Below are 576,716 nucleotides of genomic sequence, written 5' to 3'. Positions count from 1 at the left end.
TGTACAAAAACAAAGGTGAGAAATCAGACTGCTGAAACTACAGCGGAATCACACTGCTCTCCATTGCAGGCAAAATCTTCGCTAGGATTCTCCTTAATAGACTAATACCTAGTGTCACCGAAAATGTCCTCCCAGAATCACAGTGTGCCTTTTGCACAAACAGAGGAACTACTGACATGGTCTTTGCCCTCAGGTAGCTCCAAGAAAAGTGCAGAGAACAAAACAAAGGACTCTACATCACCTTTGTTGACCTCACCAAAGCCTTTGACATCGTGAGTAGGAAAGGGCTTTGGCAAATACTAGAGTTCATCGGATGCCCCCCAAAGTTCCTCAACATGGTTATCCAACTGCACGAAAACCAACAAGGTCGGGTCAGATACAACAATGAGCTCTCTGAACCCTTCTCCATTAACAATGGCGTGAAGCAAGGCTGCGTTCTCGCACCAACACTCTTTTCAATCTTCAGCGTGATGCTGAAACAAGCCATGAAAGACCTCAACAATGAAGATGCTGTTTACATCCGGTACCGCACAGATGGCAGTTTCTTCAATCTGAGGTGCCTGCAAGCCCACACCAAGACACAAGAGAAACTTGTCCGTGAACTACTCTTTGCAGACGATGCCGCTTTAGTTGCCCATTCAGAGCCAGCTCTTCAGCACTTGACGTCCTGTTTTGCGGAAACTGCCAAAATGTTTTGCCTGGAAGTCAGCCTGAAAGAAACTGAGGTCCTCCATCAGCCAGCTCCCCACCATGACTACCAGCCCCCACATCTCCATCGGGCACACAAAACTCAAAACGGTCAACCAGTTTACCTATCTCGGCTGCACTATTTTATCAGAAGCAAGGATCGACAACGAGATAGACAACAGACTCACCAAGGCAAATAGCGCCTTTGGAAGACTACACAAAAAACAACCAACTGAAAAACCTCACAAAGATAAGCGTATACAGAGCCGTTGTCATACCCACACTCCTGTTCAGCTCCGAATCATGGGTCCTCTACCAGCATCACCTACGGCTCCTAGAACGCTTCCACCAGCGTTGTCTCCACTCCATCCTCCACATTCATTGGAATGACTTCATCACCAACATCGAAGTATTCGAGATGGCAGAGGCCGACAGCATAGAGTCCACGCTGCTGAAGTTCCAGCTGCGCTGGGTGGGTAACGTCTCCAGAATGGAGGACCATCGCCTTCCCAAGATCGTGTTATATGGCGAGCTCTCCACTGGCCACCATGACAGAGGTGCACCAAAGAAGAGGTACAAGGACTGCCTAAAGAAATCTCTTAGTGGCTGCCACATTGACCACCGCCAGTGGGCTGATATCGCCTCAAACCGTGCATCTTGGCGCCTCACAGTTCGGCTGGCAGTAACCTCCTTTGAAGAAGACCGCAGAGCCCACCTCACTGACAAAAGACAAAGGAGGAAAAACCCAACACCCAACCCCAACCAAACAATTTTCCCCTGCAACCGCTGCAACCGTGTCTGCCTGTCCCGCATTGGACTTGTCAGCCACAAGCAAGCCTGCAGCTGATGTGGACATTTACCCCCTCCATAAATCTTCGTCCGCGAAGCCAAGCCAAAGAAAGAAAGAAAGAACACCTGAATATCATCAGGAACACAAATTTTAATCTCCTTAATCAGAATGATTTCACTCAATAAATCAAAGTTATTTTCTACTTTCATTGTGGCACACCATCATTCAAAACACAGAACCTTCCTATAATCAAAATCCAGGTAAGATTATGTTGCTGCTTTTCTAAAACTGCTGAACTTTTGTTTATAAGCCTCTGGGACTAGTTCATAAGATTGGAATATAGCCTGCTTTACAAATTCGAAATCAGCTGCTTGTTGTACCGTGAGACACGAATACATCTGTTGGCTTTCCCTTTAGGAACACTTTGTAGCAGGAGTGAACACTGATTTGGTGGCTATTTTAAATACTAAAAATACTGGTCAATTTCAGCTTTCTCAAATGGAGGAACTAACCTCTCTTCTCTACTGACCAGAAACCTCTCCTCCTGACCTGCACTTGGGTTTTCGACTTCTCCCTCTCCTTGTGATAGGGTCAGCTTTAATTTAGCTAGATCTATCTCATATTACCATTCTTTCTCTCTCTCCTCCAACTCTAGTTTTCTCAAAGCCACTTTACTTCTTCTGAAGTTTTCTCCTTTGCAAACTCTTCTAATGCAGCTTCTTCAAATACCCCCTTTTCTACATAGTGCTTAACAAACTTTCATGCAATTTTCTTTTTTTATCATCCCAGTTTTTACTGTAAGTTTTAATTTGCCAACTATAACCATCAGTTCTGACTTTTCAGCCATTTTTAAATTAACCACTGAAGGGTTAGTTATGAACTGGTCAATATTCATAGTTGCTGTTTTTTTCTGCTGGTTATTTATACACTTACCGTTTATTTTTAATTTAAAGCTGGAGGTTGAGTCAAATTCAGACAACTGATATCTCAGCATAAGTCATTCGCCCCTCGAGCTTCCAAATTCTTTTGATCCCAGCTGCCACCCCCCCCCCAAATTAAGTTACAAGATCAAACCAGCACCACAAAGAAGGCATATCACACACAGGGGTAAAGATGAACAATTACTTTATTAACAAAAAAATTCACCTTCAAACTTTAATTGTAAATCCCCCCTTTTATAACAATGCCCACTGGTTAATATGAAAATTCCTATAACAGTGTAAAACTAATAAATTCCCAGCCTAAATATAACATATGCAATTAAAGTAAGTTATATTTCCAACCAACCCACAGAAAAAACTTAGATACAAAACACACAAGACTCACAAAATTTCGATCTCAACTGAAGCGAAGATCAGTCTGTTTGGTAAACTAAAGCCAAAGAGAGAGAGAGAGCACAAAATTCAAAGTTGTCTTCTTGTGTTGGTTGCAGAGAGAGGAACAACTTCCACTGCCTTCATCCCTTTTTGAAATCCCAACATTCTAAACTGTCTTTCACACCATGACTCATGCTCTGGGCCTTCTTCCACTCCACAGCACCCCAGTGGTGGTTTATCACCCAAGTCCAGAAAATTTTAGGTCATTTTCTGCACTCTCTCAGTGGTCCACATTCATCTTGGTCTCTAAGCAAACTGTCACTTTTCAACACAAAATCACACAACACATAGGTCAATGCACAACACAGAACTCTGTAACAGTTCACAATTCATTTTCACTTCTCATTCTTCTAAGTTCACTGGTTGCCGGCAATTTTTATATTGTACACAGAATTAGCATGTGTAAGGTTCCCCAGGCACTGGTGCATGTAAAGGAAATGTTTACCACTCAAGAAGGTTCTTTTAGATTTGCAGAGAGAGATGTGTTGTTCCAGGATTTCCACAACTGAGGTACCACCATTAGTCACCTCAATATCTTGCTGATTAAACTTTCTCCATTATGGTTTCCAGATAATAACCTCTTTCTCTCTGGCAACCACAGAGTTCCTTTCTATTCCCCTTATTCCAAGAGAAACATCAGACAGATAGCACTTCCAGCCATCCACCACTCTGGAGTTTTTGTTTCAGTTCCAACAAAGCCTCTCCTGGCTTATAACAGCTGTCTCTCTCTCTCCATTTGAGATTCAAACTTCAGCTACATGTCCTTCTCCTCTCACTTGCAAAATCCCTGACCTTCTTCAGCAAACAATAGGAGTCAGTCTTTATGTCCATCTGTTGTTTTAGGCAAACAATAACCTCTCAATGACCTCTGAGTGAGCACTTTGCAAAGAGGTCAAAATCCCTGCATAAAGGTCCAAACACAGATATCCTGGCTATAGTTGTCTTCCAAGACAATAGTCTATTCATTTCATGACATCATTTAAATTAGAACCTACTTGTGAAATGTGCATAGTTTCTGTATAGTCTCCATAGTTTCTGTAAAGTCACTGAATATGAATTCTCCCGTATTTCAAATAAGATTTGTTTTAAAGTGTGTGTATGTATGTAACCTACTGTGGTGGTCCACATATTTGTGGCAAACCGGCTCAGCTTGTACTGCTGCTTGGGAGTCAGCCACGAGAAGATGGCACCATCAGGGGACCTCCTTGCCTCATGACTTTAGCCCAGTTTGCACCTCCGGCAAGCATGATGATGTCACCACCTGCATGTGGATGGAGCTCATGCTGTCTGAAATGGAGGATTTAGACCAGCTGATGCAAGAAAGGATGCAGTTGGATCAGAAGACAATCTAAATTCCACCATGGGGCCCTAGACCAGCTGATACAAGAAGGGATGCAGTTGCATCAGAAGACATAATCTCAATTCCACTATGAGGCCCAGGATTCATATTTAGTAAACAGATCTAAATTCCACCATGGGGCCCAGGATGCAGTTGAATAGGAAGACATTATCTAAATTTACACTATGGGGCCCAGGGATGCATATGAATCAGTAGACATTATCCAACTTCCACCATGAGGCCCAGAGATGCAGTTGTCTTTTGTTGGTCGCAGACTGTCAGGAGACCTTGAAGATAATTAAATAATTTGTTCAAAAAATAAGATCTCAAGTAAACAACTTTTGGGTAATATAAGCCATGGTCCCACTGCTGAAGTTTGAGATTCTCCAAGAGGTGGCAACATCTCTCAGCAAGAAGAAGAACTTCAAGATCCAAACCGACGTCCCGGTCCAGGGAGGTGGAGAAGCTGCTACCGGTGCCCCGACAACCTACTACAAGTGTGCTGTCGTCGCCTCGCTTTGGCAGTTGGGACCAATCCAGGCATTGATAAGTATAATTGGGAAGGGCTTGCATGTTGTATTGTGAATTCAGCTTTAGATTTAGTTGTATAAATTGAACTGCTCTCGGTGTGTGTCTGTTTTCTTTCAGTAGCTCGAACACTGTGACCAATCTAAAACGAACAAATTTACCAAGACAAGATGTCACTGCCTGCTTGTGGACGGAGCTCATGTTGCATTAAAAGGGAAGCACGTGGAATTTCAATTAAACGGTCATCAAGAACCTCCAACACAGTAGTTGTGAGTTTTCTTCATCATAGCTGCCGCTACACTATTCTAATTTTACCGATTTTTCTCCCAAAACCTTCTCCAAATAATCAATCACAATAGAGAAGTGGTTTACCAGGATGCTGCCTTGATTAGAGGGAATGACCAACAAGGAGAGGTTGGACAATTCTGCGTCAGAGGCTGAGGGGAGTCTTAAAATAAGTTTATAAAATCACGAGAGGCATTGGTGGAAACTTCCCAACATAAAGATATGAAGAACAAAAGAATGTGCATTTAAGATGTGAAAGGGATAGTTTACAGAAGTGTGGGACAAGCTTTTTTACACAGAGATGGGTGCCTAGCTGCCAGGGTCTTCATGGAAGTAGATATGACTGTAGCTTTCAAGTAGCTTTTATATTATCACTTGATCACTGTGGGGAATGGATGAACGTGGACCATGTGCAGATAGAAGGGTAAAAACATAGTACTGGAGGAAATCAGCAGATCAAACAGTGTACTTTCTTTGGCTTGGCTTCATGGACGAAGATTGATGGAGGGGGATGTCCATGTCTGCTGCAGGCTCATTGGTGACTGACAAGTCCGATGCGGGACAGGCAGGCACGTTGCAGCAGTTGCAAGGGAAAATTGTTTGGTTGGGGTTGGGTGTTGGGTTTTTCCTCCTTTGTCTTTTGTCAGTGAGGTGGGCTTTGCTGTCTTCTTCAAAGGAGGTTGCTGCCCGCTGAACTGTGAGACGCCAAGATGCACGGTTGGCGGCGATATCAGCCCACTGGCGGTGGTCAATGTGGCAGGCACCAAGAGATTTCTTTAAGCAGTCCTTGTACCTCTTCTTTGGTACATCTCTGTCTCAGTAGCCAGTGGAGAGCTCGCCATATAACACAATCTTGGGAAGGCGATGGTCCTCTATTCTGGAGTCGTGACCCACCCAGCGCAGTTTGGTCTTCAGCAGCGTGGATTCGATGCTTGTGAACTCTGCCAGCTCGAGTACTTCGATGTTGGTGATGAAGTCATTCCAATGAATGTGGAGGATGGAGTAGAGACCTTTAACTTTCACTCCCAGTACATTTTAAACAGTGGGAGGAAACTGGAGCACCGAGAGAAAACCCATGCAGACATGGGGAGAATGAACAAATTCCTTACAGACTTTATGGAGCAAAGATAAAGGTACTGTTCAGAACCAACATTTTGGGCTTGAGCCCCTCATCAAGATATGAACAAAATGCAGGCAGTGACCAAACAAATGGTTGGGGGAGAAGGAGCAAGTCCCTTAGGCGTGAGGTAATAAGTGGATAAGTGAGGGAGGGCACACCAGCAAACACAGGATGGAGGACGCGTCTTCCAATGGAGAGGGAAGGGGTTGGAGAGCTGGAGAAAAGAAGACAGGGATGGAGAAGAGAGGAAGAATGGGGAGTGGGCTAGTAGAAATGGAGAAGTTGATGTTAATGGCATATGGGAGAGTGCCCAGACAGAATATTAGGTCCTGCTCCTCCAGTTTACAGGTGGGAATTTTTTAATTTAAATTTAGACATACAGCATGGTATCAGGCCATTTTGACCTTCAACTTTCACTCCCAGTACATTTTAAACAGTGGGAGGAAACTGGAGCACCAAGAGAAAACCCATGCAGACATGGGGAGAATGAACAAATTCCTTACAGACAGCTCGGAATCAAACCCCAGTCTGGTCCAATTGCTGGCACTGTAAAGGCATTGTGCTAACCACTACATAAAACATCCTCTCCATCTCACCCAAGCCATTGTTTTGGTAAAGTTTGGTTTGCTTTGGCATCGCAAACATTGTGAGCTGGAGGGCCTGTTCCTGTGCTGTACTGTTCTATGTTCAGTCCAGTATGGGCTCAATCCTGACTTTTGGTGCTACCCAGGTGGAGGTTTCATGTCTTTCCTGTATCACGAGGGTTTCCTCCAACATACAGTGTGTAGGTGAATGGTGGAATCTGGGGGAGTGGGGGAGTTGATGGGAATAAAGAGAGTACATGTTCCAGGGAAACCAAATGGGAATGGGGATTGTTCTCGGAGCTGAATTAGCCATCAAGAGACTTGGTAGATAATGGTTAAACATCCATGCTGATGTCTCACAAAAGGAGGATCCATTATTCTTTATTTTCTTACCAATGATTTCACAGAAAAGGAGAGTGTAAGTAGGATTCTTAATGTGGTATTGTGTTAATTGTGGAGACACTTCAACATGGACTTCAGGGAGTGGACAGACCTCACAGCTTAGCAGTGACCTTGAAAAGGGCACTTTGGACTGACCTGGAAGTGTTAGACTGAAAAGAATCAACACATTTCAATATAAAAATGTGTATTTTTTATTTTAGTCAAAGAAAGGTATTGAGATTATTTTGTGGGGAATTTGTGCTGATGTTGTGTTTGGATTTATTCTGCAGACAAATTGATGAGATCCTGACAAAACATGCAGAAGAACCCTTTGGCCAGTCACCAAAGCACACAAGCACAAATGCCCACTCCATGGGTGTGAAATTTAAAATTCTCACCAGCCCTCCATTGAATTTCCAGGACATGCACACATCCTCAGTGAAAAGCTGCCAGACCCATAATTCAACCCTGACCCAGTTCTCCCAGAATTCCCCTGTTCATACCCCTCTTTCCCAGAATTCTATGGGGCTGGGTCAAGGGGCAGCTGGCCAAGACAACTCTGTGGATGAGCTCCAGTACCGACTAAGAGAAATGCGGACCAAACTATCTTCGTAAAGGTAAACATTGCAATCGAAGAGCTTACATTGCTTGGCATCTTAGGACTGGCCCACACTGGACTTATGGCCAGAGGTTTTAGGTGACGGGATGAAAGTATTGTTTCACCATCCATGTTTGGCACCTTTTCCAGAGGGTGGACCTCCCCTCTTGTCAGGGAGTCACCTCTGCTCTCAGCGAATAATTTCATTATCTCCTCTTCCCTGTTCCCCCTGCCCACCCGACCCCTTGACCCCTGACCCCTTCTCCTTTTCCCCTCCTTCTCAACCCCTTCTGGCCACCAACCTTTTCTGCTCTGACCCATTCATCCTTGACCTCACATTCTTCTTCTCCTCCTCCTCCTCCAACCCCTTTCCCCTTCCCACTCCACAACCCATTCTTCCTTCCCCCCCCCCCCACAAGCCCTTCTCCCTCCCCAACCCCTCCTGGTCACCAATCACTTTTTCTCCACCACCACTTCTCCCCAACCTCTTCTCTTCCATATCCCCTTCTCCTCTACCAACCCCTACTCCCAAACCTTTTCTTCTGCAAACCTTTCTCTCCCAAACCCTTCTCCCCAATTCTTTCTCCCCAAACTCCTCCCCTATTCTTCTCCTCCTCAATCCCTTCTCCTCCTGCACCTTTCTCTCCCAACTGCTTCTCCCCTGACACTTTGTCTCCTCAACCCTTTCTTCTGCAGCCCTTTCTCCTAAACCCTTCCTCCCCAACTGTTTCACCCCCCAACCCACTTCTCCCCACACCTAAACCTTCTCTCCTATACCCAAACCATTCTCCCCTACACCAAAACCCTTCCCCTGCACCCAACCCCTTCTACCCCTCACCCAGCCCCATCTCCCCCATGTCCACCCCTTCTCATCCTCATCCAACCCCTTCTTCCCCACCCCCTTCCTCCAACTCCTTCCTCCTCTTTCCCTATCCCTTTCTGTTCCAACCCTTTCTCACCCTCTCTTTACTCTCTCCCTTCTCCTACCTCACTGCTATTCGAGATGGCCATGACTATAGTTTGTGCCTGGAGCTGGTGATCAGAAGGGGGTTTCTTGGACCCAGCTCCACTGGAAATGTGGAGGAATCCCTAAATCTTCCATTGTTCTTCAATTTCCAAGGCAGCTGAGCGGGAATGGGAGGAGAAGCAAGCCAGCCTGCCTGCTTTCAGCAACAAGGAAATCAACAGCCTGCTGGAGGAGACCCAAGCCAAACTGATAAAAGCTATCCCTGACCTTGGCTTTGCCCACAAACCAAAACTGGTCACCATACCAGCAGCTGAGCATAAACCAGCAAAGCCACAGCATGTACAATAACAGTGGCTAAGGCGGACATCAATAGACGCCAGCACTCTGGTATGTGTTCCATCACCACATGAACATAAAGCGTCCATCACAGACCTTCCAGAACATTCCAAAATGGCTCTCAGTTGGATGATGACAAACACTCTGCCACATTTCTGGGAAAATGTGAAGACCTTGCACCATTTCAAATCCTGGTTCTGATAACTGGTTCCCATCAGCCAGTCTCCAGCATCCCAGAACCCATGTGGACCCATGTGACCACAAGTCACCATCAGCCCACAGCCTGTGTGGGTCCCTCAGCCTCTGAGATCTTCGCTGGTCGTCTCAACACTATCTTCGCTGGTCGTCTTAACACTAAACATTGTCTTCCCCATTGCCTTCTACCTTGCCATAGGCCAACTCCCCTAGGGATACAAGAGCTCTGCTACAAGAGATTGCAATATTTTAGACCCTGTGCCTTAGGTTGGGAGGTGAACCCAGAGACATTTTCCAAACGATGGCTGCCTCTAATCGTGGGTAAGGAAAGTCCATTCCTTCTGGTTCAGCAGTAACTTCAAGACTCTGACTTAATAAGATCAGATAAGTGGGTTGCCAGATTAAACCTTCCATCTAAAGTGGCAGCAGGGGGTGATTCTATCAGTAGCCTTTGGGGAGAATTGGGCAATCTTGCATGATAATGACAGTGTTCAGATGCACCAAAATTTTTACTTGCTGCAGCCAAACAGGTACACAGATCTATGTGAGGCATAGATGGAATGGACAGCCAGTTCCTGTTTCCCAGGGCAGGAGTCACAAACACCAGAGGACATGTGTACAAAATGAAGGGAAGAAAGTTTTGGGGAGGTGTCATGGGTTAGTTTTTATGCAGAGAGTTGTGGATGCCTGGAATGCCTTGCCAGGGATGCTGGTGGAAGGTGAAAAATTAGGGGGATTTAAGAGATTCTTAGACAAGCACATAGATGGAAAAAAATGGAGGGTTACAGGGTAGGGAGGGTTTAGTACTTTTTTAAAAGAATATATAGGTCAGCACAATATTGAAGGCTGAAGGGCCTGTACTGTAGTTTTCTATGCATCAACAATAAACCACAAGACCATAAGTAAATAGGAGCAGGTCAGCCATTCAACCCATTGAGTCCGCTCCACCATTCTATCATGAGCTGATCCATTCTCCCACTCAGTCCCACTCCTCTTCCTTCTCCCCGCAACCTTTGATGCCCTGACTATACATCTACCTATCAACCTCTGCCTTAAATCCAGCCAATGGCCACAATCTCCTGAGGTAGAAAATTCCAGAAGTTCACCACTCTCTGGCTAAGGAAATTCCTCTGCATCTCAATTTTCTACTTCAATCCTGAAGTTGTCCCCTCTTGTCCTCAACTCCCTTACCAAAGTAAACAGCTTTGCCACATCTACTCTGTCCAGGCTTTTCAATATTCAAGAAACTTCTTTGAGGTTCCGCTTGTGGTGATATGTAATTACACCACTAGGTCATCAGGTCATCCTATATCCTTTCTATATAAAGCAGTCCAGAGCTACAGACTAGCCTTCAAGGTTCATCTTGCAGAGAGACAAGACCTCTTAGTGAACATATTAAAGCTGTCTTATACTCGCACCACTGGTGTGGTTTTTGTCAGTACTCCCCTCTCATTCTTGGCAACTAGCAGGAGTGCAGTCGAAGAACTGTCAAACATTTCTCATATGCTAATAATAGTATACTGTAAATCAGATTCCCACAACATGCCCTGAGACGAAAAAAGAGATGATTAATAGAAGGATAGCTCAGAACAGAGGATCTTATTGAAGATTGAGAGGGAGAGTCTAGACGTGACTAAAAAGAATGCTGCCCAGATAATAAGCAATGAAACCACAAGTAGGATCAGGAGTCTAGAGAATGGCTCCTTAATCACACCATGACATTCATCCAGATCGCAACTCATCTTCAACCTCAGCTCCATTTCCAGCACTCTCCCCAGATTTCTTAATCCCCTCTCAATCCAAGTATCTGATTCGAATGAGCTCCTTAATTGAACCTTTGCACCACTCCAGGGTAGTGAATTCCAAAGATTCAATTCCCTCTGAGTGAAGAGCAATTCTCCTAATCCCAAAATTCACGATTCTTTTCATTGTCATGTAATAAAACAAAAAATGTAATATTGCACAAAATTACCTTCTGCCTGCTGTAAGGCACTGCTCCTTAGAGTAAGAGAGAAACATAACTAGGAGAAACCCTTCAGATTCACTGAAGGTCCATAGATTCGCCACCTTCAGCCACACAGACTCCTTTTTGATCCATTGGCAACCCAAGCTCCATGTCCAAACCTCTGATACGATCAGGAAGCTTTCAATGCCCGAGGCCCTTTAAGAGCCCTTCTAGCCCTTAGCACATATTGAATCCCGTTTCCGATAACAGGAGCCAATCTCCAGCAGCCCAGATCCATGTAAATCCTTTGACCATAAGTCACCAATAGCCCATAACCTATGTGTGTCCTTCAGCTGCTAAGCCCCTCACTGGCCTGCTGCTGTGTCTCAGTCTGAACAGCGTCACCCCAATTCTCAGCTAAGGGCAACATTTTCCCTGCGCCTGCCTGTCAAACACTTGAGATATGTGTTTCCTTGAGATTTCCTCTCGGTCCTCAAAATTTGAGAATCCAGTTCCAACAGAGCCTTCCCCATATGGTAAACCCAGCTTCCCATGAATGAATCCAGTGCAGTCTCTCTCTGGTAAGTTCATCCTTCCTGGATGAGGAGGTCGAAATTGTGGCCAATTCTCAATATGTGGTTTCACCAAGACCTGATGCAATTGCAATGAAATGTCCTTTCTTGAAATTTAAACCGCCGTTAGTAAAGGATATTACTTGTCCTTTTTATTGCATGCTCCACCTACGTATTAGCCTTTAACATTCTGTGTATCAGCAACCCCCACACTTTCACCATAAAACAAAACACCACTTTTCTAGAGAGACAAGAGACTGCAATTGGTGGAATACGGGCCACAGACTTCAAACCAATGGCGCAAGGAATAAATTTTCCTGATGTACCCCCACTAAGATTCTCCTCTTGGTTCTCTAATCTTTTTGTGGCTGCTTCTTCCTTTCCGGTTCAGGGTAAATATTGGAATATTTTGTATCCTCCTGTTTCATGCTTTACCTGAAGCTTGTGACAATAGCATCATGGTCTCTACTGGGCAATGTCCCTTTTCAAATTGGAGAGGGGCTTAAACTTAAATCATCCAACTCCAAGACCCACTGAGCCACACCAACTCACCACCCTCTTTAAAGCAAAGGAGGTTGCGAGGTGAACTGTAAAAGTGAAGGGTAAAAGTGGGAGACACTGTTCCAGTTTTGTGGATGATCCAATGACTCGTGGCACAAATGTGCAATGATGGGCAAAAGATAATAGGGTAACTATACGGAAAACCATTTTTTTACATGGAGAATAATTATACGGAGGAGGGGGAGTTTATGGAAGATTTGGATGAACTTTCTAGGAAATAAACAGCCAAATGGGACTGGTGGATGTAGTCCACAGGGGCTAGCACAACCTCAGAGGGCCAAATGGCCCTTTGCATGCCACAGGAGTAACTTGAAGGAATAACTTGATGACCAGCCTTCAGGCTTTCCAGCAGTGGGGTTTAGGAGTGACCAATCCAAGGGTGGGATTTGTCTGATCACCAGGCGATTTTGTTTCATAAAGGAGCTGTCAGTGGACAGATATTGCATGGAGAAACCTTTCAAGTCACCACCTCCTCCTCCACCACGTTGTAGCATCCCCTCGTCCCACGGACTGACCACAGACCGCAGCAGAGAGGTCATAGTCACAAGCAAAAAGGAAGCCACACTTAAAGTGAGGATCACTGCAGCATGAGGCTGTCTTTTAAAATATTTTTATGGTATTGGTATATATGTCAACTATTGAACAATACAATTATACAATGTGCAATACATTTGAAAATATAGAAGATAGTGCAGTAAAACATATCAAACCAACCCCCCAACCCTAAAGAGAAATAAAGGAAAGGAAAAATAATGTTAAAAATTATTTTCGAATGAATCATAAATTTCTTCTTTTTGAAAAATAAAGGAAAATGTATATAATTTTCTTCTCATTCTGTAAGAATTTTTAACGAAATTTGTATTATTCACAGTTGAGCAAAGCCATTATCTGTTATATTATCCAGTAAAAAAAGAAAGGAAAGTATGAAACCTAAATTAACTAAAAGAAGAAATAAAAAGACACTCCCACCCCTGAGCTCAAAATCCCAACCCCATAGCAAGGTTAGGAAATGATACATAGGAATCAAGTGACATCAACCTGGAACTCGCCATCACAGCAGCTAGCACTTTGATAACCCTAACTCTATAGATGATTATAACAGTCCATAAATAGGGTTCGCATCTTTTGAAAGTAAATTTTTGAATCTTTAAAACCGTAACTAATTTTTTTCTTGTCTTAGATAAGACATGATATCATTCAGCCACTGTGCTTGCATGTGTGCGAATTTGTGTGTGTGTCTGTGTGTGTGTGTGTGTGTGTGTGTGTGTGTGTGTGTGTTTGTGTGTGTGTGTGCGTGTTTGTATATGTGTGTGTGTGTGTGTTTGTGTGTGTGTGTGTGTTTGTATGTGTGTGTATGTGTGTGTGTGTGTGTGTGTGTGTTTGTATGTGTGTGTGTGTGTGTTTGTGTGTGTGTGTGTGTGTGTGTGTGTGTGTTTGTATGTGTGTGTATGTGTGTGTGTGTGTGTGTGTGTGTGTGTGTTTTCGTGCAAAGATGGCACAATGTCTTAATATTTAAACAGAATTGCACGTCTGACTATCAATAAAGGAAAAAAATAAAATTCAACTTTGAGTTGAAGTCAATAAGATTTCATCTTCTTGAGATGGTCCAAAGAGAGCAATTAATGGACAAGGTTCCAATTTTACCAAGAATTACCAGCATGTGCCCCCCACCCCCCTCAATGCAGGGATGTGGGAGGCAATATCATCGCAGATTGGAGAGAGTTTCTGCTTGATTCAGGGGAGAAATAATACCAATCCTCTTCCTCAGAGAGCAGCTGGAATGTCAAACTCACCCCATGGGAACTAAAAGACAAAAACTTGCTGGAGGTAAAAATATATTATCAAAGTTTTGGGCCTGAGCCCCATGGTATGAGTAGGCGCCTGAATTAAAAGGCTGGGGAGAAGTAAATAAAGGGAAGGGGAGGAGTACAGTCCAACAGACAAAAGTTAATTGGATTAATTGGATAGCAAGACTGGTTCCTGGATGTGCCCCAGCTATGCCTGATTTTTTGTTGGCAGCATGGAGAATTCATACTGCAAGCCTATACAGACAAGGCTCCTCAATTCTTCCTCCACAACATCGACGAGTTCTTTGGTGCTGCCTCTGGCCTCATGATGAGCTCGTCTACTTTATCCACTTTGCTGCTGACTTCCTCCTCAACCTCCAAAATTCATTTGGTCCACTTCCAGCAACACTTTCTCCTTTCTGTCTCCATTTCAGGAAACAAATTCTTGACGGACTCATTGTTCTCCCATCCATATCTAATTAACACCTTTTCTCTGTTGGCCTGTACTCCCTTGCCAATTCTTCCCTTCCCCAGGCCTTTTAATACAGGCGTCTGTCTACTTTTTACTCATACTTTGATGAAGGGTTCAAGCCTGAAATGTTCATTATAGTTATCTTTGCTCTATAAAGGACACTATCTGACCTGCTGAGATTTCCCAGCATTGTATTTTTACTTCAACCAGTGTGTCTGCACATATTCAAGTTTTATGAGTGACGTGTTGTCGTCTGCAGCAGGTGCAGACACCATTACAGTGGTGCTCAGGGCTGCCAGCAACTTCTCCTTGACCAATCACTGAGAATTGAGGGCCTGTATGAGCCTGCACCTTTGCTCCACCCTGTCTCCTATCCACCTCCCATCTGACCCAACACTCATCAATTCCATTCCTCTCTCCCCTCCCACTCTCCCTCACACACCTTCTCCCTCCCATTCCCCCTCCTCCCTCCCATAACCCCCTTCCCTCCATTCCCCCTTCCTCCCTCCCATTTCACCTCCCACCTATCCCCAACCCCTTTCCACCTGTCCTCCTTCTCCTCCCTCCTGAAATGCCAGTTGATGAAGTAGACAAAAATGTTGTGGTCAAACAATAACCATGGCTTTTATTAGCAGAAACTCATGGTACAATAATGAAAATCAATAGGTGCATACACAATTATACCCAAAGGGATTGTTCTTAACACTAGAGATAATGCACAGCCAATGTAAGTACAGCAAGGCTCACTAGAGGGGAGACAGGCAGCTTGGCAGACATTCACTACAGACTCCCCCTAGCAGAAGAAGAGTTAAAATCAAAAGGACAGCTTCTAGGAAAGACTGAAGCAAGCGATACCATGGATACGCCAGTATCTAGCAAATAATCTAAATATAATGAGATGTTTTATGAATATGTCAGCCTATCAGGTTGTTTATGAATTCTGGTGCTTCTTCTCAAAACAGGTGGCTCCTTTGCAACCTTGGGAACTAGTAGAGTTCCTGAGTCTGTGGGAAGGACTAACTTCTGGACCCACTCCAGAATCGCCAGCGTGAGGCAGTGGAGCCTCAGCATGGCCATTTAAACCTTACTAGGGTTTACAGGCTGGTGGGAGGGAGGGGGGGTGAGCCCAATCTCTCAGGTTCACTCTGATGTGAGGAAGGGGTGAACCAGACGAGGCCAGATCTCTTGGGGGTACAGTGTCAGTACTCCTGTCTGGGAATTTAACATGAGCATAGTTGGGATTAGTATGCAGTAGCTGAACTGGTTGGACTAGGGGGTCTGTTTTACAAGCCCAAGCATGGCTCTTCAACAGCACGGTTCAAGGCTCAGATAAACAGGCTGGCCAGTCCATCACTATTTTTGAATTCCTAGAAAAGGCAAATATACGTTCATGAGATGTTTGATTTGTTGCAGTACACAATAATGATCGAATAGAATGTTGTGCCTCAGCCAGCACCTGCTGCCACCAGGTAACAGGGTAACCATGTGTTTTTCAAACAAGATTAACAGTCTTCCAGACTATAGAATTAGCCCTTTTGACCTGCCCATTGCCCTGCGGGTTGTAGCTCATGGTACGGCTGGTGCCAATCCCATTCCATAGCAGGGCTCATGAATGCTGAGCCCCTATCGGTATGAATGTAATTGGGAAAACCAAATATGCTGAAAATTCTGTTAAGTGACTTAATGACAGACGCTGACGAGACGTCAGGGTAGGGCATCGCAAAGTGAAACCTGAAATATTCGCCAATTACAGTTAGGAAATATACATTTTTTGTTGTTGGAAGGTATGGTCCTTTAAAATCTAAGCTAATCCTCTCAAAAGGTCAGATTGCCTTGGGAAGAGTGGCCTCTGGAGCTTTGAAGTATTGCGGTTTGCATTCTATGCAAACTGGACAGCTTTTAGTCAGTTTCCTGACTTCTTCCAGAGAGTAAGGAAGGTTGTTAGCCCTTATGTAGTGGAAGAATCTCGTGACCCCTGGGTGGCACAGTATTCTATGGATCTCTTTTAGCCCTTCCAGCTGAGCACCAGCAGCAGATCGTGACAATGGGTCAGAGGGATCATTTAACCTGCCCGGTCCGTACTGGATCTCATTATTATAAGTTGAGAGTTCTATTCACCAGCGTGCCATTTATCATTCTTGATTTTACATTTGTGTTTAGTACTGAACATGTAGGCTACTGATTTCTGATCAGTGACAAGAGTAAATTTTCTGCTGGCTAGAAATAGAAAGTGTCTCCAGTAGTAAACAGCTTCAATAATAGCTTGGGCTTATTTTTCAATGGGTCATCTTCGTCAATGGACAAGAGTGCAGCTTAGGTAATATCAGCTTTAATTCTCTCGAAAACTTTCAGACGTTGATCCAAACCAAGGCTTTTATTAGCAAAAGACAGGAGCTCTTCACAGGTGGCCGACCAGTCCGGAATGATCCGACCTGGCTAGGGACACAACCCTTTAAAGCCCAGACAGTAGGCGTGGCTAAGCTCATAGCCAATCGCTGTAAGCACAGTCATTACATACCCTAGATACTGTAACTATATACATTGGTGATAGGTCTGTACTATCACATTCAACCCTTCTTGGAGAACTGACCCTGGGGTGGAAGGGCTGAAGAGGGAGAAGGGAAGGAAAAAAAAACAAGGAAGAGAATGAATGAAAGGGGTAGGTTAAGGAATGTAGCGGTCAGGGGGTCTGACCATCCAGCGTGACCGTCATGGTGCCGGAATTGGGGTCACTGGAGTGGTGTCGCCAGCAGGCTCATCGGGTGCAACCCGCTCCTTCACTCAATTCCCCAGCCATGTTGTCGGCAGGGTGACCAGGATCGTTGGGGTGCCGTTGGTCCTTTATTCCAGCACGGGGCTTGGGGAATAAAGAGTTGGGGAAGGTTGGGTTAGGGGGGGTTGCTGGGCCTACCGCGTCCTGAGCTAGGTCCCGCACCGAAACAGTGTCCTCCCGCCCGTCTGGGAACTCAACGTAGACATAATGGAGTAGAGTCACTCGGTCGGCCAAGGGGTCGTTCTTTGAATGCTGGACTTGGCGTCGCAAAAGGACGGGGCCGGGGACAGTGAGCCATGCCGGTATAGTAGTTTCTGATTCGGATTTCCTTGGGAAAAGGAACATCCTTTCGTGGGGGGCATTTGTTGCGGTACATAGGAGAGAGCGGATGGAGTGTAAGGCACTAGTGAGAACCTCGTGCCAGTGAGAGGTGGGGAGACCTTTAGACCGGAGAGCCAGCGTAACCGCTCTCCATATGGTGGCATTCTCTCTCTCGACCTGGCCGTTACTGCGTGGGTTATAGCTGATGGTCCTGCTTGAAGCGATACCACACTCCAGAAGGTACTGTTGCAGCTCTGCGCTCATGAATGAGGACCCCCTATCACTGTGGATGGAATTGGGGTACCCGAAAATGGCGAAGATACTGTGAAGGGCCTGTATCACTGAGGTGGCGGCGGTATCTGGGCAGGACACAGCGAAAGGGAAGCGGGAGTACTCGTCGATGGCCATAAGGATGTAGCTATTACAGTTGGTTGACGGTAGGGGCCCCTTAAAGTCTACGCTAAGATGCTCGTAGGGGCGGGTGGCTTTGATAACATGGGAGTTTCGCAGATGGAAGAAGTGGGGCTTGCATTCAGTGCACACTGAACAGGTTCGGGTCATGGAGCAAATCTCCTCGACTGTGTAGGGTAGGTTGCGCACCTTCACAAAGTGGGTAAACCTAGTGACCACTGGATGACAGAGCACCTCATGGAGTTTCTGTAGTCTGTCCATCTGTACGCTGGCGCATGTCCCCCTGGAGAGCACATCAGGCAGGTCGTTGAGCTTACCAGGCCGGTACAGGATGTCATAGTTAAAGATGGAGAGTTCGATTCTCCATCTGGGGATTTTGTCGTTTTTTATCTTACCTCGCTGGGTGTTGCTGAACATGAAGGAGACCATGCGTTGATCAGTCAACAGTGTAAAGCGCTTCCCAGCGAGGTAATTCTCCAACGACGCACCGCTTCAACTATGGCCTGGGCCTCCTTCTCGACCGAGGAGTGTCTACTCTCTGGACCCTGGAGGGTTCTGGAGAAGAAGGCTACAGGCCAACCGCCTGTTTCAAGGTGGCTGCCAGGGCGAAGTCGAATACATCTCTCTCAACTTGAAACGGGACAGACTCATCGATCGCGTGCAGCGTTGCAGCGGCGATGTCGGATTTGATTCGATCGAAAGCCGCTCTGGCTTCAGTCGAGAGGGGAAAGGAGGTGGTCTTGATAAAAGGATATGCCTTGTCGGCGTAGTGTGGAACTCATTGGGCGTAATATGAGAAAAAGCCCAGGCAGCGTTTGAGCGCTTTCTAGGTATTGGGAGGGGGGTGTAAGTCCATTAGGGGATGCATGCGGTCGGGATCTGGCATCACTACTGTAAGGTAAAACATCATGAGATGGGAATGTGTAGGGAGTTACCCTGTACAGGGCAGTAACAAGAAGGGGAGGTGTCCTTGTACTCCTGTTAGGTAAAACATCATGAGATGGGACCGGAGAAGGAGTCACCCAGTACTAAGGAGTAACAGAATGCATCCTTGTACTTACAAGATAAGAGAGACATTGATGGATTGAGAGGCAGGAAGCTAGCAGGGAAAGGATAGCAACAGTTTAAGAGAGACATTGATGGATTGAGAGGCAGGAAGCTAGCAGGGAAAGGATAGCAACAGTTTTAGTCATTGGACAAGTAATGATATGATGATGTTCTAAGCATGTATCCAAGGGTATAAAAAATCACCATTTTGCTGATAACGGCAGAATGCATTCTCCGACTAACCTGGTTGGTCGCAAGTGTTACAATCCGGTAATAAAGAACAAAGAACCCTGATTTCGACTCAGCCTGGTGTTTGTCTCACTCATTCATGAACAAAGCAGACCTAACAATTTGGTGACCCCGACGTGATGGGTGAGTGAACACTGGACGACGGTTTCTGTTTTTTCTGACAATCATCTCAGCCGGCTGATAAAAAGGTCCAGAGAAGCCTGTTTTAACAAAATTCTCTTTTTTTTTTTAAAATCTTTATGATTGTCAGTAAGAACTGGAGATCGGACAAATTAGACGACCACAATTGAAGGTCGCATGCCAGGATTGTAACACGTAAGTGATTACAGACAAGATAAAAGTCCTTAAGGTGTTTGAATGACATTTATTAAGTGCTTCGCAAGAAACTACTAGAGTTTAAAAGTCTTTATTGTGTCGTTGCAAAGTCCAATAGAGTGAGAAGGTGGTCTATAAACAATTGAGGACCTGAGTTTTCTGCCCTAAACTGGTTATTAAGAGGAGAAATCTCCCACGTGAAGGTTGGGCTTTGAAAGAAAACAAAGGTTCAGGCTTATTGGCCTCAATTGTATCTGAGAGACTGACTTATAAATGTCCGGTAGGTATGATAATGTCTGTACACTTGAGAAATTAAGAATTTATTTCCCCAATTCGCCGTGGTGGAATACCACAGCAGACACTAGAGACCTTGAGACAACAAAAAAAGTACTCAGGGACGCCTGCCTGGTGAACAAGAACGACGACAGAAGGCTGCGACAGCTGTGTCCGGATCAGGTAGGAGATATTAATGAAAAAGTTGACAAACTCCTAAGAGACACCCGGTTTATTCGAAATACTTTTGATAAGTTAAATGAGGGTATTCCCAACATCACCAAGGAGATAAAGTTACGTAAATTCATAGATTGGTACAGGGAAACAGGACAAAAGTATAGCCCAAATATTTGGTTTTCTAGTTGTAATTTAACTTTCAGACCCCTTTGGGAAAACAGAGAGTGGAAAACGAGCAATCAGAGTATAAAGGACAGTCTGAAGTCAATTGGAGGACAAGACTTCGAGACTGTTCTTTTAAAAGATATTAGTCATCCAGCTTGCAAGGGGACATTTTTAAAAGCAATTTTCGTTGACATAGATCCCCTAAACAGACAAAAACCTAAATTAAAACAGGCATTAGAAAGCGGTCCCGCAGCTATGGCTGTACAGTTGCCTGCTAAGACTTTTGACCAAGTTATTAAGGAAATTAATCAGGAATTAGAGGAGCGAAATACCAGTAATGCGGCATTGGAAAAACAAAAAATGCTCCGAAAATGTGTAGACCGCTGGAGGAAGAGGGGTTGGTTACCCGGGGGCACTGAGATGTTCCTGACAGGTGAGGAAAAAATTTTTAAAACGTAGAGGCTTAGATAAGCTGGAAGAAACAAAACACAGAAGGGAAAGGAAAAGTGCCTGTTTCCAGTTTCCAGCCACGAAGTGTCCGGGTTTGCTCTCTCCCTCCCTCCTTTCACCCTCCCCCCTCTCTCTTCTCTCCCCCTCTCTCTCTTCTCCCCCCCCTCCTCTCTCACCCACTCCCCCTCCCAATCCCAATCTGTGGCGGTGCTGCCCTGAAATCCCCAGGTTGGGCAGGGCAGAGAAATACAATTTGGTTTTAATTTTGTGCCCACAATTCCAGCTCCGCATCAAATGGGATCCTGTTTTATCCTCTCTCCCTCCCTTTTTCCCGCACCCCCACCATTGCGGGATCAGGGCAGACATTGTGGGCTGACGTGTAGCTCACTCGAGGTGAGATGGGAAGGAAGGAGTGATAGTTCCCAGTGGTGGGAGACCCAATCTGATCCAGACCAGTGATCACAGGATGAGAACCTTTTAAAACCTTTGAAACGAAAGTGTTAATCTGAAGACTTTTCTCCCAGTGGGGCCAGTGCAAGGCATTTTCTCTCTCTATCTCTTGTGCTCTGTGTATCTGCCTCTCTATCTCTTTCTCTCGCTATGCTCTCTCTCTCTCTCTCTCTCTCTCTCTCTCTCTCTCTCTCTCTCTCTCTCTCTCTCTCTCTGACACCCGAGATGGGATCCTGGAGTCACGTCCCTTATATCCAGATATTGAGACACTGGGGTGTGACAAGAACCTCGGGAATAGGGACACATCAGACGAGGTACAGGCCCCTTTAATAAAAATAGAAGGGGGAGTAATAGATGTAGAGACCCCTCTGGAGTCTAAGAAAATAGAAAAGGAGTTAGAGATACAGAAATGGAACATGAAAAAGGTTCAGGATAACATTAATAACTTAAACAGAGATATTAATGTGCTGGGGCAGATCAGTGAGGATCAAAAAGAATTAATGGTAGGTGTATTGAAGGAAGTGGAAAAGATAACTACAACACTGTCAGGAGAAATTAAAGCTGAAGGAATGGTAATAGGAGTAAAGGACGAAAAGTGTAGTACAGATGAGGAAACGAGATACGATCCACCATGGGAGGAAAGTAAAAGGAAAAGACTCGGGAGGGAGAAAAATAGACATGCCTACCTGGACATAGTTAGAACAAAAGAGAAAGATGTGAAACAACTAAACTATGGCCGAAAAGATTATCTTAGAGATGAACGTGACCAATATACCTTTGACCCTGAGACATTGGAAGCTGATAGGGACAGTGACAGTGACGAAGAAGAGTCAGAACAAGGTGGGATAAATAAATGCATGCCAAGAGTAAAGAAGGAGCAGAAATCCCCAAAATTGAGATATCAATGCCCATTACTGATCACGGGACGGGGAACTCAAAAATATGTACCCTGGTCACGAATGGACTTAGAGAGTTTAATGAAAAAACTACCTCCGTTGAGTAATGGGGCTAGTCCATGGATTTCTTGTTTTGAGCGAGAAACCTGCCAAGAACAATTAGCACTCGCAGATGTCAGAACTATCATGATAAAATTAAAGGCAGAAGGGGCCCTGAAGCAAATAGAGAGAATTGTAAGAAGCAGTAAATTGGGGGATGAAATAGAATTTAACCCACTTCGGAATAAATTTTGGGAAGCACTTAGAGAAACATTTCCTACACCCTATAGTTTGGATGCCTTGGTAACCCTTCAACTAAAGGAAGGAGAGACTGCACACGAGTATTTCACTCGAGCATGGGACTTATGGGAAACAGGGACTGGAGAAAGACCCGACCACAGCCCCTTAGGAAGGGCTCACTTTCGTAATGGGATAATAAACGGACTACCTGCTACGGTTCAAGCAAAATTAAGGGACATTGTGGGATTAGAGACAATGTCAGAGGATTTGTGGAAAAGACACCTGACACATGCAATCAAACGACATCGTCAATCAGAGCATGCTAAGTCAGAAAGTGCGTCCCAGAAGGAGGTGGACAAAACAACCGATAAATTGGTGAGAGCCATAGAACATATAGGGGTTAAATTAGTGGCCCAACAGATAGTCCCACAGGTCATGGGGCCAGTGATAAATCCGGGACCCCAAGTAAGAAATGGTTGGGAAAGACAGCTAGGTACAATGTATAGAGGGGAACATGCAGTATGCTGGTACTGCCAAAATCCTGGACACTACCAGCGGAACTGTCCGGAGGCTGGGAGAGCAAGGGGAAAAAGATTACCCTCTATTAGAGGCTATCGGGGAAGAGGAGGAAACTTAAGAGGACAAGCAAGGGGTAGGGGTGGACATATTGATGGGCCCCAGAGAATCGGGGGGTGGCAGAGTGATCAACAAGTCCAGGCACCTCAGTGTAATGACTATATTGAGGAAGGTGCTGAATTTGATTATTGAAGGTGCCCTGGAGAATCAAAAATCACGCCTCCCTGGGAGCCACCAAAAATTTGGGGGACGGTAAATGGAGAAAAAATTGAATTTATGGTTGACACAGGGGCAGCAGTTACGACAGTGATTAAAAAACCCCCAGGGAGCACATTGTCGGGCAAAACATTATCTACAATAGGATTCTCCGGAATAAGGGAAACACAGCCCTATACAGATAACATCGACATGACATTTGGACGACAAAGGGTTAAAACGCCTGTCCTGGTTGTGCCAAGTTGCCCCATTAATTTATTAGCAAGGGACATTCTTACCAAACTAGGAATAACCATACAATGTTCTGAGAAGGGCCTTCGGTTAACATACCCAGGGGATACAATAAGAAGGGGAGGACAGTTTATAGTAATGACCCCATCTAACGCTTCAGAAGTATTTTCTGGAGTCGGCTACTGTATGATGAACCAGGCCCAGGGCTGATTAAACAGTTTTTTGAGTGGAGGGCCAGTATTCCACGGTATGGGGATTACCATTATCCACTAGATCCTATGCATGTTACATTAAACTACACCATCCACCCGGACCAGGAATATGAGGAGAGGTGGGACTCTCTAAAAGAAGGGAAGACAGAAACGATACATTGTCCATTTATCTTTGTAGGTAAGGAGGGAATAGCTGCTATGGTTGTCATGACAGAAGAACAAATGGAGTGGTTCTGCTTAGGAGTAGAAAGTGTGCCTCATGTGACCTTGGGTATTGACAAAGATCATCACGCTCGACAGCTGGGTCCGATGGTAAAGGAAGCGATAGGGTGTGAATACAGGCAGACAGAAATCCCGGGATATTCCACCTCGGAGGGAGGAAAATTTGTCAGACTGAATATTGAAGCATGGGACCAGGTAGTGAATGAGAAAGTAGAAAGAGACCGAGCCATAGAAGGAGAAAATATTGATCACAGAGACTCAGACAAATATCTTTCTAATCTGAGTCCACATATATGGACAACGGGGCCCTATGATGTGGGAGTAATAAAAGGAGAGGTATTTCTAGAATTGGCCAACCCCGGGCAGAAACCAATATGGAGAAAACAATACCGCTTGTCGCCCAGTCAGGAGGAGGGTATTAAAGGAACGATAGAAGGGTTAATGGAGTCAGGGGTTTTAAGGGCGGCACCTGACAGTATGTGGTACACGCCCATCATGCCTGTTCCCAAACCGGGTAGAAAAGACTGGAGGATGGTACACGACCTCCGGGAGATTAACTTGGCTACCAAGACCATCGGGAGACCAGTCCCAGACCCATATGTAGCACTTAGGGCTCTGAGTCCGGAGCACGAATACTATACTGTCATTGATCTGGCAAACGCATTCTTCTGCTTGAATTTAGCTGAGGAATGGCAAGACTGGTTAACTTTCACTTACCAAGCACATCGGTACACATACACTAGATTACCTCAGGGTTATAAGGACAGTCCAGGACTGTTCAATCAGGCCCTTAGCGAAATCCTAATGAAATTAAAGCTCCCGGAAGATGTTACACTGATTCAGTATGTAGACGACCTACTATTAGCAGGGAAAACGCCACATGGGTGCCTGACAGGGCAGCCAAACAGGTTACTGGTTATCATGAACATGATTTTGAGGTCCCATAACAAAAAAAATGAATCTGAAACTAAGGAGACTTGTAGCAGATTGAATGACTACACAGATGAGTTTTGTGGAGGAAGAGTGCTGTACAACTGGCTCCCCGCTAACTGGGATGGTCGGTGTGCTCTAGTAACCCTTAATGTGCCAGTGCTGATTGTCAAAATGCAGGAGGGAGACGAGGATTCCCTAGAATTGCGCCACACAGAGAGTTGGCTGTGGAGAAAAAGGAGGAGTGTTGGACTCTTGGGGCCGGGAGGAAGGAACCCTGATGGGGTATGGATTGATGCCATTGGCCAAGCCCGGAATATTCCGGACGAATTTAAATTAGCCGATGAGATTGCAGCTGGGTTTGAAAGCTTTCCTGTTTTTAGTGCAATATTTCCCATCACTGTAAATAAGAATGTTAATAGGATCAACCTTATTCACTATAATGTCCAGCGCCTTGCAAATTTGACCAGGGACGTTGTTGAGGCAATACATCAACAACTGTCAGAAACTTCCCTTATGACACTTCAGAATAGGATAGCGATTGATATGGTTCTGGCAGAGAAAGGTGGAGTGTGTGCTATGTTTGGAGATCTATGCTGCACTTCTATCTCTAATAACACAGGGCCAGATGGATCACTCACTAAGGAGTTAACGAAACTTAGGGCATTGGCGAAAGAATTAAAAGCCCAGTCTGGAGTCTCCAATCCTGTTTTATCCTGGTTACAGGGAGTGTTTGGGAGATGGAGCACATTGTTAGGACAACTTTTGCTGGGTTTGTTCATTTCTGTATCAATTTTTATCACTTGTGGCTGTTGTTGTATTCCATGCATTCGAACGCTGGTCACGAGGACCATAGAGACAGCCCTTGCTGACCGTGATGAACTGCCTCCGAAATATCAAGCTGTGCAGGCTGTGGAGCAAGACTATCTCACATTACAGGAGACGGAGAAAGTTGCTGAGATCGATCTGGAGTCTGAAGGGGAATGTGATGGGAAGGAGGGATTGTGAATTAGATTGTTACACATATAATTTTAACCTTGCTTGTAACCCAAATATTATAACATTGATTGTAACACAAACATTATTAATCAGATTGTAGAACAAGTATTATGAATTAGATTGTAGACCATATGTTAACTTGGGAATTTACTAATGTACGGGGGGTTAGCTAGTTTTTTGCTTGGGGGCAAATGGGATGAAACTTGTAAACGGGCAATGGGATCGGGGTGACGGATGGGGGGTGTACGCAAAGGAGGGTTGGGGGAGCCCTCGCCCACCAGCCGAACTACCCTGTGAACAGAACCCGTATAGAGCTTGGCAATAATAGGCGAAATAATGTAACGCGGTGGTAGCATAGTCAGGGCGAGATTGTCCTCTAAAGAGGACAAAGGAGGGATTGTAAGGTAAAACATCATGAGATGGGAATGTGTAGGGAGTTACCCTGTACAGGGCAGTAACAAGAAGGGGAGGTGTCCTTGTACTCCTGTTAGGTAAAACATCATGAGATGGGACCGGAGAAGGAGTCACCCAGTACTAAGGAGTAACAGAATGCATCCTTGTACTTACAAGATAAGAGAGACATTGATGGATTGAGAGGCAGGAAGCTAGCAGGGAAAGGATAGCAACAGTTTAAGAGAGACATTGATGGATTGAGAGGCAGGAAGCTAGCAGGGAAAGGATAGCAACAGTTTTAGTCATTGGACAAGTAATGATATGATGATGTTCTAAGCATGTATCCAAGGGTATAAAAAATCACCATTTTGCTGATAACGGCAGAATGCATTCTCCGACTAACCTGGTTGGTCGCAAGTGTTACAATCCGGTAATAAAGAACAAAGAACCCTGATTTCGACTCAGCCTGGTGTTTGTCTCACTCATTCATGAACAAAGCAGACCTAACACTACCCCGTTCTCCACCACGTAACCTAGAATCGCAAGTCATCTGGTCTGGAAGACACACTTGTCAAAATTGTAGGTCAGGTTCAGCCGACGGCAGTTTGAAGAAATTTGTCTAGGTTGGCATCATGGTCCTGCACATCGTGGCTGCAGATGGTAATATTGTCAAGATATGGGAAGGTAGCGGTTAGCCCGTCTGGTCCACCATCGGTCCATTTCCCGCTGGAAGACCGCGACACCATTCGTGACCCCGAATGGTACCCTGAGAAATTGATACAGCCGCCCATTCGCTTTGAAGGCCGTGAATGGTCAGTCCTCACAGCAGATCAGGAGCTGGTGGTAGGCCGAACATAGGTCAATGGTGGAGAATATGCGGTATTGTGCGATCTGGTTCACCACATCCGTGATGCGTGGCAGGGGGTACACATCCAGGAGCGTGAAGCGGTTAATAGTCTGGCTATAGTCGACCACCATCCGTAGCTTTTCCCCGTTCTTGACAACCACTACCTGGGCTCTGCAGGGACTTGAACCGGGTTCGGCGTCTCCATGACGTCAGGCGTTGCCGTGCAGGGGAGCCCTCACTCTCATTGGACGAGAGCTCTGGGGAAGAAGTGTTTGAATGGGATAGTGGCGGTTGGGCTTCACATGAGGCACTGTGTTTGTTGGTGGCCATTTTAGACCTACACACTGCAGCAAAGTGGCCCTTCTGGCACCTGGATTTTCATGCTGGGCATTGGGACCTGCTGTGTTTGTCCCTCCTGCGGAAATAACATTTTGGGTTCACAGTGGGCAGTGTAGCAGCAGCCGACAAGCCGTCAGTATCTCGGGGGGTGGTAGGGTAGAAGGGCACTCTACTCACATCAGAACGTGGGGTCCAGTCCCTAGAGAACTCATTTGACTTTAAGGCTGCATCCTCCATTGTGATTGCAATCCAGGCCATGTCCACTAGTTTTTCTACCCCTTGTTCGAGCAAGCACAGCCTCACTCCATTCGATCGGAGCCCGGCCACATAGGCATCCCAGACAAGATCATTGTGATCTCAGCAGCAATTTTGTCCACACAGTTACAGTCCTTGTCCAACGCCTTGACTAGTTGTAAATATGCACTGCTGGACTCGCCGGGCTGTTGCTTCCTTGACGCAAGCACGAGCCGGGCATGAACTCTGTTCATTGGTTGATCGTACAGTCTTTCAGTACCTTTATGGCTGCGGTGTAAGTGGTCTCATCCTGGATGTCCTCGTAGACTCTCAAGGACACCATAGATAGCAATGCTGTTAGACGCTGGTTATCCTCCTCCACCTCAATGAGCCTTAGGAAATTTTCAAAGTTCATCAGCCAGAACTTAAAGGCTATGAAGGCCGTAGCTGACTGAGGGTCGATGTCAAGTTTTTCTGGCCGAGTCAGACACTCCATTCCTTGTTTTTTTAAACTTTATTTAAAATTTTATGACATGAATAAAATAAAAATTACATTTAAAGAAATAATAAAAAATAAGATAATAAAAATTAGAATACTACATCATTAAACTACACAAATTAACCCCCCCAATAATTATAACACAACATTAATCATCTAATTTAAAATTAGTCCAACCCTCCCCCTCAAAATAGAGAGTGAAGAATTAATTAACAATATTGTAAATAAAATAGAAAAAACCCCACTTACAAAAAAAGGATAAAACTTTACAACAAAAAAATTACTAACAACAAAAAAAATATCAATACTAAAATAATACCTTTAAACATATATTTAAATCAAACATAATACATGTATTTAACAAATGAAATCCACTTTAAAATTAAGTTCAAATATTAAAATTATATATCAACCACATATCTGATATTTTTTAAAAATCATAATTAATAATACATAAATACAGAATTTCCATTAATACCGTTTCCTTTATAATTCATCGAGAGAACAAAAACATCCCTTAAAAAAACAATCAGATAAACTTTTTATTCCCTTCCCCTCCCCTTATATAAAAAAAGGAAAAATAAAGAAAAAAGTTCAAACTCTTATAAAATTCTCCATATTCTTCATTTATAACATCTTCAAAATTCTCTATCGAAATTAACTTAATTTTTTTAAACTCTTCTCCTTCAATATATTTGTACTTAATTTTCTTCTTTTTCTTCTTATCACCTTTCCCCTCATCTTCCTCTTCATCTAATTCAACATCCTCAATTTTTGACTTATTATCTTCTGTGACATCATCCTCTTAAAAAAGAGAAAAAAAACCCCCAAAACAAAGAGAAAAAAAAGGAGAGAAAAAACCTCCTAATTCCCTCTCAATTACAATCAGAAAACAAAAAGAGTTTTAAAAAAATTATTTATTTAAAAAAAAATAATAATAAAAAAACCTTCACTTCTTAACCCAAAAATTAAAAAGAAAAAAAAAACAGGTCGGAGGTCACATCTACGTCCTCCTGTTTAAACCGCCCAAAGCGGTAACTCCCCCAAAATATTGGGTGTGAGATAACTCACAGGTAGCTGATGACTTCTGGAAACTAGTGCCCACCCAGTTCCCTCTCCCAACTCCCATTTCGTTAAACTATCATCATTATTTAAACTATTTAAACTCTTCTCAAAAAAAAGATAAAAGATTTATTTTTTTAAATCAACGTTACCACTTCGGTCATCATTGCTTCCATTTCTTTTAAAAAACTGGATCCCACCTTACATCTCTACTCTCTTTGGAGACCTTGAAGGACTACATCGTTCCTGAAACTGCATGATTGGTAGAGACTGAGCAAAGTCCATAACCTCTTTAGGATTGTCAAAGAACTTTGGCTAATTTCCATCCTAAAAAATCTTCAGTAATGCAGAATACCTGAATGTCCCCTTATGTCTTTTTTTCCACAACCGTTCTTTCATAGAATTAAATTCGCGTCGTTGAAACATAATTTCTTGACTCAAATCTTGATAGAAGAAAACAGGATTATTCTGAACCATCAAAGGAGATCTATTTTGCTGGGCATTTCTAATAGCCGTACGTAAAATTGTCTCTCTGTCACAATAGTTTAAACAACGGATCAAAACAGATCTTGGATTCTGTCCTGAAAAAGATTTTCTTCTTAAAACTCTATAAGCATGTTCCAGTATTAAACCTACAGGGAATTTATCCTGTCCTAACACTCGTGGAATCCATTCAGTAAAAAATTTTCTTGGATCTGGTCCTACTATGCCTTCTGGCAAACCAACAATTTTCACGTTGTTCCGTCTAGATTGATTCTCGAAATAATCAACCTTTTTTGCTAAATTTTTATTTTGGATCTACAATGTTTCAATAATTCTATTTTCATCTTGCAGTTGATCCTGCATCGACTAAACCTTGATCACACATTTCAAATCTTTCAATGGTTTCAAGCTTAAAAGCTCCATTAATGACTTCCGCCATCGCATTAATCTTGGAAATAAACAGGTTCACAAAATAAGCTAAGTGACTCGATACAGAATATATCTTATCTTCAAGATATTTAACAGACATTTCAACAGAAGTAGATTCAGGCATAATGGGGTCTTGCTGTTCCTTAGAAACCACGGGATCTTCTGTCCCTTCCCTTAATTTAGTATCTTTTCTAGCAGTTTGACTTCATATAAAAATCCCTCTCAAAGTCCGCCCAGCAATGCCAGGAAACTGAAGATCAGGGTTATCTTTAAGCCAAATCTCTTTGATCATCTTCACTGAATCGATGTCTGGAAAAACCGTTGTAATTGAAGATGCATTTTGCAACGCCATCACTATAGCAGTCGAATGACAACCCTTTAACTCTCCAGCTGGTGGCGCCCCAGCTGATTCAACTGTCAAAGCCACAGCAACAACACCTGCAGTGGCCACCGTGCGAAACACTGGCACCTGTCCAGCCCCTTGTTCTGAAAGCTGTTGAGTGCGACCTTCAGAGAGCCTCACCGGCTTAAAACGAAGCTTCAATGCCGAACTCTGCACGTCCTCCTCTGGATCCATTCTACGTTGAGTCCTGGCTTCTTGTAAACAAGTAGGCTCAGACAATTTCGGAACATGTAGTTTTTTAACAGTCTGTTGATATTTTCTTTTACCTCATTTTTTGCATATAAACCATTAGGCACTAATCCAACACCTCTTATTACTTATAAACTTTTAAAAGAACTTTAACGGGCACTTAAAGACAAAACAATAAATCAGAGTCAGGAGAGGTCTGGAAGACACGTCTGTTCCCTATGCCATCTTGCCACGCCCCCAGACACTCCATCCCTTTTTAAAAAAATTCTTTTGCTAATAAAATTGTAGAGCTCATTGAAAGAACCAAAGACTTGTTGATCCAAACCAAGGCTTTTATTAGCAAAAGACAGGAGCTCTTCACAGGTGGCCGACCAGTCCGGAATGATCCGACCTGGCTAGGGACACAACCCTTTAAGGCCCAGACAGTAGGCATGGCTAAGCTCTCAGCCAATCGCTGTAAGCACAGTCATTACATACTCTAGATACTGTAACTATATACATTGGTGATAGGTCTGTACTATCACAATTCTCTCGAAAACTTTCAAGGCCATTGGAGAGAGAGGAAAAGATTTAGTGTCAATCAGAGGGCGTGCCTTCATGGCGTACTCTCGAACCCATTGGCAGTAGTAGGAAAAAAATCCCATACGTCTTTTAAGGGTTTTTGCTGAGTCTGGGGTTGGTAACTTCTTAAGTGGGGCCATTCTTTCTGAGTCGGGGCAGATTTTACCCTTGTGGACAATGTAACCCAGAATGGGTAGCTCTGTCGTATGGAACACACATTTGCCCTCGTTAAATATAAGGTTGAGTTCTTTACCAGTTGCTAAAAATGTCTTTAAGTTGTTGTCGTGCTCAGCCTGTTTTCCCACAGATAGTGACATTATCCAGATAAGGAAGCGTATCCTGAAACTCAAACATCCTAATAATCTTATCCATTTCCCTCTGAAACATGGACACACCATTAATGACAACAAAAAGTATCCTTTTAAAGTGGTATATCATTGCATCAGCCTCAAAAGCCATATAGGGCCATTCCTTTTACTTAATGGGGATTTGGTGATAAGCTGCTTTGAGGCTGATAGTGCAGAACACTTTATATTGCACTATCTGATTAATAATTTCATTGATGCGTGGCAAGTGGTAGGCATCCAGGTTAATGTCTTTCTTCTTTGGCTTGGCTTCGCGGACGAAGATTTATGGAGGGGGTAAAAGTCCACGTCTGCTGCAGGCTCATTTGTGGCTAACAAGTCCAATGCGGGACAGGCAGACACGGTTGCAGTGGTTGCAGGGGAAAATTGGTTGGTTGGGGTTGGGTGTTGGGTTTTTCCTCCTTTGTCTTTTGTCAGTGAGGTGGGCTCTGCGGTCTTCTTCAAAGGAGGTTGCTGCCTGCCGAACTGTGAGGCGCCAAGATGCACGGTTTGAGGCGATATCAGCCCACTGGCGGTGGTCAATGTGGCAGGCACCAAGAGATTTCTTTAGGCAGTCCTTGTACCTCTTCTTTGGTGCACCTCTGTCATGGTGGCCAGTGGAGAGCTCTCCATATAACACGATCTTGGGAAGGCGATGGTCCTCCATTTTGGAGTCGTGACCCACCCAGCGCAGCTGGATCTTCAGCAGCGTGGACTCGATGCTGTCGGCTTCTGCCATCTCGAGTACTTCGATGTTAGGGATGAAGTCGCTCCAATGAATTTTGAGGATGGAGCGGAGACAACGCTGGTGGAAGCGTTCTAGGAGCCGTAGGTGATGCCGGTAGAGGACCCATGATTCGAGCCAAACAGGAGTGTGGGTATGACAACGGCTCTGTATACACTAATCTTTGTGAGGTTTTTCAGTTGGTTGTTTTTCCAGACTCTTTTGTGTAGTCTTCCAAAGGCGCTATTTGGCTTGGCGAGTCTGTTGTCTATCTCGTTGTCGATCCTTGCATCTGATGAAATGGTGCAGCCGAGATAGGTAAACTGGTTGACCATTTTGAGTTTTGTGTGCCCGATGGAGATGTAGGGGGGCTGGTAGTCATGGTGGGGAGCTGGCTGATGGAGAACGTCCGTTTTCTTCAGGCTGACTTCCAGGCCAAACATTTTGGCAGTTTCTGCAAAACAGGACGTCAAACGCTGAAGAGCTGACTCTGAATGGGCAACTAAAGCGGCATCGTCTGCAAAGAGTAGTTCACGGACAAGTTTCTCTTGTGTCTTGGTGTGAGCTTGCAGACGCCTCAGATTGAAGAGACTGCCATCCGTGCGGTACCGGATGTAAACAGCGTCTTCATTGTTGAGGTCTTTCATGGCTTGGTTCAGCATCATATAAGTCAATTAAACAACTGAAAAGTGGCAAAGCAGCAGGTATGGATAGAATCCCCCCCAGAGGTCTGGAAGGCTGGCGGCAAAACTCTGCATGTCAAACTGCATGAGTTTTTCAAGCTTTGTTGGGACCAAGGAAAACTGCCTCAGGACCTTCGTGATGCCATCATCATCACCCTGTACAAAAACAAAGGCGAGAAATCAGACAGCTCAAACTACAGGGGAATCACGCTGCTCTCCATTGCAGGCAAAATCTTCGCTAGGATTCTCCTACATAAAATAATACCTAGTGTCGCCGAGAATATTCTCCCAGAATCACAGTGCGGCTTTCGCGCAAACAGAGGAACCACTGATATGGTCTTTGCCCTCAGACAGCTCCAAGAAAAGTGCAGAGAACAAAACAAAGGACTCTACATCACCTTTGTTGACCTCACCAAAGCCTTTGACACTGTGAGCAGGAAAGGGCTTTGGCAAATACTAGAGTGCATCGGATGCCCCCCAAAGTTCCTCAACATGGTTATCCAACTGCATGAAAACCAACAAGGTCGGGTCAGATACAGCAATGAGCTCTCTGAACCCTTCTCCATTAACAATGGCGTGAAGCAAGGCTGTGTTCTCGCACCAACCCAGATTAATGTAACGGTTGATTATCTAGCTGTAGTCAATAGCTAGTCATCTCTTAGTGTGATTTTTAATGACTACCACTTGGGCCCGCCACGGACTCTTACTGGGTTCAATTGCTCCCTCTTTAAGCAGTCTCTGGGTCTCCAGTTTGATAAACTCACAATCCTCTTTGCTGTAAGAATGATGCTTAGTGGCAATCGGCTGACACTCAGGAGATAATCACTGAAAAGGGAAGAAGTTTTGATCTTTAAAGTGGACAGACCGCAGTAACTAACGCAGAGGATGGTAAGTGTGGGTAGTGGCCCACCAAACTTTAACACTACACTCTTCATCTGAGATTAAATATCTAGACCCAGTAACACAGGGACGCAGAGCTCTGGCATAATAAAGAGCCACACATCAGCAAGGCAATGTCCCTCAAATTTAAAGTAACTTTACAATTGTTCCGTATAGTTTTTGTAAGTTCACTACATGCCATCGATATCTTTCAATTCGCTGGATATCTACTTAAATTTAAGGCTCTGGCAACTTTCTCGTTGATGTAGCTGTCAGTACTCCCCAAGTCTATTAGACAATCAAGAGTCTCACCATTTACCTCCCCCTTCATAGTCGACTGTTCCAGTCCGTAGCATTCCCCAAACTTTACAACCAATTGAGCTATCACAGGGGATCTTACCTTGCCGTCACTTGAAGTCGATTCAGTCTGCTCGTCTGAAGATTCCCCTTTTTTCACAGTTGTCTTCCAATCCTGCAGCTCCAGGATGCATTTTCTTTGTGCTTCTCTACTTCTTCTTATCAGTGAGAGTACTTTTCACCTCACACACTTTAGCAGGTAGCGAATCGAGCCAGGCACTTCTGTCTGGGGTGCCAGCTCTTAACACAGAAGTAGCATTTTTCAGGAGTTTGCCTTTTAAAAATAAAAAAACGATTTTTCCTTTTTGGTTTCTAGCATTTCACTAGGCTGCATGGCACTTCTCAGTGTTTTGGTTAGAGTGACTGCCCGGTCATAGGTTAAGGATTCCATTTCCAGCAGCCTCTGACGGATGTAACTGGAGTCAATCCCATTGACTAAAGCATCCAACTTCAAGGCATTAGGGTGTTGTTACATATTGGCTGCCCTAACATCACATTCGTCTGCCAGTGAGTCAAGGCTCAGTGCATGGGCAGCATCACTTTCCCCGGGTTTCTTGCATCTAGTCAGCAACTGGTGTCGAGCAAGCACCACATTCCGTGGCACTGCACAGTAAGCAGTCAGACGTTCCCGGGCTATAGCCAGAGTGGTAGCTCCTTGCATTACGGCGAAGGGGACCTCACCCAGCAGAGAGTTCAGGTGGCCCCACTGTATCGCTTCATCGACCACGTTGTTTCGAGCCATGTAGTAATCGAAACAAGCAATCCAGTGGTTGGAAATTTCTCTGGCCCTCGGGGCAGACTGGTCAATTATCAGCTGCTCTGGCTTGAGGGCTGCATCCATTTTTGCTAATAAAATTGAAGTGCCAGTTGATGAAGTAGACAAAGATGATGTGGTCAAACAATAATCACAGCTTTTATTAGCAGAAACTCATGGTACAATAATGAAAGACAATAGGTGCATTCACAGTTATACCCAAGGGGTGTGTCCTTAACAGTAGAGATAATACACAGCCAATGTTAATACAGCAAGGCTCGCCAGAGGGGAGACAGGCAGCTTGGCAGACATTCACCACACCTCCCCATCTCCACTGAACTGCTTTCCCCTCCCTGCCATTCCTCTCCTCACCCTCATACTCTCTCCCACCTTCATCACATGCCCAGGATTTGTGTGACTATCACATTTGGATTGTGAAGCTCTGTGCACCTTAACAGGGAAGAGCCCTGCCTGCTGCAAGTGACAGGAGCACAGGGGAACCTTCATTTGAAGGGAGGGAACATGAAGGTCTGTTGGTGAGATTGAGGGCTCATTGGCCAACATATAGAATGATTGTCCCCTAAACCAAATAGTTGGAAAAGTGAGTGTTTCCATAGCCACCTCTCAGGGACTCATACCTGTCTGAGCAAGGAGGATTCCATGCCATTTGTTAGACGATCATTATGGAGCTGATTAAACACACCCTGCAAAATGTTTGTGGAGTGGGATTATGCCAATAAACCCTCTTTCCTTCCACTCATTAGAAGTCTGACTCTGATGTGACCATCACATAGAGGCCAGATGTAAAACTCAAAGAGTGAAGATGGATCCTGAATGACTCTGTAAGGCCCTTCATACGGTCTTTGAAGGGGTGACATATTCTGTGGAATACAGCTCATTAGGGTTGTAGGAGGTCCATGTGCTGTGTCTGGGTGGTGATAGAGGTGTGAAAGAATCCAACTGGGTCTGGAGGCAGGGAAGTAAACTGTGCAGTGACTTTTGAGGGCTTTGTGGTGCATTGATAAACTCACTGGTCAGGGCTAGCGGTACACTGTAGACCACCTTGGCTGATGAAGCCTGCAAGTCTTCTTTGAGTGTTGAGTGGATGCCCAGAAGTACCCAAGACAGCTCATCCACCCAGTCAGGGCCAGTGAGGCGAGCCATAAGTGGCGACTTAAGATGGCGGAGCAATTGCTCGACCACCCATTGGCCTGTGAGTGATAGGCCGTTGTGTGATACAGCTTGATTCCTAGTCTGTTGGCGAGCTGTGCCCAGAGTGCGGAGGTCAACTGTGTGCTTCAGTCACTGGTGAGGTGGGACGGGACACCGAACCGGCCAACCCAACTGGTCAAAAGTGCTCGGGAGCAGGAGTCCTTGGAGGCATCTGGCATCGGAATTGCCTCGGGCTAGCAAGTGGGGCGGAATACCACTGTGAAAAGGTAGCAGTTACCTCAGGAAACGGCAAAGGGGCCAACAACGTCTATATACATGGCTGAACAGTTCTCGGACGTGTTCAAAATCCTGCACAGGTGCTCTGGTGTGCCTGTATACCTTGGAAAGGTGGCAATGAGTGCAGTTCCTAGCCCAGTCTGCAATCTGTTTTCAAAGCCCATGCCAGATGAAGCATTCTGCCACTATACAAACTGTGGACCTGATGGGGGGTGGGAAAGGTCATGGATATGGTGGAAGACTTGCTTGCACCACTGCTGGGGAACCACTGGTCATGGGATGCCCATGGAGACATCACACAGGATGGTATCATCACTGAGAGGAGTTGGGAGGACCTGGAACCACAGGCCTGTGATGGCAGCCCTGAAGGTCTGCATCTCTTCGTCAGACTTCTGATCCCAGGCAAGCAGGTCATAGTCTAACCCAGGTGTCAGCGAGCAAATGGCCAGTCGGGAGAGTGCATCGGCAACCACGTTGTCTTTTCCCGCCTTGTGCTGGATGTCGGTGGTGAACTCTGACACAAAGGATGGGTGATACTGTTGGTGGGCCGACCAGGGATCTCTAGCCATAGCGTGAGCCCAAGTGAGGGGTTTATAGTTGGTAAAAATGGTGAGAGGCCTCACCTCTAAGAAATAGTGAAAATGTCACACAGCGAGGATCACGCCCAGAAACTCACTGTCAAAAGTGCTATACTTGCGCTCTGGCGGACGAAGAAGTCAGCTGACGAATGCCAAAGGTTTCCACTGTCCATTAACCTGCTGCTCCAATACAGTACCGACGGCAGTGGTGGAAGCATCAACGGAGAGCACCATATGAAGGTCAGTGCATGGGTGGACAAGCAGGGTAGCTTTTCAAGGCCATCTTTCATAGCTTTGAATGCCCTCTGGCCTCTGGAGTCCAGGCGAGTGTCTTGTCCTTGGCCATGATGAGGGAGAAGAGTGGCTGCATGATGCATACAGCGCCTGGAATAAATCGATGAAGAAGTTAACCGTACCTGTGAACTCTTGTAGCCTCCTGAGGTTGTCCAGGCGCAGGAAATTCCTGATTGCGGTGACCTTTTTTAGTAGCGGGTGTAGCTCCTTCAGCTGTGATGGTATGGCCCAGGAACTGCATGGACTCTTTCTCGACCTATCATTTGGCCAGGTTGATTGTTAAGCCAAAGTTGGCCAGTCGTGAGCGCAGGTGGGACTTGCCTTGTGCCTGGTCTCTGCTGGTGACAAGAATATCATCCAGATAAATGAAGAAAGTTCAAATCTCTGCCCACCATGTCAATGAGGCGCTGGAAGGTCTGGGCTGTATTCTTGAGCTTGAAAGGCGTTCATAGAAATTTGAATAGGCTGAAGGGGATGATGATAGCCATTTTGGGGATGTCTTCGGGCTGCACCCAGTTTTGATGATATCCACGCACCAGGTCACCTTTGGAGAACACCCTTGCGCCGTGCAGGTTGGCCGTAAAATCCTGAATGTGAGAGATCGGGTAATGGTCAAGTACTGTCATGTCAATAATCTCCACAGGGGTGCCAGCCACTGGAAGCTTTTGGGACCAAGTGGAGAGGCGAACCCCTAGAACTGTCAGAGTGTCGATTGATTACTAGTTCCTGCAGATGTGAGAACTCCTCTTTTGCTATCTGAAGCTTATCTGGTAAGAGCCAGCGTGCCTTGGCAGAGTACAAAAAAAATTTTGACCTTTGTATTTCAGTGGTTTTTTGTCTTCTCTTATTTTTTTCATTGCCTTTTCCAATATATTTTCTCTCGTCATATATCTTAGGAAATTTACTAGAATGGATCTTGTGGTTGTGGTTTAGGGGCTAATGTTCTGTGTGCCCTTTCTATTTCCATTTCTTCCTGTAATTCTGGTCTTCCTAGGACTCTGGGCATCCATTCTTTTATAAATTCTTGCCTTCTTCATCTTCCTTAAGGCCCAGTATCTTTATATTGTTTCTCCTATTTTAGTTTTCCATTATTTCTATCTTCTGAGCTAACTTTTTTATCAGATTCTTCTAATTTATTTTTTAAGTCATCTACCTCCAATTCTATGGCTGTTTCTCGTTCTTCCATCTTGTCTACTCTTTTTCCTATTTCTGTCATGACCATCTCTAATCTATTCACTTTTTCTTCTGTACCTTTTATTCTTCTTTTTATTTCACTGAATTCTTGTGTCAGCCATTCTTTTAATGTTTCATATATTCTTTAAAAAACAATTTATCCATGTACTGTCCCTTCCCTTCATCTTCCATTTCTCTGTGTAGAGTTTGATGTTCTCCCTCTTCTTTTGAGTCCACTCCAGGATCTGTGTCTTTTACCTCTGTCTTTTCTGAATTTCTTGTTGGGTTGTTTATTTTATTTTGTTGGGTATTTTTGTTTTTATTATTTTTATTAAAGGTATCTTGGTGTTGATCTTCTTCCTCTGGGTTGGTCATCTGTTGTTTCTCTGAATTCCAATTTTTATTCTCTTCCTTCTTGTTCCTGTAATTTTCTATGTTTTCCTGTTGAGAGTCTTGCAGTCGTTTTATACTTGTCTGTTTCACCTGTGGAGATTTACTCTTCTGCTGGTCCCCCCTCCTGTCGGTGTTATTTTGTCTTGTGCATCGCACATGCGCGAGGATTCGCGCTTGCGCGGTTGCTCTCTTTTGTTTGGCTCCGTGAGCCATCTTTGTAGTTCTGTGTTCGGGGCTTCCACTGACCTCAGGGAGCGGGCTTCTCTCTCCATGTTGGGCCTCCTCATACAGGTAAGGCTTTCACCTTTCTCTTCTGACAACTTTCCTTCTTCTTTTCTTCCCATTGTTTTTGGTTTTTCTTTCTTTGCTGCCATTTTCTCCACACTTTTTCTCTCTCTCTCTCTCTCTATCATTCCTTGTGGCTGGTCTTTCTCCATTTCTGCCTGCCTTACTGCTTCCCGTTCGGCTTTCCTTTCTGCTTCTCTTTTTTTTTCCTCCAACTCTAGTTTTTTTCAAAGCCAACTTTACTTCCTCTGAAGTTTTCTCCTTTTGAAACTGTTCTAATGCAGCTTCTTTCCACATTGTGCTTAACAATCATTCAGAAAATTTCCTTTTTTTTCTTCCCAGTTCTTACTGTAAGAAGTTTTAACTTGCCAACTATAACCATCAGTTCTGACTTTTTAGCCATTTTAAGATTAACCACTGAAGGGTTAGTTATGAACTGGTCAATATTCATAGTTGCTGGTTTTCTGCTGGTAATTTATTACCTCACCCTTATTTTTAACTTCAAGCTGGAGGTTGAGTCAAATTCAGATGACTGATAACTAAGCACAAGTCAATCGCCCCTAAAGCTTCCAAATTGGTTTGATCCCAAACGATCCACCCAAAATATGTTACAAGATCAAACTAACAAAGAAGGCATATCACACAGGGGTAAAGATGAACAATTACTTTAACAAAAATTCACCTTCAAACTTTAATTCAAAATCCCCCTTTTATCACAATGCCCACTGGTTACTATGCAAATCTCTATAACAGTGAAAAACTAATAAATTCCCCAGTCATAGTCAAAGCTACACTTCCAATCAGGCCACAAAACAAACACAAAGCACATAAGACTCACAAAATGTTCGATCTCAACTGAAGTAAAGATCATAAACAAAATTCAATTTGTTTGGTAAACTGAAGCCAAAAGATCGTTGAGAGAAAAAGAGGGACAGAGGGAAAGGAGAGAGAGAGAGAGAGAGAGAGAGAGAGAGAGAGAGAGAGAGAGAGAGAGAGAGAAAGAGAGAGTTGGTCAAGATCCCTCTGGCTGGCTTCAAAATGTTCATCCTTTTTGAAATCCCATCATTCTAAACTAACCTCCAGACCATAACTCATACTCTGGGCCTTCTTCCTCTCCACAGCACCACCCACTGGTGGATTATCTTCCAAGTCCAGAAATTTTAGATCATTTTCTGCACATGCGCAGTCCGTCTCTCACTCTTTCGGCAGTCCACCTTCACCTTGGCTCTCTGAAGCAAACTGTCACTTCCAGATAGTTGTAAATTTTAAGTGGTGAATTAAAATTCAACGACCTTTTGTGCTCCAGGGTTCTGGGAAACTGGAATACTGGAATCAAATGTTTAGGGTGTCATAGTCTTATAAAAAAATCTAAAACTACTTCAACATAACATATATAAAGAATAATTTAAAATAATTAAAATATCTTAATTAACATATACTGACCCATATAATTTAAATATGAATCCCACATTTTATTAAAAAATGATTAATTATCATGTAATCGGTATATTATTTTTATAAATAGATGCAAGATTTCAATTAATTATGCCATCTTTGAATACTAATCTCTACATCATCTTTTCATGTTACTACTATACATTTTATGGCAATGGGTAAAGTTAAATGAATAAAAACAATTTAAAATTTATCCAATTTCAATCCCCTTAAATCCATCATTAATCCTAATAAAAAATAATATTGGATCAAGTAATAACTGAATATTATGTAAATGTTCTAAACTGTCTAACTTTTAACCAAAAAATTTTCAACATTTACACATAACCAAACTGAATGTAAAACAATCCCTTTTGTACTCCACATCGAAAACATAAATCTGAATCGCTAAAACCATCTTTATAACTTCTCCAGTGTAAAATATAACTGATGTACAAAATTATAATTAACTAAATTACACCTTACATTAATCATCTTAGTTATCACATTTTCACATATCTTTAACAAATCCTCCTCTAATATAATAAATTGCAAATCTTTCTCCCATTTACTTTTTATTCTAAAAACACCAAGTTATTCATTTTCTCTTGCAACAAACTATTCACCTGATATAAATCCTTTTCTAAAAGATTCTGTAATTAATTTTTCAAATCTAGATGAAATAGGGAGTTTAATTTTTTGTCCAAAATTTTCTTTTAAAAATGCTCATATTTGATAATAAGCAAATATTAAAATCATTGAAATATTTTTTTTCTCATAATTGAATAAAAGAAACAAAAACACCTTTTTCAAAACAATCATCTACCCTTCAAATCCCATTCCTTAAAATAACAGCTATCCATTGAAAATGGTAAAATCCTATTTCTGTATATAGGAGTCCAACCAATAATTTTACCCTTAGCTCCAATTATTACAATCTTTCTTATACCAAATATCCATTAAATGTCTAAGTACAGGGACATTATAAGACTTCAAAAAACTTGGTCTCCACTTATAAATAAAAGAATTTACTGTGGCGGCGCACTCGCTCAGGGCGAACCAGCCTCGCTTGTAATGCCACATGGCCGAGCAGCCCTGTGAAGATGGATCCGTCAAGGGATTCTTCCCCAGTTGAATCTCCTATGTGGCACATGCGCCAGGCAGCGTCTGTGATGCCATCATGCACTGGGTGACAGAGCCAATGTTGCCCTTAAAGGGCACATGCCAAATTCAAATAAAACAGTCGTTAACGACCCTCATCGTGGTGGTTGTGTTTCTTTCACTACTCACACCGCTACATTACATCATTTTCTGAAAATGAGTTAATTCTACTCTGACACATAAAAGCATTTGGTCTCTATCTAACATTCAATCAATAAATTTCAATTATGCTGCCTCATAATAAGTTTAAAAATTAGGTAACTGAATACCTCCTAACGCATAATTCCAAATCAATTTTTGTAGTTAAACTCTAGATAATTTACTCTTCTACAAAAATAAATGAACAGCCACATTTAGTTCTTTTTAAAAAAGATTTTGGTAAAAAACAAGGAATAGATTGAGAAAAATACTGTATTCATGGAAACACATTCATCTTAATACAATTCATCCTTCCTATTAAAGTTAAGGGTAAATCATTCCATTTCTTCAAATCTGCTTTAATTTTTCTTAACTGATATAACTCAACTGATATAACTGACAATAATCCATATTTATTATAACTCCTAAATACTTTATCTTTCAGACCAATGAAACTGAGTAATTTGTTTACAATCCAAATAAACATCATTTGAAACAGATATGGTACACGATCCTTTATCAAGACATCTACAATCAGGAAAGCTCCAAAATCCAGCAAGCAGCGAGAGAGACAGCAGCACAAGTCGGGCAGACAGGACACCAGCAGTGTGAGTCAGCCGGGTGAGGGTTGGGGGGGGGAAGACCGGCAGCACAAGTTGGGCCAGCAGGGTTGGGGTGGAGAGACCGGCATCATGAGTCAGGCTGGTGAGGGGTGGGGAGGAGATTGGAAGCACGAGTCAGAATGGCAAGGGGGGAGACTAGCAGCATGAGTCGGGTGAATGGGAGACTGGTAGCATGAGTTGGGCTGGCAAAGGGAAGAGACCGGCAGTGCAAGTAAGATGTGTGGGAAATTGGCAATGCAAGTCGGACCACAAAGGAGAAGACCAGCAGTGTGAGTCAAGCTGGTGAGGGGAGATGGCAGCGTGATGGGAAGGGGGTGTGGGTGGATATGGCAGCTCAATTTGGGTGGGTTTAAATCTGGCTTTCCAAAATCTGGTAAAATACAAAATTCAGAACACACTTTCCCCTAAGAGTTCCAGATAAAGGATTGTGTACCTGTAGTAATTCACTCTTATCCCAATTAATTTTACATCCAGGCATCTTTCCATATTGTTCCAAACATGTCTGTAAATATACTAAAGATTCTTTAGGATATGTTATATAAATGAACACGTCATCCACAAATAAATTAATTTTATATTCATCCTCCCCAACATTAATATCTTTAATATTAACATTTTGTCTAATAAATTGAGCGAGTGGTTCACCACTAAAGCAAATAAAGACAGAGATAATAGATAACCCTCTCTCATTGATCCTGATTTCACATTATCTCTGATGATACATGCTCATGGCAGCCATGTAGTGTTCAGAGTGAGCCATGCAAGACCTACCTTACACACTCCTTGTCACTCAGTTGATGATGACCTTGAGGCAGTGCCAGGACAGGTGTCTGGAATTACCTTTTAAAAACTTCTGACATCACACGGTCTAAACCAGTGGCTCTCAAACTTTTTATTTCCACTCACATACCACCTGAAGTAATCCCTATGCCATTGCTGCTCAGTTATTAGTAAGGGATTACTTCAGGTGGTATGTGAGTGAGAAAGGAAGGTTGAGAATGGAAAAATGTCAGTAGGCATCTGAAACCTTGTGAAGGTCTCAAGCCTGAAATGATAGTTATGTATCTTTATCTTTGCTATAGAGTACACAGTTTGACCTGCTGAGTTTCTCCAGCATTGTGTCTGCAAACTTTCATGTTTTATTTCTCACAAATATGGCATGCATTTGACATGGACATGGAGACATTCCCACATTAACTCCTTTTATTTGCATAGCAACTTTAGTAAGGCAGCACCCAGGAATTTCATTTGACAACATGGTGCCTGGCCAGCAGTTGATTCCAAGTTAAAAATTAAAAGTTGCAAGAGATGGCCAGGCCTGACAAGGGAATAAATAACGATATGAGAGACTGAGTGTTGACATCTGGAGCAAACCGGCCAGGCAGGCCCAAGTAGGTTAGAGGTGGCTCAGTAAGGGATGAAGGGCAATTGAAGCCAGGGAGGGTGATGAGAGGGAGACACAGAGACTGGGATCTGATGTGAGGAAGGTGCTAATGGGAACCGTGAAGCTTAGTATGACCTCTCTCTTTGCCCATCTGCCCCACTCAACAATGAATCCAGAGAAGCAAGTTCAAATAGCATCTTGGCAGGTAGGATCTGAAAGTGGAGGAACCAACCAAATGTGGAATTGAAAGAACAAATCAAGTCAAGGCAGATCTGCCTGCCAACAACAGTGTAGAAAATACAGAAACTCTGATCCAAGCCTTGTCCATGCAGGAAGGGCCAGGATCTGTGTATGAGAAAGGTGGTCGTACCCTGAGTTGGCATGATCCCTCCTCAAATGGAGAAAATTTGGAAAAACTCGACTTCACCTGGAAAGCATCCTGAAGAGAAATGGGTCAGAGTCATGTTGGAGGAAAAGCCAGATTTTGTCGCGTTTGAAGAACCAGTGGATATCGAATCTATTCACCAAAGGCAGTTTTTGAAGACTGCAGTGAAAAGTTCCAGATGAAGGAGCATATCACAAGTAGGTCAACCAGTCCAGAATGACCTGGTCTGGCTAGGGGCAATCCTTTAAGACCTGTGTGGCTACACTCTCCACCAATCACAGTCATCCTACACTATCATATGTACATATGTACATATGTACATTGGTGATAGAATCTGTACGATCACATTCACCCCTTCTTTGAGAACTGACCCCAGGATGGATGGAGGTTAGGGGCTGTACCAGTCAGGGGGCCTGACCATTCGGCAAGACCACTATGGTGCCAGGATTGGGGTCACCAGAGTTGCGTTGCCAGCAGACCCATAGGATGCAGCCACTGCTTCGCTTAATTCCCCAACAGCATTGTCGACAGTCTGTCCTGAGCTGGTGGGATAGTGCTGGTCCTTCTGTTCAAGCACATGACCTGGGGAGAAGGAATATGGGGAGGTTGGGTTAAAGACACTTCTGTGCCTGATCCGGCTTGGGCTAGGTCAATGAAGGGGTCATTCTTAGAGTACCAGACGTAGCGTCGTAAAAGGACTGGACCGGGAACTGTGAGCCATGCTGGTATGGTCATAACTGACTCGGATTTCCTCAGGAAAGAGAACATCCTTTCATGGGGGGTGGCATTAGTCATGGTGCATAGGAGGGAGCAGATGAAATGCAGGGCACTAGTTAGCACATCCTGCCAGCGAGAGGTAGGGAGACCTTTGGACCGGAGGGCAAGCATAACCGCTTTCCAGATGGTGGCATTCCCTCTTTCGACTTGCCCATTTCCACGTGGGTTATAGCCGGTGGTCCTGCTTGAAGCAACACCATGCTCCAGAACGTATTGCTGCAGCTCTGCACTCATAAATGAGAACCCCCTGTCACTGTGGCTGTAACTGGAGTACCCAAAGATGGTGAAGATGCTGTGCAGGGCCTCTATAACTGAGGAGTCAGTCATGTCCGAGCAGGGCACAGCGAATGGGAAGTGGGAGTACTCATCGATGGCCATAAGTATGTAGGTGTTACGGTTGGTCAATGGTAAGGTCTCCTTGAAGTCTACGCTGAGATGCTCAAAGGGGCAGGTGGCTTTGATGACGTGGGTATTCTCCGGATAGAAGAAGTGGGGCTTGCACTCAGCGCACACTGGGTAGGCTCGGGTCATGGAGTGAATCTCCTCAACCATGTAGGGCAGGTTGCGAGCTTTGACAAAGTGCGCAAACCTAGTGACCCCTGGATGACAGAGCTCCTTGTCGAGTTTCTGCAGCCTGTCCAGTTGTATGTTGGCGCAAGTCCCTCTGGAGAACGCATCTGGCGGGTCATTGAGAGTTTACCTGGCCGATACAGTATGTCATAATTAAAGGTGATTTTGTCATTCTTGATCTTACCTCGCTGGGTATTGCTAAACATGAAGGAGACTGCACATTGGTTGGTCAGCAGCGAAAAGCGCCTGCCAGTGAGGTAGTATCTCCAACGATGTACTGCTTCGATTATAGCCTGGGCCTCCTTCTCAACAGAGGAGTTTCAGCTCTCAGGACACTGGAGGGTTCTGGAGAAGAAGGTTACTGGCCGGCTGGCCTGGTTCAAAGTGGCTGCCAGTGCAATGTCAGATGCATTGCTTTCGACTTGGAATGGAATGGACTCATCGATGGCATGCAGCATTGCAGCAGCGATGTCCGATTTGATGTGGTCGAAGGCCGCTCTGGCTTCGGTTGACAGAGGGAAGGAGGTGGTCTTGATGAGTGGCTGTGCCTTGTCTGCTTAGTGTGGAACCCATTGGGCATAGTAAGAGAAAAACCCAGGCAGCATCTGAGTGCCTTCTGGGTGGGGGTGGGTGGGGGAAAGTCCATGAGGAGACACATGTGGTCAGAGTCCAGCATGACCACCCCGTTCTCCACCACACAACCCAGAATTGCAAGCTGAGTGGTCCGGAAGACACACTTTTTGAAATTGTAGGTCAAGTACAGCAGAGTAGCAGTCTGAAAAAATTTCTCAAGGTTGGCATCATGCTCCCCTGTGTCATGGCTGCAGATGGTGACATTGTCCAGATACGGGAAAGTAGCAGTCAGCCCATTCTGGTCCACCATCCGGTCCATTTGTGTCCCCAAAGGGTACCCTGAGGAATTGATACAGCTGCCCATTCGCCTCGAAGGCCGTGAAATGTTGGTCTTCTCGGCAGATTGGGAGCTGATGATAGGCCAAACGTAAGTCAATGGTAGAAAATACACGGTATTGGGCGATCTGATTCACCACATCTGTGATCTGTGGAAGGGGGTAGGCATCCAGGAGCGTGAAGTGGTTGATTGTCTGGCTCTAGTCAATCACCATCCGCAGCTTCTCCCCATTTTTAACAACCACCACCTGGGCCCTCCATGGACTCGAGCTAGATTCGATAATGCCCTCATCCAGCTGTCTGAGCACCTTGCCTGTGATAAATTTCCTGTGTTCATAACTATATTGCCGGATGGTGGCCACAGGCTTCCAGCCAGGGGTGAGATTTGCGAAAACTGTTAGCAGAGCAACTTGGAGGATGCAGAGACTACAGGTGAGGCCCCGGGGCACAGGGGTGGGTTGCTCGGGCTGCTGCTGGCAGGAGGTTCCCGGGATGGAATGGTTACAGACAGAGAGCGGAGTGTGAGGCCCCCCAAAGTGTAGGGAAATGGTTTGAAACTGGCACTGAAAATCCAGTCCCAGCAGAGCAGGGGCACACAATTGGGGAAGGACTAATAGTTTGAAGTCTGTGAATGTGATGCCCTGGACTTTCAGGGTCACCAAGCAGTACCTCTTTACCCTAGTCGAGAGCAATCTGGTCGCCAATGAAATTCTCTGTGCATTGGGGAGAATAGCCAGACTGCAAAGGTGGGCCAAGTCTGGACGGATAAAACTGTCAGTTGACCCCGAGTCAAATAAGCAATTGGTATAGTGTCCATGCATTGAATCAGTTCCATTGCTTTTGTGAAGGGTTGGGGAAAGTCCTGGATGAAGGTTATTGATGCAGAGGCTTGTAATGTAGACAGTGGAGTCCTGGGTGATGACATCATGCAAACAGTTGGGCCTGAAAAAACAATGTTGGGGAGTTGGTGTTGCTGCCTGCAGCCAAAGGTAAGTGTTGGGGGTCACTGCATGCCGTCAGCGGTGGCGGGTCCTTGGTCGGCAATGTCGGATCCCCGGTCAGCAGCGTCAGTGGGTACTGGGTCGGCAGCGTCAGCGTGTCCCCAGTCGGTGGCGGTGGCAGGTCCCTGCTTGGCACTGGCAGGTCCCTGGTCAGCACCGGCGGTGGCGGGTCCCTGGTCAGCAGTGGCAGCGGTGGGTCCCTGGTCAGTGATGGTGGGTCCCTTGTCGGCAGCAGCGGCGGGCATTGAGGTCGGGGCTGGGGCCTAGTTGGACGTTGTTTCGTGAGGTAGGGTGAACGTCATTGCGGTAAGGGTGGATTTTACCTTCCACGTTCGTTGTCTGACCTGTAATATCAGGTGCTGCCACTCAGTGGAGTCTTCGCTCTCATTGGATGAGACCTCTGAGGAACAAGTGTTTGAAATGGAGAGTAGCGATTTGGCTTAACATGAGGCACTGTGTTTGACGGCAGCAATTTTGGAGCGACAGACTACAGCAAAGTGCCATTTTTAAGGCACTTATTGCACCTGGCTTTTATCACCAGGCTCTGGGACCTGCTGTGCTTGTTCCTCCCGCAGAAATAACACTTTGGGGTTGCATCAGGCAGTGTAGCAGCAGTAGTAGGGTAGAGGGAGGGCATCCTACTCACATCAGAGAGTGGAGTCCAGCCCTGAGAGTACATGTCCATATCTAAGATCGCAGCCTTTATCGTCTTTTTGATTCAGATCATGTCCTCTAGATTTACTCCCCCATGTTTACCAGGTGCTGCCTCACCTCATTTGATTGAACCCCAGCCACATAGGCATCCCGAATGAGATGATCTGTGGTCTCCTCAGCAGTTCTGTCTGTGCAAGCACAGTCTCTTAGTGCCTGAATATAAACTTTACAGGACTCATCGGGCTGTTGCCTCCTTGTAGCAAGTTTGTACCAAGCATAGACTCTGTTAACCGGTCGCTCATAGAGCCCTTTCAGCACCTTCATGGCTGCGGCGTAAGTGGTCACATCCTGAACACTCTTGTAGACTCTTGGGGACACCATAGTCATCAATATTAGTAGTCGATGGTTGTCGAGGCATCCCAGCCATAGCATATGCTCAATCCCTTCAAAATTTTTTTAGTTAATAAAATTGTAGTGCGCGTCGAAAGAACCAAAGACTTGTTGATCCAAACCAAGGCTCTTATTAACTAAAAGACTGGAGAATATCACAAGTAGGTCTACCAGTCCAGAATGACCTGGTCTGGCTAGGAGCAATCCTTTAAGACCTGCCAGTATGTGTGGCTACACTCTCAGTCAATCACAGTCATCCTACACTACCATCTGTACATATACATATACATATACATATTGCTGATAGAATCTGTACTATCACAAGGGTCAGTTCTCCCAAAGAGCAGCTAAATGTTTTGTCCAAAACTATTGAATCAGGAAGAGAGGTGGGCAGGAAATCCTTGCGAGTCATTGTCTACAAAGAGGAGGAGAAAATTGACAAAGTTACAAGTCAAAAGCAAACAGAATTGAAGAAGTTGAGGATCAACAAGATCACGCAGGTCAGGAGTGGGTCAGTGAGAGACGAGTCTTCTATGGCTTTCGCCAGAAGCCAGGAGATCAAGAACAGTACGTACAAAACCATGGACAGCCTTGAGGAGACCATCAGGGAGTTAGAATCAACCATCTCCCAAATCAGCCAAAATCCATGCACCGAGTTCTTATTTCCCACAGAGTTCTCATGTGAAGTGGACAATGCCAGTGAAGCCACAGCCTTTAGCCCAGCCACTGAAGCACAAAGAGGAGTGGTGGCAAGTGATGCTTTGTGTTCAGTGGACCCACAACCTCCTATGTCCTCCAACAACAGAAAGAACACATCTCCAGTCTCCAAGGTGAAGCTGGAGAAGTGGTTGCCTCTGGATTCAAAGATTCCATTTTCACTTGTCTACCCCACCCTTTTCTCTCTCTGGGCTCTGTGATTCCTCTCTCTCTCTCTCTGGGCCACTGTTCCCCTTTTTCTTTCTTAGATCTGATGCCCCTCTCTCTCTGGGCCCCTGTGTCCTCCTCTCTGGGCTGTTCTGTTTCTTTGCAGACCCTGCTGTAAGCATCTAACTCCTTGCTCACACTTAAGCAGTTCAATATGCTCCATCAGACATTTGGCAACTTGCTGCATTTGTTCCAGTCTGAGTTTTGTTCATTTTGTCTCCTCAGGCCCCTGTGTCCTGAGTCAAGATGGTGGTGGAGAACTCCTATCGTTTCCCACAGTCCCTCCATCACCTCTCCCTTCCCCCAGCTCTCTGCCCCCTTTCCCTACACCCAACTTCAATCTGACGCTTCTCTCAGCATCATTGATTTTCTGATTTTTATCTCCAATCAAACTCTGCTGTTAAATCTTCTCTACACCTTTGTTCTTGCTGTGGAATGTGATGTGATGTGAACCAGGGTATAGCGTGGGCCGGGGTGTGACATGGGCCGGGGTGTAGCATGGGCCACAGTGTGATGTGAGCTGCAGTGTGGCATATGCTGCGTTGTGATGAGACCTGTGCAGTCACCAAACATGTGCTATCATCACTCATGGGCTGAGATGTGGGGTGAGCTGTCATGATGCGTATGCCAAGAGGTGGCGTGGTCAGTCACCATGACTCTGCTGAAGTTTTCAGACATCCTGGGAACATGAGAAGCTGCCTCATTTTCCCAATTGCTCAAAAACCTTTGAACTTTGGTTGCCCCAAAGCAAAGGTTGATCCTGAACATCCTGAAGATTAATATGAGGATCTCCACAGAGCTTTGGACTGGCTGCTGTGATCATTCCAGAGGGATAACGTAGCTAATAGTCAGATTATCTGGTTTTGCTGAGTTGCAGAAAGTATTAATTCCTTATTGGGGGAAATCTCCATTTGTTGTTACTTCTGCCTGCCTGAGATTTTCTGAGTTGGGATGAGCTCTGTATAACCTTCGATGGGGTCTGGAGACCATGGAGGTGGTGTCTGAATTTGGGAACAGATAGTCTGATCTCTGTCCATCCCATCTCAGCCCAGGCCTGCCCTTCCCCCACCTCCCAGCAGGGCTTGGAGGGATGGGTGAGGGGTTGGGGGAGGATTGGTGGTGACGGCAGCAGTTGTTCAGGGATCATCCCTTGGTGGAGGGGCTCTGGCAGGGCAGGGCACTCTCATGGGCAAGGGGCAGGATGCCGATTCCACCTGCTCCGAAACTCAAGCAACAGCAGAGCTGCGAGAAGCAGAAACACAACAAACAGCGTGAGGAGTTTCTGAAGCTTCAGAGCAGTCAGCAGGTAGGTTTTATTATTTCAGTAATATTTCAGTAACATTTGGGTGTAGAGCAGAGATTCTCATATTCCCTTCCCACTCACATACCTCCTTAAGTAATCCATTACTAAGAGCATTTATGGAATAGGGATTGCTTAAAGTGGTATGTGAGTGGAAAGAAAAATGTCAAAAACCACTGGTTTAGAGGGATTTCGACCAAACACAGGCAGGAGGGACGTGTGGGTGGGACATTTTTGTTAGCATGGGCAAATTGGGATGTAGGATCTGCATCCACACCACATGATTCCAGATCCCTGAGAACCTTCTAGAGCAGCAGATGGATGTCACAAGAGGTAGCCGCAATCAGACTGAAATGTGCACAAGTCACCAATCTTTGTCACTCCCTCACTCAGAATCTCCTCTGATGTCCCCGGCACTCTCCAGTAAGTCACTGGCCCATTCACTCTAATGCCCATCGGCTATTATTGGATATTATGGGTTATCTCTGTGCATGATGTAATCCATGTTTCAAACACAGTTTACAATTCCTACTAAGTGGTAATTCTGCCTCGCCAGCAAGAGAATGAATCTCAGGGCTATATATGATGTCATGTTCGTGTTCTGACAATACATCTGAACTTTGAACTTTGAAACTATTCAAGTTCTAATTGCTGATTTTTTGTTCTCCTCCCTTACCTGATTTGGCCGTTCTCCTCATGACGTAGTAAACTCCAAGGTTTTTTGCTTCTCACTCTGATCACGATGGGACATTTTATGCACAGCAGGTTTGTCAGAATCTATCTCTGACAAGACTCTTAATCGAGACCTCGGATGTGAAGGTTGGGTCTCAGTCATTCCTGTTGCTCTGGAACTCAGGCCCCATTTCTACTTCTGCTGCCTGGCCCCAAATTCTCTGAGGCAACCTTGTTGGCCTGATTTTTCCCAAAATGTGCCATTGCTCCTGCAAAATGTCCAATCCCTGATACTGTTTGCTTCCATACCCAGAGTCAGGGCAGTGTAGGTAGAAGCAGTCACTCACCACGATCCCACAGAAACCCACTCCATTCTGAACCAAAATCCTTCTGCTGCTGCTCTCTCTTTCACTGAATCCAGATGGCTCACAAGGAACTTAAAGGAGCATATATTTCAATAGCTTCAAGCACAGGATCCTCTCAGCAGTCAGTCCCCTCTCGCCCCTCCCCCATGTTCAGTCTCCCACCTCCACTCTTCACTCCTCTCCATCATGCCTTCTCTCTCTCCTCTCATCCTCCTGCTTGCATCCTCTCCTCTTCTGGCCTCCCACCCCTCAGTCTTCCTCTTCTCTCCTCACACAGACTCCTCATAATCTCCACCCCAATCTCCCTGCCCCTGCCTCTTTCTCGTCCCATCATCCAGCTCTCCTACATCTCCCCAGTCAAGGGGACTGTGTGGAAAGGAAGATCGATTCGCCGAGAACAGGCACCGCAGCATCAGCCAGCACTAACCTGACAGTGACTGCGTTCACTCCAGGATGCCGAGTGCAGGCAGAGATCTGTTAATAGTGAGAACACCACAAACAGTTTACAAACCTACCACATCATTTGATGTTAAATCTGAGCTATCTCACACAACAGATAATATAAAATCCTCATCACTTGACATGTTCTATGGATATTATTTTCGCATCTTGATAAGTATAAACAGCTCTCACAGGTCACTCCAACGCAGTTATCTGTTGCCTGGCGGTCACCTCTGGAAACTGGTTGGTTCCATCACTGAAGGAAGCTACAAGACACAAAGGTGCACTCACTACCACACCACCTCCACCTTAATCTCCACACCAGAGGCCAGATTGTCAGCTCTTTCTGTACATAAGAACACTGAGCAGGCTGTAGTGTAGCTGTTGAAGGAAGAGCAGAACCACATCGTGAGATACCCTGCCTCAGAGTCTGAGAACACTCTTGCTTTAATGCATCAGGAGACCTCCTACCATTGATTTGAGGGGTCTGCGTTGCTGCGTGAATGAGCTGTAACCAGCCTATTCCTCCAATCCTCAAGTTTGCACAAGAGATCCCGCATCCCTACTGTCGATGTTAGGATAAAACTTAACTAAACTTTTTTGTAAATGAAAGATTTGCACAATCTGGTTATAATTGTAATTAACCAACAGAATGTACAGTGTAAAAATAATTGAGGGCTCTTTAATTTGCTTCTCCCTCACTTCCTGTTATCTCACTCGTTCCAAGATTTTCTCCTTAGCTTGTTTAAATCCATGCTCCCTTTTACCCACTCTCCCATGGTCAAACTCTGTTTTCTTCCTTTCCCCCACCCCCCCACCCCCCCACCTCTGCTCACAGTCTCCTCCACATTCAACATGTGGAACGCAATGTAGCTCTGAAAGATTGTTTGTATCTTGATGTTCATTAAATACTGGTCCCTAGTGGTGTCTAATCCTGTCAGTGGTTGTGTTTGTAATTGTGGGTAAACCATGTTAAACTGCATAACTTCACACAAAATAGGTTAAAAAAACACAAAAATAATATTTACGAAAGCACAGGGTTATTAAAGAACACAAAGAATGATTTGTGTTAAATCAATATCTAGAAATGCAAATTATTTCCACTGGCAAAGTCAATGTATTCATTTATTCCTTTTGTATTTTGTCTTCAATAGTTTTTGTACAAAGATTCATGTTCACAAAGTCATTAATTGGAATTGCAGTAAGTTTCTATACATTTTAAGTGAAGTCTTTTAACACTTAGTATTGAATTTGTGTGAATTGTATCTGACTGCTTTTATGTAAGACTATTACAGTTTGAATATGACTTGTGAGGGAGGGCATGGTTCTGGAGACTTGAACCAATGAGTTCCCATTCACAGCCGACCTTTCTCCAGACTGTCTCACAGGGACAAGCACCCCTTGCTGATTCTGTTAAAACAAATCTTCTTCGAAGAACTGAGACAGATCTTTCTGTGAACAAGTTTAATTGAAAGGGTTTTCAATGTTTGCATCAAGACTGGGAATGGAGCTTTCAATACACTGGAAAGCCGATTCAATATCTTCCGTCTATACTTCAGGAGGTGGAGAATTAATTAAGGGCAGATTCCCTTGTAGAGGTTTATATTCCATGCAGCAAAGCATGGATGAGCAGTCTCCCCACCCACTATCCCTGTGACTAATGATAACAAGGTCCTGCTGATGAGGGAAATGCATTTCCTCGTTCGTATTTGAACTGAGAATTAATGCAATATCTGCTTTACTTGGTATTCTCTGTGCCTACAACCCTTTTGAAATGTGTTCAATCATGTGAGTGAAAGACAACACATACCATCCACATGGTCTCAGGCTGATTAAAATTCGATCCATTAGCCCGAATCAATTCATTCCTAGGTCTGGCTGTGCTCAATGAGAGAAGAATAATCCCACAGATCTTGCAAGGTTTAGAATCTTTACTGAATGTTTCACAATCTTTATCTGAGGAAAAGACCACTGTGAGTCAGGAAAAATGACTGTATTAAATTTGTACTTTGAAAAAACAATTAAATAATGTTTAGCAATTCTGAAAAGCCCTGAATGATTAGATAGCAGTGTTTGCAAAGTGGTCAGAATTGCTTGGGGACAGGGAGTGAAAACAGAGAGATAACTGCTTCTGCTTTAACTTTTATTAATAACACTTTGCCAAGCTGTTCAAACTTCACTGCAGCAGTCTGCAATTGGAAATTGGCTGATTACAACCAATAGTGAAGGTAACTTGCAGGTCAATCTGAGGTTTATTATTCTCGATGCAAAGCACTTGAGGTAGGGCAGGCTCTCTCCTGCTGAATGTTTCATCTCAGCTTTCCAAGAGTGTCAGTGAGGGTAGCAGCGCCAGGAGAATTGGAACAAAACACAACTGGGGATTCCTCACAACGCATAAGAATAATGGCTGATTCTGGATTCAAAAATATTCAAAGCTTTGTTTCTCTACGCTGATCTTTTCTCAGTATTATACCTTGCCCTGGGCAGCACTTGTCGGACTCTGGCTTTACCCTACCCTCAATGTAGTCTATGTGTCGTCTGAGTCCAGAGTGCTCGTTGAATGAAGTGATAGGAGAAGGTATTCGGTTCAACAATCAGTTTATTACACAGCACAAGAATAAAGCTTAACAGAGCTCTGGTTCAGTCGTTAGTTCATAGGTCACCTGCACAGTGAGCTTTTCCCCAAGACTGACCTCTACTGTCCAGTCTCTACAGTTTATATAGCTCAACCTTATCATACAGAACAAAAGTTGGCTTTCTTTGCTAGATTTCTTGCATAAGATTTATCACAAGTAATTTCCTGCTCTGCAGATATCTGGGGTATAGAGCTCCCATCTTAATCCTCAAGGCCAGAATATCCTGTTTTTTTGATCAGAAATCAATACATACCCCAGATATTTCTAATTATTTCTTTGTTCTCATTTGGCCATGTTCTTCTGTTCTACTCAACAACTCCTTCTGCCTTCTTACTGAGTTATTCCATTCTCTTTATTTCTGACTGTCTCTGTCAGGATTCTCTTTGTTCTTGTCTGGCCATCGGCTCCTGTGCTAATCAACACCTCCTTTTACCTTAACATTCCTACTAAATTGTTTCATACATATCCTCTCTTTTGTATTTTGGGAGCAGGCAATTCTAAACCTCCTGTAATCAGCCAACTTTGCTACATACTGTGGCTGCCCCTTACTTACATTACTCTTTCCCTTCACCATGAGATAAATATTAAATTGTTACATAGTACTGGATTCACGTATACAAACTGAATAGTACATAAGCATATATTCTATATATTTTCTATGGTTAATTAACCCCTATATTCCACAGTCCCCCTTTTGGTCTCATGAAAATGAGACCAACCACCAGTTAACTTATGGGACCAACACCTCAGGAGTTTTTGCAAGGACCGGCATCTCCAACCCCTTGTTAAACTTAACTTCACAAACTTGGCCATTACGAACACACTTCAGTCCAGTGGGGGCCCCAACACAGTGTTCAGGAACATCAATCCAATCCGCAACGTACTGTTTCGGTTCGTTATGGGCCTCCCAGGCTGACCACAAACACTTTGTACAGTTGTTTCCTTCTCCAGATGCTTCAAGGGCTAGGAACAACATCACCCATAGTCCCCACATAGTGTCCATCACAGCCCCCTAAATTCTGTTGACATCAGTATAGAAATATCACTTCAAATACTGAAATACAGTCACCGTAATCCAATAGTTTCTTTAAAGGGACCCGTTCAAAAAGTTCTTAGTCCGTAGTTACTTCACTGGTTCTCAGGCACCTCCGTTCGAATCTGTTCCAGTGTCCGTGTAGGTGGGTCCGTTGCTGTTCAGTCTCCAATGATACCACGTCTCGCCTTTTCCCTGTAGTCGAACCGAGTGGGACATCCTCTCCACCACTCTGTAGGGTCCTGTCAACCTGTGCTCCGACCACTTTCTCTTGATCACCTTTAGCAGAACCCACTCCGCGGCTGATGGTATCGGGGTTTCACCTTTCCGTTCGGTATGTAACCTGTTGTGAAAAAGCTGATACCAGAGTCGTTAGTTTATCATAATAAAGCTTACATTTCATTGGACTTACCTCTTCCTTTGTGGTATGAATCCCGGCTCCAGTTCCCGGAAACTGGTGCCCCTTTTGTAGTTCATACGGAGTAAATCCTGTCACATAAGTTATCGAACTCCTTATTGACATTAATGCCAGGGGCAACGCATCCACCCAATTTAGTTTGGTCCGTGCCTGTACTTTCCCGATATTACCTTTTATTGTTTGGTTCATCCTCTCCACTTTCCCTTGGGATTGTGGATGGTACACCATTTCAAAGGCATGTTTCAACCCCAACATCATTTCTACCTCCTGTAGATCTTTATTCTTAAAATGACTTCCATTATTGGACCTAATTTTTCTAGGAAATCCGTGTCTCGGAATACACTGGTTGATCAGGAACTTACTTACCGTCCTTGCATCTTCTCTTTTGGCAGGGATTGCCTCTGGCCACCCTGTGAACACATCTACTGCTACTAAGAGGTATCGATAGCCACTTGCCCTCTCAATCATGTCCGTGTAATTAATTACAATTTCCTGCCCTGGTAACTTAGGCAACGGAAACTGACCTTCATGCGGCTTCACAGTCGCCTTGACATTGAAAGTTATACATACCGCACACTCCCTGATATGGTTCTCCAACATCGCCGGCAGGAAGGGGTGCCACCAATGTATCAAATACCTTATCATCTGCTTCTTTCCACAGTCTGTTAACCCATGCGCCTCCTCTAGGAGGGGTTTCATGAGTCCAGATGGTAAAACTGGCCTACCGTCTATCGATCTCCACAGTCCTTGATCCTCGGTTGCCCCCCTTTCCTCCCATACCATCCTTTCCTGAGGTGATGCCTTTGCTTGTTCCTGAATTATTACTTCTACCTCACACAGTGGCAATAAGTCATGTGGCGTTCTGTCTGCCTGTGTCATAATAAACTGAGGGCCGTATCCTGCTGCCCTTTTTGCGGTTATGTCCGCTTCCTGATTTCCCCAAGCTACCATCGTATCTGTTCTATCATGTCCTTTACATTTAATAACTGCTTATGCCCTTAGTTTCAGGAGGGCCTCACCCAATTTCCTAACATCCTTCTCATGTTTAATTGGGGTCCTTGCTGCTGTTAAAAACCCACTTCTAATCCATTGACTCAGCTCAACCTGTATTGTCCCTACCACATATGCCGAATCTGTATATATATTTACCTCCTTTCCTTTTGCCCATTCTAATGCTGCTATCATTCCCTGTATTTTGGCCAGTTGTGCTGACACCTTTCCTCTCACTGTCCCTGTAATGATTTCTTCAAATCCTCCTGTAGTTTTTCGTACCACCGCATAGGCAGCTTTCAATCCATCCGTGAGGTGTCTGTAACAACAACCATCTGTAAATAAGGTCTCATCTGGTTCTCTCAAGGGTTTAGCCTGTAAGTCAGGTCTTATTTTAATATCCTTTACTACCCTCTTTTCACAACAGTGTGGTTCTCCCTCCCCCATATTGTCTGCCATGTTAATGCCTTCATGGGTAAACGTAACATTTGGAGCTTCAGGATCTTTTCTAGTCTCGTCTGCCTTAGCGAAGTCATTGTACATGCTGTCGAGCTCACAAATGCTACAATACTGTGTTGTTAATACCATCAGGCCATGTCCCATCACTGTGTGCCACCTTTTGTAGAATCTTTGCTACCCCCGCTGCATGTCTCGTACATGGTGGGTGTCTGTCTTCCGTCGGATCCAGTGTGATACTCACATACATGAGCACACATCTTCCATCCCCTTTTTTCTGAAAAAGAACACTATTAATTGTGTGTGCTTTTTCAGAAACATCCAAAAAGAAAGGTTGTTTATAATTTGGAATCGCCAAATCTATAGCTGTTGTAAGAGCTTGCTTCAGTAGAATAAAACTCATCTCAGCCCGTGCAGTCCAATCAAGTGTAGCTCCCAGATTCCTCATCCCCTGCTCATTCACTAAATTTCGCAGTGGATGTGTCAATTCACCATACGATGGGATAAACTGCCTACTATAACCTGTCAAACCCAAAAAGAAAGCATTTCCTTAACTGTCTTTGGTTTTGGATGATGTAGTATCGTTGTTCGATGTGCAGGGGAAATCCCGGTAACTTTCGCTGAGACCATTCTACCTAAAAAGGAGACCACTTGTCTACAACATTGCAACTTTAAACGAGAGACTTTAAAACCTGCCTTGAACAGCTGCACTAGCAGGAGTTTTATGGCCTCCAAACAGGAGACATGCTCAGGTGCTGCCAATAAGATATCATCTACGTACTGGATCAGAACTACCCCACATGGCAGTACTAGCCCCCCCCAGCTGTTCTTTCAAAACCTGATTGAAAATCCCGGGGGATAAGATAAAGCCCTGCGGGAGTCGAGTATAACGTAACTTTATACCTTTATACCTCTAAACTGTTCTGCCAGCGGCAAACAAAATAAAGCATTCGCTAAATATATACAAGAGAACCACTTGTGGTCTGAAGTTAAAGCAGTCATGGCAGTATATGGGTTCGGTACTGGAACTGTGGGTGTTCGCACAATACCATTAATGTGCCTTAAGTCATGGGCCATCCGATATTTGCCCGTGTCCTGTTTCAGAACAGGTAAGATGGGTTTATTCCAACTTGAACACGAATGTTCCAACATCCCTGAATACATAAGGCCATCAATGGTATCTGCCAGACCCACCTCACCCTCGGGTTTATGGGGATACTGTGTCTGCCAAATGGAAGTATAATCTGAAAGTTCAAATGTTATGGGATCAACCTGCTGGCAAAAACCCACATCTGCTGGTCCCACTGACCAAAGGACTTCAGGGATAGAATCTAACATAGGGGCAGAGTCGGGATGATCCATCTTTTCTCTACCATGAAAGCGTTCAATCTGTCTATGCTCAAGGAGGACCTGATCATTTGAAGGGTACAAAATCCTGTACGCCTGACCAGATAGAGAGAACTGCACTGTCGGTAATTGGGTGTCGGACCAGTTCCTCAAGGACATCAAATTTTGGCACATCGGTCCCAAATCTTTTGCCTGGTGATTAGTGCCAATTGCAAGGGTGACATGAGGAATGGCCTCACCGGCCATCACATACCATTCCAGCTGCTCAGATGTCAGTGCAACCGTAGCGGCCCCTCCCTCCTTTCCTACCACTATGTAGTCCGAATTAATCTCCCATTGCATACCCTCTACCTCTTCATAAAAGGCATGCTGATAAATTTCATCCCCGTCTCTATCGTAAAAGAGGGTAACATGGAGGGGGTCCGAGGGAGGGGTATATGGGTGTAACATCTGGATCCACGGCTTCCATTGATTATAAAGCTTTAGCAGCCCTCCCTTTTGTGGGTCCTCTGGTTCCAGCAGCCCCCAGTAAATGTCGGCCTATAGTCCATCAGACGTGGATCCTCCAGCAGCTGACACCAACATCTGAGAACTGGAACAAAGCGTAGTTAATGAACAGTTCATTGAATATCCATTTAGAAAGGTGACCTTTAATCCACTAGGTCCGCAAAGGATCGATGCTCCACACCTGACTAGCAGATCTCTGCCCAAAAGATTAGTAGTGCACATTGCCAACAGAATATATTGATGTGCAAAAGTCTGTCCAGCCACAGAAGTGACTAGTGGTGTAGAAAACGGCAGATTTTCTGGTGTACCCAAGAACCCTATCAACTGGACGCTAGAGGATGACTTTTTAGATTGAAACTCAGCGCCAGTAAATGTTGAAAATCTGGCACCCGTATCTATTAAAAAAGATACTTCCATGCCCATCACTTTAATCTGCAGGAAGGGGTCTGCCAACCTAACCTGCTTTTGGGTGCTCGGGCCCCGTCACTGTGGTTAACATTGCTCCTCCTCCGTCAGCAATGGGAATTGTCTCGTCGGAGCTAGAGCCGCATGGGGTGCCTGATGTACCGGGGTGGCACTGACAATCTCTGGGGCTGGACCCAAGGCTCATATTGTGGTGGTCCATATCCCCTTCCCCCAGTGTCCTGAAGATCCCAAGCTAGGGGGCACTCTCTCTTCCAGTGTCCTGGTTGACCACATCCAAAACATACGGCTGGCTGCACTTGAGGAACACCCCGACCTCTCTCTCTTACTCGGAATCCCTCCATTGGACCTCCAGTCCTGCCCCCATAGGTGGGACCCGGTGCCCAATTTGGGGCTGGGTGCCAATTCATATTATTCCCTTGTGGTGGCTGCTGAATCATCTGGTTCGCACCCTTTGAGGGATTTTTTTTTGCCTCATTTGCCTTTTTCCTACCCTCTTCCAATTGAAGCTTAAGGAGTTGCACTTGTGCAGATTCCATAATTTGTTTGTCCTCCTTTTGCTTAGCCCTATAACGCTTCATGTGATGGGCCAAATGTTTTTCCCATTGCTCAGTCAAGCAACCAGGAATATCAGGATTATTCTCTAATGCCTCCCTGACTACAGCTGGCAGCCCGTTCGTTACTGCAGACTTAAATAGTGTAATCTGCAAGGGTTCTGTGGCTGGGTGTACTCCTGCTTTTGCCATCCAACTCTCCTTACACTGACTCAAAAAGGTCTCCTCATCTTCTGACTCCTTTGTGATAGAGGATGCCTTTTTAGTAGCATGCTGAAGGTTCGCTTCCACAGCCATGCAAGCCAATGTCATATTATGTAAATCTGCCCTTCTCGGTCCCTTCGCTTCCTTCTGCTGTTTAAGCCTTCTTCTATTCCAGATAGATCCTTGTCCCTTTGCCTCATGTTCCTGTACCTCCTTTGCCGCTTCCCTCTCGGCTTCTCCCAAGTACATTACAAGCCGGATCTTTTCAAACCTAGCGGTACCTTCCCCTGACTCTGCAGCTCTTTCCATATCTGTTCGTACCGTGTCATAGCCTGTACCTCCTCTCCCTTCGGTAATCCTCCCAGTAATTGATTCCTTGTTCTTTCCCACTGTCGGTTTACAGATGGGGGACCCCATCTGTCTTCCTTGAACTTTTGCCATACATCCCCAATTACTCCTTCATCTTACGTTCCGATTTTTAACCCTTCAGACTTCGTACTTCAATGGGTATCTCCCCTGGTAGGATTTTGCCACCCTGCAATCTACTTCGACCCTTCACACGTTATTATAAACACCAGCGGCACACTGTACACAATACTTAACAAATAACTATTACCCAAGATATACAATCCTTAAACAAATACTTATTATACACTACTATGATACACGATCCTTAAACAAATACTTTTTATACACTACTAAACCAAATAACTAAAACATAATGTACCTTATTCTATTTGGCCAAGTGTCTAAACTTATATCTCAAGATCTCTACTAGGGGCTCTAACCCCATTTTCTACAGGGGAATCTAACCCCCGTTTCTACAGGGGACTCTAACCCCCGTTTCTTGCCGGGGACTCTAACCCCCGTTCCTTACAGGGGACTCTAACCCCCGTTCCTTACAGGGGACTCTAACCCCCCATTGCCTACAGGGGACTCTAACCCCCGTTCCTTACAGGGGACTCTAACCCCCGTTACCTACAGGGGCCTCTAACCCCTGAAGCTTTATTCCTTGGCTTCAACTAGGACTTTTGCAGAGTAGTGACAACACACAATTTTATCGTTGCCAATAGCAGAACTTCGTTTAAACAGGCGTCCGCTTACCTCCTTTTGTTGAGTGGCCACTTGTTGTTATCACCACACCACAATCGACCGTTGTGTCGTCTTTTTCTCTTCCGTCACTTCTCCATCTTCATCATGTCGGGGTCACCAAATTGTTGGACTCTGGCTTTACCCTACCCTCAATGTAGTCTATGTGTCGTCTGAGTCCAGCGTGCTCATTGAATGAAGTGATAGGAGAAGGTATTCGGTTCAACAATCAGTTTATTACACAGCACAAGAATAAAGCTTAACAGAGCTCTGGTTCAGTCGTTAGTTCATAGATCACCTGCACAGTGAGCTATTCCCCAAGACTGACCTCTACTGTCCAGTCTCTACAGTTTATATAGCTCAACCTTATCATACAGAACAAAAGTTGGCATCCTTTGCTAGATCTCATTATCATACAGAACAAAAGTTGGCTTTCTTTGGTAGATTTCTTGCATAAGATTTATCACAAGTAATTTCCTGCTCTGCAGATATCTGAGGTATAGAGCTCCCATCTTAATCCTCAAGGCCAGAATATCCTGTTATTTTCATCAGAAATCAATTCATACCCCAGATATTTCTAATTATTTCTTTGTTCCTTTGTTCTCATTTGGCCATGTTCTTCTGTTCTACTCAACAACTCCTTCTGCCTTCTTACTGAGTTATTCCATTCTCTTTGTTTCTGACAGTCTCTGTCAGGATTCTCTTTGTTCTTGTCTGGCCATCGGCTCCTGTGCTAATCAATATCTCCTTTTGCTTTAACATTCCTACTAAATTGTTTCATACATATCCTCTCTTTTGTATTTTGGGAGCAGGCAATTCTAAACCTCCTGTAATCAGCCAACTTTGCTACATACTGTGGCTTCCCCCTACTTACATTACTCTTTCCCTTCACCATGAGATAAATATTAAATTGTTACATACTGGATTCATGTATACAAACTGAATAGTACATAAGCATATATTCTACATATTTTCTATGATTAATTAACCCCTATATTCCAACACACTTAAACTTTATTCCTAAAGATCATTCACAGTTAAAACAACTGGAATGGAAAACTTTTTATTATATTTTTGAACATTCAAAACAAAATACTCTACATCACCTTTGTTGACCTCACCAAAGCCTTCGACACCGTGAGCAGGAAAGGGCTTTGGCAAATACTAGAGCGCATCGGATGTCCCCCAAAGTTCCTCAACATGATTATCCAACTGCACGAAAACCAACAAGGTCAGGTCAGATACAGCAATGAGCTCTCTGAACCCTTCTCCATTAACAATGGCATGAAGCAAGGCTGTGTTCTCGCACCAACCCTCTTTTCAATCTTCTTCAGCATGATGCTGAACCAAGCCATGAAAGACCCCAACAATGAAGACGCTGTTTACATCCGGTACCGCACGGATGGCAGTCTCTTCAATCTGAGGCGCCTGCAAGCTCACACCAAGACACAAGAGAAACTTGTCCGTGAACTACTCTTTGCAGACGATGCCGCTTTAGTTGCCCATTCAGAGCCAGCTCTTCAGCGCTTGACGTCCTGCTTTGCGGAAACTGCCAAAATGTTTGGCCTGGAAGCCAGCCTGAAGAAAACTGAGGTCCTCCATCAGCCACCTCCCCACCATGACTACCAGCCCCCCCACATCTCCATCGGGCACACAAAACTCAAAACGGTCAACCAGTTTACCTATCTCGGCTGCACCATTTCATCAGATGCAAGGATTGACAATGAGATAGACAACAGACTCGCCATGGCAAAAGCGCCTTTGGAAGACTACACAAAAGAGTCTGGAAAAACAACCAACTGAAAAACCTCACAAAGATAAGCGTATACAGAGCCGTGGTCATACCCACACTCCTGTTCGGCTCCGAATCATGGGTCCTCTACCGGCATCACCTACGGCTCCTAGAACGCTTCCACCAGCATTGACTCCGCTCCATCCTCAACATCCATTGGATCACTTTCATCCCTAATGTCGAAGTACTCGAGATGGCAGACGTCGACAGCATTGAGTCCACGCTGCTGAAGATCCAGCTGCGCTGGGTGGGTCACGTCTCCAGAATGGAGGACCATCGCCTTCCCAAGATCGTGTTATATGGCGAGCTCTCCACTGGCCACCGTGACAGAGGTGCACCAAAGAAAAGGTACAAGGACTGCCCAAAGAAATCTCTTGGTGCCTGCCACATTGACCACCGCCAGTGGGCTGATAACGCCTCAAACCGTGCATCTTGGCGCCTCACAGTTTGGCGGGCAGCAACCTCCTTTGAAGAAGACCGCAGAGCCCACCTCACTGACAAAAGGCAAAGGAGGAAAAACTCAACACCCAACCCCAACCAACCAATTTTCCCCTGCAACCGCTGCAATCGTGTCTGCCTGTCCCGCATCGGACTTGTCAGCCACAAACGAGCCTGCAGCTGACATGGACTTTTTACCCCCTCCATAAATCTTCGTCCACGAAGCCAAGCCAAAAAAAAAAGAAAGAGGTAAAGATGAACAATTACTTTATTAACAAAAAAAATTCATCTTCACACTTTAATTCAAAATCCCCCTTTTATAACAATGCCCACTGGTTACTATGTAAATCTCTAAAACAGTGTAAAACTAATAAATTCCCTAGCCTAAATATAACATATGAAATCAGAGTCTAAGCTACACTTACAATCAGCCCACAGCAAAACTTAGACACAAAACAAACAAAACACACGACTCACAAAATCTTCGATCTCAACTCAAGCAAGATCATAAAGAAAACTTAGTTGTTTGGTTAACCTGAAGCCAAAAGATCTTTGAGAGAGAGAGTTGAGAGAGAGAGAGAGGAGAGAGAGAGAGAGAGAGAGAGAGAGAGAGAGGAGAGAGAGAGAGAGAGAGAGAGAGAGAGAGGGAGACCATGGTCCTCCAGACCATGACCATGACTCATACTCTGGGCCTTCTTTCACTCCACAGCACCACCCAGTGGGGATTTATCGTCAAAGTCCAGAAATTTTTAGATCATTTTCTGCACATACTCAGTCCGTCTACCACTCTCTCAGCAGTGTCTTGGGTAAACTTATACCTCTCATTTTGTTCATTTTGGATTCGTCACAGTGTTTGAGTTACCAAAAGAAAATAGACACACACACCGAGAGCAGTTCAGATTATACAAATGTTTATTACAAATTCAAAAGCTGATTTCACACTACAATATGCAAGCCCTTCCCAACTATACTTATCAACGCTTGGACTGGTCCCAACTGCTGAAGCGAGGCAACGACTGCACACTTGTAGTAGGTTGTCAGGGCGCCGGTAGCAGTTTCTTCACCTCCCCTGACCGGGACGTTGGCTGGACCCTAGAAGTTCTTCTTCTTGCTGAGAGATGTTGCCACCTCTCAGAGAGTCTCTCTCTTCAGCAGCGGGTCCATGGCTTATATTACCCAAAACCACTTACCCAAGCACCTATTCCCAGCACAGCAAGAAAGATAAGCAAGCAAGCTAGCATACTAGGTTTCTAACTAGTAACATAATTTTCAGCTTATCACTTTGAATACAATGGTTTATTATGCATCAAGGCTAGGCCTCAGACAGTCTGTGATCAAAACAAGCAGGAAGATTAAATGTTCTTGGTACATAGATGTCCTTTCTTCAGATAACAGCATCTCTGGCCCCTTTTTGGAATTTAGCTTAAGTTTGTTGATTCTAAAACACAAGCAGGTTCTCAGCCTTGCAAAACCAAGAGCAGCAAATTAAAAAAACAGGTTAGAATTTTCCATTACATTCCACCCCTTGGTCACAGGCTGCCAGACACGAGACTTGACAAGCATAAGAGTAAAAAAGAAATTAAAACTACAATAATCACAAAAACAAGCAATAAAGCGAGCAACCAATGGAGAATAGTGTGGCCCAACCCCCCAAATATACCAACTAACCATGAAAAAGGATTCCAACCAAGGCTCAAATTATCCTTGTTGGCCAAAATACCCAGATACTGGAGCTCACAAACAGATTTTGAAACATGCTGAACAATAACATATCTATATAAGCTGCACTTGAGGCGGGTGACTGAGGACTTCCTTGATGTAATGCCTCGGACTGTGTATCCTATGGGCAACTCACTCGGAACGTCCTCGTCATTACAAATCCAATTGTTGGCACCAAAGCAGCTGTTAAGCCAGATCACCAGGAGTGTAAAACAGAGGACCTGGAACAAAGAAGCCTGACACATGTCACTCACGATGCCGTAAGCATTCAGTGTTTAAACAGACTAAACCATCTGTTCCTCAATAGCTACCCACCGAGTGTTACCCTGGGCAGGTGTCACTATTTCTCCTTTTACAGGAGGGCCACTACCTGGTGGTGCCATCCATACCTTTTGTCCGGCATTCTCTAGTTCGGGAGTGAGGGACAATGATTGTTTTTCCTCTGGAATAGGCTGCAGTTCAGAAGTGTGAAGAAGTCGGTGGAAAGGTGTACCTCCCTTCAAAGGGCGATGATTCAAATGGTCGACTGCCTGCTGCAGCACATGGCACCACCCCTTCAGGGTCCCCAGTGGTGTTAACAAATGAATCTGTTCTTTCAGTAAGCTGTTCATTCGTTCAACTAACCCAACAGCCTGCATGTAATAAGGAATTTGGTGGACCCATAGATACCGTTGTCATTTGCCCAATCACAGTTTGTCTTTACGGAGAAGTGCGAGCCATTATCAGACTGAAACTCCTCTGGAACATCATAACGAGAAATTAAATGATAAGCCGCCTAGGTGGAAAAGGCAAAAACCAGAAAAGGTGTCAACCATTATTAGGACGTAACATTTACCCATACAGTCTGGCATGGGGCCTATGTAATCAATTTGCCAAACCGCAGCTGCGCGAGCACCCCCTTTTATTCGGCCATGAGGACCAGGAGGAACGACACGGGACTTCACAAGTTGACATTCTGGGCATGTACACACGACCATGCGGACATCATCCTGATGGAAGGGTAAAGCATGTGTACCTGCCCACATAGCTGATCACTTCTTCCCCAAATGACAACTCTGTTCATGTGCCCATCGAGTCAGGGGGACAGTATCAGCATGGCTGATAGTGGCAAGCTGATCTGCAACTGCATTATGCTGTGCCATGTTAGTCGTCACATTTGTATGGGCATCAACGTGATATACAGTTATATCATGGAAGCATCCCACAACAGCTGCCACAGCTCTTTGCCCCACACTGGGCGGTCATGTATCATACAGTCATTCTTTTGCCAATCAGGCATCCATACAAAAAGTCCATTAGCCACAGCCCAGGAATCAGTAAACAGGCGGAGAGGGTGATCATGGGGATCTAGAGGTAAAGTGACTGCCTTCAACTCAGCATACTGGCTGGAGCCACCATCCCCCTCCTCTGATAAGTGAGTTCCTGACTTGGGATGGTAAGCCACTGCCTTCCACTTTTGCTTTCCTTGCACTCACCGGCTGCTACCATCAGTAAGCCAGGCATCCTCTTGTTCTGCTGGAGTGAGCAAATCATAAGGTTTACCCCACTGAACTGATGAAGGGGGTAAAGGAGGGGGCAAGGCAGGTTCAACGTCCTCATGACGAGACGGAAGATCAGCCACCTGTTCGTGTATGCAGCCCACCCCTTCAGGCCCTCTAGTTGCACGACTCTGAATATACCACTTCCATTTAACAATAGAAGACTGCTGCGCCTGCCCGATCTTTAGATTAGCATCATTAGCCAGAACCCAATTCATTATTGGAAGTTCAGGTCGCAATTGAACATCTGCATCACCTGTCATTCTTTCAGTCTCCAGCAGGGCTCAGTAACAGGCTAGTAACTGTTGTTCAAAAGCAGAATAACGAGTGGCAGACACAGGCTTGGTACATGACCAGAATCCCAGCAGGACTCGGCGACCCTCTTGTTTCTGCCAGAGGCTCCAGGAGGCCACATCATCAGTAACGGAAACCTGTAGTTCGTAGGGGGTATCTGGAATGCGGGGAGCAATGGGCAGGGCCTGAAGAATAGCCTGCTTCGCGGACTTGAACACCCTTTCCTGATCGTCACCCCATAAAAAGTCTGTTTTCTTTCAGGTAACCTTATACAGAGGACGTAAAAGCAATGCCAAGTGTGGAATATGGCATCGCCAGTATCCCAATAACCCCAGGAAATGCTGGGTCTCTTGTTTGTTAGTAGGAGTGGCCAAGTCTGCGTTCTTATTGCAAACTTTATTGGGAACCACCTGTTCTCCAGCATGTCACTGAATTCCAAGGAAGATAACTGTCTGGGACGGGCCCTGTACCTTGGCGGGGTTAATGGCCCACCCTCTTTGCATCAGGGTATCTTGGACTCTCTCCAAACCTTCCTGTACCGTCTCTTCCATGGCCCCTTGGATCATCACATCATCAATATAATGGTGAATTGAGAGGGAAGGAGATACTGGCACTGTCTCCAGATCACGGGCAATTAGGCTGTGGCAAATAATGGGAGAGTGTACATAACCCTGAAGGAGGCGAGTGAAGGTATACTCGCACCCCTTCCAGGTAAAGGCGAACTGATCCTGTGAGTCCTCAGCTATAAGAATACTGAAGAAGGCGTTAGCGAAATCAATGACAGCATACCATGTTCCTGAGTTCCCAGTAGCAATGTTTTCAATAAGGGTAACAATGTCCGGAACTGCTGAAGCAAGTGGTGGGGCATGTTTGTTCAAAAAGCGATAATCAACTGTCATTCTCCAGGAGCTATCCGGCTTCTGGACCGGCCAAACAGGGCTATTAAAGGGTGACGTTGTGGGCCTCACTACCCCTTCTTCTTGCAAAGCATCAATGGTGGCACTAATCTCTTCTTGCCCTCCAGGGAGGCGATATTGTGGAATGCACACTGGTTTCATGGGGGGTGGCACCATCACAGGATCCCACTTAGCCTGACCCACTACTAGTCCGAATTCCAAATGCAAATCCTCCTTGGCTAGTATTAAGGGCCGTACCAGCCAACATATTAATACCCAGGAAACACTCGTCAGTAGCAGCCACCAGGGCATGTAACCAGATAGGGGAGGGCTATCACCCACCGTGGCATGGACTTTTATTTCCTTTGCCAGAGTGACTGCTCCCCCCAATCCCTCTATTCGAAAGGTCGGTCCAGTCCAGAGGTCGGGGTTATCCGGAATCACTGAGTGCTCCGCACCGGTATCGACCAAGGCCAAATATTGGTGGTCATTACCCACACCCCAATGCATTGTTAATGGTATGTAGGGCCGTGGGTCCCCGTGTATCCGCCATATCTCAATGCTGTAGACACAGGAGCCCTGCCCACACTTTCATGCTTTAGTAGGGTTCGGGGGCTTCCAGACCCACATGCCACTATTATCCATAAAAGCCTTGTTAATCATTTGTTGTACCTCATCACGGGTAACTGGAGCAGGAGAAGCCTGCTCGATAGAAGCAGCAGGGGGAGCAGAGGGCACAGCTGGGCCAGGAGGACTCAGCAGCTGGGGATGATGTTCCCCTGCTTTTCTCTTATAAAGGGCATAAAGGACTGCAGTAGGTTTCCCATCAATATCACTTTTAGGTATGCCTAACTTTAACAAGGTTAGAAAAAGGTCCTTTCTTGTTATTAGCACCAGCCCCTCTCTTTTCATCCTGCTTGTCTGATATAACCTGGGCTGTACGTGAGTGCATTTTACCCCCCAATTCTAATTCTCAAAGCCCAGATAAGGCGTGCACCGCCTCAGACACAGGGTGCCCAATTAGCAGACTAGTTACAGACAGAACTAGGCCCCGTATAGTGGGTTTGGCGGAACGAACCAATCTGGTATGCATTCTGGCTGTGAATATCTCTTCATCAGGGCTCCCCCCATGTACCCACAGCCTCAAACGCCCTGCATACAAGGCAGAGGCCAGGGCCTGTTGACGAATTACTGCTATACCCTCCCATGGGGTTCTCCAAATGTAAATCCCAATCTACTGGTGATTGGTATACTCATAGCAGGGCATCCCCTAGAGTAGTAAGTAAGTAATCCACCTCTCTCCCTCTACCCCACAGCTCAGCAGTGACCCTGATATCAGTAGATAATGTTCCTAATCCCAACAATTCCTCAGGGGTTAAAAATACATTAGCCCCTCCTTGTTCCCAAACACGCAGGAGCCAGAGTTTCTCCCGCCTTTGTCTAAATCGATCTCCAATGGCATCCGGCTCTTTTACAGAGAAATCACGGATCATTGACTCCTTCCGACCCCTGTTCCCACTTTGGCCCACACGGTCCTCCACCCAGTCTAGGGGAGGAGGCCAAGGCCATCCTGTAGAGGGAGTAGGCCATAGAGCATCAGCAGGGGTTTGGGTATTTTCCCCTGGGTCCACATGGAAAACCGGGGTATCTATCCCTTCCATCTCTGCTCTTACATCATCCCCCCTTCTGTCTGTTTGGGAAATCTGCTGCCTTATTTGGCGGGAGTGAACAGGGGTGGAGAGGGTAGTATGTTAGACACATGCTGGGGAGCATTATTACCATTGTCATTCCAGATATTCCCATCCCAATCCTCAATTACATCAGGATCGTCACCATTCATTATCATGGCACAAATACGATATGGATTGGGTTCTACTCCTTGCCTTTCCTTATCTGCATAGAGCTGCTGCCGGAGTTTAATATTACGGCAGATCATTTGGACATGCTTATCTTCCCATTCTTTGGCTCTGTCCTGACTGGTGCGAACAATCTCGCTCATCATGGAACAGCGTTGTCGCATGGCTTCTAGATCCTCCTCTAATTGCTTTCTCTTGCGCTGAGATTCTACTTCTCTTTGAACTGATTCTGCTTCATGCTGAACGGAGAGGCGTAAGGCTGTGGTCAGCAACCAAAAACCATCCGTCAGCGTCCCCTTTTTATCAGGAAATTTACATTCTGGAAGGAGAGTGGCAACCCGCTCTCCCAGAGGTGCACTTGTTGAATCTAACTTCTCATCCCAACTAATAGGTGGTCCCAACAAAGACAGGCTATTGGCCAACATGCCAAACCCGTCTTTGGAAGTCCATCCTGGAATCAAGAACTGCTCAGGGCTCACCTCTTTCTTTCGACGAAACATCTTGAGATCAATCCTGCTCGCTGCGCCAATTGTCTTGGGTAAACTTATACCTCTCATTTTATTCGTTTTAGATTGGTCACAGTGTTTGAGTTACCAAAAGAAAATAGACACAGACTCCGAGAGCAGTTCAGATTATACAAATGTTTATTACAAATTCAAAAGCTGATTTCACACTACAATATGCAAGCCCTTCCCAACTATACTTATCAACGCTTAGACTGGTCCCAACTGCTGAAGCGAGGCAACGACTGCACACTTGTAGTAGGTTGTCAGGGCGCCGGTAGCAGTTTCTTCACCTCCCCTGACCGGGACGTTGGCTGGACCCTAGAAGTTCTTCTTCTTGCTGAGAGATGTTGCCACCTCTCGGAGAGTCTCTCTCTTCAGCAGCGGGTCCATGGCTTATATTACCCAAAAACTGCTTACCCAAGCACCTATTCCCAGCACAGCAAGAAAGATAAGCAAGCAAGCTAGCATACTAGGTTTCTAACTAGTAACATAATTTTCAGCTTATCACTTTGAATACAATGGTTTATTATGCATCAAGGCTAGGCCTCTGACAGTCTGTGACCAAAACAAGCAGGAAGATTAAATGTTCTCGGTACATAGATGTCCTTTCTTCAGATAACAGCAGCTCTGGCCCCTTGGTGGAATTAAGCTTAAGTCTGTTGATTCTAAAACACAAGCAGGTTCTCAGCCTTGCAGAACCAAGAGCAGCAAATTAAAAAAAACAGGTTAGAATTTTCCATTACATTCAGCAGTCATCCTTCACCTTAGCTCTCTAAGGCAAACTGTCACTTTTTAAGATAAAACAACATAGCACATGGGCCAAAAAGCAACACAGAAATCTTTAACACTTCCCCTGTGTCAACAGGGGAAAATTGTGTCAACAAGAACAAATTTTTAACAATTAATGGAAGTATTACATAAATAAAATTAAATAAATAGCATTTATTTACAATAAGTATGTGATTAGATTCTTATCTATCGAAATTAACATCTTGACAAACAGTCTATTATTACATTATCCATCCCCTTTATGTGTAATTAAATCATACTCTGGTAATAGTAAGCTCCAATTCAATAACCGTCTGTTCTCATTTTTCATTTTAGACAAAAAAGTAATGGATTATGATCAGTATATATTAGTAATGGTTTTTGTGCAGTAAAAATATACAAATCAAAATGCTGCAATGCTAAAACAAGCACTAATAACTCCTTCTCAATGAATGAATAATTTTGTTGCTAGTCGTTAAACTTTTTTGAGAAGTACAAAATAGGATGTTCTACTCTATCATCGTCCAGATTTTGTAACAGTACAGCACCAACCACTTCTTCACTGGCATCTACAGCTAAAGAAAATGGCTTTTCAAAGTTAGGGGACACAAGTACAGGCTGATGGCATAAAATGGCCTTTAACTTCAGAAACGCTTATAGGCATACATCTGTCCAGATACATTTTTCTTTCTTTCCAAGTAGTTTTATTAATGGAAGTGCAATTTCTGCAAAGTTTTACAAATTTTATGAGAGTAGCCAATCATACCTAGAAATCGCCAAAGAGCTTTCTTATTACCAGAGATAGGGAACGCAATGATAGACAATACTTTCACTCCAACTGGTGCCACCTGTCCCTGTCCTACCACATAACCCAGATAAATTACAGGGTAATGTCCAAACTCACTCCTGTGCAAATTCACTGTGAGGTGTGCTTCCACCAGTCTCTTAAATAACTGCTCTAATTCAAGCATGTGTTCCTCTCGTAACCGTACTAATTACTAAATAATCGATATAGGCTCCTGTGTCCTATAAACACTGATTTACTGCATCAATCATTCTCTGAAATGTGCCAGGTGCATTTTTCATCCCAAAAGGCATAACATTATAGATATACAATCCCAAAGGTGTAACAAATGCAGAAATCTCCCTGTCTCTCTCTCTGTCAAAGGTGCACACCAGTATCCTTTTAAGAGATCAATCTTTCTAAGAAACTTAGCCTTTCCCACCTTATCTATACAATCATCTATTCTGGGGATAGGGAATGATTCAGTCTTTATCACCATGTTTACCTTTCAATAATCTGTACAAATTGAGCCATCTGGTTTAGGCACCAGAACACAGGGTGCACTCCAATTTGAACGATTTTCAGATGATGTCAACAATCTGCTCTTTTCCTGATTAACATGGTAAGGATGCTGCTTAATAGGCTTAGCATCACTGATCTCTGTGTCATGACAAGCCACAATAGTTTCATCTGGGAAAATATGCTTAAATTTTCCCTTTCTGATTTAGTCAAATGCATTAACTTAGTTTCTAAGTTTTGCAAACTATAGAATTTTCCAGCTTGGGGAAATTCTATAAACTTTTTTGAGACCACTTTCTGTGCTCCATAACCTTCCTCAAAACTTTTCTCTTCCTTACTTTCCTCTATAACTAGCACATTTGTTGGGATCTTAGTCTCCTCCACGGCCATTTTCTCAAAGTAAGACAGACCTGTTTCTCTCTTCAATGATCAGGCATCTTAATGACACATGTGATATGGTTATTTTTTGATTTCACCTTATATGGTCCTGAAAACTGAGCTCTCAAAGGGTTTGACTGTACTGGAAACAAAACCAATACTTTTTCACCAGGTTTAATGTTTGCTTTTTGATCATACAGAATTTTTATTTTTCTCAGAGCAGTTTTAAATTTTTTCCTTGCCATCTCGCCAGCCTAATGTAATCTCTTTTTAAATTTGAAAACATAATCCAACAGATTTGATTGTATATTATTATGTATCCACTGTTCCTTCAACAATAGTAATGGACCTCTGATTTCATTACCAAACAACAAATCAAATGGACTAAAGCCAAGAGACTCCTGAGTTGCCACGTGAACAGCAATCAATAACAAATGAATTCCTTCATCCCAAACCTTATTATTTTCCACGCAATAAGCCCTCATCATATTTTTCGCAGTTAAATGGAACCTTTCCAAGGCCCCTTGACTTTCAGGATGATAGGGAGACGACACAATTTGATAGGCTCCCAATTCATACACAACCTGTTGAAATATTCCTGACATGAAATTACACCCTTGGTCCAATTGACAGCCTATGACCAAGGGGTGGTAAGGTGTATCTCCTTTTAAATGGTGATGATTCAAATTGTCGACTGCCTGCTGCAGCACATGGCACCACCCCTGCATGGTCCCCAGTGGTGTTAACAAATGAATTTGTTCCTTCAGTAAACCATTCATTCGTTCAACTAACCCAGCAGCCTACGGGGAAATAAGGAATATGATGAACCCATAAAATACTGTTGTCAGCTGCCCAAACACAGATTGCCTTCCCAGAGAAGTGCGAGCCATTATCAGACTGAATTTCCTCTGGAATATCATAACGAGAAATTAAATGGTTTAATCCTTGGATAGTGCTAGCTTGGTCGGCTGTCTTGGTGGGAAAAGCATAAACCAGGCCCGAAAAGATGTCAACCATTACTAGAACGTAATATTTACCCATACAGTTTGGCATGGGGCCTATGTAATCAATTTGCCAGACCACAGCTAAGCGAGCACCCCATTTTATTTGGCCATGCAGACCAGGAGGAATGGTGCGGGACTTCACAAGCTGACATGCTGGGCATGTTCGCACGACCATGCATGTGAACGGGCCCACATAGCTGATCCTTTCTCCCCCAAATGCCACTCTGTTCATGTGCCCATTGAGCCAGGGGGACGGTATCAGCGCGGCTGATAGAGGCAAGCTGATCTGCTACTGTATTATGTTGTGCCATGTTAGTTTTCACATTGGTATGGGCATCAACATGATATACAGTTATCTCATGGTGGTGGGAAGCATCCCACAACAGCTGCCACAACTGTTTGCCCCATACTGGGTGGTCATGTACCAGCCAGTCTTTCTTTTGCCATTCAGGCATCCATACCACTAGTCCATTAGCCACAGCCCAGGAATCAGTAAACAAGCGAAGAGGGTGATTATGGGGGTCTAGTGGTAAAGTGACTGCCTTCAACTCAGCATACTGACTGCAGCCACCATCCCCCTCCTCCGATAAGTGAGTTCCTGACCTGGGATGGTAAGCCACCGCCTTCCACTTTTGCTTTCCTTGCACCCACCGGGTGCTACCATCAGTAAACCAGGCATCTTCTTGTTCTGCTTCCTGTACCATCTCTTCTGTGGCCCCTTGAATCATCACATCATCAATATAATGGTGAATTGAGAGTGAAGGCGATACTGGCACCGTCTCCAAATCACGGGCAATTAGACTGTGTCAAATAGTGGTAGAGTGTACATAACCCTGAGGGAGGCGGGTGAAGGTATACTGGCGCCCCCTCCACCGGCGCCAATTGTCCTGGGTAAACTTATACCTCTCATTTTGTTCGTTTTAGATTGGTCTCAGTGTTTGAAAGAAAATCGACACACACACACCGAGAGCAGTTCAATTTATATAAATGTTCATTACAAATTCAAACTACAATATGCTAGCCCTTCCCAACCATACTTATCAACGCCTGGACTGGTCCCTACTGCCGAAGCGAGGCAATGACCGCACACTTGTAGTAGGTTGTTGAAGCGCCAGTAGCATCTTCTCCACCTCCCCCAACCGGGACGTTGACTGGACTCTAGAAGTTCTTCTTCTTGCTGAGAGATGTTGCAACCTCTCAGAGAGTCTCAAACTCCAGCAGTGGGACAATGGCTTATATTACCCAAAAACTGCCCACCCAAGCACCCACTCCCAGCACAGCAAGAAAGATAAGCGAGCAAGCTAGCATGCTTAGGCTTCTATAGAATAACATAATTTTCAGATTATCGCTTTGAATACAATGGTTTATTTTGCATCAAGGTTATGCCTCTGACAGTCTGTGACCAAAACAAGCAGGAAGATTAAATGTTCTTAGTACACAGATGTCCTTTCGTCAGATAACTGCATCTCTGGCCCCTCGGTAGAATTTAGCTTATGTCTGCTGATTCTAAAAACAAGCAGGTTCTCAGCCTTGCAGAAGCAAAGGCTGCAAAAGTTTTAAAAAAACTGTTTAAATCTTTAATTACACCTTGATAGGCCAAACAGTGTGAAAAAATTTAGCATAGCCTTCACAATCATCTTTGCTTTAATGTTTCTCAGGGGAATAGCCTCTGTAAATCCCGAAGCAGTGCACATGAGTGATTACAAATATTAATTTCCCATTTTGTTTTTGGCAATGTGCCAACACAATCCACTATCACTTTTGAGAAGGGGTCTCTAAAAGTAGGGATGGGTTGTAAAGATGCCACTGGTGGTCCTTTATTAGGCTTGTCCACCAGTTGACAAGTGTGACAGGTTCTACAAAAGTTCACAACATCCTTCCTTAATTTCGGCCAATAAAACTGTTTCCTTAACTTTTCTAATATTTTTTTCACTCCAAGATGACATCCCAAAGGTGTACTATGAGCCAACTTTAATAATTCCTGTAAGTTTTGGGAATTACAACATGCCTTATTACTGCCCAGTTTTCACTGGTAGGTATCACTTGTGGTGTCCACTTTCTCATCAATATTCCATCTTGAACAAAATAACCTACTGGCACAGTTTCAATTTCCTGATTAGACAGAATCTTATCTCTTATCCCAGCAAGATCAGGATTATGCTTTGGTCTACCTATTAATTCCTCTCTTGTCAACGGCAAAGCTGGATCCATAGGTTTGTCCTCAATGCTTGTCTCCACTACAGGATCATCACAGACTTTCTCTATCTCTACCTTTTTTCTAGTCATGGCTCTAGTAATGGCACCTGCAGGGTAGATTTACAAATCCTTTTTGGACTCATAAACCAATGGCTTACTTGCAAGTTTAACCACAGGTATAATTTTAGCCGCTGCTAAATAATTTCCTAGCAAATGAGAATCTCCATTCACCAGCAGACTTGATTTTATCCCTATCGTAACTGGGCCGTTAACTAAGTCTGATTTTATCACTATTCTATGCAAAGGTATAGGCTCTGCTTCACCACCAATGCCTTTCATTAAATTCACACTTCCAGTATTGGTCTCCTCACCAGAATTAAAAATGTTGCTTAATACAAGTGATTGAGTTGCTCTAGTATCCCCCAGGATTTTAACTGGACCTTGATTGGATCCTCCTTTAACCAAAATGAAACCTTGAGTCATGAATGGTTTAAAAATATCCCTAACTTTCCCACTCTGAAAACAGGTAGTTGGTACCATCCCTTTCTCTTTCTTCCTTTTCAGTACAGGACAATTTGTTATTATGAGCCCTGGCTTCTTACAATAGTGGCAAATAAGATTTGAAAATGTTTTCTTCACCCATTTCTCTTCTTCTCTTCCTTTAACCTCACTTCTAGATTTTCTTTCTACTCTACTTGGATTATCAGCAATATTCCTTTGAAAATTTTCCCTGGTGGATACTTAGGCTTGTTGGTTAAAGCAAATTCCTCTGCAAATTTAGCTAATTCTTGCCAAGTTTTTATATTTTTCTCTGCCAAGTACACTTGAATATCATCAAGAATACAATTTTTAATCTCATCTATCAGAATGATTTCCCTTAATAAATCAAAGTTATTTTCTACTTTCATTGAGGCACACCACCAATCAAAACACACAACTTTCCTATAAGCAAAATCCAGGTAAGATTGGGTTGCTTCTTTTTTTAAACTCCAGAAATTTTGTCTATAAGTTCTGGGACTAGTTCATAAGATCAGAGTATAGCCTGCTTTATAAATTCATAATCAGCTGCTTGTTGTACCTTGATACACAAATACACCTTTTGGGTTTTCCCTTTAAGAACACTTTGTAGCAGGAGTGACCACTAGTCTGGTTACCATTTTAAATTTACAGCTACTTTCTCAAAATGCTGTAAATACTGGTCTATTTCAGCTTCCTCAAATGGAGGAACTAACCTCACTTCTCTATTGACCAGAAACCTCTCCTCCTGACCAGCACATGGGTTTTGGTCTTCTCCCTCTCTTTTCTTTAGGGTCAGCTTTAATTTAGCTAATTTTAGCTCATGCTTCCATTCTTTCTCTCTCTCCTCCATTTCTGCCTGCCTCACTGCTTCCCATTCAGCTTTCCTTTCTGCCTCTCTTATTTCCTCTAAATCTAATTTTCTCAAAGTCAACTTTACTTCCTCTGAAGTTTTCTCCTTTGGAAACTGTTCTAATGCAACTTCTTCCAATACCCCCTTTCCTACTGGTGCTGAACAATCTTTTGGTCAATTTTCCTTTTTTTTCATCCCAGTTCTTACTATAAGAAGTTTTAACCTGCCAACTATAACCATCAGTTCTGACCTTTTAGCCATTTTTAAATTAACCACTGGAGGGTTCACTATGAACTGGTTAATATTCATAGTTGCTGGTTTTCTGCTGGTGATTTATTCCCTCACCGTTTATTTTTAGTTTCAAGCTGGAGGTTGAGTCAAACTCAGACGACTGATAACTAAGCATAAGTCAATCACCCCTAAAGCTTCTAAATTGGTTTGATCTCAGACAATCCACCCAAAATATGTTACAAGATCAAACCAGCAACCACAAAGAAGGCAAATCACATAAGGATAAAAATGAACAATTAATTTATTAACAAAAAATTCACCTTCAAACTTTAATTCAAAATACCCCCTTTTATAACAATGCCCACTGGTTACTATGCAAATTTATATAACAGTGTCAAACTAATAAATTCCCCAGCCTAAATATAACATATGTAATTAAAGTCTAAGTTATATTTCCAATCAGCCCACAGAAAAACTTAAGACACAAAACAAACACAAAACACTCAAGACTCACAAAACTTGAATCTCAACTGAAGCAAAGATCAGTTTGGTAAACTGAAGCCAAAAGATCTTTGAGAGAGAGAGAGAGAGAGAGAGAGAGAGAGAGAGAGATTCAAAGTTGTGTTGCTTGCAGAGCGAGGAAAAATGTGGCTTGGTCAAGATCCCTCTGGCTACCTTCAAAATGTTCATCCTTTTTGAAATCCCAACATTCTAATCTGTTCTCCAGTCCATAACTCATGCTCTGGGCCTTCTTCCACTCCACAGTACCCTCAGTGATGGTTTATCATCCAGTCCAGAAATTTTTAGATCATTTTCTGCATATGCTCAGTCCATCTCCCACTCTCTCAGCAGTCCACATTCACCTTGGCTCTTTAAGACAAACTCATTTTTTTACCATAAAAAAAGCAGTTTTATGGTCGCATTTTTTTAACTGCCTTCACACAACACATAGGCCAATACACAACAATGAACTCTGTAACAGGTAACTTACTTAGAGGAAACTCAACATGGGGTGCAGAATAATCACTTGCTTTTGACTACTCCAAGCAGAGAGGTGGAGTGATATATCCCAGTGACACTGGATCAATGAATTCAGTGTGTAATGGGATGCAGGGTATTCAGTGCATACAGACTTGCGGACTGGTGCAAGGTGGTTGTGCCACAGCCTGGGGCTCTAATGAAGCTGTTAAGCCCACGATGTTTATGCAGTGGCATACCATGAGAACAGGTTCAACAAAATTATAGGTAGAAAAGGAAGTTCAATCATGGGTCGAGACATGATTTGTGAAATGACAAGGAATGGAGACCTGGAAACTGGATTCCTCCTGTTTTGCTGCATTCTAACATGCTGCTATTAGCGCCAAAGCAAACTTCAGTGTTCAAAAGAACAATGGAGTTGTTAACACCCTGAAAGGAGCCAAAACAGGAGCTGTGGATATTGGGAGCCAGATCCTCTCAGCATCTATACTGATGTCACGACACCTCAGCAACATGACAGCAACAACCACAGCTCTGTCCCAGGAGAGATGGGCCACAGAGGAGAGCTTCAAGGCCCTCTGGTTAATGAGGTGGAGGTACTGTGTCCAGACATCTTCTGATGATACCATTGCAAGTAGCTGGCAGGAGGAGGCTCATCTCTGCAGGAACAAGGATCCTCAGGACTGAGGCAGAGTTATGGTACACAGTGTACATCAGTGTAAAGGAGTGGATTCTTACTCCAACCCTACACACCCACCCACCTACCCACCCTGCAGTCTTACTCCTTGGTCTCATCCTCACTCCACCTGTGAACTTCAGCATCCCTTGAGAAGGCACTTTCATGTATTCATGGGACTTGGATGTCCATGATTTGCCACCATTTTTTGGCCAGTATCTGAAGTCCCTCATCTCAGAAAGCACTTAAAAGTCAACCATGATCATGCATCTCAAGGAGGGTTTCCAAAACTGGGTTCTGCTGAATCCTGGGGTGGAAAAGAATAAAGGTTCTGTAGAAAAAGAGACAAGGAGTAAAACTCAAAAATATGAAAGGCTTATAGTAATGTGACACCTGCTTTTTTAAAATTTACTTATTTCTTCTGTTCTTAATTCAATTTGTTTCTTGAAGAATCCACTTTATATGGGACTGCAGCAAACTATACACCACCTTCCCCCCCAAAACAAAAAGGCATCATGAGGCCTGATGTCAGCAGTGCAGATGGCATTTATCATTCATTTTTAACCAATGAAATCCAAATTCTTCATGCACTGGCACAAAGCAGCTGGCCATATATTACCAATATTCCATGTTGGCATTCTTCATGATGATAAGTTTTTAGTGTTGAATTTTGTTTTTGTGTGATTATTATAATTAGTTTGTTTGTGATATTATAAACAATGTCTTGATAGTGCCATTTTTCTTCAAGAGGTTTTCATGTATCATTGCGTTAACAAATAAAATAAGAAACAGGATAATTCCTCTGAAGAACGTACTGAAGTCTCATCGCTTTTTGATAAAGAATCTTCAATTATGCCTATATTTGAAAACACAGAACTCTGTAACACCAGGAGAAACCTGATGAAAGCATATAAAATTATAGAAGTAGATTATCACAAAAAAAAGTATTTATCGAAAGAGTAATAGAGTTAGACCATCAAACAGACCCTTTGGCCCAACCAGGTGGCCTATCTGAGGTCCCATTTGCCTTTGTTTAGACGTTACCCTCCAAACTGTTCTTTTCCTAAATCATGAATCTTTTGCCTAGAGTTGGGGAATTGGTAATTGGAGGACAGAGATTTGTGGGGTGAGGGGTGAAATTGAATAGAAACCTAAACATTTTTGTGCAGAGGATGTATGGAATGGACTGCTGGAGAAGATAGTTGAGGCAGGTCCTATTGCAACATTTAAAAAAACTGGATGGATACATGGGTTTGGAATATAGGCCAAATGAAGGCCAGTGGGACTAGTGTGGGTAGAACATCTTTGTCGGCTTGGGAAAATTGGGCCAGAGCCTTTTTCCTTGCTGTGTGACATAATGAATCAATTCAAGTACTTGCTTAAATGTTACAATTGTACCCACCTTTACAGCTTTCACTAGCAGCTTGTTCCATGAACCCAATGCTCTGTGTGTGAATTAGTTGCCCCTCTTGCCCTTTTACATTTGTCCCCTTGCTTTGGTCCGAATAGGGTGAAACATTGTGTCATGCACAATCATAGTTTATTGGGAAACACAAGATCTCTTCAATGTTCCCTGACTAAACACAAACTTCATCTAGTCTGTGCCACAATAATTCCACTTTGTGGCCTCAATAGGCAGGAGGCCATAATCCCCCGATATAAAGTCACATATTATGCCCCTGTGCAGCTGTGGGAGGTTCTTGAAAGAGTAGGAGGCGCATGCAAAGCAATTTTGTAACCCTCCTCCAGGAGGGTTTGTAACCCTCCCCCCCCCCCACCCCACCATGTAGCTGCCTGAAAGTGGTTTCTAAGGGAATGATAATCTGCTGGCGAGCACCTGACAGCCCCTCTCCCAGTTGCTTGCCCCCTAGCATTGGATGTCAGTTCAGTAGCAGCCACTGTTGGCTGTCAGCACTGGGGCAGTTGGTGCAGGATGTCCCCACACTGATCCCACTACCCCACTTTCTCTCCGCAGCCCTGCATCATTTCCCACTGTGCGGACTGATATCAGGCTGTTGGAAGAGAGCAGTGCAGTGGGATCAGTCCAGCTCTGACATTCAGCCATCCCAACCTTGACAGACTGAAGGTGCCATCACTGAAAGAAGGAGGTGAGCCCTGAGCAGTTCTTGATTCCAGGATGGACTTCCAAAGATGATGGGTTTGGCATGTTGGCCAATAGCCTGTCTTTGTTGGGACCACCCATTAGTTGGGATGAGAAATTAGACCCATCAAGTGCACCACTGGGAGAGCAGGTTGCCATTCTCCTTCGGGAAAGTAAATTTCCTGGTAAAAAGGGGACACTGACAGACGGTTTTTGGCTGCTGGCCACAGCCTTATGCCTTTCCGTTCAGCGTGAAGCAGAGTTAGTTCAAAGAGAACTAGAATCTCAGTACAAGAGAGAGCAACTAGAGGAAGAGCTAGAAGCCTTGCAACAACGCTGTTCCAGAATGAGCGAGATTGTTCGCACCAGTCAGGACCGAGCCAAAGAATGAGAAGATAAGCATGTCCAAACGATCTGCCTTGATATTAAACTCTGGCAGCAGCTCTGTGTAGATAAAGAAAGGCATGGAGTAGAACCCGATCCACATCGTATTTGTGCCATGATAAGGAATGGCAACAATCCTGATGTAATTGATGAATGGGACAGGAATATCTGGAATGATGACCATGGTAATAATGCAGATACTCCTCAGCATGTGCCTAACATATTGCCCTCTCCACCTGCTGTTCACGCCCGCCCCATAGAGCAGCAGACTTCCCAAACAGACGGAAGGTGGGATGATATAAGGGTAGAGATGGAAGGGATAGATACCCCGATCTCCCAAACGGACCCAGGGGAAGGTACCCGAACCCCCTGCTTGTGCTCAATGGCCCACCCCCTCTATGGGATGGCCTAGGCCTCGTCCCGTCCACTGGGCAAAGGACCCTGTGGGCCAAAGTGGGAACAGGGGTCAAGAGCAGTCAAGGATATGTGACTTCTCTATAAAAGAGCTGGCTGCCATTGGAGATCGATTTAGGCAAAAGGTGGGAGAAACTCTGGCAGCCTGGCTCCTGTGTGTTTGGGAGCAAGGAGGGGGTAATGTATATTTAACCCCTAAGGAATTATTGGGATTAGGAACATTGACTATTGATATCCGGGTCACTGCTGAGCTGTGGGGTAGAGGAAGAGAGGTGGATTACTTGCTAGGGGATGCCCTGCTGCGAGTATACCTATCACCAGTAGATTGGGATTTACATTTACAGAACAATTGGGGCTCCCCAGAGGAGGGTATAGCAGTAATTCGTCAACAGGCCCTGGCCTCTGCCTTGTATGCAAGGCGTTTGAGGCTGTGGGTACATGGGGGGGAGCCCTGATGAAGAAATATTCACAGCCGGAATGCATACTAGATTGGTTCGTTCCGCCCAACCCACTACACGAGGGCTGGTTCTGTCCGTAACTGGTCCGCTAATTAGGCACCCTGTGTCTGAGGCGGTGCGTGCCTTATCTGGGCTTAGAGAATTAGAATTGGGAGGTAAAATTCACTCACGTACAGCCCAGGTTACATCAGACAACCAGGATGAAAAGAGAGGGCCTGCTGCTAATAACGGACCGACAAGAAGGGACCTTTTTCTAACCTTGTTAAAGTTAGGCATACCTAAAAGTGATATTGATGGGAGACCTACTGCGGTCCTTTATGTCCTTTATAAGAGAAAGGCAGGGGAACATCATCCCCAGATGCTGAGTCCTCCTGGCCCAGCTGTGCCTTCTGCTCCCACTGCTGCTCCCATCGAGCTGGCTTCTCCTGCTCCAGTTATCCGTGATGACATTCAACAAACAGTTAAAAGGGCTCTTATGGATAGTAGTGGCATCTGGGCCTGGAAGCCCCCGAATCCTACTAAAGCATGAGGGTGTGGGCAGGGCCCCCTTGTCTACTCTATTGAGACACAGAAGATACACGGGGACCCACAGCCCTATATACTGTTAACAATCCATTGGGGTGGGGGTAATGACTGCCAATATTTGGTAGATATCAATGTGGAGCACTCGGTGATTCCGGGTAACCCTGACCTTGTCGGACTCTGGTTTTACCCTACCCTCAATTTAGTCTATGTGTCGTCTGAGTCCAGTGTGCTCGAATGAAGTGATAGGAGAAGGTATTCGGTTCAACAATCAGTTTATTACACAGCACAAGAGTAAAGCTTAACAGAGCTCTGGTTCAGTCGTTAGTTCATAGATCACCTGCTCAGTGAGCTATTTCCCAAGACTGACTCCTACTGTCTAGTCTCTTCTGTTTATATAGATCAACATTTTTACACTGAACAAAAGTTGGCTTTCTTTGCTAGATTCCTTGCATAAGATTTATCTCAAGCAATTTCGTGCTCTGCAGTTATCTAGGGTGTAGACCTCCCATCATAATCCTCAAGGCTAGAACATCCTGTTGGCTTGATCAGAAATCAATTCATACCCCATATATTTCTAATTATTTCTTTGTACTCATCTGACCATAGCCTTCTGTTCTACTCAACACCTCCTTATGCTTTAACCTTCCTACTGAATTGGTTTATACATTTTCTTTATCTCCAACATTCTCAGTCATGGTACTCTTTGTTCTCGTCTGGCCTTAGTCTTCTGTTCTACGTAACACCTCCTCATGTCTTAGCATTCCTCCTAGATCGGTTCATACATTTTCTATCTTTTGCGTTTGGAGACAGCAAATTCTACACGTACTATAATCAGCCAAATTTGCTACATACTGTGGCTGTTACTTAATTGCATTCCTATTTCCCTTAAACAGTATAATTGAAATAAATAGTAAATTGTTATAGAACTGGATTAATGAATATATAATGAATAGTACATAGGCATAATTTCTATGATTACTTAACCCCTTGGTTCCAACAACCTCTGGACTGGACCGACATTTCGAATAGAGGGGATGGGAGGAGTGATCACCCTGGCGAAGGAAATAAAAGTCTGCGCCACGGTGGGTGATGGCCCTTCCCCTATATGGTTACATGCCCTGGTGGCTGCCACTGACGAGTGTATCCTGGGTATTAATATGTTGGCTGGTACGGCCCTTAATACTAGCCAAGGGGGATTTGCATTTGGTGTTCGGACTATTACAAAAAGTCTAGTGGTGGGTCGGGCTAAGTGGGATCCTGTGATGATGCCTCCCCCCCAAAAACCAGTATGGATTCCACAATATCACCACCCGGGGGGGGGGGGGGGCAGGAAGAGATTACTGCCACCATCGATGCTCTGCAAGAAGAAGTGAGAAGCAGAGGTGCCTTCACAGATTTCATTCGAGACAAAAATTGAGAACATTTATTTTACAACAATGCAAAGCTGGGTGCTTCCCCTTACCCCTGGGAATACACACACATACTGGGGCTCACCCAACTTTTTATACATTCCATTTCAGTACAGAGGTACCTCCCCCCTTAACATTCTTCAGCCTCCTGGATTGATTTAGCATTAGGTAATTCTGCCTAGGTGTCTTCTAACTTCTTATCAGTTTATTGTGCCTTTCTACAAACTTGTTTACCAGGAAATATCATGTCTTTGTTCTTATTCATTAATCAGCCCCCAGGACTTGATAAATCTATCTACTTGCTATAAGACCCCTATTCTATTATACTTACTTAACCCTTCCTCACATTCCATTCTTACTTCCTCTTATTTAACCCATCATAATTCATTCCCAATTAGCACTTGCTTGACTCCCCCATATTCCTATCCCTACCCCATCATAATTCATTCCTAATTTGCACTTGCTTGACTCCCCATATTCCATTATCCCTTACAGGGGCAGGAAGAGATTACTGCCACCATCAATGCTCTGCAAGAAGAAAGGGTAGTGAGGCCGCAACGTCGCCCTTTAATATCCCTGTTTGGCCGGTCCAGAAGCCGGATAGCTCCTGGAAAATGACAGTTGATTATCATTTTTTGAACACTGGCTTCGGCAGTTCCGGACATTGTTACCCTTATTGAAAACATTGCTACTGGGAACTCAGGAACATGTTATGCTGTCATTGATCTCGCTAATGCCTTCTTCAGCATTCTTATAGACGAGGTCTCACAGGATCAGTTCACCTTTACCTGGAAGGGGCGCCAGTATACCTTTGTTAGGAATTAAAGTACCTTTAAAGAAATTGCTCGAGACAAAAATTGAGAACAAAGAACATTTATTACTACAACAATGCAAAGTTGGGTGCTTCCCCTTACCCTGGGAATACACACACATACTGGGGCTCACCCAACTTTTATACAGTCAATTTCAGTATCAGAATGCCCTCCCCCTTACATTCTTCTGCCCCCTGGATGGGTTTGGCATAGGTAATTCTTCCTGCCTACGTGCAGTTTCAGTACACTTGGAGGACCAGGGGGTATCCTGTGGGTGTCCCATCATGTCATTGTCCTTATTCACACCTTCCTGATTCTCTGGGCTACAGTCTCTTAATATGCAGAGTTGACTCATTCTATCTAGGGTTGGCTAATTTCATATGTATAAATCTGTGTATGGTTAGCTAATTAGAAATGTATGACTTGGTACTTCTGTCCAGGGCTAGGAGACCCTTATCTGATCCAGACTACCTCAACTTCCTACATTCTATTGTACCTTACCATTCCTTATCTTAGTCCTATGGTCTTGTCACAAAGGATAGAAGATTCTTATGTTAATCGTGCTGACTCTGCTTTCCTGCATCCTAAGCCCCAAACTTATCCTGTTTGAACTGGTTTCAGCCATTTTACTGATGAACTTTAGTTTCTTCCATGTTCATAATTTTAGGTCAATTTTCCCATCTCTCACAATCCTCACTTTTCTTTTAGATCAGTAATACTGATCTTTCACCATGATCAGTGTTACTGATCTTTGGTTACTAGTGTCAGTGTGACTGATCCCCCCCCCCCCCTCTCCTCACTTTTCTTTTAGATCAGTAACACTGATCTTTCAAGTGTAAGGTGTAGTTTTACCCAGCTGGTCAATAACCGAATTGTAATGTCTGTGTAAAGTCTTTAGGTAGGGGAGCACCATGAAGGTCAGGGGAGCGAGTCCAGCTGCTTATTAGGGTTTGGAGTATCAGGCTCCAGTTCTCAGTAAAGAGTCTAGTCCATCCCATACGTTGAAATATTGAAGCAGTGTCTTTGAAGCACACGACCTTTGTAAGTGTTGTCCCGACGAAGTCTGTGAGAGGCGCTGCCTTCAGCAGCGAACGAGTAGCAGTAGTCAGGCGGTTCCGTTTGATTGTGGCTCGTATCTGATGTCCTCTTCAGCCCCGAACCCTAGGGCCACCGATCTCCGAAGGCTGTTTGGAGCCTGATATTAAAGTGTCAAGCAGCTCACGTTGTTGGAAACTGGTGCTCCCTTTCATGGGGTGATGAAAAGTGACCAAGCAGGGGGGGGATTGTTTCTTGTGATTTAACTGTGTGTTGCAGCTTGTCTGCTAACATTAGCATATATATCATTGAACTTGTGAGTTGCAGCCTGTCTGTGTACATTAGCATATGTATTAACTCTCTCTCTCTCTGTTACATGTACAATGCTGACTACCATTCTGTCTGTCTTTGTCCCACCATGTCCTTTGTGCTATCGCTTCAAAACTCCTGTCTTTAATACCTGTGTAGGCTATGATACAAATTAGATGTACTCCACTAAAGCTGTTTAATTCCCCTGGTCCGTATTGGGATCCCTTATATCCCATTATGATTATACATTAAATCTATGCCCTGTCTACATTCTAAAGGAGCTGAATTGTAACCTCTGCTGCCCCTATTCCAGGGGGGCTTAAAACATTAACGAACAATATTCCAAAGAAATTAGTAAACAACAATGAACAATACATGTAAAGCTCATTAAAAACAGCATTAAAATACAATAAGAACTGAATAAAGCACAATAAATGTAAAGCTCATTGAAAACTGCAATAAAATACAATAAGAACTGAATAAAACACAATAAATGTAAAGCTCATTGAAAACTGCAATAAAATACAATAAGAACTGAATAAAACACAATAAATGTAAAGCTCATTGAAAACTGCAATAAAATACAACAATAACTGAATAATCAAAAGACAAGTAAAATACAACAATAACTGAATAAACCATTAAAGAAACGAAAAAAAATGTTAAATTACGGCACTTTGTAACAATCTGACTTTCCTTTGTGTTAGTGTAAAAATTGTAAAATGAAACACAAACCATATTTGCATGGGTTTTGAATATGTTAGACCTTATTAAAATGCAGTTGGAGCTGCTTGTCTGTATGGGGCACAACCCTCCAATTTGTTAGAGTGAGTACATAACAGACATTGCAGCACAAGAGCCCCTGCAAGAGAACTTGAAACATATTCAACCTTTAGTTCTGCCTTAAGTAAAATGCCTTGTGCCACAGCTCACAGGAGCTGGCCTTATTTAAAACAGTCTGTAAAACAGGCACCAAAAAAAAGTTAAAGATGTTCTTATGAAGATTGCACACACAATAATTTAAGTACAGGCTAGTTTCTATTATATTCCACTTAAAAGTTCTGCTGCATGAATCCTGGAGCTTGTGGAGTCATTATTGAATCAAGAAATATTGGTACCATGCCAATCTCATTCTAACATGCCAATTTCTCCAGTCCTTAAGTCAAGATGTACTGAATAGCATCTGGTACAAGATCTGTGAGTTCTTAATGATATTATTATTCTTATGCACCCAATTGTTCTGAACTATGCCACCAATTTAAATCATATTCCACCTATTGCAGTACTCACACACCACCATAGACCAGTTCGCAGGTTTATTTCTCCATTAAGCTGAATCCAGTTGCGCAGGATTTACCTCCGTGATTATTTACAATGTAACTTCCGCACTACCGGATTTAAATATAAACCTGATGAATGGGGGAAAGTTATCATGAATTAAATAACAGCGGCAATACAGAGAAATTGTGCTGAGGCATTAATTTCACTCCGGAGGAAAATGCACCAGAGAAATGAATGATTAAACTTATAGGAATCCCCATAGGAATCCCCAGAGGTATCTTTATTCTCCAGAGGTGGGTGATCTTTAAACTCACGGACCTTGACTGCTGAATGTGTAGAAGAAATGTATTAAATGTGTTGATAGGGCTCCATACCTCTAACTGCAAGACAAGAGCCTGAAGCCTCAATTTCAAGTGCCACAGTGCACTTAAAGGGACATGCACACTCCCCCTTCAACTGGCTGATCCAGCCACTTTACACATCAGATCCTTTCTTTATCTCACATACACTTAAAGTTAAGATGTATAGAACTCACCCTATTTGCGCAAACATTTCTCCCTGCAAATGTTATAACATCACTATTCTCAGGTAGTCCCTGTGCAAAATCACATTTGAATACAATTTATTTCATAAATTGGAATTAACTGGTAGTTAAATTCGCTAATTCTTCAGTATTGAAAAATGATCCTTTATGACATTTAAATTTTAGCATGAATTTTAATCAATATTGGTCAGTGACTGAAGTGGGAAGTCGTGATTTATGAAATTATCTCTGGTCTCTACTCTCCCACTCCCTGCACTTCTCCCAACATTCAGGAGCTGGCACACAGTCCCTGCCTTTTTCCATGTTACTCATCTACTATTCCTTTAACTGCTTGCATCAAAATGTTAGCCTTTGCTTTCTGCTTATCCTCAGATGTCTGGACAAATGCTTTTTGTGTGATCTGTAGAAGCTGGGTTATTCCCTGCTCATGCCAATTTTCTGTCTTTTGTAATTTTCTCCTAATGTCTGGGGCTGAGTTGGTAACAAAACCTGTTAGTACCAATTGTTCCCCTGCTGGGGATTCTATGTTGAGACCCCCATATTGTATATATATTTGGTCCCAAAAATTGGTCTAACTGTTCAGCACATCCCTGGGGATCTTCTATCAGGGAGGTCAGTTCTTTCTTAAAGTTACACACTTCAGTACTGGTCAGGGGCACATTTACGAAACCGAGACCCTCTCCCATGGGAACTTCCCGCAGTGGTCTCATCCAATTGGTTTCTGGCTTATTAGGTCTGGGTTCCTGCTCCCTGGGAAATGAATCAAAGGGTTCTGCCCTTTCTTCCTGAAGAGTCTCACGCTGTTCTGAATTAAAGTTACCTCTCTCTCCTGCCAACAGAGGTGGTAATCGAGTGCTTTGTGAGCAAGTTATCATACCACTCCTGCTCTCTTCTCTCTTCTCTAGTGGTGGGGGAGGTGGGGAAGGTGCAGAAGGGTAGGTCATAGGAGGGGAAGGAAAGATAGGAGCCGGCATAGGAGGAACATAGGGTGGAGGGAGGGAATGTAACACATCCCAACCCTGTGATTCAGGGACAAGAGGTTCCTCCTCTCTCTTATCCCTGGATTCTTTCTCATTCAAAACCAGCTGTTCAATGGATCCCTTGAGCCAGCAGGCTGCATATTCCCTGCTCTCAACATTGTCTTTCTGGTTTTGATAGAGCCATAAGTTCAAAGCTTCACACATCCATTCATCCTCGGATCCGAATTTTGGCCAGTACACGGAGCTCCCTTTAACCGGGTATCCCACCCATTCATTACAACAATACCTGACCGTCGTCAGTTTGTCTTTACCGCGGGTCTTTCCTGTGCCCCACTCAGATAACATCATCCCAAGCGGGCTGTACGTAGCTATCTGGTGGTCACGTCCTGTGTCAGGACTCTCATCTCTACTGCCCGCTATTCCCATACTTAGGACCAAGTAAAATACTCTTACCGAGTTCTGGCAGTACTGCTCTAGCGCGCGTCCTTCCGCCGTTTGTTCTCAATGCCTCTTCTCGGATATCACTCGCTTCTTCCACTGACCAGCCACCTGTCGCCCGTGAGTCCAGCTGAATCAGCCGGGGTGCACCTACTCTCGTCGTCGGGGTACTCTGTCAGTGGAGGGAGTGTGATCCCGGACGAGCCCCCATTTGTTAGGAATTAAAGTACCTTTAAAGAAATTGCTCGAGACAAAAATTGAGAACAAAGAACATTTATTACTACAACAATGCAAAGTTGGGTGCTTCCCCTTACCCTGGGAATACACACACATACTGGGGCTCACCCAACTTTTATACAGTCAATTTCAGTATCAGAATGCCCTCCCCCTTACATTCTTCTGCCCCCTGGATGGGTTTGGCATAGGTAATTCTTCCTGCCTACGTGCAGTTTCAGTACACTTGGAGGACCAGGGGGTATCCTGTGGGTGTCCCATCATGTCATTGTCCTTATTCACACCTTCCTGATTCTCTGGGCTACAGTCTCTTAATATGCAGAGTTGACTCATTCTATCTAGGGTTGGCTAATTTCATATGTATAAATCTGTGTATGGTTAGCTAATTAGAAATGTATGACTTGGTACTTCTGTCCAGGGCTAGGAGACCCTTATCTGATCCAGACTACCTCAACTTCCTACATTCTATTGTACCTTACCATTCCTTATCTTAGTCCTATGGTCTTGTCACAAAGGATAGAAGATTCTTATGTTAATCGTGCTGACTCTGCTTTCCTGCATCCTAAGCCCCAAACTTATCCTGTTTGAACTGGTTTCAGCCATTTTACTGATGAACTTTAGTTTCTTCCATGTTCATAATTTTAGGTCAATTTTCCCATCTCTCACACCTTCACCCGCCTCCCTCAGGGGTATGAACACTCTCCCACTATTTGCCACAGCCTAATTGCCCGTGATTTGGAGACGGTGACAGTATCGCCTTCCCTCTCAATTCACCATTATATTGATGATGTGATGAACAAGGGGCCATGGAAGAAATGGTACAGGAAGGTTTGGAGAGTGTCCAAGATACCCTGATGCAAAGAGGGTGGGCCATTAACCCCGCCAAGGTACAGGGCCTGTCCCAGACAGTTATCTTCCATGGAATTCAGTGGCATGCTGGAGAACAGGTGGTTCCCAATAAAGTTTGCAATAAGATAGGAGTATTGGCCACTTCTACTAACAAAAAAGAGACCCTGCGTTTCCTGGGATTATTGGGATACTGGCGACGCCATATTCCACACTTGGCATTCCTTTTGGGTCCTCTATATAAGGTTACCTGAAAGAAAATAGACTTCGTATGGGATGACGATCAGGAAAGGGCATTCCAGTCCGCCAAGCAGGCTATTCTTCAGGCCCTGCCCATTGCTCCCCGCATCCCAGATACCCCCTATGAACTACAGGTCTCCGTTACTGATGATGTGGCCTGCTGGAGCCTCTGGCAGAAACAAGAGGGCCGCGAGTCCCGCTGGGATTTTGGTCACGTACCATGCCCGAGGCTGCCACTCATTATTCTGCTTTTGAACAACAGTTACTAGCCTGTTACTGGGCCCTGCTGGAGACTGAAAGAATGACAGGCGATGCAGATGTTCAATTACGACCTGCACTTCCAATAATGAACTGGATCCTGGCTAATGACGCTAATCTAAAGATTGGGCGGGCTTCTATTGTTAAATGGAAGTGGTATATTCAGAGTCGTGCAACCAGAGGGCTTGAAGGGGTGAGCCGCATACACAAACAGGTGGCTGTTCTTCCATCTCGTCATGAGGACATTGAACCTGCCTTTCCCCCTCCCTTACCCCCTTCACCAGTTCAGTGGGGTAAACCATATGATTCGCTCACTCCAGCAGAACAAGAGGATGCCTGGTTTACTGATGGTAGCAGCCGGTGGGTGCAAGGAAAGCAGAAATGGAAGGCAGTGGCTTACCATCCCAGGTCAGGAACTCACTTATCAGAGAAGGGGGGATGGTGACTCCAGTCAGTATACTGAGTTGAAGGCGGTCACTTTACCACTAGACCCCCTCTTCGCTTGTTTACTGATTCCTGGGCTGTGGCTATTGGACTAGTGGTATGGATGCCTGATTGGCAAAAAAAATGACTGGCTGATACATGACCGCCCAGTATGGGGGAAAACAGTTGTGGCAGCTGTTGTGGGATGCTGCCCATCATTGTGAGATAACCGTATATCACATTGACGTCCGTACCAATGCGACGACAAACATGGCACAACATAATGCAGTGGCAGATCAGCTTGCCACTATCAACCGTGCTGATACCATCCCCCTGGCTCGATGGGCATACGAACAGAATGGCCATTTGTGGGAGAAGGGATCAGCTACACATGCCTGACCCATCCATCAGGATGATGTCCGCATGGTCGTGCAGACATGCCCAGCCTGTCAGCTTGTGAAGTTCCGCACCATTCATCCTGGTCCGCATGGCCGAATAAGACAGGGAGCTCACTATGCCAGACTGTATAGGTAAACGTTACATCCTAGTAATGGTTGACACCTTTTCAGGCCTGGTTTTTGCTTTTCTCACCAAGACGTCTGACCAAGCTAGCACTATCCAAGGACTAAACCATTTAATTTCTCATTATGATGTACCAGAGGAAATTCAGTCTGATAATGGCTCGCACTTCTCCGGGAAGGCAATCTGTGATTGGGCAGCTGACAACAGTATTTTATGGGTCCAACATATTCCTATTACCCGCAGACTGCCGGGTTAGTTGAAAGAATGAATGGCTTACTGAAGGAACAAAATCGTTTGTTAACACCACTGGGGACCCTGAAGGGGTGGTGCCATGTGCTGCAACAGGCAGTCGACAATTTCAATCATCGCCCTTTGAAGGGAGGCACACGTTTTCACCGACTTCTTCACACTTCTGAACTACAGCCTATTCCAGAGGAAAAACAGTCATTGCCCCCCATTCCCGAGCTAGAGAATGCTGGACAAAAGGTATGGGTGGCACCATCAGGTAGTGGCCCTCCTGTAAAAGGTGAAATAATGACACCTGCCCAGGGTAACACTCGGTGGGTAGCTATTGAGGGACAGGATGGTTTAGTTTGTTTAAATACTGAATGCTTACGGCATCGTGAGTGACATATGTCAGGCTTCTTTGTTCCAGGTCCTCCATCTTGTGCTCCTGCTGATCTGGCTTAACCGCTGCTTTGATGCCAGCAATTGGATCTGTAATGTCAAGGACGTTCTGAGGGAGTTGCCAGTGGGGGACACGGCCTGATGTATCCACTAATATATCTGATATTGTTAAGACTGTTTCAAAATCTGTTCGTGAGTTTCAGTGTCTAGGTATTGTGGCCCACAGGGATAGTTAGAATCCTTTTTCATGGTTAGCTGGTACATTTGGGGGATTGGGCCACAATATTCTCCGTTGGTTACTCACATTATTGCTTATTTTTGAGTTTATTATAGTTTTAGTTTCTCTTTTTCGCTCCTTCTGTATTCAAATGCTTGTAAGGTCTCATAAGTGACAGGCTGTGACCGAGGGGTGGAATGTAATGGAAGATATAAACTGTGTCTTTTACTTCTGCAGCTGCAAGGCTGAGAACCTGTTTGTTTTTTAGAATCAGAAGACATAATCTAATTTACACTATGGGGCCCAGGGATGCATATGAATCAGTAGACATTATCCAACTTCCACCATGAGGCCCAGAGATGCAGTTTTTTTTGTTGGTCGCAGACTGTCAGGAGACCTTGAAGATAATTAAATCATTTGTTCAAAGAGATAAGATCTGAAGTAAACAATTGGGGAATATAAGAAGTTTAAGACTCTCCAAGAGGTGGTAACATCTCTCAGCAAGAAGAAGAACTTCATGAGTCCAGCTAACATCCCAGTCGAGGGAGGTAGAGAAGCTGCTACCGGCGCCCTGACAACCTACTACAAGTGTGTAATCCTTTCCTCACTTCGGCAGTTGGGTCCAGTCCAGGCGTTAAGTATAATTGGGAAGGGCTTGCATATTGTAGTGTGATTTCAGCTTTAGATTTAGTAATAAAGCCTTGTATAAACTGAACTGCTCTCGGTGTGTGTGTGTCTATTTTATTTTGGTAACTCAAACACTGTGACCAATCTAAAACGAACAAAATGAGAGGTATAAGTTTACCCAAGACATCCCACTACCCCACTTTCTCCCGCAGCCCTGCATTAGTTCCACTGTGCGGACTGATATTGGGCTGCTGGAAGAGAGCAGGGCAGTTGGATCAGTCCAGCTCTGACATTCAGCCATCCCAACCCTGACAGCCTGAAGGTGCCTCCCATGAAGCTGTCCACTTTAGATGGTCAGCGCTGCTCTTTCAGCACATTCCACAGGTCTGAATCCGCTTCTGAAATGCACCTAAAGAAGCCTAGTGTCTCACATACCCATCTTTGCAGAATAACATTCTCGATCCAAAGTAACACCAACATTCAAGTAATAAAATAAATGGCATAGTAGTCTTACTGGAGGGGATGTAAGTTTATTTTCATTATTATAAAATAGGATGGTGCATTATTTAATGCATTGCATTTTGCATGTACAATTGCAGTTGTAAACTCCAGGAGTTCATGCAGGATTTAACAATACCACATTGTTCTTTTACAGCCAATTGACAAGGAGGTAAAATAAACTTGTTTTAATTAAACACTATTTATATAATCTATGTTACACAGCTTTTGTCAGAATTGACACTTGAACATATTTACAAAATAAGCAGTTAATTTTACAGCAAATCTGTGTCATTTAATAAACAGCACATTTAAATTGGAAGGAGGTCAATGCTCCATTGGAATGCCTGAATTTTTGGATTAAAATGGAAGCACTGAAATTCTCGCTTGTCAAACAATCGCTCACAATACTGCAGGTAAACAGCCACAAAATAATAAGGAAAACTGGAAAAGTATGGCATACAGCATCTCCATTCCGATATCATTTTCTTAACATAGTTTCCCTTGATCTACACTATGGGCTGTGAAAACTAAAATTCTCTCCTCAGTGTTGTATTTTGGACTGAACTCTTGTTTCAACCCACTTCCCCTCCACAGACAACGAAGATGCTCAGAATCAAGGTGGTTAACCTTGACACTGTGTTTTGAAATATTGGAGGATAAAGCCAAACAACCAGTCAGTGGCACAGTGTGTAAAATGAAGGACACCACATCAGATGTTATGCACACAACTCTCTCTGCCTTTCCAGTGTTGGCTGGGAGAAACAAAATAAAATATATACAAAAGAAACATGTTTATAACTAGGCAAGATTTGTAGTTAATTTTTTTTAAATGTTAAAAGTTGTGTTAACAAAAATCCCAACTGGAATCCTGATGAAAAAAAATGGACTTGCAAAAACAAGGGATTTTCCATGAAAAAGGTAAATAAAGCAAAAATGGCTAAATACATTGCAGCTTAGATCTGTTAATCTACTTGGCCTATTTTAAAGGTCCATTTGCACATTATGTGGTGATCAATTTCAGAGATTTGATGAAGAAAATATGTTCAAAATCCACTTGATATTTCAAAGTACTTAACAAAATATGATTATTTTTTAAGATAATTTTTGGCAAACCTTGGACTTAACACCTGAGAACAATGGTTCAGCAGGATGTTCTTGTATCTGATACCATTAAGAGGTAATGCAATCCTCACTTTAAAGTCATGTTTCTGCTGCATGAACCACAATTGGATTCCACAGAGGATGTGCTGGCATGACCTGACCCGAACTTCAAGAGAGGTTCACCCTCATACCCCTAGTGCTGCATACACTATATTTGAGAAAGAATAGTGGCCCGCAGCACAAGAATATCTGATTGTAAAGAACCACAGGCCATTTAAAAGATATAATAAAACCATAGGTATATTCCATTATTGTGGGGGAAAAGTAAGATATCATAATATATCCATTTTGGCACAGTAAATTATAAAATAGCAATTCTATCTGGATTTACGCAAAATCCTGAGAACTTGTTTATAAAATTAATATTGGATAATATTTTCAAAACACGATTTATTATTCAGTCCTTGTTTTCTTGTCTTGAGAAGCAATTTGTGCTGTGATGTTCTGACTGTTCCTAGACCTTATCCAATGTGTATTTATAACAAAAACAAAGCACAGGATGTCCACCTCTAGCTCTGGTTAAACAATTTGTAAAATGCATTTTTAACGATTTGCATATTACTGAGTTTTTAATTCGACCTGAGTAAGCTGTGAAGCAAAAGTATCGAACATTAAAAATTCAAGTAACAGTGGAAACAAAAAATTGTTCACAGAAGCACGAATGTAAACAATGCAACAAAATTATATTATATATATTTATATGTACATATACACTGAGGTTAAATGTGCAACTTTTAATTCAAAACCATAGAAAATCATATAGCCCAATTGCATCAGCAAAACCAAAACATCAGGAGCCAGTGTTTGGTATTCTCTCCCCAGTGAACTATTTTTAACATCATCTGTAAAGCTGTCTCTGAGTTTAGATTCATTCTCTTAAGTTAAATAGTAACAATGCAAACAGATTCAGATAGCTACAAAAAGTGAAAGGTTTGAACATTTCAAGTCAAAATCAGGAGAATTACAAGCCTATAAAATCAATGCTCCCTCTTCACGGGTGGGGGGAGGTTTATACGAATGCTTTCAAATACTGGAAGTTAGATCATTGGATTCAATTCTTGTAGCAATGAAAATGCTGCGTGTAAATGCTGTTATTGGTTAACAAACTACAGCACTCTCCATCCCAGAATGTTTTACTACTAACTACTAACTCAGTATAATATATTAATTTTAAAGAGAATGCCACAGGAATGCAGTAATATTTTTAAAACTTCTAAATAAGTAGCTCATCTCATTCTCCTCTCTCTCTCTCTCTCTCTCTCTCTCAGACACACAACCCAACACCCTTCTTCCAAGATGCAGTTGTACATAGAAAATCATGAAATGTCTGAGAAAAGCAAAACTTAGACTTTGCGAGAACATGAGTGGATGATCCATCATGCAGATTTTTATAAATTGAATTATTAAGAAAGATATATATATTGATAAATTTATTCCTTGTGGCAAAAAAATAATTTGGCAGTCAGTGCTCTGGTGTTTTGATTGATTTCTCTAAAACTGACTATAAATTCTTATTTCTACTCTTGGATATTTAACAAACAATAGTTTCTCGTCTGAGCATCACAAAGGCAAGTGAGCAAAATGAAGTAGTAAATAGATCCAGAATATCTCTTTGGGGACAGGTAACATATTGGTTTAACTAGTGAAAACCATGTATTTGGGATAAATGTCAGAGAGTTCTTCACACAAGAAACAGACTCTGGGTAGGAGGCAAGGGTAAAAGAAATGGTGTGCACTTGCACTATGCTTTTCTGCAGGATAAAGCCATTTGATACCACTGAGCATAAAGAAATACAACAGCACTGAGATAGAGGATTAATGTTGATGTTGTTGGGTAATGTCAAGCCAGCCAGGGCACAGAACTCACTACAGGTTGAATGCTGCAGTGCAATCTATTTCATATGCAAAAAGATATCTTCATTGGTGGAGCGCTTATTAAATGTTCAAGAATTGCAGTGAGGCTTACACATCCTGCTGTTTTGGGTGAAGTGTTAAGAAGCAACTGGGAATGATGAGGTATGCATGAGAAATGCAAATTCTTTTCCCAGCTGAATAAAATAATAAACATGGTTCCCAGTTAAAGAAAGCATCTGCTTTTCTTTTACTGAGTGGAGCTGAGAAGAAACAGCTCGATATATTATAAAGGAGAAATGACTGAAATGAATGTCACGAGAAAGTCAACCTCAGCTGCCTACAGCAGGAAGGCAAAGGATGTGGAGTCAGTGTATACTTGAACCAAAACTTTGAAAAAGCTGTTGTGACAGGAATTAGGAACTGTTTACATTTCTACACTCCCGACTTTAAGCTGCGAGTCTGTGGTACAAATAGAAGGGGCATTGTGCCACAATCCCCATCTACTGCTGTAAACCATGCTGAACACTTAAGTGGTACCACAATTCCTCTCATTGTAATTACAATGAAAATAAAGTTCTACTTCATTTGCATTTTAAAAATAAGGCTTTAAAAGTTTGTGTTCATGCACCATTTTCAAGAAAATCTGTCTGGTAAAGATTTTAAAATATAATCCTATTTTTGAGCTAGTTCCACCAATATCCATCAACATATGACAAGGTTATATCTGGATAAAAGTGATATAGAATTCCCCAGCCTCACCCCCTCACCAATGGGTTACAAAATATTTTCATACAGAAAGAGTGTCCTTAAGATTGGCATTTTAATTAAATAAAGAAAATCTTAACTTGTTAGTTTGGCTCTAATCTTTGTTAATGTACAAAATATAAATACTTTAGTGATTAGAGCATTAATTGTAGTAAAAGTATAGCTACTTCTTTTAAAACCAGAAAATAAATTTATCCTATTTATAAATTGATTTCTTCATAATTAAAATTAAATCTGATGTTAAATAGCAGAAAGTTAATTTGATTAGAACAAAAATTGCTTATAACCAGGAAGAAATCATTAATTGCAGAGACAGAAATAAATGTTCTAATTTAATCTAATCCATAGAACATATTTAAAGCAGCCCTAATGTGTAAGCAAACCACATTTGATAACAACTAGCAAGTCATAGCATATTCCAAGGGTGGAAGAATCTCACTTATGGTTATAAAAAACAGAAAATATTGGAAATACCCAGGTCAGATCATGCCTGGTGGTGCCTGATCAGCTCAGTATTTCCAACATCTTGTTTTTAATTCATCTATTGTTTTATATATTTACTCATCTCTGAAATGATGGGTTGAGAATTACCCCCAAACTGCTCCCTGGTTACGCCGGTGTAGCGTAACCACAACTGAAATGCACAATCAAGATTTCTATCTCAGCTCCAATGAAGTTGCCACAGTGCGACAGATGAGCTCTGAGTTAATTCATAGCCCAAGTGCTGCACACCCATTAACCATTTGCATCTTGTTTCATTTTACTCCTAACACATTGAAAACTATGACTGTTGAGATGCCCACAAACTAGTCACACAGCACGCAAAACTAACTGCTAATGTGAGATCGGAGATTAAAGTGATTGACACCAATAATCTGACTGTTATTTTAATCAGAAATTTGACAAAATTAGAATTATGCAGACATGACATGAATTTACACTCAACATGTGGCATCTCAAGAGCCACTGAAGACAGAGATTTATAACTGAGATTAATTTCCAATATTAGATGGATACCCTGCCTATCCTTTTTCCACACAACAAGCATTCACATAACAGCAGAGCTAAAAATCAAGTCAACCTGAGTTCATTGTTAACCAAGGATTGTGTTCAGAGTAGATAAAATTCAAGGAGGATAAGGGAGAAAAATTACAATATGTTTGAAAAGCAATGATCAAATTTTCTCAAAAATAAAAATCTACTAAAATTACATTCCATTGAGTTTGCTCCGAATGGGCCAAATTTTAATTGTTGGAGTACTATGTAGTCAGTAAGAAACAGTATCAACTCAAATTAACAAAATAAGGAGGATTGGTTCGCAAAACAAAGAAGATTCATTATGAGGCAAAGCTACACTAAGGCTCATCATGAAAATAAATACTGAAGTTTCTAACAGTTTGTACATTATTTCTTAAATATGTGTGGCTTTAAGAGTTCCATTTATCTCAAATCTTTCCCTTTCTATTGGGTAACTGAAACTGGGAGCAACATGTTCATCATGCAAACACGGTTGAAAAGATGGTCAATCACTATAGTTGTCCAATGAAGTGCAGGAAACCAAGTTACAATGTACCAAAGCATGGTTGGTTAGCAAAGCAATTTAAAAATGTATAACTGCAAAACTAACAGTAACTTGTTTGTGGCCAACAAGGTCCTTTCAAATTCTGCAACCAGATAGCCCTTTTCATATCTTTCCCTTCAGCCCACATCAACTTTAACCAGCCCTGTACTATTAAATCCTATGTAGTAAACATTTAATACTTCAAACACACTAGTTGTAATCGTGACTGTGAAGAGATAAGCATGTGGGGTCAAGCAATTTTCTGCTAATGCTTGTTTTTTAGATGTGGTGATCTTGTATTTGAAGCAGGAATTGATTTTAGTTTACAGTTCCAGCAATGGCCATTTCAAAGAACCAGCCATTTTTCCTGAGACAAATGCATGTTCTGGGAACGTCCCAGGGCACCACACACAGAAAGCCATCTCACTGTGTCAATTGATGCCAATGGAATCCTATGAGAAATGACCATTTTCCAGGAATTTGGATGCTCCTGTTGGAGCTTCTCGAGGAAATCAGTCAAATTTGCAGAGAAATCTACTCTTTTTTGTCATGAATGGAATTTTATTTCAAACAGCAATTACCATAAATATTCATGTATAAAGCATTCCATAAATAATGCGACCCCATTATTGAGGGGAAAATTTTTACCCCCATATATAATGTGACCCCACCTCTCCTCACCCACCTGAGTCACGCTGGTGTCTCTCACAACCCCATCCCCTACCCCGGCTGCCTGATTTGTGCTGCTGTTCGCCTGCCCAGCTGCCCGAGCCACGCTGCTGCTTGCCCGCCCACCTGGCCACCTGAGTCACGCTGCCGCTCACCCACCCAGCCGCCTGAGTCACACTGATTACCTGCCTACCTGAGTCACGCTGTAGCTTGCCCACCTGGCTGCCCAAGTCACACTGCCACTCAACTGCTTGGCTGCCCGAGTCACACTGTGATTTGATTGCTCGCCCTCCTGAGTCGTGCTGCCACTCGCCCACCCAGCCGTCTGAGCCGCACTGACATCTACCACTCGCCTGAGAATTAAAAAAATTTTTTTACTCTCAAGTATAATGCAACTCCCCCTATTTTTGAGGGGAAAAAAGTGGAAATGTTTTGCATTATACTCAAATATTTACAGTATTTGTTGGTACTTTTGGTTTAAAAGTTGAAGTATGTATTTTCATATCTGTTCTGCATATTCCCCTTTAGAAAACTAATGAGAATTCATAAATTACAAAGCAGCAAAGTCTTTCAATTTTCTATAAAATGAAGAGGGTTAAGTGAATGGGAGTTGATAGAAAATGGTTTTAAAAAAGTCATTTCAGCTGGGACTGCCAAATTCTATCGTGAAACATATTTAAAGAAAAGGGAGTTTTTTTTGTTACCATCAGGAGTTTTTGCAACATGTTCCTGGGGAAATGTGGGGGTGGAAAGGAGTAAATCCATATGTTGGCTCAGCTCCTGAATTTTTTAGCCCTACCCAATTTCCATCAAAGGTATTGATGAAATCGAGAAGTTAGAGGTTTCTGAGCCTTTATGCCTGTAGACTTGAATGAATTTGAGTCACTGTCTCTAAATTGACCCGATGCTGAGCTACCTGCTGGGGAAGATGGTGAAGCTGGCTGAGAAAGCTCTGAGCTTGTATTACTACTCAAATTCTTATTATTGGATGCTGGCTGTTTGGATTGAAAATTTTCATTTGGATGACTGGAACAATACTGTGAATCAGGATCACCTGATCTAGATATTTCCTTGGGTTTTGATTCTAAATCCAGCTGCACATTTCCTTCTGTATCAGAAGCCTCTGAGGAGTCAATTTTCTTCTGTAACTGGGTTATGTTAGATAGTTTCCCCTCCTTTTGGCTACTGTCCTTGCTTTCCAGTTCATTATCTTTCCAGTCTCTGAAGTGAAACTCAGATAAATCATTCTGTACCACCACTGTGTGTCTCCTTCTGATGTTCTTCTTTCTCCGAGTTTCAGGAGAGCTCTGTTTTCTCAGCCCTACCCCAAACATATCGTCTGCGGACGTTTTCAGCCGATCTTTTGTTTGATCAGTCATATTTTGTTTTGGTGCTTTGGTCAGATCTTCCATGTTAGAGTTGTTCTTGAGGAAATTATGTTTTTTGGTGGAATTGGGGCAATTTGAATTATCAAACAGATTTGTTGACCCTGAAGGCTCTTTTTCTTCATTGATCTTTGCAGCAGGCCCTTTTGGTTTGGTCAATTTCTTTCTCACCAAAGTATCACATTGAATTAATCTGTGGGAGTTAAAAGATGGTGTACTGCTTAACATTTGTATTGTGATCCCTTCCCTGTCAGAACTTGTGTTGCTGTCTGACTCTCGGTGACAAAAGCTGCCTCTTGCCTGCTGCGAGCTCGAAGCTTTGCCTGGCAGCATGCGTGTCAGGTAGCCACTTTCATTGTCTGTTTCAATCTGACCTCCACACTCGCTGATGAGCTCACTTCTTTCGTCATCAGCTTCATCGCCCCGACTCTCTGCAATGGATTGCACCTCAGAGCAGAAGTTGTGATCCAGGGTGGTCATGATGGACGAAATGGTGGAATATCCTGAAACAACTGAGCTGGCATCAGTGGGAATCATCTCCCTGTGATCCATCTCGGGAGTATGCCACATCTTCAGCTTGGGACTTTTGGAGAACAGTTCACTACTATTGCAACACTGGGCACTAGTCGGAGTTGTTTGATCACTTGTATATTTTCTTCGATCTGAATCTGGAAGTTTGGCAGAGGTCACCTCTTTGAATGAATGCTCAGTGCCCATTGAAGATGGGCTGAGAAGAGGTTTAGATGAAGAGTCCAAATTAGCTTTCATATTCTCCCATCGAGCTGTCTGATTGCAGTGCTGGTGGGAACGATTAGGTTCTCCTGCTTTTGTCTGAATTTCTTTACTACCAAGGGGTTGGTGAGTTGGCTCCATCCCTCTGATCCTGCTATTTCCATGCTCCTTCTCTTTTTCTCCTGCTGAATCCTTCTTTCTGTCTCTTTCCTTCTTGTCCAATAATCTCTCTTTGTTAATTGCCTTAATAGGTTCATGTTCTGAATCATCATCTGTGCTACTTTCAAGCATTTTTGCCTCTTTTTTCTTCCTCTTACGGTTGGCCGCTGCAAAGATTGACATCACAAGCTCCCTGTGGTACAGGTCCTTCCGAGACCCCCACGATCCCTAGAATTGAACAAAATAAAATTAGTTCCTAAACAATGACTTAACTAATTGTGAACAGAAAATATGCATATAATAAGGATGGAAAACAAATTAAAGAGTGGAGATTTAAAGAAGAAAATGCCATTTATGTCTGCTTGTATCAAAGGCAATTTTAAAAAAATGTAGCTACTTTCTAATTGAACAGCAAAAGGAATTAGTTTTTTAAAGTTTTCCCCCCCCAAAATGTTAACTTTTAACTGTGAACTGACCAATTTTATTTTTTCTTTTTCTTTTTTTTTCTTTGGCTTGGCTTCGCGGACGAAGATTTATGGAGGGGGTAAAAAGTCCACGTCAGCTGCAGGCTCGTTTGTGGCTGACCAGTCCGATGCGGGACAGGCAGACACGATTGCAGCGGTTGCAAGGGAAAATTGGTTGGTTGGGGTTGGGTGTTGGGTTTTTCCTCCTTTGCCTTTTGTCAGTGAGGTGGGCTCTGCGGTCTTCTTCAAAGGAGGCTGCTGCCCGCCAAACTGTGAGGCGCCAAGATGCACGGTTTGAGGCGTTATCAGCCCACTGGCGGTGGTCAATGTGGCAGGCACCAAGAGATTTCTTTAGGCAGTCCTTGTACCTTTTCTTTGGTGCACCAATTTTATACTATACTGAAAATCCACTAGTACTTGGATGAAATGCAATACAAAAAATGAATTTAGAAATATAGCATGGTAGCAGGCCCTTCGGGCCCACAAGTCCGCACTGCTCAATTACTCTACATCCCCCACACATTTTAAAGGGTAGGAGGAAACCCACACAGACAAGGAGAGAATGTATAAACTCCTTATAGACAGCACCTGATTCAAACCAGGGTCACTGGCCCTGTAACAGCGTTGCGCTAACCACTATGGTAACCACGCCACAATTACACAAACACAAAGGGACTGTAGCCAACAGTATCCCCATAAAATCAATGATAAGGCATGTCTAGTGCAAAAAAAATCATCTCTAATTACTTAATTATTCTTGCACCAAGGGGTGTGTTTCTGTGTGTGGGGGTGTGGGTGGTGTGTGAGAAAGAGAGAGAGAGAGAGAGAGAGAGAGAGAGAGAGATCCCAGCACACAACTATTTAAAGTGCACTCCCCTTTGTTTTAGGGAGTTTTCCAGCAGTTTAAATACCACATGAAAACAAATGAACGGATTATTGTATAGAAGTCAGCATGGGAATTTACAATGGGAATTTACAAGGTCTTCACAGTTCAAAAGATCTCACTACATATTGTGATGACCAGGGAAACTAAGTTCAGATTATCAATGGACTGGAGCTCTTCATCTACAACTTCCCCTCTACTTACAAGTTCTCCAGGAAGTTTAGCATTGATTTACCAAAGTGGTACCAAGACTATATGATAATAAATGACAATGAGAGTTCAGGAAGAGGATATATGAGCAATAATTTAATTGATATTAAGGAGAAGCAGAGAGAAATTACTTCCACTACTGAGGAATCCAGCACTGATAAACAAATCAATAAACTAGAGCAATATGTTTCAAGAATTAAGCTAAAAAATGCAGAATTCCTCTTCCACAAACAGCAATGGATACTCAGTGTGTGGTTAATTTTCAAATTGAGATTGATAATTTTTTTATTAACCACAGGTATTAAGGAATATGGGGACAAGGTAAATAAGTGAAGTTAGGTCATAGACCCTCAGGGTGAATGAAGCCTTGGGAGATGCGGGTGGTTCAAGAGTTTTCATTTTTTAAAATCTTCACTCCCTATTCTCTTACATTCCATGTTTTACATGAAGTCCTCTAACAATTTGTTATTGAATGAAGCCTTGGGAGATTCGGGTGGTTCAAGAGGTGTTTTCATTTTTTATCATCACTCCCTATTCTCTTGTATTTTCAGACTTGTATTTTTCCCACAACACAGGGTTATTTAAACAAAAGTAGTTTTTAATTATATTTGAACAGAATTAAACTTTAACTTATTACAACCTACTTACTTAACCTACCTAACCTACTTAATCTCCCCTCTAATACTAAGCGCAGGTGTGTGTAATGTATATTTAAGATTAGAAAAGTTCTTTGTATCATAGTCCAATCTTACTGGTTGCAGGCAGTGTAGTGTGTACAATGGTTACCACTAAGGAGTGTTCTTGCTGCTTTTCAGAGAGAAATTCCTTTTCCAGGACATCCGCAACCGATTCATTCTCAATCAGACTTGCTGACAAAACTTTGCCTCCTTCAGGCCGGATGATCCTCTTTCTTTCAGATCAGCTTTCAGACTGCCAATCTTCTCCTTTGACCAGGAAGTCTTCCAAAGTTTGCCATCTTGTCTCTCTGGAACTGATTTCTGTGACTCCTTCTCTCTCACTCCCTCCCTCTCTGAAAGCTGTTCAGACTGTTTGCAAAAGCCACATGTCCTCCAAGGCTAGCTGTATGTTGATACCTTGTTGCTCCTCTGCAAAAAGCAGGATACAAAAGTCCTGCAAAAATTCTGTTTTAAAATATGTGTGTACAAGCTGCTCTAAAATTCCTCCCAAACTTCCTCTAAATACTCTGTCACAGTGTTCACAGCTTTTAGTGAAACAAAGTTCTAAATTTCTACCAACCACACATCTCTAAAGAATCCAGCATTTATTGTACAGTATTAAGGGAGGGTAAGCCACGATGAGATAAATGGCTTCCCTCATCTGATGGGCTTGTGTCTGATCAGGAATTGCCATTTAACTCATCTGTTTTAAATGTTTTCAAATGATTAAAAATACTATTAAACAACTGAGAATTTAATCTGTGTGAACATTTTAGTCCCATTAGACTACTAAATTGAGACTCCAGTTGGTTGAGCTATATGAATGGTGTCCAAGTGATTGCCAATCAAGGGCTCATTTCCAGCATCAATCAATTTAAATAAATATTGCCTGAGATTAACCTTATTGAAAACATTGCTACTGGGAACTCAGGAACATGGTATGCTGTCATTGATCTCGTCCAGAGATACAGTTACCTGACAAAAAGACATCTGTGTACCAAGAACATTTAATCTTCCTGCTTGTTTTGGTCACAGTCTTTCAGGCAGAGACCTAACCTTTTTTTTTCTTCCAATTTTTTATTTTTCACACCATAAATCACATTAACCATGATACACACTTTTTCCTTTTCACACATATACAGTGCCATTTTCTCTCCCCCCCTCCCTCCTCCCATCCCACCCTCCCTACCTCTCCCCTCCCGTCCATTTAAAGTACAAAATCTAGGATACATTAAACCAGTCAAACAATGTTGTCATTCAATAAAAATACATAAGAAATTCCACTGAGTCCATTCTTTTCATTTCCTTTTCCTTCCGTTAACTTAGGTAATGATTGTCCCCGGCAGGTTTTCACTATTGTATTTAATGTAAGGCTCCCATATTTGTTCGAATATTTCAATATTATTTCTTAAACTATATGTTATTTTTTCTAATGGAATACATTTATTCATTTCTATATACCATTGTTGTATTTTCAAATTATCTTCCAATTTCCAGGTTGACATAATACATTTTTTTGCTACGGCTAGAGCTATCTTTTTTGTGCATCCTCCAAATCAATTCCAAATTCTTTTTTTTTATGTTACTTAGGAGGAAGATCTCTGGATTCTTTGGTATATTGTTTTCTGTTATTTTATTTAATATCTGATTTAGATCTTCCCAAAATTTTTCTACTTTCTCACATGTCCAGATTGCATGAACTGTTGTTCCCATTTCTTTTTTACATCGAAAACATCTATCAGATACTGTTGGGTCCCATTTATTTGAGGTGTAATGTATAGCCTGTGTATCCAGTTATATTGTATCATACGTAACCTCGTATTTATTGTATTTCTCATCGTTCCAGAGCATAACTTCTCCCATGTTTCCTTTTTTATCTTTATATTTAAATCTTGTTCCCATTTTTGTTTAGTTTTACCATTTGTTTCCTCATTCTCCTTTTCTTGCAGTTTAATATACATATTTGTTATAAATCTTTTGATTATCATTGTATCTGTAATCACATATTCAAAGTTACTTCCCTCTGGCAAACTCAAACTGCTTCCTAATTTATCCTTCAAGTAGGATCTCAATTGGTAATATGCCAGCGCTGAATCTTGAGTTATATCGTATTTATCTTTCATTTGTTCAAAGGATAAGAATCTATTTCCTGAAAAACAATTTTCTATTCTTTTAATCTCTTTTTTCTCCAATTCTCTAAAGGAAAGGTTATCTATTGTAAAAGGGAGTAACTTGTTTTGCGTCAATATTAGTTTTGGTAATTGATCATTTGTTTTATTTCTTTCTACATGAATCTTCTTCCAAATAATGAGTAGATGATATAATACTGGAGAACTTCTATGTTGTACCAATTTTTCATCCCATTTATATAATATGTGTTCAGGTATCTTTTCCCCTATTTTATCTAATTCTAATCTGGTCCAATCTGGCTTTTCCTTTGTTTGATAAAAATCTGATAGGTATTTTAATTGTGCGGCTCTATAATAATTTTTAAAGTTTGGCAGTTGTAAGCCTTCTTGTTTATACCATTCTGTTAATTTATCTAGTGCTATTCTCGGTTTCCCCCCTTTCCATAAAAATTTCCTTATTATTTTCTTTAACTCCTTGAAGAATTTCTCTGTCAGTTGTATTGGCAATGCCTGAAATAGGTATAATATCCTTGGAAAAATGTTCATTTTAATATAGTTTATCCTTCCTATTAGTGTTAGTGGTAAATCTTAGGCAGAGACCTAACCTTGATGCAAAATAAACCATTGTATTCAAAGTGATAAGCTGAAAGTTGTGTTATTTGGTAGAAGCCTAGGCATGCTAGTTTGCTCGCTTATCTTTCTTTTTGTGCTGGGAGTGGGTGCTTGGGTAAGCAGTTTTTGAGTAATATAAGCCATGGTCCCACTGCTGAAGTTTGAGACTCTCTGAGAGGTGGCAACATCTCTCAGCAAGAAGAACTTTTAGAGTCTAGCCAACATTCCAGTCGGGGGAGGTGGAAAAGCTGCTACCGGCGCCCCGATAACCTATTACAAGTGTGCAGTCCTTGCCTCGCCTCAGCAGTTGGGACCAGTCCAGGCGTTGAAAAGTATAATTGGGAAGGGCTTGCATATTGTAGTTTGATATCAGCTTTAGAATTTATAATAAAGATTTGATAAACTGAAGTGCTCTCGGCATGTGTCTATTTTCTTTTGTTGCTAAACACTGTGATCAATCTAAAATGAACAAACTGAGAGGTACAAGTTTATCCAGGACAAGATATGATCATGGCTGATCTGATCATTAACTCAACTCCACCTAGAAATCTATATAACGGAACCTTTAATGAAGTCGCCTCAACTGCTTCCCGGGCAGAGAATTCAACCAATTCACTACTCTCTGCGAAAAACAGTTTTTCCTAATGTTCGTCTTAAATCTATTTCCCTTAATCTTGATGCTGTGTTCCCTAGTTCTGGTCTCACCCACCAGTGAAAACAATTTTCCTGCCTCTATTTAATCTATCCCTTTCATAATTTGATATGATTCTATAAGATCTCCTCACATGCTTCTGAATTTGAGTGAATATAATCCCAGGATATTTAGTCTCTCTTCATAGGTCAACCCCTTCATCTCCAGAATCAACCTGGTGAACCTCATCTGGACTGCTTCCAAGGCCAATATGTCCTTTATCAAATATGGAGACCAAAACTGCATCCAGTACTCCAGATGCGGTCTCGCTGTAGTGACATAAAGCAGGCACAAGATTCATAAAGACTGATCAACTTAGTCTGTATTCAGCTGCAACCCTGAATGACTGAACTTGAGGTGCTGGATGTGGCTTACATCCCGGAGAGTGATTGGCAGCCGACTAGGTGGGGCTTTGTCCATTCAGTCGGCTGATTGATAGCCAGCCAGTTTTGATCTGTCCTTCAGTGCTCTTCCTCCAGGTACACAGGTCACCCCCTGCAGTTGGCTAGCAGTGTATCACCACACCAGTAAAAATGTACAGTTGCAGCATGATTTCTATACTCCTGAATTCAATTCCTCTAGCGAAGAAGGGCAACATTTCCATTTTTCCTTCTTAATAACCTGTTGTACCCACAACCTAACTTTTTGCGATTCATGCACAAGCACTTGCTCATCCTTCTGCTCTACTGCACACTGCATTCTTTCAGCATTTAAATAATAATCTTCTCCTCTATTTTTCCCTATAATCTTGCATTTACTAACATTGTACTCTATCTGCCAGACCTTTACCCACCCACCTAACTTAACTATATTCTTCTTCAGCCTCTCCAAATCCTCTGAACAATTTGCTTTTCCACTCAATTTAGTATCATCCACAAACTTGGCTACACTACACTCTGTCCCCTCTACCAAGTCATCCATGTAAATGGTGAATAGGTATGGTCCCAGCACCAACCCCTATGGCACCCTGTCTGTCAATCAGGGAAAAAAACATTTATCCCTTCTCTTTGCTTTCTTGTTTTTTTTTAACCAGTCCTCAATCCAAGCCAATATACTTCCCCAACCCCATTCGTCTGAATCTTATTAAGTCTTTTGTGTGGCACCTTATCAAAAAATTCCTGGAAATCAACCCATTCCTCTCTACCTACCACACCCATTATATTCTCAAAGAATTCTCAGTTGGTCAAACAAGACCTGCTCTTTCTGAATCCATGCTGCATCTGTCTGATGGAACCCTTTCATTCTGAATATCTTGCTATTTCATTCTTAATGACAACTTCAGACTACAGACATTAAGCTAACTGGTCGATAGTTACCCATCTTCTGCCTACATCCCTTTTTAAAAAGTGGCGTGACATTTATTCCAATGCAGTTTGGATATATGGAAAATATATGTCAATTCAGTTGACATGTTTGGTGCTTAGGATAAGAATGTTCAGAAGTAATGGACACAGCTGATGGCAAAAAAGTTGAATTACTGAAGTCACCTAGTATTTTAATCCTTACCTTAGACTTCGCTGAATCACTAGTTGTTGAGTCTGCAAGATTAACAAAAATAACATCAGTTAGGAGCTACTCTTCTTATTAGTTACTACTGCAACATGATTAATGGTATGGGTTAGAATTCACTTAACAAAACATAGCCAACGTAACAGGCCACAAATAAGCAGCACTCTCTGCAACATGGAAACACAGTATGGCAATGACCAAAATTATGTGCCTATTTGCATTTTCAGCATTTATTGTCAATATTGGTCATTCTAAATGTTTTGAAGAATTTATGCTTAAAATTGGAGAATGTGATGAAATAAACTAACCACAGACACACAGATTTGTTTATTGTTTAGTTATTGTAACTACCAAAAGATGTAATTTAAGTCACCAAAGCTGACGGAAAAGAAGAAAAAGCATTTGAGCATAGAGTCTAAAGCAATTTAGATGCAGAAAATTTTACACAAAATATTTCACCTCAAACATCCAAAGCCTGAAAATGCAAATCTCTGATTATAAGTAAATGTATTTATTCAACAGGTGCTCACATTAAGTCCAATACAAACATTCAGCCAAGCCCATCAGAAACTAACTATAATTAATTGTTAATACAGATCCTGCTCACTGGTTGTTTCTGGACCTTTGAACATTGATGGCAACAGGCATCTGGTCAACATTTCTGTTACAGTGAGTACCAACATGTTATCTTCCCGCTGAAGTGAAACCTAGCAAAATGATCTCTTAGAATCTATAATAGACATTGTTGAACAATCTACTTTATTCCTGCTGTGACTTACATACACCATTCCTTGCAGAACAAATCACACTCTTGGCCCAGATTCTTAGCAGTGTCTCTCAGTTAGTGAGGTACATCTTTACCGGATTTATGTTCCCTTTGCTCTTTCTGCCTCCTTCTGTGGGGAAAGATTTGCCTCTCAGTAGGTCTCTAACTCTATCATCATAAATTAGAAGCTTGCCATTGAAGCATGACAATATCATCTCTCCCACGAGATGGTGCAAATCAATTCTGCATGCAGTCTATTCCAAGCTCACTAGCAAGATTCACGATTAAGGGACAGACTTAATTACTATAATCACCTGCTACAGTTTGCATCAAATCAACTCAAACCATTCTGAAATCCCAAGATCATAGCATGCAGGAGAAATTATGCCATACAGGACAGGTACAGGTGAAAAGTACAATTCACTAAATCCCATTGAGTGAATTGCTGTGTTCAAACAGTCATGGGAATGGATCACTCAACCAACCCCATCCATGCCAACCAGTGCAGACCCTCCACAATAGGGCCATCTTGCAGCACCTGGAAAACATCCTTTTACATCCAGGGATTCAAGTGCTCATCTGAATTCTAGTTTTGAGAATCCTATCACAAAAAAAAACTTAATTGGCCACAGAATGCTTTGGGAGCTCCAAGGCTGGGCAAGGGAGTTGGATCTCATTATGTTTAAGGGACTGACATCAACTGTTAGGGAGTGTTTTTTATTGCTCCTCTGAAAACTGGACCAACTAACATATAGACAGACCAAGGAGAGTCGGAAGTCTCACTGATCCTCTATGTTCTGTGTAAAGTCTAATTATCTGTGAGATATTGTTTAACACCAAATATGCAGAAGAATCAATCACTTCAGATTGCGACTGCTATCAGTAAGATCAGCTATACATTCAGATAGATAAATCCCTCAGAATGTACATGCTCTTTTTTTAACTATGATATTTCTTTGGATTAGAATGCTTTGATTTGGCACCAAATGTCAGCACCCAGTTTAGGTAACTGGGAAGCCAAAGAGAGAATAAACATTCTTCTAACTATCTCACTTTAACTACCTATCAGTTCTTTTCACATTATCCAGTATAAATGTTTCGTGTTCCAAATCAGTCAATCAAAAATTCATAGATTGTGTTGTGGCCCACACCCAAGATCTGGATTAGAATGGTCTTAAAACTCATTTTAAATGGCTGACTCAGTGAATGGATGTAAATTCAAATCCTGGGAGGTAAACAATGTCCAAAGTCACCATTAACTAGCCCTTCAATTTTTAATATTAATTTACACTTTAAAATTCCATGATAATTTTTATTTACATAACTATTTTATAGCAATGTCTGCAAAATCTCAGTAAACACACTCCATTTTAAATGAACAACAAGGTCAGAGTAAAAGAACACAGAACAGGACCTTTGGTCCAACTCCTCCAAGCTGACCATTCTTGGCTCATAGCACTTGTCTGCATTTGGTCCATATCCTTCTTAGCCCATCCTATCCATATATTTTTCCAAATGGCTTTTGAATGCTGAATTTGTGCCCACTTTCACAGTTCCCTCTGGCAGCTCATTCCAGATGCAGATCACCCTCTGAATAAAATAGTTGCTCCTCTGGTACTTCTTGTATCTCTCCCCTCTCACCTTAGACCAATGGCCACTAGTTCTAGGTTTGTCTTCCTTGAGAAAAAGAGTGTGAGAATTCATTTTATCCCCACCCTTCATATAAATAAACCTCTATATGATCAGCCCCCAGCATCCAATGTTTGAGGGAATAAGGAGCCAATCTATCTGACCCCTCCATTTTATTAAGTAGTTATTTTTATTTTTCACACTATAAACCATATCAGCCAAAATATGTACAAAGGTTTCTCATTAAATTTAAACAGTGGTCTTTTCTACCCTTTTTCTTTCTACTTTCCCTCCCTCCCCTCTACCTACCCTCTCCCAAACCCATAAATATTCAACATATACAATACAATAAAACCATATACAATACAATACTTTCACACAAAGGAAAATAAAGAAGAAAAATCCGTCATCTATTTATAACACACTGAATCTAGTCGTTTTGTCTTCTTATCATTTTCATTCTCATTTTAGGGGATGGAGGTCATAGGAAAACTCTCTCTGATATGTTCCATGTAGGGTTTCCAAATTTGCTCAAACATTGTGATTTTATTTTTTTTAATTATATGTTATTTTTTCCAATGGAATACATTTATTCATTTCCATGTCCCATTGCTGTATACTCATGCTCTGTTCCATTTTCCAAAATGACATTATACATATTTTTTAAGGCTATAATAATGAATTTTTTTTTGCACTTTATCCAATTTGAGGCCTAATTCTCTACTTATTATGTTATTTAAAAGAAATATCTCTGGTTTTTTTCAAATGTTATTTTTTGTAATTTTATTTAGTATCTGATTTAATTCTTCCCAAACTTATTTACTTTCGTACAGGCCCAAGTTGCATGTAATGTTGTTCCCATTTCCTTCTCACAGCAAAAACATCTATCTGATAATGTTGAATCCCACTTTTTTAATTTTTGAGGAGTAATATATACCCTGTGTAACTAATTATACTGTATCATGCATATCCTTGTGTTTATTGTATTCTTCATAGTTCCACAACATAACTTTTCCCATACTTCATTTTTTATCTTTATGTTTAGATTTCTTTTTGCACTTCTGCTTAGGTTTATAGTTTATTTCATTTTCCTTATCTTGCAGCTTAATGTACATGTTAGTTGTAAATCTTTTAATTATCATTTTGTCTGTAATCACGTATTAAAAACTGCTTCCTTCAGGTAATCTCAAGCTGTTTCCCAATTTATACTTTAAATAACCTTTCAATTGATGATATACAAACATTGTACCATGAGTTATTCCATATTTGTACTTCAACTATTCAAATCTTAATAAATTATTTCCTCCCCAAAAAGTTAATCTTCTTCCATGTATTAAATCAATGATGCAGTACTAGTGAGTTTTTATATTGCACCAGCTTTTCATCCCATTTAAAAAGTATATGTTCTGGTACCTTTTCCCCTATTTTATCTAATTCTATCTTAGTATTGTCTGGTTTTTCACTTGTCTGGTAAAATCTGATAAATAACTTAATTGTGCACTGTATAATAATTTCTAAAATTTGGTAACTGCAAACCACCTTGATTATACCTCTCTGCTAATTTATCTAATGCTACTCTTGGATTCCTTCCTTTCCACAATAATTTGTATCTGATTTAATTCTCCTTAGTTCTTAAAGAATTTTTCTGTTAAAAGAATTGGTAATGTTTGAAATAAGTATTGTATCCTTGGGAACATGTTCATTTTAATGCATTTTACCCTCCCTATCAACATTGCTGGTAATTTTTTCCATTGTTCTAAGTCTTCCTGCAATTTCTTTATTAGTGGCTGATAATTTAGTTTGTACAAATGGCTTAAGTTATTATCTAACCTGATCCCTAGGTATTGGATTGCTTGTGCTTGCCATTTAAATGGTGATTCCTTTTTAAATTCTGTATAGTCTGCAGTTCTCATTGGTATCATTTCACTTTTATTTGTGTTGACCTTGTACCCTGATATTTCTCCATATTCCTTCAAATTCTTATGTAATTATTTTACTGATACCTCTGGTTCTGTTAGGTATACTATGATGTCATCTGCAAATAAACTGATTTTATACTCCTCCTTTATTTTTATTGATTTTATTTTATTTTCTATTCTTATCAGTTCTGCCAAAGGTTCTATTGCTAAGGCAAACAATGAGAGGTGATAATGGACATCCCTGTCTAGTTGACCTACTTAATTTAAAGTGACTTGATACATATCCATTTACTGTTACCTTCTCCAACGGTCCATTATACAATGCTTTAATCCAATTTATATATTTTTCTGGTTGATTGAACTTCTGTAATACTTTAAATAAGTAATTCCACTCTACTCTGACAAAGGCTTTTTCCACGTTTAGAGCAACAGCTCTTATTTCCTTGAATTGCATGGATTTGATTAATAAGTTTGCAGACATTGTCCGCTGTTCGTCTTCTTAATAAATCCAGTTTTATCTTGTTTTACTATTTTAGGTACACAATCAGCCAATCTGTTTGTTAATAATTTCGCTATTATCTTATAGTCCGAGTTAAGTAGAGATATTGGTCTATATGATGCTGCATAAATTTTGATCCTCCTCATTAGGAACATACATATTGAGCAAATTCCAAAATTCTGAATATATCTGACATACCTCCCTGCCAGATCTATTATTTCCTCCTCTATTTTGATTGGTACATTTTTGTTAACTAGTATGGCTACACCTCTAGCTTTTGAGTTATAGGATGCTGCCATTATGCATCCTACCCAGTCTCTCTTTAGATTGTTATGTTCCGTTTCAGTTAGATACATTTCCTGCACAAATGCTATAAATGTTTTTTCCTTCTTCAATAAATTTAGTAGCCTCTTCCTTTTAATTTGGTTATGTATTCCATTAATGTTTATAGTCATATAGTTCAACATGGCCATCTTATATCTTGCATACACCTCTTTTCCATCTCTTCACCACCTCCAGCCCCCTTTTCCCAATTTTCATCTCTTAGATTTCTCTTATTACACTTAATGTATCTCTTCTCTCTCTCTCTCTCTCTCTCTTTGGCTTGGCTTCGCGGACAAAGATTTATGGAGGGGGTAAAAAGTCCACGTCAGCTGCAGGCTCGTTTGTGGCTGACAAGTCCGATGCGGGACAGGCAGACACGGTTGCAGCGGTTGCAGGGGAAAATTGGTTGGTTGGGGTTGGGTATACTTAATGTATAACAACACATTTAAGACATAATGAACAGAAGTTCCCACATCCATTAATACCTTAAACCCAAAAGTTTCCCCCCCCTGAGTTGCCCTTTATCCCTTGCTGGGCAACTATAACTCCCCTTTTCATTTGGATTGCGATCTTGTTCGCAACGTCAACTAATTTTGCAGTGATGGTTATTCCCCCTCTACTCAGCCCTCTCCAGAAAACACTTTTTTTAACACATATAAAAACCTCTCTCTCTTCTTTTTTTCCCCCTTACTCACTTCCTTTCCTTCTCTTTTCCCTCTTTAGTTCTTTACATATATATTGTTTCTACATCTTTATATATACTTTATCGCCACTCTTCATTCTTGTTACATCTCTTCATCTCTTCTCCTGTCTTGCAAATGTTCTGCGAATTCATGCGCTTTTTCTAGATCCAAAAACAGTCTGTTTTGCTCCCCGGGTATAAATATTTTAAGCACGGCTGAATGTCTTAATATGAATTTGTAACCTTTTTTCCATAAAGTTGATTTCGCTGTATTAAACTTCCTCCTCTATAAGAGTTCAAAACTTGTCTGGGTAAAAAAATATTTTTTGACCCTTGTATTCCAATGCTTTATTATCTTATTTAATTTTATTCCTTGCCCATTCCAGTATATTTTATCTTGTCATGTATCTCATAAATTTTACTAAGATGGATCTTGGTTTTTGATGAGTCTGTGGTTTCGGAGCTAGTGTTCTGTGTGCCCTTTCTATTTCCATTTCTTCCTGCATTTCTGTCATTCCCAGGACCTTCAGGATCCATCCTTTTATAAATTCCTTCATGTCTGTGCCTTCTTCACCCTCCTTCAGGCCCTCTATTTTTATGTTGTTGTGCCTACTATAATTTTCCAACCTATCCATTTTCTGAGATAACAGTTCTAGTGTTTCATTAATTTTTTTGTCACTTTCTTCCAATTTTTCTCTTGTCATTAACTTCCGTTTCTACAGCCGTTTCCTGCTCCTCCACATTCTCTACACTTTTCCCTATTTTTGTCATTACCAGTTCTAACCTTCTAACCTTTGCATTTTATCTTCTGTTCTTTTTATTTTCCTTTTAATTGCATTAAAGTCTAATGATAACCATTCTTTTAGTGATCTAATTTGTTCTTCAAAAAATACTTTATCTATATTCTGTTCATCAGTTTTATCTTTTATTTCTCTTTGTCCATCAGTTTTACCTTCTATTTCTCTGTAAAGATATTGGTCTTCTTCCTCTGTGTCTGTATCTGTCTTCTTCTTCTCTTCTTTGTGTCTGTGTCTTCTTGTTTTTCCTGATGAGCTGCTTGTATCTCTTTGTTGGGCCTCTTCTTGCTGGGCCTCTTGTTGCTGGTCCTCCCTTCCTGGGCTGCTCGTCTGTGGTGCTTCCTGACATTGGTATTCTTGTCGGTCATCCTTCCATCTATCTCCATGTCTGTTTCATCACTCCCTCTTCTGCTGTCTTCCTTGTCCTCCAGCTGAGAGCCCTGGAGTTGGGCATCCCTCAACAGCCTGCTCCTCTACTGAGCTCCCCTCTTGCCAGTGTCCTCTTTCTCCTTCCCACTTACCAGATCTAGTAGGCAAGTGTACCCAATCTCACCAGCTTTCTTTGAGCCATTCATCAGAATCCAGCATAGAGTGGGATAGGAGGAGCACAAAATAAAAGCAGAATTAAGAGAAAAGAGTATTATTTAAATGGAGTCAAGTTAGGGAGCGGGGTAGGCAAAGGGATGTGAATGTATTTGTACACCAGTCCTAAAAGCTAATGTGCAGGTTCAGTAAGTTGTGAAGAGGGCAAATGGCATGTTGGCCTTCATAAAGAGGGGATTGGAGTATAGAAGCAGAGTAGCCCTGGTGAGTCCTCACCTGGAATATTGCATCCAGTTCTGGTACCTAAATTTGAGGAAGGACATACTTGCTATAGAGGGGGTTCTGTGCAGACTTACAAGGTTGGTTACTGGGATGGCAGAATTGACATATGCTGAAAGGTTAGAAAGACATGGTCTTATATGCGATGGAGTTTATAAAGATGAGGAGAGACATGATTGAGGTGTATAAAATTATCAAGGGGCTAGACAGGGTGAAATAGGATTACATATTCCTAATGTTGGGAGAGAATAGAACTAGAGGGCATAGTTTAAGAATACAGGGAAGGCCCTTTAGGACGGAGATAAGGACAGAGAAATGTGGATATGTGGAATGCTTTGCTGCAGAAGATGATAGGAGCAGATTCACTGGATATGTTCAAAAGGGAGTTAAGGATTATGGGGATAAGCCAGGAAATGGTTACTGATGGAGAATGATCAACCATAATCTGAAAAATGGCAGTGCTGGCTCAACAGGCCAATTGGACACTCCAGCACCTATTGTTTATTTTCTAAAATTAATTTCTTTGCTGACGACGTGCTGATATATTTGACAGACCCTGCAACTTCCTGCCTAGACTGCATGGGACTATGGGAAACTATGGGAGGACTTATCCCAAATTTCAATTGGGATAAGAGAGAGGTAATTTAAAGTGTCCTCAGAAGGAGATCAAATACCTAGGAGTTAGTATTGATAGTAATTTGAATAATTTATACATTGAATTATGCACCCTTGCTGGGAAAAGTCGAGGAGGACTTAAAGAGGTTGATGCCCCAGCCTATCACACTGATGGGCAGGGTTAATTGCATTAAAATGAACGTGTTGCCAAGACTCGAATATTTTTTCCAAACATTGCCTGTGCCATTGCCCCAGGGTTTCTTTAAAAAGCTGCTACATATGGTTAGAGAGTTTCTTTGGAATGGTAAAGTACCAAGGGTCTCTATAGAAAAATTAAAATGGGATATAGTCTAGGTGGATTGTGATTGCTGGACATCAAAAAATATTATTGGGGAGCCCGATTGAGATACCTCACCTTTCTTTTTTGGGGAGGAGATGTACCATCTTGGGCACAAATTGATCTGCACTTGGTGGGCAAGAAGATAGCAGAGGATTTTATTTATAATTGGGACACCAAATTGAAGTGCAGCCCCATTTTAAAACAAGTGTTTAGTATCAGGGCCAAAATTAGTGAGTAGTTGAATATTAAAGTGGAGTTGTCCCCATAAACGCCCTTGATTCCAAATAAATTAATACCACTGACAGTGGTTAACAAGATTCTAGACATCTGACGCCATAATGGCATCTGATGTTCAGAAGACTGTTATGAGCAAGGGCAACTAATGTAGTTTGAGCATATTAAAAATAAATAATTTGCTTTACTGAATAAAACATTCCACTGCTATCTTCAAATAAGGTCTTTTCTATGGGACGTTTAGGTCCAAGTATGGCCCTACCTCGAAGCAGTAATATAGAGGCCCTGATTCGAAGGGAGATCGGCAAGAAATTTTATTTCAATAATGTATTATCTGTTCCAATCACAGGGACCCAAACCGGTCCTTCATAGGTTAAGAGAAATATGGGAGTTGGACTAGGGCATTAAAATTAATGAGATTTTCTGGTCTGACTTGTGCAGGGAAAGCATGGCATTAATTCAAGGTATAGGCTGGTCCATTTACATTTATTCCTCCAGTTGTACATAATGTTGCAGAAAATTAACAGATTAGAACCAGAACTCTCAGATCAATGCTTTAGGTGTGGTGTTGCAACCGGGACGTTTGTGCATGCAACCATGTCATATCCCAAGGTGAGGCCCTTTTGGGTGGATCTAGGCCAAGTCCTGGAAAAATTATAGGTAAACAGTTCCCTCAGGTCCCAGAGTTGTTCCTGCTGCGAAACATAAGGATATAGGGCTTACAATGAAGCTGTCCAAATTTCAAATCCAATTTGTGTTCATTGCAGTGGCAGTGGCCAGGAAACATATTGTGGTGACTTGGAAGTCCATCTATTCTTAGTACGAACGATGGAACAAAAAAATGCAAAGTTGCGTTCCTCTGGAAAAAATAACATAACAGAGAAATAAATATAGTGTGGCGGCACGCCATTAGGCACGTGAACCGGCTCCACTTGTAACACACGCGACGGGGCAGCTGGCCAAAATGGCACCATCGGGGTTTCCCGTTTGACCTTGGCACTGGGCTCAGAAGCCCTTGCTTGAGGACCCATGTGACACCCTGGTGACGTCAACACCCCCAGCTCGGTTCTTAGCCAGGTCCGGGCTGGGAGAATAAGGCCAGCCAGGCAACCTGCAATAATTCAATTCTGCTCACTGAGCTAAACCCATTGGGTTGTGTGTTATTTCAGTTAGCAGTGTGGCTGCCGCTACAATCAGTGACCACGACAGGTCAAATGCCTTTGAACCCAACATGAGCGACCCTTCAATCAGTGCTATAGCTGTCAAGATCCCTGACTTCTGAGTTCAGGAGCCGGAGACCTGATTCAGCCACACAGAGGCTCAGTTTCACCTCCACCAGATTTCATCAGACATGACCAGATTCTACCATATGGTCACCACACTGGACCAGGCCATCACCAAACGTGGGCTGCACCTCGATCAACACCCACCCACGGAAGATAAATATGGGATAATCAAGTGCGTACTCACTGGCTCCCTCGGACTATCCAGGTGCCAGCGTGCCGCTCAGATTCTGCACCTCGACTCTTTTGGGACAGAGCCCCGATTGAGCTAATGGACGAGATGCTCATACTCACAGGTGATCACACCAACTGCCCACTCTTTGAGCACATCTTTCCTGACCATCTGCCTGAGAACATCTGGCCGTTACTGGCCCAAGAGAGCTTTTCTGACCCAAGGAATGTTGCTCAAAAGGCTCAAGAGCTATGGGTCGAGTGATTCCTGGAGGGCTCAGCAGTCCAGCAGGTTGTGAGTCATGGGCATGACCACTCCAAGCCTTCCTCTAACACTGCGGTAGAACACCTGGCCCCCTGAAGGGGCCACAAAAAGTATAAACAGAGGCAAGGCATCTGCTCCGGGTCTCTGTTTCTACCATCAACGCTGGGGAGCCAAGGATCGGAAATGCCGTCAGCCCTGCCTGTTCCAGGGAAATGAGCAGGCCAGCCGCTGTTAACGGCTGCAGCAGCTGGCCAAGGACACAGCCTCCTCTACCTGCAGGACTCAGTCAGAGGCCAGTGGTTCCTCGTCGACACTGGTGCCCAGATCAGCATCATCCCAGCAACAGCCATCAAGTCCAGGAACTGACCTCGAGAACCTCCCCTCCATGTGGCCAATGCAATGGAGATCCGGAGTTATTGAGACAAGACCGTCCACTTCCAGATCAGCCGACAAAAGTTCTCGTGGAGATTCACCATCTCATCCCTTCCAACTGTCATCCTGGGTGCCGACTTCCTCCTCATCCACGGGCTCCTGGTTGACATTCGAGGTTACGCCTGGTAGATGTCTGTATCTTCCAGGCCATTTGTCTCAACGCCTCCCACACAGAGCAGCCACAGATGGCCATGATCAGCCTGACCAAGGACAAGTTCTAGCATATCCTGGACTAGTTTCCAGCCCTCCTCAAGCCACAGTTTTCCACCGACTCACTGCACCACGGGGTATTCCATCACATCCACACCCAAGGCCCACTGGTCCATGCCAAGGCTCCTGCTGGATAAGCTCCAGGTGGCGAAGGAAGAGGTTTTGCATCTCCTGGAGCTGGGGATCATTCGGAGCTCCGACAGCACTTGGTCTTCACCGTTGAACCTGGTCTCAAAAGTCTCCAGCGGCTGGGGCCCCTGCAGAGACTACCAATGACTCAATGAGGCAACAGTTCCTGACTGTTACCCAATTCCTCACATCCAGAACTTTACGGCCTCCTTGCATGGAGTGAGGGTATTTTCCAAGGTCGACCTGGTGTGTGGGTATCACCAAATCCTGGTGCACCTGAGAATATACCCAAGATGGCCATCATCACCCCCTTTGGCTTGTTCGAAATCCTTCGCATACCTTTTAGGCTCAAGAACACCATCCAGACCTTCCAGTGCCTTATGGACTCAGTGGGCAGGGACTTGGATTTCATCTTCAATTACATGGACCACATCCTGGTTTCCAGCAGGGATTGGGCACAACACAAGCCCCACCTATGCACCCTCTTCTCCCGACTAGCCAACGTCGGCCTCACGATCAACCCAGCCAAGTGCCAGTTCGAGAAAGAGTCTATGAAGTTCCTGGGCCATACCATCATGGCCAAAGGAGCCACGCTTGCCACTATCAAGGAGTTCCCATGCCCGGACAACCTCAAGAGGCTGCAGAAGTTCGCGGGTATGGTCAACTTCTATAACCATTTCATCCCAGGTGCTGCGCGTATCACGCAGCCACTCTTCTCCCTCATCGCAGCCAAACACAAACGCTTGCCTGGACTCCAGAGGCCTGCAGGCATCCACAGCCGTCGGCACCATCCTAGAGCAGCAAGTGAATGGACAGTGGAAGCCTCTGGCATTCTTCAGCCGGCTTCTTCACCCACCAGAGCACAACTGTGATTTACTGGGCATGTACCTGGCAGTGCGGCATTTCTGCTATTTCTTGGAGGGAAGGACTTTTAACATCTTTACCGACCACAAATCCCTCACTCAGGCGCTCGTTATGGCAAAGGATCCCTGGTCGGTCAATCAGCAGTGTCACCTCTCCTTCGTGACGGAGTTTACCACCGGCATTCAGCAAGGTGGGGAAGGACAACGTTGTTGCCGATGTACTCTCTCGACCGGCCATCTGCGTGCTGACAGCCATCATCGACTTTGACCAGCTCGCTCGGGACCAGAAGTCCAATAAGGATATGCGAGCCTTCAGGACAATCAACAAGGGCCTACAGTTCGAGGACCTTCCAGCTCCTAGGGGTGAGGGAACCAACCTATGTGATGTCTCTATGGGTACCCCGCAACCAGTGGTTCCCCAGCAGTGGCGCAGGCAATTCTTCCACCATATCCATGACCTATCACACCCTTCCATCAGGACCACAGTCCGTATGTTAGCAGAGAGTTTCATCTGGCATGGGCTGTGGAAGCAGATTGCGGGCTGGGCCAGAACCTGCACCCATTTCCCGCTTTCCAAAATGCACAGGCACACCAGAGCACCCGTACAGCGTCGCGAATCACCTCACCAGTGATTGGGGCGCCCAGTTCACCTCTGCACTCTGGGACAGCTCGCCAACAGGCTGGGGATCAAACTACACTGCAGCACAACCTATCACCCGCAGGCCAATGGGCTGGTCGGGCAACTACACCATCACCTTAAGTTGGCACTTATGGCCCACCTTACCGGTCTTGACTGGGTGGACAAACTGCCTTGGGCATCCGCTCGACACCCAAAGAAGATCTACAGGCGTCATCAGCCGAGCTGGTCTACAGTGCACCAGTAGCGCTACCCAATGAGTTCGTCAATGCACCTCACAAACTGCATGGGGCACACCATGAGCTACTCCCCCACCTCTGGGCCCAGTTTGGCTCCTTCGCACCCCCACCACCACCCAGACATGGCACATGGGCCTCTTACTTCCCAGCGAGCTGCACACTGCAGATTAAGTTTTTATTCAGCGAGGCCGTACAAAGTCGTCCAGCGTTCAGGGTCCAGTGAAGCCAGCACACCTTGACCCCACCGAACCAGTAGTTGTGGCCCAGCCCAAGAAACGAGGCCGACCGACTAAAAAGGACATCAGCACTGGTTCTGGGTGGGGGGGGGGGGGGAGGAGGGAGCTGTGTGGCGGCATGCCATTAGGCAAGCGAACCAGCTCCACGTAACACATGTGGCAGGGCAGCCAGCCAAAATAGCACCGTCGAGGGTTTCCCCTTCGACCTCAGCTCCAGGCTCAGAAGCCTGCACTTGGGGACCCACGTGGCGCCCTGGTGATGTCAGTGACCCCAGCACAGGTCTGGTCTGGGAATATAAGGCCAGCCAGGCAACCTGCAATAAATCAGTTCGCTGAGCTCAACCCGTCTGGTTGTGTGTTATTTCAGTTAGCATGCAGCTGTTGCTACAATAGTACTTTTTGTAAGATTTGGCAGTCATACATAGGTGCATGACAATGATTGCTTTCCACATTCCTTGTTGCAGTGTCCTCTTCCCCACAATGATTCCAATCAAGGAAAGTCAAGAATGAGCATCGGCCCAGAGGCTGCCCATTGTGACAATCTCTGACCTTTGTTTATTATTTATTTTCCTATTCATTTTCTTAATGCTAATATTTTGTTATTGTTGATCATAGTATGAGTGAATCATCTTTTTTTTAATGTGGGGGGAGGGGTGTTGATAGACATGGGCTTGTATATATATAGTCATAAACAAAATGAATATATGTATATGGGATTGTGAACTGGCATTGTTTGCAGGTCATGATATATGACTGTACAAGCTTGTGTAAAAAATTATAAATAAAATATATTTTTTTAAAGTGCCAAATGGCAAAACAAACCATTAAAACTTTGTCAATTATTGAGGTGAAATGGCCAGGAGAACTCTGGGATGGAAAAATAGGCAGTATTCAATTTTGTGTCTAATATAACTGCAAATAAAATTCCATGGATATGTATTAGGTGTATTAAATTATAGTCAAAGTTTGTTGGACAATGCCAAGTTTCATTTTTCTATGTATTGTGCAGAGGTTATCAATAGATGGGTGGATCTCCGAAAATCATCCGTAAGTTCATGTTGCATTCAAGCAGAAGCTGTATAATGTTTACACAGCACAGGTAAACACTTCCAGGTGGGATAACTTCTGAACAAGCCAAGCATAAAATAATCGGATGAATTATTTTACTGAGAGTTCCAATATACTAAAAGCTAAGTTAATGTCTTACATGCATAACACAAAACAATACTAAGTAGACATTAACTCAGCCATTCAAAAGTAAATTTTGCTGAAAAAAATATAAATTCAATTTTGTGTTTACTTTAAATCTGCTATTTCATGCTTGTGCATTTTTGGAGCATGAACGCAATATTACAGATAATTCACAGTCTAGAGTCTCATCCACTCTCTTCTCATGATGACAAACATTTCTTTTTAACAAAACATTACAACAGAGGAGCTAGATCATACCCAATTTTATTTCTCCATGAGGTCTGCTTTATAAACAAGAAATAGTAGAGAGATTGTAAGGAAACACCCAACACAGAGAGGAGATCGGAAAAGAACAGCAAAAAAATCTACGATTCCTCAACTTCCTCAGCCTTATCCCTCGAATGTAGCTCAGAACACAGATTATTTATAGTTCATTAAAAATAACTAGATTCCTATTTAGGTTTGCCTAGTTGCAACTTAACATGATGCGAGGGAACCTTCCACTGTGAAATGGATGGAAGGTATTCCTGTTTGAAATACCCATAATTACACACAAGCGTTAACAGCTACATTTCATCCCTCATCTTAGCTGTTACATCACCAGTCTGAACAATTTAGGCTTCTATTCCTTTGTCAAAAATTCTATACTTACCAACTTTTTAAAAAAACTTATTTTATTGAATTTTGAAATGAGATTTATAAATAACCAAATCATTTTAAATGGCTACTAGACTGATTTAAATAGGTTTCTGGAAGAGGCCTAGAGTACAACTGTAAGAAAGTCATAAAATATTTTCCATAAAGTATCAATTTGGATGGAAATCATAGATTATCTCCAATTTTGGGTGCCGCACTTTAGGAAAGATGCAAATAGTTTTGAAAAAAAACCAAAATGGTGTCTTGGTTGGAAGTTGTTGGTGATGTGGATAAACTGGGATAATTCTGCTTGGAATAGGGGAGGCTTGGAGAAGATGTGATTAAAATAAATGATATGAGCAAATTTAATGGAGTGAAGAATTAGGGGACATGGAATGGTTATTAGCAAAAGATCCAAAGCTGACAAAAGGAATTTTTTTTCATTTAATGAATCTTTATGGTCTGGAATACACTGGACAGAGATCAAGGGAAACACAAATGCATCACTCAAAATTAAGCTAGCTCCATTTCTGAAAGGGAAAAATGTGCATGGCTAAGCAGTGAGTCTGAGATTGGAGAGTTTGATTGATCTGCTATGAACTAACTAGCCAAACAGCCTTTATCCATGCTTTAAAGATTCTACCCTCTTTTCAATCTTCTTCAGCATGATGCTGAACCAAGCCATGAAAGACCCCAACAATGAAGACGCTGTTTACATCTGGTACCGCACGGATGGCAGTCTCTTCAATCTGAAGCGCCTGCAAGCTCACACCAAGACACAAGAGAAACTTGTCCGTGAACTACTCTTTGCAGACGATGCCGCTTTAGTTGCCCATTCAGAGCCAGCTCTTCAGCGCTTGACGTCCTGCTTTGCGGAAACTGCCAAAATGTTTGGCCTGGAAGTCAGCCTGAAGAAAACTGAGGTCCTCCATCAGCCAGCTCCCCACCATGACTACCAGCCACCCCACATCTCCATCGGGCACACAAAACTCAAAACGGTCAACCAGTTTACCTATCTCGGCTGCACCATTGCATCAGATGCAAGGATCGACAATGAGATAGACAACAGACTCGCCAAGGCAAATAGCGCCTTTGGAAGACTACACAAAAGAGTCTGGAAAAACAACCAACTGAAAAACCTCACAAAGATAAGCATATACAGAGCCGTTGTCATACCCACACTCCTGTTCGGCTCCGAATCATGGGTCCTCTACCGGCATCACCTACGGCTCCTAGAACGCTTCCACCAGCATTGACTCCGCTCCATCCTCAACATCCATTGGAGCACTTTCATCCCTAACGTCGAAGTACTCGAGATGGCAGAGGTCGACAGCATTGAGTCCACGCTGCTGAAGATCCAGCTGCACTGGGTGGGTCACGTCTCCAGAATGGAGGACCATCGCCTTCCCAAGATCGTGTTATATGGCGAGCTCTCCACTGGCCACCGTGACAGAGGTGCACCAAAGAAAAGGTACAAGGACTGCCTAAAGAAATCTCTTGGTGCCTGCCACATTGACCACCGCCAGTGGGCTGATATCGCCTCAAACCGTGCATCTTGGCGCCTCACAGTTTGGCGGGCAGCAACCTCCTTTGAAGAAGACCGCAGAGCCCACCTCACTGACAAAAGGCAAAGGAGGAAAAACCCAACACCCAACCCCAACCAACCAATTTTCCCCTGCAGCCGCTGCAACCGTGTCTGCCTGTCCCGCATCGGATTTGTCAGCCACAAACGAGCCTGCAGCAGACGTGGACTTTTACCCCCTCCATAAATCTTTGTCCGCGAAGCCAAGCCAAAGAAAAAACGATTCTATGATAGATGAAGAATGGGAATACAGTACTGTAGTGGTCTTGTTACTTAATGATCAAGGCTTGGCTTAATGTTCTAGAGATCAGCTAAGATTAATTCCGCTAGTTTGAGAATGTAACAAAAATATGTGAAACAAACATGAAATTGTTTGCATTATTGTAAAAACACAATGATTCAGAGCTGTTCTATTGGGAGGGAAGCATGCTCCTCTCATCTAGTTGGGACTTTGTGCAAATCAACTAGGTGATTCTTAAATGCTGTAGCTCAGCTGGCCCCTCAGTTCTATCTGATGATTGGCAATAAATGCTGGGTTTGTCGCCTATGGCTCAAATAGAGAAATATTTACAATTCAGCCTATTTTCAACCACTCTCCAAAGATTTTAATGTTTAAATAATTTTCACACCAAGATATTCTATTCAAACATTACAATAGCTTGTTATGACAATTAAGGGTATTTAGAAATTCACAAATGGTACTTTTGTTTCACTCGATGACAATGGTGTCAGCAAAGATAGGCTAGTAAAGCTATTAGAAGAGGACATGCAGTATACCTAAAGAGAACACACATGAAAGAAAGAAAAATGCCTCTTTTGATGCAATTTTTAGATCATGTATAAGCCATTCCTGGACAGCCTGAATGTTCATCAGCCATTATACCAGATTCTGCTGAAAATGTAAATCATTGGTTTGAATTTTTTGAATTTTTAATGTACAAATGAGTTAAAATCATTCACATACAGCAGATCACATGCAATGCTGCATGAAATCACAATTGATGCAATGATCATAGCATACTATGATTCATAATGTTTTCATCAGTAACCTAAATACTAAATACTTTGGCTGAAAAATAACTAAACCCATAATTCCAGTGGGTTCTGACTTCATGTGAATGTTTGGCATGCTCATTTGAAATTTCTCTCTGGACAATTTGGAGTTGGATACTGACTCGTTTATTGAAATCGTTAAAAACCTACATTCAAATAGCAGAGATCAAAACATTAAGCTTCATTCCAAGATCACTTTGCCCATTTGCCAAACATGCATTTCATCTAATCCTCAACATTACATTCCATTGGCTAGGATTGACAGCATGAGGAAGATCCAACACTTAATGTCAGCCAAGACTGGAATCTGAACATGGCTGCTTCCAGCCAACTTGTTCATAGACTTTCCTGGCACTGCAAATATTACATGGCAGGGCATGCTTCACAGTTAAATTGTGACTGCTTTTGCAGCTGAGCCATTATGATTTCATCAGTGAAAAAAAATGCCATTTCAGATGAACTTTGAATAATTAGTTGTGAACAGGATGATAATTCTTTGCAAGCCTGATATCCATCACTGTTAATATCTGGAATCCTGGCCACATTAAATTAAAAAAAACTTTTTATTCTTCCCTGTTTCTTGAGATAATAATATTGAAGGAAATATTAAAAAGGACTGCTTGATTTACCAGAGAGCCTGGCACCAATGCAATGGTTGGAAAATGACTAAAGTCATCAGGTTTACATTGGTAAATGAACTGAAATGTTGATTGCTTAATCCCATTCCTTTGACTTCAGGAAATATTTGGTTTGCACTGAACTATGCAAGAACCAAGTCTCCAACTTACACATTGGGTAGAGATATTTGGATAATTTCAAGGCTGCCAATTCATGTGCTAAAATAACATGTAAGAAAAATAGCATGGTCTAGTTAAGTGATTTAATATATTGTTAAAATCTCTTGTTAATTTGAAAACTTATAAGTATGGGCATGAGTGTAAACAATTTCCTATAACATGGATAGGCTGTAAACATTGTAATGCCCAAAATCCAATGGAAATTCCTTTATATAATTGTGAATTATGCACATTACTTAGTGCTAATAGAAAAAATTTTACTCAAGACATCAAGCCAATAGTTTGCTTGTAATCAAGCAAACTAATTACTTTGACATAAAAATCTCAAATTCAGCAACTCTTTTAGAAACATCAAAACAAAAGAAAAAAATATTGCAAATCTGAAATTAAAACAAAAGATGCTGACCAGACAGGTCAATCAGCATCTGTGAAATGAAACTGAGTTAATGTTTCAGTCTATAGACCCTCTGATGGAACCAGTAAAGAGAAGAAAAAGTTAAGGATGAATCAAAGGGAAAACTGTATCAGACTGGGGTTGCCCAGGAGATAAATTATAGAGATATCCAGATAAAGTAGGGTCTGAGCCAAAATGTTAATCTTGTTTCACTTCCCACAGGTATTGTTTGGCCTGTTGAGAGTTTCTTGAAGTTCTTGTTAGTCACATTAAAATGAAATAGTCTGAAAACACTGAAACTAGAACTAAGGTAATTATTCTACAGTTTGACTTTTAATAATTTGGATGAACCAACATAACAGCAAACTTTGTTGTTACCTGAGATATCCCCTGGTGCCCCTTCTGTTCTCCCAATGTTTAACAGGAGATGATCTATGTTCGGTACTGGTTGTAAATCAGAATTACCTCCAAGGTCAACTGGAGCCTAAAACATCAAAATATATTTCAAAAGTTTATTTTAATCTCAATATTGTTTTCAAATTGTTTATTGGTTGCAAATAATTGTACCCACTTTATAAATTATATACAGGGTATATTGCATTCAAATATCTTCACCCACTCTAAACAGTCAAGTTAATGACATTTTTCTATGGGAACAGGTTACTGATCCCTTAAGTGTCAAACAGTGTTCAGTGGTGTAGTCAGTACTTCAATGATTTACCAATGGAGCAATTTGTTAATCATTAGGCCACATCACAAAACCACAACTTTCACAAGGGCAATCAATGCATGGGAGTGCCTCCATCAGTATGTTCCTTTCCAAATAACTTGTCATCCTGACCTTGAAATAGATCACTATTGCTTCAACACCATTCAAGTCTAAATCCTCTACAACAGTATTATGGGAAGGCATTCTCCATAAGAGCTGGTCTCCATTTCTCTGCAGTTCAGTACAACCTGTTCAAGGGCAATAAAGACGGACCTTTCCCCTGAAGCTCCAATTCTAAAACAACAGCAGCACAGATACAATGGTCAGGATAATCTTTTCCATTACCTGTGTGTAAACTATTGATTCTTAAATATCAGGCAATTTCTAAAGAGCCACTTACAAATCAGGAACTGTCTATTTTTAATTTGTTCTTTTGGGGTTTTTTTTGGTGATTTTATTGAGAGCCTTTTGGTTTATGCACAAAAGCTGTTCAGACATTTTAATCAAAATTATATCATTTCCAGTAGCAGTTTCTCTCTGTTAGCTTAGTTTCTTAGTATTTCATTTATTGAACCAAAGACATTTTTTTAAATTTAGAGATACCTGGTGTTATGAACCGAAAGAACCCCAAAACTCAGCAGTAATAGATATTCACCACAACAAATGGTAATTTAAACAAAAGTTGTTTTTAATTAACTTTAAACATGAAAATAGAATCAAACTTTAACTTATCTCTATTTACTTAACTATCCCAAATTAACTCCCTTCTAATTCTAAGTGCAATAAATGATGTGCGTAAACTTAAGAAAAGTTCTTCGGTTCACAGTTCAATCTCACTTCTCCTTCTTCCATGGTCATTGGTGTAGGCAATTCTTATACTGTGCACAGAATTTAACAAGTTCACCAGGCTTTAGCGCTTGAATGGTGAATGTTTACCGCTCTGGAAGGTTCTTGTAGCATTTGAAGAGAGAGATTTGTTGTTCCAGGATTTCCACTGGTTACCTCAAAGTCTCGCTGATGAAACTTGCCTCACCATGGTTCTCCATATGATAACCTCTCTCTTTCAGGCTATCACAGAGTTCCTTTTGGTTCCCTTATTCTAAGAGAAACATCAGGCAGATAGCATTTCCAGCCATCTGCCACTCTGGAGCTTTCTGTTTCCAACCAGCTTCTCCTGGCTTGTTTCAGGTGTGACTGTTCAGTCTCTTTCAGCGTCACACACACATACTGGCTGAGAGAGCTTGTTGAGTTTCTCTTCCTCTCTCTCTCTCTCTCTCTCTCTCTCTCTCTCTCTCTTCCTTCAAGTGCCAACTTCTAAAAAACACATGTGACTCTCTCACTTGGAAAAAAACCCACCTTTTCAGCAAACAACAGGAGTTATACTTCTGCTCCCACATGTTGTCTTAGATAAACAAAATCCAGGTGTGACCTTTCTGTAAGCTCTTTGTAAAAAAGGTCAGAAACCTTGTAGTTATTTAACCAGTCAGCCTATCTCCAATCCAAGGCAATGGTCTATTTATTTCATGACATCATTTCAATTAGCACCTGTTTGTGAAATGTGCATAGCATTCTCAATTGTTTCTGTAAAGTTCACTGAATATGAATTCTTCAGTCATTCAAAATGTGTGCATGTATGTAACCTACTCTAATCTTACCAAATTCTCCCAAGATTTATCCATTACACCTGGTAACAGGCCCTCTGGCCCACAAGCCCATGCCACCCAAATACCCATGTGACCAATGAACCTACTAACCGCGTACATTTTTGGAATGTAGGAGGAAGCCAGAGCACCTGGAGGAAATCCATGCAGATGCAGTGAGTGTACAAACTGTCCTTACAGACAGCACTAGATTCAAACCCAGGTCGCTGGTACTGTAATAGCACTGTGCTAACCGCTACACTAACCATGCCATAATTTTCTTAAAGTACATTGTGGTAGAGGGTGTGGTGGTACACAACTGGCCTACTGCAGGAGGAAACCTCTGTACCTGCAGAAGAGGATAGGGTCAAGGCAACACCTGGCTGGCTGTCAATCAGCCAACCTGAATGAACTAAGGCCCACCCAATAGGGTGTCAATTACTCTCCAGGATATAAGCATGAGCCGGCCCTTCGAAGCCACTCTCAAGAGTCTACATCAGCATATCTCGCAGCTGGCTCTGTGGAAGTTTACGTCAAATAAAACTTGTTGTATAGTCTTTTGGTTTTCTGTGTTTGCTTCTGACCAACAGCACACCATAATTTATTCAACGTAAATTTTAAAAGCTGCTATGGAAAAGTTCCTGAGCACCAGGAGCCTTGTGATCAACCCCACGCCACCCAGACGCACAAACACACTTCGAGATCTGGAGGCATATGGTCGAAGCGATCACCAAGGTTTACACCAACAACATCCTGGACTCCAATCAAAAGAGGCTCATCTTACTCAGATAAAAGCTGGGTCCCCAAGCCTTCCAGGGGACTGCACCGGGTAATCGGAAGTGATGAACACCCTCGAGCCACGTATAAACCTCCCACGAATGTGGTCTTTGCAATGTACCTCCTGAGTATCTGAGCCCAACTATAAACCGAGACCTACTTGGGATCCCTGTGTGAGTTGGCACGACCTTGTCTGGCTGAACACAGAGTAAATAAAAGGGAGGTCGAGAGACTGATCAGAGATGCCTATGTTCGAGGGCTACATGCGAGGACCATCAGGCAGAAGCTACTGGAAGAAAATATCTGCTCCTTGACCAAAACAGTGGAAGTAAACCGAACCCTGGAGGCAGCCACCCTGCACACCAGGCTTCCTCAGGCCTCTGCTTGGCCAGCACATTCGGCTGCTATGGCCCTGGATAAAGCTGGGGAAGAAAACTTCATTGCTATGGACGCCCAATGCCCCTGTAAGTACTGTGGGTTCAAGGTGAGGTTCTGATTGTCTATCACAAAACCTGCCTGGCCAAAAATCAGTATTGTTCGAGATGTGGCAAGAAAGGCCACTTCGTGAAAGTGTGCATCCAAAGCCAGCCAGTAGCACAGTGGCGCTCTATGAACTCCCTCCCCCCCCCCCCCCCACAGCCCCAACCATGTGCAATTGCCAGGTGACACCATTGCCCTCGCAGCCACTTCCAGCCTCCTTACCAGCACCACCCACCAAAGACTACAATGATGTCACTTCCGGTCCACATAATGACGTGACTTCAGCCAGCAGCATGACAACAGTTCACCCAGTGCACCGAGCGCAGCCGGGCAAGCCATAACTCACCATCTCATGAGACGCTGCCATCTTGGGCCAGACAGGTGCGGATGCTGCCAACACCGGAGCATTCTGAGTTCTTTGGTGATGGTGATGTGGTCAACACGGATGATGCAAAGGCTGCCCTACCAATGCACCCCATTCCTCTGGATGCTGCTAACCACTGCACACTGCACCCCACAACTACGGAGAGCACCATCAGTTGCCTCTCACAATATCTGCTGAGGACACTGATGTCCACAACTCGCCTCCACCATTGAGAAATGACCAGACCCTGAGATGATCCTAGCAACCACTAGAGACACACCCCATGACCTCGTGCATAAAAATCAATGGACAGGTAACAAAGTGCCTAATTGACAGTGGCAGCTCCAAGTTTCATTCATGTAAGTGTGACCCACTCCCTAATACTAAAAATCTACCTCACCACCTTCTCTATCACTTTTGCCACCAAGGACCAAACTATCAATACCCTCGGACGATGCTTGGACTATCTAACTGTGGTGTTGGGGGGAAGCTATACACTGGGTTCAGGTTCCTAGTCATGCCCAAACTCCAGTCCTCCTGGGCTTAGATTTCCAATACCACCTGCTGAGCTTCACCCTCGCCTTTGGGGGGCCACTCACGCTCCACAGTGCACCATCCAACCAGCCCCAGCTAATTTACAGCCTCTCCACGTTGCGCATCACCCCTCCCGTGCTTTTCTCACTCCTCACACCAGACTGCAAGCCGATAACTGTCAGAAGTAGGCACTATTGTACCGCACACAGAGATTTCATCAGGGCGGAGGTGTGATGGCTTCCGATGGAAGGTGTCATAGAGCCTAGCAACAACCCTTGGAGTGCCCAGGTCCTAGTGGTTAAAGGGAGAAGCAAGCTGAGGGTGGTCATGGACTAGAGTCAGACCATCAACTAGTACACCCTGCTGGATGTCTACCCCCTACCAAGGATAGCCGACATGGTCAATAAGATAGCCCATTACCTGGTCTTCTCCACAATTCACCTGAAGTCAACCTATCACTAACTCCCACAGGACAAGCTTTATACCACCTTCGAGGCAGATGGGCACCTGTACTGCCGAGTTCCGTTGGAGTCACACATGGGATCTCCATCTTCCAGCAGGAGATGGATCGAATAATAGACCGGCACAAGTTAAAGGCGACTTTTCCATACCTGGATAATGTCACCATCTACGGCCACAATGCAAATCTGGAGAAATTTATTTGGAAAACCTAGGAGCTGAACCACACTTAAAACAAACAGAAGTGCGTATCCAGCACCACTCGGTTCTTCATCCTGGGGGACATCATGGCACATGGTGTCATCGGCCCAGATCCAGAATGGATGCACCCAATAATGAGCTGCACCTCCCCACCATGCTCAAAGCCCTCTGCAGGTGCCTCAGCTTGTTCTCTTATTACTCCCAGTGGGTTCCCCACTTCTTGGACAATGTCCGCCCACTGGCCCAGGCTGCAACATTCCTGATCCCATCCAAGGCGCAGGAGGCATTCATGAGCATCAGACAGGTCATCACAGATGCCATGATTCATGCTGCAGAGAGTGATGACTCCAATGTGGCCTTCACCACTACTCTCAACCAAGGGAGGCATCCAGACGTCTTCTTCTCCAGGACCTCCACGGCTCCGAGCTAGGACACTCCACCATTGAAAAGGAGGCCCAGGCGATTGTGGAAGCAGTCCGTAACTGGCTCCACTACCTGGCCGGTAGGAGGTTCACTCTCCTCACCGACCAGTGAGCAGTAACGTTCATGTTCAATACCACACATAGGGGAAAGTTAAAGAATGACAAGATCTTGTGCTGGAGAGTCAAGCTGGCAACAAACAGCTCCGACATCCAGTATCATCCTGGGAAGTTTAACGACTCCCCCAAGGCCCTATCCCGGACCTGTTCATCGCTTCATGATGGCCCGTTGCAGGCACAGCACAGGTCCCACTGCCACTCAACCATCACCCACTTATACCATTCTTATCAAGTCTCGGAACCTCCTGTACACTATCAGGGATGTCAGGACCATGACCAAGGTCTGCACAGAATGCAAACATCACTTTTTCCTCCCACCCCAAGCTCAACATGAAGGCCACTCAGCTCTTTGAGTACCTCGACATGGATTTCAATAGGCCTCTGCCTTCCACTAATCACAACATCTATTTTCTCATGGTCATAGAAGAGTATTCCCACTTCCCCTTTGCCATCCCTTGCCCAGACACCTCCACAGCCACCGTCATCAGGGCACTGTCACAGACCTTCATCATGTTTGGCTACCCCACGTTTATCCACAGCGATCGGGGGTCTAGCTTCATGAGTGAGGAATTATGCCAGTACGTGATAGCAAAGGGCATCGCAACTAGTCCTGAGATGTAATAGACAAGTGGAACCTGAGAATGGGGTGATCTAGAAGACAGTTCTTCTGGCCCTTAAGTCCATAGAATACTGGCAGCATGTTCTTCCAGAGGCACTCCATGCCATTTGGTCACTCCTGTGCACAGCTATCAACGAGACCTCTCACAAATGCCTGTTTTCATTCCCCAGGAGATTGGTGATGGGAACGTCTCTTCTGGGATGGCTCGCAACCCTGGGACCAGTACTCCTGCGTAGACACATATGGGCACACAAGGCTGAGTAAGGCTGGTCGAGCAGATGTTCCTCCTACATGCGAACCACAACTATGCCTACATTAGGTTCAGCAGCAGCAGGGAGGACACCATCTCAACCAGGGACCTGGCACCGGCAGGAGCACCCACCACAGCACAGCATCTTCCAGTCCAGAACCCCGCCGGCCTGACACACAGACAGCTATGAGGCACTCAAGACCTCCTTGGGCACCAAGGACTTGCTACATCCATGGGGGATGAACCCGCCCCCTGCCCATCTGATACAATACACACGCCTTAACCTTGGCCCCCCCCCCCAGCCACTCCTCCATGTTGCACCATGGCAGCTGATTCAGCCCCTTCCCCAGCCCCCCCACACCCTCACCGACCAGTGACCAGGAGCCAGTCCTGTGATGGCTGCCGGATTTTCTTAATCTGTAAATATTGTGTATATGTTTTGGGGATTTACTGCAACTCTCCCCACCCCCAGTCAATTTTAAAGAAGGGGATGAATGTGGTGATACACGACTGGCCTACTTCAGGGGGCAACCTCTTTACCTGCATAAGAGAACGTGGACAAGAAAACACCTGACCAGCTGTCAATCAGCCAACCTGAATGGATCTGGGGATCCAGTCGGGTGTCAATCACCCTCTGGGATATAAGCATGAGCCAGCCCTTCAAAGTCACTCTCAGTTTACAGTAGCACATGTCACAGCTGGCTCTGTGGAAGTTTATGTCGAATAAAGCCTGTTGTACAGTTTTTTGGTTTTGTGTGTTTGCCTCTGACAGATAGCACAATAAGTATATAAGTATATTTTTGTTATGTACTCTTGTAACTCGTGCCATAATGAATTTTCTTTAATGTTAGATTTTGTCTAATACCCTTGTGTTAAATAGAATGGTACTTACTTTCTCATCCACGTCCCGGTCTTCATTGAAAAACCAGTCATACTAAAAACAAGATGAAAATTGGATTGAAATGTCATTCAAATAACTTGCTTGTACCAGAGGATTTATACAACAAATAAATTAAAGGGCTTGTGAGTGACATCATTTCAATAATACTTTGAAAGCACTATTAATATGGAAAAACATTTGATGGTGACATAAAAGTTGTCGATTTACCAAAAGAACAGAGACACACTGCCTACCCATTAGTCACCCCACTGGTTTACATTAAAGGAGAAGCAATCATGCTAGTGAAAATCAAACTATAGATGCTGGAAATGTAAAAAAAAATTGGAAATACTTAGTAGGACAAGTTGCATCTTCGACCTGAACTGTGAACTCTGTTTCTCTTCCCACCAATGCAGCTGAATATTTCCCGATATTTGTTTATTTTAGTAGAGTAACCTTGTTAACATGATTTTTTTTTGTTTCAGCCTATATTTGATTTTGATACAATATTTGAAATGTATCCCAGGCAGTTGGTCGATCTATGATTGCATCCACTGTACTATAACTTTGAATGATGCAAATTATTGCAGTACTAGAGGCCAAAGCATTTACTCTCTTGAAACTAATAAAGATTCAGGACACACATCAGTAATTTTGTTAAACTCAAAAATTAGCTGTAAAGTTTGTTAATTACTGCATCAAAATTAAGAACATTTCAAAGAGAACTAACATTCCAAGATCCTTAATAGCATTCAGTACCTCAAAGCTTCCCTTTATATGAAAACTAAAAAAAAAGGCAGATGCTGGAAATCTTATACAAAATGAAAAAATGCGAGAAAACCTTGGACTCAAATGTTCACAGGTGCTGCTGACTTGCTGAGATGATATGCTATAATTTTTTAAAATCTATTTATGTTTCTTGATCATAGAATTCTAAGAAACCTGAGTAGATGTACTCTGCTTCTGTTAGTTTTGACCATTACTGCACACTGCAAGCAATCTAATCTTGGTTGGCTCTTTGTACCATGAGTTCAAAATATACCATGAGTTCAAAATAGCATGAGAACAATTGGAAGTGGAAGCAGGCATTTGACTCTCAACTCATCAAAGTTATGGCTGGTCTTCTACCTCTGCTCTCTTTTATTGCACTGACCAAATCACTCATTTCTCCAGAAATCCATCACTCTGGTTTGAATGAATGATGGTGCAACCCAATGAAGAACTTCCTCTTCACCTCTGTCCTAAATGGTCAGTCCCTTACTGATATTGTGTTCCTTGGCTGTGGATTCCTCAGTCAAGGAACACACTCTCCCTGAAAGTTTCAGTTCTACCACTCTTCTTCCAAATTCAAGAGAACATGAGTTGCATCTATAAAATCTCACTTCAAATAGCAAACGTACAAATCCAGGAACTAGTCCAGTACATCTCTGAGGATACCCACTAAACACAATATTCCAGGTGTCATCACCAATCCCCATATAATTACCCTTTACTCCTGCATTCAAATCCTTTCTGTCACTGGTGTGCAAACACATAGGTCCTCTGATCCTCAGCGCTTCTCAGTCAGTCACCAATTATAAAACATCTTTTCTGTTTTGTGCACCATTCTTAGTGTCGTGGTTAACACAACACTATTACAGCCCCAGTGACCCAGGTTCAAATCCAATGCTGTCTGTAAGGAGTTTGTACACTCTCCCTGTGTCTGCGTGGGTTTCCTCCGGGTGATCCAGTTTCCTCCCATGTTCCAAAGTCAAAGTTAGTAGATTAATTGATCACATGGATGTATTTGGGCAGCAGAGGTTAATGGGCTGGAAGGGCCGGTTACTGTGCTGTATCTCTAAAAAGAATTCTACCTGATACATTACCTACAACTCACTTTGATTGACTATATCCCCCTGAAGACTCTACATCCACTTCAGTCTGCTCAATCCATTTAGTTTGTATTGTTACATTGGCAAACATGGGGGCTAAGTACAACCTGCTAATCTGAAAAGGATCCAATCCATTGCTTTCTGCCTGTTGACAAGCTCTCAGTCCCTGGCAGTATAATGCCACAATGCTCCCTGATTTAACAGGGTTGACCTACTACCTGGATGGGATCTTATCAAATCTTCTGGAAATCTAAATATACTATAGTGCTTCCAGATCCATCCTCAAGGAACTTCAAGAGGTTAGTAAACCTGTTTTTACTTTTCATGTCCATGTTGACTCTGCTCAATCCTATTATTCTATTCTAAGTATTCTGTTATTACATCCTTTATTATACATTCCTTCATTCTATCCATGTTAGACCAAACAGGCCAATGGCTCCCAGTTCTGATCCCATTTTTAAATAGTTGTGTCATAATTACTACCCACCAGGAACCATTTCAGATTCTGAAGGATTACAAGCAGCTTGGAAGAGAACTTGGTCGGCATGGACAAGTTGGGCTAAGAGCCTTTAACTATGGTGTAAAACTCAATGCATCACTATCTCTGTAGCCAAGTCCATCACAACTTTACGGGCAGATCATTAGTTCCTTGGGATTTTGAGCTTGCACTCTCATCAACCTCAATTTTTTTAAGCTAATACCATTTGCTTTCATTACTACATTATGGCAAGATCTTTGGTTCTCTGATAAACCTTGCTCTCAATTAAAGTGAACTCTGCACAGATAAATTTGGAATAAATATTATTTAGAAAACCAAATTGGGTAAAGTTTTGAGGCAAATAATGATGTGAATTTATTACAAACAATTAGGATAGATATCAAAAATGTGAAAACAAACGATAAAAACAGGATTTAAATCTTTTGTCGATCAGATTCACAATAGCCAAAATCTTGATCTAAATGGCCCTGTAGCATCCAACATAAGACTACATCATGAGCATTCGCACTGGCACGGTATCAGTAGATTGGCAGTTAATTACTGGGATAAAGTTCTAGTGTGAATGTTACTCCATTATGGAATTCTGTCTTTCACTTCACAATAAATCATTCATTTAATCAATCATAAGGAGAAAGTTTGAACGTACATGTTGTATTAAGGTTTCAATTATTTTATACCGATCTTGCATATGTGTCACCATGTCAATCATTTTGTCCTCTGACGTTCTGACAAGTGTTGGACCAAACACCAGGGCCAAATTCCGAGGCTCCATCTGAGAGAGAGAAAACAAAATCAACGTCAGACTGGAGAACAAATTCATATTCATATTTGGAGGAATATGGGTAAATTCAGTTACAAATTTAAAATGATAATTACATAATTTATTGAAGATATCTTTTGAGAAGATATCCAAAAGAACTTACATTACAAAAAACTCCTCCTTCCTGGACCAATATGTGATACTGAGCATGTGAGTAAATAACACCACAGGGGACAGGTTTATTGAATACAAAATGAATTGACACTGGAAGAGACTATTCCATCTAATATGCCTGTGTCAGCACTTTAAAGTATCATCCAAAGAGTCCATTTTGTGATATGTTACATATCTTTGGCTTGACTTCGCGGACGAAGATTTATGGAGGGGGTAAGAAGTCCACGTCAGCTGCAGGCTCGTTTGTGGCTGACAAGTCCGATGCGGGACAGGCAGACACGATTGCAGCGGTTGCAAGGGAAAATTGGTTGGTTGGGGTTGGGTGTTGGGTTTTTCCTCCTTTGCCTTTTGTCAGTGAGGTGGGCTCTGCGGTCTTCTTCAAAGGAGGTTGCTGCCCGCCAAACTGTGAGGCGCCAAGATGCACGGTTTGAGGCGTTATCAGCCCACTGGCGGTGGTCAATGTGACAGGCACCAAGAGATTTCTTTAGGCAGTCCTTGTACCTTTTCTTTGGTGCACCTCTGTCACGGTGGCCAGTGGAGAGCTCGCCATATAACACGATCTTGGGAAGGCGATGGTCCTCCATTCTGGAGACGTGACCCATCCAGCGCAGCTGGATCTTCAGCAGCGTGGACTCGATGCTGTCGACCTCTGCCATCTCGAGTACTTCGACGTTAGGGGTGTAAGCGCTCCAATGGATTTTGAGGATGGAGCGGAGACAACGCTGGTGGAAGCGTTCTAGGAGCCGTAGGTGGTGCCGGTAGAGGACCCATGATTCGGAGCCGAACAGGAGAGTGGGTATGACAACGGCTCTGTATACGCTTATCTTTGTGAGGTTTTTCAGTTGGTTGTTTTTCCAGACTCTTTTGTGTAGTCTTCCAAAGGCGCTATTTGCCTTGGCGAGTCTGTTGTCTATCTCATTGTCGATCCTTGCATCTGATGAAATGGTGCAGCCGAGAGAGGTAAACTGGTTGACCGTTTTGAGTTTTGTGTGCCCGATGGAGATGTGGGGGGGCTGGTAGTCATGGTGGGGAGCTGGCTGATGGAGGACCTCAGTTTTCTTCAGGCTGACTTCCAGGCCAAACATTTTGGCAGTTTCCGCAAAGCTGCCAAAGTTCTCGCACCAACCCTCTTTTCAATCTTCTTCAGCATGATGCTGAACCAAGCCATGAAAGACCCCAACAATGAAGACGCTGTTTACATCCGGTACCGCACGGATGGCAGTCTCTTCAATCTGAGGCGCCTGCAAGTTCACACCAAGACACAAGAGAAACTTGTCCGTGAACTACTCTTTGCAGACGATTCCGCTTTAGTTGCCCATTCAGAGCCAGCTCTTCAGCGCTTGACGTCCTGCTATGTTACATATAGTCATAGAATATTATCCTTTTCCCACCCAGGGCCAAACTAGTCTCCCACGATAGTCCAATTGATTACTGCATGAGAAACAATGTCAAACCATGCACATCAGACAAGGAAAGTACACCTATCACATTAGGAGGACTCTTATTGATCAATTCCCAAAGGATCATGAGACATCTCAGAAATTATTGTTGTTGTATTTGTGCAGGAAATAAAAATATTCAATTGCATGTTTCTGAATGAATGAGATTATGCCAATTTCTCCGAACATAGTCTGGGTTGAAGAATTAGGACTAAGTTGATACAGCTCTATTTCCAATTTATGTTCTCATATATTACTTTTAAACTATAGAGGTGTGGTATTATGAAATTGTGTTTTCTATACTCAGCAGATTTATCTCACAAATTGACCAAAGCATCCCTGGGATGTTAATGAACTGGATACCTCTCCCAATGCACACAGTTCAAAATTCTGCCCATTTTTAACTCTCAACCTCCATTCTCCTACTCTCTGCTTTTCAGTGGTGCAACTTTATCTTCCTCACAGCTTCCTTAAAGTCTTGACCAGATTCTGGAGCTCTCATAACAAAACCTTTGCTATTTATTCTTTCTCTTTTTCAAAGCAAATATACACTTTCAACCAGCTTGCTTCCTACATTGCTTTGAAATGCAAACTGCAGTGTAGTCGATTTAATAATTTTATGTGGGAAAAACTGTAGAGAGAACAATATTATTTTTAGTAGTTTGGTAACTGCCATAGAGGTAATATTATAGTTTAAAAAAGAGTGCACCTTGTTCTTTTCAGAGTGGTCTGCCACAGTCTTCAGATGACCCATGAGAAACTTCAGTGTTTCAAAATAATATTCTGGTAAATTCCAAAGCTGAAATGATACAAGATATATTCATATCAATGCTCATTTATTGTAAGTTTTAATGTTACAGAAATAACATATAATTGTTAAAATTCTACAGCTTCAGTCTAATCTTTTATAAAATCATAACCTGATAGATTTAGGGGCTTTTGTGAATGATTTTTTATCAAACTATGGGATTTTTTTTTGCATTTTTGGATATACTTTAATCTCTTAGATATTGAAAGCACAAATTCAAAGCTTAGATGGAAACTAGTCAAAATGTTAAATCTTGTAAATAGTGAGGACAATTTTAATCCAGATCAGAACAACGAAGACTTGTGAAAATGAGAAAACACATGTTTACATGAATTTTTAAGAGGAGCAGGATGAATTCTTTTAGCTGTTTAAAAAAATACCAAATATACTTGGGATCAGAGAATTGTGAAAACAAAAAAGTGGCCATAAAGCTTCATATCTTACCAGAATTTTTTTTTTTAGCAATTAAGTCTGAATTCTGGAGAAAGTGAACAAGAGTTTCATAGAAAAAAGTTATATAGAGAGAGAGCAAATAAAATGGAATTTCCTCCTTACAGCAGAGGTTAGGATAAAATTTAAATGAGTGGGAAGGAACAAGTTTTTTAAAAAAATTCATTTGTAATCAATGTTGACAATATCAAATTCCCATGAACAAAGAATGCAGAAGGGAATATTTGAAATTAGAAAATATTCAGGTTATCAGGTATGTAATTTACTACAATTTACCAGTTTCTTAAATGTTTGAAGTCTTTTTGCTGCATCCTCCAGTCTATTGGCTTCAATGAAATCATTGTATTTATCTGAAAAGCACAGAAAACAAGACACAAGTGAGCAAGTGGTGGAGAGGAGCCAATTTTAATGAAACAGAGATTCTGGAGTTGGGAACTCTTATCAAATAGGATGCCAAGGTTGGTGACAGTCTTGTAAGCTTGAACAAATAGCTGGAATCTGTCCAAAATTACAGGCTGGGGAACAGATTTTGTGATGAGGGCCAAATGCAGTGGCATGTTCTACCTGAGGTCTAATTAAAGAACTAGTCTCGTTAAACAAACTCTTTGATTACACAGACGCAATAAATTGGAGGCAAGTTGGTTGTGATTTAGAATATTATCATTGTATGTGGACTTGGATTGGGAAATGAATGACACTGACAAGGTCAAGAAATTCCGGAGGACTCCAGAAACAGCAGTGAGGATATATGAAGAAAAACCAGTGCAGGAACTTATCTAAATGCTCAGGACTGAAATTAGTAAGGGAAGTCACATTCAGCTTGACAATGAAGAAAAGGCATTTAAGTCAAGGCTGGGTAGATTTTTAGTAGGAAAATTAAGGGATATGGAGCAAAGGCAGGTAGGTAGAGATGAGCCTATCATCAGATCAGCCATGATCTCATTGAATGCCAAAATAGGTGTGATGGGCTGAATGGCCTACTCCTGCTCATATTTACATTCATTAGAGGATGATGGTGTTGGGGAGCAATAGAGCAGAAGATGTCAATTTTTAGCCTTGCCCATTGTTATTTTTGCTCTGTCAGAAATGGAAAGATTCAACTGTGGGGATGCAGGAAAAGCAAGAATGAATATAATACACAACAACATGTTCTAGAAACTTGCATAGAAGTCAGACTCGTGTTGTCTACAAGAGCCTGCATGCCTGACATCAGACTTCTAAAGTAGGCACTCTGCATTTGGGACTTGTTAAAGGGGACTGAATGAAGCTTACCTTATGATACTAAAATACAAGGAAAAGCAAATTATGGAGAGGAAGCGGAGAGTCTGCAGTAGATACCTATTGGTTGTGAGTGGGTAAAGGTCTGCCAGATGGAGTACAATGTTGGTAAATGTGAGGTCATCCACTTTCCTAGCGAGCAGTGAATCTGAGGAGTTCTCTGCCCAAACAACAGTAAAGACTGACTTATTATAAATATTTAAGATCAGTTCAATTTTATCCAAAGTAGGAAAACTAATGGTCATGGGGAAACAACAGATAAGATGAGTCCAGATAAGCAAAGAAATGGCAGCAGAAACTCATCAGGCTACATGATCAACTTCTGTTCCTATTTCTTATGCTCCCACATTGGTCTCATCAACCCATGTAAACCTGAGTGGAAGCAGTTATCATCAATCTGTAGGGATGGTAAAGAAATGGGGAAAGAGAAAGTCACAAGAGTTTCCTCAGTAACAGCAAAAGGAGCCTTTTTAGTTAATTAAATATGATCTTAATGCACAAATGAGATACTTCATCTAATTCTGCTTACCCAGCTCCAAGTCATCCTTTGTACGAAGCATTTTGACACTGCATAGATTTGCAAAGGGCAGCAGTAATTCTACAAGTCGATCACACTTTTATCTGTCATCATTTTTACCACACTTCTATACAGAAGCTCATGATTTCCATCAATGAAGATTTTACACAATTGTTTCAATATAATGTCTTACAAAATGTCACCAAATGTAATACAACTCACATTTCCACACCGTATCCAACTAATCACCAAGACATTTAACTCACCATCTGTGAAGAGGGGCTGAGGAAGCTTTCGGAAGAATAGTTTAAGCAAGCTGCTGATCACATTCAGGTCCTGCCATTTCTGCAAAGACAATATTATCTAACATAAGTAGCCATTATGTGCTATCTTGGAAGATATCACCTCAATAACATGGCTACAGTTAACCACTATTGAAAAACCATGAATTGCATAGCAGAGTCAAGACAAGAAACTCTCATGACACACTGAATGAAAACCAATGTTTCTTACAAGCCATTAATTAAAAAGGCCCCACATTTTGTTCATCTTGACTAAAAACTACTGCTGGAGACTAATAATGAGCTGCCCAAATAAATTAAAAATTTTCAGCAACCTTATTGCTAAACAAATCTTTCATACAATTTCAAAGAAGAAAATGGGGAGGTAATAGGTTTGGAGGCTTACTTCATCGGAGGTATTTAGATCAGTCATTCCCTTATTCAGTTGCTCCTGTAGGCTGGAGACCATGGCATTGTTCCCTGGTACCCTATAGATCCCTGTGTACTCCAAACCTTTCTCTTCCACCAGTTTACAGCAGATCTCCAGTATCAACGGAATAAACTGAGAAAACAAATGAACACTTATCAATATCTGATCAATATATAGTATTCCAATTTTTAACCTTAAATAGATGTATAAAACAGATGAAACTTTTGTTCAGCGGAAGATAGCAAAACATAAGATGTATTTATAACTTCTAATGTAGCATTTTTCAGGATCTTTGTAATATATGTTAACCATAAGGATAGGTCAGAGGAAGATTTCAGGAGTGTCTAAAAGGGGATGGATGGGGAGGGGATTGTATTTGACTAAAATTTAAATGAAAGGCAGTTGTGGGTATAATGGTATTAGGCTACATGCACGAACATTTACATTCTAGTAAAGGCCAGCATACACCTATACCTTGTTATTTATACCAGGCTGACATTCCTCCAGTCGAACACCAAAAGCTGTTCCAGAAACTGCTTTTTTAGTCTTCTTCATTATGTTCAGCCAAGAGCTCTTGTCCTTAGGAGGGCTACTTTCATCTGGAAAAAGGAATAGACATTTTTTTTAATGCATTCATTTTTGACTATGTCACAGACAAAGCCAGCATTTATTGGCCATTCCTAAAGGTCTTTGAACAGGTGGTGGTAAATCACAGTTGAATCAGATGGGGGTTGGGGTTACCTAAAATTAGAAAAATCAATGTTCATGCCATCTGATTCCACTGTCAGCATCTCTTCTTTACCTTGACGCTATTTTTTCTCTCTTAACTTTTATTTCCCCAACCTCCTCAATCTCTCTCTCTATCTCCCACGCCACCTGTCCTATTCTCTCACCTCTGTCATCCCCGGATACTTATCCCCTTTATATATAAAATTTCTCCTGTTCTATTCTAGTCTAGATAAAAAGTTCAGACCTGAAACGTTAATTGAACATTTCTGTCCAGGAATGCTGTCTTGAGCAATTCCTTGTCTATACATTTTCTTGCCCATCTGAAAATCATTGTAAATAAAGAATTTCCACATTTATATTTTTTTTATTTTTCATACTATGAACCATATTAACCAAAATACACACCTTATATTACTTAGAAGAAAGACCTCTGGATTTTTTGGTATGTTGCTTATTGTGATTTTATTTAATACCTGATTTAGATCTTCCCAAAAACTTTTCCACTTTCTCACGTGCCCAAATTGCATGTACTGTTGTTCCTGTTTCCTTCTTACAGCGAAAACATCTATCTGATACTGTTGAGTCCTATTTATTTAACTTTTGGGGCCTGATATATAGCCTGTGTAACCATTTATATTGTATCATGCGTAACCTCATGTTTATTGTATTTCTCATAGTACCGGAGCATAGCTTTTCCCATATTTCATTTTTTATCTTTATGTTTAGATCTTGTTCCCACTTTTGTTTGGGTTTACAGCTTATCTCGTCATTCTCTTTCTCTTGCAGCTTGATGTACATGTTTGTTATAAATCTTTTAATTATCATTGTGTCTGTAATCACATATTCAAAGCTGCTTCCTTCTGGTAATCTCCGTCTACTTCCCAATTTGTCCTTTAAGTAGGTTTTCATTTGGTGGTATGCAAACATTGTACTGTGAGTTATTCCATATTTGTACTTCATTTGTTCAAATGATAATAAATTATTTCCCAAAAAACAATTTTCTATTCTTTTGATCCCTTTTCTCTCCCATTCTCTAAAGGAAAGGTTATCTATTGTGAAAGGGATTAGTTGATTTTGCATCAATAATAATTTTGGTAGTTGGTAATTTGTTTCTTTCCTTTCTATGTGAATCTTCTTCCAAATGATAAGCAGATGGTGCAGTACTGGTGAACTTCTATATTGCACCAGTTTTTCATCCCACTTATAAATTATATGTTCTGGTACCTTCTCCCCTATCTTATCTAGCTCTAACCTGGTCAAATCTGGTTTTTCCCTTGTTTGATAAAAATCTGATAGATATCTTAATTGTGCTGCTCTATAATAATTATGAAGTAGTTGTAAGCCCCCTTGATAGTACAATTCTGTTAATTTATCTAGCACTATCCTCAGTTCCCCCCCCCCCCTTTCCATAAGAATTTCCTTATTATTTTCTTTAGTTCATTGGAGAATTTCTCTGTTAAGGGAATTGGTAATGATTGAAATAGGTATTGTACCCTTGGGAAGATATTCATTTTAATGCAATTTACCCTTCCTAAGAGTGGTAAATCTTTCCAATGTTCTAAGTCATCTTGTAATTTCATTAATGGCTGATAATTTAATTTATATAGATGGCCTAGATTCTTTGGCTTGGCTTCGCAGACGAAGATTTATGGAGGGGGTAAAAAGTCCACGTCAGCTGCAGGCTCGTTTGTGGCTGACAAGTCCGATGCGGGACAGGCAGACACGATTGCAGCGGTTGCAGGGGAAAATTGGTTGGTTGGGGTGGGTGTTGGGTTTTTCCTCCTTTGCCTTTTGTCAGTGAGGTGGGCTCTGCGGTATTCTTCAAAGGAGGTTGCTGCCCGCCAAACTGTGAGGCGCCAAGATGCACGGTTTGAGGCGTTATCAGCCCACTGGCGGTGGTCAATGTGGCAGGCACCAAGAGATTTCTTTAGGCAGTCCTTGTACCTTTTCTTTGGTGCACCTCTGTCACGGTGGCCAGTGGAGAGCTCGCCATATAACACGATCTTGGGAAGGCGATGGTCCTCCATTCTGGAGACGTGACCCATCCAGCGCAGCTGGATCTTCAGCAGCGTGGACTCGATGCTGTCGACCTCTGCCATCTCGAGTACTTCGACGTTAGGGATGTAAGCGTTCCAATGGATGTTGAGGATGGAGCGGAGACAACGCTGGTGGAAGCGTTCTAGGAGCCGTAGGTGGTGCCAGTAGAGGACCCATGATTCGGAGCCGAACAGGAGTGTGGGTATGACAACGGCTTTGTATACGCTTATCTTTGTGAGGTTTTTCAGTTGGTTGTTTTTCCAGACTCTTTTGTGTAGTCTTCCAAAGGCGCTATTTGCCTTGGCGAGTCTGTTGTCTATCTCATTGTCGATCCTTGCATCTGATGAAATGGTGCAGCCAAGATAGGTAAACTGGTTGACCGTTTTGAGTTTTGTGTGCCCGATGGAGATGTGGGGGGGCTGGTAATCATGGTGGGGAGCTGGCTGATGGAGGACCTCAGTTTTCTTCAGGCTGACTTCCAGGCCAAACACTTTGGCAGTTTCCGCAAAGCAGGACGTCAAGCGCTGAAGAGCTGGCTCTGAATGGGCAACTAAAGCGGCATCGTCTGCAAAGAGTAGTTCACGGACAAGATTCTCTTGTGTCTTGGTGTGAGCTTGCAGGCGCCTCAGATTGAAGAGACTGCCATCCGTGCGGTACCGGATGTAAACAGCGTCTTCATTGTTGGGGTCTTTCATGGCTTGGTTCAGCATCATGCTGAAGAAGATTGAAAAGAGGGTTGGTGCCAGAACACAGCCTTGCTTCACGCCATTGTTAATGGAGAAGGGTTCAGAGAGCTCATTGCTGTATCTGACCCGACCTTGTTGGTTTTCGTGCAGTGGGATAATCATGTTGAGGAACTTTGGGGGACATCCGATGCGCTCTAGTATTTGCCAAAGCCCTTTCCTGCTCACGGTGTCGAAGTCTTTGGTGAGGTCAACAAAGGTGATGTAGAGTCCTTTGTTTTGTTCTCTGCATTTTTCTTGGAGCTGTCTGAGGGCAAAGACCATGTCAGTAGTTCCTCTATTTGCGCGAAAGCCGCACTGTGATTCTGGGAGAATATTCTCGGCGACACTAGGTATTATTCTATTTAGTAGAATCCTAGCGAAGATTTTGCCTGCAATGGAGAGCAACGTGATTCCCCTGTAGTTTGAGCAGTCTGATTTCTCGCCTTTGTTTTTGTACAGGGTGATGATGGTGGCATCACGAAGATCCTGAGGCAGTTTACCTTGGTCCCAACAAAGCTTGAAAAACTCATGCAGTTTGGCATGCAGAGTTTTGCCGCCAGCCTTCCAGACATCTGGGGGGATTCCATCCATACCAGCTGCTTTGCCACTTTTCAGTTGTTCGATTGCCTTATATGTCTCATCCCGGGTGGGAACCTCATCCAGCTCTAGCCTTAGGGGCTGTTGAGGGAGCTGGAGCAGGGCAGAATCTTGGACTGAGCAGTTGGCACTGAAAAGAGATTGGAAGTGTTCTGACCATCGGTTGAGGATGGAGATCTTGTCGCTGAGGAGGACTTTGCCGTCTGAGCTGCGCAGCGGGCTTTGGACTTGGGGTGAGGGGCCGTACACAGCCTTTAGAGCCTCGTAGAAACCCCTGAAGTCGCCAATGTCCGCGCTGAGCTGGGTTCGTTTGGCGAGGCTAGTCCACCACTCATTTTGGATCTCCCGGAGTTTGCGCTGAAGATGGCTGCATGCGCGACGGAAGGCTTGTTTCTTCTCTGGACAGGACGGCTTTGCCAGCTCGCTTCTTTGCCAGCAGCTCCTGGATTTCCTGGCTGTTTTCGTCAAACCAGTCCTTGTTTTTCCTGGAGGAGAAGCCCAGTACCTCTTCAGTGGATTGCAGTATGGTAGTCTTCAACTGATCCCAGAGGGTTTCAGGGGACGGGTCCGTGAGGCGGGTTGCAACGTCGAGCTTTGCTTTGAGGTTTGCCTGGAAGTTTCCTCTCGCTTCGTCTGACTGCAGTTTTCCAACATTGAACCTCTTTCTGGGGGCTTTATTGTTCCTGGGCTTTGGCTTGAAGTGAAGGTTGAGCTTGCAGCGAACCAGCCGGTGGTCAGTGTGGCATTCCGCGCTAGGCATGACCCTGGTGTGGAGAACATCTTGTTTGTCACTTTCTCGCACCAGGATGTAGTCCAGGAGGTGCCAGTGTTTGGATCGGGGATGCATCCAGGTGGTCTTCAGGCTGTCCCTCTGCTGAAAAAGGGTGTTTGGCCTAGATTATTATCTAGTCTAATAACTAGGTATCGGATAGCTTGTGTTTGCCATTAAAATGGTGATTTTTTCTTAAACTTTGTGAAATCTGCTTTATTCATTGGCATTGTTTCACTTTTATTTGCGTTGATCTTGTAACCCGATATTTCTCCATATTCCTTCAATTTCTAATGTAATTCTTTTATTGATAATTCAGGTTCTGTTAAGTATACTATGATGTCATCTGCAAATTGACTCATTTTATATTCCTTCTCTTTTATTTTTATCCCTTTTATTTTATTTTCTGTTCTTATCAGTTCTGCTAATGGTTCTATAGCTAAAGTGAACAGAAAGGGAGATAGTGGACATCCCTGCCTAGCTGACCTGCTTAATTTAAATTGGTTTGAAATATATCTATTTACTGTCACCTTTGCCAATGGTCCCTTTTATAATGCTTTAATCCAATTAATATATTTCTCTGGTAGGTTGAACCTCTGTAGTACTTTGAATAAATAATTCCATTCTACCCTGTCAAAGGCTTTCTCTGCAACTAAAGCAACCACCACTGTTGGCATCTTATCTCCTTGTACTGCATGGATTAAGTTAATGAACTTACAGATATTGTCCATTGTTTGTCTTTTCCTAATAAATCCAGTTTAATCTAGTTTTACTATTTTTGGAACACAGTCGGCCAATCTGTTTGCTAATAGTTTTGCTATTATCTTATAATCTGAGCTAAGTAGAGATATTGGTCTGTACAATGCTGGTGTTAGTGGATCTTTTCCTGTCTTTGGTATTACTGTAATTATTGCTGTTTTACATGAATCTGTCATGTTTTGTGTTTCTTCAGTCTGGTTCATTACGTCCAGGAGAGGAGGAATTAATAAGTCTTTAAATGTTTTATGGAATTCTATTGGGAGTCTGTCTTCTCCAGGTGTTTTATTGTTTGGTAGATTTTTTAATATATCCTGTATTTCCTCTATTTCAAATGCTTTTATCAATTTGTTTTTCTCCTCTTGCAATTTCAGTAGTTCAATTTTAGCTAAAAACTCATCTATTTTGTCTTCTTTCCCTTCATTCTCAGTTCGGTATAATTCCTTGTAGAATTCCTTGAAGTTTTCATGGATCTCTGTTGAGTTATACATAATTTGTTTGTCCTTTTTCCTTGACCGTTCTTTTAGTTTGTTCTGTTTTAAGCTGCCAAGATAGTATTTTGTGCATTTTTTATCCTAGCTCATAATACTTCTGCTTTGTCTTCATTATGTTCTTCTCCACCTTATAAGTTTGTAGTGTTTCATATTTTATTTTTTTGACTGCCAATTCTCTTTTTGTTGCATCTTTCCTTGTTGCTAGTTCTTTTTCTGTACTTACTATTTCCCTTTCCAGCTGTTCTATTTCCTGAATGTAGTCCTTCATCTTAGTTACATAACTTATTATCTGTCCTCTGATGAAGGCTTTCATTGCATCCCATAATATAAATTTATCTTTCACTGATTCCATATTTATTTCAAAGTACATTTTAATTTGGCATTCAATAAATTCTCTAAAATCCTGTCTTTTAAGTAGCATGGAGTTTAATCTCCATCTATATGTTCTTGATGGGATGTCCTCCAGCTCTATTGCTAATAACAGGGGTGAGTGATCCGATAACAATCTAGCTTTATATTCCATTTTCCTAACTCTCCCTTGGATATTGGCTGACAACAGGAACAGGTCAATCCTTGAGTATATTTTATGTCTACTCGAATAATATGAGTATTCCTTCTCCATTGGGTGTTGTCTCCTCCATATACCCAAAAGTTGCATCTCCTGCATTGATTTAACCATAAATTTGGCTACTTTGTTCTTTCTGCTAGTCCTTTGTCCAGTTTTATCCACCTTTGAATCCAAATTAAGGTTAAAGTCCCCTCCTATCAATATATTCCCTTGACATTTATATTTTCTTTAAGAAGAATATTTTGTCAGATATGTTTTTACAATTTCTGCTTCTTTGATCATTACTTTGGAGGAGATGATGATGCCAACCCATAATGAAGGAAGAGGCTAAAATACAACACCATTCTTCCAGTAGATAGTGCTCTCCCACTGCAATCTATTTGGAAGTACAACTGCTTTTGAAACAAGACTGCCCTTTGGTGCACTCATTAATTCCTGTTTGGAAGCATGCATCCTTACCAGTAGATCTTAACGTAAAGATATCGATCAATTCCAAATTTGTTTCAAAGCTTTTGCCGATGGAAATTTAACTCTACACACCCCTACTGATTGAAATATGCATCAATGTTTGATTTTTTCTTTAAACCTTAAAATTGTGGATCTCATCACTTTTTTAAATAAATATTTTGGGAACCAGGGCTTCAGTGGTTAAAGCAGCATTTAGATTTCATCTCTGACTGCCTCTATGCAACTGGTGATATATCATCCTCTTAAAGGGGCCAGGACAGACATGCAGGACATAAAGATGTGATCAGGGTTAAGTTAATGACAGAAGAGAAAGAGGAAGCCAGGTTTACTTAAGAAGATGAACATCTCTGATGTCCTGGAATAGAAGGGTTCATATTGGGAGCCAATACAGTGGGGACAGAGGAATAGAAAGCTATGAATAGAATCCTTACAGGGGACATGGTAGGAAGTGGTATAGACAAATTTGTAAAAGATATCTGCAGATAGTTTCTCCCCAGGAATGGAGACTGAGAGATGAGAAAGGGAAAAGAATTGCCAGATATAGATCCCCAGTTAATTTGAGGTCAGGGTGGTTTACCTTTGTTTGTATTTTCCTGTATGGGAGATTGTGGTTGTCGGATGACATGGTGATGCAATCCTTTTGGAGAAGAATTGGACTTATTATTTGCAGGGCTGTAACACAACAAGAGTACAATTTCAACTTAAAAAAAGCCAGACATAGTTTAATCATGCATGACTTTCACTGTCAGCCATATTCCATCACTTCTTCCTTCTCTGATCCAGTCTCAACTGCTAGGAAACTTTTTGTATTCCCGGATTATAATTTTCATATCTCTTGACTAGCTAAACTTGCTATAAATTTGAGATTATCCAAAATTATGTTTCCCAAGTCCTAGCTTTTTTATCCTGTTCACCCAACACCATTATTTTAAACCCTACAACGAAGCCTGGAGTCACAAAAGCTCAATGTCAGAATTATCTTCCTTGTTTTCAAATCCCTTCATGGCTTCAGTCCTTGCCATCTCTAGCTCTTCCAGTGATAAAAAACACTTATTTTACTCCTCTCCTTGAAAGAAGGAATCCATTGTTCTATGCATCATTACAGAAAGAATGTGGAAGCTATGGAGAGGGTGCAGAGGAGATTTACCAGGATGCTGCAGAGGATATTTACCAAAATGCTGCTTGGATTGGAAAACATGTCTTATGATGCAAGGTTGGGATAGCTGGGCTTTTTCTCATTGGAGTGGGTAAAGATGAGAGGTGACTTAATAGAGGTTTACAAAATTAATAAGAGGCACAAACAGGGTGGATAGCTAACATCTTTCTCCCAAGGCAAGTCTAGCAAACACCAGAGGAGAAGGTGAGGGGAGGAAGGTTTAGGGGAAGCTTTTTTTATTACTTTTTAGAGAGTAGTGGGCATCTGGAATGAATTGCCTAGGTGCTGGTGGACATTTAAAATCTCTTAGTCTGATACATGGATGGAAGAAAAATAGAAGGCGATGGTTGTGGATAGGGAAGGTTTAGTTTGTTGAGTAGGTTTATATAGGTCAAAGGACCTGTACTGTGTTGTAAAGTTCTATGTTCTGTTTTATGTCTGGGCTTCATGTAATTCAAACCTGAAACTATTTTAGTAAATCTTCTCTGCAGTCTTTCTAAGCCTTCATATCCTTGGTAAAATGTAGTGATTAAAATTGGTCAAACTATTCCAATTTTCATTTAACCAATGTTTCACAAAAGATTGTCAAACTTAAGTAATGTATGATTTTATTTATATCCTGGAAACTATGTGTTTTATTATGACTTTCTTGATTGAAAGGTTTTGACTTAATTAGAATGATACTGAAGAAGATGAGTTTAGCAGGGTAAAAAGGGATAAATTATCTCAGGTAGTGGATGATTCAATTACAGGTGCAATGGGTTAAAGGACAGTAGTTATGAAATGGGACACACACAGCAAGGGCACTGGAGCCTCCAGAGTTTTCCTAAGAGATTGGATAGGAACTTGAAGAAAAATAATTTACATAACAGTTGGAAAAAAGTAGTAGCTGTCTAAATATTTCTATGAAGAAGCAGCACAGATTTAATGAGCTAAATTCTACATCACAATTCCACGATTCAACCTGACAACCAGGTCCCCACTCCCTATGGCTAAACATTTCTGATCTCCTTTTACTCCATCAACTTCATATTGCTGCCAGGATTAAAATTTGGCAATTTTTCAAATGTCTGCTAGACTTCCCTCAGTTACCTAATCAATGTAAGATCAGCCAGCAGTTCTGTACATAGCACAAAATAAATTGTAATAATAAGAAAAATTAGTAACAGAGCCATCATGAATAGCACAGAAGGAGGCCCACGGAGTCTGCCCCAACATGCAACCACCAATTTACATAAATCCTACACGAATCCCCTTTTTATTCTCCTCTGATTCCACCATTCTATACACCAGGGGCAATGAACCTACCATTTTTGAGATGTGGGAGAAAATTGGAGCTCACAGAGGAATCCCACACAGACACAGTGAGAAAATGTAAACAGACAACATCCAAAGTCAGGATTGAGCTCGGGTCTCTGGCAGTGTGAGGCCTCAGATCCATGAATGCATCACCTTAGACTTCTGCCGTAAATGGTCTTGTCTGAATTTCAGAAGGACACTGGATCATACAACACCACTTTATGCCCAGGTTCATAAAAAAAGAGTGTGCCTGGTAGCCTACTGCACAGTATTTAATGGTTGTGACTCCCAAACCCCAAATAGAATCAATATTTGTAAGATGATAAAGGAAGGAAGGAAAAATACACTGGCACTGTACATTCATATAACCAAAAGCATCATGAAGTTATTTAAGCAGTCTTGGGAAAGATTCAGAGTATTCGCTTCCTAACATTTTGGCACTGCTACCAGCTCCAGTATCAACACTTGCATTGTAATACCTTATATAGCAGTATATAAGGTTTGCATACCAAAGGAAGTTCACCAATTTTTAAAAATAAATATTCATGTTTTTCCCACTTGGAATTTCTTTTTTTAAACAGCAAAGTTTTTCCATGAAATGAGTCACTCATTTCTCATGTCAATCCATGTGCCAACCAAAACAAGCAAGTTACAAGAGAAAAAAGATTGAATTTGGACAAACACATAATAAATACATCTCTCAGCCAAAAATCTTCACTTTTTAAAAAAAAAGTGCTTTTCAAACTCAATTGTTTTTTTTTAATTAAAATTTAATTAAAAAAAAACAACTTTATATTGATCAGCACAGCATGAAACCCCTGCATTGATCATAAATTAACAGACAAGGAAAGCCATCTGGTTTAACATTGATACACAAAAGTGCCGTTCACATCCATGGAGACAAATAACACTTCAAAATATCCTCAGCGAATATGAAGAGTTCAGTCAACCAGAGTTTGTATCAAAGATCAACATCTTTTTCATTCTGTACTGTCAACTCTATCTCACGGCAACTGATCATGTACATCACAAATAAAACATAATTTAAAAATAATCCAATATCTGATTAGTTTAATTACCTCTGGTTCCTGTATTCCTTTAATTTGACTTCTATCAATCTGGCACTCGTGTCCTAATAATTAAAAAGACCATATTTTAGATACTACACTATATTCAACAAAACTTCTCATGTACACACTAACCACCAAGAGGGCAGGAATTTATGAAAGGAAAATCATGTTTGATGCTCTATTCTTTTTTGAGGATTTTATTGACCAGAATAGAAGAAAAAACAACAGTGGGAGTGCCACATTGGACATCTGGGAGGCTTCCAATAAAAGTGATGAACAATGTCTGAGTATATGAAATTAGTGTCAATGTACTGGCATGAACTGAGAGCTGGTTAACATGAAAATAAAAGGGCCTCCTTGGGATGTTAGTTGCCGGCTGAAAAAGGGTACCATCAGTTGCATTTTAAATTAATGCATTAAAACACATCTGCCATTATTTTGCTAGGACATACTAATGTATCTAGTTTATAAAGTACCCAGCCAACATCTGCATCTTCTACAGAGCACAACAGACTTTTATCAGATTAAATGCAAGATTTGTCCTCAGTAAAAGAAATCCATTGCATTGCTACGGCAATGAATCATAAAACAAGTTTACTCCTTACTCCAAAACTAATCCAATAATTGAAGTGGAAAGGTCAAAACTGTACCTATGTGACATTTCACAGAATCTGTTTTTATTCTTTTACAGTTGGAACTGAAGGAGTATCAAAATAATCAATGCTATCTTGCACACAAAATAACTGTAACTGCTATATACTGGTCTATGTTACCTTTATATGATATTTTCAAACCAGACAGTGAACTACGATTTCAACTGTCAAAGCTGTTCATCAGCAGCTTAACTTAAATATTAGGGGTCTGAAACACTGACGTTTCTCCCTTTGCAAATGTTATCTGACTTTGTGAGCATTTTAAGTAATCTTCTACCTCATTTCAATTTTAAAAATGATATTGTACTTACCTCTCCCTCTGTTTTGCTGTTCTCTTGAATAATCTTAATCCAGTTCAACATATCATCTCTATCCTCAGCCTGAAAGAGGTAGTCACAGAAATCCGAAGTAGTCAATCTGAAGACATTTTTCCTTTTAGTCTCACTGTACGAAATATCAATCAAACAGGCTTTAACACAAATGGGCTGTTCATCCTCAGCTGGAGAAGAAACATAGGTCACTGCGTCCCTTTTGTCCTTGTGGAGATATAGAGAATGTGATCGCAAGAGGGCATACACCCTTTTCCAAGAACGAATGCTGCTCACAACCCTCTGTATAAAGATACAAAACAGTATTTTAAACAAGAATTAAATGCAACATCAACTAAATATCTGTTAATTTCATTTTTTTTTAAAAAAAGCATTCTCCATGTACAAGCAAACAGTAGGCCTAGAGAAATAAATTTCCCCAAAAATTTGAAAGCTCTGATCTTGATGGAAATAATTAAATGAGCAAATCAATTAATAAGAGCATCAGCCATCCACCAAAAGTAGAAGCAAATGAATAATTCATCACAAGTTAAAAGTAAACAACTGGAGAAGAAATTCAGAAGACATTCAGCACCTATTTTCTGAGTGGATACCTATTTTATGAACTGAGTTTAGGTCAGTGGGACAAGGCAGCATAATAATTTGGCACAGACTAGAAGGACTGAAAGGTTTTTTCCCCATGTGTTATGTTCTATGGATACAACTGCTGAAAACACATGATCATCACAAATTAAAAGAATAGTGATCTGGTCATTTTTCTTATACAGAAAATGCTTTTAACTTTCTTCACTAAAGGAGGTTTAGATCTCTTATTGCAAATATGTTAATTTGAAGCTCTTTTTACACTTGCATCCCCCTAAATCAGCCATTCAGTGACCTGGGATAGGAATGGCATTTTTGCTGATCACACTTGACCACTTTTAACTGGGACATTGCACATGTTCATACTTGCAAGAAGCCATCTCCAGGGTTAGGTCTGTTCTACCTTCTACCGGTGACATCATGATGCATCCAGTGACAGTGAACTTGCCCTAAATCCTGATCAATGTATTATTATCTTATATTTGAACAAAATTAATCATGCTTAATTATAACATAATTAAGCTTTATATACAGCACAGTATGAGCCCTTCAGCCCCTGTTGTTGTTGTGCCAACCTATATAAACCTTTAAAAGGGACCCTGGGAAAGTGTTAGCAATAAATAGCAATAACGGACAACTTTTGGAGCCCTATCATCCACAATTTATAAATATCATGGGAAAAAACAATGGTGGATCTGCCCTACTAGAAAGCTGTGCAACAGAGAAAGAGTTTATGCATGGCTTCATGCATATAGCAGTCATGGAGAGGTTGTTCTGCTGCTTGGCATTCTGGATAGTTAGATCTGCCATCACTTTTTCCCATGATCTTTATAAATTGTGCAATATAGCAATACAAGCTTTTCCACACTATTTAAAAATTGTCCGCTATTACTATTTATTTCCTCTCTCTCTCTCTCCCTCTCTGCAACTTTCCCATGGCAAAGTTTATACCTTCATTTTAATCTTTTCTTCCTTTATGTTCCTTCACTCACGTGAAAACTTGGATCATTTCTGTCCTAGAAGGCATTTGCTCATTCTACACTAGCCTGATTGCAACGCTGGCATCTGCTGACACCAGGGATTGCACTAGGGCCTATTGGCCAGTAATTCCTGGGACCATTCGCAAGTGTGAAAGGGGCTTGAGACATAGAACCAGAAAAGCATGGAACGTTGTAGTACAGAAAGCAAGCTCTTCAGCCCTTCTAATCTATGCCGAATTATTATTGCACTTAGTCCCACTAACCTGCACCTGGACACATCCTCCATACCTCTCCTATCCATGTATCTGTCCAAATTTTTCTTAAATGTTAAAATAGAGCTTGCATTTGCCACATTAGCTGACAGCTCATTCCATTCTCCCACCACACTCTGTGTAAAGAAATTCCCCCTAATGTTCCCCATAAACCTATCTTCTTTCATCCTTATCCTCCAGTATCTCACCTAACCTCAGAAAACAAAGCCTACTTACATTTACTCAATCTATACCCATCATAATTTTGCATACTTTTATCAAATCTCCTTTCATTCTTCTACACTCTGGCGAATAAAGTCCTAACCTGTTTAACCCTTTCCTGTAACTATGTTTCTCAAGTTCTGGCAACATCCCAGTAAATCTTCTCTGTACTCTTAAAATTTTATTGATATCTTTCCTGTAGTTAGGTTACAAAAACTGCACATAATACTTTAAATTTCATACAATTATAGTAGCCAAAACAACATTCAGAATACTTCAGGAAAATGCAGTGCCAGTACTTAAATGAAGAAAACATCTCAGTGATTGTAGCATATGAATTGTATACACAGTAGTATTTCTGCCCATCCTGGTTGTCATCATCATCGTCACTTTCTGGGTCACCTTCTATATGGCGAATAGTGCCTTTCTTTCCAGGATACTTTCCTTTCCCCCAAGCTTTGCCCTTAGAAGCTGTACTCTTCCCATTCTGGTTTGCATTCGACTTGCTTTTGCACTTCTTTGCAAAGTGGTCCTTACCTCCACACTTTCTACAAACTTTGACTTTTGCTGGGCAGCATGGGTCTTTTCCAAAATGACCTCTTTTTCCACATCTGTAACACTCCAAGTCATGTGTCGGCATATTTCTTGGCTGGCTATGGCTATGCGAGAGCCTATTTACTTGTTGACCAACTTTGTCTTTACTGGGCTGGCTTGAGTTGTCTTTCAGTTTCATGGTATGAAATTGCCCCTCAACAGCCTCCTTTGAAGAAGACTGCAGAGCCCACCTCACTGACAAAAGGCAAAGGAGGAAAATCCCAACACCCAACCCCAATCAACCAATTCTCCCCTGCAACCACTGCAACCGTGTCTGCCTGTCCTGCATCGGACTTGTCAGCACAAACAAGCCTGCAGCTGACGCGGACATTACCCCTCCATAAATCTTCGTCCGCGAAGCCAAGCCAAAGAAGAAGAAGAAGTATTCTGCTATAGACACTGAGCTATTTGTCATTATGAAAGTGCTTGAATGTACAAAAGCGCAGGAAAAAAAATTATCTTGCATAACTGGGATTTATCAAAACAGGAATTACTGGAAGTAAACATAAGGGAAAATAGATATTTTTGACAGGATGGGAGTGAAGGACCTCTGCTAGATATTTAAGAAGAGTTACTACCCCAAAATCTTCATTTTTAAAAAATACTCTCTTATTGTAATAGTCAGTATTTTATGATTTATTGAATTATTTGGTTTTTAACAAGAATAACCATAGAATTCCATTCAGACTTAATGCTCTGGAGACCAAAAAAAGGTATTTATTCATTTGTTACATTGCATAATGTTCAGATACTGGTCGTTTTTCAGCTTGAATAGTTTCTATTTGACAGAGCAAATTACTATGGTTACAAGAACCTGTATTTAAATTACAAGAATTCCATTAATCAAATATATGTGCATTTTTACAGTAATAACAGAGCAAAAGATGTTCAGTTATTGACTTTTGGAATTAACATGCTTTAGCTCTTTAAAAAATTGTAACCATCAATTTCTCACACAATTAATTGCAGGCATTTGTTCTCCTGAGATTTCCTGTGTGCTTGATTAATGAAGTATGTATGATAGATTATTAATTGACACCATTAACTGACAACATTGACACCAGATTTTTAACGGATGTACTTAATTTCAATGATGTTGCAGGATAGTTTCACTAATAAAAGTAGTTGCAGCTTATCAAAGAACATTTTAAAGCAATAAATTTTATACAGGCTCAGGAAACTCTGCTTGGTGTTGTCTGCTTCTAATATGATATATTTAAACATTAAGATATTCTCATGCTGTATTTACATCTACATTTTAGGGTTTTGATGATAGAAAAGAAGCCTAATACAGGCTTGGAGCTAGTAGATATTCTTATACTACCTCATGGTTATGCGAAATAGCCAGAGTAGCATATCAAACCACTTTGATAATTTAGTATTGAATTAGCTCACATTATGCATTCCCAGAGCATATTGCTCATTAATTATTCAACATTCACTTCAAATCTGGACCATACAGTACATCATACAAAGTAAATCAATTACCTTAGTTCTAGTTTTCAGCAAAATTGAAAAAAATCACTGCAGTTTGTTGAATTTATTAACAATTCTTCTCAGAAACTAATATGTGTGACTGTAAAATGAGTATTTAAGTATTGAGTCAAAATTCTGGAAATTGACTAAAACAAAAGAGTCTAATTAGTCACTTTATTGAAAATCTCCAGGTCCAGTTTACTGTCAGCATGTTGCATGTTTTACTCACTCACAATGTGAAGAACAACTTCCTAACAGCAGCCTTAATTGCAGTGAAACAGGAAAGTCTGCAGACCCTGTATTGTAGTAAGAAGCACAGAAATGCTGGAAGAAGTCAGCTGGTCTTACAGTATCCATAGAAGGTAAAGATATATAACCAATGTTTCAGTTATTTCATCATCAACCCTATGATTATTACTTTTAAATGGTTAATGCTTCATTAGGAAAAAAGTTATATAATGTTTTGTACTTTTGTTAAAAAAGAATGATACATTTTGACAAATTTTAAGACATATATCACCGGGAGACATGGCAAGATGGGATAGGTAGAAGATGTGAAAAGAAACCTCTCCCTGACTGAATTATTCAAGTTTTTGATAAAGTTTTTAAAGTTATAAGAAGTTGGCTAAACATTAATTACAGGAGCAATGAACCAGTAAAATTCTTTCAGAAGAAAACAAAAGGAAAATTGGTGGAAAAAAATGATGTTTAAACGACCAGAAAGTGCAGAAGAACTTCAGCCTGCCTTCCAGAAGGAACATTGGGAGTCAAGTGAAGTAATCCCAGGACTCAAAGGATTTCCACCAGCAAGTTAAATACAAAGCTCCAATCTGCAAGATGGCGCCGACGTGCTAAGCATTCCTAATATTCCTAGTTCATTGGTGGATCAGAATGAGCGCATACACGGTGACCAGTGCGCAGCCAGCGTGCTGGAGATGTATAGCGAGGTGTGTGATAGCTGGCCTACATGTGTGGCCGGTAACTTGGCTGTGCATACCATTGCGTCTAGCAATAGTAGTATGTGTGCTGCAGAAGGGTTGGGTGTGTGTGGCAAATTGTGAATATGAACATTATTGTAGGGCCTGGGCTGCGGGAAGACTCGGCCTTCACCATGCTGACGAGATCGGCCTGACGGGGGGGGGGGGGGGTCTAGATCTGCAGTCAGGTGGCCATATCCAAGCAATGGCAGGAAAGGAGGAAGAAGAAATCCCTGCTTTACAAGAAGAGGAAGAAAAACTACTTATGGAGGCAGCAAGAATAATGGAAGGTAGGCCTCAAGATTTAAAATCTGTACTTATTGGAGCTAAAGCTACAAATTCAGTTTTAATGGATATTGCCAAACAGATGGAAAATTTGGTTTTGCAAGCAAATCAAGGTTTTGCTGCTGTTAGTGTGCAATTTACTGAAATGAAAGGGAAAATGAATGATATATGTGGTGAAATTACCATGGAAAAAAACAGATGTTTCATCTGTAAAAGTTGCTGTCTGAAGGCTGTTGATAATGTACAAGTCAAGTTTCAGAAAACTAAAGAAGCTTTTATTTAACTGTTAAGATCGTGGAATAGTATAAAGACAGAGTGGATTACATGGAGAATTCCTTTACTGGTTGGGAAATTCAAAAGAGGGAATTGCTGAAGAAGACAGATTCATGGAAAATCAGAGTCAACGCAATAGTATCAAGATTTTGAGGCTCCCAGAAGATATCAAAGGACAGAAACTAGTAAAATTCTTTCAGAAGAGAATTCCTGAGGTGTTAAGAATGGAGGCTTTTCCAGGTCAATTTCCATGGTCAGTTCTTATCTGATGTTTGTGCCATCAGGATTGTGAGATTATTTTATATCTTGCTATACAAAATGCTGGAAAAACCAGGGCCCTTTAATGGTTGATGGTAATGGGGTGTTTTTTTTAATGCTGATTTAAATCAAGACATAATTAAATGATGCAAATAATTTAATCCAGCTAAAGTGGTTTTGCGGAAAAAGGGATATAAATTTTCTCCAGTTTCCGGCAGTATTGAGGGTGTTTTATGGGAATTGTCAAGCTCGTTTTTGAAAATTATTATGATGCTTTAATTTTTGTTAATTTTTACCACATAACAGGTCAGATCAGGATCTGATAAATCAGGCATTTGAGAAGTTACTAGAGGTGAAGAAAGAATTGGAGTACTTGCAGTTGATTGATATTGTTGATGATGACAAGGTCAGCTGTATATTGGAGGCAGCTGCTCAAACATAAAAAAAGTTTTTTTTAAGATACTGTAGAGTTTGGTCTGGGGGGAGGTAGATAATTTGACAACTTTTGGAGTCATCTCCAATGGTGATGTTGGTTACATCAGTATAACTGAGGAGGGATACTACAATGTTTTTAGATTTTAATTTTTTTCAGGGTTTTTTTTGTATTTTTTTGGTATTTGTTTTTTTAAATTTCTTTTTGGGGGAAATTCTTTTGTTTTTATTTTTACGGAGCTCATATTTTGATTGTGAAGTCATGTGAGGTGCCATCCTGGGAGGGATTTAGAGATATGGCAAATTTAAATTTTGCAACTTTTAATGTTAATGGATTAAATAATCTAATTAAAAGGAAAAGAGTGTTATATCAAGAAGATGAAGATTGATATTGTTTTTTTTTCCAGGAAACTCATTTAACTGAAAAAGAACATCAGAAATTGAAAAGCATGTTCCAGTGTATTCTTTTAATTCCAAAGCAAGAGGATGGCTATTCTAATACATAAAAAGTTACCTTTTACTTTCAGTTTTTGCAGCAGTGGGGAGAGTATTGATTGTAAATTGTAAAATTTTTGCTGAAGCATGGACATTGATGAATGTTTATGCACCCAATAAGGATGATGAAAGATTTGTAATGGAAATATTTTTAAATTTGAATCAAGTGAATAAAAATGATTTGGTGGGAGGTGATTTGAATTGTTGCTTGGATCCATTATTGGATTAATCTCCAAAAACTCTGAAGAGAACAAAGATGGCTAAGCAGTTGTTAACAATTATGAAGGTCTTAAATGTGGTTGAGATCTGGAGAAGATTAAACCTGACAGAGAAAGATATTTCTTTTTATTCATCCAGACATGATTCTTTTTCTAGAATAGATATATTTTTATTATCAGCACAATTACAAGATAGATTTATGCATGGTGAATATGAGTAGGATTTTGTCTGATCATTATTATTAATTCCTTATAAAGTATCTTAAAATGAAGAAATTATATATTATTGGAGATTTAATATGATGTTGTTAAAACAACCTGAATTAATTGAATATATTAGAGAGCACATTAATTTTTTTTTCACAGGTAAATGAGAATTCGTACAAAGTAATAAACCTAAGAAAAGCTCTAAAATGGTAGATGACTGGAAGTGCTATCTGTCTGATGCTTCTCTTGAAATAAGGGGAACAGAAAGGAACTCTCTGGAGAACCCTGATGGGGTAAGTTTCATCAGTGAGACATTGATGTGGAAATACTGGAAAAACAAATAGCTCTCTGCAAGCCTTCAACAACCTTCGAGCACCAAAGCCCGGGGAACTTTATACATGTTAAATTCTGAGCACAGTATAAGAATTGCATGCAACCAGAGAATTTGGAAGAAGAAGTGAGATTGAACTGTGAACAAAATAACTTAAATTTACAGACATATTATATATACATGTACTTAGATATAGAAGAGGGTTAAGGTTATTTAAGTATAGAAATAAGTTAAAGTTTAATTCTGTTTTAAATTTAAAGATAATGAAAAACAACTTTTGTGTAAGTAACTACTTGTCTTGGTGATGTCTATTGCTGCTGGGTCCTTTTGGCTCGCAATGTTTTAATATACTTAACGCAATCTAAAGAATCATTGCGTTATTTACAAAGACAATTGGAATAATATGGGGAAATATCAGGCTATAAAGTAAATTTGGAGAAGAGTGAAATATTACCAATAGCAGATGATGTGTATTTGGATTGTCAGCAGATGACACAGTTTCGATGGTCAAATAGTTTTAAATATTTTGGAATAGTTATTGATGCTAACTAATATATTCAATTAATTTATGTAAGTGGAACTATTCACCATTATTAAATAAAATTAAATTTGATTTAAATAGGTGGAAAGAATTACCATTAACTTTATTGGGAAGAGTGAATTGTATTAATATGAATATTTTTCCTCATATACAGTATCTTTTTTCAGTCTATACCTTGTAAGCTTCCAAAATAATTTTTTAATGAATTAAATGTCAGTTCGAGTACTTTTATGGAAAGGTAAATTATCAAGACTATTGTTACAAAAGTTCTCATGGAAATATGCTTTAAGGGAATTTTAGAATTATTATGAGGCAGCACAGTTAAAATTTATTAATAGCTAAGGTTGAATTGGTTCAGATTTCTGAATATAATATAGATCATTTTATTTATAAATTGAATACTTAGCTTTTACAGAAATATTATTTATTTGTATTAAAACATTTGACAGAGACATGGTATACTAGGGATCAAATTATTGGAATTAAAGGTAAATTTTCAGCCTATACTCCAGTATGTCAGAATAAATTAATTCCTTTTCCAATGAATAATTATTATTTGAAATTGTTGGAACAGAAGGGCATTGGATTAGAGGGAGATTGTTTTGAAGAAGGATCATTTTTATCATTTAATAGGTTAAAGGAAAAGTTTGGGTTTATATCTAATAGAATGTTTGGTTATTAGATAATTTAGGACGTGAACTGAAATTACCTAAAAAATCTAAGTTTGAAACAGAGGAAAATAAAGAAAGGATTTATTTCAGAAATATATGATTTATTGCAAAAGAAGATAAATAAACCTGATTTGTATAAAGTGAAAATTAAATGGGAAAATTATCTATCAATTCCAGTATCTCAGGAGGAGTGGAAGATTGTGTGTGAGGATAGTATGACTAGACTAATTAATATGAGATATTCTTTGGTTCATTATAATTTTTTACATCAACTCTATTTAACTCCTGAAAAGTTAAAAAGATATGTTTTAAGCACTTTAGATTTATGTTTTAGATATGGAAACAAAAGGTACATTTTTGCACTCAGTTTGGCTTTGTGAAAAGGTAAAACCTGTTTTGGTATAGAATTATAGTTTTTGGAAGGTTTATTTAAATTCAAGTTTACTCTTAATCGGTTTTTATTTTTATTGGGATACCCCACAATATTGACTTTGATTTTAAAATTAGACAAATTTCAAATCCCTTTTTATCGGTTAGCTTTAGCAGCTGCTAGTAGATGTATAGCAATTACATTGATGAATAACATTGAAATAAATATTCAAAGGTGGCATATTGAATAGAGAATATGTATACCATTGGAGAAGATAACATAATTTGCATGATAATTATTTCCTCATCCAACGTACCCCTACAGCCGACAAGGTTGTCATCCTGGGCGACTTCAACGCTCGTGTCGGCAAAGACTGAGAAACCTGGCCAGGAATCCTGGGCAAGCATGGCGTCGGCAAGTGCAACGACAATGGGCGCCTCCTGTTGGAGCTCTGCGCAGAACAGCGGCTTGTCATTACAAACACCCTTTTTCAGCAGAGGGACAGCCTTAAGACCACCTGGATGCATCCCCGATCCAAACACTGGCACCTCCTGGACTACATCCTGGTGCGAGAAAGTGACAAACAAGATGTTCTCCACACCAGGGTCATGCCTAGCGCGGAATGCCACACTGACCACCGGCTGGTTCGCTGCAAGCTCAACCTTCACTTCAAGCCAAAGCCCAGAAACAATAAAGCCCCCAGAAAGAGGTTCAATGTTGGAAAACTGCAGTCAGACGAAGCGAGAGGAAACTTCCAGGCAAACCTCAAAGCAAAGCTCGACGTTGCAACCCGCCTCACGGACCCGTCCCCTGAAACCCTCTGGGATCAGTTGAAGACTACCATACTGCAATCCACTGAAGAGGTACTGGGCTTCTCCTCCAGGAAAAACAAGGACTGGTTTGACGAAAACAGCCAGGAAATCCAGGAGCTGCTGGCAAAGAAGCGAGCTGCCCACCAGGCTCACCTTACAAAGCCGTCCTGTCCAGAGAAGAAACAAGCCTTCCGTCGCGCATGCAGCCATCTTCAGCGCAAACTCCGGGAGATCCAAAATGAGTGGTGGACTAGCCTCGCCAAACGAACACAGCTCAGCGCGGACATTGGCGACTTCAGGGGTTTCTACGAGGCTCTAAAGGCTGTGTACGGCCCCTCACCCCAAGTCCAAAGCCCGCTGCGCAGCTCAGACGGCAAAGTCCTCCTCAGCGACAAGATCTCCATCCTCAACCGATGGTCAGAACACTTCCAATCTCTTTTCAGTGCCAACCGCTCAGTCCAAGATTCCGCCCTGCTCCAGCTCCCTCAACAGCCCCTAAGGCTAGAGCTGGATGAGGTTCCCACCCTGGATGAGACATATAAGGCAATCGAACAACTGAAAAGTGGCAAAGCAGCAGGTATGGATGGAATCCCCCCAGAAGTCTGGAAGGCTGGCGGCAAAACTCTGCATGCCAAACTGCATGAGTTTTTCAAGCTTTGTTGGGACCAAGGTAAACTGCCTCAGGATCTTCGTGATGCCACCATCAACACCCTGTACAAAAACAAAGGCGAGAAATCAGACTGCTCAAACTACAGGGGAATCATGCTGCTCTCCATTGCAGGCAAAATCTTCGCTAGGATTCTACTAAATAGAATAATACCTAGTGTCGCCGAGAATATTCTCCCAGAATCACAGTGCGGCTTTCGCGCAAACAGAGGAACCACTGACATGGTCTTTGCCCTCAGACAGCTCCAAGAAAAGTGCAGAGAACAAAACAAAGGACTCTACATCACCTTTGTTGACCTCACCAAAGCCTTCGACACCGTGAGCAGGAAAGGGCTTTGGCAAATACTAGAGCGCATCGGATGTCCCCCAAAGTTCCTCAACATGATTATCCAACTGCACGAAAACCAACAAGGTCGGGTCAGATACAGCAATGAGCTCTCCGAACCCTTCTCCATTAACAATGGCGTGAAGCAAGGCTGTGTTCTCGCACCAACCCTCTTTTCAATCTTCTTCAGCATGATGCTGAACCAAGCCATGAAAGACCCCAACAATGAAGACGCTGTTTACATCCGGTACCGCACGGATGGCAGTCTCTTCAATCTGAGGCGCCTGCAAGCTCACACCAAGACACAAGAGAAACTTGTCCGTGAACTACTCTTTGCAGATGATGCCGCTTTAGTTGCCCATTCAGAGCCAGCTCTTCAGCGCTTGACGTCCTGCTTTGTGGAAACTGCCAAAATGTTTGGCCTGGAAGTCAGCCTGAAGAAAACTGAGGTCCTCCATCAGCCAGCTCCCCACCATGACTACCAGCCCCCCCACATCTCCATCGGGCACACAAAACTCAAAACGGTCAACCAGTTTACCTATCTCGGCTGCACCATTTCATCAGATGCAAGGATCGACAATGAGATAGACAACAGACTCGCCAAGGCAAATAGCGCCTTTGGAAGACTACACAAAAGAGTCTGGAAAAACAACCAACTGAAAAACCTCACAAAGATAAGCGTATACAGAGCCGTTGTCATACCCACACTCCTGTTCGGCTCCGAATCATGGGTCCTCTACCGGCACCACCTACGGCTCCTAGAACGCTTCCACCAGCGTTGTCTCCGCTCCATCCTCAACATCCATTGGAGCGCTTACACCCCTAACGTCGAAGTACTCGAGATGGCAGAGGTCGACAGCATCGAGTCCACGCTGCTGAAGATCCAGCTGCGCTGGATGGGTCACGTCTCCAGAATGGAGGACCATCGCCTTCCCAAGATTGTGTTATATGGCGAGCTCTCCACTGGCCACCGTGACAGAGGTGCACCAAAGAAAAGGTACAAGGACTGCCTAAAGAAATCTCTTGGTGCCTGCCACATTGACCACCGCCAGTGGGCTGATAACGCCTCAAACCGTGCATCTTGGCGCCTCACAGTTTGGCGGGCAGCAACCTCCTTTGAAGAAGACCGCAGAGCCCACCTCACTGACAAAAGGCAAAGGAGGAAAAACCCAACACCCAACCCCAACCAACCAATTTTCCCCTGCAACCGCTGCAATCGTGTCTGCCTGTCCCGCATCGGACTTGTCAGCCACAAACGAGCCTGCAGCTGACGTGGACTTTTTACCCCCTCCATAAATCTTCGTCCGCGAAGCCAAGCCAAAGAAAAGAAAAAGAATTTCCTTCTTTATTAAAATGTGGAATACATATTTGGAATATGTAGATTTGAAAGTATGATGTTTGTTAGATGGGATTGACACCATCGTCAACAATAAATTACTGACAAATATGTATTTTAGCTCCATTTTATTATTGTATTTTTTTGGAGTAGTTTTGGGGGGGATTGGGAGAGAGGTAAGGGGGAGGGGTTATATAGGGAGAAATTTTTTTATTATTATCATACTTTATGCTGTATTTGTATTTTAAATATTGTTCAATAGTTTTTTAAAAAAAGGCATATATCACCAATAAATATAGTTTATAAGGAAACTGTCCAATAATACTGTTTTCAGTTTTATATCCTTCTCTTTGACATTCCATTTAGTGAATAAAATATATTAATAATGTTTAAATTATAAACTTTTAAATTTAGAAATACTGCACAGTAACAGGCACTTCCAGCCCTTGATCTGTGCTGCCCAAATACAGAATTAATTTAAACCCTGGTATGTTTTGATTGGTGGGTGGAAACTGGAGCACCTGGAGAACATACAAACTCTTTAATTTGGATCCTGGATCGCTGGTACTGTAATATTGTTGTGCTAACTGTTATGCTAACCTTACTGCTTGAATAGGAAGACAAGAATATTAATTGTTTATTGATCAATACAATTATGCTTGCTAATTTTAATTTAACATACTTTATTAGGATAATTGTCAAATCCAACAAATTGTATTGAGACATACCATAAATATTCGAGTATTATGCAAAAAAATTCCCCCTTTTTCCCCTCAAAAATAGGGGGCGGGGGGGTCGCAATATACTCAAGAGTAAAAAAAAATTTTTTAATTCTGCAGGTGAGCGGGTGCGGTAGTAGATGGCAGCACAACTCAGGTGGCTGGGCGAGCAGGTGAGTAGCAATGTGACTCAGGCGCCAGACGGACAAGCATGCAAGTAGCAGTGTGACTCGGGCAAGTGGGGAGTGGCAGCATTACTCAGGCGGGCGAGCAGGAGAGCGGCAACACGAATCAGGTGGCCAGGCAAATTGGCGAGTGGCAGCATGACTCGGACAGTCTGGCGGCAGCATGACTTGGGCAGCCAGGTGGGTGAGCAGGTGAGCAGCAGTATGACTCACGAAACTGGGCAGGTGGGCGGGTGAGCAGTACTGTGACTTGGGTGGCCAAGGCGAGGGGGGGGTCAAGAGAGACGCCAGCACAACTCAGGTGGGTGAGGAAAATGGACTCAAGAGAGACAGCAGTGTGACTCGGGCAGGTGAGGGGGGTGGTCATAATGTACACAGGGATAAAACCTTTCCTGTCTTTCCTCTCAAAAATGGGCAGGGGTCGCATTATACACAGGTCGCATTATACACGAATATTTACAGTACATCAGCTTGTCAATAAAAGTATGGTATATGCAATGGAAAGAGAACATTTTTTATAGTAGAATTCTGATATATTGCTGGTGTTTCTGTGGTGGTACACCACTAGCCTACTGCAGGGGACAACCTCTGTACCTGTAGGAGTGTAAGGGGACAGGCCAACACCTGGCCGGCTGTCAATCAGTCAGTCTGAATGGATCAAGCCCCACCCGCTCGGGTGTCAATCACCCTCCCAAGGCCTCTCTGTGGAAGACTTTGTGGATTAAAGCCTGTTGTACAGTCTTTATTTTTGTGTGTGTTTGATTCTGGCTAACAGTGCACCACAGTTTTATATTACTGTAACGTGTAATTTCAGTAACAGGCTAAATGAAGCAGTCTTCCAAGCAGGAGGATGTAAAAAAAATACCATGGCAATATTCTAAGAGGAGCAATGACTAACATTTTTTTTACAACTGACCCAGATAAAACACAGAGGAGTGAAAGTTTAAGGTGAGAGAAAATATTTTAAAGGGAATCAAAGGGAAGTTTTTTTACATTTGGAACATGCTACCAAAGCAAGTCCACGAATCAGATGCATTCGCTTTAAGGAATATATTGACATGTTCTTGAATACAGCCATAATGTGGGCAAAATGAGGTTAGTGTAGGTTCACAAAAGGGGAGGCAAGGACAAGATGGGCCAAAGGTCTGCTTTTCATGTTGCAAGATGTTGTGACATTATCTGGTCATGGATTCTAGATGTCTGTAGCCCAGCTATGCAACATTTCAAAAATATGTAATTGGCTGCTAATTGCTGTTCACCATTTGAAATCATGAATGGTGTTTTATAAATGTAATTCTCTCCCAACTCCTCAGCCTATGCCATTCTCAAAATATTAAACCCTATCCAATTCTATCCTCCTTCTTTCCATAGTTTTATTTCTATGATAGCTGATTCTTTGCGTACAGTTTTAAAATAGAGGCCAGGTTATATCTGCGTAACCTGGATCTCACATCTTTTATTTACCTTCCCTTGAACACCTTTTTGTATAATGTAATTACAATCAATAATATTGAATTGTATTGGATTATTGACATGTGTACCAAAATAAGGAAAAACCTTGGTTTTGCATACTATTCAGGCAAATCAACACAAAGTTAAAATCTTAAAACAAAGTGCAGGGTTCATGTTACAATAAGTCAAAAAGTGCAGGATGTACTGTTACTGCAACAAAGTGCAGGATATAGAGCAAGGTATAGAAAGGCATCATCTTTGGCCATTGAGAGGTCCATTCAAGAGCCTGATAACAGAAGGAAAGAAATTGTTGTTGAATCTGAAGATTATGTTTTGAAGCTCATGTATCTGCCCAATGGAAGGGGTGAGAAGTGAGTGTGACTGGAGTGGGAAGGGTACTTTAATATATTGATAGGTTTCTTAAGACAGCAGGAGGAATAGATAGTATACAATAATAAATTTAAACATCCCCTTCATTACAATGATAAACCTACATCAAAACATAAATATTTAGTGATGTTATAAAATATAATACAAATGCATATACTCTCTTTCCAAATTTGTTTGCCATACAAAAGTTTTGATACAGTTTTGAACTCACCTTTCTCTTCTCTGTAACAAGCTGTCGAAAGTGTAACCAGCCCTCCTTCCTGACATCACTAAAGGTCACATCACAGAGATCATATGTAGAATGATGCTTAGATCTATTGTTTTCCGTGGCATCCAAATTTTCTAATGACTAAATGATAAATTAATACATTGTGAATAATTGTCCTTTAAAAAGTATGAAAAACACTATTAAATTTTTCCACATTGTGCCCAAATTTGCATAATTTTTAAATGGCAATTTTTGTTAAAACAAACTAGGCACCTCATCAATGAACAGTAAAACTCCAAAAGTCTGCAATCCATTTCTTCAGAAATGAGGTTTAGCATCTGGCTTACTCAATAGAGTGAAAACGGTAGAACCCAGTGAGCAAGAAGGCTGTACTACCAGAGGCATGACTAGCTCCTGCATTAGGATCTGGAACAAAGAGTCAGGAATGTGGGTAGATTTGCAGATCCTCATAATGTTTGTATATTGCCCACACCCTTTAAATTCACCAGGTTCACTAGAAAATGCATTGTGCTACTGTGTAACGTTAAAAAAAAACAAGTAACATCCAACAGTTTGCAAAGCCCGCTAATCCAACACTACCAAATGTTGCAAGGATTCAGATTCAAATTTCAGATTTATTGTCAGAGTACATGCATGACATCACATACAACCCTGAGATTCTTTTTAATGCAGTTGAGGCAGAATTACAGTGTAAACATCCAAACAAATAACACAATTAAACAAACTGACTGTGCAATACAGAGGGAATTTTAAAAAAAACAATAAAGCGCACAAGTGAAGAGGCCTTAAATAAGTCCCTGATGGAGTTTGTTGTTGAGGTGTCTAATGGTGGAGGGGTAGCAGCTGTTCTTGGTGGTGCAAGTCTTGCAGAACCCAGTCCTCTCTCCTGTTACCAGCAGTGAGAACAGAGCGTGCTGAGTGGTGTGGATCCTCGATGATTGCTGCTATTCTCCGATGGCAGCGCTCCCTATAGATGTTCTCAATAGCATGCCAAATGCCTTCTTTATCATCTTCTCTCTCCATGATGCCACTTTCAGGAACTCTATACCAATATCCCTAGTTCTCTCTATTTTACAACACTCTCCAGGACCCTGCCATTTACTGCACTAGTCCTGTGCCTGTTTAGCTTACCAAAATGCAATATTGCACACTTGTTTAAGTTAAATTCCATTTGTCATTCCTTGGTCTGCTTTCCAAATTATCTAGATCCTGTGGTAATATGGATATCCTTCTTCACTGTCCACAGTATAACCAACTTTTCTGTCATTAGTGAATATACTAATTACTCATACAATGACATTTAAATCAAAACAAGACATCTTTAAGAGGCAGTGTCTCAAGAAAGCAGCCTCTATCATCTAGGACCTTCACCACCCAGGCCATGCCCTCTTCTCACTGCTACCATTAGGGGAGAGTTATAGGAGCCTGAAGCCGCACATCTAATGTTACCAAAAAAAATTAAATTTTAAGTTTTAATTTTTTAAAACATTTTAAAATTTAGACATACAGCTAAGTAACAGGCTTTTCTGCCCCACGTGCCCGTCCCATCTAACTACTCCCAATTAACCTACAGCCAGGGCTGCAGGGGCTCACCGTAACAGTACTCCAACACCACATTTTTGGTGTGCTCTGCTGATTTTTTTCAACTTTTATTTCTAAAATCAATTCTTACCCCTTCTGTGAAAAAATTTCTCAGCATTTTCAGACTAGGAATTGGCAATTTCCTAAAAAGAATAAATGGGAACAAGGATCAAAATATAACAACTTGCTACATGTTTGTGTTGAATCATTATAGAATATACGTAGTTACAAGCTACAAGTCATGTGTATGTTACAGGTGGGATATAAACGAAGTATAAATTGTTATCAGCTCAAATACTTTGGTGTTCAAAATAAAAATTGTGTAGAGACAGAAATCATTAGGCATTAAAATAGTTGCTGTGTTTGTTTTATTAAGTGTTCTCTTTAACACTTCAAACACAAGATTCTATTCAGCAGTCTATCCAGAACATTGCTTTTATTTCAATCATAATTGAGCTGCCGCACAATAATCCTGTCTTGTTTTAAATGTTAACATAAAAATATTATTAACCTAATGCTACTAAGAGAACAGACCCAATGTAAAGAAATATATTCAGTCTAGAAATCACTGCACACAACTCTGTATAAAATAAACTGCTCTATGGCTAAAAAATAGGCTTAACCCAGAGTACAACAATGCTTTGTCCATTTGTGGATATCTAAATCCGGATCTGGATATTTGACCCCTAACAACATGGTGGATTTTTGCTTGCGTGGGTCTTTATTTCTCCAGCACGTCATTACACAAGAAAAATGGACAACATTGTTTTGGGGACCTTGCAGCCAAAGACTGAAATAGTTACAGGTCTTTTAAAAGATGCATTATTGTTTAATACAGCCCTGTTGAGCTATTTTTGAACAATTCTCTCTCCAAGGCAGTACTGCTTCAGCTGTGCATTTATACTTGTGATATATCACAGCAAAGCATACAAGTTGTACATACTATAAGGGAATTTTAGTGCTCAAAATGGTTGGGGCACCTTTGCTCTGTTAACAGGCCTGATTGCTAATAGGATAATTAAGACATTAGAAATAGCTAATATGTCATATATATTTTTACCTCCTGCTCGATGCTTTTTTTTAAATCAATATGATTCCCTTACCCCATGCCATAGCACCATAGTCTTGTGCCTTTGCCTCATTAATGAGTTACAAATCTAATTTTTGTCAACATCCAGTTGGATTCACAGCAAAAATATGATGTTGAAAAATTCATTAAAACAGCATTGTGATAGCTTACACCAGCCAAAGCAGGAATTGTGTGATTTGCCCTTGGCAGCAACATCACAAACTGTGTCTTTGCCACATTACCCTTTGGAAAAGTTATCAGAAATGAAAGCAGTCATGAAATCCAACTGTACAGAAGGAGAGGAGAGAGAGTGGCAGTGAAAGAGAGAATTGCTGAAAAGCATAGAAGCAGATCCCATGGCCTCTTGCTAACCATTGCACTTCACTATACAAGTCCCATTTACCTGCATTTGCATCGTAACTTCAATACCCAGATATCTCACTTGTTTGTCAAGATTCTTTTTAAATGTTTTGATGTTGGATATAATGGAAGCCACACAATAGCTACATTTAAAAAAAATGGATCTATGGAGAGAAGTAAAAGCATAGGGAAGGTGGCAGAGTGGTGAGACATGGTCTTCTTTGGGTGTATTCATTCAGTCTTTGGGTGTATTCATTCAGCCAAGCTGCATGACGCCACACACCACAACACAGTGCATTAATGGTCAATGATACTGTAATTATAGCATTTAATTGTAATATTCACAGGATAAAAAGGCTGTAATGAATGATGGAAAAACTGGTGATGCACTTTCCAATCTCCTAAGCATTTAAAACTGAGTCTGACTGGATGCTCTGTGCAAAACATTGATGCCTAAACGAAGCTCTCAAATGGTTCGGTCATTGGTGATCTCCATACAATTATACCTGGTTTCACTGTAAATGCTCAACACCCAACAGCTTCAGTTTACATCAGTAATGGAGGAAAGTTGTGCTACCTGATTGTTGAAGTCACTAACTGTTCAAGTGATGCCAGAAAACGTCAGACATGCTGAAGTGAACTCAAAACTATAAAATTATTTGAGTCATTTTCCCAATGGCTACAGAAATGATCGGCAATTTCCACTTCCATGATGAGAAACCAGCACAAATGCACTATCAAGCCTTTATGTGCATCATCTTATGAAACAAAAAAATAATATAAAAAAATCTTACGAGTACATTTTTGCCTCATCATGATATGTATTCAGGCCTTCATCACAGGATTTTGATCTCTCGGTTGTTATAGCAAGAAGGTAAGATGACCGGCGACTGGCTTTAATGTTGCCTAATAAGAGGAACAATAATTATACAAGTCAAAGCAAGGTACTTACAAAAAAAAATTACAACACACTTAAATTGTCAGTCACTATTTCAATATTGTGGCTGAAAGGTTTTTCCCAATATGTGAGGCTTTATGCAGTATCCATTTTTCAGTGTTGGCAATGGATATTATTTTGTAGACATCATGAGAAACAAGATATATAATTTTGATTTTCAAACAGTTTTCATCAGTCTCCTCCTCAAGGGCACCTGTGTGCTTTTTATGACAGAGGGTATTGGTTAAGATTTTTGATTCCTTGTTGGATTCCTATTGAAAACTCTCACACTCTTTCCCCAACATAATGGGAAAACTGCAAGGACAAAAGAAAAAAAAAATGACATTCCAACCTATGCTTTGTCAGTGTTGGTTCACAGTCTTAATGGAAATATTGGTATTATTAGAAAAAATGTGAACTTACTGCAGTCTTGAGAGTAATGTCGTGGATGAATGACAGGGAAGGTGAAGGTTGGAGAAGCAGGACTAGTGATGATAGTTGGCACTGAGTTCTGAACACTGGAAACAACAGCTGAGACAGGAATGTGACCTGCCACCACGTCAATACTTGGACTCGTTGGCTCATCTATAGAAGTAAAAGGGAGGGAAGATAAATAATAAATTAATCTTCAGTGATCATGTAATAGTTATTTTTTAAGTATTCCAACAGGGAAAAAATAATCATTGTTCCAAAGTTTTGAACATGGGAAGAAAATGAAATATAAATGGTTACAATGCAGTTTAACTTACCGGTATTTACAATCAGCTATTAAATAGCATCCTGTTAAAGATATTGCGCTGAATGGGGAGGTTGATGGAACCCCATTTCTATTCTCTTTGGAGGGAGAGGTGGATCAGAGCAGAACTCCAGTAAACAGGAAATGCAGGAGATGGATCTATTGACAACAAAGAGGGGAAACTGAGATCCTCGAAAAAGAGAGGCATGTCAGATGTCTTGAATGGAAGGCCTCATCTTGAGAGCAGATGTGGCAGAGGCAGAAAAGCTGGGAGAAAGGGCATCCTTCCAGGAGATAGGGTGGGAGGAGATGTAGTTGCAGTAGCTTTGTGTCAATGGGTCTTAGAGAACATCACTACTTAGCTTATCTTTTAAGATGGAGACTGAGAGATCTAGAAAGGGAAGAGAAGAGCCAGAAATTATCCGTGAATTTTAGAGCAGGTGGAGATTAGTAGCAGTTGATAAGATAGATACAATTTGTAGGGATATAGGAAGCAACTCCAAAACAGTCATCAATATTATGGAGGAAAGTTGGGATTGTTACTGGGTTAAATATGAAACAAGTACTGTTCCTTGTAGCCAACAAAATGGCAGGTACAGCTGACAATCGTAGGAGGGTTTATGGCTACAAGTATGATACATGAGGCATCAAAATAGAAGTTATTCAGTGTGAAAATGAGTTCTGCCGGGCAGTGGGCTTCCAGAGGGAGGTGTACAGAGACTGGATACCCATGGTCTGTGGCTTTGCCTCATTACTGAGTTACAATCTAATTTTTGTAAACATCCTTGTGAGATATCTGTGCATAAAATGTTTGCAAGGACCAATTAGATTCACAGCAAAAATACGATGTTGTTGAAAATTTAATGAAATACAGCATTGTGATAGCTTACACCGAGTCATCAGCCAGAATTGTGTGATTTATCCTTGGTAACAACATGAAAAACTGTGTTTTTGCCACATTACTCTTTGGAAAAGTTATCAGAAATTAAAACAGTCATGAAATCCAACAGGTCAGAAGGAGAGGGGAGAGAGTGGCAGTGAAAGAGAGAGTTGGCAGTGGGCACCAAGGAATCTGAAACAGACCTGTCAGGGACTCAGCTGCGACTAATGACATCAAATCCAAATCTTATTGTCCACAGAAGTTACTAACAACAAAAAAAGTCATTTATTTCATGTTTACTTATCTCCCAACCCTATATAAAATCCGTAAGTGTGAATTTTATTCCACATCTTAATATTTAGAGAAATTATTTTGTAAATTCTATAAGCATGCATTTTCAGAACCAAAATGACTGCCAAGTAGGGGTTATCTGTATAACTATAGATGAAATATTTTACTTTAAGTTCTTCAGCTGGGCTTTCTAGTTATAAAGGTGTAATCTACAAACATATCAGCTTAGGCAGTTGATGCATATCAATTATTACAATCTATCGATTTTAAATCAAGCGCCAGACCAAAGTGCAATAATGAAAATATTATTGTATTACTGAAATAAAATCTTTATCATCTTGGCCTAATTATCAGCAAAAAAATATGTATAAATATGTGTATATATTAATTGTGGTGAGGAACGAGCTGCCAGTTGAAATGGTGAGGGCAGGTTCACTTTCTACATTTATGAAAAGTTTGGACATTTACATGGATAGGATGCATGGAGGACTAAGGACTGGGGAAAGGTCAGTTGCACTAAGCAGAAAATAGTTCTGTGCAGACAAGAAGAGCCAAAAGCCCTGTTTTCTGTGCTGAATTGTTCTATGGTTCTCCATGTAGGAATCAACAGTTTTACTATTAGCTATACAACATGGCATGATGTTCAGCATTAAATTTAGATAAAATTTAAGCATTTGATTCCAGAATAAAGTGTTACGATGTCTGTGAAAAAGAGAACTGTTCTTTAACTCATGATATTTCAAAAAAGTGTTAATACAACTCAACATATTGAAACTGGCTGCTCCATAAAATTAGGATGATATATAGTACTATTTTTATTCAGTTCCAACTTAAAAAGGATAAAATTATAGCGGCTCACACACAGAGATGTGGACTGGTTTCCAAAATAGTGGAAGAACGCAGCAACTGCAAGGACCTGGAAGTGACACCAGCCGGTGCCCCAGGAACTGTATCAGGAACGTCGGTCAAAACCAGGCTGGTGCTCTGATGACGCAGTGCCTGACATATAAAGGTGATGGCCAGTGCAAGAAACTTTTGATTTCAAGGCTTTAGTGTGCAGGCCATTCTTCACCATGCCCGCAAAGTGCAAATGATACATTGGTAACCCCAACAGAGCCAGAAACCACCACATGGCTCAACAGTCTCCCAATGTTTTGAGTGTCATAGTCACACATGTAGTTTGAGCAGGCCAAAGCTCAGTTCTAGCTTTGACACATTGCCACTGACGACACCCGCTACTTCTATGTCATGAGTTAATTCAAGACATACAAGGCTCATAGACCTTCTACCACAGCCTCTAGAGAAAGGCAAATACATGGCCCTCAAAGAGCTGTTAACCCACACTTTTGGGCTGGTGTGAGCACGACACCCGATTGCTGTATATGGATGGATTAGGGGACAGGGCCCTCTCCGCTCTAATAAGCAAGATGCTTGCTTTAACTGAGGGCTGCAATCCTTGCCTGCTCTTTGAACAGATTTTTCTGGAGCAGTTGCCTGAGGTTATCTGACTCTTACTCATGGAAGATTACTTCAGTGAGCCCCAGAAAGAGGTAGCCTGGACATGCTCTAGAGAGCAAAGAAGGATACCAGTGCCATCATAGGCCACATCAGCAAGCCCCATCGACAGTCAATTGTGAGACCAAGACAAACAGAGAGGCAAGTTAATATCCCAAGATAATTCTGCTACAGTGATGTACCGCGTCAGTGATGTGGTGCAGAGGCCCATTGATGCTGCCCATCCTGAAGGTTTCCAGGAATTGCCCTGGCCAACTGTCGTTGATGGCTGCGGCAGTTGACCCACTTGATAGCCTCCTCTATGCTTGGGACTCCTTGTCGGGCAGGTGGCTCCTGGTCGACACCGATGCCAAAATAAGAGGCCTGCAGGCCCCCCCCCCCCCCCCCACAGGCCTTGACATCCACAACGGCAAACAGGGCCCAGCACTGAGGGAAGCTAACAGCTCCTTCATCCAGACTTTTGGTACCTGTACCATCCCCCTTTGGTTTGGAAACAGCTGGTTTAATCAGACTTTCACCCTTGTGGCCGTGGTGCAACCACTTCTGGGGGCCAACTTACTTCATGCCCATAGACCTCAAGGGATGGTGCTTTGTTCACGCCAGAACTTTTCAAACTCTACATCTGGAGGGCCAAATTACCCTCCCTCCATCTTGACTATAACATTTTCAGATACAAGTTCACCCACATCTTTGCGGAGTTGCCCTCAATGGTGATGTCACAGTTCTCTGTGGCTGAGCCAAAGCAGGCGGAAAGCACCACATTCTGACTGAAGGCCCCTTGATCCATGGCAGGGCACACCGGCTCCCTTCCAAAAAGCTCAGCCTAGCAAAGGAGATGTTCAAGAAAATTAGGAGCTGGGGATTGTGCGGCACTCAATAGTCCCTGGGCCTCTCCCCTCCACAGGGTGCCAAAAACAGTGTGGGGTGGATGCCATTTGGTGACTACCACTGCCTCAATGAGGCCAACATGCCTAACATATCCTGTATCCCACACAGGTGTCCTCCAAGGTGTACCTCATCCGGGGATACCACTAAATCCCAGTTCACCCCCAGGATGTCCCCAAGATCATGATTCTTATGCATGCTCTTTGGTCTGAAAAACACGACACAAGCTTTCCAGTGGCTGACATACAGTGAGCCAGGACTTCCCATTTTGGTTCATCTATTTGCACGATATCTTCATTGCTAGCCACAGGTGCAAAGACCATGCAACCCACGAGACATCTGTGCACCTGGATGAGTGAGTTTGGGCTGACAATCAACCCCACAATTCAGCCTGGACACTATTGATTTCCTGGGGCACGGGACAACACCCCTCCCTGAAAAGTTTGAGAAGGTCCATCACTCCACCAAACCCTGTACAGTAGAGGAACTACAAGAATTCGCCAGTACAATAAATTTTTACTACAGATTCATACCGGCAGTGGCACGTATCATGCGTCCCTTCTTTGCGCTGATGACGGGCAAGATAAAGGTCAGTACCTGGAACGATGAGTCTTTGAGGATGTTCCAGAATGCTGCGGTAGACAATGCCACCTTCCTCATACACCCCAGACCAGAGACAGCTGGTGCTCCAACAGTTGATTCCTCCAGCACAGCGGTAGGAGGCTTACTGGAACAACTCAATGAAAGCCAGTGGCAACCCCTGGCCATTTTCAGCAAACACCTCTGCCCTTTGCCGTCCCCCCACCCGAGCTCAAATATAATGTTTTCAACTAAGAGCTATTGGCGCTGTAAACATTTCCATTACTCTTTGGAAGGTCGGCAATTTAAAGTCTTCACTGTTCACAAGCCATTGACCTTCACTTTCCATAAGGTATCAGACCCATGGATGGTCCAATTGCAACTTGTCCTATGGTAAGTCACCAGCCTACTGCAGGGGGTGACCTTTCTATCTGCAGAAGAGCATGGAGGACAAGGCAACACCTGGCCATCTGTCAATTAGCTGAGCTGAATGGACTGTCAATTATCCTCCAGGATATAAGCCAGATCCGGCCCTTCAAAGACAGTCTCAGAGCTTGCAACAGCATTCTCACAGCCAGCTCTGTGGAAGTTTATGTTGAATAAAGTCTGTAGAACAGATTTTACGTTTTGTGTGTTTGCTTCTATTCAACAGCGCACCCCAATTTATTTGACATTCAATTTTAAACCTACTATAGAAAAGCTCCTGAGCGCCAAGTGCCTCAAAATCAACTAACGCCACCCAGAAGTCCAAACACGCTCCGAGATCTGGAGGCACATAGTCGAAGTGATCATCAAGGGTCACGTTGATGACATCCTGGACTCCAACTGAAAGAAGCTTGTCTTACTCCAAACAAAACTGTGTCCCTGAGCCTTCCAGACACTAAGAGTCTGCACCGGATACTCGGAATGAACACCCTTAAGACCACGTATAAATTTCCCACGATTGTGGACTGCAAAGCACCTCCTAAATATTCAGGGTAGGGAGACAGCCGAATCCTATGTGGGAGCCCTGCGTGAATTAACCCGACCTTGTCTGGCTGAACCTGGGGTAAATGAAAGGGAGGTTGAGAGACTGATCAGAGATGCTTACATCCAAGGGCTACTTGCGAGCGCTGTCAGGCAGAAGCTGCTAGAGGACAGTATCTACTCCCTGGCCAAAAGAGTGGAGGTAGTCTGAACCCTGGAGGCAGCAGCTCTGCACACCGAGGCTTTGACTCCAGGCTTCCTTAGGTCTCCGGAGTGGGTCTGATCGTTAATCACACCAAAATTTCCCAGCCAGAAACTAGTATTGTTTGAGATGTGGCAAGAAAGGCCACTTCACCAAAGTACGATCCCCGTCACATGCTATTGCTAGGTGAGGCCACTGTCCCTACAGCTACCTCCGGTTGCCCAATAACGGCGGCCTAAATTCCAGCCTCATTGGCAACGATCACCACATGTCATCCATGAGCCCAGACCAGTCCTCGCTCTCGCCAGAGTCGCCTCACAAAGATTACAACTATGACACTTCAGGTTTACAGAATGATGTCACTTTTGCCATTTCTGATGATGTTGCATTTGACAACGGTATGATGCCACTTCCCCTAACTCAACTAGCATAGCTGGGAAGAAGACCAGACATCCCTCACACTCCCACATAGTGCCGCCATCTTGGGCTGGTCAAGTGCAGGCGCCACCATGACCCAGGCCCATACAGGCCTACAACAAAGATAGTACTGATGACGATGACAACACGGACATGAACCAGGCTGCCCTACCAATGCACCATGCCTCCAGATGCCAATAAATGCTGCACACCACACCGCACACCTAAGTAGAGCACTAGTGGTCAACACTTACCTCTCCCAATGCCTACAGAGGATGCTGATGGCCACAACTCGCTTCCACCATTGGGGAATGATGACTCAGAACCTGAGATGGTCCTAGCAGCCACCACACTGACCAGGGACATCCCCATGGCCTCGGGCGCTCCATGATGTCTAAATCAACGGGCAAGCAATCGACAGTGGCAACACCAAAAGTTTCATTCACCTGAGCGTAGCCCTCTCTCTAAAGCTCAAAATCCATCCCACCACCTTCTCTATCACCTTTGCTGCCAATGACTGGATTATCAATACCCTCGACTAGCAATACTGCTCAGTCAACTAACTGTGGGAGGGGGAAGACATACACTGGATTCAGGCTCCTGGTCAAGCCCAAACTCTGTTCCCCAGTCCTCCTGAGCTTAGACTTCTAATGACACCTGCAGAGCATCACCCTCACCTTCAGTGGGCCCCTACCCCCACACGTGCTTCACAGCGTGCTTTCCAACCAGCCCCGCCAACCTGCAGCCTCTCCAGACTGCACATCACCCCTCCTGTGCTTTTATCACACCTCACACCAGACTGCAAACTCATAGTTGCCAGAAGTAGTCACTATTGTGCTGAGGACAGAGACTTCATCAGGGCAGAGGTGCAGCGGCTTCTGTGTCATAGAACCCAGTAAAAGCCCTTGGAGACCCATTGTCCTGGAAGTCAAAGGGGGCAGCAAGCCACAGATGGTCATGGATTACATCAATTGGTACACCCAGCTGGACACCTATCCCTTAGACGACTTGGTCAACAAGATAGCCCACTACTGGGTTTTCTCCACAATTGACCTATCAACTCCCCATCCACCTGCAGGACAAGCCTTACTCTGCCTTTGAGGTGTACAGGTGCCTGTACCAGTTCTGCTGAGTTCCGTTTGGGGTCACGAAAGGGATCTCTGTCTTCCAACAGGAGATGGATTATGTGGTAGACCGGCACAAGCTAAAGGCAACTTTTCCATACCTGGATAATGTCACCATCTGTGGCCATGACCAGCAGGACCATGATGGAAGCCTGGAGAAATTTCTCTGGACAGCCGAGGAGCTGAACCTCACTTACAAAAAAGAGAAGTTTGTATTCAGCACCACCCATCTCGCCATCCTGAAGTACATCAGCCCAGATCCAGAACGGATGTGCCCGTTTATGGAACTGCCCCTCCCCACCATGCTCAAAGCCTTCCACAGGTGCCTTGGCTTATTCTCTTATTACTCACAGTGGTTTCCCCACATCTCGGACAAGGTCCACCCACTGTCCCAGGCCAAACTTTTTCCTCTCCCACATGAGGCGCAGGCAGCCTTCATGCAAATCAGGCAGGATATCACAGATGCCATGATGCATGCTGTAGATGAGGACCTCCCCTTTCAGATGGAAAACTGTAGCCCTCGCTGCTACCCTCAACCAAAAGGGGTGCCCAGTCGCCTTCTTCTCCAGGACCCTTCACGGTTCCAAGCTAGGGCACTCTGCCATTGACAAGGAGGCCCAGGCAATTGTGTAAACAGTCCACCAGTGGTGCCACTATCTGGCCAGCAGGAGATTCACCCTCCTCACCAATCAGCATGTTGTGACATGCTGTGACATGTTCAACAACACCCAGGGGCAAGATCAAGAATGATAAGATCTTCCACTGGAGATCAAGCAAGCAATATCTAGTATCATTCTGGGAAGTTTAACAACTAACCCGACACCCTCTCTCGGACCTGCGCATCGTTACACGATGACTAGCTGCAGACACTGCACGAGTGTCTCTGCCACCCGCTTATACCATTTCATCAAGTCCCAGAACTTCCCGTACACCTTCATGATGTCAGGACCATTGCCAAAAGATACCGAGTCTGTGCAGAATGCTTTTTTTGCCCGTTCCAGGCTCAAGTCAAAAAGGCCACTTGGACTTTTGAGAGTCTCAGCATGGATTTCAATGGGTCCCCTGCCTTTCACATATTGGAACGTCTATTTCCTACAGTCATAGATGAGTACTCCCACTTTCCTTTTACCATCCCGTGTCCAGATACCTCCACAGCCACCATCATCAGGGCACTGACACACACTTTCACAATGTTTGGCTAACTCGCATTTATCCACAGCGACAACAGGTCTAGTTGCATGAGTGATGAACTCCGCTAATACCTGACAGCAAGGGGCATCACTAATAATTGAACAGCTAGTTACAACCTGAGTTGTAATGGACAAGTGAAATGAGGTAATCTGGAAGGCAGTCAAAGGGGTGGTCCATAGAATACTAGCAGGATGCTCTCCCCGATGCACTACATGCCATTAGGTCACTCCTGTGCACAGCTACCAATGAGTCCTCTCACGAATGCCTGTTTTTGTTCCCCAGGAAATCGGCGACAGGAACGTCTCACCCAGCAGGGCTCACATCTCTGGGACTGGTGCTTCTCTATTAACACATGCGGGCACACAAGGACAAAACCCTGGATGAGCAGGTTTTCCTCCTACATGCAAACCACAACTATGACTACATTAGGTTCGGCAGCAACAGGGAGGACACCGTCTCAACCAGGGACCTGGCTCCAGCAGCACAGGATCCTCCAGCCCAGGACCATGTCAGCCTTACACAACCCCCTGACCCCGGACAGCTTATGGAATACTCAAGACCTCCTTTAGCACCCAGGACTCACTACAACCACAGGGGATGAGCCTGCCCCCCACCAATCCAATGTATCACACATACGTCCACCTTCTCGGCCCCCCTGGCCACCCCTCCGTACTTCACCACGCCTGCTGCTCTGGCTCCCGCCCCCAGCCCCCTCATACCCTCACCAACCAGTGACCAGGAGCCATTCCTGTGACAGTTGCAGATACTCCAATGGCCTGCAAACCATCTCAATCTGTAAATATTGTGTATATGTTTTGGGACTCTGGGTAGATCATGGACTGCACCCTCCTCCCCCAGGACAATTTTAAAGAAGGGGGTGAATGTGGTAGAACACCACCATCCTAATGCTGGGGACCACCTCTATACTTACAGAAGAGTATCAGGACAAGAACACACCTGGCCGGCTGTCAGTCAGGTGACCTGAATAGACCAAGCCCTAATCAGTCAGCTGTCATTCACCCTCCGGGATATAAGCCAAATCCAGTCCTTCGAAGACAGAACTTGTAACATCATTATCACAGCCAGTTCTGTAGAGTTTATGTTGAATAAACCTGTAGAACATACTTAGAACATCATTAGATGTTTTGTGCGTTTGTTTCTTTTCGACTGCATTCCACAGTATCTGAATTTACCACAGCCAAATAGCACATTACAGGAAAAAGCTACTTGTGGTAGCTCCTGCTTTGTCACACCCCGTGATCGAGTCAGTCCATGCCCTGTCCCAGGGGGTCGATTACATGGCTCTTGCCAAAGCACAGCAGCAGGTCCTTGAGATCCCCATGTATAGGACAGCCATCTCAGGTCTTAAGGTGGATGATGACCCCATTTGCCCAGGTAACTTGACACTACAGTGCAACATCTCCCTGGCAGCCATTGCCCCATTGCTCCAGACTCATGGAGGCATCAGGTTTTCAACACCATCCACAACCTGGCACATCCAGCAATATGACCCACAGTTAAGATGGTGGCTATCAGATTTATCTGGCATGGTCTCCATAAATAGATCAGCCAGTAGTCCAAGACCTGTATGCACTGCCAGTCCTCAAAAGTGCAGACTCACACAAAGGCGCCCACATAAACTTTTGAACTGGTGCTGTGCAGATTCACCCATGTACATATTGATATAGTGTGGCCTCTACCAGTTTCCCATGAGGCGAGATACTGGCTGACCATGGTTGACCGCTCCACAAGGTGACCTGATGCAGTCCCGCTAGCTGATACCACCACAGAAACCTGCTCCAGAGCACTCATCGACACATTCTGGGTCTCAGAGCACTTCAGACTGGGGGCACAATTTACTTCTGGGCTCTGGGCAGTTCTGGCTAACTTCTTGGGGACATAGCTCCATCATACCACAGTGTACACCCTCAGGCCAATGGGTTGGTGGAGTTGTTCCAAAGGCACCTGAACAGCCTTGATGGCCTGGCTCATGGGTCCCAACTAGGTTGAAGAAGTGCCTTGAGTCCTGCTGGGGATTTGCTTTGCATAACACCTCAGCGGTGAAGGTAGTCTATGACACACCTTTTATCATTCCAGAGGAGTTCCATGCTCCTGACAACCACCCAAAAGACCCTATGGCCACCCTTGATAATGGTGAAAACTGGAGTCCCTGGTCCCCTACCATATGGCCAGCCCAAACATAACATCCTCAGGGACTGAAAGACTTGTCAGTATGTGTTCATGCAAAGTGGTGCACACTGGCTGTCCCTACAATGACACCTCGAGGGGCCTTACAGGTTCATTAGGGATAACAGTTCCACTTTTGTCCTCGACATTGGTGGTAAGTAGGAGACCTTTACCGTCATCAGCCTGAAGCCAGCCAGCATATCTGGACTGTAACCAGCTGTTTTCCACTCCTCCCCTGCAACACAGGGGCTGACTTTCCAAATCAATGGAAAACTCAATCACCGGTTCTGGGGAGAGGGGTGGGCATAGAGATGTGGACTGGCCCACAAAATGTCCAACGAAAATGGCAACTGTGAGGACCTGGAGGTGACATCGCTGTCATCCCATGTGACCTCATACATGCAGGAATGCCGGCCAATCCCAGGCCAGTGGTCCAATGATGCGGTGTCCTGTCGTCAGCACCTTGGGGCTCATATAAATGCAATGGCCTCTTATCTTTAAGGCTTTGGTGTACGAGACTTTCTTCTCCATGCCCACATAGTGTCAATGCTACAAAATCATTAGATGTTAGAGCACAGAACAATGCAATCAAAACACAATCAATCTAGTTTTTCCAATGGCTGCACACATTCATCAGATCAAATATTCATCTGAATTCCTTAAAGACTTGATGGTCTCTGTTTTGACCACTCCTTCATCCAGGACTCCCACATTAAAACAATTCCATGAGCATCAGAAGAGCTAATCTACATTCTTACTCAATGCCAGTTTTAAATTATGCTTTGCTTTTCACTTACTCAGCGATGAGACATTGTGCAGAAATTGAGCAGTGTAAAGATGTATTAATGCTTGTTTCCCTCTGCAAGTTAGGGATTATCCTTATACACACACACATACACACACACACACACACACACACACACACACACACACACACACACACACACACAAAACCAAACAAATTTCCTTAATGTATTCCACCTTTCCAGAGTACACGCAAACAATCAAATTAATTTACCCCACCTTTAGAGCACACATGCGTACACACATGACCAATGGCTTTGTAACCAAGGGAGGGATGTCAGCAAGGAGTGGCATGGGAAAATTTCCAAATTGGTTAAAAACAAGAGAAGCAAGATTCATAAATGTGCAGAAAGAGGGGAAGTACAGAGGAACAGCTGTTGTAAGGGTTAAGTGGTCTAATTTAATGGAACTTATCCAAATGGCTGTTCCCAGCATCATCAAGGTTCAAAGTTCTTTTTATTGTCAGGTAATAATTCTTAAAAATTAATTATAATATACATGATCATCTTTAATTTTTGTCCTCTGTAAGGCAAACAAAGAGTCGCCATGAGCATTGCCTGGGCCCTTAACAACAGAAGATATAGAAGCAAAAGCAGGCTCAGCATCATGGGAGAGCATTCAAGGGCCATGTCCTTCCCTAAACGAGTTACTGTGCCCCTCACCCACCTACAGCACTAGTGTCACTAGGGGATTGTAGACAGCACTGGGTGATGCCATCAGAGGAGTGCCACCAAAATGAATCACATGGTTTTGTCTCCACATGCTACAAGCATGCATGTTTATCTGAAACACTGATAAAAGGGGGAAGTGTGACAGTGCGGTGGACAGACAACCCGAGCTCCAGATTCTCTCTTGAATCCCAGTTCCGATATCTGGTTCCCACAAGCCAGTCTCCAGCACCCTGCAGCCCGTGTGGATCCTAAGATCATAAGACACCAGCAGCTTGCAGCTTGTGTGAGTCTTTCGGCCACAAGATGTCAACAGCCCATAGCCTGTGTGGGTTCTTCAGCCACTGAGCCCCTCACTGGTCCACTGCCGAGGTCACCTTTCAGTATAGTCATCCCTCAGGCTTCTTGGGCATAGACCTCCAAGATTGAAGGAATTTAAATAAAAACACTATCAACCCTTTATAGACTGTTTCAAGCCAGTGTGGAGTCATCAGCATCAGATCCAGACAGTCGTACCCTGCAGAGCAAGACTGTGTCTCCACTCCTCACACTCCCAGATCTGCACCAGCGGCAGTGTTGCCATTACAGCAGCTCTGGCAGCACCGACTTCAGGCAGATCCTTTTTTACTTAACTTGGAAGCATGTTCATAAGTGTTTTAATGACCCGTTTTGCATGCATGGCTAGCACCATCAATGGAACATGCATACATAATTGAAAAATTAGGAAAATTGTGGACTTCATACAACTCAAGGTAAATTCCATTTGCAACTCAAAGCAGATGTCTGGGTTTTTCGATTTATTTTGTAGTTTAACTTACTTCAGACTTTAAAAACCTGATGTTTATCAAATGATATTCCAACAAAGAGAGATTCACATTTTGCTTGACCGAGATTTTCCAAAAAAGCTTCATAGATTTTGAAATATATTTCAAGTGCATAAATAAATTACAACAATATAGTAATCAGCAAGTTCTTCCAAGTATCAACCTGATAATATTTAAATTATCTGCCTTCATGTTGTTGGTTATTGGAACAATGGAAAGAATTCAAAATTCCCATCAGTTCATCACTAATTCTGGGCACCAAATTTCAAAGGCCTACACTTCAATACTGAATTTGAAGTAATTTTCTAGATTTTGGCCACATACACTAGTACACCTGCGCATAGTTGGGGATAACTTAATGTTAAGAATAGTTTAAAAGTTAAGACTATAGTTTAAAAAGTTAGAAATAAAATTAGTGTTTTAAAATTATATACTGACTGGTTCATTGCCTATTGCTGCTCATTACTCACGGTTCATAACAGCGCAAACTCCTTACAAACAGCGCCAGATTCAAACCGCAGTCACTGGTGCTCTGACAGCATTGGACTAATCGCTACACTAACTTTGTCTTGAAATTGTCTTGAAAGAAATACAAGATGAAAAGATCAATGATAGAGATTGTCTTTGAGTGGCTCTGGAAACTTTTGAGAACATCCCTTGGAAATACTGATTTCTGAGTTTATGCAAATGGTGCAAAATGAGAAGATAGTCATGTGGCTGCAAGCCCATAGGAGGCTATGCCATGAATTTGCTGTTTAAGATTGCCTTCTCCTCCTTTTTGTCCTATTTCTAACAGTGGAATTCTCTCCTGTTGTGGTGATATGTTTCCTCCATTGTATATAGTACTTGATCACTCCTGTGTATATGGAGTTGGCCTGCCCACTGATGACTCATACCCTATGACTCCTTCCACGTGGTCTTGGGCCATAAAAGTTGAGATACCTCTCCCTTCCTGCTATCCCTATACCTTGATATGGACCAGGAAGTTCTTCTATATATATTAAAGCCTATTGTTTCCTCAGCATAGTATTGGTGGTTACTGATAGTGTACTACAATTTAATATATTGTTACAAGCCCAAAGGACCCAAAACACCAGCAACAATACATATTCAACACGACAAATAGTTACTTAAACAAAAGTTGTTTTTAAGTATCTATAAACATGAAAACAGAATCAAACTTTAACTTATCACTATTAACTTAACTCCCTTCTAATTCTAAGAGCACGTGTATGTAATGCGTGTGTAAATTTAAGTAAGCTCTGGTTCAAAGTTCAATCTCACTTCTCATTCTTCCAAGTTCTCTGGTTGCACCCAATTCTTATACTTTGCACAGAATTTAACATGTATAAAGTTCAACAGACAATGGTGCACAAAAGGTAAATGTTTACCACTCAGGAATACTCTTGTAGGTTTGAAGAGAGAGGTGTGTTGTTCCAGTATTTCCACAACTGAGGTACCACCATTAGTCACCTCAGTGTCTTACTGATGAAACTTGCCCATCAGGGTTCTCTGTAGTCTTTCTTTCGGACTACTAAAGAGTTCTTTTCTGTTCCCCTTGTGAGAGATGAGTAAAACTGATATACAAATATGAACATGAAGAAACTAAAATTGATACATGGGTAAATGAATGATGCCAGTACAAACAGGATGAGACATGGATATTAGAATGCAGGAGCAGAATCAGTCTGAGTAAGATAAGGATCTCTTAGCCTTTAGACAGAATCAGCAAGTTCACTGTATGAATGAGATAAGGATAGACAATAGATAATAGAATATACGAAGTAGAGTTAGTATGAATGAGATAAGGATCTCCTAGCCCTAGACAGAAGTACCAAGTTCTACATATATAATTAGTAAGCCTTACGCAGATTTATCAAGTTATGTATATTAAATTAGTAAACCCTAGACAGGATTAGCGAACTCTGCATATGAAGAGACTGTAGCTCTGAGAGTCCAAAAGGTTGTGAATAAGGACAATGAGGATAATGACATGAGAAGACACTGACAGGATACCCCCTGGTCCTCCAAGTGCACAGAAACAGCACATAGGCAGGCAGGATTACCTAATGCCAAACCTCTCCAGCAGTCAGAAGAATGTAAGGGGCAGGGTATTCCTATATTGAAATTCACTGTATAAAAGTTGGGTGAGCCCCAGTGTATGTGTGTATTCCCATGGTAAGGGGAAGCACCCAACTTTGCATTGTTGTTTAATAAATGTTCTTTGTTCTCAATTTTTGTCTCGAGCAATTTCTGTGAAGGTACATCTACTTCTAACAAATGGGGTCTCCTCCGGGATCACCCTTCACTGACAGAGTGCCCGACGACGGGGGTAGGTGAACCCCAGCTGATTCAGCTGGACTCATGGACGGAGGGTGACTGGTCAGTGGATGAAGCGAGTGATATCCGAGAAGAGGCACTGAGAACAAACAATGAGAGGAAGTTAAGGAAGCGCGCTAGAGTTTGCTACTGGAACTCGGTAAGAGGAATTCTACTTGCCTGTTAGTATGGGAAGTGTAGGTGGCAAGGAAGAGAATCCTAGTGAAGGATGTGAGAATCAGATAACCACGTACAGCCCGTTGGGATTAATGTTATCTGATTGTGGCGCGGGAATAGCCCGTGGAAAGAACAAACTGATCATGGTCAGGTATTGTTGTATAGAATGGGTTAAAAGCCCGATTAAAGGGAGCTCCGTATACTGGCCAAAGTTCGGATCCGATGATGACTGCATGTGTCAAGCCTTGAAAATCTGGCTCTATCAAAACCAGAAAGATAATCTTGAGAGCAGGGAATATGCAGCCTGCTGGCTCAGGGAACCATTCGATCAATTGGTTGTGAATGAGAAAGAATGCAAGGACAAGAGAGATGAGGAACCTTTTGTCCCTGAATCACAAGGATGGGATGCGTTACATTCCCTTCCTCCACCTTATGTTCCTCCTATGCCGGCTCCTATCTTTCCTCCGCCTCCTATGCTCTACCCTTCTGCACCTTTCCCTCCTCCCTCACAGTTAGAGAAAAGAGAAGAAATTAGGAGTGGTATGATGACCCTTCACGAAGTACTCAATTACTACCTCTATTGACAAGAGAGAGAGGTGACTTTAATTTAGAGCAGTGTGAGACCCTCCGGGAAGAAAGGGCAGAACTCTTTGATTCATTTCCCAGAGAGCATGAACCTAGACATCTTCTTCTTTGGCTTAGCTTCGCGGACGAAGATTTATGGAGGGGGTAAATGTCCACGACAGCTGCAGGCTCGTTTGTGGCTGACAAGTCCGATGCGGGACAGCCAGACACAGTTGCAGCGGTTGCAGGGGAAAATTGGTTGGTTGGGGTTGGGTGTTGGGTTTTTCCTCCTTTGCCTTTTGTCAGTGAGGTGGGCTCTGTTGTCTTCTTCAAAGGAGGTTGCTGCCCGCCAAACTGTGAGGTGCCAAGATGCACGGTTTGAGGCGATATCAGCCCACTGGCGGTGGTCAATCTGGCAGGCACCAAGAGATTTCTTTAGGCAGTCCTTGTACCTTTTCTTTGGTGCACCTCTGTCACGGTGGCCAGTGGAGAGCTCGCCATATAACACGATCTTGGGAAGGCGATGGTCCTCCATTCTGGAGATGTGACCCACCAAGCGCAGCTGGATCTTCAGCAGCGTGGACTCGATGTAACAATTTAATATTTACCTCATGGTGAAGGGAAAGAGTAATATAAGTAAGGGGCAGCCACAGTATGTAGCAAAATTGGCTGATTACAGTAGGTTTAGAATTGCCTGCTCCCAAAATACAAAAGAGAAGATATGTATGAAACAATTTAGTAGGAATGTTAAGACAGAAGGAGGTGTTGATTAGCACAATACAAAAGAATCCTGACAGAGACTGTCAGAAACAAAGAGAATGGAATCAGTAAGAAGCTAAGACAGAAGGAGGTGTTTAGTTTTTTCTTTGGCTTGGCTTCGCGGACGAAGATTTATGGAGGGGGTAAAAGTCCACGTCAGCTGCAGGCTTGTTTGTGGCTGACAAGTCCGATGGGGGACAGGCAGACACGGTTGCAGCGGCTGCAGGGGAAAAATGGTTGGTTGGGTGTTGGGTTTTTCCTCCTTTGCCTTTTGTCAGAGGTGGGCTCTGCGATCTTCTTCAAAGGAGGTTGCTGCCCGCCAAACTGTGAGGCGCCAAGATGCACGGTTTGAGGCGATATCAGCCCACTGGCGGTGGTCAATGTGGCAGGCACCAAGAGATTTGGTCCTCCATTCTGGAGACATGACCCACCCAGCGCAGCTGGATCTTCAGCAGCGTGGACTCGATGCTGTCGACCTCTGCCATCTCAAGTACTTCGACGTTAGGGATGAAAGCGCTCCAATGGATGTTGAGGATGGAGCGGAGACAACGCTGGTGGAAGCGTTCTAGGAGCCGTAGGTGATGCCGGTAGAGGACCCATGATTTGGAGCCGAACAGGAGTGTGGGTATGACAACGGCTCTGTATACGCTTATCTTTGTGAGGTTTTTCAGTTGGTTGATTTTCCAGACTCTTTTGTGTAGTCTTCCAAAGGCGCTATTTGCCTTGCCGAGTCTGTTGTCTATCTCATTGTCGATCCTTGCATCTGAGGATATGGTGCAGCCGAGATAGGTAAACTGGTTGACCGTTTTGAGTTTTGTGTGCCCGATGGAGATGTGGGGGGGCTGGTAGTCATGGTGGGGAGCTGGCTGATGGAGGAACTCAGTTTTCTTCAGGCTGACTTCCAGGCCAAACACTTTGGCAGTTTCCGCAAAGCAGGACGTCAAGCGCTGAAGAGCTGGCTCTGAATGGGCAACTAAAGCGGCATCGTCTGCAAAGAGTAGTTCACGGACAAGTTTCTCTTGTGTCTTGGTGTGAGCTTGCAGGCGCCTCAGATTGAAGAGACTGCCATCCGTGCGGTACCGGATGTAAACAGCGTCTTCATTGTTGAGGTCTTTCATGGCTTAGTTCAGCATCATGCTGAAGAAGATTGAAGAGGGTTGGTGCGAGAACACAGCCTTGCTTCACGCCATTGTTAATGGAGAAGGGTTCAGAGAGCTCATTGCTGTATCTGACCCGACCTTGTTGGTTTTCGTGCAGTTGGATAATCATGTTGAGGAACTTTGGGGGACATCCGATGCGCTCTAGTATTTGCCAAAGTCCTCTCCTGCTCACGGTGTCGAAAGCTTTGGTGAGGTCAACAAAGGTGATATAGAGTCCTTTGTTTTGTTCTCTGCACTTTTCTTGGAGCTGTCTGAGGGCAAAGACCATGTCAGTAGTTCCTCTGTTTGCGCGAAAGCCGCACTGTGATTCTGGGAGAATATTCTCGGCGACACTAGGTATTATTCTATTTAGTAGAATCCTAGCGAAGATTTTGCCTGCAATGGAGAGCAACGTGATTCCCCTGTAGTTTGAGCAGTCTGATTTCTCGCCTTTGTTTTTGTACAGGGTGATGATGGTGGCATCTCGAATGTCCTGAGGCAGTTTTCCTTGGTCCCAACAAAGCTTGAAAAACTCATGCAGTTTGGCATGCAGAGTTTTGCCGCCAGCCTTCCAGACCTCTGGGGGGATTCCATCCATACCTGCTGCTTTGCCACTTTTCAGTTGTTCGATTGCCTTATATGTCTCATCCAGGGTGAGAACCTCATCCAGCTCTAGCCTTAGGGGCTGTTGAGGGAGCTGGAGCAGGGCGGAATCTTGGACTGCGCGGTTGGCACTGAAAAGAGATTGGAAGTGTTCTGACCATCGGTTGAGGATGGAGATCTTGTCGCTGAGGAGGACTTTGCCGTCTGAGCTGCGCAGCGGGCTTTGGACTTGGGGTGAGGGGCCGTACACATCCTTTAGAGCCTCGTAGAAACCCCTGAAGTCGCCAATGTCCGCGCTGAGCTGGGTTCGCTTGGCGAGGCTAGTCCACCACTCATTTTGGATCTCCCGGAGTTTGTGCTGAAGATGGCTGCATGCGCGACGGAAGGCTTGTTTCTTCTCTGGACAGGATGGCTTTGTAAGGTGAGCCTGGTGGGCAGCTCGCTTCTTTGCCAGCAGCTCCTGGATTTCCTGGCTGTTTTCGTCAAACCAGTCCTTGTTTTTCCTGGAGGAGAAGCCCAGTACCTCTTCAGTGGATTGCAGTATGGTAGTCTTCAACTGATCCCAGAGGGTTTCAGGGGACGGGTCCGTGAGGCGGGTTGCATCGTCGAGCTTTGCTTTGAGGTTTGCCTGGAAGTTTCCTCTCGCTTCGTCTGACTGCAGGTTTCCAACATTGAACCTCTTTCTGGGGGCTTTACTGTTCCTGGGCTTTGGCTTGAAGTGAAGGTTGAGCTTGCAGCGAACCAGCCGGTGGTCAGTGTGGCATTCCGCGCTGGGCATGACCCTGGTGTTCCGATTGGTTTTGGTTTCAGAATACAAGGGGAATTCTAATCTGAGTTTGAAGGTTTAATAATTTCTCAACAAATATTCCAACTCCTGATCCATGATTTTACTCTTCTGAATGTTTATTCTGTATGGGTATTGATTAATAGGTCTTGATTCTCCACATCCACATCATGGTAAATCGCTGATGTAATTTTTGGAACATCAGGGAACAAATTTGTATATTTTAAAATTAATTATTTTAACTGTATCTGCTAGTTAATGGGCTTGCAAAATATTTACCACAATTGATACATGTAGATCAAGCAAGTTTTATTAAAAACTGATCTTCTGCTGACTATATTGTTAAATTGATTACATTGATAAATGTATCATGAAAACAATCCAATCAACTGTTGATAGCAACTTTAGAATCTGAAAAAGTTTTTTGATTGTGTTGAGTGGCACTTTCTGTTTAAAGTCTTTGAATGTTTTCAGTTTGGTCCACTCCTCACTGTTGGATGAAGGCTTTATATAAAAATTCATTAGCAAGGGTAGAGACAAATGGATAAATGTCATCTTTGTTTATTTTGACTAGATCAACTAGACAAGGATGTCCTTTGTCACCATCCTTATTGGCATCGATTATTGAACCATTAGCTCAACTTATTAGGCAGGATACTAATTTTAAAGGATCTAGAGTAGGGGCAGAGGAATATAAGATTCATTTATTGACTTAATATGTGTTCATATCCTAACACATCTTAAGGAGTCTTTGAAGCAGCTTTAAAAATGTTTGGAACAATATGGAGAAATGTCATGTAATAAAGTTAACTAGGATAAAAGTGAACTATTATCAATATCAAGTGAAGATTATTCAGATTGTAAATAGATTACTCAGTTTCAATGATGAGATAAAATAAAGAACTTAGGATGTGGATTATCAATATTTATATCAATTAAATTATGTACTTTTATTGAATGAAATTAAATTTGATTTGAATAGGTGGAAGGATTTGCCCTTAACCTTAGTAAGATCAATGAACTGTATCAAAATGAATATATTTCCTCGTATTCAATATCTTTTTTCAATTTATTCCTTGTTTTCTTCCAATCATCTTTTTTAAGGAATTAAATGCATCAATTCAGTTGTTTTTTTTGGAAAGGTAAGTTATCTAAGGTATTGTTACAAAAATTGTCACGAAAATATGCATTAGGAGGACTTCAACTACCAAATTTTCAGAATTATTATGAGGCAACTCAATTAAAATCTATTAATCAAATGTTTGACGTTGATCAACCTCCAGTGTGGGCTAAAGTTGAATTGGCACAAATTTCAGAACCTAATGTTTATAATGTTATTTATAAATGAGGCCTTATCTTTTAAAATCTTTTAATTTACCAATAATAAGGCATTTACTATAGACTTGGTATAGTAAAAATCAAATTATTGGAACTAAAGGAAAAATTACTGCTAGAACTCCACTATATCAGAATAAGATTAATCCTTTTTCTGTGAATAATCATTATCTAAAAATTTGGGATTCAAAAGGTATTAGAACTGTAAAAGATTGTTTCAAGAAGGAATCTTTTCTTTCTTTTATTAGACTGAAAAATTTAGAATACCCTCAAATTCATTATTTGCTTATTATCAAGTATGGACTTTATTAATGGACAATTTTGTATAGGAGTTAAAATTGCACTACCAGATTAAATTTAAGAAGTTGATTATTGAAGGTACAAAAAAAAAGGGTTTATATCAGAAATGTACGTGTTTTTGCAAGAAAAGATGAGTAAACCTGGAACCAAGTTAATCAATGTGAGATATAGATTAGTTAATTATAATTTCCTACATCAGTTACATTTAACTCCAGAGAAATTGAAAAATATGATTTTAGTTCATCAAATTTGTGTTTTCATTGTGGAGAACAGAAGGGTACATTTTTACATTCAGTTTGGATTTGTGATAAAGTGACACCCTTTTGGAAGAAAATTATGGAGTTTTTTGAGCATTTATTTAAAATCAAATTAACACTTGATCCATTACTTTTTAAAAAATAGGGATATATGACAAATTTAATAGTGGGTCTAAAATTGGATACATTTCAAATAGCATTTATTAGTCTGTTTCTGGCAGTAGCTAAAACATGTATTACAGTTATATAGAAAAATGATACAGAGTTGAATATTCAATGATGACATAATGAGTTGAAATCCTGTATTTATTTGGAAAATATAACATATAATTAACATACTAATTATTCATTTTTAATTAAAATGTTGACTTTGTGGTGCTCTGCACAACTTGAGAAAGTGCAGTCACCACACCAAAGGTCATTAACGACTGTTTATTTGAATTCAGCTTAATCCCCTTTAAGGGCAGGACAGGCTCAGTCACCACATTTGTGGTGATGTCATAATCACTGCCCAGCAAGTGCACTTCACAACTCCCCCAGAATCGGCTATACATTCCGCCATTTTGGTGGCCGGCCCCAGTGCTTGGGCACGGTCATCTTCACCGACTGGGATAAGTCCAAATGAGTGGCTTTTAAGTGGACCAGAGTAAAAAGTTCCTCCTTCATCCTCACCTCCAGGGTGAAAGTCCCACCCGACTGCTGGAGAACCTTATACGGCCTTTCGTGTGGGTGCTGCAACGGGGCCCTCTGTGGTTTTTCCAGGGAAATACAAAACATTCCTTGGGTCTATGTGATGGTCGTGTGCTATGGTGTGATGGGGGTGGTTGTGGGGTTAGATTGGCCAGTCTTTTGAGGTGGTCCGCAGGCAGCTCACCTTCTTTAGACGTGGCATTGGCCTCCGGGATGAAAAATTCACCTGGTAGAGAGAGTGGCGTGCCGTATACCATCTTCGCCAATGAAGCTTGCAGGTCTTCCTTGGGCGCCATTCTGATCCCAAGGATCCCAGTCCGGGCTGGAAAGTCTTGCCATCAGAGAGGACTCTAAGTGTTGGTGGAACCTCTCTACCAACCCATTATACTGTGGGTGGTAGGCTGTTGTGTGGTGAAGTTTTACCCCCAAGAGCTTTGCCAGCTGAGACCATAGTGTGGATGTAAACTGGGTGCCACTGTCGCTCATGATCTGCACCGGCATGCCAAAATGAGCAATCCACTGGCTGACTAGGGCTCTGGCACATGTCTACACCAAAGCCTCACAGCCATCTTGTGATGGCTTTCAACTATCTCATTGTTTTGACCTCTACCGTAAAAAGGTAGCATGACTCCTTGGACAGCGGCAAGGGGCCCACAACATCCATGTGAATGTGTGGAACCCCTGCATTGCCGAGTTGAAATGTTTGATAGGGGCCTGAGCGTGCTTGTGAATTTTAGAAGCATGGCACCTGGTTCAGCTCCAAGCCAACTCTGCTGCCTTTTTTTGAGCCCATGGCAGACGAATCGTTGTGCCACCATCCTCATGGTTGCCTTTATTGAGGGATAAATGAGATCATGGATTGAGCTGATGACCCTCGTCCGCCACTCCTGCGGAACTGCTGGGCGCGGTGGGCCAGTGGAGGTGTTGCAGAGCAGCACCTGAGGGCAGTCGGGTAGCCAGATATCCTCGAGGTGCAGACCTGAGATTGTGGTCCAGAGGGCTTGTGTTTTGACTGTTCTGTTGGGCCCATGCCAGTTGTGCGTAGTCAAGGCTGCGAGCTAATGTGTTAATGGCTGGGCGGGAGAGCACATCCGCAACTACATTGTTTTTGCCCGCCCTCTGTTGGATGTCCGTGGTATATTCAGATACATAGGAAAGGTGCCACTGCTGCTTGGTGGACTACATGTCCTTGACCATAGCCAGTGCTTTGGTGAGGGGCTTATGATCAGTGAAGATTGTGAAAGCTCCGCTCTCCCAGAAATAATGAAAGTGGCGGATGCTCCCAGTCAAATGCGCTGTATTTAAGCTCCAGTAACCACAACCACTTACTGAAAAATCCATCCAGCCACTGTTCCAATACTCCCCCGACTGCCGTAGCCAAAGCATTGACTGAAAGTGCCTTGTGTGCTTCCGGGCGCAGGTGTACCAATAACGTTGCCCTGGTGAGGGCCTGTTTTGCCTCGCCCACCTCCTCTGACCAGGCTAAGGTCTTCTCCTTACCCACGATTAGTGCGAACAGAGGGCACATAGTGTGGATAGTACTGGGGATGAATCTATGGTAGAAATTTACCATCCCCACAAATTCTTGAATGCCTTTAAGAGTGGAGGGTTTGTGGAAATGCTGGATGGCTGCCACTTTCTCCAGTGCCGGAGCTGCCCAGATGCTGAGATGGTGTGCCCCAGGAACTACAAAGTATGTTTCCCAAACTGGCATAAGGCCTTGTTGACCATGAGGTCGAACTCTGCCAGCTGGTTGAACAGGGCTTGGAGATGGGCCTTGTGCTCTTCATAGCTGTGGCTGGTGACCAGAATGTAATCCAGATAAATTAAGACAAAGTCCAAATCCCTACCCACCGCGTCCATGAGGGACTGGAAAGTATGGCCTACGTTATTTAAACCGAACGGCATCTGGAGGAAGTCGAATAGGCCAAAAGGGGTGATAATAATAGTCTTTCTGATGTTGTTGGGGAGAACTGGGATCTGACGGTATCCCCGCACTAAGTCAACCTTAGAAAAGAACAGCGTGCCATGAAGTCCTGGATATGGGGGACTGGGTACCTGTCTGGAGTCGTGGCATCATTTAACTGCCTGTAATCTCCACAGGGACTCTATCCACCAGATGATTTCGGGACCATGTGCAGAGGCGCCGCCCAGGCATTGCCTGACAGCTGGACGATGCCCACCTCCTAGAGCCTAGAGATATGCTCCTTCACCTGATTCAATTTTTCTGGTGGCAGCTGTCTAGCTCTGGCGATGTGATGGAACACTCCGTGTTGGGGAAAAGCAACATCAAAACACAGCTCCAGGGTGGTGGAAACTCTCTAAGAATCTCAGCATATTCATCCCTGGTGGAGCCTACTGCACCAATTTGGGGCCTGTTGTCATCCACCATTCCCTTTTATTTTATTTTCTGTTCTTATCAGTTCTGCTAGTGGTTCTATGACTAACGTGAACAATGAGGGCGATAGTGGGCATCCCTGCCTTGTTGATCTGCTTAAGTTAAATTGTTTTAATTATTTTAATTATTTAATTAACTGAGGATGAAAAATTGGTACAACATAGGAATTCTCCAGTATTACTTCATTTGCTCAATATTTGGAAGAAGATTCATGTAGAAAGGAATAAAACAAATTACCAACTACCAAAATTAATACTGACGCAAAATCAGCTAATCCCTTTTACAATAGATAACCTTTCCTTTAGAGAATGGGAGAAAAAAGGATCAAAAGAATAGAAAATTGCTTTTCGGGAAATAAATTATTATCCTTTGAACAAATGAAGGATAAATATAATATAACACATGATACAGTGTTGGCATACTACCAACTGAAATCCTACTTGAAGGACAAATTGGGAAGCAGTCTGAGGTTACCAGAGGGAAGTAATTTTGAATATGTGATTACAGACACAATGATAATCAAAAAATTCATAACAAACATGTATATTAAACTACAAGAAAAGGAGAATGAGGAAACAAATGGTAAAACTAAACAAAAATGGGAACAAGATCTAAACAAAAATAAAGAAGGAAACATGGGAGAAGTTATGCTCAGGAACTATGAGAAATACAATAAACATGAGGTTACATATGATACAATATAACTGGATACACAGGCTATATATTACACCTCAAAAGTTAAATAAATGGGACCCAACAGTATCTGACAGATATTTTCGCTGTAAAAAGGAAATGGGAACAACAATTCATGCATTCTGGACATGTGAGAAAGTGAAAACATTTTGGGAAGATCTAAACCAGATATTAAATAAAATCACAAAAAGCAATATACCAAAAAACCCAGAGATCTTCCTCCTAAGTAACATAAAAAACAAAAGATTTGTTAGGATAGCCCTAGCTGTAGCAAAAAAATGTATTATGTCTGCCTGGAAATTAGAAGATAACTTGAGAATACAACAATTGTATATAGAAATGAATAAATGTATTCCATTAGAAAAAATAACATATAATTTAAGAAATAATATTACAATATTTGAACAAATATGGGAGCCATACATGAAACATAATAGAGAAAACCTACCGGGGACATCTACCACCTAAATTGACAGAAGGAGAAGAGAATGAAAAGAACTGACTCAGTGGAATTTCTTGTTTATTTTTATTGAGTGTCAACATTGTTTGACGGGTTTAATGTATCTTAGATTCTGAACTTTAAATGAATGGGAGAGGAGGTAGGGAGGGTGGGAGGGGAAGAGGGAGGGGGGGAGAAAACAACACTGTATATATTTGTAAAGGAAAATGTATGTATCTTGATCAATGTGGTTTATAGTGCGAACAATTAAAAAAATTTAAAAAAAGGGTTTGGTGCTTGAAGAGTAAATGTTTACCACTCAGGAAGGTTCTTGTAGGTTTGCAGAGAGAGATGTGTTGTTTCAGGATTTCCACAGCTGAGGTATCACCATTAGTCACCTCAGTGTCTTGCTGATGAAGCTTGCCCATTAGGGTTCTCCAGATGATAACCTCTTTCTTTCAAACTACCAGAGTTCCTTTCTGTTCCCCTTATACCAAGAGAAGCATCAGACAGATAGCACTTCCAGTCATCCGACCCTCTAGAACTTCTCCTGGCTTGTTACAGTTATCTGTGTCACACATACAGTCAAAGACTCCATCCTGTCTCTCTCTCTGAGATTCAAACTGCCAGCAGCATGTCCTTTTCTCTCTCATTTATAAATCCCTGGACCTACTCCAGCAAACAATAGGAGTTTGACTTTTATTCCATCTGTTGTTTTAGGTAAACAAACCTCTCAATGACCTCTGAGTGAGCACTTTGCAGAGTGGTCAAATACCTTGCACAAAGATCCAATACAGACAACCTGGCTCTAGTGGTTCTTCCAAGAAAATAGTCTACTCATTTCATGACATCTTTTCAATTAGCACCTACTTGTGAAATTTGCATTACATTCTACATAGTTTCTGTAAAGTCACTGAATATGAATTCTTCAGCATCTCAAATAAGATCTGTTTTAAAGTGTGTATATGTAACCTACTCTAATTTTACCAATTTATCTCCCAAAAACATTCCCAAATATTCCATCACAATACAGAAATTTATTCCTCCGTGTCTTGGGTAACTTGTACCTCTCACTTTAGATTGGTCACAGTGTTTGAACTACTGAAAGAAAATAGACACACAAACACCGAGAGCAGTTCAGATTATACAAATGTTTATTACAAATTCAAAAGCTGATTTCACACTACAATATGCAAGCCCTTCCTAACTATACTTATCAATGCTTGGACTGGTCCCAACTGCCGAAGCGAGGCAATGACTGCACACTTGTAGTAGGTTGTCAGGACGCCGGTAGCAGCTTCTCCACCTCCCCTGACCGGGACGTTGGCTGGACTCCAGAAGTTCTTCTTCTTGCAAACTGCTCAGGGCTCACCTCTTTCTTTCGGCGAAACATCTTGAGACCAACCCTGCTCGCAGCGCCAATTGTCTTGGGTAAACTTGTACCTCTCACTTTGTTCGTTTTAGATTGGTCACAGTATTTGAACTACCGAAAGAAAATAGACACACACCGAGAGCAGTTCAGGAATCAAGAACTGCTCAGGGCTCACCTCTTTCTCAACTAGTGTCCCAGTTAAGAGTGATTAAGTGTGAACAGCAAAAATGCCATTCCTATCCTGTGACACCAAACAACTTTGATATGAAAAGAAAATGAGGCTTTTACTTTTGTGCTAGTGGCCTTCGGTGGGCGTGGGTGAGGGGGAGAACTATGGCCCCCATTGAGAAAGGCTGCATAGATAAGTACTCATGCTTGGTCTGATCTTTCATTGTTTATTATAACTTTTGAAAAATTATTCATGTATCTGTTAGGTATTTTTATTGAATTAAATTAATAGAAAAATAACTAAAGTTATAAAAGTTCGGGCTATAAATATGAATGCACTATACTATGAATAAAGAAAACAATTCAGAATTTTATAGGAAGTTATGCTGAGCTGGAACTTCTCCATCAGCACACTATTACTCTTTTCTTAACATAAATTAACTCTTCTGCCTAATTCCTGGGCCACTGCAGGCTGCTCACATTTTTCAAGATCTCCCTTCAGCAGCTTATTGTATTATTCTGTGATTATTCACACATCCTTTGTGCCTTTTTGTTCGTCCACTTTTCCTCCTGCTCTTTCACTTCTTTTTGAGGAAGGAAATAGTTACTGAAATATTTCTTTCTTTGGCTAGGCTTCGCAGACGAAGATTTATGGAGGGGGTAAATGTCCACGTCAGCTGCAGGCTCGTTTGTGACTGACAGGTCCGATGCGGGACAGGCAGACACGGTTGCAGTGGTTGCAGGGGAAAATTGGTGGGTTGGGGTTGGGTGTTGGGTTTTTCCTCCTTTGCCTTTTGTCAGTGAGGTGGGCTCTGCGGTCTTCTTCAAAGGAGGTTGCTGCCCGACAAACTGTGAGGCGCCAAGATGCACGGTTTGAGGCGATATCAGCCACTGGCGGTGGTCAATGTGGCAGGCATCAAGAGATTTCTTTAGGCAGTCCTTATACCTTTTCTTTGGTGCACCTCTGTCACGGTGGCCAGTGGAGAGCTCGCCATATAACACGATCTTGGGAAGGCGATGGTCCTCCATTCTGGAGACGTGACCCACCCAGCGCAGCTGGATCTTCAGCAGCGTGGACTCGATGCTGTCGACCTCTGCCATCTCGAGTACTTCGACGTTAGGGATGAAAGCGCTCCAATGAATGTTGAGGATGGAGCGGAGACAACGCTGGTGGAAGCGTTCTAGGAGCCGTAGGTGATGCCGGTAGAGGACCCATGATTTGGAGCCGAACAGGAGTGTGGGTATGACAACGGCTCTGTATACGCTAATCTTTGTGAGGTTTTTCAGTTGGTTGTTTTTCCAGACTCTTTTGTGTAGTCTTCCAAAGGCGCTATTTGCCTTGGTGAGTCTGTTGTCTATCTCATTGTCGATCCTTGCATCTGATGAAATGGTGCAGCCGAGATAGGTAAACTGGTTGACCGTTTTGAGTTTTGTGTGCCCGATGGAGATGTGGGGGGGCTGGTAGTCATGGTGGGGAGCTGGCTGATGGAGGACCTCAGTTTTCTTCAGGCTGACTTCCAGGCCAAACATTTTGGCAGTTTCCGCAAAACAGGACGTCAAGCGCTGAAGAGCTGGCTCTGAATGGGCAACTAAAGCGGCATCGTCTGCAAAGATTAGTTCATGGACAAGTTTCTCTTTTGTCTTGGTGTGAGCTTGCAGGCGCCTCAGATTGAAGAGACTGCCATCCGTGCGGTACCGGATGTAAACAGCGTCTTCATTTTTGAGGTCTTTCATGGCTTGGTTCAGCATCATGCTGAAGAAGATTGAAAAGAGAGTTGGTGCGAGAACACAGCCTTGCTTCACGCCATTGTTAATGGAGAAGGGTTCAGAGAGCTCATTGCTGTATCTGACCCGACCTTGTTGGTTTTCACCTTTGTTGACCTCACCAAAGCCTTCGACACCGCGAGCAGGAAAGGGCTTTGGCAAATACTAGAGCGCATCGGATGCCCCCCAAAGTTCCTCAACATGATTATCCAACTACTGAAATATTTACGTCTCTTTCAATAACTCCAAAAAGCAGTTCTAATATCTTCAGTGGGTGAGAAAAATACCATTTCTTTCAACTTCCAACTTTCATTTAGTGCTTCAGTTGCGGTTTCTGTGCAAACCCAGATCAGCCCGTCTTTGAGAAAAGGCTTGCAGCTTCCTCAACTAGGATTCATTGTGACTCATTCTCTAAACCTCTTAGCCTTGCAGAATCCCCACCAAGTTCAGAAAATCTGAAATCTCTGGTCCATGACCACTCTAAGTGGAAAAGAAGTGTTCAGGATGGTATTCAGAGAACACAGATCAAGCACCAGGAATATTCAGAAGCACTCTGCAGGTATCAGGAGGAGGAAATCAACTCAGAGAAAAGCTAAACAACTTCTGTGGCAGAGTTTGGGGTTTCCTCATTGTCCTCGTTAAATACTCCAGAAACTGAAGTGGAAACAAGTCATCATTGATCCTGATAGACATTTGGAGAAGGAGAATCTGATTTTTACTGCGTTCGCAGCCCTCTTCCTGCATTCTTTTTTTCAGCTACTTGATGCTTATATTTTGGAATATGGAGTACTTAAATAAAAACATTTTAAACATTTAAACTGAACTGATTCTTTAATGGATATTTGAAAGGCACATACAAGGTGGTAATTCTGTTGTGATTGTTTCTTTAACATTACTGCTGTTGAGCAATATATTGAGACATTTCTAGACAGTTTTGAGATAAAGTTGCATAAGTCATTCAATTGAAATATGTAAAGCAGACATCTGGGTATTGGGCCATGGATGTGGTGAACCATTACTCAGACTAATAAGAATATCAGAAGTCATCTTCTGTTTTCTATAGCTCAGGATTAATGATAGAATACTGTAGAAGTGGATGAAATATGAAAGTAAGCTAAGTAAGAAAATTTTATTATGTTAGACAACAAGGAAAATATCAAGTCTTTATCACCTCAGACCAACACAGCATGTGTCACTCAGTTTCTCTTGGTTTTCACCCTATCACAATATTCCCTTTGTTCACTCTATGCCTCCCCTTCATCTACAACTTAAAAAGTGCTTGATTATGACATTTTTTTCCAAGTTCTGATCAAAGGCCATCAGCCTGAATTATTAACTTTTGCTCATTCTACACTTTTGTTTCATGATCCATTGAAGATTTCCAGAATGTTATGATTTTATTTTTGATTTCCAGCAAATGTTTTTCAACAAAAAAGTCATTATTGATAATGAAGCTTAAATAGATGTAATATAATGGAGTTTCAAATCACTAAATAAAAAGGCAGATAACCCTATTCTAATATATATGATTAGAATGTGGCAAGAAAATAATTAATGTACAGGAAAAAAATGAGGGGATATCAGTAAAAGCACCATTGTGTAAAAATGTGTTATAGTGTATAAACATGGTCAATTTCATTGTATGACAAAGGTATAACATATATTTAGGACTATTACAAGAAAGAACAATTAAAATACAAATACAGAGTGGCCAATGGGACCTTCTTCTATTTTCTCCAGCTTTGATAATTCTAAAGAGAAAGATGGGGACCAATGTTAATCCCACCTGAAATTAGTGAAATGGAACAAAGTGATTGGATGGGCAATACATCCACATTTATAACAGAAATGTACTATGCTCTCCAGAGCAAAAGTGCAAAACCAGGTTTGCAGAGGTCAATGGAAAGATGGGAGTCGGACTTGGGTGTGGTGATTTCAGAAATAAACTGGTCAGATTGGTGTAAAGACAGCATAACATCAGTTATATATGCAAGATATGGACAGGTTCAGTATAATTTTTTTACACCAATATATCTTACCCCACAAAATTTACACAGATCAAAAGCTGAAATTTCAGAGGTATGTTTCAGATGTGGGACTGAGACATGAACTTTTCTACATGCCTCGTGGTCGTGTGTGAAAGTGAGGCCATTTTGGCAAGAAGTCACAGAAAAATTAGCCAGGATAACAGGAGTGGCCTTCAAGGGCAACCCAGAGCTATATATATGTATACGGTATTTTCATGGAAATAAGTGATAAATTCACCAAATATCATATCTCATTTATAAAAGCAGCACTGGCACAAGCAAAAAAATGTATTGCGATTACTTAGAAGTCTGACTCCTCTCTATTCATAGCACGATGGGCTGTAGAAATTAACAGCTGGAATCCTATGTGGAAAACAAAATCACATATAACTCAAAGAATAAATATGATACTTTTGTAAAGATCTGATAGCCACACATAGGGACCACAGTAATAAAAAAAAACTATTATATATACAAAAATGTAGTTCCCCAACTGTACTCTATATACTTAAATATAAGTAGGCTCTGACGGTGAACGGATCTGTATTGGGGTGGGGGGGGGGGGGGGAGCGACTATTTTGCTTTTATTTGTTGAGTTTGTGAGAAAAGGTTTAATACATTGTATATTTTAAATTTTACTATGTATATTTTTGGAAAAAAATATTTAATTACATTAATTTGAGAAAATTACAATAAACTTTAAAAAATTACACTACAATTGCAATCAATATAACAAAGAGGATTATTTTATAGATTATCCAAAAGAATTAGACTGGTCTGGTTGCTTATTTTGGATTTTGTTAAACAGCAAAACTGGATTCTATTAGACAATATGAGAGAGTCAGTTAAAAGCATTTTTGAATTACTGTGTCTGCTGATGAGCTTTTTCAATCAACATATTTCTACACCCCTGTCTGTTTGAGTCATCTGGAAATATGCTTTAACTGATAATTTACAATGGAGAACATTGTAATTATATCTTACTGAGCAAACTTTTGACAGTTCAACACAAACCTAGACTAGAAAATATTACTTGGAAGGAATACCAATACTTTCTCAATCAACATAAGTTATTTGGAATGTAAGTGCATGGACTACAGAACAGATTAAGTGGGAATCCAGTTACAAACACTTAAAAATTCTGAGTAACCTAACCTAGCTCTGATATTGTATGAAGAGATCTAGATTTAGAAACATTTAAGAACACCAGAAAATGCTTCATCATAATTAATATTGCACGATAAGAATACCCTTTGTTCGAATCGAGTCAGAGAGGGTTGAGCACATGTAATTAAACCTGTTCTTATTTTACGTTCATGACCTCAGTATTTAATGTTACTTTAAGTAGAGCCAGAGGAAGTGGGTGAGGTATTGAATTAATATTTCTCATCTGTGCACATCAAGAAGAAGGACATTCTATTTGAGAACACAGGGAAGGAAAGGTGAGATTTAAGTACATATAATCTTAAAAAAAGATGTATTAGATGTCTTAGCAGATTTTTAGTGACCAACTCTCCAGAGCTTGATGAGATGCTTCTGAGGACTGCTATGGAAAGCAAGGAGGTTGTTTACTAAATCCTTAGTGGCCTCAAGACGTGGTACAAAATGATCATATGTGATACCAATGCCCAAGAAGATCATCAAGAATAAAGTAGATACAGAAGTTAATGGAAAAAGTTCTGAGGGACAGAAATAAATTGCCTTTGGAAAGGCAGGAATTAATCAAAGATAGCATAATTTTGTAAGAGGAAACATTTTGTCTGACCAATTGGACTATTTTTTTTTCAAAGCAATAACAAAATGGTTCAAGAAGGGTTGTTATGAGCCGAGAGGACTCCAAAACCCAGCAGCAATATTCACCAAAACAAATGGTCACTTAAACAAAAGCTGCTTTTAATTATCTTTAAACATGAAAATAGAATTACACTTTATTGACTTACTTAACTTAACTCCCTTCTAATCTAAGCGCACGTGTATGTAACGAGTGTGTAAGGTCAGAAAAGTTATTTGGTTCACAGTCCAATCTAACTTCTCATTCCTCCAAGTTCACCGGTTGGAGGCAATTCTTATACTGTGCACAGAATTTAAAATTTATAAAGTTCACCAAACTTTGGTGCTTGAAAGATAAATGGTTACCATCCAGGAAGGTTCTTGTTGGTTTTCAGAGAGAGATTTGTTGTTCCAGAACATCCACAACTGATGAACTTCTATCAGCCACTCCAGTGTATTGCTGACAAAACTTCCCCCTCAGGGTTCTCCAGATGATAACCTCTTTCTTTCATGTTATCACAGAGTTCCTTATTGTTTCTCTTATTTCAAGTGAAACATTAGACAGCCAGTCCTCTTCTCTTGCATGAACTACAAAGGCTTTGACCAGGCTATCTTCCAAACTGGCTTGCCAGGTTATTCTGTTCTAGTCCCAGCTATTTCTCCTAGCTGAAACACTATCAAGTGATATCTATCTCTCTCTTTCTCTCTTTCTCTCTTTCTCTCTGAGAGAAAAACCTGTTTGACTCTCTTTGCTTTCAAAGCCACATGACCTTCTCAACAAACAATATGTGGCTCCAGCAAGCTTTTTCATCTGTTGCCTTTTGTAAACAACAGTCCATTAGTGAAGTCTCTTGAGCACTATTCAAAGCTCTTGCAGAAGCTGTGTATCCGATATGTCTAGCATGTGGCAGAGCACCAGTATTTAAATTAAGATCTGTTTTAAAGGGGCATAGCCAGATGACGAAGGAAGAAGAGTAATTCTGTCTTCCTCAGTTGGACTAATAAATACCTGAATTAAAATACTTCAAAAAGTTTTGAAAATTTGTTCTGAAGTTGTCTGAGTGTTAGATTACAGTGGCTGCCAATACACAGAAATTGAAAACACAAATTCAGAAGAAAATTCCTTTAAGAGTACAGAAGGAATGAGGCCTACCTACCAAGTGGAATTCACAGAATTGATTGTACAGCCACCTTAGCAGCAATGCCCTCCAGCTCACTTAAGTATTACCCTGGCACCCTCACAAGATGGTGACAGGCTTCCAATTTTTTTCCTCATATCTTGATCAGCACACTCACGATGTCGGGTGCACTGTAGATTTGCCGGAGACTACAATGTCGGGCCCGATGTGCAACACCACTGCGGGTACTGGCAGAACGGAAACCCAAGGCAGAGCGTCTGAAGACACACATGTGTGGGCCCCGGCGCTGCTGGGTATGCACGGTGCATCCTGGGTCCGCGATCTTTTGGATAGGGTTTGGGCTGTCAGTGAAGTTGGTCAGCAATGGCCTGAACATGTCAGGATGGGGTCTGTACGCATGCAGACCAGAAGCAAAGTGATAAAATCGATGGTAAAATCAAAAGAACAACAAGGTAAAACTTATTTTCAAACTGAAATAATGGAAGAAGAATCATTGACTGTTACTGAAGTGAAATAAGGTAGGCCTCAAGGAGAGACTAGTGACACTACTTTAGATGCTGCTTTTACAATTTTGGAATCTATAGCTCATCAAATGGCTAATATGTCAACACAAATGTCTACTCGGATTGATTATGGATATATGAACATGACTGAAAAAATGAATATTTGTGAAGAAGTTTCTTCTGTTAAGAAAAATATTTCTATTGTTAAAGCTGATGTTTATAGATGCTTGAATATGGTGGATAGAGTTCAAGACAATTTTAAGAAAATGGAAGGTGCTTTCAAGTTTGTAGAGAAGAAGTGGATCGTAATAAAGAAAAAATAGAAAAAATGGAAGATTCTTTTGCTGCATGGGAAATTCAGAAGAAGGACATTGAGGAAGATAGATTCTCTGGAAAATCAAAGCCATCGGAATAATGTTAAATTAGTGGAAATTCCGAAAGGAATTGAGGGTTCAGATCCAATAATTTTTTTTAAATGGATCCCTGAAGCATTAAGATTGGAATTTTTTCCAAAAGCTTTGAAATTAGATAGGGCACATAGAGCCTTAAGAAACAAACAATACCCGGGACAATCTCCACAAGCTGTTTTGATTCATTGCTTACAGTATCAAGATAGGAAAACTATTTTGAGGGTAGTACAGGGAAATAAGGTTTTCTTTTATCAAGATTTAAGTCAAGAAATTATTAAAGGCATAAAGAATTCAATTCTGCTAAAGAGGTGCTTTCGAGGAAGGGTTATAAATTTTCCTTTATATACCCTACAGTTTTGAAGATTTTTTATGGTAATTTCCAATCACAGTTTTTTGAGAGTGATCATGATGCTTTAATTTTTGACAATTCTTTGGCAGACAGGGCTACTGAAAGGCATTCTTCACCTAAGAGGAAGGCATCTGATGAGAAGAAGGGAAATGGGAACTGGAAGGCAAATATGTCAAAGAGTTTGATTGATATTGATGATCCGGAACAAGCTTTGGGATTGAATTCATTGGGACTTAGACATAATTTTATGTCCGGTTGGGAGTTATGGATGTCGCTGAAGCTTTCAGAAGTCGTCGGCATCTTGGGGGGGGGTTTATTTCTTTCCTCACCCAGTTAAGTGGGGAGTTACTACTTTTGTAGTTTCTACTTCTTTTTTCTAAAAAACTTTTCTTTGTGTAAGCTTTATTTTGTTTGGGGGGCGGTTAGTGGTTGTTTAATTTAGGGGCTATTTAGCAAGGGAACCTCTGATTTTTTTATAAGAAGGGTTTTTTGTGGATAGAGGAATAGAAGGAAGGTTTTTTGTTTTATTTTGATAGAAATGTCTAGTTTGAATTTTGCAATGTTTAATGTGCAAAGTTTAAACAACCTGATTAAGCGTATATGTGCTTTAGCCTCTATAAAAAAGATGGAAGTCAATATTGCTTTTTTGCAGGAAACTCATTTAACTGAAAAAGAACATTTGAAATTGAAGAGAGACTGGGTTGGTCATGTAATCTCATCTTCTTTAAATTTGAAAGCACAAGGAGTGGCAATCTTGATTCACAAGAAAATACCAATTGAACTTAAATCTTTGGTGAAATCAGCTGATCGAATCCTAATGATTAATTATAAATTGTTTGCTAAGTCATGGTCTTTGTTGATTGTCATGGTCTAATGTTGATGACAAACAATTTGTGTCTGAAGCTTTTTTAACTTTAAGTCAAGCTAAAGAAAATATTTTGATTGAGGAAGATTCAATTGTGTATTAGATCCATTATTGGATAAATCTCCGAAAATCTTGAAAAAATCAAAAGCAACGGTCCAATTGGTTTACTTCATGAAAGACTTAAATTTTATAGAGGTTTGGAAAAGGGTAAATCCTACTTAGAAAGATTTTTCATTTTATTCCTCGTGTCATGATTCTTTTTCAAGGATTGACTTCTTTTTGGCATAAGCACATTTTCAATCTCATTTTATTCAAGCTTTATTAAGAGTAGAATAATTTCTGATCATTCATTGTTATTCATTTCTTGTGTTGGGCCGGAAATTATTCAATCAACTTTCGGAGGAGGTTTAATGCAATGTTATTGATAAAAACGGAATTTGTAAAACTCATAAAGAATCAAATTGATTCTCTTTTCGATTTGAATAGGAATACAGTTCAGAGTACTTTTACTTTATGGGATGCTTTGAAGGCATTTTTACGTGATCAAATTATTAGCTATGCATCAAAGGAAAAGAAGAAATTTTTGGCAGAGACTCGGAGATTGGAAAAACAGATAGCTGATTTGGAAAAATAATTTTAGAGGAATTGTATGGAGGACAATAAGGCAGCTTTGACTAAATTGATATAATACATTACAAACATATCAATTTGAATATTTGATTCAAAGATCTAAGCAATGCTATTATGAGTTAGGGGATAGAGCACATAAAGTTCTAGCATAGCAATTGAAAACAGAACAAGCATCAAGAACTATTAACTCTGTGTGGAAGGATAATTCAATTACTTTTAAACCTCCGGAAATCAATGATGAATTTTTATAATTTTATCAGAAATTATATGTTTCTGAGGGAGTTCAGGATGATGGTTCCATTGAATCATTTTTGTCAGAACTAAGTTTGCCAATATTAAGGGAAGATAATATGAGGAAACTAGATTTTTCTTTTACAGATTTAGAAATATTCAACAAATACCTAACAGGAAGCCTCCAGGAGATGATGAGTTCACTGTTGAATTTTATAAAGATTTTTTATGATGATCTGTCCTCATTATTTACAGATATTCTTCATCAGGTAACACAGGAACAAGCTCTACCAGATTTGTGTTTAACTGTTATAATAATGGTTATACCAAAAATAGATGGAGATCCTTTGAATGTAGATTCATATCAGCCAATTTCTTTATTAAATATGGATTATACAATAATAGCAAAATTATCGACAAATGGACTTGCCAAGTATTTAGCACAATTGGTACGTGTTGACCAGGCTGGTTTTATTAAAAATAAATATGCTTCTGACAATATTCTTAGAGTGATTTCATTGATCAATGCTTCACGTAAGCAACCCAATCTACCAATGGTAGTTGCTTTAGATGCCAAAAGAGCTTTTGATAGGATCAATAAAGTTTTTGAGAATTATAAGTTTGGACCCTTTTTTATTGAAGGCAATAATCCTGTTGCTAGGGCGCATTCAAATCATCAAGGTTGTTCTTTGTTGCCAGTTCTATTTGTGTTGGTCATTGAACCGTTAACTCAAGCTATTAGACAGAATGAGAATATTAGAGGTATAAGGATAGCAGATGATGAATATAAGATTAATCTATTTGCTGATGATGTTTTGATATATTTAACTAATCCAGAACGATCTTTAATTTATTTGCAATTATGTTTAGAATAATATGATAAACTATCAGGATATAAAGTGAATTGGGACAAAAGTGAAATATTACCAATTTCTGAGGGAAATTACGGCCACTATAGACAAATTACTAAACTCCGTTGGACTGATAAGATTAAGTATTTAGGGATAATGATTGATATAAATATTCAATCAGTATAATTTAAACTATGTAACATTAATGAGATAGATTAAAGCAGATTTGATTAAATGGAAGCCGATATTGCTTTTTGCAGGACACTCATTTAACTGAAATAGAGCATTTGAAATTGAAGCAAGACTGGGTCAGTCATGTAATCTCATCTTCTTTCAATTCGAAAGCACGAGGAGTGGCAATCTTGATTCACAAGAAAATACCATTAAAAAAATCTGTTTTAAAGTGTTTGAATTTGACCTACTTTAACAAACCTTCCCCAATTTATCTGCCAAATGCATATCTACATATTTTGTCACATGCTCCCCCTTTAAAAGAATTTTAACTCGAGTAAAAATTCAGTTATAATTAATGTGTTTAAAATCACTAAAGTGATAACAATAAACAATATATAACATGTTATAATAAAGTAACCCAATGTTGAGATTATTTCTATACATGATCAATTTTAACATCTTGACAAACAATCTGTTATCACATTATTTGTACCTCTGATATGATTAATTGGAAGAATATATTCTTATAAAATTATCTTTGTCATTAATAGATGGAGTAAATTGTATTAAGATGAATATCTTTCTACGAATTCAGTATCTTTTTCAATCGATTCCTTGTTTTCTTTTGAAATCTTTTTTTTCAGGATTTAAATAAAGTAGTTCAAGAATTTCTATGGAAGGGAAAATTAACTAGGGTAGTGATACATAAATTGACCTGGAAATATGCTTTGGGATTTTTGCAATTACCCCCTTTTTAAAATTAAAATGAAGGAGCTCAATTAAGATTTATTAATTGTATGTTGGATGTTTCATGCCCCCCTAGTTGGGCCAGGGTAAAATTGGCTGATATATCAGAACCTTATGCACATCAATTTGTATTTAAATGGAATTCTGTTTTATTACAGAAATATAATGTATCAATTTTGAAACATTCATTAAAGATTTGGACTAAAAGGAATTTATTAATAGGCTCAAAAGGTAAAATATGGTTCAAGCCCCAATATATCAAAATAAATTGATTCCTTTTCCATTGAATAATAGATTCTTAAGAAAATGGCAGATTAAAGGAATAATATTATTTCAGGATTGTTTTGCAGAGGATAAATTTTAATCATTTAATCAACAGAGAGTAATTTGGAATTTCAGTGAATTCTTTGTTTGTTTATTATCACATTAGAGCAATAGTGAAAGATAATTTTGGAAGAGAAATGAAAATTCCTAAGTTAACGAAATTTGAGTCTATGTTTTTTCATTTTTCAGATAAGGGTTTTATTTCAGAGATGTATGCGTTGTTACAACACACTATGGATAAATAAACTTAGATAAATCCAGGATTAAATGGGAAAATGATTTAATTTGTGATATGAATCAGGCCGACTGGGAGATGATGTGTTTTGATGGTGTGAATAAATTGTTTAATGTAAGATATAGTATGATTAATTATAAATTTTTGCATCATTTATAATTAACCCTTGCAAAATTGAGAAAATATGAATTTAGTAATTCTGTGATGTGTTCTAGATGTGGATTATGTGTAGGAACATTTTTACATTCTGTCTGGCTTTGTGATAAAGTTCAATCATTTTGGTATAAAATTAGGGAATTTCTTTATAATTTGTTTAAAATTCAATTCTTGATAAATCCCAAAATTATTTTGTTGGGTTATACTGCTCTATTGATGGATTTGGAGTTAAATAAGTTACAGACAGCATTTTTACATTTAGCATTTGCAGTAGCACGTAAATGTGTTGCGATTTCTTGGAAAGACGAAGTTGTGATAAAAGTAAATCGTTGGCATAATGAGCTGAGGTATTTCTATGGAGAAAATAACATATAATTTGCATTATAATTATGATTTTTATGTAAAGATGTGGTTGTCTTATTTGAAATGTATGAATTTCTTTGGCTTGGCTTCGCGGACGAAGATTTATGGAGGGGATAAAAAGTCCACGTCAGCAGCAGGCTCGTTTGTGGCTGACAAGTCCGATGCGGGACAGCCAAACACGGTTGCAGCGGTTGCAGGGGAAAATTGGTTGGTTGGGGTTGGGTGTTGGGTTTTTCCTCCTTTGCCTTTTGTCAGTGAGGTGGGCTCTGCGGTCTTCTTCAAAGGAGGTTGCTGCCCGCCAAACTGTGAGGCGCCAAGATGCACGGTTTGAGGCGTTATCAGCCCACTGGCGGTGGTCAATGTGGCAGGCACCAAGAGATTTCTTTAGGCAGTCCTTGTACCTTTTCTTTGGTGCACCTCTGTCACGGTGGCCAGTGGAGAGCTCGCCATATAACACGATCTTGGGAAGGCGATGGTCCTCCATTCTGGAGACGGAACCATCCAGCGCAGCTGGATCTTCAGCAGCGTGGACTCGATGCTGTCGACCTCTGCCATCTCAAGTACTTCGACATTAGGGATGAAAGCGCTCCAATGGATGTTGAGGATGGAGCGGAGACAACGCTGGTGGAAGCGTTCTAGGAGCCGTAGGTGGTGCCGGTAGAGGACCCATGATTCGGAGCCGAACAGGAGTGTGGGTATGACAACGGCTCTGTATACGCTTATCTTTGTGAGGTTTTTCAGTTGGTTGTTTTTCCAGACTCTTTTGTGTAGTCTTCCAAAGGCGCTATTTGCCTTGGCGAGTCTGTTGTCTATCTCATTGTCGATCCTTGCATCTGATGAAATGGTGCAGCCGAGATAGGTAAACTGGTTAACCGTTTTGAGTTTCGTGTGCCCGATGGAGATATGGGGGGGCTGGTAGTAATGGTGGGGAGCTGGCTGATGGAGGACCTCAGTTTTCTTCAGGCTGACTTCCAGGCCAAACATTTTGGCAGTTTCCGCAAAGCAGGACGTCAAGCGCTGAAGAGCTGGCTCTGAATGGGCAACTAAAGCGGCATCGTCTGCAAAGAGTAGTTCACGGACAAGTTTCTCTTTTGTCTTGATGTGAGCTTGCAGGCGCCTCAGATTGAAGAGACTGCCATCCGTGCGGTACCGGATGTAAACAGCGTCTTCATTGTTGGGGTCTTTCATGGCTTGGTTCAGCATCATGCTGAAGAAGATTGAAAAGAGGGTTGGTGCGAGAACACAGCCTTGCTTCATGCCATTGTTAATGGAGAAGGGTTCAGAGAGCTCATTGCTGTATCTGACCCGACCTTGTTGGTTTTCGTGCAGTTGGATAATCATGTTGAGGAACTTTGGGGGACATCCGATGCGCTCTAGTATTTGCCAAAGCCCTTTCCTGCTCACGGTGTCGAAGGCTTTGGTGAGGTCAACAAAGGTGATGTAGAGTCCTTTGTTTTGTTCTCTGCACTTTTCTTGGAGCTGTCTGAGGGCAAAGACCATGTCAGTAGTTCCTCTGTTTGCGCGAAAGCCGCACTGTGATTTTGGGAGAATATTCTCGGCGACACTAGGTATTATTCTATTTAGAAGAATCCTAGCGAAGATTTTGCCTGCAATGGAGAGCAGCATGTTTCCCCTGTAGTTTGAGCAGTCTGATTTCTCGCCTTTGTTTTTGTACAGGGTGATGATGGTGGCATCACGAAGATCCTGAGGCAGTTTTCCTTGGTCCCAACAAAGCTTGAAAAACTCATGCAGTTTGGCATGCATTTGGTATGAATTTAGTAATATCTTAAACTGTTACATGTATTTTTTTCAATGCTTCCCTTGTGGGGTCCGTTGAGGATGGGGGAAGGGGGTGGGTTAGTTGTAGATTTCATTTTTATGTTATGGCTTTTGTGAAATTTTTTGTTTTGAAAATATTAAATAAAGTTTAAAAAAAGAAAAAAAATCTGTTTTAAAGTGTTTGAATTTGACCTACTCTAACAAACCTTCCCCAATTTATCTGCCAAATGCATATCTACATATTCTGTCATATGGTCCCCCTTTAAAGGAATTTTAACTCTCATTAAAATTCAGTTATAATTAATCTGTGTTTAAAATCACTAAAGTAATAACAATAAACAATATATAACATGTTATAATAAAGTAACCCAATGTTGAGATTATTTCTATACATGATCAATTTTAACATCTTGACAAACAATCTGTTATCACATTATTTGTACCTCTGATATGATTAATTGGAAGATTATATTCTTATAAAATTAAACTCCAGTTTAATAATCTGTTTTTATTCTTCATTTTATTCAAAAAAACCAGAGGATTGTGGTCAATGAATATAACAATTGGTTCATGAGAGTTTTCACAATACATGTCAACATAGCAAATATGACAAAGTTATTTTTCAATAGAAGAATAGTTCCTTTGATGAACATTTTTTTTGAAAAGCAGGCAACTTGATGGTCAATTTCATTAGGTATTTGTAATAAAACTGCCCCTGCTTCTCCCTCACTAGTGTCCACTGCTACAGAAAATAGTTTGTAAAAATCAGGAGATTTTAACACTGGGCAATGGCATAGCATCTCCTTTAAATTCTACAAAGCTGTCTGACATCTTTAGTTACACAAATTTCTCCCCTTTCTTCAAAAGATAGGTTAAAGGTAGAGCAACTTCAGCAAAATTTCTGCAAATTTTCCTGTAATATCCTGCCATTCCAAAAAACCTTCTCTCTGCTTTCTTGCCATTTTGAATAGGAAATTCAGAAAATGCATTCACCTTAGTTTGAATAGGTGCAACTTTGTCATGACCAACTACATGACCCAAGTATGTTACAATGGCATTTGAAAATTCACATTTTACTATTTGGCAGTTAAGTTTGCTTTGGATAATCTGGCAAAAAAATTTTCTTCCCATGTGTCACTTTTTGTGACCAAGTCATCAATATAAGCTTCTGTTTGTGTTAACTCTTGGATTACTGAATTAATCATCATTTGGAATGCTGCAGGGGCATTTTTCATGCCAAAAGGGAACACATTATATCCATATAAACTGGATGGAGTTACAAAAGCCAAAATATTCTTTCCTCTCTCAGTTAAAAGCATACACCAGTTATCCTTCAAAAAATCTAACTTAGTAAGAATTATGCTTTTTCCAATTTTATCAATACAGTCATCTATTCTCAGAATAGGATAAGTATCTGTTTTATTTACTGAATTAATCTTTAAAAAAAAACTTTATTTAAAAACTTTTAAAACATCAAATCAAAAACAAAAGAAAAAAATAATTTTATATTATAGAATAAACACCCCCTCCCTCCCTCACCCTCAGCCAGCACCCATAAGGGGAGCCAAAAATACATAAAATACAAACAATATTTTAAGATTTTTCCAAACCCATATATCTCAAGAAAGGTGACCACATTTAAACAAAAAAAGAGTAATTATCATGTAAATTATGTTACTTTTTCCATATAAATACGATTTCACTTCATTATGTCAACATACTATATTAATTTCTACATTGTCTTTCCAAGTAATTGCTACAAATTTTCGTGCCACAGATAACACCAAATGAACAAATGCAATTTGAAACTTATCTAACCCCAATCTAGTCAAATAAACCGTGTAACCCAACCAGAAAAAAATTACTGGATCTAATGGTAATTTAATTTTAAATAATTTCTACAAAACCAACCTAACCTTTTCCCAAAATGGTTGTACCTTATCAAAAGACCAAAGTGTTTGCAAAAAGATTCCAGTACTTAACCCACATCTAAAACAAGGTTCTGAATTACAAGATCCATATTTTTTCAATTTCTCAGGAGTCAAATATAACTGATGCGAAAAATTATAATTAACCAAACCATATCTTACATTAGTCAATTTGGTTATGCCTTCATGACACATATCCTCCCAATCCTCTTGAGATATAACATAGTTTAAATCACTTTCCCATTTATTTCTAGACTTCTCCAAATTCAGTTTTTCCTTACTTTCCTGTAACTATCAATACATATCTGAAATAAAACCTCTCTTTGGTATATTGGAAATCAAAGATTCAAATTTTGTTAACTTAGGCAAACACTCTCCTTACCATAATTATCCCTTATCAAGGCTCTGAGTTGGAAATACACAAATAAAGTATTCACCAATATATCAAATTTCTCCCTCAATTGATTAAAAGAAAGAATCTGTTCTTCTTCAAAACAGTCTTGAATCACTTTTATAGCCTGAGAATTCCATGTTTAAATGCTTATTAAACAGTGAAAAAGGAATAAGCTGATTTTGATATAATGGAGTTTGAATTGATAATTTACCCTTCATTCCTAGAACATCATTTCTTTTATTCCATATCTTTAACAAATGTTTTAATACTGGCGTATCATATCCCTGCAATAAATTCAAATTCCACTTATTTTTAAACTGGTGAACATCAAATTCAGAACTACAGGCTAACTCCACTTTGGCCCAACTAGGGGGTTGATCAATATCCATCATTCTAATAACAAACTTCAACTGTGCAGCTTCATAGTAATTTTGAAAGTGAGGTAATGGGAGTCCACCTATTGCGTATTTCCACTTCAATTTCTGTAAAGCTACTCGAGCTAATTTTAGCATCCATAATAATTTCCTCACTGTCTTAATCAAATCCTGAAAAGAGCCCTTTGAAAGTGAACATGGTATTGACTGAAATAAATATTGAATACGAGGAAAAATATTCATTTTAATACAATTTACTCAACCTATTAATGTTAATGAAAGATATTTTTATTTAATCAAATCCATTTTGATCTTTTTCAATGAAGGTACATAATTAGCTTATTTAAAAATTGATAGTTTGTGTTCATAGTTACCCCTATATATTTAATTTTATGAAACCACCTTGATTTTATAATATTTTTACACGCTTTAAAATCTCCTTCCAAAATTGGCAATATCTCACTCTTATCCTAATTTATTTATACCCAGATAACTCCCCAATTGAACTAAACATTCTTGTAAATATTTCAAAGCCTATTCTGGATATGTCAAAAAAATCAATACAACATCAGCAAATAAATTAATCTTATATTCATCATCTGCAATTCTTATCTCTTTAATCCTGTAATTCTGTTGAATTGCCTGAGCTAATGGTTCAGTAACCAATGTAAAAAAAAACAGTATCTGGCAGAAAGTTTGGTATTGGAGAAACAAATTACTGAATTGGAAAAGGTATTTCAGCAGAAGGTTACAGAAGTTAAGAAAACAGCATTAACTAAGTAGAAATTACATTATACTACTTCACAAACATTTCAGCATGAGTGATTAATTCAAAGATCTAAGCAACGCTATTATGAGTTTTGTGAGAGGGTTCATAAGGTATTAGCTTGGCAATTAAAAACAGAACAAGTATCGAGACCTATTAATGCTGTTAAAAATAATTCAATAGTTACCTATAAACCTCAGGAAATTAATGACCAATTTTATTCATTTTATTAGAAATTGTATACTTCTGAGGGGAAACGATGATGGTTTTATTGAATCCTTCTTATCTAAGTTAAATTTACCAGTTTTAGGGGAGGAGGAGGAAAAGGAATTTGAAACTCCATTTACAGATTTTAAAATTAAAGAAGCTATACAAGAGATGCCGAATGGAAAGTCACCAAGTGATGATGAATTTTCAGTGGAATTTTATAAAGTGTTTTATGAAGATTTACCTTCTACATTTAGGGACATGTTGCAACAAATAATTGAAAATCAGTCAATACCAGAATCTTGTTCAAGTGCAATAATTACAGTGATTTCAAAGAAAGATAGAGATCCATTGAATATAGCTTCATATCAATTAATTTCTTTATTAAATGTGGATTATAAAATAGTGGCTAAATTATACGCAATAGACTTGCTAAATATCCACCTCAGTTGGTACCTACAGATCATACAGGTTTTATTAAGAATAGATGTGTGTCTGATAATATTCTTAGATTGATAACATTGATCAATGCATTGAAACAACATCCCAACCATCCAAAGGTGGTTGTGCTTGATACAGAAAAAGCTTTTGACAGGGTTGAATGGAATTTTTTATTTAAGGTGTTGCAGAAGTTTAATTTTATCCCTTTTTTTTACTGATTGGGTTAAAGCATTGTATAAAAATCCAATTGCCAGGGTGGTGATGAGTAGCCAAATCTCTTTGCCATTTAAATTATCGTGATCATGTCATCAGCCTTGTTTGAATTGGTCATTGAACCATTAGCTCAGGAGTTTGATAAAAGAATGGGATCAATCTTATATGGATTTTGCTCTGAATAAATCTGTATAGTTTGTCCGTTGATGTGCCTCAAAATTATTTTGACAGATTGAGAGATTTAATGTTAATTGAGGAAATTAAAAGATGTGTTCCAAATGAGATTAAATTATACCTGGATGAGAGAGACAAAGGGACGTGGCAACAAACAGCTAGGTTAGCAGACATATCTGTCAAATTGTCTGACCTAATGGTTCAATGACCAATGTAAATAAGGCTGGTGATAATGGACGTCGTTGTCAGGTTGATTGCAATAATTTAAATTTACTTTTAATTTTTCCACCACCCTAGAAAAATGATTTTTATATAATGCCTTAACCCAACAAATTAAAAAAGGGATGAAATTGATCTTCTCTAACACCTTAAATAGAAAATTGTATTCAACCCTATCAAAAGATTTTTCCGCATCAAGTGGTTAGGATGGTGTCTTGATGCATTGATCAACGCTATCAATCTAAGAATGTTATCAGACCCACTTCTATTCTTAATAAAACCTGTTTGATCTATATGTACCAACTGAGATAAATATTTAGCAAGTCTATTCGCCAATACTTTAGCCACAGTTTTATAATCCAGGTTTAATACAGAAATTTGTCGATATGAAGCTACATTCAATGGATCTCTATCTTTCTTTGGAATCACTGTAACTATCGCACTAGAACTAGATTCTGGTAATGACTGAACCTTAGTTATTTGTTGCAATATATCCCTAAATACAGAAGATAAATCTTCATAAAACACTTTATAAAATTCCACTGAAAATCCATCACCTGGCGACATTCCATTTGGCATCACTTGTATAGCTTCATTAATCTCAAAATCTGTAAACAGAGTTTACTTTTCTGAATGTTTATTCTATATGAGGGCTGTTTTATGGGACTTGGTTCTCCTACATCTACATCATGGTAAAACACTGATTTCCTTTTTGGAACATCAGGGAACAAATTTGTATATTTCAAAATTAATTCTTTCAACTGCATCTACTCTTATAACTTAAGATGCCTAACTTTTCTTTCAAATTTTCCAAAATTGTTCAGTTACACAGGCACAAAGGGACCATGATTTCTTTAAGGTTACCCTCACATGATTGTTTCCATAATCTTATGATCCATAACTTCCTCAACCCTGTCAACAACTAACACCTCTGATACAGATTGTTCTCCACTACCCTTTTCCTCTAAATAAGGTTTTATTAACAATTCACCCTTCAAGCCATTTCTTTAATCTCCTGATCATTTACTGCTTTAACCCTAGTCCACAAGAATTGTATGTGTTTTCTATTGTTGAATTAACATTTTTCTTGACAGAGAGAAATCATTATTCCCACAATTACCCTGCTCTTTCAAAACTACTTGAGAAGCACCGGGCAAGTTTCTTTCAACTGGATCTTCTTTAGCTCTTGTTGTTTTCTTAGTTACAGACTTTGTTACAGCACATACAGGATATATATCACAATCCTCTTCAGCCTCAATCTTACCAGGCTGATTTGTTAATCTCAAAACTGACCCAACTTTATTCTCTGCCAAATCATTCCCTAATAAAAACAAGATACCCTGCATGAGTAACTTTGAAATTATTCCCAATACAACAGAATCTTTGACTAATTCTGAATTTAGCTCTATATTGTGAAGCAAATATTGACTCTACCTCACCTCCAACACCTTTAATCAAAGTTGTCTCCCCGAGTCAGTCCTTTCATCCACAGTTAAAATCTTCCCAACAACAATAACTAAGCAGCCAAAGTATCTCTAAGAATTTTAACTGGAACCTGTGGTTCTTTCTTCTTGATTGAGACAGCGCCCTCTGACACAAAAGGTTTGAAAACATCCATGACCTCCTTACCAGGTTTGGCACCTCTGCTCTCCTTAACTTCCACTGTTGGAATATATGCTTCTGGTAAAACCTGTTTTTCTCTTTTCTTTTTCAAGACTAGACAATTTCCAATCACATGACCAGATTTCATATAAAAAAGATATACAAATACAGAAGTTCTGTCCTTTCCTACCTTTCCTTCATCTTTTCTTTTAACATTTTCTCCAGACTTTATTTCAGGCCGACTATCCTGCTCCATATTAACCTTATGAACAGGTTTATTAATTTGTTCCACATTAGCTCTCTGAAAATGTCTATTCTTCTGGAATGTACTTTTGTGAATCATAGCAAATTTGTCTGCTAATCTAGCCGCCTGTTGCCACATCCACACATCTCTCACATCCAAGTATAATTTAATTTCCTCTGGGACTCACCTTTTAATTTCCTCTATTAATATTAATTCTCTCAATTTATCAAGATCATTGTTTATTCCTTCTGAGGTGCACAAACAGTAAAAACAGATTTCTTCAGAGCAAAATCCAAATTCCTAAATTGTTGCTTATATGCCTCTGGAACTAATTGATAATCTTTCAATACTGCTTGTTTAACAGTATCATAATTTGCCTCTTGCTCTGCAGTCAAACTAGAGTATGCATTTTGTGCTTTTCCCTTCAATACACTTTGGAGCATGAGGGCATTTTTCTTTAGGCCATCTTGAACTCACAGAAATCTTTTCAAAATGCTAAAGATAGATACCTCCCTCATCAAAAGGATGCACAGAATTTACCTCTCTACTAGCCAAAAACCTCTCTTCAGGAGTTACAGCCTCAGCTCTCTTACCTTTCTCTATCTCCATTCTTAACTTCTCTAATTGAAACTGCCTTTCAATTTCCTCATTCATCTTTCAACTGCCTCTATCTCATATTTCCTCAGTTTTTCTACCTCTTCTCTTTGTTTTTCAGTTTGGTCTGTCTCATATTGTTGTCTCTGCAACTCATACTCTTCTACCCTCAATTTCTCTCCTTCTTCTTCCACCCTCCATTTCTCCAATTCCAATTGCATCTCATTAAAAGGCATTAAAAGAGAAATTAGAAAAGTGTGCAATAAGGGAACAGCTGTCATCATGGGAGACTTTAATTTGCATATAGATTGGACTAGTCAAATTGGTAAAAATACAGAGGAGGAGGAATTCCTTGAATGTTTACGGGACGGTTATCTAGACCAATATGTCGAGGAACCAACTCGGGAGCAGGCCATTTTAGATTGGGTATTATGCAATGATAAGGGGCTAATCAGCAATCTTGTTGTGCGAGGCCCTTTGGGTAGGAGCGATCACAATATGATCGAATTCTCACTCGACATGGAGAGTGATGAAATTAAAACCGAGACTAAGGTCCTGAATTTAAATAAAGGGAATTATGATGGTATGAGACGGGAGTTAAGTAAGATTGATTGGGTGGTGTTTATGGGGGAGTTGACTGTGGATAGACAATGGAAAAGATTCACAGATCTAATGGAGAAATTGCAAAAATCATTTATACCAGTTTGGCATAAAAATAAACCAAAAAAGGTGACTCAACCGTGGATAACAAGGGAAATTAGAGACAGCATTGGGTCCAAAGAGAGAGCATATCAATTGGCCAAAAAAGTACCGCAATCGAAGACTGGGAGCAGTTCAAGATGCAGCAAAGGAGGACAAAGGGATTAATCAAGAGAGCAAAAATAAATTACAAAAGTAAGCTTGCGGAAAATATAAAAACCGACTGCTGACGGCAAAAGCTTTTATAAATATGTCAAGAGGAAAAGATTGGTGAAATCCAGAGTAGGTCCTTTGCAGTCGGAATCAGGGGAATATATAATGGGGAATAAGGAAATGGCAGACCAATTAAATTCCTACTTTAGTTCTGTTTTTACAAGAGAGGATACAAATAACCTCCCAAGGATGTTGGGAAACATAGAGACTAATGGAAGGGAGGAACTGAAAGAAATCAGTATCTCTAAGGACATGGTCTTGGGGAAATTGATGGGATTGAAGGCAGATAAATCCCAAGGGCCTGATAATCTACATCCTAGGGTACTCAAGGAAGTGGCCATTCAGATAGCAGATGCTTTAAGAATTATTTTCCAGAACTCGATAAACTCAGGATCAGTACCCATGGATTGGAGGGTAGCTAATGTTACTCCACTATTTAAAAAGGGGGGTAGAGAAAAAGCGGGGAATTATCGGCCGGTGAGCCTTACATCAGTAGTGGGCAAAATAATGGAATCCATTATTAAGGATGTAATAGCGGAGCATATGATTAGTAGAGAATGGATCGGACGGAGTCAACATGGATTTACAAAAGGTAAATCGTGCTTGACAAATCTATTGGAATTCTTTGAGATGGTGACAGGTAAAATAGATGGGGGAGAGCCAGTGGATGTGGTGTACCTGGACTTCCAAAAGGCCTTCGATAAGGTCCCACATAAATGACTGGCTTCCAAAATCAAGGCTCATGGGATTAGGGGAAAAGTATTGATGTGGATTGAGAACTGGCTGGCAGGTAGAAGACAGAGAGTTGGGATAAATGGCTCATTTTCTGAGTGGCAGGCGGTGACCAGTGGGGTACCACAGGGATCAGTACTGGGACCCCAGCTATTCACAATTTACATTAATGATCTGGATGAGGGGATTGGATGTAATATCTCCAAATTTGCAGATGACACTAAGCTAGGAGGGGTTGTGTGCACGGAAGAGGGGGTCAGGAAGCTCCAGTGTGATTTGGATAAATTGAGGGACTGGGCGGATATATGGCAAATGCACTACAATGTGGATAAATGTGAGGTTATCCACTTTGGTAATACAAACCGGAGGGCAGATTACTATTTGAATGGCAATAGATTAAGAGATGGGGAAGTGCAGAGAGTCCTAGGGGTACTTGTACATCAGTCTCTGAAGGCGAGCATGGAGGTACAGCAGGCGGTTAAAAAGGCAAATGGTATGTTGGACCATATCAAGAGGGTTTGAGTATAGGAACAAGGATACCTTACTGCAGCTGTACAGGACCTTGGTGAGACCACACCTGGAGTATTGAGTGCAGTTTTGGTCACCTTATCTAAGGAAGGATGTTCTTGCAATGGAGGGAGTGCAGAGGCAATTCACCAGGCTGATACCTGGAATGGCAGGAATAACTTATCAGGAAAGATTGAGAAAATTGGGATTATACTCTCTGAAGTTTAGAAGATTGAGAAGGGATCTCATAGAGACATATAAAATTCTGACAGGACTGGACAGAATGGATGCAGATGGGATGTTTCCAATGATGGGAAAATCCAGAACCCGGGGCCATGGTTTGAGGATAATAGGCAAACCATTTAGGACCGAGATGAGGAGGAATTTTTTTACCCAGAGGGTGGTGAATCTGTGGAACTCATTGCCACAGAGGGCAGTAGAGGCAGGTTCATTAAATATATTTAAGAGGGAATTAGATATATTTCTTCAGTATAAAAGCATTAAAGGTTATGGAGAGAAGGCGGGGACAGGGTACTAAACTTTAAGATCAGCCATGATCTTGTTGAATGGCGGAGCAGGCTCGAAGGGTCGAATGACCTACTCCTGCTCCTATCTTCTATGTTTCTATGTAACAGATCTATTCTCTGGAAAAATTTCGAAGTCTTCCTCAACAAATTTTCCTTCACATATAATATTTCACTATAATCCTCTGTATTTGTACTTTGCTCATCCAATACTTAACCAGAAATTTTCATTGCGTAAGAAATAGCCTCTTTTCTCATGTTCTGCAGCTCTGCAGGTGATGGTTGTAACAAAAATGTATTGACTTCCATTGCTGCTGTTTTTCTAGGTACCAGCTTTATGTTAGCTTGCAAAAATTCCAGACTCAATAGCTTGCAAAAAGAAACCCAATCAACTAATAAATCATCAAATTGCAATGTTCAAATCCAAAATGATGAGCCCCCCATAAAATGTAAATACTCTAAATACTCTGTCACACTTGCACAGTCTGAGATAGGCCAGTAAAGATGTAGTTGTGAGCTTTACCATGGCCAGCACAAGAAATCAAGCTGGATAATCATAAATTAATTATCTGTAATAAAATCCTATCTGCAGTACCTTTCAAATTATTGCAGTACATCCTTATAACTTACATAGGCTAACCAAAACAGATTGCTAATGTGCACCTGTGTACTAATGAATAAAATTAACAGTTCCTAACATCAATTTTATAACTCTGAAGTGAATAATTTTTGTAAACCTTGCTTCTAATCTTCAGACTGGCAAAGGCAATGTGACACTTTGATAAACTAACTTGCTCAGTCTTTGATGCAGTGGTCATAAAGGAAAACTCTCTTCATTTCCATACTTTCTATACTCAGTAAATGAGAACAAAGAAGAAAAAAATCCACAGTTTATTAGAATCAGAACATTTTGACATGAGTCCATTGGTTCTGATGTCAAACTGTTTCTTCAAAGAAACTCAAACACAAACACACAATTTTGTTTGGATCCGACTTACAGAGGAGTTTGTTTATGGATTTGAAATTTAACCAATACTCAATTTGCCTCCTAATAATGGACATAAAAGATTTTACAATATTGTGTAGTGAAAATTCTTCAAGAGAATATTCGATAATGATTATTCTTTCTCGAATAACAAATTGCTTTTAATTTTTTTCTGTTTTTGTAGAACTTGGTTTTAGTCAAATATACTGTGTCTTTTAGATAACTGTAACAATTTCAAATTTATTGGATTGATTTGAAAATATATGAAAAGTGCTTGTAAATGAAAGTATTTTCTCTACTCTCTTCCCTTCAACTCTCTCCCCCATTTTGAATTCTTTTATTATAATTATTCCATCATTTTCTATATCTATACACATTTTTACTCAATAAAATTTTAAACTTTGTTTCCTATTTTATTGACAGAACAAATCTGCTTTTTATCTTGGATGTTGCAATTTTGCTGCCACTAACTTCTGGGGAACACATCAAGCCTTTCGTTAAAATTCACATAGTGCACAACTGGGAATTTCATTCTGCTGTGATTATTACCATAAATGGAAGTAATTCTACTAAGTAGCCAGTCACAAAAAACATGTTTATTATTAGCTTCTCTCACCGAGATGACAGTCCTGCAAAGCTCTTTCACTAACATTCCCAAGGAGAATGAATTTTGCCAGTGAATGAGACTGAGAACTCAACATAGCAGAAAGCTTGAAGAATTGTAGGTGAAATTAAAAAGGAAATTACAAAGGAAAAGATTTCAGGTAACTTCGAAGAAAATCTCAGATGTTCTAACAATAGTGAGTCCTTGTAGAGAACACAAGGATAACCTGAGGCTGAAAACATGCCAAGTGCCAAATCAATGTTTTGAGGGAGATGGTGTAATCATTGCGATTGAAGAAGAATTTGATGTACTTCAAATAATCAATACACTATGTTTCTCTGTATCCGAAAACGCCTGGGTCCGGATGTTTTTCCGTTATCAGAACAATGGCTTTAAACACCTCAGTAGCATCAGCCGAATATTTGTGTCAGTGGTTAAACAACAACGAAAAATCAGCAGGCTTTTTGAGCATGAAATAATGTTTAATATGTACCAAAAAACAACTTGATCTCTGCTTACAAAATAAGATAAATGCAGCATCAAATACTAGAAATTATCCTCCATTCAAATGTTTCCTCCAGTGTCATCTGCCTCATTAACAATTGGTTTTAACAACAACTTGACTTTCTGTTCTATAAACAAACATAAACACTTCCTCTTTTTCTTTTCATTGACATCCATAGTGCTATCTACAGACATTTTTGCCATTTGGAACTATATCTTTGTACAGTACACGAGAACCCTGTGGTTATCAAAATGGTACCAGTGTCAGAGCCCCACATAGGCAAGTCGGGTGATAACATTTTCTTCAGTTTATGACGCCACGTCTGCGCCGCAAAAAAGGTCAATTTTTGGATCTTTTTGGTATTCTGAACTTCAGATAAGGGGAAATGTACAGTACAAGGGATGTAGTATCTTTAAAATTGGATAAAAATTCAGACCTGGTAGAATATAAAATGAAAACAGACAATAGTGGAAATACAAGTGACATCTCCAGAGAAGAAAAGAGGGTGAACATTTCAGGCCAATATCCTTCCATCTCAATTTTTCTAGAGTTTAAAATCATAGAGGTAAGTTTCACAGAGTTTGAAATAATTCTCTTTGGTTTTGACATGGCTGTAGATAGCGGAAAGGAAGGTTGTTAATATGCAAACAAAAGGAAAAGAGGATAGACTGATTAACTATCAGGCAAGGCAAGTTATGGGTGATTTGATAGAAAAATATTCTGAGGGACAGTGCACATTAATATTTAGAGAGGTTCATATTTATTGAGGGGAGTCAGCATAGATTTATTAAGGAAAGGTTGTGTTGGATTAACAATTCTTTTAAAGGATGTTGATGGCATTAGAGCATTTGATGTAGTATGATGCATTTTAGCAAAGCATTTAAAGAAGTTACACATTCTTGGATCCTGGACTTCCTAAAGGAAAGATTACAGTCTGTCCGGGTCAGTAGCGGAACATCAAGCACCATCACGCTGAGCAGTGGTGCACCTCAGGCGTGTGTGCTCAGCCCACTCCCGTTCATGCTACTGACCCACCAATGCAGCACCAGATCCAGCTCCAACAGTGTCATCAAGTTTGCAGGTGACACAAGAGTCGTCGATCTCATCAGCAATGACTACAAAGAGGTGGAAAACCTCATTAAATGGTGCAAGAGCAACAATCCGAGTCTTAACGTGGACAAGTCAAAAGAGATGATTGTAGACTTTAGGAGGACTAGGAATGACCACCCTCCACTACACATCAACAATTAACTCTGTAATAGAGAGAGTGGAGAGCACCAAGCTCCTTGGAATTCACTTCACTAGTGACCTATCATGGGACACAACATCTGCTCACTTGTCAGGAAAGCACCACAGTGACTACACTTCCTGAGGAGACTGAAGCAGGCAAGGCTACTGGCCACCATTATGTCAACCTTCTATAGCCTACTGGCCGGCAGCATCATAGTTGCATGTAGAAAAATGGATTGGAAGTCAATCCACAGGACCATAAAAGTGGCAGTGAGGATCATTAGGGTCTCTCTCTCCCACCATCAATGTGATCTACCAGAATCATTGTCTAAATCATTGAGGTCCCTTCCAATCTGCAAATAGCATTTTCTAGCTGCTCCTGTTGAGGAAGAGATACAGGAGTATCAGAGTCAGCACCACCAGACTGAAATAGTTTCTTCCCACAGGCAGCAAGAAGGCTGGATGACCAAAAGAAACAAAGAAACATAGAAAATAGGTGTAGGATTAGGCTATTTGGCCCTTCAAGCCTACACCACCATTCATTAGCTGATCAGTAACTGGTTCCTGCCTTCTCCCCATACTCCCAATCCCCTTGGCCACAAGAGCTAAGAGCTAAATCTAACCTACACTTAAATATTGGCAGGGAACCAGCCTCAAATACTTCTTGTGGCAAAGAATTCCACACATTTACCTCTGAGAGAAGAAATCTTTCCTCATCCCAGTCCTAAAAAAAATTTCCACTTATCCTTAAACTATGGCCCCTGCTTCTGGTTTTTCCCAGCATTGGAAACAACCTTCTTGTGTCTAGTCTGTCTAAACCCTTAAGAATTTTATGTTTCTATAAGATCCCCCCTCAATCTTCTAAATTCCAGAGAATACAAGCCTAGTCTATCCAACCTTTCTTCATTTGCGAGTCCCTCCATCCCTGGTATCAGTCTAGTGAACTTTCTCTGCACACCCTCCAAGGCAAGGATACCCTTCCTCAGATTAAGTGACTAAAACTGCACGCAGTACTCCAGGTGTGGTCTCACCATGGCCCTGTACAGCTGCAGCAGGATCTCCCTACTCTTGTACTCAAATCCTCTCACTATGAACGCCAACATACCATTCACCCTCCTCATCACCTGCTGCACCTCCACGCCCACTTTCAATGACTGATGCACAACAACACCCAAATCTCACTGCATCTCCCCTTTTCCTAAACAGAATCCATTTAGATAATAGTCCTCTTTCCTGTTCTTACCTCCAAAATGGATAACCTCGTATTTTTCCACATTAAACTGCATTTGTCACGTCCTGGCCAACTCGCCTAACGTCCATATCCCCCTGCACTCTCCTAGCATCCCCATCACAGATAACCCTGCCACCCAACTTCATATCATCTGCAAATTCTGAGATACTGCTATCTATTCCCACATCTAAGTCGTTGATATATATCATAAACAACAGTGGCCCCAGCACTGAGCCGTGCTGTACCCCATTAGTCACTGGCTGCCATTCTGAAAAAAAATGATTTATTCCTACTCTTTTCTTCCTGTCCCTCAACCAATTCTCTATCCACCTTAATACCATACCTCCTATACCATGCTATTTAAGTTATCATATCCACTCTACTGCTAACATCCTCTATTAGATTCATCAGACATGATTTCCCCTTCACAAAACCATGCTGACTCTGTCCGGTGATACCAATACTTTCCAAATGTACTGCAATTGCATCTTTAATAACTGATTCTAACACCTTCCCTACTACCAATGTCATGCTAACTGGTCTGTAGTTCCCTGATTTCTCTCTCCCTCCCTTCTTAAAGAGTGGGGTTACATTGGCCACCCTCCAATCCTCAGGAACTAATCCAATATCCAAAGAGGTTTGAAAAATTATCACCAACACACCCACTATTTCCTGGGCTACTTCTTTCAGCACTCTCAGATGCAGACTATCCGGCCCCAGAGATTTATCCGCCTTTAATCCCTGCAATTTAACTTATACAACTTCTCAACTTACAGTTATTTCCTTTAGTCCCTCCATCACAATAGATCCCTGATCCACAATAATTTTCTGTAGATTAGTTATGTCTTCCTTAGTGAAGACAGGACTAAAATAGTCATTCAAACAGTCTGCCACACCCTTGTTCCCCATGATCAACTCACCTGTTTCTGTCTGCAACGGACCCACATTTGTCTTAACTAACCTCTTACTCTTAATGTATCTATAAAAGCTTTTACAGTCATTTTTTTTATGTTCCCTGCCAACTTCCTCTCATAATCTCTCTCACCTTTCCTAATTAATCCTTTTGACCTCCTTGGCAGAATTCTGAATTTCTTCCAATCATCAGGGATATTATGCTTTTTGGTTAATTTGCAAGCTCCTTCTTTGAATTTAACACTCTCTCAGATCTCCCTTGTTAGCCATAGATGCGCTACCCTCCTCTATTTATTCTTTATACAAACTGGGATGTACATTTTCTGCACTTGCTCCAAGCTATCCTTAAATGATTGCTATTGCATTTCTACCATTAGTCCTTTAAGTTCCATCTGTCAATCTATTTTAGCCAATTCACATCTCATACCATCAAAGTTACCCCTCTTCAAGTTCAAAACCTTTGTATCCGTATCAACTCTGTCACATTCCATCCTAATGAAAAATTCCACCATATTGTGGGTTCCTCACAACAAGATTGCTAATTAATCCTTCTCCATTACTCAATACCCTGTCTAGAATGGCTCGTTCCCTCATCAGTTTCTCAACATGCTGATTTAGAAAACAATCCCACATATATTCTAAGAAATCCTCTTCAACCTTGCCCTTTCCAATTTGGTTCACCCAATCTACATGTAGATTAAAGTCACTCATTACAACTGCCATCCCTTTGTTGCATGCATTACCAATTTCCTTCATGATTCCTTCACTAACCTCACTGCTACTGTTAGGCAGCCTGTACACTACTCCCACTAGTGTCTTCTGCCCCTTCCTGTTTCACAGCTCTACCCGTATGAATTCCACATCCTCTACACTGATGTCCTTCCTTTCTATGACATTCACCTCTTCCCTAACCAATGCTACTCCACCTCCTTTTCCTTTCTGTCTATCCCACCTGAATGTTGAGCTCCCAGTCACGTTCCCCCTGAAGCCACGTCTCTGTGATCCCAACTATATCATAGTTATTAATAGCTATCTCCACATTCAATTCCTCCACTTTATTACAAATGCTCCTTGCATTTCTTTAGCCACACTCTTATCCCTTTTTCTCTTTCTTTGGCTTGGCTTCGCGGACGAAGATTTATGGAGGGGGTAAAAAGTCCACGTCAGCTGCAGGCTCGTTTGTGGCTGACAAGTCCGATGTGGGACAGGCAGACACGGTTGCAGCGGAAAATTGGTTGGTTGGGGTTGGGTGTTGGGTTTTTCCTCCTTTGCCTTTTGTCAGTGAGGTGGACTCTGCGGTCTTCTTCAAAGGAGGTTGCTGCCCGCCAAACTGTGAGGCGCCAAGATGCACGGTTTGAGGTGTTATCAGCCCACTGGCGGTGGTCAATGTGGCAGGCACCAAGAGATTTCTTTAGGCAGTCCTTGTACCTCTTCTTTGGTGCACCTCTGTCACGGTGGCCAGTGGAGAGCTCGCCATATAACACGATCTTGGGAAGGCGATGGTCCTCCATTCTGGAGACGTGACCCATCCAGCGCAGCTGGATCTTCAGCAGCGTGGACTCGATGCTGTCGACCTCTGCCATCTCGAGTACTTCGACGTTAGGGATGAAAGCACTCCAATGGATGTTGAGGATGGAGCGGAGACAACGCTGGTGGAAGCGTTCTAGGAGCCGTAGGTGGTGCCGGTATTATCCCTTTTATTATATAACTAAATAGCTCTTTTTGATTTTCCTCCCACTTTTACTTGCCTGCCACTAATGCTTTTCACCTTGCTACCTTTTGCTTCTATTCTCATTTTACACCCCTCTGACTCTCTAGCAAACAAACCCCCAAGAACATTGGTCTTGGCCCTGCTCAGATGCAGACCGTCCTGTTTGTACTAGTCTCATCAGCCCCAGAACCTGTTCCAATGTTCCAAGAATCTGAAACATTCCTCCTACTCCACCTTTCAAGGCACAAATTCATTCTAGATATCTTGTTGTTCCTACTCTGACTAGGTCATGGTACACGTAACAATCCAGAGATTGCCGCTTGTATCGCCACTTGGCACGAAGACCTGGGAAGTTGGCACCGACAGGGGTTTCTTCCTCAATCAAATCTCCTGCATGGTGCGCACCCCAGGCAACTTCTATGACTCACAAGGAAAGGAATGTTTTGCTGGAATTTTATACAGTACTCAGATATTGCATATAGTCAAAACATTGCAGCAAATTATTGCATGGAAAGGGGTGGAAGGGGGGAGGGAAGATTCATGAGCTGCAACTTAATCTTATGTTGAGTGAATAGATTGTTGTTCTCGTCAGAGTAGAGGAAACAATTCAAATATATAAAATTAAGAGAGAACTAGAAAGAGTAAATTGGAAAGATCTTTTTCCATTTACACAGGGATCAAAAAACAGAAGGAATTAATTTCATTTATAAAAAGAATTAGGGAATAGATGAGGAAACATATTTAACCTAACAAGCAATCCTGCATGGGATTACCACCCAAGAGAAAGCCTCAATGCATTTAAAACATGATCTACAGCACTACTAATGTTGCTGAACGGTGAGACTCGGCTGGGAATCTCATTATTTTATGGTCATGATAGACTAAATTGCCACATTCTGTGATGTAAAAAGGTGCATTGATTATAGAGATATGAATACAGAATAAAATTAGACAAATAAGTTTAAATCTAGACATCCTTATTTTGTAACTGAAAGATTTGATTCGAGGGTCTTCTAAATGTGAGGAGGAAGTAATGGATGTCTAATAATGATCCAGACTCAAACAAATACAAAAGCCATCAACAGATTCAGAAAATGCTCAGAATATAATTCTGAAATCTGCCCATTTTGGCCCATGAGTACATACTGAAGGTGTAGGTTAATTGGGTGGCATGGACTCATGGGCTGAAATGGCCTATTACCATGCTGTATGTCTAACTTTAAAAATTAAAAGGTTGGCCACCACTAACAGAGGAATTAAACCCAAATTCAAGGGATTAAATTACAAAGAAAAATTACACAAACTAGAGCTGTATCCATTGAAATTTAGAAATTAAGTTATCTTTTTATTGGAGAAAAACTATTTCCATTAAGTAGAAACCGTAAGACAGGGATATGGAACCAATGTCAAAAAGCCGCAGATGCTATAAATCTGAATAAAAAACAGAAAATATCACAAAATATCACAAAATATCAGCAGTCAGGGATCATCTCTTTTTCTATAATTCTCCTTCCTACTCCCACTCTGATCTACTGAATGATTCCAACAAAGTTCTAAGTGAGCTTGAGGTGCACCACCTCTCAGCAGGGCACAGTGCATGTCCAATTCAAATTCAACCACACAGAAATCATTTCCTTCATGAACCAGACTGCCAGTTCTGTGGTAGGTTATCTTTTCTTTTCATAGGTACTACCTGATCTGCTGGATTTTTACAGGATTTAGCAACAGCTCCAATAGCTTTAATATGTCCCATTATTTCTATTTCTCTAAAATAGCCATTTTGATAAAGTGCCACACTTTAACAACTTTATAATGTTTGGGTGCATTTCACAATCCATCCCCAATCTGATTGTGATCCAATTCAACACATTCAAATCCACATTGCATTTATACCAGGGCTAAAAGTCAACATATCTTTGGAGTGAGGGAGGAGACCAGATCACTCAAGGGAAACCTTTGTGATTACAGCGAGAACATGCAACCTCCACATGGACAGTGCTAGATGTCAGAATTGAACTAAGGTCATTGGAACAGGTAAACAGTTGCAATATCATGTCACTGTGTCTGCAAATTGTTTCTGAGACCACTCATAGCTCAATTTTTTACATTCTTTGTAATTATTTTTATTAATATTTAGTTAATATGCTGATAATGTTGTAATAATGGAATAATTCACAATTTGTAATCTGATTTATTCCATTTCTTGCTGTTTGATCCAAAATTGACATGTGACTCTACAAACCTCATTTAATTTGCCAAATTTACATTAACTAAATTGAAACCAATCTGAACACATTCATATCTAAAAATTTGTCAGAACCATGTAAATGAATTAAATAGAATATACTAAATGATCACATTAGGGCAATCAAATGCTAATATGGGAGTGGTGGTATCCGATTGTGATCATGTTTATTTTTGGATTAATTTTGGATGATCTCTGGCAAAGAGTCAACAGTAATTTTAAACTTGGACATACAATCATACAGCACAAGTCCGTGCCTCCCAATTTACACCCCATTAACCATAACCCTTGATTCATTTTGAAAAGTAGGAGGAAATCAGAACTCTGGGAGAAAACCCACACAGACATGGGGAGTATGTACAAATTCCTTGTAGACAGCGCAGGATTTAAACCCTGGTCCAGTTCAAATCGATTGTGCTATAAAGCCATTGCGATAACCGCTATGCCAACCCACTCAGACATAGATGAAATTAGATGCACCACATGCTCTAAGGTACAATGAAGCATGTTTCAAATGTGCTGGGGACTCCAGCTACTGAACAGTGCCAGAAATGTTTAAAGCACAAAACAGTTCTTATAACTTCTAAATTTCCTACAGGTAATTATCAGGGTATTTTCATTTCCTAGGTGACCTCTGGCTGTTTTACATACCAATATACGGAATTGAGGCCAATGAATCGTCCGATGATTTTACAGTGGTCCCTTCTAGCTTTTCATTCATCTGTTCCATAGATGTATTTTTAGATGTGTCAGCTGGCGACAAAATTGCAGGTGTTGGTTCCAAACTATCCATACAAACAGGGTGCTGAAGAGGATGTGGTATTCTGCGGCCAGTAGGAGGCTTTTGCCTTAAAAAGACTGGTTTGTTTGTTTGAGCTGTTTCTGGTTCCTTCTGCATGAATGCCAGAGGAATCTCACATTCAGAGATAAGGGCAACTCCAGACTTCACAACAGTAAATGATTGAATATCTTGTTGCAACACTCTCTCCTGACCAAAGTTTCTGTCTGTCTGTTTTGGGTACAAGCCACCCTGCCAATCATGATTTGTCAATCTTTGGTCTCGAACAACAGGCACATCAATTCTCTTGACTTGAAAGGGTGCACAATGTTCAGCCTTAGACTCACTGGGAGTCAAACCAGAAACAAACACTGTCATCTCTGAAAGGTGAGATATTTTACTTTGGGAAACATTGGTACTCTGTGGCCCGACATGTGCAATATCTGTCCTCTTTTCAGAGTGAGAATAAGTAGATTCATTTCTGCATTGCTGTTGAGAAGTAATAGATAATCTGGTGTGATTGTTTTTATAATAGGTACTCCTATTGCTGGAGTTCTGCTGGGATGAGTGTTTCTGACCATGCATTACAGGATCACCTGAAGAGTATCCTGCTGGTCTGTGCTGCCATAGCAACTGTTCTTGTCCACCAGTCTTAGAAAAATCACCAATCACTGTACCGGTTTTTGAATTTGGCCACAAGAACCTGTCCCCACCTGTTGAAAAGGCATTGTGTATTAAATTGTCGAAAGATTGATCACATTTTTCCAGATAATCTTCTGACTGAGTCCTGTAACTCCATGACTCATTCATAGGTGCAAGTAAAGTGTCTTGGGAAGCACTGTGAGGCCAATATTTGCATAAGGAGGTCTCTTTAAGACTGTCCCATGAGTAACTCCTGTATTTTGGGGGCATAGCAGTGTAACAATGATCCTCAGATAAGCTTCGACATGGGAACTGTGCAGATTGCCAAATAGGTGGGCTATACTGATGTTTGCTAGTTTTTGTACTGCCAAGTTGTTCCCATGAAGTCCTAATATCAGAATGAAAATTATCATATTCCCTGTTGTTCACAGAACTGGTATAATTTCTCTGACTCATGTTGCTCTTAGGTCCCGAGTAAACATTGTGGTTTGAGACTGTTGAGAAAGGAATATGTTTAGAATATCCCCGATATCTATCTTGCATAGCAGCTGAACCTAAACCATATTTATTGTTTATTGGATCCTGTACAACAGAATTTGAAGACATTGTTTGTTCTCTGACTAGAATTGATCTTGGCTTTATTCCATATTGCATCTCCTCCACGTGGTCCATGGGATTTGAATGAATTATTCCAATTTCAGCCAACAGATCTGATGATCGTCCTCTACCCCATCTTTTATGCCATATGCTAGCAGGTGGGCTAATTTTTGTACTATTATCCAGAGGTGAAGATGGATCAAAATAGAATCCTCTGTCCAAACCTGAGCTGGCATTGTAATTTCTGTTGTCTACCAGAATTCCCTGTGAAGAATCTACCAGTGAAGACTCCTTCTTCTGGGTCATAGCCAAATGTCGAGGGTAGAATACAGGTGGCGGCTCTGGTATGAGGCAAGCACTACCAGAATAAGGATCATTACCCTTCAGGTAAGCATCCTGAGAATAGGCCTGCAAAATTAAAGAAAACAAATTTGATTATGCCTAAAAAAGCGATTATGGTCTACATGGTAACTCATAATCCCCTATTCAGTCCAAACTATAAAATATTGTTCAGCAACTCTAAATAAATGGTTAGATTATTAGACGCCATCTACAAAAACTCTAAATTTAAATCTCATGTTTACAGAACAATTAAAGATTAAACATTCCAGAACATGATAACAATGCAGCTTCAAAGATTCAGTGGGGTGGGGAGAGGAGTGATGGATAACTCATTTAAATATGGATAGCTAATCTCATGAGAATATTAGCTTGGAATAAATTAATAAGGGTTTATTAATAACAACAGCAGTATGCTATTAAAAACATTTGAAATGTAAATGAATATGTAATGTTAATATTGAATAAGATGCATTCATTCAGGCAGGCCTCTAAAACAATTACATTTTAATGGATACAGACCCATTGTAGCTCTGATGTTGATAAATGTAAAGCCCTCTTTTACTTAAATAGTTTTATTGAAATGCTCTTCAATTTTTTGAAGGATAAACACCCACGGTATCATGATATTCTCCCTTTGTAGATGCTGACCAGACTTCTACCTAGCTTGACATGTTTTCTTTTTATTTGAATTATTTCCACTCCAAGAGATGAGAAGCTGTAATTATTAATAGTTGCAAACACTTGCATATATTAAAATATACTAGTATTGTGTTTTAAGTAATGACATCTACTATAAGGCTTTGCAACTGACCTGGCAGTTAGATTGCTAGATTTTATCAACAAAAGAATTTCATGCATACTGGTGACTACAAATGGATGAATCAACAAATTGTTGGAATCTAGACACCAAAATGAGTCCCATCTATTGACTTTCAACATGGCATTAGTACAATAACCTTGTACTTTACACAAACCTTTTCCCCACTCTTTTAAGCAGCGGATAAGAACTGTAGCAAAAATAGAATGTACGCAGCCTGTCAAAACTTTCCATTGTTATGCTTTAGACATATGAAATGTAAAAAACACTGCCATGACCATATTTATTCTTAACAGAATATACTGACTGCCAAAGTATCAGTCTATTGTTATTAAATTAATTGGCATAATTAACAAATTAATTGTGATGTGATTCTTCAGTTCTAGATCAGGAAACTGTGAAGGTGGATGAGTGGGGGAAACCTCTGGTAGTAAAGAGGAAATGGAAAGCATTAGTTGAGATTAAGGGCTATCTTGTCATCTCACCTCACAAATGTCTATTGTCAGCTGAGCATGGGATGGCATAGGAGTTGAAGTCAGGCAGAAGTACACAGCTTGTTCGCCTGCCCTCCCTATAGGAGGCTACATAGAGGCAAGAAGGAGGAGAAACAATTAAAGAATACCCAAGAAGTTCTGTTTTCTTCGGGATTGAAAAGAAACATCTTGGCAAGATGAGGTGCAAGGAATAAAGACAAAAACAAGGAATCCTTCTTGAATTGTACACAAAACAGAAATTGGTTAATACAAATTTATTTGAAAATCACACTCGTAAAATATAATTTCACAACTGAAAAATAATACTTCCAATATAAAAATATTAATTTTAATTGTATATTTTAGGAATGAGTTGTAGCATCAATGAAAAACTTGGTTAAATGAAACAACTGTAAGTACATGGATCATATCAGAATAAATATGATAGCAACATGTTTCTGATGCCTCATACATCCATGTTCCCACATAATATCAGTCACTGCCCTAACTCACTACATGTGATGCAATTTTCTTCCATAATATCAATGTGTTATAATTTTATACATGCAACTAAAAAGAACTGAAATGGGCTGAAACAAAAATTATGCAAGATTTTTATCCTGACATTGAATCCTAGAAATTTTCAGCGCAAACTGAGTATTTGGCCTTAATATACTGTACACGCCAGTTTAGTCCACAGTCAAATAAGAAAGGGCACAATTAAGTTCTCACTCACAAATGCTTTAAATGTTATGTGAGTTTCTACCTTCATCACATTTTTAGACAGCGAATTCTGGACCTCGTTAATCTTAAAAAATTCCCCAACCACTCTCTAATCCTCATACCAATTACCGATATTTAAGTTCATCTAGTTTCTGAACTCTCAACAAAGGTGAATATGCTTTTCAACCTATCTTATCATAAATTTTATAATCAATTTTGTATATTGATTAAATTCCCACTCCACGATGAAAACCTAGACAATTTCTCCACATAAAATATCTGCCAATATCTTGTAAATCTCTGTATCCCTTTACTGTTATCACAAGTTTCCTGCTAAGTAGTGACCAGAACAGTAGTGACTATGATCTTAATAATACTTTACCACTTTGCTGCCCTGTTTGGGCTTATCAAGGCAAGGATCCAGTTAAATCACCTTCCTACTTATCCTACTACCTTCAAGGATTTGAGGAGATGCACACCTATATCATTTGTCAGTCTGCAGTTCCCACTACACTACTGCTTAATCCCATTGCATGCTTGTATTTGGATTGAATTCCATTCGCTACTTTTCTGATTAAGTCTTTAAACGCAGCTCACAGCCAAGAATATTTTAAAATATTTAAAAAACTGTATGCTGCATTAAATCTTTACCAAAGCAAATTTAAAGCTTTATGGAAGCACTGAAAAATATAAGATCACATCATCCCTTGACACATACTCATTGATATCAAGTAATTAAATCAAAGAAAGAATATCAAATTTTACAGATTAAAAAAAAGCTCAAGATTTTCAATGTTTATAATGGAAGTAACTCAACTAAACAATTCTTTCTTTGATTATTATTTAAAATGTTGTTATTATTTAAAGTCAGGTGGACATGATGCAGATTACAAATTTATACACAGTAAATGATGTGGAGACTACTGTAAAACACGGAAACCTGGAGATACAGCTGCATAGTTCCCTGAAAGTGGTAAAGGAGAGGAGTCACGTGATGGAGTAGTGGCCGGTCGGGGAATTCCAGCCCTCTCCAGAAAAGTAAACAAAAGAGTGAAAAAACGAAGGCACAAACACAAAAACCAAAATAAAGTGAAAATAAAGGTGTGGAGAAAATGGCAGCGATAAAAGAAAAGCCAAAAGCAACGGGAAGAAGAGAAGAAGAAAGGACGTCGGAAGAAGAAGGTGAAGGCCTTACCTGAACAAGGAGGCCCGCTGCGGAGACAGAAGCCCGCTCCCTAAGGTTAGTTGAAGCCCCGAACTCGGGACTACAAAAATGGCTCACGGAGCAAAACAAAAGTGCGCAATGCGCAAGACAAAAATAACACTGACGGGAGGGGGGACCAGCTGAGGAGTCAATCTCCACAACTGAGATTGACAGCCACAACAAAACAGCAAGAGGAAAACACAGAAAATAATGAGAGCAAGAAAGAAGAGAGTAAAAAGAAATCAAAGAAACAACAGATGACCAACCCAGAGGAAGAAGACCAGCAGCAAGACACTTCTAATAAAAATAAGAAGACCAAAAATACCCGACAAAATAAAACAAACAAACCAACAAGAAAACCAGAAGAGACAGAGGCAAAGGACACAGATCCTGGAGTGGACTCAGAAGAAGAAGAGGAAGATCACAGAGAAATGGAAGATGAAGGGAAGGGCAAGACAATGGATATATATTTTTCCTTAAAGAATATATGGAATCAGTAAAAGAATGACAATCACAAGAATTCAGTGAAATAAAAAGAAGAGTAAAAAGTACAGAAGAAAAAATGAATAGATTAGAGATGATCATGTCATATATAGGAAAAAGAGTGGACAAGGTGGAAGAACGAGAAACAGCCGTAGAAATGGAAGTAGAGGACTTAAAAAAGAAATTAGAAGAATATGATAAAAAAGTTAAAGAGACACAAGAGCTGTTAGCTCAGAAGATAGATATAATGGAAAATTATAATAGAAGAAACATTATAAAGATAGTGGGCCTTAAGGAAGATGAAGAAGGCAAGAATATGAGAGAATTTATAAAAGAACGGATCCCCAGGATCCTAGGAAGACCAGAACTACAGGAAGAAATGGAAATAGAAAGGGCACACAGAACATTAGCCCCTAAACCACAACCACAACAAAAAACAAGATCCATTCTAATAAAATTCTTAAGATATACAACAAGAGAAAATATATTGGAGAAAGCAATGAGGAAAATAAGAGAAGAAAAAAACCACTGGAATACAAAGGTCAAAAAATTTTTTTCTCTCCAGATATAAGTTTTGAACTCCTGAAGAATAGGAAGGAGTTTAATGTAGCAAAAATGATCCTATGGAAAAAAGAATATAAATTTATGCTAAAGTATCCAGCGGTACTTAAAATAGTTATTCCAGGGCAGCAAAACAGACTATTCTTGGATCCAGAGGAAGCAAGAAAATTTGCAGAACAACTACAAAACAGACAGAAAGAGGAAGATATGTAACGAGAACAAAAATGACCACAAATCTATCTATATATATATATATATATATATATATATGTGTGTGTGTGTGTGTGTGTGTGTGTGTGTGTGTGTGTGTGTGTGTGTGTGTGTGTGTGTGTGTGTGTGTGTGTGTGTGTATGTGTGTGTATGTATATATATAAAAAAATAGAATATAGGTAAGAATTAAGAAGGGAAAGAAAAGGAAGAAAGGAAGTATGTCATTTTAATGACAACAATATAGTTTTGGAAGTATATGAAAATTAAAATCTTTTCTGGGGGGCTGGGTGGGTAAGAGTTACGGTCACTGCGAAATCAGTTGACGCTTGCGAGTGAAGAGGGGAGATATGGTTGCCCGACAAGGAATAATGGGCAACTCAGAGAAGGGGAGGGAATAGTGGGGTTAAAGAAATTTTAGAAAGGAGAATAAGGGAAATGTTTTATGTTTTAGAAATGTTATCTTATAAAGTGTTCAAAAAAAGAAAGCAGAAATGGATAAGAAGGAAAGGTGATGATGAGGAAACGGAAAGGAAAGATAAACAAAGTATGAAATGGCTATGTTGAACTATATGACTTTAAATATTAATGGAATACATAACCAAATCAAAAGGAAGAAACTGCTAAATTTACTGAAAAAAGAAAAAAATGATATAGCATTCGTACAAGAAACACACTTAACTGAAGTAGAGCACAAGAAATTAAAGAGAGATTGGATAGGACATGTAACAGCAGCATCATATAATTCAAATGCTAGAGGAGTAGCTATATTAATCAGTAAAAATATATGAATCAAAATAGAAGAGGAAATAATAGATACAGCAGGGAGATATGTAATGATAAAATGTCAGATATATTCGGAGTTGTGGAATTTACTCAAAATAACGAAGAAGTCAAAAATTTATGCAAGATATTTTTTTTGAAGATAGCAGACACGCAAGGCTAATAGGTGGGGATTTCAACCTTAATTTGGATTCAAACATGGATAAAACTGGGAAAAAAATTAACAGAAAGAACAAAGAAACTAAATTTATAATTAAATCGATGCAAGAAATGCAACTTTTGGATATATGGAGGAAACAACACCCAAAGGAAAAGGAATATTCATATTATTCGGGTAGACATAAAACATACTCAAGAATAGACCTATTCCTGTTATCAGCTCACATGCAAGACAGAGTTAGGAAAACAGAATATAAAGCTAGAATATTATCGGACCACTCACCCCTAATATTGACAATAGAGTTAGAGGACATCCCTCCAAGAATGTATAGATGGAGATTAAACTCCATGCTGTCACGACCACTCCTACATTACTAGCACATGGGTAAGCTTTGTGATCTTTCTGCCCTCGATGTGAACAAAAGCTATCTACTCAACAATTCTCAAAAGGCAGTCTAATACAAGCTACAAAACTAAAGGGAGATGCAGTCATGAATGCTCTCTACATACAACTGTTTATAAATTAACATTCCTTGCTTTAATAGCATAAAGAGTACTCTCAGAATGGATCACAAACTCATGACCATTTCGACCAATAACTTATAGAGTGATGTGGAATTAGCCCATATTGTTGGTTCTACAAAGCTATAAAACATAGATGTTAATCATTCTTTGAAACGTCTATGAACAGAATACTAAGTATCACAAAAGAGTACCACATTCATTACCTTAATTTCTCTTTACTCCAAGTAAAATTTTCAACTTCTCTTAAACTGTACCAACTCTTATAAAATCCCATCAGGTTTACAAACTGGCATGCAGTGAAGTAAATCGTCTGTTTTAGCTCATCATTGTGTAAGCAAACCTTGGACTGTGAAACGACTAGCAGCAGTTTCCCTTAATGATCATTCCTTCAAAGCCTTCCTTGAATTTTCTAATTGACGTCAGATTTTGATACTTTTCCTGCAGCTACAAGCACACTTCATTGGCTTAGGATTACTCATTGGCTTGTATACAGATTTACTTGGCAAGAACCCCAGAGAGTTTGAAAATGATTCAAGTTTGAGCATGAGATTTGCACATAACAAAATTTCCCCAATCTTTACTTTTCACCTCTCACTACAGAAAATATGAAAAGAATGTTTTCTTAAGAAAACTGTTTATTTTTAATATACCTTTTCTAAAATGTGCTCAATATGGTTTTTTTTCAAACAACTTCATTGCCATCACAACATTTTCTCAGGAATGAGGCACAGTCTATCGTAAATTGCTATTTTACATTAAACCTTGAATCTTCCCACTACTTCAAGATAACAAATCAATCAACCATAAATAGGATCAAAATATGTTCATTTTAATGACAACAATATAGTTTTGGGAACTTTTGAACCATTCATTTTTTTTAAAATGTCAACAGAGGGAGATTGAAATACAGTATCAAGCAAGATTCCAGGAGAATATTACTAATCTGTCTTTTTTTTTTAATTTTTTTAATTTTTCATTTTTCACACTATGAACCATGCTGACCAAAATACACACAGACATTTCCGTCTTGAATATACACAGTGTCTTTTTCCCCCCTGGACAAAGTACCAAACTGCCTCCTGAGAATGTGTTTATGCTTATCCCCTGCTCTAGTCTTAAGAAAACAATGTTGGTGGGTTAAAGCTAGCATTTAAATAAAAAATTATTTATTGAATCATGAATCATGATCCATATATTGAAACATATGATAATGAATAAAACTTAAAATCATTGCACAAAATACATACATGTGTGGCGGTACACTCGCTCAGGGCGAAGCAGCCGCTCTTGTATCACCACTTGGTGGGGCAACCCTGGGAAGTTGGCGCCATTAGGGGTTTCTTCCTCAGTTGAATCTCCCACGTGGTGCATGCCCCAGGCAGCTTCTATGACTCACAGGGTAACTGAGCTAGCACTGCCCTTAAAGGGGCACATGCCAAATTCAAATAAAACAGTCATTAGTTAATGACCCTCAACGTGAGTCTCTCACTGCTCATTTCACCACAATGACGACCCCAATGAGCCCAGAAGAATTTTTGGACTCCTGATCACCATGGATTCAGCAGAGCTTAATGCTGTCTCCATCAAGCTTCCCCCCTCTTGGACCAACGGAGAATGTGGTACGGGCCGGTGGAAGCAGTTTCAACTCCACAATGGGCAGGTAGAAGCACATTTTCAACTGTGCAACATCTCCACAGATGCCATGATGTTTTACCATGTTGCGAGCGCTCTTGACCAAGATACGGTGATGAAGGTGGACGACATTATCCACCACCCCACAGCAGTGTGAAAGTACACCGGCCTTAAAAATCTGCTGCTAGAAACTTTTGGACTCACCCCCAGCAACAGTCTTCCAGGCTCCTGCACCAGCATGGAGTGTTCCACATCACCTCTCAAGGCAAGCTAGGCCCAGATGGCTGCCACTTGAGAAGCTCCTGCAAGCAAAGGAGGAGTTCTCTAGACTCCAAGAACTCAGAATCATCTGGCGCTCGGACAGTGCCTGTGCATGACCACTCCTTATGGTCCTGAAATCGACTGGGGGGTGGAGACAATGTGGGGACTACCGGTAGTTGAACAATGCAGCCACCCCTGACAGGTATCCAGTGCCCCACATACAGGATTTATCCACCAACCTCTACAGCACACGGATCTTCTCCAAGGTGGAGCTCATGCAGGGATACCATCAAATCCAGATGCATTCTGATGACATGGGTAAGATGACTATTATAACCCCTTTCAGCCTCTTCGAGTTCCTGCATATGCCCCTTGGCCTAAAGAATGCGGCCCAAATGTTCGAGAGCCTCAATGAGATGGTTGGGAGGGATTTGGACTTTGTGTTCATTTACCTGGACAATATATTCATTGCCAGTCACAGCCGTGATGAACACAAGGCCCATCTCTGCACCCATTTTGCTCACCTGGCAGATTTTGGCCTCATGGTTAATGTAGCCAAATGTCAATTCGGCAAGGATTCGGCAGTTCTTGGGGAAAACCATATCAGTGGCCTGGGCCTCACCAGTGTCGGAGAAGTTGGTGGCTATCCAACGTTTCTCCAAACCTCCCCCCACCCTAAAAGGCCTTCAGGAGTTCATTGGGTTGGTGAACTTTTACTATTGTTTCATCCCTGGAGATGCTTACACCATGTGCCCATTATTGCACTGATGGCCACCAAAGAAAAGACTCCATCCTGGCCAGAAGAGGAGAATAAGGCTTTCATCACAACTAAGGAGGCCCTAGCCAACGCGACACTACAAGTGCAACCACGGCCAGAGGCACACACACAGTGTTCTCTGTGGACATCTCAGCTACGGCAGCGGGTGCGGGTCCCTTGAACAGTGGTTCGATGGATACTGGCATCTGCTGGCCTTTTTCAGAAAGCAGCTGCACCCACCAGAACTCAAATATAGCGCCTCTGACCGAGACGCTGTACTTGGCCATCCACCACTTTCGCTATTTCCTCAAGGGCAGGCCATTCACAGTCTTCATGGACCACAAGCCTCTCATACAGGCACTGGCGATGGCCAAGAATCCGTGGTCTGCCAGACAACATCACCATCTCTTGTACATGTTGGAGTTCACGACTAACATCTGACACAGGGCTGGAAAGGACAATGTGGTGGTGGATGCACTCTCAAGACCTGCCATCAACATTCACCCCTGACCTAGATTACACTCAACTGGCCCAGAGGAATGATGCAGAGATGCAGGTCTTGCAGACCACCATCTTGGGCCTCAAACCCAAAGACATCCAGTTGCCCAGAAGCAAGGATACACTGCTCTGCTCTGCTCTGTATTACCAGACGGAATGCTGTGTCTGGTAGATCTGCTGCACTAGAGATTCAGAGTCTTCAAACTAGTCCATGACCTCGCACACCCAGCTGTGAAGATGACGGTGTGTACAGTCACAGAGTGGTTCGTATGGCATGGGCTCAAGAGAGAGGTGGCGGAACTTGCCAGGAACTACACCTGGTGCCAGATCTCCAAAGTCCACCAACACACACAGGCTCCCTTACAGAACTTTGATTCACTGGCTCACAGGTTCCAACACATCCATGTTGATATCGTTGGACCCCAGCCGATGTCAAGGGGGACTCATTACCACTTCACAGAGGTTGGTTGTGCCACAAGGTAGCCAGATACTATCTCAATCAAGAACGCCTCTGGAGACGTGTGCCAGGGCTCTGGTCAACCAGTGGATCATGCGATTTGGAGTGCCGGCGCACATCACCAGCGACAGAAGCGCACAGTTCACGTCCACCCTGTGGACCCAGATGGTGAAACTCCTGAGGATGAAGCTCCACCAAACCATGGCATACCACCCTCGGTCCAATGGGTTGGTGGAGAGGTTCCACAGGCACCTGAAGCATCGTTCATGGCCAGGCTCTCCAGACAAGATTGAGTGGAGGAGCTACCCTGGGTCCTCCTTGGGATTAGGAAGGCACCTAAGGAGGCCCTACACTGCTCGAGATGGTGTATGGCGCACTGCTTTCCCTAGCGGGTGAGTTTTTCAGCTCAGACCTCAACACTGCAGCCACCGACGTGAACCTGCTGGCAGACCTCTGCAGGAGACTGGGCTCCCTGGCTACCCCACTTCCAACATGGCACAGCACCCAGCCAATCCACTTCCCCAAAGAACTGGATTTGGTTCAGTTCATTTTCGTGCGAAGTCTTGCATCAAATGAGAGGAACCTTCACCCTAGACAATGGGGGGTGGGAGGAACATTTTATGGTGAACCGTTTGAATGCAACCCATCTGGACTTATCTCAGCCGGTGGATACAGCCAAACCTAAGTGATGGGGCCCGCCCACCCAAGCAGCAGGATGCGTAGCTGGTTCTGGGGGAGGAGTTATGTGATGGTGCACTCGCTAAGGATGAACCAGCCCTGCCTTTTTTTTAAATTTTTTATTTTTCACACCATAAATCACATTAGCCATGATTTACACTTTTTCTTTTTCACACATATACAGTGACTTTTTCTCCCCCCCCCCCTCCCTCCTCCCAGGCCACCCCCCCACCCCCTCCCCCTCTCATCCATTTTAGGTATACAATCTAGGTTGCATTAAACCAGTCAGACAATGTTGTCATTCAACAAAAATACACCAGAAATTCTACTGTGTCCATTCTTTTCTTTCCTTCTCCTTCCATCAACTTAGGTAATGTTTGTCCCCGGTAGGTTTTCGCTATTGTATTTAATGTAAGGCTCCCATATTTGTTCGAATATTTCAATATTATTTCTTAAACTATATGTTATTTTTTCTAATGGAATACATTTATTCATTTCTATATACCATTGTTGTATTTTCAAATTATCTTCCAATTTCCAGGTTGACATAATACATTTTTTTGCTACGGCTAGGGCTATCTTAACAAATCTTTTTTGTGCATCCTCCAAATCAATTCCAAATTCTTTGTTTTTTATGTTACTTAGAAGAAAGATCTCTGGATTCTTTGGTATATTGTTTTCTGTTATTTTATTTAATATCTGATTGAGATCATCCCAAAATTTTTCTACTCTCTCACATGTCCAGATTGCATGAATTGTTGTTCCCATTTCTTTTTTACATTGAAAACATCTATCAGATACTGTTGGGTCCGATTTATTTAACTTTTGCGGTGTAATGTATAGTCTGTGTAACCAATTATATTGTATCATATGTAGCCTCGTATTTATTGTATTTCTCATCGTTCCAGAACATAATTTCTCCCATGTTTCCTTTTTTATCTTTATATTTAAATCTTGTTCCCATTTTTGTTTAGTTTTACCATTTGTTTCCTCATTCTCCTTTTCTTGCAGTTTGATATACATATTTGTTATAAATCTTTTGATTAACATTGTATCTGTAATCACATATTCAAGGTTACTTCCCTCTGGTAAACTCAAATTGCTTCCTAATTTATCCTTCAAGTAGGATCTCAGTTGGTAATATGCCAGCGCTGTATCTCCAGTTATATTGTACTTATCTCTCATTTGTTCAAAGGATAAGAATCTACTTCCTGAAAAACAATTTTCTATTCTTTTAATCCCTTTTTTTTCCCATTCTCTAAAGGAAAGGTAACCAGCCCTGCTTTTAACGCCACATGGTGGGGCAGCCCTGGGAAGATGGTGCCTTCTGCTGTTTCTTCCCCAGGTGAATCTCCCATGTGGCACACGCCCCAGGCAGCTTCTGTGACATCATCACGCAGAGGGTGACTGAGTCACCATTGCCCTTAAAGGGGTATGCGCCAAGTTCAAATAAAACATGGTGGTTGTCTCTCTCTCACTGCTCACTCCGCCACATGATGCTTTTAAAACTAACTGCCTACAACCCTCCCCACATCCCTTTCCTAACCAACCCCCCTCTAACATACCCAAAAAGAAGAAAAGAAGAAAGAAAATGGAGGAGATCACCCATAACAACAAAACTCATCAGTTAATCACCATGTTTTGGAGTAATACCACTACTGTGTGGCAAGGGGATTTAATCATTCAACTCCATATAATCCAAATAAGGGCTCCAAGTTTTATGATAAAAAAGATAATTGTCACATAAATTATATGTATCTTCTCCAATGGAATACAAAACATCCACTCCATATGCCATCTCTGAAGACTTAGGAGGCAGTGATCACAATAATGATGCATTTAACTCTGCAGTTTGAATGGGAGAATCTAAAATCAAATATGTCAGTATTAGAATTAAGTAAAGGTAACTGCAAAGCAATGAGAGAGAAGCTGGCCAAAGTAGAGTGTAAGGAAGCCGCAGATGGGATGATGGTAGAGGAGCAATTGCAAGCATTTCTGGGAGTAATTCATAAGACACAGGATCATTTCATCCCAAAGAAGAGACAGTATTCTAAAGGGAGGATGAGGCAACCTTGGCTGACGGCATAAAAGCAAGTGAGGGCCACACAATACTGCAAAAAATAGTAATAAACAGAGGATTGGGAAGCTTTATAAAAACCAACAGAAAACAACTAACAAAGCAACAAGAGGAGTTAAAATGAAATATGTAGGCAATCTCATCAATAATATATAAAAAACAAAAAAAATTAAGGCATGAATAGAAAAAGAGAGGCAGTTTTGGGCCCCATATCTAAGGAAAGGTGCTATCTTTGGAGATGATCCAGAGGAGGGTTATGGGAATGAACCGGGGATTAATGTATTAATGCATGAGAAGCGTTTAATGTCTCTAGGCCTGTAGTCACTAGAATTTAGAAGGATGAGGGGAGGGGATATCACTGAAACCTACAAACATTTAAAGAGTGGACGTATCAAAAATATTTTCAGTAAAGGGAGAGTCTAGGACAAGGACCACAGCCTCTGAATAAAAGGTCATCCTTTTAGAACCAAGACGAGAATTTGTTTTACGTAGAGAGTGGTGAATCTGTGGAATTCAGACAGCTGTGGAGGTCAAGTCATTGGGTATATTCAAAGTGTAATTTCATACATTTTTGATTTAATAAAGTTAAAGAGAGAAGGCAGGAGAGTGAGGTTGAAAGGAAAAAAATAGATCACCCATGCTTTTAAAAGCTAATTCTGCTTTTATTTCTTATGATCTTACATCCACTATTGAAATAATATTCAGCTCATCTTCTTTAAGACCCCAGTTCTAACATTTAATCTCTTATATTATTCTAATTAGATTTTTTTTCCCCAATTGTAAATGTTATGAACTTATGAACAATTTAGGTAACTAATCTTTAATTCAGCGCCACTTTCCTGAATTAATTTCAGAACCCTTGATAATCCTTATATCTAATAATCTGTTCTGAATATATTCAAAAATCCTTTGGGTGAATAAATTTCTTAACAAAATTGTACAGACCCCTATTTTCACATTGTGGTCCATGGTTCTTGATAACTCAAGACAGAGAAAACATCTTCTGTATTTAGATTGTTAATATTGTGCATTTTTCTCTTCTAAACTCAGCAGATTATAGGTCCTGTCTGTGCAATCCCCTTATATGACAGATATACCATCTCAAAATTCAGTTTGGTGAACCTTCCTCACAATCCCTAAATTGCAAGCATTTCCTTCCTTGGGGAAGGTGGCCACATATTCCAGCTGCCTGATACAGATGCCCCATTGTACTCTTGCACTCAAGTCCAATATAACACTTTCCTTATCAGTCACTTATACATTTGTTAACTTTTGCTGATCCCTGTACAAACATACTGTGCTTCCTCTGAATGCATTGTCTTTCAAATAATTACAATTTACAGAAACTAAACTGGCATTCTTTTATTGCTATTTAAGTTATAATTTTTTTCAAATACTATTTCTTTTTAAATTAATTTAAAAAATATATATATTTAGACATACAGCACAGTAACAGGCAATTTCAACCTACAAGTCAGTGCCACCCAATATACACCCAATTAACCTACACGTCCAGTACATTTTGAACATTGGGAGGAAACCAGAGCCCCCAGAGAACACCCACACAGCACAAGGAAAAATGTGCAAACTCCTTACAGATAGCACAGAATTTCAACCCTTGTCCCACTGTAAAAGTGTTGCACTAACTGTTATGCCAACCGTGCCTTGCTTAGGATTGTTAACATTTTCCTAAACCATATGTGCATACTCCTCACAGCTCACGTTACCACCCAGCTTAACTTTAATGGCAATCAAATCATAGATTGAGTTGGGTTTGGGGAGACTTGGTCTGGGATCAAAAAATCCGAATGCTTAAAAAAACCTCTATCTGGGTACTTGGACTCCAAAGCAGCTGCCCTGGAAAGTTCAAATTGTTCTTTAAATAATGAAGCAGAACTCAAATTTCTGCATGGGGCCTCCAGCAATATTTGAGCCCAACAATATTTGGAGTCTTTGTACAGTTTTGAATAAATTATATCAACTGATGTCATCTCTGCATTTATTCACATCACTAGATCAATGCAGCAAAAGAAAATACCAGGAATATATCACAGATACATCGACTAACTGTTTAATATTGAGTAGTTAGGGATTTGAAAAAAAATTGATTGTATATCTTACAAGGTTAAACCAGCAACCACAAAGAAGGCATATCACACAGGGGTAAAGATGAACAATTACTTAATTAACAAAAATTCACCTTCAAACTTTAATTCAAAATCGCCCTTTTATAACAATGGCCACTGGTTACTATGCAAATTTCTATAACAGTGTCAAACTAATAAATTCCCCAGCCTAAATATAACATATGTAATTAAAGTCTAAGTTATATGTTAAACCAGCCCACAAAAACACATAGACACAAAACAAACACAAAATACTCAAGACTCACAAAACTTTGATCTCAACTGAAGCAAAGATCATAAACAAAATTCAGTTTGTTTGGTAAACTGAAGCCGAAAGATATTTGAGAGAGAAAGCACAAAATTTTAAGCTGTTTTGTGTTGCTTGCAGAGAGAGGAACAACTGGCTTGGTCTGGATCCTTCTGGCTACCTTCGGAATGATCATCCTTTTTGAAATCCCAACATTCTAAACTGACCTCCAGACAATGACTCATGCTCTGGGCCTTCTTCCACTGCACAGCACCCCCAGTGGTGGTTTATCATCCAAATTCAGAAATTTTTAAATTATTTTCTGCACATGCTCAGTCTGACTCCCACTCTCTCAGCTGTCCACTTTCTCCTTGGTTCTCTAAGGCAAACTGTCAGTTTTTAACATAAAACCGCAAAACACATACACCAATACACAATACATAACTCTGTAACACCTCCATTGCTACTAAATAATTGGTGCACAAGAACAAATTTTTAACAATTAATGGAAGTATAACATAAATAAAATAAATACCAACTTTTTACAGTAAGTATGCGATTAGATTCATATCTACCCAGATTAACATCTTGACCAACAATCTGCTATTATATTATCCATCCCCTTTATATGTGTAATAATTAAATCATACTCTTGTAATAGTAAGCTCCAATTCAATAACCATCTGTTCTTATTTTACATTTTAGACAGAAAAAAAATAATGGATTACAATCAGAATATATATTATTAACGGTTTTTGAGCAGTACAAATATACACATCAAAATGTTGCAATGCTAAAACAAGCGCTAATAAGTCCTTCTCAATGGTTGAATAATTTTGTTGATGCTTATTAAACTTTTTTGAGAAGTACGAAATAGGATGTTCTATTCCATCATCATCCTTCTTCTGCAACAGTACAGCCCCAATCACTTCGTCACTAGCTTCCATGGCTAAAGAGAATGGCTTTTCAAAGTTAGGGGACACAAGTACAGGCCGATGGCATAAAATGGCTTTTAACTTCAGAAACGCTTCCTGGCATGCATCTGACCAGATAAAATTTTCTTTCTTTCCAAGTAGTTTTATTAATGGTAGTGCAATTTCTGCAAAGTTTTTACAAAATCTACGAAGATAGAACATACCTAGAAATCTCCGAAGAGCTTTCTTATTACCGGGGATACGGAACACAGCAATAGCCAATACTTTTGCTCCAACTGGTGCCATCTGTCCCTGTCCTACCACATAACCCAGATAAATTACAATGGCATGTCCAAACTCACTCTTGTGCAAATTCACTGTGAGGTGTGCTTCCACCAGTCTCTTAAATAACTGCTCTAATTCAAGCATATGTTCTTCCCATGTATCCGTACTAATTACTAAATTACCAATAGAGGCTCCTGTGTGTTCCAAACCCTGAATTACTTCATTAATCATTCTCTGAAATATGCCAGGTGCATTTTTCATCCCAAAAGGCATAACATTATACTCAAACAATCCTGAAGGTGTAACAAAAGCAGAAATCTCCCTGCCTTTCTCTGTCAAAGGAACACATCAATATCCTTTTAAGAGATCAATCTTTATAAAAACTTAGCATTTCCCACCTTATCTATTCAATCATCTGTTCTAGGAATAAGGAACGCATCAATCTTTGTCACCATGTTTACCTTTAGATAATCTGTACAAAACCTAAATGAGCCATCTGGCTTAGGCACCGGAACACAGGATGAACTCCAATTTGAATTTGATTTTCGGATGATGTCATTTTTGAGCATATAATCCACCTCTTGATCCAACAATCTGCTCTTTTCCGTATTAACTTAGAAATATGCCTGCCAAAACCTGTTTAATATATTCTCTAGTATTGGTGAATGCCTGCAGGTACAAATACGCACTTCTAAATTTACGCAGAAGATATCAATTTATCATTACTGGCATGCTTGATTTCAAGAATTTGGATTCCTCAGTTATATAGCAAGCCAAAAATTTAGCCAGCAATTTTTTCCCCCTCCATTCTGGAATAACGAAGAAAGAAAATAAAGGTCTCCAATGGTATGCTTGTAATATTCAAAAATACTGAGGCTTTTGATTCTGAAAATTATAAATATTACTTACTAATACTCCAACTTTTGGCAGGCATAATTCTGAAGAACTGGGCTACAAATACCAAAGAAAACATCTCTGAATAGCTTTGGCTCAAGGATTTGAACAAGATAAGCAAATTAGATTGTCTTCTGTTACCTGTTTAGATATGTAGGACAATGAGCGGTAACTCAAACCCACTCTCTTTTGCATGTTTGAACTTGACATTGAGTTTTACTTTGGTTTCAGACTTTACTATATTTTGTGCTCTGGTTGCTACCCAGCTGAAGTTCTGCTTCGGTACAAAATTAACACCCAACTAGATGTCAAACTGACTACAGACAATCTGAACCTGACTAAACTCCCATTCTTTTCAATCCAGATTTTGATTTTTGTTTAAATTGTATTTCTTTGCATTCTTCAAATCAGAATATTGTGCTCTGCTTGCTATGTTCATATGAGCAAGGTTCATATTCTTATTTCTACTTGTAAATGCAACAGCCGAGACACACTCCCATATGATGCAGAGTTTAGTGTGCTATATGTTACACACTAATTTGTTGTGTGTTGGCCTATTTGTTGTGTGGTTTTATGTTAAAGAGTGACATTTTGCCTTAGAGAGTCCAAGTGAAGGTGGACAGCTAAGAGCGTGGGAGACGGACTGGGCATGTGCAGAAAATGATCAAAAAATTTCTGGACTTAGACAATAAACTGGGGATGCTGTGGAGTGGAAGAAGGCCCAGAGCATGAGTCATGGTCTGAAGCCCTATGTGAGTGCCACACCTTCATGAGTGTAAAACACATTGGATCTCTTCCAAATACCCACTATTTTAAAATACTTGATTTTCATTTCAAGAGTTTAATACCAAAAAAAGGAGCTGTATTCCTACTAGTAACTCAGAGTTAATTCTAATGAATTGAAATTAATTTAAATGACCTTGTACAGACAAAGAAGAAAGCAAGGGGTTATAACTTACCACCTGTAGAATATCTTCCTCTTTGGACATAACTGAGAGTTCCAATACATTCTCACTAAATTCAAAGAGGATAAAGCAATATTTTATATAATACTAACATAAAGTTTCCTTAATTACATTTTCTCATTTTATATATGAATGTTATAAAAATTTTATTAAGAGTTTACAGACTCATAAAATGTAAACACATCAAAGAATAAAACAAATATTTGCAAGGAACTTGCAGCAAGACCATAATGACTTCTGTTTGTACCTTTTGGAAGACACTGCCTACATCAGGACAGGAACATTGTTGCAATTATTACAAAGGTAAAAAGTGAGCAAATACATATTTAAAATTTATTACAGGGATCCTTAAAAAAGGCGACAGAAGCCTAATTTTAATTATTTGTTGGTAGCTGAAGTCTTGAGGCAAACAAGGAACACCTCGTATATTTAACAGATCCCTTAGCAGAAAATATTATAATTGTAAAAACACACAAAACTGGAGAAACTCAGCAGTGTCCATTTCATAGCAAAAGTGAAAATACATAACCAATGTTTCAGGCTTGAGCCCTTCATCAAGGCATGGGAAAACGTCAGTAGGTGTTCGAACAAAAGAGTGGGGAGAAAGGGTTGGTCACAAGGCTGGAGGTAATAGGTGAAGAAGGGAGGGAGAGGACAGCAAAGATCAAGGGGAGAAAGGATGGCTAGCAGAAAATGGAAAAGTCTATGTTAATGCCATCTGGCTGGAGAGTGCCCAGCTGAAAAATCAGGTGTCGTTCCTTCAATTTGTTTGTGGTCTTGGTGGGACATTGCATAAGGCTGTGGACAGACATGTGATATGGGGGTGTGACACAGAACTGAAATGGTTGGCACTGGGAGGTCTCTGTTACTGTAATGAACAGAGCAAAGATTATAATTGTCTTCACGCTAATTTTTCATCAGCTTCATTCAAGGCTAAAATATTCTGCATTAGCAGTTCTCAACGGAAGAGATCCTGTCTTTTAACTTATATCTAGCTCCTTAGATGCTCTCTTCCTACATCTTTGGTATCAATGTGGACCATGACATCTGGCTGCTCACTCTCCTCTTTCACAATATTTTGGTTAGATGAGGGCCAATTAGCCATAATCTTAATGAACAGTGGGATGGGCTGGAGGGGTGAATGGCCTACACCTACTATTTTTGTTTTATATATCCTCAAGTTATATATCCTCAAGTTATACCATAGTAGTTTATATCCACTGAAGGATTTCCTGCCCTCAGGAAAGAGGTAGAGATGCCACAAGACACACACCATCAGGTTCAGGAACAGCTGCTACCCTTCCACCATCAGACTCCTCAACCACAAACTCAATCAGGGGCTCATTGAAGGGCTCTGACTTTGCACATTATTGATATTTGAAGATTTATTTTCTGTGTTGCACAATTTGTTTGAACTTCCTTCTTGTTTACATTCCTCTATTTTGTCTACGTATCGTTTCTTGAGTACATTTTTTTGGCCCTGTTGATAAGTAAAAATTCTGCCTGGCCCACAGGAAAAAGAATCTCAGGGTTGTATGTGATGTCAAGCAGATACTCTGACAATAAATCTGAACTTTCAACAAAGCCATGAATGTTAGGTAGAATACCCAAAGCCAATTTTTGCTCACAATATCTATGAACAATGAACAAAAATCTGCTCATCTGAAGAGAATGAGTATAACTGTTGGCCAGGGCACCAATTTTAACTTTCCTACTATTCTTCTTAATAGTGACATGGGATATTTTAATTCCACTTAAGAAAACATACATTATCTTGCTTTCAGACAAGACCATTAGCAATAGAACCAAGCACTGGCAATTTGCTCTCCCCTGTGCTTCTCTGTCATTCAACCAAATTTATGCTGATTATATTTTGGCACCATTTTCCTCTACTAATCTCATATTCCTTGATTTCCTTAATATCCAAAAATATATCAATCTGATTTATATTATATAAAATAATATAAAAATATACTATTGTAATAGTCGAATTTTGTGGATCAATTTTCAGGGTAAAATTTAGGACTATTACACTTTTGACATACTACTTTTGACTGCGGTAAATACCTGATGGGTGGGCAGGTGCCTGGAACTAGATGGAAAGACCACATTCAGGCCATCAGGAGCTCGGAGGGGCAGGTGGTCAGGGTGATGGAAGCTCAGGTGGGCAGGCAGATGGGGCCTGTGTGAGTCGGCAGTCGAGGCTTCAGTTGAGTGTGGGCCTGGGCATCGGGAGCTTGGATAGGCGGGCGGCTGGGACCTAGGCAAGAGTCTACAATTGGGACGACAGGAGCTCAGATGGGCAAGTGGCCAGTGCCTAGGCAAGAGTCCATGTTTAAGGTTTTGGGAGCTCAAATGGGTGGGCAGCCAGGGCCAAGATCATGGGGTTGGCTTTTTCATGCAAAATATGGAAAATTCCTAACTGTTGGGCTAAAAATAGAGAGTCAACTTTTACATGGTCTTGACTATTACACATGTATATATAGCAATAATCTTTGGTTAAATATTTTTTTATTCACTCCTAAATGGTCACTTACATCATAACAGTAATTCCTTTCCTGGGCATCACAGCCAAGTGAAATGTCTCCTCTTAATAGCACTCTGTCCAACTACATATTTATGTTTCAATTAAATAATCCCTCATTTCCTGCCACCTTTCTTTCTGTCTCTATCTAGCTTTGCCTTCCCATCTCCCCCACACCTCCACCACTCCATCTGCCATTCATCCCCCCCTCATCTTGTTCCAGTTCATGCCTCATCCCTCACTCTGATCTCTTCATACTGGCTATCTCCCCTCTCAGTCTTTGCCTCTGCACACACTGTTCCACACATTGAGTTGTTCTGGATGTTTTTTTTTGCTCCAGATTACAGCATTGTCTCACTTTCTAAACTCTACATCGATTTAATTTGCTGGCTATCCTCTCACAAACAAGTAGTCCAAACCAGGAATCAGCTTGATGAACCTTCATTGCACTCCCAAGTACAGCCCATCCTGAGGTAAGGAGTCTGCACAGCACATCTCATCCAAAGTGCACATATCAGAGAGATGCAACATTTGCTCAGAAATTCAACAAGCTTCATCTTCAATATTCTAAAAGCATCATATTTAAAGTAACTTGTTTTTCCAGTATATTAGTGAGTGCCAGTGTTATTCAACTGCAGGAATTTGTTGAACTGGCAAGTGTTTCATGGGTGAAGCTCTGTTTTTATTGTTAATAGTTCAGGTTCTCTTCAATTTTCCTTGTTCAATGGTGATGGCTATTCTTGATTTGACTATTATATGGTTACGAGCCCAAAGCACCACAAAACCCAGCAGCAATAGATATTCACCATGACAAATGGTTAACAAAAGTTGTTTTTAATTATATTTAAACATGAAAACAGTATCAAACTTTAACTTATCACTATTAACTTAACTAACCTAACTTAACCCCCTTCTAATTCTAAGCTCGTATATGTAATTTGAGTGCAAATTTAAGAAAAAGTTTATTTGGTTCACATTTCAATCTCACTTTTCATTCTTCAAAGTTCTATGGTGGCAGGCAATTCTTACACTGTGCACAGAATTTAGCATATATAAAGTTCACCAGGCTTTGACGCTCAGGATATTTCTTGTAGGTTTGCAGTGAGAGATGTGTTGTTCCAGGATTTCCACAACTGAGGTACCACCATTAGTCACCTCAATGTCTTGCTGATGAAACTTGCCCCATCAGGATTTTCCAGATGATATCCTCTTTCTTTCAGGCTTCACAGAGTTCCTTTCTGTTCCACTTATTCCAAGAGAAACATCAGACAGATAGCACTTCCAGTCATCCACCACTCTGGAGCTTCAGTTTCAGTTCCCACAAGCTTCCCCTGGCTTGTTACAGCTTTCTGTGTCACATACTCCCTTCTGTCAAAGACTCCCTTCTGTCCCTCTCCATCTGAGATTCAAACTCCCAGCAGCATGTCCTTCTTTCTCTCTCACTTGAAAAACCCCCAGGCTTCTCCAGCAAACAACAGGAGTTAGTCTTTTGCTACTGTCTTAGGTAAACATATCTCTCAATGACCTCTGAGTTTACACTTTGCAGAGAGGTCAAAAGCCTTGCAAAAGGTCCAAAAAAGACAATTTGGCTCTGATTGTTTTTTCCAGACTGCAGTCTATTCATTTCATGACATCATTTCAATTAGCACTTGTGAAGTGTGCATAGCATTCTCCATAGTTTATGTAAAGTCACTGAATATAAATTCTTTAGTATTTCAAATAAGATCCGTTTTGAAGTGTGTGTATATATGTAACCTACTCTAATTTTGTAATACCACTTTATCTCCCAAAAACATTCCCAAATATTTCCATCACAATAGATACACAAATGAAAATGAGTCTGAGAACTGCTGAGTGTTTATATTAGTGACAAGGTTCCTTCCTGACTGTAAACTGATATATACCAAGAGGTTTGAGCATTACCACACACCTTCAGGTGAAAGTGGTTGCTTGGTGGTGATCATTCATAGAGAAGAATCAAATAGCTTTCTCACTGACATGTTAACTTACCTGCTTTGAATTAGAGAAATCACTTGAGAATATGTTTTACCAATTATACTCTCTGCATTCACCTTTACAATCCGATCTCCTGAAAAAAAAAAACAACTTTTCAATTGGTGAAGTTTAAAATGCATCTCAAAACATATTTGGAATGGAAGAATTACTTATAATTTGAAATTCAATGTAATAACAATACCATGCTGATTTTATGTAAGTGCAGATATAATTACAAGTGCTCCTCAATTTAAAATGGGGTTACATTCTGGTAAATTCATCATAAGTTGAAAAATTGTAAGTTGAAAATGAATTCTGCACCTACAATTTTTTATCATTACATTTTGAATACCTTTATACTACACTGAAAAGAAACCATTAGCATTCAAGCTGAAAGCAAAGTGGGCACGAAAAATGTTTGAACCATTGAACTAAAATTAATTGCTCTATGGTGAGGAGACATACATTGGAGTTTAGTAGATGTGATGGGCTGTTTAAGTGCAGTGATTCATGACATCACTACAGAGACTGTGAGCATTGTTGAGTCAGCATCACAAGACATCATGCTGTACGATACTCTCATGTGATGCTGCCATGCCCAGCATTGCGAGAGAGTAGCATTCCACATATCGCAAGCATGGGAACAGATCAGAAATCAAAATTACAAGTACAGATTAAACCCATCGCAACTTCAAAAAAATCACGTCAAATCAACGTATGTGAGGGAGCACCTGTATCAAGTTCTTTTATTGGAGTTTTCAGAGTTAAAATTTAAAATTCCTAAATACTTCTTGTTGCAGTTACATACTAATTCAGTATCTGATTATGTACTAAGATCGTGACCTAATGGGGAACCTTTACACAGAGAGAGTGGTTAGTATATAGAACAAGCCAAAAGAGGAAGCTTTAGAGGTGGTTACTGTGTCGGGCCCAGAGGACACCAAACCCAGCAGCAATAGAATAAATGGTTACTTAAATAAAAGTTGCTTTTAATTATCTTTAATAAAAACAGGATCAAACTTATTTCTATTAACTTAACCTAATTTAACCCCCTTCTAATTCTAAGTGCACATGTATGTAATGTGAGCGCAAGTTCAGAAAAGTTATTTGATTCAGTCTAATCTCATTTCTCACTCCTTCAAGTTCACCAATATCAGGCAATTTTTATACTGTGCACAGAATTTAATATTTATGAATTTCACCAGGCTTTGGTGCTTGAAAGGTAAATGGTAACCACTCAGCAAAGTTCTTGTTAGTTTTAAGAGATTTGTTCATCGTTGGTTACAAACTGATTCCTTCCTTTTTTTTAACTTTATTTATTCATTCAAAAAACAAATAAGATATGACATATGCAACAATTAACCATAAACATTAACTTTTTTCATATATATAGAAAAAAAAAGAAAAGAAAAGAACCCCCCCCCTTCAGCCAACTCTCCTAAGGAGAGCCATAAAGAAAGAAAAAAGAAAGAATATTAAAGAAAAATTAAATATACATATTAAGATCTAATCAATATAAATTGAAATGTAAATATTCTGAATATAACAACCACTTATTAATTAAAAAATTATAATTATCATATGAAACATATAATTTTTTTCAATATTAAACAAAATTTCATCTATTATGCCATCTATTAATATCAATCATATTTGTATCTTTCCACGTACTAGCAATACATTTTTTCACTACAGATAAAGCTAAATATACAAAAGCAAGCTGAAACTTATCTAATTCCAAACCTTTCAGAGGTTGCAAACTACCCAATAAAAATACTATCGGATCTATAATCTTATACAGGTATTCTAAAAAATATTGAATTTTCTCCCAAAAAGATTGTATATGTATACATAAACAAACAGCATGAAAAAAAGTTCAAACCGTATTACCACATCTAAAACACAAATCTGATTCATGAAAACCATACTTTTTAAATTTTTCAGGTGTTAAATATAATTGATGTAAAAAATTGTAATTAATCATCGCATAACGTGCATTTATCAATCTAGTTACACTATCATAACAGATATCTAACCAATCATCTTCAAAAAAAATAAAACCAGTATACTTTTAGATCTATCCCAACCCTTTTTATCCATACCATCCTGTAATATTTGATACATAAATGAAATATAACCCTTCTCTGGTACCTTCATAAGAAAAGTCTCAAATTTAGTCATTTCAGGTTAAATCATATCTCTACCAAACATACATTTTGCCAAAGATCGAATTTGATAATAAAGAAACAAAGAGTTCTTATCAATACCAAAACCTTCCCTCATCTGATTAAAAGATAAAAATTTACCCTCTTTAAAACCATCTCCCAAATTTTTCACACCTTTAAATCTCCAATGCAATAAACTTCAATTATGTATTGAAAAAGAAATAAGTTGATTATTATACAATGGAGTCAAAGCCAATAATTTATCCCTAGAGCCTGTCATTTTATTTTTCTTTATCCATAACTTCATTAAATGTTTTAGTATAGGCACATTATATTGTTGTAACAAATTTATATTCCATTTAAACAAAAATTGATGTATTTCACATTTAGAAATCTCAATTTTAGCCCAACTAGGAGACCATACCAAATCCATCAATGAACTAATAAATTTAAGTTGGGCTGCTTCATAGTAATTTTGAAAATGTGGTAAACATAATCCCCCCTAACTCATATTTCCAAGTTAATTTATTCAAAGCTACTCTTGAAAATTTACCCCTCCATAAAACTCCCTAACCATTTTAATCAAATCTCGAAAAAAAATATTATCAAGTAAATATGGAATAGATTGAAACAAATATTGTATATGCGGAAAGATATTCATCTTAATTGTATTTATCCTACCCATTAAATTAATAGGTAAATCTTTCCATTTAATCAAATCAGTTTTAATTTTTTTCATTAACGGAACATAATTTAATTTATATAAAGATTGATATTTAACATTCAAAATTATACCCAGATATTTAATTCGATCAGTCCATTTCAAATTAATAATATTCTTATAAACTGAATAATCTCCTTCACTTACCGGTAATATTTCATTTTTTTCCCAATTAACTTTATATCCAGAAAGATATCCATATTGTATTCTTCTTCTTTGGCTTGGCTTCGCGGACGAAGATTTATGGAGGGGGTAAAAAGTCCACGTCAGCTGCAGGCTCGTTTGTGGCTGACCAGTCCGATGCGGGACAGGCAGACACGATTGCAGCGGTTGCAAGGGAAAATTGGTTGGTTGGGGTTGGGTGTTGGGTTTTTCCTCCTTTGCCTTTTGTCAGTGAGGTGGGCTCTGCGGTCTTCTTCAAAGGAGGCTGCTGCCCGCCAAACTGTGAGGCGCCAAGATGCACGGTTTGAGGCGTTATCAGCCCACTGGCGGTGGTCAATGTGGCAGGCACCAAGAGATTTCTTTAGGCAGTCCTTGTACCTTTTCTTTGGTGCACCTCTGTCACGGTGGCCAGTGGAGAGCTCGCCATATAATACGATCTTGGGAAGGCGATGGTCCTCCATTCTGGAGACGTGACCCATCCAGCGCAGCTGGATCTTCAGCAGCGTGAACTCGATGCTGTCGACCTCTGCCATCTCGAGTACCTCGACGTTAGGGGTGTGAGCGCTCCAATGGATGTTGAGGATGGAGCGGAGACAACGCTGGTGGAAGCGTTCTAGGAGCCACCACCATATTGTATTAAACACTCCTTAAAGTGCAAAAATGACTGAGCTGGGTTTGTTAGATATACCAATACATCATCAGCAAGTAAATTAATTTTATACTCCTCATCTAAAACTTTCATACCTTGCATCTGTGTATTTTGTCTTATCAGCTGTGCTAAAGGTTCAATCACTAATGCAAACAAAGCTGGTGATAAAGGACAACCTTGACGAGTTGATTGAATTAACTTAAAGGATTCCGAAATCAAACCATTCATCAATTCTCTAGTTACTGGTTTACTATATAGAGCCCTAATCCAACCAATAAAAAAAGGACCAAACTTAAATTTCTCCAAAACTTTAAACAAAAAATTCCATTCAACTCTATCAAATGCTTTTTCTGCATCTAGGGATATCACCATCGGGTGATCTGAAAATTGTCGAAATCTATTAATCAAACTAATCACGAGAAGAATGTTATCTGAAGCATATCTATTCTTTATAAAACCTGTTTCATCAATATGAATCAACTTAGGTAAAAATTTAGTCAATCTATTCGCTAATATTTTAGCTATTGTTTTATAATCTACATTTAACAACAAAATTGGTCTATATGAAGATACTTTCAAAGGATCTCTATCTTTTTTTGGAATTACTGTAATTAAAGCATAAATCATAATGCTCTCCCACAATGTAATACATCCCCAAACACTGTAGATAAATCATCATTAAAATTTTATAAAATTCAACCGAAAATCCATCATCACCAGGCAATTTATCATTCGGCATTTCCAGCATAGCCATTTTAATTTACAAAACAGTAAATGGTTCTTCTAACTCCTGTATATCTGCATCCTCTAATATCGGTGAATTCAACTGTGATTAAAAAAAAGATCAATCGATCCAATTTCTTCTTTTCCTTCAGATATATATAACTTTTTATAAAATGAATAAAATTCATCATTAATCTCACGAGGTTCATAAGTAATAAGAGAATTCTGTCTAACATCATTAATAGTCCTTGAAATCTGTTCTTTCTTTAATTACCACGCCAGTACCTTATGTGCTTTCTCTCCCCATTCATAATACCGTTGTTTAGTCCTATTAATCACACATTCAAATTGATAAGATGGCGAAGTATTATGTTCCAATTTTAACCTAGATAATTCTATTTTCTTATCTTCTGTAGCATCTTTCTGAAATTCCTTTTCTAACTCATCAATCTGTTTCTCTAATTCAAGACTCTGATTTAATCGATTCTTTTTTATTTTAGAAGTATACCTAATTATTTGTCCTCTCAAATAGACTTTCATTGCATCCCATAATACAAACTTACTTTGAACAGAATTAGAATTTTCTTTCAAAAAAAATATTTTATTTTTTCAAAAGATCAGTACATTCCATATTTTTTAACAACAGTGTTAAACCTCCATCGATAGGCCATTTGACTGTTTCCTTAATTTCAGGTGAATCACTGTACAGCCAGCTATCTCCTCTTGTATGCAACACAAGGGCTTTGAACAGGCTGAATTAAGAACTTGCAATCCATCTTGCAAATAAGGTTTTTCCACACCCTTGCCAGTTTGTCATGTAACACTCCCAGCTACTGAGTTATCTCCCTCCCCCACTCCCCCCTCATTCCCCCTCCCTCACCACATGATCTTCTTAGAACAGCAAACTGCATTCAGACATATTACGGCACCTGACCCAATATTTTGAGTCCATTCATAAGTTGCTTTCAAAAACAGTAATCCAATACTCCACAGCGTGATCAATTAAAACCTACTTGTAAAGCATCTGCAGGCTTCAAAGTTTTGGCAAAGGCACTTGGACCCTGGACTCTCTGGCTTGGGCAGAGCTCTGGCATTTTAAATGAGATCTGTGTTGTGAAATGTTTGTTTCTTTTTGTGACCTACCTAAAAAAAACCCCACAATTTATCTCCTTTAAAACTTATCTATATATAATTTAAAATATAACATAATCTGTCACACTACAATTGCAAACTTTAAATTATCTTTGGAAAGGTACAACATGGGAAAGGATTTAAGGGATATTGACCAAACTCAACCAAATGGGACCATCTCGAGAAGACAATTTGGCATGGTCATTGAGTCAAAGGGTCTGTTTCCATGCTGTACAACTTTTACTCCAATTACATATCTGAAATTTACTATTTATTTGCCCAAGAAAGTAATGTACAACATTTAAAAGGTTGTATGTTAATGATATTAAGAAACTCCAAATAGCAAATTTATTATCTTTTAACTAAACAGTATGGAATTAACTTTACTCGACCTATAAAATGAGAAAAAATATTATGAATCTATTAATACTAGAATTACTATAATGCCAATAATATCTAAAAAATCAAAAGAAAAGGAATAAACCTCAGTACTTCTGGCTAAAGAGAAGTTTAAGCATATATATCCCTTGATTAGCATTCAACTCCCATGTACTGACCAAAGACAGAATTGAATTACACCAATAAATGCAACATCCAAATTCCAAGTTATTATCCAAACTACTCAATGTTGAACAAAAAGTATCTAGTGTTATATTTACACTATGAAACCATACCATCAGGAAAAATATGTTAAGAGAATGTTAACTGAACAAACATTTTTTGGGTTCACTATTTTCCCTGATGACTAATAATGCATAGATTTCAGCTGTATGAGCAAATTAAAGCAATAATTTACACTTGATGGTGCAATTTGCTAAATCCTTCTAGGTATCCCATGTAGAGACTGAAAACTGGATTCGAAATTGGTTGAATGGGAGAAGACAGAGAGTGATAGTGGATGGTTGCTTCTCAGACTGGAGGCATGTGATTAGTAGTGTGCCTCAGAGATTGTGCTGGGAAAATTGTTGTTTGCTGTTTATATCAATGATCTGGATGATAATGTAGTAAATTAGTACAGCAAGTTTGCGAATGACACTAGGATTGGAGGTGTTGTGGACAGCAAGGAACACTTTCAAAGCTTGCAGAGAGATTTGGACCAACTGGAAAAATGGGCCAGAAAGTAGCAGATGAAATTTAAGGCAGAAGAGTGTGAGGCGTTGCAAGGTAGGACATACTCAGTAAATGGTAGGTCACTGAGGAGTGTAGAGGAATAAAGGGATCTGGGAATTCAGATATATAATTCCCTGAAAGTGGCATCACAGGTAGACAGGGTTGTGAGGAAAGCTTTTGGAATCTTGGCCTTCATAAATGAATGTACTGAGTTCAAAAGTTGTGATGTTATGGTGAAGTTGAATAAGACATTGGTGAGCCAGATTTGGAATATTGTGTGCAATTCTGGTCGCTAGACTACAGGAAGGATATCAGTATGATTGAAAGAGTACAGAGAAGATTTACTATGATTTTGCTGGGTCTTCAGGAGTTGAGTCACAGAGAAAGAATAATAGGTTAGGATTTTATTCCTTTGAAGTGTAGAAGAATGAAGGGAGATTTGATAGAGGTTTACAAAATTATGAGGGATATAGAGAGTGTAAATGAGAGTTGGCTCTTCACTTAGATTAGGAGAGATAAATACAAGCGGTCATGGCTTTAGGGTGAAAGGGAAAACATTTAGGGAACTTTTTCACAGAGAGAGGTGGGATTGTGGAAAGAGTTGCCATCTGATATGGTAAATGTGGGTTCACGCTTAAGTTTTAAAAATAAACTGGATAGATACATGGATACGAGGTCAGGGAGATAAAGATATGGATACAGGTCAATGAGACTAGCAGTTATGATGTTATCGGCATAGACTAGAAGAGCTGACTAGTCTGTTTTCTGTTCTGTAGTGTTCTATGGTTCTAAAAATAAAGATACAACTTGACTTCAAGCTATTTTATATTACCTGTACAAAGTCCAGCTTGATGTGCAGCTCCCCCTTCCTTTACACTTTTAACAAAGATGGTATCCATAGGTTCTGTTTGTCCTTTCTGACGTCCTATGAAATAAAATAATTCCATGATGTTATACCTTCAGGATAATTTTTTGTAATGATCCAATTAAAACAGTAAACAGTCAGCTCAGATTCTTCAGATGGATGTTCAGTGGACCCTTCATCTACTAGGGAGAGACTTTTTTCTGCCCCTAGTGCCTTTAGCATGCTAGAAGCCAAATTCACAACTCATCCTTATGATTTAAGCCATGCTTGGACTAAAACTATAATTTAAAATGTTCTAAGCACAGAAGAATTTTGGGTTCCATCTTTGTGATCCCTGAATGGCAAATTGTAACATCAAGGTTTTTATTTCTTCCAGAGATGGAGGAAGTGGTGGTGGAAAACCAGAGTTCTTCATTTCAATTTTCAAGTGGCTATTAAATGAAATGACTTGGAAGAAGAAATCAGAACAAGGATTACAAATCCCTGTTATAAAACGAAGCAGCCCAGATTAAAGGAATGAAGATTTGGTGGAGAATTTTACTGCATTGATTACACAAAGATAGATGAGTCAAAGAATTCTAGAGCATGGAAACATGTCCTTTGGTCCAACACCTCAAGCCAACCAAAAGATCCCACTCACATTAATCCCACCTACCTGCACTTGCCCCATATCCCTCTAGGCCCATCCTAACCATGTATCTATCCAATTTTTCCTTAAACTTTGCAACAGTACCTGCCTCAACCACCTCCTCCAGCAGCCCATTCCATACACATCACTTTCTATGTAAAAAAGTTACCCCTCTGGTTTATGTTAAATCTCTCCCCTAGTCACCTTTAATCCATGTCCTCTGGTTACTATTGTACACAAAAGAGAATCTGTGTTTTTTTTAAATATTTTGCAAATTACAAATATTTACAAATTTTAAATCACAAATACAATTATCAATTAATAATGATTTTTTTTAATATTAAAAATACATGTGGTATATATATCCCTAATCCTTCCTTCCCTCTCCACTACCCTGCCCCTCCCATACTATCCCTAACCCTTAAGAAAAAGGAAGAAAAGGAGATTGTCAAAGATACATGCACAACTTCAAATCAACAACTGTAGAGCTGAAAATTACTATCAGGATGAGTTATTGAGAGTTTTAAAACTTCAAACCAATATACTGGGCTCCATATTTTCAAAAATAAATGATATTTATCATGTAAACTATGAGTCATCTTTTCCAATGGAATACAAGATCGTAACTCTGTATGCCAGCTTTGCATTCCTAAATCTATATCTGATTTCCAAGTAATAGCTACACACTTGCTAGAAATAGCTAAAGCTAATTATACAAATTCAATTTGATACATAGTTAATATTTATTTAAGACTAACCATTTTAATATTACACAAAAATAACATTAGATCAAGCAGGAGTTTTACCTTTAATATTTTCCCTTTTATCCAAAAAGGTGCATTGTCAAGTAGAATGAAGAAATTAACCTATCTCTCAACCACATCTAAAACATTAGTCCAACAATGTTAAATAAAATCTTTTTAATTTTTGAGTTTAATGTAATTGATGTAGAAAGTTATATTATACCAATCTACATATTACATTAGTAATTTTTGTCATATCTTTACACAGCAGTTTACAATCATACTCATCTTCCTTCTTTAAATCAGTTTCCCATCTCAATCTTGATTTATTAATATCTAACATCTGCTTTTCTTTGAAGTATATTATACATTTCTGAAATGATTTTATTTATAGCTCCCTGAGTAATCAATATTTCTAATTCATTCTGCTTGGTAATCTTAAATTTTGGCCTAATTTGTCAATTAAAAAGGCTTTAACCTGATAGTAACAAAAAAAATATTGAGAACATTAAACTTTTCCTTCATTGAAAAGTAATAAATTTACCAGCTTTAAAATAAGTCTTCTATTGTTTTAATCCCCATTTGATTCCAAATCCTCAAAAATTGATTATTGATAGTAAAAGGGAAAAGTTTATTTATATATAAAAGAAATTCACATGAAATCAAACCTTCCCACCTATCTCCTAATCCATTTTATTCCATATCAATTAAATGTTTCAATATAGGTGCATCTTTAATCCGACTAATAATTTTGAATTCCATTTATAAATAAATTCTTGCATATATTTTTCATCTATTTTATTTAGTTCTATTTTAGCCCATGTTAAAGATTTATCTAAATCAAACATTCCATTGATAAACATCTCCTCCCTCTCCACAGCCCAGGGCTCCCAAAAGACCTTTCAAGTGAAGCAACAGTTCACTTGTGTATCTGCAGGATTTATATACTGCACACAGAGCTCCCTTTGTGGCCTTCTCTACATCAGAGAGACTGGGCGCAGATTGAAATATTGCTTTGAAGAGCACCTTCACTCCAATCGTACCAGTGACAGAAACCTCCCAGTAGCAAACCATTTTGGTTCTATGTCACACTTACATGTCCGTTGATGGCCTTATGATCTACCCTACCAAAGACACTCAGAAAATTGGAGGAATAATATCTAATTTTCTGTCTGGACATTCTCCAGCCTGATTGCATTAACACTGACTTTTCCAGTTTTTGCTAACCTATTCTTCTTGCTGTTATGCATCTAGAGGACCACAAAAACCTAGCAGCAATAGATATGTGCCATGACAAAAGGGTTACTTAAACAAAAGTTGCTTTTAATTATCTTTGAACATGAAAAAAGAATCAGTTTAACATCTCTATTGACTCACTAACCTACTTATCCACCTTCTAATTCTAAGCGCATCTGTGTGTAATGTATTTGTAAATTTATCAAAGTTCTTTGGTTCATAGTCCAATGTTACTGCTTGCATGAAATGCTTATATTGTGCACAGAAGTTAGCATTAATAAAGTTGACCAGGTTTTGGTACTTAATAGGTAAATAGTTATCTCTCAGAAAAGTTATTATTGGTTTTCAGAGAGAAAGAGTTTATCTTGTTCCAGGTCATCAACAACTGATTCCTTTTTAATCAGCCACTCTAGTGTCTTGCCTCTTCAGGGTTCTCCAGATGATAATCTCTTTCTTTCAGGTCACCATAGAGTTCCTTTCTGTTTCACCTATTCCAAAGGAAATACGGGACAGCCAGTCCTCTCCTTTGACCAGGCCATCTTCCAAAGCTTGCCAGTTTGTCCCTCTGGAACCAATGTCTTTGTCTCTCCTCCCTCTCTCTCACTCAATCCCACTATCTCTTCACACCTTTCTGCCTGCAAAGATCACATAACCTTCCAGACAGTAAATTCTGTTTTGCAGACAAAGCCTCCATTGCATGTTATTATATTTGTTGCCTTTTGCAAATAACAGTCCATCATGAATCTATGAGCACACTTGCAAAAAAGTTCTTGCAAAAATTCAGTGCTTTAAAGTGATTGTGTGTGACCTGCTCTAACAAACCTTTCCCAGTTTATCTCCCAAACAGTTCTATATACTCTGTCCATCTTCCCCTTTAAAGGAATTTTAACTCTTAAGTTAAAATTCAGTTATAACTAAACTGTCTTAAAAAGATCACTACAGCGATGAAAATACACAATATATAACGTTATAATACAGTAACCCATTTTTGAGAGTATTTTAACATCACGACAAATCATCTGCTCTCATATTATGCATACCTCTGATATGATTAAATTGTAGATAATATTCTTGTAATATTAAACTCCAGTTTAACAATCTTCTGTTCTTATTCTTTTTATTCAAATGCACGAGAGGATTGTGGTCAGTGAATAACACAATTGGTTCATGAGAGGTACCATGATATACATCAAAATTCTGCAGAGCAAATATGATAGACAACAGTTCTTTTTCAATAGTAGAATAGTTCCTTTGATGAACATTAAATATTTCTGAAATTTAGGCAATTGGATAGTCAATTTCATTAAGTTTTTGCAATAAAACTGCACCTGCTGCTCCCTCACTGGCATCCACAGCTAAAGAAAATAGTTTGTTAAAATTAGGAGATTTTAACACAGGGCAATGGCATAGCATCTCCTTTAAATGTTACAAAGCAGTGTGACAAACTTTAGTCCACATAAATCCCTCCCCTTTTTTCAAAGGATTGGTTAAAGGAAGAGTAACATCAGCAAAATTTTGAAAAAATTGGGAATAGGAAATTCAGAAATTGGATTCACCTTAGCTTGAAAAGATGCAACTTGCCATGGCCAACTATATAACCCAAGTATGTTACAGTAGCATTTGTAAATTGACTTTTTGCTAAATTAAGTGTTCTCATTGTATTGGATAATCTTGCAAACAATTTGTCCAATTCCCTTAGATGTTCTCCCCATGTACCTCTTTTTGTGACCAAATCATCAATATAAGGATCTGAATGTGTTAACTCTTGGATTGCCAAAATAATCCTCTGGTATGTTGCAAGGGCATTTTTCATGTCAAAGGGTAACACATTATACTCAAATAAACCAGATGGAATTACAAAAGCTGAAATATTCTTTCCTCTCTCATTTAAAGGATCACACCAGTAACCCTTCTACAAATCCAACTGAGTACGAAATTTAGCTTTGCCAATTTTATCAATACAGACATCTATTCTTGGAATAGGATAAGTATCTGTTTTAGTTACTGAATTAACCTTCCTATAATCCGTGCAGAACCTAACTGTTCCATCTGGTTTTGGTACCAGAATACAAGGAGAACTCCAATCTAAATTTGAAGGTCTAATAATAATATTTCTCAACATACATTCCACTTCCTGATCCATGATGTTACTCTTCTGAATGTTTATTCTACATGGGTGAGATTCTATGGGATTTGCTGCTCTTACATCTACATCATGGTAAATCACTGATGTGTTTATTGGAATATCAGGGATCAAATTTGCATATGTCAAAAGTAATTCTTCCAACTGTATCTGCTCTTGTACCTTAAGATGGCCTAACATTTACTCCAAATTTCCCAAAATTGCTTTGTTAAACAGGTCCACAGGATCCATGGTTTCATTTACATTTCCCTAACAAGATTTTGTTTCTATAGTCTTATGATCCACTACTTTCTCAACCCTGTCAACAACTAACATCTCAGATACAGAATTCTCTCCACTACCTTTATTCTCTTAATAAGGATTCAAAATATTTATGTGACAATTCTGAGTCTTATTCCTTTGATCTGGAGTGTTAACAACATAGTTAAATTCATTCAGTTTTGATTTAACTATGTACAGTCCAGAAAATCTAGCTCTACAAGGATTGTCATGTGTTGGAAACAAAATCAAAACTTTACTTCCTGCCTTAAAATTCCTCACTTGAGCTTTCCTATCAAATAAATGCTTTATTTTACCATGAGCCATTTTAAAATTCTCTTGAGCCGAAGTCTACACTTTTTTGTAACCTATCATATTTAGAAGCATAATTCAACAAATTCGACTGTACATCATCATTAACCCACTGTCTTTTATCAACATTAAAGGACCTCTAATTTGATGCCCAAACACAATTTCAAAAGGGCTGAAACCTACTGACTCCTGCACAGCCTCCCTTGCTGTAAATAACAATAAATGAATACCTTAATCCCAAGTCTTTACCATTCTCCAGAAAATAAATCCTCACCATATTTTTAGAGTAGTATGAAGTCTTTTCAAAGCTCCTTGAGTTTCAGGATGGTATGCAGTTGAAGTAATCTGTTTAATTACTAACTCATAAATCAACTGCTTAAACAACTAAGACATAAAGTAAGATCTTTGATCACTCTGGATCTCTTTCGGTAATCCAAAAACTGTGAAAAATTGTTCCAGATCCTTTACAACTGCTTTGGCTTTAATAGTTCTAATGATATAGCCTCTGGAAATATTTTTTCAAACATTATTTATTGAAAATTTATTGGTAAACATACAAAATACACTTCACAACAAAATTTATATATATAAATATATTGAAAAAAGAAAATTATTGGTAAACATACAAAATACACTTCACAACAAAATTTATATATATAAATATATTGAAAAAGAAAACCCCACTCCCACCCCTTCAGCCAGCTCTCATGAGAGCAAAGAAATATATATGAAAAAAATTAATAAAAATCAAAGTACCTCCAAATCCATATATTCCAAATATAATGACCACTTATTAACAAAAAAAGTTATCATGCAAAACATAAGTAATTTTATCCATAACAAAACAAGCTTTCATTTCATTATGCCATTGCATTATACTAATTATTGTATTATCTTCCCATGTATTTGCTATACATTTTTGAGCTACAGACAAGGCTAAATCTACAAATGCAATTTTAAATTTATCCAACCCCAATCCCTTTAAAGGAATCACATAACCCAATAAAAAAAAACAAATGGATCTAATGATAACTTAATCTTATACAATTTTTCCAAAATTGACTTAATTTCTTCCCAAAATTGTTGTACATATATACAAGGCCAAACAGCATGTAAAAAAGTTCCAAAACACATACCACATCTAAAACAAGAATCTGAGTTACTAAAGTCATATTATTTCAATTTCTAAGGAATTAAATATAACTGATGCAAAAAATTATAATTAACCATTCCATATCGTGCATTTATCAATCTAGATACCTAGTGTCGCCAAAAATGTTCTCCCAGAATCACGGTGCGGCTATCGCGCAAACAGAGGAACTACTGACATGGTCTTTGCCCTCAGACGGCTCCAAGAAAAGTGCAGAGAACAAAACAAAGGACTCTACATCACCTTTGTTGACCTCACCAAAGCCTTTGACACCGTGAGCAGGAAAGGGCTTTGGCAAATACTAGAGCGCATCGGATGTCCCCCAAAGTTCCTCAACATGGTTATCCAACTGCACGAAAACCAACAAGGTCGGGTCAGATACAGCAATGAGCTCTCTGAACCCTTCTCCATTAACAATGGCGTGAAGCAAGGCTGCGTTGTCGCACCAATCCTCTTTTCAATCTTCTTCAGCATGATGCAAAACAAGCCATGAAAGACCCCAACAATGAAGACGCTGTTTACATCCGGTACCGCACGGATGGCAGTCTCTTCAATCTGAGGCGCCTGCAAGCTCACACCAAGACACAAGAGAAACTTGTCCGTGAACTACTTATGCAGACGATGTCGCTTTAGTTGCCCATTCAGAGCCAACTCTTCAGCGCTTGACGTCCTGTTTTGCAGAAACTGCCAAAATGTTTGGCCTGGAAGTCAGCCTGAATAAAACTGAGGTCCTCCATCAGCCAGCTCCCCACCATGACTACCAGCCCCCCTACATCTCCATCGGGCATACAAAACTCAAAACAGTCAACCATTTTACCTATCTCGGCTGCAGAATTTCATCGGATGCAAGGATCGACAACGAGATAGACAACAGACTCGCCAAGGCAAATAGCGCCTTTGGAAGACTACACAAAAGAGTCTGGAAAAACAACCAACTGAAAAACCTCACAGAGATTAGTGTATACAGAGCCATTGTCATACCTACACTCCTGTTCGGCTCCGAATCATGGGTCCTTTACCGGCATCACCTACGTCTCCTAGAACGCTTCCACCAGCGTTGACTCCGCTCCATCCTCAACATTCATTGGAGCGACTTCATCTCCAACATCGAAGTACTCGAGATGGCAGAGGCCAACAGCATCGAATCCACGCTGCTGAAGACCCAACTGCGCTGGGTAGGTCACGTCTCCAGAATAGAGGACCATTGCCTTCCCAAGATCATGTTATATGGCGAGCTCTCCACTGGACACAGTGACAGAGGTGCACCAAAGAAGAGGTACAAGGACTGCCTAAAGAAATCTCTTGGTGCCTGCCAAATTGACCATCGCCAGTGGGCTGATATCACCTCAAACCGTCCATCTTGGCGCCTCACAGTTCGGCGGGCAGCAACCTCTTTCGAAGAAGACCGCAGAGCCCACCTCACTGTCAAAAGACAAAGGAGGAAAAACCCAACACCCAACCCCAACCAACCAATTTTCCCTTGCAACCGCTGCAACCGTGTCTGCCTGTCCCACATCGAACTTGTCAGCCACAAGCAAGCCTGCAGCTGACGTGGACATTATCCCTCCATAAATCTTCATCAGCGAAGTCAAGCCAAAGAAAAGAAAAGAAACACTATCATGACATACATTTATCCAATAATCTTCAGGAAAAACAATAGTTAAATAAATTTCCATTTAAACTTAGATTTTTCCCATTCCGACTTGTCCATATTATCTTGTAATACTTGATACATAACAGAAAAATAACCCTTTTTAGGCATAGAAGAAATCAAAGACTCAAACTCTGACAATGCAGGTAAAACCATCTCTCTACCATATATTTTATTTACCAGTGACCGAATTTGATAATAAACAAAAAAAAGAGCTTCAGCAATATCAAAATGCTCTTTCAACTGAGTAAAACAATCCTGTAATATTTTATACCATTAAAATCCCAATTTTTAAAATGACTATTAAACAATGAAAAAGGAATAAGCTGATTATTATATAATGGTGTTAAAATAGATAATTTACCTTTTGATACTATAGTCTTATTCCTTTTTGTCCATAACATCAATAGATGTTTTAATATCAGCACATTATACTCCCGTAATAAATCTATATTCCACCGAAATATAAATTGATGAACTGCAATTTCAGAAATACATGCCATCTCAACTTTAGCCTAATTTCGAGATTGATCCACATCCATCAAACCACTAATAAATTTAAGTTGGGCTGCCTCATAATAATTCTGAAAATGAGGTAATTGCAATCCACCTAATGCACACTTTCAAGTAAGCTTATTTAATTCTACCCTTGGTAATTTACCTTTTCATAAAAACTCCCCAGTAGCTTTATTTAAATCCTTTAAAAAGTTTCTTGTAAGAAAACATGGTATTGATTGAAACAAATATTGAATATGAGGAAAAATATTTATTTTAATACAATTAACACAGCCAATTAAAGTTAAAGGAAGGTCTTTCCACTTAATTAAGTCTGCTTTTATCTTTTTCAACAATGGAACATTATTTAATTTATATAAAGATTGATACTCAGTATTCACTTTATCTGTCCATTTCAAATTAATTACATTTTAATAAACTAAATAATCTCCTTCACCTACCGGTAAAATTTCACGTTTATCCCAATTAACTTTATACCTAGAAAATGATCCATACTGTAATAAACATACCCGTAAATGTGGCAAAGATTGTTCCGGATTTGTTGAGTATATCAAAATATCATCTGCATATAGTTATACTCTTCATCCAAAACTCTCATCCCTTGTATCTGCTCATTTTGCCATACTAATTGAGCTAACGGTTCAATGACCAATGCAAATAGAGCTGGTGACAATGGAGAACCCTGTCGAGTAGAACGTGTTCATTTAAATGACGACAAAATCTGTACATTTGTCACCACCCTAGCAGTCGGGTTTGTATATAAAGCTTTAACCCAGCCAATAAAAAAAGGGCCAAATTTAAACTTTTCCAAGACTTTAAATAAAAAATTCCATTCAACCCTATCAAAAGCTTTTTCCTCATCAAGTCCAACCACCATTGGATGGTTGGGCTGCCATCGGTATGCTTTATTTCGTCAAAATAATTAGTCAAAATATATTATCCGAAGTATGTCTATTTTTAATAAAACTTGTTTGATCTACATGTATCAATTTATGTAAATGTTTAGCAAGTCGATTTGCTAACAATTTAGCTATTATTTTATAGTCTACATTCATTAAAGTAATACGTCTATACGAAGTCACCTTTAATTGATCTCTATCTTTCTTTGGAATTACAGTAATTAAAGCACTAGAAAACGATTCTGGTAACTCATAATGTTCAGTCACTTGTTGTAATACCACCCCAAACACTGAAGATAAATCTTCATAAAAATCTTTATAAAATTCCACCGAAAGCCCATCATCTCCTGGTGACTTACCCTTAGGCATTTCCATCATAGCAGTGTTATTTGCTAGATCTGAGAATGAAGCTTCCAAATCTATAATATCCTCTTTAATGTAGATAAAAAATAATCAATAGATCCATTAATCTGTTTCTTCTCAGAAGTAAATAATGTTTTATAAAATGAATAAAACTGTTCATTGATTTCCTGAGGCTTATAGGTAACTGTTGAATCCTTTTTAACAGCATTAATAACCCCTGAGGTCTGTTTCTTCTTCAACTGCCACACAAGTACTTTATGCGCCTTCTCACCCTATTCGTAATATCGTTGTTTGGTTCCATTAAGTAAACAATCAAATTGATAATTTTGTTACGTATTATATTGCAATATCAATCTAGTCAAAGCTATCTTCTGTTACTCCTTTCTGAACTTCCTTCTCCAATTCATCAATCTGCTTTTCTATTATAATTCTTTCAGCCATATACCCTTTCTTAGGTTTAGTAATGTAACTAATTATTTTCCCTCTTAAATAAGCCTTTAATGCATCCCATACTACAAATCTACTTTGAACAGAGTTAACATAAAAAATCAACCTGTTTCTTAACAAAAGCAACAAATTCAGGTTTTTTCAACAAAAATTTATTAAATCTCTATCTATAAGATGGACATAGCACCTCAGAACTTTCCTAAGAAAAATATAATATAATAAAGAATGATCAGATATTACTCTACTTTTATAATCTGTCTGCAATATTTTTCCCTGTAAATGTACCGATACTAAAAAAAATCTATTCTAGAAAAGGAATCATACCTAGAAGAATAAAAAAAATCTTTCTCTGTAGGATTAATCCTTCTCCAAATATCTACCAAATGTAAGTCTTTCATTAAAATCACAATTTGTATCGCCATCTTTGATTTTCTGATACATTTTGGGGATTTATCCATTAATGGATCCAAAACACAATTAAAATCTCCCCCAACTAAAATATTTTCATTAGCTTGACTTAATAACAAAAAAGCATCTGAAATAAAACATTCATTACCTACATTAGGTGCGTATATGTTGAGCAAAGTTCATTAAAAATTTTACAGTCCACTTTAAAAACCCTCCCAGCATTCCCTTCTAAAGTTTGTAACTCAAAAGATAAATTCTTATGAACTAGAATCGCTGCACCTTTTGCCTTAGAGTTAAATGAAGAAAAAAATACATGACCAACCCAATCTCTTTTCAATTTCAAATGTTCTTTTTCGTAAAATAAGTTTCTTGTAAAAAAGCAAAATCAATTTTCATTTTCTTAATATAGCTAAAAATCTCTTTTGTTTAATTGGATTATTTAATCCCTGAACATTAATAGTTGTAAATTTCAAACTAGACATTTTAATAAACTATCAACATAAGCAAGTAATATTAAAAAATGATCTCCTGTTAATAAACAAAATCTACTCTCCCTACCCTAATATTATAAAAAAAAGTTAATATGAAAAGGAATACAATTAATTCCTCCCCCAAAAAAGAGAAAAAAAAGCACCCAAAGGCAGTAATTCCCTAAAAAAACTGGGTGTGGAACACCCCACCAGTGGCAGATGACTATCAAAGATATCAATGCCATCCACTTCCCCCCAGCCAGAAATACAATATATATAAGAATGTAATTCATCATCATTCAGCCCTGGGACTCCAGTCCCAAAGATTGATTCAAATCCTCAATATCATTAGGACTGTGTATCAAAGCAGTCTTCTTCCCATCTTTCCTATTCTTCCCACTCTTTCCATTCTGTCCATTTCCATGACCATTTGCCCTTCCTTCAGGTGATGATGGTGAATTCTTCCGTGACCATGTAAATCCGGTAACAAATTAGCGAAAACCAATGCATCATGATCATTCTCAAAAAATTGAGTCTGATAGTTGCCATAAAAAACCTTCAACACTGCAGGGTATCGAAAAGCAAACTTATATCCTTTCTGCCACAGCACACCTTTGGCCGAATTAAAGTCACGTCGACGTCTGATAATTTCTTGACTCAAATCAGCATTAAAAAAAACTATTATTCGGAATCATCATTGAATTTGACTTTGTCTTGCCTTCTGTACTGCCAACCGTAAAATCATTTCTCTATCCTGATAATTCAAGCACCGAATTAACATTGCTTGTGATGGTTGACCTGGTAATCCTTTCCTCCTCAACGCACTGTATGCACTTTCCAGTACCAAAACACTCGGAAAAAACTCTTTGTCTGAGATCTCAGGGATCCAATCCTTAAAATTTTTTTTATCGGATCTTCACCTTCCATATCTTCTGGAAGGCCCACAGTTTTTACATTATTTCTCTGGCTTTGATTTTCCAATGAATCAATTTTTAAAAATAATTCACTCTTCTGAATTCCCCATCCTCAAACGAATCTTACACTTTTTCTATTTTTTCTTTATTACTTTGAACTTGCTCTTTACATTTAGAAAAAGCTGTTCCAAATTTTTTTTAATTTTCCTGTACCACATCTACTGAATTAAGGGATTTATTAACATCTCTCTTAAGCGTAGATAAATCTTCAGACATTGTAGATTGCATTTAGTCATTTGATGAGACATAATATCCATATAACAAGCAATCCCTTCCATCACAGTAAAAATAGAGTTCAATCCGGATTCCAATGCCACATCTTGAGACCCACCTTCTTCAAGCTCTTCCTCCAGTTGTTCCTGTGAACTAGCTATATAAGGTAAGTCCTCTTCTTGTTCCCTCATTGTCAAGACTTTCCCCGTGCAGCTGCGGGTTTGGACACCGGTTGACAGTACCCCGACCTTGTCGGGGTGCCACCGCTCAGGGCCTCCTGCAGCCCAAATGCGTTCTAACAGATCTCAGACCCTGGAAGCACCACGTATGCCTGGCAGAGCAAGGGGCTGCGCAGGGGCAGTTTCCAGCATCTTCCTATGAATCCCCAATCCCGCCCCCCCCCCCAACAACAGCACTGGTCCAAGGGTTCCTTGTTCCATTGGATTGGCCGCGCGCCGAACTTCGCGAATGCACAGGTCATTGGTCGATTTCTTCAACAAGCCAGCACCATCTTGAGGGGAGAAGACCAGTGCCGGCGTAATATTCAACCTGGCTGGAATTCTCTGTGGTTTGGAGGCTCCCGACGGGAGCTCTGTGGTTCCAGTTGGACAGGTAGGCCTCAGTTCTTCAGGACTTTTAAAAAGTAGTTTTTTTCTTTAGTTGAACTTTAGGTTTTTTTTAATATTAGTTGCTAATATAGACAACTAATATACTTAAAAACAGAATTAAAACATTTATATACCTAATTTAAATTTTAAAAACACGGGTATTTAAAAAAATGGCTAGGGAGGATTAGGACTGCACGTCTGTCCTCTAAGCCATCTTGCCATTCCACCCCCTCCTCCCCCCGTCTCTGGAAATCTTGACGTTATACACATAATTGTTAATAAGTACTGGTTACCAGACTTAATTTTTTGAGGGGACCTACACAATCTACAATAACTCTAGTGAAAGGTTCCCCAAAACTGGAATTGGTTGTAATGGAGCCACTGGAAGACCCTAGTTAGGTTTCCCACAATCTGACAAACAGGCACCAATTTACAACATCCTTCCTCAAACTAGGCCAGAAAAATTGTCTACAAATCTTATTCATGGTTTTATTTACAGCCTAAGTTGTTCTGTGGGCTAGATTTAAAATTTCTTGTTAACTTACTGCTTTCTCCATTAAGTAACAAGACCTGTATCTATTTTCTGTTGCTGAATTAACTCTTTCCTTGACAAAGAGAAATCCTCACTCTCACAATGACCCTGTTCTTTCAAAAGTACTTTAGAAAATCTCTATTAACTGGATCTACTTCACCTTTTACTTTTTTCTTACTCACAGACCTAGTTACAGGACATGCAGAATATATCTCACAATCCTCTCATCCTTCCTAGCCTGATTTGTCAATCTTAAAACTGACCCAATTTTACCCTCAAATCATTCCCCAACAAAAATGGGACACCCTGCATGAGTAACTTTAAAATTACTCCTACTTCAGCAAGTCCTTTAACTAATTCTGAACAATGTTGTGAAGCGATATTGACTCTACCTCCCCTCCAACACCTTTAATCAAAGTTGTTTCCCCTGTGTCAGTCCTTTGATCTTTCCAACAACAGTGACTGAGCAGCCACAGTATCTCTAAGAATTTTAACTGGAACTTGTGGTTCTCCCTCCTTTACTGAAACAAAGCCCTCTACCACAAAAGATTTGAAAACATCCATGACCTTCTTACCAAGTTTGGAACATATGCTCTCCTTAAGTTCCACTGTTCGAATACATGCTTCTAGTAAAACCTATTTTTCTTGTTTCTTTTTCAGTACTAGACAATTTGCAATCACATGACCAGGTTTCTTACAAAAATGACATACAAATGCAAAAGTTCTGTCCTTTCCCACTTTACTATCTTTTCTCTTAACTTTTTCTCTAGACTTAATTTCAGCCCTATTATCCTGCTCTATAATTACCTTATCAACATGTTTATTAATTTATTCCACATTAAATCTTTGAAAATGCCTACTACTTTGGAATGTTTTTTTTGTGAATTAGAGCAAATTCATCTGCTAATATAATCACTTGTTGCCATGTCTGCATGTCTCTCATCCAGACATAATTTAATATCCTTTAGAATACACCTTTAAATTTCCTCTATTAATATAAATGCTCTCAATTTGTCAAAATCATTGTTTATTCCCTTTAGGCGTGCACCAATGGTCGAAACATACAGATTTTTTTCAGAGCAAAATCCATATGATTGATTGTATATTTTCACCAAACTCCTAAATTTTTGTCTATTTGCTTCTGGAACCAACCAGTAAAGGAAGGAGAACCATAGGTTCCAGTTTCAATACTGCTTGTATAACAGTATCATAATTTGTCACTTGTTCTGCAGTCAAGCTAGAGGATGCAATTTGTGTTTTTTCCTTTCAATACACTTTGGAGCATTAGAGGCCACTTTTGGCCATCTTGAGCTCTCAGTAACCTTTTCAACAAGCTGAAAATATATATCTATATCTCCCACATTAAATTTACTTCTCTACTAACTTAAAAACCTCTCCCCAGTAGTTATACCCTCAATCCTCATACTTCTCTCCATCTCCATTTTTAACTTCTACAATTGAAACTATCTGTCCCTTTCAATTTCCACGTTCCATCTTTTAGCTTCCTCTAACTCAAATTTCCTCTATTTTTCTGCCTCCTCTGCCTCATATATCCTGTTTTTCAGCCTCTAACACCCTTCATTTCCTATTCTTCTATCTTCTGTTTTTCTCTTTCTTTTTCTACCCTCAATTTCTCCAATTCTAAATGCAATTCAAACGATTTATTCTCTGGAAAATTTTCTAAATCTTTCTCAACTAATTTTTCGTCACATATAATATTTCACTATAATCCTCTGTATTTGTATTTTCCTCATCCAATGCTCAACTTAAGTCAGCTTTAATGCCTTAGAAATAGCCATCAGATCCTCTTTTCTCTTGCTCTGCAGCTCTGCAGGTGATGGTTGTGATAAAAATATACCTCCATTGCTGCTGTTTTTCCACACTCAAGGTTTATATTAGCTTGAAAATTCCAATTTTCAATCTGAAAGGACGAGTCCCCATTAAATGTTTAGAGTCCAGAGGACTTCAAAACCCAGCAGCAATAGATATACACCATGATACTTAAACAAATTTTATTTTTAATTATCTTTGAACATGAAAATAGAATTAAACTTATTAATTCACTTAACCTACTTAACCACCTTCTAATTCTAAGCGCACGTGTGCAATTAGTCTAATCTCACGGATTGCAGGCAATGCTTATTCTGTGCACAGAAGTTAACATTAATAAAGTTGACCAGGCTTTGGTGCTTAACAATTAAATGGTTACCACTCAGAAATGTTCCTATTGGCTTTCAGAGAAGTGAGAAAGGAGACAGAAGGAAAAAGCACAGAGCTGGGGGAAAGGTATGGGCAGACATGTCAGCAAGGGAATAGGATGGGGAATGGAAATGGGTATCCACATAGAGATCCACAAGGTGCTCAAAAAAATGATCTCCCAATCTATGCCCAGCCTCTCCGCTGTACAGGAGACCACAGTGGGAGTACCAGATGCAGTAAATGGCCCTGCAGATTCAAAAGTGAAATGCTGCTTCTCTTGGGTGGTCACATCAAGGACAGAGTTACAGCTGAAATCTTCAAAGTGTTCCTTCCAAAGAGTATTGACTGCCTTTCTCTCCCGCAAGTGTTCACCACCAATTGTTCACTCTCAATGGAATAGAGGATTGGTTGTTTCAGAATCAGAATCAGAATTTATGTCATGAACAAGTCATGAAATTTGGTGTTATGTGGCAGCATCACAGTGCAAACATTCATATAAACTACCTTACAATAAAAATTTCTTTAAAAATGGTAAAAGTAGACAGTATCTTTGGGAAAAGCTGACCTTGAGCTGCTGACTGCTCATCGTTAGGCTCTTATACCTCTTTACCGATGGTAAGAGTGAAGAGGACATGGCCTGGTAGTGGGGGTCTTTGAGGATAGAGGTTGCATTTTTAAGACACCACCCCATATAGATGTCCTTGATGGAGTGAAGTCTGATGCCCGTAATGTTGCAGTCTGAGTTAACAACCCTCTGGAGTTTTTTTCTTGTCTTGCGAGTTGATGCTTCTATACCAAGCACTGATACAACCAGCCAGAAAGCTCTCCACGGTATACCTATAGAAGTTTTTGAGAGTCTTCATTGAAATAACAAACTGCCTCAGACACCTCACAAAGTATAGCCTCTGGTAAGCCTGCTTTATGATTGCATCAACATGAAGGGACAGGTTCGATCCTCGGAGATGTTGTCACCCAGGAATTTGAAGTTGTTAACTCTCTCCACTACTGAGCCCTCGATGAGGACTGGTTTGTGTTCTCCTGATTTGATCCTGACATCTACAATCATCTCCTAGTTTTGCTAACGTTAGCACAAGGTATTGGTGTGGCAAGGGAATAGGATGGGGAATGGAAATGGGTATCCACATAGAGATCCACAAGGTGCTCAAAAAAATGATCTCCCAATCTATGCCCAGCCTCTCTGCTGTACAGGAGACCACAATGGGAGTACCAGATGCAGTAAATGGCCCTGCAGATTCAAAAGTGAAATGCTGCTTCTCTTGGGTGGTCACATCAAGGACAGAGAGCTGATCTAACTCCCGCCTGTTCATTTCCTCATTGTTGATTGTGATTCTGCTGAATTGGCAAATTTATACATAGTATTTGAATTGTGCCTGGCAACATAGCCATGGGTGTATAATGAGTAGAGCAGTGGACTAAGCTCACATCCCTGAGGTGTGCCTAGGTTAATAATCAGTGAGGAGGAGATATTGTTTCCAATTCATACTGACTGTAGCCTTCCAATGAGGAAGTTAAGGATGCAGTTGCAGGAGATGAGGGGTGGATGTGCAAAGGCCCAGGATTTGAAGCTTCTTGGCCAGCACTAAGGGAATAATGGTGTTGAAGGCTGAACTGCCATCGATAAAAAGCAGACATATGTAGGAGTTGCTGTATTTGAGGAGATCCAGTGCTGAGCGGAAAACCAGTAATATTTCATCTGCTGTGGAACAGTTGTATGAGAGAATTGCAGCTGGTCCAGACCTTTGCTTAGGTATTTGTTAGTCTGGCCATGACCAGCCTCTTAGAGAATTTCATCACAATAGAAGTTAGTGCTATTGGGCAATAATCATTAGACGATAAATTGTTTTTTCAACATTAATCAAGTCAAAAAGTACTGATCTTCCTTTGATCTCTCCATATGTTCTTTAAATTATAATTTACTGCTGTAATGGAGGATAACTATTGAGAGGAATTTGGCAAGATTAGTGGGTTACATACATACACACATTTTAAAATAAATCTTATTTGAAATACTGAAGAATTCATATTCAGGAACACACTCCGCAACATCTCCTCAAATGCCACAATGTTCTATCATGTCGTGAGTGCTCTGGACCAATGTGCGACAGTGAGGGTGGATGGCATCATCCACCACTGCCTGGCTACAGGCAAGTACACCACACTCAAAGACCTGTTGCTTGGAACTTTTGGCCTAACTCCCCAGCAACGAGCTTCCAAGCTCCTTCACCTAGATGGGCTTGGGGACCGTAGTCCATCGGTGCTGATGGACGAAATGCTGGCCCTGATATCTTCTGCCAAATATTCCTGGAATAGATGCTGGAGGACATCCAGCTGCTCCTCACAGATGAACTCGAGGAGGGCAGCAGCCTGTGCAGATGCCCTCTGACACACGAAGAGGGAGAATGAGGAAGCCCACGACCAAGAGCCAGCCGACAGCAAGTCGCTCCCAAGGCCAAGACAGAGGAAGGCCAATCGACCTCATGGACGCGGTTGGAAAGACTTGGACTTTTGTGTCGCAACCACGATGAACACAAAGTCCACCTCCACAAACTCTTTGCCCAGCTGGTAGACCAGCCTCATGGTCAACATGGCCAAATGCCAGTTCGGCAAGGAGTCCCTCCAGTTCCTGGGGAACATCATTTCAGCAGCTGAGGCCACGACAGTGCCAGAGAAGGTAGTGGCTGTTCAACAATTCTGCAAACCTTCCATCCTGAAAGGCCTCCAAGAGTTCGTTGGGATGGTGAACATTTACCATCGTTTCATCCCCGGAGCCACGTGCACCATGTGCCCATTGTTTGCGCTCATGGCTACCAAGGAAGAGACTTTATTGTAGTCAGAGGAGGCGGACAGGACTTTCTTCGTGAGAAAGGAGGCTCTAGCCAGCACCATGCTGCTTTGTGAATGCCTCAGCTATGGCAGTTGTGGGGGGGGGGGGCATCTTGAACAGTGGTTTGATGGACAATGGCGCCTGCTGGCCTTTTTCAGCAAGCAGCTGCGTCTGCCAGAGCTCAAATACAGCGCTTTAGACCGGAAGCTTCTGGCACTGTATTTGGCCATCCACCATTTCCACTATTTCCTCGAGATAGCAGGCTGTTCAGCCTTCATGGATCACAAGCCCCTCACTCAAGCATTGACGAAGTCCAAGGATCCATGGTCCACCAGACAACAGTGCTACCTCTCATACATGTCTTAGTTCATGACCGACATCTGACACAGGGCTGGCAAGGACAATGTAGTGGCGGATGCACTCTTCCATCCAGCTCTCTTGTGACCGGACTGCATTACGAGCAACTGGCTCAGGCACAGAGGAACGATGCGGAGATGCAGACCTTGTGGACCGCCATCACAGGCCTCAAACTAAAGGATGTCCGGGTGCCCAGCAGCTCAGACACATTGCTCTGCGACGTATCAATAGGCACACTGTGCCTGGTGGTTCCCGCCACACTGGAGGGTGAAGGTATTCAGTATGATACATGACCTCGCTCACCCAGTGGTAAAGACAACCGTGCGGATGGTCACAGAGTGGTTTGCATGGCACGAGCTGAAGAAAATGTTGGCGGAACTGGCCAAGTAAAGCAATACACACGTGGCTCATTACCTCCTTATGGTGGTGGATCAGGCCATAAGGAGGCCTCTGGGGAGATGGTGAGTGGTAAACATTTACCTTTTGAGGACCAAAGCCTGTTGAACTTTATACATGTTAAATTCTGTGCACAGTATAAGAATTGCCTGCAATCAGAGAACTTGGAAGAAGGAGAAGTGCGATTGAACTTTGAACCAAAGAACTTTTCTTAAATATACACACACATCATACACATGCTTAGAATTAGAAGAGGGTTAATTTGGGTTAGTTAATTATAGAGATAAGTTAAAGTTTGATTCTATTTTCATGTTTAAAGTTGATTAAAAACAACTTTTGTTTTAAAAAGTACTTCTCTTGGTGAATGTCTTTTGGGGTCCTTTGTGCTTCTCAAAACACTGCAGATCATTAGCCTTCAAGTGCCTGTAGGATTGTTTAATTTTCCTTGAATAAAGTTGGAGAATTCATTCTAGGAATACTTTTGTGACTGTAACTCATATTTTAATCAAATTGGTCCTGGTTATTCTTGTAGAGAAGCCACATGCCTCTTCACATGTGCCAATTATGGGATATTTCAGGACAGCTATGAGCTGTGAATACTTTGTAGCTCCTGTAAGCTGGGAGTTGACAGGCTGTTGAGACAGCATCCAAGAAGTGGTGCTTTTGTGGGGTTCTCGAGAGTTTGAGCATGGTCTCCCTGTACCAATGCTTCTGTTAATCTGATGTCACAGTTCAAGAATGACCAGAAGAATGTGAGATAAGGTTTGGTGACGTGAACCTTTGCACCAATGGAATCAGAATAGAGGTGCAAAAGTATTTATCAGACAGTGAAGGAGAACAGTCTGAGCAATAGCATGTGAGGGAGCACAATGACTAATGTGATTCAATGAAATGCACCAGTGTTTCTGTGCACTGCACTTCCTCAGAGCAAAAATTGCTCCATTGTAAATGCATTAAAAATGTCTTGGAGAAACCGAAAATGGAGTGAAAACAGACAGGCACATAATCAATGGCAAAAATCATGTATGGAGAGAGGTTAGAAAAATGGCAGTCATGAAAAAATAGAAAACTTGAGAGTAGACTTTTAAAGTAAGTAGTAATTAGAGAATAAAAATAGAACTGACAATATTGGAGATCAGAAAATATTCTGGAAATATACGGTTCACTGAATATGGAAGTTAAATATCTATTTTCAAAAGCATTTCTCTATCCACTGGATAGATTAAAATTTTGTCGAAAATCATTTAAAACCATTTCATGTAATTCAAGTGACGATACATGCATAATTTTCATCACTCAGCGATGACTTGTCACATTAGCAATATTCTTGAGAAAAATAAAGTAGACCCATTATAGACCAATTGATAAACAGTCCTTTCTTTGGAAATACGGATAATTTTATTCTGCATTGTACAAGAGAAAGTAAACAAATGAAAAATTGTATGATTTCCAATTCCAATCAGTTTAGATCTAATTGTCTCTTGGATTGATTAACTGATACTGTTCTTATTTGGACAGAGTATATAAAGGTATTTGGGAAATAAATTGGGAAAGGTTTATTAGAGCAGGTCACACAAACACTTCAAAACACAATTTTTGTAGGAGCTTTTGCAAGAATGCTCAGAATTTCATAATACTGTTATTTGCAAAAGGCAACAAATGTAACAACATGCAGGTCATGTGATCTTTACAGGCAGGGAGGCACATAAAAAACAGGCTTTGCTCTCTAAGTTGGGAGAAATGAGAGAGAGAGGAGAGACACAGATGGACAAGCTGGAAAGCTTTGTAAAACAGCCTGGTCAAAGGAGAGGTCTGGATGTTTGGTGTTTCCCTTGGAAATGGAGAAACAAAAGGGAGTCCTGTAGTGACCTGAAACAAGAAAAACTCTTTCTCTGTAGACCAATAAAAACCCTTCTCAGTGGTAAACATTTATGTTAATCATCAAAGCCTGGTGAACTTTATTAATATTAACTTCTGTGCACAGTACAAGAATTGACTGCAACCAGTGAGATTGCACTGTGAACCAAAAAACTTTGCTGAACTTACACATAAATTACACACACGTGCACTTGGAAGGGGATTAAATAGGTTAACTGAGTACACACAGCAAAGTTAAAGTTTGATTCTATTTTCATGTTCAAACATAATTAAAAGGAACACTTGTTTAAGTTACCCTTTATTGTGGTGCATATCTATTGCTGCTAGGTTTTGCAGTCCTCTGGACTTGTAACATTTTATAGGGGCTCATCGGTTCAGGATAAGAAAATACGAGTTTTTGAGATTTATTAGTTCATTGGGTTTTTCCAAACTAATTTCAAGCTAGCTTGTGGAAAAACAGCAGCAATGGAGGTTGATACATTTTCATTACAGCCATCACCTGCAGAGCAGAAGAGCAAGAGAAAAGAGGAAGTTGTGGTGCTTTCAAGAGCTGAAGAAAATCATTGCTTCCTCACCGAAAGACGTGAATGACATTTTTGTCAAATTCAGTGCGCCCTTAAAAGGCAGCATGAGCTCAGTCACCTGGTGCATTGTGACATCATAATTGCCGCCTAGGGTGTGCGCTGGAAGGGATGCTGGAGTCAGAGAGAAACTTCTGATGACATCATTTCCCCATGGCTTCCCCATGTGGCAATACAAGCGGGGCTGGTTCACCATGAGGATGTTTTCCACCACACAACCCCCTGCAGAACCGGCTAGATATCCTGTCACTTTGGCAGCCAGCCCCAGCGCTTGGACATGGCTGACTGCAACAGCTGTGGTCCAAATGAGCAGCCTTTAAGCGGTCCACAGTAAACAGTTCTTCCCTGCCCCCCCCCCCCCCCCCATATCTAAAGTATAAGTCCCACATGACTGCCGGAGAACCTTGTATGGCCCTTTGTATGAATGCTGTAGTGGGGCCCTCTCTGGTCCTCTCCAGACAAACACAAATTGTGCCACATCCAGATCTTTCGGTTGATGGCATGGTCAGTGCCATGGTGCATGGGGGTGGCGGAGTTAGGTTGCCCAGTTGTTTACAGAGGTCCATGAGTTGCTCTCCTTTGTTGTGCATCGTCTCGGCCTTTGGGGCGTAGAATTTGCCTGGCAGGGAGAGTGCACACCGTAAACCATTTCTGCTGATGAGGCTTGCAGGTCCTCCTTGGGCACCGTCCTAATCCCAAGGAGAACCCAGGGCAACTCAACCAGTCGGGGCCAGAAAGTCTTGCCATCAGAACAGTCTAGGTGTTGGTGGAACCTCTCTAACAACCTCTTGACCAAGCCCTAAAAGCCTTCCTAGCTGTGCCCATAATGTGAATGTAAATTGGGAACCTCTGTTGCTCTAGATGTGCACCGGCACACCAAAATGAGCAATCCACTGGCTAACCAGGGTTCTAGAACACATCTCAACTGATGCCTCATGGACTGGGATGGCTTCCAGCCATCTGCTTGCTCTGTCCATTATGGTAAACAGATACCACGACTTCCTGGACACTGTCAAGGGGCCCATGACATCCATGTGGATATGCTGGAACCTCAGCATTGCCGAGTCGAAATGTTGAACAGGGGCCTATGTGTGCCTGTGGACTTTAGATGTCTGGCACCTGATGCAGTTGCGAGTTAGTGCTGCCACCTCCTTCTTGAGGCCATGCCAGACGAATTGCTACACCACCATACGCATGGTAGTTTTTACTGAGAGGTTGTGGATAGAGCTGACAACTCTTGCCCTCCATTCTTGTGGGACTACTGGGCGCAGTGCGCCGGTGGAGATGTCACAGAGCAGTGGCTGGGCGGAGTGAAGAAGCTGAATATCGTTAAGCTGGAGATCTGAGATGGCGGTCTGGAAAGCTTGAGTTTCGGCGTTGTGCTGATGGGCCTTTGCTAGTTGTGTGTAGTCGTGGCCGGGAGCTACCGTGATAATGGCTGGGCGGGAGTGTGCATCTGCAACTACATTGTCCTTGCTTGCCCTGTGCCGGATGTCTGTCGTAAATTCAGACATGTAGGACAGAGAGCCCTTAGGATGTCATCCCCTAACAGTGGGGTGCCCAATGAGGCCAGAACAAACCTCCAAGTGAACATTTCATCCTTGATCTGTATCTGTGCCCTATGGGTGCCATAGGTGTTTATTGGCTGCCCGCAGGGTTGGACCTGGGATCCGGGTGTGAGTTTCCAGCTCTGTAGGGGGGAGGGAGCTCACTTGGTCCCTGTGACTTGTCAGTGATGTAAAGGAGGCTGTTCACATGGCCAACTGTCACAGGCATCAACGGTGGTTGGTCTGGCCGTTTCCCTGGAAGTTACAGGGCTGGCGGCATTTGTGAGCTTTCACTCACCAACCCTGGTGATAAAAGCACCAAGTTGACTGGGTTTCCTCCAGCTTGTGCTTGGGGGTATCCTGCGGATGGTAGGGCCCTGGCTTAAAGACTTGGCTGAGGGCTGTCTTGTTCTCCTGATTTGCGCGCCTGGGCTACGGCTTTATGGGGATGTGAAAAGTCCTCTTAGGACCAATGGAGTCAGATATCTTCTGGGATTGTTCAAGGAATATCTGGCAGAAGAGGAAACACAGTTCATGATCCACTGCCAGGGCCACCATTTTATTCATGAGGGCTGAGGGGCTAGGATCTCCCAACCCATCCAACTGTAAGAACCTGGAAGCACGCTGCTGGGGAGTGAGGCCAAAATTCCCTAGGAGTAGATTTTTGAGGGCAGTATACTTGCCCACTGCTGGTGGGCAGTGAATGATGTCATCCACCCTCGCCACTGTGTCCTGGTCCAATGCGTCCATGACATGGTAAAATTTTGTGGCATCAGCTGAGATGTTGTGGAGTTGGAATTGTGCCTCCATCTGCCTGAACCACATCTGTGGGCGATGGGGCCAGAACGGGGAAGTTTGAGGGTTACTGCATTCACCTCAGCTATGCCCATCTTTTGCTGGGTCCAGCTAGCCACAGGGGTCACCACTGTGGTGCTTGCAGGAGCGCAAGGAAACCACTGCTACCACACGAAAGTCATTAGCGACTGTTTGTTTTCAAATTCAGCGCATTCCTTTAAGGGAATGCTCAGTCGCCTGGTGCTTTGTGACATCATAATTGCTGCCCAGGGTATGCGCTGGAAGGGATGCTGGAGTCAGAGAGAAACCTCTGATAACGCCATTTCCCATGTGGCGATACAAGCGGAGCCGGTTCGCCATGAGGATGTGCACCACCAAACAACCACCCCCCCCATAACCGGCAACATGTCCTGTCGCTTTGGCGGCCGGCCCCTGCGCTTGAGCCATCTGCACCAGCTGTGATAAATGCAGATGGAGCACCTTCAGTCGGTCCATCATAAAAGGTTTATCCCTCCCCCCCCCAATGTCTAGGGTGAAGGTTCCTCCAGTCCAATGCAAGACTTTGTACGGCCCATCGTATGGTGGCTGCAGCGGTGCGCCCTGCGGCTCCCTTCGTGCGAAAATGAACTGAGCCAAATCGAGTTCTTTGGGGAGGTGGATTGGCTGGATTGGCATGTTGTCGGTGGGGAAGCCAGGAAGCCCAGGTCCACCAGCAGGTTTGCTTCGGTGGCTGCAGTGTTGGGGTCTAAGCCGAAAAACTCACCTGGTAGGGAAAGCAGTGTGCTGTACATCATCTTCGCTTCTAAAGACTGCAGATCCTACTTAGGTGCTGTCCTAATCCCGTCTGATCCAGAGAGCCTAGCCATGAACTATGCCTTCAGGTGCCTGTGAACTTCTCCACCAACCCATTGGACTGCGGGTGGTATGCCATGGTGTGGTGGAGCTTCACCACCAGGAGTTTCACCATCTGAGTCCACAGGACAGACGTGAACAGTGCGCCCCAGTCACTGGTGATGTGCACCAGAACTCTGAATCACACGATCCACTGCTTGACCAGAGTCCTGGCGCACGTCTCCGCAGAGGCTTCCTTGATCAGGATAGTATCTGGCCACATTGTGGCATGGTTGATTACTGTAAGGAGGTAACAAGCCCACTTGACGTGGATATGTTGGAACCTGCGAGCCACCAAGTCAAAGTTCTGTAAGGGAGCCTGCGTGTGTCGGTGGACTTTGGAGGTCTGGCACTTAGTGCAGTTCCTGGAGAGCTCCACTACCTCTCTCTTGAACCGATGCCACTAAAACAACTCCATGACCATTCATACTGTCATCTTAACCGCTGGGGAATGAGGTTGTGGACTAAGCTGAAGACCCTCGCTCTCCACTGCGGCGGGACTACCTGATGCAAGGAACCTGTTGACACATTGTCCGGACTGCTGGGCAACTGGAAGTATCTGAGTTTGAGGCCCAAGAATATGGTCCATAAGGCCTGTGTCTACACATCGTTCCTCTGGGCCTGGGCCAGATGACTGTAATCTAGGCTGGGGGTGAGTGTTGATGGCGAGTCGTGAGAATGCATCCGCCACCAAGTTGTCCTTTCCAGCCCTGTCTCTGATGTCAGTCGTGAACTCTGACACATACGAGAGATGGTGATGTTGTCTGGCAGACCACAGATTTGGCCATCGCCAGTGTCTGTGAGAGGCTTGTGGTCCATGAAGTCTGTGAACGGCCTGCCCTCGAGAAAGTAGCGAAAGTGGTGGATGGCCAAGTGCAGCATCAGGAGCTCCCGGACGGAGGCACTATATTTGAGCTCTGGTGGGCACAGCTGCTTTCCGAAAAAGGCCAGCAGATGCCAGTGTCCAGGAACCCCCATCCACTGCCGTAGCTGAGGTGTCCACAAAGAATGCTGTGTGTGTGTGTGTCTCTGGCCATGGTTGCACTAGTAGTGTCGTGTTGGCTAGAGCCTCCTTAGTCGTGACGCAAGCCTTATTATCCTCTTCCAGCCAGGATGAAGTCTTTTCTTTGGTGGCCATCAGTGCAATTATGGACACATGGTGTGAGCATCTCGGGGATGAAACGATGGTAAAGGTTCACCATCCCAACGAACTCCAGAAGGCTTTTTAGGGTGGGGGTTTGGGGAAATGTTGGTCAGCCACCAACTTCTCCGGCGCTGGTGAGGCCCAGGCCACTAATATGGTGTGTCCCAAGAACAGAAGGATCTTCTTGCCGAATTGGCATTTGGCTGCGTTGACCTTGAGGCCAAAATCTGCCAGGTGAGCAAAGAGGGTGCGGAGGTGGGCCTTGTGTTCATCGTGGAGGCAACTGGCAATGAATATATTGTCCAAGTAAATGAACAAAAAGTCCAAATCCCTCCCTACCGTGTCCATGAGGCGCTGGAACATTTGGGCCTAATTTTTTAGGCCAAAGGGCATACGCAGGAACCCGAAGAGGCCGAAAGGGGTGATAATGGCCATCTTACTTATGTCGTCTGGATGCACCGGGATTTGATGGTATCCCTGGACGAGGTCCACTTTGAAGAAGATCCGTGCACCGTGGAGGTTGGCGGTGAAATCCTGTATGTGAGGCACTGGGTACCTGTTGGAGTGGTTGCATCATTCAACCACAGTAGTCCACACATAATCTCCAGCCTTTGTACGATTTCAGGACCATATGGAGTGGTGATGCCCAAGCACTATCCGAGCGCCGGTCGATTCTGAATTCTTGGAGTCTGGACAACTCCTCCTTTGTTTGTTGGAGCTTCTCAAGTGGCAACCATCTGGTCCTTGCGTGGTGATGTAGTGGAAGACCACGTGTTCAGGCACAGTGGCATTGAAATGTGGCTCTAGGATGGCGGGGAACTTGCGGAGGTTGTCGGCGAACTCATCTCTGGTGGCAGCTATGGCGGCAATTTCAGGACTGCAGTCATCAGCTGTGTCCAGTCATGTGGAGTGGAACATTCGGGTATTGACCAGCCTCTTGCCCTTCAAGTTGACCAGGAGACCGTAAGCCTTCAGATAGTTGGCCCACAACAGCAGAGTGCCCAGAAGCTAGGACAAATCTCCCTATCTGGATCTGTGCCCTGTGGGTGCCGTAGGTCCTGATAGTGGAGCTGTTGGCTACCCATAAGGTTGGACTGCGAGATCAGATGCGAGTCTCTAATGCATTGGGGGGAGGACGCTCAGCTTTTCTCATGTCCACCAAAAATCAGCGGCTAGTGGACCTGTCCGTCACATGAAGGAGGCTGTTTGTGCGGCCAGCCATCGCAGCATTAACGGCAGCTGGCCTGTTGGCTTCCCTGAAACCCTCAGGGTTGGTGGCACTTACGGTCTTGTGGTCCCCAGCACTGGTGGTAGAAGTACCAGGGCGACTGGCCCTCCTCTGGCCTGGTCTTTAGGGCGGGCAGCAGTCTGCTAGGTCCCGGACATGCCACCAAGTTGAGGGCTGCCTTGTTCTCCCTCTTTGTGAGCTAGGGGACATCCGCATGAGCTGCTGCCTTTCTCAGGTCAGTGAGGTCATCATCTGTCAGGTGCAGCTGAATGTTCTCTGGCAATTCCTCTAGGAATATTTGGCAGAAGAGAAAATAAGGCTTGTGGTCTTCCTCCAGGACCAACATCTCGTCCATCAGCGGCGAAGGACTATGGTCTCCAAGCTCATCTAGGTGTAGCAGCCTGGAAGCCAGTTGCTGGGGTTGAGCCCAAAAGTTCCCAGCAACACTTTTTTAAGGGCGGTGTACTTGCCTACAGCCAGGGTGTGGTGGATGATGCCATCCACCCTCGTCGCTGTATCTTGGTCCAGAGCGCTCACGACATGGTAAAACATCAAGTCATCTGCAGTGATGTTGTGGAGTTCTCAGTCAGTGGGTCCAAAAGGGAGGAAGCTTGATGGAGACAGCATTAAGCTCTGCCAAATCTATGGTCTTCAGGAGTCCAGAAATTCATCTGGGTCACCACTGTGGCGGTGTGAGCAGTGGAAGAATCACAGCCACCATGTTGAGGGTCATTAACGACTGTTTTTATTTAAATTCACCACGTCCCTATAAGGGCAGCATGAGCTCAGTCACCTGGTACATTGTGACATCATAATCACTGCCCAGGGTGCGCAATGGAAGGGATACTGGAGTCAGAGAGAAACCTCTGACGACTCCATTTCCCCATGGCTGCCCTGCCATGTGGCGACACAAGTGGGGCCGGTTCGCTATGAGGATGTGCTCCGCCGCAGTTCCTCCTTTTAATGAGGGAGATATAGATACATATTTTCAGCTTTTTTAAAAAGTTGTTGAGAGCTCAAGATGGCCAAAAGAGAAGTGGCCTCTAATGGTCCAAAGTGTATTGAAAGGAAAAGCACAAATAGCATACTCTAGCTTGACTGCAGAATAATTATGAAAAATTATGATACCATTAAACAAGCAGTATTGAAAGCTTATGAGTTGGTTCCTTATACATATAGACAAGGAGTTTGGTTAAAAATATTCAATGAATCTTTTATGGATTTTGCTCTGAAGAAATCTGTATGTTTTGACTGTTGGTGCACCTCAAAAAGATTTTGACAGATTAAGAGAATTGATATTAATAGAGGAAATTAAAAGGTGTGTCCCAAATTAGATTAAATTATACCTGGATGAGAGAGACATGGGGACATGGCAGTAGGCGGCTAGATTAGTGGATGAATTTACTCTAATTCACAAAAAATACATTCCAGAACATTAGGCATTTTTAGAGAGTTAATGTGAAGTAGGATAGTAAGCTTGAGATTTAAGTCTAGAAAGAATGTTAAAAGAAAAGATGAAGATAAGGTGAGAAAGGACAGAACATCTAGATTTGTATGTCATTTTTATAAAAAACCTGATCATGTGATTGCAAATTGCCTAGTGTTGAAAAAGAAACGAAAAAAGTATTTTTACCAGATACATGGAATTTAACGAGAGCAGATTTTCCAAACTTTGTAAAGATGACTTGGTTGTTTCAAACCTTTTGTGTCCAAGGGCTTTGTTTCAGTAAAGGAGGGAGAACCACATGTTTCAGTTAAAATTCTTAGAGATACTGGGGCTGCTCAGTCGCTGTTGTTGGAAAATATTTTAACTGTGGATCAAAGGACTGACACAGGGAAGATAACTTTGATTAAAGGTGTTGGAGGGGAGGTAAAATCAATATCTCTTCACAGCATTGTGATAAATTATAATTATTTAATGGACCTGTTGTAGTTGGAGTAATTTTTAAAGTTACCCATGCAGGGTGTATTATTTTTATTAGGGAATGATTTGGCAGAGGATAAAGTTGGGTCATTTTTGAGATTAATAAATCGGTCTAGTAAGGATGAGATTAGAGAGCATTGTGAGATGTATCCTACATGTGCTGTAATGAGGTTTTTGACTAAGAAGGTCCAGTTAATAAAGATTTGCCATGTACAGGTACATGATCCTTTATCTGGACATCTAAAGCTCCAAAATCCAGCAAGTGGGGAGAGAGACAGCAGCATGAGTCGAGCAGCTGAGGGATCAGAAGCGCGAGTCGGGTGAACTAGGGACCGACGGTTGGGGGTGGTGGACGAGGGACCAGCAGTTGGGGGAGATGGCTGGGTGGCCGAGGGACCGGCAGTTGGGGGTGACTCCCAGGTGGCCAAGGGACCAGCAGTTGGAAGGGATTGACAGTTGGCTGATGGACCAGCAGTTGGGGGTGACAGCTGGGCAGTTGAGGGACCGTTGTTGGGGGAGATGGCTGGATAACTGAAAGGGGGTAGGGGTTGATACAACAGCACAATTCAGGTAGGATTCCGAAATACAGAAAAATCAAAATTCAGAACACACTTTCCCAAGGTTTCCGGATAAAGGATTGTGTACCTGTACTTTTGAAAGGACAAGGTCAAAGTAAAGATTTCTCTTTGTCAAGGAATGAGTTACTTCAGCAACAAAAAATAGATTCCGATTTTGTTGTCTTAAAGGACAAAGCAGTAACTGAACAGGAGATGAAGGAAATGGCTTGAAAAGTGAATTTTTGATGAGAAAATGGAGACCTCAATAGTTCTGGTAATGAAGAGTGGGGATTGATTCATCAGGTGGTTATTCCTAAATATTACCGGAAGAAAATATTAGATCTAACCACAGTACACCTTTGGGTTGTCATCCTGGTGAAATGAAAACCATGAATAAGATTTGGAGAGAATTTTTCTGGCCTAGTTTGAGGAAGGATATTGTAAATTGGTGCCAGATATGTCTCATTTGTCAGGTTGTGGGGAAACATAACCAGGGTCCTCCAGTGGCTCAATTACAACCTATTCCTGTTGTTGGGAAACCTTTTGCGAAGGTTATTTTAGATTGTGTAGGTCCCTGCCAAAAACAAAATCTGTGAATCAGTAATTATTAACAGTTATGTGTATAGCATTGAGATTGCAAGAGGCTATACCATTGAGAAATATTAAAGCCAAAATGGTGGTAAAGGCACTAGAAAGATTTTTCACCATGTTTGGACTACCGAAAGAGATCCAGAGTGATCAAGGAACTAACTTTATGTCTGGGTTGTTTCAATAGTTAGTTTATCAGTTGGTAATAAAACAGATCTTTTCATCTGTGTACCACCCTGAAACTCAGGGTGCTTTGAAAAGATTTCATTCTACTGTTAAAAATATGATGAGAGTTTACTGGATGGAGATTGGAAAAGATTGGGATGAATGTATTCATTTATTGTTGTTAGTAGAAAAGGAGGCTGTGCAGGAATCATTAGGTTTCAGCCCTTTTGAAATTGTGTTTGGTCATCAAGTTTGAGGACCTTTAATGTTGAATAAAAGAACAGTGGGTTAATGAGGATGTGCAGTTGGACTTGGTGGATTATGTTTCTAAATTTAAGGATAGGCTAAAAAAAGTGTGGACTTTGGCTCAAGAGAATTAAGAAATGGCTCAGGGTAAAATGAAGCGTTTATTTGACAGGATAGCTCAGGTGAGGAATTTTAAGACAGGAAATAAAGTTTTGAGTTTGTATCCATTATATGACAATCCTTTGAGAGGTAGATTTTCTGGGCTGTACATAGTTAAATCAAAACTGAATGATATTAACGATGTTAACACTCCAGATCAAAGGAATAAAAATCAGGTTTGTCACATAAATATGTTGAAAACATGAGAATGAAGGTAGTGGAGAACAATCTATATCTGAGGTGTTAGTTGTTGACAGGGTAGTGGAAGTTATGGATCATAAGATTATAGAAACATAATTTTATGAAGGTAACCTTAAAGAAACCATGGTTCCTGAATCCCTGTCTAATTCAGCAATTTTGGAGAAATTGGAGAAAAAGTTAGGCCATCTTAAGTTACAATAGCAGACACAGTTGAAAGAATTACTTTTGAAATACACAAATTTATTCCCTGATGTTCCTAATGGAACATAAGTAATTTACTTTGATGTAGATATAGGGGAAGAAAATCCCATAAAACAGCACCCATATAGAATAAACATTGAAAATAGTAAAATCATGGATCAGGAATTGGAATATATGTTGATGGATTACACTTTTAAACCTTCAAACTCACATTGGAGTTCTCCTTGTATTCTGGTACCAAAACCAGATGAAACTGTTAGGTTCCATACATATTACTGGAAGGTTAATTAAGTAACCAAAACAGATGCTTATCCTATTCTGAGAATAGATGACTGTATTGATAAAATTGGCAAAGCTAAATTTCTTACTAAGTTGGATTTGTGGATTACTTGCATGTGCCTTTAACTGAGAGAGAAAAGAATATTTCAACTTTTGTACTCCATCTAGTTTATATGTAATATGCTACCTTTAGGCATGTAAAATTCCCCTGCAAAATTCCAAAGGTTGATTAATTTGATAATCCAAGGGATAACACATACTTATGTTAATGACTTGGTTACAAAAAGTGACAGATGGGAAGAACATCTAAGGGAATTGGACAAATTGTTTGCAAGATTATCCAAAGCAAACTTAACTGTTAATTCAACTGTTAAGTCAATTTGTAAATGCCACTGTATCCTACTTGGGTCATATAGCTGGCCATGGCAAAGTTTCAACTATTCAATCTAAGGTGATCGTAATTTCTGGGTTTTCTACTCCCAATATCAAGAGAACAGTGAAGGTTTTTATGAATGGCAAAATTACAGGAAATTTTCCTGATGTTGCTTTTCCTTTAACCAACCTTTTGAAGAAAGGGGAGAAATTTGTGTGGACTAAAGTTTATCAGACAGCCTTGTAACATTTAAAGGAGATGTTATGCCATTGATCTGTGTTAAAATCTCCTGATTTTGACAAACTATTTTCTTTAGCAGTGGATGTCAGTGAGGGAGCAGCAGATGCAGTTTTATTGCAAAAACATAATGAAATTAACGATTCAGTTGTCTACTTTCAAAACAATTTAATATTCATCAAAGGAAATATTCTGCTATTGAAAAAGAACTGTTGTCTATCATATTTGCTCTGCAGAATTTTGACACATCTTCGCATCTCTCATGACCCCATTGTGATATTTACTGATCACAATCCTCTAATGTTTTTAAATAAAATGAAGAAAAAGAACAGAAGATTGTTAAACTGGAATTTAATATTACAAGAATATAACCTGCAAATTAATCATATCAGAGCTATAAATAATGTGATAGCAGATTGTTTGACAAGATGTTAAAATGGATCATGTATTAAAAAACTCTCAAAATTGGGTTTCTGTATTATAACATGTTAGATATTGTGTGTTCTTGTCTGTTTAATTATTTTTTTTAAGATAGGTGAGTTAGAGAGAGAGAGAGAGAGAGAGAGAGAGAGAGAGAACAAGAATTGACTGCAACTAGTGAGATTGGTCTGTGACCCAAAGAATTGGACTGAGTGCTTAGAATTAGAAGGGGGTTAAGTAGGATAAATGAGTCAATAGAGAGTACAAAGCCATTGTCATACCCACATTCCTGTTCGGCTCTGAATCATGGGTTCTCTACTGGCATCACCTATAGCTCCTAGAACACTCCATCCTCAAAATTCATTGGAGTGACTTCATCACCAACATCGAAGTACTCGAGCTGGCAGAGTACACAAGCATTGAATCCACGCTGCTGAAGACCCAACTGCGCTGGGTAGGTCACATCTCCAGAATGGAGGACCATCGTCTTCCCAAGATCGTGTTCTATGGTGAGCTCTCCACTGGCCACCGAGACAGAGGTGCACCAAAGAAGAGGTACAAGGACTGCCTAAAGAAATCTCTTGGTGCCTGCCACATTGACCACCGCCAGTGGGCTGATATCACCTCCAACCGTGCATCTTGGAGCCTCACAGTTCGGTGGGCAGCAACCTCCTTTGAAGAAGACCGCAGAGTCCACCTCACTGACAAAGGACAAAGGAGAAAAACACAGCACCCAACCCCAACCAACCAATTTTCCCTTGCAACCACTGCAAATGTGTCTGCCTGTCCGGCATTGGACTTGTCAGCCACAAAAAAGCCTGCAGCAGACGTGGACATTACCCCTCCATAAATCTTTGTCTGCGAAGCCAAGCCAAAGGAGAAAGAAAGAGAGAAGTTAAAGTGTGATTCTATTTTAATGTTCAAAGATAATTAAAAGCAACTTTTGTTTATACCCTGTTGCTGTTTATATTTATTGCTGCTGGATTTTGGGGTCCTCCGGTCTCTTAACATTATCATCTTATTCTAAACTTGATGTTGCCAATATTGAGGTAGATTTTCAACAGGCCTGCTACCCTTTAAAGAAATCACGTGATTTAGTTTTATTTTAAATTTAGACATACAGCATGGTAAAAGGCATTTCATTCTCCAAGTCTGTACCACACAATTTACAGAGCATTAACCTACGTCGCCTGTACATTTTCAATGATAGGAGAAAACCAGAACTCCCAGAGAAAATCCGCACAGGCACAGTGAGAACGTACAAACTCCTTACAGACAGCGCAGGATTTGAACCCGTCCTGATTGGAAGCACTGTAAAGACATAGCGCTTACTGCTACACCACTATACCACTCAATTTATTGATGACTGATTTGCAAGGTCATCTGAAAAGTTGAAAATTCATCTTCACTATCAAAATGGTTAAATGTCACACTCAAACTTATTTTGTTCAAAGCTTGTTCCAGCCAAGTATTGCCTCATGCGTAAAGCACAGGACTGATGCTAGGAATTGTGGAGCCAATTAGAAAATTGATAGCATGGCATCTATTCTACAAAAGTCAAAATTGATGTTTTATATTTCGTGTAGCATGCCAGTCTTAGCCATAAAGCATTAAATGCTTGATATACTAAATATTGAAAGACAATATGAAACTTTTAATTTTTAAATACAAGTTAAGACAATTACAGACAAACTGTTTATGCAGGTCTTTTAGAAACAGACTTTTCTGGCTTTTTTATTTGCAAAATCTCAAAATAACTTCAAAGTCAATGGTTTTAGTAATGTAATTTTCTTTAGATAGCATCACCAAATTGTTTACTCTCTCTTGTGAAATTGTTGACTGTAAGTATGTTTTAATCTGTTTTAGTTTTGAAAAACTTATTTCACCTGATGCAACTGTTATGGGCATTGTTAAGTAAATCTTCAAAGCAATAAAAACATAGGAAATGCAGTGAATCCATTGTTTACTACCAGGTATTCAAGCAGAGCTTGAAGCTAATGACACTGAAGGGAAGAAAAGTTTTCAGAGCTTCAAGTTCTTCGGCCAACAGATAAACATCCACAACTTTAGTTGTTTCAGTAACTACCCCTCCATTAATGGTCTGTTTTAGTATGGGGTCAGTTAAAGTTGCTTCAAGGTCTGCTGTGTGATTCCTTATTTCTGCCTTTTGTAAGCTCTGAAAGTGATTTAAAAATCCAAATAATTTTACATGGCTTTTAAGCTGCTTAAATCTAGACTTTAAAGATTGAATAGCTTTGTCTAGCAAGAAGCTGAAGCATTGAACCATGCTTCTTTTGGATCATCTAAAGCTTGATCTTTTATTTCATATGAAAACATTCTCTTCCTTCTACGTAGTTTTTTTTCCATGAAATTGTCCAAACTCCAATGGTAATTCAACTGCTTCAGCCAATTCATTTGCACCTATTCTTCTTTGGCTTGGCTTCGCGGACGAAGATTTATGGAGGGGGTAAAAGTCCTCGTCAGCTGCAGGCTCGATTGTGGCTGACAAGTCCGATGCGGGACAGGCAGACACGGTTGCAGCGGTTGCAGGGGAAAATTGGTTGGTTGGGGTTGGGTGTTGGGTTTTTCATCCTTTGTCTTTTGTCAGTGAGGTGGGCTCTGCGGTCTTCTTCAAAGGAGGTTGCTGCCCGCCGAACTGTGAGGCGTCAAGATGAACGGTTTGAGGCGATATCAGCCCACTGGCGGTGGTCAATGTGGCAGGCACCAAGAGATTTCTTTAGGCAGTCGTTGTACCTCTTCTTTGGTGCACCTCTGTCACGGTGGCCAGTGGAGAGCTCGCCATATAACACGATCTTGGGAAGGCGATGGTCCTCCATTCTGGAGATGTGACCCACCCAGCACAGCTAGATCTTCAGCAGCGTGGACTCGATGCTGTCGGCCTCTGCCATCTCGAGTACTTCGATGTTAGGGATGAAGTCGCTCCAATGAATTTTGAGGATGGTGCGGAGACAACGCTGGTGGAAGCGTTCTAGGAGCCGTAGATGATGCCGGTAGAGGACCCATGATTCGGAGCCGAACAGGAGTGTGGGTATGACAACGGCTCTGTATACGCTAATCTTTGTGAGGTTTTCCAGTTGGTTGTTTTTCAAGACTCTTGTGTAGTCTTCCAAAGGCGCTATTTGCCTTGGTGAGTCTGTTGTCTATCTCGTTGTCGATCCTTGCATCTGATGAAATGTTGCAGCCAAGACAGGTAAACTGGTTGACTGTTTTGAGTGTTGTATGCCCGATGGAGATGTAGGGGGGCTGGTAGTCATGGTGGGGAGCTGGCTGATGGAAGACCTCCGTTTTCTTCAGGCTGACTTCCAGGCCAAACGTTTTGGCAATTTCCGCAAAACAGGACGTCAAACGCTGAAGAGCTGGCTCTGAATCTCTATAAATTCTTAGCCATGATAATAGTTTTTCAAATGACTCCATGCCTTCATCAATGTCCTTTGTTTCATCTTGTAGTTCCTTGCTTACATAGTTAACTTTAAAAAGAACATGCCAAAATATCAAAAAAACTAAAAATTTGTAGTCTTGCTAAAGATTCAGCTTCTGCTTTTACCTTGGGCTCATCTGTTACCTCTGTAGTAGTGTGTAGCCCGCGCCGCATTCTTGGAGGCTGCCTACATCTGCAAGGCGGACTTCACTGAGAGCAGCTATGTCGATGTCAAGTCTGAGCAGTTCATGTGTGATGAGGGCAGACCGACGTTCATGTAGGTGGCTGTCAGCCTTGTCTAGCATGGTTCTGATGTTCCAGCAAGCTAGCTTGAGTTTGTGAGCATCTTTTGAGGAGGAGGACGTGGAGGGAGAGGACATGGACATGTCCTCTACTGGTCTGGATGAACGACGCCTATCTGGTGTAGGCTTCATGGTAAAGAACTCCTTTGCCTCCAACCTCGAAAACCTCCCGACAGGCCACTCAGACCGGATCATGTCCATGCGACACCCCCTTCAAAACAGCATTGCATCACCCTCATTAGTGTCTATGCTCCAACCCTCCAAGCGGAACCAGCAGAAAAGGACAAGTTCCTCACTGATCTGCGCAACCTCATTCAACGCACCCCTACAGCCGACAAGGTTGTCATCCTTGGCGACTTCAATGCTCGCGTCGACAAAGACTCAGAAACCTGGACAGGAATCTTGGGCAAGCATGGTGTCGGCAAGTGCAACGACAACGAGCGCCTCCTGTTGGAGTTCTGCGTAGAACAGTGACTTGTCGTTACAAACACCCTTTTTCAGCAGAGCGACAGCCTGAAGACTACCTGGATGCATCCCCGATCCAAACACTGGCACCTCCTGGACTACATCCTGGAGCGAGAAAGAGACAAAGGAGATGTACTCCACACCAGGGTCATGCCCAGCGCGGAATGCCACACTGACCACCGGCTGGTTCGATGCAAGCTCAACCTTCACTTTAAGCCAAAGTCCAGGAACAGCATAGCCCCCAGAAAGAGGTTCAGTGTTGGAAACTTGCAGTCAGACGAAGTGAGAGGAAACTTCCAGGCAAGCCTCAAAGCAAAGTTCGAGGATGCAATCCGCCTCACGGACTCGTCCCCTGAAACCCTCTGGGATCAGCTGAAGACTGCCATACTGCAATCCACTGAAGAGGTACTGGCCTTCTCCTCCGGGAAAAACAAGAACTGGTTCGACGAAAACAACCAGGAAATCCAGGAGCTGCTGGCAAAGAAGCAAGCTGCCCACCAGGCTCACCTTGCAAAGCCGTCCTGGCCAGAGAAGAAACGAGGCTTCCGTTGCGCATGCAGCCATCTTCAGCGCAAACTCCGAGAGATCCATAATGAGTGGTGGACTAGCCTCGCCAAATGAACCCAGCTCAGCGAGGACATTGGAGACTTCATGGGTTTTTACAAGGCTCTAAAGGCTGTGCATGGCCCCTCACCCCAAGTCCAAAACCCGCTGCGCAGCTCAGACAGCAAAGTACTCCTCAGCAACAAGATCTCCATCCTCAACCGTTGGTCAGAACACTTCCAATCTCTTTTCAGTGCCAACCGCTCAGTCCAAGAAACCGCCCTGCTCCAGCTCCCTCAACAGCCCTTAAGGCTAGAGCTGGATGAGGTCCTCACCCGGAAAGAGACATATAAGGCAATTGAACAACTGAAAAGTGGCAAAGAATCAGGTATGGATGGAATCCCCCCAGAGGTCTGGAAGGCTGGCGGCAAAACTCTGCATGCCAAACTGCATGAGTTTTTCAAGCTCTGCTGGGACCAAGGAAAGCTACCTCTAGATGCCATCATCATCACCCTGTACAAAAACAAAGGCGAGAAATCAGAATGCTCAAACTACAGGGGAATCACGCTGCTCTACATGGCAAGCAAAATCTTTGCTAGGATTCTCCTAAATTGAATAATACCTAGTGTTCTCCCAGAATCACAGTGCGGCTTTCGCGCAAACAGAGGAACTACTGACATGGTCTTTGCCCTCAGACAGATCCAAGAAAAGTGCAGAGAACAAAACAAAGGACTCTACATCACCTTTGTTGACCTCACCAAAGCCTTCAACACCGTGAGTAGGAAAGGGCTTTGGCAAATACTAGAGTGCTTCAAAGTTCCTCAACATGGTTATCCAACTGCACGTAAACCAACAAGGTCAGGTCAGATACAGCAATGAGCTCTCTGAACCCTTATCCATTAACAATGACGTGAAGCAAGGCTGCATTTTCGCACCAACCCTCTTTTCAATCTTCTTCAGCTTGATGCTGAACCAAGCCATGAAAGACCTCAACAATGAAGACACTGTTTACATCCGGTACCGCACGGATGGCAGTCTCTTCAATCTGAGGCGCCTGCAAGCTCACACCAAGACACAAGAGCAACGTGTCCGTGAACTACTCTTTGCAGACAATGCCGCTTTAGTTGCCCATTAAGAGCCAGCACTTCAGCGCTTGATGTCCTGTTTTGCGGAAACTGCCAAAATGTTTGGCCTGAAAGTCAGCCTGAAGAAAACGGAGGTCCTCCAACAGCCAGCTCCCCACCATGACTATCAGCCCCCCTACATCTCCATCGGGCATACAAAACTCAAAACAGTCAACCAGTTTACCTATCTCGGCTGCAACATTTCATCGGATGCAAGGATCGACAACGAGATAGACAACAGACTCACCAAGGCAAATAGCGCCTTTGGAAGACTACACAAAAGTCTTGAAAAACAACCAACTGGAAAACCTCACAAAGATTAGCGTATACAGAGCCATTGTCATACCCACACTCCTGTTCGGCGCTGAATCATGGATCCTTTACCAGCATCATCTACGGCTCCTAGAACGCTTCCATCAGCGTTGCCTCCACTCCATCCTCAACATTCATTGGAGCGACTTCATCTCCAACATCGAAGTACTCGAGATGGCTGAGGCCAACAGCCTCGAATCCACGCTGCTGAAGACCCAACTGCGCTGGGTAGGTCACGTCTCCAGAATGGAGGTCCATCGCCTTCCCAAGATCGTGTTATATAGTGAGTTCTCCACTGGCCACCAAGACAGAGGTGCCCCAAGGAAGAGGTACAAGGACTGCCTAAAGAAATCTCTTGGTGCCTGCCACATTGACCATCACCAGTGGGCTGATATCGCCTCAAATCGTGCATCTTGGTGCCTCACAGTTCGGCGGGCAGCAACCTCCTTTGAAGAAGACCGCAGAGCCCACCTCACTGTCAAAAGACAAAGGAGGAAAAACCCAACACCGAACCCCAACCAACCAATTTTCCCTTGCAACCGCTACAATCGTGTCTGCCTGTTCCGCATCGGACTTGTCAGCCACAAACGAGCCTGCAGCTGACGTGGACATTACCCATCCATAAATCTTCATCTGCGAAACCAAGCCAAAGAAGAATCTGTTACCTCTGATATTTCCACAAGTGTATCATATACTTCTTCAACCTGATAATGAATAGCTTTAACACTATCAATCCGACACTCCCACCTTGTATTGCTCAAGTGTTTCACTCATAACCCAGTTACATGTTTTTTAAAAACTGCCCACCTCTTAGTTGATGCTGAGAACAATATGTAGATCCTTTGCAAGATCCCAAAAAATGTTATAGCATCTGGACAATACTTGGCTACATCTCCGAATAAAAGGTTATAATTGTGACATGCACAGGATACAAAGAAAGCTCTTGAGTTATCCTTCAACAGTCGTGGTTGTACTCCAGATGTGTGACCCTTCATGTTGCTACCATGTCATAGCCTTGGCCTTGAATGTCTTTCAGCTCTAAATTTAATTCCTTCAGTGTGTTTAATAATGTTTTATATAAATCTTCTCCTGTGCTACTTTCAACCTACATAAACTTTATGAAATGTTCCTAAACACCTGAAGGAGCCAAGTTACCATCAGACACATACCTGATTGTTAGAGACATTTGATCTTGGTGACTCATATCAGGTGTGCAGTCTAAAATTATGGTGTCGTACTTAGCTGCTTTTATGCGTTTCAGTATCTCATTCAAAACAGCTGTAGCCATATGTCTAGTAGTTCATTCTGAGTATTTTTTCCTAAATAATGATTATGAATTTTGTGGGTTTTGACTTTTCTCAAAGGTTCTTCAAGAACAGGATTAAACTTTCCAAACAGCTCAACAATACCTAAAGAGTTTCCATTGTGTACACTCTCATTACCAACTTTTTCCTCTGTTCCTCTAAATGCTAGATTTCTCTCAGCAAGAAACTGCGCTATTGCTACTAGCCTTTTGAATACTTGCTGCCAGTACTTTGCATGTCTGTTGACAATTATTTCAAGTTCTTTGTCAATTGTCTGTCCACTACAAAGACTTTTGTGTAACTCCCAGAAACTCCATGTGGCCTCCAAATAGTTTTTAGAATTTTCATGCTCACACTCTTGTATGAAGATTAGACCAGTGGTTGAATCCACTTGTTGATAATGCACTGGTTGTGTTCTTATTAAAAAGTTTACAATAAAAGCAATAAATTCTATCAGCAGACTCAGACTATATAATCCAAGGTCTTTCAACACACTCCCCATTTGAACGTTTCCTCTTACAGTGAAACTTTGAAAAACACAATCCCTTTTCATTTCGTGGGAAGTTGTTCACTGGAATAGGAAGACCTTTCATTGTTAAATAATCTCTTACATTTTGATTTATATGCTGGCCAGTTGGCTGGGTCATCATAAATGTTAATTACAACTGTACTCATGGATGATCCATCATTGTGTAATGTTTGGGCTTGGTCTTTTTCGGCTATAAGTAGACTTTCTGCTTTGGCACTGTCCTCTGTTGTATTGAGGTCATCTTCAATTTGATTCAAAGATGCATCATCCTTTTCTAATTTCATCATTGTATTCATCAACTGTAATTGGACTCAAGGCTGTATGGTCATTTTCTGAATAGTTTTTGTTTTCTTCATCCTCAATACATGGGCAGTTCAAAGATGGAGTGACAAGGAATTTTGTGATGGCACCTCTATGTTTTTCATTTTCAGCTACATTAGCCTTGGCCAGTGCTTGTTTCTGGTTGCCACTTAAATACTTATGCCCTTTGTCTCTATCTTTGCTTCTGCTTGCCAAGTAAAATTTTAAGCTGCTACTTCTCTGGGCTATATTTTTAAGGTAAAAAAAAAGTAAAAGAAGTGTTTTTTAAAATGTTTAGACTTAAAATTACAAAAATCTTGACGTTAGCAATTTGTTATAAAATTGGACTCGACATCCCTGATAACATGTCTATGTTGATCCAACAGTGGAACAATGTTGTCATCGTCATTGGTACAACGTAAGAAACCAACATCAATCTCATGTAATTTTGCTCGTTAGCTTTACGTTGTTCGAACATCAGCTGCTGACCTTGGATCAACGCACCCAACTCTCAACTTGTGAACACCACCGAACAGCAAAACAAGCGACCGATTCTGGATTTGTTGAATGACAACAATAAGGTAAGAATTGCCTTTTTTTAGTAACAGTTAGGTTAGTTAGGTTAGGTTATGTTAGTTAAGGTTACATTCCAGAACGGGGGGGACACTCTTTAATTTTGCCATTTTGTTTAGCTGATTTTCTAGTCAAATGTCTAGAGCTAGTTTGTCACTAGATATTTGGTTAGAAAATTGGTAGTAAAACTGATGCGTGTAATGGATGAAATTTGTACCTAGAGAAAACAATTTCCGCATGGTCAAGCTAAACTGCACCTGTTCCAAATCACCAAGAACATGAAATAGGCTATATTAAGCCCTGACAGTGCAATAGCATAGTTAGTAACGTAGCCTAGTACTATTTTGATACTAAATTGTGAAACAATGACAGAGGCACCATTGCTAAAAATATTTGGATCTTGTAAAGATGAATAACCCCAAGATGTACAGTACATGCACCTGTAGCTGAATAACCTTGTAAACCAGTTTATAAAGATGTAGGCTATAACCCCCACAGTGACCTAGCCTAACTTAAACTAACCTACCTTCGGGGTTATTCATCTTTACAAGACCCGAATATCCTAACCAATTTCTTCTACGATTGGTAATATTGGCAGAAATTCTACGGTTAGGGCCTAGGCTATTTACGTTCAGGCTATAGGCTAGGCCCTAGGCTAGCATGACACTGTCTCAATCTCATATTAAAGTATAAGTTCTCTTATTGATTAGCCTATAACCTGTTTTGATCTTGATAATAATAAGAGATGCTTCATCAGCTCCAGAATACATCTATCTTACTGGGTCAAATGAATGCGAAACATGAAATTTTTGGCTAGGGAGACAAAGGAGGCCTATAGTCAGTAGTTTAAACAAAGACATATCTCCTAAAAATATTTCACTGAGATAATACGATCAATTAAGGGCAATAACTTCACGAGTTCACTGACAAATCCCTCAATTTATAAGGCCTATAGTATTATTATTTTCTTACCAGTTTAAACAAAGTCCGACACAGTGTTCTCTGTTCAAGACCTGGGCTCAAACATGTGCGCAATTTGATCAAATTGGTTAAATAAGCTTAAAACCGGACCTGGTAAAGCAGCATTGTACAAATAATAATTTTCAACAAGTAGTGTTATCAGATGATAGATTCTCTCCTCTTTAAGAGCACATTGCCATCAATCAAATGGATGACGAACAGTTTCCATCACAAGTAATGACAAGAACTCTTTGACAATTTCAAAATTCACTAGGATTCAGATCGTCAAAACAGCCCAGAACCTACTTAACTAGACCAAACAAAAGTGATCTTCACCTGCACTGTCTCCTGATTTACTGATAACTGTCTATGAAAATAATTGCAGCAAGACTCACCTCTTCCATTTCTATTTTCTTCATCCTGCAAAAGAATCAAAATAATATTCTTATTAAATACAAATGCATCACTCATCTGACAGTCTGAATAATTTAATCTTTTCATTGCTTTTGAAAAAGCATCTGCATTTTTTATTATCTTTATGAAGATGCAATAAATAAATTGGAAAATTCAAATTGAAATGTTGAATACTGGAACTGCTGAAAAACAGATTATCATCTTTTATACATTATCATGTTTTATAAATTTACTGGCTGAACATAAGAGTTATAAAGCATAGAGTAAAACATGAAAGACTGCAGAACCAAGTTGAAGTAAAAGCACAATGCTGGTGAAACTCAGCAGGTCAAACAGTGTCTTTTATTTAGCAAAGATAAAAATATAGAACCAACCTTCATGAGTAAAATTTAGGCACTGAACAAAACAGCAGTGGGGGAAGGGAGCACAGTCCTACAGACAGGTAATAGTGGATAAGGGAGGGAGGGCACACCAGCAACAAGGGGAGCAGAGTACTGGTGGAATGGCCAGCATTTATTAGACATCTCTGAATTGCCACTTACAGAATGATTGAGCCAAAATTCTATTTATTAAGCAATCTTATGGTTATTGACACAAAACTACCAAAATATCAAATACAGTTCATGAGGATTACACGATCGACAATGAGATAGACAACAGACTCGCCAAGGCTAATAGCGCCTTTGGAAGACTACACAAAAGAGTCTGGAAAAACAACCAACTGAAAAACCTCACAAAGATAAGCGTATACAGAGCCGTTGTCATACCCACACTCCTGTTCGGCTCCGAATCATGGGTCATCTACCGGCACCACCTACGGCTCCTAGAACGCTTCCACCAGCGTTGTCTCCGCTCCATCCTCAACATCCATTGGAGCGCTTTCATCCCTAACGTCGAAGTACTCGAGATGGCAGAGGTCGACAGCATCGAGTCCACGCTGCTGAAGATCCAGCTGCGCTGGATGGGTCACGTCTCCAGAATGGAGTACCATCGCCTTCCCAAGATCCTGTTATATGGCGAGCTCTCCACTGGCCACCGTGACAGAGGTGCACCAAAGAAAAGGTACAAGGACTGCCTAAAGAAATCTCTTGGTGCCTGCCACATTGACCATCGCCAGTGGGCTGATAACGCCTCAAACCGTGCATCTTGGCGCCTCACAGTTTGGCGGGCAGCAATCTCCTTTGAAGAAGACCGCAGAGCCCACCTCACGAACAAAAGGCAAAGGAGGAAAAACCCAACACCCAACCCCAACCAACCAATTTTCCCTTGCAACTGCTGCAATCGTGTCTGCCTGTCCCGCATCGGACTTGTCAGCCACAAACGAGCCTGCAGCTGACGTGGACTTTTTACCCCCTCCATAAATCTTCGTCCGCGAAGCCAAGCCAAAGACATGGAAGTCTGACTCCCCCTCCTTATTACTCACTGGAATATGGAAATGCAAAGTTGTCCCCCCCTGGAAAAGATTACATAATCTTAGCAAGAAATGTGACATTGTGGTGGTCCTCTGCACTTCCCCCAAGGGACCTGAGAATATGAAGGATGAACGCAATGATCCAGCAGGCTGCATGAGGCCTGCAGCATTGCCCTCCAACTGGCCACAACCCAAAGAACTTAACTGACCTATCAGGGAAAGTGGATCACAAATGCACCAATCAGTGCTGAGAGGGTTTTCATCACACCCCTCAGATTGAGAATAAAAGCAGGGCTGTGAGCTCAATAATGCTCAGTGTTTATGTGGAAATACAACACTGGCCTACTGCAGGGGGGCAACCTCTGTACCTGCAGGAGTGTAAGGGGACAGGACAACACCTGGCCGGCTGTCAATCAGTTGGCCTGAATGGATCAAGCCCCACCCGGTTGGGTGTCAATCACCCTCCGTGATATAAGCCTGTGCCAACCTCCCGAGTCTTAATTCAGAGATTCTGCAGCCGCAGCTAGCCTGGCTCTGTGGAAGTCTTTGTGGATTAAAGTTTGTTGTATATTCTTTACCTTGTGTGCCTAATTCTGGCTAACATTGCACCACAGTTTACTACACGCAACTGGGTTCATGTCATTCTTTCTGGGAACTGTGTGTTCTTTCTGAGCTAACCTGCATACAACTATAACTTCACTTGTGCTTTAGGCTCCGTACAGCCATAGCTTGTAGCAGCTAGCTGCAGTGGTGTCTCTGGCGTTCCAGATGGCATTCTGAACCCAGCAATGGAGACAGACCCTGCAATCAGCTGCATTTCACAGCATTTCCTAATGTTTTCATTGCTTTGAGGATTTACTTGAGCTGCCTGAGGACAAGCGCACAGTCTGTCTGCTGCATATAGACAGGTTGGGGGACAGAGGCCAATCCGACCTAATGGGTGATATGCTCACCTTACCTGATGGCCATGCCCCCTACTCACTCTTAAAGGAACTGTTCTTGGAAGGGCTGCCACAAAACAACGGGATGATGGTCTAGAAAGATGACTTCAGAGATCCACAAAAGGTAGCAGAGAAGGCGGAATCCCTGATGACCGAGAGGGAAATCTCTTTTGCACTCCACGAGATGTCCATACCCATGAAACACAACGCCGCCCCAACAGCACATGGGCAGGCTACAATAGCAATGACATAACTGTCAACCAGCTGACTGACCAACCACGAAGACAACAGAGACCCCCAGTGAGCAATACTGTTGTTATCATCACCAATGGGGGCAGTCGCCTGTCAATGTCTCTCCCCCTGCACATTCCCAGGAAACACCAAAGCCAGCTGTTGATAATGGCTCCAATGGCTGTCCATTTTTACAGCCTCCATGTTCATGACTCCCTAACCGGCTGTCGTTTTTTAGTGGACACAGGAGGAGATAAGCAAAATTGATGACCACAATGGCAAAACAGCCCAGCAACTTAAGGACGCCAACAATTCGGATATAACAACTTAAGGCAATCACACCATCCCCCTCTGCTTTGAGAACAGCCAATTTAGATGGACCTTCACCCTACCAGCAATTCAACAGCCACTCTTGGGCGCAGATAGCCTTCGAGCCAACTCACTGCTAGTGAACATTAAAGGCCGCAGGTTAGTGCACACCACAACATTCCAGACCCTTGAACTAAAAGGGAAGGAACCCACCATCTACCACCTGCATTCAGTGACACTGGCTGACAATGAGTTTGTGCAAATCTTATCAGATTTCCCACCATAACGATGCCATTATTTACATCATCCAAGGTCAAGCATGGGGTAAGACACCATATTCTTACTACAGGTACACCCCTTATTTCCAGTGCACATCACCTCCCACCAAAGAAGCTCAGCCTCAGAAAGAAGGAACTCCATAAAAAGGAGGAGCTGGCATTATACACCACTCTGACAGCCCTTGTACCTCCCTACTCCACATGGTCCCTAAAGCCACAGGAGGGTGGAAGCCATGTGGGGACTACAGATGACTCAACAAGGTCACAACACCTGACTACTATCTGATACGACACATTCAGGACTTCTACAGGGGCATAGATCTTTTCCAAGAATGATTTAATATGAGGCTACCTCCAAATCCTGGTCCACCCAGAGGACATCGTGAAAACAGCCATTATCACCCCATTTGGCTTATTTGGGTTTTTAAGGATGCCTTTTGGACTGAAAATGCAGCCCAAACATTTCATTGAGTAATGGACGATGTGGGCAGGGACCTTGACTTTATTTTCGTCTACTTAGATAATATCCTGCCACTCATTTAAGACTACTGAGCAATAGACTGAGTGAATATGGGCTATAAATCCAGCATGATGTGAGTTTGGAAAAGAGGTAATCAATTGGGCCACCGCATTGATATACGTGGTGCTAGGCCACTGCCCAAAAAGGTAGAGGCTATTAAATCCTTCCCAGAGCCTATGAAAATTAAAAGCCTTCAGAAATTCACAGGGATGATTAATTTTTATCATAGATTCATACTGACAGCAGCCCACATCATGCGTCTCCTTTTCTCTCTAATGTCAGGCACCTAGAAATAACTCAAATGGAATGCAAAAACCTCAGAGGCCTTCCAAAAGGCTAATGATACTTTAGTAAATGTCACTCTCCTGGCACAACTATAGTCAGAGGCACCTACAGGCTTCACGCTTGATGCTTCCAATACGGCAGTCAGAGGGGTATTAGAACAATTAATTGATGGACACTGGAGTATAATAAAGTGCTTTCAACAGGGAACTGCTGGCACAGTTTCATAAGATATTTTCATTACTTCCTGGCAAGAAGGAGATTCAAAATGTTTACAGACCACAAATCACTCACTTATGCTTTCAAAAAAGTCTTGTCACCTTTATTATATCTCAGAATTTACCACATATTGAATTGAATTGAACATATTGCTGGCAAGGTGAACGTCGTGGCACAGTATTCTGATCCCGACGTTGCAGCCTACAGAATGGCTATAACTGGCCTCCACATCGAGGACATTCCCTTCAGTATAGCACATACAACTTTATGACACCTTGAGAGGTAAGACCCATCCCATTATTCCCACAAAATAGAGGAGGCAGATATTCAAATCTGTACGTAACTTAGCCCATCCTGCCATCAAGACCATGGTCTGTCATAGCCTTCGTAAACAGATCACCAATGGGGCCAGAACATGCACACATGCCCTGATGGCCTGATTCACTGGGCCCAACTGGGCTAATGAATTTCCCTGGGAACTCTTAGGTATCCAAATGGTGCCTAAAGAGGATTTGGAAGTCTAATCCACTGAAATGGTATACGGAGTGCCTCTGGTCATCCTGGGCGAATTCCTGGCCACTAACAGGAGAACTGAAACCCACCCCCTTAAAACAGAACAAGCTAAAAGAACTGTATTGGCATCAAGGAAAAAGAACAAACAAATTACATATAACCCATCAGAGATCAATGAAAACTTTAAGGAATTCTATGAACAATTATACTGAACTGAAGAGAAAGAAGTCAAAATAGATTAATTTTTGCTCATGAACCTAATAATGCAAACAATTAATAAAAACAGCCCTAGGGGGTTGGTCTGGAAAGGGTTTTCTCCTTATCGCTCTATGTGCTCAATTTAATTCCAATCCTTGTGGAAATGCTTCCTCCCACAACATTTTTGGAATCAATTTCTGAAAAAATCAATATCTTCAATATCTTCTAGTAAACCTACTATCTTGAAATTATTATGCCAACTTTAATTTTCCAGTGAGTCAATTTTCTTCAAAAACTCTAATTTCTGTATGTCCCAACCAATAATAGAATGTTCAACATAATCCTTTCTTCCAGCATCTCTCCACCTTATCAATTCATTCACAAAATGCTGTTTATTTTATTTAAATTCATCTTGCACCTTATTTACTGCTCTCATTTATTAACATCCATTTTGATTGCAGACACTTCTTCATATTTCTTAGTCATTTTTCCTCTCAACTCAGCAAATTGGATTTTATTATCTAAAACACCTCGATTTACTTGTACAACCATATTGTCCATTCTTCTCATAAAATATTAAAGAGGGAAATGTTTGTGTGTATTTTGATTGATATGGTTCATAGTTAAATTGTACTATTGTTAAAGGTACTGTAATTGAATGGGTTTATACCTTTGAGGCCTACCTTCTATGATTCTGGATGCTTAGAGAATTGCTTCTTCTTCTAACATTGCCAGCATCGCTTCCTCTTCTTCCTGTTCAATGAAGACCCCTCAGCCTGAGCCACTTGGCTTTGGGCCTGAACCCCCACCCCCTCAAGCCGAAGCCGGTCACCCCCACAGATTGGGCCCAGTTGAAGGCGAATATTCTGTGACCCTTCACTAGCACCAGTGACGCTGCCAGCCATGTACACTCATTCACACTCACAAATGGGGCACTTGCATTTGTGCTCAAAAGCCTCTTTTCACTCACATCCCCCCTACTCCACAATCAGACTCACCACAACAGTGCTATCTTGCATCCTTGAACACAACAAGGACGCCAGTGTTACAGTTAGTTTCATTTGCAGAGTTCTCTGTGGTTTTGGGGCTTCTAAAGTTGATTCCCGTGAATCCTACTGGAAGGTAGACCTCAATTCCTCCACACTTTCTGCATTGTAAAATGTAATTTCTTCACAAATTGGCCTCTCATTTTCTTCATTGTTACTGTATACAAAGTTTATACTACAAATATTTTTTTTAAGACTGCTGAATGTCTTTATAATTTGGTCATCAATTATTAAGCTGGGGAGAGATGGTTCCACATGTCTTCTTCCTATGCCATCTGTCAAAATCAGATTTTAACACAGGGTAATGGCATAGCATCTCCTTTAAATTTTACAAAGCTACCTGACAATCTTTAGTCCACAAAGTTTTCCCCTTTCTTCAAAAGAGCAACCTCAGCAAAATTTCTGAAAATTTCCTTTAATACCCTGCCATTCCTAAAAGCCTTCTCACTGCTTTCTTACCATTGGGAATAGGAAACTCAGAAACTGCATTCACCTTAACTTTGCCATAGCCAACTACATAATCCAAGTATGTTACTGCGGTATTTGCAAGTTGACTCTTTGCTAAATTAACAGTTAAGTTTGCTTTCGATAATCTTGAAAACAATTTGTCCAAATGCATTACATGTTCATCCCATATGTCACTTTCTGTGACCAAGTCATCAATATAAGCATCAGTATATGTTAACCCTTGGATTACCAAATTAATCATCCTCTGGAATGTTGCAGAGGCATTTTTCATGCCAAAAGATACCACATTATACACATATAAACCAGATGGAGTTACAAAAATTTAAATATTCTTTCCTCTCTCAGTTAAAGGCACACACCAATAACCCTTCAACAAATCCAACTTGATAAGAAATTTAGCTTTGCCAATTTTATCAGTGCAGCCACCTCCTGATCCATGATTTTATTCTTCTACTTGGTTTCTGTTTTATGGATTTGCTTCTCCAACATCTACATCATGGTACATCACTGATTTGTGTATTTCAAAATTAATTCAAGAGCATTTGCTCTTGTAACTTAAGATGGCCTAACTTTTAATCCAAATGTTCCAAAAATGTTGAGTTAGACAGGCACACAGAAAATATAGTTTCTTTAAGGTTACCCTCACAAGATTCTATTTCCATAATTTTATAATCCACCACTTGCTCCACTCTTTCAATTCTGCAACAAAGTTAGCATCATTCAGTTTTGATTTAACTACCTATGGTCCAATAAATCTAGCTCTCAAAGGATTGTCATGTGTTGGAAACAAAATCAAAACTTTACTTCCTGTCTTAAAATTCCACACTTGAGCTTTCTTGTCAAATAAATGCTTCATTTTACCCTAAGCCATTTCCAAATTCTCTTGAGCCAAAGTCCACACTTTATGTAACCTATACTTAAATTTAGAAATGTAATCTAGCAAATTCAACTGTATATCCTCGTTAACTCACTGTTATTTTACCAACATCAATAGATTAATCTGATGTTCAAACACAATTTCAAAAGGGCTGAAACTGATGACTCCTGCACAGCCTCCCTTGCTGCAAACAACAATAAACACACACACACACACACACACACACACACCAACGCCATTTTAGGACTGTTAGTCTGATGCTGCTGCCAGTTCATTGTCCTGGGAGTCACTTTAGCAATCTCTATCCGTTTCTCCTGTGGCCGGATATCCGCAATTGCGGGCTGCCACATGACACCCCCCAAAACCGGCGTTACATTCTATAGTGTCCATAGGTATAGAGCCCAAAAGCCTATTGTGGTCTGCCTCCGCATCAAGGTGCTGGTGTCTCCACAGCTTCTGCTGGGACTGTCTGGGCAGTCTATCTGTAGTGAAGACCTTAGCTGGACCATCGATGTCCAGCTCAAAGATGGGTCCATCGATCCAGATGACTTGAAAGGGACTTTCGTATTGCTTCTGCAGTGGTGAATGGTGAGATCCTTTGCATACAAACATATACTCACAATCCTTGAGTTCTTTGGGGATGTTGGACTTGGCTTGTCCGTGTTTGGAGGGTGAGATCGGAGCCAGGTTACCAACCTTTAGGCGCAGCAAAGGTGATTGTCTCCTCTTGCTGTCCTCTGGCTTGTGAAACAAATCCCTGGGAACCATGAGTTGGGCTCCATAGACATAGAGGACGCATGGAGGTCTTCTTTTGGCACTGTTTGGATGCCCAGTAGTGCCCATAGTAGCTCATCCACCCAGTTGTGGCCATTGAGTCTGGTCCAGAGGATAGTCTTGAGGTGCCTGTAGAAACACTCCACCGTGCCATTGACCTGTGAGTGGTATGCTATCGTATGGTATAGCTGAGTGCCCCTCAGGTTGGAAATGTCGGTCCACAAACTATGGTTAACTGCGCACTTTGGTCAGAAGTGATGTGCTGTGGCAGTCTGAATCTTGCAATCCAGGACGAAACGAGTGCTTTGGCACAGGACCTGGTGATTGTGTCAGCCAGGGGATTGCTTCTGGCCACCGGATGAAGCAGTTGACCACTGTGAACAGGTATCGGAAACCCTGAGACACTAGCAAGGGTCCCACTATGTCCACGTGAATGTGGACAAACCTGCGTTCTGTTTGCTAGAAAGGCTGTGGGGGGGGGGTGGGGTGGGGGGTAGATCTTGGTGTGTCGCTGCAGTTTTGCTGTTTGGCACTGCAAACACGCCTTGGCCCACCCACCGACTTGTTTCTGCAATCCATGCCACATGTTTTTGCTGGCCACCAGCTAGTCCATAGTCCTGATGGATGGATGTGCCAGCCCATGGGTGGTCAAAAACTCATCACCTTCATGCCATTGGTATAATACATCAAATCTGCACAATGGCCTCGTCGCACAGGAGGGTGGTAGTACCTGTGCCAACTGAAACATCCTGAAGACCTGTGACAGTGGTCCTGTACTGTGGTATCTCGTCGTCTTGCTGCTGTGCCTCTGTCAGTGCTGCGAAGACCAGACCATTGACCAAGGAGTGGAGGCTGTGTCCGCAACCACGTTGTCTTTGCTTGTGATGTGTTTGATGTTGGTAGTGTAAGACAAGTGCCTCTGTTGGTGGGCTGACCAAGGATCAGAGATTTTAGCCGAGATGAAAGTCAATGGTCTATGGTCCGTGAAAGACCTTCGCTCAAGAAAGTACTGGAAGTGTCGGATGGCTAAGTACAGTGCCAGCAGCTCTCTATCAAAAGCACTGTACTTTAGTTCAGGGAGCTGCAGATATTTGCTGAAGAAAGCTAGTAGGTACCAATTTCCTTCTATCTGCTGCACTAGGATACCACCAATCGCTGTTCCTAAGGCATAGATTGTAAGGCCTGTGGGTGCATCTTGTCTGGGGTGGGTCAGGAGTGTAACTTTGGCCAGTGATTTTTTAGTTTCCACAAACGCACTTCTGTTTCTATTTCCACAGAATGTCTGCCTGTGCTTCAATTTTCTGGGGCTCAGTGAAATCTACAACTGCCAAGAGTTGTTGGATGTCTTCAGGCATCTGTTTCAGGAACACCTGCTCAAACATAATGCCGGGCTGCTCATCTCCCAGAAGGGCTAGTATCTCGTTGATCAGTGTCGATGAGGATCTGTCCCCAAGCCCATCCAGGTGGAGCAAACATGCTCCTCGCTCTTGCTGTACAAGTCCAAATGTATCGATTAATAACTCTTTGAAGGCAGGGGTCACCAATTATAGCTGACCGCTAAATATAAACACACACACACACACACACACACACACACACACACACACACACACACATACACACACACGAGGTAGCAGGTTAATCTCACTCCTTTATAAGAACTGGAAAGGCTGCTTTTATACTGTTCAAGTTCCCGCCATTTTTGCCGATTGACTGAGTCAGCCATATGAATAACAATAGTGGGCGGGAACATCCATGCATATGAATGTCCTTCTTCCTCAGCCTGTTTCTGCTGAGTTAGCTGGGTAGCTTGACCAATGCCATTTTAGGGCTGGTGGTCTGATCCTGCCCCAGCTTCTACTCCCATGGTTTCTTGCCCTGGGCGTTGCTTTAGCAACCTTTGTCCGCGTCTGCTGCCACACAATGTGCCGTCCTGATCTCTGCAATTGTGGACCACCACATTGACTTTAAATTTCTCAATGGTATAGCCTCTGGAAATCTCAACGCTGCACATATAATTGTTAATAAGTACTGATTACCAGACTTAGTTTTGGCAGTGGATCTACAATAACCCTAGCGAAAGGTTCACCATCAACAGGAATATGTTGTAATGGTGCCACTGGAGACCCTGGTTAGGTTTCCCCACAACTTGACAAATGTGATATGTACAGCACTAAATGACAACATCCTTCCTCAAACCAGGCCAAAAAAATTGTTTCAAAATTTTAATCATGGTTTTCGTTAAACCAAGATGACCACCTTAACTGTGGGCTAGATTTAATATTTCATTCCAGTAATTTCTAAGAATACCACCTGATGAATCACTCCTCACTCAATTCCTCATTAGCAGGAATATCAAGAGATCTCAATTTTCTCATCAATACTTCACCTTATGTAGTATCTGCAAGCCATTTCCTTTTCAGTTACTGCTTTCTCCCTTAAGATAGCAAGATCTACATCTATTTTCTGTTGCTGAATTAACCCTTTCCTTGACAACGAAAAATCCTCACTCTCACAATGACCCTGCTCTTTCAAAAGTACTTCAGAAGTACTGGGAAAATCTCTATCAATTGGATTTTCTTCACCTGTCATTATTTTTCTTGTCACAGACTTAGTTACCGCACATGCAGGATATATCTCACCATCTTCTCTAACCATATCCTGATTAGGCCGATTTGTCAATCTTAAAACTGACCCAACTTTATCCTCTGCCAATTCATTCCCCAACAAAAACAAGGCACCTGCATGCGTAACTTTGGAATTACTCCTACCACAACAGGTCTGTGAGAAACAGAAGTACCTTCACAGAATTTGCTCAAGACAAAAATTGAGAACAAAGAACATTTATTATACAGCAATGCAAAGTTGGGTGCTTCCCTTTACCCTGGGAATACACACACACACTGGGGCTCACCCAACTTTTATACAGTTGATTCAGTATAGAAATACCCTCCCCCTTACATTCTTCTGCCTCCTGGATGAGTTTGGCATTAGGCAATCCTGTCTGCCTAAGTGCTGTTTCTTGTGAACTTGGAGGACCAGGGGGTATCCTGTTGGTGTCCCATCATGTCATTGTCCCTATTCACAAACCTGCCTTTGTTCTAATTCACACCTTCCCAATTCTCAGGGCTACACCCTTCATATATGCAGAACTTTCTAATTATGACTAAGGCTAGAAAACCCTTATCTTATTCAGACTAACTTTACTTCCTACATTCTATTATCTATCCTTATCCTATTCATACTGGCTTTATTCATTACACTTATATCCATACTAGCTTTCTTCATCTTTCATATCAGTTTTACTCATCTCTCACAGGTCATTTGACTAATTCTGAATTTAGCACAACTTTGTGAAAAGATATTGACTCTACCTAAGGTTCACGAGAATGTTGACAGGATTTCAAGGTTTGAGTTACAGGGAAAGGTTGTGCAGACTAGGGCTTTTTTCTCTGGAGCGTAGAAGATTGAGAGGGGACTTGATAGAGGTGTTTAAGATTTTAAAAGGGACAGACAGAGTAAACGTGGATAGGCTTTTTCAATTAGGAGTGGAGGAGATTCAAACTAGAGGGCATGGTTTAAGATTGAAGGGGGAAAATTATGAGGGGAACATGAGGGGAAATTTCTTTACGCAAAGGGTGGTGGGGATGTGGAATGAGCTTCCGACAGACGTGGTCGAGGCGGGATCATTGGTTACATTTAAGGAAAGACTAGATCGTTACATGGATAGGAGGGGACTAGAGGGGTATGGACCGGGTGCTGGTCAGTGGGACTAGGAGGGTGGGGATTTGCTAGTAGGGCCGAACTGGCCTGTTCTGTGCTGTAAGTGATTATATGGTTACCTCACCTCCAACATCTTTAATCAAAGTTATCTCCCTTGGGTCAGTCCTTTGATCCAGTTAAAATACTTTCCAACAACAATGACTGAGCAGCCACAGTATTTCTAAGAATTTTAAATGGAACCTATGGTTTACCCTCCTTCATTGAAACAAAGCCCTCTGACATAAAAGGCTTGAAAATATTCATGACCTCCTTACCAGGTTTGGCACCTCTGTTAACCTTAAATTCAACTGTTGAATACATGTTTCTGGTAGAACCAACTTTTATATATTCTATTTCAATACTATATAATTCACAATGACATAACCAGGTTTCTTATAAAAATGGCATACAAATACAGAAGTTCTGTCCTTTCCTACTTTTCCTTCATCTTTTCTTTTAACATTTTCACCAGACTTTATTTCAGGCCGACTATCCTGCTCCAAACTAACCTTATGAATATTTTTATTAATCTGATCCACATTAGCTCTCAGAAAATGCCTACTATTCTGGAATGTATTTTTGTGATCGAGTTCTCCAAGGTGCTAGCTGCCTATTGCCACAACCCCACATCTCTCTCATCCAGGTAAAATTTAATATCCTCTGGGTCTCTCCTTTTAATTTCCTCTATTAATATTAATTCTCTCAATTTTAAAAATCATTGTTTATTCTTTTTGAGGTGCACCAACGGCAAAACACACAGATTTCGTCAGAGCAAAATCCAAATTCCTAAATTTTTGCTTTTATGCCTCTAGAACCAACTCATAATTTGTCAATACAACTTGCTTAACAGTATCATATTTTTCTACTTGCTCTAGGGTCAAGCAAGAGTATGCAACTTGTGTTTTTCCTTTTGTGAGAGATGGGAAAACTGATCTAAAATTATGAACATGAAGTAAACTGAAATTCATACATCAGTTAATGGCTGTAACCAGTACAAACAGGATGAGCTTGGCGATTAGGATGCAGGAAAGCAGAGTCAGCACGATTAACATAAGAATCTTCTAGTCTTTGTGACAAGAGCCAACACCATAAGATAAGGAGTGTAAGGAACAATAGAATGTAGGAAGTTGAGGTAGTCTGGATCAGATAAGGGTCTCCTAGCCCTGGACAGAAGTACCAAATCCTACATATCTAATTAGCTAACCTTACACAGATTTATATATATTAATTTAGCCAACCCTAGACAGGATGAGCCAACTCTGCATACCAAGAGACTGTAGCCACAAGAATCAGGACGGTGTGAATAAAGACAATAACATGAAGGGACACCGACAGGATACCCCCTGGTCCTCCAAGTGTACTGAAACTGCACATAGGCAGGAAGGATTGCCTAATATAATACCTCTCCAGCAGGAGGCAGAAGAATGTAAGGGGGAGGTTATTCCTATACTGAAATCAACTGTATAAAAGTTGGGTGAGCCCCAGTGTATGTGTGTATTCCCAGGGTAAGGGGAAGCACCCAACTTTGCATTGTTGTTGTAATAAATGTTCTTTGTTCTCAATTTTTGTCTTGAGCAATTTCTTTAAAGGTACATCTATTTCTAACAAATGGGGACTCGTCCGGGATCACACTCCCTCCACTGACAGAGTACCCCGACAACGAGAGTAGGTGCACCCCGGCTGATTCAGCTGGAGTCACGGACGACGGGTGGCTGGTCAGTGGAAGAAGCGAGTGATATCCGAGAAGAGGCATTGAAAACAAACGACGGAAGGAAGCGTGCTAGAGCATTGCTACTGGAACCCGGTAAGAGGAATTTTACTTGCCTATCAGTATGGGAAGTATGGGTAGCAAGGAAGAGAGTCCTGGTTCAGGATGTGAGGATCAGATAACTACACACAGCCCGCTTGGGTTGATGTTATCTGACTGGGGCACGGGAAGGACCCGTGGAAAGGACGAACTGACCATGGTAGGTATTGTTGTAGGGACTGGGTTAAATACCCGATAAAAGGGAGCTCCGTATACTGGCCAAAACTCGGATCCGAGATGACTGGATGTGTCAAATTTTGAACATCTGGCTCTATCAAAACCAGAGATAACCTAGAGAGCAGGGAATATGCAGCCTGCTGGCTTAGGGGATCATGTGATCAATTGGTTTTGAAAGAAAAAGCGTACAAGGACAAGAGAGAGGAGGAACCTTTTGTCCCTGAACCACAAGGGTGGGATGTGTTACATTCCCTCCCTCCACCTTATGTTCCTCCTATGCCGGCTATCTTTCCTCCCCCTCCTATAACCTACCCTTCTGCACCTTCCCCACCTCCCCCACCACTAGAGAAGAGAGAAGAGAGCAGGAGTGGTATGCTGACTCGCTCACAAAGCACTCGATTACCACCTCTGTTGACAGGAGAGAGAGGTAACTTTAATTCAGAACTGCGTGAGACTCTTCAGGAAGAAAGGGCAGAACCCTTTGATTCATTTCCCAGGGAGCAGGAACCCAGACCTAATAAGCCAGAAACCAACTGGATGAGACCACTGCGGGAAGTTCCCATGGGAGAGGGTCTCGGTTTCGTAAATGTGCCCCTGACCAGTACTGAAGTGGGTAACTTTAAGAAAGAACTGACCTCCCTGATAGAAGATCCACAGGGATGTGCCGAACAGTTAGACCAATTTTTGGGACCAAATATATATACAATATGGGGGTCTCGACATAGAATCCCCAGCAGGGGAACAATTGGTACTAACTGGTTTTGTTACCAACTCAGCCCCAGACATTAGAAGAAAATTACAAAAGACAGAAAATTGGCATGAGCAGGGAATAACCCAGCTTCTACAGATCGCACAAAAAGCATTTGTCCGGACATCTGAGGATAAGCAGAAAGCAAAGGCTAAAATTTTAATGCAAGCAGTTAAAGGAATAGTAGATGAGTAACATGAAAAAAGGCAGGGACTGTGTGCCAGCTCCTGAATGTTGGGAGAAGTGCCGGGAGTGGGAGAGTAGAGACCAGAGATAATTTCATAAATCACGACTTCCCACTTCAGTCACTGACCAATATTGATTAAAATTCATGCTAAAATTTCAATGTCATAAATGATAATTTATCAATACTCTAGAATGAGTGAATTTAACTACCAGTTAATTCCAATTTATGAAATAAATTATATTCAAATGTGATTTTGCACAGGGAGTACATGAGAACTGAGCGATGTTATAACATTCGCAGGGAGAAATTTTTGTGCTAATTGGGTGAGCTCTACACGTCTTGTTTTAAGTGTATGTAAGATAAAGAAATGATCTGATGTGTTAAGTTGCTGGATCAGCCAGTTGAAGGGGAAGTGTGCATGTCCCTTTAAGTGCACTGTGGCACTTGAAATTGAGGCTCCAGGCTCTTGTCTTGCAGTTAGAGGTATGGAGCCCTATCAATAGATTTAGTACATTCCTTCTACACATTCAGCAGTCAAGGTCCGTGAGTTTAAAGATCACCCACCTCTGGAGAATAAAGATACCTCTGGGGATTCCTATGGGGATTCCTATAAGTTTAATCATTCATTTCTCTGGTGCATTTTCCTCCGGAGTGAAATTAATGCCTCAGCACAATTTCTCTGTATTGCCACTGTTATTTAATTCATGATAACTTTCCCCCCCATTCATCAGGTTTATATTTAAATCTGGTATTGCGGAAGTTACATTGTAAATAATCACGGAGGTAAACCCTGCGCAACTGGATTCAGCTTAATGGAGAAATAAACCTGCGAACTGGTCTATGGTGCTGTGTGAGTACTACAATAGGTGGAATATGATTTAAATTGGTGGCATAGTTCAGAACAATTGGGTGCATAAGAATAATAATATCATTAATAACTCACAGATCTTGTACCAGATGCTATTCAGTACATCTTGACTTAAGGACTGGAGAAATTGGCATGTTAGAATGAGATTGGCACGGCACCAATATTTCTTGATTCAATAATGACTCCACAAGCTCCAGGATTCATGCAGCAGAACTTTTAAGTGGAATATAATAGAAACTAGCCTGTACTTAAATGATTGTGTGTGCAATCTTCATAAGAACATCTTTTAATTTTTTTGGTGCCTGTTTTACAGACTGTTTTAAATAAGGCAAGCTCCTGTGAGCTGTGGCACAAGGCATTTTACTTAAGGCAGAACTAAAGGTTGAATATGTTTCAAGTTCTCTTGCAGGGGCTCTTGTGCCCCATACAGACAAGCAGCTCCAACAGCATTTTAATAAGGTCTAACATATTCAAAACCCATGGAAATATGGTTTGTGTTTCATTTTACAATTTTTACACTAACACAAAGGAAAGTCAGATTGTTATTCATTTTATTAAAATCTAGTGATTGGTTATATGTAAAAGCATGGCAAGAGGATCAACTAAAACCTGCCTGGGATGGTCCCTACTGTGTACTTTTAATTACAGACACCGCAGTACAAACAAGAGAAAAAGGCTGGACCCACATTCAAAGAATCAAACCAGCTTCCGAAACACAACATCATGTCACACAGACTCAACCCTCCACCTGGCGTGCAGTCCCTCATCCTTCTGACCTGAAAATGACACTACACCGTGAAAAAGTGCCATAATGTTGTTTTTATTCTTTATTGTATTGTTTAATTGTTACTTCTCCATTTCTGGGACATGACTTAATTACTCACAATGTATTAAGTCCTCCTGGGATAGGGGCAGCAGAGGTGACAATTATTTTCCTTTAGAATGCAGACAGGGCATAGATTTAATGTATAGTCATAGTGGGATATGGGTTAACAAGGGATTCCAATACAGACCAGGGGAACTGAACAGCTTTAGTGGAGTACATCTAATTTGTATCTTAGCCTACACAGGTATTAAAGACAGGAGTTTTAAAGCGATAACACAAAGGACATGGTGGGACAAAGACAGACAGAATGGTAGTCAGGATTGTACATGTCGCAGAGAGAGAGAGTTAATACATATGCTAATGTACACAGACAGGCTGCAACTCACAAGTTCAATGATACCCATGCTAATGTTAGCAGACAAGCTGCAACACACAGTTAAATCACAAGAAACAATCCCCCCAGCTCAGTCTCTTTTCATTACAAACACCACCCCGTGAAGGGGAGCACCAGTTACAAACGTGAGCTGCTACAGTACTCTAAAGCTGCTTGGCATTTCAATATCAGACTCCAGATAGCCTTCGGAGATCGGTGGCCCTGGGGTTCGGGGCTGAAGAGGAACGGCAGATACGAGCCACAATTCAACGGAACCGCCTGACTCTCGACTATTCGTTCGCTGCTGAAGGCAGCATTTCTCAGAGACTTCTTCAGGGCACGTTCGCTGCTGAAGGCAGCGTTTCTCACAGACTTCTACAGGACAATGCTTACAACAGTCGGGTGGTTAAAGACACTGCTTCAGGACATCGACGAGAATCTGCCCATGCCCATGTTCAGACTTGGCAACCTTGGACTAATGTGGGATGGACTAGACTCTACTAAAAACTGGAGCCTGATACTCACAACCTTTATAGCAGCTGGACTCGCTACTCTGACCTTTATGGTGCTCACCTGCCTAAAGACTTGGCTGCAGTTTTTAATTCATCGATCCCCTCGTCAGAACACTATACCCCAAAGAAAGTATGTTTCCCTAACTCTATCCAACGACACAGAGACTGCAATTCGGTTATTGACCAGCTGGGTAAAGCAACACCTTACACTTTACAGCATCAGTATTACTGATCTAAAAGAAAATAAATAATCACGGAGGTAAACCCTGCGCAAGACCAGTAACCAAAGATCAGTAACACTGATCATGGTGAAAGATCAGTATTACTGATCTAAAAGAAAAGTGAGGATTGTGAGAGATGGGAAAACTGATCTAAAATTATGAACATGAAGGAAACTAAAATTCATACATCAGTTAATAGCTGTAACCAGTACAAACAGGATGAGCTTGGGGATTAGGATGCAGGAAAGCAGAGTCAGCACGATTAACATAAGAATCTTCTAGTCTTTGTGACAAGAGCCACCATAAGACTAAGATAAGAAGTGGTAAGGAACAATAGAATGTAGGAAGTTGAGGTAGTCTGGATCAGATAAGGGTCTCCTAGCCCTGGACAGAAGTACCAAGTCCTACATATCTAATTAGCTAACCTTACACAGATTTATACATATTAAATTAGCCAACCCTAGACAGGATGAGCCAACTCTGCATATCAAGAGACTGTAGCCCCGAGAATCAGGAAGGTGTGAATAAGGACAATAACATGAAGGGACACCGACAGGATACCCCCTGGTCCTCCAAGTATACTGAAATTGCACGAAGGCAGGAAGGATTGCCTAATGCCAAACCTCTCCAGCAGGAGGCAGAAGAATGTAAGGGGGAGGGTATTCCTATACTGAAATCAACTGTATAAAAGTTGGGTGAGCCCCAGTGTATGTGTGTATTCCCAGGGTAAGGGGAAGCACCCAACTTTGCATTGTTGCTGTAATAAATGTTCTTTGTTCTCAATTTTTGTCTCGAGCAATTTCTTTAAAGGTATATCTATTTCTAACACTTTCAATACATTTTGAGTATTAGAGGCCACTTTTCTCTTGGCCATCTTGAGCTCTAAGCATCTTTTCAAAAAGCTGAAAATATGTATCTATATCTCCATCATCAAAAGGAGGAACTAGATTTACCTCTGCTAGCAAAAAACCTCTCACCAGGAGCCTCAGTCTTCTAACTTTTCTCCATATCCATTTTGAACTTCTTTAATTGAAACTCTCTCTCTCTCTCTCTCTCTCTCTCTCTCTGCTTCGGTTGAGATCGAAGTTTAATGAGCCTTGTGTGTTTTGTGTCTAAGCTTTTCTGTGGGCTGGTTCGAAAGATAACTTAGACTTTAATTACATATGTTATATTTAGGCTGGGGAATTTATTACTTTAACAATGTTATAGAAATTTGCATAGTAACCAGTGGGCATTGTTATAAAGGGGGGTGTAATGGAAGATTCTAACCTATTTTTTAACCTATTTTTTCTTAATTCCAAGCTCTTGGTTCTGGAGAGCTGAGAACCTTTTTTTAAAAACTTGCAGCTTTGGGTTCTCCAAGGCTGAGAACCTGCTTGTGTTTTAGAATCAGCAGACATGTTAGGAATTAAAGTACCTTTAAAGAAATTGCTCGAGACAAAAATTGAGAACAAAGAACATTTATTACTACAACAATGCAAAGTTGGGTGCTTCCCCTTACCCTGGGAATACACACACACACTGGGGCTCACCCAACTTTTATACAGTTGATTTCAGTGTAGGAATACCCTCCCCCTTACATTCTTCTGCCTCCTGCTGGAGAGGTTTGGCATTAGGCAATCCTGCCTGCCTACGTGCAATTTCAGTATACTTGGAGAACCAGGGGGGGTTATCCTGTCGGTGTCCCTTCATGTCATTGTCCTTATTCACACCTTCCTGATTCTCGGGGCTACAGTCTCTTGATATGCAGAGTTGACTCATTCTATCTAGGGTTGGCTAATTTCATATGTATAAATCTGTGTATGGTTAGCTAATTAGAAATGTATGACTTGGTACTTCTGTCCAGGGCTAGGAGACCCTTATCTGATCCAGACTACCTCAACTTCCTACATTCTATTGTACCTTACCATTCCTTATCTTAGTCCTATGGTCTTGTCACAAAGGATAGAAGATTCTTATGTTAATCGTGCTGACTCTGCTTTCCTGCATCCTAAGCCCCAAACTTATCCTGTTTGAACTGGTTTCAGCCATTTTACTGATGAACTTTAGTTTCTTCCATGTTCATAATTTTAGATCAATTTTCCCATCTCTCACAATCCTCACTTTTCTTTTAGATCAGTAATACTGATCTTTCACCATGATCAGTGTTACTGATCTTTGGTTACTAGTGTCAGTGTGACTGATCCCCCCCCCCCCTCTCCTCACTTTTCTTTTAGATCAGTAATACTGATCTTTCAATTGTAAGGTGTAGTTTTACCCAGCTGGTCAATAACCGAATTGTAACACCTGTGTAAAGTCTTTAGGTAGGGGAGCACCATGAAGGTCAGAGTAGCGAGTCCAGCTGCTTATTAGGGTTGCGAGTATCAGGCTCCAGTTCTCAGTAAAGAGTCTAGTCCATCCCACATCAGTCCGAAATTGCCACGTCTGAACATGGGCATGGGCAGATTCACGTTGAAACATTGAAGCAGTGTCTTTGAACCACCCGACTTTTGTAAGCGTTGTCCTGACGAAGTCTGTGAGAGACGCTGCCTTCAGCAGCGAACGAGTAGCAGTCGTCAGGCGGTTCCGTTGAATTGTGGCTAGTATCTGATGTCCTCTTCAGCCCCGAACCCTAGGGCCACCGATCTCCGAAGGCTGTTTGGAGCCTGATATTAAAGTGTCAAGCAGCTCACGTTGTTGGAAACTGGTGCTCCCCTTCATGGGGTGATGAAAAGTGACCAAGCAGGGGGGATTGTTTCTTGTGATTTAACTGTGTGTTGCAGCTTGTCTGCTAACATTAGCATATATATCATTGAACTTGTGAGTTGCAGCCTGTCTGTGTACATTAGCATATGTATTAACTCTCTCTCTCTCTGTTACATGTACAATGCTGACTACCATTCTGTCTGTCTTTGTCCCACCATGTCCTTTGTGCTATCGCTTCAAAACTCCTGTCTTTAATACCTGTGTAGGCTATGATACAAATTAGATGTACTCCACTAAAGCTGTTTAATTCCCCTGGTCCGTATTGGGATCCCTTATATCCCATTATGATTATACATTAAATCTATGCCCTGTCTACATTCTAAAGGAGCTGAATTGTAACCTCTGCTGCCCCTATTCCAGGGGGGCTTAAAACATTAACGAACAATATTCCAAAGAAATTAGTAAACAACAATGAACAATACATGTAAAGCTCATTAAAAACAGCATTAAAATACAATAAGAACTGAATAAAACACAATAAATGTAAAGCTCATTGAAAACTGCAATAAAATACAATAAGAACTGAATAAAACACAATAAATGTAAAGCTCATTGAAAACTGCAATAAAATACAACAATAACTGAATAATCAAAAGACAAGTAAAATACAACAATAACTGAATAAACCATTAAAGAAACGAAAAAAAATGTTAAATTACGGCACTTTGTAACAATCTGACTTTCCCTTGTGTTAGTGTAAAAATTGTAAAATGAAACACAAACCATATTTGCATGGGTTTTGAATATGTTAGACCTTATTAAAATGCAGTTGGAGCTGCTTGTCTGTATGGGGCACAACCCTCCAATTTGTTAGAGTGAGTACATAACAGACATTGCAGCACAAGAGCCCCTGCAAGAGAACTTGAAACATATTCAACCTTTAGTTCTGCCTTAAGTAAAATGCCTTGTGCCACAGCTCACAGGAGCTGGCCTTATTTAAAACAGTCTGTAAAACAGGCACCAAAAAAAGTTAAAAGATGTTCTTATGAAGATTGCACACACAATAATTTAAGTACAGGCTAGTTTCTATTATATTCCACTTAAAAGTTCTGCTGCATGAATCCTGGAGCTTGTGGAGTCATTATTGAATCAAGAAATATTGGTACCATGCCAATCTCATTCTAACATGCCAATTTCTCCAGTCCTTAAGTCAAGATGTACTGAATAGCATCTGGTACAAGATCTGTGAGTTCTCAATGATATTATTATTCTTATGCACCCAATTGTTCTGAACTATGCCACCAATTTAAATCATATTCCACCTATTGCAGTACTCACACACCACCATAGACCAGTTCGCAGGTTTATTTCTCCATTAAGCTGAATCCAGTTGCGCAGGATTTACCTCCGTGATTATTTACAATGTAACTTCCGCACTACCGGATTTAAATATAAACCTGATGAATGGGGGAAAGTTATCATGAATTAAATAACAGCGGCAATACAGAGAAATTGTGCTGAGGCATTAATTTCACTCCAGAGGAAAATGCACCAGAGAAATGAATGATTAAACTTATAGGAATCCCCATAGGAATCCCCAGAGGTATCTTTATTCTCCAGAGGTGGGTGATCTTTAAACTCACGGACCTTGACTGCTGAATGTGTAGAAGAAATGTATTAAATGTGTTGATAGGGCTCCATACCTCTAACTGCAAGACAAGAGCCTGAAGCCTCAATTTCAAGTGCCACAGTGCACTTAAAGGGACATGCACACTCCCCTTTCAACTGGCTGATCCAGCCACTTTACACATCAGATCCTTTCTTTATCTCACATACACTTAAAGTTAAGATGTATAGAACTCACCCTATTTGCGCAAACATTTCTCCCTGCAAATGTTATAACATCACTCAACTCTCAGGTACTCCCTGTGCAAAATCACATTTAAATACAATTTATTTCATAAATTGGAATTAACTGGTAGTTAAATTCGCTAATTCTACAGTATTGAAAAATGATCCTTTATGACATTTAAATTTTAGCATGAATTTTAATCAATATTGGTCAGTGACTGAAGTGGGAAGTCGTGATTTATGAAATTATCTCTGGTCTCTACTCTCCCACTCCCTGCACTTCTCCCAACATTCAGGAGCTGGCACACAGTCCCTGCCTTTTTTCATGTTACTCATCTACTATTCCTTTAACTGCTTGCATCAAAATGTTAGCCTTTGCTTTCTGCTTATCCTCAGATGTCTGGACAAATGCTTTTTGTGTGATCTGTAGAAGCTGGGTTATTCCCTGCTCATGCCAATTTTCTGTCTTTTGTAATTTTCTCTTAATGTCTGGGGCTGAGTTGGTAACAAAACCTGTTAGTACCAATTGTTCCCCTGCTGGGGATTCTATGTCGAGACCCCCATATTGTATATATATTTGGTCCCAAAAATTGATCTAACTGTTCAGCACATCCCTGGGGATCTTCTATCAGGGAGGTCAGTTCTTTCTTAAAGTTACACACTTCAGTACTGGTCAGGGGCACATTTACGAAACCGAGACCCTCTCCCATGGGAACTTCCCGCAGTGGTCTCATCCAATTGGTTTCTGGCTTATTAGGTCTGGGTTCCTGCTCCCTGGGAAATGAATCAAAGGGTTCTGCCCTTTCTTCCTGAAGAGTCTCACGCTGTTCTGAATTAAAGTTACCTCTCTCTCCTGCCAACAGAGGTGGTAATCGAGTGCTTTGTGAGCAAGTTATCATACCACTCCTGCTCTCTTCTCTCTTCTCTAGTGGTGGGGGAGGTGGGGAAGGTGCAGAAGGGTAGGTCATAGGAGGGGAAGGAAAGATAGGAGCCGGCATAGGAGGAACATAGGGTGGAGGGAGGGAATGTAACACATCCCAACCCTGTGATTCAGGGACAAGAGGTTCCTCCTCTCTCTTATCCCTGGATTCTTTCTCATTCAAAACCACCTGTTCAATGGATCCCTTGAGCCAGCAGGCTGCATATTCCCTGCTCTCAACATTGTCTGGCTGGTTTTGATAGAGCCATAAGTTCAAAGCTTCACACATCCATTCATCCTCGGATCCGAATTTTGGCCAGTACACGGAGCTCCCTTTAACCGGGTATCCCACCCATTCATTACAACAATACCTGACCGTCGTCAGTTTGTCTTTACCGCGGGTCTTTCCTGTGCCCCACTCAGATAACATCATCCCAAGCGGGCTGTACGTAGCTATCTGGTGGTCACGTCCTGTGTCAGGACTCTCATCTCTACTGCCCGCTATTCCCATACTTAGGAACAAGTAAAATACTCTTACCGAGTTCTGGCAGTACTGCTCTAGCGCGCGTCCTTCCGCCGTTTGTTCTCAATGCCTCTTCTCGGATATCACTCGCTTCTTCCACTGACCAGCCACCCGTCGCCCGTGAGTCCAGCTGAATCAGCCGGGGTGCACCTACTCTCGTCGTCGGGGTACTCTGTCAGTGGAGGGAGTGTGATCCCGGACGAGCCCCCATTTGTTAGGAATTAAAGTACCTTTAAAGAAATTGCTCGAGACAAAAATTGAGAACAAAGAACATTTATTACTACAACAATGCAAAGTTGGGTGCTTCCCCTTACCCTGGGAATACACACACACACTGGGGCTCACCCAACTTTTATACAGTTGATTTCAGTGTAGGAATACCCTCCCCCTTACATTCTTCTGCCTCCTGCTGGAGAGGTTTGGCATTAGGCAATCCTGCCTGCCTACGTGCAATTTCAGTATACTTGGAGAACCAGGGGGGGTTATCCTGTCGGTGTCCCTTCATGTCATTGTCCTTATTCACACCTTCCTGATTCTCGGGGCTACAGTCTCTTGATATGCAGAGTTGACTCATTCTATCTAGGGTTGGCTAATTTCATATGTATAAATCTGTGTATGGTTAGCTAATTAGAAATGTATGACTTGGTACTTCTGTCCAGGGCTAGGAGACCCTTATCTGATCCAGACTACCTCAACTTCCTACATTCTATTGTACCTTACCATTCCTTATCTTAGTCCTATGGTCTTGTCACAAAGGATAGAAGATTCTTATGTTAATCGTGCTGACTCTGCTTTCCTGCATCCTAAGCCCCAAACTTATCCTGTTTGAACTGGTTTCAGCCATTTTACTGATGAACTTTAGTTTCTTCCATGTTCATAATTTTAGATCAATTTTCCCATCTCTCACAGACATAAGCAAAATTCCACCAAGGGGCCAGAGCTGCAGTTATCTGACGAAAGTGCATCTGTGTACCAAGAACATTTAATCTTCCTGCTTGTTTTGGTCACAGACTGTCAGAGGCCTAGCCTTGATGCAAAATAAACCATTGTATTCAAAATGATAAGCTGAAAATTATGTTATTCGTTAATTAACCTAGCATGCTAGCTTGTTTGCTTAACTTTCTTGATGTGCTGGGTATAGGTGCTTGGGTAAGCAGGTTTTGGGTAATATAAGGCAAGGTCCCGCTGCTGAAATGAGAGACTCTCCGAGAGGTGGCAACATCTCTCAGCAAGAAGAAGAACTTCTGGAGTCCAGCCAACGTCCCGGTCAGGGAAGGTGCAGAAGCTGCTACCGGCGCCCTGACAACCTACTACAAGTGTGCAGTCGTTGCCTCGCTTCGGCAGTTGGAACCAGTCCAAGCATTGATAAGTATAGTTGGGAAGGGCTTGCATATTGTAGTGTGAAATCAGCTTTTGAATTTGTAATAAACATTTGTATAATCTGAACTGCTCTCAGTGTGTGTGTCTATTTTCTTTCAGTAGCTCAAACACTGTGACCAATCTAAAACGAACAAAATGAGAGGTATAAGTTTACCGAAGACAATTGGCGCTGTGAGCAGGGTTGGTCTCAAGATGTTTCGCCGAAAGAAAGAGGTGAGCCCTGAGCAGTTCTTGATTCCAGGATGGACTTCCAAAGACAATGGGTTTGGCATGTTGGCCAATACCCTGGCTTTGTTGAGACCATCCATTAGTTGGGATGAGAAGTTAGATTCATCCTCTGGGAGAGCAGGTTGCCACTCTCCTTCGAGAAAAAAGATTTCCTGATAAAAAGGGGACGCTGATGGATGGTTTTTGGTTGTTGGCCACAGCCTTACGCCACTCCGTTCAGCGTGAAGCAGAATCAGTTCAAAGAGAAGTAGAATCTCAGCACAAGAGAAAGCAATTAGAGGAGGACCTAGAAGCCATGCGACAATGCTGTTCCATGATGAGTGAGATTGTTCACACCAGTCAGGACAGAGCCAAAGAATTGGAAGATAAGCATGTTCAAACTGTCTGCCGTAATATTAAACTCTGGCAGCAGCTCTATGCAGATAAGGAAAGGCAAGGAGTAGAACCCGATCCATATGGTATTCATGCCATGATAATGAATGGTGACGATCCTGATGTAATTGAGGATTGGGATGGGAATATCTGGAATGACAATGGTAATAATGCAGATACTCCTCAGCATGTGTCTAACATACTACCCTCTCAACCTGCTGTTCACGCCCGCCCCAATAAGGCAGCAGACTTCCCAAACAGACAGAAGGGGGGATGATGTAAGGGTAGAGATGGAAGGGATAGATACTCTGGTCTCTCAAGTGGACCCAGGGGAAAATACCAAAACCTCTGCTTATGCTCTATGGCCTACTCCCTCTACGGGATGGCCTTGGAATCCTCCCCTAGACTGGGTGGAGGGCCCTGAGGGCCAAAGTGGGAACAGGGGTCGGAAGCAGGCAATGATATGTGATTTCTCTGTAAAAGAGCTGGCTGCCATTGGAGATCGATTTAGGCAACAGGCAGGAGAAACTCTGGCAGCCTGGCTCCTGCGTGTTTGGGAACCAGGAGGGGCTAATGTATTTTTAACCCCTCAGGAATTGTTGGGATTAGGAATATTATCTACTGATATCAGGGTCACTGCTGAGTTGCGGGGTAGAAGGAGAGAGATGGATTACTTACTTACTACTCTAGGGGACACCCTGCTACGAGTATACCCATCACCAGTAGATTGGGATTTACATTTGCAGAACAATTGGAGAACCCCAGAGGAGGGCATAGCAATAATAAGTCAACAGGCCCTGGCCTCTGCCTTGTATGCAGGGCGTTTGAGGCTATGGGTACACGGGGGGAGCCCTGATGAAGAGATATTCACGGCTGGAATGCATACCAGATTGGTTCGTTCCGCCCAACCTACTATACGGGGGCTGGTTCTGACTGTAACTAGTCCACTAATTGGGCACCCTGTGTCTGAGGCGGTGCGCACCTTATCTGGGCTTCGAGAATTAGAGTTGGGAGGTAAAATCCACTCACGTACAGCCCAGGTTACATCAGACAAGCAGGATGAAAGGAGAGGGCCTGCTGCTAATAACGGAGCGACAAGAAAGGACCTTTTTCTAACCTTGTTAAAGTTAGGCGTACCTAAAAGTGATATTGATGGGAAACCTACTGCGGTCCTTTATGCCCTTTATAAGAGAAAGGCAGGGGAACATCATCCCCAGCTGCTGAGTCCTCCTGGCCCAGCTGTGCCCTCTGCTCCCCCTGCTGCTTCTATCGAGCAGGCTTCTCCTGCTCCAGTTACCCGTGATGAGGTACAACAAATGACAACGGTATCTTATGGGTTCATCATATTCCTTATTACCCACAGGCTGCTGGGTTAGTTGAACGAATGAATGGCTTACTGAAGGAACAAATTCGTTTGTTAACACCACTAGGAACCCTGAAGGGGTGGTGTCATGTGCTGCAGCAGGCAGTCGACAATTTGAATCCTTGCCCTTTAAAAGGAGGTAGACCTTTCCACCGACTTCTTCACACTTCAGAACTACAGCCTATTCCAGATGAAAAACAATCATTGCCCCCCACTCCTGAACTAGAGAATGCCGGACAAAAGGTATGGGTGGGACCACCAGGTAGTGACCCTCCTGTCAAAGAAGAAATAGTGACACCTGCCCAGGGTAACACTCGATGGGTAGCTATTGAGGGACAGGATGATTTAGTCTGTTTAAACCCTGAACGCTTACGGTATTATGAGTGACATGTATCAGGCTTCTTTGTTCCAGGTCCTCCGTTTTACACTCCTGGTGATCTGGCTTAACAGCTGCTTTGGTGCCAACAATCACATTTGTAATGACGAGTTCATTCCGAGGGAGTTGCCCGTGGGAGACACGGTCCGATGCATTACATCAAGGAAGTCCTCGGTCACCCGCCTCAAGTGCAGCTCATATAAATATGTTATTGACCAGCATGTTTCAAAATCTGTTCGTGAGCTTCAGTGTCTAGGTATTGTGGCCAACAAGGATAATGTGAGCTTTGGTAGGAATCCTTTTTCATGGTTACCTGGTACATTTGGGGGTTGGGCCACACTATTCTCCGTTGGTTGCTCGCTTTATTGCTTGTTTTTGTGATTATTGTAGTTTTAATTTCTCTTTTACGCTCTTTTTGTACTCTTATGCTTGTCAAGTCTCGTGTCTGACAGCCTGTGACCAAGGGGTGGAATGTAATGGAAGATTCTAACCTATTTTTTAACACCTATTTTTTAACCTATTTTTTCTTACTTCCCAGCTCTTGGTTCTGTAGAGTTGAGAACCTTTTTTTAAAAACTTGCAGCTTTGGGTTCTCCAAGGCTGAGAACCTGCTTGTGTTTTAGAATCAGCAGACATAAGCAAAATTCCACCAAGGGGCCAGAGTTGCAGTTATCTGACGAAAGGGCATCTGTGTACCAAGAACATTTAATCTTCCTGCTTGTTTTGGTCACAGACTGTCAGAGGCCTAGCCTTGATGCAAAATAAACCATTGTATTCAAAGTGATAAGCTGAAAATTATGTTATTCGTTAATTAACCTAGCATGCTAGCTTGCTTGCTTATCTTTGTTGTTGTGCTGGGAATAGGTGCTTGGGTAAGCAGTTTTTGGGTAATATAAGGCAAGGTCGCGCTGCTGAAGTGAGAGACTCTCCGAGAGGTGGCAACATCTCTCAGCAAGAAGAAGAACTTCTGGAGTCAAGCCAACGTCCCAGTCAGAGGAGGTGGAGAAGCTGCTACCGGCGCCCTGACAACCTACTACAAGTGTGTAGTCGTTGCCTCGCTTCGGCAGTTGGGACCAGTCCAAGCGTTGATAATTATAGTTGGGAAGGGCTTGCATATTGTAGTGTGAAATCAGCTTTTGAATTTGTAATAAACGTTTGTATAAACTGAACTGCTCTCGGTGTGTGTGTCTATTTTATTTCGGTAGCTCAAACACTGTGACCAATCTAAAACGAACAAAATGAGAGGTATAAGTTTACCCAAGACTGGGGGGTGGGGGGGGGTGGGGAGATTTTGAATTAAAGTTTGAAGGTGAATTTTTGTTAATAAAGTAATTGTTGATCTTTACCCCTGTGTGATTTGCCTTCTTTGTGGTTGCTGACTTGATCTTGTAACATAATTTGGAGCCATCATCCGGGATCAATCGATTTGGGAGCTTTAGGAGCGATTGACTTGTGCTTAGTTATCAGTTGACTGAGTTTGACTCAACATCCAGCTTGAAATTAAAAATAAATGGTGAGTGTATAAATCACCAGTAGAAAAACCAGCAACTATGACAACCATATAACATATAACCATATAAACATATAACAACCAGTTCATAGCGAACCCTTCAGTGGTTAATTTCAAAATGGCTAAAAAGTCAGAACTAATGGTTATGGTTGGCGTTAAAACTTCTTACAGTAAGAACTGGGATGAAAAAAATTGCCCGAAAGATTACTAAGCAGGATTGTAGAAAAGAGGGTATTTGAAGAAGCTGCATTAGAAGAGTTTCCAAAGGAGAAAACTTAAGAGGAAGTAAAGTTGACTTTGATGAAACTAGAGTGAGAGGACAAAAGAAGTCAGGCAGAAATGGAGGAGAGAGAGAAAGAACAGAATCATGAGCTAGAACTAGCTAAATTAAGCTGACCATAATGCAAGGAGAGGGAGAAGCACAAAACACACATGCTGGTCAGGAAGAGAGGTTTCTGGTCAGTAGAGAAGTGAAGTTAGTTCCTCCATTTGAGGAATCTGAAATAGACCAGTGTTTACAGCATTTTGGGAAAGTAGCTGTAAATTTAAAATGGCCACCAGACTAGTTGTCACTCATGCTACAAAGTGTTCTTAAAGGAAAAGCCCAACAGGTATATACGCGTCTCACTGTACAACAAGCAGCTGATTATGAATTTATAAAGAAGGCCATACTCTGATCTTATGAGCTGGTCCAAGAGGCATATAGACAAAAGTTCAGGAGTTTAAAAAAAGCAGCAACCCAATTTTACCTGAATTTTGCTTATAGGAAGGTTATGTGTTTTGATCGTTGGTGTGCCGCAATGAAAGTATAAAATAACTTTGATTTATTGAAGGAAATCATTCTGATTGAGATTAAAAATTGTGTTCTTGACGATATTCAAGTGTACTTGGCAGAGAAAAATATAAAAACTTGGCAGGAATTGGATAAATTCGCAGAGGAATAGCGGTCACCAAGGAAATCTTTTTAAAGGAATATTGCTGATAATCCAAGTAGAGTAGAAAGAACATCTAGAAATTAGGTTAAAGGAAGAGAGGAAGAGAAATGGGTGAAGGAAATATTTTTGAGTGTCATTTGCCACTATTGTAAGAAGCCAGGGAACATAATAGCAAATTGATCTGAACTGATAAGGAAGAAAGAGAAAGGGTTAGTACAAATTGCTTGTGTTCAGGGTGAGAAAGTTAGGGATGGATTTTAAACCATTCATGACTGAAGGTTTAGAAGGATCCATTCAAGTGCCAGTTAAAATCCTGCAGGATACTGGAGCAGCCCAATCACTTGTATTAAGCAATGTTTTGAATTTTGGTGAGGAGACCAATACTGTAAATTTAATTAAAGGCATTGGTGGTGAAGCAGAGCCTATACCTTTGCATAAAATAGTGATGAAATCAGACAGTTAATGGCCCAGTTACGATAGGGATAAAATCAAATCTGCTGGTGGATGGAGTTTCTGTTTTGTTAGGAAATTATTTAACAGAGGGTAAAGACTTACCTGCGGTGAAACTCTCAAGTAAGCCATTGATTTATGAGTCTGAAAAGGATTTGAAATCTACCCTGCGTGTGCCATTATTAGAAAAAAGGTAGAGGTAGAGAAAGACTGTAATGATCCTTTAGTGGAGGCAAGCATTGAGGACAAACATAAGGATCCAGCTTTGCTATTGTCAAGAGAATAATTAATAGCTAGACAAAAGGATGATTCTGATCTTGCTGGGGTAAGAGATAGGATTCTGTCTAAGCAGGAAATTGAAACTGTGCCAGTAGGTTACTTTTATCAGGATGGAATATTGATGAGAAAGTGGAGACCACAAGTGATACCTATCAGTGAAAACTGGGCGGTAATAAAGTAAGTTGCAATTTCTAAAAATTACAGGAATGAAATATTAAAGTTGGCTCATAGTACACCTTTAGGAGGTCATCTTGGAGTGAAGAAGATGGTAGAAAAGATAAGGAAACAGATTTATTGGCCGAAATTAGGAAAGGATGTTGTGAACTTTTGTAAAACCTGTCACACTTGTCAACTGGTGGGCAAGCCTAATCAAGGACCACCAGTGGCACCTTTACAACCCATTCCTGGTTTTGGGAAGCCCTTCGCAAAAGTGATAGTGGATTATGTCGCCCCATTGCCAATTTCCAAAGCTGGAAATGAATATTTGCTAAAACTCATAAGCACAGCTTCAAGGTTTCCAGAGGCTATTCCCCTGAGAAACATTAAAGCAAAGACAATTGTGAAGACTATGCTAAAGTTTTTCACACTGTTTGGCCTACCAAGGGAAATTCAATTGGACCAAGGGAGTAATTTTATGTCTGAAATATTTCAACAGGTGGTGTATGAATTGGGAGCCCATCAAATTGTGTCGTCTGCCTATCATCCTGAAAGTCTAGGGGCCTTGGAAAGGTTCCATTTAACTGTGAAAAATATGATGAGGGCTTATTGCATGGAAAATAATAAGGATTGGGATGAAGGAATCCATTTGTTATTGTTTGGTGTAGAGAGGCAACTCAGTAGTCTCTTGTCTTTAGTCCATTTGAGTTGGTGTTTGGTCATGAAGTCAGGAGTCCATTACTATTGTTGAAGGAACAGTGGATTCATAATGATATACAATCATATCTGTTGGATTATGTTTTCAAATTTAAAAACAGATTACATCAGGCTGGCGAGATGGCAAAGAAAAATTATAAAACTGCTCAGGGAAAAATGAAAATTCAGTATGATCAAAAAGCAAAAATTAGGGACATTATACCTGACAACAAATTATTGGTTTTGTTTCCAATTCAGTCAAACCCTTTGAGAGATCAGTTATCAGGACCATTTAAGGTGAAATCAAAAATTAACCAAGTCACCTATGTAATTGAGATGCCTGATCAACGAAAAGAAACACAGGTCTGTCATGTAAACAAGTTTAAACCTTACTTTGAGAAAATGACTGAGGAGGAGACTAGGATTCCAACCAAGATGCTAGTTATAGAGGAAAGTAAGGAGGAGATAAGTTTTGTGGAAGTCATAGAGCACAGAAAGCAATAAGCCCCAAGCTGGAAAATTCTATAGTTTTGCAAAACTTAAACACAAGTTAATGCATTTTAATAAATCAGAAAGGGAAGAAATTAAGATATTGCTTATGAAATTTAAGGATATATTCCTAGATGTTCCAAGAAGAACTACTGTGGCTTGTCATGATGTGGTAGTCAGTGATGCTAAGCCCATTAACCAGCATCCTTATCATTGAGTTAATCAGGAAAAGGGCAGGTTGTTGGATCAAGAGGTGGATTATATGGTCAAAATTGACATAATCCAAAAATCAAGTTCAAATTGGAGTTCACTCTGTGTTCTGATGCCTAAGCCAGATGGTTTAATCAGATTATCTAAAAGTAAACAAGGTGACAAATACTGATGCTTTACCTATCCCCAGAATGAATGATTTAATAGATAAATGTGACGGCTAAGTTTCTTACAAAGATTGATCTCTTAAAAGGATTTTGGTGTGTTCCTTTGAAGGAGAGAAGCAAGGAGGTTTCTACATTTATTACACCTTCAGGATTGCACATTTCAGAGAATAATTAATGCAGTAATTCAGGGTTTAGAGCACACAAGAGCCTATATTGATGATTTAGTAACTAGTACAAATATATGGGAAGAACACATGCTTGAATTAGAGCAGTTATTTCAAATATTGGTGGAAGTATACCTCAGTGAATTTGAACAAGAGTGAGTATGGACATGCCACTGAAATTTACCTAGGTTATGTGGTAGGACAGGGAAAGGTAGCACGGTTTGGACTGTAAGTTTTGTCTATCTCTGCATTCCCTATCCATGGTAATAAGAAAGCTCTCTATCATAGATTTTGTAAAAACTTTGCAGAAATTGCACTTCCATTAACAAAATGACTTGGAAAGGAAGAAAAATTTATCTAGTCAGATACATGCCAGGAAGCATTTCTGAAGTTAAAGGCCATTTTATGCCATCAGCCTGTATTTGTGTCCTATAACTTTGAAAAGCCATTCTCTTTAGCTGTGGACACCAGTGACGAAAAGGTTGGTGCTGTACTGTTAAAGAAGAAGGATAGTGATGGCGCAGAACATCTTATTTCATATTTCTCCAAAAAGTTTAATGGCCATCAATGAAATTATTCAACCATTGAGAAGGAATTATTAGCGCTTGTTTTAGCATTGTAACATTTTGATGTGTATATTTATACAGCTCAAAAACTGTTAATAATATATACTGATCATAATCCATTAGTTTTTCTGTCTAAAATGAAAAATAAGAACAGAGCTTGAACTGGAGTTTAATGTTACAAGAGTATGATTTAATTATTACACACATAAAGGAGATGGATAACGTAATAGCAGATTGTTTGTCAAAATGTCAATCTGGGTATATATGAATCTAATCACATTCTGTAAAAAAATTGAGTCTTTATTTTATTTTATTTATGTAATATTTCCATTAAATGTAAAAAAATTTCTTGTGGACCTTTTGTTTTAGCAAGGGAGATGTTACAGAGTTTTGTGTTGTGTATTGGCCTATGTGTTCTGTGGTTTTGTGTTGAAAAGTGAGTTTGCCTTAGAGAGCCCAGGTGAAGGTAGACTGCTGAGAGAGTGGGAGACGGACTGGGAATGTGCAGAAGATTATCTAGGATTTCTGGACTTTGAAGACAAATCACCACTGAGTGTGGCTGAGAAGTGGAAGGAGGCCCAAAACATGAGTCATTGACTGGGAAGCAGTATAGAATGTTGTGCATTTTAAAAGGGATGAACAATCCGAAGGCAGTCAGAAGGATCTGGATCAAGCCATTGTTCCTCTCTCTGCAAGCAACACAAGAAGACAACTTTGAATTTTGTGCTCTCTCTCTCTCTCTCTCTCTCTCTCTCTTCTCTCTCTCTCTCACTCTCTCACTCTCTCAAAGATCTTTTGGCTATAGTTTACCAAACAAACTGAATTCTATTTATGATCTTTGCTTCCGTTGAGATCAAAGTTTTGTGAGTCTTGTGTGGTTTGTGTCTAAGTTTTTCTGTGGGTTAGTTAGAAATATAATTTGGACTTTAATACATATGTTATATTTAGACTGGGTAATTTATTAGTTTTAAAATGTAATAGAAATTTGCATAGTAACCAGTGGGCATTGATATAAAAGGGGGCATTTTGAATTAAAGGTTGAAGGTGAATTTTTGTTAATAAAGTAATTATTAATCTTTCTCACTATGTGATATGCCTTCTTTGTGGTTGCTGGTTTGATCTTGAAACACATCACCTGTAGAGCTGCAGAACATGAGAAAAGAGGAGCTGATGGCTATTTCTAAGGCATTGAAAATTGCTGAAGTTAAATATTGGATGAGAAAAGATCAAATACAGAGAATTAGAGTGAAATATTATATGTGAAGGAAAATTTGTTGAGGAAGACAGAAAATTTTCCAGAGAATAGATCTTTTGAATTGAAATTGGAATTGGGGAAATTGAGGGTGCAAGAAAAAAAAGAGAGAAATTGAGGGCACAAGAAGAATGAGAAAAAAGGATATATGAGGCAGAGGAAACTGAAAAACAGAGGAAATTTGAGTTAGAGGAAGCTAAAAGATAGAACGTGGAAATTGAAAGGGACAGATAGTTTCAATTATAGAAGTTAAGAATGGAAATAGAGAAAGGTAAGAGAGCTGTAACTCCTGGGGAGAGGTTTTTGTTAGTAGAGGTAAATCTAGTGCCTCCTTTTGCTGAGAGAGATATAAATACCTATTTTCAGCTTTTTGAAAAGTTTGCTGAGAGCTCAAGATGGAAAAAGTAAAGTGGTTTCTTATGCTTTATTGAAAGGAAAAGCACAAATCTTGACTGCAGACACTGTTAAGCAAGCAGTATTGAAAGCTTGTGAGTTGGTTCCAGAGGCATATAGGCAAAAATTTAGGAATTTGTTGAAAACATTTTATCAATCTTATATGGATTTTGCTCTGAAGAAATCTGTGTGTTTTGACTGTTGGTGCACCTCAAAAGGAATCAACAATGATTTTGACAGGCTGAGAGAATTAATATTAATAGAGGAAAATAAAAGGTGTGTCCCAGAGGAGATTAAATTATACCTGGATGAGAGAGATGTGGGAAGAAGGCAACAGGCGACTAGATTAGTGGACAAATTTGCTGTGATTCACAAAAGTACATTGCAGAAGAATAGACATTTTCAGAGAGCTAATGTGGAACAAATTAATAAACCTGCTCTACGGTTAATATGGAGCAGGATAGTCAGCCTGAAATAAAGTCTGCAGAAAATGTTTAAAAGAAAAGATGAAGGAAATGTAGGAAAGGACAGAACTTCTGCATTTGTATGTCTTTTTTGTATAAAACCTGGCCATGTGATTGCAAATTGTCTAGTCTTGAAGAAGAAAAGAGACAAACAGGTTTTACCAGAAGCATGTATTCCAAAAGTGGAATTTAGGGAGAGCAGAGGTGCCAAACCTGGTAAGGAGGTCATGGATGTTTTCAAACCTTTTGTTTCAGAGGGTTTTATCTCAATAAAGAAGGGAGAAACACAGGTTCCAGTTAAAATTCTTTGAGATACTGGGGCTGCTCTGTCATTGTTGTTGGAAAGAGTTTTAACTCTGGATCAAAGGACTGACACAGGAGAGACAACTTTGATTAAAAGTGTTGGAGATGAGGTAGCATCAATATCACTTCACAAGGTTGTGCTGAATTCTGAATTAGTCAAAGGACCTATTGTAGTAGGAGTAATTCCAATGTTACTCATGCAAGCTGTTTCATTTTTGTTGAGGAATAATTTGGCAGAGGATAAAGTTGGGTCAGTTTTTAAGATTGACAAATTGTACTTTTGAAGTACTTTTGAAAGAACAGGGTCTTTGTGAGAATGAGGAGTTTTCTTTGTCAAGGAAAGAGATAATTAAGCCACAGAAAATAGATGCAGATCTTGTAAGCTTTAAGGGAGAAAGCAGTAACTGAACAGGAGAGTAAAGAAATGGCTTGTGGATATGACTTGGAGGGTGAATTGTTGTTGAAACCTTATTATGAGAATAATGGTAGTGGAGAACAATCTGTATCAGAGTTGTTGGCATTGGACAGAGTGGAGGAAGTAGTGGATCATAGGATTATGGAAATAGAATTATGACATCAATTTTAGAAAATTTGGAAGAAATGTTAGGCAATCTTAAGTTATAAGAGCAGATTCATTTGAAAGAATTACTTATAAAATACACAAATTTATTCCCTGATGTTCTATAAAAGACCTCAGTGATTTACCATGATGTAGATTTATGAGAAGCAAATCCCGTAAAACAGCACCCATATAGAATAAACATTCAAAAGAGTAAAATCATGAATCAGGAGGTGGAATATATGTTGAGGAATGACATTATTAGACCAAACTTGGATTGGAGTTCTCCTTGTATTCTTGTACCAAAACCAGATAGAATGGTTAGGTTCTTTATGGATTATAGGAAGATTAATTTAGAAACTAAAACTGATGCTTATCCAATTCCAAGAATAGATGACTCTATTAATAAAATTGGCAAAGCCAAATTTCTTACTAAGTTGGATTTGTTGAAGGGTTACTGGTGTGTGCCTTTAACTGAAGGATGAAAGAATATTTCAGCTTTTGTAATTCCATCTGGTTTATATGAGTATAATGTGTTACCTTTTGGCATGAAAAATGCCCCTGCAACGTTTCAGAGGATGATTAATTCTAAGACAATTAAACAAATTGTTTGCAAGATTATCTAAAGCAAACATAACTGTTAATTTAGCAAAGAGTCAATTTGCAAATGCCACGGTAACATAGTTGGGTTATGTAGTTGACCATGGCAAAGTTGCACCTATTCAAGCTAAGGTCTATACATGTCTGAGTTTCCTACTCCCACGGCAAGAAAGCATTGAGAAGGTTTTTAGGAATGGCAGGATATTACAGAAATTTTGCTGAGGTTACTCTTTCTTTAACTAATCTTTTGAAGAAAGGGGAGAAATTTGTGAGGACTAAAGATTGTCAGGCAGCATTAGAAAATTTAAAGGAGATACTATGCCATTGCCCTGTGTTAAAATCTCCTGATTTTGACAGACCATTTTCTGTAGCAGTGGACGTCAGTGAGAAAGCAGCAGGTGCAATTTTATTACAAGTACCTAATGAAATTGACCATCCAGTCCCTACTTTTCCAAAAAATTCAATGTTCATCAAAGGAATTATTCCACTATTGAAAAATAATTTTTGGCTATCATATTTGCTCTGCAGAATTTTAATGTGTATCTTGGTACCTCTCATGAACCAATATTCACTGACCACAATCCTCTGGTGTTTTTGAATTAGATGAAGAATAAAAGCTAAAGATTGTTAAACTGGAGTTTGATATTACAAGAATATGATTTGCAAATTAACCATATCAGAGGTGTAAATAATGTGATTGCCGATTGTTTGTCAAGGTGTTAAAATTGATCATTTATAGAAATACTCTTGAAATTGAATTACTGTAACATGATATATATTGGGTATTTTTATCTCTTTAGTGATTAACTCAAGAATTAAAATTGCCTTTAAAAGGGCAAGATGTTACAGAAAATTCAGAAGTGGTTTGGAAGGAATTGTTAGAGCAGTTTGCACACACAGATTTTAAAACAGAATATTTGCAGGACTTTTTACAGAATCCTTTTTGCAGGAGGGAACAAAGTATCAACAGCAGCTTGCCTGGGAACATGTGATCATTGCAGACAGAGGAGAACTGTTTTGTTCTCAGAGAAGGAGGATGTGAAGACAGAGAGAGAGGAGACAGAAATAATTTCCAGAAGGACAAAGCTGGCAAACTTTGGAAGGCTTCTTCATTGAAGATGAAGGCTGGCGGTGTGAAAGGTGACTTGAAAGAAAGAGGATCATCTAGACAACCCTAAGGGGACAAGGTTCATCAGCAAGACTAATTGAGAAAGATTCAGTTGCGGATGTCCTGGAATAAAAGGAATCTCACTCTGAAAACCAGCAAGATCCCTCCTGAGTGGTAACCTTTTGCCTGTTAAAGCACCAAAGACTGATGAACCTTGTTAATGCTAACTTCTGTGCACAGAACAAGAATTGCCTGCAATCAATGAGATTGGTCTGTGAACCAAAGAACATTTAGAATCTTAAATATACATTACACACACCTGTACTTAGTTGTTAGAGGGAGGATTAAGTAGCTAGGTAGGTTAGTTAAGTAGGTTAAGTAATAAATTAAAGTCTAATACTGTTTTCTTGTTCAAATATAATTTAAAACTATCTTTGTTTAAGTAACCCTGTGCTGTTGGTGCATATTCATTGCTGCTGGTTTTTGGGGTCCTCTGGACTCCGTAACAGACCAGATCCCCTCAAACTCCTCACAAAGTATAGCCGTTGGTTAGCCTTCTTTGTTATTGAATCAACATGGAGGCGCTAGGACAGATCTTTGGAGATGTTGACAATGGCATATTGTTAGTTAAGAATTAGACAAGAAGCTCATGGAGAAACACAGATTTCTTGATGTAGGATAAAATGCTCAAGCTGTTACAGGGATATGGGAGAGTTATGAAAAGATTTAGCAACAAGGAGAATTTTAACCTGGAATTGTTGAAGAACTGGAGCCAGTGATGTTCACTGATCATGCATGATTGGTGAGAGAAACAGAAATTAAACTTTTTAACTCTATATTGTTGAACTAATTTTATCTGAGAAATTCCCATTGTTCCACCCACTGCTCTCCGCATAATAATGCAAAGAAATGATACAAAGTTATAATAACTGATTTTTGAATAGAGTGAAGGGGAGGGGCAAGAATAGTATCTTGGGTCTGCTAGAATGGAGAACAAGAAAATATTATTCAGCTGTTTATTGGGAAAGGAGGTGAAAGCAGAAATTGTTGAATTTTGTGGAAAGGTTGTGTTTTGCAGTTGTGTGAAGGAGACCAGACAGAAATTGGGGAAAGATGCAGATTCAGGTTGAAGAACTAAGTACATCGTGATGTAGGTCAAATTTAATGGACAAGACAGTAGAGAACCTTGAGATGGACAAGAACTTCTTCATGCATGTTTTTAAATTAAAGCTAGATTGAACCAGGCATGAAATTTTAGCAGGATTCAGTAGTGAATTAAAGAAAGCTGAGCTACTGTCATCCACTGAAATAATTCAAACGCATTTAGAGGATTAAAAAAGGAAATGCAATCCAACCAGATCTGGTGATGGATGACTACAAAATTTCCGCTGATAATACATAAATCTACACCCTTTAAACTGTAGGGAACTAAAAGATGTGGCCAATTCAGGGAAACCTAGGATGGGTAGTTAATAAACATTTTAGTGGAGACCAAGATTTTGCAGTTGTCATTCTAATCCAGATCAAAAGCTGGAGAAATAATGAAGTTTTGAAGACCTGAAGGCTAGCCTGCAAAACAAATGTAAAAAATATTTCAAATGAACCACTTCAGCTTTTAACTCACCTGACAGAACCAATTAATTTGTCCTGAATTCACAAAGCTGTAACTATTGTGAGTAGTGGCAGCCACGGTTCGTTCTGCATTCTGCTTCACCCTGGGCCTGCTTGGCCAGCACTTTGAGCTTGATGGTGTAATCTAAACCCATTCTGTCAGCAAATATTCTCAACCTCAAAGTCATGAACTTTCTCTGAGCAGATCCATGCACTGACAATATTTTTTGGTAAAGTTTATTAGGGATCAAGCTATTGACTCCTGTTCCACCATATAACATCACAGCTGATATATGTTGGCCTCACCTCATCTTCTGTGCCAAAGCTCCATGCCCCTCTATTCCTCGATCTATCAAATATTCTTCTAGCTCTACTTTAGTACTTCTAATGATCCGGCTTCCGTCTCTTACCAGGGCAGAGAGTTCCAGAGATTCACTACCCTCTCTCAAAAGGAATTTCTACACATTTCAGTTTTAATTACTAGCCCCTTATTTTGTTGTTATGATTCCTTATTTGAGATACACCCCCCCCCCACCCCCACACTCTGGTGAAAACATGCTAACCAAGCTGATAAAAGAGTGGGGTATGAAAGTTAACAGACGTTGTGATTTTATTAAAACAAATGCTGGAGGAACTCAGCCAGTACCACAGCATACATAAGGAAGTTAGCTAAAATGTTGGTAGAGCTAGTGGCTAGTATATAGTGTAGTTGGGTTTTGCAACATGATGGGAAAACAGCAGAAGAAATAAATTAGCAAAAAGCTGGCACACATAATATGTCAGAGTAATGAAGGTCCCAGCAGCATCTGAGAGATCAATAGAGCATTTGTTGATATGCATCTGCAGTGAGCATCCTGAGTCTTTGCATATGTGAGAAACTAGCTACTAGTATTGATAACTGGTGGTCATATAATTGGTGAAATATTATACAGAAAGCATAATAACTTAGAGATACTTTGTATATGCGAAGAACTAAATATTGGATATTAAAAGATGATGTCTTTTATGATTGGTGTAACATTATAAAGAGAATGTATTGTAGCTGACTTTTGTCACTGACTCCTAAATGGCATTTCAGTAGTAGCAATGAATGAAAGAAACCCACTCTGCAGATTAAAGAATGATCCAACCTTGACTATAGTTGAAGTCAGTCATTTCGTGCGAGCACCCTGTGGATTCAGAATCCACATTTGGCATCAGAAGTGGGATTCCAAAGACTCATCAGATATTCTATCAACAGAACAGGGGTGAGGGTTCCTGGAGAAAACCAGGGAAGGGGCCCGTGAAGTGACTATATCTTATCCTCTCCATTTTCCCTGCTCTGAACTTGGTACTTTTGCATGTTTCTGTAATCGGAGACTGTGAGTTCTGTCAGAATTTAAGGATGATTAACAAAAGGTTGAATCAGTGTAAGAGTTCAGGGAAATCATCCAGTCAGTGTGAGAGCTCAGGGAGCTCAGTCGCGTTCAGGGAACTTGTTCGGTCAGGGACTGTCAGTGTGAGCTCGGGGACTCAGGTTTTAGAAACCTAATCTACAATGGGGAATTGTTTTTGCCATTACAAAATATGTGTGAAAAATATTTGGGGGATGAAAAAATAATTTGAGAAGTTTTGGGGCATTAAATAAAAGACTAGGGAGATAAAAATGGCCATGGGGTGGGGGGGGGGGGATGATGAATTCATTTAAGAGGCACAACAGTTAATCTGGAAAAGACCCACAAATAATAAAACTAAAGAGGAAATTGGAAAGTGGCACCTGTTAAAACCAAAATAAAAGAAAGAGATAAGCTTGCAAGTTGGCAGACCTACGCTGTAAAACTGAGAATTCCTTTAACATAATGGGGAACAGTAAACCTGTGGAGGTCCTCCAGAAAGAATGTGTACATAAAAAGGAGCAGGACAGGAAAAATCAGGAAAAGGAACAAGCAAAGGGTAGGCAGGAAAAAACCTCCCGTATCAGAGGATAAACAAAGACTAGGTAGTCAAATATAAGCCCTAAGGCTGATGGAGGAGGGAGAGCTGAGTGACCCCTGAGGATGGACTCCAAGTACTCTTCAGGGACCCCCTTAAGGACCACCACTAGCATATTATCCACCCATATCTAGAACCCCAGCAGCAATCCCCTCTGCGCCAGCAGTATTTTTGGATCCTGTTAGTGCTTGATCTAGCATCATGATAAATGATCCGGCCACTGTAACAAAGAAATAAAATTTAAGAAAGGCTGTGGAAATTCTAGAAGCTTTTGTTAAAATACGTTTGTCCGCAAATGCATATTTAAAATTGGGATGGGGCCTCAGTGAGGATAGAGAGATCTTTGCAAAAAAACATAAGATACCACTCTACCATCCAGGCAAATTGGCAGGAAGACCATTAGAATAGATAATACAGCCAGTTTGTGCAAAATACAACAGAACTCAGAGGTTGTTCTGTTGGACAGCTCCTCTCACAGAGATGTTTGATCATGAGTTGAGCCAGCAAGGTAGATGGATAAGGCTTGGTGGAAGGTTGGAATCAGTGACCAGAGAGGAAGTGGCTTCAACTACCAAGCAGGAGGAAGACTCCATTAAGGCACTGCAGTTTTAACTCAAGTAGTCGACCAACCGACTACTTCTCCACAAAGATGGAGCCATCAATATTGGGCCTTCCACGCTGCGCTCAAATCTTGGCAGCTATCTATTTATCTCTTCAACTCACCACCAAGCTGACACTCCAACAGCATATAATAGATAATATAGAACAAACAATGACAGCCTTGCTGGGAAAGCTAGGGATGCAACATTTGACCGTGGCAAGACAAAATAAATATGAGGTAGCACTTACTGCTTAATAATCCCCAACTGTCTTCTCACATGGCAAAAACAATCAATCCAGCTACCTTTGTGATGCACCCATCAGAACAGATGGTGGAGCTGAAGCACGACTGTTTACAGAATGTCCAACTCACAGTATTACCTCGACAGGATTTGACTAACTATCCATTGAAAGACCCAGATCTGTCCATCTGTTCATCTACACTGATGGAAGTTCTTACATTGACTCACAAGGAACAAAATGGTCAGGCTTTACTTTGGAGGCCACTTCTATTGAAGAATCTCCTTCAGCACAACAAGTGGATCTATTTGCCCTAGTGCATGCCTGAATTCTCTCCGAGGGCCTGTCGGTAAACAGCTAAACAGATTCCCGTTACATCTTTATGATGGCACAAGATTTTGGACAGTTGCGGAAAGTTCGGGGCTTTATAACATCGTCAGGGACTCCCACTTTCCATAAACAAACTGTTCAGAGTTTGATATCAGCAATCCAACTCCCTGAAAGGGTGGCTATCCTTAAAGTTGCAGCATACACCCATGGCACAGATGTGATTTCTAAGCTTAATGAGGGAGTAGATAAAGCAGCTAGAGCTGCAGTGCAGAGTTATCAGGATTAGGTCCCCAAAGATTTAGTGCAATGTGATTCTTACTCAACAAGCCTTATACTTTCCATCCAGGAGAAAAGACTCCACCAGAGGGATGCCTCTGATAGGGAAATTGAGTGATGGAAATATTCCGGTTGTTAGGTAACTTCAGCTGGGAAAACTTGTACAAATGATCAATTGGCAGTCTGGTTAAAAGTCATTCTAGCTAGGTTGTTCAAACTCCTTTGCCAGAAGGAACATTTGATTCAATGCAGCTGGACTTTATTGAGTTATCTAATTGTCAGAATTATAAATATGTTTTAGTAATAATAGATTGCTTTTGTAAATGGTTTGAGGTCTTCCCAACAAGGAACAACAAGTCCTCTACTGTAGTTCATGGATTATGTAATGAGTTAATTCCTCACTTTGGTGTAACTTGTCGCCTTAGTTCAGATACTAGACAGCATTTTATTGCTGTTATTAACCGTGCAATTTGTAATACCTTTGGAATGAAACAACAGTTACATTATGTATATCACCTATAGGCAGTAGGAATAGTGGAATGTGCCAACCAGACCTTGAAGACAAAATTAGCCAAGCTTACTGAACAAACTGCAGACAGTTTTTTACAAAGTACACACAGAACCAGCTACCAGCTTGACACACGTCGAGATCATCCATGGCCATCCACTATGCACACCCATTTCCAACCAGTTACCCTCCACCATGAATTCTGAAATGACTACATATATTCTGGCATTAATGCGTGCTCTTTGCCAGTCAGCTTCTAGAGTGCCTGCAGCTTTTAAAATGACCTCCACATTAGACTTGCCCTTTTACATACGCTCAGGGACTTTAGTGATGTTGCACAATGGGGTCAGGGGTTCAATGGAACCCCAATGGGAGGCTCCTTATTTGCTCCTTCTCACCACCCTGACCGCAATAAAGGTGGAGGGCAGAACCTCCTAGATCCATCTCTATCACTGTAAATTGATTAGCTCTGCCAACCAAAGGGGGGGTATGATGGAACCGGGATGGAACCAGGTGAGTAATTTTATAGTATCTGGTAAATAGATGAATCTTTGGCTTGGCTTCGCGGACGAAGATTTATGGAGGGGGTAAAAAGTCCACGTCAGGTGCAGGCTCGTTTGTGGCTGACAAGTCCGATGCGGGACAGGCAGACACGATTGCAGCGGTTGCAGGGGAAAATTGGTGGGTTGGGGTTGGGTGTTGGGTTTTTCCTCCTTTGCCTTTTGTCAGTGAGGTAGGCTCTGTGGTCTTCTTCAAAGGAGGTTGCTGCCCGCCAAACTGTGAGGCGCCAAGATGCACGGTTTGAGGCGATATCAGCCCACTGGCGGTGGTCAATGTGGCAGGCACCAAGAGATTTCTTTAGGCAGTCCTTGTACCTTTTCTTTGGTGCACCTCTGTCACGGTGGCCAGTGGAGAGCTCGCCATATAACACGATCTTGGGAAGGCGATGGTCCTCCATTCTGGAGACGTGACCCATCCAGCGCAGCTGGATCTTCAGCAGCGTGGACTCGATGCTGTCGACCTCTGCCATCTCGAGTACTTCGACGTTAGGGATGTAAGCGCTCCAATGGATGTTGAGGATGGAGCGGAGACAACGCTGGTGGAAGCGTTCTAGAAGCCGTAGGTGGTGCCGGTAGAGGACCCATGATTCGGAGCCGAACAGGAGTGTGGGTATGACAACGGCTCTGTATACGCTTATCTTTGTGAGGTTTTTCAGTTGGTTGTTTTTCCAGACTCTTTTGTGTAGTCTTCCAAAGGCGCTATTTGCCTTGGCGAGTCTGTTGTCTATCTCATTGTCGATCCTTGCATCTGATGAAATGGTGCAGCTGAGATAGGTAAACTGGTTGACCGTTTTGAGTTTTGTGTGCCCGATGGAGATGTGGGGGGGCTGGTAATCATGGTGGGGAGCTGGCTGATGGAGGACCTCAGTTTTCTTCAGGCTGACTTCCAGGCCAAACATTTTGGCAGTTTCCGCAAAGCAGGACGTCAAGCGCTGAAGAGCTGGCTCTGAATGGGCAACTAAAGCGGCATCGTCTGCAAAGAGTAGTTCACGCACAAGTTTCTCTTGTGTCTTGCTGTGAGCTTGCAGGCGCCTCAGATTGAAGAGACTGCCATCCGTGCGGTAATAGATGAATAATGTACCAGTATAAGCTTTGGATAATGACAGTACAAGGTGAACAACTACAATATTATATATTACAGTATAATGAGGGATGAAGCTGAAATATTTAATAATAAGCTCGAATGGTTGAATGTTAGACTAATGATTATAATGAGTTTTGATCTCTTTTAGACCTCGATTAATTCAGGATGAAGACGATCAGGATGCTGTGGTTAGCTGGCTGCATGATCGCAACCCTATTCGAAAGCACTGATAGTGTGATAGAACAATCAGAGACAACTTCGAAACAGCAGGAGAATGGGTGGTATAAGTTGGCAAATTATACAGCCGCCTTAGTGGGAAGATCAAATTGTTATGTTTGTGCTACGGCCCGTTAATGAAAGTACCTCCTCCTTATAATAACAAAACTTGTCAGGAGTAGATGAGCAGCTTGGAGACGTCGGGACTGTTCCCATGATCTATCAAGATTCCAGATATTATAACATAACAATCCTAATGTGGAAATACAAAGGGTTTTCTTGCATCACAGTCAATGTCACCACTCCTCCCCAGAACACAATTCTTGCACCAAGGATGAAGTTTGAGTGTTATCTGAGAAATGGTAGGGCTAAGGCGAAAGTCAGACACTTTAAGCACACTTTATAACCTATCCTTATATTAAGAAACAATCCAGCAAGTCCAACTGCACATCAACATTAACCCATTGATCTTTATCAATATCAAAGGTCCTCTAACCTGATGTTCAAAAACTATTACAAAAGGGCTGAAATCTAATGACTCCACAGCCTCCCTTGCCCATCTATATTCCCCAGCCTCTGACACGCAGCTTCCCAAAGATCCAGTTCTATCTGAACCTGTATCTCCTTCTCATCCCACTGCCCAGTTTCAACCCCCATTGATGCCATCCTTTACAGCATCATAGGGACGGCTGGGCTTACCCAAGTAAAATAAATCTGAAACCACTTTTGATGTTTCAGGGGTCTTTGAGGAATGGAAAAAGCAAAATAAAATCAGGGGAAGGTAGATGGCCTCCTCCTCCTTTTGATATTTGGGTCCCAAGAGGTACCTTCAGCAGACTTGTGGAACTAACTGTTGGATATTAAAAGATGAGTTTTTTATGATTGGTGTAACATTATTCAGTATGCTACAGATTAGGATAAAAAAGAATGTATTGTAGCTGTTCGGGGGGACTTTAGTCACTGACTCCTGAATGGCATTTCAGGAGCATCAGTGAATGAAAGTAACCCAATCTGTAGATTAAAGAACAATCCAACCAAGACTGTACTTGAAGTGAGTCATTTCATGCAAGCACCCTGCAGTCCCAGAATCCACATTGGAGGGAGGGACAGGGAGGAACCCAAGACGAAACACTCAAGTTGTTATTCTTGCACCATATCATAAAAATTTCCACCTCTTCTATCTTCCTATGACCTCTTGCCTCTGGTATTGGGTTCCTCCCTGTCCCACCCTTCCAGAGTGCTTGCATGAAATGACTCACTTCAACTTTTTAAAAATATCAATATTCTAAACTGTCCTCCAGACCATAATTCTGGACCTTCTTCCACTTCACACCACACCCAATGATGGTTTATCATTCAAGTCCAGAAATTTTTAGATAATTTTCTGCACATGCTCAGTCCGACTCCCACTCTCTCAGCAGTCCACCTTCACCTTGGCTCTCTAGGCAAATTGTCACTTTTTAACATAAAACCAAACAACACATTGGCCAATGCACAACAAAGATTTCTGTAACACCTCCCCTGCTAAAAAAAAATTGGTCCACAAGAACACATTTTTAACAATGGAAGTATTACATAAATAAAATAAACACTTCATTTTTTTTACAATAACTATGTGATTAGATTCATATCTACCCAGATTAACATCTTGACAAACAATTTGTTATTTTATCTGTCCCCTTTATTTGTATAATAATTATATCATACTCTTGCAATAGTATGCTCCAATTCAATAAGCATTTGCTTTTATTTTACATTTTAGACATGAAAACTAATGGATTATGATCAGTATATATTGTTAATGGTTTTTGAGCAGTACAAATATACACATCAAAATGTTATAAGGTGAAAACAAGCACTAATAACTCCTCAATGGTCCAGTAATTTCGTTGATGGTCGTTAAACATTTTCAAGAATTAAGAAATAGGATGTTATACTCTATCATCATCCTTCTTCTGTAACAGTACAACATCAACCACTTTGTCACTGGCGTCCACGGCTTAAAAAGAATGGCTTTTCAAAGTTAGCAGACAAAAGTATAGGCTGATGGAATAAAATGGCCTTTAACTTCAGAAATGCTTCTTGGCATGCATCTGACCAGACATTTTTCTTTCTTTCCAAGTACTTTTGTTAACGGGAGTGCAATTTCTGCAAAGTTTTTACAAAATCTACAATAATAGCCAATCATGCTTAGAAATCTCCAAAGAATTTCCTTATTACCGGGGATAGAGAACGCAGTGATAGCCAATACTTTTGCTCCAACTGGTGCCACCTGTCCCTGTCCTACCACATAACCCAGATAAATTACAGTTGCATGTCCAATCTCACTCTTGTGCAAATTCACTGTGAGATGTGCTTCCACCATTCTCTAAAATAACTGCTCTAATTCAAGCATGTTTTCTTCCCATGTATCCATATTAATTAATAAATCATCTATATAGGCTCCTGTGTGCTCTAAACCATTAATTACTGCATTAATCATTCTCTGAAATGTGCCAGGTGCATTTTTCATCCCGTAAGGCATAACATTATACTCATGCAATCCCAAAGGTGTAACAAATACAGAAATCTCCTTGCATTTATCTGTCAAAGTATCCTTTTAAGAGATCAATCTTTGTAAGAAACAGCCTTGCTCTCCTTATCTATACAATCATCTATTCTGGGGATAGGGAATGCATCAGTCTTTATCGTTATGTTTACCTTTTGATAATCTGTACAAAACCTAATTGAGTCATCTGGCTTTGGCGCCAGAACACAGGCTGAACTCCAATTTGAAATTGATTTTGGGATGATGTCATTTTTGAGCATATAATCCACCTCTTGATCCAACAATCTGCTCTTTTCCTGATTAATTTGATATGGATGCTGCTTAATAGGATTAGCATCAGTGACCTCCACATCATGACAAGCCACAATAGTTCCTTTTGGAACATCTAGGAGTATATCCTTAAATTTCATGTCTTCATTTCTTCCCTTTCTGATTTAGTCAAATGCATTAACTTGGTGTCTATGTTTTACAAAACTATGGAATTTTCCAACCTGGGACTTATCACTGGGGCTTATCACAACCTTCTGTGAAACTTATCTCCTACTTACCTTCCTTTATCACTAGTGCCTTGGTTGAATCCTAGTCTCCACCTCAGTCATTTTCTTAAAGTATGGTTTAAGCATGTTCTTGTGACAGACCTGATCTCTACGACGATCAGGCATCTCAATGATATAGGTGACCTGGTTAATTTTTGATTTCACGTTATATGGTCCTGAAAACTGAGCTCCCAAAGGATTTGATTGCATTGCAAACAAAACCAACACTTTGTCACCAGGTGTAATGACCCTAATATTTGCTTTTTGATCCTACTAAATTTTCATTTTTCCCTGAGCAGTTTTAAAATCTTTCCTTGCCATCTTGCAAGCCTGATTTAAATTTGAAAACATAATCCAACAGATTTGATTGTCTATCATTATGTATCCACTGTTCCTTCAACAATAGTAATGGACCCTGACTTCATGACCAAACACCAACTAAAATGGACTAATGCCAAGAGATTCCTGAGTTGACTCTCTAACAGCAAACAACAACAAATGAATTCCTTCATCCTAATCATTATTTTCTACGCAATAAGCCTTCATCATATTTTTTACAGTTAAATGGAACCTTTTCAATGCCCCTTGACTTTCAGGATGATAGGCAGTCTACACAATTCGATGGGCTCCCAATTCATACACAAACTGTTGAAATATTCCAGTCATAAAATTACTCCCTTGGGCCAATTGAATTTACCTTAGTAGGTCAAACAGTGTGAAAAATTTTAGCATAGCCTTCACAATCATCTTTGCTTTAATGTTTTTCAGGGGAATAGCCTCTTGAAACCTTGAAGCTGTGGACATGAGTATTAACAAATATTCACTTCCTGCTTTTGTTTTTGGCAATGGACCAACACAATCCACTATCACTTTTGAGAAGGGCTCCCTGAAAGCAGGGATGGGTAGTAAAGGTGCCACTGGTAGTGCTTTAGTCGGCTTGCCCACCAGTTGACAAGTGTGACAGGTTCTACAAAAGTTCAAAAAATCCATTCTTAATTTCGGCCAAAAAAACTGTTTCTTTATCTTTTCTACCATTTTCTTTGAGCCAACTTTAATATTTCACTCCTTTAAGTTTTCGGAATTACAACTTGTCTTATTACCACCCAGTTTTCACTGTCAGGTATCATTTGTGGTATCTACTTTCTCATCAATATACCACCTTGAACAAAGTAACCTACTGGTACAGTTTCAATTTCCTGGTTAGACAGAATCTTATATCTTATCCCAGCAAGATCAGGATCATGCTTTTCTCTGGCTATTAATTCCTTTCTTGACAACAGCAAAGCTGGATCCTTAGGTTTGTCCTCAATGCTTGTCTCCACTACAGAATCATCACAGGCTTTCTCTACCTCTACCTTTTTTCTAAATATGTCTCTAGTAATGGCACCCGCAGGGTAGATTTCCAATTCCTTTTCAGACTCATAAATCAATGGCTTACTTGTGAGTTTCACCACAGGAATGACTTTAACCTCTACTAAATAATTTCCTAACAAAAGAGAAACTCCATCCACCGGCAAACTTGATCTTATCCATTTCAAACAGTAGGCTGACATTCCTGGACCAAAAGTGGTGGACCATGTGATGCAATAACAGACATGCCATCAAAATGCAGATAATGTTTCAGAATGAAACGGATGTCTGAAAGGACCTAATGATGTATGCTTACAAGGTTAACAGTATGATTCCAATGAAACCTGGACCTAGAACACCAAAATATATGACTTTTAAAAAAATTTACAAAATCTATATAACCAATGGCTGAACAAATTATTCATTCTGGAGTCCTTGAGAGAGCATAGATTATCCAGAATTTTTGGAACAATTTATTCACCATGCAATTTTATTAATGATTACATGTAATGAAGGTTGGTGATCCATTAGTTAATTAAAAAATATTTTGTTCCTGTATTTTAAATACAATGAATGTAATATTTAGCACGTTTTCTTGCTTGAGTTGTGCGGTGATACGTTTCCTCCATTGTATATAGTTATTGTTCTCTGCTGTATATATAGAGCTGGTCCGCCCACTGATGACTCATACCCTATGACTCCTCCCTCATGGCCCTGGGCCATAAATGTCCAGCCACTTCTCCCTTCCTATACTTCGATCTGTGCCAGCAAGGTTCTTCTGTACATTAAAGCCTATCATTCCCTCAGCCTAGTCTTGGTGGTTACTAATAGTGCACACCAATTTAATAAATAGAAATTTATTCCTCTGATAATGGAGAAGCTTCTGTGCCCTGATCAGTTAGAAATGGATCCCCAATCTCCACGAGCATCTGAACATAAGAGCAGTGGATCGGCTGCTTCAGTAACTTCCTAGAAGCCGCTGCCAAACAAGTCGCCTGATGAAAAGAATCTAAAAGTTATGCAAGCAAGAGTCAGCCATAGGGCTTTCCAAGCCATCAGGAACAGTGCTTCTTACACTGAGGCAATAGCTGAGCTTCAGGCCCTCTATAAGTCAAAGGTCAACAACGTGTACTCATGTTACCTCCTCGCTTCCAAAAACAACAGCCTGGTGAGTCGGCTGAAGAATTCATTCATGCCCTAAGGCACACTTGTCAAACTCTGGCCCGCGGGCCAAATTTGGCCCACGATATAATTATATTTGGCCCGCAAGATCATATCAAAAATGTATTAGAGGTGGCCCGCTGGCTGCCGCGCCAGTATAACGCATGCACAGTAACCGCTGGGTGCCAGGGTGAGAGAGAGAGAGAAAAATCCTGGTCCTTGAAAAGTAGTGGTGGGTGGTTTTATAAACACGCTGTCGTGTCCCCCCGCCCACCCCCCCCCCCCACCGCAGCGCAGCCTGGCCGGTGTCAGGGGAAGCCAAGGCCGCTTCCCAGCACCCGCAACCCCAGTGGCACAGCGTTTCTTGGAGCTGCAGATGGAGTTGGGACGCCGGAGGGAAGATTGGGGCTCCCTGCCGGGCGATGGGGGTGCCGGTCACCGGCCACCCTGCGCCTTCCCACTGGACCAGTGGCGGATGCCCGGAGTACACGTGGAGAGCGAGGCTGGTCGGGCAGGTAGGGTGGAACCCCCCGCCAATCTCGGGAGTGGCGTGGGCTGGATCGGGATTAACTGCGCTCATCTGCTCCTCCACCACTGACCGGGATCCCAGCGCGGTCCTGAGCGCGGAGACTGCCCTGGAAAGGTCCTGGGACACCGGCAGGGAAAGAAAAGGGGGTCCGGGTGAAACTCAGCAGTTCAAGGTGGGTCCAGGAGAAACTCAGCAGGTCAAAGGGGGATCCGGGAGAAACTCAACAGGTTAAAGGGGGGGTCCGAGAGAAACTCAGCAGGTCAAGGGGGAGGGGTCCGGGAGAAACTCAGAAGGTTAAGGGGAGGGGGTCTGGGAGAAACTCAGCAGGTCAAGGGGGGTCCGGCAGAAACTCAGCAGGTCAAGGGGGGTTTGGGAGAAACTCAGCAGGTCAAAGGGGGATCCGGGAGAAACTCAGCAGGTCAAGGGAGGTTCAGGAGAAACTCAGCAGGTCAAGGGGGGTCTGGGAGAAACTCAGCAGGTCAAGGGGGGTCCGGCAGAAACTCAGCAGGTCAAGGGGGGTCCGGGAGAAACTCAGCAGTTCAAGGGGGGTCTGGCAGAAACTCAGGTGGGGCCTGACCTCGCCAGGACCGTTGCCCACTCCCCCTCCCTGCCGCAGGCCGACCAGTGACTCATGGTGACGGGGCCGCTGACCCGCCAAGATGCCGCCCTGCAGCGAGAGCCGATGCCCTCGCACTGTCGTTGTCCAACCCGATCGCCCGCATATCCCGCCCTCCCGCACACAGGCCTGAGTAAGTATTATGAACTTTAATCTCAGGATAAAACGATCTTCCAATAGTTTCATGTCACAGTGATAAATATATTCCTGGTTAAAAATGGTCCTGCACCTGGATACAAGCTCATTAGGCATAAAACTTGAAAAGTGTGTAAATCAAAGGATAACTGTACCAATGGAAAAAGGGCATGGCAAATAACCCTGCTAGAGTTCATGCCCACAATCAGTCACCCATTTGATTGTTTCAGGAATCATGTTATTCTCCCACATTCTCAATAGCCCTCAGATTTTACTATTTGACAGCACACTAGCAACATTTGACAAATACTCTATAGAGAAATATTATTTATTGAATATTTTATTTCTCATTTGTTAATGCTTCTGGAAAGAGTTTATCCAAAACTATTATTAAACATTTATTTTAATAAGAAAAAGTTTAACATTACATATGTTGAAAGAAGAGAAAACATGCAGATGTTGTTGAAAATTTTCAATAAATATTTAGTTTGGCCCTCGACTTAGTCCAAGTTTTTCATTTTGGCCCTCCGTGAATTTATGAGTTTGACACCCCTGCCCTAAGGGGTAGCTCCTGTACTGGTGGCCCAGTGCATCGATGACCTGGTCCAGGATGCCTGAGCTGGGGTTGAGGTCTGACTACATCAGACAGTGCCTGCTCGAGGAAGACCAGTTGCAATTGAAGCGAGCCATAATGCTGGTAAGGACTCTAGACTCGGCTCAGCACGATGCGGAATCAATTGCGGGCAAAAGAGAGCCCTCCATGTGTTCATAAAAAATGCCGCTATCTTGGGAGATTGCCACAGGAACAGCCGACCTGACCACGGTGGCAGTTGAACTCCAGAAGTGCTACTTCTGAGGCCAGACGACACACCCGTGATGACTCTGCCCGAGAGGGGTATTACCTGCTCCGGCTACAGAAAGACAAGTCACCATCTGCGGGTATGTAAGGCCAGGACCTCCCCATGAAGCAGTGCGGTGCATGCAAATGATTAGTGAGCCCTGCCTACCGTGTGTGCCAACTGTGTGTGCGGTGAGAGCACCACCATCTTATCTGCTGTCGCCCTCATCCTCTGCATGGACTGTGCAGTCAATGCCCACTTCACTGATGTCACTTCTGCCTTCTTCCTTGGCCTTGGCAGTCAGGACTGCATGGTCAACATGGAGGCCACAATCTTGTGCATCGGGCCTCTCCATGGACGATGAAAAGAACAATCCGATCCTGTCATCGATTACATTGAACCAGGCCAGCCCTCATCTGATTGCCCACTCCATAATGCAGATCATGGAGATCATGGAGATGATGCAGAACTGTCTCTTTGATAGTGGCAGTACAGAGAGCTTCATCCACCATGATGTAGTCTGCAGACTCTCGTTCCCAGTCTGGCCAAGGAGTGGCAATAAAAGATCATCAAATGGACATTAATGGGTACTGTGTGGTGTACCTGATAAGGGGGAGAAACGTTACTATAACTTTTCCTTACTGGTCATGCCCTAGCTCTGCATGCCGATCTTCCTGGGGCTCAACTTTCAAGTCAGTTTAGAAGTGTGACAATGGCGTTCAGAGGCCCTCATGGAAAACAACCCACAACTCGCAGATCTCAGCTCACCCGACGGCTGCAACAATGGATATTGGGTACCCCAGCTGTGGCAGCAGACATTGGACCCCGAAGTGGCAATAGTGGACCTTGGCCTACCCCCCAGCGGCAGCAGCAATGGACATCAGGACCCCCCCCCCCCCAAGTGGCAGCAGCAGATCTCAGCCCCCCTGGCAGCGGCAACAATGGACATTGGGCTACCCAGCAGCAGGGACGGCCATCGGGCCTCTCCCCGCAGTGGCAGCAGGGCAGAGTTCTTCGGGCCCCCCAGTTGTCGCAACAGACTTCTGGCCCCCTGGCGGCAGCGGCAGACTTCGGTCCACCCCACCTCTGGCAGCGATGGTGGCAATGTATGTCGGCCCCCCGGCATTCCAATGGTGGCAGCAGTGGATCTTAGACCCCCCTTGGCAGGAATGGAGCCTTGGTGACCAGAGGTCGGTGATAGGGGATGAGCAGATCAACATGACCAAACAGCTGTCGAGTGCAGACGAAAGTGGCTTCGCAGGTGTGACAGCTGTAACTGAGAAAGGTATGACTGATGCTACTAATAACATTGTGCGACATTTGTTCCAAATGCTTCCAAATAAGAGCAGATATGGTCAGGAAGAGCCACACTGTGGAATGGAGGAGGTCTCCCTGCAGACAAAGTCACAACGATTTTGGTCCACACAGATGACAGCATGGCGGAAAAAAGAGGATTGAAAATGCCCAGTGCACCTATAACTCAAGGCCCACAGGCACCATCAACTCCTGACTAGGCCCTGACAAGGTTGGAACTGAGCACAACTAGGATCCATTTGAGTGGGATGAGTCTCCAGTCCTTCGCCAAAATACAAGCAGTTTTTTTTTAATACAGGTTGGGTTCTGGAAGTAGAAGATGGTACACTCCCACCAAGGTGAAGGGATGGCAGGTGGTGCAAGTAGAAAAGGCTGGAAAAGAAGCATTCGCTATGCTGACCGCCCCTTGCAGGGTCTGATAAAAGATAGTATTCTAGAATCTGCATGCAGCGTCCTGCGCTTGTACTATCTGCTATTCTTGACAGAATTGTCAGGCTCTTTGTTCCATACACATGATGCAATACAAAAATTGAACCATGTACTGTTCTAGAGAATAAGGAGTCTCTGAAGAATATCACTCTACGATCTGTTGAAAGTGCACTTGACCTCCAACTGGCCTTTAAGCAAAGCCTACACCAAATGGTGCAGTCATTATTCCAGTTTCAGAGACCTTCACCATTGCCACAGGGAACTATCCCATACACCCCTGATCACCCTGCCTTTCACATCACCCCAACATGGAGAACACTGTTTCCAAGTAGTTAGTTAGTGGCTCCTCAGCTAGACACCCAGCTGGCGGAACAGCAGGCTATCCCTATCCCTGCACGCTACAGGTTCAGTGGACAGAGGAGGTCACTAGTGCACCACATTCAGTTGCGTAGGCAGTTTTTTTGTTTGTTATTGTGTTCAAACTAAGGGGGAGGGGGGTTCTGTTCTTAAAGGAGGGGTGAATGTGGTGATATGTTTCCTCCATTGTATATAGTTATTGTCATCTACTGTATATATGGAACTGTCCCCGCCTACTAATGACTCGTACCCTATGACTCCTTCCCCATGGTCTTGGCCCATAAGGTCGAGCCACCTCTCCCTTCCTACTATTCCTATACCTGGATCTGGGCCAGCAAGGTTCTTCTGTTTATTAAAGCCTATTTTTCCCTCAGCCTAGTTCTAGTGGTTATTGATAGTGCATTACTATCATTTATTTTGCTGATCTTGAATGAAAGATTTTGAAATTTTAAAGATGATTCTACAGTTTCACAAACTGGATCCAGGAATGAAAAATGCATATATATTTACAAGGAAAATAGTTCTGCATTAAAAATTCCCCATTTATGAGGACAATAGCAAAATTACCACTGAAGAGGTACTGGGCTTCTCCTCCAGGAAAAACAAGGACTGGTTTGACGAAAAGAGCCAGGAAATCCAGGAGCTGCTGGCAAAGAAGCGAGCTGCCCAACAGGCTCACCTTACAAAGCCGTCCTGTCCAGAGAAGAAACAAGCCTTCCGTTGCGCATGCAGCCATCTTCAGTGCAAACTCCGGGAGATCCAAAATGAGTGGTGGACTAGCCTCGCCAAACGAACCCAGTTCAGCGCGGACATTGGCGACTTCAGGGGTTTCTACGAGGCTCTAAAGGCTGTGTACGGCCCCTCACCCCAAGTCCAAAGCCCGCTGCGCAGCTCAGACGGCAAAGTCCTACTCAGCGACAAGATCTCCATCCTCAACCGATGATCAGAACACTTCCAATCTCTTTTCAGTGCCAACCGCTCAGTCAAAGATTCCGCCCTGCTCCAGCTTCCTCAACAGCCCCTAAGGCTAGAGCTGGATGAGGTCCTCACCCTGGATGAGACATATAAGGCAATCGAACAACTGAAAAGTGGCAAAGCAGCAGGTATGGATGGAATCCCCCCCAGAGGTCTGGAAGGCTGGCGGCAAAACTCTGCATGCCAAACTGCATGAGTTTTTCAAGCTTTGTTGGGACCAAGGAAAACTGCCTCAGGACCTTCGTGATGCCACCATCATCACCCTGTACAAAAACAAAGGCGAGAAATCAGACTGCTCAAACTACAGGGGAATCACGCTGCTCTCCATTGCAGGCAAAATCTTCGCTAGGATTCTACTAAATAGAATAATACCTAGTGTCGCCGAGAATATTCTCCCAGAATCACAGTGCGGCTTTCGCGCAAACAGAGGAACCACTGACATGGTCTTTGCCCTCAGACAGCTCCAAGAAAAGTGCAGAGAACAAAACAAAGGACTCTACATCACCTTTGTTGACCTCACCAAAGCCTTCAACACCGTGAGCAGGAAAGGGCTTTGGCAAATACTAGAGCGCATCGGATGCCCCCCAAAGTTCCTCAACATGATTATCCAACTGCACGAAAACCAACAAGGTCGGGTCAGATACAGCAATGAGCTCTCTGAACCCTTCTCCATTAACAATGGCGTGAAGCAAGGCTGTGTTCTCGCACCAACCCTCTTTTCAATCTTCTTCAGCATGATGCTGAACCAAGCCATGAAAGACCCCAACAATGAAGACGCTGTTTACATCCGGTACCGCACGGATGGCAGTCTCTTCAATCTGAGGCGCCTGCAAGCACACACCAAGACACAAGAGAAACTTGTCCATGAACTACTCTTTGCAGATGATTCCGCTTTAGTTGCCCATTCAGAGCCAGCTCTTCAGCGCTTTACGTCCTGCTTTGCGGAAACTGCCAAAATGTTTGGCCTGGAAGTCAGCCTGAAGAAAACTGAGGTCCTCCATCAGCCAGCTCCCCACCATGACTACCAGCCCCCCCACATCTCCATCGGGCATACAAAACTCAAAACGGTCAACCAGTTTACCTATCTCGGCTGCACCATTTCATCAGATGCAAGGATCGACAATGAGATAGACAACAGACTCGCCAAGGCAAATAGCGCCTTTGGAAGACTACACAAAAGAGTCTGGAAAAACAACCAACTGAAAAACCTCACAAAGATAAGCGTATACAGAGCCATTGTCATACCCACACTCCTGTTCGGCTCTGAATCATGGGTCCTCTACCGGCATCACCTACGGCTCCTAGAACGCTTCCACCAGCGTTGTCTCCGCTCCATCTTCAACATCCATTGGAGCGCTTTCATCCATAACGTCGAAGTACTCGAGATGGCAGAGGTCGACAGCATCAAGTTCACGCTGCTGAAGATCCAGCTGCGCTGGGTGGGTCACGTCTCCAGAATGGAGGACCATCGCCTTCCCAAGATGGTGTTATATGGCGATCTCTCCACTGGCCACCGTGACAGAGGTGCACCAAAGAAAAGGTACAAGGACTGCCTAAAGAAATCTCTTGGTGCCTGCCACATTGACCACCGCCAGTGGGCTGATATCGCCTCAAACCGTGCATCTTGGTGCCTCACAGTTTGGCGGGCAGCAACCTCCTTTGAAGAAGACCGCAGAGCCCACCTCACTGACAAAAGGCAAAGAAGGAAAAACCCAACACCCAACCCCAACCAACCAATTTTCCCCTGTAGCCGCTGCAACCGTGTCTGCCTGTCCCGCATCGGACTTGTCAGCCACAAACAAGCCTGCAGCTGACGTGGACTTTTACCCCCTCCATAAATCTTCGTCCGCGAAGCCAAGCCAAAGAAAGAAGAAGCAAAAATACCCCTTTCATTTAGACCATGTTTACACAAAAATGCTGGAGAAACACAAGTCACACAGAGTTCTTTATGTAGCAAAGATAAAGATACATAACCAAGGTTTGGAGCCTAAGAACTTGGTTAATTGTGATAAATAATATAGTTTGGTTATCAACATTGCTCAATTAGTCACATGACTCCGGCTGAAGGTTGCAATTATGGATCAGATTTGGAATACAAGATTTAAGATCAGGTTGTACATCAAATGACTTGAGATGCAAGTTGTTGGAGAAAGGTGCAACACACACTGGCATTGACAACAGCAGCATCATTTGAAGTAGTGCAACTCAGTTTTAGACTATGAAATTGTATGGTTCTCTACCTGGATGTGATGGCACAATTTTTGCTCAAGTTAATAAGGTATTTATCATCTCAAGCAAAGGACAGGCACATTAGTTATTCAGAACATTGTAAATGTTACCGATGTGGCAATATCAGACATTTTGGGAAAGATTTGTGCTGTCTGGCCAGGGGTCAAGTGTGTAGAAGCTGTGGTAGAAAGGCTCATTTTGCTAAGAAATGCAGAGCCCACCCTAGGCAAGAGATGAACCCAGACCTACAAATAATTGTGGAGGAAGAAGGGGGATGAGAGGTGGACGTAGGCCAGGAGCAAACAAAATGTACGTCATGTTCAAAAGGGTCCATGTGAATGTGAACGTACACGTGATGACGATCAGGAAAAACAAACTGAGACAAGATGTGTTTTTGCCATTAATAAATAACATGCAAATGTAAAGATGCCAGTGATTGGAAGTGTGAAGGATGACATCATGGTGAACAGTGGGAGTGACACCAACATCACAGAGAGAATATTGTGGGAGGAATAGAAAAATGAAAAGATAAAATGTACAACCAGAAGATGTGAGAAAAAGTTGTTTCCTTACACCTGACTGAAGCCACTTCAGACAATTGATTTTCTTGCTTAATTCCATTTGAACCATGTTCTGTTTTTAATTACAAACATAAAAACAGCACTATTCTTAATTTATATCTTTTCAATGAAAAACCGAAGAGAATACACACCACAAAACAAAATTCTTCTTTTAACCTAATACATAACACGTCCTCCAAAAATAAAAGTACATTCCAAATTCTGGAAAAGATTGCCCATCTTCCGTATCTAAGGAACCACTTCTCAGTCAAGCCAGAGGTGGAGAATGAAATCACCACTTTCTCCCTTGTGCCAGTGCAGCCTTTGGCTGTCCGAGGAAAATAAAATTGGAAATTTTAAATGAGAATTAAAACCTCAAACTCATTCTACCCACCAATAATAATCTGCTCTATTCACACCAGAGACTAGGGCCCCCATTGGGTGTGGAGAAATACAACTAATGCTATCTCTGCAAAATCTGATAGGCGAAGTTAACACCTGTTATTGAGAACCAGAATAATATTCTCAGGCAGTCTCAGGATTGAAAATGATTTTCTTCCACTCTGGTTCTGTGAGTTCTGAATAATAGGGACATGAAGTCTTTAGCCCTTTTCACACTCGTAAATTGGTGGTTCAATTAACTAGTTCAAAATGCCATTTTTGCCATTCACACCGATTCTCTATGTCCTTTCACACTCTCACCCAGCATTCCTGAGCAGAGGGACGCCTATCCTCTACTGGTGACATCCTGAGTGATGCTTCGAGCGAAACGGACCTGCCCTCCCAGAATTCTAAGTAGCAGAGAAACCCTACCATGAGAGCTCCATGTTAACAGCCCTTTCATTATACCAAGGCACACTGTGATACAGAGGCTTTAAAGGAAAAGGCAGCTAGTTCCTTGCCTACCCACAGTCTCTCTCTTATACTCTCTCCCTTTCCTCTGCACCCACTTCGTTTTGCTGTGTATTTCATCCTTGCTACCACTTTCCTACGATTCTTTACAAATTGTGTGCGCATGTTTTATTTAATTGTACCTGTATTTTCCCCATGCTTTTATTTGTGTGTGTTTTATTCCCGCTACAATTTTCTGAAACTGAAGTAGGTCAGCACAACAACATGAGCTGAAGGGCTCATTCTGTGTTGTACATAATGCTTAATTATGTTTTGATTAAGTATGAATAATTTTGTTTAAATATAAGATCATAATAATACATTGATCAGGATTAGGAAATTGAATACAAAGTTCATTTTGTTTCCTTCACGTTCCTACACACACGCAAGTATATCATCAACTAATTGGACCCAGGATACCCCCTGTCCCTTTCATACTGGACCTTTCTCAGTACGCCGAATCAAAATAAACCTCTTAAGGCGGTTCATCCCCGGGGCGATCTGCCACCTGTGTGCTGATTCACAACCATTCACACTGGCACGTTAACCGATAGATTGGCAGTCAATTACTAGGTTAACATGCCAGTGTGAAAGGAGCTACTGCCATTGGTGGGCAGGTGGATTTAGGAGGTTGTGTACTTCTTGTTTTTATTCAGCTTCGGAGTGTTTCCAATGCATAAACTTGATTTTCTCAGTGTCATCCAGAACACATCCCTCCACCTTGAGTGATCACGGGCAATGAATTCCCAGGTGTCAATGGGCATGATGCATTTTTTGGAAGAAACTTATCACCTCCCAAACTAATTACAGGTAGACCTCGACTTTCAACCTACATGAGTTATGTCCACCGCAAGTACAAAATTTAAAAAAAATCTTTTTTAAAACTATTGTACAAGTTCATATTATGTATTAAAAGTACTGTATGAAGTGGTCTCCACTCCCGGCAGCAGCCCAAACTCCCTGCTCCCCGCAGCAGCCCGAGCTTCCCTTCTCCCTGGCAGCCCAAGGTCCCCGTCACCCCCCCATCCCCAGAATCCTGAGGCCCCCTTTCCCCCCAGCAGCCTGAGGTCCCCATTCCCCCCAGCAGCCGAGGTCCTGGTTCCCCAACATGACTAAACCTGAGTTGCAACTAATCCTTCCATCCCCATTACAATATTAAGTCAGGGACTACGAGTATTCATTCAACCTTTGAAGAAATTTCTGCACCACCCAGTGGCAGAGTAGACCTCATCAGCCACCTTCAATTCCACAGAACTCAAGTGAATCAAATCATCCCTGACCCTCAAACTGTACAAATCCAAAACATGTAGTTTTTAAATCAGGAAAAGGTGGATAACTATGATTAGTAAAAAGAATTCATCCAGACAGTTCCTTGTCAGTTAAATTCTGGCATACTTATATAAAAAGTATTGACTATGCAAGTGCGAAGGTTACCTTAAAGCTTGAATGCACAGCCGACTCTGGAGGGTAGACAATAAAATGTCTCAACGTAAAACCAAAACCTTGAGAGTTCTTGTGTAGTAGCACAGTTTTTGGGCCAGGCCATGAAAATATTTCATCCTGCATCGTTTTAGCATTTTCACTGAGGAATCTCTCATCTTGCTGAGTTTTAGTCTGTAGAGGAAATCAAGGGGTAAAATCAGCTTAAAAATATATTTTTAAAATTTTTAGACATTGTAGGGCACGAAATGTAATAACAGAGACAAACTGAGGAAACTATAGATTTTAATACACAGAAAAACCTTGCTGGTCCAGATCACAGGTTAGGAATAGAAGAAAGAGAAAGGGTGGCTTGACCTTTATGGCTCAGGACCACGGGGGAGGAGTCATAGCGTATAATTCATCCATGGGTAGGCCAGCTCCATATACTCAACAAAGATAATTATATACAATGGAGGAAGCATACCACCACATTCACCCCTCCTTTTAGAACAGAACCCCACCCCCCCCCCCACTTCAGATTCCTAGATCTGGAACAGAAAAAAAACTGCCAAGACTAAAGATTCATTCTCACTGGTGACCTCCTCTGTTCTACAGGACCTGCCTCGAGCAAGGGTAGGAGTAGTCTGCTGTTCCCCCAGCTGGGTGTCTACAGGCAGGGTCACCGTTGGACTAGACAGAGAAGATCTGTCCATGTTGGAGCAATGTTGGTCATAGAACTGAAGAGAAGCGGGGTCAGTGTCCTGATGGGAACCTGTCCCATTAGAATGAGGTCTGCGGAGGGAGGTATGCCAGGCAAATCTGTCCATAACAATGAGTCCCATTGTGGGGTAGTATGAAATGCAGGATTAACAAGGTGCAATGGGTGGTTCCGGGTTCTCTGGCATGCACCAGATCCTAGACGGGCACAGTGTCCTCATGGCCATCGGGGTACCTCACAAAGGCATACTGAGAGTTGGCATGAATGAGGTACACCTCTTCAACCAACAGGTCAGTCTTATGGCCCCTCAAGTGCCACCTGAGCAGGAACAGATCTGGTGTCACCAACCACGGTGGAATCAAGGAACCATTCACTGACTTCCTAGGGAAGGCAAACATGTGTTTGAGAGGGGTGGTATTCATTTTTTTTTAAACTTTATTTATTCGTTCAAAATACAGATAATAAGTAACATATATAACAATAAACAAAGTGTGAACGTTATATTTTATATATATAAAAGAAAAAAAAGGAAAGAAACACCCCCCCCCTTTCAGGCAACTCTCCTAAGGAGAGCCATAAAGAAAAGAGAAAAAAATAAAGAAAAGTAAAACATACATATTAAAATCCAGTCAATATAAATCAAAATGTAAATATTTTGAATATAACAACCACCTATTAATAAAAAAAACTATTGTAATTGTTAGGTCTGCTTTGTTCATGAATGAGTGAGACAAACACCAGGCTGAGTCGAAATCAGGGTTCTTTGTTCTTTATTACCGGATTGTAACACTTGCGACTAACAAAGTTAGCCGGAGAATGCATTCTGCCGTTATCAGCAAAATGGTGATTTTTTATACCCTTGGATACATGCTTAGAACATCATCATATCATTACTTGTCCAATGACTAAAACTGTTGCTATCCTTTCCCTGCTAGCTTCCTGCCTCTCAATCCATCAATGTCTCTCTTATCTTGTAAGTACAAGGATGCATTCTGTTACTCCTTAGTACTGGGTGACTCCTTCTCCGGTCCCATCTCATGATGTTTTACCTAACAGGAGTACAAGGACACCTCCCCTTCTTGTTACTGCCCTGTACAGGGTAACTCCCTACACATTCCCATCTCATGATGTTTTACCTTACATTATCCACGAAACATATGTAATTTTTTCCATTATTAAACAATATTTAATCTCATTATGCCATCTATTAATATCAATCATATTCATATCTTTCCACATACTAGCAATACATTTTTTCGCTACGGATAGCGCTAAATACACAAAAACAAATTGAAGTTTATCTAGTCCCAAACTGCATGAAAAAAAATTCCAACAGCGTTACCACATCTAAATCTCAAATCTGATTCCTAAAGACCATATTTTTTCAATTTTTCAGGTGTTAAATATAATTGATGTAAAAAATTATAATTAATCATCGCATAATGATGATTTATCCCAACCCTTTTTATCCATACATCCTGTAATATTTGATACATAACTAAAATATAACCCTTCTCTGGTACCCTCATAAAAAAGTCTCAAATTTAATCATTTCAGGTAAAATCATATCTCTACCGAACACATGTTTTACCAAAGATCGAACGTGATAAAAATAAGCTTACACTTAATCGGACTGTTTAAACTCCGAACATTAAAAGTAGCAAACCTCAACTTTGACATATCCACTTCTTCTTCTTTGGCTTGGCTTCGCAGACAAAGATTTATGGAGGGGTAATATCCACGTCAGCTGCAGGCTCGTTTGTGGCTGACAAGTCCAATGCGGGACAGGCAGACACGGTTGCAGCGGTTGCAAGGGAAAATTGGTTGGTTGGGATTGGGTGTTGGGTTTTTCCTCCTTTGTCTTTTGTCAGTGAGGTGGGTTCTGCGGTTTTCTTCAAAGGAGGTTGCTGCCCGCCGAACTGTGAGGCGCCAAGATGCACGGTTTGAGGTGATATCAGCCCACTGGCGGTGGTCAATATGGCAGCCACCAAGAGATTTCTTTAGGCAGTCCTTGTACCTCTTCTTTGGGGCACCTCTGTCACGGTGGCCAGTGGAGAGCTCGCCATATAACACGATCTTGGGAAGGTGATGGTCCTCCATTCTGGAGACGTGACCTACCCAGCGCAGTTTGATCTTCAGCAGCGTGGATTCTTTGCTGTCAGCCTCTGCCATCTCGAGTACTTCGATGTTGGAGATGAAGTCGCTCCAATGAATGTTGAAGATAGAGCGAAGACAACCGAACAGGAGTGTGGGTATGACAACGGCTCTGTTTACGCTAATCTTTGTGAGGTTTTTCAGTTGGTTGTTTTTCCAGACTCTTTTGTGTAGTCTTCCAAAGGCTCTATTTACCTATCAATATATAGAGATTCAGATCAACGTAAATAGGCCCTCTAATAGGAGAAAAAGAAACCACAAATTAAAGTCTAAATAAAAAAGCAATAAAAAAAGAAAAAAAATACCCCAAAAAACTACCAAAAGGTAGTAATCCCTAAACAAAAGTTGGGTGTGGACCACCCACCAGTGGCTGATGACTACTAGAACATAGAGCAAATTTCTCCCTCCCCAGCCAAACAAAGAATAACAACAAGATATCAGAATGAAATAAAAATAAAGTAAAAATAAAAAAGTTCTTCTATTCATCCAAGAGATTCTAGACTCAACGACCTCATTTCAAGGAAACAGACTCTTTCCATTCCCATTTCTCCCATTTCTGCCATTTCTTCCATTTCCAGAACAACCAGATTTTTCTTTAGGAGACAATGGTGGGCTACGTCTTAGTCCTCTTACATCTGGCAACGAGTCAGTAAAACTCATTGCTCATGCTCATTTTCAAAAAACCGAGATTGAAAGTCTCCACAAAGCACCTTCAACACTGCCAGACAGCGAAAAGTAGACTTATAACCTTTACACCATAAAACTTCTTTAACTGGATTAAATTAACACCGATGCTGAATAACCTCTTGACTCAAATCAGGATAGAAAAAAATCTACTATTCTGAATCATTAACGGGGCTTGTTGTTGTCTCGCATTTTGCACTGCTAAACGATGTATCGTTTCTCTGCCCAAATAATTCAAACATCGAATTATCACGGGTCTCGGTGAGCTCTTTCCAATACCAGACCTCCAGAGAAAAATTCCTGCCCCAGTATTTATGGAATCCATTCGGTAAAAAAACGAAGCGGATCTTGATCTTCCATACCTTCTGGCAAACCAACAATCTTCACATTATTCCTTCTACTTTGATTCTCCAAATAATCTACTTTCTTCTCTAACGTTCTCGCAATTCTTTAACGGATTTTTCCACCTCCAACACTTTTTCAGTATTAGAAGCCACTTGTTGTTGACATTTCAAAAAAGCAGCCTGAAATTGTTTAAAATCCTCACAAGATGTTTCCACACATATTTTAACTGTATCCATTTCCAAACTGAGCCTCAGACATTTCATTCAGCTTAGCTGTTTACATTGTAATTCAGAAAAGCTCAGCCCTGCTTTCTCTTGCGTAGTGGCAGAACCAGGTAACTCCAGCTCCTGCTGCATCTCAACAATAGGCAGTTTAACAGTTTTACTGCGGTCTAGACTCCCAGCAACGGCACCCCGACTTCCTCAGGGAGCCGACGCTGTTCTCCCCCTGTAACCCATTGTTGCTTCAAAACCTCACAAAAAAAGACCAAAATATTCAGATTGGAGTATATTCTGGGGTATTTCAAGCAATGGAGTCGTCTTCTTGCGTGCCCCCTCCATTAAAGTCGGTAGGCTGCCAAGATCAGGATCCACATCGGGGGCACACGCACCTTCCTTCTGAGAATGGGTAATTGCAGCGATGTCCTTCTCCTGGTAAGTAGTAGTCATTTTTTCAGCTCCCACAGGCAATCTCTGTGGTTTAAGCTTGAAAGAAAGCAAACCTGAAGTTGTAGCAGACTGTTCAGGCCCTAAATCTTCAACACTCCAAAAATGTAGTTTCTTCTGTACTTGAAGTTTAATCTTTTTACCATTAATAGTGTGAGAGATGGGAAAATTGATCTAAAATTATGAACATGGAAGAAACTAAAATTCATCAGTTAATGGCTGTAACCAGTACAAACAGGATAAGCTTGGGGATTAGGATGCAGGAAAGCAGAGTCAGCACGATTAACATAAGAATCTTCTAGTCTTTGTGACAAGACCATAAGACTAAGAAAAGGAATGGTAAGGTACAATAGAATGTAGGAAGTTGAGGTAGTCTGGATCAGATAAAGGTCTCCTAGCCCTGGACAGAAGTACCAAGTCCTACATATCTAATTAGCTAACCATACACAGATTTATACATATGAAATTAGCCAACCCTAGATAGAATGAGTCAACTCCGCATACCAAGAGATTGTAGCCCCGAGAATCAGGAAGGTGTGAATAAGGACAATGACATGATGGGACACCCACAGGATACCCCCTGGTCCTCCAAGTGTACTGAAACTGCACGTAGGCAGGAAGGATTACCTATGCCAAACCTATCCAGGGGGCAGAAGAATGTAAGGGGGAGGGCACTCTGATACTGAAATTGACTGTATAAAAGTTGGGTGAGCCCCAGTATGTGTGTGTATTCCCAGGGTAAGGGGAAGCACCCAACTTTGCATTGTTGTTGTAATAAATGTTCTTTGTTCTCAATTTTTGTCTCGGGCAATTTCTTTAAAGGTACTTTAATTTCTAACAAATGGGGTCTCGTCCGGGATCACACTCCCTCCACTGACAGAGTACCCCGACGACGAGAGTAGGTGCACCCCGGCTGATTCAGCTGGACTCACGGGCGACGGGTGGCTGGTCAGTGGAAGAAGCGAGTGATATCCGAGAAGAGGCATTGAGAACAAACGACGGAAGGAATCGCACTAGAGCATTACTACTGGAACTCGGTAAGAGTAATTTTACTTGTTTATAAGCATGGGAATTATGGGTAGCAAGGAGGAGAGTCCTGGTTCAGGATGTGAACACCAGATAGCTACGTACAGCCCGCTTGGGTTGATGTTATCTGAGTGGGGCACAGGAAAGACCCGTGGTAAAGAAAAACTGACAATGGTCAGGTATTGTTGCATTGAATGGGTTAAATACCCGGTTAAAGGGAGCTCCGTGAACTGGCCAAAATTAGGATCCGAGGATGAATGGATGTGTCAAGCTTTGAACCTATGGCTCTATCAAAACCAGAAAGACAATGTTGAGAGCAGGGAATATGCAGCCTGCTGACTCAAGGGACCCATTGAACAACTGGTTTTGAATGAGAAAGAATTCAGGGATAAGAGAGAGGAGGAACCTTTTGTCCCTGAATCACAGGGTTGGGATGTGTTACATTCCCTCCCTCCACCTTATGTTCCTCCTATGCCAGCTCCTATCTTTCCTTCCCCTCCTATGACCTACCCTTCTGCACCTTCCCCACCTCCCCCGCCACTAGAGAAGAGAGAAGAGAGCAGGAGTGGTATGATAACTTGCTCACAAAGCACTCGATTACCACCTCTGTTGACAGGAGAGAGAGGTAACTTTAATTCAGAACAGCGTGAGACTCTTCAGGAAGAAAGGGCAGAACCCTTTGATTCATTTCCCAGGGAGCAGGAACCCAGACCTAATAAGCCAGAAACCAATTGGATGAGACCACTGCAGGAAGTTCCCATGGGAGAGGGTCTCAGTTTCATAAATGTGCCCCTGACCAGTACTGAAGTGCGTAACTTTAAGAAAGAACTGACCTCCCTGATAGAAGATCCCCAGGGATGTGCCGAACAGTTAGACCAATTTTTGGGACCAAATATATATACAATATGGGGTTCCCCAGCAGGGGAACAATTGGTACTAACAGGTTTTGTTACCAACTCAGCCCCAGACATTAGGAGAAAATTACAAAAGACAGAAAATTGGCATGAGCAGGGAATAACCCAGCTTCTACAGATCACACAAAAAGCATTTGTCCAGACATCTGAGGATAAGCAGAAAGCAAAGGCTAACATTTTGATGCAAGCAGTTAAAGTAATAGTAGATGAGTAACATGGAAAAAGGCAGGGACTGTGTGCCAGCTCCTGAATGTTGGGAGAAGCGTCGGGAGTGGGAGAGTAGAGACCAGAGATAATTTCATAAATCACGACTTCCCACTTCAGTCACTGACCAATATTGATTAAAATTCATGCTAAAAATTAAATGTCATAAATGATCGTTTTTCAATACTGTAGAATTAGCGAATTTAACTACCAGTTAATTCCAATTTATGAAATAAATTGTATTCAAATGTGATTTTGCACAGGGAGTACCTGAGAATAGTGATGTTATAACATTTGCAGGGAGAAATGTTTGCGCAAATAGGGTGAGTTCTATACATCTTAACTTTAAGTGTATGTGAGATAAAGAAAGGATCTGATGTGTAAAGTGGCTGGATCAGCCAGTTGAAGGGGGAGTGTACATGCCCCTTTAAGCGCATTGTGGCACTTGAAACTGACGCTTCTGGCTCCTGTCTCTCAGTTAGCAGTATGGATCCCTATCAATAGATTTAGTACATTTCTTCTACACATTCAGCAGTCAAGGTCCGTGAGTTTAAAGATCACCCACCTCTGGAGAATAAAGATACCTCTGGGGATTCCTATGGGGATTCCTATAAGTTTAATCATTCATTTCTCTGGTGCATTTTCCTCCGGAGTGAAATTAATGCCTCAGCACAATTTCTCTGTATTGCCGCTGTTATTTAATTCATGATAACTTTCCCCATTCATCAGGTTTATATTAAAATCCGGTAGTGCGGAAGTTACATTGTAAATAATCACGGAGGTAAACCCTGCGCGACTGGATTCAGCTTAATGAAGAAATAAACCTGCGAACTGGTCTATGGTGGTGTGTGAGTACTGCAATAGGTGGAATATGATTTAAATTGGTGGCATCGTTCAGAACAATTGGGCGCATAGGAATAATAGCATTAATTACTCACAGATCTTGTACCTGATACCATTCACTACGTCCCGGCTTCAGGACTGGGAAATTGGCATGGTACAGAGAAATTGGCATGGCACCAATATTTCTTGATTCACTAATGACTCCACAAGCTCCAGGATTCATGCAGCTAAACTTTAAGTGCAATATTATAGAAACTAGCCGGTACTTAAATGATTGTGTGTGCAATCAACATTGGAAAAATATGAAAGGTAATACAGGTGCTCCCCTACTTATGATTTTACGATGACACAATAGCATGACTGTCATTTACTTTCATATAATGTGTTAAAGGTCATCACAAGCATCATTGATTTTTCCAATAAACTTTGATAATTTCTCTAAGGTGAATTTTTTGTAGCCTCGTTGGTTAATCACATTTTCGGAAAGCTTACAGGGACTGTTGGGAGAGAGCAGGGTAGTGAGATCAGTATGAGGACTGATACAGTGCTGTTAATGTTAGACAAGGTACGTCTCCAATTAAGATTTTTTTTCAATTTACGCTGGGTCTGCTGGAACGCAACCCTATCGTAAATTGAGGAGCACCTGTGATGTTCTTCTATCTAAAGCCAGCTTTAGATAAACTCTTATCATTCTGACAAATCCAGGTCTAAGTCTAATTTTCCTCCAGCCTTTGAGCAAGCGCTTCCACTGCTGCATCTTACTGATCACCTCCTCACCAATGAATCAGAAGACCATGGTGTATGGCACTCACTGCACAAGCAGTCTGAAAATGTGTACAAGCCTGTTCAACTTCATTTTACAAAATCAACAATCGGTTCCAGGCTCCCCAATGCTCTCTGTGGAGAGAAAATTGCCAGATTTTTACCCTTTTAATGCCCTTGGTTATGTTTGCCTCTTCTCAAAGATTACATGGCTGCACAGAGGAGCAAGGCTGAAAGTGCCTTGAAGTAATCTGTTGGCTACACTTGTGACCTTTAGTCAGAAAATGCATGGGCTCTTGTCTCACTTTGGGTAGTGCAGCGGTTAGTTCAACTGTATTACAGTGGCACTGATGAGTACATGGATGTGAGGGGGTTGGAGGGTTATGGGCAGGGAGTAGGTAGGTGGAACTAGTTGGAGTTTCATGTAAATCGGTGCGGACTAGAAGGGCCAATATGGCCTGTTTCCGTACTGTTATTGCTATATGGTTATTATATGGAATATGGTTGTGAGCTGTGGCACAAGGCATTTTACTTCTTTCTTTGGCTTGGCTTCGCGGACGAAGATTTATGGAGGGGGTAAAAAGTCCACGTCAGCTGCAGGCTCGTTTGTGGCTGACCAGTCCGATGCGGGACAGGCAGACACGATTGCAGCGGTTGCAAGGGAAAATTGGTTGGTTGGGGTTGGGTGTTGGGTTTTTCCTCCTTTGCCTTTTGTCAGTGAGGTGGGCTCTGCGGTCTTCTTCAAAGGAGGCTGCTGCCCGCCAAACTGTGAGGCGCCAAGATGCACGGTTTGAGGCGTTATCAGACCACTAGAACTAAAGGTTGAATATGTTTCAAGTTCTCTTGCAGAGGCTCTTGTGCTACAATGTCTGTTATGTACTCTAACAAATTGGAGGGTTGTGCCCCATACAGACAAGCAGCTCCAACTGCATTTTAATAAGGTCTAACATATTCAAAACCCATGCAAATATGGTTTGTGTTTCATTTTACAATTTTTACACTAACACAAAGAAAAGTCAGATTGTTATTCATTTTATTAAAATCTAGTGATTGGTTTTATGTAAAAGAATGGCTGGGATGGTCCCTTCTGTGTACTTTTAATTACAGACACCGCAGTAAGAACAAGAGAGAAAGGCTGGACCCACATTCAAAGAATTAAACCAGCTTCTGAACCACAACATCACGACACATAGATTCAACCCTCAACCTGGCGTGCAGTTCCTCATCCTTCAGACCTGAAACTTACACTGCGCCGTGACAAAGTGCCGTAATGTTACATTTATTGTCGTATTTTAACGGTTTATACATTTATTGTTGTATTTTTTATTGTCGTATTTTAATGGTTTATACATTTATTGTTGTATTTTTTATTGTCGTATTTTAATGGTTTATACAGTTATTGTTGTATTTTTTATTGCCGTATTTTAATGGTTTTTACATTTATTGTTGTTTATTCATTTTTTTTTTAAATATTGTTCGTTAAAAGGATATGTCACTTCAGTACTCGCTATGTTTTAAGTCCTCCTGGAATAGGGGCAGCAGAGGTTACAATTGTGCTCCTTTAGAATATAGACAGGGCATAGATTTAATGTATAGTCATAGTGGGATATGGGTTAACAAGGGATTCCAATACGGACCAGGGGAACTGAACAGCTTTAGTGGAGTACATCTAATTTGTATCTTAGCCTACGCAGGTATTAAAGACAGGAGTTTTAAAGCGATAGCACAAAAGACATGGTGGGACAAAGACAGACAGAATGGTAGTCAGGATTGTACATGTCGCAGAGAGAGAGAGTTAATACATATGCTAATGTACACAGACAGGCTGCAACTCACAAGTTCAATGATACCTATGCTAATGTTAGCAGACAAGCTGCAACACACAGTTAAATCACAAGAAACAATCTCCCCCCCAGCTTGGTCTCTTTTCATCACCCCGTGAAGGGGAGCACCGGTTACCATCAACGTGAGCTGCTTGACACTTTAATATCAGGCTCCAGACAGCTTCGGAGATCGGTGGCCCTAGGGTTCGGGGCTGAAGAGGACATCAGATACTAGCCACAATTCAACGGAACCGCCTGACTACTGCTACTCGTTCGCTGCTGAAGGCAGCGTCTCTCACAGACTTCGTCAGGACAATGCGTACAAAAGTCGGGTGGTTAAAAGACACTGCTTCAATGTTTCAACGTGAATCTGCCCATGCCCATGTTCAGACGTGGCAACTTCGGACTGATGTGGGATGGACTAGACTCTTTACTGAGAACTGGAGCCTAATACTCGCAACCCTAATAAGCAGCTGGACTCGCTACTCTGACCTTCATGGTGCTCCCCTACCTAAAGACTTTACACAGAGATAACAATTCGGTTATTGACCAGCTGGGTAAAACTACACCTTACACTTGAAAGATCAGTATTACTGATCTAAAAGAAAAGTGAGGGGGGGGGGGGGGGATCAGTCACACTGACACTAGTAACCAAAGATCAGTAACACTGATCATGGTGAAAGATCAGTATTACTGATCTAAAAGAAAAGTGAGGATTGTGAGAGATGGGAAAATTGATCTAAAATTATGAACATGGAAGAAACTAAAATTCATCAGTTAATGGCTGTAACCAGTACAAGCAGGATAAGCTTGGGGGTTAGGATGCAGGAAAGCAGAGACAGCACGATTAACATAAGAATCTTCTAGTCTTTGTGACAAGACCATAAGACTAAGAAAAGGAATGGTAAGGTACAATAGAATGTAGGAAGTTGAGGTAGTCTGGATCAGATAAAGGTCTCCTAGCCCTGGACAGAAGTACCAAGTCCTACATATCTAATTAGCTAACCATACACAGATTTATACATATGAAATTAGCCAACCCTAGATAGAATGAGTCAACTCCGCATACCAAGAGATTGTAGCCCCGAGAATCAGGAAGGTGTGAATAAGGACAATGACATGATGGGACACCCACAGGATACCCCCTGGTCCTCCAAGTGTACTGAAACTGCACGTAGGCAGGAAGGATTACCTATGCCAAACCTATCCAGGGGGCAGAAGAATGTAAGGGGGAGGGCACTCTGATACTGAAATTGACTGTATAAAAGTTGGGTGAGCCCCAGTATGTGTGTGTATTCCCAGGGTAAGGGGAAGCACCCAACTTTGCATTGTTGTTGTAATAAATGTTCTTTGTTCTCAATTTTTGTCTCGGGCAATTTCTTTAAAGGTACTTTAATTTCTAACAAAAGCCATAACAATTCCTTGATACTTTAAACTAAGTTTTAAAAAATTTAAACCTGAAAACAAAGAGTTAAAAATGGGTTCTTAAAAGTCTGACCAGAGAGGTCAAGATTACATGTCTAGACTCTATGCCATCTTGCCACGCCCCCCCCACCCCCCACGAGGGGTGGTATTCATGACGGTTCAAAGGAGTGAGTGAATGCCATGCAATGCCTCTGGCAAGTCATCCTGCTAGCATGTCATGTTAGCAGGTCTCTGGACTTCAAGGCCAGGAGCACAACCTTCCAAACAGTGGTATTCTTCTGTTCCACCTGTCAATTGCCCCTGGGATTATAATTGGTGGTCCTACTGGTGCCTATGCATCTGGTGAGAAAGTATTGCTACTGCTCCTCACTCATAAATGAGGATCCCCGATTACTGTGGATGTTATGAGAGTACCCGAACAGAGTGAAGATACTGTGTAGTGCCTTAATCACTGTGACTGAGGTCATATCCAGAAGGGAACCGGGAGTATTCGTCAATAATGTTCAGGAAATAAATGTTCCTGTTCGATGAGGGAAGGGAGCCCTTGAAATCAATGCTCAGTCGTTCGAATGGGTTAGTGGCTTTAATGAGATGTGCCTTGTCAGGCCTGTAAAACTGTGGCTCACATTCTGCGCAGACCTGACAGCGACTGGTCATGGACCTGACATCCTTGACAGAGTACGGGAGTTTCCGAGTTTTGATAAAGTGGAACAGTCTCGTAACTCCGGGGTCGAGAAGAAAATCATGTAAGGGTTGGAGATAGTCAAGATGCGTGCTTGCGCACTTCCCCTGGGATAGGGCATCAGGCGGATTGTTGAGCTTACGTGGCCAGTACAAGATATCATTTATAGGTGGAGAGCTCAATTCTCCACCTGAGGATATTTTCATTCTTGATTTTACCCTGCTGCTGCCGTTGGTCTGTCAGTAGGGTAAACTGTTTCCCAGCCAGGTAGCAGCGTTAGTGGCACACTGCTTTAATAATTGCCTGCGCCTCCTTCGCGACCAAGGAGTGCTATGTCTCAGGGTAATGGAGGGTATGGGTAAAAAAGGCCACTGGCCTGCCTGCCTGGTTTAGTTTTGAGGCCAGCGCAGAGTCAGATGCATCACTCTCCACCTGAAAAGGGATGAATTCATCCACAGCATGCAGCGTGGCCTTAGTGATGTCCTCTCGGATCTGATGAAAAACAGCCTAAGTCTCAGCCGATAATGTGAATGTAGTGGACCTAATGAGGGGGTGGGCCTTACAGGTGTAGTTGGTGACATTATTGAGGTAGAGTAAAGTCACTGCCAGATTGTGCTCCTCCATCATCCTGACCATCACCCTCTGGAAATCAGAAAAGCCATTGGTGACACCAAAGGGAACCCGGAGAAAATAAAAAAGTTTCCCGTCAGCCTCAAAACCTGTATAAATTCGATTACTGGGGCAAAGGGGAAGCTGTTGATAGGCTGACTTAAAGTCAATGGTCGAGAATACATGATATTGAGCAACTTTGTTGATAATGTTGGGGAAGAGAGTAAGCGTCCATCTAGGTGAAGTGATTCATAGTTTGACTGTAGTTAATGACCATCCATGGCTTACTCCCACCCCTGACTACCAGGACCTGGGCTCTCCAGAGGCTGGTACTCGGAGTGATGATATCCTCTGCCAGGAGTCGCTGAATCTTAACCAGGATAAATGCCATGTTCTCGGCGCTGTAGCGCCAACTTTTAGCAGCTATGTGTCAACAATCATATTCGCGGGATGAAGGGTGGTGATGCTGCAGGGGACTGAGGGTAGGGGATAGGGTCAACGACTTGTGGGTTCCTCACTGTGAGGGGTGAGTATGGGCCTCTGAACACCATCATCAAGCTCTTTAACTGGCTTTGCAAGTCCAAGCCCAAGAGGATCAGCACACAGAGTTGGGGCATAACAAGTAGTGAGAAATTATCATAATGCTCATCCCCCACCATCAGATGTGTAACACAATACCACCCGATGTCAGTTTAGTGGTCTTTGGCTGCCAGCAATATCAGTCCACTGATCGGCCAGCCTGGAAGCGAGAGTCTGAAGACAACATCGGATTAATAAATCTCTGTGCGGACACTGTCAAATAGGCAGTTAATTTTATGTCCAACCACCTCCATCTGCATCATTGAATGGCCATCAGATGAGAACTGGTCTGGTTCAGCAATACAGATGCCAGGATCAGTGCGTTTGCATGGAGGATCAGGGCGTAAGATGGTGGTCTCCATGTAGACCACTCAATCATGAATATCAAAGTCGAGGAAGAAGGTGGAAGTGGATTAATGGAGCGGGCTGTGCCTGAGCAGACCATGCAAAGGGCAGGGGCTGTGGCTGGTAAGATGGCACCCTTCTCTCCACACCCACACTAGGTATCGGAAGTAGGGCCAGGATTCTCCCATCGGTCACACACTACCCTGCTTCAAGTGGACATCTTAGCTTGACATACCTGCAGATAGTGTACCCTATTTCTGCAGCCTGAGCAACTTGTACCCCTCACAGGACAAAATCATCGTGGATGCTTCGCCTGCCCGCAGAAAAAGCATTACATGCGTTTGGTCATCACCGCTGCTGTTGTCAGATCTTCTGACCTGATGCCATCTCCCAAGATTGCGGCATTTTTGGTACGCAAGTGGATGGCTCACTTTTGCCTGTGATCGATTCTGCGTCACACTGGGCCGAGTCTAGAGTCCTGATTAACTGCATGGCATGCTTCAGTGGCAACTAATTTTCTAAAAGGAGGTGCTGTCAAATGTAATCGGACCTCAATCCTGACATGCAGATGTCCCAGACTAGGTATTAGACTCATTGGGCCACCGATACAGGAGCCTTTGAACAACCCCCACAGTCTTTCCCCTGCATGAGCAGAATACAAATGAATTCTTCCACCGACTCACCTGGTTGTGGCTTATGGGAAGCAAGGAGATAACGCGAGTAGATGTCATTGATCCTCAGTTTATAGAGGGACCGGAGCTTGGTTTATAGAGGTCCATTACCTCGGAGTACATGGCACAGTCCCTGATTGCCTGGATTTCTCTCTGGCTGATTCTTACTTGCAGTACCTTGAACTTCTTATTGTCAGAGTCCATCAAATTGGCAGGAGTCTTGAGGAAATTACTAAAGCAGCTTATCCACTGCTCATAGTGTTCGGATGCTCCTGGGAGATGGGGGTCTACTTCCGTCATTCAGGGTGGAGCAGTTACCGGAGAGATAATTTCTGTGTATTAAATTGTAGGGCATTACCAGTAACCACAGAGACATGCTGTGAAAACTATAGGCTTTAATAAACAGAAAATACTTGCCAAGCAGAAGTGGAAACCTCCGGCTCTCAGGTAAGGGCCAGGCCACTCAACCAGGAACTCGTGGGGGCGATTCTGAACCCTCGAGACAGCCTGCGGCTCTTGCACCCTGAACCCAGAGCCCCAGCTGGTCAGCGGGCCCCCACCAAACACGAACAGCCTGGGCTAGGGGTGAGCCCCAAGTCTGCGCGCTGCCAGAACGGCCTTGCCTGAGGAACCTCAGGGATGTTTTGCAAGGCGTGGGAAAGGTTGTGGTCCTGTGGGTTCCGGCCAACTCGACCCTGCGTGGTACAGCCAGGCGTGGAAGTAATCGAGTCGCCTGTCCGGGGGCTCCAGGACCCAGCACGAGGGGCAGAAGAAATCTCGCCCGCACCACCAGCACTCGGCCGCGGAAGGAGTAAACGCACGGAGGCCGATTCCAGGGCGCACCACTCCATAACTGTGGACAACGGTCGTAGATCTCCAATTATGGTTCAACCTAAAAGGGGAGGTAGGCCTCTTCAGCCCGGTTAAGCAACCTACATAGGAGAAGGACACTCCGAAATAAAACCTATGACCCAAGGACCTCGCTGCCACGTCCCAGCTTGCTTGGCCACGGCACATGAACCATGGGTGTAAAGGGTGGGGTTAGTACTGCGCACACTGCACTCCACCTAAAAGCTCCTTTGCGCAGGCCCAAGGACATGTCCATGTCGTCCCCCTCAAAAGATGCACACAAACTCAAGCTAGTATGCTGGAGCATCAGAACCATACTAGACAAGGCTGATAGCCACCGATCTATATGTCGGTCTGCCCTCATTGCACTTGAAGTTCTCAGACTCGACATCGACATAGCCGCTCTCAGCGAAGTACGCCTTGCAGATGTAGACTCCAAGAACATGGCGCAGGTTACACACTCTACTGGTCTGACAAGCCTCAGGCTGAACGATGACTGTGACTTCATGGTCAAAAACTTCATTGCCTCCAAACTCTAAAACATCCCGACAGACCACTCTGACCGGATCACGTCCATGCGAATCCCCCTTCAAAACAAGCGACGCATCACCCTCATCAGTGTCTATGCTCCAACCCTTCAGGCGGAACCAGCAGAAAAGGACAAGTTGTGCACATCCTCATCCAACGCCGACAAGATTGTCATCCTTGGCGACTTCAACTCTCGCGTCGGCAAAGACTCAGAAACCTGGCCTGGAATCTTTGGCAAGCATGGTGTCGGCAAGTATAATGACAGCAGGTGCCTCCTATTGGAGCTCTGCGCAGAACAGCGGCTTGTCATTACTAACACCCTTTTCCAGCAGAGAGACAGCCTGAAGACCACCTGGATGCATCCCTGATCCAAACACTGGCACCTCCTGGACTACATCCTGGTGTGAGGAAGAGACAAACGAGATGTGCTCCACACCAGGGTCATGCCCAGCGCGGAATACCACACTGACCACCGGCTTGTTCGTTGCAAGCTCAACCTTCACTTCAAGCCAAAGTTCAGGAACAGTAAAGCCCTCAGAAAGAGGTTCAATGTTGGAAACTTGCAGTCAGACGAAGTGAGAGGAAACTTCCAAGCAAACCTCCAAGCAAAGCTCGAGGATGCAAACTGCCTCATGGACACTTCTCCTGGATCCCTCTGGGATCAGCTGAAAACGGCCATATTGCAATCCACTGAAGAGGTACTGGGATTCTCCACCAGGAAAAAACAAGGACTGGTTAGACAAAAATAACCAGGAAATCCAGGAGCTGCTGGCAAAGAAGCGAGCTGCCCACCAGGCTCACCTTGCAAAATCTTCCTTGACCAGAGGAAAAATGAGCCTTCCGTCTCGCATGCAGCCATCTTCAAATGCAAACTCCGGGAGATCCAAAATGAATGGTGGACTAGCCTCGCCAAACAAACCCAGCTTAGCGCGACATTGACGACTTCAGGGGTTTTTATGAGGCTCTAAAGGCTGTGTACGGCCCCTCACCCCAAGTCCAAAGCCCACTGCGCAGCTCAGATGGTGAAGTCCTCCTCAGCGACAAGATCTCCATCCTCAATCGATGGTCAGAACACTTCCAATCTCTTTTCAGTGCCAACCACTCAGTCCAAGATTCTCTCCTGCTCCAGTTCTCTCAGCAGCCCTTGAGTCTAGTGCTGGATGAGGTTCTTACCCGGGAAGAGACATATAAGGCAATTGAACAACTGTAAAGTGGCAAAGCAGCAGGTATGGATGGAATCCCCCCCCCCCCCCCCCCCCAGAGGTCTGGAAGGCTGGTGGCAAAACTCTGCATACCAAACTGCATGAGTTTTTCAAGCTTTGCTGGGACCAAGGAAAGCTGCCTCAGGACCTTCGTGATGGCACCATCATCACCCTGCACAAAAAGACGAGAAATCAGACTGCTCAAACTACAGGGGAATCACGCTGCTCTCCATTGCATGCAAAATCTTCGCTAGGATTCTCCTTAATAGACTAATACCTAGTGTCACTGAAAATGTCCTCCCAGAATCACAGTGTGCCTTTTGCGCAAACAGAGGAACTACTGACATGGTCTTTGCCCTCAGACAGCTCCAAGAAAAGTGCAGAGAACAAAACAAAGGACTCTACATCACCTTTGTTGATCTCACCAAAGCCTTTGACACCGTGAGCAGGAAAGGGCTTTGGCAAATACTAGAGCGCCTCGGATGCCCCCCCAAGTTCCTCAACATGGTTATCCAACTGCACGAAAACCAACAAGGTCAGGTCAGATACAGCAATGAGTTCTCTGAACCCTTATCCAATGACAACGGCGTGAAGCAAGGCTGCACCCTTGCACCAACCCTCTTTTCAATCTTCTTCAGCATGATGCTGAAACAAGCCATGAAAGACCTCAACAATGAAGACGCTGTTTACATCAGTCCGTTACCATACGGATGGCAGTCTCTTCAATCTGAGGCACCTGCAAGCTCACACCAAGACACAAGAGCAACTTGTCCATGAACTACTCTTTGCAGACAATGCCACTTTAGTTGCCCATTCAGAGCCAGCTCTCCAGCGCATGACGTCCTGTTTTGCTGAAGCTGCCAAAATGTTTGGCCTGGAAATCAGCCTGAAGAAAACTGAGATCTTCAATCAGCCAGCTCCCATGACTACCAGTCCCCCCACATTACCATCGGGCACACAGAACACAAAATGATCAACCAGTTTACCTACCTCGGCTGCAAGGATGGACAACGAGATAGATAACAGACTCGCCAAGGCAAATAGCACCTTTTGAAGACTACACAAAAGAGTCCGGAAAAACAACCACCTGAAGAAACACACAAAGATCAGCGTGTACAGAGCCGTTGTCATACCCACACTCCTGTTCGGCTCTGAATCATGGGTCCTCTACTGGCATCACCTACGGCTCCTAGAACGTTTCCATCAGCGCTGTCTCCGCTCCATCCTCAACATTCATTGGAATGACTTCATCACCAACATCGAAGTACTCGAGCTGGCAGAGTCCGCAAGCATCGAATCCATGCTGCTGAAGACCCAACTGCGCTGGCTGGGTCACATCTCCAGAATGGAGGACCATTGCCTTCCCAAGATCGTGTTATATGGCAAGCTCTCCACTGGCCACCGTGACAGAGGTACACCAAAGAAGAGATACAAGGACTGCCTAAAGAAATCTCTTGGTGCCTGCCACATTGACCACCGCCAGTGGGCTGATATCACCTTAAACCGTACATCTTGGCACCTCACAGCTCAGCGAGCAGCAACCTCCTTTGAAGAAGATCTCAGAGCCCACCTCACTGACAAAAGACAAAGGAGGAAAAACCCAACACCCAATCCCAACCAACCAATTTTCCATTGCAACCACTGCAACTGTGCCTGCCTATCCCATATCAGACTTGTCAGTCACCAACGAGCCTGCAGGACACATGGACATATCCCTCTATAAATCTTCATCTGCGAAGCCAAACCAAAGAAGAAGAAAGAAAGAATACACAGAAGAACCTTGCTGCCCCAGATCCCAGGATAGGAATGGCAGCAAGGTCCAGCACTATACATACAACCGACAATGATAACTATATACATTGGAGGAAACATATCACCACAGACATACAGAATGATAACAGGTCCTGTCAGCCCACAAGCCCAGGCTGCTCAATTACACTCAACTGACTTACACCCCTGGTACGCTTTTTGAATGGTGGGAGGAAATTGTAGCACCTGAATGAAACACACACTGACACTGAAAGAACATATAACCTCCTTACAGACAGCACAGGATTCAAACCCTGGTCTGGTCTCAATCGCTGGCGCTGTCATGCTGCCTTATGTTAATGTTCAGCAAATGACTTTGCATCTCCAAATATTTGTTATCTCTAGGATTCAAGAGTACTGATCACACTAGCACAGAGGGTTGGTCCTTGAAAATGCAATTCTTAAGAAATTTCTTTCTTGTTGGCATTCAACATGCTACGTTGTACTCTCAGCAGCCTATATACAGTTGCCAACTAGATGATGGTTAAATAACAGAACTGTTCATACATTATACCAATTTTGTCATTCAGTTAATATTCTATAGAAGGCTAAGATCTCTCACAAATCATAAAAATATGACAATAACTGGTATAAAGTTGCATTATTTAGAATATCCTACATTGCATTTTGCTACAAAATAACAAAATACCTTTGCAAAATCTGTTCTGAGAAAATATTTCTCTGCTGGAAGTTGAACCATTAAAATGAAGGTTTATCATTTCAAAGGATCTTCTTCTCTTTAATTTAAAATGAGCACTGATCTCTTCCAGATCTAATCTCTCAGGAAAAGTTTTTTCTTATCTTGCCCTTCTGTTTGCTCTCTGTGATGGAAGGGGTTTGAAAATAAATGTTGAATTGTTGTCAAGCATTACCAATTTAAAAAGGACCTTAGAGGTCAGAGATACTAGATTGCTATTAATATAGTCGTGAGCAACTCCCACTTAAAAAAAATAATTGGACCAATGAATCCACTTACTCTGATCTTTGAAAAAGTGTGATTTTTAAAAAAGTAATAGATATCAATAATTAGATTTTTAGTTAATCCCTGAAAGACCAAACAATAATAAAATGCTAATAATACTGGCATCTAAATTAATGTAAATGATGTTTTCACAAGTACAAATAAACTACAATATATTTCAATCATATATAAATGTAAGATGTGCAGCTATTGAAGAAGTTTTCTGTCTCCAGCTGGGTATAAAAGAATGCAGATGCCAGCAGCTGAACCATAGTGGAGATGGACTGGAGGACAACAACATGATCAATCTGTCAAAGACCAATGCTAAACAGAAAACACATGTACCTTTACCATTACTTAGTCAATGTTTTCACAGTTAACAAATTCAGAATCATGTATGGACCACCAAAACAGACCATCAGTGGATGCTATCTCCCTAGCCCTGCACTTACCCCTGGAATACTTCGACAATAAGGATACCTATGTCAGACTACTATTTATCAAATACAGTTCCAATTTCAACAGAATAGTGCTAACATACCAATCCCTTGGTCTCAGCACCCTGCTCCACAAATGGATCCACGACTTTCTGTTCTGCAGTGATGATTGATGACAACACCAACTGCACAATGATCCTCAACACCAGGGCCTCAAGAAAGATCTGAGAATTGCATTTTCACTGGTATATTTTCTTGGTGGAAGCATTGATATGTTGGACAGAGACAGGTTATAGGTAATATTTACTCAAGAACTTGAAGCTCTCTATCATGTTCTTTGAGTAAATACTGTATAATTTCTAAAAATAAATCCACAATTTATTTCTCAAATATTGTAGTCCAAAATTCAACAAACGATGGATTGTATTTTGTGATATTTCACTTTTTGGTATAAAAAATTAAACATAATTATCCTATCCTCAAATTTCACAAAACAGCCATCTACACTAGTGATTCCCAAAAATTCCCTGTGGCCAGTGGAAAATCCAAGGGAGATGTGAGGGAAAAAAGGATGGAAAGGAGATAGGGGGCAGTGAGGGGATAGGGGTGGTGAGGTGAAGGGATAGAGGGACATGAAGGGATAGGGGCAGGGAAGGGATAAGGGCAATGAAGGGATGCGGTAGTGAGGAAATGGGGCAGTGAAGGGATAGGGACAGTGAAGGGATAGAGGGCAGTGAGGAAATGGGGTAGTGAAGGGATGCAGCAGTGAGGGGATGGGTCGGTGAGGAAAAAGGGGGCAGTGAGGGAAAAGGGAGTGGTGAGGTAAAAGGTAGCAGTGAGAAAATAGGAGGCGGTGAGGAAAAAGGGTCACTGAGGAAAAGGAGACAGTGAGGGAAAAGGTGATGTTGACATAGGGAGCAGTGAAGAAATAGAGGGTGGTGAGCAAATATGGAGCAGAGAGAAAATAGTGGGTGGTAAGGAAATATGGGACAGTAAGGAAATACGGAGTGGTAAGGAAATAGGGGGAGAGAGGAAATATGGGGCAGTAAGGAAATAGGGGATGTGAGGAACTTGGGGGTGGTAAGGAAATAGAGTGCTACAGGGTTCTGTGTTGTGTATTGGCCTATGTGTTATGTGGTTTTATGTTAAAAAGAGACAGATTCCCTTAGAGAGCCAAGGTGAAGATGGACTGCTGAGAGAGTGGGATACTGACGAAAAATGTGCAGAAACTTATCTAAACATTTCTGGACTTGGACGATAAAACACCACTGGGTGGTGCTGTAGAGTGGAAAAAGGCCAAGAGCATGAGTCATGGTCTGGAAGGGAGTTTAGAATGTTGGGCATTTTAAAAGGGATGAACATTTCAAAGGCAACTAGAAGGATCAGGACTAAGCCAATTGTTCCTCTCTCTGCAAGCAACACAACACAACTTCGAATTTTGTGCTTTCTCTCTCTCTCAAAGATCTTTTGGCTTCAGCTTACAAAACAAACTGAATTTTGTTTATAATCTTTGCTTCAGTTCAGATCAGCAGCATCGTCTGCAAAGAGGCACCTGCAAGCTCACACCAAGACACAAGAGAAACTTGTCCGTGAAATACTCTTTGCAGATGATGCCGCTTTAGTTGCCAATTCAGAGCCAGCTCTACAGATGTTTTGCGGAAACTGTCAAAATGTTTGGCCTGGAAGTCAGCCTGAAGAAAACTGAGGTCCTCCATCAGCCAGCTCCCCACCATGACTACCAGCCCCCCCACATCTCCATCAGGCACACAAAACTCAAAACAGTCAACCAGTTTACCTAACTCGGCTGCACCATTTCATCGGATGCAAGGATCGACAACGAGATAGACAACAGACTCACCAATGCAAATACCACCTTCGGAAGACTACACAAAAGAGTCTGGAAAAACAACCAACTGAAAAACCTCACAAAGATTAGCCTATACAGAGCCATTGTCATATCCACACTCCTGTTCGGCTCTGAATCATGGGTCCTCTACCGGCATCACCTACGGTTCCTAGAACGCTTCCACCAGTGTTATCTCTGCTCCATTCTCAACATTAATTGGAGCGACTTCATCCCTAACATCGAAGTACTCGAGATGGCAGAGGCCAACAGCATCGAATCCATGCTGCTGAAGATCCAACTGCGCTGGGTAGGTCACATCTCCAGAATAGAGGACCATCGCCTTCCCAAGATCATGTTATATGGCGAGCTCTCCACTGGCCACCATGACAGAGGTGCACCAAAGAAGAGGTACAAGGACTGCCTAAAGAAATCTCTTGCTGCCTGCCACATTGACCACCGCCAGTGGGCTGATGTCGCCTCAAACCATGCATCTTGGCGCCTCACATTTTGGCGGGCAGCAACCTCCTTTGAAGAAGACTGCAGAGCCCACCTCACTGACAAAAGACAAAGAAGGAAAAACCCAACCCCAACCAACCAATTTTCCATTGAAACCACAGCAACTGTATCTGCCTGTCCCGCATCGGACTTGTCAGCTACAAATGAATCTGCAGCTGATGTGGACATTACCCCTCAATAAATCTTCGTCCGCGAAGCCAAGCCAAAGTTCAGATCAAAGTTTTGTGAGTCTTGTGTGTTTTGTGTTTTTTTAATGACTAAGTTTTTCTGTGGGCTAGTTGGAAATATGACAGACTTTAATTACATATATTATATTTAGACTGGGGAATTTATTAGTTTTACACTGTTATAGAAATTTGCATAATAACCAGTGGGTATTGTCATAAAAGTGGGGATTTTTAATTAAAGTTTGAAGGTGAATTTTATCTTAATAAAGTAATTGTTCATCTTTACCCCCGTGTGATATTCCTTCTTTGTGGTTGCTGGTTTGATCTTGTAACATAATTTAAGGGCATCGTCTGGGATGAAACCAATTTGGAAGATTTAGGGGCGATTGACGTGCTTAGTCTTCAGTCGTCTGAGTTTGACTCAACCTGCAGATTCAATTTAAAAATAAACGGTGAGGGCATAAATCACCAGCAGAAAAACCAGCAACTATGAATATTGACCAGTTCATAACTAACCCTTCAGTGGCTAATTTAAAAATGGCTAAAAAGTCAGAACTGATGGTTATAGATGGCAAGTTAAAACTTCTTACAGTATATACTGGGATTAAAAAAAAAGGAAATTGTCCTAAAGATTGTTAAGCACAATGTGGAAAGAGGGTATTTGAAGAAGCTGGATTAGAATAGTTTCCAAAGAAGAAAACTTCAGAAAAGTAAAATTTGATTTGAGAAAACTAGAGTTAGAGGAAAAAAGAGAGGGAGAAAGGAAAGCTGAACAGGAAGCAGTAAGTCAGACAGAAATGGAGGAGAGAGAGAGAAAAAGAATAGAAGCATGAGCTAGAACTAGCTAAATTAAAGCTGACCATCCATAACCCAAGGAGAGGGAGAAAACCAAAACCCATGTGCTGGTCAGGAGGAGAGATTTCTGGTCAGTAGAGAAGTGAGGTTAATTCCTCCATATGAGGAAGCTGAAATAGACCAGTATTTTCAACATTTTGAGAAAGTAGCTGTAAATTTAAAATGTCCACCAGACTAGTGGTCACACCTGCTATAAAGTGTTCTTAAAGGGAAAGCCCAACAGGTGTACCCATGTCTCACTGTACAACAGCAGCTGATTATGAATTTGTAAAGCAGGCTATACTCCGATCTTATAAACTAGTTCCAGAGGCTTATAGACAAAAGTTCAGGTGTTTAAATAAAGCAGCAACCCAATCTTACCTGGATTTTGTGCATAGGAAGGTTGTGTGTTTTGATCAGTGGTGTGCCATAATGAAAGTAGAAAATAACTTTGATTTATTGAGAGAAAACATTCTGATTGAGGGGATTAAAAATTGTGTTCCTGATGATATTCAAGTGTACTTGGCAGAGAAAAATATAAAAACGAAGAATTGGCTAATTTCGCAGAGCCATTTGCTTTAACCCACGAGTCTAAGTGAATACCTTTCAAAGGAATACTGCTGAAAATCCAAGTAGAGTAGAAAGAAAATCTAGAAGTGAGGTTAAAGAAAGAGGGGAAGAGAAATGGATGAAGGAAAAATTTTTGAGTGTTATTTGCCACTATTGTAAGAAACCAGGGCACATAATAGCAAATTGTCCTGTGCTGAAAAGATAGAATGAGAAAAGGGTGGTACCAACTACCTGTGTTCTGAGTGAAAAAGTTAGGGATATTTTTTAAACCTTTTATGACTGAAGGGTTTCACTTTGATAAAAGAAGGATCCATTCAAGTGCCAGTTGCTTATATTAAGCAACGTTTTGAACTGGTGAAGAGACCGATACTGGAGATGTGAATTTAATTAAAGGCATTGGTGGTGAAGCAGAGCCTATACCTTTGCATAGAATAGTGATGAAATCAGACTTAGTTGACGGCCCAGTTACGATAGGAATAAGATCATGTCTGCCGGTGGATGGAGTTTCTCTTTTGTTAGGGAATGATTTAGCAGAGGGTAAAGTCATACCTGCTGTGAAACTCACAAGTAAGCCCTTGGTTTATGAGTCCGAAAAGGATTTGGAAATCTACTCTATGTGTGCCATTACTAGAGCCATGTCTACAAAAATGGTAGAGGTAGAAAAAGTCTGTGATGATCCAGTGGTGGAGGCAAGCATTGAAGACAAACATAAGGATCCAGCTTTGCTGTTGTCAAGAGAAGAATTCTTCTTTGGCTTGGCTTCGCGGACGAAGATTTATGGAGGGGGTAAAAAGTCCACGTCAGCTGCAGACTCGTTTGTGGCTGACAAGTCCGATGCGGGACAGGCAGACACGATTGCAGCGGTTGCAGGGGAAAATTGGTTGGCTGGGGATGGGTGTTGGGTTTTTCCTCCTTTGCCTTTTGTCAGTGAGGTAGGCTCTGCGGTCTTCTTCAAAGGAGGTTGCTGCCCGCCAAACTGTGAGGCGCCAAGATGCACGGTTTGAGGCGATATCAGCCCACTGGCGGTGGTCAATGTGGCAGGCACCAAGAGATTTCTTTAGGCAGTCCTTGTACCTTTTCTTTGGTGCACCTCTGTCACGGAGGCCAGTGGAGAGCTCGCCATATAACATGATCTTGGGAAGGCGATGGTCCTCCATTCTGGAGACGTGACCCATCCAGCGCAGCTGGATCTTCAGCAGCGTGGACTCGATGCTGTCGACCTCTGCCATCTCGAGTACTTCGACGTTAGGGATGTAAGCGCTCCAATGGATGTTGAGGATGGAGCGGAGACAACGCTGGTGGAAGCGTTCTAGGAGCCGTAGGTGGTGCCGGTAGAGGACCCATGATTCGGAGCCGAACAGGAGTGTGGGTATGACAACGGCTCTGTATACGCTTATCTTTGTGAGGTTTTTCAGTTGGTTGTTTTTCCAGACTCTTTTGTGTAGTCTTCCAAAGGCGCTATTTGTCTTGGCGAGTCTGTTGTCTATCTCATTGTCGATCCTTGCATCTGATGAAATGGTGCAGCCGAGATAGGTAAACTGGTTGACCGTTTTGAGTTTTGTGTGCCCGATGGAGATGTGGGGGGGCTGGTAATCATGGTGGGGAGCTGGCTGATGGAGGACCTCAGTTTTCTTCAGGCTGACTTCCAGGCCAAACATTTTGGCAGTTTCCGCAAAGCAGGACGTCAAGCGCTGAAGAGCTGGCTCTGAATGGGCAACTAAAGCGGCATCGTCTGCAAAGAGTAGTTCACGGACAAGTTTCTCTTGTGTCTTGGTGTGAGCTTGCAGGCGCCTCAGATTGAAGAGACTGCCATCCGTGCGGTACCGGATGTAAACAGCGTCTTCATTGTTGGGGTCTCTCATGGCTTGGTTCAGCATCATGCTGAAGAAGATTGAAAAGAGGGTTGGTGCCAGAACACAGCCTTGCTTCACGCCATTGTTAATGGAGAAGGGTTCAGAGAGCTCATTGCTGTATCTGACCCGACCTTGTTGGTTTTCGTGCAGTTGGATAATCATGTTGAGGAACTTTGGGGGGCATCCGATGCGCTCTAGTATTTGCCAAAGCCCTTTCCTGCTCACGGTGTTGAAGGCTTTGGTGAGGTCAACAAAGGTGATGTAGAGTCCTTTGTTTTGTTCTCTGCATTTTTCTTGGAGTTGTCTGAGGGCAAAGACCATGTCAGTAGTTCCTCTGTTTGCGCGAAAGCCGCACTGTGATTCTGGGAGAATATTCTCGGCGACACTAGGTATTATTCTATTTAGTAGAATCCTAGCGAAGATTTTGCCTGCAATGGAGAGCAACGTGATTCCCCTGTAGTTTGAGCAGTCTGATTTCTCGCCTTTGTTTTTGTACAGGGTGATGATGGTGGCATCACGAAGATCCTGAGGCAGTTTCCCTTGGTCCCAACAAAGCTTGAAAAACTCATGCAGTTTGGCATGCAGAGTTTTGCCGCCAGCCTTCCAGACTTCTGGGGGGATTCCATCCATACCTGCTGCTTTGCCACTTTTCAGTTGTTCGATTGCCTTATATGTCTCATCCAGGGTGGGAACCTCATCCAGCTCTAGCCTTAGGGGGCTGTTGAGGGAGCTGGAGCAGGGCGGAATCTTGGACTGAGCGGTTGGCACTGAAAAGAGATTGGAAGTGTTCTGACCATCGGTTGAGGATGGAGATCTTGTCGCTGAGGAGGACTTTGCCGTCTGAGCTGCGCAGCGGCCTTTGGACTTGGGGTGAGGGGCCGTACACATCCTTTAGAGCCTCGTAGAAACCCCTGAAGTCGCCAATGTCCGCGCTGAGCTGGGTTCGTTTGGCGAGGCTAGTCCACCACTCATTTTGGATCTCCCGGAGTTTGCGCTGAAGATGGCTGCATGCGCGACGGAAGGCTTGTTTCTTCTCTGGACAGGACGGCTTTGTAAGGTGAGCCTGGTGGGCAGCTCGCTTCTTTGCCAGCAGCTCCTGGATTTCCTGGCTGTTTTCGTCAAACCAGTCCTTTTTTTTCCTGGAGGAGAAGCCCAGTACCTCTTCAGTGGATTGCAGTATGGTAGTCTTCAACTGATCCCAGAGGGTTTCAGGGGACGGGTCCGTGAGGCGGGTTGCATCGTCGAGCTTTGCTTTGAGGTTTGCCTGGAAGTTACCTCTCGCTTCGTCTGACTGCAGGTTTCCAACATTGAACCTCTTTCTGGGGGCTTTATTGTTCCTGGGCTTTGGTTTGAAGTGAAGGTTGAGCTTGCAGCGAACCAGCCGGTGGTCAGTGTGGCATTCCGCGCTAGGCATGACCCTGGTGTGGAGCACATCTCGTTTGTCACTTTCTCGCACCAGGATGTAGTCCAGGAGGTGCCAGTGCTTGGATCGGGGATGCATCCAGGTGGTCTTAAGGCTGTCCCTCTGCTGAAAAAGGGTGTTTGTAATGACAAGCCGCTGTTCTGCGCAGAGCTCCAACAGGAGGCGCCCATTGTTGTTGCACTTGCCGACGCCATGCTTGTCCAGGATTCCTGGCCAGGTTTCTGAGTCTTTACCGACACGAGCGTTGAAGTCGCCCAGGATGACAACCTTGTCGGCTGTAGGGGTGCGTTGGATGAGGTTGCGCAGGTCGGTGTAGAACTTGTCCTTTTCTGCTGGTTCCGCCTGGAGGGTTGGAGCATAGACACTGATGAGGGTGATGTGACGCTTGTTCTGAAGGGGGAGTCGCATGGACATGATTCGGTCCGAGAGGCCTGTCGGAAGGTTTTCGAGTTTGGAGGCAATGAAGCTCTTGACCATGAAGCCTACACCAGATAGGCGTCGTTCATCCGAAGGCTTGCCAGACCAGTAGAGTGTGTAGCCCGCGCCGCGTTCTTGGAGGCTGCCTACATCTGCCAGGCGGACTTCACTGAGAGCGGCTATGTCGATGTCAAGTCTGAGGAGTTCATGTGCAATGAGGGCAGACCAACGTTCAGGTCGGTGGCTGTCAGCCTTGTCTAGCATTGTTCTGATGTTCCAGCATGCTAGCTTGAGTTTGTGAGCATCTTTTGAGGGGGAAGGCGTGGAGGGAGAGGACGTGGAGGGGGAGGACGTGGAGGGGGAGGACGTGGAGGGGGAGGACGTGGAGGGGGAGGACGTGGAGGGGGAGGACGTGGAGGGGGAGGACGTGGAGGGGGAGGACGTGGAGGGGGAGGATGTGGAGGGGGAGGACGTGGACCTGTCCTCGGGCCTGCGCAAAGGAGCTTTTAGGTGGAGTGCAGTGCGCGCAGTACTGGCCCCACCCTTTACACCCATGGTTCGTGTGCCGTGGCCAAGCAAGCTGGGACGTGGCAGCGAGGTCCTTGGGTCGTAGGTTTTATATTGGAGTGGCCTTCTCCTATGCAGGTTTCTTACCCGGGCTGGAGGGGCCTGCCTCCCCTCCTAGGTCGGTCCATACTGCCCGGACCGGGGCCGAGGCCGCCGCAGCTCACCCTGTGCCTGGAATGGGGCCGCCGCCTCCCACTCTCTGCCCGGATCGGGGCCTCCCCCTGCCCCACTCGACCGAGGCCGGGGCCGCCGTCTCCCCCTTGCTCCTGCCCGGATCGAGGCCGCCGCCGTCTACCCTTCGCCCGGACCGGGGCCGGGGCCGCTGCTGCTCTCCCTGTGCCTGGACTGGGGCCGCCGCCTCCCACTCCCTGTCCGGACCGGGGCCTCCGCCTGTCTCACTCGACCGAGGCCGGGGCAAAAGCATGATCCTGATCTTGCTTGGATAAGAGATAAGATTCTGTCTAACCAGGAAATTGAAAATGTGCTAGTAGGTTACTTTGTTCAAGATGGAATATTAATGAGAAAGTGGAAACCACAAGTGATACCTGCCAGTGAAAACTGGGCAGTAGTAAGGCAAGTTGTAATTTCCAAAACTTAAAGGAAAGAATATTAAATTTGACTGATGGTACACCATTAGGAGGTCATCTTGGAATGAACAAGACAGTAGAAAAGATAAGGAAACAGTTTTATTGGATTAAATTATGAAAGGATGTGGTGAACTTTTGTAGAACCTGTCACACTTGCAAACTGGTTGTCAAGCCAAATCAAGCACCACCAGTGGCACCTTTACAACCCAACTCTGCTTTCGTGGAGCCCTTCTCAAAAGTGATAGAGGATTGTGTTGGACCATTGACAAAAACTAAAGCAGGAACTGAATATTTGATAATGCTTATATGCAGAGCTTCAAGGTTTCCAGAGGCTACTCCCCTGAGAAACACTAAAGCAAAGACAATTGTGAAGGCTATGCTGACATTTTTCATACTGTTTGGCTTACCAAGGGAAATTCAGTAGGACCAAGGGAGTAATTTTATGTCTGGAATATTTCAACAGGTGGTGTATGAATTGGGAGCCCATCAAATTGTGTCGTCTGTCTATCATTCTGAAAGTCAAGTGGCCTTGGAAAGTCTCATTCAACCATGAAAAATATAACGAGGGCTTATTGTATGGAAAATAATAAGGATTGGGATGAAGGAATCCATTTGTTATTGTTTGCTGTAGAGAGGCAACTCAGTAGTCTCTTGTCTTTAGTCCATTTGAGTTGGTGTTTGGTCTTGAAGTCAAGAGTCCATTACTATTGTTGAAGGAACAGTGAATACATAATGTTATACAGTCAAATTTACAAACATTACATCAGTCTTACAGGACGACAAGGAAAAATTTAAAAAACTACTTAGGATAAATTGAAAATTCGGTGTGATCAAAAAGCAAAAATTAGTGACATTATATCTGGTGACAAAGTATTAGTTTTGTTTCCAATTCAGTCAAACCCTTTGAGAGTTCAGTTTTCAGAACCATATAAGGTGAAATCAAAAATTAACCAGGTCACCTATGTAAGTGAGATGCCTGATTCACGAAGAAAGACAAAGGTTAATCACGAAAACATGCTTAAACCTTACTTTGAGAAAATGACTGAGGAGGAGACTAGGACTCCAACCAAGAGCAGATTGTTGGATCCAGAAGTGGATTATATGTTTAAAAATGACATCATCTGAAAACCAAATTCAAATTGGAGTTCATCCTGTGTTCTCATGCACAGATTATTGAAAGTTAAACATGTGTCAAAGACTGTTGCATTCCCTATCCCCTGAATAGATGATTGTATAGATAAGGTGGGGAATGCAAAAGTTCTTACAAAGATTGATCTCTTAAAAGGATACTGGTTTGTTCCTTTGACAGAGAGAGGCAGAGGGATTTCTGCATTTATTACACCTTCGGGATTGTATGAGTATTGGATGAAAAATGCACCATCATATTTCAGAGAATGATTAATGCAGTAATTCAGGGTTTAGAGTACAGCCTATATCAATGATTTAGTAATTAGTACGGATACATGGAAGAACACATGTTTGAATTAGAGCAGTTATTTCAGAGACTAATGGAAGTGCATCTCACAGTGAATTTGCAGAAGAGTGAGTTTGGACATGGTATATTGGAGGATTTAAACCATGCTTTTTGCTTCAGCTTTAAACCATGTTTTTTTTTTTAACTTTTGCAGCCTTTGTTTCTGCAAGGCTGAGAACCTGCTTGTTTTTAAGAATCAGCAGACATAATCAATTCCACCATAGGGCCCAGAGATGCAATTATCTGACCAAAGGACATCTGTGCACCAAGAACATTTCCTGTTTTGGTCACAGACTGTCAGAGGCCTAGCCTTGATACAAAATAAACCATTTATTCAAAGTGATAAGCTATGAGTCAGCAATATTTGGGTAATATAAGCCATGGTCCCGCTGCTGAAGAGAGAGACTCTCCGAGAGGTGGCAACTTCTCTCAGCAAAAAGAAGAACTTCTAGAGTCCAGCCAACGTCCTGGTTGGGGGTGGTGGAGAAGCTGCTACCGGTGCCTCGACAACCTACTACAAATGTGCAGTCGTTGCCTCGCTTCGGCAGTTGGGACCAGTCCAAGCATTGATAAGTATAATTGGGAACGGCTTGCATATTGTAGTTTGATATCAGCTTTAGAATTTGTAATAAAGATTTGTATAAACTGAACTGCTCTCGGTGTGTGTGTCTATTTTCTTTCAGTAGCTCAAACACTGTGAGCAATCTAAAATGAACAAAGTGAGAGGTACAAGTTTACCCAGGACACATGCCACTGTGATTTATCTGAGTTATGTGGTAGATCAGGGACAGTTGGCACCAGTTGGAGCAAAAGTATTGGCTGTCACTGAGTTCCCTATCCCTGGTAATAAGGAAGCTCTTTTCAGATTTCTAGGTATGATTCACTACTATCGTAAATTTTGTAAAAAATTTGCAGAAATTGCACTTCCATTAACAAAACTACTTCGAAAGAAAAAAAATTATTTGGTTAGATGCATGCCAAGAACCATTTCTGAAGTTAATGGTCATTTTATGCCATCAGCCTGTACTTGTGTCCCCTAACTTTAAAAAGCCATTCTCTTTAGCTGTGGATGCCAGTGACGAAGCAGTTGGTGCTGTACTGTTACAGAAGAAGGATGGTGATGGAGTAGAACATCCTATTTCATATTTCTCAAAAAATTTTACAACCATCAATTAAATTATTCAACCATTGAGAAGGAGTTATTAGCACTTGTTTTAGCGCTGCAACATTTTGATGTGTATATTTGTACTGCTCAAAATCCATTAATAGTATATACTGATCATAATCCATTAGTATTTTCTGTCTAAAATGAAAAATAAGAACAGACAGTTATTGAATTGGAGCTTACTATTACAAGAGTATGATTTAATTAATACACATATAAAGGGGATGGATAATGTAATAGCAGATTGTCAAGATGTTAATCTGGGTAGATATGAATCTAATCACAAACTTATTGTAAAAATAATGGAGTGTTTATTTTATTTATGTAATACTTCCATTAATTGTTAAAAATTTGTTTTTGTGGTCCAAATTTTTTTTTTAGTAGGTTTGGTGTTACAGAGTTCTGTGTTGTTTATTGGCATATGTGTTGTGTGGTATTATGTTAAAAAGTGACAGTTTGCGTTAGTAAGCCAAGGTGAAGGTAGACTGTTGAGAGAGTGGGAGACGGATTGAGAATGTGCAGAAAATGATAAAATGATCCACAAATTTCTGGACTTGGAATGATGGTGCTGTGGAGTGGGAGAGAGAGAGAGAGAGAGAGAGAGAGAGAGAGAGAGAGAGAGAGAGAGAGAGAGAGAGAGAGAGAGAGAGTGAGAGTGAGAGAAAGAGAGAGACTCTCTCTCTCTCTTTTCTCTCTCTCTCTCTCTCTCTGGGCACTGTTTAAATTTATTTCTCCTTGTTGCTCTCTATCTCTCTCTCTCTTTCCCCCCTCTCTCTCTCTGTCTCTCTCTCCTTCTCTCTCTCTCCTCTCTCACCATCTCTCTCTAGCCATCACTCTCTCTCTCACTCTCTCCCTCTCTCACTCTCTCTCTTGCTCCATCCTCTCTCTCTCTCTCTCTCTCTCTCTCTCTCTCTCTCTCTCTCTCTCTAACACACTCTTTTGTTCTCTCTCTCTCATTCTCTCTGTCATTCTCTCTCTGCCACTCCATCACTTTCCCTCATGCTATCTCTCTCTATCTTACTCCCTATCTCTCTCTTCCTCTCCCTCAGGCTCTTAATCTCTTTCCCTCAAGCACCATCACTGATCCTCCTCACGGCATCACCACTAACCCCCCCTCTCAGCACCACCACTAACCACCATGTCGCTGAGAGGGTATTATTGGTGGTCCTGAGAGGGAGATAGTGGTAGTGATGAAAAAGGGTTAGTGATGGCGCTGAGAGGAGAATCAGTGGTGGTGCTGAGAGGAGGGTCAGTGATGGTGCGAGAGGGGTGTTATTGGTGGAGCTGATGGGGGATAATGGTGGTACTGAGAGTGAGTTAAGTTGAGCTGCTAAGAGGTGGACTAGTGGCAATCCTGAGAGGCTATCAGCACCACCACTAACCCCCTCCCAGTGCTGCCACTAAGCCTCTCAGGTCTTCCACTTACCCCTTCTCAGCACCTCCACACACCCCTCTCAGCGCCACCACTGAAAACCCTCTCAGCACTGCCACCGACCCCTCTCAGCACAACCTCTGACCTCCCTTTCTGCACTGCCACTGACCACCAGCACCATTAACCCCCTTTCACTGCTGCTTCTGTTCCCCTCTCAGCACCGCAACTAACCCACTCTCAGCACCACCACTAACCCACTCTCTTGTGCTGCCACTAACCCTCTCAGTGCCGTCATTATCTACTCTTAGTCCCACCACTAACACCTAACTAACTCCATGTCAGTGACCCCACTAACACTGCAGTGTCATTATTACCTCAGTACTGCCACTAACACCCCAGTGCCGCCATTAACACCCTCACCCCACTCAACACCATCACTGACCCCTCAAGCCTGTTCAGCGACTCCACTATCCTCCCACCCTGCTCAGAGCCAACACTAGCCCCCTCGACCCTGATGAACACTACCACTACACCTCCAGTGCCATTTTGTGTTGGAGGTGCCCTTTGGATTTGACCTGAAGACCAAGGAGTCAGCAGGCTAAAAAAGTTTGGGAACCTCTGATCTACACCATATTAACATAATAATAACATAACAATTTACAGCACGGAAACAGGCCATTAGGCCCTTCTAGTCCACACTGAACCAAACACCCCTCTCTAGTCCCACCTCCCTACACAATGCCCATAACCCTCCATCTTCTTCTCATCCATATACCTGTCCAACCTTTTTTTAAATAATACAATTGACTCTGCCGCCACTATTTCTCCCGGAAGCTCATTCCACACGTCTACCACTCTCTGAGTAAAGAAGTTCCCCCTCATGTTACCTCTAAACCTCTGCCCTTTAATTCTTAACTCATGTCCTCTTGTTTTAATCTTTCCTCCTCTTAACGGAAATAGTCTATCCACATCCACTCTGTCTATCCCTTTCATAATCTTAAATACTCTATCAAATCCCCTCTCAACCTTCTACGCTCCAAAGAATAAAGACCTAATCTGTCCAATCTCTCCCTATACTCTAAATGCTTAAACCCAGGTAACATTCTGGTAAACCTTCTCTGCACTCTCTCCACTCTGTTTATATCCTTCCTATAATTAGGCGACCAGAACTGCACACAGAACTCCAAATTAGGCCGCACCAACATCTTATACAATCTCAACATCACATCCCAACTCCTATATTCCATGCAATGATTGATAAAGGCCAGCATACTAAAAGCCTTCTTCACCACCCTATTCACGTGAGTTTCTACCTTCAGGGAACGATGTACCATTACTCCTAAATCTTTCTGCTCTTCTGTATTCATCAATGCTCTCCCATTTACCACATATGTCCTGTTCTGATTCTTCTTACCAAAATGAAGCACCTCACACTTATCAGCATTAAATTCCATCTGCCATTTTTCAGCCCACTTTTCTAAGCAGCCCAAATCCCTCTGCAATCCTTGAAAACCTTCTTCATTATCCACCTATCTTAGTATCGTCTGCATATTTACTAATCCAATTTACCACCCCATCATCTAGATCTTTAATGTATATAACGAACAACAATGGGGCCAATACAGATCCTTGAGGCACACCACTGGTCACCAGCCTCCAACCTGACAGACAATTATCCACTACCACTCTCTGGCCTCTCCCTTTCAGCCAATGTTCAATCCATTTGACTATCTCAAAATTTATACCTAAAGACTGCACCTTCTTAACTAACCTTCCATGTGGTACCTTATCGAAGGCCTTACTGAAGTCCATATAGACAACATCCACTGCGCTACCCTCATCCACATTCCTAGTCACCTCTTCAAAAAATTCAATCAGATTGGTCAAACATGACCTTCCTCCCACAAATCCATGTTGAGTGCTCCTGATCAGACCCTGTCTATCCAGATGTTTATAAGTACTATCTCTAAGAATTTTCTCCATTAATTTACCTACAACAGACGTCAAACTTACAGGCCGACAGTTGCCAGGGTTCCTCCTTGAACCCTTTTTAAATAACTGAACCACATGCGCAATGCGCCAATCCTCCAGCACTATCCCCATATCTAATGACATTTGGAAAATTACCACCAGAGCCTCTGCTATTTCCTCCTTCACTTCTCTCAATGTCCTGGGGAAGATCCCGTCTAGTCCCGGAGACTTATCCACCTTTATATTCTTCAAAAGCCCTAAAACTACATCTTTTGTAATCTCTATATTCCCCATATTTACCCAATTTGCTTTTTTTATCTCACATCTCCCAATATCCTTCTCCTTAGTGAATACCAAAGAAAAGAAACTGTTCAATATCTCCCCCATTTCTCTAGGCTCCACACACAGTTTTCCGCTCTGATTCTCTAAGGGACCAATTTTGTCTCTAGCTTTCCTTTTACCATTAACATATTTGTAGAACTCTTTTGGATTAGTTTTCACCCTGCTTGCCATAGTTTCCTCGTACCTTCTTTTAGCTTTCCTAATTCCTCTCTTAAGATTCCTCTTACATTCAATGTATCTTTCAAACATCCCCTTAACTCCATGCTTCTTATATCGAATGTATGCCTCCCTTTTTCTTCGAACCAGGTTTCCAATATTCCTTGAAAACCACGGCTCTCTCAAACTTTTTGCCCCTCCTTTTAACCTAACAGGAACATAAAGCTTTTGCACTCTCAAAATCTGATCTTTAAAAGACTTCCATCTCTCTACTAAATCCTGCCCATAAAACAAATTGTCCCAATCCACACCCTGCAAGTCCTTTCGCATCTCCTCAAATCTAGCTTTTCCCCAATCAAAAACCTCAACCCTTGGCCCTGATTTCTCTCTTTCCATAATGACATTGAAGCTGATGGCATTATGATCACTGGACCAGAAGTGCTCACCAACACTAACCTCCGTCACTTGACCCATCCCATTTGCCAACAGTAGATCTAACACTGCTCCTTCTCTGGTTGGCACCTCTACATATTGTTGTAAAAAACTATCTTGCACACATTTCATAAAATCTAACCCATCCAGTCCTTTCACAGAATGTGTTTCCCAATCTATATGTGGAAAATTAAAATCTTCCATAATGACAACCCTGTGCTTATCACAAATATCTACTATCTCCCTACAGATTTGCTCCTCTAGGTCTCGGTCCCCTCCGGGTGGTCTATAATACATCCCTACAAGTGTAACCTCTCCTTTCCTACTCCTCATTTCCACCCAAATAGCCTCCGTGGATGTGCTCTCTAATCTATCCTTCCTAGGCACCGCTGTAATATTTTCCCTGACAAGCAATGCAACCCCACCTCCTCTTGCCCCTCCGACTCTATCACACCTAAAACAACGAAACCCAGGGATATTCAGCTGCCAATCACATCCCTCCTGCAACCATGTCTCACTAATCGCTACCACATCATACTTCCAAGTATCAATCCACACCTTCAGCTCATCCACCTTTTTTACAATACACCTGGCATTAAAATATATGAATTTCAGAGATTTCCCAATTTTTAATTCCTGTTTTCCCTCATCTTTAATAACAACATTATTTACTTTTCCTGCCAATTGCCCTTCATCTTCTTCCAGAGCATTTCCCTTCTCTATCACCTGCCCATCCATATTCAAATACTTACTACAAACTTTCTTTGTTTGCATTCTAACCTTCTCCTTACTGCTCTGTACTATTTTGTTCCCTCCCCCCAACCATTCTAGTTTAAAGGATCCTGAGTAGCCCTAGCAAATACCTCTGCCAGGATTCTGATCCCCCTGGGATTTAAGTGTAACCCGTCCTTACTGTACAGGTCACATCTCCCCCAAAAAAGGTCCCAGTTATCTAGAAACTTAAAACCCTGCCCCTTACTCCACCCCTTTAGCCACGTGTTAATCCTCCACCTCATTCTATTTCTATTCACACTGTCACATGGCACAGGGAGTAATCCAGAGATTACCCCCTTTGCGGTCCTTCTTTTTAACTCCCTACCTAACTGCCTGTACTCACTTTTTAGGACCTCCTCTCTATTTCTCCCTATGTCATTGGTACCTACATGTACCACGACCTCTGGCTCCTGTCCCTCCCACTTTAGGATATCCGGGACACGAGCAGCAACATCTCAGACCCTGGCACCAGGGAGGGAAACCACCATCCAGTTCTCCTTGCTGCGTCCGCAGAATCCCCTATCCGTCCTCTTAACTATGGAGTCTCCTACCACAATTGCCCTCCTCTTCCTTTCCCTCCCTTTCTGAGCTACAGGGGCCGACCTCGTGCCAGAGGCACAGCCACTGTCGCTCCCCCCAACCTTGATGTCCCCCTCAACAGTGCTCAAAGACGCGTACTTATTGCTGAGGGTTACATTCACAGGGCTCCTCTCTGGCACCTTACGTTCTTTTGTCCCTCTCCTAACAGTTACCCATCTTTCATCCTCCCGTGGCCCTGGCGTGACCACCTGGCTGTAACTACCTCTGTTTCCCTAACCAGCCTGAGGTCATCGAGCTGCAGCTCTAGTTAGTTCCCTAACACGGTCCCTAAGAATCTGCAGCTCGACACACCTAGTGCAGATATGGACATCCGGGAATCTGGAAGACTCCAGGACCTCCCACATCCGGCACTCCCAACAACACACAGCCTTAACACTCATCCCTTACCCTAATGTAGTAATAAAGACTATCTTAGCTTTCTCTCCGCCTGCTTTCGCCGAAGCCTGATGAGCCAAAGCCTGGAAGTCCCACTCCTTCACTGGGCCTGATGTGCCAAAGCCTGAAAGTCCCACTCCTTCACTGGGCCTGATGAGCCAAAGCCTGGAAGTCCCACTCCTTCACTGGGCCTGATGAGCCAAAGCCTGGAAGTCCCACTCCTTCGCTGGGCCACTCGCTCGCTGGGCCACTCGCTCGCTGGGCCACTCGCTCGCTGGGCCACTCGCTCGCTGGGCCACTCGCTCGCTGGGCCACTCGCTCGCTGTCCCTCTTATTTATTGGCCTTTTACCAATTAACCCCTACACACTCTCCTGTACGCTCGCTCGACCAATGGCCGCCTCCGACACCAACTCCTCCCCGCAGACCCTGGTAAGAGCCTTTTAAAAAGTTTTCTTACCTGCCCCAGACTCTGTCCTTTCTTGGTTGCATTCCAATAGAAACTTTTACATCTAGAAACCTGACCCACTTTCCAATACTTTTTGATTCACTTGGAATCTCATTGCTTTTGTGTTTAAATTAGTTTCTGCACATAAACAGCCTAAAGCAAACATTTCACAAATCCTCAATTCAGCATTTTCAATAGCAAAAGCCTACATTTAACAACAAACCCAACTTGAACAGAGAATGCTTAAATCAATCTGTAGAGTTCCAAATTAAACTTCAACAACTAAAGTAGCTGGCTTACTTTTTTGTGGGCAACACGTTTCTCCATTGACATTTAAGCATCTTATTTTACCTCAGCTTTTGTCCACAAAAAAAATCAAATAAATTTAACTTAACACTTAAATTGTCCTACATATTGAAGTAATTAGAGTATTACTTTAGAATAATTAGAGTAAAACCCTGCTTCTCAAACTGACCTGTTAAAATGCAAATAAACAATCTACAATATATCATATTGTCTTTATATATCAAAGGATATAAACCTCCCTTGGAAATAACTTGCCACTTCAGGTCTAAAACCACTATACAAAAACCTATGCACAGAATGCAGTTATTATTGAAATTGCATTGAAAGAAATGGGCATGATCTGACAGTGGCAGTAATGCTCAAAACTGGCTTAACAGGTCTATTTCATTGTACAATGTGAAATAAACTGAAATATGCTCTTGCCAAGAAATATTTTTCTACTTAAGCCATTGACAAAGCCAAGTACATTTGTGTGGAAATCTTACCCAAGTCACAAACACCAATCAAGTCATGAACTTCCAGGTGACATGTCAATTAAAATGGTTTTCAGCAGGAAATTAATCACTGATCGAATGTAGCAAAGGGACGCAGAGGTTTCATTCTTTCATACCTTGTCCTGATGAGGTCACCTAACTTCGTACAGAGGGAAGCCAACTATGAAACATAGAACACTACACCACAGTATAAGCCCTTCAGCTCACGATGTTGTGCTGACCTATACATTGCTACCAGAAGAACTAAAAACTCCCCATCTCATTACCCATTTTTCTTACATCCATGTGCCTGACTAAGAACCTCATAAATGTCCCTAATGTTTCAGCCTCCACTACCACCCAGCAAGGCATTCAAGGCACCAACAACTCTCTGAGTAAAATACTTACCCCTGATGTCTCCCCTAAACTTTGCTCCCTTCACTTTGATCATGTTCTCTGGTGTTTGTTACCCCACTCAGGGAAAAATGCACTGGTTGTCTACCTTGTCTATGACTCTCATAATCTTGTAGACTTTTATTATATCACCTCTCATCCTTCTTCGCTCCAAAGTGAAAAGCCATTGCTCTGCTAACCTTGCCTATAAGACTTACTTTCCAATCTAAGCAACATCCTGGTAAATATCCTCTGGATCCTCTCCATAGCTTCTACATCCTTCTTAAAATGAGGTGACCAGAATTGAACACAATATTCTAAATGTGATTGTAACCAAAATTTGTAAAGTTGCAACATGTCCTCTCAACTTTTGAACTCAATCCCCCAACTAATGAAGCCTAGGATTCTACAGACCTTTTTAACTATACTATCAACCTATGCAGTACCCTTGAGAGATACAGTTATTTGGATTTGGACCCCAATATTACTTTGTTCCTCTACACTGTTAAGTATCCGACCATTAACCCTGTACTCAGCCTTCAGGTTTGATCTTCCAAAATGCATCACCTCACACTTATCCAGATTGAACTCCATCTGTCACTTTTATGTCAAACTCTGCCTCCAGTCTACTATTTATCCTTTTGTAATCTATGACAATCTTCAACACTAACCACAACTCCTCAAAACTTCTATTTCTCCACAAACTTACTGACCCATCCTTCTGCTTCTTCATTTTGGTCATTTATAAAATTCACAAAGAGTGAGCAGGGGTCCCAGAACAGATCCTTACAGAACTCCATTAGTCACTGATCTCCTGTGGTGATACAACCATCAGCCTACTGCAGGAGGCGATATCTGTACCTGCAGGAAGACCACCTAAGGGGCTGACTCCACCTGACCAGCTGTCAACCAGAGGACCTAAATAGACTCCCTAGGGGGATGACTCCATCTGGCCAGCTGCCAATCAGCCAACTTGAATATAGACCTGAGATGGCCCCTCCTGAGCCAGTCACACCAAGGCATGAACTGGTGTTCAGACTTTTACTGGAATAAAGCCTGTTGTACAGTCTTTTGAGTTTTGTGCTTGCTTGCTGCTACCTCAGTGCACCACACCATCAAGCAGAATACTTTCCTTCCACTACTACTCTCTGCTTTCAACAGGCAAGCCAATTTTTATTCAAGCAGCCAAGATTCCATGGATCCCAATCCTCATGACATTCTGAACGAGTCACTCACGGGGAACCTTGTCAAATGCCATACCATCATCCACATATACCACATCTCTGCCCTACCACCTCAAAAACTCAATTAGGCTTGTGAGACTCAACCTGCCTCTCACAAAGCCAGGCTAACTATCCTTGAGAAGACTGTACTTTTTCCAAATGCTCATAAATGCTGTCTTTAAGAATCCTCTCCAAAAATCACACGATGGGTGTAAAACTCATCCTGTCTTATAATTCCCAAGATTTTCCCTGTAACCTTTTTTAAACAGGGGACCAGATTTGCCTTTGCCAATCATCTGGAACCCCCCCCCCCCCACCCCCACCTAGGCCAAAGAGGATACAAATATCATATCCAATGTCTCAGCAATCTCTTTTGTCCCTTCTCACAGCAACAAGGGGTATATCTTGTCCAGTCCCAGATCAGATGAAGCACTTCCTTTTCACTAATCTCAAAATGGTCCAGAGCATAAGCTTGTTCTATTCTGACCTCACCTTGAGCAAGGACCTATACTCTGGTGAATACTGAAGCAAAGTATTCAGTTTGCACCTCCTTAATCTCCTTCATCTCCAGCAATATTGCCTTCTTAATCTTTAAGCGGCCCTAATTTAACTCTCATCATTCTCTGTTCTTCATGTATGCATAGAATGCCTTGGGGTTCTCCTTAATCCTACTTGCCAAGGCCTTCTCATGGCCCTTTCAAGCTCGCCCAAGTCCTCTCTTAAGTTTCTTCCTCAATGCCATACATTTCTCATGAGCCCTTCCTGGGCAGAGATAAATAGATGGTCCACATTCTGCTCCTCTTGAATCAGTTGTTTCATAACGATTATCAGATAGCTGTAATATTCAAATGTTCATGACTTCTGCATCTGCACATTATGTCATATTAGTAAGACACCCCTTTTATACAGAGATCACACTAAATTGCCGTGTCAACAACATGTGTTTAAAACCAAGTCATGTCGGATCAGAGCATTCACAATGAAGCAAGAAAAGCTAGTTCAGTGCGACCTTTTACATAGGGACCCAGCATCCAGTGCAAAAGGAGGCGAGACATACAGCATTACAGCATTGACGTCCTAGGAAGGCGGGTAAGCCTTTTACACAGGAGCTGAAGAGAAATGCATCGGCTCTGATACATACCCTAGAGCGTAAGTACCAGGATGAAAATGATATCCCATCTCGGTTTCGTAACATTTAATTACCGTCATTCAAAGGCAGGGTAAAAGGGCCTAAAAACAAACTGGAGGCCAGGACATGAAACCTCTTGTTGTCCTATTCAATCAAGTACCAGGTCCAGAGTAGAGCACCAACATCCTCATTTAATGGGCTCAATCTATGCACCAGCCACAGCCAGTATGTTTAAAAATAGCACTGAACAATTTCCCACATACAGACTGCTTGATCTTGATGGATAATTGTGGCAACCAAACATAAAAGGGAAACAAGCACAGGGGCCAGATTGATCATTCTTTCCTTCCAAAAGTAACCCCCATCTTAAAGTCATCTTTCCTTTTTTTAAAAAACATTATTTTAAAAACAACACAGAATCAATAACAACAACAGAAAAAAAGATTTTTATACAATATAATAAACCCCCTCCCTCCCCCACCCTCAGCCAGCCCCCTCAAGGGGAGCCAAAAAAACCCATAAAACATATACAATATTTTAAGATATTTCCAAACCCTTATATTCTAAATAAGATTACCACATTTTAACAAAAAATAATAATTATCAAGTAGATTATGTTAATTTCTCCATATGCATAAAAGATCTCAATTTATTATGTCAACGAGGTAGATTAATCTCTACGTTGTTTTTCCAAGTAGTTGCTACTCATTTTCATGCCACAGATAATGCCAAACAAACAAATGCAATTTGAAATTTATCCAACCCCAAGCCAGTCAAAGAAACCATATTACTTAACAAAAAAATCTCTGGATCTAATGGTAATTTAATTTTAAGTAGTTTCTCCAAAACCAATCTAACTTTTTATGAAAATGGTTGTTACACTATCACAAGAACAAACTGCATGGAAAAAAGTTCCAGTACTTAACCCATATCTAAAACAAGAATCCAAATTACTAAATCCATATTTTTCAATTTCTTAGGAGTCAAATAAAACTGGTGCAAAAAATTATAATTCAATATCTTAGCCAATGTCTCAGCAATCTCTTTTGTCCCTTCTCACAGCAACAAGGGGCATATCTTGTCCAGCCACGGATCAGATGAAGCACTTCCTTTTCACTAATCTGAACATGGTCCAGAGCCAAGCTTGTTCTATTCTGTCCTCACCTTGAGCAAGGACCTATACTCTGGTGAATACTGAAGCAAAGTATTCAATTAGCATCTCCTCAATCTCCTTCATCTCCAGCAATATTGCCTTCTTAATCTTTAAGCATATCTTACATTAGTCAATTTAGTTACCCCTTCATAACACATAACCTCCCAATCCTCTTGAGGTATAACATAAGTTATATCACTTTCCCATTTATTTCTAAATTTTTCCAAATTCGGTTTTTCCATAGTTTCCTGTAACAATCAATACATATCTGAAATAAAATCTCTCTTTGGTATAAAGGAAATCAAAGATTCAAATTTTGTTAACTTAGGTAAACTCAAGTCATTACTATAATTATCCTTTATCAAAGCTCTAAATTGGTAATACGCAAATAAAGAATTTACAGGTATACCAAATTTCTCCCTCAATTGGTCCTAATTGTCCTTCCTCAAAACAATCCTGAATCACTTTTATACCCTGAAAATACCATACCTTTAGATACCATTTAAACATTGAAAAAGGAATAAGCTGATTATGATATAATGGAGTTTGAATTGATAATTAATAACATTTCTTTAACCCATATCTTTAACACATATCTTTAACATATCATATCCCTGCAATAAATTCAAATTCCACTTATATATAAACTCGTGAAATTCAAATTCAAAAATACAAGCTAACTCCACTTTGGCCCAACTAGGAGGCTGATTAATATCCATCATTCTACTAACAAACTTCAATAGTGCAGCTTCATAATAATTTTGAAAGTGAGGGAACTGGAGTCCGCCTAATGTGAATTTCCATGTCAATTTCTGTAAAGCTTCTTGAGCTAATTTTCCCCTCCATAAAAATTTCCTCACCACCTTATTCAAATCCTGAAAGTAAACACAGCATTGACTGGAATAAATATTGAATACGAAGAATAATATTCATTTTAATACAATTTACTCAACCTATTAATGTTAATTTAAGATCCTTCCATTTAATCAAAACCATTTTAATCTTTTTCAATAAAGGTACATAATTTAACATAATAATTGATAATTTGCATTCACAGTTACCCCCTATATATTTAATTTTATCAGACCATCTTAATTTTATAATATTTTTACACTCTTTATAATCCCCTTCCAAAATTAACAATATCTCACTCTTACTCCAATTCACCTTATACTCAGATAACTCCTCAAATTGAACTGAACATTCTTGTAAATATTTCAAAGACTGTTCTGGATCTGTCAAATAAATCAATACATCATCAGCAAATAAATTAATCTTATATTTATTGTCTGCAATTCTTATCCCTTTAATCTTATCATTCTGTCAAATTGCCTGAGCTAATGGTTCAATGACCAATTCAAACAAGGCTGGTTACAATGGACACAACCTTCACAAGTTGATCGCAATAATTTAAATGGCAAAGAAGATTGACCATTTGTCACCATGCTAGCAATTGCATTTTTATACAATCCCTTAACCAAAGAAGTAAAAAAAAGCTGAAATTAAACTTCTCCAACACTTTAAACAAAAAATTCCACTCAACCCTATCAAAAGCTTTTTCCGCATCAAGCGCAACCACTATTTGTTGGTTGGGATTCCATCTCGATGCATTGATCAACGTCATCAATCTAAGAATATTATCAAATGCACATCTATTATTAATAAAACCTGTTTGATCTGTATGTACCAACTGAGGTAAATATTTAGCAAGTCTATTTGCCAATATTATGTAATCCACATTTAATAAAGAAATTGGTCGATACATAGCTACATTCAACGGATCTCTATCTTTCTTTGGAATCACTGTAATTATCGCATTAGAACAAAATTCCTGTAGTGACTGATCTTCAGTTATTTGTTGAAACACATCCCAAAATATAGAAGATAAATCTTCATAAAATTCCATTGATAATCCATCATCACTTGGCGACTTTCCATTCGGCATCTCTTATATAGCTTCTTTAATCTCAAATCTGTAAACAGAGCTTTCAATTCCTTTACCTCTTCCTCCCCTAAAACCAGTAGGTTTAACTTAGATAAGAAGGATTCAGTAGAACCATCATCCTGTTTTCCCTCAGGTATACAATTTCTGATAAAATGAATAAAATTGGTCATTGATTTCCTGAGGTTTATAGGTAACTGTTGAATTCTTTTTAATAGCATTGATAGTTCTTGATACTTGTTTCATTTTTAATTGCCAAGCTAATACCTTATGAGTTCTCTTACCCATCTCGTAATAACATTGCTTAGATCTTTGAATTAATCGCTTAGTGATGTGTTTGTAAAGTATTATAATGTAATTTCAACTTAGTTAATGCTGCTTTCTTATCTTCTGTAACCTTAACCATATAACCACTTACAGCACAGAACAGGCCAGTTCAGCCCTACTAGTCCATGCCGTAACAAATCCCCACCCTCCTAGTCCCACTGACCAGCACCCGGTCCATACCCCTCCAGTCCTCTCCTATCCATTTAACTATCCATTCTTTCCTTAAATGTAACCAATGATCCCGCCTCGACCACGTCTGTCGGAAGCTCATTCCACATCCCTACCACCTCATGTTCCCCTCATGTTCCCCTCATAATTTTCCCCCTTCAATCTTAAACCATGCCCTCTAGTTTGAATCTCCCCCACTCTTAATTGAAAAAGTCTATCCGCGTTTACTCTGTCTGTCCTTTTTAAAATCTTAAACACCTCTATCAAGTCCCCTTTTAAACTTCTACGCTCCAGAGAAAAAAGCCGCAGTCTGCACAACCTTTCCCTGTAACTCAAACCTTGAAATCCTGTCAACATTCTCGTGAACCTTCTCTGCACTCTCTCTATTTTGTTTATATCTTTCCTATAATTTGGTGACCAAAACTGTACACAGTACTTCAAATTTAGCCTCACCAATGCCTTGTAAAATTTCATCATAACCTTCCTACTCTTGAATTCAATACTCATTTATGAAGGCCAACATTCCAAATGCCTTCTTCACCACACCATCTACCTGAGAATCAGCCTTGAGGGTACTATTTACTACAACTCCTAAATCCCTTTGTTGCTCTGCAAATCTCAATAGCCTATCATTTAATGCATATGACCTATTTAGATTTGCCTTTCCCCTATAAATTCCCCTTTGTTCTGCAGTGATCCCCATCTTTCCACCATGTTTCCCATCTGTTACCCACTGTTCCCCATTTTTCCCACTGTTCTCCACTTATCTGTATTAAATTCCATCAGCCATTTCTCAGCCCACACCTCCAGGATTCCTAAATCACCTTTTAATCTACAGTAATCTTCTTCTGAAATTCTTTTTCCAACTCAGTAATTAATTTCTCCAACGCCAAACTTTCCACTAGATACTGTTTTTTTACTTTCGTAGAATAACTAATAATTTGACTGCACAAATATGCTTTTAAAGCTTTCCACATTACAAAATTACTACTTACTGAATTAACATTTTCAGCCAAAAATAAAGCAATCTGTTCCTTAACAAAAGTAATAAACTCTGGTTTCTTCAATAACATTACTTTAAATTGCAACACTTCAGAACCTACATAAGAAATAAACATAGAATAATCGGATATAAGCCTACTCTTATATTTAGCCTGAACTACTCTAGCAGATAAATGTGCCAAATCAGAAACAAATCTATTCTAGAAAATGAATCATGCATAGATGAATAAAATGAAAAGTCCTTTTCTGTCAGATTTATACTCCTCCAAATTTCAACTAAATTCAAATCTTTAATCAAAGATCCCATTTGTGTTGCCATCTTTGATTTCCTTATACTTTTCGGAGATCTATCCAATAATGGATCCAAAATACAATTAAAATCTCCTCTAATCAAAATATTTTCATTGGCCTGATTTAATGTTAAGAAAGCCTCAGATATAAATCGTTCATCATGAATCAAAATCACTACACGCCTTGCCTTAGAATTAAAAGAAGCAATCACATATCCAACCCAACCTCTCTTCAATTTTAAATGTTCTTTTTCAGTCAAATGTGTTTCTTGAAAAAAAGCAATATCAACTTTCATTTTTTTGTATAAACCAGTACACGTTTATGCATAATTGTATTATTCAATCCCTGTACATTAAAAATTGCAAAATTCAAATTAGACATTTCTTTATCCTAACAATACAATCTTCACACTATTACAAAATATTGCTCCCCTTGCTAAAAGATCCCTTGTAAATAAAATAACCCTTTACCTCTTATATATATATTAAAAAAATATGAACAAATAAATGTCAGTCACAAACTACAGTAATGTAGAAACTCCTTAAAAATCTGGGTGTGGTAAAACCACTTGTAGCAGATGACTATCAAATGCCTCAGCGTTATCCACCCTCCCCCCCCACCCCCCCCCCACCCCCCCCCCCCCCCTGAGTCAGACTATTCCAAAGTACTTAATCAAAGACATTCAGCCCAATGATTCCAGTCCCAATGTCTGTTCTGGATCTTCAATATCAAGAAGATTTTGTGTCAATTCAACCTACTTTCCATTCATCCCATCTTCCCAATCCCATTTACTCTCCTTTTAGGTGACAATAATGACTGTCCACTTCTTCGTAAATCTGGCAATGAATTAGCAAAAAATTAATGCTCCATGATCATTCTCAAAAAATTGAGACTGAAAATTTCCATAAAACTTTCAATACAGTGAGATAACAAAAAGCAAATTTATAATACTTTCGCCTCAGTATTCTTTAGCTGAATTAAAATCTCTATGCCTCTTAATAATTTCTTGACTCAAATCAGCATTTAAAAAAACACTCTGTTGCCCTGAACCATCACTGGAGTCTGATTTTGTTGAGCCTTTTGAACTGCAGTCCATAATATAATTTCTCTATCCTGGTATATCAAACAATGAATCAAAACTGGACATGGTGGTTGGCCCAGAAAAGGCTTCTTCCTCAATGCCCTATGTGCCTGGTCCAATTCCACACCATCCGGAAAAAGCTACCCAGCGCATCAGGAATACACTTTTTGAAAAATTTAACCGGATCTGAGCCTTCAATATCTTCTTGAAGATATACTATTTTTACATTATTCTTTCAACCTTGATTTTCTAAAGAATCAATCTTCTTCAACAGTTCCTTTTTCTGAATCCCCCAATCCACAAAAGAATCATCCACTTTTTTCATTTATTTCTCTATTTCATCAATTAAAAAAAAATATCCTGTACAGTATCCACTGCCTTTATGCATCTATTAACATCACATTTAACCACATTCATATCATTCTTCACAGAGGACATTTCTTCACAAATATTATTCATTTTAATTTTCATTTCCATAAATCCTTGATTTAACTGTGTAGACATCTGTACTGACATATTTTCCATCTGATGAACAATCCCTTCCAAAATCGTAAATACAAAATCCAGTTCAGGTTCCATTACTCCATCTTGAGGCCTTGATCCCAGCCTTCAAAATAAATTCCTCCTGCCTTGATTCTCCAGCAAGGCAGGACTTCCCTCTCCTTCAGCTGCGCTTGCCACTAGTCCAGTGCGGCTGTGGGTCTGCATCCTAGCCAACAGCAGAATGATCTCGTCAGCCTGCTGCTGTCTGGGTCCTCCTGCAGCCCACATTTTATCCAAAAGCTCTCAGTCATGCGAAGCACTGTGCATGCCTGGGAGCGCCGCCGGCCACGCAGACATGTCCTCAGACAGAGCGCTGCATGTCGATAGTCCACCAGGCAATACAGCGGGCTCGCATAACTGTCCTCACTCAGCCAACCTGCCCATGCAAACAACTTCATCCCAAAACAATGCTGGTGCCATCTTGTGATTGCAAAGTCGGCACCGGGGTTATATTCAGCCAGCCTGGATACATTGAGGCTTGGGAGCTAACTACAGAAAACTCCATGGCTTCAGCTTGGTAAGTAGGCCTCAATTCTTGAACACTTTTATTAGGTAGTTTCTTCTGTAACTGTGTCTTGGATTTCTTAATATTTGTATTCATTTTGATTCTCCACTGTTCAGAAACCTATAAAAACTATTTTTAACCACTTTCACAACTTTTAAATTCAGGCATTAATCAGTCCAACTGGGGAGAGGTGGAACTGAACGTCTTCTTTCTGTACCATCTTGCCACGCCCCCCTCCCCTAAAGTCATCTTTCCATCTCCCCCCAAGCATGTTTATATGTTGTTAATTTTTACCACTGAAAATCATTCTTGTCTGGCCAGGACCCAACAAACATTAAATACTTTAACATTTGGTTTAAAATTCCCTGCAACTGAATTTTTCTTGATGTAAACTTATTGGTTCCAATGACTTTACTTCCAAAATGTCCAATATATTTGAAGTTCATTGTCATGCACGTTGTTATAATCATCATTTGCAAGTGCCTCAACTATCTGACAGATTTTACCCAGCTTTAATAGGGTACTTTAAAGTAGTTTGCAAAAGATTATGTGCATCGTATTTCATTAATTAAATATTGGATGGTCACTGAAGTAACTTAAATAGAAAATTTGATATTACTCCAGACATCCACATTAGTGAACAAATTGGAATCTCCCTAAAAATTATATATAAATGACCAAAGCACCAATGAAGTTTACAGTGAATTCTAATGAGAAAATATGAAAGAATAGTTCAGTATTTTACATTTGAGTAATTTCCACATAATATACTGTTTCCCACCCTTTTCTATAGTCTTCTAATCAGATTTTTCTATGACCTTGACTATAATTAGTAGCCTATTATTTACCAGTGTTTATAATAACATTTGTTTTTGTACAGCTAAATGCATGGCCAATTAGCTTGCTTTGTCAGAAAACTAAATTTACACTGTTTCAACTTCCATTGAAAGCACACCAACTTAACTGTTACTTCCCCTTTTACAATCAGACCCATCAATAGCAGGAAACAGATTGGAAAGACCCAAAAGTTGAATTATTCTTTGGCTGATTTGTGTTTATAGCCAATATTATGTCTGCAATGATTTCATTAGTTACCATAAATGAAGGAGGTCTATTCTCCATTCAAACCTTCACCACATTTAATGACATCACACTTCATCTGTAGCAATTCCATGTAACTTTGCACAATTTCTTTTAATTACACCTATCACCAAACTTCATAATTAACAACATCATTGATCATAGAATACTACAGCACAGTACAGGCCCTTTAGCCCTTGATGTTGTGTTGACTATATATTCTTACCAAAAAGTCTAAGCACTGTTTCCTCAGAGCTGCACATGCATGCACACACACACACACACACACACACACACACACACACACACACACACACACACACACACACACACTCACTTACGTTTTGCAACCAGCAGACAAAGAAAATTAAAGCATGAATGAAAGTTGTTACCTAAAAAATGTAATTAATAATTATAATTATTGAAAATAATCTCAGTAGTAAAACATAGGTTCTGTTGACACTCTTCTTCTTTGGCTTGGCTTCGTGGACGAAGATTTATGGAGGGGGTAAAAAGTCCACGTCAGCTGCAGGCTCGTTTGTGGCTGACAAGTCCGATGCGGGACAGGCAGACACGTTTGCAGCGGTTGCAGTGGAAAATTGGTTGGTTGGGGTTGGGTGTTGGGTTTTTCCTCCTTTGCCTTTTGTCAGTGAGGTGGGCTCTGCGGTCTTCTTCAAAGGAGGTTGCTGCCCGCCAAACTGTGAGGCGCCAAGATGTATGGTTTGAGGCGTTATCAGCCCACTGGCGGTGGTCAATGTGGCAGGCACCAAGAGATTTCTTTAGGCAGTCCTTGTGCCTTTTCTTTGGTGCACCTCTGTCACGGTGGCCAGTGGAGAGCTCGCCATATAACTCGATCTTGGGAAGGCGATGGTCCTCCATTCTGGAGACGTGACCCATCCAGCGCAGCTGGATCTTCAGCAGCGTGGACTCGATGCTGTCGACCTCTGCCATCTCGAGTTAGGGATGAAAGCGCTCCAATGGATGTTGAGGATGGAGCGGAGACAACGCTGGTGGAAGCGTTCTAGGAGCCGTAGGTGGTGCCGGTAGAGGACCCATGATTCGGAGCCGAACAGGAGTGTGGGTATGACAATGGCTCTGTATACGATTATCTTTGTGAGGTTTTTCAGTTGGTTGTTTTTCCAGCCTCTTTTGTGTAGTCTTCCAAAGGCGCTATTTGCCTTGGCGAGTCTGTTGTCTATCTCATTGTCGATCCTTGCATCTGATGAAATGGTGCAGCCGAGATAGGTAAACTGGTTGACCATTTTGAGGTTTGTGTGCCCGATGGAGATGTGGGGGGGCTGGTAGTCATGGTGGGGAGCTGGCTGATGGAGGACCTCAGTTTTCTTCAGGCTGACTTCCAGGCCAAACATTTTGGCAGTTTCCGCAAAGCAGGACGTCAAGCGCTGAAGAGCTGGCTCTGAATGGGCAACTAAAGCGGCATCGTCTGCAATGAGTAGTTCACGGACAAGTTTCTCTTGTGTCTACTGACATGGTCTTTGCCCTCAGACAGCTCCAAGAAAAGTGCAGAGAACAAAACAAAGGACTCTACATCACCTTTGTTGACCTCAGCAAAGCCTTCGACACTGTGAGCAGGAAAGGGCTTTGGCAAATACTAGAGCGCATCGGATGTCCCCCAAAGTTCCTCAACATGATTATCCAACTGCACGAAAACCAACAAGGTCGGGTCAGATACAGCAATGAGCTCTCTGAACCCTTCTCCATTAACAATGGCGTGAAGCAAGGCTGTGTTCTCGCACCAACCCTCTTTTCAATCTTCTTCAGCATGATGCTGAACCAAGCCATGAAAGACCCCAACAATGAAGACGCTGTTTACATCCGGTACCGCACGGATGGCAGTCTCTTCAATCTGAGGCGCCTGCAAACTCACACCAAGACACAAGAGAAACTTGTCCGTGAACTACTCTGAACTACTGTTGACACTGGGTTAGGTGAAAAAGCACCAAATACTAGAGAAACTCAGCAGGTCAAACAGTGCCTTTATGCAGTAATAATCTCTTAGCTAATTGTTTCTGTTAACTAGTTAGTGGGTTAAACAAATAATTAATCATACTTTTATTATATTAAAACATGCCAATACTTTTTTATTAGCCAAAAATATTATGAAACAATTTCAAGTTTACATTTGCACAAGCATTCAATGAGCACATACTTTTTTCACAGGAAAAAAAAAGTGCACAACATAAGATTTTTGCACAACTGACTACTAACGATGGAGGGAACATTGGTACTAAACCTTTCCTACTTTCATCCAAGTGCCTTTCTAAGAGTCTCTTTAATGTCCCTAATATTTCAGCCTCCACCACCATCTCTTGCAAGAGATTCCAGACACTAACGATTCTTTGAATAAAAAAACACCTCTGATGTCTCCCCTAAAGTTTCCTTCCTTCACTTTGTAGAATCGTCCCCTGGTGTTTACTATTCTTGCCCTGAAAAAATTAGGTTGTCCACTTAATCTATGCCTCTCAGTACCTGGTAGTTCTCTAATAAGTCTCCTCTCATCCTTCACTCCAAAGAGAAAAGTCCCAGCTGTGCTAACCTTGTCTCATAAGACTTATTTTCCAGTCCAAGCAAAATTCTGATAAATCTCTTCTGCACCCTTCCATAGCTTCCACATCGTTCCTATAATGAACACAATTCTTTAAGTGTGATCTCTCCAGCGATGTGGAGAGTTGCAACATGACCTCTTGACTCTTGAACTTAATCCCCCTATTAATTAAACCAAACATCTCATAGCCTTCTTAACTGCGCAGTAACCTATCAACTTGTGTGGCAACCTTAAGAGATGCATGGATTTGAATCCCATGTCCCTCTGTTCCTCCACACTATTAAGTATCTGACTATTAACCCAGTACTCAGCCTTCTGGTTTTCCAAAATGGATTACCTTACACCTATCCAGATTGAACTTCATCTGTCACTTTTCTTCCCAACACTGTAACCTGTCTATATCCTTTTGTTACAAATGATAACCACAACTCTGCCAATGTTTGTATCATTCTGGTTTTTCATCTAGATCATCTATAAAAATCACAAAGAGCAGGGGTCTAGAACAGATCCCTGTGGAACTCCACTAGCCACTGGCCTCCAGGCAGAATATTTTCCAACTACTACTACTCTCTACTTTCCACAGGAAAGCCAATTTTTATTCCAAGATTCTGTGGATTCCATGCCTCATGATTTTTTGAATGAATCTCTCATGGGGGACCTATTCAAATAGCTTACTAAAATCCAGATGCACCACAGCCTCTGCCCTACCTTCATTAATTTCGTTTGATCCCTTCACAAAGCCATGCTAACTATCCTCATGTAGATTGTACTTCTCCAGATATTCATAGCTCCTACCCTTAAGAATCCTCTCCAGTAGTCTGCAGACCACTGACGTAAGCTGCACCAATCCCTTTCATACTGACACATAATGGTCAATCTACTCGTTAAAGGGACAGTGTCAATGCTTGCGAATCGGCATGCAGGCATCAAATCACCCCAAGGATGGACCACTTAGGTAAGGTGTATCTTTCCCAGGGTGATTTGATGCTTGCATGCTGATTAGCCCAGTGTGAAAGGGATAAGGACTGTCCAGGGACAAAGTAGTGATGATGTTTTTGAGTTAGTGCAGGAATGTGAAGGAAACACAAGATTAAAAAGGTATAAACTTTGTATTCAATTTACTAAATCCTCATTAATGTATTATGATCTTGTATTTAAACAAAATTAATCATGCCTAATTATATCATAATTAAGCTTTATGTAACCATGTAACATATAACCATATAACAGTTTATGGCATGAAAAAGGCCATCTTGGCCCTACAAGTCCACGTCAGTTTACTCAAACAACTCTGCTACCTCCCCCCACCTATTCTCTAGCCATAACCCTCTAACTCCCTCTTATCCATGTATATATCCAGCATCCTCTGGATCAGGGGTGTCAAACTCAAATTCACAGAGGGCCAAAATTAAAAACTTGGACTAAGTCGAGGGCCGAACTAAATATTTATTGAAAATTTTCAACAACATCTGCATGTTTTCTCTTCTTTCAACATATGTAATGTTAAACTTTAAGATATAACTTTAGGAGGATAATGTTACAGGTCAGGAGTAGGTAGCTCAAGTTCACCCTTTGCTTGACCTGAGGGAAACATATTTGGTCCCTGTGGAGATGTAGTCAGCATTCACAGGCTGTGTCCATTTTGGCCTGCATCAGGACTCAGCAATTCCTGCTCACTCCTCAGGCTCTAGGCCTCTATTCACCCTCGACCCACCATCCCTCTACCTGACCAGTCCTTTACGCAACCTCTACTCACCCCTCACTCCACTCGCTGTCTCTACCCACCCAATCCTATACACGCCACTCTACTGCCTCTCCCCTCAACCTGTTCCTCCCTCTACCCATCTCTCACCCTCTAATCACCCCTCCCCTACTCGCCCTGCCCCTCCCCTTTTACCTCTTCCCTATCCACCCCTCCTTCTACTCATCCCTCCCCCTAACTGCCCCTCGCACCACCATAACTTCCCCTGCCCATTACTCCTCACCTACACCTTCTGCCCACCCCTGCTTACCCACCCACTCAGGCCCAGCTCGCTGCCGATCAGCCTTTGCAGAACAGCGGGGGCCGTGCGCAGCCTGCCATGTCCGTCGCGCCGACAGGAAATCACAGGCGCTCGCCAATCCGCCGCACTGCTCGACAGGTGGGAGAAGTGACTGGTTGTGCGGGGAGCCTTCCAACTGGCTTGCCGGCTGATGACATCGACAGACTTCTCGTGTTACAATTTTGTTTTCCCCGTTCTCAAAGTTTGCACGGTCAACCTGCAACACTCTTGCTCCCTCCACGTTCCGTGGATCTGATGCCTGGGTGTTGTTAGGATTCCCAGCAGAAGGTTTGTGGAACTTTACCATTCTGGATTCCTTTTTGAGAATATTCTGGCCATCTTTTAAGGGGGGTGGTTTTAGGGGGGAGGGGATAGTTAGGGGGTGGGGAAGGATGTGCAATGAAGGGGGAGGATGGTGGGGGTGACATTACCAAAAAACAGCATCGGCTCTCGTGCAGAGCGGGCCACCTCTAATACATTTTTGAAATGATCTTGCGGGCCAAATATAATTATATCGCGGGCCAAATTTGGCCCGTGGGCCAGAGTTTGACATGTGTGCTCTGGATATATCATTTAAATGAAAGAATTGACTGTGCCTCAACTATTTCCACTGAAAAGATTATTCCATTCAGCCACCACTCTCTGAGTGAAGAAGCATCCTCTAATGTTTCTCCTAAAATTTTGCCCCCTTACCCTCAACTTGTGTCCTCTTGTTTCAACCTCCCCTGCTCTCAGTGGGAAGAGACTACTTGCATGTAGTCCATCTATTCATATAACCATATAACCATATACAGCATAGAACAGGCCAGTTTGTCCCTACTAGTCCATGCAGGAACAAATCCCTACCCTCCTAGGTACTCTCCAGCACCTGGTCCATACCCCTCCAATCCTCTCCCTCCATGTAATTATCCAGTCTTTCCTTAAATGTAAATAACGTCCCTGCTTCAATCACCTCCGCCAGAAGCTTATTCCACATCCCAACCACCCTTTGCGTGAAGAAATTTCCCCTCATGTTCCCCTTATAATTTTCCCCCTTCAAACTCAAACCATGGCCTCTGGTTTGAATATCTCTCACTCTTAATTGAAAAAGCCTATCCAAGTTGACACTCTCTGTCCCTTTTAAAATCTTGAACACCTCCATCAAATCCCACCCCCCCCCTCAATCTTCTACGCTCCAGAGAAAAAAGCCCCAAGTTGCTCAACCTTTCTCTGTAACTCAAGCCTTGATATCCTGTCAACATTCTTGTGAACCTTCTCTGCACTCTCTCTATTTTGTTTACATCCTTCCTATAATTTGGTGACCAAAACTACACACAGTAATCCAAATTTGGCCTCACCAATGCTTTGTACAATTTCATCATTACATCCCAACTCTTGAATTCAATACTCCGATTTATGAACGCCAACATTCCAAATGCCTTCTTCAACACTCTATCTTCCTGAGTATCAACTTTGAGGGTACTATTTACCATAACTTCTAAATCCCTTTGTTGCTCTGCACTCCTCAATTGTCTACCATTCAATGTATATGACCTATTTAGATTTGCCTTTCCAAAATGGAACACTTCACACTTATCTGTATTAAATTCCATCAGCCATTTCTCAGCCCACTCCTCTAGCTTTCCTATATCTCTTTTTAAGCTACGGTAATCTTCACTGTCCACAATACCACCAATCTTTGTATCATCTGCAAATTTACTTATCCAATTCTCCACGCTTTCTTCTAGATCGCTAATATATAAAACAGACAATAGTGGGCCAGGACCAATCCCTGATGAACTCCACTAGACACCGGCCTCCAATTTGACAAACAATTTTTTACCACTACTCTCTGACACCTCCCATCCAACCAATGCTGAATCCATTTCACTACCTCCTTATACCTATTACCTCCACCTTATTTTTCCTAACCTCCTGTGGGGAACTTTGTCAAAAGCTTTACTAAAGTCTAAATAGACAACATCCACAGCCTTCCCTTCATCAATCTTTTTTGTAACCCCCTCGAAAAACTCTATAAGGTTTGTTAAGCATGATCTACCCCTGACAAAACCATGTTGACTACTATCTATCAATCCCTGTTCTTCCAAATATTTGTAAATGCCATCCCTCAGAACACTTTCCATCAACTTTCCCACCACAGACATCAGACTCACAGGTCTATAATTCCAGACTTACATTTGGACCCTTTCTTAAACAGCAGAACAACATGACCCACCCTCCAATCCTCTGGCACTACCCCCGTGACCAGTGACATCCTAAATATCTCTGTAATGGCACCACTATCTCTACACTAGTCTCCCTGAGTGCCCTTGGGAATACTTTGTCCGGACCCGGAGATCTGTCCACCTTTATCTTTTTTAACCTACTTCCATCACTACTTCCTCAGTTATCCTTATATGATTCATGACCTCCCCACTATTTTTTCTTTACTTCAACTGGTACAATATTTTTTCCCTAGTGAAAGAAATCATTTAAAATTTCCCCCATCTCCTCTGACTTTTCACATAGCCTACCCTCCCTATCTACACAAGGGGTCCAATTCTATCCCTCACTAATCTTTTACTTTTAATGAACCTATAGAAACCCTTTGGATTTATTCTTACTCTGCCTCCCAAAGCGTCTTCGTGCCTCTTTTTGGCCTTTCTAATTTCTTTCTTGTTTTTTTTCTACACTCCTTGTAGTCCTCTTTCAATTTCTCAGCACCCTGCTGTTTATACCTCTTGTAAATTGAATACAAAGCTTATATCTTTTTAATCTTGTGTTTCCTTCATGTTCCTGCACTAATGCAAAAACATCACTACTTTGTCCCTGGACAGTCCTTATCCCTTCATAATTTTAAACACCTCTAACAAATCCCCTCTCAACCGTCTACATTCCAATTAATAAATTCCTAACCTCTTCAATCTTTCTCTGTACTCTAGGTATTTTAAGCCAGGCAACATCCTTGTAAATCTTCTCGGCACTTATTTGACCTTATCTATATCCTTCCTATAATTTGGAGACCAGAACTGAACACAATACTTCATACTTGGCCTCACCAATGCCTTAAACAGTCGCACATCACTTCCCAGCTCCCATACTCTATGCTATGATTTATGAAGGCCAACATACCAAATGCCTTCTTAACCTTCTGTCAACATGAGAATCCACCTTCAAGGAATCCTGCACCATAACTCCAAGATCTCTTTGCACTTGTGCATTCCTAAATGTCCTCCCCTTTACTACATATGTCCTATTTTGATTATTTTTACCGAAATGAAACACCTCACACTTCTCTACATTAAATTCCATCTGCCATCTTTCATCCCAACTCTCCAAACCAAATCCCTCTGTAATCCCTGAAAATCTTCCTCACTATCCATCACTCCCCCTATTTCCGTATCGTCTGTGTATTTACTTACCCAGTTAACCACCCCATCATCCAAATCATTAATATAAATTATGTAAGCACAGCATGAGTTCTTCAGTCCCTTTGTTGTGCTGACCTATTTAAAACTTTATAAATTCATAAAGGACTTTGGAAAAGTGGTAGCGCCAATAAAGCACATAGGTGCATGATTTATAAAGACTGTGGAAAAGTCACTGGGGGGGAGAAATGGAGAGAGCACGCACGAGGGCAGCCCTGTTCTCCCAGAACTCCATGCAGCATAGAAAGGGCTGTATGCATTGAGCACTCATGGAAGGGGATTCTCTGCCCCATGAAATTCTGGGTCTGCTATTGCTCGATGCATCAATCAGACGTCACTGGTGGAGGATAGGCAACCTTCTCCCCAGGAGTACTTGGTGGTGAATACGAAAAGACACAGTGAACGGGTTAACAGTGGTCCAGTGTGAAAGGAAAAAAAATGGCTTCTTTAACCTGCTCTTTGAACAGGCATTTTACAGTTTAGTGTGAAAAGGGCTTTTTCCCCGGATTTTCCTTATTAATCTTTTTAAACAAAAGGACCGCATTTGCCATTTTCAATCCTCTGGAACCTACCCTGTGGCCAAGGAGGATTCAAAGATCTTAACCAATGCCCCAATTATCTATTTCCTCCTTTTCCATAGCAACTTGGGGTATATCACATCCAGCCCCAGGAACTTACCAATCTTCATCCTTTAAGAAGATTTAACACTTTCTTTTCCTTAATCTCAACATCATTCAGCACAGAATTTAACTTTGCTGAAGAATATTCCAACCATCCACCATATGTTGAATTTGGGGTATTGCATGCAGTTTTGGTCAGCACACTATTGAAGAATACGGTAAATCTAGAGAGGGTGCAGAAAAGTTTCCCCAAAGATGCTTGCATTGGAGGACTTGGGTTCTGAGGAGAGATTGAATAAGCTGGTGTGTTATAACTGGAGGTGAGAGGTGACATGATAAAGATGTCAAATTATGAGACGAGATAGGATAGATAGTACCTGTTTCCCACAATCAATGCATCTAATTCTAGAGAATATGGTCAGAGTGAGAAAGAGGAGAATAAAAGGGATCCTGAAAGGTACATTTTTCACACTTAAAAGTTGGTGGTATTTAGACAAGCTGCCGGAGGAGGTGGTGGAGGCAGGAAAACACATAGTCTGTAAGAAGCATCTTTTTAGGTACTTGAATGAGCAGGAAATAGGGGGATATTGAATTAACACAGTATTGGGATTACTATGGATAACAGTCATTGATATCTGGCACCTAAGAGGTTGGTAGACAGTTAAGACAGTTTTTCAGTTGTTTGAGATTTGATCTTACAACGCCTAACTAACACACCTGCATTAAGAATAAACAGTTTAAAAATTTTAAATTCTACACTGTACTTACATTGGATAAACTTTACTTGCATGAATATATAAACCTTAAAGCATTTTACTTTCTTTTCATTCACATTCTTTTAAAGCATTTAACTGTCACTGCAACTGCCTGCCCACAGAACTGCCAAAAAGACAAACATCATTATAGATAATTAACCTTCCCCTCCCCAAATTTTACAGATAAAGCCTTACTTAATAATTTACTAATAAATGTCATGTTGATGCTATGTTAGAAGGGTCTTGGCATTTCAACCAGAGTTCTCAATTAATGAGTTTTACAAAGCCTCTTCCAGCATAAATAAGCAACAAATTCACTTTAATATTTAATCAATTTTGAAAACTGCTCTCAACAAATGGTGTTTCATTATGGCTCCCAGTGGATCCTCACCTTATACTTACTACAATTCTTCTACTGCACACTCTTAACTTTTGTTTGCTTTTGTACAATGTGATGATATGTTTCCTCCATTGTATATAGTTATTGTCGGTTGTTTATAAGGATCTGGCCCACCTACAATGACTCATACTCTATGACTCCTCCCCTGTGGTCCTGGGCCATAAAGATCAAGCCACCTTTCCCTTGCTGCCATTCCTATTCTGGGATCCAGGCCAACAAGGATCTTCTGTGTATTAAATCCATTGTTTCCTTAGTTTGTCTCTGTAATTACTGGTAGTGCCCTACAAACAAATGGTTGTACTTCGGTCGGGGAATACTTGCCTGGATAACAGGCACAAGAAGTTCTCCCACTGCATCTCAGTAGACTACACAATAAAAAAGAAGTTCAATTCAATGAATGTTTTTGTTCCAATGCACCCTAAAATATCAACACATTCATCAGCTTTTAAAAGTTCTAATTTCAACAACTGAAATTAGCTGTTCCATTGTGTTAGATTAAAATGACCAGTTGAGAGATATTCTCATGTCCTTGCCAAGCACAGATGATATAATCGAAATATGCTAATGACATTAAAAATCCGAATCACAGAAACATACCTAAACAGAAAGCTAGAACAGGACAAATAGGAAGAGGGTCCCCAAAGACCTGGCACTAAATCAAGGATTTCCTCAATATCAATACTGATGTTTAAAAGCAGCAATGTTTATCTGTTTTGAATGATACGAGCACTATATTCTAGAAATTCTTCATAGTGTTAACCAAAAAAAATCATAACAGTGCTAGCTTATCAAATACCAACAAGTTGTTGACCCTTCAAAAAGGTATGGAGAGCCTATCCCTTTTCATTGGCCTCAATGCTTTTATCTGAGCTGATTTTCTTCCAAATTAGTAACTTTATCTATGGCAGTGAAATTAGAAAATTTTTGTACAACTGTCTTCACAATAAATATAACCTAATTTTTTTTTAAAAAAGGAGAGAATACAAGGAATTATAGACGCGTCTGTTATAATGGATAGGGACAACCTTCAATCTATTCTTAATAAAATAGGAAACAAAATACAGTACAACTCCAATAATCCAAATTCTGATTCTTGGAAATCCTCATTTATCCAAAATATTTTCAAAGCTGAACTGATCGGGAACCTCGGGTCGCAGAGCCGACAGCAGCAGACCTCAGACTCCCAGCAGCAGCAGGAACCTTAAGCTCCTGGGCGTGAGTAAGGTCTTGGTGGGGAAGTGTTAGTGAATGGCCAAGGCCAGCATTTTTTGGTGAGAATTAAACTTTATTTTGATGCTTAAAAGGCCTTCCCTTGTTATTTGTTGTGTAAACACTGTTACAAGTGATTTACTTATTGCTACTGGGCTGTTTATAAAAAATGACCAGTTCTCCGAAAAATGGGCCCAGTCCATTAGTTAATAGGATTGCACAGATATATGAAAGGAAAATTATATTTGACAAAACTCTTGGATTTTTTCAAGATATCATTCTTTGGCTTGGCTTCGCGGACGAAGATTTATGGAGGGGGTAAAAAGTCCACGTCAGCTGCAGGCTCGTTTGTGGCTGACAAGTCCGATGCGGGACAGGCAGACACGATTGCAGCGGTTGCAAGGGAAAATTGGTTGGTTGGGGTTGGGTGTTGGGTTTTTCCTCCTTTGCCTTTTGTCAGTGAGGTGGGCTCTGCGGTCTTCTTCAAAGGAGGTTGCTGCCCGCCAAACTGTGAGGCGCCAAGATGCACGGTTTGAGGCGATATCAGCTCACTGGCGGTGGTCAATGTGGCAGGCACCAAGAGATTTCTTTAGGCAGTCCTTGTACCTTTTCTTTGGTGCACCTCTGTCACGGTGGCCAGTGGAGAGCTCGCCATATAACACGATCTTGGGAAGGCGATGGTCCTCCATTCTGGAGACGTGACCCATCCAGCGCAGCTGGATCTTCAGCAGCGTGGACTCGATGCTGTCGACCTCTGCCATCTTGAGTACTTCGACGTTAGGGGTGTAAGCGCTCCAATGGATGTTGAGGATGGAGCGGAGACAACGCTGGTGGAAGCGTTCTAGGAGCCGTAGGTGGTGCCGGTAGAGGACCCATGATTCGGAGCCGAACAGGAGTGTGGGTATGACAACGGCTCTGTATACGCTTATCTTTGTGAGGTTTTTCAGTTGGTTGTTTTTCCAGACTCTTTTGTGTAGTCTTCCAAAGGCGCTATTTGCCTTGGCGAGTCTGTTGTCTATCTCATTGTCGATCCTTGCATCTGATGAAATGGTGCAGCCGAGATAGGTAAACTGGTTGACCGTTTTGAGTTTTGTGTGCCCGATGGAGATGTGGGGGGGCTGGTAGTCATGGTGGGGAGCTGGCTGATGGAGGACCTCAGTTTTCTTCAGGCTGACTTCCAGGCCAAACATTTTGGCAGTTTCCACAAAGCAGGACGTCAAGCGCTGAAGAGCTGGCTCTGAATGGGCAACTAAAGCGGCATCATCTGCAAAGAGTAGTTCACGGACAAGTTTCTCTTGTGTCTTGGTGTGAGCTTGCAGGCGCCTCAGATTGAAGAGACTGCCATCCGTGCGGTACCGGATGTAAACAGCGTCTTCATTGTTGGGGTCTTTCATGGCTTGCTTCAGCATCATGCTGAAGAAGATTGAAAAGAGGGTTGGTGCGAGAACACAGCCTTGCTTCACGCCATTGTTAATGGAGAAGGGTTCGGAGAGCTCATTGCTGTATCTGACCCGACCTTGTTGGTTTTCGTGCAGTTGGATAATCATGTTGAGGAACTTTGGGGGACATCCGATGCGCTCTAGTATTTGCCAAAGCCCTTTCCTGCTCACGGTGTCGAAGGCTTTGGTGAGGTCAACAAAGGTGATGTAGAGTCCTTTGTTTTGTTCTCTGCACTTTTCTTGGAGCTGTCTGAGGGCAAAGACCATGTCAGTGGTTCCTCTGTTTGCGCGAAAGCCGCACTGTGATTCTGGGAGAATATTCTCGGCGACACTAGGTATTATTCTATTTAGTAGAATCCTAGCGAAGATTTTGCCTGCAATGGAGAGCAACGTGATTCCCCTGTAGTTTGAGCAGTCTGATTTCTCGCCTTTGTTTTTGTACAGGGTGATGATGGTGGCATCACGAAGATCCTGAGGCAGTTTACCTTGGTCCCAACAAAGCTTGAAAAACTCATGCAGTTTGGCATGCAGAGTTTTGCCGCCAGCCTTCCAGACTTCTGGGGGGATTCCATCCATACCTGCTGCTTTGCCACTTTTCAGTTGTTCGATTGCCTTATATGTCTCATCCAGGGTGGGAACCTCATCCAGCTCTAGCCTTAGGGGCTGTTGAGGGAGCTGGAGCAGGGCGGAATCTTGGACTGAGCGGTTGGCACTGAAAAGAGATTGGAAGTGTTCTGACCATCGGTTGAGGATGGAGATCTTGTCGCTGAGGAGGACTTTGCCGTCTGAGCTGCGCAGCGGGCTTTGGACTTGGGGTGAGGGGCCGTACACAGCCTTTAGAGCCTCGTAGAAACCCCTGAAGTCGCCAATGTCCGCGCTGAGCTGTGTTCATTTGGCGAGGCTAGTCCACCACTCATTTTGGATCTCCCGGAGTTTGTGCTGAAGATGGCTGCATGTGCGACGGAAGGCTCGTTTCTTCTCTGGACAGGACGGCTTTGTAAGGTGAGCCTGGTGGGCAGCTTGCTTCTTTGCCAGCAGCTCCTGGATTTCCTGGCTGTTTTCGTCAAACCTGTCCTTGTTTTTCCTGGAGGAGAAGCCCAGTACCTCTTCAGTGGATTGCAGTATGGTAGTCTTCAACTGATCCCAGAGGGTTTCAGGGGACGGGTCCGTGAGGCGGGTTGCAACGTCGAGCTTTGCTTTGAGGTTTGCCTGGAAGTTTCCTCTCGCTTCGTCTGACTGCAGGTTTCCAACATTGAACCTCTTTCTGGGTGCTTTATTGTTCCTGGGCTTTGGCTTGAAGTGAAGGTTGAGCTTGCAGCGAACCAGCCGGTGGTCAGTGTGGCATTCCGCGCTAGGCATGACCCTGGTGTGGAGCACATCTTGTTTGTCACTTTCTCGCACCAGGATATAGTCCAGGAGGTGCCAGTGTTTGGATCGGGGATGCATCCAGGTAGTCTTCAGGCTGTCCCTCTGCTGAAAAAGGGTGTTTGTAATGACAAGTCGCTGTTCTGCGCAGAGCTCCAACAGGAGGCGCCCACTGTCGTTGCACTTGCCGACGCCATGCTTGCCCAGGATTCCTGGCCAGGTTTCTGAGTCTTTGCCGACACGAGCGTTGAAGTCGCCCAGGATGACAACCTTGTCGGCTGTAGGGCTACGTTGGATGAGGTTGCGCAGGTCGGTGTAGAACTTATTCTTTTCTGCTGGTTCCGCCTGGAGGGTTGGAGCATAGACACTGATGAGGGTGATGTGACGCTTGTTTTGAAGTGGGAGTCGCATGGACATGATTCGGTCCGAGAGGCCTGTCGGAAGGTTTTCTAGTTTGGAGGCAATGAAGCTCTTGACCATGAAGCCTACACCAGATAGGCGTCGTTCATCCGAAGGCTTGCCAGACCAGTAGAGTGTGTAGCCCGCGCCGCGTTCTTGGAGGCTGCCTACATCTGCCAGGCGGACTTCACTGAGAGCGGCTATGTCGATGTCAAGTCTGAGGAGTTCATGTGCAATGAGGGCAGACCGACGTTCAGGTCGGTGGCTGTCAGCCTTGTCTAGCATGGTTCTGATGTTCTAGCATGCTAGCTTGAGTTTGTGAGCATCTTTTGAGGGGGAGGACATGGAGGGGGAGGACGTGGAGGGGGAGGACGTGGAGGGGGAGGACGTGGAGAGGGAGGTCGTGGACCTGTCCTCGGGCCTGCGCAAAGGAACTTTTAGGTGGAGTGCAGTGCGCGCAGTACTGGCCCCACCCTTTACACCCATGGTTCGTGTGCCGTGGCCAAGCAAGCTGGGACGTGGCAGCGAGGTCCTTGGGTCGTAGGTTTTATATCGGAGTGGCCTTCTCCTATGCAGGTTTCTTACCCGGGCTGGAGGGGCCTGCCTCCCCTCCTAGGTCGGTCCATACTGCCTGGACCGGGGCCGAGGCCGCCGCAGTTCACCCTGTGCCTGGATTGGGGCCGCCGCCTCCCACTGTCTGCCCGGATCGGGGCCTTCGCCTGCCCCACTCGACCGAGGCCGGGGCCGCCGTCTCCCCCTTGCTCCTGCCTGTATCGGGGCCGCCGTCGTCTACCCTTCGCCCGGACCAGGGCCGGGGCCGCTGCTGCTCTCCCTGTGCCTGGACTGGGGCCGCCGCCTCCCACTCCCTGTCCGGACCGGGGCCTCCGCCTGCCTCACACGACCAAGGCCGGGGCCGCCGTCTCCCCCTTGCTCCTGCCCATACCGGGGCCGGCGCTGTCTACCCTTCGCCCGGGCGAAGGGGTTTTCAAGATATAACTAACAGATAAAGACAAGGAAGATAGTGGAGGAATTCCAAAGGCTCTCAACCTTTGGAGAAAAATAATTTACCTAATCTCTTTCTTAAATGGGGTATCTTTTTAATTTTAAATGTAGTAACCTCTAGTCATAGATTCTCCAACAACAGGAAATACCTTCTCCACCCATGTCTGTCCATGGCCTCATGCACTGCCAAATTGGCACCACTCGTAAATTGGAGAAACAACACCTTATATTCAATCTTGGAAGTCTCAAACCAGATTGCATCAATCTAAACTTCTCCAATTTCCATTAACACTCTCCCTCGGTCTCTCTCTCTTTCCCTCATCCCTCTGTCTCTATTCCTACAGCTCATCATCCCCTTTCCTTCCCTCTCCTATCAGAGAGCGATCATTATTAGCCATCTGCCCTCAACCAATTCTCAGCTTTTTCTCTCCTACCTCTTACCTCTCATATGTTAGCCTGTGCTCCTCTCTCTTCCTGGTCTTTTTATTTCATGCATCTACCTGATTTGAGACATCCTGATTAAGGGCACAAGGTCTGAAACATCGACTGCCTTTTACTTCTTGTAAATGCTGTGTTACCTCCTGAGTTTCTCCACCACTTTTGTGTACTGCAGAGCATTACTTAAATGCTGAGACTTAAATATTAGTGTTGAAAAGGGCCTGGATGTTCTTGTATGTGAATCTCTGTAAGCTAATGTGCAGTACTTAGCAATTAGAAACCAGAGTCTCAATGCATATAATCTAGGAAGCACAACATGACTTACTAGATTGATTCTTCAAACTCACCAGTTTGTCATACAGCATGAGGAAAAATAAGGCAGAATGACCCTTTAGCTTCTTGTCTGAGAAAGAGAAGTAATATTAATGAAGCAAATAAAATTCTTATGAAGCTTGTCCAGGTAAACGTAGGGAAATTGGAGCTTAAATACCCCAGCCAAGGGAAACAATTTCAGAATGTCAGTCATTCAAGACAAGAGATGAGGATTTTTTTTTTATCATTCAGGGAGACATCTTTGAAATTCTCTAATTAAGAGCTTGTTGGGGATTCATGTTACTGTTACATACATGAAAGAGATCAGCATATGTTTAATTAGGAAGGGAATTGAGGAATGAGCCCAGGAAAGGGGTTTGGAGGTAAATGATCCATCATGATCTTACTGCATGTGGAGGGAGAACAGAGAAACAAATGGTCTATTCCTATTTCTTACATTCTGCAGAGGGCATCTCCCATACAATTTGTAAGGACAAATATAATTTCATTTTAGTTTGCACCACAATTATTTTTGCTGGTCTTGTAAATATGACATCATTTCAATGGCTGAAACTATTCACTCATTTAATCAGTAACAGTAACTTTGTTGGAAGATGAACAGGCAACAGCACTCAATACTATGACTATCGATTAACGTTGCTACCAAGGCTCCAGTGCAATGTTAGTACTGTAATGAAACTCACCCACCTCCCCCCCCCCCACACCAAAACTATCATTTCCACAGACAATTCAAAGGGCCAATCAGGACTGGTGATACTGTTATCATCTTTTGGTTATATCCAGAGGGAGAAATAAAGGCCTTGAGCATTGTATCTACTAAATGCTATGTAAGCAAAGAATCCAGAGGAAAAACTGCAAAGGATATGCAATCTTTTTTTTCTTCCAATGTTATCTTTCTCCCAGATGTTTAAGGACAAAAACTATTATTCATTAGCTAAAAGTCCTTGGACCTCAACAGAAAAATCTAAAGATCACCTGTCAAATTCCTCAGATTCTTTCAAAGCAGATTTACTCTAAAATAAAAACTTTCAGGAATGCAATCAACTATACAAACAGAGCAAGCTTAGATCTTCCACAACTGGAGGCTGCTCAAAGTATGGATCTGTCCCAATTCCACACTGGTCATCTGGCAAGAATTTCTCAACCATATATTCAATCTAACAGCAGGATAATCACAGCAAGGATACTTCCTATGTTAAATGATGAGAAATTCTTCAACACTCATCTATTACATCTAAAGAGAAAGAATATGTTTCATATTACTACAACATTGGGTGCACAAATCCATTGCATGCTATGTACTTTTAAATTAGTGAAGGGAAAATCTTTTAAGCCAGAAATCTGAAAGAATGCAAGCTTTACAATTCAAAAGTGTCTACACCACTGCTTTGAATTTGATGGAACTGATAAATTAACTCTAACAGCCAAATAATAAATGGCTTTCAAAGTGGTTTGTAGACTGCAGGCATGTAACGGCACAATCAAGCAATTTTGCTGATATATGGACAGTCTGAAAAGGAATGTCCATGAATTTTGAGTCAATTCCTGTACCACAATTTATCCTGCAGCACCCCTACAACATTTTGGAGGAAGATTGCAGTATAAGTCGTACTGGAAAAACTTGTCAGTCATTCACTCTACTGCACATCCAACTATCAGTATTGTTGTACTCGGGTACTTGCATTCTAAAAAGGCAACCATATAGGCAGTAATAATGTTAATTTTTTTTCAGTGATTTTCCTGACATTGCAGTCTAAAAACCATGATTGTCATTACTTGAGTCTTACTGACATGAGCAACTTCATTTACCATCAATTTTGAATTTGTTCATGCTATCAGAGTGGGCGGTCTCTCCCCAGAAAAGTTCCATGTATATAATAGTAGAGGAAACTCTTGTAAAAATAGTCTGCTCCTGACAACATGAAATTTTAATAATATTTCTCTTATCACTTCTACTTGCTACCTTGTTGACTGACAATGAATTGTTACATATTTACCTAATGCAAGAAGCAATCCAACATACAAGAGTGGCTCAGCATAAAGAAATTTGGCTGAATGGTGCATCAACAACAACCTCACACTCAATGTTACCAAAAGCATGCTGATTGTTGACTTCAGGAAAGGAAAACCAGAAGTGTATGATCCAGTGATCATTGGGGAATCAGAGGTGGAGAGGGTGAGCAAATTTAAGCTCTTGGGAGTCACCATCTTGGAAGATCTTTCCTGGATCCAACACACTAATGGGATCGTGAAGAAAGCACGTCAGCACCTCTCTACTTCCTCAGGAGTTTGGGGAGGTTTATTATAACATCAGAAACCCTGGAAAATTTCTACAGATGTGTGGTGAAAAGTGAGCTGACTGCATGCATCATGGTTTGGTATGGGGATACCAATGCCCCAAGTGGAAAGCCTTGTATAAGCAAAACTTACCCAACACTGAGAAAAACTACAGGTAACGCTGCCATCAAAGAGCAACAGCAGTCGTTAAGGATCCACATTGCCCAGCACAATGCTCCATTCTCACTGCAACCATCAGGAAAGAGGTATAGTTGCCACAAGACTCCCAACAGGAACAGCTGCAGCCCCTCCACCATCAATTAGGGACTCATTTAAGGACTCCTACTTTTGCACTTTATTTTTTTCTCTGTATTGTGCAGTCAGTTTGTTTATATTTATTTATCTGTTTACAGGTGTACGTTGTGTACAGTTTTTTTGCCTCACCAATAAGTGACACATCTGCTTTGCCCTCAGGAAAAAGAATCTCAGGGTTGTATGTGATGTTATGTGTGTACTCTGACAATATATCTGAAATCTGACTAATCTTTTCAGATGTGTTTCACTTTTGTGAATTGTTTTTGGATGATCTCAGACCATGAATGATGAAAATTCAACACCCTTTTCTCATTGGTGCAACGAATGTTTAGTAATTTTTATTATGAAATATTAATGGCTTGCAAAACAAACTTCTGGAAATCACTTGTGAGAAATAGAAGCAACAAACTAATCCACATCTCACGTCAGCTTGTTTGCTGTCTGATTTGTTTACTAGGAACATGTTAGTTGATCATTTTAAAATGGTAATTAAAGACAGCTGAAAAATACTGCTCAGGTTTAACCAAATTTTAATCCATTTGTTGGCTCCTGATGAATACTGATTTCATTTAAAATTTTCTACCGATTTTAAAATTCAAGTGTTTTCAATTACCATCACAGCTGCTGTAATAGATCTTGATATACATCTCCAGTATTTTTGACCATGTTAGAACATGTAAAAATTCCATTGGGAGTCAAAAGTTTTGCTTACACATTTGAAAAGCTTTTCAGCTGCCACTCCTTTTATTGACACCAACTTTTTTGGGGGGAACAATTATAGGGATTCAATGTTTGCTTGAATTCATGTCCAAGATCAGAATTTTCTTCCACTGATGATTGTTTCTTAAATGATTCCATTTTTTCACATCCCCTGTTCTGTTTGTCTGACCATTCTGTGTGCTGATCTCCTCTCATAACCTCCTAAAAATACAAATCATTCAGAGTAATTTCTGTTTACATCATTTATAAATAATTAATTAATAAGTGTATATTTACTGCATGGTTCAGGGAAAAAGGAATGTGATTAAGTGGCAATCACAGCATGGAGCAAAGTTGGCTGAGCAAAATTGTCTGCTCCAAAATACAGGGAGAGGAAATGCATAAATCGATTTAGGAGGAATGCTCAAACTAAAGGAGGTGGTGAGTAGCACAGGAGACACAGGCCAGATCAGAAAAAAGAATGGCCTGCAAGAAACAAAGGGAATGGAAAACCAGTCTAGGAGGAAGATTAAGGCAGGAGGAGGTGTTAAAGAGAACAGCAGAAATTGGCCGGACAAGAACAGAATGGTGATTAGAAATATCTGGGGATGAATTAATTTCTGATCAACACAACAGGATAGTCTGGCCTGGAGGATTAAGATGGGAGTGCTACACCCCAGATATCTGAAAAACAGGAGATGACTTGTGATAACCCTTATGCAAAAAGATCTAGCAAAGGAAGACAACTTTTGTTCTGTATGATAATGAAATCTAGCAAAGGAAGCCAACTTTTGTTCTGTAGGATAAGGTTGACCTATATAAACTGAACCAACTGGACAATAGGAGTCAGTCTTGGGGAATAGCTCACTGTGCAGGTGACCTATGAACTAATGAGTGACCCAGAGCTCTGTTAAGTTTTATTCTTGTGCTGTGTAATAAATTGACTGTTGAACCGAATACCTTCTCCTATCACTTCATTCATTTACATGTAAATTCATTTACATGCTGGCTGGAGGATGATATGGGTTGCTTGATCAGGAAAAAAAACCAGCAGAAATTAAAGAATCCTAGCAAGGTTAATTAACCAAATACAATAACCAATAAACTTTCAGAAAACCTTTGATAGAATGCTGCACAAAAGACTACTGAGCAAACGTTGCATTTTACAGTAGGCAGTAAGTTTGAAGAATAATTTATTGTATGTGAATACAAAAATAGCTTAATCATTAAAAACTTCAGTTGCATGAAGATCACTCAACATTGATTTATGCTAGACTTTCACAACCATTATTATTTATTGGATTAAAGCAGAAGAAAGCAGGCTACATATTTGCTGAGCACCATAAAGATATGTGTGTAACTGAATATTCTGAACAAAATAGTCTCAAAGATAGATCAACATACGTTGGGAAAAATTAGGAAGGTTGTGCCGCATAACTTAATAAGTAGACACCATGCAGGTTCACCCATCAAGGCAGTGTATTGTACGAAAAAAGTACAGGTCAAGAGCAGAAAAAGTGAATAAGCTATTTTGTGCCAATCCAGAAATGCGATCAGACAGTTGTTAGTGTAATTCACATTTTGCATGCCTGATGTAATTTCTGCATCAGTCTTGCATAGGATGGTTGTCGTTCCTCATGCAATGAAGAGAAAATAGGCCACACTGTCACAGAACCAACATTATTGTGCAATCACACAACAGTTTTAATAACAAAATACAATGGAAGTATTCAGCAAAACTGATAGCACCTGTAGAGAGACCAGTGCCAGTCAATGCTTTATATCAAAACTGGAAAAGGTCAAAACATAAAAAAAGAATATTTTAAGTTGCGGAGGATGGCAGAGAACAAATAAAATGTCTATGATGGGGAGAGTGACACAACTGGTGGAGGTGCTAATGGCTGAAGATTAATTCATCACCATTTACCTGTCTAGAGGAGTCACAAGTTGGATGAGATGTACTGTGAATAGCAAGTGATGAATAACTGATAGCAGGGTTAAAATATATACTGAAACCTCAAAGAATAAAATATTCCCTTTTCTAGTATCCTAAATAATACCTATGCTGAGTATATCATTGAAAGTGATCACTCAAGTAGATAGGATTGTAAAGGTGGCAAAATGACATTCCTGCCTTCAATTGGCAAGAATTGTGTATGAAAATGAGGAAGTCATATTGCAACCATATAAAATTTTGATTCAGCTACACTTGGAATGCTGGTTACCTCTTTAGAGGAAGGTTGAGGAGGTTTAGGAAATTATATAGAAGTGTAATATATTGTGATATTGCCTAGTTTAGAGGGTAGGAGTTAAGGGCACAAATTTAAGTTTTCTTCTCTGGTGCATAATAGGCTGAGGGTGGACTTGATAGAAGTTTATAAGTGAGAGGAATTGATAGGGTGGACAGTCAGAATCTTAATGCACTAGAGCTAATGTGTTAAAGGGAGATATTCAGGGTGAACCAGGAAGAGGTGAAGGAACATGATCAGTTAGCTGGCAGATGCCAAATAAAGTGAGAAGAAAAAGTACAAAAGGTTGGAGGGAGGAGGATGAGTCATACAGGGAGGGGTGGGGGATAGGTAGGGATAAAGGATGCCAGTGCTGAAATCTTATAAGAAAGTGACAACAGTGGTATAATGAGAGACCAAATGGGTGGTGGAGAGCTGAGTATTGAGTGGGAAACCTAAAAATTTCTTCCAGGTGAGAAAAAGATGAAGAGAAACTTCTTCAATCAGAGTTGTGAACTTGACACAGAGAGATGTCGAGCTAGTTCACCAGATATATTTAAAAGAAGGTTGGATGTGCCCCTTGTGGCTAAAAGAATGCAGGAAAAGGATACTAAAGTTTATGATCAGCCATGATCACAGTAAATGGCAGTGTATGTTCAAAGATCCTAAGAGTCTACTCCTGAACCTAATTTCTATGATTCTGCGAAATGAAAATAACCAGCCCTCAATATTTGGGGGGCTGGGCTAGTAGAGAATGCTGAGTTATCTTTTATTCTATGGAAGAGAATGTCGATTTGATTATTCTTCCAATGAACTTGAAAAATTATGCATTGATGTGGCATTTTGACATGCTTTTGTGAAAGACGAGGAAACTTGACATAAAATATGAAAGATGGGGAAACTAGGGCAGACATGTGGAGTGATGGATTAAACCAGTATGAACAGGCTAAGCATGGAAATTAGAATGCAGGAAGAAGAGTCAGCCTATGTAAGATAAGAATCTTCCAGTCTTTTCCATAGGATCAGTGAGCCCACCTTATGAATAAGATAAGGAGAGGTTAAGGAATAATAGAATGTAGGAAGTTGACATAGTCTGGATGAGATAAGGGTCTCCTAGCCCTAAACAGAAGTACCAAGTTCTACATATATAATTAGTAAGCCTTACACAGATTTATCGTTATGTATATTAAATTAGAACCCTAGACAGGATTAGCGAACTCTGCATATGAAGAGACTGTATGAAAGTTGGAAAGGTGTGAATGGGGACAAGGGCAAGGTTGTGAATAAGGACAATGAAGATAATAACATGAGAAGACACCAACAGGATACCTCCTGGTCCTCCAAGTGCACAGGAACAGCACATAGGCAGGCAGGATTACCTAATGCCAAACCTCTCCAGGAGGCAGAAGAATGTAAGGGGGAGGGTATTCCTATTCTGAAATGAACTGTATAAAAGTTGGGTGAGCCCCAGTGTATGTGTGTATTCCCATGGTAAGGGGAAGCACCTGTGAGAGATGGGAAAATTGATCTAAAATTATGAACATGGAAGAAACTAAAGTTCATCAGTAAATGGCTGTAACCAGTACAAACAGGATAAGCTTGGGGGTTAGGATGCAGGAAAGCAGAGTCAGCACGATTAACATAAGAATCTTCTAGTCTTTGTGACAAGACCATAAGACCAAGATAAGGAATGGTAAGGTATAATAGAATGTAGGAAGTTGAGGTAGTCTGGATAAGATAAGGGTCTCCTAGCCCTGGACAGAAGTACCAAATCCTACATATCTAATTAGCTAACCATACACAGATTTATACATATGAAATTAGCCAACCCTAGATAGAATGAGTCAACTCTGCATATCAAGAGACTGTAGCCCCGAGAATCAGGAAGGTGTGAATAAGGACAATGACATGATGGGGCACCCACAGGATACCCCCTGGTCCTCCAAGTGTACTGAAACTGCACGTAGGCAGGAAGGATTGCCTATGCCAAACCCATCCAGGGGGCAGAAGAATGTAAGGGGGAGGGCACTCTGATACTGAAATTGACTGTATAAAAGTTGGGTGAGCCCCAGTATGTGTGTGTATTCCCAGGGTAAGGGGAAGCACCCAACTTTGCATTGTTGTAGTAATAAATGTTCTTTGTTCTCAATTTTTGTCTCGAGCAATTTCTTTAAAGGTACTTTAATTTCTAACAAATGGGGACTCGTCCGGGATCACACTCCCTCCACTGACAGAGTGCCCCAACAACGAGAGTAGGTGCACCCCGGCTGATTCAGCTGGACTCATGGGCGACGGGTGGCTGGTCAGTGGAAGAAGCGAGTGATATCCGAGAAGAGGCATTGAGAACAAACGACGGAAGGAAGTGCACTAGAGCAGTACTACTAGAACTCGGTAAGAGTATTTTACTTGTTTATAAGCATGGGAATAATGGGTAGCAAGGAGGAGAGTCCTGGTACAGGATGTGAACACCAGATAGCTACATACAGCCCGCTTGGGTTGTTGTTATCTGAGTGGGGCACAGGAAAGACCCGTGGTAAAGAGAAACTGACAATGGTCAGGTATTGTTGTATTGAATGGGTTAAATACTCGGTTAAAGGGAGCTCCGTGTACTGGCCAAAATTCGGATCCGAGGATGAATGGATGTGTAAAGCTTTGAACCTATGGCTCTATCAAAACCAGAAAGACAATGTTGAGAGCAGGGAATATGCAGCCTGCTGGCTCAAGGGATCCATTGAACAGCTGGTTTTGAATGAGAAAGAATTCAGGGATAAGAGAGAGGAGGAACCTTTTGTCCCTGAATCACAGGGTTGGGATGTGTTACATTCCCTCCCTCCACCCTATGTTCCTCCTATGCCAGCTCCTATCTTTCCTTCCCCTCCTATTACCTACCCTTCTGCACCTCCCCCTCCTCCCCCACCACTAGAGAAGAAAGAGGAGAACCGGAGTGGTATGGTGACTCGCTCACAAAGCGCTCGATTACCACCTCCGTTAACAGTAGAGGTAGAACATTGTAACTCAGAACAGCGTGAGACCCCTCAGGAAGAAGTGGCAGAACCCTGCGATTTACTCCTCAGGGAACAGGAACACAAATCTAAGAAACCAGAAATTAGCTGGATGCGACCCCTACGGGAGGTTCCCGTAGGAGAAGGTCTTGGGTTCGTAAATGTGCCCCTGACCAGCACCGAAGTACGTAATTTTAAGAAAGAATTAATCTCCCTGATAGAAGATCCCCAGGGATGTGCCGAACAGTTAGACCAATTTTTGGGACCAAATTTGTATACTTGGGAGGAATTAACATCCATCTTTAAGACTTTGTTTACCTTAGATGAGCGGGGAATGATCCGACAGGCAGGCATTAAAGCATGGGATAAGGAACACCAAGGGGGACACGAGGCGATCCCTGGAGAAGCCAAATTCCCTCTCACAAAACCTAATTGGGACAAAAATACCAGTGCTGGCCGCACACTGATGGAGGAATATAGGATTAATTTGATCAAACGAATCAAGGAATCTGTCCCCAAAGGACAGAACTTCAAAAAAGCCTTTGAGGTTCCCCAAGGTCCTGAGGAGACCCCCTCTGCATTTCTCAATAGATTGCGCACGGCAATTCAACAATATGGGGGTCTCGACATAGAATCCCCAGCAGGGGAACAATTGGTTCTAACGGGTTTCGTTACCAACTCAGCCCCAGACATCAGAAGAAAGTTACAAAAGACAGAAAATTGGCACGAGCAAGGAATTACCCAGTTACTGCAGATTGCTCAGAGAGCATTTGTCCAGAGGGCAGAGGATAAACAAAAAGGGAAAGCTAAAATTCTATTACAAACAGTCAAAGGAATAGTAGCTGACCATCACGAAAAAGATAAGGATTACTGGCCAACTTCTGTACGAGGTGAGGGGAGCCACGGGTGGGGAGGTGGAGACACCAGCAGGTGGAGGAGTAGAGGAGGATTCCGGGGACGACGTATGCCCCGTAGAAATTTTGGGAAAGATTGGGAAACAGGACCCCTTATTTGTTTTCATTGTAGAAAGGAAGGGCACTTTAAAAAGGAATGCCCACTGCGAGCAATGGATACACGTTCCTATGCCTTGATGGAAGCTGATCACGAATAGGGGGGTCACGGTTCTCAATTAATAAATACCGTGGGGCTGCAAGGAGAACCGTTAGTTAATTTATGCATAGGACCCCACAGGGATAAGATGACATTTCTGGTCGATTCTGGAGCCGCCCGATCTAGCGTTCTATACCAACCCCAGGGGGTGAAAATAGAAGGGACAGTTACAGTTTCTGGGGTAGGAGGACGAGAATTTCCAATCCCGGTATTGCGAGAAATCAGTATTCAAATGGGAGATAAGATCATAATTGAGGATCTTCTATTACTTCCCCAAGCCGGAGTATGCTTGCTAGGAAGGGATCTACAGGACCAATTGGCTATCGGTACTCGACCTCTACAATCAGGCATTGGAGTACAATTCTATGTTTTAAACGAAGAAGATCGCAAACTAATAAATCCAAGAGTATGGGCAGGAAATGGAAATAGAGGAATCCTTGATATTCCTCCGCTACAAGTCACGTTAAAAGATACTCAACGAATTGTTAGACAGAAACAGTACCCGATTCCGATGGCTGGCCGGAAAGGTTTACAGCCCGTAATTGACCAGTTGATTCAGGACGGTATACTCGAACCCTGTATGTCTCCCTTTAATACCCCGATTTTACCTGTTCAAAAGCCAGACGGCACCTACCGCCTAGTACAGGACATGAGGGAGCTTAACAAATTCATTCTTGCCCGTCACCCGGTTGTACCCAACCCTTATACCATCATGAGTAAAATTGACCCCCATAATCAATGGTTTAGTGTCATTGATCTAAAGGATGCATTCTGGACTTGTCCATTAGCCACAGAAAGCAGAGACATGTTCGCCTTTGAATGGGAGAACCCCTTTACTGGCCGTAAAAACCAATACCGGTGGACTGTCCTTCCCCAAGGCTTTACAGAATCGCCCAATTTATTTGGTCAAGTCTTAGAGCGGGTATTAGATGAAGCACCTAGGATAGAAAATTGCCAACTCATACAGTATGTGGATGACTTGCTAATTACTGCAAGAACACAGGAATTAGCTAAAGATTTTACGGTAGCACTTTTAAATTTTCTGGAGAAGAAAGGTCTGAGAGTCAGTGAGTCCAAATTACAATTTGTGCAATCCGAGGTCAAATACTTAGATCATCTAGTTAGTCAAGGAACCAGGAAAATTAGCCCAGAAAGAATAACTGGTATTATACAGATCCCCCCTCCCAAAAATGCCCAAGAACTCAGGAAATTCCTTGGGTTAGTGGGATTATGCAGAATATGGATAGAAAATTATTCGATTCTGGTCAAATTTCTTTATGATAAGATTTCCAGTATAAGAACCGAAACCCTTGACTGGACGGATGAAGAGATTGAAAAATTCAACTTTGTTAAACGGTGCCTAACGCGTGCTCCAGTTTTAGCGCTACCCGACCTAAACAAAACCTTTGATTTGTACACTAATACCAAAGCTGGAACAGCCACTGGAGTGCTCACCCAGAGCAGGGCTGGCTATAGACAACCAGTGGCTTTCCTGTCAAAGCTTTTAGACCCCGTTTGTCGCGGCTGGCCAGAATGTATACAAGCCGTAGCAGCCACTGCAATTTTGGTGGAAGAAGGACGAAAGATTACTTTCGGTGCCCCTATGATAGTGCATACCCCTCATACAGTCCGCAATATTCTATTGCAGCGAGCTGGAAGGTGGCTCACGGATTCGAGAATCTTAAAATACGAAACGATACTAATGGACAGCAATGATTTGACCTTAATTACAACCAAAACTCTCAACCCAGCAGCCTTCCTCATCTCTCCAACTAATGACCAGCCTTCGGACAATTTAGAACATGTGTGCTCAGAGGTTATCGACTTACAAACAAAAATTAGGGAAGACCTAACCGATGTCCCTTTAACTGAAAGGGAAAAATTGTTTATTGATGGTTCTTCACGTTGTATTGCAGGAACCCGCTATAGTGGGTATAGTGTAGTGGACGGTAAACAGGAACTGGTGATCGAAGCTGGTCGCCTCCCTGGTCATTGATCAGCACAATCCTGTGAGCTATATGCCCTCTGTAGAGCACTCCACGAACTAGAGAACAAGGTAGGAACGATCTACACTGATTCTAAATATGCTTTTGGTGTAGTCCATACCTTCGGTAAGATATGGAAAGAAAGAGGGATGATAACTGGCAAAGGACAAAAGTTAGCCCATGAACAGTTAATTACCCATCCTTAGAGGCTTTAACACTCCCGTCCGATATTGCCATTGTACATGTGCGGGGACATCAGACTGGTAACAGTCCTGAAGCTAGAGGAAACAGGCAGGCTGATGCAGCTCCCAAACAGGCGGCATTAGCAGAAAAGATTCACATATACCAGCTACTACCCACGCCGATAGAGATTAAGAAGAATCCCATCTTTTCACGGGAAGAGGAGGTCGCAATGAGAGATAAGGGATTTTGCCAGACTGCCGACGGGTTGTGGTGGACAGTAGACGGACGGCAAGTCATTAACAAAGCCATAGCCCGCCAAGTCATAGATCAGTTACATCAACAAACACATTGGGGAACCCAGTCCCTTGTTGATACCTTTGCACGTTCCCTTCACTGCCCTGGCATATACAATATTACTAAGTTTGCTACTAGATCTTGTCCCATTTGTCAAAGGGTTAATAAGAAATCGATGCACCAAGTAATACCTGGCGGTCGCGACATTGCCGTTCGCCCGTTCCAGCGCATACAAATAGACTTTACTGAACTTCCTAAGATTGGTATTTACAAATTTCTCCTTGTCATGGTCGATCATTTTACAAGATGGGTTGAAGCTTTTCCTACCCCGAATGATCGTGCCAACACTGTCATCCGAATACTCATTGAATGTGTCATTCCACGATACGGTATGATGCAGACCATTGATTCAGATAGAGGTACGCATTTCACCTCTAAGATTCTACAGGGTGTCTGCAAGAACCTAGGAATAGAATGGCAACTACATACCCCATGGCATCCCCAAAGTTCGGGTCGAGTCGAACGTATGAATCAAACATTGAAACTCCAACTCACTCGACTTCATGAAGAGACTGGTCTTTCCTGGATTAAATCATTACCATTAGCCCTGATTAGAATTCGGACAGCACCTTGTAAAGATCTTGCAGTCTCACCGTATGAGATGATGTTTGGGCTCCCATTTATGGGGTTCCACACTGATTCTCCCATTCCTGAAGCTAATGACCAATACATTTCCAAATTTTTACGAGGGCTTTCTACTTCCATCCAAGATTTAAAACAAAAAGGACTCTTAGCCCAAACACCACCCTTAGACTTTCCTATACATTCTATTAAACCTGGTGATTGGGTGTATGTAAAAGCATGGCAAGAGGATCAACTAAAACCTGCCTGGGATGGTCCCTTCTGTGTACTTTTAATTACAGACACCGCAGTAAGAACAAGAGAGAAAGGCTGGACCCACATTCAAAGAATTAAACCAGCTTCTGAACCACAACATCACGACACACAGATTCAAACCCCAACCTTGCGTGCAGTCCCTCATCCATCAGACCTGAAACTTACACTGCGCCGTGACAAAGTGCCGTAATGTTACATTTATTGTCGTATTTTAATGGTTTATACAGTTATTGTTGTATTCTTTATTGCCGTATTTTAATGGGTTTTACATTTATTGTCGTATTTTAATGGTTTATACAGTTATTGTTGTATTCTTTATTGCCGTATTTTAATGGGTTTTACATTTATTGTCGTATTTTAATGGTTTATTCAGTTATTGTTGTATTTTATTGCTGTTTTCAATGGGTTTTACATTTATTGTTGTTTATTCAGTTATTGTTGTATTTTATTGCTGTTTTCAATGGGTTTTACATTTATTGTTGTTTATTCAGTTATTGTTGTATTTTATTGCTGTTTTCAATGGGTTTTACTTTTATTGTTGTTTATTCATTTTTTGGAATATTGTTCGTTAAATGGATATGTCACTTCAGTACTCGCTATGTTTTAAGTCCCCCTGGAATAGGGGCAGCAGAGGTTACAATTGTGCTCCTTTAGAATGTAGACAGGGCATAGATTTAATGTATAGTCATAGTGGGATATGGGTTAACAAGGGATTCCAATACGGACCAGGGGAACTGAACAGCTTTAGTGGAGTACATTTAATTTGTATCTTAGCCTACACAGGTATTAAAGACAGGAGTTTTGAGGCGATAGCACAAAAGACATGGTGGGACAAAGACAGACAGAATGGTAGTCAGGATTGTACATGTAGCAGAGAGAGAGAGTTAATACATATGCTAATGTACACAGACAGGCTGCAACTCACAAGTTCAATGATACCTATGCTAATGTTAGCAGACAAGCTGCAACACACAGTTAAATCACAAGAAACAATCTCCCCCCCAGTTTGGTCTCTTTTCATCACCCCGTGAAGGGGAGCACCAGTTACCAACAACGTGAGCTGCTTGACACTTTAATATCAGGCTCCAGACAGCCTTCGGAGATCGGTGGCCCTAGGGTTCGGGGCTGAAGAGGACATCAGATACTAGCCACAATTCAACGGAACCGCCTGACTACTGCTACTCGTTCGCTGCTGAAGGCAGCGTCTCTCACAGACTTCGTCAGGACAATGCTTACAAAAGTCGGGTGGTTAAAAGACACTGCTTCAATGTTTCAACGTGAATCTGCCCATGCCCATGTTCAGACGTGGCAACTTCGGACTGATGTGGGATGGACTAGACTCTTTACTGAGAACTGGAGCCTGATACTCGCAACCCTAATAAGCAGCTGGACTCGCTACTCTGACCTTCATGGTGCTCCCCTACCTAAAGACTTTACACAGAGATTACAATTCGGTTATTGACCAGCTGGGTAAAACAACACCTTACACTTGAAAGATCAGTATTACTGATCTAAAAGAAAAGTGAGGAAAGGGGGGGAGGGATCAGTCACACTGACACTAGTAACCAAAGATCAGTAACACTGATCATGGTGAAAGATCAGTATTACTGATCTAAAAGAAAAGTGAGGATTGTGAGAGATGGGAAAATTGATCTAAAATTATGAACATGGAAGAAACTAAAGTTCATCAGTAAATGGCTGTAACCAGTACAAACAGGATAAGCTTGGGGGTTAGGATGCAGGAAAGCAGAGTCAGCACGATTAACATATGAATCTTCTAGTCTTTGTGACAAGACCATAAGACTAAGATAAGGAATGGTAAGGTACAATAGAATGTAGGAAGTTGAGGTAGTCTGGATCAGATAAGGGTCTCCTAGCACTGGACAGAAGTACCAAGTCCTACATATCTAATTAGCTAACCATACACAGATTTATACATATGAAATTAGCCAACCCTAGATAGAATGAGTCAACTCTGCATATCAAGAGACTGTAGCCCCGAGAATCAGGAAGGTGTGAATAAGGACAATGACATGATGGGGCACCCACAGGATACCCCCTGGTCCTCCAAGTGTACTGAAACTGCACGTAGGCAGGAAGGATTGCCTATGCCAAACCCATCCAGGGGGCAGAAGAATGTAAGGGGGAGGGCACTCTGATACTGAAATTGACTGTATAAAAGTTGGGTGAGCCCCAGTATGTGTGTGTATTCCCAGGGTAAGGGGAAGCACCCAACTTTGCATTGTTGTAGTAATAAATGTTCTTTGTTCTCAATTTTTGTCTCGAGCAATTTCTTTAAAGGTACTTTAATTTCTAACACACCCAACTTTGCATTGTTGTTTAATAAATGTTCTTTTATCTCAATTTTTGTCTCGAGCAATTTCTGTGAATGTACATCTATTTCTAATATTTTGAAGTGGCCTTCTATAAGTAATCAACAAGGTCTTGAAGCATATAGGAGGCCTGGGATCACTGCAACCTGGTCTACTGTGAATTATGCACAGGGTCTTGGGTCCTGATCTTCAAATATCTTTTTCTTTAATTGATCAAAGTCTGGACTGAAAAGAGATGGGAAGTTACTCACTTTTTCTAGGTTCTCATCTTGAACTTTTAAAAGTAAGTGACAGTGTGACGCAACAAGGTGAGTTTAGCAAGAGATCTTGGTCTTATGGATTTCAAGTGTAAGAAACATCCCCCTCCATGTTTTGTTAAATGAGGCAACAATGTTTTGAAGCTCAGAATCATGTAAACACAAACTCAAGCATCATCTGTATACTATAATTTGACTACGAAGGTTCGAGTCTTTGATTGTAACCTGTAATAATCATGGGTTAATCAGTTCTCCATTCATTTTTATAAGATTACCACAAAAATATGCTAATATACCTTCAATCACTATGATGAATAATTGCACCATAATCTGCATTAGCCAAGTTTCTAGTTTGGATTTGATTTTAAAATTGGAATATATTCTCATAATCTTTTGGTAACAGTCAGAACAGAAAGAAATCAGAAAATGCTAAAATCACTAAAGTGTCTAATTTAGATCCTGAGTCACACATTCAAGTGAGTGCAAGCACAACATTGAATATGATGACACATGAATTTATAAATGGATTGATGGAGCTACAACAACATCAATTTTGGTACCTTTATGCAGTGTATGTACTTGATTTTCTTTTTCAGATCAGTTAGGTCAAGCGCTAAGTGCAACTGAAAACTGCAAGTACACTTGTCAAAGATTTTATCCTTTGTAAACTGATTCTGGCTATTCACCGAAGATGCTGAACTAAATATACATTTCATCAAAATGGAATATAGTCAATCGATCTTTGCTCAAATTAAAGTTGAATACAGGTACTCCTCAAATTATGATGAGGTTACATTTTGGCTCTCCCACACAAGTTGATAAAGGGTAGTGAGATCAGTGTGGGGATTGACACAGGGCTGTGGGGAGAGAATGGGTCAGTTGGATCAGTGAGGGGACCAACACGGGGCTGTGGAGAGAGAGCAGGGCAGTGGGATCAGTTTGGGGACAAACATGAGGCTGTGGGGAGAGAGCGGGGCAATAGGATCAGTTTGAGGACTGACATGGGGCTGTGGGGAGAGAGCAGGCCAGTGGGATCAGTATGGGGTCCAACACAGGGCTGAGGGAAGAGAGCAGGGAAGTGGGATCAGTTTGGGAACTGACATAAGGCTGAGGGGAGAGAGTCAGATCAGTATGGGGATGACATGGGGCTTTGGGGAAAGAGTGGGGCAATGGGATCAGTGTAGGCACCAACACAAGGCTGTCGGAAGAAAGCAGGACAACACTGTTGGGAAGAAATGAACATCATAGCCATGCTAAAAATTCAAAGTACAGTGCATTCAGTTTGCACACTGCAGATTCACCAAGAAAGAATTAAATGTTTTAAAGAGTTAAAATGTATGGTTTCATAAATGTTCTTACATTTTAGCCTGTAAGGATGAGAGATAATCCAGCTGTGTATAAATGATCAAATAAATTTGATATTTTCTGTAGCTGGAGAGGGAGCAAGAGTAACAAAGACAATGAACAGGAAAGCACAGAGTTTAAAATGATGCCATTATGGAGTGAAATCACAATTTTATTTTACCTTATATATGAAGGATAATGAAATCTAAAATGCTGACCTTCAACAGGCGTAAATTTAGGAATTAAACTATTAATTAATGAGATTAATAGATTTTTTTTCTAAATTATTCATGTAATATTCAGGGAATAGAGGAATGAGTATCCTGCACAAGTTGCAGAGGTTTAGTTTAATAGCATCAATTTGGCACAGACATGTAGGCCAAATGGCTTGTTCCTGTACTGTACTGTTCGATGTTGTATATGAATGAGCATCAAGGTTTAAGGTGCAAAGACAGATAGAAGGTATGAATGACATATGATCTACGTGAATGATACGCTCAAGGTTTTGAATGTTCCTCTGAAAGTAATCAAGAAGCCATTAAGATTCACAGAATGTTTGCATTCTACCAGTATTCAGCAAGGTCATTTTGTCATGTAATTCCTGAAAAAAATAGAACAAGAACCTTTAGTTAGATCCTAAGATTGTTACTTTAATCACAAATTAAGTACAATGATAAAGAGAGAGAGAGAGAGAAAAAGAGAGAGAGTGAGAGAGAGTTCTCTTCTAGTCTGTCTGTGTGTGTGTGAGAGACACTGAAAGAAGGCTGAATTAAGCAGGAGAAGCTTGTTGGAAACAGAAAGCTCCAGAGTGGCGGAGGCTGGGAGTGTTATTTGTCTGATGTTTCTCTTGGAATAAGGGGAACAAAAAGGAACTCTGTGCCAGCCTGAAAGAAAGAGGTATTATTTGGAGAACACTGATGGGGCAAGTTTCAACAGAAAGGCATTGAGGTAACTAATGATGGTGCCTCAGTTGTGAAAATCCTGGATCCACAAATTTCTCTCCACAAACCCTACAAGAACCTTCCTGAGCAGTAACCATTTACCTTTTGAGCACGAAAGCCTGGTGAACATTATACATGTAAAGTTCTGTGCACTGTATAAGAATTGCCTGAAACCAGAGAACTTGGAAGAACGATAAGTGAGAATGAACTGTGAACTAAATTTATACACTCATCATACACATGTGCTTAGAATAAGAAGGGGGTTAATTTGAGTTAGTTAAATTAATAGAGATAAGTTAGTTTGATTCTGTTTTCATGTTTAAAGATAATTAAAAACAACTTTGGTTTAAGTAACCATTTTTTGTGATGAATATCTATTGCTGCTGGGTTTGGGGGTTCTTTGGGCTTATAACACAACAAGAGCTCAAACTAACTAAATAATTTTCATCAAGGGTTTCCATTTATGGAGACAAGCCATTAAAGTGAAAATCCAATGTAAATTCATACTCTTTATACCTTCAGAAAGTGTTAGGGCACCTTTGCCTGGAACCACTACAATCATCTTTGCTGACCAGTCAGTTAGAGTCAACAAATGAGGATTAAGCCTAAAGTTAAATGCTAATCAAAACTGGCAAGCTCCATCTCTAATAATTTGACTTTTTATGATAGTCCAAAGCCATAAAATTTTTTGAAATTTTTACTAGATCAAACTAGCGACCACAAAGAAGGCATATCACACAGGGGTAAAGATGGACAATTACTTTATTAACAAAAAAATTCACCTTCAAACTTTAATTCAAAATCGCCCTTTTATAACAATGGCCACTGGTTACTATGCAAATTTCTATAACAGTGTCAAACTAATAAATTCCCCAGCCTATATATAACATAGTAATCAAAGTCTAAGCTACACCCACCCAGCCCACAGAAAAACATAGACACAAAACTTCGATCTCAACTGAAGCAAAGATTGTAAACAAAATTCAGTTTGTTTGGTAAACTGAAACCAAAAGATCTTTGAGAGAGAGTGTGAGCACAAAATTCAAAGTTGTCTTCTTGTGTTGCTTGAAGAAAGAGGAACAACTGACTTGGTCTGGATCCTTCTGGCTGCCTTCGGAATGTTCATCCTTTTTGAAATCGCAACATTTCAAACTGTCCTCCTACCATGACTCATGCTCTGGACTTTCTTCCACTCCACAGCACCTCCAGTGATGGTTTATGGTCCAAGTCCAGAAATTTCTAGATCATTTACTGCACATGCTCAGTCCTTCTCCCATTCTCTCAGCAGTCCACCTTCACCTTACCTCTTAAAGGAAAACTGTCACTTTTTATCATAAAACCACACAACACATAGGTTAATACTCAACACAGAACTCTGTAACAAAGTGTTAAATGCATTTATAATGCAAGATGGATTTAAATATTAGTTAACTTACATAATCCCTCAATGGAAGTACTAATATAAAATATTAAAATATCTTAATTTTATTAAGCTATAAGAAATGCCAAAGGAATTTTATCCAATATCTATTCTGCAGTAAACAAGACTAGAAACAAACTGAACTAGCCATTTACACCTTATGAAATTGGTTTTCCAATAATGGTTTCCATCTATGGAAAAAAGCCATTAAAGTGGAAATCCAATGTAAATTCAATTAAACAAGTTAATGCAATCAGTTGTAAATAATGTCTGTGATATAATATTCATGGAATGCAAAAACCAAATGTAAAAGGCAGATTCCAGATCATCAGCATTGTCTGCTTCAAGATCTAAAGGCAGGTGAACCAAATATCACAGCTACTGTCAGTCCAAAATTATCTTGCACATATTCTTTCTTTGTAATTAATATTAAGAGCAAACCGACAGAAAGCAGTATGATTACCAAGCTACCTGCAAACTGCGACTCAACATCACTGTGAAAGTGTTTTTATACCATTTTGTAAAATTGTTATTGCAGGACTATTCAATGTGTGCAAACTTTTCCATAGCAGATTTAAGAAAAATTAATTCAGTTCCTAAAATCTACAAACAGAATTTTTAATCAATAAATTGTGATAATAATTTTTAAAATCAATTCTTGTTCACAAGGTCATGTGGGTGACCTGATAAACTCACATTTATTTCCATACATTTTATACCCTCAGAAAGTGTATGAACCACTACAATCACTTTGCTGACCAGTCAGTTAGAATCAACAAATGAGGATTAAGCCTAAAGTTACATCCTGCCCAGAACTGGCAAGCTTCCATCTCTAAACAGTTTTTATTAACAAGTTGACCTTTTATAATAGTCCAAAGCCATAAAATCTTTTGGATTTTATTGAACTGAATTTACAATCTCAAACTACCATGGTGAAATTTGAATTCACATTCTCCATAGCATAAATCCTCAAAATTGTTAGTCAAAACAAAATACAGTATTTTGCCCTGGTGTGCCCATTACCTAAAATTTCTTTAGATCTATGTTTTTAGATACTGAAATTTAATTTTCATAATAAAAGTTAATTGTGAAAAAGTAATGTTTTAATTCCACCCTATATCTTTGGATTTTTGCCATAGTAAAGCCAGTACTTGGTGTTCAGTGTACAGAGGTATCACTTCTAACAGTCATTACCTAAGCAGTTTTAATTTCTGGTAATAGATTAACAGTTTTGTTTTACATACTAGCTTTATTGAAACCAACTAGCTGCAACTCCTATAAAAGCTAGATGAAAGAATTCCGCAGTGCAGCAAGATGATATGCTGGTGGCCAGAGCAAATCAACTATTTTTAAATCAACAACCTGGGCTTCAATAACTAAAATCCATGTGTCACAAGTAACTATTTTCAACAGGTTGATATCCTCTGAGGTTTAGAAGGCAGATTCAACAATTATTTTATGCATCTGAAATTGTGTTAATCTGATTCATACAAAGTACTGTGGTTGTATTAACTCTTGATGAAATAAGATATCATTTACATACAAGAGGAGCTGTACAACTAAAATGCAATGAAGTTTCCTGTAGTATTGTTATTCCAACCTGTTTGTACAGACAAGGATTTGTCTGCATTTATCATCTATTAAAGATTTCCTGAAACAATGCCAAATTCAGGAAATTAAACCCGGCTGCATCCACTTTTTCTCCTGCACAAACACACATACAAAGAGTTCACAGTTTTCGAATTGAACACTTTACCAGGAACTCTTCCTCCTCCTCCCAAACAGGAAAACTGTGCTTTCTTTTGACAGTTGAGATATCATTGTTTCTCTCCTTCCTGGGGTTTGCCTCCAAGGTCACATTTCTCAGTGTGGCCAACCAAACACAACGGGGCTCAGGAGAATTGCAGTCAATCCCCAATGGTCTTTCCCAATTCCAGTGTATGTACATTAAGCCTGGGCTGCAGGCAGTTTTGCCAGAACTGGACATACTTTCACAGATCATTCAGTGCCTGTCTCTCAGTTTACTTTCATTCAATTTGAAGAGCAATTCCCAACCCACTTCAAGGTGATCTTTTCGGATGTGGGTGTCATTAGTCCAAGAAGATCTCAGTGTTCTAGTATCCATTCACAAGTTATTCATCATCTATCACAATGAAACATTCATCCTGAGACAATGCAGGAATCAGCATTTTTACTCTATCTCATTCCTTTCATTCACTTTAACAATTAATCCAAATATATTCAGAAGATGGTTAAAAGTTTAACTGCAGGGCATAACTGCAGACTGCCAGGAACAAAATCTGTAAGTGGAATGTCAGGCACTCCTAAACAAAGTGAAAGAGCAGCTGTTCGAGGCTGTTAGTCCCAGCCACTGACCTCTGACCCAATTCACTAGCTGACATTTGCAGAAGGCTATTGGAAGTTTCACGCTGCTGTAAATTCTGTCATTCTACTAGAGCAAAGTGAGTAAACTAAACAGTCAAACAAATAAATTATGCTCAACCATTTTTTAAATCTTCTGTGGGCTCCACTAATTTCTTTTCAATAAACACATGATGTCACATGGATGTACAAAGTTCCTTTTCAGAGCTGAGATGAGCTAATTGGTCAAAAGACAATCAGACCTGGCTTCAAGTGCCATTTCTCTTAACCATTTATCAACTGAAACATCAAATAAATCATATATTTAAAATAATAATGACAAATTATGCATAAAATATATGTTAAAGTATTAAAATTCATAATTTGCAACTTTTATAGGTGTAAACAAAGGACTGGTTCACAATAGATCAGGGGTGGCCAAACTGCAGCTCACGAGTAACATGTGGTTCTTTGACATAATGTGCGGATCACAGAAATATGTTGGCTGAGTCAGGAATCATACATACCAGTGCCGGATCATAAGTGCTAGTTCGGGGATTAGAGAGCTTGGTTGGGTGGGAAGCTGGGTGATCAGGAAATTGAAAGTACTGTGAGAGTCCACAGTCAGGGGGTTGGGAGCTTGGATGGGTGGGAGAACCTGTGGCCGGGGCATCAGGAGCTCAAATGCAAGGACAGCCAGACAGGACCTTTGGCCTACTCATCCAAGCTCCTGACACCCCGACCACCTGCCCATCTGAGCTCCCAAAGCACTGAACTCAAACTTACATCCAGTCCTGGCCACCTACCCATCCATCCAAGCTCCAAACTCCCTGATGTGGACTCTCGCCTAGGTCCCAGCCACCTGGACATCCAAGCACCCAATGCCTCGAACACAGACTTACTACCTGGTCTCAGTTGCCTTCATCCCCATCATCACAATGCCACTAACAATGAAGGTACTTACCATGGTCAAATTTAGCACGCGTGTAAATTTAATCTTAAAAATTGGTCCTCAAAATTCAATTATTACACCTACATATACAGTATGTGTACTTTTTGATTATTGAAGCTAACAGCAATTAGCAGTTTAAAACTATATACAGTACAGCTCCAATTATCCAAAATGGTCAGGAACGTGCCTATTGTCGGATAAATGGATTTTTCGGATAACTGGTCATTTTTTTAAAACTGCCTGTGGAAACAGCAGGACTCTCTTGTTGACTTCTTCCCAAATATCATGTTGCCTCATAAACGCTTTCAGCCAGTGCAGCCACTGGTCGAATTTTACAGAGGCCTCTGGATCCTTACGTCAGTGTCCAGCTATTCCGCTTGAATAACCTTGTCCATGGCACTTAGGTGTAGCAATTAAAATGTAGCACTATCAATTAAACCCGACAGACCAAAATATGAAATTAATTGCTATAAACTTTCAGGCATATCTTACATGCTGTTGGCCCGATTCCAAGGCAATACTGAAGGAAGGGATTGGGCATTTCTGCCTTTATTATGGATCCTGAGAGGGAGGAGTTACAGTATTAGGGATGGGCTAACCAGTACAATTGAAGTATTACAGTGTTCCACCACAGTAGCTAAAGAGGAAATGGAAAGAGAAGGGAGGGAGTTACCTGAAAGAAGGACAATCTTTTTAATTTCACGCTGAGTTAAATTTTTTTCCCCAACCTAAGGGGTCAGTTCAGCTCTGAAAATAATTCTGATACATGAGGATTTCTGATTTGTTTTGGATATCTTCATTTATCAATTTCTTTTTAAAAGTTCAGGTAAATGAGGATTTTGAAGAATCTGATTTCAGATCATCAGAGTTGGATGCTGTATGAACAAATATTATTATGTACAAGTATTTCTCAATATTTACTTAATACTTTTGAAACAAAATATGATTGTAAGAGTAAAAACATGTATGTAATATCTTTTCATGCCATGCACCTCTCAAACATCTGAGGTTTATCATATGCTGTAACAGGAAGAAATTGGGTAGCCATGTATGTAAAATTATAATTATTATACAGTACATAGGGTACGTAGCCACAATCTTTTTCCAACGGTAGAGGTGTTCTCAATGACCTATAGTGGCCTTAATTGTGACGCATATGCAACTTATAATTAAATGATATGACAAAATCAACTATCTTTTTTCATGCACTGCAAATTAGTGCAACAGCCAACAACTTCCTGACAAATTTCACTTGGACTTTTCAGGATTTCTCCCCAACCCCTGCCCCTAAACTCCAACCCATTCACCCACAGAAAATTCACACCATGCATTTAAGACACCCTTCACATCAACAACTTTCAAATACTAACGGAAACATGGGTGGTATGGTGGCCTTACACCACCAGCGATTGAGACCATGCTATCCTGTAAGGAGTTTATACATTCTGCCCATGTCAGCATGGATTTTCTCTGGGGGCTTTGGTTTCCTCCCACCCTTCAAATGGGGTGTAGGTTAAAGGGGTTTAGAATGGGTAGGGCCAAATTAGCCTGTTACAGTGCTATGTCTAACTTAATTTAATTTTAAAATATAATTTTAGTATTGTTAATATATACCAGTGAATGAACTGTCTATATGTGCTGCTTCATTACTTGCTGTACATAACATACTTTTAAAACTGTTGTTTCTATCTTAGATTGAACAGAGGAAGCAGGAGAATTAATAACTAAGACGTGAGTGAGTCAGTTAATGGAACAATTAACTTGCAATTTTTAATTTTAAACAATTACTTAATGATGAAAGATTGGAAGGAAGATATTTTAAACAAAGTGGTATGGTTATTTGTTTGACACTTCCACAAATCATACAGTAGAAACCTACAGATGAATGGAGGAGTTTTCACTTCCCTTTCACACCCATGTTGCCCAAGCTAAGGAAATCACAGGTAAAATATTTCTGAAATGCTGCCTCAACAGTGATCATATCAAACCTTAATTCACCTTAATAAATAAACAAAATGAGTGTGCACATAAGAAGACTGGGTTAGGGACAGGGAGGAGGTAGAGAAAGTTGAGCAGGCAATTAATAGCTAAAGTAATATTTTACAATAAGGAACTCAATTTTACATATTACATATTTTCATTGGCATGGTACTTATAGAACCATTGTACAAATTCATCTCATGGGTTATAATCCTCAAAGGAGCATTAAACTGATTGAACCTTAATCTTCTTTGGCCTGGCTTCGCGGACGAAGATTTATGGAGGGGGTAAATGTCCACGTCAGCTGCAGGCTCGTTTATGGCTGACAAGTCCGATGCAGGACAGGCAGACACGGTTGCAGCGGTTGCAGGGGAAAATTGGTTGGTTGGGGTTGAGTGTTGGGTTTTTCATCCTTTGTCTTTTGTCAGTGAGGTGGGCTCTGCGGTCTTCTTCAAAGGAGGTTGCTGTTCGCCAAACTGTGAGGCGCCAAGATGTACGGTTTGAGGCGATATCAGCCCTCTGGCGGTGGTCAATGTGGCAGGCACCAAGAGATTTCTTTAGGCAGTCCTTGTACCTCTTCTTTGGTGCACCTCTGTCACGGTGGCCAGTGGAGAGCTCGCCATATAACACGATCTTGGGAAGGCGATGGTCCTCCATTCTGGAGACGTGACCCACCCAGCACAGCTGGATCTTCAGCAGCGTGGACTCGATGCTGTCGGCCTCTGCCATCTTGAGTACTTCGATGTTAGGGATGAAGGCGCTCCAATGGATGATGAGGATGGAGCGGAGACAACGCTGGTGGAAGCGTTCTAGGAGCCGTAGGTGATGCCGGAAGAGGACCCATGATTTGGAGCCAAACAGGAATGTGGGTATGACAACGGCTCTGTATACGGTTATCTTTGTGAGGTTTTTCAGTTGGTTGTTTTTCCAGACCCTGTACAAAAACAAAGGCGAGAAATCAGACTGCTCAAACTACAGGGGCATCATGCTGCTCTCCATTGCAGGCAAAATCTTCACTAGGATTCTCCTAAATAGAATAATACCTAGTGTCGCCGAGAATATTCTCCCAGAATCACAGTGCGGCTTTCGCACAAACAGAGGAATTACTGACATGGTCTTTGCCCTCAGACAGCTCCAAGAAAAGTGCAGAGAACAAAACAAAGGACTCTATATCACCTTTGTTAACCTCACCAAAGCCTTCGACACCGTGAGCAGGAAAGGGCTTTGGCAAATTCTAGAGCGCATCGGATGCCCCCCAAAGTTCCTCAACATGGTTATCCAACTGCACGAAAACCAACAAAGTCCAGTCAGATACAGCAATGAGCTCTCTGAACCCTTCTCCATTAACAATGGCGTGAAGCAAGGCTGTGTTCTCGCACCAACCCTCTTTTCAATCTTCTTCAGCATGATGCTGAACCAAGCCATGAAAGACCTCAACAATGAAGACGCTGTTTACATCCGGTACTGCACGGATGGCAGTCTCTTCAATCTGAGGCGCCTGCAAGCTCACACCAAGACACAAGAGAAACTTGTTCATGAACTACTCTTTGCAGACGATGGCCGCTTTAGTTGCCCATTCAGAGCCAGCTCTTCAGCGCTTGACGTCCTGTTTTGCAGAAACTGCCAAAATGTTTGGCCTGGAAGTCAGCCTGAAGAAAACGGAAGTCCTCCATCAGCCAGCTCCCCACCATGACTACCAGCCCCCCCACATCTCCATCGGGCACACAAAACTCAAAACGGTCAACCAGTTTACCTATCTCGGCTGCACCATTTCATCAGATGCAAGGATCGACAACGAGATAGACAACAGACTCGCCAAGGCAAATAGCGCCTTTGGAAGACTACACAAAAGAGTCTGGAAAAACAACCAACTGAAAAACCTCACAAAGATAAGCGTATACAGAGCCGTTGTCATACCCACACTCCTGTTCGGCTCCGAATCATGGGTCCTCTACCGGCATCACCTACGGCTCCTAGGACGCTTCCACCAGCGTTGTCTCCGCTCCATCCTCAACATTCATTGAAGCGCCTTCATCCCTAACATCGAAGTACTAGAGATGGCAGAGGCCGACAGCTGCGCTGGGTGGGTCACGTCTCCAGAATGGAGGACCATCGCCTTCCCAAGATCGTGTTATATGGCGATCTCTCCACTGGCCACCGTGACAGAGGTGCACCAAAGAAGAGGTACAAGGACTGCCTAAAGAAATCTCTTGGTGCCTGCCACATTGACCACCGCCAGTTGGCTGATATCGCCTCAAACCGTACATCTTGGCGCCTCACAGTTAGGCGGGCAGCAACCTCCTTTGAAGAAGACCGCAGAGCCCACCTCACTGACAAAAGACAAAGGATGAAAAACCCAACACCCAACCCCAACCAACCAATTTTCCCCTGCAACCGCTGCAACCGTGTCTGCCTGTTCCGCATCGGACTTGTCAGCCACAAACGAGCCTGCAGCTGACATGGACATTTACCCCCTCCATAAATCTTTATCCGCGATGAATTCTGTTGGAAAAGGAGATTTAGTATGACACCAGAAACCCTGCCAAATTTCTACAAGGATGTGGTAGAGAATGTACTGACTGGCTGCATCAGGGTCTGGTATGGGAACACCAATTCCCATGAGCATAAATCCCTCCAAAAGGTAGTGGGCACAGCCCAGGATATCACAGGCAAAACCCTCCCCACTATTGAGTGCATCTACAGGGAATGTTGCCTTCAGAGAGCAGCAGCAATCATTAAAGACCTACACCACCTGTTCACGATCTGTTCTCACTGCTGCCATCAGGAAAGAGGTATTGGTGCCACAAAACTCGCACCACCAGGAACAGGAACAGCTACTACCCCTCCACTATCACATTTCTCTACAACCACCTGAATCAGTGACTCATTTAAGGACTTGTGCACTTTAATGATTTTCTTTTTGTTCTCTCTATATTGCAGTTTTGTTGGGCACTATTGGTAGCCCCAATAATTACACTGACCGAAAGACTGAGGTGAACGATAGGCTTTATTGTACTAGAGACTGCTGGCCCAGGTCCAGACTAGAAAATGAGTGGGAAGAGAGGGAACTTGACTTTTATGGCCTGGGTCACATGGGCAGGACTAAGGGAGAAGCCAAGGCACCTGGAGGGCGGGCCAGCCAGTGCACATAATCGTATCACTACATTCACCCCCCTTTTAAAAAATGGAACCCACCTGAAAACAGCAAAACCAGGGGAAATAACAGTAATAACAATGACAATAACAGTAAGAACAATAGCAGCAGTATTTACACATTACAAAAAGGGGGATGGGAGAAGCAGATGCGCCCACCAGCTAGAGGTTGAGGCCTCCTCTGTCTGCTGGTCCGCCGGGGAACTGGCGTGTCTGTACGGCGGACATCCGGAGAGAAGGCCGACAAGGGATCGACTGCTGAAGGAATTGACCAGGTTGGGGTGCTAGTGGTAGGCAACCTGAGTGCTGGGGGGTCCTCTGCTGCTATAGATGCCTAGACATCCGGCAGCAAGGCAGGCAGTTCGGATTCCAGGGTCACACCCTCATGCAGCATGATGGGGTCCGGTGAGTGGTCAGCAGCTGGCAAGGTAATCTCAGGGACTCCGGCACTTGCCAGGTCTTGTATTAGCATGTCCTCGTGGCTGTCCAGGTATCTCACAATTGCTTATTGAGGGTTTGCATGTATGAGGTGCACCGCTTCAACCAGTGGGTCTGTCTTATGTCATCTGACGTGCCACCGAAGGAGAACCGGCCCTAGGGTTGTCAGCCAGGGAGGGATGGAGGAAGCATTCACCGACCTCCGAGAAAAAGCAAAGAGGCATTTATGCAGTAGTGTTAGTAGCGGTGCACAGTAACGACCAGATGGTGTGGATTGCTTCGGACAAGATGTACTGCCAGCAGAACACTGCCATATTTTTCTTTCCAGACAGTGCCATTTTCCCTTTCCACCTGGGCATTACCTCTGGGGTTATAGCTGGAGGTCCTGCTGGTAGCTATGCCTCTGGCCAAAAAATACTGTCACAGTTACTCATTCATGAACAAGGTCCCCAGGTCACTATTAATATAGTCAGGGTACCTGAACAAAGTGAAGATGCTGCCCAGTGCTTTGATGACCATAGCCAAGGTCATATCTGGGCAGGGAATTGCAAATGGGAACCTGGAAATTAAGTCCACCACTGTCAAGAAGTAGGCATTCCTATTTGTGGTCAGGAGGGGCCCTTGAAATCGACACTGAGTCATTCAAAAGGGCAGGTGGCCTTGGTGGGGTGTGCCCTTTGTAGCCAGTAGAACTGGGGCTTACACTTGGCACAGATTTGGCAGCTTCTGGTCATAGACCAGACATCCTCGACAGAGTATGGGAGGTTCCGTGTCTTAACAAAATGGTAGAACCTCGTGACTCTGGGGTGGCACTGATTTTCATGCAGAATTTGGAGAAGTTGAGATGCGTGCTGGCGCACATCCATCGGGATAGGGCGTATGGGGGATTATTGAGCTTACACGGCCAGAACATAGCTGTAGGCGGATAATTCAATCTTTCACCTCAGAATCTTGTCATTCTTGATTTTACCTCATTGAACATGAAGGCCACTGCCCTCTGGTCAGTCAACAGGGTAAATTTCTTACAGCTACGTAGTGCTGACAGTGGCCCACCGCCTCAACTATCGCTTGTGCCTCCTTCTCGATGAAGGAGTGTCGGAGTTCAGGACCATGAAGGGTGAGGAAAAAAAATGTTTCCAGCTTGCCTGCCTGCCTGATTTAGTGTGGCGGCCAGTGCAAAGTCAGAGGCATCACTTTCCACTTGAAGAGGACAGATTAATCCACAGCATGCATCGTGGGCTTAGTGAAGTCTTCTCAAATTTGATTAAAAGCAACATGGGCTTCCACCGATAATGGGAAGGTGGTTGATTGAATTAGGGGGTGGGCCTTATCGGCATAGTTGGGCACCCATTGCGCATAATAAGAGAACAACTCCAGGCACCTTTTTCATTCCTTCAGGGTGTTTGGGACAGAGAGTTCCATAAGTGGCACATGCGATCAGGATCAGGGCCAATGACACCATGTGTCACAACTCATCAAAGAAGGGCCAGGCGCTCTGTGTTGAACACCTATTTGTCCTTGTTGTATGTCAAGTTGAGGGACTTGGCTGTACGCAAGAACTTTGGTGACATTGCTGAAGTTGGGGAATGTTGCCGTCAGCCCATATTCCTGCACCATCCGGTCCATAACTCTCTGAAAGGTAGAAACACTGTTAGTAACACCGAAGGGCATCCACAGGAAGTGGAAGAGTTTTTCATCGGCTTCAGATCTGGTATAGTTTCAATCACTCAAACAGAGGGGAAGTTGATGGTAAGCAGTCTTAAGATCAATGTTTGAAAAAATTCTGTACTTGGCGACCTTATTGACCAAGTCAGCTATACGGGGAAGCGGGTACATGTCCAACTGGGTGAAGCAGTTGATGGTCTGACTGTAATCAATTACCATCCCGGGCTTATCTGCCCGTTTGGTCATGAGGACCAAACATACCCACACTCCTGTCCTTGGTGCTAGGGGCTATAACCCCTCTGCCAGGAGTCACTGAACCTTAGCCCAGATAAATTGCATATCTTCCATACTATAGCACCTACTCTTTGTGGTAGTCGGTTAGCAATTCGGGACAGTGACAGAGGGGGTACCCATAAGATGGTTAGACCAAAGGATGGTGCCAGGGGCTGGGCATCTGGTTGGAGATGGGCGTCTGAATGCTGATAGTTGTGGATGGTCAGCAGTGGTTGGGGACCTCCAAATGCCATTGTCATGCTCCTGAACTGACTCTGTAAGTCAAGGCCCAGGAGGATCGGCATGTTGGCAAGGCATAATTAGCAACACAAAGTCATTATAACCTTCCCCCCACCACCATCAGCGATGCTACAGAATACCCCCGGATACTCGTCTGTTGGTCCCTTGCTGGCTTTGATACTAGTCATTGGTCAGAGCAGGAGGGAGTCTCTGGACCACGTCGGGGTGTACGAAAGTTTCCATACTGCCACTATTGAAAAGACAGCCATTTTATGCCTATTCACCCCAATCTGCATCATAGAGTTCGAGATCGGGTGAGGATTGGCTTGGTTCAGTCACTGAAGCTAGGTCTGGCATTTCTTCATCATCATTTTCAGTGGGGAGACCCGTCCAAGAAGATGACCATGTTGACTACATAGCATCAGATGAAGAAGAAGGCAGAAGTGGAGTCATGGTGCTCAGATGTGACATCACTGTATACCTTTTGGTAATGACCCTCCTTCCCGCACCCCGAGCATGTTGCTCCTTTCACAGGGCAGAGGCGCCTCGCGTGTCTGGACTGCTCACAGAAGTTGCACCTCAATGATGCAGTCAGCATTATTGCAACCACGGTTGGGTCGCTAATGCCCAACGCTGAGTCCCAGGCCATCGGCCATCACGGAAAATATGCAGATGGCCCACTTCTTTCTGTCCCCAATCAACACAACATGGCGCTGGGCTGAGTCCAGAGTTTGGATCAAGTCGATAGCGATTTTGAGTGGGAGTGGGTCCTCCTTCAAGGAGTCTTTGCCAGATATAATCCAACCTCAACCCCGACACACAGGCATCTCTGATCATCTCTTCCGTGCACTGGGTCAACATTATCGTGCCCGTGGGATCCACCAGACAGTCTTTTCCCAGTGTGCCCAGGGACCAGACAAACTCTTCAGTGGACTCTCCAGGCAGTTGTTTTTGGGACGCCAGCAGGTAACAGAAGTAAACCATGTTCACTTTCACCTTATACAGCACCTACAGCTCAGCCATTACCTCTTTGTAGTACGTGCTGCTTTGGATGATCAGATGGGCCCTCTGGCTGACTCATGCCTGAAGGATTTTTAGTTTATTTTCATCCCAGTCAACCACCTCTGCAGCGGTGTCGAGAAGTTGTTAAAGCACCAATGCACCCGGGACTTGGGGGTCTACTTCCAGCCATTCTGGGCACAGCAATTTCTCCATAATTGGAGAATTCCAAAATCTAGTATAATAAATTGTTGGGCGCTATCGGTAGCCCCAATAATGACACAGACAGAAAGGCTGAGAGGAACAATAGGCTTTATTGTACTAGAGACTGCTAGCCCAGGTCCAGGCTAGGAAATAGGCGGGAAGGAGAGGGGATTTGACCTTTATGGCCTGGGTTAAATGGGCAGGACTAAGGGAGGAGCCAAGGCAGGAAAAAACCCAGACGGCGGGACAGCCAGTGCACATAATCATATCACCACAAGTTTGTTTACATTTGTTATCTGTTTACAGTTCTTTGTTTACATGTTTATTTATGCTGTGTACAGTTTTTTTTTCTTTGCCCTATCAATTAGTGATAATTCTGCCATGCCTGCAGGAAAAAAGAACTTCAGAGTTGTACGTGATGTCATGTGTGTGCTCTGACAATAAATCTGATTCTGAATAATGTCAATTTTTAATTTATCTCCTTGGAACACTCTATAATATAAAATTCTATAATATTCTGGTCAAGATCATAATTTAGCATTCATCAAAAATAAATTAATGAGTATAAAGGCAAGAATTTTCAAAGCTTAACAAAATAATGAATTGTCCGTTTATGCTGAGCAAACAATGAGATGTTGGAGAAACTCAGCAGGTCACATAATATTCAGTTAACTTTTTGGGTCTGAGTCCTTTTTTACTGAGACAGGTCTGCTGTGAATGCTGCTTGACTTACTGAGTTCCTCTGGCATCTCATTGCTTACTCGATATTCCAGCATCTGCAGTTTTTGTACTTCACTGTCAGATTATGCTACTTCAGTGATCAACTGCTAGGTCAGAATATTCAGAAGCTGTTGGATCAGAAATCATTCCCAGCATAGATGTACAAAGACCATACACACAGCAGCAAAGCTGTTACCAGTCTCCCTTACCCAACAAAAAATTATCTTCTGCATTTCTGAAGACAGTGAAGTAGAAACTGTCAATCTTCCTGTAACTCATATGTCTAGTGACTATTCACATTTCCATAAAATTAGCATATTATACTGACAAAGGACATTACAAAGAGCCTAATCCTCTCATCCATTGGTGCATATTTTCAGATTGAGGTTACAGCAGAGCAAAGAATGTCATTACTTTACCTTGTTGCAACACTGAAGCAATCTCCAATGCCTTCCAAGTTTGGTTCATTTCTATGCTGGGCATCAGAAGAATCCCTGCAGGATAATTTCTATTTTTACATTGGAATCTTTCCTCTCTAATTCTCTTAAAGAATTTGTGATATGTTTCTCTACGTTTGGAAGAAGGTTTATCAACAGAGCTTTGACACAGCCAAGGTCATTCATGGTCAGTCTGCCATCTAGGGAAAATCTATATGTGAATTCTATTTTCAAATTCAGTTCCTCACGTCCTAGTTAAAGTTCCAACACTATAATGTTGTAATTATTGTTTGCTAGATTTCGAGGGATGTTTTCAATTCTGAACATCTTCGCCATACTTATGTATTTAAAGCTCCGGTGTTGTTTATCTTTGTACATGCATGCAAGAAAATGGTGACTAGTTACAAGAATACGTTAGACCTGATTGTTGTAACAGCTGTATATTTTAGAATAGTTTGCCAGCTTGAAACAAAATTCAGCATTAGATATGTAACTATCACACCATGAGAACTAACTGTTTGCTTATCCTTGATCCACCATTAACTCTAAGTCTGCAATGTGAAATTCCACTGCAGATTTTAGATATGATCTTGAAGTAAGCATTCGTAAGCCTGTCAGTTCAGCTAGATTTTTCTGCTCATAAAAAGATTTAAAGCATTTCTGCATGAAATTGTATAAAGTCTGAAGTATTTCACATTGACTAACAAAAAAAACCATATAAATCTGAGTAGAACTATATTGAAGGCTACATGGAAAAAGAGCAAGGCTGAATCCAGTTATGAACTATTGACTAGTTTGGAGGAAATTAATCCAGATTATTACTCATGCTAAAACAGGAGATAGACCACTGGACAAAATAACTAAATAAATATGAAGGTAAGAGTGAATTTACAACTGATTTCTGTAATAATCAAATTACACAGCAACATAGTGAGCCAGCTAGTAGAGCTGCTAGGCCCTTTCATGCTATCATATAAAATGGGGTTAACCAGGTAAATTGCCCGGTTAGCGCCCCACTCATCACTCATGTAGCAGTGTGAAAGGGTCCGACCTAGTTAGCATGGTCCTAATCCAACCGGTTCCCTGACCTACCTCAGAGGTAGACAGGGACCTGGTTAAACTTAACTAGGTCGCATTCACCAGCAACTTGAACAGGAAAATGGCTGACCCTGTTACTCCAATGACATCAGTGCTTGTGCGCAGGCATCACAGGGAAACCCCTGGCTAAAATGCCTGCTGTGATTGGGGGGGAAGAAAGGTCAGTCATTGTTGCGGGGTGGGTGGGAGAGGTCGGTGCCTCGGTGGGGGAAGAGATGGCACTGCCGCGAGGGAAGAGCGGTCACTGCCATGGGGGGGTAGGAGAGTGGGGGGGCTGTGAACTGCTGCTGCAGTGAATGCCACTCCAGTTCACAGTGACAACTCAACATTCGTGGTAGCAAAATATTGCAGTTGATGGGGACGGAGTAGACTGACAGTGGGGGTGGCAACTGGCAGGGCAAGGGTGACTGACTGGGGCAATAGTGATGGACACGACAGGGAGGGGGAGCTCATGGCCAGTGGTGGAGGGGGAGGGGAGGGGAGACTTACCAATTGTTCCTGTGAGTGTATGATATGTCATTTACCATGTCACTGCAGGGGGCAGGACTCTCCCTTAAATGGCCATGTTGGCGATTTAATGGGTTGATCCGCCTGCAGTTTATAAGGTGCTTCCAGCACCTTTGCCCCAGTGATCGGTATCTGGGTCCCTGGAAGGATGTTCAGGTGCTGCAGTTTAAAAGAGCCTGCTGACTCACAGAAACGCAGATTCAATCCTGACACTGATTGATGTTTGCATGGAATTGCACATTCTCCCTGTGACTGTGTGGGTTTCCTATGGGTACTCTGGTTTTCTCCCATTGCCCAAAGATGCACTGGCTGGTTGGAAGGCTAATTGCAGGTGAGTGGTAGAAGCTAGGGAGAATTAATGAGAATATTGGGAGAATTTTAACAACTGGGTTCATGTAAGATGAACAAAATAAATGGTTCACAGCTGGCAAAAACTCAGTGGGCCAAATGGCCTCTTCCTGCATTTTATGCGTCTATGATTCCATAAATTCTCAGTTAAAAATAGCTAAATATTAAAAGCAAGAGCCCAGACAGGGTGAACCAAAATTAGGGCTGTTCAAGTATGGCTAGAGGCACTGAATAAATTAAATAACCTATTCCAGTTATATTCTGATTTTACTGTGAAAAGATCTTTAACACCAGTTTTTGCGGTACCTCTCCGTGCATACAGTAAAATGCAGTAAAATTATGACAGCGGATACTAGAAATTAACTGATTGTTAAATTTACAATAATCTAACACACTTGCTACATTTACTATCCATACCATCTTCATAATCAACCTTCTTAAAACTATATTTGGATATTGCATTAAGAAAGACTAATTGATACAAGAAATTAAAAGAATGCTTAACCATAATTATCCTGCAACATTCCAAAGTTTCCAGATGTTAAAGCTTTAAATAAATTTAATTTCATTCTGCTCAGGATGTGCTGAGACAGATTTCATCTTTTGAAGTTTAAAACAAGAAAAACATTTTTGTTTCCTGAGGCACCATCTGTTAAGTGGGCAGACAAAATCCACTTTATGTTCCTTTTCCGTTAAGTAGCAGTTGTGTGCGTTCAGGAAAGTGAGTAACTGGGACTGTCTTACAGGATCAAATAAAAATAATCCCACTCAAGTTTTCACTTCAAAAGAAAGGCTTTCATAACCCAGAAATGTGAAGTTAGGAAACTAAATTTAAAAAAATGCCTGAAGTACAGATCATCCAATAGAAGGCTGTATATGCAATGCGTTCATGCTCACTCTCCAGTTAACACTCTGTAGTAAGTAGGTTCCAACAACACATCTTTTGCACAATCTGAATGGAGTGATTAATGCCTTTTCAGCTAAGTATCGTCATATTTGGTTTTAGATGCTAAATGGGATTTGCATCAATTACCAGTTTTATTTTATTAGAAATTTTAAGCTGTGTTTTTTTTTATTTAGATTTATTTTAAAGGTTCAAATAATTCCAAGCCATGCCTTGATATTTAACTGGGAAAATTATCAGGCATCTCACTGGAGGAAATTGACTGTATTTGAGAGTAAAACAAACTTCACAATCTGAATACAAATCCATCTGAAAAGCATGATTCACTATATTTATTTCTGGCTTTGTCTCAATGACGTTAGTCCAAGCTTTCAGATATTGACTAAAAGGCATACCTTAAAGGCTACCCAATAAACAATTTAGAGAAACACAAAACTGCAAATTCTGCAATCTTGAGCAAATTTTTTTTGCATAGAACTTTCATGATTTTTCTGCCTTCCTGCCTAAACTCCAAACATCCATATCATACCGCGAATTTAGACAAAATACCTGAATTGCGATACTTAAGGAGGCTGGATAACCTATTCATTAGCCTGTTGTTGACAGATCATCTGCAGTTCAGTTTCGACTGCAGGCGATTCTTGAAAATTACTCGGAGTCAAGGAGGTAAAATGTCAGATGGGAATGAGTCCTTATTCCCGTTCCCATCTTTTTTATGCAGACTCCGTTCCATGAAATTGGGAATAATTTCTTGGAACCCAGTGGTTGTGTAAGAAACACAAATGAGAAGCTGGAGGGATACAATGGGTCAGATAGCATTGATGGGTAGAAATAGTCAGTCCACATTTTGAGTCAGAGAACTTTATCAAGACTAAAGTAGGAAGGAGTGATATCAGGAGGGAAAAAAAGAAGAGGGAAGTTAGGAAGGGCCTAAATAGAAAGGCTATGGAACAGAAGGTGGAAGAAGTGGACAGACAGGTAGATCAAGATACCACAGAGAGTGAAGGGGGAAGGTTAAGAAAGAAATGGCACTGGAAATAGTTAAAGAACTAGATAGACGTGAAGTAATTTAAAGTTAGAAAAGATTATGTTCCAGGCCATTGGGTTTAAACTATCTGGGAAGAATATGAAGTGCTGTTCTTTAGGTTAGGTCTCACCTTGGTGAGACATGTCTGTGAGGGAATGGTGATAAGAACTGAAACAGTTGCCCACAGAGTGCAGATGCTCCCCCAAGATGTCACCCAATCTGTGTTTGACCTCACCAACGTGGAGGAGGCCACACCAAGTAGACTGAATGCAGTGGATTAGATTGGAATTCCTTTGTCAGATTCCTTTGTCCCATTTTCTTCATTTCCAATGTATCTGCTATGATGACAGTGTCTTTAAAATATATTCATTTCTTTTTACTTATATCTTTATCTCTACATTGTTGGAAGGGCTGTCTCCCTATTTCCCCCATTTATGTTCTTTTCATGAATAGGTTTCTCCCAGTTCTCACCTTCCATCCACCCCATATTTCACAGATCATTCTCCACATCTTTACCATCATCTTTAAATGTATTCCAACACCAAACATATTTTCCTCTTACTTTCAGCATTTCAAAGGGTTTGTCCCTCTGTAACCTCTTGGTCCACTTTTCCATTAACACCAACCATTCCTCTCCACATGACATCTTTCTGTTGCAATTCTGGGGATCCAAAGAATCACCCCCAGGTGAAACAAAGATCATTTGCGTTTCTTCCAATTTAGTTTTGCACTGGGTGGTCAGAACAGCCATTCAGCTCATTGCCAAAATTAAACACAGATTGAGTGACTGCTTTGTAGAATTCTCAATTTAGTCAACATCCACTTTAATTGGACAACACCATCTACAAATTTGCTGACGATACCATGGTAGTGGGTTGTATAAAGGAAGGGGATGAGTGAGCATGCAGGAGGGAGACTGAAAAATTGGCTGAACGGTGTATCAACAACAACTTTGCACTCAATGTCGCCAAAACTAAGGAGCTGATTCAGAAAGGGAAACCCAGGGGAGTACAATTGGGGGAGTCAGAGAGAGAAAGAATAAGCAAATTTAATGTTTTCAGGAGTCACTCTCTCGAAGGATATTTCCTGGATCAACACACCAATGGCATTGTGAAGAAACTACATCAGCGCCTCATCTTTCTCAGGAGTTTGCAGAGGATTTGTATAACACAAGAAACCCTAGCAAATTTCTACAGATGTGTGGTGGAAAGTGTGCTGAATAACTGCATCAGGGTCTAGTATGGGAACACCATTACCCCTGAGCATAAAGCCCTCCAAAAGGCAGTGGGCACAGCCCAGGACATCACAGGCAAAACCCTCCCCACTACTGAGAACATCTAAAGGGAACACTGCTATTAGAGAGCAGCAGTGATCATCAAAGACCCTCACCACCAGCACATGTTCTGTTCTTGCTGCTGCTATCAGGGAAGAGGTAGAGGTACCACAAGACTAACATCACCAGGTTCAAGAACATCTGCTACCCCTCCACCATCAGACACCTCAACGACAAACTCAATCAGAGACTCTTACTTGTGTATTTTATTGATTTTCTTTTTTTTTATTCTCCCTGATGGTTTGTTTACATTTGTTAATTGTTTACAGTTCTTTGTTTGCTACATGTATATACTGCGTACATCTTTTTTGTTCTACCAACTGGTAATTCTGCCGTGCCCAGATGAAACAGAATCTCAGGGCTGTATGTGATGTCATGTACGTACTCTGACAATAAATCTGAAATATACTCTACCCATGCATCTTCAGCCTCTTATAGTGCTCCACTCATTTTCAATGCAAGCTTGAGGAATAGTATCTCTAATTCTCAGCATTGTGTATTCTGACTTGGTAAACTGTAGCTCTCAATATTCAATAATGAAACCCCTTTTTAAAATTAATCCCTATCTATAGATGTGACTATACCTCTGCTTCAATGCATTTTGCTTTTTTTTATGTTTTCAACTGCTAGTTTTTAAAGTAGTTCTTTGGTCTGTATCCTATCGATGTACTCACCTAATAATACATCTTTTTCTCTCCACTCCTCACCCTCTCTTCAATTAACACACTTGTCTCCTCATATTTCTGGTTCTAATGAAAGGTTGTCAACCTAAAACATCAATTCTGTTTCTCCCATGGATGCAGCTTGACCTACTGAATACTTCCAACATTCTCTATTTGCGATTTAGTCTTCCAGCATTTTGGAGAAATGCTGCAGGACTTTCGTAGGACAGCACCCTCAGCCCAAAGATCTCCAAATGCATCATCACTGATGAATCCTTCCACTATAAGATCAGAAAGTGAAGTTACTTGCCATTTATTGTGATTCAAATCTACTATGAAGGCCTGAAAAGAAATTAAGAAGCCAGTGCTTGAATATTGCAAAACCTAGATAAAAGTCAGACATTCCTGGTGAGCCACTAAGTAACATTTGTAATACCAATCATCACTGATACCCTATCGCAATCATCATAGGGTGACCACACACCAGAACACAGCCACATAGCCATCATGGTCACAAGAGTTGGTCAGAGGGCATCTTGTTGTAAATGACTTTGCTGCTAACACAATAAAAACTTTTCATTATTGATCATTGAAGACACCTGATTTGCATTCTTTGATTTTTCAATTTAAATTTTATTCACAGAGCAATAGAAGCCAATTCTGAGTATTTACAACTGTGCTACCCAATTACACTCAAATTAACCTATAACCCCGTATGTTTTGAACAGTAGAAGGAAACTGGAGAACCAGGAGGAAATTAACGTAGGCACGGGGAGAATGTATAAACTCCGAACTGATAGCGCCAGATTCAAACCTGGGTTGCTGGCGCTGTAACAGCATTGCACTGACTGCTACACTAACTGTGCCTCCCTTCTCTTTGTCCGGATCGGCAAAGTAGCCCACTTGATTTGTATCACATCCACTATTCTAAATATTTCATTACCTTCACTATTCATGGTATTACAGTACCTCCCAACTCCACAAAGTCTATTAGGAGGAAAGGTAAGGGAAGCAAGTGCCATGGGACCATTGCCATCTCCATTAGAACTCTCCAACCATTCAAAATGTACTCACAATGAAGCTGTACAGTGAATATTTTTATAATTCTTAACAATAGCCAAGGAAAATTCATTCAGTGACCAAAGGAAAATAAATATGGAAAACAGGCAAAATATGTAAGAACTGAAATGCTGATTTAGCAGCAAATTTTAAGACATACTGCCAGATATCTCAGAAACTCAGTATTCACTTAACTCAACAGCTAGGAATTTTGTTTTGTCACATTAGCTTTGTTTATTAATTAAATATGACTGTCAAATTATTTACTAATAACCATTTATCCTGTAAAAATACAAAAGATCACATTGCCACCTTGTAGGTGTTGCCAGTAGAATTTACAGTCCAACTCTGTAATGTATACTCCAATTCTGAAAGGAAAAATACAGTCAAGCATGAAATTCCAAAGCATCATTAAGAATCCTGTCACTATTTTTTCAATTTCCCTTATATTCATAACTTGATTTCAATTCTTTCCTTTCGTTTATGCATTACAACTTTTTAAAAAATGCCTATGTCATCGTAACTTCACTTTATGCAAATGAATATTAAATTCAATCTAATAACATACGTATTGCTGTAACACATATAAAGCAACTTGACTCTTTTACTCCATAGAAGACCAACTTACCATGCTTTATATACACTCTTGACTATGTGGTTAAATACTACTCTAACTCCATCCACAAGACTACAGATGGCACCACCATCACAGATCAAATCTCAAACAAGAAGGAGGAATGCAAGGAGACAGGATCTGGTGGCACGGTGACAGGATAACAACCACTCCTTCAATATCACCAAAATGAATGTGCAGGAGAGCTTCAAGTTCTTAGGACTAATTATCACCAACAATTCCAACCATGTCGATGTTACAACCAGGAAAGCACAAAATTGACTCAACTTTCCCAGAAGCCAGAGGAAATGTGGCAATGCCTCCACATCACAACAACTTTTACAGATGTGTCTGAAAGTATTCTGTCAGGATGAATCACAGCTTGGTATGGGAACCCCTCAGCCCAAGACCGCAAAAAACTGTAAAGGGTTATAAAGGTAACTCAGGAAATCACACAAACCTCAGCACTTAATAGCCTGAATTTGCCTGAGATTGTCTGATCTCGGAAACTAAGCAGGCTCAGGTCTGGCCAATACTTGGGGAGTCCGCCAAGGAACACCAGGTGCTGTAAGTTTCTGAGGGTTGCTGGACCAAGTGGCGACTCTCTACTGACTTACGGTAGACAAAAGTTAAAAATTTCATGAACGTTACATTCTAAATGGAGTACTGTATTACATGACAATAATGAATCCTTTACCTTTACCATTCCACCCAGTCACACTCTCTTCTCCTCCTTCCAATGGAGCAGAAAATACATGAGCTTAAAAACATGACTTGAGAAGAGGTTCTTTCTTGCTGTTATCAGATTTTTATGTGGATCTCTTATTGGTAAAGATGATGACCTTGAACTATTTTTACTGCTCTTTTCTCTTTACCCTGTATTTTGTTCTTGTACACTTTGACTTATAGTTAACACTACACCCTGCAATTTAGTTTATTTATTTGTTGGTTTACCAACTGAATGAGTTGACTTATCTGGACAGAATGCTAAAAAACTATTTTTACAATGTCTTGATACACATGACAATAATTCAATTCAAGTACAATACTGATTCAAGGTACTACTGTCCACATGAAAAGGATGCAATCACTAGACAATCTGATCCATAGGTCTATTGTCCGGGTAATCCAAGAGAAGCTGGAAGAAGGCTTTTATATATTAATTTGTCTAATTAAATTTAAGTTTGATAAATATTCCAGTATCTGCAGTTTCCTGTATGTTATTGGTAAATATGAACAGTGATTCCATAAAACACTACTGTGAAAATCCTTTCCAGAGCCTTTACCACTGTTTTGGTTTTAATGTTCCTTAATGGTTTAGCTTCTGGAAATTTTGATGTTGTACACATAATCGATAATGTGCTGATTTCCAGACAATTTTAGGCAGGGGACCTACACAATCCACAAAAACCCTAGTGAAAGGTTCCCCAACAACAGGAATGGGTTGTAATGGAGCCACTGGAGGACCCTGGTTAGGTTTCCCCACAACCTGACAAAGTGACATGTCCGGCACCAATTTACAACATCCTTCCTCAAACCAGGTTAGAAATATTGTCTCAAAATATTATTCCTGGTTTTCTTTACACCAAGATGACCACCCAAAGATGTACTGTGGGCTAGATTTAAATTTTAATTCTGGTAATTTCTAGGAACAACCACCTGATGATCACCCCCCACCCCCACACTCTTTATTAGCAGGAATATCAAGAGGTCTCCATTCTCACATAATCAATTAACCTTTCAAATAATATCCACAAGCCATTTCTTTAATGTCCTGTTCAGTTACTGTTTTGTCCCTTAAGAAAACAAGATCTGTATCTATTTTCTGTTGTTGCATTAACTCTTTCCTTGACAAAAAGAAATTCTTACTCTCACAATTACCATGCTCTTTCAAAACTATTTCAGAAGTATTGGGCAAGTCTCTATAAACTGGATCTTCCTCAGCTCTCATCATTCTCTTCGTCATAGACATTATTACAGTACATGAAGGATATATCTCACCATCCTCTTCAACCTCATCCTTACCAGGAGGATCTGTTAATCTAAAAACTAACCCAACTTTATCCTCTGCCACATTATTCTCCAATAAAAATGAGAACCTTGCATGAGTAACTTTGAAATTACTCCAACTACAACAGGTCCGTTAACTAATTCAGAATTTAGCACAACTTTGTGAAGCAATACTGACTCTACCTCCCCTCCAACACCTTTAATCAAAGTTGTCTCCCCTGTGTCAGTCGTTTGATTCAGAGTTAAAACACTTCCCAACAACAATGACTGGGGAGTCACAGTATCTCTAAGGATTTCAACTGGAACCTGTGGTTCCCCCTCCTTTATTGAGTCAAAGCCCTCTGACACAAAAGGTTTGAAAACATCCATGACCTCCTTACCAGTTTTGGCACCTCTGCTCTCCTTAAATTCAACTGTTTGAATACAAACTTCTGATAAAACCTTTACTCTTTTCTTTTTCAACACTAGAATTTTTGCAATAACATTACCAGGTTTCTTACAAAATGACATATAAATCCAAAACTTCTGTCCTTTCCCACCTTAACTTCATCTTTTTTCTTAACATTCTCTCCAGACTTAATTTCAGGCTTACTATTCTGCTCCACATTAACCTTCTGAACAGGCTTATTAATCTGTTCCACATTAACTCTCTGAAAATTCTTACTATTCTGCAATGAACCTTTGTGAACTAGGGCAAATTCATCTATTAATCTAGTCGTATGTCATCACGTCCCCATGTCTCTCTCATCCAGGTATAATTTAATCTCATTTGGAACACACTTTTTAATTTCCTCAGTTAAAATCAATTCTCTAAATCCATCAAAATTATTATTTATTCCTTTCGAGGCACACCAACGGTCAAACCATACAGATCTTTTTAGAGCAAAATCCATATAAGATTGATTCCATGTTTTCACCAGACTCCTAAATTTTTGTCTATTTACTTCTGGGATCAACTCATAAGCTTTCAATATTGCTCAGTACAAAATTTGCCACTTGCTCTGTAGTCAAGCTAGAGAATGCAATTTGTGCTTTTCCCTTCAATACACTTTGGACCATTAGAGGCCACTTCTCTTTTGGCCATCTTGAACTCTCAACAACCTTTTCAAAAAGCTGAAAATATGTATCTATATCTCCCTTATCAAAAGGAGGAACTAGATTTTTCTCTCTACTAGCCAAAATCCTCTCCCCAGGAGTTACAGCCACAATTTTCTTACTTCTCTCCATCTCAGTTTTTAACTTCTCTATAATTGAAAATGTCTGTCCCTTTCAATCTTTTCCAAGTCATATTTTCTTTGTCATACATCATCCTCCCTCTGTTTTTAAGCCTCCTCTTACTCATATTTTCTCAGTTTTTTCTGACTCATATAACCTGTTTTTAGCCTCTTCCCTTTACTTTTCAGCTTGATCTGGCTCTTTTTGTCTGTTTCTCAGCCTCCAACACCCTCCATTTCTCCAATTCCAATTACAACTCAACAAATCTATTCTCTGGAAAATTTTCAAAGTCTTTCTCAACAAATTTACCTTCACCTATATAATATTTGACTATAATCCTCTGTATGTGTATTTTCTTCATCTAATTCTTGACTTCAGTCAGTTTTATTGCATAAGAAATAACCATCAGTTCTTCCTTTCCTTTGCTCTTCAGATCTACAAGTGATGGTTGCGACAAAAAATTATCAACATCCATTACTGCTGTTTTTCTCACTTAATCTTTAAATTAGCTTGGAAAAAAAAACAAAATTGACTAATAACCCACAAAACCTATGTCCAATCGACTGGATGAATTTCCATAAAATGTTATGAGCCCAAAACCCAGCAACAATAGATATTCCACAACAAAGGGTTACTTAAACAAAAGTTGCTTTTAATTATCTTTAAACATGAAAGTAGAATCAAACTATAACTTATCACTAACTTATGTAATGTGTGCGTAAGTTCAGAAAAGTTCTCTCTCTCTCTCTCTCTCACACCCTCTCTCTCAGAGTGAAAGCCTTTTGACTCTGCTTGCAAAACCACATGACCGTCTTTTAATAGCAAGTTCTCCTTCATTCTCTTTCATAAGTTGCCTTTGGTAAACAACAATCCATTAATGAAGTTTCTTGAGCACTCTTCAAAGCTCTTCCAAAAACTGTTGAGGGCCCAATATGTCTAGCATTACCAGAATTCCAGTTTTTCAAATAAGATCTGTTTTAAAGTGTTTGGATGTGACCTACTCTAACAAACCTTTCTCAAATTATTTCTCAAAAACCTATCTATATATTCTGTCACAATAGCTTCAACCTTCTTGAGAGTAAACCTGAATCAACAATGACATAACACTTAAAAAAGAACAGTATCATTTCTCTACTTCCTTATAAAGATTTAGGAAGTTCAGCATGTACTTAACTTCCACAGGTGCACCATAAAAGATACAGCATAGAGACACAGAGGAGCTGCTTTGTTAAAGATTGGAAAAAGACATACAAGGAGGTAAATGCAGCTCAAAATCCACGCAAACCTCACTCTTCTCTATCACTTCCATCTACACCTCTCACCATCATGGACCCATCACACACATCAGGCACAATGTTCTAGAGTGTGAAATCATACACCAACCCCCTTCTAAGTGCACGTGTATGTAATGTGTGTGTAAGTTCAGAAAAGTTATTAAGAAAAACCATTTCCTATAGCCGTCAGGCTCCCGAAGGAACTCCACAACAATGATATAATGTTGTCCTTCTCAACTGATCTTTTCACTGTAATACTACAGTTTGTAATTGTGCTCTAGTTCTTCCACATTGTACAGCTATTTGCTTATTGGATATGACTTGCTATACTGCTTGGAAAGGAACCCTTCTCACTGTACCAGGTATGTGACAATAAATTAAACCTGGTACAGTAAGATTTTAACCCTCACCTTTGGATCATTAATCCAAGGCCTCTCAATTGTTAATCCAGTAATTTAACAATGATGCCACTATAATCCATTAATCAATGTAAAAATGTCACTAATGGTTCAATATACTTTTCAAATGCATCCTGTTAATATTTTACTTCAGCAGTACTAGAAATCTCTTAAATTATCTTTTTTTCCCAATAATAATTTTTACCATATGGGAATACTAACCAGACAGACTATTAGAAGTTCAAAGGCTTTCAAAATGAGATTGTCGCATGCGCACTATGTGAAGTATGGAATAAGAACAACACATACACAGTCAAGTTGTTGTCGAAGACTGATTTATTGCTGTTAGCTGTTTATACTCATTGCCTCCCTCTGACAATAAGGGGACAGGACAACACCTGGCTGGCTGCCAATCAGTCAGCCTGAATGGACAAGCCCCACCCAGTCGAGTGTCAATCACCCTCCGGGATATAAACCTGTGCCGGCCTCCCAAGGCCTCACACTGAGTTGCTGCAGCCACAGCCAGCCTGTCTCTGTGGAGGTTTTTGTAGATTAAAGTGTGTTGTTCAGTTTTTACCTTGTGTCTGATTCTGTCTAACAGGCACCACAGGCGTTAACACCATTGCCACTGTGCAGGAGGTCACATTGGATGACAGCCATTGGTCCCTCCGGGGCCCTCACAATCGTCGTGTTCACCAGCCATTTTGTGAGCCAGGTTCTGACTCAGTTTGCAAGCTACTACACGCAACCCCCTACCCTGCCCACTTCAGAAATGGAGATTGGAATGTCCATTACCACTTCAGGAGGCCTACCTCCGCGTCACGGGACTGAGTCTTGACTGGCTGGCTAATATCTACATGGGTCGGTTTCAGGGGGTCAAAGGTGATGGTTTACTCTTTGCCAGCAATGTCCAATACACACATCGATCCATTATGCCTGTGACCCTGTACAGCCCTTCACATGGCTGTTGGAGGGGTTCCTGATCCATTCCCCTTCATGCAAAAAAACATATTTGCAGGTATCGTGGGGCCCTCGCGATAACCGCCATCTATTTGTGAGCCACCTCGCGACTCGGTTCGCAGGCCCCTCCGTGATCATTCTTTGACATCATATACATCTATGTCCTATTTACAATGTATCCCAAATATTCTACATACAAGGACACCAATTTTAATCACTTTAGAACTAACGCAATATACATGGATCAATTTAAAAAGGTCTTAAAAATCCTAGATATACATATTAAAATATTACAAGATGTTCATGAATATAATTCACTGTTCAACTTTGATAATATATTCATAATATTGAACAAGTTTTTTGCAGACAGCTTTGTTTTGAATGCTTAGGACGTGTTCCCTACAATTAGCAATTGCTTCATATGTTTCCATTATAAAATATAGTTTAAAGCTCTAAATAGGAGTAAAATTTACATAAATTTACGAGCTCAAATCTACAACACTAAAAATTGCAGTTAGCACAGAGAGTTAAAGTCACTGATATTCTACAAATAATTCCTCAAACCATTAATTTTGCAGACTCAAGTTTATTGCTGGGAATGGATTAAGATTGAGCATGTCAAAATACTGGGGATAAGGATAAAAAAACCTCACGGCAACCAACAGCAATCAGCAAAATCTAGGACACTTAGTCCCTTGGTCACAATTGCTAAGTCAAGTAAAGGAGAGTCCTCAAAAAATTTAAATATTCAACATTGTATGGTTACATCATATGCGAGTTGCTGATACAAGGTACAAATATACAAGAGTGATGAAGCATCAGAAAACTCACTTTGGAGAAATAATCCATAATCAAGACTAAAGCAGAACATTGTCCTGACTTTTCTTTTTTTTCTTTGGGTTGGCTTCACGGACGAAGATTTATGGAGGGGTAATGTCCACATCAGCTGCAGGCTCGTTTGTGGCTGACAAGTCTGATGCGGGACAGGCAGACACGGTTGCAGTGGTTGCAAGGGAAAATTGGTTGGTTGGGGTTGGGTGTTGGGTTTTTCCTCCTTTGTCTTTTGTCAGTAAGGTGGGCTCTGCGGTCTTCTTCAAAGGAGGTTGCTGCCCGCCGAATTGTGAGGCGCCAAGATGCACGGTTTGAGGCGATATCAGCCCCCTGACTACCAATTCATGCAACTACCAGCAACCAATTTTAAATTTGGTCAGCTCTCATATACAACTCAAAAGCTTGCTTTGTAAATTCTCTCATGAGTAATTTTTTTAATTGCACAATAAATATCATTAAATATACATAACAGCAATTAGATCTTCACATGGAAACATAGAAATATAGAAAAATAGGTGAAGGAGCAGGCCATTTGGCCTTTCAAGCCTACATCACTATTCAATATGATCATGGATGATCAGTATCTTGATCCTGCCTTCTCCCCATACTCCTGAATCTCCTTAGGCACAAGGGGCAAATCTAACCTACTCTCAAATATTGACAAGGAACTGGCCTCTACTACTTCCTGTGGCAAAGAATTCCACAGATCCACCACCCTCTGAGAGAATAAATTTTTCTTCATCTCAGTCCAAAAAAACTTCCCCCTTATCCTTAAACTGTGACCCCTGGTTCTGTTTTTTTCCCAGGATTGGAAACCACATACCTGCATTTAGTCTGTCTAAACCCTTAAAAATTTTATATGTTTCTATAAGATTCCCCCATCAATCTTCTAAATTCCAAAGAATATAAACCTGGTCTATCCAACTTTTCTTCATATGCAAGTCCTTCTAACCCTGGTATTAGTCTAGTGAACCTTCTCTGCAGTCCCTGCATGGTGAGGATGTCCTTCCTCGGATAAATAGATGAAAACTGGATGCAATACTCCAGATGTGGTTTCACCAAGGCCCTGTACAGCTGTAGCATGATCTCTGTACTCCTGTACTTAAATCCTCTTGCTATGAATGCAAACATAGCATTCGCCTACCTCAACACCTGATGTACCTTCATGTCTACTTTTAATAACTGATGTACAGCAACATCCAAGTCTCTTTGCATCTCCCTTTTTCCTAAGCAGATACCATTTACATAATAGTCATCTTTCTTGTTCTTATCTCCAAAGTAGATAACCTCACATTTAACCACATTATATTACATATGCCACCTCTTGGCCAACTCACCTAACTTGTCCAAATCACTCTGTACCCTTTTAGCATACTCAAGACAGCCAACCCCGCTACCCAACTCCCTTTTGTCTGCAAATTTTGAGAATTTGCTATCTATTCCCCCATCTAAGTTGTTGATATATATTGTAAACAACAGTTGCCCCAGCACGGAGCCCTGCGATACAGCACTAGTCACTGGCTGCCATTCCAAAAAAAACCATTTATACCTACTCTTTGCTTCCTGTCCATCAATCCTCTATCCACTTTAATACCATACCTCCTATAATATACCATGCTTTTTAAGATTGTACTCTCGTCTTCTGTACAGAACCTTGCCAATGCCTTAGTAAAGTCCAGATTTACCACAACAACTGATTTCCCCCTATCTACTCTACTGCTTATATCCTCAAAAACTCTATTAATTTCATCAGACATGACTTTCCCTTCACAGAACCATGCTGACTCCGTCTGATGATATCACTACTCTCCAAATGTACTGAGATTGCATTTTTAATAACTGATTCTAGCACCTTCCCTATGACCAAAGTCAGGCTAACTGGTCTGTAATTTACCAGTTTCTCTCTCCCTCCCTTCGAACTAATCTGGTATCTAATGAGGTTTGAAAAATTATCACTAATGCATCCATTATTTCCTGGACTACTTACTTCAGACCATCCAGGCCTGGGGATTTATCCAACTTTGATTCCTGCAATTTGACTAATATAACCTCTCAACTTACAATTATTTCCTTTATACCCTCCCTCACGATCCTCAACAATTGAAGACAGAACTAAAGTAGTCATTCAGACAGTTTGCCATACCTTTGAACCACATGATTAACTCACCTGTTTCTGTCCGCAATGGACCAATATTTGCCTTAACCAACCTCATACTCTTAATATATCTATGAAAACTCATACAATAATTTTTTTATGTTCCCTGCCAGCTTCCTCTCATAATCTCTTCTACCTTTCCTAATTAATCCTTTTCTCCTCCTCTACAGAACTCTGAATTTCTCCCAATCATCAGGAATATTATTTTTTTGGCTAATTTATATGCTGCATCTTTGGATTTGATACTCTCCCTGATTTCCTTTGTTAGCCATGGATGAGCTACCCTCCTTGATTTATTCTTTTTACAAACTGGGATGTACATCTGTTGTACTTAAATGATTACCAATGCATTTCTACCATTAGTCCTTAAAATACCATTTGCCAATCTCATACCATCTCATACCATCAAAGCTACCCCTCTTCAAGTTCAGAACTTTTCTATCTGAATCAACCCTGTCACATTCCATTCTAATGAAAAATTCCACCATATTGTGGTCACTCTTGCCCAAGGGGTTCTTCACAACAAGACTTCTCCATTACTCAGTACCCAATCTAGAATAGCTTGTTCCTTTGTCGGTTCCTCGACATGCTGATTTAGAAAACAATCCTGTATGCATTCTATAAGATCCTCTTCCTCATTACCCTTACCAATTTGGTTCACCCAGTCTACATGTAGATTAAAATCACCCATTATAACTTCTGTCCCTTTGTTGGGCACATTACCAATTTCTTTCCTAATGCCATCCTAACCTCACTGCTAATGTTAGATGGCCTGTACATAACACCCACTAGCAGCTTCTGCTCCTTCATGTTTCACAGCTTTACCCATATCGATTCCACATCTTCCAAGCTAATTTCCTTCCTTTCTATCGCATTCACCTCTTCCCTATCAACATTGCTACTCCACCTCCTTTTCCTTTCCGTCTATCCCTCCTGAATGTCGAGTAACTCTGAATGATCAGCTCCCAGTCATGGTCCCCCTAAGCCATGTCTCTTGATCCCAACTATATCATATTCATGAATAGCTATCTCCATATTCAATTCATCTACTTTATTATGAATGCTCCTTGCATTGAGACATAAGCCCTCAGACTTACTTTAGCCACTCTCTTATCCCTTTTACCATTATGTAAATATGTATCTCCTTTTGATTTTCGCCCTGGTCTTACTTGCCTGTCACTATTGCTTTTCACTTTGCTATCTTCTTTTTAAACCACTCTGACTCTCTGGACTAGCTCCCATCTCCCTGCCACATTAGTTTAAATCTTCCCCAACAGCATAACAAACAAACCCCCAAGGACCGTTCTGTTTGTACTAGTCCCATCTGCCTCAGAACCAGTCCCAATATTTCAAGAATCTAAAGCCTTCCCTCCTACACCACCTTTCAAGCCACAAATTCATTCTCGCTATCCTGTTATTCTTACTCTGACTAGCTTGTGGCGCCAGGAACAATCCAGAGATTATACCTTTTTCCTAACTTCCTAAATTAATCTTACAGGACCTTATCCCTTTATTTTTCCAATATCGTTGGTACCGATATGGTCCACAACAGCTGGCTGTTCACCCTCCCCTTCCAGAATGTCTTCTAGCTGCTCCGAGACATCCCTGACTTTTGCACCCAGGAGGCAACATACCAACCGGGAGTCTCGTTTGAGGCCACAAAAACTCCTGACAATTACCCTTACAATGGAATGCCCTATGACTATAACCCAGCACTCTTTTTCCTGCCATCCCTCACAGCAGAGCTACTCATGGTACCATCATCCTTGCTACTGCTGCCTTCTCCTGGTAGGTCATCTCCCCCCAACAATATCCAAAGCAGCATATCTGTTCTGCAGGGATGATCCAGGTACTGTTGGTCATTCAGTCCCTATCCTTCTCTACCCTCGGAAACTACATAACGAGAGAAAGAATCAGAATTTTTAATAGCTTCAGTCAATCAGATGATCTCAGAGAACATTAGTTCTCAACCACTTCAAAATGCACAATGTTACATCTGACTCAAGTTTTAACCATAAAGCAGCAATGTAAATAGTATATTGCTATGAAGAATGTCCACTTTAACTGACCAATGGACTTCTAAATTGTCATTTCAAATTGTTGTAACATGAGTAATTGTATTTTGAGAACTAATGTTTCAAAGGATATAAAGATTTATGAATGCAGATCCTTGTCACAAAACACATGGTTTTGTTTTCTACTATTTTAATTCTGAATAGAAAGAAGGGCTAATACACCTGCATACTGTTTAAAAGACAAAAGATGGTGTAAAATATAAAATAATTGGAAAAAAATCAGCATTGTACACTTTAATTATGTAAAGTTCATTTTAATCAAGTAATTATCATTTAAATTCAAATTTGAACCCCGGTTGCTAGTACTGTAAAAGCGCTGTAGGTGGAACTAGTGGAGTTTCACATAAATCGGTGCTGACTAGAAGGGCCGATGTGGCCTGTTTCCATACTGTAAAGTTTTATATGGTTTATATGGTTATATGGAAAACATAAGAAAGTTTGAACGATCTAGTGCCTATTACAAAGCAGCATTGTTCAAAAGAATGGCACTGCTGATTTAAAATAAGTGGACAAAGCTGAGCTTTCACCCACTCATAAATTGAAATCATTACTACCATTCCAATACCAAATGAACAACTACATTCAAAATAAGAATTCACTTACTTAAAGGTGATTTAAAAGACTGAAGCTCTACTAAGAGCACTCAACTTCAGAACAACATTGTTTATAGCCATCTCAGAGCCACAGACCAATCTGTCTTTATTTGTCCTGCTTATGTTTTAACTCAAAGGCCTTGCATTCCTCTATGTTAATCCGCTTAATCACAAATGCATTATAATTAAAACTGCAGCCCAAGACTATGCACACAGCAGTGTAGCGTTCAACATTCTGTATTTGTTACTTACTTGGGCCTCCACGTAGGGAGGAATTCCAACGAGATAGAAAGCCACGCCATTCATCTGTGAGAAAGATGCCTCCGAGTTTTCAGAGTATAGTTCCAAGCTTCACAAAGCTATATTCCTACACAGCTTTTAATTTGCAGTCAGTCAGTAGCCTTCCCCTCCCCAGGCTAAAGTCGTCTATCTGCTGTGCGGAAGAGCGTACATTGGTCTTCTAATTATCAACCCCCCCACAACCAAAGGGGAAAGCAAAATAAACTTTCAGTACACTGCACTAGGGAATTTGTCAAAGCATTACTATGAACACAAAATTGAAATGTAACAGCCAGATAAAACATTTAAAAGCAGCAGCATGTTACCATGCTTGTTCCTTTTATCCGCTTTCCCCAACACAAAGCAGTGGTGTTAGCGGGAGCCTTTTTTATCTAAATCAGATTGAAAACATTACTGCTGCAATTTAAACAGCAGGCTAAAATGGGAAGAAGAGGAGGCTCCCTGCCAGTAAACATTCCAACTGACAGGGGAAACATGTGACGGAAATCCTGGAGCAACTCATGGGCTACAGAGAACTGCTCCCAAATCCTGTCTACATCGTACCAAAGAATGCAGGCAGATTAATTACTTTTTCTATTGGATCCTCAAAAGAAAAAGCTCAGACTCAAACATGGAAACATGGAGTGCGTAATTGCTGACTTGGTCTCCAACAAAATAATAATGCTTGATATCTGTGCAATTCACCTAAAACAATATTACACATACAATGGTTTTTTTCTATGATATAATTACAATTAAAAGAATACTGTAATCAGAATGAGATCTCAGTGTATCAGTGGTGCCTCATCTCTCACATGCAGATCCCACAAGAAATTAATACAAAAATATTGTGCTGATGCACTATTCCGTTGCAGAAAATGTGGGAAAGCTGTGCTAAACCAAAGCCCAATCTGCCTTCTCCAAAATACAATCCAAATGTGTCGGAGTGTTATGGTCAACATTTATCCTTCAATACACATAACTTCAAAAAACATTGTTTTCTGGTATTTATAATATTGTTGGTTGACAGAATTGTTCTTAATGAAAATAAATTTGTTTGCATCATTATAATAATAATTACTCTTCAGATGTCTTTAATTGGCTGAACAAGAAAACCTCCAGAAGCTGGATGCTACCGAAACTCAGTAGGTCACGCAGCCTCATTAGGATGTAAAAGACTGTCAAGGTTTCGGGCCTGTGCCTTCATTGGGAATGCTGAAAATCAGGCAGAGACCAGAATAAAGTAAAAACACAATGCTGGAGAAACTCAGCAGGTTAAATGGTGTACTTTTCATAGCAAAGTTAACGATATATATAACCAACATTTCGGGCTTGAGCCCTTCATCAATGTATGAGCAAAATGTAGACAGGAGCCCAAACAAAATGGCAAGGCGGGGGGGGGGGGGGGGTGAGGAAAAAGGGAGAGGGGAAGGAGCACAATTCCACAGGAAGGAGGTAATAGGTGATTAAGGGAGGGAAGGTACCAACAAAAAGGGGGAGGAGTGGCTCTGTGAATGGAGAGGAAAGGGGGTGGAGAGTTGGAGAAAAAATAGGGAGAAAGCAGAGTGGGCTAGCAGAAACCAGAGAAGTCGATGTTAATGCCATCTGGTTGGAGAGTCTCCAGAAGGAAGGGCTCCTCCAATTTACAGGTAACATTGGTTTGGTAGTGCAAGAGGCAATGGAGCATGGGAGTGGGGCGCAGAATTGAAATGATTGGCCAAATGATTCTTGTCATTGATGCAAACAGAGTGAAGGTGCTCAGCAAACCGATCTCCCAGTCTCCATCCAGAACTCCACAAGAGCAACACAGGCAGAATCTTATCTCTTATGCCAGCAAGATCAGGATCATGCATTTATCTACCTCACAAAGATAAGCGTATACAGAGCCGTTGTCATACCCACACTCCTGTTCGGCTCCGAATCATGGGTCCTCTACCGGCATCACCTACGGCTCCTAGAACGCTTCCACCAGCGTTGTCTCCGCTCCATCCTCAACATCCATTGGAGCGCTTTCATCCCTAACGTCGAAGTACTCGAGATGGCAGAGGTCGACAGCATTGAGTCCACGCTGCTGAAGATCCAGCTGCGCTGGGTGGGTCACGTCTCCAGAATGGAGGACCATCGCCTTCCCAAGATCGTGTTATATGGCAAGCTCTCCACTGGCCACCGTGACAGAGGTGCACCAAAGAAAAGGTACAAGGACTGCCTAAAGAAATCTCTTGGTGCCTGCCACATTGACCACCGCCAGTGGGCTGATATCGCCTCAAACCGTGCATCTGGCGCCTCACAATTTGGCGGGCAGCAACCTCCTTTGAAGAAGACCGCAAAGCCCACCTCACTGACAAAAGGCAAAGGAGGAAAAACCCCACACCCAACCCCAACCAACCAATTTTCCCCTGCAGCCACTGCAACCGTGTCTGCCTGTCCCGCATCGGACTTGTCAGCCACAAACGAGCCTGCAGCTGACGTGGACTTTTACCCCTTCCATAAATCTTCGTCCGCGAAGCCAAGCCAAAGAATTCTTCTCTTGACAACATCAAAGCTGGATCCTTAGGTTTATCCTCAATGCTTGCCTCCACTACAGGATCATCACAGACTTTCTCTACCTCTATCTTTTTTCTAGACATGGCTCTAGTAATGGCACACATAGGGTAGATTTCCAAATCCTTATTGGATTCATAAATCAATGGTTTGTGAGTTTCACCCCTCTGCTAAATCATTTCCTAACAAAAGAGAAACTCCATCCACCAGCAGACTTGATTTTATCCATATTGTAAATGGGTCATTAACTAAGTCTGATTTCATCACCATTCTATATAAAGATATAGGCTCTGCTTCACCACCAACGTCTTTAAATTAAATTCACATCTCTAGTATTGGTCTCCTCACCAAAATTCAAAATGTTGCTTAATACAAGCAATTAGGCTTCTCCGGTATCCCATGGGATTTTAACTGGCACTTGATTGGATCCTTCTTTAACCAAAATGAAACCTTCAGTCATGAATGTTTTAAAAATATCCATAACTTCCTCACTCTGAACACAGGCAGTTGGTACCACCCCTTTCTCTTTCTTCCTGCTATTATGTTCCCTGGCTTCTTACAATAGTGGCAAATAACACTCGTAAATGTTTACTTCACCCATTTCTTTTCCTCTCTTCCTTTAACCTAACTTCTAAATTTTCTTTCTACTTTACTTAGATTATCAGCAGTATTCCTTTGAAAGGTGTTCTCTGGTGTCCACTTAGGCTTGTGGGTTAAAGCAAATGCCTCTGTGAATTTATCCAATTCTTTCCAAATTTTTATATTTTTCTCTGCCAAGTACACTTGAATATTGTTAGGAACCAATTTTTAATCTCATCAATCAGAATGATTTCCCTCAATAAATCAAAGTTATTTTCTATTTGCAGTGCGGCACACCATCAATCAAAACATATAACCTTCCTACAAGCAAAATCCAGGTAAGATTGGGTTGCTGCTTTTTTAAAACTCCTGAACTTTTGTCTATAAGCCTCTGGGATTAGTTCATAAGATCGGTGTACAGCTTTGTTCACAAATTCATAATCAGCTGCTTGTTGTACCATAAGACACCAATATATCTGTTGGCCTTTCCCTTTAAGAATAATTTGTAGCAGGAGTGAATACTGGTCTGGTAGCCATTTTAAATTTATAGCTACTTTCTCAAAATGCTGAAAATACTGGTCTATTTCAGCTTCCTCAAATGGAGGAACTAACCTCACCTCTACTGACCAGAAACCTCTCCCCCTGACCAGCACATGGGTCAGCTTAAATTTAGCTATTCTAACTCTTGCTTCTGTTCTTTCTCTCTCCTTCATTTCTGCCTGCCTTACTGCTTCCCATTCAGCTTTCCTTTCTGCCTCTCTTTTTTTCCTCTAACTCTAGTTTTCTCAAACCCAACTTTACTTCCTCTTAAGTTTTCTCCTTTGGAAACTGTTCTAATGCAGCTTCTTAAAATACCCCCTTTCCTACATAGTGCTTAACAATCTTTCAGGCAATTTCCTTTTTTTTCATCCCAGTTTTTACTATAAGTTTTAACTTGCCAATTATAACTATCAGTTCTGACTTTTTAGCTATGTTTAAATTAACTACTGAAGGGTTAGTTATGAACTGGTCAATATTCATAGTTGCTGGTTTCCTGCTGGTGATTTATACCCTCACCGTTTATTTTTAATTATAAGCTGAAGGTTGAGTCAAACTCAGACGACTGATAACTAAGCACAAGTCAATTGCCCCTAAATCTTCCAAATTGGTTTGATACTGGACAATGGCCCCAAATTATGTTATAAGATCAAACCAGCAACCACAAAGAAGGCATATCACACAGCTGTAAAGATGAACAATTACTTTATAAATTAAAAAATTCACCTTCAATCTTTAATTCAAACCCCCCCCCCTTTTATAACAATGTCCACTGGTTGCTATTCAAATTTCTATAACAGCGTAAAATTCATAAATTCACCAGCCTAAATATAATATACGTAATCAAAGTCTAAACTACACTTCCAACCAGCCCACAAAAAATCTTAGACACAAAACAAACACAAAACACACAAGACTCACAAAACTTCGATCTCAACCGAAGCAAAGATCATAAACAAAATTCATTTTGTTTGGTAAACGGAAGCCAAAATATCTTTGAGAGAGAGAGAGAAAGAGAGAGAGAGAGATAGAGAGAGAGAGAGAGAGAGAGAGAGAGAGAGAGAGAGAATATAAAATTCGATGTTGTCTTGTTGTGTTTCTTGCAGAGATAGAATAAGTGGCTTGAACTGGCTGCCTTCAGAATGCCTTTTTGAAATCCCAACATTCTAAACTGTCCTCCAGACCATGATTCATGCCCTGAGCCTTATTTCACTCCACAGCACCCCCAGTGGTGGTTTATCATCCAAGTCCAGAAATTTTTAGATCATTTTCTGCACATGCTCAGTCCCTCTCCCACTCTCTCAGCAGTCCATGACAACCTTGGTTCTCTTAGGCAAACTGTCACTTTTCAACACATAATGAAACAACACAGAACTATGTAACAACATTAACTCTTCAGTATTTCAAATAAGATCTGTTTTAAAATGTTTGCATGTAACCTACTCTAAATTTTGCCAATTTATCTCCCAAAAATATTTCTATATACTCTGTCACAGAAGCATCTAAAAAATGTGATGGAAAATTTGGGAATGTTTTTTGGGAGATAAATTGGTAAAATTAGAGTAAGTTACATAAATACACTTTAAAACAGATCTTATTTAAAATAATGAAAAATACATATTCAGTGACTTTACAGAAACTATGGAGAAGAGTTTGCACATTTCACAAGTAGGTGCTAATTGAAATGATGTAATGAAATAAATACACTCGTCTTGGAAGAATAACTAGAGGTTGTCTGTTTTGGACATTTTTTCAAGGCTTTTGACCTCTGCAAGTGCTCACAGAGGTAATTGTGAGGTTATTGTTTACCTAAAACAACATATGGACCAAAAGAGGAACTCCAGTTGTTTGCTGGAGAAGGGGGTGGGGGTTTGCAAGTGAGAGAAAGAAGGACTTGCTGTTGGATAGAGAGAAAGACAGCAGGGAGTCTTTGACTGTGTGTGACAGAAAACTGTAAGAAGCCAGTAGAAGCTTGTTGGGACTGAAACAGCAGCTCCAGAGTGGCTGATAGCTGGAAGAGCTATCTTTCTGATAACCTTTAATACAACTTGTTTAATAGTATCATAATTTGGCACTTGTTCTAATGTCAAGCTAGAGTATGCAATTTATGCTTTTCCCTTCAATACCCTTTGGACATTAAATGCCACTTTTCCTTTGGCCATCTTCAGCTCTCATCAACCTTTTCAAACGCAGAAAGGTACTCTGTGGTAGTCTGAAAGAAAGAGATTATCATCTGGAGAACCATGATGGGCCAAATAATAATCAGTAGTTTTTTTTTTGAAGCTGATTTAAAGCTTGAGTGTGAAAAACAGCAACAATGGATGTAGATAATTTTTGATATTGTGGCAATGCGTATCCTCATGGTGAACCGGCACTGCTTGTATGGCCAAATGGCAGGGCAGCCATGAGAAAGTGGCATTATCAGAGGTTTCTCTTTGACTCCAGTATCCCTTCCAGTGTGTACCATGGGCAGTGATTATGATGTCGCAATGTACCAGGTGACTGAGCTCATGTTGCCCTTATAGGGATGCGCTGAATATGAACAAAAACAGTCATTAATGACCCTCAACGTGGTGGCTGTGTTTCTTCCACTGCTCATACCAACACAGAGGTGACACCTATGAGTCCAGATGTTTTTCTAGACTCAAAACACCATGGATTCAGCAGAGGTTATGCAGTCTCCATCAAGCAGGCAGGCATCATGGTTCGGGCAGGTGGAAGCACAATTTCAACTCCACAAAACCTGCTCAGATGCCACAATGTTCTATCATGTTGTGCGAGCTCTGGACCAAGATACAGCAGCGAGGGTGGATGACATCATCCACCACCCCCTGGCTACAACCAAGTACACTGTCCTCAAAGAAATGCTGCTTCGAACTTTCGGGCTAACTCCCCAGCAATGGACTTCTAGGCTCATTCACCTTGATGGGGTTGGGGACCATAGTCCGTTGATGCTGATAGATGAAATGTTGACTCTGGCAGAAGACACAAACCTTGTTCTCTCTTCCGCCAGATATTCCTGGAACAGATGCTGCAGGACATCCAGCTGCTCCTCACAGATGAAGACTTCTCGAACTCAAGGAGGGCAGCAGCCCACTGGTGTACGAAGAGTGAAAACAAGGCAGCCTTCAACCAGGTGGCATGAACAGGATCTAGCTGACCAAAAGCCACTCCCAAGAACAAGCCAGAGGAGGGCCAGTCGACCTGTTGTTTCTACCACCAGTGCTGGGGAGCGCAAGCCTCCAAGTGCTGCCAGACCTGTGGGTTTCAGGAAAACAACCAGGCCAACCGCCGTTGATGGCCGCAATGGCTGGCCACACAAACAGCCTCCTTCATATGATGGACAGTTCCACTGGCCGCCGTGGACACAGGGGCTGAGTTCAGCATCCTACAGCCCACAGCATTAGAGACTGGCACCCTATCTTGAGGTCCAACACTGCAGGAAGCCAACGGCTCCACCTTCAGGACCAATGGCATCCACAGGACACAGATCCAGATTGGGAACGAGAGGTTCCACTAGAGGTTCATCCTAGTCTCTGTGGGCATCACACTGTAAGGGGCCAACTTCCACAGAGCTTACAGCCTACTGGTTGACATGAAGGACAAAAAGGCTGGTCAATGCTCGATCATTCCACTCTATGTGACTGCACACAGCAGAAGCCCACAGGCCAAAAATCACCACCATAGCCGTCGCCAGGGACGAGTTAGAGGAGATCCTCCATGAATTCCTCACATCTCAGAGCCACAGTTCAACGCTGCTCTGCCCCAACTTGGGGTCTTCCACCACATCGCAACACAGTGTCCCCCACTGAAAACTAGACCCAGACAACTGCCATCCAAAAAGCTTCAGCAGGCAAAGGCCATAGTTCGTGCTCATGGCCACCAAAAGAAAATACTTTATTGTGGTCAGAGGAGATGGACAAGGTGATCACCGAGACAAAGAAGGCTCTGACCAGCGCCACGCTACTGCAGCACCCATAGCCGGAGGCCCCAGCTACGGCAGTGGAGGGGTGGAGGGGGTTCTGGAACAGTGGATTGATGGACAATGGCATCTGCTGGCCTTTTTCAGCAAACAGCTGCGTCCACTGGAGCTCAAATACAGCACCTTCGACCAGGAGCTCCTGATGCTGTATTTGGCCGTACGCCACTTCACCGAGGACAGACCGTTCACAGCCTTCACGGATCACAAGCCCCTCACTCAAGCACTGGCAATGGCTAAGGATCTGTGGTCCGCCCATCAGCAGCACCACCTCTCACATATGTCTGAGTTCACGACTGACATCTCAAAACTGATCCAACTTTATCCCCTAACAAAAATTAGACCCCCCCCCGCAAGGGTAAATTTGGAATTATTCCTACCACAACAGGTCTTTTAACTAACTCTGAATTTAGCACTATATTGTGAAGAGATATTGACTCAACCTCACCTCCAACACCTTGAATCAAAGTTGTCTTCCTGAGTTAGTTCTTTGGTACGGAGATAAAATCCCTTAATGAAAAATATCCCTCTGAAACAAAAGATTTGCAAACATCCATGACACCCTTATCAGGTTTGGTACATCTGCTCTGCTTAAATACATTTGGTAAAACTTGTTTATTACTAGACAATTTGCAATAACATGACCAAGTTTCTTACAAAAATGACAAACAAATTCAGAAGTCTGTTCTTTCCATCCTTCTCTCCAGACTTAAATTTCAGGCTTTCTATCCTGCTCCATATTAATCCTCTAAACAGGCTTATTAATCTGTAACACATTAACTTTCTGAAAATACCTTCTATTCTGAGATATTTTGTGAATTAGAGCAAATTCGTCTGCTAATCTAGCTGTTTATTGTCACATCCCCATGTCTCTCTCATGCAGGTATAATTTAATCTCATTTGGGACCAACTTTTAATTTCCTCAATTAACATCAATTTTCTAAATCTGTCAAAATTTCTTTTGAGGTGCACCAACAGTCAAATCATATAGATTTCTTCGGTGCAAATCCATATGGGATTGATTCCATGTTTTAAACTCCTAAATTTTTCTTATACGCTTCTGGAACCAAGTTATAAGCATTCAATTTCTTTTTTCTTTCTTTCTTTGGCTTGGCTTCGCGGACGAAGATTTATGGAGGGGGTAAAAAGTCCACGTCAGCTGCAGGCTCGTTTGTGGCTGACCAGTCCGATGCGGGACAGGCAGACACGATTGCAGCGGTTGCAAGGGAAAATTGGTTGGTTGGGGTTGGGTGTTGGGTTTTTCCTCCTTTGCCTTTTGTCAGTGAGGTGGGCTCTGCGGTCTTCTTCAAAGGAGGCTGCTGCCCGCCAAACTGTGAGGCGCCAAGATGCACGGTTTGAGGCGATATCAGCCCACTGGCGGTGGTCAATGTGGCAGGCACCAAGAGATTTCTTTAGGCAGTCCTTGTACCTTTTCTTTGGTGCACCTCTGTCACGGTGGCCAGTGGAGAGCTCGCCATATAATACGATCTTGGAAAGGCGATGGTCCTCCATTCTGGAGACGTGACCCATCCAGCGCAGCTGGATCTTCAGCAGCGTGGACTCGATGCTGTCGACCTCTGCCATCTCGAGTACCTCGACGTTAGGGGTGTGAGCGCTCCAATGGATGTTGAGGATGGAGCGGAGACAACGCTGGTGGAAGCGTTCTAGGAGCCGTAGGTGGTGCCGGTAGAGGACCCATGATTCGGAGCCGAACAGGAGTGTGGGTATGACAACGGCTCTGTATACGCTTATCTTTGTGAGGTTTTTCAGTTGGTTGTTTTTCCAGACTCTTTTGTGTAGTCTTCCAAAGGCGCTATTTGCCTTGGCGAGTCTGTTGTCTATCTCATTGTCGATCCTTGCATCTGATGAAATGGTGCAGCCGAGATAGGTAAACTGGTTGACCGTTTTGAGTTTTGTGTGCCCGATGGAGATGTGGGGGGGCTGGTAGTCATGGTGGGGAGCTGGCTGATGGAGGACCTCAGTTTTCTTCAGGCTGACTTCCAGGCCAAACATTTTGGCAGTTTCCGCAAAGCAGGACGTCAAGCGCTGAAGAGCTGGCTCTGAATGGGCAACTAAAGCGGCATCATCTGCAAAGAGTAGTTCACGGACAAGTTTCTCTTGTGTCTTGGTGTGAGCTTGCAGGCGCCTCAGATTGAAGAGACTGCCATCCGTGCGGTACCGGATGTAAACAGCGTCTTCATTGTTGGGGTCTTTCATGGCTTGGTTCAGCATCATGCTGAAGAAGATTGAAAAGAGGGTTGGTGCGAGAACACAGCCTTGCTTCACGCCATTGTTAATGGAGAAGGGTTCAGAGAGCTCATTGCTGTATCTGACCCGACCTTGTTGGTTTACGTGCAGTTGGATAATCATGTTGAGGAACTTTGGGGGACATCCGATGCGCTCTAGTATTTGCCAAAGCCCTTTCCTGCTCACGGTGTCGAAGGCTTTGGTGAGGTCAACAAAGGTGATGTAGAGTCCTTTGTTTTGTTCTCTGCACTTTTCTTGGAGCTGTCTGAGGGCAAAGACCATGTCAGTGGTTCCTCTGTTTGCGCGAAAGCCGCACTGTGATTCTGGGAGAATATTCTCAGCGACACTAGGTATTATTCTATTTAGTAGAATCCTAGCGAAGATTTTGCCTGCAATGGAGAGCAACGTGATTCCCCTGTAGTTTGAGCAGTCTGATTTCTCGCCTTTGTTTTTGTACAGGGTGATGATGGTGGCATCACGAAGATCCTGAGGCAGTTTACCTTGGTCCCAACAAAGCTTGAAAAACTCATGCAGTTTGGCATGCAGAGTTTTGCCGCCAGCCTTCCAGACTTCTGGGGGGATTCCATCCATACCTGCTGCTTTGCCACTTTTCAGTTGTTCGATTGCCTTATATGTCTCATCCAGGGTGGGAACCTCATCCAGCTCTAGCCTTAGGGGCTGTTGAGGGAGCTGGAGCAGGGCGGAATCTTGGACTGAGCGGTTGGTACTGAAAAGAGATTGGAAGTGTTCTGACCATCGGTTGAGGATGGAGATCTTGTCGCTGAGGAGGACTTTGCCGTCTGAGCTGCGCAGCGGGCTTTGGACTTGGGGTGAGGGGCCGTACACAGCCTTTAGAGCCTCGTAGAAACCCCTGAAGTCGCCAATGTCCGCGCTGAGCTGTGTTCGTTTGGCGAGGCTAGTCCACCACTCATTTTGGATCTCCCGGAGTTTGCGCTGAAGATGGCTGCATGCGCGACGGAAGGCTTGTTTCTTCTCTGGACAGGACGGCTTTGTAAGGTGAGCCTGGTGGGCAGCTCGCTTCTTTGCCAGCAGCTCCTGGATTTCCTGGCTGTTTTCGTCAAACCAGTCCTTGTTTTTCCTGGAGGAGAAGCCCAGTACCTCTTCAGTGGATTGCAGTATGGTAGCCTTCAACTGATCCCAGAGGGTTTCAGGGGACGGGTCCGTGAGGCGGGTTGCAACGTCGAGCTTTGCTTTGAGGTTTGCCTGGAAGTTTCCTCTCGCTTCGTCTGACTGCAGTTTTCCAACATTGAACCTCTTTCTGGGGGCTTTATTGTTCCTGGGCTTTGGCTTGAAGTGAAGGTTGAGCTTGCAGCGAACCAGCCGGTGGTCAGTGTGGCATTCCGCGCTAGGCATGACCCTGGTGTGGAGCACATCTTTTTTGTCACTTTCTCGCACCAGGATGTAGTCCAGGAGGTGCCAGTGTTTGGATCGGGGATGCATCCAGGTGGTCTTAAGGCTGTCCCTCTGCTGAAAAAGGGTGTTTGTAATGACAAGACACTGTTCTGCGCAGAGCTCCAACAGGAGGCGCCCATTGTCGTTGCACTTGCTGACGCCATGCTTGCCCAGGATTCCTGGCCAGGTTTCTGAGTCTTTGCCGACACGAGCGTTGAAGTCGCCCAGGATGACAACCTTGTCGGCTGTAGGGGTACGTTGGATGAGGTTGCGCAGGTCGGTGTAGAACTTGTTCTTTTCTGCTGGTTCCGCCTGGAGGGTTGGAGCATAGACACTGATGAGCATTCAATACAACTTGTTTAATAGTATTGTGATGGTGTGAGCAGTGGAAGAATTACAGCCACCATGTTGAAGGTCGTTAATGACTGTTTTTATTCAAATTCACCACGTCCCTATAAGGGCAGCATGAGCTCAGTCACCTGGTACATTGTGACATCATAATCACTGCCCAGGGTGCGCACTGGAGTCAGAGAGTAATTTCTGATGATACCATTTCCCCATGGCTGACCTGCCGCATGGCGATTCAAGCAGGGTTGGTTTGCCATGAGGATGTGCACTGCCACGCAACCCCCCCTCCCCGCCCCCTGAACCGGCTATGTGTTCTGTTGCTTTTTGGTGGTCAGCCCCAGTGCTTGGCCATGGCAGTCTTCACCGGCTGTGATAAGTCCAGATGGGCTACCTTCAGGCGGTCCACCATAAAAAGTTCCTTTCTTCCCCCAAAGTCCAGGGTGAAGGTTCCGCTGGACTGGTATAAAACTTTGTATGGCCCATCGTACGGTTGCTGTAGCGCTACACCTTGTGGTCCCCTCCACTTGAAAACGGACTGGGATGAGTCGAGCTCTTTGGGGAGATTAAATGGCCGGATGCCATGCCATGCAGGGGATGGGGGAGCTAGGGAGGCCAATCATAGGACCTGCATAGGTCCACCAGCAGGTTTTTGTCAGTGGCCGTGGAGTCAGGATCTTGGCCGAAACACTCACCCGGCAGGGAAAGTGGTGCGTCATAGACTATCTCTGCTGCTGAAGCCTGCAGGTGCTCCTTGGGTGCCATCCTAATCCCAAGGAGGACCCAGGATAGTTCGTCTGCCCAGTCTGGTCCAGAGAGCCTGGCCATAAGCGATGCCTTCAGGTGTCTGTGGAACTTTTCCACCAACCTGTTGGACTGTGGGTGGTATGCTGTGGTGTGCTGGAGCTTGACCCCAAGGAGCTTCACTATCTGAGTCCACAGGGCAAACATGAACTGCGCCCTTCTGTCACTAATGATATGCGCTGGGATTCCGAAACAGGTGATGCATTGGCTGACATCTTGGTGCACATCTCCGCAGAAGCCTCCTTAATTGGGACAGCCTCTGGCCACCTTGTGGGCCAATCCACCACCACGAGGAGGTAACGAACCTCCTCGGACACCAGCAGGGGCCCGACGACATCAATGTGGATGTGTTGGAATCTGCGAATCGCCTGTTCGAAGTTCTGGATGGACGCTCGTGTATGTCACTGGACCTTGGAGGTCTGGCACCTGGTACAGTTCCTGGCCAGTTCCGCCATCTTCTTTCTCAGCATGTGCCACACAAACCACTCTACGACCATCTGCATGGGTGTCTTTACCACTGGGTGAGCGAGGTCATGGATCAGACTGAAATCCTTCGCCCTCCTGTGTGGTGGGACCACCGGGCGTGGCATACCTGTTGAAATGTCGCAGAGCAATGTGTCAGGGCTGCTGGGCACTCAGGCATCCTTGAGTTTCCGGCCCAAGATGGCGGTCCACAAGGCCTGCATCTCCGTATCGTTCTCTGTGCCTGAGCCAATTGCTTGTAATTCAGGATGGGCGCGAGAATGTTAATGGCTGGATGGGAGAGCGCATTTGTCACTATATTATCCTTGCTGGCCCAGAGGTGTTGGAGGTGAGGTTGAGTCAATATCTCTTCACAATATAGTGCTAAATTCAGAGTTAGTTAAAAGACCTGTTGTGGTAGGAATAATTCCAAATTTACCCTTGCAGGGGGGGTCTAATTTTTGTTAGGGGATAAAGTTGGATCAGTTTTGAGATTAAAGAGTAGGCCTAGGAAAGATGAGGTGGAAGAGAATTGTGAGATATATCCTGCATGAGCAGTAACAAGGTCATGTCTAAGAAATTATTAAGAGATGAAGAAGATCCAGTGGACAGAGAATTGCCAGTTGGTTCTGAAATGGTTCTGAAAGAGCAGGGTCATTGTGAGAGTAAGGATTTCTTTTTGTCAAGGAAAGAGTTAATTCAGCAACAGAAAGCAGATACAATTCTTGTTGTCTAAAGGCTCAAAGCAGTAACTGAAAAGGAGATTAAAGAATGGCTTGTGGTTATTACTTAAAGAACTCTTGATATTCGTGCTGATGAAGAATGGTGGTGTGGGGGCTGGGAAATTATGAAAATTTTAAATTTGGCCCACAGACCACCTTAGGATGTTCATCTTGTTTTAAAGAAAACTATGAAAAAGATTTGGAGACAATTTTTCTGGCTTGGTTTGAGGAAAGATGTTGTCAATTGGTGCCAGACATGTCACTTTTGTCAGGTTGTGGGGAAACCTAACCAGGGTCCCCTTATTACTGTTGTTGGGGAACCGTTCACTGGGGTTAGGATTGTGTAGTACCCTTGCAAAAATCTATATCTGGAAATCAGTACATTAGCATTATGTATAGAGCATCGAGATATCCAGAAGCTAAACCATTAAGGAATATTAAAGCCAAAAGGATGGTAAAGGCTCTGGAAAGATTTTTCACAGTTTTTGGATTACCTAAATAAATTCAGAGTGATCAAGGATCTAACTTTATGTCTGGGTTGTTTCAACAGTTAATTTATGAGTTGGAAATAAAACAGATCACTTCATCTCCATAGCACCCTGAAACTCAGAAAGCTTTGAAAACATTTCATTCTACTCTTAAAAATATGATGAGGATTTATTGTCTGGAGAATGGATATGATTGGGATGAAGGTATTCACTTACTGTTATTTGCAGCAAGGGAGGCTCTGCAGGAGTCATTAGGTTTCAGCCCTTCTGAAATTGTATTTGGACATCAGGTTAGAGGACCTTTAATATTGATAAAGAACAGTGGGTTAATGAGGATGAGCAGTTGGACTTGGTCGATTATGTTTCTAAATTTAAGGATAGGCTAAAAACAAAAGTGGATTTTGGCTCAAGACAATTTAGAAATGGCTCAGGGTAAAATGAAGCGTTTATTTGACAGGAAAGATCAAGTGAGGAATTTAAAGATAGGAAGTAAAGTTTAGATTTTGTTTTCAACACATGACAATCCTTTGAGAGCTAGATTTTCTGGACTGTACATAGTTAAATCAAAATTGAATGATGTTAACTATGTTGTTAACACTCCAGACAGAAGGAATAAAACTCACATTTGTCACATAAATATGTTGAAACCTTATTACGAGAATAAAGATAGTGGAGAACAATCTGTATCAGAGGTGTTGGCTGTTGACAGGGTGGAGGAAGTAATGGATCATAAGATCATGGAAACAAAATCTTGTGAGGGTAATCTTAAAGAAACCATGGCTCTTGTGTCCTGTCTAACTCAACAATTTTAGAAAGATTTGGTCATCTTAAGTCACAAGAACAATGTAGTTGAATTCTTTTTTTTTTCTTTGGCTTGGCTTCGCGGACGAAGATTTATGGAGGGGGTAAAAAGTCCACGTTAGCTGCAGGCTCGTTTGTGGCTGACCAGTCCGATGCGGGACAGGCAGACACGATTGCAGCGGTTGCAAGGGAAAATTGGTTGGTTGGGGTTGGGTGTTGGGTTTTTCCTCCTTTGCCTTTTGTCAGTGATGTGGGCTCTGCGGTCTTCTTCAAAGGAGGCTGCTGCCCGCCAAACTGTGAGGCGCCAAGATGCACGGTTTGAGGCGTTATCAGCCCACTGGCGGTGGTCAATGTGGCAGGCACCAAGAGATTTCTTTAGGCAGTCCTTGTACCTTTTCTTTGGTGCACCTCTGTCACGGAGGCCAGTGGAGAGCTCGCCATATAATACGATCTTGGGAAGGCGATGGTCCTCCATTCTGGAGACGTGACCCATCCAGCGCAGCTGGATCTTCAGCAGCGTGGACTCGATGCTGTCGACCTCTGCCCTCTCGAGTACCTCGACGTTAGGGGTGTGAGCGCTCCAATGGATGTTGAGGATGGAGCGGAGACAACGCTGGTGGAAGCGTTCTAGGAGCCGTAGGTGGTGCCGGTAGAGGACCCATGATTCGGAGCCGAACAGGAGTGTGGGTATGACAACGGCTCTGTTTACGCTTATCTTTGTGAGGTTTTTCAGTTGGTTGTTTTTCCAGACTCTTTTGTGTAGTCTTCCAAAGGCGCTATTTGCCTTGGCGAGTCTGTTGTCTATCTCATTGTCGATCCTTGCATCTGATGAAATGGTGCAGCCGAGATAGGTAAACTGGTTGACCATTTTGAGTTTTGTGTGCCCGATGGAGATGTGGGGGGGCTGGTAGTCATGGTGGGGAGCTGGCTGATGGAGGACCTCAGTTTTCTTCAGGCTGACTTCCAGGCCAAACATTTTGGCAGTTTCCGCAAAGCAGGACGTCAAGCGCTGAAGAGCTGGCTCTGAATGGGCAACTAAAGCGGCATCATCTGCAAAGAGTAGTTCACGGACAAGTTTCTCTTGTGTCTTGGTGTGAGCTTGCAGGCGCCTCAGATTGAAGAGACTGCCATCCGTGCGGTACCGGATGTAAACAGCGTCTTCATTGTTGGGTCTTTCATGGCTTGGTTCAGCATCATGCTGAAGAAGATTGAAAAGAGGGTTGTTGCGAGAACACAGCCTTGCTTCACGCCATTGTTAATGGAGAAGGGCGGCTTTCGCGCAAACAGAGGAACCACTGACATGGTCTTTGCCCTCAGACAGCTCCAAGAAAAGTGCAGAGAACAAAACAAAGGACTCTACATCACCTTTGTTGACCTCACCAAAGCCTTCGACACCGTGAGCAGGAAAGGGCTTTGGCAAATACTAGAGCGCATCGGATGTCCCCCAAAGTTCCTCAACATGATTATCCAACTGCACGAAAACCAACAAGGTCGGGTCAGATACAGCAATGAGCTCTCTGAACCCTTCTCCAGTTGAATTAATTAATTTTAAAATATACAAATTTGTTCCCTGATGTTCCCAAAGGGCATTTACCATATGTGTATGTAGGAGAAGCAAGTTCAATTAAACAACACCCATACAGATTAAACATTCAGAAAAGTAAAATCATGGATCAGGAGGTGGAATGTATGTGGAGAAATTATATCAGACCTTCAAACTCAGATTGGAGTTCCCCTTGTATTCTAGTACCGAAACCAGATGGAACTGTTAGGTTTTGTACAGATTACAGGAAGATTAATTCAGTAACTAAAACATATGCATATCCTATTCCAAGAATAGATGACTGTATTGATAAAATTGGAAAAGCTAAATTTCTTACTAAGTTGGATTTCTTGAAGGGTTACTGGTGTGTGCCTTTAACTGAGCGAGAAAAGAATATTACAACTTTCATTACTCTATCCGGTTTATATGGTTTTTGACCTCTCTGCAAAGTGCTTGCTTAGAGGACATTGAGAAGTTACTTCGGATCGGATGCCCCCCAAAGTTTACCTAAAACAACAGATGGACCAAAAGAGGAACTCCTGTTGTTTGCTGGAGAAGGGAGTGTTTTGCAAGTGAGAGAAAGAAGGACATACTGCTTGCAATTTAAATCTCGAATAGAGAGAGAGACAGCAGGAAGTATCTGACTGTGTGTGACAGAAAGCTGTAATACTCCAGGAGAAGCTTGTTGGAACTGAAACAGAAGCTCCAGAGTGGTGGATGGCTGGAAGTGCTATCTGTCTGATGTTTCTCTTGGAATAAGGGGAACAGAAAGGCCTGAAAGAAAGAGGTTATCATCTGGAGAACCATGGTGGGGCAAATTTCATCAGCAAGACATTGAGGTGACTAATGGTGGTATCCCAGTTGTGAAAATCCTGGATCTACAAACCTACAAGAACCTTCCTGAGTGGTAAACATTTACCTTTCGAGCACCAAAGCCTGGTGAACTTAATACATGTAAAATTCTGTCCACTGTATAAGAATTGCCTGAAACCAGAAAACTTGGAAGAATGAGAAGTGAGGGTAATCTTAAAGAAACCAGTGAACCAAAGAACTTTCTTAAATTTAATTAGGTAAATTAAGTTAATTTTTTTCTTTGGCTTGGCTTCGCGGACGAAGATTTATGGAGGGGGTAAAAAGTCCACGTCAGCTGCAGGCTCGTTTGTGGCTGACCAGTCCGATGCGGGACAGGCAGACACGATTGCAGCGGTTGCAAGGGAAAATTGGTTGGTTGGGGTTGGGTGTTGGGTTTTTCCTCCTTTGCCTTTTGTCAGTGAGGTGGGCTCTGCGGTCTTCTTCAAAGGAGGCTGCTGCCCGCCAAACTGTGAGGCGCCAAGATGCACGGTTTGAGGCGATATCAGCCCACTGGCGGTGGTCAATGTGGCAGGCACCAAGAGATTTCTTTAGGCAGTCCTTGTACCTTTTCTTTGGTGCACCTCTGTCACGGTGGCCAGTGGAGAGCTCGCCATATAATACGATCTTGGGAAGGCGATGGTCCTCCATTCTGGAGACGTGACCCATCCAGCGCAGCTGGATCTTCAGCAGCGTGGACTCGATGCTGTCGACCTCTGCCATCTCGAGTACCTCGACGTTAGGGGTGTGAGCGCTCCAATGGATGTTGAGGATGGAGCGGAGACAACGCTGGTGGAAGTGTTCTAGGAGCCGTAGGTGGTGCCGGTAGAGGACCCATGATTCGGAGCCGAACAGGAGTGTGGGTATGACAACGGCTCTGTATACGCTTATCTTTGTGAGGTTTTTCAGTTGGTTGTTTTTCCAGACTCTTTTGTGTGGTCTTCCAAAGGCGCTATTTGCCTTGGCGAGTCTGTTGTCTATCTCATTGTCGATCCTTGCATCTGATGAAATGGTGCAGCCGAGATAGGTAAACTGGTTGACCGTTTTGAGTTTTGTGTGCCCGATGGAGATGTGGGGGGGCTGGTAGTCATGGTGGGGAGGTGGCTGATGGAGGACCTCAGTTTTCTTCAGGCTGACTTCCAGGCCAAACATTTTGGCAGTTTCTGCAAAGCAGGACGTCAAGCGCTGAAGAGCTGGCTCTGAATGGGCAACTAAAGCGGCATCATCTGCAAAGAGTAGTTCACGGACAAGTTTACTAGAGCGCATCGGATGTCCCCCAAAGTTCCTCAACATGATTATCCAACTGCACGAAAACCAACAAGGTCGGGTCAGATACAGCAATGAGCTCTCTGAACCCTTCTCCATTAACAATGGCGTGAAGCAAGGCTGTGTTCTCGCACCAACCCTCTTTTCAATCTTCTTCAGCATGATGCTGAACCAAGCCATGAAAGACCCCAACAATGAAGACGCTGTTTACATCCGGTACCGCACGGATGGCAGTCTCTTCAATCTGAGGCGCCTGCAAGCTCACACCAAGACACAAGAGAAACTTGTCCGTGAAATTAAGTTAATAGTGTTAAGTTAAAGTGTAATTCCGTTTTCATGTTTAATGATAATTAAAAGCAAGTTTTGTATTTGTCATGGTGAATATTTGTTGCTGCTGGGTTTTTGAGATCTTTTGGGCTTGTAACATTAAAAAAAAAATGAATTAAAAGTATATTGGAAATTTAACTGGAATATCATCCTGCAATATGGCATCATAATCATAAACATTCCAGATTAACCTTCTGTATAGCAAAAGTTAATTTTCAGTTTTTTGCTTATCATCTTGATAATGATGTGGCACAGTGAGCATAGCAATTAATAGATGGCTATTACAGCGAGATTAAGATTCCGCCCTGCTCCAGCTCCCTCAACAGCCCCTAAGGCCAGAGCTGGATGAGGTCCTCACCCGCGATGAGACATATAAGGCAATTGAACAACTGAAAAGTGGCAAAGCAGTGGGTATGGATGGAATTCCCCCCAGAGGTCTGGAAGGCTGGCGGCAAAACTCTGCATGTCAAACTGCATGAGTTTTTCAAGCTTTGTTGGGACCAAGGAAAACTGCCTCAGGACCTTCGTGATGCCATCATCATCACCCTGTACAAAAACAAAGGCGAGAAATCAGACTGGTCAAACTACAGGGGAATCACACTGCTCTCCATTGCAGGCAAAATCTTCGCTAGGATTCTCCTAAATAGAATAATACCTAGTGTCGCCGAGAATGTTCTCCCAGAATCATAGTGCGGCTTTCGCGCAAACAGAGGAACTACTGACATGGAACCTTGCCCTCAGACAGCTCCAAGAAAAGTGCAGAGAACAAAACAAACGACTCTACATTACCTTTGTTGACCTCACCAAAGCCTTCAACACCGTGAGCAGGAAAGGGCTTTGGCAAATACTAGAGCGCATCGGATGCCCCCCAAAGTTCCTCAACATGGTTATCCAACTGCACGAAAACCAACAAGGTCGGGTCAGATACAGCAATGAGCTCTCTGAACCCTTCTCCATTAACAATGGGGTGAAGCAAGGCTGTGTTCTCGCACCAATCCTCTTTTCAATCTTCTTCAGCATGATGCTGAACCAAGCCATGAAAGACCTCAACAATGAAGACGCTGTTTACATCCGGTACCGCACGGATGGCAGTCTCTTCAATCTGAGGTGCCTGCAAGCTCACACCAAGACATAAGAGATACTTGTCCGTGAACTACTCTTTGCAGATGATGCAGCTTTAGTTGCCCATTCAGAGCCAGCTCTTCAGCGCTTGACGTCATGTTTTGCGGAAACTGCCAAAATGTTTGGCCTGGAAGTCAGCCTGAAGAAAATGGAGGTCCTCCATCAGCCAGCTCCCCACCATGACTACCAGCCCCCCAACATCTCCATCGGGCACACAAAACTCAAAACGGTCAACCAGTTTACCTATCTCGGCTGCACTATTTCATCAGATGCAAGGATCGACAACGAGATAGACACAGACTCGCCAAGGCAAATAGTGCCTTTGGATGACTATACATAAGAGTCTGGAAAAACAACCAACTGATAAACCTCACAAAGATAAGCGTATACAGAGCCGTTGTCATACCCACACTCCTGTTCGGCTCCGAATCATGGGTCCTCTACCGGCATCACCTACGACTCCTAGAACGCTTCCACCAGCGTTGTCTCCACCCCATCCTCAACAATCATTGGAGCGCCTTCATCCCTAACATCGAAGTACTCGAGATGGCAGAGGCCGACAGCAAAGAATCCATGCTGCTGAAGATCAAACTGTGCTGGGTAGGTCACGTCTCCAGAATGGAGGACCATCACCTTCCCAAGATCATGTTATATGGCGAGCTCTCCACTGGCCACCGTGACAGAGGTGCACCAAAGAAGAGGTACAAGGACTGCCTAAATAAATCTCTTGGTGCCTGCCACATTGACCACCGCCAGAGGGCGGATATCGCCTCAAACCGTACATCTTGGCGCCTTACAGTTCGGTGGGCAGCAACCTCCTTTGAAGAAGACCGCAGAGCCCACCTCATTGACAAAAGACAAAGGAGGAAAAACCCAACACCCAACCCCAACCAACCAATTTTCCCCTGCAACCGCTGCAACCGTGTCTGCCTGTCCCGCATCGGACTTGTCAGCCACAAACGAGCCTGCAGCTGACGTGGACATTTACCTCCTCCATAAATTTCGTCCGCGAAGCCAAGCCAAAGAAATCTGGTGCTGTTTGTAAAGAATTTTTACATTCTCCCCAGATGTCTGTTTATTAGGTCATCTAATTTCCTCTCACATTCCAAAGTCATACAGGGTTGATAGGGTAATTAGGTGTATTTTGACAGCCTAGGCTCATGGGCCAGAAGAGCCTGTTTCCATGCTTTACCTCTAAATTATTTAAAATCTTCCATACAAAAAGTCCAAGAGTATTGAACATTTCAATTCTTTTACAACCTTGCACTGCAAAAATGGAAAGACACACTTGTCTTGGTCATCTTCCCATCTCCCACCTATTCATCATAAAAATTTGTGTGTCCACCTTCAAACATTTATCTTTCACATAACATTCTCATATGTCTGTCCATGTCCTTATGTACTATCCCACCAAGACCACAAGTAAATTGGAGGAACACACCCAATTTTCCATCTGGGAATTCTCTAAATGGAAGGAATTAACATCGACAACTCTGGTTTCTGCTAACCTGCTCTCTTCCTATCACCTCAGCTTTTTTGCTTCTACTGTTCTACCTATATACTGTACTCTGCCCCCAAACCGATCCCTCCAATGTTTTTATTCCAACACCTATCTGGTTTTTGCTCATAACCTGACAAAGGGCTAAGCCCGAAACATTGGATATATCCCTTTGCTTCCTATAGACACTGTGTGACCTGCTGACTTTCTCCAGCAATTTTGTGTATCACACTCCCAAATCCTGAGCTGTCTTTTTTTTTCAACAACACTGTATATATCAATTTTTTAAAAGTTGCATAATAGACAATCTTTCTTATAGAAAATTTCATCTTTTCAATTAATTTCATTCTGTTATCCTTTTTGATATTCCTCTATTTTTCAATAAGTTGGATAATAGATAATCTTATAGAAAATTTCATCTTTTCAATTAATTTCATTCTGTTATCCTTTTTGATATTCCCCTATTTTTCAATAAGTTTCTTTCAACAATATAAAAATATAATATAAAAGTATTCGCAACCACATTACTCCTCAAATTTAGTTTAGATACTATATGTTCTACAGCATCATGCTCTCCAATTTATCATGTCTAACGTCAAATTAACCTGTGAACTGGGGATATGTAGTTCTTACTAAGGTCAGAAAAACAGAGAAAGTCTGGAATTTTTTTTTAAATTCAATCCACACAATAAAGGTTATTGCAAAAAAAAGTGTTCATGGTGTTCAGTACCTCATTGAGGATCAGTTAACAAGCAGAAATCAATAGGTTTGGCAAGCTATAATTAATGTGGAATATGAGGTATTAGTGCTGGGCATTAGGTGAAGGGAAACAAGCCTAAGTACAAAGAAAGTAAAGAAGTCAAGAAATGTATAGGATATAAGTTAGTGACAGAAATTACAAAGTAAAACATTCATATATCCATATAGGTCAAAAGAACAGAAATGCAGAATACAATTTAAATGGTGAGAAATGTAAATCCACCAAATAAGGATATCCTACAATAATATAATGAATTAAAAAAGCAGAAAATTAGGAAATCAAATAAAATCATAGTCAATATTAAAAAATTAGTAGGGTACAAAAATAATAAGAACTATAAGGACATGAATTATTGGTGCCTTTACATAAGAAAGAAATCTTACAGACTGCACTGCAGGAATTCACTACAATGATCGTTGTTAAGATGGGACTGAACTATGGCTCTACACAAAGCCCTAGAACACATGGACAGTAAATATGCATTCATTAGGATGCTCTTTATCAACATCAGTTTGGAATTTATTATCATCATTCCTTTAAAACTGATTAGAAAACTAAGACCTGGGACTCAAAATCCTACTGGATCATAAATTTCCTCACCTGGTGTAGCTATATTAATCAATAAAAATGGACCAATCAAAATAGAGGATGAAATAATAGATCCAGCAGGGAGATATGCATTGATAAAGTGTCAGATATATTCAGAACTCTGGAATTTGGTCAATATATATATGTGCCTAATGAATAGGATCAAAAGTAGTTTATGCAAAATATTTTTTTGAAGATTGTAGATACGCAGGGGAGTATATTGATAGGAGGGGACTTTAACCTTAATTTGGATTCAAAGATGGATAAAACTGGACAAAAAACTAGCAGAAAGAACAAAGTAGCCAAATTTATGGTTAAATCAATGCAGGAAATGCAACTTTTGGAAATATGGAGGAGACAACACTCAAAAGAGAAGGAATACTCATATTATTCGAGTAGACATAAAACACACTCAAGGATTGACCTGTTCCTGTTGTTAGCCCATATCCCAGGGAGAGTTAGGAAAATGGAATATAAAACTAGATTCTGATCTGATCACTCACCCCTGTTATTAGCAATAGAACTGGAGGACATCCACCAAGAACATATAGATGATTAAACTCCATGCTACTTAAAAAACAGGAATTTAGAGAATTTATTGAGCGCCAAATTATAATGTACTGAAATAAATACAGAATCAGTGAAAGACAAATTTATATTATGGGATGCAATGAAAGCCTTCATCAGAGGGCAGATAATAAGTTATGTAACCAAGATGAAAAAGGACTACAATAGGGAAATAGAACAGCTGGAAAGAGAAATAGTAAGTACAGAAAAAGAACTAGCAACAAGGGAAGATACAACAAAAAGAAAATTGGCAAACAAAAAAAATATGAAACATTACAAACGTATAAGGTGGAGAAGAACATAATTAAAATAAAGCACAAGTATTATGAGCTAGGAGAAAAAACACACAAAATACTAGCCTGGCAGTTTAAAACAGAACAAGCTAAAAAATGGTATTGGCATCAAGGAAAAAGGACAAACAAATTACATATAACCAAACAGATATCAATGAAAACTTTAAGGAATTCTACAAGCAATTATACCGAACTGAGAACAAAGGAAAAAAGTTAAGTTTTTAGCTAAAATTGAACTACTGAAATTGCAAAAAGAGGAACAAAACAAATTGATAAAACCATGTGAAACAAAGGAAATACAGGATATATTAAAAAAGCTACCGAACAATAAAACGCCTGGAGAGGACAGACTCCCAATAGAATTCTATAAAACATTTACTTCTCCTGGAAGTAATGAACCAGATAGAAGAAATACAAAACTTGCCAGATTCATGTAAAACAGCAGTAAGTACAGTAATACCAAAGACAGGGAAAGATCAACTAACACCAGCATCATATAGACCAATATCTCTACTTAACTCAGAATATAAGATAATAGCAAAACGATTAGCAAAAAGATTGGCTGACAGTGTACCAAAAATAGTAAAACTAGATCAAACTGGATTTATTAAGAAAAGACGAACAACAGACAATGTCTGTAAGTTCATTAACTTAATCCATGCAGTACAAGGAAATAAGATACCATCAGTAGCTGTTGCTTTAGACGCAGAGAAAGGCTTTGACAGGGTAGAATGGAATTATTTATTCAAAGTTACTGAGGTTCAACCTACCAGAGGAATGTAAAATTGGATTAAAGCATAAGGGACCACTGGCAAAGGTGACAGTAAATTGATATATATCGAACCAATTTAAATTAAGCAGGTCAACTAGACAGGGGTGTCCACTATCTCCCTCACTGTTCGCTTTAGCAATAGAACCATTGGAAGAACTGATAAGAACAGAAAATAAAATAAAAGGGATAAAAATAAAGGAGAAGGAATATAAAATCAGTTTATTTACAGATGACATCATAATATACTTAACAGAACCAGAAATATCAATAAAAGAACTACATAAGAAATTGAAGGAATATGGAGAAATATCGGGGTACACGATTAACACAAATAAAAGTGAGCGATGCCAATGAAAAATACACATTACACAGAGTTTAGAAAATAATTACCATTCAAATGGCAAACACAAGCAATCTGATACCTAGGTATTAGATTAGATAATAATTTAGGCCATCTATACAAATTAAATTATCAGCCATTAATGAAGAAATTACAAGATGACTTAGAACATTGGAAACATGTATAGTAGGCCTGTTAGAACATTAACACTGATAAGAAAGTGTAATGGAAGATTCTAACCTGTTTTTTTTAAACTTGCAGCTCTGGGTTCTGCAAGGCTGAGAACCTGCTTGTTTTTAGAATCAGCAGACATAAGCAAAATTCCACCGAGGGGCCAGAGATGCTGTTATCTGAAGTAAGGACATCTGTGTACCGAGAACATTTAATCTTCCTGCTTGTTTTGGTCACAGACTGTCAGAGGCCTAGCCTTGATGTAGAATAAACCATTGTATTCAAAGTGATAAGCTGAAAATTATGTTATTCGTTAATAGCCTAGCATGATAGCTTGCTTGCTTATCTTTCTTGCTGTGCTGGGAATAGGTGCTTGGGTAAGCAGTTTTGGGGTAATATGAGCCATGGTCCCGCTGCTGAAGTTTGAGACTCTCCGAGAGGTGGTAACATCTCTCAGCAAGAAGAACTTCTGGAGTCAAGCCAATGTCCCGGTCAGGGGAGTTGGAGAAGTTGCTACCGGTGCCCTGACAACCAACTACAAATGTGCAGTCGTTGCCTCACTTTGGCAGTTGGGACCAGTCCAAGCATTGATAAGTATAGTTGGGAAGGGCTTGCATATTGTAGTGTGAAATCAACTTTTGTATTTGTAATAAACATTTGTATAAACTGAACTGCTCTCGGAGTCTGTGTCTATTTTCTTTCGGTAGCTCAAACAATGTGACCAATCTAAAACGAACAAAATGAGAGGTATAAGTTTACCCAAGACAATTAGCGCAGCGAGCAGGTTTGGTCTCAAGATATTTCGCCGAAAGAAAGAGGTAAGCCCTGAGCAGTTCTTGATTCCTGGATGGACTTCCAAAGATGATGGGTTTGGCATGTTGGGTTTTTGTTGGGACCACCCATTAATTGGGATGAGAAGTTAGATTCATCAAGTGCACCTCTGGGAGAGCGGGTTGCCACTCTCCTTTGAGAAAGTAAATTTCCTGATAAAAAGGGGACGCTGATGAACGGTTTTTGGTTGATGGGCACAGCCTTACGTCACTCCATTCAGCGTGAAGCAGAATCAGTTCAAAGAGAAGTAGAATCTCAGCGCAAGAGAAAGCAATTAGAGGAGGAGCTAGAAGCCATGCGACAATGCTGTTCCATGATGACTGAGATTGTTCGCACCAATCAGGACAGAGCCAAAGAATGGGAAGATAAGCATGTCCAAACAATCTGCCATAATATTAAACTCCGGCAGCAGCTCTGTGAAGATAAGGAAAGGCAAGGAGTAGAACCCGATCCATATCGTATTCATGACATGATAAGGAATGGTGACGATCCTGATGTAATTGAGGATTGGGATGGGAATATCTGGAATGACAATGGTAATAATGCTGATACTCCTCAGCATGTGTCTAACATATTGCCCTCTCCACCCACTGTTCACGCCGCCCTATAAGGCAGCAGATTTCCCAAACAGACAGAAGGGGGGATGATGTAAGGGTAGAGATGGAAGGGATAGATACACCGGTCTCCCACGTGGACCCAGGGGAAAATACCCAAACCCCTTCTGATGCTCTATGGCCTACTCCCTCTACAGGATGGCCTTGACCTCCTCCCCTAGACTGGGTGGAGGGCCCTGTGGGCCAAAGTGGGAACAGGGGTCAGAAACAGTCAATGATACGTGACTTCTCTGTAAAAGAGCCGGCTGCCATTGAAGATCGATTTAGGAAAAAGTCAGGAGAAACTCTGGCGGCCTGGCTCCTGCGTGTTTGGGAACAAGGAGGGGGTAATGTATAATTAACCCCTCAGCAATTTTTGGGATTAGGAACATTGACTACTGATATCCAGGTCACTGTTTAGCTGTGGGGTAGAGGGAGAGAGGTGGATTACTTACTTACTACTCTAGGGGATGCCCTGCTACGAGTATATCCATCACCAGTAGATTGGGATTTACATTTGCAGAACAATTGGGGAACCCCAGAGGAGAGTATAGCAGTAATTCATCAACAGGCCCTGGCCTCTGCCTTGTATGCAGGGCGTTTGAGGCTATGGGTACATGGGGGGAGCCCTGATGAAGAGATATTCACAGTTGGAATGCATACCAGATTGGTTCGTTCCGCCAAACCCACTATACGGGGCCTAGTTCTGTCCGTAACTAGTCTGCTAATTGGGCACCCTGTGTCTGAGGCGATGCATGCCTTATCTGGGCTTCGAGAATTAGAATTGGGAGGTAAAATGCACTCACGTACAGCCCAGGTTATATCAGACAAGCAGGATGAAAAGAGAGGGCCTGCTGCTAATAATGGACCGACAAGAAAGGACCTTTTTCTAACCTTGTTAAAGTTAGGCGTACCTAAAAGTGATATTGATGGGAAACCTACTGCGGTCCTTTATGCCCTTTATAAGAGAAAAGCAGGGGAACATCATCCCCAGCTGTTGAGTCCTCCTGGCCCAGCTGTGCCCTCTGCTCCTACTGCCGGCTTCTCATGCTCTAGTTACCCATGATAAGGTACAACAAATGGTTAACAAAGCTGTTATGGATAATAGTGGCATGCGGGCCTGGAAGCCCCCGAACCCTACTAAAGCATGAAGGTATGGGCACATGTCTACTCCATTGAGATACAGCGGATACACGGGGACCCACGGCCCTACATACCGTTAACAATCCATTGGGGTGGGGGTAATGACTGCCAATATTTGGCCTTGGTCGATACCGGTGCAGAGCAGTCGGCGATTCCGGGTAACCCCGACCTCTGGACTGGACCAACCTTTCGAATAGAAGGATTGGGAGGAGCGGTCACCCTGACAAAGGAAATAAAAGTCCGTGCCACGAAGGGGGACAGCCCTTCCCCTATCTGGTTACATGCCCTGGTGGTTACTACTTACGAGTGTATTCTGGGTATTAATATGTTGGCCAATACAGCCCTTAATACAAGCCAAGGGGGATTTGGACTATTACAAAAAAACTAGTAGTGGGTCAGGCTAAGTGGGATCCTGTGATGGTGCCATCCCCCATGAAACCAGTGTGCATTCCACAATATCGCCTCCCTGGAGGGCAAGAAGAGATTAGTGCCACCGCCGATGCTTCGCAAGAAGAAAGGGTAGTGAGACCCGCAACGTCGCCCTTTAATAGCCCTGTTTGGCCGGTCCAGAAGCCGGACAGCTCCTGGAGAATGACAGTTGATTATCGCTTTTTGAACAAACATGCCCCACCACTTGCTTCAGCAGTTCCGGACATTGTTACCCTTATTGAAAACATTGCTACTGGGAACTCAGGAACATGGTATGCTGTCATTGATCTCGCTAATGCCTTCTTCAGTATTCTTATAGCTGAGGACTCACAGGATCAGTTCGCCTTTACCTGGATGGGGCGCCAGTATACCTTCACTCGCCTCCCTCAGGGTTATGTACACACTCCCACTATTTGCCACAGCCTAATTGCCCGTGATCTGGAGAAGGTGCCAGTATTGCCTTCCCTCGCAATTCACCATTATATTGCTGATGTGATGATCCAAGGGGCCACAGAAGAGATGGTACAGGAAGGCTTGGAGAGTGTCCAAGATACCTGATGTAAAGAGGGTGGGCCATTAATCCCGCCAAGGTGCAGGGCACGTCCCAGACAGTTATTTTCCTTGGAATTCAGTGGCATGCTGGAGAACAATTGGTTCCCAATAAAGTTTGCAATAAAATTGCCGACTTGGCCACTCCTGCTAACAAACAAGAGACCCAGCGTTTGCTGGGGTTATTGGGATACTGGCGACGCCATATTCCACACTTGGCATTGCTTTTACGTCCTCTGTATAAGGTTGCCCGAAAGAAAACAGACTTTGTATGGGATGACGATCAGGAAAGGGCATTCCAGTCTGCCAAGCAGGCTATTCTTCAGGCCCTGCCCATTGCTCCCCGCATACCAGATACCCCCTACGACCTACAGGTCTCCGTTACTGATGATGTGGCCTGCTGGAGCCTCTGGCAGAAACAAGAGGGTCACCGAGCCCCGCTGGGATTCTGGTCATGTACCATGCCTGAGGCTGCCACTCGTTATTCTGCTTTTGAACAACAGTTACTAGCCTGTTACTGGGCCCTGCTGGAGACTGAAAGAATGACAGGTGATGCAGATGTTCAATTGCGACCTGAACTTCCAATAATGAATTGGGTTCTGGCTAATTATGCTAATCTAAAGATCAGGCAGGCGCAGCAGTCTTCTATTGTTAAATGGAAGTGGTATATTCAGAGTCGTGCAACCAGAGGGCCTGAAGAGGTGGGCCACATACACGAACAGGTGGCTGATCTTCCGTCTCGTCATGAGGACGTTGAACCTGCCTTGCCCCCTCCTTTACCCCTTCAGCAATTCAGTGAGGTAAACCATATGATTTGCTCACTCCAGCAGAACAAGAGGATGCCTGGTTTACTGATGGTAGCAGCCGGTGGGTGCAAGGAAAGCAAAAGTGGAAGGCCGTGGCTTACCATCCCAAGTCAGTAACTCACTTATCAGAGGAGGGGGATGGTGGTTCCAGCCAGTATGCTGAGTTGAAGGCAGTCACTTTACCACTAGATCCCCATGATCACCCTTTTCACCTGTTTATTGATTCCTGGGCTGTGGCTAATGGACTTGTGGTATGGATGCCTAATTGGCAAAAGAATGACTGGATGATACATTGCCACCCAGTGTGGGGCAAAGAGCTGTGGCAGCTGTTGTGGGATGCTTCCCACCACCGTGAGATAACTGTGTATCACGTTGATGCCCATACTAATGTGGCGGGTAACATGGCACAACATAATGCAGTTGCAGATCAGCTTGCCACCATCAACCGTGCTGATACTGTCACCCTGGCCTGATGGGCACATGAACAGAGTGGTCATTTGGGGGAGAAGGGATCAGCTATGTGGTCCCGAACACATGCTGTACCCGTCCATCGGGATGATGACCGCATGGTCGTGCATACATGCCCAGAATGTCAACTTGTAAAGTCCCGTGTTGTTCCTCCTGGTCCTCATGGCCGAATAAAATGGGGTACTCACCCAGCTGCAGTTTGGCAAATTGATTACGTAGGCCCTATGCCTGACTGTATGGGTAAACGTTACGTCCTAGTAATGGATGACACCTTTTCGGGCCTGATTTTTGCTTTTCCACCAAGACGGCTGACCAAGCTAGTACTATCCAAGGACTAAATCATTTAATTTCTCGTTATGATGTTCCAGAGGAGATTCAGTCTGATAATGCCTCGCACTTCTCTGGGAAAGCAATCTGTGAGTGGGGAAATGACAACGGTATCTTATGGGTTCACCATATTCCTTATTACCTGCAGGCTGCTGGATTAGTTGAACGAATAAATGGCTTACTGAAGGAACAAATTCGTTTGTTAACACCACTGGGAACCCTGAAGGGGTGGTGTCATATGCTGCAGCAGGCAGTCGACAATTTCAATCATCGCCCTTTAAAACGAGGTACACCTTTCCACCGACTTCTTCACGCTCCTGAATTACAGCCTATTCCAGAGGAAAAACAGTCATTGCCCCCCACTCCCGAACTAGAGAATGCTGGAGAAAAGGTATGGGTGGCACCACCAGGTAGTGGCCCTCCTGTAAAAGGGGAAATAGTGACACCTGCCCAGGGTAACACTCGGTGGGTAGCTATTGAGGGACAGGATGATTTAGTCTGTTTAAACACTGAATGCTTACGACATCGTGAATGACATGTGTCAGGCTTCTTTGTTCCAGGTCCTCCATTTTACGCTCCTGGTGATCTGGCTTAACAGCTGCTTTGGTGCCAACAATTGGATTTGTAATGACGAGGACGTTCCGAGTGAGTTGCCCGTGGGAGACACGGTCCGATGCATTACATCAAGGAAGTCCTAGGTCACCCACCTCAAGTGCAGCTTATATAAATATGTTATTGTTCAGTATGTTTCAAAATCTGTTCATGAGCTCCAGTGTCTTGGTATTGTGGCCAACAAGGATAATGTGAGCCTTGGGTAGAATCCTTTTTCATGGTTAGTTGGTATATTTGGGGGGTTTGGCCACAATATTCTCTGTTGGTTGCTCGCTTTATTACTTGTTTTTGTGATTATTGTAATTTTGATTTCTCTTTTACGTTCTTTTTGTACTCAAATGCTTGTCAAGTCTCGTGTCTGACAGCCTGTGACCAAGGGGTGGAATGAAATGGAAGATTCTAACCTGTTTTTTAAAACTTGCAGCTCTGGGTTCTGCAAGGCTGAGAACCTGCTTGTGTTTTAGAATCAGCAGACATAAGCAAAATTCCACCGAGGGGCCAGAGATGCTGTTATCTGAAGAAAGGACATCTGTGTACCGAGAACATTTAATCTTCCTGCTTGTTTTGGTCACAGACTGTCAGAGGCCTAGCCCTGATGTAGAATAAACCATTGTATTCAAAGTGATAAGCTGAAAATTATGTTATTCGTTAATAGCCTAGCATGCTAGCTTGCTTGCTTATCTTTCTTGCTGTGCTGGGAATAGGTGCTTGGGTAAGCAGTTTTTGGGTAATATAAGCCATGGTCCCGCTGCTGAAGTTTGAGACTCTCCGAGAGGTGGCAACATCTCTCAGCAAGAAGAACTTCTGGAGTCCAGCCAACGTCCCGGCCAGGGGAGGTGGAGAAGTTGCTACCGGTGCCCTGACAACCAACTACAAGTATGCTGATGTTGCCTCGCTTCAGCAGTTGGGACCAGTCCAAGCGTTGATAAGTATAGTTGGGAAGGGCTTGCATATTGTAGTGTGAAATCAGCTTTTGAATTTGTAATAAACGTTTGTATAAACTGAACTGCTCTCGGTGTGTGTGTCTATTTTCTTTTGGTAGCTCAAACACTGTGACCAATCTAAAACGAACAAAATGAGAGGTATAAGTTTACCCAAGACAGAAAGGTAAATTGCATTAAAATTAATATCTTCCTAAGGATACAATACCTATTTCAATTGTTACCAATAATTCCCTAAACAGAGAAATTCTTCAATGAACTAAAGAGAATAATAAGGAAATTCTTATGGTGGTGGGGGGGGGGGGGGAGAACCGAGGATAGCGCTAGGTAAAATAACAGAATGGTTCAAACAGCTACCAAACTTTAAGAATTATTATACTGGAGCACAATTAAGATATCTATCAGATTTTTATCAAACAAGGGAAAAACCAGATTGCACCAAGATAGAGCAAGATAAAATAGGGGAGATGGTACCAAAACATATACTTTATAAGTGGGATGAAAAACTGGTGCAATATAGAAGTTCACCAGTACTGCACCATTTACTCAACATTTGGAAGAAGATTCATGTAGAAAGGAAAAAAACAAATTGCCAACTACCAAAATTATTATTGACACAAAATCAACTAATCCCTTTCACAATAGATAACCTTTCCTTTAGAGAATGGAAGAGAAAAGGAATTTTTAAAATAGAAATTTTTGGGGGGGAAATAATTTATTATCACTTGAACAAATGAAGTACAAATATGGAATAACTCACGGTACAATGTTTGCATACAACCAACTGAAAACCTACTTAAAGGACAAATTGGGAAGCAGACAGAGATTACCAGAAGGAAGCAGATTTGAATCTGATTACAGACACAATGATAATTAAAAGATTTATAACAAACATGTACATCAAGCTGCAAAAGAAAGAAAATGATGAAACAAGCTATAAATCCAATAAAAGTGGGAAAAAATTCTAAACATAAAGATAAAAAATGAAATATGGGAAAAGTTAGGCTTCGGAACTATGAGATATATAATAAATATGAGGTTACACATAATACAATATAATTGGTTACACAGGCTATATATATCACGCCCCAAAAGTTAAAATAATGGGATCCTACATTATCAGATAGACGTTTTCGCTGTAAGTAGGAAACGGGAACAACAGTACATCCAATTTGGGCATGTGAGAAAGTGGAAAAGTTTTGGGAAGATCGAAATCAGGTATTAAATAAAATCACAAAAAGCAACATACCAAAAAATCCAGAGATCTTTCTTCTAAGTAATATAAGAAGTAAAGAATTAAGCCTCAGACTATATGAAGCACAAATAAGATTTATGATGATAACCTTAGCTGTAGCAAAAAAGTGTATAATGTCAATTTGGAAATCAGAAGGGAGCCTGAGAGTACAGCAATGGTTCATGGAAATATGTATCTATATTTTTTCCACTGGAAAAAATAACATATAATTTAAAAATGAAGTCACATTATTTGAACAAATTTGGGAATGGTACATGGAACACAACAGAGAGAGTTTGCCTTGGACCTCCACCCCCTAAAATGATAGAATGAGAAGACAAAATAAACTGACCCAGTGTGTAAAAGTAGATGACATAATTTTCTTGTTTATTTTCAACACTTTTAATTGTGTGATGAGATTGTTTAATGGGTTGATTGTATTGTATATGTTGAACATTTAATGGGTTTGGAGGGGGGTTGGAAGGAGGGAGGGAAGGGAGGGGGAAAAAAGGGGAGAAAATTACACTATATTAAATTATATTGTGTGTATTCAGATTAATATTGTTGATAGTGTGAAAAATTTAAATTTTTTTTGAAAATTTCCTCAGCTCCAGATTAGTAAGAACATTTCCTCCACAAACTCCGTCAGTACTGGAGCACCACAGGGCTGCATTCTTAGCTCTACTCACTTTACACCTATCACTGTGTGGCTCAATACAACAAATTTGCTGACAATACCACAATTGTCAGAAATAAAACTTCTCACACATGAGTCTCTTTAAAACTGATGACACGACAAGCTTTATTTACAAGTCTGCAGAGTTGGACTTAACTGGCTTCTCACCAGTTAAGCCCCGATACATACAGTGCATTGATTTTTATACCTTTATTATTTGCCCTTCCCCTTCTTATTAATACTGTTTTAATTGGTTAGTATTACAAAAACATTCTAAGTATAACTGCATTATTAATTATCACGTTCGTTACGTACGCTGTGAACTCTACATACACTAAATTCTGTTTCTCACACTTCTTATCAATCCTTTGTCTCCTGCATGTCTCTCACTATGACCATGAAAAGATAGGTTTAAAAAAACATATTCAGCAGCTCCTTCTGTCCTTGACTGCTAGTAAACTCTCTGTCCGTTCTGGCTTCCCTGTTTATGATTAATCATCACATTTTAACTTAAGTCTTTTTAACCTAAATTCTCTATATCACAACAATAGTGTAAAGAAAGCATACAGGAAGAAGATTGAAAACTTGCCTGAATGATGCATAACAACCTTGCATCATGTCACCAAAACTAGGAAGCTGATTGCTGACTTCAGGAAGGGAAAGTCCGAGGGTGAGCAAATGTGAGTTCTTGGGAGTCATTATCAGATCTACTGGACCTGTGACAGAGTATTTAGAGGTGGCTTGAGAGGAATTGTTAGAGCAGCTTGCACAGACACATTTTAAAACACAGAATATATGCAGCACTTTTGCAGAATGCCTTTTGCAAGAGGCACCAAGTATTGACAGCAGTGCCTGGGAGAGCATGTGATCTTTGCAGGCAGAGGAGGAGAACAGTTTTGTTCTCAGAGAGGGAGGGTGTGAAGCAGAGAGAGAGGTGACAGAAATCAGTTCCATAAGGACAAGCTGGCAAACTTTGGAAGGCTGCCTGGTCAAAGGAGGAGACTGGTGATGTGAAAGATGACTTAAAGAGGATCATATGGAGAACCCTAAATGGGGTAAGTTTCATCAGGAAGACTGATTGAGAAGGAATCAGTGGCAGATGTCCTGGAAAAGGAACCTTTCTCTGAAAACCAGCAAGAAACCTCCTGATTGGTAAGCATTTCCATGTAAAGCACCAAAGACTGGTGAACTTTGTTATTGCTAACTTCTGTGCACAATACGTCTCCAACCAGTGAGATTGGACTGTGATCCAGAGAACTCTTCTAATCCTAAAACATCTGTTTTCTTGTTCAAATATAATTAAAAACTATTATTGTTTAAGTGACCCTGTGTTGTAGTGCATATCCATGGCTGCTAGTTTTTGGGGTCCTCTGGATTGATTTTTTTTTGCAAGCTATTATGTCTGGAATTTTTGCAAGCTAACTAAAACTGGAGCCTAGAAAAACAGCAGCAATGGTTGTTGATACATTTTTGTTGCAACCATCACCTGCAGACCTGCAGAACATGAGATCAGAGGAACTGCTGCTATTTCTAAGGCATTGAAAATTGCTGAAGTTAAATATTGGATGAGAAAAGTACAAATACAGAAAATTATAGTGAAATATTTTATGTGAAGGGAAATTTGTGAGGAAGACAGAAAATTTTCCAGATATCTTTGGAATTGCAATTGGAATTGGAGAAATTGAAAGTGCAAGAAGAAAGAGAGAAATTGAGGGTGCAAGAAAAAAGAAAGAAATGTAATTTTGAGTTGGAGAGACAACAATATGAGGCAGAAGATGCTGAAAAGGACAGAGAGTTTCAATTAGAGAAGTTAAGAATGGAGATAGAGAAGGGAAAGAGAGATGAGGCTGTAACTCCTGGGGAGAGGTTTTTAGCTAGTAGAGAGGTAAATTTAGAGCCTCTTTTTGCTGAGGGAGATATAGATACATATTTTAAGCTTTTAGAAAAAGTTGGTGAGACGTCAAGATGGCAAAAGAAAAATGGCTTCATGCTTCAAAGTGTAAATGACTGGCATGCAAAATCAAGGCTCATGGGATTGGGGGAAGGTATTGATGTGGATTGATAACTGGCTGGCAGATAGAGAGTTGGGATAAATGGCTCATTTTCTGAGTGGCAGGTGGTGACCAGTGGGGTGCCACAGGGATCTGTACTGGGACCCCAGCTGTTCACAATTTACATTAATGATCTAGATGAGGGGATTGGATGTAATATCTCCAAATTTGCAGATGACACTAAGGAGGGGTTGTGTGCACTGAAGAAGGAGTCAGGAAGCTCCAGTGTGATTACTATTTGAATGGCATTAGATTGGGAGATGGGGAAGTGCAGAGACCTAGGAGTTCTTGTGCACCAGCCACTGAAGGCGAGCATGCAGGAACAGCAGGCGGTTAAAAAGGCAAATGGTATGGTGGCCTTCATATCAAGAGGGTTTGAATATAGGAATAAGGATACCTTACTGCAGCTGTACAGAGCCTTGATGAGACCACACCTGGAGTATTGTGTGCAGTTTTGATCGCCTTATCTGAGGAAGGATGTTCTTGCAATGGAGGGAATGCAAAGGCGATTCACCAGGCTGATACCTGGAATGGCAGGAATAACATGAGAAAATATTGTGCAATTTGGGATTGTTCTCGCTGGAGTTTAGAAGATTGAGAGGGGATCTCATAGAGACATATAAAATTCTGGCAGGACTGGACAGAATGGATGCAGAAGGCATGTTTCCAATGGTGGGGGAGTCCAGAAGCCGGGGCCATGGTTCGAGGATAATAGGCAAACCATTTAGGACCGAGATGAGGAGGAATTTCTTTACTCAGAGGGTAGTGAATCTGTGGAATTCATTGCCACAGAGGGCAGTAGAGGCAGGTTCATTGAATATATTTAAGAGGGAATTAGATATATTTCTTCAGTATAAGGGAATTAGGAGTTACAGAGAGAAGGTGGGGATGGGGTACTGAACTTTAAGATCAGCCATGATCTCATTGAATGACGGAGCAGGCTCGAATGGCCGAATGACCTACTCCTGCTCCTATCTTCTATGTTTCTATGTATTGAAAGGAAAAGCACAAATTGCATACTCTAGCTTAACTGCAGAGCAAGTGGCAAATTATGATACCATTAAACAAGCAGTATTGAAAGCTTATGAGTTGGTTCTAGATGCATAGAGACAAAAATTTAGGAGTTTAGTGAAAACATGCAATCAACCTTATATGAATTTTGCTCTGAAGAAATCAATGTGTTTTGACCGGTGGTGCAGCTCAAAAGGAATAAACAATGATTTTGACAGATTGAAAGAATGAATATTAATAGAGGAAATTAATAGAGGAGAATAAATAATACCTGGATGAGAGGGATGTGGGGACATGGCAACAAATGGCTAGATTAGCAGATAAATTTTCTCTGATTCACAAAAGTACATTCCAGAAGAATAGACATTTTCAGAGAGCTAATGTGGAACAAATTAATAAACCTGTTCATAAGGTTAATATGGAGCAGGATAGTCGGCCTGAAATAAAGTCTGGATAAAATGTTAAAAGAAAAGATTAAGAAAAGTTAGGAAAAAAAGAACTTCTGCATTTGTATGTAATTTTTGTAAGAAATGTGGTCAAGTGATTGTGAATTGTCTAGTCTTGAAAAAGAAAAGAGAAAAGGAGGTTTTAATCAGAAGCATGTATTCAAACTGTGAAATTTAAGAACACAAGTTTTCAAGCTTTTGTGTCAGAGGGCTTTGTCTCAATAAAGGAGGGAGAACCACAGGTTCCAGTTAAAATACTGAGAGATACTGGGCCTGCTCAGTAATTATTGTTGGGAAGTGTTTTAACTGTGGATCAAAAGACTGACACAGGGGAGACAACTTTGATTAAAGGTGTTGGAGGTGAAGTAGCATCAATATTGCTTCCCAAGGTTGTGCTAAATTCAGAATTAGTTAAAACCTGTTGTAGTTGGAGTAATTCCAAAGTTACCCATGCAGGGTGTCTCATTTTTGTGGGGGAATGATTTAGCAGAGGATAAAGTTGGGTCAGTTTTTAGATTGACAAATTGGCCAAGTAAGGATGTGGTTAGAGAGGATGGTGAGATATATCCTGCATGTGCAGTAACTAGATCTGTGACTAAGAAAATGATGACAGCTGAAGAAAATTCAGTTGATAAACATTTTCACAGTACTTCAGAAGTACTTTTGAAAGAGCAGGGTCATTGTGAGAGTGAGGATTTCTCTTTGTCAAGGAAAGAGTTAATTCAGGAACAGAAAATAGATTCAGATCTTGTTAGCATAAGGGAGAAAGCAGTAACTGAACAGGAGATTAAAGAAATGGCTTGTGCATATGACAGAGATTGAATTGTTGTTGAAACATTATGAGAATAAAGGTAGTGAATCAGAGGTGTTGGCTGTTGACAGAGTGGAGGAAGTGTTGGATCGTAAGATTACGGAAACAGAATCTTGTGACGGTAATCTTTAAAAAAAAACATGATTCCTGTGTACCTGTCTAACTCAACAATTTTGGTAAAATTTGGAAGAAAAGTTAGGCCATCTTAAGTTACAAGAACAGATACAGTTTAAAGAACTACTTTTGAAATACACAAATTTGTTCCCTGATGTTCTAAAAAGGATATCACTGATTTACCATGATGTAGATGTTGGAGAAGCAAATCCCATAAAACAGCACCCATGTAGAATAAACATTCAGTAGAGTAGAATCATGGATCAGGAGGTGGAATATATGTTGAGGAATGACATTATTAGACCTTCAAAGTCAGATTGGAGTTCTCCTTGTATTCTGGTTCCAAAACCAGATGGAACTGTTAGGTTCTGTATGGATTATAGGAATGTTAATTCAGTAACTAAAACAGATGCTTATCCTTCTCCAAGAATAGTTGACTGTATTGATAAAATTGGAAAAGCTAAATTTCTTACTAAGTTAGATTTGTTGAAGGGTTACTGGTGTGTGCCTTTAACTGAGAGAGGAAAGAACATTTCAGCTTTTGTAACTCTGTCCAGTTTATACGAGTATAATATATAACCTTTTGGCATGAAAATTCCCCTGCAACATTCCAGAGGGTGAATAATTTGGTTACCCAAGGGTTAATTCATACAGATGCTTATATTGATGCTTTGGTAACAAAAAGTGACACATGGGAAGAACATCTAAGGCAAATGAACAAATTGTTTGCAAGATTATCTAAAGCAAACTTGACTGTTAATTTAGCAAAATGTCAATTTACAAATGCCATGGTAACAAACTTGGTTTATGTAGTTGGCCATGGCAAAGTTGGACCTATTCAAGCTAAGGTGAATGTAATTTCTGAGTTTCCTATTCCCAATGGCAAGAAACCAGTGAGAAGATTTATAGGAATGGCAAGATATTACAGAAGTTTTTCTGAGGTTGCTCTTCCTTTAACCAATCTTTTGAAGAATGAGGAGAAATTTGTGTGGACTAAAGTTTGTCAGGCAGCTTTAGAAAATTTAAATGAGATTTAATGCCATTGTCCTGTGTTAAAATCTCCTGATTTTGACAGACCATTTTCTGTAGCAGTGTATGCCAGGTGCAGTCTTATTACAAAAACATTATGAAATTGACCATCCATTTGCCTACTTTTCAAATAAATTCAATGTTATCAAAATAACTATTTCACTATTGAAAAAGAACTGTTAGCTATCATATTTGCTGTGTAGAATTCTGACGTGTATCTTGATACTTCTCATGAACCAGTTGTTATATTCACTGACCACAATCCTCTAGTGCTTTTGAATAAAATGAAGAATAAAAACGGAAGGTTGTTAAACTGGAGTTTGATGTTACAAGAATATGATCTGCAAGTTAACCATATCAGAGATGTAAGTAATGTGATTGCCGATTGTTTGTCAAGTTGTTAACATTGATCATTTACAGAAATACTCTTGAATTACTGTATTAATATAACATGTTATATATTATGTATTGTTATCTCTTTAGTGATTTTAAGACAGTTTAGTTATAAATGAATTTCAACTCAGTAGTTTAAATTTCCTTTAAGGGGGAAGGTGTGATGGAGTATTTAGTGTTGGCTTGGGAGGAATTGTTAGAGCAGCTTACACAGACACATTTTAAAACAGAATATTTGCAGAACTTTTACAGAATGATTTTTGCAGGAGGCAACAATGTATCAACAGCAGTTTGCCTGGGAGAGCATGTGATCTTTGCTGACAAGAAGTTTTGCTCTCAGAGATGGAGGGTGTGAAACAAAGAGGAGACAGAAATCAGTTCCAGAGGGACAAGCTGGCAAACTTTGCAAGGCTGCCTAGTCAAAGGAGGTAACTGGTGGTGTGAAATGTGATCTGAAAGAAAGAGGTGACAGGAGAAGTACCTGTAGTGTATTGAATGACTCAAAGACTTGTTGGCTCAAACCAATGCTTTTATTAACAAAAGACTAGACATAGCACATTGAGGTCGACCAGTCCAGACTAACCTTGGCCTGGTTAGTAGCAGCCCTTTATGATCTGCCAGTAGGTGTGCCTATGGCTCTCAGCCAATCACTATTAATATGTAAATGTATACAAATATATATACTTTCGTGATAGAATCCCATACTATCACAGTACCTCTTGTTGTGGATGTTCTGGAACAACAGGTTTCTCTAAAACTTACAAGAACCTTCCTGAGTGGTAACCATTTACCTTTCGAGCACCAAAGCCTGGTGAACTTTATACGTTAAATTCTGTGCACATTAAAAGAATTGCCTTCAACCAGTGAACTTGGAGGAATGTGGTGAGATTCAACCAAAGAACTTTTCTGAACTTGCACATATATTACACGCACTTGGAATTAGAAGGGGGTTGTTAGCTAAAGTAAGTCAATAGTGATAAGTTAAAGTTTGTTTCTATTTTCATGTTTAAAGATAATGAAAAGCAACATTTGTTTAAGTAACGATTTGTCTTGGTGAATATCTGTTGCTCCTGGTTTTTGTGGTTCTTTGGGCTCATAACAGTGATATGTCAGAAACCCTGGCTTATTTCTGCAGATGTGTGTTGGGAAGTGGCTTTTGCAACATTCTATATGAGACTGATAGATTCTTCTGGGGACAATAGGGCATCAAGGGTTATAGGAATCAGTAACCTGAAAAACAGCATATTAATGAAATGAGGAACAGCAGTATAGCCACAATAGACTGAAGAAAACAAGGACCAATGATTCATTCATTAGGACTACCTTTTCAACATTTAAGTACATTGACCACCGCCAGTGGGCTGATATCGCCTCAAACCGTGCATCTTGGCGCCTCACAGTTCGGCGGGCAGCAACCTCCTTTGAAGAAGACCGCAGACCCCACCTCACTGTCAAAAGACAAAGGAGGAAAAACCCAACACCCAACCCCAACCCACCAATTTTCCCCTGCAACCGCTGCAACCGTGTCTGCCTGTCCCGCATCGGACTTGTCAGCCACAATCGAGCCTGCAGCTGACGTGGACATTTACCCCCTCCATAAATCTTCGTCCGCAAAGCCAAGCCAAAGAAGAAGAAATTAGTTAAAAAAAAAGGGCAGGGGACTTTTTCAGTCATCTCTCTTTGGCTTGGCTTCGCGGACGAAGATTTATGGAGGGGGTAAAAAGTCCACGTCAGCTGCAGACTCGTTTGTGGCTGACAAGTCCGATGCGGGACAGGCAGACACGATTGCAGCGGTTGCAGGGGAAAATTGGTTGGTTGGGGATGGGTGTTGGGTTTTTCCTCCTTTGCCTTTTGTCAGTGAGGTAGGCTCTGCGGTCTTCTTCAAAGGAGGTTGCTGCCCGCCAAACTGTGAGGCGCCAAGATGCACGGTTTGAGGCGATATCAGCCCACTGGCGGTGGTCAATGTGGCAGGCACCAAGAGATTTCTTTAGGCAGTCCTTGTACCTTTTCTTTGGTGCACCTCTGTCACGGTGGCCAGTGGAGAGCTCGCCATATAACATGATCTTGGGAAGGCGATGGTCCTCCATTCTGGAGACGTGACCCATCCAGCGCAGCTGGATCTTCAGCAGCGTGGACTCGATGCTGTCGACCTCTGCCATCTCGAGTACTTCGACGTTAGGGATGTAAGCGCTCCAATGGATGTTGAGGATGGAGCGGAGACAACGCTGATGGAAGCGTTCTAGGAGCCGTAGGTGGTGCCGGTAGAGGACCCATGATTCGGAGCCGAACAGGAGTGTGGGTATGACAACGGCTCTATATACGCTTATCTTTGTGAGGTTTTTCAGTTGGTTGTTTTTCCAGACTCTTTTGTGTAGTCTTCCAAAGGCGCTATTTGCCTTGGCGAGTCTGTTGTCTATCTCATTGTCGATCCTTGCATCTGATGAAATGGTGCAGCCGAGATAGGTAAACTGGTTGACCGTTTTGAGTTTTGTGTGCCCGATGGAGATGTGGGGGGGCTGGTAATCATGGTGGGGAGCTGGCTGATGGAGGACCTCAGTTTTCTTCAGGCTGACTTCCAGGCCAAACATTTTGGCAGTTTCCGCAAAGCAGGACGTCAAGCGCTGAAGAGCTGGCTCTGAATGGGCAACTAAAGCGGCATCGTCTGCAAAGAGTAGTTCACGGACAAGTTTCTCTTGTGTCTTGGTGTGAGCTTGCAGGCGCCTCAGATTGAAGAGACTGCCATCCGTGCGGAACCGGATGTAAACAGCGTCTTCATTGTTGGGGTCTTTCATGGCTTGGTTCAGCATCATGCTGAAGAAGATTGAAAAGAGGGTTGGTGCCAGAACACAGCCTTGCTTCACGCCATTGTTAATGGAGAAGGGTTCATAGAGCTCATTGCTGTATCTGACCCGACCTTGTTGGTTTTCGTGCAGTTGGATAATCATGTTGAGGAACTTTGGGGGACATCCGATGCGCTCTAGTATTTGCCAAAGCCCTTTCCTGCTCACGGTGTCGAAGGCTTTGGTGAGGTCAACAAAGGTGATGTAGAGTCCTTTGTTTTGTTCTCTGCATTTTTCTTGGAGCTGTCTGAGGGCAAAGACCATGTCAGTAGTTCCTCTGTTTGCACGAAAGCCGCACTGTGATTCTGGGAGAATATTCTCGGCGACACTAGGTATTATTCTATTTAGTAGAATCCTAGCGAAGATTTTGCCTGCAATGGAGAGCAACGTGATTCCCCTGTAGTTTGAGCAGTCTGATTTCTCGCCTTTGTTTTTGTACAGGGTGATGATGGTGGCATCACGAAGATCCTGAGGCAGTTTACCTTGGTCCCAACAAAGCTTGAAAAACTCATGCAGTTTGGCATGCAGAGTTTTGCCGCCAGCCTTCCAGACTTCTGGGGGGATTCCATCCATACCTGCTGCTTTGCCACTTTTCAGTTGTTCGATTGCCTTATATGTCTCATCCAGGGTGGGAACCTCATCCAGCTCTAGCCTTAGGGGCTGTTGAGGGAGCTGGAGCAGGGCGGAATCTTGGACTGAGCGGTTGGCACTGAAAAGAGATTGGAAGTGTTCTGACCATCGGTTGAGGATGGAGATCTTGTCGCTGAGGAGGACTTTGCCGTCTGAGCTGCGCAGCGGGCTTTGGATGGGGTGAGGGGCCGTACACAGCCTTTAGAGCCTCGTAGAAACCCCTGAAGTCGCCAATGTCCGCGCTGAGCTGGGTTCGTTTGGCGAGGCTAGTCCACCACTCATTTTGGATCTCCCGGAGTTTGCGCTGAAGATGGCTGCATGCGCGACGGAAGGCTTGTTTCTTCTCTGGACAGGACGGCTTTGTAAGGTGAGCCTGGTGGGCAGCTCGCTTCTTTGCCAGCAGCTCCTGGATTTCCTGGCTGTTTTCGTCAAACCAGTCCTTGTTTTTCCTGGAGGAGAAGCCCAGTACCTCTTCAGTGGATTGCAGTATGGTAGTCTTCAACTGATCCCAGAGGGTTTCAGGGGACGGGTCCGTGAGGCGGGTTGCATCGTCGAGCTTTGCTTTGAGGTTTGCCTGGAAGTTTCCTCTCGCTTCGTCTGACTGCAGTTTTCCAACATTGAACCTCTTTCTGGGGGCTTTATTGTTCCTGGGCTTTGGTTTGAAGTGAAGATTGAGCTTGCAACGAACCAGCCGGTGGTCAGTGTGGCATTCCGCGCTAGGCATGACCCTGGTGTGGAGCACATCTCGTTTGTCACTTTCTCGCACCAGGATGTAGTCCAGGAGGTGCCAGTGTTTGGATCGGGGATGCATCCAGGTGGTCTTAAGGCTGTCCCTCTGCTGAAAAAGGGTGTTTGTAATGACAAGACGCTGTTCTGCGCAGAGCTCCAACAGGAGGCGCCCATTGTCGTTGCACTTGCTGACGCCATGCTTGCCTAGGATTCCTGGCCAGGTTTCTGAGTCTTTGCCGACACGAGCGTTGAAGTCGCCCAGGATGACAACCTTGTCGGCTGTAGGGGTGCGTTGGATGAGGTTGCGCAGGTCGGTGTAGAACTTGTCCTTTTCTGCTGGTTCCGCCTGGAGGGTTGGAGCATAGACACTGATGAGGGTGATGTGACGCTTGTTCTGAAGGGGGAATCGCATGGACATGATTCGGTCCGAGAGGCTTGTCGGAAGGTTTTCGAGTTTGGAGGCAATGAAGCTCTTGACCATGAAACCTACACCAGATAGGCGTCGTTCATCCGAAGGCTTGCCAGACCAGTAGAGTGTGTAGCCCGCGCCGCGTTCTTGGAGGCTGCCTACATCTGCCAGGCGGACTTCACTGAGAGCGGCTATGTCGATGTCAAGTCTGAGGAGTTCATGTGCAATGAGGGCAGACCGACGTTCAGGTCGGTGGCTGTCAGCCTTGTCTAGCATGGTTCTGATGTTCCAGCATGCTAGCTTGAGTTTGTGAGCATCTTTTGAGGGGGAAGGCGTGGAGGGAGAGGACGTGGAGGGGGAGGACGTGGAGGGGAGGACGTGGAGGGGGAGGACGTGGAGGGGGAGGACGTGGACCTGTCTTCGGGCCTGCGCAAAGGAGCTTTTAGGTGGAGTGCAGTGCGCGCAGTACTGGCCCCACCCTTTACACCCATGGTTCGTGTGCCGTGGCCAAGCAAGCTGGGACGTGGCAGCGAGGTCCTTGGGTCGTAGGTTTTATATCGGAGTGGCCTTCTCCTATGCAGGTTTCTTACCCGGGCTGGAGGGGCCTGCCTCCAGTCATCAGTACCACCAGAATTGTACATGTCATCAGTACCACCAGAATTGTACATGTCACAGCTTTCTTCAGCTCCACCATCACACACTTCTCTGTGCTTGTGTGTTATTTTGCTCAAAATTATAATTTCCCTTCCCAGAGCAACTGCCATTTCCTTGTGAAGTTATTAAATTCCAAATATCAGCACAACTCACTGTTAGTGTTGGTGAAATATGATAACTTTAAAACTTACTGCATTGAGCACTTTCTCATTCTCCTGGGCTGTGTAAATATCATTTTTATCACAAATAATTTGAACCCTCTTCTGGAAACATTATTTCATAGAAAAGAGATTTGTAATTCCTGTTATTCACATCTTTGACTTGTTCCCAAGGTATTTTGTACCCAGACTCTGGGCAAAAATAAACAGCCCTCCTGCTAGTTTCCTGTTGAAGCAAACAGTTAAACTGACCTCATATATCAGGATTTATGCCAGGCATTAAATGACTAACATCAGTTCAAGAGCTTTCTTAAAGAGAAAAAATAAACCCTATTTTTAAAAGTAGTAAAAACTAACATAAAATTATACAACTTCAATATAGACAGCGTTATTTCAAATGATGCAAAACAGAATCAGAATATCATTCCTTAACAAATGTTTCATTAAAACTATAATCTCATTATCAATGACCCTTAAAAACATATTTAGATTGTATATAAAAATCCTATCAACTGATTTTCTGTGAGTCTTGCTTACAACAAAATTCAGGAAGCAGGGGATGACAAAAAACAATTTAGCTTAATGAAACATATCCCTTTGGTAATCCAATTTTCTGAAACCAGCCCCATGCTCCTTTTAAAAGTGACCAGTATTTTTTTTTAATTTAGACATTCATCATGTTTACAGACCCTTCCAGCCCATGAGCTCATCCTGCCCAAGTATCTCAATTAACCTACAACCCTATACATTTTAAAGGGTGGAAGGAAACCAGAGGACCCAGTGGATATTCACCTTGACATGGGGAGAATGTACAAACTTGATACAGACATCTAATTGTGCCTCATCTTGGAAAACATTCCAAAGAAATTAAGAATTCTTTGTGCAAAAAGTTCTTCTAAATATCTTGTTATTGAAAATTACATTTAATACCTTTTTACACCTTTCTGATGTTCCATCTCAAGTATTTTCTCTCTCGATTAGAAAGGCAGAGTTGTTCTAATCTTTACTCCCACTCTTCCCTTCTACAAATGGTACCAATTGTGACCTTTTGGTTTCATTACCTAATAGCGCCTTCTGAAGCCCTTTACAAATTGCCAAAAACAAAACCTCTGGACGCAGAAAACTTCCTAAACACTTGATTAATTTGAAATTGCTGGAGGCAAAAAGGATTTTGAAATAAATGGACTGTACTTAAATGTAGAAATCATAATGTTCCATACTCTATGGAGGAAGCATTCTGTTGGGGAACCCGTTTCCCCCCCCACCCCCACCCCCATGCCCTTCCTTGACTCAGTGCACAAGAATCCCCATCAATTAATCACATTATGATTGAGTTGACAAAGAAAAATATCTCCAATTAACAAGTGTCAGTGTTCAATGTTCTCCACATATATATCTAATAATTATAGATAAACTGGCTTGAGTTTTTTTAATCCACACCAGTGCAACATGACAGATGAATGATCCCTGCATTGCATCACTCTGGAATTCCAAGTTATTGGAATTGCTTCTAACTTTATCATGACAAAATATGCTGCTTTCAAAATTGAATGGAACTGTCTTAAAATAACTCTGTACTTGGTGACTTATCTCTAATCTGGTCATTTGCAATTACATTTTACTGTAATAAAGTTTCTTCTTCCTGTTTGTAACAGGTTACCGTTTTCCTGTGTTTGCCTTTTTACACTGCCGACTGCAGCAGCTAAGGAAATAGCCTTGCTGAGTTCCTGACTTATTCTTCTTCTAACCCTCCCATAAATACTGTGCCATTAAAATTTTGACTGCAAATTACTTTTTTGACTATGCCATCTGTCATTTTACAATTTCAAGCATTCTCTTTTGAAATACCAACTTCAGTAAAACCAGGACCAAAAAAACAAATCATCTTGGTCTTTAGCATAAAATTGGCCTTGAGAAAAATGCATTGCATTGCTCACAAATACCTGTTATAATCCTACGTCACTTTTTTAATTCCATTTAATCAGTTTAGCTTCTGGCAATTCTGATGTTCTTGTGGTAAAACTGTTCATGTGCCCACACTAATATTCCAACTTATTAACACAGTCAACACTCTTTGAATGTGTAAATGTATAACCGCCTTAATCATGTACAGTGCCCTCCATAATGTTTGCGACATTTTTTTCCTTTATTTGCCCCTGTGCTCCATCGCTTTATATTTGTAATCAAATAATTCACATATGATTAAAGTGCTCATTCCAGGTTTTATTTGTATACATCTTGATCTGACCATGTAGAAATTACACCATTATTTATATAATGTCCTCCATTTCAGGACACCATAATGTTTGGGACATTTGGCTTCACAGGTATTTGCGATTATCTAGGTATGTTTAATTGTTTCATTAGTGCAGGAGGACCATCGCCTTCCCAAGATCATGTTATATTGCGAGCTCTCCACTGGCCACCAAGACAAAGGTGCACCAAAGAAGAGTACAAGGACTGCCTAAAGAAATCTCTTGGTGCCTGCCACATTGACCATTGCCAGTGGGCTGATATCGCCTCAAACCGTGCATCTTGGTGCCTCACAGTTCAGCGGGCAGCAACCTCCTTTGAAGAAGACCGCAGAGCCCACCTCACTGACAAAAGACAAAGAAGGAAAAACCCAACACCCAACCCCAACCAATCAATTTTCCCTTGCAACCGCTGCAACTGTGTCTGCCTGTCCCGCATCGGACTTGTCAGCCACAAACGAGCCTGCAGCTGACGTGGGCATTTACCCCTCCATAAATCTTCGTCTGCGAAGCCAAGCCAAAGAAAGAGTGCAGGTATAAGAGAGCTGGGCTTGAATCTAAGCTTATGATCACCTTTGGAGTCTGTAATTGCCATTTTTCAACATAAGGACCAGACTTGTGCCAATGAAAATCAAAGAAGCCTTTGTATTAATGAAAAACAAGAATAAAACAAACCTTAGGATTATAAAAATCAACTGATTGGGGCATCATTAAGAAAATGCGAACTGGTGAGCATAGTAATTGCAAAGGGAGTGGTAGGCCAAGGAAGATCTCCACTGCTGATGGCAGAAGAATTCTTATCATAATGAAGAAAAATCCCCAAACACTCTTCAGGAGGCAGTTGTGGATGTGTCAATGACAGAAGACATCATCAATAGAAATGCAGAGGCTACAGTGCAAGATGCAAACCACTAGTTAGCCACAGATTACAGTTTGATAAGAATTATTTAAAAGCACCTGTATAAATCTGGAAATAGATCTTGTGGATAGACCAAGATCAACCTGTTTCAGAGTGATGGCAAGAGCAAAGTGTGGAGGCATAAATGAACTTCCCACAATCCAAAGCAAACCACCTAATCTGTGAACATTGGGGTGGTTGTGGTGTTACGGCCTAGGCATGTATGGCTGTCACAGGTACTGGTGCACTTATCTTCATTGATGATGTAACTGTTGATGGGAGTAAAAAAATATTCTGAGGAGCACAGAATCATCTTATCTGCTAAAGTTCAAGCATATACTCCAAACTCATTAAGATGGTGCTTCATCCTACAGCAAGACAACAGTCGCAAACACACTGCTAAAGCAACAAAGAAGATTTTCAAAGCTAAAAACTGGAAATAATTTGAGTGGCCAAGTCAATCACCCAATCCAAATCCAATTGAGCATGCCTTCCATATGCTAAAGAGAAAACTTAAGGGGACAAGCCCCCAAAAGTAGCAGGAGTTGAGGCTTAGCAGAGCAACACCGAGAAGATACTCAGCACCTGGTAATGTCTGTGAATCATGAACTTCAAGCAGTCATTGCATTCAAGGAATATGCAACAAAGTACTAAACATGACTACTTTAATATACATACCATTGCTATGTCATATACATTATGGTGGCCAAAAATGGGGGAACTGTGCATAAAAAAATGCTGAAAAATTCTATATGACCAAAGCAAACTGTACACAAATACCCTTGAATAAGATCTGGAATGTACACTTCAATCACATGTGAATTGTTTGATTACAAATTTATAACAGTGGAGGACAGGGGTAAATAAAGGGAAAAAAAATTAATTTGTCCCAAATATTATGAAGTGCATTGTATATCTTGGTAAAAGAAAATTCTACCTGCAAATACAGATTAGGGAGCTCATGTATTTTAGTCACACTGGAGACTGCAGATGCTGGAAACTGGAGCCAAAAAAACAATCTACTGAAGGAGCTCAGCTGGTCAAGCAATAGGAGAAAAAAGTTTGGGGATGGAACTCTTCATCAAGATATCAACCCAAAACTTTGACTATGCTTTTACTCCCACCACTGCTGCTCGACGAATGTAATTGCCAAAAATTTTTTTTTGGATTAGTACAACTCATCAACTAATAGAAAAATCAAACTTCTTCCCACACTGTAAATGACCTAACAATGATTTGGCGTCCAGATATTTTTCTTCTACTGTACCTTAACACCATTCGTGCAAGTGGTGTTAGATCAAGAATATTAAACATCAAAGGAAATATCTTAATATTTTAATTAGGAATGCTTTCAACATTTGAAAATTGCTTTTAATTATCTTTGAACATGAAATTATTGACTCTCTTAACCTACTTAACCCCTTTCTAAATCAAGGCTATATGTGTGAAATGTGTATGTAAATTCAGCAAAGTTCTTTGGTTCACAATCTAATCTCACTGGTTGCAGGCAATGCTTAAACTGCGCACAGAGGTTAACATTAATAAAGTTCACCAGGCTTTGGTGCTTAATAGGTAAATGGTTACCACTCAGAAGGATTCTTGTTGGTTTCAAGAGAGAGAGAAGTGATCTTGTTTCAGTTCATACACAGAGTTCCTTTCTGTTCCTTCTATTCCAAGGGAAACATAGACAGCCAGTCGTCAAGTTTGACCAGGCGTCTTCCAAAGATGTCCAGGTAGGGTGGTGTGTGTGTGTGTGTGTGTGTGTGTGTGTGTGTGTGTGTGTGTGTGTGTGTGTGTGTGTGTCTGCTCTCTGCCTGCAAAGAACACATGACCATCCAGACAGTAAATTCTGTTTTCCACACAAAGCTGCCACTGCATGTTGTTACATTTGTTGCCTTTTGCAAATCAGTCCATCATGAGTCTGAGCTCTCTTGCAAAAGCTCCTGTAATGATTCTGTGTTTAAAGTGTTTGTTTGTGACATGTTCTAACAAACCTTTACTAATATATCTCCCAAACATCTTAATATACTCTGTCACAATATCATATGTAACAATTTTCAATAGATTTAGACAACCTATTAAAAATAATTCCAGTCTACTGAAGTGTCTGCTGTAAAACACCCACATCTCAAATGCATATATGCGCCCAGGACCATAGTCCCAGTTTAAGAGTTTGTTCTTCAAACTCTTTTTTCAAATAGCAGCTACCTGTGTTGAGGTAAGGGCATACAGCTATAACCTCTCCTGTGCCATAGCTGTAGCAGCTAGCTACAGTGGTGACTCAGACAATCCAGATGGCATTCTGAACCTAGCAATGGAAACAGACCCTGCCATCAATTTCATGACATTGAAGCTGCTAGAACATCAGGGCAGCGCAGCCTGAAGAATGGTTCCAACATATCGAGGCATAGTTCGCCCTGAAGAAAATCACCCAAGACGACACCTGTTGCTACCATCTGGTGGGTGCCCTCAAACAAGTCACAGCCACCAAGATCAAGATTTCTTGAAAAAGTCCCGAAGGGAGGGCGTACAAAGCCATCCGAGAGCTTTTGACCCGCACTTTTGAGCTTCCTGAGAGCAAACATGGACCCTGTCTGCTGCATATGGATGGGTCGGGGGTCAGGGCCCCATCCGACCAAATGGGCGACATGCTTGCATGAAGGCCACGCCCCCTGCTTGCTCTTAAAGGAACTGTTCTTGGAAAGTCTGCCACAAAATGTCCAGGTGATGCTTCAGCGATGCACAAAAGGTATCAAAGAAGACGGACTCCCTGATGACCGAGCGGAAAATCCCATTCGCACTCCACAGGATGTCCATGCCCATTAAACATGACACCGCCACAGCACTAGAGTACATGGACAGGCTACGGCAGCAACGATGCTACTGCCGACCTACTACGAGTACAACAGATACCCCCAGTGAGCAATACTGTCATTATCATCAACGGTGGGTGGGGGGGGGGGGCAGAGGTCCAACAAAGTCTCTCCCCCTGCACATTCCCGGCAAATGACAAAGCTGGACATCATTAATGGCTGTGACAGCCAGCCATCTTAACAACCTCCATGCCCAAGACCCCCATCCAGCTGCCATATTTTAGTGGACCCAGGGGCAGAGATAAGCATGTTCCCACCAACCAAGACTGACATCCACAATGGGAAAACAGCCCAGCAACTAAAGGCTGGCAACAATTTGGACAAACCAACATATGGCACTCGCACCATCCTCCTCTGCATTGGGAACAGCCATTTTAGATGGACCTTCATCCTAGCAGCAGTTCAATAACCACTACTGGGCGCGGATTTCCTACAAGCCAATTTGCTGCAAGTGGAAATTAAAGGGCGCAGATTAGTGCACACCACAACATTCCAGACCCTTGAACTAAAAGGGAAGGAACCTGCCATCTACCACCTGCATTCAGTGATGCCGGCTGAAAAATGAATTTGTGCAAATCTTATCCAAATTTCCCGCCATTACAATGCCATTATTTACATCCTCCAAGGCCAAGCATAGGATAAAACTCCATATTTTTACTACAGGTCCACCCCTTTTGTTCCAGAGCATGCCATCTCCTGCCAGAAAAGCTCAACCTCTCAAATAAGGAGTTCCATAAAATGGAGGAGCTGGGCATTATATGCTGTTCTGACAGCCCCTGGGCCTCCTCGCTCCATATGGTCCCTAAAGCCACAGGAGGGTAGAGGCCATGCAGGGACTACAGATACCTCAATGAGGACACAACATCTGGCCGCTACCCGATACCCCACATTCAGGACTTCACCGCACATCTACAGGGGGTACGGATCTTTTCCAAGATTGATTTAATCTGAGGCTACCACCAAATTCCAGTCCACCCAGAAGACATCAGGAAAAGAGCCATTATCACCCCATTCAGCTTATTTGAGTTTTTAAGGATGCCATTTAAACTGAAAAATGCAGCCCAAACATTCCAATGAATAATGGACACTGGGCAGTGACCTCGACTTTATTTTTGTCTACTTAGACAATATCCTAATTGCCAGCCACGGCAATTATATGAGCTGCCACTCATTTAACACTACTGTGCAATATGGACCATCAATCCAGAAAAATGTGAATTTGGAAAAGAGGTAATCAACTTCTTGGGCCACTGTATTGACATACATGGTGCTAGGCCACTACACAAAAAGATAAAGGCCATTAAATTATTCCCACAGCCTACGAAAGTTAAAGGCCTTCAGAAATTCACAGGGATGATTAATTTTTATCATAGATTCATATCAGCAGCCCACATCATGCTCTCTAATGTCAGGCACCCAAAAAGATCTCAGATGGAATGCAAAAGCCCATAGGCCTTCCAAAAGGCTAAGGATGCTCTAGCAAATGTCACTCTCCTGGCACAACTACAGTCAGAGGCACCCACAGCCCTCACAATTGATGCCACAATACGGCAGTTGGAGGAGTATTAGAACAATAAATTGATGGACACTAGAGACCTCTAGCTTTCTTCAGTAAACACACAGCCACCCAAAATACAATACAGTGCATTTGACAGGGAACTGCTGGCCCTGTATCTGGCCAAAAGACATTTTTGTTACTTCCTGGAAGGAAGGAGATTCAAAGTGTTTACTGACCACAAACCACTCACTTATGTTATCAAAAAGATCTTGGACCCTTGGTCAGCCAGTGTCATCTTTCTTATATCTAAGAATTTACCACAGACATTGAACATATTGGTGGCAAGATGAATGTCATGGTACAGAACTCTGATCCCAATGTTGCAGCCTACAGAACTGCTATAACTGGCCTCCACATCGAGGACATACCCTTCATTACAGGACATACAACTATACTCTGCGACACCTCGACCAGTAAGCCCCGTCCCATTATTCCCACTAAATGGAGGAGGCAGATATTCAAATTTGTACACAATTTAGCCCATCCTGTCATCAAGACCATGGTCAAGATGGTGGCCAACCGTTATGTCTGGTATAGCCTTCATAAACAGATCACCAATTGGGCCTGAATGTACACAGTGCCAAAGTCCAGACACACATTAAAGCCTCACTCCAAACCTTTGAACTTACCGGCGCAGATTTAGCCAGGTTTACATTAATATAGTGGGCCCTTTACCAGTCTTCCGAGGTGCTCATGACCTACTTACTATGGTAGACAGATCTACCAGATAGCCGGAATCCGTTCCCCTTCCTGAAATATCCACTGAAACATGTGCCAGGACACTCCTCAACACGGGTGGCACGTTTCGTGGTCTCTGAGCACCTTACCTCAGACCGGGGGAGCCCAGTTCACCTTCAGTCTTTGAACAGCCTTAGAAACAGCACTCGGGACACAGTTACACCACACTACAGCCTACCATCCCCAGGCAAATGGCCTAGTTGAGAGATTCCTTAGGCTCTGATGGCCTAACTCACTGGTTAAATGGTACACCAATAACAACTTCACACTCAATGTAACCAAAATTAAGGAGCTAATTGTTGACTTCAGGAAAGTAAAGCCAAAGTTTACAATCAGTGATCATTAGGGGATCAGAGGTAGAGAGAGTGAGCACATTTAGGTTCTTGGAAGTTACTATCTCAAAGGATCTTTCCTGGACCCAAAACACCAATGGGATCATGAAGAAAGCACATCAGCACCTCTATTTCCTCAGGAGATTGCGGAGGTTTGGTATGACATCAGAACCCCTAGCAAATTTCGGGGAAGTCACATGATGGAGTAGTGGCCGGACGGTGAACTCCAGCCCTCTCCAGAAAAGTCGGGAAAAACAAGAGAAAATACAAAGGCACAGAAATACAAGTTAAAGAAAAGTGAGTATAAAGGTGGAAAGAAGATGGAGACAAAAGGAGAAAAATCAAAATCAACGGAAAGAAGAGAGGAAGAGAAGACAACGGAGGAAAAAGGTGAAGGCCTTACCTGTCCGAAGAGGCCCGCTGTGGAGAGAGGACCCCACTACCTCAGGTCGGTAGAAAAAGAACTACAACAATGGCTCACAGAGCCGAGTAAAAGTGCGCAACCGCGCATGCAAAAAAACACACCGACGGGAGGGGGGACCAGCTGGGGAGTCGATCTCCACAGCCGGCAACGACAGCTGCAGAACACCTGCAGCAAGAAGAGACCACAGAAGACAATGGAAACAAGAAAGAAGAGGAGGAAAGGGCATCAAAGAAACAACAGATGGCCAACCCAGAGGAAGAAGAAGAGGAAGAATACAGTGAAATAGATAAAGGGAAAGGCAAGGTAAAGGATATACTTGCTCTTGTTAGAGGATACATGGAGTCATTTAAAGAATGGCAAACACAGGAATTCAATGATTTAAGAAGAAGAATAAACAACACAGAAAAGAAAATAAATAAAATGGATATGACCTTAACAGAAATGGGGAAAAAAATGGACAAGATGGAAGAACGGGCAATAGCAGCAGAAATGGAGGTAGAAGACTTAAAAAAGAAATTGGAGGAATCTAATAAAAAAACTAAAGATACACAAGAATTACTAGCCCAAAAAATAGATATAATGGAAAATTATAACAGAAGAAATAACATAAAGATAGTGGGCCTTAAGGAAGATGAAGAAGGCAAGAATATGACCGGGGCCGAGGCCGCCGCAGTTCACCCTGTGCCCGGACCGGGGCCTCCGCCTGCCTCACTCGACCGAGGCCGGGGCCGCCGTCTCCCCCTTGCTCCTGCCCGTATCGGGGCCGCCGCCGTTTACCCTTCGCCCGGAAAAGAACTATATAAGAAATTGAAGGAATATGGAGAAGTGTCGGGATACAAGATAAACGTAAATAAAAGTGAAGCAATGCCTATGAATAACGCGGATTTCTCAAAATTTAAGGAGGAATCCCCATTCAGATGGCAAATGCAGGCAATAAGATATCTAGGTGTGCAAATAAACAAAAATCTAGGCCAATTATATAAACTCAATTACAATCCACTAATTAAAAAATTACAGGACGATTTAGAGCATTGGAAAGAGCTACCACTAACACTGATAGGAAGGATAAACTGTATTAAAATGAACATTTTTCCAAGGATACTATACTTATTTCAGGCATTGCCAATACAACTGACAGAAAAATTCTTCAAAGAGTTAAAGAAAATAATAAGGAGATTTTTATGGAGAGGGGGGAAACCGAGGATAGCACTAGATAAATTAACAGAATGGTATAAACAAGGAGGCTTACAATTGCCAAACTTCAAAAATTATTATAGAGCCGCACAATTAAGGTACCTATCAGATTTTTATCAAACAAGGGAAAAACCAGACTGGACGAGACTAGAATTAGATAAAATAGGGGAAAAGATACCTGAACACATATTATATAAATGGGACGAAAAATTGGTACAACATAGAACTTCTCCAGTATTACACCATCTCCTCAATATATGGAAGAAGATTCATGTAGAAAGAAATAAAATAAATTATCAAATACCAAAACTAATATTGACGCAAAATAAGCTACTCCCTTTTACAATAGACAACCTTTCCTTTAGAAAATGGGAAGAAAAAGGGATTAAAAGAACAGAAAATTGTTTTTCAGGAAGTAGATTCTTATCCTTTGAACAAATGAGAGATAAGTACAATATAACTGGAGATACAGCACTGGCATATTACCAACTGAGATCCTACTTGAAAGATAAATTAGGAAGCAATTTGAGTTTACAAGAGGGAAGTAACCTTGAATATGTGATTACAGATACAATGTTAATCAAAAGATTTATAACAAATATGTATATCAAACTGCAAGAAATGGAGAATGAGGAAACAAATGGTAAAACTAAACAAAAATGGGAACAAGATTTAAATATAAAGATAAAAAAGGAAACATGGGAGAAATTATGTTCTGGAACGATGAGAAATACAATAAATACGAGGCTGCGTATGATACAATATAATTGGTTACACAGACTATACATTACACCGCAAAAGTTAAATAAATGGGACCCAACAGTATCTGATAGATGTTTTCGATGTTAAAAAGAAAGGGGAACAACAATTCATGCAATCTGGACATGTGAGAGAGTAGAAAAATTTTGGGATGATCTCAATCAAATATAAAATAAAATAACAGAAAACAATATACCAAAGAATCCAGAGATCTTTCTCCTAAGTAACATAAAAAATAAAGAATTTGGAATTGACTTGGAAGATGCACAAAAAAGATTTGTCAAGATAGCCCTAGCCGTAGCAAAAAAGTGTATTATGTCAACCTGGAAATTGGAAGATAATTTGAAAATACAACAATGGTATATAGAAATGAATAAATGTATTCCATTAGAAAAAATAACATATAGTTTAAGAAATAATATTGAAATATTCGAACAAGTATAGGAGCCTTACATTAAATACAATAGCGAAAACCTACCGGGAACTAACATTACCTAAGTTGATGGAAGGAGAAGAAAAGAAAAGAATGGACTCAGTAGAATTTCTGGTGCATTTTTGTTGAATGACAACATTGTCTGACTGAATTAATGCAACCTAGATTGTATACCTAAAATGGATGAGGGGGGGGGGGTGGGGGGGTGGCTTGGGAGGAGGGAGGGGGGGGAGAAAAAGTCACTGTAAATGTGTGGAAAAGAAAAAGTGTATATCATGGCTATTGTGATTTATGGTGTGAAAAATAAAAAATTTAAAAAAAAACCCTAGCAAATTTCTACAGATGTGTGGTGGAAAGTGTGCTGGCCGGGAGCATCACAGCCTTGCATGCGAACACCAATATCCCTGAAAGTAAATCTCTCCAAAAGGTAGTGGACACAGCCCAGGACATTACAGGCAAAACCCTTCCCACTATTGAGTACATCTACAGTGAACTCTACTGTCGGATAGCTACACAATCCAGCACACACACTGTTCTCCCTGCTGCCATCAGGAAAGATGTATCGGTGCCACAAGACTCACACCACCAGGTTTAGGAACAGCTGCTACCCCTCTACCATCAGACTCCTCAACAACAAACTCAATCAGAGACTCATTTAAAGACTCTTGTGCACTTTATTGATTTTCTTTGCTCTCCCTGTATTGCACAGTTTGTTTGCATTCGTTATCTGTTTACAGTTCTTTTGATTGTTTATACATTCATGCTTGCAGTTAATCTTTGCACTATCAATTAGCAGTAATTCTGCCATTCCTCCATACAAAGGAATCTCAGGGTTGTATGTGATGTCATGCATGTTCTCTGACAATAAACCTGAAATGAGAAAATTGTTCCAAAACCTTCATTTATATTTGTTTTATAATTTTTTTTTTGTTTTATATATAGTCGGTAGGAAAAAAGTACAAGAACCAAAACTTGACTGCTTCACAAGGAAGGGGGCCCAAAAACCTTAGGCAGTGTTTGAGGGGATTCGTAGCTGAAAAATAAGGTTGAGAATGGCTGGTCTGAAGAAACGCTATTTCATCTGGTCATACGTGTACAAACAGATGATAATGATCTTATTATTGGGAACGTCAGGCCTCTGCGTACCTTTACGGCATGTGAAAGTTGACAAATTTTGTGCATTCATGACCATGACAATAAAGTTCACTCCAATATTTATTGCAGAAAATAAAATCCATCGAAGATTGGCTGTCTAATCGGAAAAAGTGTGGATCTGACAACTAAAGGCGAGCCAGTTTCTGGTATTGGAACCTTAACATTTAACAATTTAGAAGTAATTTCTACCCAGTATTGAATTTTAAAATCATAGTCAAATCTTGTCAAGAGGTGGCTTCAAAATCATTGTTAATTTTAGATTCCGAGGTTATTCTCATAACTAACTGAAATAAAAGTACTAAAGGTGAGGATGCTAAATTTGCTAACAATACAAGGTAGCTAGGAAATTGAGAAGAGGACACATAAATATAGATAGGTTAAGTGATTGTGAAAAGATTTTGGAAATAACATGGGAGAGTCGGCACAGACTCAGAAACTTCCCCTTAGAACAGATATAAGAAGCTATTTCTTTGCCCAGAGGGTGATAAATCTGTGGAATTTATTGCCATGGATAGCTCTGGAGGCCAAGTTATTGGATATATTTACAACAGAGTTAGATAAGTTCTTGATTAGGAAGAAAAGCAAACATTATGGAGAGGAGGCAATTGCATTGAATTGTAAATCCAATAAAGGATAGTAAATCAGCCGTGATTGAATGGCAGGTCAGACTTCTGTCCCTATGCTCTTTTGGATTCTCTGTCCCCATTTCTTAACCTTAGCTTCAACCATTTAAAGAAAATTGGTGCACATATTTCACAACAGCCCCTCAAGAGCCCAGGTTCTGGTGGTCAGGGGTGGGAGCAAGCCACGAATGGTCATTGACTACAGTCAAACTATCAATTGCTTCACCTAGTTGGATGGTTACCCCTTCCCTAGATAGCTGATATGGTCAACGAGGTCGCGGAATGGCATGTATTTTAGGAGCCTAGTAGTGGGCAGGCTGTTGACAGACAGCTGGCAACCTGCTGACAGTTTCCCTCCCCGCTGAGAACACCTACCCTCCCCATTGGTGACAGCTACCCTCCACATGAGCTACACATTTCATGTCAAAGAGCCACATGTGGCTTGCCAGCCCTGGTTTGTCCAACCCTGCCCTATACCTTGGTTATAACCTTTTTTAACAGGTACATTCAGAAGAAAGTGCAGAATCCTGAAGTCCAGTTCATCTTGGTTCAGGAATAGATCCCACCCCCCGACAGGAAACTTTTTCATTTTCTCCAGGTTCCCTTTGGTGTCACCAATGGTGTCTCTGCGTTCCAGAATGTGATGGACAGAATGGTGGAGGAGCACCCTACCTCGACAATGTCACCATCTGCGGCTACAATCAGCAGGACCATGATGCTAACCTAGCTAAATTTCTGCAGACTGAAAAGCCCCTCAATCTTACATACAATAGTGCTGGTCGCCATACTAAACCAGGCAATCAGGCCAGCAGCATTTTTCTCCCCACACCCTCCACAACCCTAAGACACGGCACTCCTCGGTCGCAAAGGAGGCATAGACAATTGTTGAGACAATGCGTCACAAGCGCCACTATCTGGCTGGGAAACAGTTTGCCCTACTGATGAACCAACAGGCCATTCGCCTTCATGATCAACATGCAGCAGTATCTTCACTCTGTTTGGTTCTTCATTCATGAGTAAGGAGCTGCAGAAGTACTTTCTCGCCAGAAGCATAGCCACCAGTTATAACCCTAGGGGTAACGGATAGGTGGAACGGGAGAACGCCACTGTTTGGAAGGCTGTGCCCCAGGCCATGAAGTCCAGAGATTTGCCAGTGTCGTGCTGGCTGGAGGTCCTGCCAAAGGCATTATATGCCATCCGCTCGCTCATTTGTACTGACATGAACCCTCAGAAACTCACGTTTGCCTTCCCTGGAAAATTGGCAGATGGTTCCTCGATTCCCCCATGATTGATGACACCAGGCCCAGTATGGCTCAGGAGGCACATGAGGGGCCATAGACACCCTTTGGTTGAGGAGGAGTACCTCATTAATGCGAACCCTCAGAATGCCTTTGTGAGGAACCCCAACAGCCAGGAGGACACTGAGAGCCCAAAACCACTCGTTACACTCCTGTTCACCCTGAGTTTCACCTTACCCCACAATAGGACTTACTATTAGGGATGGATTCACCTGGGATACCTCTCTCCACAACATCACTCCAACAGGACCGGCTTCCATCAGGGTACTGACCCTGCCTGCCTTCAGTTCTGTGACTCCACGTGTAGATACCCGACTGGTGGAACAGCAGACTACTCCTACCCCTGCTCTCCACAGGTCCCGTAGACAGAGGAGGTCACAGGTGAGACTGAATCTTTAGACTTGGCAGTTTTTTTCTGTTCCATATCTAAGGGGCTGGTGGGGGGGTTCTGTTCTAAAAGAAGGGATGAATGTGGTGATAAGTTCCCTCCATTGTATATAGTTATTATTGTTGATTGTATATATAGAGCTGGACCGCCCACAGATGACTCCTCTATGACTCCTCCCCTGTGGTTGAGGCACCTTTCCCTTGCTGTCTTTCCCTATCCTGGGATCTGGGCCAGCAAGGTTCTTCTGTGTATTAAAGACTATCATTTCCTCAGCTTGTCTCTGTGGTTACTATTAGTGTCCTACAATGGAAGATCATATTAATAAAATGGAAAGGATATAACATCCCGTTCTTTAAAAAGATAGCATACAGAGAGGACATTTCAAACCATTTATTTAACACTGTTTTGACCACTGTTGGAATATTATGTTCAATCCTAGTCACACATAATAAGAAGATGCAAAGACTTGACAGGGGAACAGAAGAGATTTATTAATAAAATTCCAGAGATGTGGAATGTCAGTTATGTAGAGATATTTGCAAGCCAAGATTAAATTTTTTGGAACAGAAAAGGCCCTTCTAGCCCTTGAGCAGCTGCCAGCAAAATATACCCATGTGACTAAATAACCCACTAACCTCTTAAAGCTTTGGCATGTAATAAACAACATTGATAGGTGGAAACTATTCCCAATGACAAAAGATATATACATTGAATGAAAGGACATGATAAAAAAAAACCTTTTTACGCAGTGAGTAGTTAATTTCTGTAAGGTTCTGGCATGGAGAATTGTGAACGTAGTTTCAATTGTAATATTCAAAAAACTGGGTAGGTTGGATAATAGCACCAACATTCTAACTTCCCGCAACAAAACAACTCCAATAATATACAATAAATTACCCAGATATAATAAAGGATAGACAGATAATAAATATTTTGATAGACCAAGAAAAATGAGTGATATTTCAGTAATGCAGACAGGTCTTTTTTGTGGAAGCAGATTAAGGTAATTACACAGGTTTAAGAGCCCGAAGGCCACATGGTTGGTGGGGGGGGGGGGGTGGGATCTATTCCTGAACCAAGATGAACTGGACTTCAGGATTCTGCACTTTCTTCCTGAATGTATCTGTTAAAAAAGGTTATAACCAAGGTATAGGGCAGGGTTGGTCAAACCTGGGCTGGCAAGCCACATGTGGCTCTTTGACATGAAATGTGTAGCTCACGTGGAGGGTAGCTGTCACCAATGGGGAGGGTAGGTGTCCTCAGCGGGGAGGGAAACTGTCAGCAGGTTGCCAGCTGTCTGTCAACAGCCTGCCCACTACTAGGTTCCTAAAAGCTTTTAGCCACTTTGCCTTTCTGCTTTCCGGTGCCTAGGGGGTATGTTTGGTGTGTAGACTTGAATGGAAAAAAAACTTTCAAAATTGCTCACTTTGAAACAGTGTTTCTTCACTATCTGCAGTGTATCACCATTTTGCAAATGGATGATTTGCAACACAAGGATTGAAAATTCCAAAGGTGGGAAACCTCCCATGCTGGCCACCCCAGTCCCATAGTCTCATGCCGGACGCCCCAGCCCTGATGCCCCGTGCCGGGGAACTGTCAGGCAGCAGACAGATGGGTCACCAGGCAAAGAGAAGGGGAGCTGTCAGGCATGGGGAGCTGGGTTGCTGGCCGCTTTCAGGCTGCTGCTTTCAGGTGCCTAGGGTGAGTGCTCGGAAGCAGAATATACCTCCCCGTGGAGGGGTTCTCTCCTTTCAGGTGACCTCCTGACAGCCGTATTCAGGTATTTTAGGCGGCCTTACATTCAGGTATTATGGACACCCGAGCGATAGTGTTAGTGGATATGATTTGCGATCGCATGATTGCTATTGCTCTCAAACATATCAATTTTGTGGTATGCGGCTCTTATATTAAGCAAGTTTGGCCAGTCCTAGTAAAGGGGTCCTCTATGAAGTTGGCTACCTTCTTTAGGCAATGCTTCACATAACTGTCTTCAGTGGATGAAATCCAATTCCATATAGACTTAGTTATGTATGCTACCATCTGTGGCCTTATGCTTTCCTGCACACTTGAATTATCAAGGCTGGTCTTGATGCAGTCAATATACTTTCCACAGACCATCTAGAAGTTTGATAGAGTATTTCACAAAAAAATATGTGCAGCTATTGTAAAAGGCTGTGAGATTAAATGATTAGCTCTGCATGGAGCTGCTATCATGCTTGTTAGGCCAAATGGCTTCCTTCCTTGCTACAATTATCGTCGTATTCTGCAATTCTAAAGCTGCTTTGGATATTCTAAGTTATGTAAGGCTCATGTGGAGTTTTTTAATGAAAATTATTTAGTTGTATGTGGCAATGCAAATCAACAATATTTTGATTACAATGGAACTCCTTTATCAGCAATAAATAAAGCCATTGTGGTGACACAATCCTCGTGGCAAACCGGCCCCACTTGTACCGCCGCACCAGTGGGGCAGCCGCAAGAAGATGACACCGTCGAGAGACCTCGGTGCTGCATGGGTTAGAGCAAGGCACACGCCTCGGGCAAGCGTGATGACATCACCAATGATGCGGAGGCGGAGCTCACACTGCTGTTAAAGAGATGCGCACGAAGTTTGAATAAATCAGTTCATTGAAATCTCCAACATGGTCATGATATGTTTAAATCTTTGTAGCAGCCACTACATTGGTAACTCCAGCGAGTTCAGACTGTTTTTTCTGGCCTCCAGAAAAAGATTCTGCAGCAATCAACATAGTCACAGTGAAATTTCCCCGCTTCTGGACACTTCGCCCATGCACTTGGTTCGTGCAGGCGGAAGCACAGTTTAACCTCTGATGCATCACATTAATACCACAATGTTCTACCATATCGTGCGCATGTTTGATGAAGAAACTGCAGCCAGGATGGACAACCTCATCCCCAACCTGCTAGAGGAAGGTAAATACTTAGCTCTCAAAAACTATTCCTCGGTACTTTTGTCCTTTCCCTGCGGCAGCGCACCTCCAGGCTTCTACACTTGGATGGTTTGGGAGACAGAACCCCATCACCTTCATGGATGAATTTCTGGCACTAGCTGTGGGCCACAGACCTTGCTTCCTTTTTGAACGGATTTTCCTCGAACAAATGCCAACTTGCATTGTGCCCAGGTTTTCTCGTAGGTCAACCTGGTATGGGGCTATTACCAGATCCCAGTCTACCCTAATGACATCGGCAAGACCGTTATCATCACCCCGTTCGGCCTCTTTCAACGCCTGATGGACACGGTGGGCAGAGACATGCTTCGTTCTTATCTATCTCGATAATATCCTCATCACCAATTTGGACCATGACGAGTACAACGTCCATCTCTGTGCGCTATTCACCCACCTGGCAGAATTCAGCCTCAGAGTCAACATAGCCAAGTGCCAGTTCAGTAAACAGTCCTTGCAGTTCCTGGGCCATACCATCTCAGCGGATGGAGCTGCACCAGCACCCAAGAAGGTCGCAGCCATACGCCAGTTCCCGAAGCTGAATATCCTCAAGGGTGCCAGCATGGTCAACTTTTATCACTGGTTCATTCCAAGGATTGCTCACATCATGGGCCTGTTGTTCGCACTGATTGCCACCAAGAACAAAACCCTTGAATGCTCAGAAGAGGCCAACAACGCTTTCATTGTGACAAAAGCCAGATGCCCACACCAAGCTCTCGGTGGAGGCTTCAGCCATGGCCACTGAGGTGTTACAGAGTTCTGAGTTGTGTATTGGCCTATGTGTTGTGTGGTTTGCTTTTAAGAGCCACGGTGAAGATGGACTGCTGAGAGAGTGGGAGACAGACTGGGCATGTGCAGAAGATGATCTAGAAATTTCTGGACTTGGAAGACAAACCACCGCTGGGTGTGGCTATGGAATGGAAGGAGGTCCAGAGCAGAGTCTTTATTTGAGAAGCAATGTAGAATGTTGGGCATTTCAAAAGGAAGGAACATTCCGAAGGCAGCCAGAAGGATACGGACCAAGCCATTGTTTCTTTCTCTGAAAGTAACAGAAGACCACTTTGAATTTTGTGTGCTCTCTCTCTAAAAGATCTTTTGGGTTCAGTTTACCAAACAAACTGAATTTTGTTTTCAATCTTTACTTCAATTGAAGTCAAAGTTTTGTGAGTCTTGTGTGTTTTGTGTTTGTTTTGTGTCTTTTTTTTCTGTGGGCTGGTTGGAAATATAACAGACTTTAATTACATATGTTATATTTAGGCTTGGGAATTTATTAGTTTTACACTGTTGTAGAAATAGTAACCAGTGGGCATTGTTATAAAAGGGGGGATTTTGAACCAAAGTTTGAAAGTGAATTTTTGTTAATAGAGTAATTGTTCGGGGAGCAGGTCAAGATGGCATAGAGGGCAGACATGCGGTTCTAATCGTCCCCAGCCAGTTTTTTTTTAAACATTCGATTTTAAACTTTAATCTACATATATAACCATTTTATTTCTGCTTCTAAGTACATTAGTTGTCTATAATGGCGGTTAATATTAAAAAAAATCTAATGTTCAACTACAAAAAAACTTCTTTTTAAAAGTGCTGAAGAACTGAGGCCTTCCTGTCCAGCTGGAACCATGGAGCTGCGGTCGGGAGCCTCCAAGCCACAGAGAACACCAGCCAGGTTGAATATTACGCCAGCGCTGCTCTTCTCCCCGCAAGATGGCACCAGCTTGTTGAAGGAATCGGCTGACGACCTGCGCATTCGCAAAGTTGGGCTCGCGGCCAATCTGATGTAACAAGGAATCCTTCGCCACGCGCTGCCGTCGCAGGAGTCAGAGATGCACAGGAAGGTGCTGGAAACTACCCCTGTGCAGCCCCTCGCTCTGCCGGGAATGTGCAGTGCTTCCAGGGTTTGGGATCTGCTAGAACACATGTGGGCTGCAGGGTGGCTCGTGTGGCAGGTGTCCAAACTCGCAGCCGCACAGGGAAAGTCTTTATGATGAGGGAGCAAGAAGAGAACACCTTATACAGCTAGTTCACAGGAACAACTGGAGGAGGAGCATAAAGAAGGTGGGTCTCAAGATGTGGCAATGGAACCTGGACTGAACTCTATTTTTACTGTGATGGAAGGGATTGCTTACCATATGGATACTATGTCATGACTGAAATGCAATCTACAATATCTGAAGATTTATCTACGCTTAAGAGAGATGTTAATAAATCCCTTAATTCAGTAGATGTGGTACAGGAAAACTTAAAATAATTTGGAACAGCTTTTTCTAAATGTAAAGAGAAAATTTAAAGTAATAAAGAAAAAATAGAAAAAGTGTAAGATTCATTTGAGGATGTGGAATTCAGAAGAGATAATTATTTTTAAAAATTGATTCATTGGAAAATCAAGCCAGAGAAATAATGTAAAAACTGTGGGCCTTCCAGAAGATATGGAAGGTGAAGATCCGATAAAAAAAATTTTAAGGATTGGATCCCTGAGATCTTAGATAAAGAGTTTTTTCCGAGTGTTTTGGTACTGGAAAGTGCATACAGTGCATTGAGGAGGAAAGGATTACCAGGTCAACCATCACAAACAATGTTAATTCGGTGCTTGAATTATCAGGATAGAGAAATGGTTTTATGGTTGGCAGTACAGAAGGCAAGACAAAGTCAAACTCAATGATGATTCCGAATAATAGTTTTTTTTAATGCTGATTTGAGTCAAGAAATTATCAGACGTCGACGTGAGTTTAATTCGGCCAAAGGTGTGCTGTGGCAGAAAGGATATAAGTTTGCTTTTCGATACCCTGTAGTGTTGAAGGTTTTTTATGGCAACTATCAGTCTCAATTTTTTGAGAATGATCATGATGCATTGGTTTTCGCTAATTTGTTACCGGATTTACGTGGTCAGGGAAGAATTCACCATCATCACCTAAAAGAAGGGCAAATGGTCATTGACAGAATGGAAAGAGTGGGAAGAATAGGAAAGATGGGAAGAAGACTGCTTTGATAAACAGTCCTAATGATATTGAGGATTTGAATCAATCTTTGGGACTGGAATCCCAGGGCTGAATGATGATGAATTACATTCTTATATATATTGTATTTCTGGCTGGGGGGAAGTGGATGGCATTGATATCTTTGATAGTCATCTGCCACTGGTGGGGTGTTCCACACCCAGTTTTTTTAGGGAATTACTGCCTTTGGATGCTTTTTTTTCTCTTTTTTGGGGGAGGAATTAATTGTATTCCTTTTCATATTAACTTTTTTTATAATATTAGGGTAGGGAGAGTAGATTTTGTTTATTAACAGGAGATCATTTTTTAATATTACTTGCATATATTGATAGTTTATTAAAATGTCTAGTTTGAAATTTACAACTATTAATGTTCAGGGATTAAATAATCCAATTAAACAAAAGAGATTTTTATCTTATATTAAGAAAATGAAAATTGATTTTGCTTTTTTACAAGAAACATATTTTACTGAAAAAGAACATTTGAAATTGAAAAGAGATTGGGTTGGTCATATATTTTTTTCTTCATTTATCTCTAAGGCAAAAGGTGCAGCGATTCTAGTTCATAAGAATTTATCTTTTGAGTTACAAACTTTAGAAGGGAATGCTGGGAGGGTTTTTAAAGTGGACTGTAAAATTTTTAATGAACTTTGCTCAACATATACGCACCTAATGTAGGTAATGAATGTTTTATTTCAGATGCTTTTTTGTTATTAAGTCAAGCTAATGAAAACATTTTAGTTGGGGGAGATTTTAATTGTGTTTTGGATCCATTAATGGATAAATCCCCAAAATGTATCAGAAAATCAAAGATGGCAATACAAATTGTGATTTTAATGAAAGACATACATTTGGTAGATATTTGGAGAAGGATTAATCCTACAGAGAAAGATTTTTTTTATTCTTCTAGGTATGATTCCTTTTCTAGAATAGATTTTTTTTAGTATCGGCACAGTTACAGGGAAAAATATTGCAGACAGATTATAAGAGTAGAGTAATATCTGATCATTCTTTATTATTTTTTTATCATGAAAGCTCAGAGGTGTTACATCCATCCTCAACATGGTTATCCAACAAGGTCGGATCAGATATAGCAATGAGCTCTCTGAACCCTTATCCATTAACAATGGTGTGAAGCAAGGCTGCGTTTTCGCACCAACCCTCTTTTCAATCTTCTTCAGCATGATGCTGAACCAAGCCATGAAAGACCTCAACAATGAAGACGCTGTTTACATCCGGTACCGCACGATGGCAGTCTCTTCAATCTGAGGCGCCTGCAAGCTCACACCAAGACACAGGAGCAACTTGTCCGTTAACTACTCTTTGCAGACGATGCCGCTTTAGTTGCCCATTCAGAGCCAGCTCTTCAGCGCTTGACATCCTGTTTTGCGGAAACTGCCAAAATGTTTGGCCTGGAAGTCAGCCTGAAGAAAACTGAGGTCCTCCATCAGCCAGATCCCCACCATGACTACCAGCCCCCCCTCATCTCCATCGGGGACACAAAACTCAAAACGGTCAACCAGTTTACCTATCTCGGCTGCACCATTTTATCAGATGCAAAGATCGACAACGAGATAGACAACAGACTCGCCAAGGCAAATAGCGCCTTTGGAAGACTACACAAAAGAGACTGGAAAAACAACCAACTGAAAAACCTCACAAAGAGGTTCGGCTCCGAATCATGGGTCCTCTACCGGCATCACCTACGGCTCCTAGAACGCTTGCACCAGCGTGGTCTCCGCTCCATCCTCAACATTCATTGGAGCACCTTCATCCCTAACATCGAAGTACTCGAGATAGCAGAGGTCGACAGCATCGAGTCCACGCTGCTGAAGATCCAGCTGTGCTGGGTGGGTCACGTCTCCAGAATGGAGGACCATCGCCTTCCCAAGATCGTGTTATATGGTGAGCTCTCCACTGGCCACCGAGACAGAAGTGCACCAAAGAAGAGGTACAAGGACTACCTAAAGAAATCTCTTGGTGCCTGCCACATTGACCACAGCCGGGGGCTGATATCGCCTCAAACCGTACATCTTGGCGCCTCACAGTTTGGCGGGCAGCAACCTCCTTTGAAGAAGACCGCAGAGCCCACTTCACTGACAAAAGACAAAGGAGGAAAAACCCAACACCCAACCCCAACCAACCAATTTTCCCCTGCAACCGTGTCTGCCTGTCCCGCATCGGACTTGTCAGCCACAAACGAGACTGCAGCTGACGTGGACATTTACCCCCTCAATAAATCTTCGTCCGCGAAGCCAAGCCAAAGAAGAAGATGGATAGAGGTTTAATACAATCCTGTTGAAAAAACCTGAGTTTGTTGCTTTTGTTAAGAAACATATTGATTTTTTCTTAACGGAAAATGTTAACTTTGTTCATAGTAGATTTGTAGTCTTTCTTTGGCTTGGCTTCGCGGACGAAGATTTATGGAGGGGGTAAAAAGTCCACGTCAGCTGCAGGCTCGTTTGTGGCTGACAAGTCCGATGCGGGACAGGCAGACACGATTGCAGCGGTTGCAAGGGAAAATTGGTTGGTTGGGGTTGGGTGTTGGGTTTTTCCTCCTTTGCCTTTTGTCAGTGAGGTGGGCTCTGCGGTCTTCTTCAAAGGAGGTTGCTGCCCGCCAAACTGTGAGGCGCCAAGATGCACGGTTTGAGGCGTTATCAGCCCACTGGCGGTGGTCAATGTGGCAGGCACCAAGAGATTTCTTAAGGCATGCATTAAAGGCTTATTTAAGAGGGCAAATAATTAGTTATGCTACTAAAGTTAAGAAAGGGTATATGGCTGAAAGTATTAAATTAGAAAAGCAGATTGATGAATTGGTGAAGGAATTTCAGAAGATCAGGAGATAGCTTTGACTAGATTGAAATTGCAATATAATACGTTACAGACTTTACAATTTGAATGTTTATTTAATCGAACCAAACAACGATATTATGAGTGGGGAGAGAAGACTCATAAAATACTTGCATGCCAGTTAAAGAAAGAGCAAACCTCAAGGGTTATTATTGCTGTTAAAATGAATTCAATAGTTACCTATAAACCTCAGGAAATCAATTAACAGTTTTATTCATTTTATAAAAAATTCTATACTTCTGAGGGGAAACAGGATAATGGATCTATTGATTCTTTTTTATCTACGTTGAAGTTCCCAGCATTGCTGGGGAAGGCACGTGATGGAGTAGTGGCCGGACGGTGAACTCCAGCCCTCTCCAGAAAAGTCGGAAAAAACAAAGGAAAACACAAAGGCACAGAAATAAAAGTTAAAGAAAAGTGAGTATAAAGGTGGAAAGAAGATGGCGACAAAAAAAGAAAAATCGAAATCAACGGTAAGAAGAGAGGAAGAGAAGACAACGGAGGAAGAAGGAGAAGGCCTTACCTGTTCGAAGAGGCCCGCGGTGGAGAGAGAAACCCGCTCACTCAGGTCGGTAGAAAGTGGACTACAAAAGTGGCTCGTTGAGCCAAGTAAAAGTACGCAACCGCGCATGAAAAAAAACACACCGACGGGAGGGGTGACCAGCTGGGGAGTCGATCTCCACAGCCGGCAACGACAGCTGCAGAACACCTGCAGCAAGAAGAGAACACAGAAGACAATGAAAACAAGAAAGAAGAGAAGAAAAGGGCAACAAAGAAACAACAGATGGCCAACCCAGAGGAAGAAGAAGAGGAAGAGGAAGAGTACAGTGAAATAGAAGAAGAAGGGAAAGGCAAGATAAAGGATATACTTTCTCTTATTAAAGAATACATGGAGTCATTTAAAGAATGGCAAACACAGGAATTTAATGATTTAAGAAGAAGAATAAACAACACAGAAGAGAAAATGAATAAATTAGATATGACCTTAACAGAAATGGGAAAGAAAATGGACAAGATGGAAGAGCGGGAAGCAGCAGTAGAAATGGAGGTAGAGGACTTAAAAAAGAAATTAGAGGAATCTAATAAAAAAGTTATAGAGACACAAGAACTGTTAGCTCAGAAAATAGATATAATGGAAAATTATAACAGAAGAAATAACATAAAGATAGTGGACCTTAAGGAAGATGAAGAATGCAAGAATATGAGAGAGTTTATAAAAGATTGGATCCCTAGGATCCTAGGATGTCCAGAACTACAGCAAGAAATGGAAATAGAAAGGGCACATAGAGCTTTGGCCTTTAAACCACAACCGCAACAAAAACCAAGATCTATTTTAGTAAAATTCCTAAGATATACTACAAGAGAAAAGGTACTGGAGAAGACAATGGAAAAAGTAAGAGAGGGCAACAAGCCACTGGAGTACAAAGGGCAAAAAATCTTCATTTATCCAGATATAAGTTTTGAACTCCTAAAGAAGAGAAAGGAGTTCAATACAGCAAAGGCGATTTTGTGGAAGAAAGGGTATAAATTTATACTAAAGCATCCAGCGGTATTGAAAATATTTATTCCAGGAAAACGAAACAGACTATTCTCGGATCCAGAAGAAGCACAAAAATTTGCAGAACAATTACAAAATAGACTGAGGGATGAAGACGTGTAATGAGAATAAAAATGACCACGATTTATATGTATGTGGGTTAAGAGGTATAAGTGTGTATATGTATAATGTGCATACGTGAATGTATCCGTATTTAGAGGAAAATATAGATAGTATAGACAAGAATTAATAAGGGAAGGAAATGGAATAGAGGGAATAAGGAGGGAACTAAAAGAGTGACCTTTGTTACATATGAAAAGTGAAGTCTTTTCTGGGGGGGGCTAGGTGGGGGGGAGTTGCGGTCACTGCAAAATCAGCTGATGCTTGCGAGTGAATTCGCAAACCCAAATGGAGAGGGGAGATGTGGTTGTCCGACAAGGGATAAAGGACAACTCAGGAGGGGAAGGGGAGATTGGGGCTAAAGAAGTTTTAAATAGGAGAATAAGGAAAATGTTTGATGTTTTAGGAATGTTGTCTTATAAAGGGTTTAAAATAAGAAAACAGAACTGGAAAAGGAGGAAAGGTAATGATGGAAAAACGGAAAGGGAAGATAAACAAAGTATAAAATGGCTACGTTGAACTATATGACTTTAAATATTAATGGAATACATAACCAAATTAAAAGGAAGAAACTGCTAAATTTACTGAAAAAAGAAAAAATTGATATAGCATTTGTGCAAGAAACACACTTAACTGAATTGGAGCACAAGAAATTAAAGAGAGATTGGGTAGGACATATAACAGCAGCATCGTATAATTCAAAAGCAAGAGGAGTGGCTATATTAATTAGTAAAAATGTGCCATTTAAAATAGAAGAGGAAATAATAGATCCAGCAGGGAGATATATAATGATAAAATGTCAGATATATTCGGAGTTTTGGAATCTACTCAATGTATATTCACCTAACGAAGAAGATCAAAAGTTTCTGCAAGATATCTTTTTGAAGGTAGCAAATACGCAAGGGAACATATTAATAGGAGGGGATTTCAACCTGAATTTGGAATCAAATATGGATAAAAGTGGGAAAAAAATTAACAGAAAGAACAAAGTAACCAAATTTATAATTAAATCGATGGAAGAAATGCAACTTTTGGATATATGGAGGAAACAACACCCAAAAGAAAAGGAATATTCATATTACTCGGGTAGACATAAAACATATTCAAGAATAGACCTATTTTTGTTATCAGCTAGTATGCAAGATAGAGTAAGAAAAACAGAATATAAAGCTAGAATACTATCGGACCATTCACCCTTAATATTGACAGTAAAGCTAGAGGACATCCCTCCAAGAATGTATAGATGGAGATTAAACCCCATGATACTTAAAAGGCAGGATTTTAGAGAATTTATTGAAAAACAAATAAAAATGTATTTTGAAATAAATACGGAATCAGTGGAAGATAAGTTTATACTATGGGATGCAATGAAAGCATTCATTAGAGGGCAAATAATAAGTTATGTAACCAAGATGAAGAAGGACTATAATCAGGAAACAGAGCAGTTGGAAAGGGAAATAGTAAATATAGAAAAAAAATTAGCAATGAAGGAAGATACAACTAAAAGAAGAGAATTGGCAGATAAAAAAATAAAATATGAAACACTACAAACCTATAAGGTGGAGAAGAATATAATGAAGACAAAACAGAAATATTATGAACTGGGTGAAAAAACGCACAAAATCCTTGCATGGCAGCTTAAGACAGAACAAGCTAAGAAAATGGTATTGGCATCAAGGAAAAAAAGACAAACAAATTACATATAATCCAAAAGAAATTAAGGAAAACTTTAGAGAATTCTATGAACAATTATACCGAACTGAAAACGAAGGGAAAGAAGGGAAAATAGATGAATTTCTGACTAAAATTGAACTACCAAAACTACAAATAGAGGAACAAAATAAATTAACAGAGCCATTTGGAATAGTAGAAATACAAGAGATAATAAAAAAATTACCAAATAATAAGACACCAGGAGAGGATGGATTCCCAATAGAATTCTACAAAACATTTAAAGACTTATTAATTCCGCCCCTCCTGGATGTAATCAACCAGACTGATGAAACACAAAGCTTACCAGATTCATGTAAAACAGCAATAATTACAGTAATACTAAAGCAAGGGAAAGATCCACTCTCACCAGCATCATATAGACCAATATCTTTACTAAACACAGATTATAAGATAATAGCTAAACTTTTAGCAAACAGATTAGCAGAGCATGTACCGAAAATGGTAAATTTAGACCAAACTGCATTTATCAAAAAAAGACGCACAACAGACAATATTTGTAAATTTATTAACTTAATTCATGCAGTAGAAGAAAATAAAGCATCTACAGTAGCAGTTGCTTTAGATGCAGAGAAGGCCTTTGACAGAGTAGAATGGAATTATTTGTTCAAAGTATTGCAAAAATTCAGTTTACCGGAGAAGTATACAAAGCATTATATAAGGGACTGTTAGCGAAAGTGACAGTAAATGGACATGTATCAAAGCAATTTAACTTAAGCAGGTCAACGCGGCAGGGATGCCCACTATCACCTTCATTGTTTGCGTTAGCTATAGAACCAATAGCAGAATTGATAAGAATAGATAATAATATAAAAGGAATAAAAATAAAAGACAAGGAATATAAAATCAGTCTATTTGCGGATGATGTTATAGTGTACTTAACAGAACCAGAACTATCAATAAAAGAATTATATAAGAAATAGAAGGAATATGGAGAAGTGTCGGGTTACAAGATAAATGTAAATAAAAGTGAAGCAATGCCTATGAATAATGCGGATTTCTCAAAATTTAAGAAGGAATCTCCATTTAGATGGCAAATGCAGGCAATAAGATACCTAGGTGTACAAATAAACAAAAATCTCAGCCAACTATATAAACTCAATTATTATCCACTAATGAAAAAATTACAGGACAATTTAGAGCATTGGAAAAATTTACCACTAACACTAATAGGAAGGATAAACTGTATTAAAATGAACATTTTTCCAAGGATATTATACTTATTTCAGGCATTGCCAATACAACTGACAGAAAAATTCTTCAAGGAGTTAAAGAAAATAATAAGGAAATTTTTATGGAGAGGGGGGAAAATGAGGATAGCACTAGATAAATTAACAGAATGGTATAAACAAGGAGGCTTACAACTGCCAAACTTTAAAAATTATTATAGAGCCGCACAATTAAGATACCTATCAGATTTTTATCAAACAAGGGAAAAACCAGACTGGATGAGATTAGAATTAGATAAAATAGAGGAAAAGATACCTGAACATATGTTATATAAATGGGATGAAAAATTGGTACAACATAGAAGTTCTCCAGTATTACATCATCTCCTCAATATTTGGAAGAAGATTCATGTAGAAAGAAATAAAACAAATTATCAATTACCAAAACTAATATTGACGCAAAACAAGTTAGTCCCTTTTATAATAGATAACCTTTCCTTTAGAGAATGGGAAAAAAAAGGGATTAAAAGAATAGAAAATTGTTTTTCAGGAAATAGATTCTTATCCTTTGAACAAATGAAAGATAAGTACAATATAACTCAAGATACAGCGCTGGCATATTACCAATTGAGATCCTACTTGAAGGATAAATTAGGAAGCAGTTTGAGTTTGCCAGAGGCAAGTAACCTTGAATATGTGATTACAGATATAATGATAATCAAAAGATTTATAACAAATATGTATATTAAACTGCAAGAAAAGGAGAATGAGGAAACAAATGGTAAAACTAAACAAAAATGGGAACAAGATTTAAATATAAAGATAAAAAAGGAAACATGGGAGAAATTATGTTCTGGAACGATGAGAAATACAATAAATACGAGGCTACGTATGATACAATATAACTGGATACACAGACTATACATTACACCTCAAAAGTTCAATAAATGGGACCCACAGTATCTGATAGATTTTTTCGATGTAAAAAAGAAATGGGAACAACAATTCATGCAATCTGGTCATGTGAGAAAGTAGAAAAATTTTGGGAAGATCTAAATCAGATATTAAATAAAATAACAGAAAACAATATACCAAAGAATCCAGAGATCTTTCTCCTAAGTAACATAAAAAACAAAGAATTTGGAATTGATTTGGAGGATGCACAAAAAAGATTTGTTAAGATAGCATGTATTATGTCAACCTGGAAATTGGAAGATAATTTGAAAATACAACAATGGTATATAGAAATTAATAAATGTATTCCATTAGAAAAAATTACATATAGTTTAAGAAATAATATTTAAATATTCGAACAAATATGGGAGCCTTACATTAAATACAATAGCGAAATCCTACCGGGGACAATCATTACCTAAGTTGATGGAAGGAGAAGGAAAGAAAAGAATGGACTCAGTAAAATTTCTGGTGTATTTTTGTTGAGTGACAACATTGTCTGACTGGTTTAATGTATCCTAGATGGTATACCTTAAATGGATGGGAGGGGGGGTGGGAGGGGTGGGTTAGGAGGAGGGAGGGGGGGAGAAAATGTCACAATATATGTGTGAAAAGGAAAAAGTGTGTATCATGGCTAATGTGATTTATGGTGTGAAAAATAAAAAATTAAAATTAAAAAAAAAGTTCACAGCATTAGAGGAAGAGGATATTATAGATTTGGAAGCTCCATTCACAGATTTAGAAATTAAGACTGCTATGATGGAAATGCCTAATGGTAAGTCACGGGTTTTCGGTGGAATTGTATAAAGTTTTTTTATGAAGATTTATCTTTGCTGTTTGGGGTGGTATTACAAAAAGTAACTGAACATTATGAGTTATCAGAATCTTATTCTAGTGCTTTAATTACTGTAATTCGAAAGAAAGATAGAGATCCATTCATATAAACCTATTTCTTTATTGAATGTGGATTATAAAATAATAGCTAAATTGTTAGCAAAATGGCTTGCTAAATAGTTACCTAAATTGATGCACGTAGATCAAACAGGTTTTATTAAAAATAGATATGCTTTAGATAATATTCTTCGACTAATTAGTTTGACCAATGCATACCGATGGCAGCCCAACCATCCAATGGCGGTTGCACGATGCAGAAAAAGCTTTTGATAGGGTCAAATGGAATTTTTTATTTAAGTCTTATAAAAGTTTAAATTTGGACCCTTTTTTGGGTTAAAGCTTTATATACAAAGCCGATTGCTAGGGTGGTGACAAATGGACAGATTTCATCATCATTTAAATAAACGCATTCTACTCAATGGGGTTGTTCATTGTCACCAGCCCTATTTGTTTTGGTCATTGAACCATTAGCCTAATTAATACAGCAAAATGAGCAGAGAGTTTTGGATGAAGAGTATAAGATTAATTTGTTTGCAGATGATGTTTTGATATACTTAACAAATCCGGAACAATCTTTGCCGCATATATGGGAATGTTTATTACAGTATGGATCATTATTTGGATATAAAGTTAATTGGAATAAAAGTTAAATTTTATTGGTAGGTGAAGGAGATTATTCAGTTATTAAAAATGTACTTTATTTGAAATGGACAGATAAAATTAAATATTTAGGAATAATTGTGAATACTATCAGTTTTTATATAAATTAAATTATGTTTCATTGTTGAAAAAGATAAGAGCAGATTTAATTAAGTGGAAAGACCTTCTGTTAACTTTAATATTTTTCCACATATTCAGTATTTGTTTCAATCAATACTGTGTTTTCTTACAAGGAACTTTTCTCAGGATTTAAATAAAACTACTAGGGATTTTTTATGGAAAGGTAAATTACCAAGGGTAGAATTAAATAAGCTTACTTGGAAGTGTGCATTAGGTGGATTGCAATTACCTCATTTTCAGAATTATTATGAGGCAGCCCAACTTAAATTTATTAGTGGTTTGATGGATATGGATCAATCTCGAAATTAGGCTAAAGTTGAGATGGCATGTATTTCTGAAATTGCAGTTCATCAATTTATATTTCGGTGGAATATAGATTTATTTCGGGAGTATAATGTGCTGATATTAAAACATCTATTGATGTTATGGACAAAAAGGAATAAGACTATAGTATCAAAAGGTAAATTATCTATTTTAACACCATTATATAATAATCAACATTCCTTTTTCATTGTTTAATAATCATTTAAAGAGTTGGGATTTTAAGGGTATAAAAATAATGCAGGACTGTTTTGTAGAAGGTCAATTTCTTTCTTTTATTCAAGTGAAAGAGCATTTTGATATTGCTGAAGCTTCTTTATTTGTTCATTATCAACTTCGGTCACTGGTAAAAAAAAATGTATGGTAGAGAGATGGTTTTACCTTTATTGTCAGAGTTTGAGTCTTTGATTTCTTCTATGCCTAGAAAGGATTATATTTCTGTTATGTATCAAGTATTACAAGATAATATGGATAAATCGGAATGGGAGAAATCTAAGTTTAAATGGAAAAATGATTTAACTTTTGTTTTTCCTGAAGAATATTGGACGGATATGTGTCATGACAGTGTTACTAGATTGACCAATGCACGATATGGAATGGCTAATTATAATTTTTTGCATTAGTTATATTTAACTCCTGAAAAATTGAAAAAATATAGCCGTAGTAATTCAGATTCCTGTTTTAGATATGGTAAGTGTGTTGGAACTTTTTTACATGCTATTTGGTCTTTTATGTATGTTCAACCATTTTGGAAAGAAATTAAGTTAATTTTGGAAAAACTGTATAAGATTAAGTTACCATTAGATCCATCTGTTTTTTTTTACTGGGTTATGTGATTCCTTTAAAAGGATTGGAGTTGGATAAAATTAAAATAGCAATTGTATATTTAGCATTGTCAAGATAAAATATTGTGAGTTGGGGGGCAGGGCACATAAGGAACTTGCTTGACAGTTGAGGGCAGAACAAGCCTCTAGAAGAATTAATGCAATACAAATGGGGAATGGCCAGGTCTCGTACAAACTAAAGGAAATTAATGAGACTTTCAGGGAATTTTATGAAGGATTATACCAATCTGAATTGTCTGGAGACCTCGATCAAGAGGGCAAGTTCCTTGCCAGATTAGATCTCCCCTGCCTGAACCCATAGCTGGCAGGATTAAATCTTCATTTTACTGAGGAAGAACTGGTTAAAGCATTGAGTGCGCTGCAAACAGGAAAGTCTCCAGGGGAAGATGGGTTCCCGCCTGAGTTCTACCAAGAATTTCTTTCTTTGGCTTGGCTTCGCTGTCGGCCTCTGCCATCTCGAGTACTTCGACGTTAGGGATGAAGGCGCTCCAATGAATGTTGAGGATTGAGCGGAGACAACGCTGGTGGAAGCGTTCTAGGAGCCATAGGTGATGCCGGTAGAGGACCCATGATTCGGAGCCGAACAGGAGTGTGGGTATGACAACGGTTTTGTATATGCTAATCTTTGTGAGGTTTTTCAGTTGGTTGTTTTTCCAGACTCTTTTGTGTAGTTTTCCAAAGGCGCTATTTGCCTTGGCGAGTCTGTTGTCTATCTCGTTGCCGATCCTTGCATCCGATGAAATGGTGCAGCCGAGATAGGTAAACTGGTAGACCGTTTTGAATTTTGTGTGCCTGATGGAGATGTGGGGAGGCTGGTAGTCATGGTGGGGAACTGGCTGATGGAGGACCTCAATTTTCTTCAGGCTGACTTCCAGGCCAAACATTTTGGCAGTTTCCGCAAAACAGGACGTCAAGCGCTGAAGAGCTGGCTCTGAATGGGCAACTAAAGCGGCACCGTCTGCAAAGAGCAGTTCACGGACAAGTTGCTCTTGTGTCTTGGTGTGAGCTTGCAGGCGCCTCAGATTGAAGAGACTGCCATCCGTGCGGTACCGGATGTAAACAGCGTCTTCATTGTTGAGGTCTTTCATGGCTTGGTTCAGCATCATGCTGAAGAAGATTGAAAAGAGGGTTGGTGCGAAAATGCAGCCTTGCTTCACGCCATTGTTAATGGATAAGGGTTCAGAGAGCTCATTGCTATATCTGACCCGACCTTGTTGGTTTTTGTGCAGTTGGATAACCATGTTGAGGAACTTTGGGAGGCATCCGAGGTTCTCTAGTATTTGCCAAAGCCCTTTCCTGCTTACGGTGTCGAAGGCTTTGGTGAGGTCAACAAAGGTGATGTAGAGTCCTTTGTTTTGTTCTCTTCACTTTTCATGGAGCTGTCTGAGGGCAAAGACCATGTCAGTAATTCCTCTGTTTGCGCGAAAGCCGCACTATGATTCTGGGAGAACATTCTCAGCAACACTAGGTATTATTCTATTTAGGAGAATCCTAGCGAAGATTTTGCCTGCAATGGAGAGCAGCGTGAATCCCCTGTAGTTTGAGCAGTCTGATTTCTCGCCTTTGTTTTTGTACAGGGTGATGATGAAGGTCCCGAGACAGCTTTCCTTGGTCCCAGCAGAGCTTGAAGACCAAAAATTTAAGGACTTATTAATGCCTCTGTATATGGAGTCAAGGGAAACAAGGTCCCTGCCAGAATCTTTTACAGTGGTGAATGTTACAACAATTTTGAAAAAGGGTAAGGATCCATATGCTCTCTTCCTATAGGCCAATTCCTCTGGGTTTCTTCAAACAGTTAACATATATGGTTAGGAGGTTTCTTTAGAATGGTAAGGTACCAAGGGTCTCTATTGAAAAATTAACACACGACTATAATCTAGGCGGATTGAGATTATCAGACTTCAAAAAATATTATTGGGCGGCTCAGTCGAGATACATCACATCACCTTTTCAGGGAGGAGATGTACTACCTTGGACACAAATTGATCTCCACTTGGTGGGCGACAAGATAGTAGACGACTTTATTTATAAATGGAACATTAAATTGTTGACAGGGAAGAAGTACAGCCCCATATTAAAACAAATGATTATTATCTGGGCCAAAATTAACCAGTATTTGGATATTACGATGGGGCTATCACTAAAAATGCCCTGGACTCCGAATAAATTAATACCACTGACTATGGGAAACAAGATTCTGGACATCAACTCCATCTAGACATCTGGCTCCGTAATGGAGTCAGATGTATAAAGGTCTGTTACAAGCAAGGGAAATTAATGTCATTTGAACAGCTTAAAAATAAATATCATTTACCAGTTAAAACATTCCAGAGCTATTTTCAAAAAAGGTCTTTTCTATGGGACAAATTAGGACGAGGTATGGTCCTACCTCATTGCAGTAACATAGAGGACCTGATTCAAAGGGGGATTGGCAAGAAATTTATTTCAGCAATGTATTATTACCTGTTCCAATCCAAGGGACCCAAACTGGGCCTTCATAGGTCAACAGAAAGATGGCAGTCGGAGTTGGTACTACAATTGATGAGAGGTGCTGTCTGACCTGTGTCGGGAAAGTATGACCACTGTCGTTAATGCAAGGTAGGCCTGGTCCAGTATAAATTTTTTGCACCAGTTGTACATAATGCTGCAGAAAATCAACAAATCAAAAGCAGAACCAGGTGTTGCAGCCAGGATGTTTGTACATGCAACCTGGTCATGTGCCAAGGTGAGGACCTTCTGGGTGGATCTAGACCAAGTCTTGGAAAAAATTATAGGTAAACGATTGCCCCAGGACCCAGAGGTGTTTCTGCTGGGATTATAATGGACATAAGGCTTACAATGAAGCTCTCCAAATTTTAAATCCAATTGTGATAATCGCATTGGCAGAGGCCAGGAAGTGTATTGTGGTGACTTGGAAGTCTGACTCTATTCTTAGTATTAAGCAATTGTTAGAAATAGAAGTACCTTTAAAGAAATTGCTCGAGACAAAAATTGAGAACAAAGAACATTTATTTTATCAACAATGCAAAGTTGGGTGCTTCCCCTTACCCTGGGAATACATACATACACTGGGGCTCACCCAACTTTTATACAGTTGATTTCAGTATAGGAATACCCTCCCCCTTACATTCTTCTGCCTCCTGCTGGAGAGGTTTGGCATTAGGCAATCCTGCCTGCCTACGTGCAATTTCAGTATACTTGGAGGACCAGGGGGTATCCTGTCGGTGTCCCTTCATGTTACTGTCCTTATTCACACCTTCCTGATTCTCCGGGCTACAGTCTCTTGATATGGAGAGTTGGCTCATCCTGTCTAGGGTTGGCTAATTTAATATGTATAAATCTGTGTAAGGTTAGCTAATTAGATATGTAGGACTTGGTACTTCTGTCCAGGGCTAGGAGACCCTTATCTGATCCAGACTACCTCAACTTCCTACATTCTATTGTTCCTTACCACTCCTTATCTTAGTCTTATGGTGGCTCTTGTCACAAAGACTAGAAGATTCTTATGTTAATCGTGCTGACTCTGCTTTCCTGCATCCTAATCCCCAAGCTCATCCTGTTTGTACTGGTTACAGCCATTAACTGATGTATGAATTTTAGTTTCCTTCATGTTCATAATTTTAGATCAGTTTTCCCATCTCTCACACGATGGAACAAGGAAATACAAAGTCGCATTCCCCTGGGGAAAATAACTTACAATCTGAGAAACAAGCACAGCAATTTCAGAAGATTTGGCAGCCAAACATGCACTACATAGGAGAATGGAAGTGATTGTTTTACTGTCCCCTGCTGCCGCTCCCTCTCTCCCACACTGATCCCAATCAAGGAAAGTCAAGAATGAGCATTGATGCGGAAGCCATCCATTGAGCCGTAACAGTCCCTGTTTCGTTTTTCGTTTCTTTTTTATTATTAATATTCTTATTCATTTCATTAATATTTCTAATGTTTGTTATTGTTATTGACATTGTAGTGTGAACGAATTGTTTAGTTTTATAGGTGGGGAGAGGGAAGGGCAATGAGGCAGGCTTGTATATATGGATATAGACAAAGGAATACATGTACATGTATATGAGATTGTGAACATCCATTGTTGGCAGGACTCAGTATATGACTACAAGCCTGTGTGAAAATTTATAAATAAAATATTTTTTAAAAAAGACAGCCAGTATGTAGAAGTAAGAGACAGGAATGAATGAATCAGAGGCTGGAGGACAGAAGGTAGCACTATATGAGGGGAGAGGGTCATAATCACCAGGTGGGGATGGGAGTGTGGAGGGGGAAGGGAAAGGTTAGAGACAATCGCTGAGGAGTTGAGATGGGAGAGGCACAACTTCAGAATCAAAGGGTTGATTGTAAAACACATAAGGGTTGAAGTAAAAAAAGCAGTGTTGGAGCATCTCAGCAAATCAAAGGGGTGTAGCTGACCACTGCAAATAAACACACACACACAAGGTTAAGCTCCCTCCTTTATTAGGGCTGGAAAGGCTTCTTTTATACTGTTCAAGATACCACCATCTAGAGAATGTAAGTGCCTTTCACAAGTAGGTGTTTATTGAACTGATGTCATAAAATGCTTGACCATTGTTTTGCTGAACCCAACAACAGATGGGAGCAGAAGAACTCCTGTTGTTTTGCTCAGGAAGGTGGGGGTTTTACAAGTCATGAGTTACATGCTCTCTTTGGAGTTTCAGTTGGAAAAGAGAGAGCTGAGTTAACAGCTCAGTCAGTGTGTGGGACACTGACAAATAACTGAAAAGTGCAATCCAGGAAAAACTGTTTGAAACTGATGAAAGCAAGTTCCAGAGCAGTACTTGGCTGGAAGTGCTATCTGTCTGATGTTTCTCTTAAAATAGAGGAAGGAATGGAACTCTGTGGTAGCTTGAAGAAATAGGTTATTATCTAGAAGACCCTGATGGGGAAAGTTTTATCAGTGAGATCCTGAGGTGACTAGAGGTGGTACCTCAGTTGTGGAAATCCTGGAGCAATAAATATCTCTCTGCAAACCCTAAAGAACATTCCTGAGTGATAAACATTTACCTTTCAAGCACCAAGCCTGGTGAACTTTATACATATGTAAAATTCTGTGCACAGTATGGTGATTGCTTGCAATCAGAGAACTTGGCAGAAGGAAAACTGATATTGAACCAGAGTTAACATTTCAGCCAGTCGATTGACAGAGTATTTAGAGGTGGCTTGGGAAGAAATTGGTAGAGCAGCTTGCACACACACATTTTAAAACACAGAATATTTGCAGGACTTTTGTAGAGAGATTTTTGCAAATGAACAGCAAAGTTGCAGCATACAGCTTGCCTGGAAGAGCACGAGAGAAAACAGTTTTGCTCTCAGAGAGGGAGGGTGTGAAACAAAGAGAAAGGAGACAGAAATCAGTTCCAGAGGAAAAAGCTGACAAACCTTAGGAAGACTGTCTGGTCAAAGGAGAAGGCTGTCTGTCTGAAAGGTGACCTGAAAGAAGGAGAATCATCTGGAGAACCTTGAAGGGAGCAATATTTGTCAGCAGATTAAACAGGAATCATGTGGATGTCCTGGAACAAAAAGGAATCTCTCTCTAAAGACCAGCAAGAACTCTCCTGAGTGGTAACCATTTGCCTGTTAAACACCAAAGACTGGTGAACTTTGTTAATGCTAACTTCTGTGCACAGTACAAGAACTGATTGCAACCAGTGAGATTGGACTGTGATCCAAATAACTTTTCTAATCTTAAATAAACATTACACACATCTGCGCTTAGTATGGGGGCGGGGAGGGGGGAATAAGTAGGTTGAGTAATACGTTAAACTTTTAATTCTGTTTTTTGTTCAAATATAATTTTAAACTACTTTTGTTTAAGTAACCCTGTGTTGTGGTGCATATCTCTTGCTGCTGGTTTTTGGGGTCCTCTAGATTCCATAACAAAAGTCAGAACAACCCTAGGACAAACATTATTTATACTCTCCAAGCAACCATATTTTTGTAAAGCAGGAAAGATTTCCTTTTCTCATTTTAATCCCACCACAAGACAACTATTGAGTGAGATACAGGTACTTTCATTAAACTCTGGTTATCTCCTCATGATCAACTGCTCACCCTGAAATAGGGGCATTGTTAAGCTAAACTACAACTACAAGTACCATTCTTTCAGATATTCCTAACCAAATCACAGTCCTTTCCAACATTAACCATTATATTGAAATCTTAATTCTGTTTCTCAGATGCTGCCCGATGAGTTGAATATTTCCAGCGCTTTCTATTTTTAATTCAGATTTCCAATATCTACAGTGTTTTATTTTTAAGAATGAACTTGCAGTTGAACAGTGTAAGGTCTGGTATGAGTATGCGATCTCATTCCTCTGGGAATGTCAAAAAAACAGGACTCAACAGCATTTACACATTTTTTCATAATTAATTTCACAGTTGTCAGCTATTAGATGTGGGGAGGTTTAAATGTGCATGGAATTTATGTAGACACATTTAACTTTCAATTATCTTAGATCAGCATGTTCCTGTGTAGCTCAAGACAACTCCCAAGAGAAACTCCTCAATTTAACTTTTTATTTTATAATGAACAAAAGAGCATTCAAACATAATGCCTCTTACCTGTGCCATCCTGTTCACCCATGTGAGAGATGGGACAATTGATCTAAAATTATGAACATGGAAGAAACTAAAATTCAGCAGTTAATGGCTGTAACCAGTACAAACAGAATAAGGTTGGGGATTAGGATGCAGGAAAGCAGAGTCAGCACGATTAACATATGAATCTTCCGTGTGACAAGAGCCGCCATAAGACTAAGAAAAGGAATGGTAAGGTACAATAGAATGTAGGAAGTTGAGATAGCTGGATCAGATAAAGGTCTCCTAGCCCTGGACAGAAGTACCAAATCCTACATATCTAATTAGCTAACCTTACACAGATTTATACATATGAAATTAGCCAACCCTAGATAGAATGAGTCAACTCTGCATACCAAGAGATTGTAGCCCCGAGAATCAGGAAGGTGTGAATAAGGACAATGACATGATGGGATACCCACAGGATACCCCCTGGTCCTCCAAGTGTACTGAAACTGCACGTAGGCAGGAAGGATTACCTATGCCAAACCCATCCAGGGGGCAGAAGAATGTAAGGGGGAGGGCACTCTGATACTGAAATTGACTGTATAAAAGTTGGGTGAGCCCCAGTATATGTGTGTATTCCCAGGGTAAGGGGAAGCACCCAACTTTGCATTGTTGTTGTAATAAATGTTCTTTGTTCTCAATTTTGGTCTCAAGCAATTTCTTTAAAGGTACATTAATTTCTAACAAATGGGGGCTCTTCCGGGATCACACTCCCTCCACTGACAGAGTTCCCCGACGACGAGAGTAGGTGCACCCCGGCTGATTCAGCTGGACTCACGGGCGACGGGTGGCTGGTCAGTGGAAGAAGCAAGTGATATCCAAGAGGCATTGAGAACAAACGACGGGAGGAAGCGCGCTAGAGCATTGCTACTGGAACTCGGTAAGAGTTTATAAGTATGGGAATAATGAGTAGCAAGGAAGAGAGTCCTGGTTCAGGATGTGAACACCAGATAGCTACGTACAGCCCGCTTGGGTTGATGTTATCTGAGTGGGGCACGGGAAAGACCCGTGGGAAAGACAAACTGACAATGGTCAGGTATTGTTGTATTGAATGGGTTAAATGCCCGGTTAAATGGAGCTCTGTGTACTGGCCAAAGTTCGGATCCAAGGATGAACGGATGTGTCAAGCTTTGAACATCTGGCTCTATAAAAACCAGAGACAATGTTGAGAGCAGGGAATATGCAGCCTGCTGGCTCAAGGGACCCATTGAACAACTGGTTTTGAATGAGAAAGAATTCAGGGATAAGAGAGAGGAGGAACCTTTTGTCCCTGAATCACAGGGGTGGGATGTGTTACATTCCCTCCCTCCACCTTATGTTCCTCCTATGCCGGCTCCTATCTTTCCTTCCCCTCCTATTACCTACCCTTCTGCACCTCCCCCTCCTCCCCCACCACTAGAGAAGAAAGAGGAGAACCGGAGTGGTATGGTGACTCGCTCACAAAGCGCTCGATTACCACCTCCGTTGACAGTAGAGATAGAACATTGTAATTCAAAACAGCGTGAGATCCCTCAGGAAGAAGTGGCAGAACACTGCGATTCACTTCTCAGGGAACAGGAACACAAATCTAAGAAACCAGAAATCAGCTGGATGCGACCCCTGCAGGAGGTTCCCGTGGGAGAAGGTCTTGGGTTCGTAAATGTGCCCCTGACCAGCACTGAAGTACGTAATTTTAAGAAAGAATTAATCTCCCTGATAGAAGATCCCCAGGGATGTGCCGAACAGTTAGACCAATTTTTGGGACCAAATCTGTATACTTGTGAGGAATTAACATCCATCTTTAAGACTCTGTTTACCTTAGATGAGCGGGGAATGATCCGACAGGCAGGCATTAGAGTATGGGATAAGGAACACCAAGGGGGGCACGAGGCGACCCCTGGAGAAGTCAAATTCCCCCTCACAAAACCTAATTGGGACAAAAATACCAGTGGTGGCCGCACACTGATGGAAGAATACAGGATTAATTTGATCAAAGGAATCAGGGAATCTGTCCCCAAAGGACAGAATTTCAAAAATGCCTTTGAGGTTCCCCAAGGTCCCGAGGAGATCCCCTCTGCATTTCTCAATAGATTGCGCACGGCAATTCAACAATATGGGGGTCTTGACATAGAATCTCCAGCAGGGGAACAATTGGTTCTAACGGGTTTTGTTACCAACTCAGCCACAGACATCAGAAGAAAGCTACAAAAGACAGAAAATTGGCACGAGCAAGGAATTACCCAGCTACTGCAGATTGCTCAGAGAGCATTTGTCCAGAGGGCAGAGGATAAACAAAAAGGGAAAGCTAAAATTTTAATACAAACAGTCAAAGGAATAGTAGCTGATCATCACGAAAAAGATAAGGATTACTGGCCAACTTCTGTACGCGGTGAGGGGAGCCACGGGTGGGGAGGAGGGGACCCCAGCAGGTGGAGGAGTAGAGGAGGATTCCGGGGACAATGTATGCCCCCTAGAAGTTTTGGGAATGATTGGGAAACAGGACCTCTTATTTGTTTTCATTGTAAAAAGGAAGGGCA

At 41.6% G+C, this 576,716-nt stretch overlaps 1 protein-coding gene and 2 long non-coding RNA genes across 11 annotated transcripts; 2 read left to right on the top strand and 1 right to left on the bottom strand.

Moving 5' to 3' along the window:
- Window positions 1–94,992: 94,992 nt before the first annotated feature.
- LOC138750126 (rho GTPase-activating protein 23-like) lies at window positions 94,993–492,492 on the bottom strand. Of its 7 annotated transcripts, none has more exons than XM_069912263.1 (24): window positions 490,580–492,492; window positions 372,858–373,037; window positions 311,994–312,018; window positions 268,953–269,045; window positions 261,475–261,553; window positions 256,935–256,989; window positions 237,507–239,280; window positions 176,442–176,603; window positions 175,876–175,987; window positions 173,744–173,795; window positions 172,054–172,191; window positions 156,777–157,076; window positions 155,822–155,874; window positions 152,865–152,959; window positions 145,619–145,743; window positions 145,121–145,276; window positions 144,700–144,778; window positions 142,915–142,988; window positions 142,090–142,179; window positions 139,654–139,779; window positions 136,650–136,691; window positions 129,651–129,669; window positions 110,438–110,469; window positions 94,993–103,493 (listed from the first exon to the last, which is right to left on the bottom strand). In XM_069912263.1, the coding sequence occupies exons 1-24, from the start codon at window positions 490,631–490,633 to the stop codon at window positions 101,799–101,801; spliced, it is 5,610 nt and encodes a 1,869-aa protein (XP_069768364.1). In that variant the 5' UTR covers window positions 490,634–492,492; the 3' UTR covers window positions 94,993–101,798. The 7 variants fall into 7 exon arrangements, with proteins under 7 accessions (XP_069768364.1, XP_069768362.1, XP_069768363.1 ...); XM_069912261.1 differs by having other exon boundaries at window positions 129,564–129,669; window positions 490,580–492,490; XM_069912262.1 differs by having other exon boundaries at window positions 129,564–129,669; window positions 175,882–175,987; window positions 490,580–492,490.
- LOC138750128 (uncharacterized) lies at window positions 237,926–269,520 on the top strand. 2 transcript variants are annotated; one of them, XR_011349091.1, is made up of 4 exons: window positions 237,926–238,020; window positions 238,900–239,030; window positions 239,131–239,259; window positions 269,362–269,520. It is a non-coding gene; the product is annotated as an uncharacterized lncRNA (long non-coding RNA). The 2 variants fall into 2 exon arrangements; XR_011349089.1 differs by lacking the exon at window positions 238,900–239,030.
- Window positions 281,600–340,507, top strand: LOC138750127 (uncharacterized). 2 transcript variants are annotated; one of them, XR_011349087.1, is made up of 4 exons: window positions 281,600–282,008; window positions 310,452–310,646; window positions 337,018–337,131; window positions 339,294–340,507. It is a non-coding gene; the product is annotated as an uncharacterized lncRNA (long non-coding RNA). The 2 variants fall into 2 exon arrangements; XR_011349088.1 differs by having other exon boundaries at window positions 339,279–340,507.
- Window positions 492,493–576,716: the final 84,224 nt, after the last annotated feature.

Source organism: Narcine bancroftii (genome assembly GCF_036971445.1).
Source record: "Narcine bancroftii isolate sNarBan1 chromosome 12 unlocalized genomic scaffold, sNarBan1.hap1 SUPER_12_unloc_2, whole genome shotgun sequence".
Lineage (NCBI taxonomy): Eukaryota > Metazoa > Chordata > Chondrichthyes > Torpediniformes > Narcinidae > Narcine > Narcine bancroftii.
Note: the sequence above shows the minus strand (reverse complement) of the source record. Positions and strands in the feature narration are given on the sequence as shown.

Coding starts and splice junctions, on each gene's coding strand:
- LOC138750126 (XM_069912261.1), bottom strand. CDS start 490,633: ATGAATGGCGTGGCTTTCTATCTCGTTGGAATTCCTCCCTACGTGGAG. Junction 373,038..490,579: donor CTCCCTACGTGGAGGCCCAA/GTAAGTAACAAA, acceptor TTTCCTCTACAG/ACTAAAACTCAGCAAGATGA. Junction 157,077..172,053: donor TTGTTACAGAGAAGAGAAAG/GTGAGTTCAAAA, acceptor ATCTTTATACAG/AGGGTTGTGAGCAGCATTCG.